This window comes from Lissotriton helveticus, chromosome 5_1 (assembly GCF_964261635.1).
Source record: "Lissotriton helveticus chromosome 5_1, aLisHel1.1, whole genome shotgun sequence".
Taxonomy (NCBI): Eukaryota; Metazoa; Chordata; class Amphibia; order Caudata; family Salamandridae; genus Lissotriton; species Lissotriton helveticus.
The window spans coordinates 2,048,095,550-2,048,672,265 of NC_136065.1; the positions used below are offsets into that span (position 1 = coordinate 2,048,095,550).

Here is a 576,716-nt window from a genome sequence, read left to right on the forward strand (position 1 = left end):
GCGAACGCCTAGGTAGTCAAAGGTATCAATGCTTTCCTGGGGGGACCCATCTAAAACAACACTGCCTTTGAAGGACTTGTGCGGGTTAAAGGCCATACATTTGTTTTTTGTGGTGTTAATAACCAACCCCCTGGTGTCACAGAGCGATTGAAATCTGTCGAGCAGAAGCTGAAGTCCTGCCGGGGTCTTAGACATCAGCAGGGTATCGTCTGCAAACAATAGAGTTGGTACCTTTGATAGAGATCGCAGGTCACCCGGCCAATAATTTTCACCATTCACTTACTAGGCCCATATTTTCCAATTTATCATATACATCAATCGGGTGACCTATCAACTCTTCTACCAGCAACCCTGGTTCCTTCCTATTTATTTCTATTGTACCCGACTTACCAATCCAGCGTTACGGGTACCTAAGATCCACAATGGATCAGGGAGCTAGCTGTAAAAGAAAAGCAGGCAAAATACAAATACCGACTTTATTTCTCTTACTTCATCAAATAACCACAGACTACTGGGAAGTTTTAAAAGTTTATCTTAGAAATCAGTTTCTGAGTGTATACATTTTACAACGAGAAGGCAATCTATAATCAGAACAATGAAGAGCACGTAACCATATGAAAGAAAAACTAAGGCAAACATTTATGAGTCTATAGGAAAATTATAACAATGCGATCTACTAAATAGATTTTAGAAAATGGATCACGAACTAGACATTTACTGTTTAAAAAATTACTGCAAGGTAAGGCTTGGAAATCCTATACATCTATAGGAGGGAAAAAATGGAACACGCTATAGTTCTAGCATCATTACGTTAAATCAGATTTCATGAGAAAATCATATACCACAGTTATGACTCATAAACAGAATGGAGAGAATGTGTTCTAAATGGTAGGGAAACATAGGAACATGCTAAAGGAAAAATATACTGTATGACTTTTATAGTAGGTTGCGGAAAGCATGGAAAATTAATGTATGCAAAGAAATGTATTTATTAAAGCAAGGACAGGTAAATAGAAGGTGAAGTGTAGAATTTTCGGACTATATTTACCTAGAAAGGTGTGCAGACCAACCCTGGCCACGGATCAGTCAAGGACAGGAAATACCCCAAGGAAAAACAGTCATCTATGGGACAGCAGGTGCAGATTGGACACCCCAGGACAGGACCGGAAAACCAGATTAGGATCAGGACAGGACCACCAAGGCACGACCAGCACCCGCAGTTCGGAAGCAACGCCTGCGCTCCACCCTCTCTGCAGCTATCAGTCAGAACCCCGATTGGGTTAGCGAACTCCCCAGCAAAGTGCTCCGCCAGCACTTAAGGTTTAGTAAAATCTTAGAGTCTATGGTTAAATTCGGACAGAGTGCTCCGCAGCGCTCTGTATTCAGTCACCTATTGAGTGCGTTGGGTCAGTGACAGGTCAGCTATTCAGACAAGTCGGACAAATTCTCCAGCTAAACCTAGGCTAGTTATACTGTTTTTGGGTCAGTGTACCACCCCCCAAATGTTGCAAGTGTCAGAATCCCCAATTTCGATTGGTCCCCAGGTGGGATAGGTCAACACACCAATCAGAACAAGCTTCAACAAGCTGAATTTTACATATTTTGGAACCGCCAATTGAATTTGGGGTTCCAATGACCGATTCTGCAGAATACAATAGGGAAAATTACAATTATAACATTTTTAGCTTCTCCGGATGGGTGAAGGTGCATCTTCCCAGGCACGTCTTGGCAGGGACCTTCAGTTGGCACCCTGTCAATGCCACTTCCAGAGTTCGGTCATGCGCAGACTATCCTCTCAATATGGAGTCTTGAGCCTTGCATCAGACCCTCAATACCGCGGTACATGAAAAGTAAGCGAAAACAAATTAAAACATAGAAATAAATGAATTCACCATATACCATGAAAAGCTACTTTATACTTCTCAAATCAGAAAAATATACTATTGCATTATAGTTAGTGCAACAGAGGATAACACGAGAGCATCTGCACAAGCTTCACCACGTTATGACACTGACAGCTAAATTTTAGATGCAAGCACGCATGCGCATATTTTCCCACCAGAACTGCAACTACGTCACGTCACGTGAGTGTGACTAACGCATGCGCAGAAGCAAACCCTCAAGCGGCAGCCATTTTAAGGACACGAGTTATTCGTATTAGTAAACACATAGGCAAGCATCACTAAGATACATGCATATCCAAAAATAAAGGAAATTAGTAAAACATATGGGTTGTATTACAGGATTATAAATTATTCGAGGTTCATGATTTAAGTAAGTCGCGTAATATGCGAAAACTTGCTTCATCAATCCCCTCTTTGATGATATTTACTATCATCACAAACTAATGGAACCAGATGCCAACTTCTCACACTTTGTGCATTTTGATTTCTTCCAACATCCGATTCAATTTCTCTTTCACATCTTTATCAGGGTGAGAATTTTATATCTTTTTGAAAATCTGATTATTTAAGTCTTCCAATTCAAGTTCATCCACACTCCGTTTCACACCTCTTTTATTCACAGCGTATTTCTTTGTATGTTTGCAGCATTTGCAACAGACAAATATGAGAAATATGATGAAACCTATCACTCCAATTGGCATCAGTACCTTAAACAATAAAATTTTACCTAAATTAGCAAACCAATTACCTACAGCGGAGAGACCATCAATAAGTCTCTTCCAGGCACTATCAACCTCCAGTGGTTTGAGTTCCTTTTCCAAATTAGTAATGTTCTTTACGTACTTTTTGATTTGTACACTTTTGTCCGGTATGTAAGTGCAACAATGTTGCGCTTTCAACATCCGGCAGACTCCGCCCTCTTTTGCTAATAAGGTATCAAGCGCAAGTCTGTTCTGCAAAACCATTTCGGTATTGACCAGCAGGAATCCATGAGCTGTGTCAGTAGACAACACATTCACTATTGTGGATAATTTGCAAATTCTGTGTGTGTTCAGAACAACTCCCACTCCAGGTATCAGTGCACTAAAAATACTACCCATTATTTCACCTACGCTTTCTCTTTTACTACGCACTAAGCCATTAGTGTTTTCATTGCTTCCAGCAATTTCCTTCACATGGTATATTTTCAGGAAGACAATGCCAAAGTAGCAGCTTCCATACCAGTGATCCGGCAATTTGAAATAAGCCTTGTTTCCACATATATAATAAATTCCGGGAAACACGGGTTCTGACCCATTTTTGAAACCCCAACTTCCAATTACCTTGTAATTATGCTCACATTGACTGGAACAAATGAAAATGTTATTATAATAACTAGTCTTCTCGCGGTGAAGACAGAGTTTCCCTTTTCTTTCGAAATCCAGCAACAAAGCAGGACCACTCCCACCATTTGAGGTGCTTTCCATGTTTTCAGCCCATTTAGGAGGTCTTTGTCTTTTATCATTTGCCTTTCTTTGGAAACTCTCCCTTCTTTTTTCTGCCATGTTTAAAAACATTTTTTCTTGTTCATGTAATGAACAGGTCAAGTTATCTCTATGTGCTTCATTTAAGTCTATGGTACCTATAGTCAGAAAATATTCTCCCATATAACGTGTAACGTCACTTTTAGTATGTACAGGATTCAGATTTCCACGTATAGGAAGTTCAGAAAATATCACGTCTGAGTTAGAATAGTAGTACTGTAACGTTCCTCTTTTGTAAAATAAGCTAGCTAAAATACTACAGGAAATTCCACAGGTCAAAGGTAGGTGATGATAAGTCACGCCTTCAGCTGCAGAAGTAGGTAGCTTCATGCAGACATAGCAGTCTTCTATTTCCATAGTTTCTACAGAGTGCACTAAAAGATTAGCGAATACACTTAACTGTGTCTGGTTTTTAACTCCATGATAGTGTAGTCCTTCCTCATCTGATGCTTCTAAGTCTCGTTTTGTTTGTCTGAGTGCTTTTTCACGTCTTTCTACACTTCGTGTTGTCAGTTCTTCAGTGTCAGGGGTCACAGTCTGTGTAGGGTCAACATTAGTATTTTTGCTCACCATATAAGGAATGAAAACTGTTAGTCCTATCCAAATTATTAACACTATAGCTATGCTACATATACATATTCTGCAGCATGTTTTGCAACAACTGCGTCTAGGCCTTCCATTCACATTTGAATCGGACATTTTCGTTCAGAAGAAGATTTTTCAACCCCTCTTTGTAACTTTGCACAGGTAGCTTACCCTGCACAACTTCAGGTTCGTTCGTCTTCTTCGGCAGAATAATCAGTTGTTTGTTCTTCGTCACTTTCGTCAGTTATATCAAGATCTTCAAATTCCTCCAACACTAAATATGTCCATTCAGGATCTTGGTATTTTTCGTTCAGTCTTTTTATTCGGTCACTCCTCCTTTGTGAACTTTCTCCAACTTGCTCTGCAATACGAGGACTTTTCCTTCTTTCTGCAAGTTTCTCCTCTACTGTTTTTATTCTCAGTCTCAGTCTCTTAATATATCTTGGTTCGATATGTTTCTTTTTCTTGAGTCTTTTAGTTGGCACTGTGATTTTGCTTTCTTCTAATGCTCTTTTATTTTCGTTTGTTTGTGGCACTTCTGCTTTTGTTTCTTCCCTTCCTGTCTGACTAGTTCCAGGTCTTATTTCTATTTCTTCTGCCTGGTTACTAAGCTGGCCTTGTTCAGGAGTATTCTGATTTTGACTTTCGAGCGTCTCTGTTTCTGTGTCCTGAACACGTTCTTCTAGTTCTATCTGATCCTGTTCAAGCACTTCGATTCCTTGATTTTCTTCTGCTTGAACCTTTTCACTAATTCTTGTCTGTCCCTTTTCAATTTCAGGGGTTTGTGGAGGTGTGTCGATCACTTGCTCTGTCCCTGTCTGACCTTCTTCTTCCACAGACTTGACGTAAATCTCAATAATCTGAGGATCTTCGCCTGTGCCTATCTCTTCCTCTCTATCCCACTCTCTATCTGCATAGGTTTGACTTCTTGTTCTGATTGGGTCATTAGTCAGGTCGATTATAGGTATCCAATCATCTTGACTGGTGCTCGGTTGTTCGTCATCAGCTACTTCAGGACCAACTTCTGCAGACCCCTCAGCTGGACAACCTTCAGCGTCAGTTTTCTCGTCTGGAATTACCTTCTGTGTATGGCTGGCATGGATCCACTTTGGAACGCCGGCACACTTCACCGCTGTCGTGGTCACCAGTATTATTTGGCGTTGTTTTCCCCACCTCGGTGCAAGGCAACTCGAACGAGTATGTTTCTTGAGTCTAACCCAGTCGCCAGGAACCAATTTGTGGACTGGAGTTGTTGGATTGGCGACGGCGTCTTCCCCAATCTGGCGAGAGATAGAACGCACTTGGTCACCCAGTTGCTTGCAGTACTCAAGTACCAAATCATCAGAAATGTTTAGCAGTTTATGTCCTGGTACCCATGCTTGTCTCATCACTCTTCCCATCAGGATCTCATGAGGGCTCAGGCCTGTTTTTCGATCTGGAATACTTCTAAGTCCCATCAGAACAAGAGGTAAAGCATTTATCCAGTTCATGCCCGTAGAGTCACACATTTTTCCTAACCTTGGTTTTATAGTGCCATTTATTTGCTCCACCACTCCAGAAGCCTCTGGACGATATGCACAGTGCAGCACCTGTGTGATCTTGAATGCTTTACAGAGTTGCTCAATTATCTCATTCTGAAAATGTCCGCCTCTATCTGATTCAATAGTGACTGGAACCCCGAACCTAGGTATTAATTCTCGTAGTAACAATTTAGCTACAGTTATGGCGTCATTCTTTCTAGCAGGGTAGGCTTCCACCCACTTTGAGAACAGACAGACAATGACAAGGACATATCTCATTCCCTCACAGCGAGGCAGTGTGATAAAGTCAATCTGTATTCTTACAAATGGACCTCATGATTTTCCGATTTTTCCCAATTCGACTACTGTCCGTTTCCCAGCGTTAAACTCCTGACATGTTAAGCACCTCTGGCAGAGTGACTCTGCTACCTTCCTGAACTTCGGATTGTACCATGTTTGTTGGAAAACCAGAACCATGGCATCCCTACCAGTGTGTGAATCTCCATGTATCAGTCTGGCCATAGAAGCAAGCAGATGTCTAGGCAGCACAGGCATACCATTTGGGCCCACAATGACACCATCCTCACTTCTTGGTCGACAACCAAGTTTCTTCAATTTTTCTTTCTCTTTTGCTGGCACCGCATGCTGCCAATCTCTCAACTCTTCCCAGGTAGGCACCTCTTCAAACACCATAAGTTGGCAGCTGTTTCCAGGTCCCCCCAGTTTAATATTTACAGACATGCGATTTCTGGCACAATGTTGAGCCACTTCATCAGCAAATCGGTTTCCCAAAGTTATAGGGTCAATGCCAGCTTTATGAGCAGCACATTTGACCACTGCCAAGTCTTTTGGTAATTGGATTGCTTCCAGTAAATCTTGTACGACTTTTCCATTTCTGATGGGAGTACCTGAAGAAGTCACAATTGGCCAAAGGCATGCACAACTCCATAACAGTACTGACTGTCAGTATATACTGTTATTCTTTTGTTTTTCCCAATTTTACAGGCTCTTATCAATGCAATCAATTCGGCTACTTGTGCAGACTTTACTCCATATAAACAGGAAGCTTCTTTAATTTCGTTTATAGAGACTACAGCATAAGCAGCACTTAGGCCTACAAGTTCGTGTCTCATACATGAGCCATCCACGAACAGCTCCTCATCTTCTACAGGCAAAGGTATTTCTTTAATGTCTGGGCGTGGTTTAGTACTGAATTCTGTCAGATCTATGCAGTCATGTTCGTCCTCTCCCTCGGCTTCCATAATCATTGAGTCAGGGAGCAGGGTAGCTGGGTTCAGGATATTACACCGAGTAATGACCACATTCGCAGCACCCACGAGAATCCTCTCGTATTTAGCCAGCCGACAATGGGGGTGAGATACTGGGTCTTAGTTCTGGTCAATAAAATCACAACTGCATGGGGAACATACACAGTTACAGGATGTCCCATTACAATAGATTCACTCTGTTCTAGACTCGTGCAAGTTGCAGCTACTGCTTTCAGACACCTGGGTAATCCAGCAGCCACTGGATCCAAAGTGGCAGAAAAATATGCCACTGGTCGTCTAGTCAACCCATGCTCCTGAGTTAGGACTGACAGTGCACAATTATCTTGTGTATCACAAAATAGTGCAAATTCTTTAGAATAGTCAGGCATCCCTAAAGCAGGTGCTGTACACAGACATTCTAGAAATTTAGTGAAGGCTGTCATGCCCTCATCATCCCATTCCACTGGGTCTTTTGCTCCTTTCTTTGTCATTTTTATCAAAGGTTTTGCCAGGACTGCAAATCCCACAATCCATTGCCTGCAGTAACCTACCACTCCAAGGAACATTCTGATTTCTTTCTGAGTACGGGGTAACTGCATGTTCCGAATTATTTTGACTCTCTCAGAAGTGACTTTTCTGATGCCTTTTTCTATCTGGTGCCCCAGATATTTCACTGATTTTGTACAGAACTGCAATTTGTCAGGGGACACTTTATGTCCTTTTTCACCTAGGTGATTCAGTAAAGCAATGGTGTCAACAACACAATCTCTATGACTTTTCGATGCCACCAAAAGGTCACCTATATATTGCACCAAAACAGATTTTCCTGGTAACGCTAAAGATTCAAGGGATCGAAAAGAATGCATGACATAGGTCTATCGCGGTAAACCACTCAGCATCCCAGGGAATCTGATATAGGATCACTGCTGGGTTTGGAACAATAGGACAACAAGGAACCACTATTTTGTTTACCTTTCTCAGGTCCTGCACTACCCTATACTTGCCACTAGGTTTCTTAATTCCAATTATGGGTGAGTTACACGGACTACTCATCACTTCTTGTATGATGTTTGCTTCTAGCAGTCTTTTTATTTCAATGGCAACTCCTGCTCTCACTTCTGCACTCATTTTGTATGGCTTGGTATTAGGATAAACTGTATTTTCTTTCATGGCTATTTGTATTGGGTCTACATTTGCCATTAATCCTACATCCTTTCCTGTAATGTCCCCTACTTTTGGTTTCACTGTCTTTTGGAGTTCTTCAGGTAAGTCCTGTATAGTCATTTGTTTAATTTCTGAGTCTGGTCTAATTAACATTAATTTGTATATGCCATCCTCGTCTGGGGTTTGAATTTCGACGCCTTTTGGTGTGCAAAAGATGGTGCAGTTCATTTTGCAACAAATCCCATCCCAGTAAGTTTACTGGACTGGTATCACAAACTACAAATCTATGCATTTCTTTGAAATTCCCTATGGTGATCTCCATGGGCTCAGTAACTGGGGTACTAATCAATTGATTAGATACACCCACTACTTGGATTGCTTCTCCCGAGAGGGGTAGGTTTGGAACGTCCGCTGTTCTCACAGTAGAATGGGTAGCACCAGTGTCCAATAGAAAGGTGACATCATTTCCATCAACCTTTCCTTCAATGTATGGCCCTGACTGGTCTACCGGCAAGGAGGCGCCAAGAACACACTCCTTGTCCTCCCCTCTCAGGCCCCGTCAGTATTGGTCGTCACAGAAAAAGGTATCATTCAACAAAAACTGCGAAGTTGCTGCATTTCTATTCTCATTGCCTCCCCGGATCTCTATGTCATCAGCCTGTGGTTGTTTTCCTTTATAATTTGGTTTTGGCGCTCGGGGCAATTGACTTGCCTTTACCTGCTGCTGAGTCTTTCTTGGTTTTTCATTCTGCGTCTGTGGAGTTAAATCAGGGGTTTGGGTATTATCATGCTGTAAATATGGACACTCGTCTCTCCAGTGCCCGATTTCTCCACACTGGTGGCAGGGCAATTTCTTTTTAGCTTCCTCTCTGCTCATTTTTACCTTGGGCTTCCCTCCACCCCCAGAGCCTTGATTTTGGGTATTCTTGTTCATTTTATTCATTTGCTTTTCCTGTTGTTCTGCTAGCTTCACTTGTGCCCACATAACCTTCTCCTTTAGGGCCTTTCGCTTATCTGCCATCTCGTCCTCACAGTACTTTGTGTACCGTAAGACCTCATCCATTTTCTTAGACTGCCAACAAATCTTATTGTCTTTGATCCACTGGCAAATTTCGGGTCTTAAACCGTTTACAAACCTGTAAATGAAGTGGGTCATATCCTTCTCGATGTTATCTATACCACTGTAAGTTTTGAACACCTGTAAAAGTCTTTCATAAAAGGAGTGCACAGACTCATCCCTTTCCTGCGTGGTCCTATCTATTTTGGTCCAATCGGTTTCCTTTGCAGGCACCTTCTTTTTCAGATGTAACATGACCTGGTCATATTTCCTCATCACTTCATCAGAGGGAGCACCTGTAACAGGGTCCCTATCATACTCTTTGTTGGGCCAATCAATGGCAACCTTGCATTCGGGCCATAAATCCACAGGAACCACAATGTCGAAAAACCCATCCAGGTCTTTCCACAAGCACTTTTGCACCTTTACAAACCTTTCCACCTGCCTGTACCAGTCCACAGGCTTTTCTCGTAATTTTGGAAAGTCATTGGTAAAGGACACAATATCCTGTCTGGACCATGGAACGTGCACGTATTTTCCACCTGGCACTTCACGCATAGGGTATAACTGCTCAGGTTTGTCAGCTTCCTTTAGAACGAACTCAGAAGTCGTCTGTTTAGATCTGGCCTCACCTTTCTTCTTTGCCCATCTGGCTTTCCACTTTTCTACGTCTCCCCATTTTTGCAACACTGTCAATAATTCTTTAACCTGCGCCTTTTTCCCTGACACATTCATATTTTCCAGATCTTTGTCTGAAAAATCAGCTCTATAGGGTTTCTGCAGTGGTTTTGATTTTGAAATATCGATTCCCATACTAGCTGCAGTGTCTGTTAATTTTTCATGGAGCACTCTGGTGTTTCGGGTAAAACTCTTGCCGATAAACAGCAACTCTTCTTCAGAATAGGTATTTAATCTGTCTAAACCTACATTTCCTGCCATAAGCTCTTCCATTTCTATTCTTAGCTTGAAAATATCTAAAGGTTTCGACTGAGGAGTTTGTTTTTCTAACTCTCGACTCCATCTTTCAATCTCTTCAGGAGTCACCAATGTGACACTCTTGGTACCCGAAGTAGATTCCATTTGAATCTCCCTCGTGTTGAAAGGATTATGTCTTTTCTGTAACCTTTTTCCTGCACCCCTAATGGGCAGATCCATTAGCGAGACCTCGGACTCACATTCACTGGTCTGGTCATCCACAATTAAGGGCTCCGGTCTTGGCTGTGCTACAACTGGAGTAATAACTGGAGTCTTCGGACTTCCCTGTCTATCCCCATACAGCGGAACCACGGGTCCAATAGTTACCGGGATTGTCAAGTCTTCAGGACTTGTATTTAACTGGGAGATTTTCTGAATTATCTCGGCTCTCTGCTTAGCTAGAGCCTCTCATTCCCTGTCCTCCAATATCCTGTCCAAAGAATTGTCATGTAATACCTGCAGGGTCAAAGTTGGGGCATAACTCGGGGCAGTGGGATGTGTCTCACTTGGTCCTTCACCGTAATTAGGTTTTGGGAACAGATTTCTGTGCCTAGGGATCTTGGTTCCTCCTCAGACGGGGGTCTTGAGAACGGAATTCCTGATGTTGAAGGCCTTGCCTCACCCTCGTAGGGAGGTCTAGAGCAGAAGTCTCTTTCTCTCGAATATATTGACTCCCCACTAAATGGTGCTCTTTGACAGATATCTCTAGCACCTAGAGATCCTAGCCCCTCATTATACGGAGGTATTTGACAACTCTCTCCAACACTTACTGATCTGGCCTCTTCCCGGGGAGGAAGTCTCCGTGAATTATCCCCTTCACTAGAGGGTCGGTGTCCTTCATTATAAGGAGGCGGACTTCTCATAAACATATCATCTAATAATTCATCATCCGACTCCCCAATGGGCACCCAATGTTTGCATTTTTCTGTTCTCTTCTCTCCTGCAGGAGGACCACCCATTGGCATCATTGGAAACAGCCCTTCTACAATCATATTCTGTCTCCATTGTTTCATCTTTTTGTCTCTGGTCTCTTGTTTTAGTTTTGTATAAAATTTTGTTAACCCTTTATCCATTCGGGGCTTGTCTCTCTCAAAAGCCTCGATCTCCCATTCCTCTAAAGCTTCGTACTGCGTTAATCTAGGTCTGGGATGTAAGTCATTCATTCGGGTTCTCAAATTAAATAGAATCCTGCCATTGAATGTACCTTCTAACGGAAAAGCCAAAATTCCGTCATCCTTGGTGTATTCCGCCCAGTTTTCCAACCATACACACGAGTGGTACCCTTTATCAAACATCATGAAAGATGCGGGAGTATTAGGTGGCGGAATGACAACACCTTCTCTGGTTTTAATCGGCTTGTCCTTTTTAAAATAATTCTTTACTTTGTTTACAAGGGATAGTTTTCTCTTATTTCCGTACATAATGTCGGTTTTATGTCCTTTCCACTGATCGTTCTCAAACCCTAAATGTCGTGGATCAGGTCTAGTATGCGGTCTATACGAGTGCCACATACGATTTCTGCTAGTGACTTTGTTTACAAATTACTTCCAATCCAAGTGCGTTTATTTTTTTTTGTTTTTTTTGTGCAACCAATGAAGTGCACAGTTTCAAATAATCTCGACCAATAGGTGCGCGGCCTTTCGCGAGACAGATTCTCACGCTTCGGCACTCACCCCTCCTTTACAATTCCAGCTCCGCTACACACCCGCTGCGTCTACCAATCCCAGCGCGGCACAGAGTGACGTCAGAGCAGCTCCGCAACTGACTCCCTCCCTCGCAAGGTAACAGAAACTTAATTTCTCTCTAAAAGTGCAAGTGCTTTGTTATTTTACAAACGAATACACATTTGCCACTGTACCCAAGTGTCTAGACAGCAAAGGTTTGTTTCACTGCAAGTAAACTACTTCCATTTACTTTTCACTCACTACGGATAGATCTCTTCTGCCTACCCTTCGCGCAAACATTAGGGAACCTGCTACTTCTTTTGACTTATCCACTTCTTTCCGGGATATATACTAAGTCTAAAGTTTCACCAGCGAACCCCTCTGCTATCACCCAAGCTCCGACGAACCTGCTACTCCTTCCGATGTGACCCGTACTAGGTTTTTCTCACAATAGAAGTTTTGCCAGTGATCTCGTCGCTATCATTTATTCAAACATACATTCAGAAAAAAAACCCTAGTTAGTGCTTCCAGTTCTGCCTAACCTGCACTAACTTTCCTTAGGCCAGTGACCTCAACGCGAAGTGGATTCTCTTCACCACTCGCTATTCAATTCCCCGGGGATTCCCAACAAACATATAAACACTTTACTAACGAGTGAGTTAATACATGTATCAGTATAATAATAAGAAAAACAATTTAAAACATTTCATAATTTTTCAAAGCAAACATTTCACGTGATTGATCAATTCACACAAACTGTTTAGCCTTGTAGCAGCAATAAAATGTTATCATAAAATTTTAGCAGCATCCAATCTATCTAGCTTAACTAGTCCTACCTAACTTTACCTAGTCCCTAACCATAGCTCTGCTACCAGAAAATTACTGATAGAGATCCCAGGTCACCCGGCCAATAATTTTCACCATTCACTTACTAGGCCCATATTTTCCAATTTATCATATACATTAATCGGGTGACCAATCAACTCTTCTACCAGCAACCCTGGTTCCTTCCTATTTATTTCTATTGTACCTGACTTACCAATCCACCGTTACGGGTACCTAAGATCCACAATGGATCAGGGAGCTAGCTGTAAAAGAAAAGCAGGCAAAATACAAATACCGACTTTATTTCTCTTACTTCATCAAATAACTACAGACTACTGGGAAGTTTTAAAAGTTTATCTTAGAAATCAGTTTCTGAGTGTATACATTTTACAACGAGAAGGCAATCTATAATCAGAACAATGAAGAGCACGTAACCATATGAAAGAAAAACTAAGGCAAACATTTATGAGTCTATAGGAAAATTATAACAATGCGATCTACTAAATAGATTTTAGAAAATGGATCACGAACTAGACATTTACTGTTTAAAAAATTACTGCAAGGTAAGGATTGGAAATCCTATACATCTATAGGAGCGAAAAAATGGAACACGCTATAGTTCTAGCATCATTACGTTAAATCAGATTTCAGGAGAAAATTATATACCACAGTTATGACTCATAAACAGAATGGAGAGAATGTGTTCTAAATGGTAGGGAAACATAGGAACATGCTAAAGGAAAAATATACTGTATGACTTTTATAGTAGGTTGCGGAAAGCATTGAAAATTAACGTATGCAAAGAAATGTCTTTATTAAAGCAAGGACAGGAAAATAGAAGGTGCAGTATAGAATTTTCGCACTATATTTACCTAGAAAGGTGTGCAGACCAACCCTGGCCACGGATCAGTCAAGGACAGGAAATACCCCAAGGAAAAACAGTCATCTATGGGACAGCAGGTGCAGATTGGACACCCCAGGACAGGACCGGAAAACCAGATTAGGATCAGGACAGGACCACCAAGGCACGACCAGCACCCGCAGTTCGGAAGCAACGCCTGCGCTCCACCCTCTCTGCAGCTATCAGTCAGAACCCCGATTGGGTTAGCGAACTCCCCAGCAAAGTGCTCCGCCAGCACTTAAGGTTTAGTAAAACCTAAGAGTCTATGGTTAAATTCGGACAGAGTGCTCCGCAGCGCTCTGTATTCAGTCACCTATTGAGTGCGTTGGGTCAGTGATAGGTCAGCTATTCAGACAAGTCGGACAAATTCTCCAGCTAAACCTAGGCTAGTTATACTGTTTTCGGGTCAGTGTACCACCCCCCAAATGTTGCAAGTGTCAGAATCCCCAATTTCGTTTGGTCCCCAGGTAGGAGAGGTCAACACACCAATCAGAACAAGCTTCTACAAGCTGAATTTTACATATTTTGGAACTGCCTATTGAATTTGGGGTTCCCATGACCGATCCTGCAGAATACAATAGGGAAAATTACAATTGTAACATTTTTAGCTTCTCCGGCTGGGTGAAGGTGCATCTTCCCAGGCACGTCTTGGCAGGGACCTTCAGATGGCACCCTGTCAATGCCACTTCCAGAGTTCGGTCATGCGCAGACTATCCTCTTGATATGGAGTCTTGAGCCTTGCATCAGACCCTCAATACCGCGGTACATGAAAAGTAAGCGAAAACAAATTAAAACATAGAAATAAATGAATTCACCATATACCATGAAAAGCTACTTTATACTTCTCAAATCAGAAAAATATACTATTGCATTATAGTTAGTGCAACAGATGATAACACGAGAGCATCTGCACAAGCTTCACCACGTTATGACACTGACAGCTAAATTTTAGATGCAAGCACGCATGCGCATATTTTCCCACCAGAACTGCAACTACGTCACGTCACGTGAGTGTGACTAACGCATGCGCAGAAGCAAACCCTCAAGCGGCGGCCATTTTAAGGACACGAGTTATTCGTATTAGTAAACACATAGGCAAGCATCACTAAGATACATGCATATCCAAAAATAAAGGAAATTAGTCAAACATACGGGTTGTATTACAGGATTATAAATTATTCGAGGTTCATGATTTAAGCAAGTCGCGTAATATGCGAAAACTTGCTTCATCAATCCCCTCTTTGATGATATTTACTATCATCACAAACTAATGGAACCAGATGCCAACTTCTCACACTTTGTGCATTTCGATTTCTTCCGACATCCGATTCAATTTCTCTTTCACATCTTTATCAGGGTGAGAATTTTTCATCTTTTTGTAAATCTGATTATTTAAGTCTTCCAATTCAAGTTCATCCACACTCCGTTTCACACCTCTTTTATTCACAGCGTATTTCTTTGTATGTTTGCGGCATTTGCAACAGACAAATATGAGAAATATGATGAAACCTATCACTCCAATTGGCATCAGTACCTTAAACAATAAACTTTTACCTAAATTAGCAAACCAATGACCTACAGCGGAGAGACCATCAATAAGTCTCTTCCAGGCACTATCAACCTCCAGTGGTTTGAGTTCCTTTTCCAAATTAGTAATGTTCTTTACGTACTTTTTGATTTGTACACTTTTGTCCGTATGTAAGTGCAACAATGTTGCGCTTTCAACATTGGGCAGACTCCGCCCTCTTTTGCTAATAAGGTATCAAGCGCAAGTCTGTTCTGCAAAACCATTGATCTGATCGCAACCATTTCGGTATTGACCAGCAGGAATCCATGAGCTGTATCAGTAGACAACACATCCACTATTGTGGATAATTTGCAAATTTTGTGTGTGTTCAGAACCACTCCCACTCCAGGTATCAGTGCACTAAAAATACTACCCATTATTTCACCTACGCTTTCTCTTTTACTACGCACTAAACCATTAGTGTTTTCATTGCTTCCAGCAATTTCCTTCACATGGTATATTTTCGGGAAGACAATGCCAAAGTAGCAGCTTCCATACCAGTGATCCGGCAATTTGAAATAAGCCTTGTTTCCACATATATAATAAATTCCGGGAAACACGGGTTCTGACCCATTTTTGAAACCCCAACCTCCAATTACCTTGTAATTATGCTCACATTGACTGGAACCAATGAAAATGTTATTATAATAACTAGTCTTCTCGCGGTGAAGACAGAGTTTCCCTTTTCTTTCGAAATCCAGCAACAAAGCAGGACCACTCCCACCATTTGAGGTGCTTTCCATGTTTTAAGCCCATTTAGGAGTTCTTTGTCTTTTATCATTTGCCTTTCTTTGGAAACTCTCCCTTCTTTTTTCTGCCATGTTTAAAAAACATTTTTTCTTGTTCATGTAATGAACAGGTCAAGTTATCTCTGTGTGCTTCTTTTAAGTCTATGGTACCTATAGTCAGAAAATATTCTCCCATATAACGTGTAACGTCACTTTTAGTATGTACATGATTCAGATTTCCACGTATAGGAAGTTCAGAAAATATCACGTCTGAGTTAGAATAGTAATACTGTAACGGTCCTCTATTGTAAAATAAGCTAGCTAAAATACTACAGGAAATTCCATAGGTCATCTGTGGCGTACCACAAGGATCCTCACTCAGCCCCACCCTCTTCAACGTTTACATGAGCCCCCTCGCGGCCATCGCCCGCCAACACAACCTCAACATCATCTCTTACGCGGATGACACTCAACTAATCCTTTCTCTCACCAATGACCCTAGCACCGCCAAAACTAACCTACACGAAGGAATGAAAGAAGTTGCCGAATGGATGAAACAAAGCCGTCTGAAACTGAACTCAGACAAAACAGAAGTCCTCATCTTAGGTACATCCCCCTCTGCATGGGACGACTCCTGGTGGCCGGAAGCTCTCGGAAAAGCACCCATCCCGACAGACCACGCACGTAACCTAGGCGTCATCCTGGACTCTTCACTCTCAATGAACAGACAAGTCAGCGCCGTATCCTCTTCCTGCTTCAACATTCTTCGCATGCTCAGAAAAACATTTCGCTGGATCCCCACCGAAACAAGGAAAACAGTCACCCATGCTCTGGTCACGAGCCGACTGGACTACGGAAACACCCTCTACGCAGGCACTACCGCTAAACTCCAGAAGAAACTCCAACGAATCCAAAACGCCTCAGCCAGGATCATATTAGACATCCCACGCAACGAACACATCTCTGGTCACCTTAAAGACCTCCATTGGCTACCCGTCAATAAGAGGATCACTTTCCGACTGCTAACCCACGCACACAAATCACTCTACGACATCGGACCAGAATGCCTCAACTCACGACTGTCCTTCTACACCCCCTCCCGCCTACTACGATCTTCCAGCCAAGCCCTCGCCACGGTACCTCGCATCAACAAGACCACCATGGGAGGCAGATCCTTCTCATACCTAGCTGCTAAAACATGGAACTCACTCCCCGCTTACCTTCGCCTTACCCAGAACCACCTAACATTCAGAAAGCAACTTAAAACGTGGATATTTGACAAATAATCCCCCTCCCCTTCTAAGCGCCTTGAGACCCTCTGGGTATGTAGTGCGCTATATAAATTCTATGACTTGACTTGACTTGACTAGGTCAAAGGTAGGTAATGATAAGTCACGCCTTCAGCTACAGAAGTAGGTAGCTTCATGCAGACATAGCAGTCTTCTATTTCCATAGTTTCTACATAGTGCACTAAAAGATTAGTGAATACATTTAACTGTGTCTGGTTTTTAACTCCATGATAGTGTAGTCCTTCCTCATCTGATGCTTCTAAGTCTCGTTTTGTTTGTCTGAGTGCTTTTTCACGTCTTTCTACACTTCGTATTGTCAGTTCTTCAGTGTCAGGGGTCACAGTCTGTGTAGGGTCAACATTAGTATTTTTGCTCACCATATAAGGAATGAAAACTGTTAGTCCTATCCAAATTATTAACACTATAGCTATGCTACATATACATATTCTGCAGCATTTTTTGCAACAACTGCGTCTAGGCCTTCCATTCACATTTGAATCAGACATTTTCGTTCAGAAGAAGATTTTTCAACCCCTCTTTGTAACTTTGCACAGGTAGCTTACCCTGCACAACTTCAGGTTCGTTTGTCTTCTTCGGCAGAATAATCAGTTGTTTGTTCTTCGTCACTTTCGTCAGTTATATCAAGATCTTCAAATTCCTCCAACACTAAATATGTCCATTCAGGATCTTGGTATTTTTCGTTCAGTCTTTTTATTCAGTCACTCCTCCTTTGTGAACTTTCTCCAACTTGCTCTGCAATACGAGGACTTTCTGCAAGTTTCTCCTCTACTGTTTTTATTCTCAGTCTCAGTCTCTTAATATATCTTGGTTCGATATGTTTCTTTTTCTTGAGTCTTTTAGTTGGCACTGTGATTTGGCTTTCTTCTAATGCTCTTTTATTTTCGTTTGTTTGTGGCACTTCTGCTTTTGTTTCTTCCCTTCCTGTCTGACTAGTTCCAGGTCTTATTTCTATTTCTTCTGCCTGGTTACTAAGCTGGCCTTGTTCAGGAGTATTCTGATTTTGACTTTCGAGCGTCTCTGTTTCTGTGTCCTGAACACGTTCTTCTAGTTCTATCTGATCCTGTTCAAGCACTTCGATCCCTTGATTTTCTTCTGCTTGAACCTTTTCACTAATTCTTGTCTGTCCCTTTTCAATTTCAGGGGTTTGTGGAGGTGTGTCGATCACTTGCTCTGTCCCTGTCTGACCTTCTTCTTCCTCAGACTTGACGTGAATCTCAATAATCTGAGGATCTTCGCCTGTGCCTATCTCTTCCTCTCTATCCCACTCTCTATCTGCATAGGTTTGACTTCTTGTTCTGATTGGGTCATTAGTCAGGTCGATTATAGGTATCCAATCATCTTGACTGGTGCTCGGTTGTTCGTCATCAGCTACTTCAGGGCCAACTTCTGCAGACCCCTCAGCTGGACAACCTTCAGCGTCAGTTTTCTCGTCTGGAATCACCTTCTGTGTATGGCTGGCATGGATCCACTTTGGAACGCCAGCACACTTCACCGCTGTCGTGGTCACCAGTATTATTTGGCGTTGTTTTCCCCACCTCGGTGCAAGGCAACTCGAACGAGTATGTTTCTTGAGTCTAACCCAGTCGCCAGGAACCAATTTGTGGACTGGAGTTGTTGGATTGGCGACGGCGTCTTCCCCAATCTGGCAAGAGATAGAACGCACTTGGTCACCCAGTTGCTTGCATTACTCAAGTACCAAATCATCAGAAATGTTTAGCAGTTTATGTCCTAGTACCCATGCTTGTCTCATCACTCTTCCCATCAGGATCTCATGAGGGCTCAGGCCTGTTTTTCGATCTTGAATACTTCTAAGTCCCATCAGAACAAGAGGTAAAGCATTTATCCAGTTCATGCCCGTAGAGTCACACATTTTTACTAACCTTGATTTTATAGTGCCATTTCTTTGCTCCATCACTCCAGAAGCCTCTGGACGATATGCACAGTGCAGCACCTGTGTGATCTTGAATGCTTTACAGAGTTGCTCAATTATCTCATTCTGAAAATGTCCGCCTCTATCTGATTCAATAGTGACTGGAACCCCGAACCTAGGTATTAATTCTCGTAGTAACAATTTAGCTACATTTATGGCGTCATTCTTTCTAGCAGGGTAGGCTTCCACCCACTTTGAGAACAGACAGACAATGACAAGGACATATCTCATTCCCTCACAGCGAGGCAGTGTGATAAAGTCAATCTGTATTCTTACAAAGGGACCTCCTGATTTTCCAATTTTTCCCAATTCGACTACTGTCCTTTTCTCAGCGTTAAACTCCTGACATGTTAAGCACCTCTGGCAGAGTGACTCTGCTACCTTCCTGAACTTCGGATTGTACCATGTTTGTTGGAAAACCAGAACCATGGCATCCCTACCAGTGTGTGAATCTCCATGTATCAGTCTGGCCATAGAAGCAAGCAGATGTCTAGGCAACACAGGCATAACATTTGGGCCCACAATGACACCATCCTCACTTCTCGGTCGACAACCAAGTTTCTTCCATTTTTCTTTCTCTTTTGCTGGCACCGCATGCTGCCAATCTCTCAACTCTTCCCAGGTAGGCACCTCTTCAAACACCATAAGTTGGCAGCTGTTTCCAGGTCCCCCCAGTTTAATATTTACAGACATGCGATTTCTGGCCCAATGTTGAGCCACTTCATCAGCAAATCGGTTTCCCAAAGTTATAGGGTCAATGCCAGATTTATGAGCAGCACATTTGACCACTGCCAATTCTTTTGGTAATTGGATTGCTTCCAGTATATCTTGTACGACTTTTCCATTTCTGATGGGAGTACCTGAAGAAGTCAGAAACTCCCTCTGTAGCCACAATTGGCCAAAGTCATGCACAACTCCATAACAGTACTGACTGTCAGTATATACTGTTATTCTTTTGTTTTTCCCAATTTTACAGGCTCTTATCAATGCAATCAATTCGGCTACTTGTGCAGACTTTACTCCATATAAACAGGAAGCTTCTTTAATTTCATTTATAGAGACTACAGCATAAGCAGCACTTAGCCCTACAAGTTCGTGTCTCATACATGAGCCATCCACGAACAGCTCCTCATCTTCTACAGGCAAAGGTATTTCTTTAATGTCTGGGCGTGGTTTAGTACTGAATTCTGTCAGATCTATGCAGTCATGTTCGTCCTCTCCCTCGGCTTCCATAATCATTGAGTCAGGGAGCATGGTAGCTGGGTTCAGGATATTACACCGAGTATTGACCACATTCGCAGCACCCACGAGAATCCTCTCGTATTTAGTCAGCCGACTAGGGGGGAGATACTGGGTCTTAGTTCTGGTCAATAAAATCACAACTGCATGGGGAACATACACAGTTACAGGATGTCCCATTACAATAGATTCACTCTGTTCTAGACTCGTGCAAGTAGCAGCTACTGCTTTCAGACAGCTGGGTAATCCAGCAGCCACTGGATCCAAAGTGGCAGAAAAATATGCCACTGGTCGTCTAGTCAACCCATGCTCCTGAGTTAGGACTGACAGTGCACAATTATCTCGTGTTTCACAAAATAGTGCAAATTCTTTAGAATCGTCAGGCATCCCTAAAGCAGGTGCTGTACACAGACATTCTCGTAATTTAGTGAAGGCTGTCATGCCCTCATCATCCCATTCCACTGGGTCTTTTGCTCCTTTCTTTGTCATTTTTATCAAAGGTTTTGCCAGGACTGCAAATCCCACAATCCATTGCCTGCAGTAACCTACCACTCCTAGGAACATTCTGATTTCTTTCTGAGTACGGGGTAACTGCATGTTCCGAATTATTCTGACTCTCTCAGAAGTGACTTTTCTGATGCCTTTTTCTATCTGGTGCCCCAGATATTTCACTGATTTTGTACAGAACTGCAATTTGTCAGGGGACACTTTATGTCCTTTTTCACCTAGGTGATTCAGTAAAGCAATGGTGTCAACAACACAATCTCTATGACTTTTCGACGCCACCAAAAGGTCATCTATATATTGCACCAAAACAGATTTTCCTGGTAACACTAAAGATTCAAGGCACTTTTTTAGAATCTGATTAAAGATAGAGGGACTTTCAGTGTACCCTTGAGGGACCCGATTCCAAACGTACACGTGCCTGTCGAAAGCAAATGAGAAAAAAAAATTGCTATCTGGATGCAATGGGATCGAAAAGAATGCATGACATAGGTCTATCACGGTAAACCACTCAGCATCCCAGGGAATCTGATATAGTATCACTGCTGGGTTTGGAACAATAGGACAACAAGGAACCACTTTTTTGTTTACCTTTCTCAGGTCCTGCACTACCCTGTACTTGCCACTAGGTTTCTTAATTCCAATTATGGGTGAGTTACACGGACTACTCATCACTTCTTGTATGATGTTTGCTTCTAGCAGTCTTTTTATTTCAATGGCAACTCCTGCTCTCACTTCTGCACTCATTTTGTATGGCTTGGTATTAGGATAAACTGCATTTTCTTTCATGGCTATTTGTATTGGGTCTACATTTGCCATTAATCCTACATCCTTTCCTGTAATGTCCCATACTTCTGGTTTCACTGTCTTTTGGAGTTCTTCAAGTAAGTTCTGTATAGTAATTTGTTTAATTTCTGAGTCTGGTCTAATTAACATTAATTTGTATATGCCATCCTCGCCTGGGGTTGGAATTTCGACGCCTTTTGGTGTGCAAAAGATGGTGCAGTTCATTTTGCACAACAAATCACGTCCCAGTAAGTTTACTGGACTGGTATCACAAACTACAAATCTATGCATTTCTTTGAAATTCCCTATGGTGATCTCCATGGGCTCAGTAACTGGGGTACTAATCAATTGATTAGATACACCCACTACTTGGATTGCTTCTCCCAAGAGGGGTAGGTTTGGAACGTCCGCTGTTCTCACAGCAGAACGGGTAGCACCAGTGTCCAATAGAAAGGTGACATCATTTCCATCAACCTTTCCTTCAATGTATGGCCCTGACTGGTCTACCGGCAAGTAGGCGCCAAGAACACACTCCTTGTCCTCCCCTCTCAGGCCCCGTCAGTATTGGTCGTCACAGAAAAAGGTATCATTCAACAAAAACTGCGAAGTTGCTGCATTTCTATTCTCATTGCCTCCCCAGATCTCTATGTCATCAGCCTGTGGTGATTTTCCTTTATAATTTGGTTTTGGCGCTCGGGGCAATTGACTTGCCTTTACCTGCTGCTGAGTCTTTCTTGGTTTTTCATTCTGCGTCTGTGGAGTTAAATCAGGGGTTTGGGTATTATAATGCTGTAAATATGGACACTCGTCTCTCCAGTGCCCGATTTCTCCGCCCTGGTGGCAACGAAATTTCTTTTTAGCTTCCTCTCTGCTCATTTTTACCTTGGGCTTCCCTCCACCCCCAGAGCCTTGATTTTGGGTATTCTTGTTCATTTTATTCATTTGCTTTTCCTGTTGTTCTGCTAGCTTCACTTGTGCCCACATAACTTTCTCCTTTAGGGCCTTTCGCTTATCTGCCATCTCGTCCTCACAGTACTTTGCGTACCGTAAGAGCTCATCCATTTTCTTAGACTGCCAACAAATCTTATTGTCTTTGATCCACTGGCAAATTTCGGGTCTTAAACCGTTTACAAACCTGTAAATGAAGCGGGTCATATCCTTCATCTTGATGTTATCTATACCACTGTAAGTTTTGAACACCTGTAACAGTCTTTCATAAAAGGAGTACACAGACTCATCCCTTTCCTGCGTGGTCCTATCTATTTTGGTCCAATCGGTTTCCTTTGCAGGCACCTTCTTTTTCAGATGTAACATGACCTGGTCATATTTCCTCATCACTTCATCAGAGGGAGCACCTGTAACAGGGTCCCTATCATACTCTTTGTTGGGCCAATCAATGGCAACCTTGCATTCGGGCCATAAATCCACAGGAACCACAATGTCGAAAAACCCATCCAGGTCTTTCCACAAGCACTTTTGCACCTTTACAAACCTTTCCACCTGCCTGTACCAGTCCACAGGCTTTTCTCGTAATTTTGGAAAGTCATTGGTAAAGGACACAATATCCTGTCTGGACCATGGAACGTGCACGTATTTTCCACCTGGCACTTCACGCATAGAGTATAACTGCTCAGGTTTGTCAGCTTCCTTTAGAACGAACTCAGAAGTCGTCTGTTTAGATCTGGCCTCATCTTTCTTCTTTGCCCATCTGGCTTTCCACTTTTCTACGTCTCCCCATTTTTGCAACACTGTCAATAATTCTTTAACCTGTGCCTTTTTCCCTGACACATTCATATTTTCCAGATCTTTGTCTGAAAAATCAGCTCTATAGGGTTTCTGCAGTGGTTTTGATTTTGAAATATCGATTCCCATACTAGCTGCAGTGTCTGTTAATTTTTCATGGAGCACTCTGGTGTTTCGGGTAAAACTCTTGCCGATAAACAGCAACTCTTCTTCAGAATAGGTATTTAATCTGTCTAAACCTACATTTCCTGCCATTAGCTCTTCCATTTCTATTCTTAGCTTGAAAATATCTAAAGGTTTTGACTGAGGAGTTTGTTTTTCTAACTCTCGACTCCATCTTTCAATCTCTTCAGGAGTCACCAATGTGACACTCTTGGTACCCGAAGTCGATTCCATTTGAATCTCCCTCGTGTTGAAAGGATTATGTCTTTTCTGTAACCTTTTTCCTGCACCCCTAATGGGCAGATCCATTAGCGAGACCTCGGACTCACATTCACTGGTCTGGTCATCCACAATTAAGGGCTCCGGTCTTGGCTGTGCTACAACTGGAGTAATAACTGGAGTCTTCGGACTTCCCTGTCTATCCCCATACAGCGGAACCACGGGTCCAATAGTTACCGGGATTGTCAAGGCTTCAGGACTTGTATTTAACTGGGAGATTTTCTGAATTATCTCGGCTCTCTGCTTAGCTAGAGCCTCTCGTTCCCTGTCCTCCAATATCCTGTCCAAAGAATTGTTATGTAATACCAGCGGGGTCAAAGTTGGGGCATAACTCGGGGCAGTGGGATGTGTCTTACTTGGTCCTTCACCGTAATTAGGTTTTGGGAACAGATTTCCTGTGCCTAGGGATCTTGGTTCCTCCTCAGACGGGGGTCTTGAGAACGGAATTCCTGACGTTGAAGGCCTTGCCTCACCCTCGTAGGGAGGTCTAGAGCAGAAGTCTCTTTCTCTCGAATATCTTGACTCCCCACTAAATGGTGCTCTTTGACAGATATCTCTAGCACCTAGAGATCCTAGCCCCTCATTATACGGAGGTATTTGACAACTCTCTCCTACACTTACTGATCTGGCCTCTTCCCGGGGAGGAGGTCTCCGTGAATTATCCCCTTCACTAGAGGGTCGGTGTCCTTCATTATAAGGAGGCGGACTTCTCATAAACATATCATCTAATAATTCATCATCCGACTCCCCAATGGGCACCCAATGTTTGCATTTTTCTGTTCTCTTCTCTCCTGCAGGAGGACCACCCATTGGCATCATTGGAAACAGCCCTTCTACAATCATATTCTGTCTCCATTGTTTCATCTTTTTGTCTCTGGTCTCTTGTTTTAGTTTTGGATAACATTTTGTTAACCCTTTATCCATTCGGGGCTTGTCTCTCTCAAAAGCCTCGATCTCCCATTCCTCTAAAGCTTCGTACTGCGTTAATCTAGGTCTGGGATGTAAGTCATTCATTCAGGTTCTCAAATTAAATAGAATCCTGCCATTGAATGTACCTTCTAACGGAAAAGCCAAAATTCCGTCATCCTTGGTGTATTCCGCCCAGTTTTCCAACCATACACACGAGTGGTACCCTTTATCAAACATCATGAAAGATGCGGGAGTATTAGGTGGCGGAATGACAACACCTTCTCTGGTTTTAATCGGCTTGTCCTTTTTAAAATAATTCTTTACTTTGTTTACAAGGGATAGTTTTCTCTTATTTCCGTACATAATGTCGGTTTTATGTCCTTTCCACTGATCGTTCTCAAACCCTAAATGTCGTGGATCAGGTCTAGTATGCGGTCTATACAAGTGCCACATACGATTTCTGCTAGTGACTTTGTTTACAAATTACTTCCAATCCAAGTGCGTTTTTTTTTTGTTTTTTTTCGTGCAACCAATGAAGTGCACGGTTTCAAATAATCTCGACCAATAGGTGCGCGGCCTTTTGCGAGACAGATTCTCACGCTTCGGCACTCACCCCTCCTTTACAATTCCAGCTCGGCTACACACCCGCTTCGTCTACCAATCCCAGCGCGGCACAGAGTGACGTCAGAGCAGCTCCGCAACTGACTCCCTCCCTCGCAAGTTAACGGAAACTTAATTTCTCTCTAAAAGTGCAAGTGCTTTGTTATTTTACAAACGAATACACATTCGCCACTGTATCCAAGTGTCTAGACAGCAAAGATTTGTTTCACTGCAAGTAAACTACTTCCATTTACTTTTCACTCACTACGGATAGATCTCTTCTGCCTACCCTTCGCGCAAACATTAGGGAACCTGCTACTTCTTTTGACTTATCCACTTCTTTCCGGGATATATACTACGTCTAAAGTTTCACCAGCGAACCCCTCTGCTATCACCCAAGCTCCGACGAACCTGCTACTCCTTCCGATGTGACCCTTACTAGGTTTTTCTCACAATAGAAGTTTTGCCAGTGATCTCGTCGCTATCATTTATTCAAACATACATTCAGAAAAAAAACCCTAGTTAGTGCTTCCAGTTCTGCCTAACCTGCACTAACTTTCCTTAGGCCAGTGACCTCAACGCGAAGTGGATTCTCTTCACCACTCGCTATTCAATTCCCCGGGGATTCCCAACAAACATATAACCACTTTACTAACGAGTGAGTTAATACATATATCAGTATAATAATAAGAAAAACAATTTAAAACATTTCATAATTTTTCAAAGCAAACATTTCACGTGATTGATCAATTCACATAAACTGTTTACCCTTGTAGCAGCAATAAAATGTTATCATAAAATTTTAGCAGCATCCAACCTATCTAGCTTAACTAGTCCTACCTAACTTTACCTAGTCCCTAACCATAGCTCTGCTGCCAGAAAATTACTGATAGAGATCACAGGTCACCCGGCCAATAATGTTCACCATTCACTTACTAGGCCCATATTTTCCAATTTATCATATACATTAATCGGGTGACCAATCAACTCTTCTACCAGCAACCCTGGTTGCTTCCTATTTATTTCTATTGTACCCGACTTACCAATCCACCGTTACGGGTACCTAAGATCCACAATGGATCAGGGAGCTAGCTGTAAAAGAAAAACAGGCAAAATACAAATACCCACTTTATTTCTCTTACTTCATCAAATAACCACAGACTACTGGGAAGTTTTAAAAGTTTATCTTAGAAATCAGTTTCTGAGTGTATACATTTTACAACGAGAAGGCAATCTATAATCAGAACAATGAAGAGCACGTAACCATATGAAAGAAAAACTAAGGCAAACATTTATGAGTCTATAGGAAAATTATAACAATGCGATCTACTAAATAGATTTTAGAAAATGGATCACGAACTAGACATTTACTGTTTAAAAAATTACTGCAAGGTAAGGATTGGAAATCCTATACATCTATAGGAGCGAAAAATGGAACACGCTATAGTTCTAGCATCATTACGTTAAATCAGATTTCAGGAGAAAATTATATACCACAGTTATGACTCATAAACAGAATGGAGAGAATGTGTTCTAAATGGTAGGGAAACATAGGAACATGCTAAAGGAAAAATATACTGTATGACTTTTATAGTAGGTTGCGGAAAGCATGGAAAATTAACGTATGCAAAGAAATGTCTTAATTAAAGCAAGGACAGGAAAATAGAAGGTGCAGTATAGAATTTTTGCACTATATTTACCTAGAAAGGTGTGCAGACCAACCCTGGTCACGGATCAGTCAAGGACAGGAAATACCCCAAGGAAAAACAGTCATCTATGGGACAGCAGGGGCAGATTGGACACCCCAGGACAGGACCGGAAAACCAGATTAGGATCAGGACAGGACCACCAAGGCACGACCAGCACCCGCAGTTCGGAAGCAACGCCTGCGCTCCACCCTCTCTGCAGCTATCAGTCAGAACCCCGATTGGGTTAGCGAACTCCCCAGCAAAGTGCTCCGCCAGCACTTAAGGTTTAGTAAAACCTTAGAGTCTTGGTTAAATTCGGACAGAGTGCTCCGCAGCGCTCTGTATTCAGTCACCTATTGAGTGCGTTGGGTCAGTGACAGGTCAGCTATTCAGACAAGTCGGACAAATTCTCCAGCTAAACCTAGGCTAGTTATACTGTTTTCGGGTCAGTGTACCACCCCCCAAATGTTGCAAGTGTCAGAATCCCCAATTTCGATTGGTCCCCAGGTAGGATAGGTCAACACACCAATCAGAACAAGCTTCTACAAGCTGAATTTTACATATTTTGGAACCGCCTATTGAATTTGGGGTTCCCATGACCGATTCTGCAGAATACAATAGGGAAAATTACAATTGTAACATTTTTAGCTTCTCCGGCTGGGTGAAGGTGCATCTTCCCAGGCACGTCTTGGCAGGGACCTTCAGTTGGCACCCTGTCAATGCCACTTCCAGAGTTCGGTCATGCGCAGACTATCCTCTTAATATGGAGTCTTGAGCCTTGCATCAGACCCTCAATACCGCGGTACATGAAAAGTAAGCGAAAACAAATTAAAACATAGAAATAAATGAATTCACCATATACCATGAAAAGCTACTTTATACTTCTCAAATCAGAAAAATATACAATTGCATTATAGTTAGTGCAACAGACGATAACACGAGAGCATCTGCACAAGCTTCACCACGTTATGACACTGACAGCTAAATTTTAGATGCAAGCACGCATGCGCATATTTTCCCACCAGAACTGCAACTACGTCACGTCACGTGGGTGTGACTAACGCATGCGCAGAAGCAAACCCTCAAGCGGCGGCCATTTTAAGGACACGAGTTATTCATATTAGTAAACACATAGGCAAGCATCACTAAGATACATGCATATCCAAAAATAAAGGAAATTAGTAAAACATACGGGTTGTATTACAGGATTATAAATTATTCGAGGTTCATGATTTAAGCAAGTCGCGTAATATGCGAAAACTTGCTTCATCACCTTGTCCCCCCCAAGGTTGGTGCGTCTGCGGGTACTTGTTGGAGAAAGCTGACCACCCCATTCATGTATAATGAAAAGAGGGTAAGAGCCAAAACACAACCTTGGCACACTCCACTACTAACTAGAATACACTCAGTGAGCTGTCCCTGCGGTCCCCATCTGATCTGTGCATAATTGCCCTCATGCAATCGAACTAACAAGCTGAGGATAGGTGGAGGAGTCCCCATATCATTGAGCACGAGCCAGAGCTTGTGCCTGGGGACTAAGTCGAAGGCAGTCTTTAGATCGATAAAAGCTAGGTAAAGACTGCCCGACAGATCACAACGATTTTCCAATAAAGGAGCAATAGACAAAATACTTAATCAATAGTCCCCATCATTTCCCTAAAACCAACTTGGTAATGGGATAAGATTGCCTTTACTTCCTCCCAAGCCTGGATTTTATGCAGAAGGGCTCTACAAAAGACTTTTTGGGGGCATCGAGCAAACTAATAGGCCTATATTTTGAGGGTTCGCCTCAATCCCCTTTTTTGTATATAGGGACCACCTCCACCCCCTTCCAAGATACTGGAACTGGGGCATTATTAGCCAAGGTGTTGGACAGGAGTAAGATGTTGTTAGCCCAGCTTGGTATATCTGATTAAAAGAAATTCCCTGGTATGCCATCAGGACCTGCTGCTTTAGAGCATATTATTCTACTTAGGGAGGACTCAATCTCACCGAGGGTAAAAAATCAATCTATTTAACGCTGGGAAAATAGCTCAACTTCCTCCATAGAGGACGTCTCCTCAGAGGCCGAATAAAGTTTCGAGAAATGATCAAACCATACCTGGTCAGTGATATGAGTAGGTAGGGATTGGGCCCCTGCTTGATTGCCCCATGTGACTAGGGACCAGAACGATTTAGAATCTTTCGCCACACACGCTTCCTTTAGTTTCTGCCACTGGGATACATCCCATATCCATCTAGCTTGGTGCAAGGTTGTCTTACAGATCTTCCTAGAAGCTTTAATTAGAGCACCGTCTTTTACTTTGATGGCTGTTACTAGAGTTAAGCGCGCGTGTTTGCAGTCCCTTGTGTTCCCCCTTTTGGAGTGCATGGCCTTCGGTCTGTTCTTCAGACACTAAAGTAAGAACTGAGACGAGCAAAGATACATGTATGGGCGGTGACTTCTTCACCCTCTCTACCTTGGCATGTTACCAGGGACCGAAGCTCATTAGTACCCGATTCCAGGTAATTGTGTATGTTCTTAATCGTATCTTCCTGTAAGACTATCTTCTGCCATCTTAGTGTGCGCCTATTGTTGGATTGGTACACCTCCTTGGTGTGTTGCTCAATTGATAGCCTTTCATAGAGACAGAAACATCATCCCACAGAAACTTCATAATGAGACACAGGGGATTGTGTTCACTGTCTGATGTAACGACCACACTCATATCAGTCGCATTCTTTCAAAGCCTTACATCAAGGAGGATATAGTCAATGCGGGATGGACCGCTAACCCTATTAAACATATTTGCACCTATCTGAGGGGATTCTTCCGTTCACCGCCCTTAGCCGAAATTCTGCACTAAGGGTGTTCACTTGGAGTGCCAGCTTCATCCATTTCCTAACAGGAGGGAGGTCCAATTGGGGACCAGCCCATCTAGAGTCTTCTTCATTCGTCCATACTATGTCCTCTTTATCTAGGGGCACAAAGGTGATGTTGAAATCGCCCGCTAATAATACCCTTGAATAAGTTGGGCACCTATCTAACTCCTTTTCCATAAGTGTGAGCGTCGGCGAGGGTCTCCCCCTTTTGGTTCCCCTCACATAGATGTTATATAGGTCAATGGAATTGCCCCACTTAGGATCCTTGAAAAGTACCCCAAAATATCTGGACTGGGGCTTGGAAGGAGGGTGATCTGGCAACCCAGCCCGATCCTCACCCATATTAGGTGTGTTCCCCCTTTTGGAGTGCATGGCCTTCGGTCTGTATCTAATTGAGAACCCAGGATTGACCCACCACGATCAACAGGGAAGCCAGCAAGTCTTTGCATTTGTGGGTTATAGCGCTTAAATTGGTTTCGAGAAACATCAGGGGAGCAAGTGCGATACTTCAGAGTAAGATGACCTTCAGCCAGATAAGCGCTCTTAAGAATTAGTTACATGCAGTCATAGGGCTGATCAGAGGATGTAAGTCTTCTTGCTCCGATGATATCATCATAATTCACAGAACAACGCCCCCTGATGTGACAAAACCAATGGATCACTTTGTTATCAATGCATCTTCTCCTTCATACTCCGCTATCCCAGTGATTTTGGGACCATTGACCATGTGAACTTTCTGAGCTAATGCTGAGTGAACAGGGGGAGGTAAGTTTGGCTTCGGCCTATAATGCTTTAAATGTGCTAAGTCTTGGTGCAAGATTTTGCTTCCTGCCCCGGAGTATTTGGGAGGGCTATTTCTAGGCATTACAGTGGGGAAATAGTTAGTCTGGGTGACATTTTGATAAGCTGGTGCTTTAATATGCGAAGTAACAGCCCGGTGTAGTCAAGGTTGTCAGAGAGGAAGACAGTCCCTTTCTAATGTACCAGACGAGAGTGGAGCAGATACAGTACTAGTTAGTTGGCTGACGATTCCCTGGACGGGCTCAATGGACAGTTGGGATCGCGTGTCATTCTGTAGCAGTTGTTTAACCAAGGCTGTTAGCCCATAAATCATAAATCTTAAGGTCTCTACCTCGGTTCTAAGATCGCTAATGAGCTGGAGGGAACATTGGTTCTTACAACTGTGATTAGGTGCGAGTGGTAGTTCAGCCAACCCGTCTGGAGACTGATAGCCCAGTGAATCATCAATTAACCCCACACAATAAGATAGGGGTAGGAGGAGAGAGAGTTCCACCTTGACATCCAATAAGGACGTAATAGACACACAAAGAAGAGGGACTACGTGTTCAGAATCGCTGTGATCCGGAGTCAGGGAAACAACCAAAAAGTTTTAAAACTGCCCTCACACACAGTACACTGTGTCATGCTTCATCATAGGGCTGCTAACACACCTCCGCGCAAGCAATAGGGAGGGGAAGACAATGCAACACAGAAACAGAAACCCAATAAGAGATCCCAAGTGAATAAAGGTGCCGAAATAGTAGTTAAAACTGGACACGGGATATCCTCAATCCAATTTTAATCATGAATTCCCTGCCCAGAGTAAAACAGGTCAAATAGGTGACCAGTGGATGGTGATATGGAAGGCTATTATGAGTCTCCTACCCCTCCACTCTGCAAAAATGTCGATAAATGGTAGTTTCCCTGACTCCGGATCACGGCCATTCTGAACACGTAGTCCCTCTTCTTTGTGTGTGTATTAAATCGTCTATCAAATCAGAAAGGAGGGTGAACGTATTAGTGCACTCAAGTACGGGCTCAGACTGGCTTATATGGTGTTCAATAGAGTTTATGGGTGGAGTGAACCATCACAGTATCAAACACTTCCCCATGTGTGCTCAGCAAAGCCCCCTTGGTTGGCAATCTCCTAAACATATCTGGAATGGAGAGCGATTTGGGGGTCTCTAGTTGGCTGAGGTAGGTACCTATGACCAAATAAGGACTCTTGCATCTAGACAGGGTAAAGGGCAAAACCCCTAAAATACCCCCTGCTCACCCCCTTGGTAGCTTGGCATGAGCAGGCAGGTTTATCTCAGAGGCAGTGTGAAAAGCATTTGTGAACACATACTGTAATACAGTGACAACACTACATATGGACAGGACACAGGTTGTTTTATAAAAATAAGTATTTTTATGTAGACTTAACACAAGACCAAACGACAAAAATCCACAATACTGTACTCAAAAATAGACTTAAAAAATAGGTTGTTCACTTAAAATCAGTCTCTAGCAACAAATAACTCCAACATGAGTTATCACGACGTTGTGACAGGAGAAATTCCAAAGTACGGTGCCGACCGCAAGGTGCGCGGCGTCAGGCCCGGAGTCAACAGACCCCCAAAAAACAGTACCTGGGAAAAGTGATGAAAAACATAGACAGCTCATAGCGTTGGGGAGGTACGGCTTCGTTGGCGCTGTGCGGTGTTGGTTCCTTAGGACCCCAGGGGGGGTGTAGACTCGGTTCCTTACTGCAGCGCATGGGAGGTGAGACGACGGTTCCTTGCTACGTCGGGGAGGTGAAGTCACGATGGCGGCAAAACCACGGTTCCTTATGATGTTGTGCTGTCGATGGATTCTTGGTAACCCACATCGAGGATCGGCTCCACCATGTCGATGTTAGCTTCGGAGTCGATACGGCCCAGCAGCAGGCGTCGGGAGCACGGCACAAGTCGGAGCAGCGCTGGCGGCTTCAGGCAGGTTACGGCACCGCTCGCTGGCACGGTGGCACGGCGGCCGGCTGCGGGTCTATGGTGCAAGTCGGAGCAGCGCTCATGGCTTTGGTGCAGAAGACGCCGTTGCTCGCCGGCGTCGGTGTTGCAATTTCCTCTGCAGCAGCTAAAATCACAGTTCTAGATGCAGGCAGTCAGAAGGGGTGAAGTCTTCTATCCCTGAGACTTCAGGCAGGAGGCAAGCTCAAGTTCAAGCCCTTGGAGATCTTCCTCAAGATGATGAAAGCACACTCAGTCCTTTTATCCTTTCTTTGGAAATGAAGCAACCACTGAAGGCCAAACCCAACAACACGCAGCTTTGGGGCAGTCTCCTCCTTCAGTTTCACGGTGCTTCTCCTCAGCAAAGGGTTGTCTTGATTCCCAGAAGTGATCTAAAGTTCTGGGGTCTGGGTTCCCCTTTTTATACACCACAATCCTTTGTCTCTGAAGGCTGAGAGTGTCTGTACCTAGTCCAAACCAGTTCTGGTCAGTCCTGGGGCACTTTTTGTACAGGTCTCCTTCTCTTCCTTTGACAGTGTGGGCCAGGGTCATCAGACACACCATACAAGGTAGTGCCAGCATTGTGGAAGGCAGGCAAAGCTCCATTCAGGCCCAGGTGCAACTCCTCCTACCACTCTACATGCAGATAGGTCTATTCAGCCCTGTGCTGACTCACCCTGTCGCCTGGAGCCCCCCAATCCCTGTCACTCACAGGCCATACAAGGAATACACAACCTCGCAGAGGCTGGCTTGGATAGTTAGGAAAGAAAATACCTACTTTCTAAAAGTGGTATTTGCAAACACAGAATGTCAAAACCAACTTCTCTAAAAGATGTATTTTATCATTCTGAGTTCAGGCATGCTATACTCGAATTTCCACCTGGTTCACTGAGTCAGTTAGGATCTTAAGATGTTATTATCAAACTGCCCATTCTGGCCTATGGGGAATAGGTAGCCTTGCAATAGTGAAAAACGAAAATGGCTGTAATTCACTATCAGGACATGCCACATACATCAGGGCATGTCCTACCTTTTACCCACAATGCACCCTGCCCTTAGGCCTACCTTAGGGGTGACTAATATGTAGAAAAGGGAAGGTTTAGGGACTGGCAAGTGGGTGCACTTGCCAAGTCAACATGGCAATACCAGACTACACACAGGCTCTGCAATGGCAGGCCTGAGCCACACTTTACAAGCTGCTCCAGTGGGTGGCACCATCAGTGCTGCAAGCCCACCAGCAGCATTTGATTTTCAAGCCCTGGGCACATGCAGTGCACTGTACTAGGGTCTGACAAGTAAACCAAACAAGCCAATCACAGAGTCACTAATCCACACATCTATTTACTATTGGGAGCACTTGCACGGTGGCACTGAATAGCAGTGGCACAGTGCCCAAAAGCATCTAAAACCAGCAAAAATATAAGAGGCAACAGCAAAAAATGGAAGGGAGACCCAAGCCAATGATGCCAGGTCTAACAGCCACTAAGGGTAGTGGAGCTGATGGAAGATTGCCTAACGGCAGGGCTAGGATCAAGGCCAGGTTCTGCATCTAGGATGCCTTCCCACTCGCTTAACAGCCAGTCAATGCGATCCAAGACGCAATTGTTGCCTGCGTACTTCACCGGTTTGGTGGACTTTTCCGCTTTCTTGCCCTTTCCAACTGGCCCATCCCCAATGCCCTCCGTAGCTTTCCTTTTCTACAACCCGTGCTGACGTATGGGGGTAGTAACCACTGCTCCAAAACTGATCACTACTTTACATAAAAAAATATCGTGCAGGAGTGATTGAGGGTGCTTGGGTAGCAAGAGTATTAATGTCACCAGAGAGCTACGGCCCAACCGATAAACCAAATGCCAGACAAAAACCCTTTAGGACACACAAGCTGAGAAACATCAAAGGCTACACCTCACGTGGTAATCAGATTGAGGGGCCAATATACATGGATTGCACATTGATTCGATTCAGTTACCCAGGGAGAGGCTAAGGTTTAGCTCAATGTCCAACACAATAGTCAATGTCAGATTGTTAAATGTTAAATGTTAAATGTTAAAAGATTTTTTAAAGCGCATGGCTGCCCGAAAGCGTTCCAGCGCTGACAACAGATCAGGCGAGAACAGGAAAGCGAAGTCACGGGAACAGCCAAGTCTTTAGAAATTTCCGGAAAGGCAGGAGATTGGGTTGGGCACGGAGGTCAGGGGGAAGTGTGTTCCACAGTTTAGAGGCGTTATAAGAGAAACGCCTGCCTCCAGAACGCGACCTCTTAATCCTGGGTGGCAAGGTTAGATGGGAATTAGAAAATTCTTTTCCATGAAGAATTTTGTGGGTTAAGCAAAGGGCCTTGAACTGCACTCTTTGCAAAACGGGCAGCCAGTGCAGAGCTCTGATGGCCGGTTTGGCCGTGCAACGATTCTTGGTGTCAGTAAGAATCCGGGCCGCTGCATTTTGCACTACCTGGAGCTTTGTTGTCACTTTCTTTGGTGCGCCAATATACAGGGCATTTCCGTAGTCCAATCTGGACAGGATAAGGCCCTGTATAAGGAGCTTTCTTGACTGGAAGGGGAGCAACGGGAGAATTTTGCGAGCGGTGCGCAAGAGACCAAAGCAGACTCCTGCCGTTTTCCTTGCCTGGGTATTCATGGTGAGATTTTGATCCAGCCAGATCCCAAGGCTTTTGATGTCTGATCTGGGGATGGGGGGCAGGCCCATACATGGGGGCCACAAGGATTCCGGGCGGAAGTGAGACTGATTACCCATCACCATTATCTCCGTTTTATCGCTATTGAGTTTCAGCTGGGACCTATCCATCCAGCTGACTATATCCCCCAGGCAGGAATATAAATTGATGGTAGAATTTTCCTGCTGACTGAGAGAGACAACCAGCTGGGTGTCATCCGCGTATGTCAGAAGTTTAATTCCGTGGGGGGTGACAATTTTTTCAAGAGGAGACATATATACGTTGAAGAGCGTCGGGCTCAACGAAGAGCCTTGCGGCACTCCGCAGCGAACAGGGGTCTCCTTCGAGATGAATTCACCCTCTGCCACCTGGAAGGAGCGGCAGTGCAGGAAGGATTTTAGCCACGACAGGGCCGACCCTGAAATACCAAGGTCTCTGAGCCGCTGAGCCAGGATATGGTGGTTGACGGTGTCGAAGGCCGCACTAAGATCCAGGAGGATCACTGCCACTGATCCTCCTGCATCAATGATCTTCCTGGCCTCTTCTACAACCGCCACCATCGCTGTTTCCGTGCCCTGGCCCGGGCGAAAACCTGTTTGTGAAGGTTTGAGCAGTTCATTGGATTCCAGGTAATTGGCCAGCTGGCCGTTGATACATTTTTCAGCCATCTTGCTGATGCATGGAAGAAGCGAGATTGGCCTGAGATTAGCCAGGTTTTGGGGGTCAAGGTTGGGTTTTTTGAGTAAAGCCCTGACCACCGCCTTCTTCCAGCTAGGGGATACCGTTCCGTTTGTTAGTGAGACATTGATCAAATTCACCATTGAAGCGAGAATAGTGGGTGCTACCTGTTTTAAGATCTTCACTGGGGCAGGGTCATGCGGAGAGCCACTCTTAAGTGATTGGAGGATGGGAGATAGAGTGTCCTCACTGATGGGGGTAAACGTGTCTAGTCCTATATTCCGGCTCTGGGCCTGCATCAGGCAGTGGTTAGGAAGGTCCACAGGGGTAGGAGGGGTGGGAGGGGGGAGCTGATGGAGAATGTTTTGGATTTTTTGATCAAAATAGACGGCTAGCTCGTTACAATGATTGTCTGAGCGATCGTCCGAACCTGTATGTTCCGGGATTTTTAGGAGTTTTTTCACAATAAGATAGGTTTCTCTGGACGAGCAAGATGCCGTACTAATTTTTTCATTGAAGAAATCTGCTTGCGCAATTTTTAGAGCTTTTTTATAATTTAAAATAGCCAGTTTATAGTCCCTCTTACTGTTAGGGTCGAAGTCTTTCCTCCACACTATTTCAGACCTCTTACAGAGTTTTTTTAGGAGACGGACCTCGTGAGTAAACCATGGAGAGGTAGGTTTTTTCCGGGGTTTCATATACGGTTTTTTGGGGAGAACGGTATCAAGGGAGTTTTCAATCCATGAAGAAAACTCGGCATCGGCTGTTGCAATGTCGATTTCATGCTTAGGCCTGGAACGGTCCAGAACCTGCTTCCATTTGCCAATATCTAGTTTGGCCCGGGGACGAGAGAGTCTACCTGGAGCTTGGATGGAAGGTGGAATGGTCGTGATCCACCAGCTAAAAGGAATAAGCAGGTGGTCGGACCAAGGCAAAGGAATGGGTGCTCTCACTTTGAGGTCGTGAATATTGCAAAAGATGGGATTGAGCAAGTACCCATGAATATGCGTAGGTTGGTCGTTCTGTAAATGAAGTTGCTGGGCTGCCAGGTCTAAAAGTAGTTCTGAAGCATTGTTGTCGTTACTATTGTCGAAGTGGACATTAAGGTCTCCTAAAATTAAAAAATTGGGCAGAGTACTGGCCATGGCCAAGGAGGCTTCCAGGAGTGAGCTACAGAACTGTCCCAAAGCCCTTGGGGGGCGATAGATGAGAACTCCCGAGAGCGAGTTGTGTGGGGACATTTGAATGGTGAAGTGCACATTTTCACAGTCCAACAAGGGGCTGTCGTGGAATCTGCACAAAAGATGGTCTCTATAAATAATAGCTATCCCTCCTCCCCTTCCCTTGACTCGGTCCAGGTGTTGTATGAGGAAACCATGAGGCAGTGCTTGTACAATGTCTGAGTCAGAGTCGGGGGCAAGCCATGTCTCAGTGAGAAACAATATGTCCAGGTGGTGCTCTTCTAGGAGCATAAGGATTTCTTGGGTATGTTTGGGCAGGGATCTGCAGTTAATCAGGGCCATATTAATGACCATCTGGGTAGAGTGACTGGTCTTGGTGGATGTAAGTTTAAAAGGGCAGTGGAGACAGTGAGTATAGAGATACTCACCTATCATGGAGTGTGAGCATAGAGACTGAAGGGGCTGATTAAGTTGGCACAAGAGTTCCCTAGAATAGGATATCCTCATCTGATGGGAAACTTCCGAGGTGCCTGGCCCTAGGTCCATCCTGGCGCGGACGGGCACAGACGGGCTTACCTCTGGCGCACCTCCGGCGCGCCAACGGCACGCCCGCTGCGCTCGTCCGCTGCGTGTCCGGGGAGGGGTCATTTTGTAGTGTGTTGGTCTAACTCGCCCACAACACTAGAGCGCCGAGCGATTGCAGCTTGAGGAGCAGGTGAAGGCTGGCCGTGAGCCAGCAAGGTAACAGCCAAGCAAATTACAGTACCTTATAAGCAGCAAAAGACTTCTCATGCGGCTGTCCTAGAAAAAATGCAAGCGGGTGGGCCTGCCTTGCCTCTTCCTGGAAATAACAGGCAAGGATGGGTCTGCCCTTGGCCCCGGCTTGGCCTGGGGGTGGCCCGCGCCGCGGATGAACGTAGGCACTCTAGTAGCGCATGGTTAGCCCTCCCTCCAGTTGGCAAAGGCTTCCGGGACCCGCAATCCCCCAGGAGAAGCGGCAGCAACAGGTGAAGGTGGCCCACGCCTTGGATGAATGTAGATGCTTTAGTAGCACGTGGTTAGCCCTCCCTCCAGGTGGCAAAGGCTTCTGGGACCGAATGTAGGTGCTTTAGTAGCACGTGGTTAGCCCTCCCTCCAGGAGGAAAGGCTTCTGGGACCTGTAGTCCCAGGAGAAGTGGCAGGAACAGGTGAAGGCGGCCCGTGCCGCGGGCAAGTGTAGGCGCCTTAGTAGTGCATGGTGATGGAGCAGGGGAGAGACAAAATAAATTGTGTACCCCTTGTAAAGTTTATCTCTTATAACCATAATAGTACTAATAGAGTGAAGCATGTAAACTAATCAACAAAATGCATGTAAAGTCGACAAAAACATGGGAAAACTAATTGCTGTTTTCCAAAAAATAATATACTAATAAAAATAAAAGAGTCATACTAATATAGAGCTGTGCTATTGTAGATTAAACTGAATAAATGTGTGTATTTTTGGCTTATATTAGAGGTTTTTTGTGGTAATAAAGAATGCAGATGGCATATTTGTGTGCTTTTGCTAGGTAACATTTAACGGGGAAAATTAGAATAGTGGGAGGTAAACAGAAGTGCTACAATTCTAAATTTAATTTCGGTAATGTTTATTTTCGCATTAGTTCCCATTGAGGCATGCGCAGCCTAGTTTGAAAGATGGCTGTTTAAGTGAAACGATGAAAAGAGCTCTAAAGATGGCCCCTACGCATGCGCTGTGCATGAGAAGTGTGAATGAATGGCCTATGCTCGGAGCAAGAGATGTCAAGGTCAGCTTGGCCTATGATTGGGAGATGTGCCAAAGGATGCCTGCATCTAAAAGCCTGGGAAAGGAAGTCAAAATATATTTTATGTACAAATGATACAAGGAGTGAACAACAAGTACAAACTTTACTTTAAGTATAACGCCATGGGAAAACCTTGAGAGTGACATTTTTGAACTGGTTTGAACAAGGAGGACATGAGGTGATCATCACCACCCCTCTAATGGACCAATGAGAAATGAGTGTGGACACTAAAAGTTTCAATTTTTAGATAGATAGTTAGAGAAAAAGGGTATAAAAGAGCTTGCGCAAAAGAGGGAAAAGGTTGGTTCCGTGGATTCTGATTTGCACCCCGACATGCTGGTTTGAACGATTTTTATGGTGCAAGAGACTTTGAAATATTTTTGGACTTTTGATGGGGCACTGAGATCGATTGCGGAGACCAGTGTCGGGTGGGAGACATCGAGGAGGTTAGAAAGACAGTCAGGTTGGGAACCTGATCTATGCGGCTCTGTAATTCGCCTAGGGCAGATTGGAAATATGTTTTCAAATTTTATTTCCTAACATGTGCTAAATAAAAGCTTAGAATGTTGTGCTTGTCTAAAGAATATGGTAATTTTTTCCTAGATAAACTATTGAAATATAAACTCGAGTCTGTTTTTATTGGAACAAAAGTCCTGACAACTTTTTAATGTTAAAGTTATAGGAATACTATGATTGAGCTGGTCTTAATCGCCAACAACTGACTTCTACTAGCTGGTCCATCGACCAAATAGCGGAGTATCTTGATGCTTAGTTTTCCTTAAGACAGTTGAAGGATTTTTGAAATGTATATAATGTATTGAATATATAATTAAGGTTAATAAGGTACTCCGCTATTCAGCAGCTCGCCTTCCTTCTCACTGCTTCAGGAGCAGTGTGGAGTGTGAATGTGTGACCGATGATTAGAATTGTGTTGTTCCCGAGTCTAGTGAGATTTGTAATAAGGGTTGTTAGGGAGCTCCGCAGGATCAATGGTTAGCCCTCCATCCAGGTGGCAAAGGCTTCTGGGACCTGCAGTCTCCCAGGTAAGGTGGCAGCACAGGTGAAGGCGGCCCGCGCGTCGTCCGTTGTGTTTATGCTAACTTTGTTTAAATTCCACCAACCTTTGATCTTCAAAAATATCAAATTCCTCTTCACCCTTTCAACAAGGAATGGCCTCTGGAACCTGTAAGCACCTTTGGGGACAAAATTTGTTTTTTGTATTAGCACCCAATCACCCACTTGAACATTTTTCTCTTTCACATTAAATGTCTTGACATAGCACAGCTTCCTTTTAATCTGAGATAATTCAACAGCTTTTCTAAACTCCTAAACTCAGAAATGTCCTTAACCACAATTTTCCCCTACTCTACCCATGGAGGAAATATTTTAGAAAATCCAATACATTTGCATAGCAACTCAAAAGGAGTCGCTTCCGTCGTAGAGTGCGGTGTATTATGATAGCTGTTAATTTTACGCCTCAACTACTCAGCTACATCTAAGCTGGAAGAGATAGCAGTTTGAACAGCCTCTTTGATTAGCCTATTAGCCATTTCCACCAAACCACTCAAATGTGGAGAATATAGAGCCACTCTGTAATGATTGATGCAAATCGCTCATGATGAGTACAAGGTAATGCTACAGTGAAGCCCTGAGCCGGCTCGCCATCTCACATGGAATGCCTCACACTATTGCGCTATATACAACTTTATAAATAAATAAATAAATGGATACAACAAGTGTCATGCAGTTAACCCAGCAACAGAATTTATTTTCAGGACAACTTCCTAACACCATTGTTTTAGGATTGTTTTTACAATAAGGCATCGTAAGGGGATTATGCCTTAAATCCCTTCAATTTTGAAGTACTAAGACATCACATCTACGGCATTGTTCAACGAAGGTTGTGTGATTCTAGCAAAGCCTCGCGAGGCCAGCTCAGAAGAAGATGATTTTCTTTGACAATACTCATAGTATCGTCTCAATAACCAATCAGCATTTTGGGGACTGTACTCACAGTTTACTTTTGATCGGATTTTGATAAGGAAGAGTGCATTCACTAGACCCTATTAAAAATGGAACTCTGAAGGCCAAAATACATTTCAAAGACCCTATCATGGATCGAATGATCTTCTCTGAGTGGCCAACATAATCCAAATAAATCATGTAAGACAGATTCCACTTGACGACTTTTACATTGTAAAATGGACACATTTAAACGTCATGATTTTTTAAGCAGCCACCAAAATATTAAGTCATTTTTAGGAGTTGTTTCCAATTAGCATCCACTTTGCTGACACTAAGGTCAAAAGGCTTTCTACTCTTGTTTTAACACTTACCCCTCCGGTCAGCTCTTTTTGCAATAATTGTTTTATATACATACAAGGTACTTTTTCCCAAGTATGACATTTATACCTATATCCTCCTGTTTTAAAGAAATTGCAAAAAATATAAATAAAGTACAACAAAATACCAGTGTAGGATAGTCTGGTGGTTACTCTGCATCTCTTTTCTTTGTAAAATGTACAAATGTACTTAATTCTGTAATTTTTTTAACTGTATTTGTGTAGCCTCCTAAAAATGAGAATAAGAATGAGAATCTGGCTGTGGACTTTGTGGCACTGGTGTAGTAGAAGTGCCCTGGAGAAGTGTCTCGAAGCAGCCAATTGTGCTCTTGGGATGGTTCTGCACATATCTCAGCCACATCCCTGTCTCTCACTGTCACACAGGTCATTTGTGGCCCCAGGTAGCCCACACACCTGAGCAATGCTCGTCAAAGCGTTCATACTTTCCAAGCCAATGGTCCTGGTGAATTGCACCATCCTGTCTTCGACTGTATCTTAGCTATAGGACAGCACGTCATTGTGTTTATGCTAACTCTGTCTTAGTGAATACATACATACATGTTGTTAAAAGTGCGGGAATATTTGAAAAGCTGCAGAGCTGGTGCTAGGGAGCAGGCGGGTGTATCAGACAACTAGTTTCTGTCCTCGTTTGCTCGCGTTCTTTGTTACACAGGGGCGGCTCCTCAGCTATGGCAGAGGAGCGTCGCCCCACAGCCCGCAGAGGCAAACAAATTAAAAAGAATCTTAATGCAGATCATTTTAGTTTTCTTACTGTTGCTGAGTCTTGGGGGCGGGGTCACAAAATTGTAAAAGGGGAGGAGGAGTGGTGGGCCCTGCTATCAGTGTGCATGAGAGTTTGGCCATCAGAGGCCGGCCAAACCCTCATGCGCACTGACATCTCTCCAGCCCAGCAGTATTGCTGGGTGGGGAGATCTGCAGGCTCTAAGCTCCAGTTGGAGCGCAAAACCAGTGCGCTCTGCCCAATCCCTACGCCGCTCTCCTGGTGAGAGCAGCGTCTGGATTGGCCGCAGGGGTAGCTAGGAGCTTCAGCCTTCTGCCAAGAGGAGAAGCCCGGGGAGCAGCGCGACGAGCAGAAGACCGGCAGGTAAGTTTTCTTTTTTTTAAAGTTATTTTTGGCCCACCCTCATGCTGCCCCCTCCCCTGCGCCCCACTCGCACACCCCTCCTTCCGCACTGCCCACCCCACCACATTTATCTTACTTCAGCAGCTACTGCTGTCACATTTCAACTTCTTTAATGCCCGCTGTTTCACACCCTTTGCTAACCTTCCCTTGCACTCTCAATGCCATTCAAACTTTGACTTTTTCACCGACTCTCTAGGGATGTACGTTGTTACAACGCATGCTTTTACTACGCATGCCTTTAGAACGCAGGTTTTTCAACGCAGGTCGTTACAACGACTTGCGTTGGGGGGTGCTGGATAGTGAATAGTTTCATTTACTATTCCAACTCCAGTCCCCGTGGATAGTAGGGAAGGTGTTGGATACTAAATTAAACTATTACCTATCCTAGAGCGCCCCCCAGCGCAATTCGTTGTAATGACGTGCGTTAAAAAACCTGAGTTGTAAAGGCACTGCGTGGTAAAAGTTGCGTCGTAAAGGATGTTTCCTACTCTCTAGCTGCCTCGGTTGCGCTCACTGTCTCTTTCATCCTTTCCTGGTACTCTCCATCACTCACAGTCCTTTTCTCCCCTTTCCTGAGGCTTTCCCTGCGTTCTCTCAATCTCAGACACTCGGGCCATGTTTATGAAACTTGTGGCGCAGGGAAGCTTGCTGCGCTGCTGTGCATCACAGGGAAAGGGCAGGAATGAGCTGTATTTATCCAATATGGTGTATTCTGTCCTTTCACCCTGTGCTGGCACCTTGTTGGCAGCCTGGCGCCAATGCAGACACTCTTGCACCATGGTGCAAGGGTGCCTGTGTTGTAGGCTGAAATGTGTAGAGGCATTTTCCTCCTTCTATGTGTGCTGCAGAAATCAGCAGACATAAAAAGAGGACAAAACAAGGAGAAATAAAGATATTTCTCCTTGTTATGCCTCTCCTGGTGTAAGATTTTGGTGCGTGCATTTTCAGGTCTACCACTAATGGTAAATCTGGGAATGCGCCAAAATCCATTGGAGGTGTGTGGGAACACCCACCGCAATACCCATGGAACGGTTCCCTTGTGTAGAGTAAGGCAATGCAGTGACTTAGAGGTTTGCGTCTTGCATGTAACATGTTGCATGGTGCAAGCAGGATGAAAAGCTTTCATATATATGCCCCTCGTTCTCCCCTTTCTTCGACACTCCCGGTAAATCTCCCTCCTCTTCTGACAGTTTCTGGCACTACCTTCTCTCCCTTTGCCCAACATTCACACGCCACCCCGCTTACCTGACACTTTCTCGCACACATCTGCATGTAATACCAGGGTATCAGTGCAGGGCCTTTTTGATGGACATACATGTGTCAAGGGTATGTCAGATTGATTGCATAGTTGCGTTACGGATGGACACATTCATTTTGTTAGGCAGAGGAGATTAAATGATTTGCTCAGAATCACAGGAGGTTGTGTGTCCCTGTTGAGACTCGAACCTGGTTCCCCAGCTTCGAGATCAACTGCTCTGGGCATTAAACTTACAGGTAGTAGCTAGCCTGTGTACTACAGTGATGTATTGTTCCACAGATTTACCTTGACGCTGCACCCTGCTCTCATTTAGCATCTCTGAGAAATCTGCTTTTGTTATACAGCCATTGGGGCTTAGTGGCCATCCTGTCTTCTCCCCTCCCCCTCTTTTCCATTCTTTTGTCCCCCTTTCCTCTCTTCTCTCCCTCCAACGCTTGAGGCACAGCTGCCTACTGTAAGAAAGTGGCTCTGTATATACTGGACCAAAGTAAGGTACAGTGTGCACAGAGTCCACAGTCCCCAGAGGTTTCGCAGAGGCTAAAGTTAGATATAACCTTACTTTCTAAAGTGGTAGCTTGGTCGAGCAGTAAGGCAGTATCAGAGGACAGTGTAAAGCATTTGTTGTACACCCTCAGTCAGCAAATGGTCTCACACACTCAAGAACTGAACTCTAGGCCAATTATTTTGTATCAAAAGATATAGTTGTTTTATTTTCGAACCAACAAGGTATCAAAATATACTGGCTCAGAATGAGTTACTTTAGTTAAGTACTTTTCAAATAGTCAATATACTTTTTGATTACAATATTTACAGTTTGTTGCAATAGGCAACACAATGTCTAACACAATGCAACATTGAGCTCAATGGGAATTTAAATGCAATTAGTTACTTTGTAGATTACTTTTCTAACCACAGGACTGGATCCTAGATTCAGTCCTGGGACTTTTCCTACAAGCAGTTAAGTAAAAGCGTTTTGGTTATAGTAGATTTTAAAGGAATATTATTGGATTTTAAAAGTTGACACTTGGAAACTTTTTCACATAGAAGCACCAATGTTATCCTATAGAAGGATATTCAAGTTGCAGGTAAAGTATGTTCGTGTTACTTTTGTAATCCAGTGCTGGGCTCCTAGGTTTAGCACTGGGACATCTATCTAAAACAGGCAAGTAAATATGTTTTTATCGTTGGGACGATTTTTAAAGAATATTTGTAAGTTTCAAAAATCGACACAAACTTTTACAGCTAAAACCAGGCAATGATATCCTATGGAAGGAAATTTAAGTTACTGGCAAGTACAGTTAAAATTACTTTTCAGGGTCAGTACTGGGTTAAAAGATGCAGCACTGAGGTCTCTCCTGATAACAGGTGACTAAATCAGAATTTGTTGTTTGACTGATTTTAGATGAAGATTTTAAAGTTCCAAAACTCCACACTTAAAAGAATTTCCAAGTACAACCAGTCAATGTTAGCCTATGGAAGAAAAGTGAGCTATTAGCTTTTAGGTAATATTCGACTGGCAGCGTTAAGGTTCTGGGCATAGACTCAGGGGTCTCCCAGGGTCAGGAAGGTACAGTTGGTACACCCTCAGCGGCACAGGGGCAGCCGGGTGCAGAGGTAGTTAGGCCCAATGTTATCCAATGAGAGGCAGGGGGCCTTCGGTTAGTGGCTGCTGGCAAGCAGGCCACGCAGCTGTGGGAGCTGGGCTCCTGGTCACTTGCTCAGGGCAAACGGGGGAGTAGATTAGGGCAAATGGAGCAGTATATTAGGACAAAGGTTGCACTGCCAGGGGCACTCGGGCGGCTGGGTGCAGGGTGCTTTTGAGCTGTCGGGCGCTCAATGTTAATCAATGGAGATCTTGGAAAGTGAACAAAGGATGCAGGCTCTGGGACGGAGGATCTTCAGGAGCGACCAACACTTCGAGGGGTAAGTTGGGATCTTGGAGGATAGGGAGGCACCCAGGAGTTGGGCACAGGGGGCCGTGGGGTGCCGAGTGCAGGCGGTGTCTTTTGATGTCGGGAAATCTTACCCCCTGGTGGTCGCGGTTGGAGGGGTCCCTTGTTGTGAGGTTGCAGGCGTCTTCTGGGTCGTCGAGGAGGGTCCGAGGGCACTGGATTCCAGGTCCCAATCGCCGAGGGGGGCGTCCTCAGGGTCTTTGTCCACTCAGGCACAGGCCGGGCTCGGCGAGTGCAGAGTGTGCTGGATTTGCGGTTCCTGTCTGGCACCAGGGGTATTGCTGTTTGAGCAGAACCACTGCTTGTGGGAGTCCCAGTCTTGGTAGAGTCACAAGGCAGTCATGTCCTCCAGGGTTTTTGGGGTTGCAGACCACAGAAGGAGCCAGGGTTTTGCAGGAGCAGGTTTGAGGGTCGACAGGCCTGTAGGGCTGGGGCTAAGTCAGTTGGTGTCGTCCTCTTCTTAGCAGCTGCACAGCAGGTCTTTTTGTTTCTTGGTCTTCTTGCTTGTTTTGGTATCGGGATCTGAGGAAGGAAGGTTCAGGGTGCCCCTAAATACTAAGTTTAGGGGCATTACTGGTGGGGAAGGGCAGGGACCAATAGGTCCCTGTCCTGGGGTGAGTACACCCCCTATCCTGCTCCTCTCCTGTGGGAGGGGGACAAGAGCCTATCTCTGATTGGGCAAGTATCCCCATCCTCAAGATGGCCGGAGCCAGGAGTTGTGCTTCACCTCGCCTCTCCCACCTGAGAGGTGGCGTTGGCACTGGATGGCACAACCCCCTCACTGACGTAAGATTTCCCACCAGAGTGGGGGTCAGAACCAGTAGGGGCCAGTTGCTGAGTACAGCAAGTGGCCTGGAGAAGCTCACAAAGGCGGCATGCCTTTGAAGCTTCCCCCTGCCAATCCTAGGGGAGGAGACGTAGTACCTCACCCAGGATGTGCATTGTTGCAGGCCCAGGCGAGCGGGGGCTCTCCACCCAGGGGTCTGGCAACATGTCTGCTGTGTGGCAGCCTAGGCAGCCTCTCAGACCAGACACGGATTGTAGGTTAGGTTTCAGGGGGCATCTCTAGGAGGCCCTCTGTGGTGCATTTTATATTAAATCTCACACTGGCATTAGTGTGGGGTTAAATGTGCTGAGAAGTTTGATATCACACTTGTCTTCAGTGTAGCCAATATGGTGCTGTGGAGTTCGTAATGACAACCTCCCAGCACCATATACTCTTAATGGCATCACTGCACTTGGGGTGCCCAGGAATGGCCCTGGGTACTGTAGGGGCACAGGGCTCATGCACCTGTGCCCACACCACTGGCATAGGGCACCCAGCTAGAGGGGTGGCTGATGCATGCCAGGGCAGTGGGTTTGTGGGCATGGCACACAGGGATGTGTGCCATGTCGACTCTTTGTTTAGTTCTGCACCAGGACACTCAGCCTGCAAAAGCAGCGTGTGTGTGTCAGGGTACAGGGCCCCTAAGGGTGGCACAATAAGTGTTGCAGCCCTGAGGGGTCTTCTCTGGTCACAATGCCCTGGGTACCTAGGGTACCATTTACGAAGGGCTGACATGTGGCCAGAGATGCCAATTGGGTTTAGGCTTTAGTACAGTTTTTAGGGAAGGAACACAGGCCCTGGGTACCTGATTGGCAGGGACCCAGGGCACACCAAGGAAAAGTGCATCAGGTATCAGGCAAAAAGTGGGGGGTTACTTTAACAGAAACCCACTTCTTTACACCTACTTAACCCCATTCTCTATTGGTTCCTACTACTGTCTAATTACTTTCAATTGGGGGTATATCCATCTTCCTAATTGGCTACCGCTGATTGCTGTATTGTGTATTGTGGACTGGCTGAGGCCACTGTTATTTCCTACCCAAGGCCCTTCTCACAGCTGCCAGCTGTTTTAGCTGCCTCCGAGGCGGCAAATGATATGGTAGATGTTATGTCAGTAGAGTTACTTGTATTCTGTCATGTTCTCTATCTACAAAATCAATATAAATGTTTAGAACAACAAAAAAAACACCAAGGGCATTAAATAGCACTAATCTAGGGTGACCTGATTTTTTTTTGCCAAAAAACCGGGACCTTTCCCAAAAAATAGAAGAAGGACTACAATTTTACTTCCACACAGAGACAGCGCACAGAATGACAGTGCTCCTTTGCAGAGAATTACAGAAGGGGTAGTAAGAAAGTACATAAAATGCTATTTTTAAACCCAGCAGCGTGCCTGTTAGTTAAATTGACTTCTTATAGCAGCAGCTAACTATCACTGCTTGCAGACACCTCCAGCGTTTTCAGTTGACCCTCTCTAAAAACCGGGACATGAGCTTAATTTCTTGAATTTTGCCAGGAGAGCTTGTGAAAAACCGGGACTGTCAAAGCAAATCCGGGACGACTGGTCACCCTACACTAATCAAAAATGGTTGTGATTCAGACCCAGACTTCTTGTGTCTGGTCCTATCCATCTGCTTAAGGAAACAAGTAGGTCTTCAGCTTTACCCTAATAGGACATGTTAGGAACTCTCTTTTGTGACCCGGGATACTTACTTTGCATTAATGTAAAGATCACTGTGCATAGGCGACACGCATAGGTAACTATGTACAAACTTTGTGCCTTTCTCACCCTCTCGTGTTGTAATTTAACAGCGATTAGATTGAGCATTAGCGAAAGACATCTTAGTTCTGGCTGTTAACTTGACATTTAACGGACTCCATTTTGTATTCATGGCAGCCATTTTGACTGCCGCATGCTACCTCGTGCCGACCATGTGCTATGTCCTATCTTCCTGTCCATGGCACTTGAATCTGCCCAGCAACAGGCTATTATTAGCGTCCCCTTGTTTTGCCGCTGACCGTTAGGGTTTGCATCTGGTAGTGATAAGCTCTAGATTGTAATGTGTTAGCCGAACCCCCCATGACTGTTAGCTCCACCCACTGATCGATTGTGCTTCTCAACATTACCTTACATGTACATAAAATGTGCTCTTGTGCTTTTTTACCGCCTTCTTTTTAGCCCCTGTGTGGGTATAAATAAACCATGCGTCCTTAACTCCTGGTGCTACTTCTTGCAATACCGGAGGGTACTGTTTGAACTGTAGCACCACCTCATGAGGTGTAATAAATGTTACGTTTTCTATTTCCAGTTTCTGTGTCAACTACTTTCAATTGGGTCTGAGGACTTCGTGCAGAGAATGGCGAACCCCTTGCACTAGCGGGTTTGGCTGAGGCCTACACGACAAATTGGCGCCCAATGTGGGGCTCATTGGCGACTCGGATGCCCGAAGGATTGGTCGTGACGAAGGTTCGGAACATCGCTGAGGACGCGATCGCTGCCAGAGAAGACCCGAGTCTTGGCACCCGAGGCGTTTCTTCCCTTCTTTCCGATCTGACCATCCAGGCGGCGCCGGTCCTCGACTGAGATCTCTTCTGTTGGTTCGCCGTGCAGTGACCGCTTGGTCGAATTTAGAACTTGGCAGTTGGAACCTGGACACCCTATGATTGGTAAGAGCCGTTTTACGGTACTTACTATGGGTTTTGGATGCCCTTGTATGGTAAGGTAGTTTTAGGAACACTTACTGTGGCATATTTGTATTTGGAAAAGCGTAGAGTAATTTGTATTTAAAATCTTGGTATGTTTATGAATATATGTCTTGCAACACATATAGGGTGGCAATGTGAAGATTTTTCTTCAACTATTTGATTTGAATGGCGCAACGTACTAAAGGGACCTTAAGCGCTACTTTTTGTATAATACTGCATATTTTGCATTATTTCTGGCATGCCTGTTTTTAGCGCACTTCGAAGGTTGTGCTGCTTTTGTAATGGTACCAGTTTACGACTTGATGAATCGCAGCCGGCTCCTCAGGAAGGGACACCTAATAGAGATATGTACGTTAAGTTTGGTCTTTCTGCCATAATGTACAGCACGTTGTGGCACAAATATACCAAAAAGGATCCTGAGTTACGGTGGCCACTGAATGGGTCATTTGATGCACGAAAGGTTGAGTATGTGGAGCGATGTATGTTTGAGCGAAGGTCTAGACGTGATATGTTTGAATGCGTGCGTTTGTGGGAAAAAGAAGTGCGACAGCAAGAGAAGCGTGAGCAAGCGTTGATTGAGAAAGAACAGCGAAAGAATGTGTATGAGAAAGCGCTGGAGTTGAGAAAGAAGTGAAAGAGTTAAAAGAAAGAGAGGAGAAAGAACATAGGTTGCAGGTATCTGGCCAATATCCTGTTCGACAGCCTCTCTATCCTGTCCTTAATAAACCGCAAGATGATTTTTTGTTATTAGATCGACCTCCACCTCCGTATGCCGTTCCGTCCGACCGAAGGCGATGAGGATTCTGACACAGAGCAACAAAAAGCGCGGGACACTCAATCTATGTTAACTGCTGATCGTTCATCCGAGATCAGACAAGCTGCTCATAAAGCATTACGTAGTACTGATCCTGTTTCTTATCTTTTAGCAAGTATACAGGGATGGTCGGAAAAGGAGCAGATATATTTCACTGCAACATTTGCTGCAGAAGTTATAGAATTTTTTTGAAAATTCTCTCCAATAATAGAACCTGATGATGTGGCAGCTGATTGTAAATCCATGCGTGATGGTCTTTTTCTTTTCTCTCATGTGCCTGACACGATTAGACGGTTGGTTAAATTACGAACTGATGCGATTCACCTGAAGGAGCAGAAAAAGCGCACAGACGAAGCTGCACAGCCCAATCCGTCCGGAGGGTCGCAATCTCCTATCTTCGTAACAGATAAGATCGTATCAGTCAAAATGAGACCTATGCGGGAAGCCGAGCCCTTGTATGTTCCTCCTAAAGGGACGGGTGATGAGGATGATAAAAACTCTGCTAATGCTAAAGGATATTTAATTTATAATTGGGTGTACACTCCTTGGAATAGAGCAGATGTAATGGCGCTTAAAGCAGCGTTACCCGATCCGCGTAAAAATCCAGCCGCTTTTTATGAGGAAGTTGAAGGAGCTTTAAATTCCTGTACTATGACCCTATGTGATATAGATTTATTTTTCGGTTTAATTTTGCCGCCAGATATGTGGAGGACTGTTCGTAAAATTGATGACCGCGCTACCTTTGGTGCTGAATGGAAAGATTTAGAACGACTTGATGTGGATAGAGAGCCCGCCCAAAAACCACTTCGGTTGATATTAGATCTCCCTGCAGCTATTTTAACTAAGCTTAAAACAGTTATTCCCCCTAAAAAGATTGACTGGACTGTTTTAGCGTTGTGTAAACAAAAGGCTGACAAATCAGTTTCTGACTTCTTTCCGCGCTTTGAGGAAGCTTTTCATGATTTTAGCGGTCAGTCTTTTATGGATGATACCAGCAGACATCTGTTTGTCGATAAATATGTTACGAATCTGTTGCCAGGGATAGCCAGCCGCTTAAAAGCTAGTGAAAGTTCTTGGACTACATCTTCTCCGGCTTCTGTTTTGACGATGGCTCAATATTATGAGCGTCAAGAATTAGAAGCGAAAGGTAACGAGGAAAAGAAATCCAAAGATTTGAAAACGAAAATTATGTTAGCCCAGGTCTATGGTCCGCCCTCTAGAGGTTATGATAGAAGCTACGATAGAGGTTATGATAGAGGCGGACGTGGATCTTTTAATGCCCCTGTTAGAAATGGGATCCCTGGCTGGCCAGGGCTTGCGCCAAAGTCAGTCAGAGACCACCACTCCCAAGTCAGGGCAAGGGAGTTACCCGCCAAGATAACCCCTGCTCACCCTCTAGGTAACGTGGCGCGAGCAGCAAGGCTAAACTTGGAGGCTATGTAGGTTAAGTGTTTGCGCGCGCACCCAGCAACAACACCCAAGGCCCACCACAAAGGAAACTCCATACAAGGTTATATATAAAAATAGCCTTTGTATTATACCAAAACACATTAGATAAAACACACACTTTACAATGTGCCAACAGACACGGGCAGATTTTACAGGGGATATGTACCAGACAGGGCCACATGGACCACTGTCAGGAATAGGCACTTTTAGAACTTAGCACTGGGTAGAATTAGCACTTAGAACATAGAATATAAAATTACTGTAGCACAATATATAAAAATAGAGCACACAACCAGTAACTACTGGTAAAGGTTAAGTACCACCTACGCAACCCTAACCACCTTAGGAACAGGTCACGCAGGGAACCCAGACCTCACTAGCACCACCTGTACTAGCAAGAACAACCACCTAACTATCACAATATCTGTAGGGGTATGGAAATGGAAATGGAAATGGATGTGAATTTGTAGAGCGCGAATTGCTGCCCGGAGGCGTCCAAGCGCTAGAATAACCAGAAACCTACAAGTGGCCTATAAGGGAGGATAGCTGAGGTTAATGGGGGGAGTTAAATAGGAAGGTTTTCAACTGTTTGCGAAAAGCAGAGAGATTGGAATTAGCTCTGAGATGCAGGGGAAGGGTGTTCTAGGTCCTAGAAGCATTGTAGGCAAAAGTCCTGCCACCAGATCTAGTCCTTTTTATTCTGGGGGCCAAAGCTAGGAAGGTCTGGCTGGAGCAGAGGTTTCTGCTGGGAAGGTAGTGGGTGATTAAGTCACGGGTAATCCTGGGACCTGTGTCCCAGAAGGCCTGGTGGGCTATACACATCGCCTTAAAAAGAACTCTCTGGCGCACCGGAAGCCAATGAAGGCTGACCAGCCCGGCCCTCACTGATTGTCTGCGAGGGAGCTCGAGCAGTATACGAGCTGCGCAGTTCTGCACTATCTGGAGCCTGCGCAAGGTGTACTCTGGTGCGCCGAGATAGAGTACGTTGTTGAAATCAAGGCGTGACTGTATTAGCCCCTGTATAGTCACTTGTTTGGCCTCCATGGGAAGGAGGGGGAAGATCTTCTGTAGCATTCTCATGAGGCCAAAACAGGTGGCTGAGAGTTTTGTGGCCTGAACGTTGAAAGACAGGGATCTTTCCAACCAAACCCCGAGGCTCTTGATGTTGTTTTTTGGGGTTGGAGGGGGGCCTAGACAAGGGGGCCACAGAGAGTTGGAAAAACAGATATCCGGAGGGCCTAGGAGCATCAGCTCCGTTTTGTCCCCATTCAGTTTGAGGGAAGATGAGGACATCCAGCTCTTCACTTCTTCTAGGCATTCTCTAAGCCCACCTGATGCAGGCAAATTGGCCTCTTGCGCCAGTGAGACCACCAGCTGCGTGTCGTCCGCATAAGAGATAATCTTAACCCCAAATGGGCGGACGACCTCAGCCAGTGGCCTCATATACAGGTTGAAAAGTGCGGGGCTTAAAGAGGAGCCCTGGGGACTCCGCACATCAAAGGTCTGCTGGTGGACAAAGACTCACCCTCGAAGACTCGAAAGGATCTGTCCTCTAGAAAAGACTTAAACCACGACCAGGCTTTGTCCTTGATCCCGGCGCAAGACATACGGTACAGCAGGGTGTCATGGCTGACCGTGTCAAATGCCGCGCTGAGGGCAAGGAGGATCACTGCCACTGATCCTCCTTGATCCAGGATTTTTCTGGATTCCTCGGTGACCATGAGGAGGGCGGTCTCGGTCCCGTGTTTAAGTCTGAAGCCCGTCTGGGTGGGGTCTAGTAACTGGTGATCTTCTAAAAAGTTTACCAGCTGGAGATTTATATATTTTTCCAGGATCTTGCTCACCCACGGGAGCAGGGAGATGGGACGGTAGTTACCCAGGTCAGTCGGGTCTAGATTAGGTTTCTTCAATAATGATCTGACAATGGCCTGCTTCCAGACAGTTGGGACAGAACCGGAGGTGATGGACACGTTTAATACATCCCTAATTGTAGGCAGAGTGATCTGGGAGGCTGCCATTATTATATCTGGCAGGGCTGGGTCGTTAGGGGATCCGGATTTTATTGTCCGAGCTATGAGTTCAAGGGTTGCAAGGTCTAGGGGGGGAAAGTTAGTCAGAATGGATTGAGGCTGAGGAGGGGGGGAGCTGTGGCTATGTTGGTTTGGACTAAGGAAGTGATGTCTCTCGGGGGAAGGCTGAGTAGATAGTATTCACTTTCTGGTGGAAGAACTCAGCAACGTTATTACAGTGGGTGGTGGATTTTGTGGCCTGCAGGCTAGGGGATGGTTTCATTAATTTTTTCACGATTTGGAAAATTTCTTTAGGTTTTGATTTGGCAAGCAGAATTCTGTTGGAAAAGTAAGTAGCCTGGGCCGCTTTTACTTGTGCTTTATATTCGCTAATGGATTCTCGATAAAGAGTTTTATTATCTATCGAGTAATCTAACCGCCATCGTCTTTCCGTCTTCCTGCATTGGCGTTTCTTATCCCTGAGAGCCTCCGTGTACCAGGGGGCAGTTTTGTGGGGGCGCTTCAGCGTAATTTTGCTTTTTGGAAGTGTGGCATCTAGGGTTTGTGTAATCCAGTTAACGTAAGCCTGGTTGGCTAGGCCAGGATCCTCGTTATCGAGGGGTTGGTTGCTTGCAAGTTTGATAGACCAGTTGTCAACTGAGAGGCGGGACCAAGCTCGCATAATCCTAGTGGTGGGTACAGTCGGCGAGGGCTTAAGCGATGTCCAACTCATGGGGACCAGTGAGTGATCTGTCCAGGGCAGTGGGATTGGCAGTCCGGCTAGGAGATCAGCACAATTGCTGAAGACAGGGTCCAGCAGGTGGCCCTTGACATGAGTGGAGGACTTAACGCGTTGGGTAAGTTGCAGGGCAGCTAAGTCGTCTGCCAAGGTAGAGGCTGTGTGATCTAATAAGGAGTCGAAGTGAAGATTAAAATCGCCTAGCAAGGTAAAATTGGACATGGTACTGACGTGTTCAGCCACACTCGAGGGTAGGCATTCGTGGAACTGCTTCGAGGGGCCAGGGGGGCGGTAGATAAGAGTACCTGAGAAGCAGCTTTTAGGTGAGAGATCTATATTAAAAGCAAGACTCTCGCAGTCAGGGATGGTTTCAGAGGTGACTCGGCAATAGAACTGTTCCTTATGAATAATTGCCAGGCCTCCTCCTCTCCCTTTAGGTCGATCTTGCCGAATGATTTGGAAGCCTGGAGGAAGGGCGTCTACTAAGGCGGGATCAGACTCAGAGGTAAGCCAAGTTTCCGTCAGAAACAATATGTCTGGCGTGTGTTCCTCTATTGAGAGAGCAATTTCGGCCCTATGTTTCGGCAGGGAACGGCAGTTCAATAGGAACATGCGAAAGTCGTGAGTAGGTTCAGCGGTTGGTTTGGGTTTGAGGGGAGACTTGCATTTGGGGCAGGCTTGAGGCATAACGTCGGCGTGATAGATATGCCGAGTGCAAAAGATGGCGGGGGGCCTGAGGCTATGGAGGGTTTCAGCACTGTAATATCTGGGTTCTGATGACTGAGTTACAGGGGGTGTGGCCCTAGGCCCGGACTCGGCGCGGACGAGCGCAGACGACCTTGCCTAATGCGCGCCTTCGGCGCGCAATCGTCGCGCCCGCTGCGCTCGTCCGCTGCGCTTCCGGTAAATGCACATGTTTATATGACAGGGGGGGAGAGAGGGGGCATGGCCTCAAGGTGGGCGTGTCCCTGGTTTCAGCGTGGGTGATGGCGGCTGAGAATGGCCCACGAGATCTCCCTCTCAGCGCTGAATCCGCTGGGTGAGAGTGCTTGCAGACAGAATTTGTGTGCAAGGAAGCTAGGTGAGTGATATATTTTAAAAACAACAACAAGTATAAAAAAGTGCAGTATGCGATCTAAGCTACTCCCGGCTGAGCCTCAGGAGGGTTCGAGTTATCTGACGCGCTAGCAACTCAGCGCGCTTTTATGCTCGTTTGCAGGGGGCGTGGCCTCAAGGTGGGCGTATCCCTGGTTTCAGCGTGGGTGATGGCGGCTGAGAATGGCCCACGAGATCTCCCTCTCAGCGCTGAATCCGCTGGGTGAGAGTGCTTGCAGACAGAATTCGTGTGCAAGGAAGCTAGGTGAGTGATATATTTTAAAAACAACAACAAGTATAAAAAAGTGCAGTATGCGATCTAAGCTACTCCCGGCTGAGCCTCAGGAGGGTTCGAGTTACCTGCCGCGCTAGCAAGTCAGCGCGCTTTTATGCTCGTTTGCAGGGGGCGTGGCCTCAAGGTGGGCGTGTCCCTGGTTTCAGCGTGGGTGATGGCGGCTGAGAATGGCCCACGAGATCTCCCTCTCAGCGCTGAAGCCGCTGGGTGAGAGTGCTTGCAGACAGAATTCGTGTGCAAGGAAGCTACGTGAGTGATATATCTTAAAAATAACAACAAGTATAAAAAAGTGCAGTATGCGATCTAAGCTACTCCCGGCTGAGCCTCAGGAGGGTTCGAGTTATCTGACGCGCTAGCAACTCAGCGTGCTTTTATGCTCGTTTGCAGGGGGCGTGGCCTCAAGGTGGGCGTGTCCCTTGTTTCAGTGTGGGTGATGGCGGCTGAGAATGGCCCACGAGATCTCCCTCTCAGCGCTGAATCCGCTGGGTGAGAGTGCTTGCAGACAGAATTCGGGTGCAAGGAAGCTAGGTGAGTGATATATTTTAAAAACAACAACAAGTATAAAAAAGTGCAGCATGCGATCTAAGCTACTCCCGGCTGAGCCTCAGGAGGGTTCGAGTTATCTCGCACATTACACATGATGCATCACAAAACATTCAGAGGTGTAGGGAAGGAAAACACATGATGCAGAACCTACATTCAGGCGTGTAAAAGCAAGGCACATGACGCATAAAAACACATTCAGAGGTGCAGCAACACACAATTGCGCAAAACTCACATGAGCCACCACCTGTGGCAGTCCCTAGGCCCTCTGGCCTTGTTGGGGCTAGGACGCCCTGTGTCCCAATGTCAGGGGCCTAAACGTGGCAGCTGCCCACTACGTGCTGGGCAGCTGTAAAGCAATGATGGGCCAACGTTGGAGCCTTGTTGGCTCAAGAACAATGGTGGGGCGAAACACAGCGTGGGAGCCTCGGGGCTCTGACCAACTACCCTCGTGTCCCCTAAGAGCCACTCTCAGGACTCTAGATACATGTGGGCTGGTAACCTTCTCTCAGGCTCTAAAACAAAAGGGGGGGGCACTGCACAAAGAAAAGCCCCCAGAGCCTCTCGGGGCTCTAAAGACAAATGTGGCGCCGTGAGCCTCTCGGCCCGTGTCACTCACCGGGCGTTCACTTCGGGGACTTCGCTTTGCTCTCCCGGCTCCTCTTCAAGGTGGAGGCGGGGCTCCCTCTCTGCTGGGCTCGCTCCTCGGTGCGGGGCTCTCCCCTCCTCACGGGAGCCCCGCAAGCACCGGCAGCCCTGCTCCGCTCGTCTTCCCAGTCAGGTCTCGGGCCGGCAGCCAATCACAGCGCGGCCCGGGAATGACGTCACGGGGGTGTCCCGCAGTCCCGTCCCCGGCCTGCCTGGCTTCCTGGACGCGGGCCGGGCGGCGATTTTCGGCTGTCCCGGGCTGCGGCGGTGATGCGGTGAGACACACGAGGGGTAGGCTCCCTCAGTAATTTAAATATGGAGCGAGGTAGGCACTCGCTATGCTCCGCAATCTCGGGCAAATGCCGGGTGGGCACAGGCTTGGCACCCAAAGCGCTTCCCAGCGCTAGATGAAAATAAACGCGCTCCCAGCGCTTAGCAGTAAAAATAAAGTGCTCCCAGCGCTATAAGCAAGCAGAGCCTCAGGAAAAGTTCTTAGGTAGGCAGGGGGGCAAGGCTGGGCCCAGAGCCATCTCACTGGGCCTCCAGGCAGGGAGGCAATCCAAGTGGCGGTCCTCCTGCCCAGCAGCCCCCTCAGGATCCTGGAAGAGAACATTTTCTATGGGGACACAGCCCCTTTGTATACCAATAAATCCTTTGTCTTTGTCACAGGGTGAGGGGAGAAACCAGTCGCAGCTGGTTTTGGAGCACCCTTGATGTGCTCAGCCCCTCACTCTATTCACTGGCAGGGCTAGGGTTGTTAGACGCACCACAGGGGGGGAGCCAGCATTGTGTGGGGAAAACCCAGCCCCATTCAGGACCCAGGTGCACTCCTCCCCTCACATCAGCATGCTAATCTCAACACTCACCACTGGGCAGACCCATTATGACTCCTGGAGCCAGGCTCACCAGCCAATCACACGCCAGCACACTCACTGCACACACACACCAATGTCTAGAAGTGGCACTTCCACACTAGACACAATCATGCAACATACATCATTTCGCAGCATTCAATCACACGAGTCCGTACATACCAAACTCGAGCCTGCACACCTCACGCATCAGGAACTACCAGGGACACAGACATTCCCCATGCATTCCTATGGGAGGGCAGGCCAACCTTACTCCACGCACTCAGAGTGCGTACGCACTTTCCACTGGGACACAGTGAAAGTGCGCAGAAACCAAAAATCACTACCACCAATTCACATTCATAAGCAAAAAGTTTTAGGGGTGAACCTGCCAGAAGGGCCAAGTCCAACAGCCCCCTATACTCATGCAAATCTGTCTGTTAATCAATGTGCCTATTGTAAGCAGTTCGGTCATTGAATGGCTGATTGTCCAGTGTTGCGTGCCCAACAGAATTCACGGGGGCGGGGACAAATGAGGAATTGTTCAGGTTTTTCAGGGCCTAGGGGAAATACGAATGATCAAGCTCGATTTGATACTAATGTACGAACACAGAATGGTCAAAACACTTTTGATAGGCGAAACCAATATCAGATGTCAGATTATGTTCAGCCTGATCTTTACGATTCTGCTCATGCATAGGATTGCCTAGGATGGGGTAAGGAATCAGTTGAAGTTCCAGTAGATCAGACAGGTCCCTATGTTACAGCACATGTTTTGGGTTCTAATGATCGGTTTCTGGTTGATTCAGGAGCTACTCGTAGCGCTTTGTCTAAACAATTGGTTCCGAGGGCTCCCCTGTTTAGCGTAACTATTACTTCGATAGGTTTCGATGGGACACCTTCCCTTAGCCCATTGTCACAACCACGTGCATTCCATGTCGATAAATTTAGTGCTCCATGTCCATTTTTGCTTTCTCCAAATACACCAGATAATATTGTGGGTCTTGATATGCTGAAGTATTTCAGGGCCACAATACGATGTTCTCCTGAAGGAGTGCGTGACATTTTGAATGATAACTATTCCGATCCTGCAAGAATTTGCTCTGTTAAAGAGGATATTGCATTGGCTTCGCTTCCTGAAACTTTGTGGGCTACCTCCGACACTGATGTGGGTCAAATGGTTATCCCACCAGTTCAGATTAGTGTCAAGGAGGGAGCTGTGTTACCTCGTTTGCCACAATATAGGATTTCACAGGAGGGTGAAGAAGCACTCATACGAATTGTACATGATTTGATTCAAGTTGGGGTTGTTGAGGAAGTCCCATTTAATGTTTGCAACAGTCCGATTCTTCCACTTCTGGAAAGAGATACTGATACACGAGTCTACAGATTCATCATAGACTTGAGAGAGGTAAATAAGATTGTCGTACCACAGTATCCTGTGGTCTCTGACATCACCACACTTCTTACTTTGGTTCCCCCGACTGCCACTACATTCTCTGTAATAGACTTGAGGAACGCTTTCTTTTCGATCCCTATTCATCCTGATAGCCGATACTTGTTTGGTTTCACTTTAAATAATCGATCGTATAGATTTTGTAGAGTTCCCCAGGGCTATACTGAAAGTCCGAGTATTTACAGTCAAGCAGTGAAAAGAGAACTTGATTCTTTTGCATTGCCCAAAGGTGTAGCTCTCATAAAATATGTTGATGATATCTTGTTGGCAGCTGATACCCCAGAACAGTGTGAAAAATTTACTTTATCTTTGCTTTCTTTTCTTGCTTCACATCATCACAAAGTGTCTCGAAAGAAGTTACAATATTGTAGACCAAAGGTAACCTACTTAGGTCACCTTTTGTCTAAGGAGGGACGTGCATTGACATCAGATCGTATACAAGCAATTTTAGATATGCCAGTTCCTACCACACAGAAAGGGGTATGTGCATTTCTGGGTCTTACTTCCTTTTGCAGGCAGTGGATCCTGGGATTTTCACATATTGTTAAGCCTTTGTTAGCGCACTTGACGAAAGATACTCCAGTACCTCTCCCATGGACAGATGAATGTGAAAGTGCTTTTCGACAGTTACGACAAGCACTTTGCTCAGCACCAGTATTAGGCACACCAGATTACACGAAGCTTTTTACACTTTATGTACATGAGAAAGATGGATGTGCATTGTCAGTTTTAGTTCAGTTACATGGTGATAAGCAACGTCCTTGTGCTTATTTTTCAGCAGTTCTTGATCCTGTTGCTAGAGCATTACCTGGGTGTTTTCGCTCAGTTGCAGCAACAGCTGTGTCAATACGACAGAGTGAGGGAATAGTTTTGTCACATAAGCTGTTAGTGTTGGTACCCCATGCGGTTGATGCCCTTTTGAACCAGACAAAGACGCAGCACTTAACAAGCGCTCGTCTTACAGGATATGAACTGACATTGCTAGCTCCTCACATTACATTGAAGAGATGTGCAACTTTGTTACCGTATCCGGTGACTCAGCCTCAGTCACAAGAAGCGCATGATTGTATATTCCTGACTGAAGAACAGACAAAGGGTCGGATTGATTTGCAAGATACACCCCTTCCAGATGTGGATGGTGAACTATGGGTTGACGGGTTTTGTTTGAAATTACCAGATGGTACGACCTCAGCCGCATATGCAATCACCACGCTTGAAACAATGGTGGAGACAGCTCGCATACCACAGAAATCGGCTCAAGCAGCTGAATTGATAGCTTTGACACGAGCATGTGAGCTTAGTACTGGTTTGTGTGTGAACATTTACACAGATAGTCGCTATGCTTTTGGAGTAGCGCATGATTTTGGCCTACTCTGGAAGGAAAGAGGCTTTCCTACATCTCACGGAATGCAAATAATGCACGGAGAATTAGTGCATAATCTTTTGATTGCATTGACGTGCCCGAAGAAAGTAGCCATAGTGAAGTGTAGCGCGCATTAGAAAGTGACAGACAAGATTGGACAAGGAAATGCCTTTGCAGACCACGTGGCACTTGAAACTGCGATGCAAAGAAATACTACTCCTATGTATGTAGTGAAGTCACAAGCTGAGAGATGGCATGATGCTAGGCAAGAAGTACGAGAGATACTGAGGACAGCCTCTGATAAAGAACGTGAACAGTGGTCTAAAGAAGGAGAGTTAGATGACGAAGGTTGTTGGAGGAACAAGCAGATGGATAAATGGAAGCTGCCTATAGCTTTTGTACAGCCTGTGGTTCAGATGGCACATGGGCTAGCACATGTTGGAGCTTCCGCAATAACGAAAATGCTTACGCAAGTTTGGGAGCATCCAGAAATTGCTAGCACAGCTAAGAGAGTAGTACAGTCCTGCTTGATCTGTTTACAATATAATCCTGGAAAAGGAACGCGAGTTCCATCTGGAGGTTTTGCTACACCGACTGCACCTTTTGAAGTCCTGCAAATGGACTATATCCAGCTTGAGCGTTGTAATAACTTAAAGTATGTTCTAGTGATGGTTTATGCTTTCAGTAAATGGATTGAGGCATACCCCACAAAGGATAATACTGCTATTACTACTGCTAAGGTGCTACTGAAGGAGTTTTTCCCGAGGTTTGGTGTTTGCAGACTTTTATGGAATGATAACGGACCTCATTTTGTTGGGAAAGTTATCAAATATGTCTTGAAGGGATTAGGAATTAAACAGAAGTTCCATGCAGTGTTCCATCCACAATCAGCAGGATTGGTGGAAAGGTATAATGCTACCCTGAAGCTGAAAATTGCGAAAATTCAAGCCTCTACACACTTGACTTGGCCAGATGCGTTGCCATTGGCATTGCTGTCCATCAGATCAGTACTACATTCTAGGACGGGTCTCACCCCGTACGAGGTGGTATTTGGACGACCCATGAATATTTGGGGAGTTCCGAAACCGAGTTCTGTGTATGATGTACCTTGTGTCTTGATGAGTGACTATTTGGCACAGTTAACCGACAGTTTGGTTTCTATTCATCAACAGGTTCGAGAAGCACTTCCTGACAGATCTACAGGTGAAGGCCATGAGCTCCGACCTGGTGACCTCGTAATGGTCAAAGCGTTTGAGAGTTCAACCAGCTTGGAACCGAGATGGCGTGGGCCAGAACAAGTGCTCCTTGCCACGAGAACAGCGGTTCGAGTCACCAACAAGAAAAATTGGGTGCATAGCACTCATTGTCGGAAGGTATTGTCGACCTTGGTGGAACCTGTTGTGCTGTCCGATCATCGAGAGATCTTGACCATGGAGAAAGACCCTGCTGCATCACCTGACGAATCTGCGGAGTTCTTCCCTGACCAGACGACTCCTGGAGCAACACGATACAACTTGAGACCGAGTAAAGAGTCTGCAGTTTTTTGAGAGAGACAGGTTGAGCAACCGCCCCGGGTAGTGGAAACTGAATGCCGATATGACAAGGGAGGGGGATCAGCCCTGCGTAGTGTAGTGACACCTGTCTTGATCTGCGGTGAAGAAATCAACGTCTACCCACGGGAGAAGAGCTCCTACAATTATTTTTGTTTTTTGTTGTTTTGTTCTGTTTTTTAGAAAGCTGATTTTGCTGCTATGATAACCACTAAGAAAAAGGTATTAGGAGTTATAGGTGTTTTTGCTGCTTTGACAATAATAGCAGTGATCACCTGGTCTATTGAGATGATGATTCCTGCTCATGAGTTTTTTGTGGTTTCTACTACTCCAGTCCCAGAAGAGCATCAGCATTTTACTCTTCCATATCATGAGCAAAAGCATTGAGAATCCTATCTTAATAATACGTTTGTTCAGATGCTCCATCACATCCATAATGCCACAAATGTCACTAATTGTTGGATATGTGGTATGCTTCCAGCACATCAAAAGAAAGGTGGAACGCCATTTATTCCGCTTCCTTTTTCGCATAATGGTTCTTGTCAAGCCTGGTACACTCTTCTATTTGCAACTAGGAAACCTACATAGGTGGACTTCTTTTTCGTCTGAATAAAGAGTGTTATCAAGATGAACATGGGTATCCTCAAGCGAATGGAACTATATGGGAATGGGAGGAATACCAACCGGACAATGCTTCTACACCATATGTTTTCATCCATACGAGAGACCCTACTTCGAGCAACCAGTCTGTAATTACTGTTACAAGGACTAAGGCTGATCTATGTGTACAAAGTACTAGAAGAATTCCAGTTGGAACTTGTGATTGTGTTACTGTATTAAATATAGATGGATTGAATGATAGTACATTCTTGGCTTCACATAACACGTATCTAGTATGTGGGAGTCATGGATATCATAGACTGCCAGTAGGGTGGTCAGGTATATGTTATGTTTCTTTTCTGTTACCTCCTATTTTCTTGGCACCTGCTTCATACCACCGAGATTTTAAATTGTTCAGAAATATTTCAATGAATTGTAATAAAAGAGCAATAAGAATTGATGATGTGGACCAGACAGATACTAGTCTACAGCAATATGTTGATTTTAATTTGGGTTTGTTTCCTTTTGTGGGTGCTGCATTAAATAGCAGGAAAATACGACGATTAACTAGAGTTGTGGAAGCTGTCACTAATCAAACTGCTATAGCTCTTGGCAATATTACTGAGGAGTTGCAAATTGCTAGAATTGTAACTCTTCAGAACAGGATGGTATTAGACGTTATGTTAGCAGATAGAGGAGGTGCATGTAAAGTTATTGGTAGTAGTTGTTGTGTGTTTATTCCTGACAATTCATCCTCAGTGTATGAAGCAATTCTTAAACTGCATAAGATAGCTACAGATATTCATGTTAAAAATGGCACCTGGACTTTTGCTGGTTGGTTTTGGGCTCTAGTTTCTGCCTGGGGTTGGAAATTACTTACTGTTCTCTGTATTGCAATTGCAGTAATTGTCTCCTGTTGTATGTGCATCCAATGTGGCCCAATGCTATGATCTATGTGCATAACTACTTGTATACCATCTAAAAGGAATACTGTAAAAGCACAACACGTGTTGGATAATGAAGTGGCCAATATGATGTGTATAGATATACAAGATGAGTGTTTAGACTATCCCAATAGAGCGTATGTCTTTAGCTAATGCTAAAAGGGTCGTCTGTTGTAATTTAACAGCGATTAGATTGAGCATTAGCGAAAGACATCTTAGTTCTGGCTGTAAACTTGACATTTAACAGACTCCATTTTGTATTCATGGCAGCCATTTTGACTGCCGCATGCTACCTCGTGCCGACCATGTGCTATGTCCTATCTTCCTGTCCATGGCACTTGAATCTGCCCAGTAACAGGCTATTATTAGCGTCCCCTTGTTTTGCCGCTGACCGTTAGGGTTCGCATCTGGTAGTGATTAGCTCTAGATTGGAATGTGTTAGCCGAACCCCCCATGACTGTTAGCTCCACCCACTGATCGATTGTGCTTCTCAACATTACCTTATATGTACATAAAATGTTCTCTTGTGCTTTGTACCGCCTTCTTTTTAGCCCCTGTGTGGGTATAAATAAACCATGCGTCCTTAACTCGTGGTGCTACTTCTTGCAATACCGAAGGGTACTGTTTGAACTGTAGCACCACCTCATGAGGTGTAATAAATGTTACGTTTTCTATTTCCAGTTTCTGTGCCAACTTCTTTCAATTGGGTCTGAGGACTTCCTGTAGAGAAGGGCGAACCTCTTGCACTAGCGGGTCTGGCTGAGGCCTGCACGATACTCGTGCAGTGTCTCTCCCAATTCTCGGACACTGTTGCTCACTGTATCGCCCCTCCACTCTAACCTTATGCATTATAGAAATGCAATAATTCTTCAATAAACCAGAATAGGTGGGTGAAGACAATGTTAGAGCATTACGTTGAGTGGTACTTATAAGGACTAAATAAATATTGGGAAAACAACAGTTCTGGCATTGGTCGCCAGTCTTCATGCAATTCTTATCTGGTTTTGTCATGTTTTTTGTAAAACTTTATTCTTTGGGAAATGCTGGGCCCTCGTCAATCTAAGAAAAATCATTTGCAACAGGCAAAAAAGTTATTTTGGTCTAAAAAAAGCCACACATTACCATAGTACTCCATGGCACCGAAGGGAACTTCATACAAAGTCAACCTGTCTGGCATTAACTGCAAACCGCTTGACTTTGAGAAAGAAGGCAAGCGGGAAAGAGAGGGAGAATGAAAGATAAAGAAAGAGAATGAAAGAAAGAGAGAAGGTAACAGAGAGAATGCAGAAAAGAAGGAAAGAGGAAAAAGGAAATAAATTGAGATGTAATGAAAAAAGAAGGAAAGAGAAGGAAAGAAAGAAAAGAAAAGTGAAGTGAAAGAAAGAAAAAAGAGGGAAATAACGGAAGAAAGAGAAGGAATGAAGGAAAGAAAGAGGGAAAGATGGAACGGAAGAAAGAAGGAAGGAAAGAAGAAAGAGAAATAGAAAGAAGGAAGGAAAAAAGGAAAGGAAAACATGAAAAGAGAAGAAAGAACAAGAGAGAAAGAGACAACAAAAGAGAGTAAGAAAAAAGAATGAAAGAAGGCAAGAATGAAAGCAAGAAGGAACAAGAAAGAAGAAAGGCAGAAAGAAGTAAGGAATGAAAAAAGTAAAAAGAGGATAACTTTTTTTAATAATGTTTCTTTTTTCAATAAGGTTTATTGATTTTAAAAGGATTGACATACAATACAGCGTGTTGCCACATGCACAACAGTTGAGTATCACTGTGCCAACAACAGTACATGTCAGAAAGAAACAACATCCACAACTCCCCCTTACTCCTGTTGCTGCTCTTATATCAGTACTGTAATATTACGCCCTTTAAACATATTTCCTACCCGGAAACATTTGGTACAGTCTCTAGTGTGCACATTTGTGTTCCATTTATTTTCCCTTAAGAAGTCTGCGTTCCCTATTCCGCAACACAAGCTTCATCAGCCATCATGCCACGCTGGTCAGACAGCATCTGTGTCCAAGAAGCAAAATCATCTCCCAGGCGCAGGTCTCTCTCACATGCCTCATTCTGATTTCTTCTGCCACCACCCATTCAGACATATCACACAACTAATCATACTGCTTTCGGGTTGGGTGGTATCTGCCTCCCACCCGGCTGCATCACTGAGGTTCTGCAGCAACTCTTTCCAGTAGTGCGTCAACGAGGAACAGCTTAATACCACATACATGAATCAATTCGATAGTGTGGTGTATATGCTGTGTAAGATCTTGGGTGTGAGATATGCCAGGTGAACCTAATTATATTTAGTTCTCCGGTTTTATGGTATTTATCCATATTTAGTTTTTTCTAATTTTAACTGTATTTATCCAAATTTATTTTGTGTTTTGAGAACAAATGAAGCCGAAATAAGTATATTTCCACATTTATTTAACACCTTAACGGCAGCCACGATTTTGCGGAAGTGCGTCACTTCCGCAAAACGGGAGGGGCCGCGTCGGCCATTGGCCGATGGCAGCACTGGGGAGGTAGTGCTGCCGTCGGCCGATGGCCGACGGCAGCACGGAAGGGGTTAATCGATAAATATGCACTTATGCTTGAATGCCTGCAAGGTTTCAATGCTGTGAAAACACGCTGAAGGTAAATCAATGCACTTATATGAAAATATTCAAACTTTAGTATCAACCTTGTATTTATCTACCACTTGTGAAAGACTCTTTACTAAAATCCCTTTCTTTTTTATCCCCCTTACTTATCAGTCCACACAGCTATTGGCTTGGCAGTCATGGCTGACAGTATTTAGAATTACTAAAAAAGCAACCCAATTTCCATTTTTTTCCGCATTTAAAAATAAATACAGACTAGAAAATAAATATTTTCTGTCTGTGTTTTAATGTAAAAATCAGTAAAAACGGAAAACAGGGAGCCTTAATTATATTTTATCAATTTAAGTCAGGTGTTAGTGCTCCCAGCACTTCTTCCCATCTCACCTGCGTCTTTGGCACTATTCTCAGTACATCATCCCTCAGCGCCCGGTATAAATGCGAGATCAGTCTGCACAAAGAGGATAACTTATTATTGGAAAGTTTCAAATGAACACAATCTGGTAAGCTGTGAAATAGAAACAATCAGGAAAGTAAAACACTCCAAAAGGATTTTACAACAGCATTGGCAGGAAATAGGATCTGATAAATATGGAATGTGCAGTGGAAGCATCCCGTATTCGCCTCAGGCTCTAAACACAAAGGCCACACTAAAGGAAATATAAAGTAAAAGAAAAAAGCACTGTCACTGAAGGGAACTAGCTTGTGTGCAGATGTGCTGCTTGTGAGCGAGCAAACTGCAGTCATTCAAATTGAAGGTAACTAGTGGCTTAGGTGGGCTGACTCCTCCCCCATGCTTATGCTGTAGTGGGCGGAAGCAAAATGTGAATGACACAACTATCGACCAATGGATGAAAAGAGGTAACTGGAAGCTCCTATATGTAAGTATATTATATATATCTTAGTATGATCAAAAGGTCTCAGCTAACACCAGACCTAAAAAACAGGTATTCCTAAATTGAATATTTAGAAGAAGCTGGGGTCAACCTTCTGAAGGTAGGTATCAAGTGGAAAAGGCTCTGAGTTGCCTTGTAGTTTGAAGTGGTAGTCCGGCGTCCCTGAGACATGTAAGCTGTGCCCACCCCATGTGTATAGAAATGCATTCTGGAAATTTCCATTTGCAGAGGATGTTGCCAGTTGTGAGCATCAGGTCAGTAAGTGCTAATTGTGAAGTTGGTAAGCCAAGCACCCAATAAGTAGCTTGTATTCCTAGTTTTGTTCCGATGAAATCACGGTCTATTTGTCTTTGAAAAATGTCATAAACATTTGCTCTGATACAAGTCCATAAATGATATAAGGTTTACATCTGAAGAACATTTGTTCAAGCTTGCCTGTACCTATCTTACAGCTTCCGGCAAATTCGGACATTGCTAGCCCAAGCCTAACATAACTGGAAAGTGATGAGTGGATAATTTTAAATATTTTAGAGGGCAGGTGGCCAGATTTGTTTAGTTTGTTGAAAAGCTAGGACAAATCTGGTTGGTTTAATTTGCCCAATTTGGATAGTCTGGATTTTCATTGTAAGAAGTCGTAGAATTCTATAGTTGGGAGGTCATGATGTATTTGGAATACAGTGAAGTTAAGGGGCCTCACCAGGCCCTCAAAGTCCACAGGGAAGGAGATACCTTAGGGCCAGGCGTGCCAATATATTGTTATATTATTTATCCTGATTCTCTTGTTTTTGCTCAGTGCTAAGAGATTAGATTTAGCATAGGGGTCTACAGAGTTTCGTCTATTTGAAGAAGGGCAAAACCAGTGTCTACACCTCTACACTGTCTAGTAAGATAATTTTCAAATGGAGCAATTGTTTCGTTGTGAGTGTTGGTATATTGGGGAGTGGGTACGTTAAATCTCTGAAGATCAGTCACATGGGTCGAAAACCATAATGCGCCTTGACACACCAAGAATGCAGATTGTTAGCTGAACCAGTTTGGAAGACAAAAACCACTTGAATGATAGTCCAAGCTTCTCTTAGCAATTTTCTAAGCAAATTTGTGTCTTTTTGTTTTTCACAAAAAGGAAGAGGATAGTTTTTCCAGAGTGTCACAGAGTGTGGACAAAAGTCTGGACAGCATCATACACCATAGAAAATTAACAATCGTGTGATCAGCATTTTCAAGGTTTCTAATCTTCCCAATCATGACAAGGCTTTAGGAGACTGGGGGCCTGATTGACTAACATGTCAGCCATGCAGTGCAGCGAGGAAACGTGTTGTGCTGTGTTGCATACAAGAGCAGAAATGCACCATATCTACTAAGATGCGGCGGGATTCTGGTGTCCCATATCAGGCAGCCTAGCTACAAGAAGGCGCCGTTGCACCCTGGTGCTAGAGTGCGTGAATTGCAAGGAGAACTTCCTGCACAAAAACAATCCACAATCCCTTGAGGCATTTTTCTTGTTCTGCGTATACTGCAGAATGCAGCACACTTAGAAAGAGGAAATAACAAGGCGAAAAAGATTTTTCTTTTCGTTATGCCATCCGCGGGGAGGTGTAGTGCTTTCACGCAATCCCAGGTGTCCAAACCTTTGTAAATCTGGGATTCCGTGAAATTCCTGGTTGGATGCACCGGAACGTACAGGTCCTACCCATAGGAGGCCTCCCAGAACGAATTGTAATGCAATGCAAGCCACTGCGTTGCCTTCTATTTCTTTACAAAACCACGCAAGGCTGTGCAAATCACCCCTTGCATGTGTTTGTGAATATCTACTAGCATTTTTGTTAGTAGCTGTGGCACAAAGGTGGCACAACAACCATGCAAACTGTTAGTAAATCTGGCCCCAGGTGTCTGGCAGCTCTTTTAATTTATCGAGCATTACAGATTCTTTGCACTTTACTGAGTTGTTTAGCTCACTGGAAAACCATACACCAAGTTATGTGACAAATATGGGTTTACCCTGAAGAACATGGGTTTCAATAAGTCGGAGGTGCATAGGATGTCAAGGGGGGAATCTCTGATTTGTCTTTGTTGAGACAACAGCCGGAGGCCCCTGAGTGTTATGTATGATGCCCACCAGGGTTGAAATGGAGTTTGCTACAAACTAGAACATTGTGTAAGCTGCGGTCTTAAAGGTATTCGACTTAAAAGCAACCTCTGCAATCCCAGGGTAATTAGCGATACATTGAAGTAGAGTATCAACAGTTAGAAGGAAAAGGAGGAGGTTAGAAGATAATCCAGATGGCTACCTTGGCCAAGGTGAAATGCCTCGGATAGTGTGCCACTGGCCTTAACCCTAACACTTGTGCACAGGCAAACACAGAGGGCCATCACCATTTTACTGAAGTGGTTGCCTAAGGCAAAATATTTGAATACTTCACTCAAGAAGGGCTATGAGACTGTGTCAAAGGCTTTTTCTGTGTTGCAGGAGACAGTCACTGTCAAACTCAGGTATGTGCTTTTTGAAGGACATGATGAAACAGGTAAGTGGTGTTGCTCTCTGAGCACCTTTTGAGAGAACCCCATTGTGTAGGGTAGACCAACTTGTGTATACCTTTTTCTAACCTCTTGACTAAAATATGTGTGTCCATACTTATTAACGATATTGGTCTGCAGCGCATTGTTAAAGTATGGTTTGTGCCCTCTTTGAAAATTACCACAATAAAGGCTTCAATTGCAATGCCATTGACAATACCTCAGTTTGTGAAGTGATGGAACGGGGACTCTAGTGGGTCAAAAATGGGATTTTAGAAAGATTTATAGAATGGAATGGCTGTGTATAGGTTTTGTTTATATAAACACCCAGAGTATAATGTATTTTAGTTTTTATTTTTGTATAGCTGATATCTGTTTTTTCAGTGCAATTAAATTTCTAAAGCTGAAAAAATATCCCTACTATATGTCCCAACAAACATTCAACAATACCAAACTAAGCAAATTAACTCAATCAACAAAAGATATGCACAAGTAGTGTGGGTCATTGGCTGTCGCACTAGTGAATCGTTCTATTGATGTATGTCTTGCCTATGCTCAACCTTTTGTGACCCCAAGGCTTAGAAGTCACAGACAATGCAAAACAAAATTAAAGAAAAGGAGCATACAGTATATCATGAAATAGCTCAATTTATGCCATTAAGAAAAGTTCCCAAAGAAATTCAACATCAGATAGTGTCAATAAACAAAGTTTATTATTACATTCCTCAGAAGTCTTGCACCTATGTTCATATCGACCTTTATTGAAATGTTTTAGTCAAACGCAGTAAACTTTGTTTATGGACTCTTTCTGGTGTGGTAGTTTTTTGGGAACTTTTCTTAATGCTCTAAATTTAGCTATGAAAGCAAAAGGAACAATTGATGGGCGGAATGCTGAACAATGCAAACATTCACCCCCAGACAAAAAGATCTGGGTTTAGTCCATCGTTCTTTTGCTCACCACGCCACCCCACTTTGGACCCAGCCATATGCAAATCAGTCTTGACCCTGTTCCTCATGGGAACAGTCCAGCCCTAACTGCCAAGCCAGGTCCTCTCTGGACCATAAACTAGCATCCTGGGACCTTTTTTAGGGCATAACCCCTCGTCAGACTGGCTACCTTGAATCTAGTGGAGCTGTGAACACAGGACCCAGGTCTGGGCATATTCTTCCCACTTAGGGCGACAAAAGCAAAAGGAACAATTGATGGACGGAATGCTGAACAATATAAACATTCACCTCCAGTCACAAAGATATGGGTTTAATCTATTGTTCTTTTGCTCAATACGCCACTCCAGTGAGGGCCTAGCCATATGCAAATCAGTCTTGACCCCGTTCCAACAGTCAAGCCAGAACTACCAAGCCAGGTACTCCCTGGACTAGAAACAAGCATCCTGGGACTGGTTTCGGTGCATCTCCCCTCATCAGCCAGGCTAGCTCTAATTCAGTGGTGCAGTGAGCACGGGACCCACGCCTGGGCTTACCCTACCCACTTAGGGCAACAAAAGCAAGAGGAACAATTGATGGACTGCTGAACAATGCAAACATTCACCCCAGTCACAAATATCTGGGTTTAATTCATTGTTCTTATGCTCACCACACCACCCCAGTGTGGACCCAGCTATATGCAAATCAGTCTTGATCCCGTTCCTCATGGGAACAGTCCAGCCCGAACTGCCAAGCCAGGTCCTCCCTGGACTAAAAAGAAACAGGCACCCTTGGACAATTATTGGGGCATCACCCTTTATAATTCAGGCTAACTTGTATCAAGTGGCGCAGTGAGCACTGCACCCACATCTGGGCATACCCTTCCCACTTAGGGCGGCAAAAAGGAACAATTTGATGGAAGTAATGCTGGACAAAATTGAGCTATATTCATGATATACTGTATGCTCCTTTTCATTCATTTTGTAGTAAATTAACTTGTTTGCCATGACCAGTTCTTTAGCACCGTGTACAATTTAACAAGTACATACTCATTGTAAATATGCATGTTTGTCTTCACCAGTTTGTTAGCACACTGTACAATTTTATGAGTACATCTCTTATGGAACAGTGAATCACAAGGGTGTGTCAGGATTCCAAGCAGGCCCTACCGGCATGGGCAGGCACTCTTCCCAATCCCAAAACACAGCTGCCAAGGTGCCCCAGGCCATGTGTGATAGCCTAATGGGAAATAGGTTAGGCGAGGTTTTCTTTCACTGAGGGTCGGACTGGTCCATAAGGCAACCTAGAAAAGGAGGAAGGGCTCGACTGAGAGGTGTGTTGTCAATTCTTTTGGCTGTGTATGCGATTGTTTTATTGTTGGTGGGCGGCTTGTTGCTTTTGATTTACTTGTTATTTCCACATACATGTTTGCAGCAAACACAAATGCAGGCAGTTGCCAATACCTTGCACAACAGGAATAGAGAGTGTTTTTACAAGTTCAAAACTGGATTGAGTCGCAGAATGTAGGGCGCTGTTTTAGTTACCTGATTTGCTAATGAGGCCACTTTTATTAAGCCGCCCGGGTTCATATTCTGTCCCAGCCCAACGCCATATTTACTCCTTAGCACTGGCGTAACGAGAATTGAGGGGGCCTCCCTGCAAGGTATGTAGAGGGCCCCCTCCGGGGCTCAATTAGGAGCCCACCGGACAGAGTGCAGTGCCGAGGGGGCCCCCTGGAGCTTCAGGCCCCCCGCACCGCGTGGGCTGCGGGGGCCTGTGTTACGCCCCTCCTTAGCTGACTGGTTGCATACCAAAAACCTCTCCAAAGGTTTGAACTGATCTTTTACAGACCCAGTTGGGGCACTTCCCATGACTTTTGTGGCAAGTGGCAATGACCTGTGTTGCATTCTGCAATGTCCAAACCTAACCACTGTGTCTGTAGATTGCCAGTGACACATTAGGATAAATGTGTGTCATGTTGCCACTACAATAATGCTGGGTCATGTTTTCTTACTGCTGCAGCATTGCCCTGTTGCTCAGTATGGGCATGTGTATCTCTATTATGCCTTTTGGTTTACAGACTTTAAATTTATATTGGCTTTGATAGGTCTTGCAAAAATATTAAAAATGCTAAAACTGATCTACTCATTTGTAATTTTAGGGATGCACACTTTAATGTACATAGTTATAGATTCATCACTACTTTTTAATGTAATCAAAGGATTATTTATCTGAAAAAGTTAGAAATGTCTTTATTATAGGACCATCTTATGATCTTCAGTTACTGCAATAACATCTGTCACAAGGTTTAAGGAAATTTAGTAAGTAATGCATTTAGATTAATAGCAATTGTTAGAAGGTCTTCCTTTTACCCCGTTCACCCCTATTTTTGCTGACTGATACTGGTGGTAACTGACTGACTGTGCCCTGGGCTCTGCTAACCAGGCCCAGGGCCAGTGCTCTGATTAAAAAGGTACATGTGATTGGGTACACTTAGCATTAGCCCTGACAGACCCTATAAGTCCCTAGTAGATAATGATGCCAGGGGATTCAATATACCTATAAGTCCCTGGTATATAATAGGGCATGGAAGTTTAGAGGCCCAGCATATTTCCTACACTTGCATGTGTGCACTATCTTGCATGTGTGTGCGCTGCTATGTGCCTGCTGTCCTGTGAAAGGCCGTCCTGCCTTGCAGCCTGTCTTTAAAAGTAAATTCTCATAATTGGTATTGACAGACCCTATAAGTCCCTAGTATATAATTGGGCTAAGGGGATCAAACTACCTATAAGTCCCTAGTATATAATAGGGCATGGACATTTAGAGGCTCAGCAGATTTCCTGCACTTGCATGTGTGCACTGTCTTCTGTCATTTTAAAGGCAGCCTTGCTTTGCAGACTGCCTTTAAAAGTATATGGTATGGTGGTATGGGCACTTTAAAAGTGATAATCTACCTTATGTTTACATATTAGGCACCCCCAAGATCTCACCTAGGATACTTGGTGTCCTAGGGGTGGGGGCCATGTAACTATAAGTAGGGTTCTTATAAAAGATGGTTCATATCCCTGGTGAGGGGAAACTTCTTATTTCATTTTTCCCAATTGTAGATACTTAGCTCTATAGGATAGCTCTATTGGATAGCATTGCAATATATCATTTAAATATAACTATTGCTAGGAAAGGGGTGAAATATAATTCAAAGACTTAAAAGATTGGTATTGATAAATTCAACAACTTGCCACTGTTGAATTTGTCATAACAAGTACAGAAAAGAAGTTATAGAACTTTCTTTTCTGTAAGCCAAACTCCAGCCTTCTAGTAGTCTCTGCTGATTGGTCAGCCAAAACAGGCGTAGCCAGGCTGCTTTGATTAGGTGATAAGTAGCATGGCCAGAGCAGAGTTTATCTGTTGGTTGGAGTTCTGCAGCTGCAAAGACCGGGCCAGGCAGGGGGAGGGCTAAATCAAACTGAACTCAGAGAGAGGGCAGATCAGTAAGGAATGCCAGGCTTTCCTACCCCCCACATTCTGTATCCCCAGCCAGATGGCATGCTTAGGACAGGAATTTGCAGAGGTCAGGAGGAGGAGAGCTAATGGCTAATGAGCCACAGAGGGGGTTGGTTTAGCCAGCTCTTACTCCTCTGAAGAGAATTCATCCATGTTGGATTTTGGCTGTGCAGTGCTTTGTGGGACAATACAATGCCACACTTTATAGGAAGTTGTCATGCCTTTGGGTGGCACCCAGCATCTCATAGGACAAGGGTGGCCCCTGTTTGTCGCCCCAGACCACTGAATAAGTATGTGAGAGCTCCATCGCCTCTCAGATCTGCTGCCTGGAACTACAAGGAAAAGAAGGACTGGCCAGCTGGAATCCGGTTCTTCACTCAAAGGCCTGCAATCTGAATGAGCGTGCCTACTGCACAATCTGGTACTACAGCTCTGGGGACTGTGCCTTGCTTCAAGAAGGTTTAAGGAGTGGACTCCCTGCAAGCTACAGGTTAACAAAGTCCAACTACATCATCTCCTTCAAAAGTCCCCATCCTTGAGTGAGTTCAGTAGACCTTTATGGATTTGGCCAACTGCATTGTGGGATTTGTAGTCCAGACATCCCAGACACCATCTAGGAGATTCCAGACATTTGGAGTGACATTTTAAACACTTTGAACCTACAAGGAGACCTTCAAGAAGCACCCCATGATGTTTGGAGCACTTTTGTGGAAAAGCTCAATGATGTGACCGACCGGACATCAAGAGTCAGGCCAACTACCTTCAACCGCAACCCGGATTTCAGGTTTGTCCTGCTGAAAGATCCAGGGCTCAAGACTTGCAGAAAGTTAAGCTGGTGAACACACACCTAAACCGGCCTGCCGTGGAGGGTCGAACGACGTTGGAAAAAAATCCTCAAGAAAAGATTTAAGTGCAAAGGTAAAATTTTGACTAAGGCATCCTACTAAGTGTATTCGACCAGGGTTCCACTGCGGTCTCCCTCAAACTTTGACTTTGTCCCAATCAAGCGCGAACAGATGTCCCTAAGTTGCGCCACAGCTTTTTAGGCACTATAAGGTTAATATTTAAAACATTCATATCTCCAGTTCCCTATATTGTATTTTTGTCTTTTGGGTATCTCTTTGTTCATAAAAATATATGTTTATAAATTGGTGTGGGTTTTTTATTGTGCTTTGTGTCTTACTTGTTTAATGTATTGGTGCACTTTATACTCCTGTCTCTTAACTTAGGCCTGACTGCTACTAAGGGTTGAGCAAGGGACTGTTTTAATGAGGCCCGTACTGAGCCCTGCCGTTTTGGAGGCCTTATTACTAGTGGTAGGTGCATACTTACCCCTACCAATAATTCACTTTCCAACAGGTATGTTTGCGTGAACAGGTAGACTTATTGATTTTCATAGTAGCAAATGAAATCAAGCTGATGCTAAAATAATCAAAAGAATTTAAGAGGATTTGAGAACTCCCTGGCTGTGTTCAAATCCCAGGTGTGAGTGAAGTTAACTGTGTGGTTGGGATAAAACAGGGCATGATGGCTTTTTGTTCCCTAGTGAGAAAATCTAGAAAGTGGTCTCAATAGAGGGTTATCAGATATACTGACACCATCAGGAATGTAAATGCTGGAACTGACCACTTAAACTGATAGCAGCTCTGAACATGATCATGTATAATTGTAAATCCCATGCATTAGCTCTTTCTAAATCTAAATTACAGGTTTCACAATTTACTAAATAAGCTGGTGCAAGAATATAAGTGAAGCAAAACGTATCTCGTTGTGCTGTATGGCCCAATCAAATAATGTTATCCAATACAAAAACTCTCTAATAAATAATTTTAAGTATGAGTATTATCCTGCTTACAGAATCAACATTCCCAGATCACCAATGGGAAGTATTTGGAGAAGCTATTCGATATTAACAAGCATTTTTGCTGTAAAGTCTTATAAAGCAGAAATAATGAGAGTAAATTTTGTCTCAAAGATTGAAATAAATACTAACTAGGTCTACCGGATGACAGTAGACATTGGTTAATATACATCCGGAATGGTAGATATTTTTGGTGGTAAGTACTGATATGGGATGATCTCTGAAAATATTATAATCAATTAAAGTCAAGCTATTTAATGTAATCATTTTTTAATTAAATATAAAACTGTTTCCCATCATTTCTCCCATTATTTTTGAATCTAGGAAGATACTCATTGTTTTATGAGTTTAAAAGGAACCTGGCTGTCCTTGTTTTTAGGTCTCGCCTGAGCCAGCGCATGTGGTGCTCTGGGCGAGACATTTAGTAGGTGCTCTGAGAAATGCTACTTTGCCTGCGATCAGCTTGCTAGAACGCGCACAAGAGCGCGCGGATCGTGCACAGCTGTCGCGGCTTCTTTGATCAAGTGCTCGTGAATGCTTTCCCCTACCCCCAGCGGGCATGCGGCTTCTTTGATTCAGCGCGCATGAATGCTTTACCCTGCCACTTTCTTTTTCTGCTGTACAAGCTCTCCGGCAGCCGGTTTTAATTGACAGAACACACTGCCTCAGCCCTTCACACTCAGCGCATCCACCAGAGAAGCCGGAAGGTAGCTCCGCTCTTCGCATTCAGGATGACTTATGCGCTCCTGTACATGTGAGATTTCTGCAGCATTGTTCCTCCCTTGTAATGTAGAGTGCCCACTCCCAGCCACATTTGCCCTCTTTAATTATTTTCTTTATATAGGTAAATTGATTTTCGAAGATACCTATCTCTGCAAGGCACACCCTTGCTAATTAAGTGCGTAAAGGATTTGCTGACGCCGGAATGAGCCTCTCTCCCTCGTGCAGCCCATACTATTTGGAACATACACAAGCTCCCATACTCCATAAGTGCCTCTCCATTTAATTGCCTTTTTTTCTATTACCAACTGCCTTATTAGTCCTTAACTAGTGTTCCTCTTTTCTCAGTTAGCGCTATTCACTGGCGCTGCAAGACACAGCGGGAGCTAATTATCACCCCTTTTCCTAGTAACAGATCTGACGCCCCCTGCGGCCATCAGCCCCAATTTCGCTACCTTCTCCCCGGCAATGCCCGGTTCAGAGGAAGCTCAATGCTCTCCTGTTTCACGCATCTTCCTGTCACTAGTCACTCGCGCCTCCACTGTTGTGCATGTTTGAATTACTTCAATTCCACACAGTCCCTTCATGCCACCTTGGGCACATTCTGTGATACATTCAATTAAGTTTTAAACGCTTGATTCTGTCAACGATTGGCAGTACTTCATGAATTAAGTTCTCTCTTATTCTTTTTGATTCGCTCTCTCTTGGCTCCCTTCTCAGACAACTGTGTCACAATGAGGTATTGCTACGTAGATCAGGAATGGCAGCAATCTCACAGCATGGAATAATAGTAGGCTTCTCCTCTAAAAATATATTATGTGGGATGGGACATTGTGCAGTGACTGGCTGTAGACAAATTCCTCCACCCAAAAGTTGCTTTGCAAGTTATGGCTGTAACTTCTTTTGCCTGGCATCTGACTGTTTTTAACTAATGTTTGCTTTCTCTTGCCGATGCAGTGACAGCATACGCAGCTAGATTTATTGTTTATACGACACACTTATTATTTCATTGGGCTTCCTTTAACTTTACATGGATGCACGCACTAGTTCATCTATTTTCACTCATCGTCGTACCTTGCCCTCAATCTTGGTGTCTAGTTGCATACTTTTATCTAGAAACAACACAGAATATTAAAGCGCTACATTTTTGTTTAGCTGACACTTTCTCTTATTACATCCGTAAATCACTTGCGTGTAGACTATCAAATTAATATGTTGCACTTATAGGACGCGGTGGAACATTTTGACAGTTGAGTTCATTATACAAACATTGAGGACTCCATCTGCTTTTGTGAGGGAAACAAGGCGACATGTCTCTCCATAATTTTTACAATGCTAATACAATTTCGAAGTTAATGGTATACTAGCGTATGTGGACATTTTAAAACTGTTTTATCTATAAACTCTCGTAAGTGTCTAAAACAGCAAACGCGCTTTCATAGCGACAACAAAGGGCTTGCCTGCTTGAGAATGAAGTTCCATTCTCTAGTCTAGGGGAAGCTTTTCCATCCTGCTATTTATGGCCGATCACTCACTGGTTTAACGCCAATCACTCACTGTTTACAAGCCAATAAAATGCCCACATTCAGCTAGTACCGACCAACGATCTTAACTACAGTGCAACCTTTCTCTTTATTATACCGTCGCAGAGTCCTTTGAAAACACGCCCACAAACCATTCTAACCTCTCGCCCACTAAAAACTTCTTGGCGCAGCCTTCTCTTTTATGACAGGAAGCAAGCTCTGCACGTATTCAAACAGTTGAAGGTGTAAAGATAGCCTGAAGGGAGCTGTTAGCCTTGTTTGTCAATAAAAAAAAAACACTTCAAAAACATGACTGGCTGTTTCCTGTTTTATTTGAGGTCGCATTGGTGCATTTAAAAAATGTATTATATTATTTTTAAAGTACATTAAAAAAATGTGTTTGTACACATCAAAGGGAGGTGTCCTCCTAAACTTTGTATTGCAGTATAAAACTGCGCTTAACTGCCATCTGCAAAAAAAAAGCGTGGCTTTCCTTAAACTTTTTTTTAATGGTGATGTGAAGGTTTTGCAAGTGCCTTGCATGCATCTCAAAGGCAGCGTAAAATGTTATTTAAACTATATGTTTTATTTGAGAAGTGTTTATTTAAAAAACTTAACGTGCTGTCTAGTTCTTTCACTAGTTATTTACTATGCGCAGCAATTCGTTTTAGCACACATTTGAAGCGTCGTGGCACGCTGCATAATTGTGTCTATCACATGGCATTCAGTGCGCAAATTTTATAGCAACATTTATAGTTTTATTATTTATTCTTAATCGCACGTACTTTTACATAATCTATGTCAAATCCCTTTTACCAATACATTTAGGACAAATCTTTTTGTTGCACCACGTACGGCTGCATTACTTTGTTTCTTACACACTTACAGTATTTCTATGCGCCTGAAAGTGAGTGATTAGAAGGGCAAGTAAAGGGGTCCTGTGATTATCCATCCGCATTTGTCAAGCGTTTGGGTGACACTACGGGCCTATCTTAAAACAAGCATTGGCATAGCCAATAGGTCGCGCCTTTGGGACCTTATAAGTGTTTAGCCATGCAACAGTTGATGTTGTTGCACCAAGGATATTGTGCTGCATAACTAAATACTTATAAGGTCCCAAAAGCAAGACCTATTGGCTATGCCAATCCTTGTATCAATTTGGAAACATTCCAAGACAGGACATTTAAAAGGTTGTCATGAAACCCTACTAGAGAAAAACTCTTTATGCTTGCAGAAACTGGTGCACTGCACACGCGATACTTTGGTCTGGATGGAAATGTCCAAAGTAATTTCCCAAGCCAAGTTTATCAGAAAATAAGGGCAGAGAAAAATTAATCTAAATAGGGTTCACAACTAAATCTGGACTGGCATAAATTCATATTTTAGTTTCTAATGCAACCTCCCTACACCTTTAATTACAAAACTCTAAATGCTGGGCCACCCATCATTTGAAGAATGGATACTGTGGAACAGTTGTACATAGCAACACAATATTTGTTCACCTTGAGTCAATTTTCACTAACAGAGTTTCCAAACCATGTAAAGTGGCCACTAGGCGCCCCGTTGTCTCTCTGCAAAACAACCCAATTAAAATAATAATATATGCATTCCCCAAAGGCTGATGCCATTTAATCACCAATGGACATATGACTCAATTTTTGAGTGCTCAACATCATCCAAGGCAGGTGTGGTTCTAATATTCCTGCATCCCCTCCAGTGTCTCCTCCAGGATTGCAGAGATCACCCTTAGAGTTTCTTTCAGAAAACGAAAAGGATTTAGGTGGTATTCCAGGTACCACACTGTTCCCCAGAAGACTGGGGGAGGGGAGCATGAGGCCCATATCAAACATTTTTTAATGGTTTTTCATTTTCGAGTACATCCACGTGGCGATGCCATTCAAATATTGAGTATATGCAGATTGGGATTGAATAACATTTGTAGATCACCCAAAGGTCAGTCATCTACTTCATGTCAGGCGTGACTGTCTAGTTTACAAGAATCTTTACATTAAGGGATTTTCCATCAACCGGAAAATGTTTTATCGGATTTCATCCCAGAGACTTCATTTTACAGTAGCAGTGATACTCCCTCTAATGGGTTGACTTTAGATTTCCTGTGACAGGACTGTTTCCAAAAATCAGACAGCAGTATCTTTTTCCAACCATCCTGTGACCTCACTGTGATGTTTTCAGAAACTCTTTGCCCTAATGGCATCTGCATCCACACTGTACCATTGACAAAGCTTCTATCACACATTTTTTAATACCTTCTGGATCAAATCTGAACTAAAGTTCTCAATGTCAAAGTTTGCAAAGGGCCCTAAATCACAAGTTTCCCAGTAATTTCACCCCACCTCCAATTTTTTTTTAAAGTGTAACTTAATTTTATGAAAAGTAAATTCAGACTAAAGGATATAGTCAAATGCTGCCATCTCAGCGAATGCCGAAAATGCTTTTGATAGGATTAAATAAGGGTTTCATGTTGAAGGGTATTCAATGGCATGGTTTTGAGGCAAAAAAGTACGCAATAATATTTTTTAATTATACTCGTCCCCTAGAACATCCGTTTGTGTAAAGGGAGTCTTGCCTTCATTTTTCTCTTCGCAAATAGGAACATGTCAAGGTTGTCCTTTATCTCCTTTGTTAAACATACTTTCTTTAGAGCTATTTCCTGAATACATCAGACAAACCAAATGTATGTTTGTATATTCTTCCAAATTTAAATGGATTAAATGTATGGCTTTTACAGACGATATTTTACTATTTATCTCTAAACCGTAAATGTCTTTGCCAGATTTCTTTCGGGGACTATCCAAGTTTACCGAGGTTTCAGGCATAATGCTGATTAAGTATTAGGTTTTACATCTTAATTAATATTGCATTCAACAGCCTTTCCTAGAAGCAGGTTTAAGTTGGAAATTGACGAAGATAAAGTGTCTAGGTATTTGGTACGCTAACTCCTTCTACACAGCCCTAAGAAATGGACTTGATAATTTGGTGGAAGCTGAAGCACCTCTGTCAAGACATTCATCTTCACTAACACTGTGGGCAGCTGAAGCTCCAGGGCGTCAGCCTCCTTCTGCATGGCCACTGAAAATGAGGCACCCTCATCTGTAGGAACAATAGGAGGAGAGAGGTGAGGTGTCCAAAACCACTGGCATCCATCAGTTCCTCCTAACAGTTGTCCTCTGTATCATCCAGCAGGTGATGGTGGCCATAAGGTTCCTCTGACCCCTCCCAATCATCACCCACTCCAAGCCTGTCAAAAGGAAAAAGGTACTGCTCCTGCTCAGAAGGCGTTGTTACCACTGGCGCTGTCAGAGAGACTTGGTTTTGGTGAGCCCGCAGAATTTGACTGCATGTGGAGACTGGGATATCAGGCTGGTGGAATTCACAGGTGAGCTCTAGTCATGGGGGTCTCTGTGGGGTTAGTGTCTTGATCGGATCATCCAACAAGTCTTGGCTGCTGCAAAGGGTCTGGAGCTGGAGGGTCTAGCGTCTCATTACTCGCTGGGGAGATGAGGCTGACCTCTGGGAGCATGGAACACCTCATCCTGGTTGTCTGCTGCATCGGTGAGGCCAGGGGTCAGCAGTTTGGTAAACTAGAGCTTGCGTTTCTGTACCTGCAGGATGCAGGAAATCGCTACTCCACAGGAGATGCTAGCTGTTGTCTGAAGTGCTGGCAGGATATTGAAGGCTGAACAGCTGCAGGATGAGTAGTCTTTGTCGCAATTGTCGGGGACAGTAGGCAGGCCGGCAGGGTTGGTACCAAGTCAGTTGTTGCTCCTCAGTTCTTGCGGCTCTTCAGTGTCATTCTTCTTCTTGAGTCAGACAAGTCTGCCTTCCTGGAGTCAGGGAGCCACCTAAATACTAAATTTAGAGCCATTAAGGGGAGTGAAGGGTAGTAGACAATAGGCTACTTACCCTTGGGATCACTAATCCCCTATGTGAGCACTTCCAGTGGGGAGGTGGCATAACCCAGTCAAAGAGTTCCTAATTCCACCAAAATCACAGGGCACATCAAGCAGCCCACCTTAGGGGAACAACTGACCTGGTAGTGCACCACCATCTCTGCATATCTAATTTCACGCCTGTCCTGGTGCCAAATGGGCCACAGGGCAAGGGTGGCAGCTCTCAAGTTTGCGGAAAGCCGGGGTCTCATATCAAAGGCAGCAGGGACTTTGTAGTCCATGTATGTGATATGCTAAATCACTAGCCATCCTGCTAGAGGAGGTGTGAACACCTTCCTCCATATCAGTCATTTTGTATGGCCTCAGAAAACATGGGATCTCACCTGCAGCTGGTCAGAAACATGTCTATGGTGGCAGCCTGGATGATACCAGTTGGCCAGCACTCTAGAGGCTGGTAGGTTTTCAGGGGGCCCATCTAAGATGCCCTCTGAGTGCATGTCTTAATAAATCCACTACTGGCATCAGTATTGAAACATTAAGACAATGTGTTTGATACAAAATACCGTAGGTTTCAGTGAAGCCATCATGTAGCTGGGGAACTCGCAATGACCATTGCTCTGTACATATACTAAAGATGGCTTTTCTGTTCACTTGTTCCATCTAATAATTGAACTAGACGGCATAATGTAGTTATGTCCACACATGTAGTCTAATGCACCCTTCCTTGGGACTATAAGCCCTACTGCATGGATGACTTACATATATTTCATGCAGTGTCTTGGGACATGGCACATAGGGGGTGTGCTATGTTGGGTTTTCATTTTTGTCTGCACTATTTTACTAAACCTGCGCTGGCAGTCTGCCTGAGTTTGGTGGTGGGTCCTTTATGGTGGCACAATACATGCTGCAGCCCTTAGGGACGCTCTGTAGTTCCTATGCTCAAGGGACCAGGGGTACCATTTACTAGGGACTTACAGGGGAGTTAATGGTCTTGCCAATTGGGAAAGAATTGCACTTTTTCTTGTTTTAGGGAAAGAGAACTGGCACTGCGAACCTGGTTAGCAGGAACCCAGTGCACTTGAGTCAAAATTACCTCAAATACCAGGCAAAAAGTGGGGGTGACCATGTCAAAAAGGGGCATATTCCTACAGTAATTCAGGTTAGTCAAACTATGTACTGAAGTCCCAAAATATGTACATTTGGAATTTATTAGAGTGATCTCAAAAACAGACCAGGAAGAGGCTCACATATGTACTGTTGCAATGTGGATTAGAGATTTTTTGTGGGTTGATAGCAACTCCGCCTCTAGCACTCAGGTAAGATAATTATCACATCCGTATCATCACTTAGTCAAGTTTCGGCGATAAAAAGCAGATCGACTTTAGAGTCTCATATCAGATCATAGAAGATCAGGTGATTAGATTTCAAAGACTTTGCATTCATAAGGCAATAGGACGGTAGCAAAATGGGCTTCAATTTTAGAGGATATTTGTAAACGGCTTGTTGGGATGAAATCGATGAAAGGGGATTAGGAAAAGCATCAGTCTCTGAGTAAATCTAACAGAGTAGTGGCATAACTGGTGCTGAAAGTGGAAAAGTGTGAGGGGAAAGGGCCGTAGGATGAGGAAGCCAAAAAGGATATGAGATAATGAGGAACAGCAACCACCCTGACCCAATCTGGGTCACCTGGATCCACTGTGCAAGCTCCCACCTAACTTCCTTCAACAGCAGTGTTACAAATGTATGTGGGAGGACGAGACATTTTGGAGATAGAGAATAGATGTTAATGTTAATTGCAACCCGACGGTGTCCTGGTGCTAAGGTGAAGTCCTACCAAAGAAGTAATGATTTTAGTATTATGCAACCTGGTTTGTGAAGAGACACGTTTTTAAAGCCTTCCTGAAGGCCATCAAGTTGATCATGCGTCTCAGATGTAATGGGAGGGTACTCCAAGCCTTGGCTGCGTTGGCAATGAAGCTTCTGCCACCCTAGTTAGCTATTTTCATCAGGGGCATTATCACTAATTTAGCATCGGCTGACCGGAGGGCTCTTTTTGGGGAGTACCAATGGAAGTGTTGTTTTAGAAAGTCAGCCCTGATCCCTGCAGAGCCTTGAAGACCAAACACAAGGCCTTGAACTAGGTGCGTTTCCTGACTGGCAGCCAGTGCAGTTTTTTGATTGATGCTGTGATTGATGCATACTTAGGAGTTCCCATAAGGAGTCTGGCAGCTGCATTCTGCACAATTTGTAATGTATTAATTGATCCTTCTTGTAGCTTGAGGTAAAGACTATTACAGTAATCCAGTCTGAACATTAGTAATGAAGTGACCACAGTTTGTTGTGCATCTTTAGGAAGAAGAGGCAGTATTTTTTTACATGATCTGAGAATGAACGAAGTAGTAGATGCCACAGAGTTCACCTGGTCCTTGAAACTAAGTGTATCATCAATCCAAACTCCCAGGTTCCTCACTTTCCTGGTTGGGGATGGCAGTGGTCCCAGTGAGTCCCAGATCATTGATATATTGGCTGTAAACTGTAAAACCCTATAATATTTCGCAACGCAGTATACAATTACTGACAAATACTGTCTTGACACCTTTGATACATGCCATTACCTCGATTGGACGGATTGATTCGCCCTGGCCCTTTTTGCGCACATCTTGAAACAAGCTTCATGCTCCTTTCAAAACAAAAACCGAACCAGAGGCAACAGCGCTCTAGCTGTCCACATACGGGCAATTTCGCCGAATAGCTATAAATTCATTTCCGGGTCGGAATCACGTGTCCGCACCCGGAACCGCTGTGAGGAGTTACACATCCCGCAGACTGTGCCACCAGCAACTCGCTTCAATCTCTGGTAAGCCCCTTGTTCGTTTTGTCTATTTATTCCTTTGTTAGGCTCCCTCGCACGGAGTATTCTAGTCCGATCCCCACGTTCTTGATGACAAGACCGCTTTTCCGGTCTTGTACAAACGAGCGTACTAATGCTCGCTCTATCCTTTCTTGTTCCTTACAGAACGCACATACTTGTGCGAGTACTAGCATCTTGGACCACCACTACGGATCGTCCAACCCAGACATTTAAGCACCACGTAAACAGAGGCTTCGCTATATTCATTTGTGGCTCCGTATACACCATAATTGCCTGGAGCACCGTTTCTGAAACACAGAGGTGAGAGCTTCTCTTTCACTTTGAGACTCAATCTCTATGAATGATTCTGTTACCTTAACTGCGCCCCGTTCCTTATGATGGGACCTTGTTTTTACTTTATGTATGCGCCACCAGTGGGTCTCACAAATACAACATTTTATTGTATTTTACAACAGCGTGCGCTAACTGCAGTACTCTCGATATTTGGAGCACCAATTACCGACGAGCAGTAACCTGGTCTCGAGCAGGGGCCGGGTTGGAAGTATCACCGGCTTAGCGGTGAGTCTTTCATGTCTGCACATTTTTCAATAATTATTTTGGTTTGTGATAATATCCATGCATGGGACCTTACTCAAATGTACAGTGCTCCTCGCAATTATTATTCTTCAACTTCGATTGAACCTGATACATTGTCTTGCCATTTTTGTTCCCTCTTTCATTCTTCTTCCCCATAGACCTATGGCCCTATTTCATCGCGTTACAGGTAGGAAGTACTCAGCCAATTCCGTCTTACTTCCCACATTAATAACGTGCGCGTGCACTCTTAAACCATTTCCTCCCCCACCCATCCTGTTTTACATTTTTGATTCCACCCGCGTAGTGTTTTGCATGCTTTAGCAACACCATCGGAGGACCACCAATCCTATTTTATCTAGAACCACCACAGTTGGCACAATCACCCATGTTATGATCACAGGATACTTACCCTCATCCGTCTACTCCCAATAGGGGACAACCCAGTTACCATAGGCATCTGACGACCGGCACCACCCACACCCGCACCTTTTCACGCACCTGCATTCAATCACTCCTGACACCCGTCGTTACGGTTTTTTCGTCTTCACCGTGTTTGGCACTGTGTGCTACCACTAAAAAACCAGTTGAACTTATATTAAGTTATTACTACCACCACCTTCACCTGCACTCTCACGCGCACCAAGAACTAGACGCAATCACTAGTTGCTACAAGAAAAACTTCATTTTGTTGTGTGGACTATCTATTCCATCATGTATTTTGTATCTTCCCCAGCCCTGATGAGTCGTACAAGCATTGTTACCGCTTAACGACGAAACACGTGTCGGCTGGCCATCCATACAATTAAAGAGGAACCGCACAACTTCGCTTCCCTCTTTTCTGTTCTGAACTTGGTCATTTGTACAATATTATGCCCATTGTGACATCTCTTTCTGTACTGTTTATTGGTGTGCATTGGGTAATTGTTTTGTATTTGTTAAACGTGTGCCCTGCACACTCTTTAGAGGGGTTTAGGGCCTTTTTCCCCTCACCTTTTTGCACCCAGACCTAACCTTTCTTTACACTTACGTAAGTTGTGCGCCCAGTATTTCCCTGAACTTCTAAAAAACCCGTTCCCCACAGCTTCAGTCCCAGTGAGTTTGGCCAACAGACTGGGCTCCAGAAAATAGGATTGTTGCCGAAGAGAACAACCTTGGTTTTAATGGAGTTCAGCTTTAAACAATTCTGCGCCATCCAATTTCCCACCGCGTTTATACAGTCCTGTAGTCTGGATGCAGTATCTTTTCACAGCTCAGGTCGTATTGCCACCACGCTTTAGGTGTCATCAGCGTAGGATGTCAAACTAAAACCAAAGGATTCAATAAGGGGGGCTAGAGAGGACACATATGTGTTAAAAAGCGTTGGACTCAATGAGGAGCCCTACAGGACTCCACAAAGTAAGGAGAATACTTCCACCTGAAATGTGTCCAGTTTGACCGTTTGTGAAAGGATTCAAGGAATTTTAGGGCCATGCCCTTAACTCCTATCTCCTCTAAGCGGTCCACCAACAGGGCATGGTGGACCGTATCAAATGCCGCCGAAAGGTCCTGCATGATCAGGGTGGGCCTACCTCCTTGATCGAGAGTGGACTTGATCTCTTCCGTGGACTTGATAAGCGTCGTTTCCGTGCTGCGGCCCTCTCTAAATCCATATTGAGTTGGGTCCAGTGCCTGAGATAGCTTTAGAAGCTGGTTAAGTTGGGCGTTTATATTTCTCTCTTTCATTTTCACTGGAAGGGGGTAATCTGGAAATGAGCCTGAAATTGTTTGATGAAATTGTTGGACGTATTAAAAAGTACCACTCAAAAGGCAATTTGGTACCACTTTCCGGTGTAGACGCCACTTGAGATCAGCAAGATGACACGAGCTGAGTAAGCCTGTCCTCATTTTAAGGATACCCACCAGCTGACAGACAGGGAGATCCTATGAAGATCCAGCCACCTCAATACCATCAAAGCCTCTATGCAGAGGGAACGGGAACCCACTCTGTCCTGCTTGTAGCAGTTTTAATTAGCAGCTGTGTCTTAGATCAACAATTGGATCGTCCTGCCCTTGATGGAAGGCAGAAATTCTTTCAGAGCTGGATGCAATCTGTCTACATCCCAAACATTGACGGAACAAGGCTGCTCCAACAGAAATCAGAGTCCTCTGATTTCCACATCACCCAGATGGCCTCCCCAACTCAGAGCGGATGCATCTGTTGCCAAAGTAACCTCTGGAGAAGGCAAAAAGAACCGAGATTGGTCTCGGACATCCACCATCTTCAGCCGCCTCATCAGCCCTCCAGATCCTGTTCCTACTGATGGGCCCACTGCATGCGAAGATTCCTTCAAAGAGTCCTCATGTGCCAAGGAGCACGAGGCACCAGGAGGATACAAAATACTACAATATCAAGCAGTCTCAGAACCGTCAAGGCTGGACAGCAGTTCTCTCCAGAAATGTCAAAATCACAGCCTAAATATATATATATATATATATATATATATATATATTATATATATATATATATATATATATATATATTTTTGCATTTTCATAACCCTGCAAAGTCTATAAAACATGCATTGAGCCGCACTTGACTGACATTGTAATACTGGTAACATGTCATAACAAAGGTAGTGATCAACGCCAGTCAGAGCATTGGTGCATATTTATTCACTAATGAAAAGGAGGAAAACCCAGGTAGTGAATGGCAATCATATTAGAGGGTGTGTACAACAATAAAACCAGTGTATTACAGCCTCACTGTAAAGCTGCACTAGTAAGCAGGAATGATTAAAATAATGGATACCCTAATGCAGTGAAGCAGTCGCATCATCATCTATAGTCACAGCAGTCTCCTGGTTACGCAGATATTCCTCTAGTGGGGACCACATATCTTTCGGCCGTGACTGTCCGGGCATCAGCTCCCTGTAGAGAAAGCTGCTCCTGACAATAGGCAGCATCCTTAAGCCGATCCATTACTAGTGTCAGAGTGCGCCTTCCACACCTTATTGCCATCTTAGCTTAGCTAATAGGATGAGACGCGCCATCAGTCTACGTCTGTCGGGCGGTACCTCCTGTAACACCCTAGTACTGCCACCTGGATGAGGACACAAGAGGGCAACTCAGGACATCATTGAGCGTGGTGAAAACAACCTCCCAGTGCACAAGGATGCTTTGGGCACGTCCAGGCAAGATGCAGGAATTCAGCGTATGGGAGGTGGCACCTGCTACATCTGGCATCCGCCCTCAGTCCCACCCTTCACGTTCTCACTGGGGTATGGTATAAATTAACAAGCATTTGCAATGCAATAGGTCTCGCATTAGGAAAGTTTGAACTATTGGTATTATAAATGACCATTTTTTTATTTATGTTTTGTTTTTGAAAATAGCGAAATTAATAGCTTTGGGCCATATGTATCAAGATACCCATTTGCGTTTCTCAAATATCGATTTTTAAGAAATCGCTATTTGAGAATCGCAAATAGGTATGTATGTACAAAATCGCATTTATTTTGCGATTTCTTAAAATTCCTTAATTGCGAATCGCAATTAAGGAATACTTTCCCATTCATTTCTATGGGCCAGGAGGCCCATAGGAATTAATGGGAAGTTATTCTCAATTTGCAAATCGCAATTTGCTAATCGCAAATTGAGAATAATTTCAAGGGTGCAGGGGTGTCCAAAGGACACCCTGTTGCACCCCTGAAATATGCATGGGTGCACATGTGGCGCACATATATGACCTAAGGGCATGTATGTGTGTCACATGGCACTTGGCACTTTAAAAAATGCAAAAATGTGCATATTTCAAGGAATTCGCAACTTACCACCAACTAGAAGTTGGTGGTAATTTGCGATTCCTTAAGGGCATTTTGCTAATTTGTTTTGCTTCATGCATTGCATTTAAGAAAATCGCAGTGTATTACAGCCTCACTGTAAAGCTGCACTAGTAAGCAGGAATGATTAAAATAATGGATACCCTAATGCAATGAAGCAGTCGCATCATCATCTATAGTCACAGCAGTCTCCTGGTTACGCAGGTATTCCTCTAGTGGGGACCACATATCCTTCGGCCGTGACTGTCCGGGCATCAGCTCCCTGTAGAGAAAGCTGCTCCTGACAATAGGCAGCATCCTTAAGCCGATTCATTACAAGTGGCAGAGTGCGCCTTCCCCACCTCATTGCCATCTTAGCTTAGCTAATAGGATGAGACGCGCCCTCAGTCTACGTCTGTCCGGCGGTACCTCCTCTACACACCCTAGTACTGCCACCTGGATGAGGACACAAGAGGGCAACTCAGGACATCATTGAGCGTGGTGAAAACAACCTCCCAGTGCACTAGGATGCTTTGGGCACGTCCAGGCAAGATGCAGGAATTCGACGTATGGGAGGTGGCACCTGCTACATCTGGCATCCGCCCTCAGTCCCACCCTTCACGTTCTCACTGGGGTATGGTATAAACTGACAAGCATTTGCAATGCAATAGGTCTCGCATTAGAAAAGTTTGAGCTATTGGTATTATAAATGACAATTTTTTTATTTATGTTTTGTTTTTGAAAATAGCGAAATTAATAGCTTTGGGCCATATGTATCAAGATACCCATTTGTGATTCTCAAATAGCGATTTTTAAGAAATCGCTATTTGAGAATTCCAAATAGGTATGTATGTACAAAATCGCATTTATTTTGCGATTTCTTAAAATTCCTTAATTGCGAATCGCAATTAAGGAATACTTTCCCATTCATTTCTATGGGCCAGGAGGCCCATAGGAATTAATGGGAAGTTATTCTCAATTTGCAAATCGCAATTTGCTAATCGCAAATTGAGAATAATTTCAAGGGTGCAGGGGTGTCCAAAGGACACCCTGTTGCATCCCTGTAATATGCATGGGAGCACATGTGGCGCACATATATGACCCAAGGGCATGTATGTGTGTCACATGGCACTTGGCACTTTGAAAAATGCAAAAATGTGCATATTTCAAGGAATTCGCAACTTACCACCAACTAGAAGTTGGTGGTAATTTGCAATTCCTTAAGGGCATTTTGCTCATTTGTTTTGCTTCATGCCTTTCATTTAAGAAAATCGCAGTGTATTACAGCCTCACTGTAAAGCTGCACTAGTACGCAGGAATGATTAAAATAATGGATACCCTAATGCAATGAAGCAGTCGCATCATCATCTATAGTCACAGCAGTCTCCTGGTTACGCAGATATTCCTCTAGTGGGGACCACATATCTTTCGGCCGTGACTGTCCGGGCATCAGCTCCCTGTAGAGAAAGCTGCTCCTGTCAATAGGCAGCATCCTTAAGCCGATCCATTACTAGTGTCAGAGTGCGCCTTCCCCACCTCATTGCCATCTTAGCTTAGCTAAGAGGATGAGAAGCGCCCTCAGTGTACGTCTGTCGGGCGGTACCTCCTGTACACACCCTAGTACTGCCACCTGGATGAGGACACAAGAGGGCAACTCAGGACATCATTGAGCGTGGTGAAAACAACCTCCCAGTGCACAAGGATGCTTTGGGCACGCCCAGGCAAGATGCAGGAATTCAGCGTATGGGAGGTGGCACCTGCTACATCTGGCATCCGCCCTCAGTCCCACCCTTCACATTCTCACTGGGGTATGGTATAAATTAACAAGCATTTGCAATGCAATAGGTCTTGCATTAGGAAAGTTTGAGCTATTGGTATTATAAATGACAATTTTTTTTATTTATGTTTTGTTTTTGAAAATAGCGAAATTAATAGCTTTGGGCCATATGTATCAAGATACCCATTTGCGATTCTCAAATAGCGATTTTTAAGAAATCGCTATTTGAGAATCGCAAATAGGTATGTATGTACAAAATCGCATTTATTTTACGATTTCTTAAAATTCCTTAATTGCGATTAGCAAATTGCGAATCGCAATTAAGGAATACTTTCCCATTCATTTCTATGGGCCAGGAGGCCCATAGGAATGAATGGGAAGTTATTCTCAATTTGCAAATCGCAATTTGCTAATCGCAAATTGAGAATAATTTCAAGGGTGCAGGGGTGTCCAAAGGACACCCTGTTGCACCCCTGAAATATGCATGGGAGCACATGTTGCGCACATATATGACCTAAGGGCATGTATGTGTGTCACATGGCACTTGGCACTTTGAAAAATGCAAAAATTTGCATATTTCAAGGAATTCGCAACTTACCACCAACTAGAAGTTGGTGGTAATTTGCGATTCCTTAAGGGCATTTTGCTCATTTGTTTTGCTTCATACATTGCATTTAAGAAAATCGCAAAATTTGCGATTCCTTAAATGCAATTGCAAATTAAGGAATCGCAAATTTTGCACCAGATTTTGCTTAATACATACCATTTAGTAAATTCGCATTCGCATTGGCAAAGGCCAAAATTCTGAGAATTTCGGCCTTTGCGAATGCAAATTTGCTTGATACATACACAAGCGCTACGAGGCCTCCGGGTAGTTGGCGCTATAGAAATCTTTTTTTCATTTCATTTCATTTCACATATGGCCCTTTGTAATTTACAATGCCAATAGTTATAACTTTCGCAAATGTGACACCTATAGCATTTGTATTTACGTGACTTATATGTATTGATAGTACAAATAACAATGGCTTTTATTTTTTTTTTATAATTAATACTTAAATAAAAGTTATTGTAATTTATAATGGCAATAGCTTAAACCTTTGTAAATAACTTTTGTGAAGATTATGTTCTGTGTATTTTATTGTGACGAAAATCCAAGAACAGAAGTGAAATATTAACATCTTTTTGTTACATTTGTAATAAAGCTTGAAACATTGAGAGAACATTTTTGAATCAGGTGTTGTTGAATGGTTGAACAGATTGATGCTGTGGTGGCGCTGAGTGATGTTGTGATACCGAACGAGTGATGCTGTGGTGTTCAGTGATGCTGTGGTAGCGCATAGTGATGTTGTGGTGCCCCTGAGTGATGATATGGTGGTGCTGAGTGATGCTGTATGCTATCCTATGTTTTGTTATGCTCTGCAATGTTTTGTTATCCTATTTTTTGATTTGTTATGCTACGCTATGCTGTGTTTTGTTATGCTATGGTATGTTTTGTTATGGTATGCTATGTTTTGTCATGCTGTGCTATGTTTTGCTATGCTATGCTTTGTTAAGCTATGCTATCTTTTGTTATGCTATGCTATGTTTTGTTGTGTTTTATTATGCTATGCTTTGTTTTGCTATGCTATGTTTTGTTAAGCTATGCTATGTTTTGTTGTGTTTGGTATGCTATGTTTTGCTATGCTATTATATGTTTTGTTTTGCTTTGCTATGTTTTGTTGAATTTTGTTAAGCTATGCTATGTTTTGTTGCGTTTTGCTATGTTTTGTTATGGTATGTTTTATGGTGTTTTGTTATGCTATGTTTTGTTATGTTATGCTATGTTTTGTTATGCAATGCAATGTTTTGCTTGCCTATTCTTTGTTTTGTTATGCTATGCTATGTTTAGTTTTGCTATCCTATGCTTTGTTTTGTTATGCTATGCTATGTTTTGTTGTGTTTTGTTATGCTATGCTATGTTTTGTTGTGTTTTGCTATGCAATGTTATGCTATGCTATGTTTTGTTATGCTATGCTATGTTTTGTTATGCTGTTTTGTTATGCTTTGTTATGCTATGTTTTGCTATGCTATGTTATGCTAAGCTTTGTTTTGTTATGCTATGCTATGTATTGTTGTGTTTTGTTATGCTATGTTTTGCTATGCTTTGGTATGCTATGTTTTGTTGTGTATGCTATGTTTTGTTGTGTTTTGTTATGCTATGCTATGTTTTGTTGTGTTTTGTTATGGTATGCTGTTTTGTTATGTTTTGTGTTTTGTTATGCTGTGCTATGTTTTGTTATACTATGCTATGTTTTGTTTTGCTATGCTTTGGTATGTTATGCTATGCTTGGTTTAGTTATGCTATGTTTTGTTGTGTTTTGTTATGCTATGCTATGCTTTGTTGTGTTTTGCTATGCTAGGTTTTGTTTTGTTATTCTATGTTTTGTTTTGCTATCCTATGCTTTGTTTTCTTATGCTATGCTATGTTTTGTTATGCTATGCTATGTTCTTCTATCCTATGCTTTTTTTGTTATGCTATGCTATGCTGTGTTTTGTTATGCTATCTATCTATCTATCTATCTGGTCATTTATAGAGCGCACTACTCACCCGTAGGGTCTCAATGCGCTGGGTGGGGGGGGGGGGGGTGCCGTTACTGCTCGAACAGCCAGGTCTTGAGCTTCTTCCTGAAGGAGAGGTGGTCTTGGGTCAGGCGCAGGTCGGTCGGGAGTGAGTTCCAGGTCTTGGCGGCCAGGTAGGAGAAGGACCTTCCTCCTGTTGTCGCTCTTCGGATGCGGGGGACGGCGGCGAGGGCGTGGTTGGTTGATCTGAGGAGGCGCTTGGGAGTGTAGAAGTGCTATGCTATGTTTTGTTATGCTATGCTGGTGAGGGTGAGTGAGGGTGAGGGGGTGTGAGGGTGAATGTGTGTGAGGGTGAGAGGGTTGTGAGGGTGAGGGTGATAGGGTGAGGGGGTGTGGGGTTGAGGGTGAGGGTGTGGGGTTGTGAGGGTGAGGGGGTGTGACGGTGAGGGGGTGTGAGGGTGAGAGGGTGTGAGTGTGGGAGGGTGCGGGGGTGTGAGGGTGAGGGGGGTGTGAGGGTGAGGGTGTGAGGGTGAGGGTGAGGGGGTGTGAGGGTGAGGGGGTATGTAAGGGGATGTGTGGGGGTGTGAGGGTGAGGGTGAGGGGGTGTGGGGGTGTCAACTGGGCAGGAGGGGGGGTCGTGAATTAACAAACGACGGGACCACTCGTGAGAGTTCGCTGGTGGTGCTTTTATTTATCAGTCAAAAGAACACCAGTCAAATTAAACAACCCTCGTATCGGGAGGGGAAACACCACTTAAACATAAACAGTCTCCTTCTCGGGAGGGGCAAAAGTGAACAAACAATAGACTGGATCCGCAGTCCTTCCCGGTTTCGGTGTCGTGCCTTCAGTGTTCTGCCCAGGCGATCAGCGTGAGTTCCCCAGTCAGGCCATGTAAACAAAAGAAAAGAAGAAAACCCCGAGGTTACTGTTGGGCTCTGGGGTCCTGGGCGTGGAAGAGGGGGTACGGGGAGTGAGGGAATCACCAGGGACTATCACCAGTTTGTTGGACGGTATCTGGCCTGATCGGCAAGTACCGAGTGTGCTCAGGGATGTGGTTACGACAATAACACAAACATACTCGGTCCCGTGACCTCCCTCAAACCTCCCCTACCCCGTCCCACCCTGTGACAGAAACAGTCCCTTTAACCAGCCCCGTACCTTGTCCAGCCACACTTCTCCAGAAGTTCGGCGGGGCGGCTCGTGGTAACGTTGGCCTCCTGGCGTGTCGGTTCCACTGGGCTGTCCGTCTTCTTCGTCCTCTTGACGGCGTGACCTCTCCTCGATGAAGCTGCTCGGCTCCGGCGTCTCCATTCCCATTCTCCGCCTGGCTTTCTCGCCGTCTTCTTCCTGGAGGTGGTCTTTGAGCGCCGCCTCGGTCCCTGAGTGGTTGAAAGCTAGTGACGTCACGCCGGAGGTTTCCTCCTCCAGGAAAGCCCAGGCAACGTTAAAGGGACCGTACGAGTCCTGTTAACGGGGCGGAAACGAATAGGGGTTAAAGTCTTCGCCCTGCCCTGCAACCCCGTGACAGGAGGTGTGAGGGTGAGGGGGTGTGAGGGTAAGGGGGTGTGAGGGTGAGAGGGGGTTTGAGGGTGAGAGGGTGAGTGAGGGTGAGAGGGTGAGTGACGGTGAGGGGGTGTGAGGGTGAGAGGGGTGAAGGTGAGGGTGAGTGGGCGCGAGGTGGTGTGTGAGGGTGAGAGGGTGTGTGAGGGTGAGAGGTTGGGTGAGGGTGAGAGGATGAGTGAGGGTGAGGGTGTGTGAGGGTGAGGGTTTGTGAGGGTTAGGGGGGTGTGAGGGTGAGGGGGTGTGAGAGTGAGGGGGTGTGAGGGCAAGGGATGTGTGAGGGTGTGAGGGTGAGGGGGTGTGAGGGGAGGGGGTGTGAGGGGAGGGGGTGTGAGGGGAGGGGGTGTGAGGGGGAGGGTGTGGGGTTGAGGGTGAGGGTGCGGGGTTGTGAGGTTGTGATGGTGAGGGTGTGTGAGGGTGAGAGGGGGAGAGGGTGTGAGGGTGAGGGGGTGTGAGGGTGAGGGGGTGTGAGGGTGGGTGAGGGTGTGAGGGTGAGGGGGTGTGAGGGTGCGGGTGTGTGAGGGTGAGAGGGGATGTGAGGGGATGTGTGAGGGTATGAGGGTGAGGGGGTGTGAGGGTGATGGTGTGAGGGTGAGGGGGTGTGGGGGTGAGGGTGTGTGAGGGGGGGTGAGAGTGAGGGTGTGTGTGGGCAAGGGGGGTGTGAGGGGTGAGGGTGAGGGTGTGTGAGGGTGTGTGAGGGGGAGGGTGTGGGGTTGAGGGTGAGGGTGGGGGGTTGTGAGGGTGAGGGTGTGTGATGGTGAGGGTGTGTTAGGGGGAGAGGGTGTGAGGGTGAGGGGGTGTGAGGGTGAGGGTGACAGGGGTGAGGGTGGGTGAGGGTGTGAGGGTGAGGGTGTGTGAGGGGATGTGTGAGGGTGTGAGGGTGAGGGGGTGTGAGGGTGAGGGTGTGAGGGTGAGGGAGTGTGGGGTGTGAGGGTGAGGGTGAGGGGGTGTGTGGGTGAGGGTGTGTGGGGTGAGGGGTGTGAGGGTGCGGGTGTGTGAGGGTGAGAGGGTATGTGAGGGCATGTGTGAGGGTGTGAGGGTGAGGGGGGGTGAGGGTGTGAGGGTGAGGGGGTGTGTGGGTGAGGGTGTGTGAGGGTAAGGGTGTGTGAGGGTGAGAGTGTAAGGGTGAGGGGGTGTGAGGGTGAGGGGGTGTGAGGGTAAGGGTGAGTGAGGGTGAGAGGGTGAGTGCCAGTGAGGGGGTGTGAGGGTGAGGGTGGTGTGTGAGGGTGAGAGGGTGGGTGAGGGTGAGAGGGTGGGTAAGGGTGAGAGGGTGTGGGAGGGTGAGAGGGTGGGTGAGGGTGTGAGGGTGTGAGAGTGAGGGGGCGTGAGGGTAAGGGGGTGTGTAAGGGTGAGGGGGTGTGAGGGTGTGGAGGTGTGAGGGGGTGAAGGGGTGTGAGGGTGAGGGGGTGTGAGGGTGAGAGGGTGAGTGAGGGTGAGAGGGTGTGTGAGGATGAGAGGGTGTGTGAGGGTGAAAGGGTGGGTGAGGGGGTGTGAGAGTCAGGGGGTGTGAGGGTGAGAGGGAGGGTGAGGGGATGTGAGGGTGAGGGGGTATGAGGGTGAGAGGGAGGGTGAGGGGATGTGAGGGTGAGGGGATATGAGGGTGAGGGGATGTGAGGGTGTGTGAGGATGAGAAGGTTTGTGAGGGTGTGTGAGGGTGAGAGGGTTTGTGAGGGTGAGAGGGGGTGAGGGTGTGTGAGGTTGTGGGTGTGTGAGGGTGAGGGTGAGTGAGAGTGGTAGAGTGAGGGCGGGAGAGTGGTAGAGTGAGGTGGTAGAGTGGTAGAGTGAGGGCGGTAGAGTGGTAGAGTGAGGGCGGTAGAGTGGTGGAGTGAGGGCTGTAGAGTCGTAGAGTGAGGGCAGTAGAGTGAGGACGGTAGAGTGAGGGTGTGATGGTAGTAGAGTGGTAGAGGAGGGGGGTAGAGTGAGAGTGGTAGAGTGAGGGCGGTAGAGTGAGGGCGGTAGAGTGAGGGTGGTAGAGTGGTAGAGTGAGGGCGGTAGAGTGGTAGAGGTTGAGCGGTAGAGTGAGGGCGGTAGAGTGGCAGAGTGAGGGCGGTAGAGTGGTAGAGTGAGGGCGGTAGAGTGGTAGAGTGAGGGCAGTAGAGTGAGGACGGTAGAGTGAGGGTGTGATGGTAGTAGAGTGGTAGAGTGAGGGCGGTACAGTGAGGGCATGAGGGCGCTAGACTGGTAGAGTGAGGGCGGTAGAGTGAGGGCAGTAGAGTGAGGGCGGTAGAGTGGTAGAGTGAGGGCAGATTGGTGAGGCGGTAGAGTGAGGGATGTAGAGTGGTAGAGTGAGGGCGGTAGAGTGGTAGAGTGAGGGCAGTAGAGTGGTAGAGTGAGGGCAGTAGAGTGGTAGAGTAAGGGCAGTAGAGTGAGGGCAGTAGAGTGGTAGAGTAAGGGCAGTAGAGTGAGGGCAGTAGAGTGAGGGCGATAGAGTGGTAGAGTGAGGGTGGTAGAGTGAGGGCGGTAGAGTGGTAGAGTGAGGGCGGTAGAGTGAGGGCGGTAGAGTGCTACTGTTAAACCGTTAAATGTTGTTAGAAACCATGGAGAAGAAATCTAGAGTCGAAGCCTAACCACCGCCCTTCTCACAGAAATAGCATGTTTTACGTAATTTCCAACTCACGTGGATAGCAGGAGCAGCAAAGCAAACTCTAGAGTGGAAATGCATGATCAGAGTTAAGCACCTATTAAGTGAGGAAGCAATTAAGTGAAGGTGAGAGGTAGGAAGGGAAGGGGAGGGGAGGGGAGGGGAGGGAGAGAGAGAAAGGATGTGAGAACAAATGAGAGTGCATGAAGAGAGGGAAAGGAGTGACTAAATTGTTACATTACCTCACTTAGGCTGCCCAGTGAGGGTGAAATCAGCCTTCCATTGGTGTTTTCTAGCTCAGGGTGGGCATGGCCTGACAATGCATGTTATGCTGTTCATACCGAAGCAGGACCAATACAGATTTGCATATGGCTGCGGAGAACGTTTAATTAGAAAAATAAGATTGTGTGTTTAACATGGAAGGGACGCAAATGGAGTAAATGTATTGTATTTTCTTAATTAAGTTTTAAACTTGCCAGAACAAGGCCTCAAGTGAGAGCAATAAAGCAACAAGCTCTCGGTATTGACAGTACAAAAACAAGCTCTCTGCATCGGGTGGCGGGGGTGGGGGGGGCGGGGTCGGTGAGCAGTTCTTTTGAAGTCTGATGCCGAGGCTCAGACAAATGGTGTGGGTGTGCGATGTGCGATGTGGCTGGCTCGGTGCACGCCCCTGGCTCACATGAACTGTACCTAATCCGTCTGGGTAGACTTTTGAAAGCCCCATACTATAATCTCGCCCACAAGCATTGCTAAAGCAATGCTTTCAGAGAGACCTAAAAAGGACATTCCTCTACATAGAAGGGTCGGCCACTCACCCCAAAGTCCAGCATCATATCATAACATGGGCTTTTGTACTACAAACACTTACTACGAAAAATAGTCAACAATTCAGACATAATTTTCACACCAGATGCATGCCTTTTGTGGACCGTTTTCTTCAGGAAATTTAAACAGTAATATGGGTGAGATGAATAAGTTACTTACCTTCAGTTACACTCTTTCTCATAGAGAGACTGTGCAGACTCCTCACCTTTTGAATAATCCCCAGGCGTCAGACTGGCTTCTCACTGACACCATTCAACTCCAGAAATGATGTCTGGAGCCTATATAGGCACCACTCCCACATGCTGAGGTCAGTCGCTTTCTAGATTGTCTGCGCTCCCAGATGCAGAGCCACAAAAGCAAATTGGTGAGACCAATGCGCAGACTCCTAGACTTGCGATCCTATTGAATGATAGAGGCCAACCACAGAATGAGGCAGAAGAGAGGGGCATGAGAGGGATCTGCAGCTAGATAGAGTCTCTATTAGAAAGAGCGTTGCCGGAGGAAAGTAACTTATTATTATAATAAAGACTTCAAGCTGCAGATGCCCCACCTTTTAAATGGATTCTAAAGAAACACCTATACAAAGGTTGGTCTGTGGATCTAGAAAACCAGAAAGTCCTGCAGGACTCTCTCAGCGAAGAGGACTATCCAGACAATAGTGCTTCTTGAACGTATGGAAAGACGCTGATGTAGCCACTTGGCAAATGTCTAGGACAGGGACTCCGTGCACTAACACAGTGGTAGCAGCTTTGGTCCTGGTAGGGAATGCATGCCTTCCACAGGCTGTTTTTAGCCAAAGCATAGCAGACCTTAATGTAGAGCACGATCCAGAAGGAGTTATTTCTCTTCAACACAGCCTCGCCTTTCTTCACTCCTGAGAACCCCACCTCTACAAAGTTGATAGACAGCTGGTACTCGCCCGAACACAAAGAGATGCCTTTGATCTCCACCTCTCCCAGATGGCCATCACAACCCAGAAGTGATGTATCAGTCACCACTGTGAGCTCCGCTCAGGGTAGGGAAGTGAGACGGGTCTTCTGCGGACCCAATCGCAGTCCAGTGTTTTACCACTGAAGAACTTTTGCAGACTCCTCCCATTGATTTTGGGCACACAGACTTCAGATTCCACAGAAGAACCCATGTATGCCATCTGCCGTGCTCAACCAGCTGGATGTGGGAGGCCACCAGTACAAGCAACAGCAGAATAGACCTCACAAAATCAAGGAGGGAAGCAGAAAGATCGCGATCGTAGTCTAAATGCCTTGGACTATTTTCAGGGGGAAAGGCACAAAGCACAATTGAGTCCAGATTTGCTCAGATAGGGAGCATCTGAGAAGGAGTCAGATGTGACTTTGGCATGTTGATAGTGAACTCCAAAGATGACTGGAAGTTCGCCATTCTCTGGAGGTGGTTGACGGCTGCCAAGGGCGAGCCTGCCTTTAACAGCCAGATGTGTCGAGGTAGGGGAAAACTGACAACCCTGACCTCCGAAGATGTGCTATCACCATCGCCATCACTATCATGAACACCTGAGGAGTTCTGGTGAGACCAAAGGGGTGCACAGCAAACTGAAAATGCTGCAGTCCCAACATGAACTGTAGGTCGCGTTAGACTTTACAGGATGAGTATATGGAAACCGGAATCCTGCAGGTCCAATGCCACCATCCTGTCTCCAGAGAGGAGGGCAGAACTGGGCCTATGTGAGCTTTTTTTCTACCTGAGGTAGGCGTTTAGAGGGTGCAGGTCTAAAATAAGACGAAGGCCTCTGTTCTTCTTTGGCACCAGGAAAAAGAGCAACCATGTCCTACTTCTGGCATGGGCACCCTCTCAATTGACCCTTTGGTCAAATGGGCTTGGACTTCCTTCTGCAAAACAGAAAGGTTGTCCTCTGTCAGTCGTTGGGGGAATAGCGGGAGGTGCAGTGGTACAAAAAGGAAAGGAAGGGCATAGCCCTTCTGAACAATGTGCAGGCTCACCTGTCTACCCTGCAAGAATGGGTTGATCCTGACTCCTATCAGGCGGCTTTGCTCTATGAAGGGCACGCTAATAGGGTTTAGATGGTGGAGGTGCGGTGGGGTAGCAGCTGTGAGTGAACTCAGTGGCCCTGTGACATTGATCTCAAGGCCAGTGGGTACTGCGGGACCAGGAAAATGTGAGGCACCTTGCAGGGGTTGGATTTGGTGGTGGTTAGGGTTATCTCTGCTGTTGGACCCGGCCTCGTGGCGTGGTCCTACCCCTCCCGCATGGCGGGCCCCGGACGACATCGGCCCTCCATCCAGCCCGGGTCGGCCTCGGGCACACCTCTGCACGCCCTCCAAACCACCAGATCCGCCACCCGGCGGCCCACAACCACTGACACAGCACACTCGGGCCGCCCCAGCATTACCGGTCCGGTGCCCACCCCGGACCCTCATTCCAGGCCCGACGCCATCTTGGGCCCATCACGTCACAGACACGTGGTCCCGGACCAGCCGCGGCCATGGCCCCAGCGAGCCCGCCATCGAGGCACCAAGAACCCTCCGGGTGGTAGAGTGGCCACTCAACCAGAGACAAGGAGAGGGGAGTTTCGATGGCTCTCCAACCGTCCCCGGATGCCTGGTTTCGATCGGCCTCCGGCCTCCCTGAACGCTGGCCCCACCCCCTGCTGGGTGTCTGGACACCATCATCCCGGCCCCTCTGACCCCCAGGCGAGAGGGTCCGGACATCAAAGGACTCCAGACCTATATCTGGGCCAGCCCCGGAGTAGGACGGCAGTTGTATCCCGGAGTCGAGAAGCCCTGCTGACGCTGTCGCGGCTGACCCTGAGACGAACTCCCCTTGCTGCTCTACCTGGAACCTGCTGGCGCTGCCGCGGTCCATCTTGGCTGTAACCACCTTGGAACCTGCTGGCGCTGCCGCGGTCCACACTCGCTGAACCATCTCGAAACCTGCTGGCGCTGCCGCGGTCCACACTCGCTGAACCATCTTGGAACCTGCTGGCGCTGCCGCGGTCCACACTCGCTGAATCATCTTGGAACCTGCTGGCGCTGCCGCGGTCCACACTCGCTGAACCATCTTGGAACCTGCCGACGCTGCCGTGGTCCACACTCGCTGAACCATCTTGGAGCCTGCTGGTGCTGCCGCGGCCCAACCTTCCGGAACCCCCCAGCTCGAGGATTGAGAGCTGTGCGTAGAGTCTCCTTGCAACCGACCATCTATAAGACTGTCCCGCTACCTTGCCCCTTGCCACGAGACTTTCCAGATCTCGGGATCTGCTGTATATATTGAAACAATACTTATTGCCAGATAAAGATTGAAAACTCTATCTACGTGTGGTGTATATTTGTAGTGGTGTGGTTACTCTGCTGTATGATTCTAGGAGAGGGCCCTCCCGTCGGAGGCCTCTCGACATCGCTCGGTCCCTTTTCTGAAGGAGGGGTAGACCTAGGGGTGGTCAGTCAGACAACTTCTGCCTCCCCCGGGTTCGCCTTTCTAACATTGGTGGCAGGCGCTGCGATCCGAGCCAACGCAAAACCGTCCAGAGAGTGATCTACCCGCTACGACGGAAAAACACACAGAGACCATGACGACCCAAGGAACCAACCTACCTGCCGAATTCCAGAAAGAGAAGATAGAAGAATACAGCTACAAAGAACTAAAACAATTCTGTAAAGACATGGGTATCGCTACCACTGGCCTGAGCACAAAAGAGGACTTCAAATCGGCCCTACAAGCCTGGGTGGAAACCCGAGACAGACCACCCCAAGAGGAGAATGGCCCGAACGGGCAACAGGAAACCAGCGCACCCCCGACGGGGGAAAGAACCGCAACACTAAACGCGGACCTCATCTATGAAGACGCTCGAGAACGAGAGCGCAACCGGCTACACGAATTGGAGCTTGCACGACTCCGGCTAGACGGAGAACTCCAGCTAACGGAGAAAAAGATAGCCCTCGAGCAACTACGGCTGGAGGGGGATCTAGAAGAGAAACGGAGACAACGTGACCTCGAAGAAAAACGACTAGCATATGAACACGAACGAGGCCTGCTAGAACTAGAAATCAAGGCCAAGATCAACGAAGATAGCGCGGCCGGGGCCAAGACCTCGGCCCCTCCCGTGGACACCAAGGTTCACCTACCGAAAGATGTAGTCAAAGAATACTACAAGAACGATGATATCCAGCAATGGTTCAAAGCCTACGAGGTGGCCATGACCGCCCATCGGGTGCCCCTGAAGGATTGGGGCGCCGGCCTGTGGGGAAAGTTCGTCAACGAAGGGAGGGACGCCCTGCTGGAACTCCCTGACACCGAAATGACCTCCTATGAACACATGAAAACGGCCCTGCTCACGCGCTACGGACTCACCCCCGAAATGTACCGGCAGAGGTTCCGAGACTGTAAAAAAATCCCCGGTACCACTTGGGTAGAATATGTGAACTTTTTTAGCAGAGCCTTCGAGGGGTGGGTCAAAGGCAGTCAGGTCACTACCTACCAGCAGTTGGTCGACCTTATGTTATGGGAGCACCTCTCCAACAACTGCTTCATTGAACTACGACAGCACCTCCTCAACAGCAAGTTGACCGAGCCGCGAAAGCTAGCGGTCGAAGCAGATCGGTGGGCGAGCAACCGGGTCCACCGGAACACCACAGGAGAATACGGACGAGGGTCCCCGGGGAACCACCGGCCGTGAGGCGGCGGGTCTGGCATCAGCCGAGGCCGAGACCTCCCGCCGGGGTCTTCGCCCGCCTCCTCTACACCAGCCTCCAGCCCGAGGGGGGCCCATCCAGCCCGACCGGGGCCACACCCCAACGTTACGTGCCACAGATGCCAGCGGCTGGGTCACTATGCCAATGATCCTCTCTGCCCCATGAACCAGCGGCCCGGCACCACCGGGCCCCCCGTTCGACAAATCACTGCAGCTGCTCTGAGCAAAGAAAAGGATGAAGAAGTAGAGGTCCCTATGGAACCAGAAGAATGGGAGTCCGCGGCCATGTGCCTCGCCTCCCTGGGCGACAAAGACATGATCCCCCGAGACCAGATTCCGATCAACACCCAGAAGTACCGCCAGTGGGTCACCATCAACGGACGCCGGGCCGAGGCTCTCCGTGACACAGGGGCCAGCATAACCGCCGTCCGCTGCCATCTGGTGACCCCAGAACAAATCTTGCCCCACGTTCTGTGCCCTGTCCGGTCAGCGGACAATTCCGAGAGCCTGTGCCAGATGGCTCGCATCCCCTTCGAGTGGGGAGGAGTGTCCGGCATGCTGAAAGTCACTGTCCGAGACGATGCCCCGGTGGACTGCCTCCTAGGGAACGACCTGGAAAGTTCCCCCTGGGCACAGATCGAGCGAAGAGAGCATCTGGGGATGCTAGGCCTTCCTGAATGGGTTTGCGTAACGACCCGATCCATGTCTACCAGGGACGCCGTCCCAACCGAAGACAATCTGCCCGAAGAACCTGAATGGCCGGCACCTCCGCCACCCGCCACTGCCACGGCCGAACCCGAACTGGGGCCGCAGGGCCCCAGCCATGAAGAACTTCCCGAGCTCGGGCCCCTTCCCGAACTAGCCCAGTGGCGCCAAGAAGGGGGCCCCACCTGCGAGCAGTTCCGTCGGGAACAAAAGACATGTCCTTCCCTTGAGGGACTCCGACAACAAGCCGCCACGCAAGCCACAGGAGACTCCTCGGGGTCCCACTGGATCTATTGGGACCAGGACCTCCTGTACAGTGAACAAAAGATCGCCGAGCTGGGGGCCGGCCGAGTGCTAGTCGTCCCGCTCCACTTCAGAGACTTTCTCTTAAACCTGGCACATGATGTGCCCCTCGCCGGGCACCTGGGGCAGGACAAAACCTACAGCCGCCTGGTGACCCACTTTTATTGGCCGAAGATGCGCCGTGATGTGTACAACCACTGCCGAACCTGTCCAACCTGCCAAGCCAGCGGAAAGAGTGGGGGGAAAATCAAGGCCCCACTCCAACCGTTTCCCGTGGTGACCACTCCCTTCGAGCGAGTAGGGATCGACATCGTGGGGCCCCTGGATCCTCCAACCTCTCAGGGGCACCGCTTCATCCTCGTCCTGGTGGACCATGCCACCCGCTACCCAGAAGCTATCCCCCTCCGGACTATCACAGCCCCCGTAGTGGGTCGGGCGCTAATGGGGATCTTCTCCAGAGTCCGCTTCCCCCGAGAGGTCGTCATTGATCGGGGCACAAACTTTATATCGAAATATATGCGGTCCCTGTGGCAACAGTACGGGGTCCCGTATAAGTTCACCACCCCGTATCACCCTCAAGGGAATGGACTAGTGGAGCGATTTAATAGGACCCTGAAAGGAATGATCAAGGGCCTAGAAGAGCCCCTCCGGCGCAAATGGGACGTTCTGCTGCCATGCCTCCTGTTCGCCTACCGGGAGGTACCCCAGAAGTCCCTGGGGTTCAGCCCCTTTGAACTATTATATGGACACCCGGTGCGAGGCCCCCTCAGCCTGGTCAAGGAAGGCTGGGAGCTGGCTGCTTCCGATACTCCGCCCGATGTTTTCCGATACCTCTTGACTCTCCGCAACCAGACTCGGAAGTTCCGGGAACTGGCCGAAACCAACCTGAAGGCCAGTCAAGAGGAGATGAAGCGCTGGTATGATGAAAATGCCTCGTCCATTGAATTCGAGCCGGGCCAGCAGGTCTGTCTCATGTCCCCGGTCGACCCCGGCGCCCTCCAGGACAAATGGACGGGGCCCTTCAACGTGGTGGAGCGCAAGAGCCCCGTCACCTACCTAGTGGACATGGAGTCCCCCCGGAACCCCCTCCGGGTCCTACACGCCAACCGGCTCAAGCCCCACTTTGTCCGCACCGAACTGAGCCTGTTGTTGGCTACCGATGACGGAGCAGAGGACGACTCCGAGCCTCTACCAGACCTCCTGAGCACCTCCGAGAAAGATGGCTCCGTCGAGGGAGTCTCCCTCTCTCCCGCGCTGACACCCAAACAGCGCCAGGACTGCCAGAAACTGCTGGGTCAATTTGCGAACTTATTTTCCCTCACCCCCGGAGTCACCCAGTGGTGTGTTCACGATGTCGACACCGGGGACAGTCCGCCCATGCGGCACCGAGCCTACCGAGTCCCCGACCGAGTCCGGGCCTGCATCCAAGCCGAAGTTTCCAAGATGCTAGCCCTAGGGGTAGTCGAGCCCTCAGACAGTCCATGGGCCAGTCCCGTCGTCCTGATCCCTAAGGCCGCCGCCCCCGGGGTGCCCCCGGAGCTGCGGTTCTGTGTCGACTACCGGGGACTGAATGCCGTCACCAGGACCGACGCCCATCCCATTCCCCGAGCGGATGAACTGATCGATCGCCTGGGAGCCGCCAGGTACCTCAGCACCTTCGACCTCACGGCCGGATACTGACAAATCGGCCTCACGCCAGGGGCACAAGAACGATCCGCTTTCTCGACCCCCGATGGCCACTTCCACTTCAACGTGATGCCCTTCGGCATGAAGAATGCTCCGGCCACCTTCCAGAGACTAGTGAATCGGGTGCTGGCAGGGCTGGAAGAGTTCAGTGCCGCCTATCTGGACGATATTGCGGTGTACAGCCTCTGTTGGGACGAGCACCTGACCCACCTCTGGAAGGTCCTGACGGCCCTCCAATGGGCCGGACTAACAATAAAAGCCAGCAAGTGCCAGATCGGTCAAGGGTCCGTGACCTATCTGGGACACCGAGTGGGGAGCGGCCAAGTGGCTCCCCTTCAACCCATGATCGACGCCATCCAGGCCTGGGAGCCCCCCGTCACCCAGACCGCCGTCCGAGCCTTCCTGGGGCTCACTGGATACTATCGGCGGTTCATAAAGGACTATGGGAGCATTGTGGGGCCCCTCACAGAACTAACCTCCAAGAGACTACCCCCGAAGGTGCACTGGACCCCCGAGTGCCAAGTAGCCTTTGAGACACTAAAGACTGCCATGTGCACCGCCCCGGTGCTCCAGGCCCCTGACTACAGCCGAGAGTTCATCGTCCAAACTGACGCTTCGGAACACGGCATTGGGGACGTACTGTCCCAAATGAACTCTGACGGAGTTGACCTTCCTGTGGCCTTCATCAGCCGGCGCCTGCTGGCCCGAGAACAACGATGGAGCACCATCGAGAGGGAAGCATTTGCCGTCGTATGGGCCCTAAAGAAGCTCCGGCCCTACCTCTTCGGCACCCACTTCCGAGTACAGACCGACCACCGGCCCCTGCGGTGGTTGATGCAGATGCGGGGCGAGAACCCTAAGTTGCTACGTTGGCCCATCTCCCTCCAAGGGATGAACTTCACCGTGGAGCATCGCCCTGGCAACGACCACGCCAACGCTGACAGCCTCTCCAGATTCTTCCGCCTTGGCGAGGAGAATCCCCAAGAAGATGGGTGACTCTCCCCTGCCTTCAGCTGGAGGGGACGTGTGTTGGACCCGGCCTCGTGGCGTGGTCCTACCCCTCCCGCATGGCGGGCCCCGGACGACATCGGCCCTCCATCCAGCCCGGGTCGGCCTCGGGCACACCTCTGCACGCCCTCCAAACCACCAGATCCGCCACCCGGCGGCCCACAACCACTGACACAGCACACTCGGGCCGCCCCAGCATTACCGGTCCGGTGCCCACCCCGGACCCTCATTCCAGGCCCGACGCCATCTTGGGCCCATCACGTCACAGACATGTGGTCCCGGACCAGCCGCGGCCATGGCCCCAGCGAGCCCGCCATTGAGGCACCAAGAACCCTCCGGGTGGTAGAGTGGCCACTCAACCAGAGACAAGGAGAGGGGAGTTTCGATGGCTCTCCAACCGTCCCCGGATGCCTGGTTTCGATCGGCCTCCGGCCTCCCTGAACGCTGGCCCCACCCCCTGCTGGGTGTCTGGACACCATCATCCCGGCCCCTCTGACCCCCAGGCGAGAGGGTCCGGACATCAAAGGACTCCAGACCTATATCTGGGCCAGCCCCGGAGTAGGACGGCAGTTGTATCCCGGAGTCGAGAAGCCCTGCTGACGCTGTCGCGGCTGACCCTGAGACGAACTCCCCTTGCTGCTCTACCTGGAACCTGCTGGCGCTGCCGCGGTCCATCTTCGCTGTAACCACCTTGGAACCTGCTGGCGCTGCCGCGGTCCACACTCGCTGAACCATCTCGGAACCTGCTGGCGCTGCCGCGGTCCACACTCGCTGAACCATCTTGGAACCTGCTGGCGCTGCCGCGGTCCACACTCGCTGAATCATCTTGGAACCTGCTGGCGCTGCCGCGGTCCACACTCGCTGAACCATCTTGGAACCTGCCAGCGCTGCCGCGGTCCACACTCGCTGAACCATCTTGGAGCCTGCTGGCGCTGCCGCGGCCCAACCTTCCGGAACCCCCCAGCTCAAGGATTGAGAGCTGTGCGTAGAGTCTCCTTGCAACCGACCATCTATAAGACTGTCCCGCTACCTTGTCCCTTGCCACAAGACTTTCCAGATCTCGGGATCTGCTGTATATATTGAAACAATACTTATTGCCAGATAAAGATTGAAAACTCTATCTACGTGTGGTGTATATTTGTAGTGGTGTGGTTACTCTGCTGTACAATTCCAGGAGAGGGCCCTCCCGTCGGAGGCCTCTCGACATCGCTCGGTCCCTTCTCTGAAGGAGGGGTAGACCTAGGGGTGGTCAGTCAGACACCTTCTGCCTCCCCCGGGTTCGCCTTTCTAACATCTGCCAAAGCCACAAAAGGAACAGTAGAGTTAATAATGTTGGTGAGGCAGATAAGCCTACGGAACATGCCGTGGCTCTGCTCTCTTTGAACCGCTCGAGAGAAGAGTCTGCCTTGTCCCCAAACAGGAGTCCCGTCGAATGACATGTCCATCATGGATGACTAGACATCGCCTGAAAAAAACAGAGGACCGCAGCCAAGAGTGTCTTTCTGGGAGGTGACATTTCCTTTGTACAGTAGATTTGATTTTTTTTTTTTTTTTAGATAAACAGGTCTCAGAGATGAGAAGTAGCTCCAGATCTTCGACTGTAGGTGCAAAAAAGAAAGGGACTTACATCAGTACCTTGAAGTGGTGCATATATAGGCTTCACAGGTCATTCCCAGAGCAAAGTGGCACCCCTGCATAACCGCACAGCTCCTTCTACTGGCGCACAGTGGTACTCCTGAAAAGTTTCCGGATCCAATCTGATACCTGGCCAATATTCAAAAGGACTTGAATCTTCACCTGGAAGTCTCTATCACAATGGTTCCCAAATTTTTGACTTCTGAGGACCCCCATTGAGTCACCCCTGGAAGCCAGGGACCCCCAAGCAATTTGTATGAGTTACATTTCAAACATTAAAACAGTAATTCGAAAAAAATACACACGTGTGCACACAAAACAAATACTCAAAGTACTAAGGATTTTGGGGCCAGATGTACGACCATTTCATTTAGCGCCTCTCAATTGGCGACACATTGCGAGTGGCGAATTGCGAGGTGCTAAATGAAATGTACAACAGTGTGTTTAACACTGTTTGGGATTCCCAATGGGGTCGCAAATTGCGAGGTTCATTAATATTAATGAGCCTCTCGCAATTTGCGACCCCATTGGGAATGCCAGCCCTCCTAGTGATGGTGGCCTGCTGGGCTCTGCAGGCCACCATGTATCGGACTGCTTTTAAATTTTAAATAAAAAATTCAGCCTGTTTACCATGTATTTAAAAAAAAAAAAAAAAATGAAACGTTTTTGTTTCATTTTCTAAGGGCAGGCAGAGGTCCCTGGGACCACTGCCTGCCCTTAAAAAATAATTTTGCATTGGGACCCCTTTCCATTTGCGAATGCATTACCATCTACTTGAAGTAGGTGGTAATTGTGACTGTTTTGCGACCGCAAAACATTTCTACATGGTTTTGAGACTCGCTATTTGGAAAGGAATGCCCCTTCCCAATTGCAAGTTGCAAAACCTATTTAGAGAGTCACAAACAAATTGCGACTCCCGAAATAGGCTATGTACATGGCCCAATAGGTTTTTGCATGCGCAAACAGGTTCGCGAACCCGTTCACGCATATAAAACCAGATCGTGCATCTGGCCCTTAGTATTGTATATTGAAGTAATAGCCCCTCTGTCACATGCATTTCAATTGTTTTTTAGCATCTCTCATACCATTGTAGGATGTCAGAGCACTTTACATCACACACATATAGAGACATTGAATCATACATGTAATTCAGTGTGTATATAAAATGTTTAAAGAGTGCTTGGTCTGCAAAAGCACAAACTCAGGATTCAGAACATAACACAGTGGCTAGCATTGACTTTAACATTAAAAATGTATTTCCTCCCGAATGTATCTTTTTAGCAGCATCAGGATAATGAATAACTGGGACAAAATATAAGTTACTAACTGGTACCATGCAGTTTGCAAGCAGCTCTTTGATGACAGTTTATAGGTCCCTTTGCTAGATTACGATTGTCACTTATGAAGTGCACAGTAACAAAAGAATCTTTGTGACAAAAGCAGTAACCATGAACCTAGGCACATAAAATACTGCTTTTTAAGATGCATGTTACACGTTCTTTGCAGTAGGCACATTAACCCTCTGTGCTACATTAGTTAAATCAAAGCTGCCACTGAACAAAACTCTCCTAGCTCTCCAGCAGGCACATTAATCACTGGCATTCTCTTGACACTTTTATTGTTGCTGGAAAGCTGCTAATTATACAAGAAACTTTTCTGTGCTTTTAAAACTGTTGCCTACGGACCCCCTGGGAATGTGTCACGGACCCCTGTGGGTTCACGGACCACAGTTTGGGAAACACTGCTCTATCAGATTAAATGGACCCAAAAACACATTTTTGGCAACTGCTCTCTGAAGTATCTAGTTATTGGTTAGGGTGGTGTGAAAGGCTGGATATGAGAAGCATTTTCTAGGGCATTCAGGGAATCAATGAAACAAAAAGAAAGTGGCTAGGCAGACCAAGAATAATATTTTTTAGATCCTTGGAATTTAAGGATATTGCGTTTCAGGTTTATTGTTAGCGCAGTCCTCATGTGTTACAATAAGAGGGTTGAAGCATGGTTGCATTGTGCTGCATTGGCATTGGCAGAGCGCATGTGGGCCGAGACTCGCAGGCACTAGAAGAGGTGATTTGCTAGAGCAGCTGGTGGTCATAGAGTCTAAATAAAGAAGGGGTGCCTCACTGCACACAGAAGTGCACCGATGTAGAGCTGTGCGACCCGAAGGAGGAGCAGCAGAGAGGAGGCTACAGATGGAAGGGACGGAAACGTGCCCTGTACAAACTGTACAGCACACTGTGGTACGAGGCGGCCGTCCACTGCTAGGCATGCAATAAACAGATTTATCCCACACCTACGCCAGGATACAATGGCCATCTGTAGTGAATGAGCCACTTTAGTGGTCTGATGATCTGTGATGACCCTCGATCACCACCATTGTGTACTGATTTTAGTGTGCTATGTTACTTTAGCCTTAATGTAGGATGGTCATGCATTAGAATAATCTTGCTAAAGAATAGAAGGTATGGGATGTCGAGGTGCAGAGTTGTTGGTGATGGTGCACACATGTGCTCCATAGTGGATGCTGAGGGATTAAGTGCATAATGTTATTTGATTTAGGTGAATTATGACTTTAGCCTATTGGCTTTGACGTGGTTTAATATCATTCTGTTTTCCAAGTAGTAGAGGCCTATGCTTGAGCAACTCCATATTCTAAACTGCAGCCATCTTCTGAGCCTCTGTAGGTGAGAGGTTATATTTTAGATTACATGTGCTGTCCACCAGTAGTGAGCCAGACAGGACCGGTTCTTTATCGGAAGAATGTGCTCTCTCGATGCCACAGTCATAGCAAAACGCTTGGCCAGCTGCTTGTTGTGCTCTTGGTACGAGGTGGTACAGGAATCCAATGAGAACTGTAGGCGGAGTTAGCTAGAAACTTCGATGGAGAGCTGCATTCTATATTAGAGAAAGGGAGTCCGAGAGAGGCGGAGATGCTGGGATTCTGGTCTCGTGGTTTGGCGGTCTGGTGATATATCACAGTGCAGACGTGCAGTCGTGTTTGTGCAACAGAGAGTCCTGACCCAACCAGAGAGTCAAAGAGAGACGGACCCTTCTTCAGATGACAAGACGCCTAAGATTATGGTGAGGTGTTCCATGTATATCTAACTTTATCTAACTATGCTTTTATTTTCAGGCTCTATGTATATGTATGTGTTGATGATTGCTACTAATGTTTACTGTGATGTTTAGTTATTTCCTTCTTTTGTCATCCTATTATCATGTAATAAAGAAACCCTAGAGCATATCATTTGGTTGTATTCCTTGTGAGGGAAGGTCGGGACTCTTTTTTACCAAGTACTTACAGAGGGATGGGCGATTCCCCTCTAATGGGTAATTGTTGATACGGGAGGGAAATCGGCTCCCATCAGGGATGTCTAAATTACATTGCTAGGAGGAGCATGTGCTGTGTACCCTCTCAGATGGGGAGGTGTTGTGAATTGCTGCGTACCCTCTCGGATGGGGAGGTGTTGCGACTTGTTGTTATTTGCGAGCTCCTCTGCAATGGTCTTATATGTTGTCAGTGTTTATTCCTTTCTTGGGTAAGTATCGTGAAATGTGGTGTCTTTCTGGATCCTGAGAAAGGATGTGGTAAGTAATGGCCTGGTGACTGACAGAAGCACCAAAACATACGGAGAAGTAGGTCATTACAGCATCATAAACATTTATACGGTGACAATAGCGTAATTGTATCGTGACGTAACAGCTCTTGTTACCCAGCTCAGTGGCATGCTCTCTGCGCAGCACCGCAGGGAGGATGCACACGTGTGACCTGCCTATTACACCAAGCATTTGCAATGCAATAGGTCTCGCATTATGAAAGTTTGAGCTATTCGGTCTTGTAAATGACAATTTTTTTATTTACGTGTTGGTTTTGAAAATAGCCAAATTAATAGCTTTGTCATTTTTAATGCCAATAGTTATAACTTTCGCAAATGTGACACCTATAGCATTTGTAATGCAACATGTTTTGTATTTACATGACTTAGATGTATTGATATTACAAATAACAACGGCTTTTAATTTTTTTAAATAATTAATACTTAAATAAAAGTGATTGTAATTTATAATGGCAATAGCTTAAACTTTTGTAAATAACTTTTGTGAAGATTATGTTCAGTGTATTTTATTGTGATGAAAATCCAAGACCAGAAGTGAAATAACATCTTTTTGTGACATTTGTAATAAAGCTTGAAACATTGAGAGAACATAATTGAACCAGTTGTTGTTGAATGGTTGCACAGATTGATGCTGTGATGTCGCGGAGTGATGTTGTGATGGAGCGGGGTGATGTTGTGGTGGCGCGGAGTGAAGTTGTGGTGGCGCTGAGTGATGTTGTGGTGGCACTGAGTGATGCTGGGGTTGCGCTGAGTGATGCTGGGGTTGCGCTGAGTGGTGCTGCTGAGTGATCCTGTGGTGGTGCTGAGTGATGCTGTGGTGCTGCTGAGTGTGGTGGTGCTGAGTGATGCTGTGGTGGTGCTGAGTGCACTCTGCAACTGCACTCTGCAACTGCACTCTGAATCTGCACTCTGAATCTGTACTCTGAATCTTTACTCTGAATCTGCACTCTGCACTCTGAATCTGCACTCTGCACTCTGAATCTTCACTCTGAATCTGCACTCGGCACTCTGAATCTGCACTCTGAATCTGCACTCTGCAGTCACACTCTGCACTCACACTCTGCACTCACAATCTGCACTCTGCACTCACAATCTGCACACTGCACCCACAATTTGAACTCACAATCTGCACTCTGCACTCACAATCTGCGCTCTGCTCTCACAATCTGCACTCTGCACTCACAATCTGCACTCTGCACCCACAATCTGCACTCTGAATCTGCACTCTGCACTCTGAATCTGCGCTCTGCACTCTGAATCTGTGCTCTGAATCTGCACTGCTGGACCTGGCCTCGTGGCGTGGTTCCCCCTCGTTCCTCAGCACCCCGTTAGCCTAGCTCTGCACCTAGAAACCCCTGGTCATCCCGTTTCCTGTCTGCCCCGCTCCCTACACGACCCTACCAACCTACGACCAGCCCTGCATTCCACCATCCTCCTTCCCTGTACCGGGCGCCCAGAACCTGCATCACCTCACAGGGCCCCCGGCCACCATTTTCCCTTTTCGAGGTCCCTGACTCCCTGGGCCTTGCCTGACCCCAGCCCCGGCGAAACTTAGGCTCCAGACGCGCCATACCCGGCTGGGGGGTAAAGGGTTCCTTGAGTGAGATAAGACAGAGTTTCGATTGCACCTCCGGCCTCCCCTGGGAGACTGGTTCTCTCACACCTCTGGCCTTCCCCTGTGGGCCGGTTTCGATCGCACCTCTGGCCTCCCCGAGAGCTGGCTCCAGACCCTGCTGGGCGTCTGGGAATTCCCGGATGCATCTTCAAAAGGATCAAAGGGCCGACCGACGGACCTCTCCAACGACCAGCCCCCAAGGCATGAGGCCTGCGAGAGTCCAGACATCAAAGGGTCAATGGACTATATCAAGGCCCGCCCAACAAGTAGCGGGCAGTTGTATCCTGGACAAGAGAGCCCTGCTGATCTGATCGCGGCTTAACCCTTGGGGAAAACTGAAACTTCGAACTCTTCGAGCCCTGCTGACGCTGTCGCGGCTCATCCTCGTAAAGACGGAACTAGATCATCGGAGCCCTGCTGACCTCGTCGCGGCTCGATCTTGGACACTAAAAACCTTCGTGGAACACCCTGAGTCCTGCTGACGTGGTGACGGCTCCTCAAGAACTAATCTCCGGATCGAGCCCTGCTGATCTCGCCGCGGCTCCAGGAGTACTCTGGTCCGGCTGGACCATCGACGCTACCAACACGACCTGGTTCATACCGAAGTGAGTGAAGCAGCCAGTACGAGCATCATCTTTCGTATCCCCCGGCTCGAGGATTGAGAGCTGTGCGCAGGGTACGCTTCGTGCTGGCCTAAAGATTGAGACTGTCCCGCTTCCCTCTTCCCGAATTCCTGAGACTGTACGATCCCTCGATCGTTTGTAAATACGAATGCTGATTCCTTTTACTGTTGATAAAGAACTTGCTTATTGAAATCCACGGTGTGGTGTCTGTTCGTAAGTGTGGTGCGAGCTCAGTGTGTACGATCCTAGACTCAAAGTCCTCCCCGGTGAGGATCTCACGTTAAGACGCTGCATTATTTGTGGGAGAGGTGGGTCACGGAGTGGTTGGGAGCGCATAGCCTGGCCCTCTGGGATCGCCCCAGCTAACATTGGTGGCAAGCGACGGGATAAGAGCCTACGTCTAGGGATCGTACAGTAAAACGACTGACACACTACCTGAATGAAGAACAATCATGAGTCTCACCGGAACAAGCAAAAAGCCCACATTCCAAAAGGACCTTTTGGAAAATTATACCCACCGAGAACTGAAACAATTCTGCAAGGACTTCCACATTGCTACCACTGGTTTAAGCACCAAAGAAGACTTCCAGAAAGCCCTGACAGCCTGGGTAGAGGCCGGGGGCCCTCCTCCCCCCACCAGAAGGAGACGGCGGAGAGGGAGGGTGTTGGACCCGGCCTCGTGGCGTGGTCCGGCCCTGTTCCTCCGCAACCTGTTAGCGTAGCCCTGCACCCTGAGTTCCCCCCGCACAGCCCCGTTAGCGTAGCCCGCCCCCCGAGCCCTGGTCGTCCTGCCCCCTGTACGCCCAGACCCCGTAACCGGCAACCAGCCCCACGTATCCCGTCCCACTCCCTGGCTCCGAGCACCTAAACCTGCATGCCCCACAACGCCCGGCAGCCATTTTGTCCTTCCCGTGATCCCTGACTCCCTGGGCCTAGCGTGACCCCGGCCCCCAGTGAAACCCAGACTCCAAAGGCGCGCCAGTCCCGGCTGGGGGGTAAAGGGCTCCCCGAGTGAGATAAGCCAGGGAGTTTCGATGGCACCTCCGGCCTCCCCTGAGAGACTGGTATCTGTCACACCTTTGGCCTCCCCCTGTGGGCCAGTTTCGATCGCACCTCTGGCCTCCCCGAGTGCTGGCTCCAGACCCGCTGGCGTCTGGGAATCCCCGGACGCATCTTCCAAAGAGATTAAAGAGCCGCCGCCGGACCTCGCCAACGACCAGCCCCCAAGGCATGAGACCTCCGCCTGCGAGGGTCCGGACATCAAAGGGCGAATGGACTATATCAAGGCCCGCCCAACAACTAGCGGGCAGTTGTATCTTGGACCTGGAATCCCTGCTGATCTGATCGCGGCTGATCCTAAGAAGAACTCAACCTTGCATCGCTGAGCCCTGCTGACGCTGTCGCGGCTCCTTCTTTGCAACACGGAACTGAACCACCTGAGCCCTGCTGACGCTGTCGCGGCTCGAGCTTGAACTCGTAACCATCGGAGCCCTGCTGACGCTGTCGCGGCTCGTCCTCTCTAAGACCTCAGAGCCCTGCTGACGCGGTCGCGGCTCGAGCTTGAACTCGTAACCATCGGAGCCCTGCTGACGCTGTCGCGGCTCGTCCTCTCAAAGACCTCGTAGCCCTTCTGACGCAGCTCAATCCTTGCAAAGATCCCAGAGCCCTGCTGACGCTGTCGCGGCTCTTCAAGAACTTCTCCAGATCGAGCCCTGCTGACCTCGTCGCGCCTCAAAGAGTACTCTGGTCCGGCTGGACCATCGAGACCATCATCACGACCGAGCCGTTTCGACATGAGTGAAGCAGCCAGTACGACCATCATCTTTCGTATCCCCCGGCTCGAGGATTGAGAGCTGTGCGCAGGGTACGCCTCGTACTTGCCTCAAGGCTAAAGACTGTCCCGCTTCCCTCTTCCCGAACCCTCAAAGACTTTTGTGATCCCTCGATCAATTGTACATAAGAGTGCTACTTTCCTTTTACTGCTTATAAAGAACTTGTTACTGAAATCCTACGGTGCGGTGTCCAGTGGGGACCTCACGATAAGACTCGGCAAGATCTGTGGGAGAGGTGGGTCCTGGGGTGGTCGGGTGAGCACAACCTGGCCCTCTGAGAGCGCCCCTTCCAACATTGGTGGCAGCGTCGCGATAAGAACCTACGTCTAGGGATCGTACAGTACTGACACTACCCGAACGAAGAACAACCATGAGCCTCACAAACGACAAGACCACCTTCCAGATGGAGCTTCTGGAAGACTACACGCACCGAGAACTGAAGAAATTTTGCAAAGATCTCCATATCCCGACAACGGGACTAAGCACCAAAGAAGACTTTCAAAAAGCCCTGACAGCCTGGGTGGAGGCCGGAGCACATCCTCCCCCGCCGACAGAAGACAGTGGGGAGGGAGGGCCACTGACCGAAACCCGCGCCCAAGAGGATGAGAGAGCGGAGTCCCCGACGCGGAGTCCCAGCGCGTAGAGAGGTCTGTCACCAGAAGAGATGACCGACTGAGAACGCGATCAAAACCACGACCTGGAACTAGCCCGTCTGAAGATAGACGGAGAACTCAAGCTGGCCGAGAAGAAGCTAGCCATCGAGCAGTTACGACTGCAAGGAGAACTGGAGGAGAAGAAATTCCAGAGAGAACACGAAGGGAAAAGACTCCAGCTGGAGCACGAACGCGGCCTGAAGGAGATCGAACTGAAGGCCCGGAGCGAAGACAACCGAACCTCGGTGACCCGAGAGGCCGTTCCCCCGGCGGAACCCAAAGTCCACATCCCCAAGGACGTGGTAAAAGAATACTACAAGAACGATGACATCCAGCAATGGTTCAAGGCCTACGAGGTCGCCATGACCTCCCACCGAGTTCCGCGGACGGATTGGGGGGCCGGGCTGTGGGGTCGATTCCTGAGCGAAGGGAGAGACACCCAACTCGACCTACCGTCCTCCGAACAAACCTCTTACAGCCACATGAAAGAGGCCCTCCTCATAAGGTACGGGCTCACCCCAGAAATGTACCGACAAAGGTTCAGAGACTGCAAGAAGATCCCCGGCACCACATGGGTGGAATATGTGAATTTCTACAGCCGGGCCTTGGAAGGGTGGATCAAGGGCAGCAAGTTGTCCACCTACTCACCCTCTGGGTGAGTAGCGCGCTATATAAATGCTGTGATTGATTGATTGATTGACACTGGTACTAATAAGGCAAAATCTTTCCAGAGACTGTTAGCATGTGTACACAAGTCAAAATATTAAAATATCTGAAAATATACTGCATTATGCTGCAGCCCTTTTTGTAATGCATAATTTAGTCAACACTATGGCATAATGTTGTCATCCTTTGCTGCATAATTAATTCCAGTGGCCCCACAGCAGGCAGCACATGTTAAAAGTGCTTGTGAATGAAGCCGGGTAACTAAGTTTGCGAACTCAGTTTGGTGTGCGTGCAAATCCTGCATTTCCAATCCCTGGTGAGTTGCAGCTACTACTGCTGAAACAAGGTCAATGGAGGTACCTATGGGTGAGGCAGACTGACCTCAAGGGCAGGGCCAGCCATAGCACTGGTTGTGTCCTGTGCATTAATGTTTGTTAGTGCCCCCAAATGACCACCTCTGCCATGGATTCCCTCACTACCACCCTTTAACTGTGCCCCCCCAAGTTTTCATGACCACTCTCTCTTAGATGCATTTAATTTGATTTACAGTGCCACTCATACCATTGTAGGGTGACAGAGCACTTTACATCACACACATTACACAGAGACAATCAATATGTGTGTAAATCACTGTATGGAAAATGTTACATAAGACTAAGGACTACAAGGTGTAGGTGTCACATGACAACCATACTAGTAGCCCGTATAGTTTTATAGTTATTGGTCTGGAGAAACACAATACCCGGAATTTAAAACGTAATACCATGGTTGGGGGTTCTCCTTAATAATCAGAATTGATTTCTGTCCAAAAGAACACTTTTTGGGACATTAGGATAATCAAAGACTGGGGGGGAGGTGGAATGGAACATAACGCTCTAATTTATACCTTGCAGTTTGTATGCAGCTCTTAGATGACAGTTAATAGCTCACTGTTCTAAGTTAGGATTTTAACTTATAAATTGCAAGTAATAAAACGATCTCTCTGACAAAAGCAGTAGCCCACTGACCTATTTACATTATGTGCACTTTGTGATCTGCATGGCGCATGTTCTTTGCAGCCGGTACATTAACCCTCTGAGCTACCTTTCCATGAGCCAAAACTTCCACTAGACAAAAATCCGATCTCTCTCTAGGAAGAACATTGATCACCAGAGTCATCATGACATTTGTATTGTTGCCGAAAATTGCTGGAGGCCAGGAAGGAGGCAGCAAGCGTTTTTAAAACCATAATATACTTGTAAACATGATGCCTCCACCTAAAGTCAGCACCCGGTGCGGTCACACTGGTTGCACCGCCCTAGAGCTGGCCCTTCTCAAGGGTCCTGTGACCTCAGTGACAGGGTCACTGTTGCTCTAGGGTGTGCTGCTTCATAGGCCTGCCCGCAAGACTGGAGGTGAACTTCAGTATGGATAGTGGTGGACAAGCCTTGAAAGTTAACCTACACTTGTCATGCTAGGGTCCACCTGCTGGTGCGAATACACCAGGACTTCTAAGGTGTTGCGAAGCCTTCTAAGGTCTAGCATGTGATTGTGCTCTCGCAGGAGAGTGGTCTGGTGGACTGGTGATTAAGGCTAAACCTGGTTCCCAGTTCCAAATTCAGCAGCTCTGACCATAGTGCCACATCCTCTCCCCCACTGAACGCCGTACTGCCCCACTGAGAAAAACTCCCACTGTCTTCAACTACAACCCAATTGTTGCCCGCTATAAACACCTGGATGCGGCTCAATTTAAATTACGCGCTAGACAAGAGCAATATGCGGCCTACATAAAAAAAAGTAACAACATCCTGGAAAAAGCAAACACTTATAGGGAATGCAAAATTTAGCAAACCATGGGAAATGTAAGCAGGAACAACATGGTTACCTTAATGCTTTTGCACTCACTATTCAGAAATCAGTAAGTGCTTTTTCCTGAAAATGTAAGGACACGACTACAGGGCCCTGAATGGACCCATCTCAATGGCCAAAGCTTATATCCTTACAAAACGTAAGCAGTATGGTAAAAAGACCACATCCCTGGACGCAGAGCCACAGCACACATTTTGTTTTCCAATCCACACATTGTAGTACCTCCAGGATTGGTGCACTAGTTCCAAGTCCAGGGAAAACAAAGACAAGAAAACAAACCTAGCGCTTCACTGGCAAACTCTGTAAAAGTGGCGCTAATGTGTTTCAGTGTGAATAAAATCTGTTTGGCCAGTTTGCTACCACTCTGTCTTACTTTATTTAGTTATTTATATATTTTTAGCCTTTTATTCCCAATGCTGCACTTTGGAATTAAAATGTCAGAAAAATATGACATATCCAGCAAAAGCGTCTTTCTTTTTTGGATCCATTTCACAGGCAAGCAAATAAAAGAAAGGAGAGGAAAGAGAGTTAGAACCCCGTCTTGAAGTCACAGTTTTCATGGGCGTCCGCAGGGGGGGCAAGGAGGGTCGCTCCTCCTTGCCCCCCCTGCGGACACCCATGCACGTAGACAGGGTCGTAATACTCAATGATACTCGTAAAGGTAGCTACAAAAAATGGCGATAGGTTGTGCACACACCCTGCAAAGATGCGTGTAGCGCCTGAAGTCACAAGATGAACCTGGTGTTGTTCGCTACAATAGACGATAGTTATCAGTGAGGTATGATACGGCTCACCTGGCTTTGTTCCACCATGAAACGGAAGTAAACAGCTCATTATAAAGCGTTTCTTTTATGAATTTAGCGTGGTATGCAAGGCAACTGGGCACCGTTCTGCCTGCTAAGCACGGGAGGTGTGAATGATGATAGATGCCCCTTTGAAGCTTGTTTACTGAGAGGTAATAAATGAAGATGCGCAGGAGCCAGGAGGGAGCAGTAGAGAGGCGAGCCAGATGGCCGCTGCAGGGAAGAATGCCAGCTTTGATAAGCGGGCGTAATGCCGCGCTGGATGGAAAGCGTGTGCAGCAGGGGGCGAAGCGGATCCCTTTGAAGTGACGGAGTTGCATCAGGAAAGCTAAACCAGCAGGCGGATGCGCGTTCACGATCACATGCACTTGTGGAAATCCGCCGTCTGGTTTAGCTTTCCTGATGCAACACTAAAATTCTCCCCTATCCATTCCTGTGGAATGGGATAGGCTCGACCTAAAAACCTCGGCAGGAATCGCAGAAGCACACATTGGCCATGTGACCTTTATACAGGCTTTTTGTCCAAATTATTTCAATCCCGCAAGGTACCACGGGTCATTGCCTCCGATCCAACAGGCATCAAGATTAATGTGGAGGGAAATGCATCCAGGACAAGCGATCAGGAGGGGGTGGCACGCGGCAGGGGACACAGGGCGCGAATCTCATCTGCCATCCCAATCTTTGCCACCTGGCCCCAGGCCGCGCACGCGCCCACTTACAGCTCTCGTAAATTTCAGGCGGTGCTCAGCGCGGCAGATAGACCCTCCTCGTGCTCGCGGGCTGCCCAAGCGGAAAAATGCCCGCATGTCAGAGGAGCGCGCGTCAGACACCGAAGCCCCCATCCCCAGAGTCTTCATTAAGATTCAGGGCGAAAATACAAACAACTCGCAGCCCAGTCCCGGCACAGCCAAATGTTTAATTTATAGAGAAAGCTCGAAACTGGAGCACAGAACAGAGAGGAAAGTGTGAGTGCGAGAAGCAGGGAAGGAGGTGCGGGCAGGAAAAGGGGGAGGAAGGGAGGAGCAGGCGTCAGCTGAGGAAGAGAACGCTCCAGGTGGGAGATCTAGTCAAAGGCTGAGGGGGTGAAACCGGAAAGAAGCTAAAACGTAAAGAGAGCTCAAAGGAGAGAAGGAGGAGGGAGATGAAAGAATGCAAAAGATGCAGTATAGAGCAGGGAGGAGGAGGAGATGAAGGGAGGAGGAGGAGGAGATGTAGGAAGGAGAGAATAGCTGAGGAAAAAATAGGCTAAACAGGAGATGTAGCAACAGTGGAGACCTGGATAACAAGGCAATCAGTGGGTCTGGCATCCCTCATGATTAACGAGCCCAGGAGGCAGCAGAGCTCGGGTGGGCAGGGGAGGAGGAGGGGCAGGCGGTGACCTCACCGTAGCGGCTCGGAAGGAATTCCTGATAAACAGAGGCCCGTGAGCTGAGCTTCAGCTTGCTGAACTCTCCCTGAACCTTCCCTCATCAGACAAGCTGATAAGAAAGGTATTCAAGAAGGCCGGCCGGTGTCCGTAGGGGCTGTCCAAAAAACGGACAGGGTGGCACCCAAAAAACACTCATTTCCATTGGGAAGCCAGCGTTTACCCTGAACGCTGACGCTACCCAAAGGAGGGGTGGGGCTTAGAGTCCCTTTTAGATTACAAAATCTCTCGCATGGCTTGGCCAGAGCAGCAGAAGCTGCTCAAGCCCACGCCTTTTGCCAGACCTAAAAATGAATGAGACAAAGGCGATAGTTATGGGACAGCGCACGCGACTGTAAGCAGCCGTATTACCATTGTGCCTCAGTCAGTGGTGGTGTCATATATGTGTCCTGCTGCTGTGCAAATATACTGGTGCCGATTTTTGCTTAGCTCAAACAAAAGAGAAGTCAGGCCGAAAGGGATGAGGATAGGGCAGGGCCATTTTAAGAATGCAAGCAAATGAAAGTGCACCTATACCTCATGTTTTTAGAAAGCATTAATAGTTTCTGCTCTTAAGACAAACACCTTTATGTTTATCCTAGTATTTTTATTTTACCTTTTCTTTTTAAATTTTTTAGAATTGATTTTGTATTCTCACACGAAGTATGAAAATATGGTCAAATCATATCCCAAGACATTTAAAAAAAAACATTCAAATACACATAAAAATTCATTGTGCTCTACAAAAAGACATCACGAGATTTTGCTTTACATCTGTGACAAAGACCAATATACAAAAACAAACAACAAACATCAATTGTCTGTAATAAATCTTCTGACTTATACAAATGTCCCTTTGTTTTTCAATATAGTTTATACAAAAATGGGAATTCACTCCTTATTTTGATAGTGGAATTTATCCACAAATCCTCGAAGTTTTCCAGAAATATGCCTCTAGAAATGTGCCGACGCGTTTCGAGTTCAGATATACCTTTCACTGCACTCTCATCAGGACTTTCATATTTATATCTGTAAGAGATTTATGTGACATCACAAAATATTTTAGAATTTTTTTAATTTACCTCGCTTTATTTCCCTTACTATGATTATTCTTGTGGCCATCATACCTGAATGCTGTTGTTTGAAACACCCAGGAACCAACTGGCAGTTCAATAAACAGTATTTGCGGTTTGTAGACCCTTCATTTTTTTGAGACAATAGTGTACAATTTTTTCTGTCTGTGAATATTAGAAAGACAACTTTGTATTGTCAGTATAAATTGGGGTACTTCTAAAGATATATATATATATATATATATCACACAAAAAGCTTCTTCGTTAGCGAGAGCTCATGACCCTGCAGGGCAGCTTCGGCGGAACACGGGAACGAAGCATCCCGCTGTTTATATATATATATACACACACATATATATATATATATATATATATATATATATATATATTCACTGAAAAAACCATAGGTTACAGACCATATATAGTTAGGAATTAGCATTTACAAAACCTTGAAAATTCACTGAAAAAACCATAGGTTATAGACCATATATAGTTAGGAATTAGCATTTACAAAACCTTATTTTACTCACACAAAACCATTGAAATTCCATATATAGTTAGTTGCACTAACTATATATCGCGCACCCGCAATCCACTGCTGATGATGTCACATATTACATCATTCATGACATGGTCAGTGACATCACTGATGACATCACTGATGACATCTGAAATGACATCACTGATGACATCACTGATGACAACATCCAGTGACTGTATGTTTCTGTAAAGTTAAAATATGTCTTACATATTGAAGAATGAGTGGATGTATAAGTGTCTGGATGAAGGATTTAGTAGGTGCATGACTGACTGTATAAGTGAGTGATTAAATGTGTCTCACTGAGTGCATGGGTTAGTGACTAAACTGTTTTAAATTGTGCATCATTGTGTCTGTTGTTCTGTAATCTGATGCATGTGTTGATCATTAGCTATATGACTAACTATATGGGTTATTGATTGGTTGCCCAAGTATTTGTATGGGAGACTGAGTGTGTGTGTGGGTGTCTGGGAGGTGTATGACTCTGTGCATAGATGTGTGAGCAGTTGATTCACTAGATGTATGGGTTCAAAAGTGCATGTGGAAACAGCTGTATGGGCGGTTGACTGTGTGCATGAGTGTATTGGTGAGTGAATGGATATCTCAGTGCTACATGTCAAAGTAAGTACATATGTAAAACACAGTACATGTGAGAGTTGACATATATAAATAACTGTGCATAAGAGCCAGTGAATGTGTGAGTGGCTGTATGGATCATTGTGAACTTGTATCAGGGATTGTATAACAGAGTAAATATGTGTTATTATATGTTTCAATATGTAAGGTGTGTATAACTATATAGTTGATGAAATGGAGGTGTGATTGATTCTTTGCATGACTGACTAGGTGTGTGAGTAACTCCATGGATGAGTGACAGTCTGAGTGTCTGTTTACACTGAGTGTATCTAAGGTTATATTAGAGTCTGAAGAGGTTCATCGTATCATCACATGAATGATGTTATCAGTGATGTGATCAGTAATGTCAAATGAGATGTCATCAGTGATGTCATTTGAGATGTCATCAGTGATGTCACTGACCATGTCATGAATGATGTAATATGTGACATCATCAGCAGTGGATTGCGGGTGCGCGATATATAGTTAGTGCAACTAACTATATATGGAATTTCAATGGTTTTGTGTGAGTAAAATAAGGTTTTGTAAATGCTAATTCCTAACTATATATGGTCTATAACCTATGGTTTTTTCAGTGAATTTTCAAGGTTTTGTAAATGCTAATTCCTAACTATATATGGTCTATAACCTATGGTTTTTTCAGTGAATTTCATAGGATTTTTAATAGCAAATTTTTATAGTTTTTAAAAATAATAAATTTTAAATCGAATTTTATATTGTATAATTATGTCATTTTTTTTTAATTCTTTTTGGTGCGCTCCCGGGGCGCGGACCAGTGAACGCACGGGTAAGCGCAATCTTGCGGCGCGCCCCGGGGCGCGTACTGATGAGCGTCCCGATAGCGCTATTGCCGCGAACGAAAACAACATCGTGACGTATTGCGTAGCCGCCACGCCTTGCGTCATAAGACACGTATCGCGTAGCCGCGAGATGCGTCTTATGACGCACCGCGTAAGCGCACCCGGAAGCGCATACGATCGCGCAACGTAAACGCCCTGATACGCTTACGAAACACGCCCCAGGACGCGCCCCGGGGCGCGTAGCGTAAGCGCGTCAAAACATGTGATTTTAAAATAACACTTTTCATTGGTTCATAACTTTTTTTTTTCCAAATTGTGTGAAACCCACCCATTTCTCTCACTATTGCTTTGTACTTGGAGAGAGCAAGAGCTGTTCTGTGTACTGTGTTCATCTCCTACTTTTCTGATCTACAGCAATGGCTGCAAGAGAGTCATCCAGCAGTGATTCCGACGGATTTTTAGATGAGGACCCTCCTCAGCAGAAGAAAAAAGACCATTTCATCTGGAAATTCTATGACATCCCTGAAGGACAAAAAAAGTCAACGCTCCAAAAGTAACCTGCAAAATATGTGGTAGTACTTTATCCAGAGGCAATCCTCTGAAAAAATATAGTTTTGGAAATGCTAATTTAATCAGGCATGTGAAAAGAAGACACCCTAACAACTTTGCCAGGGAGAGTGTCAGAGAGCTGGCACGGAATTTACCCACAGATGGCGGCAGCACCTCCACTGGTGGAGCAACACCTTCGGGACCACCCCGTGGAAGAATGGTCCCTAACATTCAGCCGGTGTTTGCAGGCATCAAATTTCTGTGCACGGAGTGTGACGAACTGCTCTGCTATGGGGAGCAGAGTGTTGAACTCATTGCCATAAAGAAACAGCAACACCGCTGCCCTGCCAGTCCCTAAATTTTCACATTTTTTTGCTCCTGTTGAGCAGTTTTGGAATCCCTGTTTTTGTTTTTCCCCTGACAAAAATCCAAAAAATATATAAAATCGTTTTAAAAAGTCTAAAAAAATATAAAACAACAAAAACAAAAAAAAAGTTCTTTTCAGAACTACCTCCAATTTATAAAAAAATGCTTTTTTTTTTTTTTTTTAAAGTGTCATTTTTTATCTCCATGGTACGCTCCCCCGTACGCTCCCCGGTGCGCGTACCTGGCGCTCCCCCCGCGAAAATCGAATTTTTTTTAAATTTTTTTTTTTACCCGCGGGACCCTTTTATGGCCCCCACATCAAAACTAGGGGGTCAGGGGGGTGTACCCTGCCCCCTTTTGCTCATTTCCCCCTTTGATTTTTGCCACCTCTTGTGTCTCAATCCTACCGAGACACAAGATGGCGGCCGCTGCGGACTGTTTCGAATGTTTACAGACACCCGAGAACTAATCAGCTTGCCGTGCGCAAGTCGCGTGGCGCGCCCGGAGCGCTCCCCGGTACGCGCACCGGGGCGCGGCTCTAGATATATATCTTTTTTTAAACCTAATTTACTCAAAATTCACAGGAGCACATATCTTGAGACCTAGCAAAGGCACATCGGGCAAACAATATCTACAATTTTGCCAAGTTTCGTGGAAATCCATTCAGCCGTTCGGGCTAAAAGTGAGGCCAACCGCCCTATGGAAATTAACATGGGAAAAACACGTTTTGGGGGCCCCCCTTTTTTCTCAGCCCCCCCTTGACAAACCCCCCCCAAATTTTCAGTATCTGCTCAGAAACAAAATGTTCTATTTTCCTGAAAATTTCAGCCAATTCCGTCCACAAACGCCAAAGTTATTAGACATAGAATTTTCAAAAATCCCATAGAGAAAAAATCCTAACTATATATACCTACTGGCGACCGCCAGTAGGTAATATATATATATATATATATATATATATATATATATATATATATATATATATATATATATATATATTATTTTAGTCTTCAATGGTCATACTCAATTTTGAGTTGCAACTTCAGTTTTTCAATAACAAAGTCGTGTATCTCATTTAAACGGAGTTGTCGCCAGCCGTTTTTCTTTTTAGTAGATTTTCAGTTTTTGCCTCGTAGGCTGCGGGAGAAAAAGTCTAGCCGTCAACATCGATGGTTGCAACATTATTAGCAACTTCATCGTTACATTGTAGGCAAACGGTACCTTAGGACTTGATTATTGCTTGCTAAAAACACGCGGTATAGGTGCACTTTCATTTGCTTGAATTTTTGCATAGCAGCATATAGTTTCATGCCAAGTCGACGTGGTGAGGAAAGTTTCGAACACCTGAAATGTTGCTGGGGCATAAGGGAATGCTGCTCATAGGGGAGTATCAGAATCTCCCATGCAATGCACAGTTGAAGGTCTGTCCAGGCCAGTGAGATGAGAAGCCATCTGAGTTGTAGACGAAAATACAAAGATAAAGGAAGTGGCAAATTTATAAATAGGTAGAGGAGCTTAGGTAGGATTATCATTTTTGCCAAGTCCTGGTGGCCGGTCAATGATAACAGGAGGAGCATACATCCTGTGAGTCTTTCATCCAGCCAGGTTAACAACCGGCAGTAGTTATTCTGCCACAATTCATTGATATTTCTGCTGACCACACTCTGAGGTTTTTGACTGCGCTCTCTACCCAGACGAGGGAGAACTCTGAATCAGTTTTAGGAGTAGCATCTATCAAAGGTAAGATAATAGACTTGGTCTTGTTGATTTCAATTCAGGATATCCCCCAAACCTAGTAAATTCTCAGATAAGCGGATCTATGTTAACGTGTTGGTCTCTGACATAGAGGGTGATGTCTTCTGCATACAGCAACACTAAGATTCTGCGAGGAAAGAATGCCAGATCCCGGTGCGGGTGATGCTGACTCTGGTGAGCCGGAAGCAGCTCCTTCGTAATCACAAAAAGGATGGGGGAAAGGAGGCACCTTTGACAGGTACCGTGGGTGACTGCAAAGGAGTCAGATACCCAGGCATTGATGCGCAGAGGGGCCATGAGCTGGGAACAGAGCAAGGCTATAGATGTAAGAATGGAGGTCAGCTGAAGGTGCTCCAATAAAGTAAATAAGTATGCCTATTTAAGTGAAGTACACCTTAGTGGTGTCTAGAAACACAGCTACAGCATGCAAGCAAGGGTTGATGGTGCGAAGCATTTCAAAAAGCGTGCAGAGATTATGTGAGGTGGAGCTGCCAGGCACAAACCCCGCCTGGTCGGGCCTCACCATAGTTAGGAGTACAGGAAGAAGCCGTGAGGCAAGCAGCGTGGCGAGTATTTTATTGTCTGTGTTGATTAAAGAGAGAGGTCTGTATAAATCATAGTGGCAGTGGTCCTTGCCGGGTTTAAGTATAGTGTCAAATAGGGCCTCATTCAAGAATGAAGGCAGCTTATGACCACTTAATGTGAGAATTGGGCATAACCATGACCCAGTGAACCTAATTCCACCAAAAACCAAGATGGTGGAATTCTAGTTTTCGTATCCACATCAGGTAGCCCACCTTAGGGTTGAAACTGGCCTGATATTGAAAATGCCTCCTCATAGGTCATTTTCCAGATTGTACTGGTGACAAATGGGCCTGGCACAAGGGGTGGCATTTCCCCTGCCTGGGGAAGGAGAGGTTGCATATCAAAGGCGGCAGAGGCCTTGCAGCCTTCTGCATTGATATGCTGATTATTAGCCATCCTGCTTGGAGGAAGTGTCAACTTGTCCGGATGGAGCAGGCATTTTTTTCTGCCCACAGAGAGTGTTGGCTCTTACGTGCAATCAATCAGGGGTTTATAAAGTGCGACTACTCACCTGTGAGGGTCTCAAGACGCTAGTGGGGGTGGATGCTGGTCCTTCTGTAGAGGTGGGCTCTCAGCCAGGCCTACCAGTGCTAGGGGTTCGCCCTTGTCTGCACATAAGTCCTAAGACCAATAAATAGAAGTTGGCACGGAAACTGAAATGTAAAACACGAGTTTTATAAATCTCATGAGGTGGAACTACACTCACATAACACCCTTTGGTAGTGTATGATGTAGCACACGGAGTAGAAGGACCTTGTTTCTTTTATACCCACACAGGGGCTAAAAAGAAGGTGGTACAAGCACACATAGGAGAGTTTACATACATAAATGGTCATACAGAAATGCACAGTCAACAGTAAGGAAGATTTAACAGTCTGCTGACTCTGGTAAAAATAACCTGACAGTTACAGACCAGAACATGTGTATGAACAGTTACAGTTTCTTCTGTGCATGTGCAGAGTAGCAAAGCCTAAATATAGCCAGTACATAAGCACAGCACAAGGGTAAACGACAGTAAAGAAGGACAGAGGACATGGTGAGCACACGGCAGACAAGATGGCTGCCGGAAACAAGATGGCTTCAGCTAAAAGCTAACTTTGATCGCTGCCAATTTTCAACACTTCTGGGTGTGGAGGATCATTCAAGGAGCCAGGTCTTGAGGTCCTTCGTGAATTAGGTCATCAATGCGGATTACCTGAGATGGAGGGGGAGGGTGTTCCAGGTCTTGGTAGTGTAGTAGGAGAAGGAATCACCTGATTCTGGTCTTGTGGATCTTGTGGACGGAGTCTAGGGCGCGATGGGTAGAATAGAGTTGTCTGGTGGGTACATGGAAAGTGAGGCAGTGGTTCAGGTATGCTGGTCATATATTGTGGAGAGCTTTGTAGGCATGTATGAAGAGTTTGAAGGTGATTCTCTTGTTGACCTGGAGCCAGTTGAGTTGTTAAGGGGTTGCATGATGTGGCTGCGATGGAGGATGTTGTGGACCAGTCTGGTGGCGGCATTTTGAATGTTCTGTAGTTTCTTGAGCTGTTTCTGGGTGATGCCGGTGTACAGTGCGTTGCTGTAGCCAAGTCTGCTGGTGATGAGTGTGTGGGTGACAGTCTTTCTGGATTCTGTGGGGATCCATCTGAATGTCTTTCGAAGCAGGTGGAGTGTGCAGAAGCCGGCTGAGGAAACTGAGTTGATTTGGCGGTTCATTGAGAGCGATGAGTCCACTACGATGACACGGTTGTGTGCATGGCCCTTAGGGATGGGAGGGGTTCCCAGATTGGCTTGCTACCAGTCATCCCAGGATGAAGGGGTGGGACCCAGGAGGAGTACTTTGGTCTTGTCCGAGCTGAGCTTGAGGCAGCTGTCTTTAATTAAGGTGGCAATGGCCTTCATTCCGCTGTGAAAGTTGGTTCAGGCGTTTGTGGGTTCGATGATGAGGGAGAGGATCAGCTGGGTGTCGCCGGAAAGGGAGACTATTTTGAGTCCTTGGCTTCTGGTGATGTCTGCGAGGGGGTCCATGTTGACATTAAAGAGTGTGAGGGGAACCCTTGGGCACACCGCAGCTGATCTCTGGAGATTCTGAGTGGAACAGGGGTAGTCTGACTTGCTGTGTCTGGCCGGTGAGGAAGGAGTCCAGTCCAGTGCCTTGTAGAGGATGCTGGCATCGTGGAGTCTTGTGATTAGGGTACGGGGGGATGGTGTCGAAAGCGGTCAAGTTGCCCAGTAGGATGAGGGCTGCGGTCTTGCCCTGGTCGAGGAGGGAGAGATTCACCTCTTTTAGTACAAGTGTATTTTTTATTTTACATTTTTTATCCTTTTGCGCAGTAAGGAAGCAGGTTGGAGCATAGGTTGAAACATAAAACACTGACTAATAATCTCCCAAGACATTACAATTAAGCCTAAGAGAACTTGTTTCCTCTTTTTAAAATTCTAGGTTATCTCAGTTTTATCCATGCGCTTTCCATGCCAAGTCAGTGCTACGCATAACATTGTCACAATACAGCCTTTTGAACAGAATGAAATCAAATGGAATCGAACAGCACTTCGAATTGACCGAAGATGTTGTTCATCGCTCTGTTAAAATATTACTTTAAATAATAGATTCACATACATCGCAATTTCTCAGATATTGGAGGAGAGACGTGCTTATAAACTAACATATTATGAAGAAATGTTGAAAGCATTGAGTACAGATTTTAAATATATGTTAGGAGGGAAAACCAAGGAAGTCTTTGCTGTCTGGGGAGGGGATTTTAATTGCTAATTATGTAAAAGAGGAGAACAAGGAGTATGCGGTGTGTTGTTGAATAAAGAGACTAGTTTATCTCACTTTGAACACACTACATGTGGGGACCTCCTGAATGAGATTATGTTTTCATGCGATATGGGCTTTGCAAACAAATTTTGTCAACCTGCTGTCCCATTTTGCCCTACATTTAATGGGAGAGGTGCATTTTCAACAATTGATTTTATATTGACTTGGCCAGATATAGTGAACAGGTCGAAAATTTTAATATTTTAGACACAGCATTAAGCAATCGTTTTCCGTTAAACATGGGAATCTTAAACCTCGATCATGAACATGATAAAGACATCCCAATAAGACAGGCTATAGCCGATATTGCCTTGAATCGACAAAACGGGTATTCCCTAAAATGGACCAAAGTGGTCCCCGAGATTTTTATTCAGAATTTTATTAGTAAATGCGCATCTAGTTTCGATGTTTGCCTGGATGGTAATGCCGCTGATTCAGCAATTATTGAACATTTTTTAATCATAACCTCACACATCAAAACTAGCCTGTGGGTGGATAAGAAAACCCCCAAAGACAATGTAGCTAGCTGGTTTGATACAGCTTGTACTAAGGCTTATTCTAACCTTAAATATGCTCTAACTGATCCTGTAAGAGATCAGACCTTAATCAGGGAACTTTGAAAGGTCTATAAAAAGACATTGAAACAGAGAAAGGATACCCTAAAAAAGGAAGCATGGGAATCCTTGTGTGAGGCCTCCCTGAGTAGAGACACTGTAGCTTTCTGGAAAGCAGTTAATGCACCCTTTTTAAGTGATAAGGCTAAGGCTAGGATAGAGATTGCCATTTCTGAGCTGGAATGTCTAGAGCATTATGCAGATTTATATAGTGTGGTGATCCCTTTGGATCAAATTCTACCTGTAAATGTGGTGGATGAGGAGATCTCAAATATTAATAAGAAATTGGACCTGTGTATCACTCTAAATGAAGTCACCCTGGGTATAAAAGCTAGCCTGGCTGGTAAGGCCCTAGGCCCCGATGGGGTGCCAGACGATTTGTATAAAAATAACATGGCCTTATGGGGTCCACTCCTTACGAAACTTTTTAACGCATCTTGCTCGACTGGACTGTTGTTTTCTTGGTTTGAGTCTATTATTGTCCCTATATTTAAAAAGGGAGATAGGACAAGTTGCTCATACTATCGCTAATATCATTATTAGACTCAACCATTAAGATTCTTGGCCGTGTAATTTTAAATAGACTGCAAACATGGGCTGGAGAACATTCAATAATCAGTGATCTTCAATATGGTTTCAGGAAAGGCCTTGGCAATACTGACCAAGGCCTTAATTTGCACATTATTTTAGAAAAATATACCAAAGCCAGGGGAAGTCGTATATTTCTAACCTTTGTCAACTCAACTTCGGCTTTCGATTATGTCACACATAGTAAGCTTTGGCTGATTTTAGAAAAATTGGGTGTGGAGGAAAATATAATTTTCTTTCTTAGGGAGCTTTACATGGGGGCACGGGCCATAGTCAGATTTGGTAGGAATGGAGAATGCACTAAGCCTTTCAGCATCGCAAGAGGAGTGCGGCAGGGATGCGTGCTTGCTCCCTTCTTATTCACAATTTACATCAACGATCTGGAAAATATCTTGCTCCGGGAGTGCAGGGACATGCCCATGATAGTTAATAGATCTGTCCCTGCACTATTATACGCGGATGACGCGGTTTTGATGGCCCGGACACCCTTGGCCATGAAAGATTACATCTTTCTCCCAGTTTATGCCCAATCTGGACTTCAGAATTAATTGTACGAAAACTTTTTGTATGAATTGTGGTCCCGGGGCACAAAACAAGAAGAAAGTTAACCATTGGATTTTACTCCAACTTTCCCATACTTAGGTATATTGTTTGATCAAACCGGCCTATGGAATACAACAATAAAGACAAGGAGGTTGTTGTTCTGTAAATCCACAATGGCCCTTACAAATTTTAGCAGAAAAATGGGTAAAAAAACAATTGGGGAACTTTTAACCGTTTACAGAGCGACCTGTGTAGCAATTGTCACAAATGGTGCAGGAATTCTGGGATATGCAAGCGTGAAATCATTACAGTTGGCACACATTGTTTTATGAGGTACCTCCTAGCAGTCCCTGATAGTGTTTCTACATACATTTGCCATGCTGAACTGGGTCAACAGTATATAGAGGATGGTATTAAAGTTCAACCAGTTCTTTTGTGGCATAGGGTATGGACTACAGTGGAGTGTGCTTTTAATCGATCTGTTTTGAGAGATGGGATGAGCGTGGATAATGCCAGTAAGATAAAAGGGTTATTATATGTAAAGACGTTTCTCATACAAATAGGCCACCAGGATTACTAAAATGATCCCTTATCGATGTCCCATGTGTCTAGGAGAGAATTAAAAAGACAATATATGACGCATCTGGGAGATCGCAGATTGAGCACTGAAATGATAAAAAGTACAGTGGTTGCCCATCAGTTAACAATGATCACCAGCAATATCCAACCATATGTTAAGCTACACATGAGCGATTTTGAACGTTTTCTACTAACGTGTTTTAGATTAAATATCTTATTTAGATTTTTACGTTTCCCAAACACAAATGATTGGACAAAGCAACTTAGAAAGTGTCCATGTGATGATCTGGCCACTCAATCGGACATACGTATACTGCTGTTTTGTAAATTCTATACTGTACAGAGGAAAAGATGGATTGTGCCCATATTGAAGATTATGGATTTTAACCAGTGTCGTCCTGCTTTTTTAGCCATCCAGAAACTAGATAATATATTAACTATTGTATCTGTCTCTGCCTTTTTTTTAAATATTGAAAAATCAATGTATGCTTCACCGTAAACAGCCAACTTTTTATTGTGTTATGATTGTTGTATATACATATTTTCATTTTAAATTGTTATTTTTTAACTGTATTTTTATGGTTGTTTTCGTATATAATAACCGAATAAAGTTATTAAATGAAAAAAATGAATGAACTAACATATTTTGGCAACTACTGTTTTTTAAAGCAAATAGTATATGTTTAATATACCTAACAACGTATATAGCAAAAAATAAACATTTATTTAAAAAATATCTTTCTAACCAGTGAGATCACTCCACAAGTAAGTGCACCTGAAGTTTACATCAGTAAGTAAACTGCTGCTTACTGATCAAGCGTCTAAATCAAGATCCCACCAACTCAGTCTTAGATTCTTCTGAAGATTATAAAAATGTACAAAGTTAAAAAATTACATTTGGTATGTTTTTAGCCAACATTATAGTGTTTTTTTCTGATATTTGTGTACATACTGTAGGATACTGGCTCTGTATATACTATACCAAAATGGGGTATAGTGAGCAGAGAGTTCAGTGGAACCCCAAAGGTAGGGAGAGGTAAAAATAGATAGCAATTTACTCTCTATTTGTGGTAGTGTGGGCGAGCAGTAAGGCTTTATCAGAGGGTAATGTTAAGCATTTGTTGTACACACTCAATCAGCAAATGATGTCACACACACAGACTGAACTCAGACCAATTTTTTTGTATAAAAATATTATTAAGTTATTTTATTTCTTGAACCAAGCCAAGCCTGGTACAGGTAAGTGAAATAAATGCTTTGCAAAACATATGCAGTGTTTTACAATTGAATGCAAGTTCAAATGCAGTTGATTGAAGGTAAGTCAAAACATCAAAATTATGTTTCAGATTACTTTTTAAATTACTTTTTCTACTTAGTGTGATACACCTAGATATCACACTGGGACACTCCCTAGGTAAGTAAAATAAGTTTTGTATGGTTGTAGTTTCTCAGGTTTTCATACAAATCAACTCCACACACAACATTTTTCAAGGGAAAACAGTCAATGTATTCCTATGGAGAGAAATTAAGTTATCGGTTAACAGGTGAGTTTCCGGAGTTAGAACAGAGATTCCCGCAGGGACAAGGATGCACTCTCAAAGCACCCTCAGCGGCACTAGAGTGGACGGGTGCAGAGTGCTGAGGCCCAATGTTATTCAATGAGGGATACGGGGCCTCCGGTTGGTGGCTAATCACAAGCAGGCCACAAGGTTGTGGGAGCAATGCACCTGGGGTTTAGCTCATGGCAAAGGGGGGTCCATTTTAGCACCCAAAGTACACCTGCAGAGGCCGCTGGGTGCAGGTTGCTGGTTTGGTGTTGGGTGCCCTGTTGATTTCAATGGGGACTGAACAAAGACTGCAGGCTCGGGCACGAATATCTTCTGGAGGTGACCACCGGTTGGAGAGGTAAGTTGGGATGTCTGTGGATGCTGGGACACAGTCTTTTGGACCATTCAAGGCTGTGGGACTTTGCGTGCAGGGGTGTCTTTAGGCATCGGGTGTTTCTTACCAGCTCCGGTCGTAGTTGGGGGATCCTCCAGAAAGAGGCTGCAGGCTTTGCTGGGAGATTCGAGGCAGGTCAGAGATCACCAGATCCAGGTCAGGATCGCCGGGGAGACCTACTCATGGTGTTGGGCCACTCAAACTCGGGCCGTGGGCATCAGGTGCAGAGTGGTGCAGACTTGCGGATTGGGCAGAGCATGAGTGAGCAAATCCGATGCTCACGGGAGACAGGGTATTTTCTGTAGAAGGCAGGGTAGGTCCTTGGGGTTCTTGAGGTTGCTGGCTGCAGGACTCACTGGGATTTCCCTTCTGCAGGTTCCAGGTGGGTACAGGCCGGTGGGGCTGGGGCCAAGTCAGTGGGCATCTGTAGTGAAAGAGCCACTTTTGTAGTCTGGCACACTATGATGACCTACAACTATCACCATTTTAATTGATTTTAGTGTGTTATTTTACCCTAGCCTTAATGTAGGATGGTCCTGCATTTGCCTGTTTCTCTTCTGCTCTGTAATCTTGCTGTCTTTCAGTGGGAGCTGTTACTGAGTGGAACAGTCTTGCCAAGATCAGAGCGTGTGGGATGTGCATTTGAAGGTGTGCAGTTGTGTAGGAATGTGTCAGTGGTGAGAATTATGAGTTCTTACTATTGGCTTTGACCATTCTGTTTTCTGACTTTATCTTGCTTAATGGCAGGGCTTGCCTATTGGCTTTGGCATAATCTTATGCCATCTTGCATTAGTGGCCTATGCTTAAGTGACTCCATCTTCTGAGCTTTGCTAGGTGAGAAGTGATGTTTTGCTTTCATTTGTTTTCTGCACTCTGTGTGCTAGTAGAAACCGTTTCTTGTCGGAGTTATGTGCTCACTCTTTGACGGAGTCATAACAAAGGCCTGATCAACCGGAGGTGTGACCTTGGTACGAAGTGGTACAGGAATCTGATGGGAAAAGAGGCGGGGCTGGCTAGAAGCTTCGACCAACGTTTTCACTTGTATTAAAGGGGGGAGCCTCCACTGGTCTGGTGGAAGTTGGAAGTGGAAGTTTTGGGAGTTTGGATTCCGAGTGAGGGCAAACGTGTCTATCTCGGATTGAACCCTGATTGCTGAGCTCTGATCCCCGGCTGTGTGAAGACTTCCCCCAGCCAGAAGTGGGCAGTATATACATCAGGTGATGTATTGAGATTATTGCCATTGTGATGTGAGCCAGTGGCTGTGATTGTTTGAGGTGTTTTCTTTGTGGTGTGGGAGGTGCACATCCAGAGTGATCCTCTACTCTGTATATATACCTTTCTGATTGCAGGACGTCCAGTGTATCTTGCCTTATATCAGTTATTGCTTGTTTATTAATCAGTATCATAAGTTTGCTCAGTTATTGATTCATGCCTGTAGATTATAGGTTTGCTACATATATTTGAATCTAATACATTTGGTATCTGAGACAGCCTTTGTTTAGAGAGTATTATGTAATAAACCCCAAGCCTTATTCTAAAAGTGATAGCCTTAGCATTTTGTTAAATAAAACTCCTTTTCAAAAGGTGCTGTTTATTTTGTGTTGCAGTCTTGCTGTGCCAGGGGTGGTAAGACATGCCTAAAGTAAAATTATATATTTGCCTTCCAGGTGGGAGTGCAGTGTTTGGGTGTGGCTTATTGGTGAGAAGCCACATTCAAAACAGCCTCCTCCTCTTCTTAGCTTTGGCACGGCTTCTTTGGCCCTTCTTCTTCTTTTCTTCTTAGTCGTTTCTTGTCTGAGGAGGCAAGGTTCAGGGGTGCCCCTAAATAAAAGGTTCAGGGGTTACTCTAAATACTAGATTTAGGGGTGTTACAGCTACATAAAGGTTGGGACCAATGGGTTCCTTCCTTGGGTACCCCCTATTATGCCACCCTCCAGTGGGAGGGGGGCATAGGCCTCACTCTAGTTGGCTGGGCCCCATCTGCAAGATGGTGGGGACTGAGAGTTGTGCTTCACCTCGCCTCTCCCCCTTAAGAGGTGGGGTAGGCAAAGGTGTGCACACCTCCCTTCCTCACTTGGTTTTCCCACCGATTCTCCTGTCCAAAGTGGGGTCAGAACCGGCGGGGGCCAGTTGCTGGAAGCAGCAAAAGGCCTGGAGAAGCTCACAAAGGCGGCAAGCCTTTGACGCTTCCCCTTCGTGGACCCTGCCCTGACCCTCCTGGAGGAGAAGGCTTGGCACCTAGTCCCAGGATGTGCATTGTTTCAGACCTCCGAGAGCAACAGGCTCTTGACCCAGGGGTTCAGAAACATGTGGTGAGCAGCCACTCAGCCTGGACACTAGTGTCAGGTCGTTTTTCAGGGGGCATCTCTAAGATGCCCTCTGTGTGCATTTTTCATTAAACCCCACACTGGCATCAGTGAGGGTTTGAATGCTGAGAAGTTTGATACCAAACGCTGTCCATTGAGCTGTACGAATCAGCTTCGACCGTCTCGGATTCTCAGAATGCTGGCCAGAACCTATTCGGAATGACCGAACGGTTCCCCTTCTGACCGTGAGCATCGTAATCGGTCGTTCGGAATTGCTTCCAACCGAGTCAAGCAGATGGGTCCCGACACGGTCTAGGGGAATCCGATTGTCAGTTGGAGGCTTTCCAACTGACATCATAATGAGCCCTTTAGTGAACTAGGAGGTGGGGCAGTCCTTTTGCATACCCCAATGCATCAATCAGGAGCTCTTTGCTGACGCTTTGATCCCATTGCGATATTATGCCTTGGCTCTTCCTCTACAATTTCTCTTGTTGCGGTCATCTGTGCAGTGCTGATATTGGTAAGGCATTTGGGGTGTCAGAAAATTCTGTGTTTCAAATCAAGTCAAACAATCACTAACAGCTCCATGACTTTTCTCAATCTTCCCACCCCTAACATCCTTTTTGTTCATTTTGACATTTCAAGGATTATGACTTTCAAGGAAAGGTATTTCCTATTCCACATCCTCTCTGGAAACGATATGAGACACGGCCCCTTTATTTTTTGTTCTTGTGGGCGATTTTCCTATCTCCACCCATTATATTTTAGCTTAAAACTAAAATGACATGATCACTGGTTAATTAGCTTTTAGGGGCCAGGATTGGCTGTCCTTCATTTCCATCATGCTTTTATAATGGTCCATAACGACCACAACGCTGGTGGAGTCTGGGAATCGAACTATAGACAGTTAGGGTTTCTATATACAGAATTTACATCCTCACACATTATATTTTCTCAGTATGCACGCGATGTGCCCCCTCAAAGTCACTTAACCCGTTCCTCGCTTTAATATCTAGTTCAACCTGTTAAAAAAACTTCTTCCTGAAGGCAAGTCTGGGCGAAATGTACATTGAAGAGAGCACACTTTTAACTGACCTTTCGTGCACGAACAAGCAAAGTTCTACAGTTGTTAAGTTCATTCACATGCAGAGAAACCAGTGCACAAGTTTTTATGGAAAATGGTGTGGGGGAGGTGGTCTAAATATGATGTGCAGTTCAGAAATTACTATATGGGAGGTGATGATGTGCCCTTATAACAATTCTTAAACACCTAACAATCACACATGAATACAAAAAAGAACATCTTTGGTTTTACAATTAAAAAAAAACACAGGTATTTTTTCCATATCAAAAGTGCACCTGAGCTAGGCAATGGCTGAAAGTGACAATATGTTATTTTTTTAACAGACATATGGAACTTGTAACATACAATTTTTAAACTACTTTTAGTTACTAAACAAAATGTGCTGGGGGTATTTTTTAAACATTAAACATGCTATCAATTTCTGTTTCTCTTTTTGTGATTTTTTTAGCTTGCTGCAAACTAAGTACAAAAGTGTGTTCTATTTGCAGGTAGTTAAGCAACAACTTTCATCCTCGGGCTAAGGGGAACGGAATCTCCTTTCTAAAATAGTGGTGGTACCCAGTACACCCACGTTCACCCCTAACATGTGCACTGAATTCAATTATACAATGAGTGCTCAATATGAGCAGGTGGTTTCAGGTGCTGAGCACCAGCACTTAATTTATGACGGTCTGCCACATGGTAGCAATATTAGTCAAATTAAGAAAGGAACCCAACAATTATCAATTAAATATACATCAAAAATAACTGATCGCTGCCGCCCAAGTCATTCTTATAGTCTTGGGGCCTGAAAAAGCACTTGTTGGAGTGTGATGTTATTGCTGTCATGGGCAGCGGGTGGTGCAAGGTGCAGTGAGAGGCCCCCTAACAAGGGCCCTGGCAGTTTTACAAAAAAATGTTTTAAACAAATTTAAGCAATAGATACAACAATAGTACGGTAGTGATACATTTTTTTAATTTAAAAGTTAAACATGAATTAAGGGGCTAAACATGAATTCTCTTACAAAGCACAAAGTGAGAAAATAGAAGCGGAGGGAAAAGAAAGGAAACGCAAGAGAACAGGGCAGAGTGAGATGGGCGTCTCAGAGGTACAGGATGCTCTGAATCATTACTATACTGTATCAGGGGAACTTCTTGAAGTCCAATATAAAACGTTTACGTTTAGACACATGATTCAACTGACTGAGTCTTGTGTTCTATAACCGGCTTAACTAGTGATCCTGGACAATAGCTCTACCGTGCACCGCACACTATATAATTCAGGTTAAATATGGTTTATTCAGTGCAATTGAGGTTTTAGTAGCAATGTTACCACAGCAAAGGATATATTTATTACATGCATTAAAAAACCAAGGGATGACTGAGGTCACATGTGGTTGTACTCTTGTCCCAAATTTAATTTTTATGTAGACTGCATGCTTTCTCGATATTTGCTCCTATTTTATCTACAACTTTCAATCACTTTCAATGCTTCTTATCCCCACTTAGCATTTGCTTGCCACACATTTAAAAACACTGTTACGCCTAAGCCTTCTCAGTATGAATGCATCTTACTCCACCTTCAAGACTGCACTCAAACCAGCTTAAGTATGGAGTGCCAGGTAAACTTTGTGGTACTCAAGTGCTTTAGAATTGCATCACTTAACATACAATCATGTAAACTGACTATTTAATCACAACTGCAAGTGTAGTGGTGGAATTCTGCTATCTCTAAGTAGTCCATTGTTGTTTCATCCTCCTACTAATGTGCATATACCTTGACGTTGTCCACTGGAATTATGCGGTTATGCAGCTGCAGCGTTTTTATGCACGATCATGGATTTGCCGCTTTTCCCACATAATTCATCATCTGCTGCTTAATCTGCAGATTTCAACAAAAAACATTGCTTCTAGATCAAACTATTCAAAAGTTACAGAAAACTTAGGGAAAAGTTTTCGTGCGCAGTGGAAGGCCCTATTAAAATGTTGAGGTGTCACCTGTCTGTTGCGTACTAAGGCGGTGCAACCTATGCCAGACAGTGTTAACAGGTGTAAGAAGCATTGGGAAAGCCAATTGATCTAGAGTTGGCCACCATCCTTTTGGCAAATCTTGTTTTGTGAAAACCTTTATTGTTGAGGAAGCAGCCAGACCTTCATTCTAAAAAAATAATTGGCTTAAGCAAAATATTTTCTGGTTTAAAAAAGCACACATTCCCATAGTAGACCCTAACGATGAAGAGAACTACTTTGTGTGTGGATGTGCACCTTGTGAAAGCTATACCTGGCTTATGAGTCCTAATCAATGCAAAATTGGTCCTGGATTGCTTGTGTTCCATTGCCTGGCGCAAGGTCAAGACTGATTTGCATATGGCTGGATCAAAACTGAGGTGGCATGTTGTGCAGAAAAACTGGTATGCGGCCTGAGTGATTACCAGTAGCTGAGATTAATTCAAGCATTCCATCCATCACATTTTTGTATGCTTCCTTGTGAAAGGACAGCATGCTGTACCTTAAAATGAAACCCGCAAATACTAAACTGTGCTAATGCACTGCCCCATGATGCATGTGGCAAAGGCTGGAAAAACATGAATGACACAACAGACTAATGATTGAAGTCTGAGTGAGAACCCTTATACGTAACTATGTTATACACATAACTGTTGAAAAATCAAAAGTTATCGGCTAACACCAGACCTAAAAAAGCCAATTGGTTTGCTATTGGCTGCCAGTCTCTTGCCCTTGCTGATGTTTTTTTGCAATATTTTTGTAAAACCTTCTTTTATACAGACAGAGAGGCATGCACAGACAGACAGACTTGAGCAGGTAGACAAACCGAGAGATTTAGACAGACCGACAGACAGACTCGCACAGACAGACTGAAAGAGAGACTTAACAGACAGTGGCTTGCGCAGAGAGATAGACAGTGTTCCAGGCTAGGTCGCCCCCACGCTCCACTGCTGCCTGCCGCCAGCTACCTGCTAGGTAGCTCCCACGCTCTTGTTTTGCCGCCTTCTGTTTTGCCTCGGGCGACCCAGCCGCCGCTGAGCCGCCCGCCCGCCCCAGTCTCTTCCCGCCTCTGCCTCCCTGCGGCCCTGCCCCCCGCCAGCCCATTCGCCGCCCCGCTCCCGCCACTCAGCTGACCCTCCCTCCCAGCTCCTTACTTATGACGCCCTCGCGTACGCGCAGCAGGCGCGCCGATTGTGCGCCGAAGGCTCGCCAAAGGCAAGCCCGTCTGCGCCCGTCCGCGCCTGGACCGCGCCCAGCGCCAGGACCCCTGGCACCCGCCAAGCCGATCACCAGCAAGAACCACCTCAAGTGCATCTTGCTCAACACCCGCTCCGTCCACAGACACGCCGTGGAACTCTGGAACCTCCTCGACACAACATCACCAGACGTCGCCTTCCTCACGGAAACCTGGATGAACGCCTCCTCAGCGCCTGACATCGCCATCGCCATCCCGGACGGATACAAGATCACCAGGAGGGACCGCGTCAACCAGACCGGAGGAGTCATCGCCGTCGTACACAAGAACACCATCCGCATCACGACCAACTACGACGACATCCTCACCGCCGCTGAACACCTCCACTTCCAGATACACACCGACCCCAAGACGACCCTCAGAGGCACCCTCAACAATTCAGCGAAGACATCGCAGACTTCATCAGCCCGCACGCCCTCCCCTCCGCCGACTACATCCTCCTAGGGGACTTCAACTTCCACCAGGAGAACAACAACGACACCAACACCACCACCCTGCTGGACAACCTCAACAACCTCAGACTCAAACAACTGGTGAAAACCCCCACCCACTACGCTGGCCACACGCTTGACCCCGTCTTCTCTTCCAGCAAGCACATCTCCTTCAGCCACTCCACCGGACTTCATTGGAGGGACCACAGCTGCGTCCACTTCAGCTTCAGAAGAACCACGACCCACCACCACCCACAACAGGCTCCTCGCAGGAGCTGGAACAAGATCACTGACGACCAGCTCACCACTTGCGTCAGTCAGAACCCTCCCGCCAGCACAACGGACCCCAACGAAGCAGCCAGCAACCTCACACAGTGGATCACCATCTGCGCAGACTACCTCGCACCACTGAAGACCCCTCCCAGCAGACCCGGCAGCAAGAAAGCCTCCTGGTTGACCGAGGAACTCAAGAACTCCAAGAAGAACTGCCGCACCCTCGAGAAAGCCTGGAGCAACAACCAGACCACAGACAACATGACTGCCCTCAAGCACGGCACCCGCAAACACCACCAGCTGATCCGCACCACCAAGAAGACAGCATTCAAGGAACGACTGGACAACAACGCCCACAACAGCAAGGAACTCTTCAACATCGTCAAAGAGCTCTCCAACCCCAGCGCCGGAAACAACGACATCACTCCTTCGCAAGACCTCTGCGACTCCCTCGCCTCGTTCTTCCACAGCAAGATCGCCGACATACACAACAGCTTTGACGCACAGACCACGCACCCTACCACCGAGCCAACGCCCCCCACCACCACACACTGCGCCTGGACTCCGGTCAGCACCGAAGACACCACCCGCGTGATGAACACCATCCACTCCGGATCACCAACCGACCCCTGCCCCCACCACGTCTTCAACAAAGCCGACTCCATCATCGCACCCCAACTCCGGGACATCATCAACACCTCCTTCAACACCGCCACCTTCCCGGAGAGCTGGAAGCACGCCGAGCTCAGCGCCCTCCTGAAGAAACCAACAGCGGACCCCACCGACCTCAAGAACTACCGTCCCATCTCGCTCCTCCCTTTTCCTGCCAAGGTCATCGAGAAGACCGTCAACAGTCCGCCTTCCTCGAGACGAACGGATCCCTCGACCACTCACAGTCCGGCTTCCGTGCCAACCACAGCACCGAGACCGCCCTCATCGCAGCCACAGACGACATCAGATCCCTGCTCGGCAACGGGGAAACAGCGGCCCTCATCCTCCTGGACCTCTACGCAGCATTCGACACGGTCTGCCACCGCACCCTAGTGCAGCGCCTCAACAACATCGGAATCCAAGAGAAGGCACTGGAATGGATCATCTCGTTCCTCACCGGAAGAACCCAGAGGGTCCGCCTGCCTCCGTTCAGATCCGAGGCCACCGAAGTCATCTGCGGCGTACCACAAGGATCATCACTCAGCCCCACCCTCTTCAATGTCTACATGAGCCCCCTCGCAGCCATCGCACACAAACACAACCTCAACATCATCTCCTACGCCGACGACACCCAGCTGATCTTCTCCCTCACAAACGACCCCGCCACCGCCAGAGCCAACCAACACGAAGGGATAAAAGCCGCCTGAAACTGAACTCAGACAAGACGGAAGTCCGCATCCTGGGTTCATCGCCCTCCGCCTGGGACGACTCCTGGTGGCCCCCTGCCCTGGGCACCGTTCCCAAGCCAACGGACCACGCACGCAACCTGGGCTTCATCCTGGACTCCTCCCTATCGATGACCAGACAAGTCAACGCCGTCTCGTTGTCATGCTTCAACACCCTGCGTATGCTCCGAAAGATCTTCCGGTGGATCCCCACCGAAACAAGGAAGACGGTCACCCAGGCACTCGTCACCAGCTGACTGGACTACGGGAACACCCTCTACGCCAGAACCACAGCCAAACTTCAGAAAAGACTCCAACGCATCCAGAATGCCTCCGCACGTCTCATCCTGGGCATCCCCCGACACAGCCACATCTCCGGACACCTGAGAGACCTGCACTGGCTCCCCGTCAGCAAGAGGATCACGTTCAGACTCCTCACCCACGCACACAAGGCTCTCCACGACCTGGGCCCCAGGTACCTCAACAACCGCCTGACCTTCTACACTCCCACCCGCCAGCTACGTTCCACCAGCCTCGCCCTCGTCGCCGTTCCACGCATCCGCAGAGCCACCACCGGAGGAAGATTGTTCTCCTACCTGGCAGCCAAGACATGGAACTCCCTCCACATCCACCTCCGACTGACCCAGGACCACCTTTCCTTCAGGAAGCAACTCAAGACCTGGCTCTTCGAGCAGTAGCAGACCCCCCCCTTCCCCCCCCCACCCCTCCAAGCACCTTGAGACCCCTCCGGGTGAGTAGCGCGCTATACAAATGCTATGATTGATTGATTGATTGATTGAGACAGGTTTGCAAAGACAGAGACACAGAGAGCCTTGCACAGTCAGACAAACAGAGAGACAGAAAAGCTTGCAAAGATAGACAGGCTTAGACAGACAAACAGGCTTGGACGGACAAAGATGGAAAAGGCTTGCACAGACAGACAAGTGGGCAGAGAGAGCCGTTCATGGATAGACACGTAGGGTTGCAAAGATAGATACATAGGGTTGAAAAGATAGACAGATAGGGTTGTAAAGATAGACAGAGTTGCAATGTTAGATAGGATCACAAAGATAGATATAGGGTTGTAAAGATAGGGTTTCATAGATAGAAAGATAGATAAATAGATAGATAGATAGATAGATATAGAACACGAAACCTGAACAAATGGCAGAGTAAAATGTGTAATATTATAGTTAAATGTCAATATAAGCAGGTCATACAAGAGAACTGAAAGCAAACTAGAAAGCCATGTAAACAGGAAATGTGGCTAAAATGACTTATAAATAGAACTGTAGCGCTCAATTAAAATACATACCAGAATAACATGCAGGACTGCAATTAGAAATGCACTTCATTGCACACATACTAAAACAAGCATTGGCATGCAAGCAGTCTCGCATTTATGAAAGTTAGAGCTCTTGGCGTTGAAAACGACAATGTTTTTTACTTTTGTCTTTTTTTATTTGCTGTGGAGTATCATATTTGCATTGAGCTAGTGCCATTCGTATGACCTCATGGTGCTGGAGAACCAGAAAATGGGAAATACTTTATGAGGAAGGGGAGAAAGAGTAATATGTTGCCTGGAATAAAAAAGAAACAACATCCTGGAAAAAGCAAACACTCAAAGGGAATGCAAGATTAAGTAAAGCATGTGAAATGTGAGCAGAAACAACATGGATATCGTAATGCTTTTACACTTATTATTCCGAAATTAATGAGTGTTTTTGCCTGAAAAGTTAAGGACGTGACTATAGGGCCCGTAAGGGGCCCTTTTGAATGTCAATTGCCTATATCCTTACAAAATAGAAACAATATGGTTTCAAAAGACCACATTCATGAACACAGAGGTACATATTTTAAAAACTAAAATAAGGAAATCGGCTGATAAGGATCGCATTAAACGTTTTCCACTCTATACATCAAACAGGTAGTGCAGTTCCTCCAGGAATGGTGAACTTTCCCACCCGAGGAAAAAAATGTTCTAAGAAATACGAGATAACAAAAGTAGCACTTCACAAGCAAACTCTGCAAATGGCGCTAATGCGTGTGGGGGTGAATAAAACCAGCATGGTCACTTTGCAACCACTTTCTTAGGTCTTGCCTGATCAAGCCGAGACATTTAGTGTACGGGCTTTCAAAGTGCTTCCTGTGACCTAAAGCTTGCGTGCACGTGAGAGTGCACGCGCGCAGCCGCCATGTGTCTTTCCTCCACCGCACTTGATCGCGATCACTTTCACTTTCGCGTGCCGCGCGGCCACGTCACTTTCGCGGCTGCGCGGACAATGCACCATATTGGTGCTTATTGGCAAATCCTTTGTTACAAACTACAAATATGTTATATATTTTTGGCCTGTGATTTACCGCAGCATCCCGCACAGGCGTATGAGATTAGTCACCACAACATGTTTTTAGAGATTGCAAATCAGTATTAATGCTGTGTTACAACGGCTCTTAACCTTGGCTGTCTAGTTCGAAAGTAAAAAGAACCCCTTGATGGTCATTAAATAAAACAAAACTCTCAATTTAGTAAAATTTGCAGCATCAAAAGATACAAAGTGCTTTTAATTGACTTGCATAGTGTAGCAGTTTGGACGCAGTCCACATATTACCGATTTGAAATATAGTAGGCCTTTTCGTTCTTCAGCCGTGAATGAATTGTGTACTGATGAATCTGGCCAAAGTTGATTAGAACGATCTAAAACATCAAGTCTGTGGCCACAGATTAGTCATTAGTTAGTGTTTGTGACATAATTCAAGTTAATTTGTTGTAGTTACGAGTTCTTTTAAATATAAAACTTCATCAATTGTTGCCCATTTAAAGCTAAAAACGTTCTAAAGTGTTCAGGAAAGGGATGGTTTATCAAGATAGCAAATTAAAAAGTCCATTGTTCTGCTTCAGCACCTTGATTGACAATCAGTTTTTTTAAACCATTGGTCTATTCAGCAGGTACTGCAGTATACTAGCTTAATGAGTCTAATGGATATTTCAGTTACCCTTTGCACCACACATCATGATGTACTTCATTCCATTTGTAGGTACCTTCTAAGATGGTCGGTAACCTTCGTTGCAGGCTGTTTACCCTTTGGGTACATGAAGTCCTCTACAACTTGTGCTTTCCCTCCTCTCCTGTGGAATACCATCGGACTCTTCCTCATCACCGTTTTAAAAAAACTATTTATATAGCTGCCGGATCTGTGGCCAACCTAACCTCTCTTTTCAATCAATATGCAGAGAACACCCAGCTTTACCTTAAGGTTTTTTCTCTAATTACACTGCTTCCTTAACCTACCCAGTAGCTGTTGAACTTTGGATGGCCTGGTCTTTATTAGGCTCTCATTTAAACATGGTTTAATAATTGTTCCCTCTAAGTAACAAATCCCTTTTTCTTTCTCGCATCAAATCCAGTGGCTTCCGCTTAAACTAATGTGTTTCCCTTTATTCAGATTGCAATAGAATAACGAAAATGGCATACCAAGAGCATCCTTTTCACATAAGAACAACAGCTGTCATCCCAGAAAATGACCTAAGAACTGGTGATACATTTTGTTTTGACATCTGTGAGAAGCTTTCTCCGGCTGTGATGAAAGGAATCTTTCAAGCAGCCTCAAAACTAATAACTGAGGTAACAAATTCAGACTATTTAATTCATCACGATTAAAGCTTCCTTGGTTTCATGTGAAGCAAGCATAAAGTACTTGTGTTTTTTTTAATATGTCATAGTTGTAATATCATGTTTCTTGTGGTGTTTGAGTAAAAATAGGCTATTAGTATTTTCTTTAAAATGTATACATCATAGTATTACTTCGATACATTTGTATATCTTCATGCTAAGACTCAGCCTAAGCTCCCCTGTAGGGTTTAAATCTTGCCGTAGTCAAATCAATAATCCAGCTTTACTGGTGGCAGACTTCTTGCCAGAAGGGTGAATCGATTCAAGCGGTACCAGGGGCCATTAAGAACAAGCAATGGCATAGCCAATACGTCTCGCCTTTGGGACCTTATAAGTGTTTAGTCATGCAACAGTTGTTGTTGTTGCACCAAGGATATTGTGCTGCAATACTAAATACTTATAATGTCCAAAAAGCGAGACCTATTGGCTATGCCAATGCCTATTTTTTACTTCTTTTTTGTATTTGGGACACTTTTTTTCCTCTTAATCCCAAAGCTGCACTTTGAAATTGTAAATTTGTCAGAAAAAGACAACATTTGCAGCAAAAGTGTTTCTTTCTTTTTTGGATCCATGTTACAGGGGAACAAATAAAGGAAAGGAGAGGAAAGAGCGAGTAAGAGCCGTTTGTTGAAGTTACGGTTTTCAGCAAGTGAAGAGGAGCGAGACAGAGACAGAAAGAGAGTTGTTACGGCAGGTCTTATAGACAGTGCATTCCCACTGCCTAGGCCTGACCGAAAAATGACAACATCATGAAAACAGTTTCAAATGGAATTTGGTTTGCTGAGAAATAGAGGCTGTCAGAAAAGAAAAAAAAAACACGCCCAAAGGAATTTACAACACCATTAGTAGGAGCAGGCGTAGGATAGTTACAGATCGGAACTAAGAACACTTAGTTCTTAGTTCCGTGGAAAAGCTGGTGGAAAGCTCCTGCTATCAGACTTGAAACACAAGGCAGCACTAGAGTAATAAAGTAAAAATAAAAAGACTGGCACTGAAGGGAACTACCATGTGCGGGATTGTGCACCTTATGAAAGAGCAAAATGCAGTAATTCAAAGTGAGGTTACCCAGTGGCTGAAGTGGGCTGACCCTCTGTCCAAACTGTATGCTGCGATGGGTGGAAACAAAATGTGAATGACATGCTATTGGAATAATGGATGAAGACAGCTGGCTGAAACTGAAAGCCCCTTTAAAGAAGTAGATTATAAAGCCAGACCTAAAATTGAGAGAATAATGAAGTAACATCATCACCAAATGAGCCGCATTATGCCACATAATTATCCTTTTTTGCTGCATAATTTAATCAATGCTGCTGAATATTTTGGCCCTCCCCAGCCAAATAATCCAGTAAACCATGAGGTAGAGACTTCAACAGACTAATAAGAAAGACCCCAGCGTGAAGTATACGTTTTTTCAACAATGTTAGAGAAGAAGCAGTCACCCAAGGAAACATCTCATTTTAATTATAACACATTCAACAGCCCTGGTTCATAGCCTCCTTTTGCAACAGCCTTTTGATAGTTGCTGACTCAACCTCCCTCTTGCTGCTGAAGCTTTCTCTTGGCTCATAACAGTACTTGTCCAGACGGGACAGGATGTAGTGTGTACTGTGACTGTGTGGGATTGTTATTTCCCTTACAAACAAAAGTAAGATGAAAACAAAAGATGGCCACATACACCTGGTCGGTGCATTATATTCGATTTGTGGACTTCATCACTGAAGCATTTAGGAGTTTATAGAATGACTGCAAGTTGCCCTATGTCCAATTTGGAGTCATAAAATCTGACAACTGGTTTAGAGCTGAGTAGGTCCTATGTGGGTCCATTCATCCTTTTTGCAGGTTTATTCATCTACAAATAGGTGAAATCTCGACAAAGCTGGAGCCGAAGCCCCAGGATACTTTTCTATGGAAGAGTAAATTGACTTTTGAGGAGCAAATCGGTTTGGAGCCCCCTCATATCTGTCATTTTTAGTTACAACAGATTATTAACTTAGGCAGGTATATTCTGCATAAAGTTGAGAACATTATGGACACAACTGCAAATGTGTGGGTATGGCAGGAGCAGGGCTCACCTCTCCGGTCTGACCCCCACCCCTTCTTTTTATTTCTCACTCTTTCCATTAATCGCAGTGTTAGGATGAGTTTTCTACTGTGTGCTCTGGGGTCAATCCCAACTGCGTGGCCTGTGTGTCCCAATGCTACTCTGCCCGTGTTAGCCCTTCCATCATCACATCCTATGCCTGGCAATCCTCCTCCACCTTTTCATACGTCCTTAAAGTTTGATTGGTCTACACCCAATTGGCATAAGAAACTCACTTCTAAGTCCCTGCTATATAGTAACAGGAGTACCTAGGGCCTGTAGGTTAGTGCCTCTTCCCTCCTCCCAGGGACTGCAGCACTCGTTGTGTCACCCTGAAGGGGGGGACAAGTTAAAATATGGCTCTCAGGTTGCAACTGCTAACTCTACTTTGCCATTTTAACCAGTGGCAAAGCCTACACTCCCTTTTTAATGTGTGTAAGTTGCCCCTACCGTCTATAAAGGGGTGGTCGAAGTAAGTATAACATCAAAAAGTGTAGACAAACAGGAAAAATTGGTAAACAAAACCTTAAGAAAAATAGATCAGAACACAATTTAATGTTCAGTGTTATTTAATCACACGGACACTGATCATAGGTTATTCAAACGGAAAGAAACCATTGAACATTAAATACATCACTGGCAAAATTGATGTGCCCAGGGGAAGGGGTAGGGATGGGAAAGGTTGTGATTCTGGTGAGGTAGTGGGATGGAAAAGAGTGCAAATCACATGTAATACAAGCACATATTAATCATGTGCCGAAAGACACAAGTCAAAAAACCACATTAAAAATTAAAGTACATTGAATCTGTACTAGTCTGCCATGTAACATATAATAGCTCAGTAATTCAAGTACTGTAGGCAAGACTGGCATTGGGCAGTTGTCGACGTTTCGACCCCCTTCAAGATGTAGGCCACCTCGGGAGCCTTACAATGGGGGTCTTCCTCAGGACAGTGTGTGGGTGGAGTGTGGTTTCGGGGCACCGTCAATGGGGAACAAAAGACTTTTCACAAATCAATGGTGGGAACAGGCATGGCGTCGGCGGCTCATGACATCGGAGGAGTGAGAAAGCACTGAATACTGGGTTGTGACAACTCCTATCCAAACAACTCCAAAGGACAGGTGGGTTGGAAAGCAAATCCAAAAGTCAACAAGCTTCAAAATCCCGAATAAATCAAGGGACCTGCCAAACCTTAATCCTACGCTCAACAGTAAACAGTCTAACTAAAGACAAAATTGTCTTTAGTTAGAATCTTTTAGCAATATTCAAAAAAAATTCTAAATGTATTAAGCTAGTTTTAGGGCTTTTGCAAAGTCCACCACTGTTTAGAAATATAAAAGTCTCTAAAATAGTTAGGCCTTGGTAGTCCTTTTGCATTTTTTGATATTTATAAAAATACCTCAACTACTTTAAAACCATGTCTGAAACTCCAAGGACCAGCCAGGTGCTCAACCTAGCCCCCTATGCACTTCTAAAAGTTTCCCAATTTAGATTTGTGCAAAGCATGAAACATTGCCCTGGGCCCTAGACACACAAAACACCATCTCCTGCAGTTGCTAGCAGAAAATGACAAGGCCATTGCAAATAAAATATCCCCCAATGGGGAAGAGGATGATCCCAAGAGTATAGGACAGGGATTCTGAGTCCATCACCAGCCCCTCAGATAGCAATACCACTATGAGTGACCCCAGTAGTATCTCAGATGAGGTAGAAACTGAAGATGCAGATCTTCATAAACTGGCCAGGAGAAAATCTCTAGAGGCTAAACTGCTGGCCACAGAAAAAAAGCACCATCTCTGGTAGGAGGTAGGCTTGACCCCATAATCCCCAAATGTATTGTCCCTAAAATATTTGATGGTGATGATATCACTAAGTGGTTCATTGTATTTGAAAGAGCTTGTCTTGGGAGACTGGTCCACAGAAAGCTGTGGAGTGCTATCCAGTGGGAAATGTTTTCAGGGAAGTGCAGGGATAGACTCCTGACACTCAATGAGAAAGATACTACAACCTATGCCCTCATGAAGGGTACCCTGACTGAGGAACATGGATTCAGCACTGAGGACTAAAGGATCAGATTCAGTGAGGCTGAGAAAACCCAAAGCCAAACCAGGGTGGATTTTGTAGATTACTCAGTGAAATCACTAGGAGGTTGGTTAGATAGTAACAATGCACATGATCATGATGAGCTTTATAGTTTGGTAACGAAAGAACATCTGTCAAGTAATTGTGTGCATGAAAAATTGCCTCAAGAGTCAAGCAAAAGACAGTGGGGTACTCTGAAAAACATAAAAACAAGGAGTCCACCTGTAGGCCCCCAAAAACCTGACCAAGAGAGTGGGCCCAGAGACACCTCCCAAAATAAAAATGGGTACCAGGGTAAGAACTGGAAACCGCAAGAAAACGTGGTGCCTTATCTGCAACAAGACAGGACACCTATCCAAGGACACCTACCGTCCTATAAACCATACCCCTAGTATAACTCCAGGAGTTGCCTGTGAAGCCTTTGAAGATGATTCCTCAGATGAAGAAGTTCACCTACCCTTGAAGTGGAAAGTGTGCCCAAAAGAAAGTTGGATATTCCACAGGGGAGTAGACACTTCCAACACCTACTGGTGAATGGAATCCCAACCACTTCCCTGAGAGATGATTGTGCTGGTCTTTTGTGTATGACAGGCTAGTTCTCTCACACCAGTACATCCCAGGAGAGACTATAAGAGTAAGGGCCATGCCAGGGGAGGTCACTATTAGGTCTGAAGCTGTAGTGCCCCTATAGATGGGTCCATTAGTTTGAGAAAGGTGGTAGTCAGTAAATACTCCCCCCTCCCTTGATTGTCGCCTTGGAAATGATCACCCAGAGGTTGGTTTGAGCCAAATACCTGTGAGGTACTGGTCCAGTGCCAGGTCTCACCCAAGGAATCTGAGGGGGCTGAACCTGCAGCTAGTGCAGGTAAGTCCCAAAAAAAGAAGCCAAAGAAAAAGAAGTGCAGGACAGATGGGCAACTGTTAGCCACAGTTCCACTGGGCCAAGGTGATTCAACCCCAGTAGGGGAATACCCCACAGTTGGCATTGGTGAAGCCCTACCTGACCCCCCAAAAGACCTTCCAAGTCAGGTAACTGTTCAGCCTGAGCTGGTCGCACCTAAGCTAGCGGAAGAGAGAGTGGAAGTAGGGTGCTCACTACCAGACGTAGCCCTGCACCAAACTACAAAAAGCATTGACAGAAATAGGGTGGTAATTTCTAAATCTGGCAGACGGTACCTACATCAGGGCAATGGAAAAATGGTTGTCTTCCAGATTTAAAATCTTTCTTTATTCTGTTACAGCCATAGGGTTATTTCTTAGTCGAGCCTGCATGAGTAGCATGCACTCTAGTTTGCGAGACACATTGGTTTACAAAAAGGGCTTTGAGCCAGGCCCTTGTTTACCATTCGTTTGGTTTCCATGTCACATTTCTTTGCTGCCTCCTCATTGGACAGCACAGGCGAAGCGTCACCTCCAGTTACTTCTCTGGTGCATGGACAAAGCACAGATGGATTTTTCTTTATTTGTGTCTCTCCAAAGCTCGCGCTAGGATTCAGGTACTATTTCTTCCCATCCAGCCTCTCTTTTTTCAATGTCGCTTCTTCCACAGCCCCACCCTCTTGCCCAGCCCTTGCTTATTTCCAACTCTACCACTGCTCTGAGCTTTAATTTGCACCAGTTGCAGTCACTCGATGGCACTAGCTCCTCATCCACAGTCGCAGTGCTTTCCAATACAGTCTTTAGAGCCCTAACAATCATATACCGTAACGAAAACTGAGTCACACTGTAAAAACCACCACCTGAACACATGTAATGATCGGGTCCATCATCTTGAATCAATAACCCTCCATTTTATTGTGGAGACTATTGAAAATAATGAATACTGAATGCTGTACTTAATTTTCACAAATCAGCTGAAAATATAATTGTGGTTTGAATTAAGCTTACGGCATTTCATATTTATTTTTGTGTGGAGAAGTTGAAACTTGGGAAAAGATTTCCAAAGTTGATATTTCTAAAATAGTTCCATGGATATCTATGCCTATGCGCTTCGTTTTATCATCAAGGGTGTGAAGAGCTCTATAAATGCAATTACAATACCATACTGCTGCTAGTTTGTGATTAGCTGGCCCTTTCAGTCTCTAAAAGTCAAGGAACTCTTTTTGTTGCTGACCAATCACACGCTAACATAGTAGAAAGTGTAATTGATACCCTTCTACTCAATAAGGCGATTTCACTTAACTGAAGGAAATTATTAAACAATTCTCTTAATGACATGACACAACTGCGAGCGGCCTGGGAGTGGGACCTGAGTGACTTGGCCTTGGCCTCCAATTGTGAGGTAGTTATATGCTCATGATTCAGTCTTATACAGCTTAAGATTCTCCATAGATGTTACTATGCAGATACGACCTTGGTAAAGATGGGTAAAACTTAAACGGCGCACTGCCCCCAGAAATGTGGACAGGAGGGCACGTTTTATCATTGGCTATGGAGTTACCCAGAGGTTTTGGATTGCAGTGTCTGGCTGTTTTAATAGTGTTTGTGTGAGTGAGATGGAGCCATCTGCAAGGTAGGGTCTCCTAAACCTTTGGTGTGAAACTGATTTTACCCGCATGGACTATCTTTGGTTCAGTTGGGGTTGGTGGCCAAATGAAAGATAGCTAGACTTTGAGAAGCTGACATAACACTGCAATTAAGTGACTGGAAAAGGGACATGGACTGGGGCATACAAGCAGAGAAGGCAGTCTATGAAAGGAGTTGTCCTTTAAAATGGACTATGACATGGGGGAAATGGGATGAATATTGGGGGGGAGGAAAGGACTATATACTCTTGTTATGCAGGTCACCCAAAATGCTTGGGACCAGGAGCGGTTGGACATCCTTCCTATCTAGTGGGCCGCTGAGGGGGAAGGGGTAGCTGCATGCTGCCCATGAATTGATTATCACTGTGACAACGGGAAATGCATCCGGCGGTCATGGCCCTGCGATGGCAATGACTGCGGCGATGACTCAGCCAAGCAGGAGTGTTATAAGTGACGACTGTAACTTCTAACTGCATGGGGGCACTTAGACCTGGGAGGGGAGCAAGTGGGCGGGGTAGCTATGGGCTTGGGAGGGTTTCTTGACCTCAAGTCAAAGCTATCGTCCATCAAAAGTGCACAAAAATGACTCAAAAATGCACACAACAAAGTGTGTTGGAGTGTCACCAACATGCAATACTATGGTAGTGGACCACGTATAATGCATACCATGTGATGACAGTTGGGGTTTGAAGAAAGCGTACAAGTCAGAGAGAGCCCACTGCATAGAAAAATATGTGAGATGCGGTACTGCTCACTGTAGATTATAACTATATTGTAAGTCGCCAAGGAGTGCCGTAACCAAGGGAATGAAACTTCGAGGTGATGTGATATATTCTAATATCATTTGAAGCAGTGGAGTAACAAACGCCCCAGCAGTTCCAGGGGGCCTCGTCAGAGTAGTACCCTGGCATGAGAGCTCCTGAGTGAGTCCGGAGGGGCCCCTCCATGTACAACAACACTTGAAAGCCAGAGTTTATATAATGCATCTTTAATCTACATATACTACTTTCCTTTATGCATCGCTTTGACTTCTTAGGCTTTTAAAAAAAAAAAATGTTAACTTAATTTTGGACATACCTGAAGATTGCCAATGGGACTGGGAACAGCCTCATGACCTGGAGCCCCAGTGAACTTTTTTCTTGCTCCCGTTAGGGAGAATTTGTTGTAGGATTTTGAAGTTAGATTTGGTCCGGAGGCAGACGTTGTGCATATTTGTGATGACTTCTATTTGCGGCACAGTTGCAACCCTGTTGTCACTGTTAAAAGGTATTTTGGTTTTAGAAACGAAGTTAAGAAGTTGAGAAACTTAAAAAGCAGTGCTCTTGTTCGAAGGGCATGAAAAAAGAGGAACGGATGTTAGCACTTGGGGGTCGCGCTTGTAAATGTAAATGTATTGTATTTATATAGCGCACTTCTACCCGGAGGCCTCGTAGCGCTGTATTCAGGTATGTGGCATTCTTGTATGTGGCAGTACTGTGTCTTGACAGAGAACAATGACGCAACCTGTCAGCCTATAGGAGTTTCTGGATTCAGTCTGGTGCCTGGGAGATTTACAAGCAAACTTGGTGTTTGAGATGTGTCCTAGGAGATAACAAGTGACAGTGAGAAAAAGGAATGAGAGAGGTCAGTCATGAAGAGGAGACATAGGTCGTAGGTAAAGAGACTCTTAGTAGAACGCACCAGCCAAAAGACATTAAATCACTTAATTACTTGGATGCCAAATAACAAACCAACAAACTAGCCAAGTGATTCTTTTTAATGAGTTGTTATCGATCAACATTGTTTCTGCACATCCGCAGTTATGATAGCAATAATCTTGTCAGTGCTAACAGAGGAAGTGAACTGCCTCAGGACATAAGAGGAGCACTCAAAGGGCCGGCATTTCTTTCCTTCATGTCACTAATGGAGCATGAGCAAATGCCTTCCTTCTTTTAAGATATGGCCCTTAAGGTGCAAAATTAAAGCTTAAAATAGTTTCTCTTGACCAACATGAAGCAATGCCACAAGAACTGTACAGGAAAGGCCATTTACTTTCAGCCACCTACCTTTGCAATTAGCCACAAAGCTTGGCAGAAAGGAAGGAGTAAAACACATAGACTGGCACCAGGAGGCTAGGGTATCCTTGCGCCGCTTGCTACACTGGGAGTGCACTGTCAAACAGTTCACAAATGGATGGTGATAAGGCATTTTTGGTCTGGATAACTATAGTCCGCCCTAAATTCGACCTCATCAAGGTACTATCCTTTCAATAGAAGGAACTCAAGGTCACAAAACCCCTAAACAGGACTACATTGCCCCATGTCCCTGGGGATATGAATATCCAACTACAGGCAACGCATTGTCATGTATATTGAGCAGAACTGACCAGGTTCTTCTGGGGAAATTATGTTGTTGTTTTCAGTAACCTCGGAAGAAAAGGGTTTCCACCCTATTATTTTAGTTTCCATTAAGTGCTACTAAAAAGGGGGTTAAAAACAACACATCTTTGACAGATATTTCAAGACGGGGTGCACTGGAGAGCCAATACCGTTTCATTTTGCTTCTTTTCATGTTGTTTTAGGTTCTGTGCTTCCAGCTCCCAAGTAAAGAGGCTGCATGTCTGTCCAGTCTCTGATCCAGCCCTGGGTGTGAGGGTCCATAGAAGAGGTCACACTTACTGCCAAATCAACAACTGCCCTTTACTGGGTGTAGAGACTAGCAGCAAAGACAATGTCCCGCTTGATCATGTTTGAGGCCTCCTCCATCTTGGCATAGAGGACGGGGTCACCAATGATGCGGGCAGCGTTGCGCACATCGCGGCATGTCTCATCCAGGCGCTGGATGCAACGCACCACAATACCCTCCTGCACGTCGGTTAGTTTGGCAATTTCAGCAAATGGCTGCGGGTAAAAGGGTAAGAGTATGTCAGAAGTCAAGACGATCATTGACTGAAGTACTAAACTTGTATCGAGTTCAACATTTTCATTTTCACATTTTGTTGCATATATGAAATACTTAGGCAGCAATACTTCCTACAAGGCTTGAGAGCTGAAGCTTGCACAAGTGCTACATGATGCATTTATTTTGGACTCACTGGTTCATACAAAACTTAACATCCAACAAAAGACTGATGTAGCTCAGCTTTTTGCTAAACTTTTTATACGAGAGACTGAGGCAGCACTGTGTCATATACAACTTTTTAATTAAACGAATGATCGAGACAGCATAACTTTTAAAGACAACTTTTACTAAAATGAAAGACCGAGACACCATTACTTCATGTACAACTTTTTTATCAATGGAAAACGAGCACTAATGGGTTATCATCAGTGGAAGACCATGAACAATGTTACACACAACTTCTTTCATCAACGGAATGTCAGCAATGCGCTATAGACAACTTGTTATACAAGGAGAGCCTGGGGCTAATCTGCTTCATAGGTACCTTACAAAATGTGTAACAGAGGCACATGTAGCTCTTGTAGGTGTAAGGCAATCATGCAGATGAGGAAACGATGCTTCCTCTATAGTTGGTGACCTACCAAAACAAAACGTTATTTATTTGGGACATAGTACTTCTGATGGATATGTAGGCTTCCCACAGGTTAATCTCATTATCCCATTATGAATACCTCAGACTAGCCCGGAAAAGGCTTTCTTCAGCAACTGCTCTGAAGAGCCACCAGTTGGTACAACACAGCCCCAATTCCAACAAAGTATTTAGACAAGAGGGCACTGAAGTATATTAAGCATGAACAGGGGCACTAACTTCAGTACCTTAAACTTCCTGCGCACCCCATTGATGCGTAAGGAGAGTAATAGAGAGAGTAACAATAGCAACCAATACAACGCAGAATGTTCTTGGATAGTTTGAGATCTTATTATTTACAGCACTAATTCATCAAGGGAAGAGGGAGAGATGTAAGAAATCCGTGGGCAGATGATGTATCCCCCAGTGCTGAGGAATATGTGGGAAGATAATGTACCCAGCAGAGGGAAAATGCTACTTACCCTGTCAGAATCTGTGGCATGTAGTGCTGTAGATTCACATGCTCTCCATACTCCTGCCATACTCCGAGTGTTGAGCTCGGACGTGTACAACTTGTTTTTCTTCGAAGAAGTCTTTTAACTCACAAGATATAGTAACTCCTTTCTTAGAAAGTAGTGCCCATGGACTTAAACACCATAGTTAAACTGTTTTCATGCACGGCGGGTGAGGATACCGATAGAGCATGAGAATCTGTAAAGACTCCCATGCTACAGAGAAAGAAAGTTAGAGAAAAAAAATACATCTGCAAGAACCGAAGGTGGTGAACAGCCATTAGTACACGGCTATTGCACCGCATATCATTACTGCGCAAGCTTTACAACGCATGAGAAGTAACAACGCGTAGCCTTTACTACGCAAGTTGGTACATCGCATGCGTTGTAATACGTGCGCTGCAATACGTTAGGTTTCTTTCTAGTATGTGGTTGATATAAACATAGAAATAAAAAAAGGTCTGCCACTTCAATGGAAGTAGCAGACCTTTTTATATTTCTATGTTTATATCAACCATGCACTAGAAAGAAATCAAACGTACTAGAAATGACGCCAAAATGATGGACCGCATCGCCATACGATCAAGAACACGTTCGTGAAGGGTGATCACCAATCAGGATACACGGCCAGGGCAGTCGTAGGCATGCGCGATGCCTTTGCCTCTGCATACTCACTGTTTTCAAGACTCCGCGCACGTCTGACGATGCTGGAAGCCGGAGAAGAGAGGAATCACGCTTGAAGGAGAAGAGCGGAACCACGAGGAGAGAGAGGTAAGAGGGGTTGTGTCGTTTTTAAGGGTTGAGGGTAGGGGCGGGGTCGTGCAGAGGGTAGTCTTTTTGGTTTAATGGTAGTGTAGATGTGTTTGTGTAGTGTAGAGTGGTGTATTTGGGTTTAGGGTAGTGTCTGGGGTGTTTGGGAGTGTCTGGGGTGTTTGGGAGTAGGAGCAGGAGTGGGGGTAGGGGCAGTGTCGTCCTGGGGGCAGTGATTTAGGGTTTAGGGGGGGTGTTGTGGTGGTAGTGTAGTGTAGTGTAGTGTTTTAGGGTAGTGTTGTGGTGTTAGTGTGGTGTACACTGGTGTTTTAGGGTTTAGCGTAGTGTTGGGGGTCGTGGAGGGTAGTGTTTCAGTGTAGGGATGGTCTTGGGGGTAGGGGCAGGGTCGTGTTTTAGGGTTTAGGGTAGTGTTTTGGTGATAGTGCAGGGTAGTGGTTTAGGGTAGTGTCGGTTTAGTGTAGGGTAGTGGTTTAGGGTAGTGTCGGGGGTCAAGCAGGGTAGTGTTTAAGTGTAGGGACAGTCTTGGAGGTAGGGGCAGGGTTGTGATGGGGTAGTGTTTTATGGTATGGTTGTGGTGTTAGTGTAGTGTAGGGTAGGGTAGGGTAGTGGTTTAGGGTAGGGCCGGGAGTAGAGGCAGGGTAGTGTTTCAGTGTAGGGACAGTCTTGGGGGTAGGGGCAGGGTTGTGCTGGGGGTAGTGTTTTAGGGTTTAGGGTAGTGTTGTGGTTTTTGTGTAGTGTAGGGTAGTGGTTTAGGGTAGTGTTGGGGTGCGTGCAGGGTAGCGTGTGGGAGTAGGGACAGGAATGGGGCAGGAGCAGTGTCGTGCTGGGGGTAGTGAGTTAGGGTTTAAGATAGTGTTGTGGTGTTTGTGTAATGTTGGGTAGTGTTTTAGGGTTTAGGGTAGTGTTGGGGGTATGTGCAGGGTAGAGTTTGAGTGTAGGGAGCGGGCTGGTGGAAGGGAGAGGGTAGTCCAGGGGGTAGTGATTTAGGGTTTAGGGTAGTGTGGTGGTGTTTGAGTAGTGTAGGGTAGTGTAGGGTTTGGGTAGTGTTTTAGAGTTTGTGATGTGTAGGGTATTTGTATATAGTATTTAGTGAAGTATTGGGTTTTTTTTACATTAAAAAAGGGGTTAGGAAAAATAAGCAGGGTAAATGTCGATTTATATTGCTAGGCAAGTTTTTAGTTCACATACATTAACACTTGCAATGTAAAGGTATGCAAACTAAAAACTTGCGTAGTAATGGTATTTGCTAAGTAAAATCATCGAAGTAAAAAGCTGTGAAGTAATGGTATGCGAAATATCGAGTCATATTAACCGAATGTGTCTGGAGAGGAGGGTGGCACATGTAAATCTACAGCATTACATGCCGTGAACCAATACTTACAGGATAAGTAACATATCCTATTTTTGGCATGTATAGCTGTTGGTACACATGCTCTGCATAGGATGTCAAGAAGTTACTCTGTAAGGCAGTGGCCAGACAGAGGATGGTGCAGAAGACTGGAAAAGTGTACATAGTACAGCCTGGGCCTGCTGTCGTGCTAGGACACCCACACAGCAGTGTTTGTCTATGTGTGTGGTGTGGACCAGGTGGATGCTTTACAGATACCAGCTATTGTGATGTTACCTAGAAAACCCTTTGAGGCTGCTTTTGTACGTGTAGAATGTATCCTTGGCAGAGTAGGGAGCGGTCTTTTGAATTTGAGTTGCGTTTTATGTAATGGTTTTGTCTTATCAATGTACTACATGAGGATCCTATTAACATCTATTGAGTGAAGTGCTCTCTCTGCTACTGAGTGTGGGTTTGGGAAGAACACATGGAGTTCCACCGTCCGGATGAGGTGGAAAGGAGAGTTCACCTTAGGCAGAAACTTGTGGTTAGTTCTAAGGACTACCCTGTCAATGTGAACTTTAAAGAAGGGCTTTCCTAACGTGAGCACTTGGATCTCACGGACACATCTCAGGAAAGTTATCATGACAAGAAATGCCACCGGACCAAAAGTGTAGAAGGCAAGAATGATGGGGCTCAAAAGGGAGTCCCATGAGGACTACATTGAGGTTCCAGGATGGACTAGGAGGGTATCCTGGGAGGGATAACCCTCTCAAGTACTTCCATGAAAGCTTTAATAACAGCAATTTGGAACAGAGAGGAGTGCTCCCTGTTCTGTAAGTATGCTACCATGGCAGCTAAATGTAAACAAATGTATGCCAGACCAGAGCACTGCAAGTGAAACAGGTATTAAAGAATGTCCTGCACTCTTGCCTTTAGTGCGCCAATGTGTTTGGGTAGGCAGTAGGGGACAAACCTCATCCACTTTGCAGCACAGCAGATTCGAATAGTGGAGCGGCGAGCCTGAGAACGACAATACACTCAGGGGGAAAATTAAGGTAACCAAACTCAAGGACTTCAGCAACCAGATCTCTAGGTTAAGCTACCTGCGGTTGGTATGCCTTAGAGTGCCCTGTTGGTGCGGAAGCAGGTCTGGCATGTTGAGGAGCTTCTTGAGGGGGACTACAGATAACTCTGGAGTATTGTGAGCCAAGATTGCCTGGTCTTCATGAGGGCCACAAGGATCAAGGTGGGTGAGGTTTGCCGAAGCTTCTGAATCACGGAACAAGGAGTAGGAGAGGCGGAAAAGTGTAGGCAAATATCCATGACCAGTTCTTCCAAACGGCATTGCTCACCGACTGTGGAAACCAGAGGGTGAAGTTGGGAAACTTACAACGCCGAAAATAGGGGAGCAGGACTACGAAAGGAGTTCCCACTTGTGGATGTGATGCTGCATTCTTCTGAGCAGGTCTGCAAAGTCGTTCTCTGCTCCCAGAAGGTACTCTGCGAGGAGGTGAACTTTGGGGTGGATTACTCATTGCCAAATATCCTGAACTAATGCCAACAATTTTGGAAGAGTGCGTGCTCCCGTTTCTGTAGGAAGTACATGCCAGTCATGTTGCCTGTTTTGATCTGGACAGTTTGGTGGTGAACATGGCAGAAAAAACCTTGAGAACCATTGAACTGCCAACAACTCCAGAGAGTTTATGTGAAAAGTCTGTTGGAGAACAGTCCAGAAACTCTGAATAATTATATCCTATAGATATGCCCCCAAGCCCATGAAAGAGGTGTCTGTGGTGATGGTCACTTGGGGAACTGGGTCTAGGAAAGGCCTGAGCAGCAACGGTTTCACCACTGCAGAGAGCAGTGGGTGCCGGCCTTTATCAACACTAGAACTTCTTAAAGACCCTCCACTTGTGATCACTGCTCCACCTCTACCCCTGCCCTTGGCATTCTTTCCCCTATAGGAACCACTGGAATATCTTTGGGAGGTTTGGAGCTGCTGCTACCTCTGATAGGAGGACGAAGCCTCCAGGGAAGTAACCTTCATGCTGCCACAAAATTGTGAGCTGCAAAAAGAGGAACGGAGGCTGGGGACTGGATATCGCCAAGAAGTCCTCCTCTTCTGGTATGATGTGTAGGCCTACCCTTAAAGGTGGATGTACTGTAGATAACCTCATGATATGATATAATGTGGTAGTGGAGCAGGAGGAGATGGTAATGGAGGAGAAGGGCGACGAAGAAGAGTAGGAAGAGTAGGTCTTTAGGGCAGGGGACTGGTGCCCCTATCAATTTTTTTTCAGCTTTGGAGGCAGTGAGGGTCTAACCCGAGTTGCTCTTCAAATGTGAGCTCCCTCTTTTGAGGGAGAATATCCTGCACCTGTGGTAGGGGCTGTGCAATGATTTTGCTAATTTGAGGATGGATAAACAGTCTTCACTGCAGAGCCTCCAACATCCTCCTGAAAGCACTAGAAGACCGGTAGCTCCTGGTCTTCAGAGTCTGCCATGGAAGGGCAACTAGACGTGAAGTCTGTTTCGGCCTCAAGTCCGTTTCCACGTTGATGGTTGTTTGAGCACCAAGGCATCCTTAGGAGCGGACATCAAGCCACCAGAGGGTACAGAAGGATCTGTTGGTATCGAGGTAGGCCAGGTCTTGTGCGGCTGGCTTGGTGCCGGAGTTGAAGTCGACTCTGAAGCAATATATTGGTGCAGGCAATGGCTGGGAGGCAGTGGCGGCCCGGAAGGCTGCGTCCACAGAGTGCGGGGCTTGATGCCCAATTCCCAGTGGGGCTGTGAGTGCTGGTGCATACTCGTACTCACAGCAGTCATCTTCTGACGCTAGGCCTACGTCAGCTGGGGGTTTTGGACCATTGATTCCAATGGGGATTCGGCTCCCGGGGTGAATGCCGCGGCCTGCTCAACATCAAATTTAAAATCAAACTCTCCCTCTGCTTCCTCTTCTTTGACATCTTCCCCAAAGATGTCGGGGGTATCATTGTCTCAATATGGCTTCACGGCATTGCGAGATAGTCAATGGTTACGGCAATTCTGAATTTTCTTTTTCGACCAAAACGTGAGGCAAGAGGGGCAGGAGGCCTCGTTATGGTCCAAGGACAGGGAGAGTACTGGGAATAGCACTGTGCACAGTAATGAAAAGGTGTCTTTTCCGCCATGATTCCTAGCACTCTTGTGCACAAGACTCGATGAAAGAGGACAGAGAGGGGGGAAGCCCCATGCTGGCCATCGACAAAAACCACATTCGACCCAAACGGCCGAAGAAAATAATCTAACTATGGAGTTGATGCCCTTGTGCAATACCAGCTAAGGGAAGCGTCACTATACCTTGAGATAGGAAAGACATCTGAGAAAAACAAGCCGTACACATCCAAGCCTAACATTAGATGGCAGGAGCATATAGAGCAAGTGTTTCTACACCTAAACATACATAGGAAAGAAAGGTGGAAGAGTAAAAGAGTGTTCCACATAAAATACTGATAAACTCTTGGTATTAATGATGGGCAGTTGCGAAGGAACAACTTATCCAGATAGAAAACCGTGAAATATGGAGGAAATAAAAGGGCCTGAAGTTATCTGAATGAGCATGAATTTACTGCCACCCAAATCCCCAAAAACTTTCTTCAGGGTAAGAAGTCAAACCTTGCAACAGCATCAGGCCAAATTGGAATGTCAACAAGAAAGTCAATGAAAGTTTAAAACCCCACTGAGGGACAATGAACAGAGTGGGAAGAAAAAGAAAGCTGAGCATTTAGAAAATGTCCCACCAGTGAATATTTGATTCAGGAACTATAATCGGGAAGACTATTGAAGGTATCCAGTGGTGCTAGATAGTCATTCGCTATAGTTCCAGCTAGCCACTGCTGCGCAAAGGACAGCAAAAAATTACCATTAGAACAGGTGAGATTAACATGGGTTAATGCCTTCCAGCTGACACGATCTAAAAATCTGTGTCAGAGACTTGAAAAGATCGATATGGTAGAAGGCTTACTGGCTGGCAAGATGAAGTCTGCGACCTTATCCGGAAGGCAAAAGGAGTCTAACTGGAGCAGCTTTATCTGCCGCATTTAAGGATTGGGGTAAGGAACTGGGCAATCTTTCTGCGAGACAGGTCTGCCCGCCATGGGGGTGAAAGAAGTTGCAGAGCGCCAAATGATCAGCTTACCATGTCCTCTGCCCCATAATAATAGACGACTCTCATCCAAACAGAGCCGCCATCTCACACTGCCCTCTCTGTTCATGCAATGGATTTTAGTGGTATTTTCCAACAGAATTTGAATGAGCTAAAGGAGATGGAAAGGAGGCCCTCACTGGTAGACGAACCAAGTGCACCTCAAGCACTTTTGTTTGCAGGTAGTGCCTTAAAGCAAGGCCTGTGTTGCTATGTCGCTCAGTTGGGGGGCCTCCCCCCAGCGCCTTGAGACCCTCATGGTGAGTATTGCACTTACAAATACCCTGATTGATTGATTAATTGATTTAGACTACGTTGATGCCTCACCCTGCACCACTGAAGTGGAATTTGCAATCTGGCATTTTGAAATAACAGGAAGCCTAACAGCTGCAGGAAGGGATCTAAGCTTGAATAAGAAATTTGTATTCATCTCCTGAATATCTGCGATTCTCCGGGGAGGAGGAAAGACCTTCATGTAGGCTGAGTAAAGCACGGCCCCTACAAGGGCCTGCCTCTCTGTGGGAGACAGTTGGGACTTCAGGACACTGACGGTAAATTCCAAGTCGTGGAGCAGAGCTATTGTCTGCTGGAGGTTCTTCCTCATCAGCAACAGGGACTTTCACCAGTCAGTTTTGCAAATACTAAAATATGACACCATCTCGACTGAATGAAATGTGTCCCAATGCAGCCGTCTTGCCACATACACTTTACGAGATGAGTGCAATGTAGCACTTTTGCAAGCAACCCAGTACACCTTGGCTGTGAACATGTCATGAATTGGAATCATGCGCAGTAGAGCGTGCTGGTCTATGGCTATACCACTCATCAAAACCGACAAATGTAGCTGTGGCTCAGACATTAAAAACTCAAAGTACGCGAGAAACTGCTGTTTCGGTGTGTCAGCAATTCTCAAAAGAATTGTGTTATATTCATGCATGATACCGGAGACTTGAGATCTCAACACCTTTCATTACAAGTGAGCTGATGTATTTACTACTAACAAATGTGAGTCTTACAACTCAGCAGCAGCTAATGTGGATTCAAGATTGCTTAAATGTTACTATTCATCTGGGATTTTTTGTGTAGTGTGTACATTCTATTTGTTCTTTTGAGTGTGTTTACATTGGTCTGGTACCAAAATAATGAGCTTTCAATATCAAAATGCACATATATCGACTCCCAAATATCAACTTGGACTAATCCATCAAAGGAAATAAGAATAATATATCTATACTACCCATGTATGCTTGCCAATAGGTGCAAGTTGATATTCTGAAGTAGATATACGTGCAGGTCAATCGATACTTTGACACACATCCTGGATATCCTTTATGCTTGCTGCCACGTTCTGCGCATGGCCTGCTGTATTCAAATGTACTTGCTAAACTGATTTTAAATGAATTTGACAGCATTTCTCTATTGTAATTACTCTTATTGTGTGTGCATGCTCTACCTGTCTGAAGGAAATTGCCGACAGGATTAAATCTTAGCATTAATACAGTCTAGTGAGTCTAGTGAGCAGAGTGCCCAATGCATGGCTGAGGGGGCCCACATGTAGCAGATACAATCCAAATTGCTCTGCTTTCAGTCTTGCAGTGTGGATTTTATTTATTGTTGGCTTTGTTTTTACTCTACCTGCCAGCAGGCCCCATCTTATAGATTCACTGCTTCAATGTGGGCTTAAGGGATTTTGTTTAGGTTGGATTAAGATATTTAGTTGGTATGCAACATGCTTTTCTTCTGGTATCACATACTTTTTCTTCTGACATCACATCACCATTGGTGTATGGCAAAAAAAACAGTAGCTGCATTGTAAGCATTGAAGAACTAAGCACTGGCAAAGCCAATAGGCCTGGTTTATTAATGAACATACAAGCCAGATGTATAGGCTTTGTCAAAGCCTGTTTTCATTTTCCGCATTTTGTGCGCCTAATGCCGCCAGTACTATTGTTGTCGTATAGTATTATTTTGCCGTACATTACTGAGCAAGTGGGGCTGAACACTTCATTGCGAGAGTGGGTCTAAATGCTTTTTGCATGCACTTCTGCATCAGTCCTTACACTGCACTTCGTGATCAGTTCATTTTTAAACACCTCTCTCCCCAGTAACGAAGGCATTGCAATTATGAAGCATAAATACAGATATAGACCACCTTTCAATTTGTATGTGAGGGTGACATGGCTTCTGTTCTTTGCTTCCTTCAGGTGACTGGTCAAACCTACCTGCTTGGAACACTATTATAAAGCCACAGAGAGGTACCACCACAAAGTAATATTATTGAATGCCTGTCCGGGGAGTTGAGAAAAGCTGTGGTTGACATTTTAAAGTAAGAAATGCAGAATGGGGCTGACTCATTACTTATTTATGCTGTGTGTGGGCTGGTACAGAATGTGACTAACCCTCAGAAGAAAATATAGCTCAACCAAAGCCTCAGCATGAGGTTCAGATTTCATTAGCTCTGTCAGGCCAGACCTAAAAGGTGTCTATATTTGTATGTTTTAGTCTTGTAATGAATCCTAACGTGTTAGGGGATCCCACTCTCCGCCATTTCCAGGGCCGGCCCATTCAATCATTACCAAAGGTTTTCAAATGGACAGAGCCTCTGTATCATAGGAGAGAATCAAGAATCAAGGTCTTCAGTTGTGTCAAAGAAGGTCATCTGCTTGTAGGTCAGTTCCTCCTTTAAAAGGGGTAACACAGTGTTGGCTGATCCAATATGTGATCATTGAGGATAGTTATCGTTAACCTACTCCCCAGCTGGGATCACCACTGGACAGTCCACAAGTTGCATTGCGTACCACCTTCACCAAGAGTTAACTTACCAGGCCACGGGCCCACTCGTAGACCACCTCCACCAGCCCAAACTTGTACTGCTCCACAAAGTCCTCCACTGACTCCCGCATGCCGCACTCACGCTGAAGAAGTGCCACACGTTCTGCCACATTACGTATGCGCTCAATGCCCTAGAAGAAAGGATGAATTAAACTAAATTAGAAAGCGGTCAATAAAGATGCTGAGAAATGTGCAGTTATTGCGATAAGGAAGACTTTTTTAATTCCCATGCGAATTAATTGGTAAAAGTGAACACTCAAATTTGTTTCCAAAAAGAAAAAAGCACAAAAAAGATGATGATGCAACGGGTGTGCTGAAGTAACTAGCTCTGCTTTTGAATTACAAGTTACAGTAATGGATAAACCCAATGGATTACTGTCTGAAGTAGTACTTCATTTGACTTATCTTCCTATGACAACAGGTTGCAGCATGGAACATTTTTGAATATTTAATAGTTTGTGTACAGCAGGAAGATTTTGATCAAAAACTCATCTAAAACTCATTTCAACTTCTAATGCTTACTTATTAAGTTCAATTTGAAATGAAAATCATATTGTAGGTTACAAAGAGAATCACCAGGTCTTAATGTACTTCCTAAAAAACCACAGATCTTCAAAAAGTAAAGGGCACTGAGTCAGAGAAGCTTCCTGCCTGGTTCAAGAATACTTGTTGCCCGAGTGCATTGTCTTACGACTGGTATACCAAAATGGTCCTTTGACGCACAGTGAAAAGCTGGGGAGAACTTTCTTGTAATGCTGGTTATGGAAGGTGATTAATACTTCAGTTATACATTACAACGGGTAAAGTACACTAAATTACTGATTTCAGTAAGATTATATTCTTAGTCTAATAATTACTGTTGGAGATAACTTTCTTAAAATACCAATAACAGGATTACTTGCATTCCCATTACCTTCTTTGGGTGGTATTTCCCCAACCTTTTTTCTTCATCACTTCTGCTTTGCTTAATTTGTTTTTGTTGGACTTGTTGCACTTTACCACTGCTAGCCAGTGCTAAAGTACTTATGGGTTTCTTCTTAAAACTTGGTTAAATAGGTCTACCGATTGCCACATTTAATTTACTTTTGAGCCCCACGTATATAGTACTACATGTACACAGCTCCTGTAATTTAAATGTTATGTTATGTTGAATTTATGAAGCGCACAGCTACTTGGAAATGTCCCGGCGCTAGCTCCCGAAAGAAAGAAATGTCCGTTCATCTGATTAAAAAAGCAGAGTCTTGAGTTTCTTCTTTTTTTTTTTTTTGTGTCCTCATACATGCCACCAGCAGATATGACCTCAAAGTGGGAGCTCTCCGTGCCACTTGCACACTTAAATTACTTGGATTCCGCCCTCGATGGAATGTGCAGAGCATACAGGGATCTCCCAGAGGCAGGCTATTTCTTAGTCCAACTCCCCGTTCAACACGTTACCTGGGAGGACCAGGCCAATAGCCACTGGCAAAATCATTGGACTTTGGTTAACTTTCGGCCCACGTTCTTAAAGCTGACCACACTTTGCTAGCGCTTTCGTTACCACAAAGCAAGTCAGACTGACTTATCATCATGACATTCCTCAGGCAATCAGCAAATTTTGGAGGTGCCACCGACTTCCACTCTCTACAAATTTCTCTCCTTGCGATTACAATTACATAGAAGATAAATTGAGTGGCAGGGTTGTTTAACACATATCCTGGGGGGAGCCCCAAAAAAATTAATCTGGGACAACATGAAATTGATGTTAACAAAACCTTTTCTAAAAAACCACACACCTGTCTCCAATAACTGCTGATTTGTGGGCCCCCAAAAAACATGTGTAGGTCATCAGCTGCGCCCAGCTTACACTTTGGGCAGCTATAACTCTCTGCTGATAACCTGGAGAGCCTGGCCGGGGTCCAATACACCCTGTAAGTTGTGAATAGGTGGTTCCTTCTGAGGTTAGCTGGTTTAATTGTTTTCTGTGATATGAAATGCATCAGACCAAATTTTCCCTATCTCCTCAGGATTACCGGCTATATCCCTGCTCCAAAGGTTTGATATCTCGGACGTTAACGTGTCATTTGCCCCGATCAGGATGTTGTACCAGAAGGCAACCTCGCGTTTCCATACACCACCTCTGTTTATGAGATCTAAGAATTGAGGCTCTTCCCGCAACCCCCAGTCTTGTCTCCCCCACCATGAGGACAACGGATAAAACTTAAATCTTGTTAACGACCCCCCCGTTAAGTTGACTAATGAGTCCCAGTCCAGCAGTTGGAAGTTGGTACTGAGGTCTGCCCACTTTGCTACACCTGCCTCTCTCAAAGGGGTTGCCAATCTGTCTAGGAGACAATCCGGGGTACCGGGTGAGTCCCAGATTGGAGCATGCATGTTATAATAGGGAATTTGCGAGACTTTCCGGAGATATAGCCAGGTTCTTAATGCAGCCTGCAGAATTTTCAAACGGACCTTTTTGTAAAATTTTTGATGTCCAAATTTGTAAAGAAAAAAGTCTGGGCTAAATGACTGGTCAGATAACATTGCCTGAAAAAGGCGACCATGCGAGGAAGAGTCGAGTCTGTTCGCCAAGATTCTAAAATTCTTAAGCTGGAAGGCATAGCAATACATCAAGAGATCTGGTAGTGCGAGGCCGCCCAGCTTCAACCCCCTTCTCAATTTCCTCCAAGCGATTCTGGGAGATTTTGTAGCCCAGATAAATGAGCCAATTTTACCTTGTAGCTTGGCAATGTCTTTTTTTTTTCACAACAAATTTTTTTATTTGTAGGGTCGGGCAAGTAATACGTGTGGCTCCCCACATTCAGGAGAACACCACCAAGCATTGTGGTACAGTTGCAGCATAGGACCAAGCGTCCAATCAAGTAGTCAAGAGAAAGCAATTATAAAAGAATACAGCTATACCCTCCCCTACCCCTACTAACCCCAACTACCCAACCCTCCCACCTCCACCCCTGTGCACGTGTGTACAGATAGCCTCGGTGTGTAATCGTGATATGATACTCGTGGCGTATTGCAAGGACTTGCAAATATCAGGGGACTAAAGATCTTCCTCCAGGTCTGCCGGAGGGTCCAGTGTCAACCCCCTATAATCAGCCCACCTCTTCCATACCTTGAAATGTTTGCGGGGGCACCCTCGTGCTTCAAAGATCGGTCGCTCCAGGCCCATGCAAAAGTCCATTCCGGCTCTCCATGCACACAGGGGGGGGGGGCCTCACATCTTTCCAAGCCCGAGCTAGGTCTCTTTTGGCCACCACCAGTCCCAGGAGCAACAGGTGACGTTTATATATGTTTCCACCAACCCCCTCCAAGATGTGGAGTAGGCCCAGACGATGAGTGCGAGGAAGAGTCCAACTCAGTACCTCAGACAGGCAGTCCCACACACCCCTCCAGAAGCCCACCAGCCTAGGGCACGACCATATCGTGTGGAGCAAAGTGCCCACCGCATTTCCGCAGCGCAAACATTCCGGGGATCCAATCAAGCCTGCCTTCCACAGACGCTCACGGGTGTAGTAGGCCCTATGGAGAATTTTGAATTGGATCAGTCTAAACCGTATGGCAATGGCTGCCCCCTTAGGGGACTCCAGAACTTCCCTCCAGTCATCTTCATCGAGGGGGCCAACATCGGCTTCCCAAGTCGTCTTTAGCGGAAGAAGGGTGGAGGAGCAATGAGTTACCATCGTCTGATATATACGAGAGACTTTCTTATCCCCCAGATCACCCATAAAGACTTTTGCCTCAATGGGACTAAATTCGGGAAGCGAAGCTATGTTGGTAATACTGGGCATTAGTGCGTGTCGGAGTTGTAAGTACCGAAAAAATTGGGACTGGGGCATATTAAATTCGGTGCTGAGTGCCTGAAAGGACTTGAGCGTCGTCCCGGAGATCACATGTCCTAGCTGTGAAATCCCGATCGCATCCCAGCCGTCAAATCCTGATAAGGCCGACAATTCGGGTAACAGGCAGTTATGCCATGGCGGCGTCTCAGCGGTCAGTCGACCCCACCAGCCCATGTGGCGCAAGGCCTGTCGCCAGACAGCAAAAACGAGTCTCGTGACCCTCGGCAGCTTCCGGCGCAAGCGGGCCGAGTAGAGGACTGTGTGGAGCGTATTGTCGCCCATCAATGTGCGTTCCAGGGCATAGGCCGGATCCCCGCCGTCGCCATACCACCATTCGTTCAGGATAAGCAGATGAGCGGCTTGGTAATAGGACAGTAGATCCGAGGTGGCCAGGCCTCCGCAGTAAGTGGACAAGAAGCACGTACGTAGGGCTACTCTGGCCGTCCCCCCAGCCCATAGAAAGCGGCCCAAGATCGAATTGACCTGTCAGAACCACCGGGGTGCGATTGGATAGGGATGATTCTGCAATTGGTAGAGGAGACGCGGGAGTGCGACCATCTTAAAAATTGCAGATCTGCCAAATATAGATAGGGGCATCCGAGACCAAGCTTTGACATCGGTCTGAACTCGGTCCCAAACGGGCACTATGTTGCGTTCCCAGGCAATGTTTGCTGACTCCGACAGGAACACCCCCAGATATTTCAGGCCATGCGTAGCCACCTGTAGCCCCGACGTCCAGGGACCCGTTACGGTGTCTCCACTCAGCACCCAGAGGGTAGATTTACGCAGGTTCAAATATAGGCCCGAGATGTCCCCAAAGATTCGCATAATTTCTAGTACGCGCGGTCCCGAGCGCTGCAGATCGGTAAGAAAGAAAAGGACATCGTCCGCGTAAAGCGTAATCCTATCCGATAAGCTGTCGTTCCATACAAAGCCCCGCATTTGCGCATCTATACGCACCCAGGCAGCCAACGGCTCCATAAGTAGAGCGAATAGATAGGGGGAGAGCGGGCATCCCTGTCGGGTCCCTCGTCCAATTTGAAACGTCTCCGACACCGCCCCTGCAACCCGCACCGAGGCCGTAATGCCTGTGTATAGTAGCCTGATTTAGGACAGAAAAACCGGGCCTAGATTGAGACGGGGCAAAAGTGCAAAAAGGTATGCCCAGCTGACGGAGTCAAAGGCTTTGTTAATGTCAGGTAGCAACAGAGCCGCCTGCTCTCCTGTGGCTCCCATGGCGTCAATCGCCGCCTGTGCGCGTCGGATGTTATGCCGCGTCGCTCTATGAGGCATGAACCCGGCCTGGTACGGATGCACTAGGTCTGTTATATGCGGGGATAAACGATTCGCTAGGGCCCTAGCCAGGACTTTAGCCTCAATATTGAGTAATGAAATGGGGCGATATGAGTCGTGTCTCTCTGGGGGTCTACCTGGTTTCTGAAATACTACGATTTCGGCATGTCGCCAGTCTCGGGGCAGTGTGCCCTGTTCACGAGCTGTCTCAAGCGCGCGGTGATAGTGGGACCCCAGCTGTACATGAAACTTCTTATAAAACTCACTCGGGTAGCCACTCGGGCCAGGGACTTTTCCGGTATTAAGCTGTCCCAGGGCATCGCCCAGCTCCTCAGCTGTAAGGGGTGCATCGAGGGCCTTCCTAGTTTCATCCGACACCGCCTTGGGGGGCATGTCCTCGATAAATTTAGTCACCTCGTCAGCTGATAGGCTGTCGCATGGGGCGTACTGAGTAGCGAAGTATGTGGCAAAACTCGCTGCTAGCTCGACTGGGTCAGTAAGACCTCGCCGTCGTCGGACGTGAGTCCTGGCAGCGTAAGCGGCTGGAGGTGGCGTTGGCAGAGTCTATGAAGCATCGTACATGACTTGTCCCCCCATTGGTATATTCTACTGCGTGTGGCTAGCCACGCCTGTTTTGCTTCATCGAGTAGGACAGATGCATAGGCTTGTTGAGCCTGGAGAAGTAGTCGTAACCCGGCTTCATCACCCCCCACCCGGTTCTGCTCTTCCAAAGTCTCCACCTGCGTGGCCGCTTCTGCGATCATTTCCCGCCGCTTCCGACGGGCCGCGGCACACCACGCGATGTCCACTCCCCGTATAGTGGGCTTCATGGCCTCCCACACCACCCCGGCGTCAATGTCTCCCACTAGGTTTTCTCGCCAATACAGGTCTAACGCTTCACGCAAGTGCGTCACATAGGCAGGCGGTTGGAGATGCCACGAGGACATCCTCCATCTAAACGGCTGGCGTTGTCGACGGAGTTCCACCCTAATCGATACCGGGGAGTGATCGGACAGGCCTCTCGGCAAGATGTCAGCACTCTTCACTCTACACAAGCAGTCGCCAGGCACAAACACATAGTCCAATCCTGAATAGGAGCCATGCACAGCAGAGACATACGTATACTCGCGTGTTGTAGGGTGCATATGTCTCCAGGTATCCGTCCAGCCCAGTCCCTCAGTCATAGCATGCAGTCTGGTGTGTGGGTGTGTGGGGGTGGAGGGGTAGTCTCACCTACTTCCCAGCGCCGCCGGCGATCCACACACACGTCCATCACATCATTCCAATCACCGCCAACCACCGCCAGGGATTCGGGGATGTCCTCCCACACTGTGAACAGTTTCTCAGCTAGGGCCCATTGCAGGGGGGGGGGGGCATAGACACTCCCAAAGACCACAGATTCAGTACCCACCATGCCCTTGACAAAGATATAGCGACCTTGTGGGTCAACCCACTGCTTTTCATGAACATAGGCCACCCTGCGATGTATCAAAATGGCCACCCCCCTGGATCCCCGGGAAAATCCGGCATGAAATACCTGGTGATAGCCGAACCTCTGTAGACCCAGCACTTTCGAGCCCATCATGTGGGTTTCCTGGAGCAAGAAAATATCAGCACTCTCACTTTTCCCCCAGCGCAACACCGCCCCACGCTTAATCTTGTCGAGCATCCCCCTGACATTCCACGTGATCACCCGCAGAGACGCCTCTGGGAGTCTATGAGTCGTTTCAGCCATAGTCAAGTGGGACCCACCCAACAGGACGTCCTCGCCATTGCCACTCATCGCACACAGTAATGAACACCATAGCAAAACACACGTGCATTCCCACCCTCTCGCCCCAGAACCCCAAGATAACATGACGAGCAACTCTCGTCCTACCCCAAACCCCAAAACCAACCATCAACTTAATGTCTTCATAGTCCTGATTATGTCTCGGTCCCAACTCAGCGGCCCTGCTCCCGGCCACCCGCACCCCCCCTCCCCCTATACCTCAAGAAACCATGAAGTACCTGTCGCGGCATGGGTAACCCCGAGCCCAAAACAGAGGGCCCTGAGCCAGCCATGCCAATGGATCCCAACTCCCCAGGAAACAGTAACCTCATCCCTCCTCTCCCAAAACCTCCCACATCTGTAGGAGAGCAGTAGCCCCTTATGTGTAGTCCCCGAACCCCAACCCACAATCCCCCCCCATGTTCAGTGATCAGCCGCAAACCAATCCTGAGGCAGCCATGATGCTACCAGTCCATCGAGCCCCTAAAGCCCTTACTCCGTTAGCCAGAACCTGTAACGTCAAGTGTACAGAGGGGCGCTGAATCTTCAGAGCTGGCCATGATCCATCTCAGACTGGTCCGAGTCTTCGGTCCTACCACTGGCCTGGGTGCCGCTGAAGGAGGCCAACCGCTTCCGTGACTTAGATCGCCGGTTCCTCTTGGTCTTGGTCGTCTGGCCTCTCCGTTCCTGTGATGACCCCCTCGAAGAGCCCGGGTTCAGCCCCAGTTGAGAATTCGGCCTGATCCTCACTGTCTCGTCGGTCCATTTAAAGAGGTCTTCCGGAGTGTCGAAAAATAGTGTCTGCGATTGGAAAATCACCCTCAGGCGCGCTGGGTACAACAGGGAGTATTGGAGTTTGAGACCTCGCAGTTTCGCCTTGGCGGCCATGAAGGATTGGCGCTGCTGCTGCACTAGCTTCGTGTAGTCAGGGAAGATCATTATCTTTCGATTTTCGTAAAGAAGAGCCTCTCTGGTTCTCGCTTCCCTCAGAATGACATCCCGGTCATGATAGTTCAGAAGTCTAGCAATTACTGCCCTGGGCCGTTCACCTTCCGGTGGCATCTGTGACAAAGCGCGGTGTGCGCGTTCAATAACGAAGCAGTTGGATAAAGCCTCCGGGGGCAGCCAGAAAGCCAATGAAACGGAGGTTGTTGCGGCGTGCGCGCCCTTCAGCATCCTCCACTCGAAGCGCCAGGCCCCGTTGCGCAGTTTCTATTGCCGCCATTTTCCTCTTGAGTGTGCCTAAATCGTCCTTCACCACCGACACCCTGGATTCAGCCTCTGTGATCCGTGCTACGGCATTCCGCAAGTCTTGACGCAACAGGGTGACATCTGCGCCCACTGCACCTATCTTGGCATCTAGCATATCCCTTGACTGGGTGATGGCCGCCATAAGTGCTGCGTTATCCGGCCCTCCTCCCTGCTGTCCACCTCCTGATGGTCCAGGGCCCCCACTGGGCCCGGTGAACTTGTCGATTGTCGCCTGTTTGGTGGGGCCGCCACCTCCCCTGGTCATGGCTGCAAGTTCCTCGTGAATCGCCCACTACGTATGCAGAGATGGCCGTGCAGGGACCCCAAGCCCCTTCCGCTAAGTGTATCAGGGGAGGGCCGCGTGAAAGAAACTTTTCCCTCAGTGGGGGCCGGATAGTCTCATCCTTGGTGGAATTTTGCGCCCGGGCCAGGTCCAGGCAGGCCCCGAGACCAGCTCCCCACTCGCCAACAGTCAGTGTCCCCTATCCCCCCTGCGGGCCGGGCAGCGTCCCTCTTCCACAATTCACGGGCGCAACAGCGTTAGCCCAAACTCCTGCAGTGCCCGGGGACCCGGGGGGGGGGTACTCACGGTTTGCCCCTAGGCACGTAGCCAGCCAAGGCGCTCCGGGCTGCCCGTTATTGTCCAGCCACCTTCGGGACTTCCGTTGTGTGTAGACAGCAGGGGAGGTTCGCTCCAAGCATTCCAGTGCCACAGTAGGTGCGGGCGAAAGCTCTCGCGGCGGGGGTCGCGAAACTCGAGACTGCGGCTGCACCCGGATCACAGGGCCGCCGTAGCCGAGCAGGCAGAGTCCCAGCGCCAGGAACACACACCTCTCCAGCAGGGCCCCAGGAAGAAAATCGTCTATTATCCCTCGGCCCTCAGGTCAGCAGAGGTCAAGTGGCGAGCGGTGGGCCAGCCGACCCACCCAGAGGCCATCCGGCCGGGGATCGCCAAAATCGAGGTCCCGGCGCCTCTCCGGTATGCCAGGCCTCACTCGTCTGTCCCTTGTTCTGGCGCGTCCGAGCACCTAGGATCGCTGCCGACGGCACCGGAGGATCCCTGGCGCCACCAGCAATGCCTGCCCCACAAGGGTGTGAGTAGTGGGTACGGGGGCCAGGATAATTCAGCCGGATTAAATGCGGGCCGGCGGGAGCTCTAACAAGCTGCGACCGCCATTGCTGCTCGCGTAGCCACGCCCCCGGCAATGTCTTTTAAGTCAAAAGATAATGGAATGTTGTTAAAGAGGAAGGTTATTTTAGGGAGAATGATCATTTTTATGAGGTTCACTCTTCCATAGATATTCAAAGGGAGAATCACCCATCTTGATAGTGACTTACTAACTTCCTTTACTACGCTCAGCCAGCTGGTTTTGGCGGTATCTGCTAATTTCTGAGTAAGCTGTATCCCTAAATACCTCATTTTTTGTTTAGCGCCCTGCACTGGGGGGGGAACTGTTCCAGCTCATGATTTCGGTCTTCTCCTTGTTTATTTTGTAACCCGACACCCTCCCAAATTCTTCAGACAGTTTAAATAATAAGGGGATCGATTCTGTAGGGTTAGTGGTATAAAGGAGAAGATCATCTGCATATAATGCAGTTTTAAGTTCAACCTCCCCCATTTTAAAGGGCAGAATGTTAGGATCAGATCTCAGGGAACATACGAAGGGCTCGATGTAAACATCGCACAATAGGGGAGACAAGGGACATCCCTGCCTTGAGCCTCTGGTGATGTTAAACCAGTCCGTCAAGCCCCCATTGATCAATACTCTGGCGCGAGGTTCATTGTAAAGAGATTTGATTCCCTCGATGAACATGGATGGGAACCCTAGCTTAGCCATTGTTTCCCAGAGAAAAACCCAGTTTACCTGGTCAAACGCCTTAGCGGCGTCTATTGCTACAATTGGGACACCATTCTGAACCGGCGCAGCACAGGCGTACGCACAGGCGTACTCACAGGCGTACCCACAGGCGTACCTGACCGGACCGGACAAGGCGACTCTCTCCACTTCTTGCCGCACCCGCTTCGCGGGTGCCGCTTCGCCCAGGAGTGCGTGGGGCATTTTCTCGGCATCCTAAGGAGGAGGACCAGCAAGGCAGGCAGGGCAAGAGGCTCGGCGGGGCTGCGAGCGTGCGGGGACTCCGTCAACCAGGAGTCCCTGCGAGACCAGGGATACCAGCATCCGGTCCGCTCTCCCTGCTGGCCCGCCCCCTGCCCAGCTGAAGCTTGTTAAGGCTTCCACCACCTTTTCTTCTTTGGGACACCATTCTGAACCGGCGCAGCACAGGCGTACGCACAGGCGTACTCACAGGCGTACCCACAGGCGTACCTGACCGGACCGGACAAGGCGACTCTCTCCACTTCGTGCCGCACCCGCTTCGCGGGTGCCGCTTCGCCCAGGAGTGCGTGGGGCATTTTCTCGGCATCCTAAGGAGGAGGACCAGCAAGGCAGGCAGGGCAAGAGGCTCGGCGGGGCTGCGAGCGTGCGGGGACTCCGTCAACCAGGAGTCCCTGCGAGACCAGGGATACCAGCATCCGGTCCGCTCTCCCTGATGGCCCGCCCCCTGCCCATCCCGGCCCTATAACACAGCATTTAACTCCCGCAGCGCGGGACGCAGCCCGGGGCGAAGACCGGGCTAAGAGCGGGCCGTTTGAGGCCGTTCGAGGTCTAAGAGGGCTGGGCTGGGCTACCCCCCTTGGTTTTATTATATTACCTTTTTTGTTATTAGTGTTAACCTCACTGTGTATTCTTGTCCTCTGTTGTGTCAATAATGTGCTCACGGGGTAGTCGGAGCAAAACTGCCTTGGGTCTCAAAAAACCTAGTGGGACTCTGGACGATTTCCTCACAAAGACTAACTTGGCCATTGATGCTGAAATAAATAAAATGCAGCACAGGGTTTCCTTGGAATTAGATGCTGCTCGGAAACTGTCTATGGACATTGCTTCCTCCAAAAAATCGTCCCTGGGAAAGCTGGCCTTAGCACTAACTCCCGAGCGTCCAGCTGGCCCTCGCCCCTTGATTACAATGGCTGAAATGCATCACCCGCCACCCGTATCTCCTCTTAAGCAAGTTAAGGTTTCTATTCCAACCGCTTCAGAGGTGCCTGTACCATCCATTTTTGTGGCAGGGAAAAAATCACCGGGGAAAATTGTCATGCCCAGGTCAGCTGCTATCGCTAGAAAGGCTGCCCTCCAGCGGAAAAAAATTCTGGCAAGGTCTACCTTTGCTCGTAAAAAGGCAAGGATTGCCCGTTCCCAGTTTTTTAATAATCGACGTCCATTGGGTATACTAGGGACAGAGGATGCAAAAGATAAAGTTGTACCTGCTCCACTTGGTAGTGACATTAGTTTTGCCCCAAGTGATGTAGAGTTTGAATCCTTAGTGGAAAATTCCCAGGTCAACAATAACATAGTACCAAACAAGTGTAGATTGAGTAAGGTTGAGGGGGACAGAAGGAGGGATGAGGAATTTTTACAAACAGTTTGGGACACGCTCAAAAAGTTACTTACTCCCCTAGAACTACGACTCTCCCGTATGGAAAACCATTTGTTAGAAATGGACAAAACTATTGTTACTTTGGCTAGCTTTAGTCTTAAGCAAATGGAAGCTAGGGTCATACAGGATGGGAGCTTGATGCCACAGCCACTTGTGGCAGACCCACCTGCCCCCCCCACCACAAACCCCAAACCTGTGCCTAAACCTCGCACAATTGTTGGAGATAGTGCCATCAACTCTTCTAATCTTAGCCTTTGTTCTATGCCTCAGGACTCAATACCACCGAAACCCACACAACAAGCTTGCCCCGCTAAAACTACAATTCCACCAAAGGCGAGGGCTCACACTACCACATCACAGAATACAACACGTCCAAAACCTAGCTTAAAACCTGTTGTACAACGTTCTAACGACTTGATTAATAAAAACTGTCCACCGTTAGAATCTAGTAGACCAAATTTTCGTGGTGGATATATTGATCTACCTCCTGAGGCGAGCTCATATGTCATCATATTAACTGGCGTTCCTTCTCTTGGCCATCAAACAAAAGAGGACCCTTGGTCTCTTAAAAATAAAGTCATCCACTGGCTAAACAAGAACAAACAGATACCTAGTCACCTAAGAAGCCAGGTCTTAATGGTGCGAAGAGTACCATGGGTTGGACGCACTTATAAAAACATTACTGGTGACTGTATAGTGGTGTCATTCGCTGATCCCAATACTGCACAGCACCTTTGCTCATGGCCCCATTACGAAGGTGATCAGTCAATCGTTGTTAGACCCCTCACCTTTTTTTATCCCCCTCAACGGCAATTTGACATGGGTGGGTCTTGGATGACAATTCAAAAGCCCATGCTTAGAGGTTTTGGGTATGGTGGGCCCACACAGAACACTGGATGGCAAGGTGTGCCTACCTGTAACATGTTTGGCTGTTTGGATGAGGTTGACTGACATGGGGGGGGGTTGCTCTTAAGCATCCAGTAGATCTCAGCTTGCCTTCCCGGGTAGCACCTAGTATAGAATGCACCATGATGCCATCGGGATTATTATTTCCAGTGGACATCGATGGTGAGCGTATTCTGATTGAGTCTGGAGTTCCGGGACACACTGCGACCTCCAGTTTTAGTAATCCAGCTAACCCAATAAATATGGCATCTTGGAACATAGCAGGTTTAAGGGGTCGCCTGGACAACGATGATTGGGTCGATTTCATTATCACTCATGATATCATCGTTTTCCAGGAAACCTGGTCAGTTGATCCCCTGTTTAGAGTAGGTTTTCTAAACTTTTATATACCTGCTTTGCAGGGTCTTAGGGGTAGGCCTTCAGGTGGGTTAACTATTTGGGTAAAAAACTCACTCTGTTTTAGTGTGAAGGAAATCCAGGTGAAGAACCCCGATCTCCTTTGTTTGCTATTGCGCAAGGAGAACTGCAAGGACATCCTTTTAATTAATATCTATGCCAGGGGTTGCCAGGGTGGAAAAAAACAACCCATCCTTAATGACTTGGAAGCCTTCCTAAATGAGCAGAAAAGTGACCAGCTCGTTTTGGTGGCTGGTGACTTGAACTGCACATTTGAACCCATTATGAATCTAGGTGAGGATATAGGGTTGGAGGATGACTCTGTCTGGAATATTCCCCCGCTGGCTATAACTAAGGGAGTTAAGGGAACAGAGGCTGCCCTCCACTGGCTTGGTTTCTGTTTGGAATGGGGGTTCCGTGCAGTGAACGGGCGTTGCTTATCTGATAAGGTGGGCAACCCAACTTTCAATAATGGGCTTGGTGTGAGTCGTATTGACTATATTTTGGTCAATATCGATTCCTGGGACACAGTAGTGGACATGTCAATTGAAATAAGGCCAGAGAGTGATCATGATCCACTCTTATTTGTATTTAAGGTCCCGGGCTTAGCACCCCCCCAGGCTGAAACAGCCTGCATTACATCAGATCTGGTTCTAAGTGACAATAGAAGACGAGTCCAATGGCCGAGGGTCATAGTAGATCAGGAGCTTGTCAGTCAAATAGAAAATCTTGCCCTTGAAACCAGAGATAAGATGCTTGCATTTTCACCTGACGACGACAGGGCTAAGCCCACTATTGTTGATCTTCACGAGACATGTTTTGCGGCCATTAAAGAACTGCTTACTAGGCCATATAGAAAACAGAAAGTGAAGCAACCCAAAGGTTGGTATACTAAAAATTGTCGAGAGGCCCATAGTATATTAATCGCTGCTGTTAAATCTAGAAATACCCCAGAAATCAGGACAGCCCGACAGGCCTATAAACACGTTATTTGGGAAGCCAAAAGGGAATGGGACGATTCATATTGGACGGAACTCCTTAAAGCCTGTGAATCATCCAACCAGATTAAGTTTTGGGAGTTGGTTAGGTGGGGTCGGGGCTCTGACTCACTTACTCCGGAAAATTATGTTTCCTCTGATGATTGGGTGGAATTCTTTTCCACTCAGTTTAAAGACCCTAACATCGTTCATTTAGCTACTGAGTCTGTAGTGGGGACCTCACTAGAAGTTTATGGGGATGTTCTTAACTTCTGCTTTTCTGACACCGAACATGCCTTACACTTAGTCCAGTCTGGGAAAGCCCCAGGCATAGATGCTGTTCCCGCAGATCTTTTTAAATTAAATATAGAATTATGGGTCCCTTATATAACAATTTTAGCAAACTCTATTGCCGCGGGAGCTAGGGTGCCACAATCCTGGAAAGGGGCTGAAATACTTCCGGTACACAAGAAAGGGGATCGAACTTCTCCGAAAAATTATCGTCCCATCAGCTTGATAGATACTATTCAGAAAGTGGTATCAAGAATGGCCCTAGCTAGAATTCAGGGGTGGATGGAGCAGAATAATATACTCTCCCCCTTGCAAGCAGGGTTTAGATCAGGTACTAGCACCCTAGACCAGGTGTTTCGCCTTACCATGTTATACTGGAAGGTGGTCCTCTTGGGCGGAGGTGTCATGTATGCCGCCTTTGTCGATCTCAGGTCGGCTTTCGACCTGGTTCCGAGGGCCAAGTTATGGGATGCCCTTAGACTTATGGGCCTTCCACTTGAACTTCTAGAGCTGGTTAGGCGTCTACACGAGGATAATTTTGCCCGTGTAAGATGGGGGAAGCAGGGTCAGGTAACCGCCAACTTCCCTGTCGAACGCGGGGTTCGGCAGGGTTGTGTGTTGGCACCCACGCTGTTCCTCCTATTTATTAATCGGGTGGTTGCCTTCTTTAATGAAACTCAAACTGATGCACCCACCCTGGGGGGGGCCAAGTACCCCATGTTAATATTCGCTGATGATACCCTGCTCCTCTCTAGGACTCGGAGTGGCCTCCAGGCAGCTTTAAATAGATTTGCAGAATTTTGTTCTGAAAATGACCTTCAGATTAACGCTGATAAAACTAAATTTATGGTTTTTAACAAAAACAAACAAATTACAAGTTCATTTTTATTAGAAGGTGTCCCTATTGAACAGGTCAAAGTCATGTCCTATTTAGGCGTGACTCTTGACCATCAACTTAACTGGAATCCCCAGCTGGAGGTTTTAATTCTAAAATTTGTCCGCCTCACTGGCTGCTTGCTAAAGGAACAAAAAAAAACCTTGACAAAACGCATTACACCAGCTTTAAAAATTTATGAGGCCAAGGTTAACGCAGCCACTTTGTACGGTGCGGACATTTGGGGTTACAAAAGCTTGACAGCATTGACCATAGCACAGAATAGGTTCCTTCGGAGTCTAGTTGGGCTTCCACAATCGACACCCATAAAACCCTTGCTTTTGGATTTGGGCTGCAGACCTCTGGATGAGATGGCACAGTACCGGCTTGTCGCCTTCTGGCGAAGACTCTGGACTACTCATGAGCTTAGCCTTTTTGCCCACGAATTGTGTGAAATTAGATCATTGTGGGGTGCCATGAAAATCCCTTGGCTGCGGGAGGTCAAACAGACTCTGGACTCCATGGGCCTTTCTGAATTATGGTTGCATCCGGAATGTGCTAGGTTCCCCTCCAAAGTGGAGTTTAAAGAGCTATTTTGGGCAGCAAAGAAATCTGTTTTGGTTTCACTCTCATCAGAAAATAGCCTAACGGGATTGTTCTTATCACATAAGATTATACCATCCCTTGAGCCTTTTTGGGATTTGATATGCAAAGCCCTTGACCGCAAGCTGTACTTTCAGTTTCGTGTGGGAACGTTGCCGATCAATTCCTTTACTGCAAGATGGACAAAGTCTTCTACCTCTAAGTGTCCTTTTTGCTCTGATCAGGTTGAGAGTATTGGCCATATATTTTTTGCGTGCCCAGCATATCGGTTGCCCCGACTAAAATGGCTGCAACCAATTTGTAAAACTTTAAATTGTGTAGAGAATCGCACTGCCCTGTTGAAACTACGCGACATGCGCACTGAAAAATCTGTGATTTGTGTTGCTAAATTTCTGGGGTGGATGTGGCTGATACGTGCAAAGAACGTGTAACCCTGCTTTGATTAACTTGTATTCTTCTTCTTAACTTGTGTTTTTAAATTTTGTATGTCGCCTACGGGCAACCTTTTTTTATATTTGGGGTTCCTTGGAATATGCAAAAATGTTGATATCTTGTAAATATTTTATTTTGTGGTCTTTTATGAATTTTATTCGAAATAAAGACTTATGAACTTGTACTTGCTACAATTGTTAAAGGGAGACGCCTTTCTTCTGCGAAATCTATAGCCCCCAATACCTGAAAGGTAAGTTCATTCAGCTGTCGACCTGGTATGAAGCCTCTCTGGTCATGGTGGATTATTGACTTTATGACTTTCGCTAGCCTGGAGGCTAGTACCCCGGAGAAGATTTTCAAGTCAGGGTTTAAGAGAGAGATCGGCCTGTAGGATTCTATCCTCTGGGGGTCCTTGTTTGGTTTAGCTATTAATACAATCGTAGCTTCAAGCCAAAAGGTAGGTGTATTTTCCCCTTGGAGGAGAATTCTGTTAAAAAGTGATACTAGGATGGGCAGGATTGCTTCTAAGTTGTCTTCGTACACCTCTGATGGTAGCCCATCTGGGCCTGCCGCTTTCCCCCCGACTCATCTTCTTTATTTGCGCCCTCACTTCTCCCTCTGTGATCTCACTGGTAAGTAAACTCTTAGCCTCATCAGGTAGTTGGGGCAGTTCTATCCGGCCCAGCCAGGAATCCACCGCCTCTAATTCAATGCCACTGGCCTCTTGGTAAAGGTCTTTGAAGAAACCACTCGCTTCCTCCCTGATCAGATCATCTCCTGTTAGCTTAAACCCAGATATTCGATGAATGAGCAAGTCTATGGTGTTCCTACTCATCTCTGCCCTTGCCTTCCAGGCAAGAAGGGCTCCACATTTCTCCCCATACTCAAAGTTCTTCATTTTGCTAACCTCCCATCTGCCCTTGATGGCTTTATCACTTCTTGCCTGGAATTGGGATTGAAGATCCAGGAGTTCTTTTTCTAACCTTGGGATACAATCCCTGTCCGTCCGGACTGCTAATTGCAGCTCCAGTTCCTTCTTTTTGATTCCTTCGAGGTCTTGAGTTTCTCTAGTCTTGAATGATTTTCTTTTAAAAGACATCATGGAGCTCAAAATACCCCTCAAGTACGCCTTGAAGGAATCCCAGACGAGTTGTTCTGTACCGGAACCTATATTGAAAAGGAAGAACTCAGTTATACTCTCTTTAATCTTGGACAAAGTCTGATTCTCCAACATGAGGGTTCTGTCCAGGGTCCATCTGCCCACAATGGGCTTAATCCTGAAGTTCAATATAAGTTCTATCACTGAATGATCGGAAATACCCAGTGGTGTATGGGTTACTGACACTAAGTCGGGGATTAAAGAGCGGTCTAAGAGGAAGTAATCGATTCTTGAGTAGTGTTTATATTTTTTACTATAGAAGGTATACTCTTTAAGAGCACCATACTTTACTCTCCAAGCATCTGAGATGTTAAAATCTTTCATGATGTTTTTTAATACACGGAGGGAGTTTTTCGGGGTAGAATATTTTGCTCTGGACGTGCGATCCAACATGCTATCCAAAACCAAATTAAAGTCCCCTCCTAATATTACTGGTGCATTATATTGTAATAGGCTTCCCTCCAGCTTCAGAAGGAAGTTGGAATTATCCTCGTTAGGGCCATAATACACTGCACAGGTATACGGGGCATTATCTATTAACAGAGCCGCCACTAACCATCTTCCTGACTGGTCTGTGTCCCATTTCTGTACTTTTATACCCTTGTTGGCTCTTATAATTATGGCAACCCCTCTTGTTACCCCCGTTTGCCCTGAACAGAGTACCTCTTCAACCCAACCTAGCTTACTAAAAACTTGTTTACAGAGCTTTGCCTCTAAATGTGTTTCCTGAAGTAAACAGACTGAGGCCTCTGAATTTTTTTAGACATTCACACACCCTTACTTGTTTTTCACGCTCCCAACTCCATTGAGGTTCCAGGAGAGGATTTTTTAACTACTCAGCCTACTAGCAGCCATGATGGTCCATACAAACAAGTGACATTCCCACCTTCCAATGTGCTGACTGACTTGCTGGTTTTTACATTATATGAGGACTTTTTATTTTTACCCTTCCCCCCTAAACCCATCCCTAACCCTCCCACAGGGAACCCCCCCCATTGAGATAGGCGCTGGTCTCGCCTATGGGGAACCCCCAACTCCTGCGGTACTGCAGACTAACAAAAAGCTGGTGCAGGATTATCGTGTGAGTAAAACAATTTTTATTTATTTATTTATTTATTTTAACTCCCTAAACCAAGTTTTTTTCAAATTAATTTTATACCCGTGCTCTATATATTTTTTTTTTTTTACAAAATTTGCTTACTTGAAGGCGGAGAATATTTACTTTAGATTTATATTAAAACAGACACTGATGAATAAGCCCCTTTTTTTTGTTGTTTTTTTTTTTGTTTTTTGTTTCCCTCCCCTTAACATATCTACCATCTACTTATTTGGTACTCTGTATTAACTGATTTCTTATACATATTGACTTTATTAATGACTGACCACAGTTTCTCAAATTAGTTCACTGCTATAACTGCTCCGCAATCAGCTAATTAATACCTTATACCAGGCTATTTTCTCATTTTTAATAAGAGATCATCTACCTCCTCTGGGTGGTTACAGTTATACATTTTGTTGTTCCACATAACCTTTAACAGTGCAGGAAACTTCATCTGAACCTGTGCTCCAAAAGAACTAAGTTCTGGCATCCTGGAGCCTAATTCCCACTGTCTCTGGGCGGTACGACCTCCAATATCTGAACGAATTAAGTATGGATTGGCTCGATGATGTAAGGAAGATCTGGAAAGGCACCTATTTAAGATCAATTCTTTAATACTGTAAGTTTGAAAGTTAACCAATATTTTCCTTGGGGCCTTCCGGTCAGGATGTAACCTGAAGGGGTCTCTGTGCACTCTCTGGATCTCGGATTCCAAATCTATGTCTGGCCGATCTTTCAAGACTCCTTCTCGTAAGAGTCTGCACACAAAGCCCTTGATGTCCTCAACTTCCTCTCCTTCAGGGATTTTCAAAATTCGGAGGTTGTTTCTGCGTGTGTGCATTTCCAGTTTCTCTATATCCATCATTAATGATCGATTTTGTACCTTTAAGGAGCTTATATCTTTAGCGTTGCCCAGCGTGGAGTCGGATAATAGAGAGACCTTAGATTCTAACACATTTGTTCGTACAGAAATGTCCTCTAATTTTGCCTCAAGGTGATCAAATCTTTCATGGAGGCTCCTCTGATTGCTTTCTGAGACCTCAAATTTCCTCAAGAGGTCCTCCCTGAGAGATTTAAATAGGGAGCCAATCAATTCTCCTTCAGACTGAGTCGTTATTGAACCCTCGTGTAGTTGGGGGGCCATGGAGTCTTGAGCGGGCCCCTCTGAAGCCTGTGTAAATGAGGGTGATGAGAGGCTAGACAGCCCGGTTGGTTGCGAGGATGATAGGGAAGTCGCCGGGAGACCCTGTGTGGAGTTTACTACAGGCACTGGAGAGCCCTCACTACCAGTTGTTACTATAGTCTCTAGTTCCACTTCCTCTTGTACATTTTCAAGAGGTGTATACCGATTTTCCAACCTTATTACTGCTGACTCAGGTTCGGAATTTGGCTGAGGCTGGGACTGAGGCAGGGGCTGGGATTGAGACTGACACAGAGACAGTGTACCCTCACTCTCCTTTTCCTTAGAATCCGCCATTCGCTCCATGATTTTAAAGTAAGCCTCAAGCGATGGAGCGTTTCTTTGAGACTGACCAGTCACCTTTGAACCCCCGGCTTTCTTTACTCCTAACTGTCTTTTCCTTTTAACAGGTGTTACAGGAGACGGACCACCTCTCTCCAGGCAGTCAGCATAGCTTAAAACCCCCTTTAACTTCAGGTCTTGCTTGGACCTAAGTTGATATCTGTTTCGAGTAGAAACCGATTGTTTGCCCGAGGTCTCACTTAAACCCTCAGCTGATAGATTGGGGGCCCCCTTAGAACCAGACTCTACTTCCCCCACTTTGGATAATGGTCTCCCACTCTTTGTGCTTGGTAGAGGCTGGGCTGACTTCACAGATAACACCAGTTGCACATCCATACAGCCCTCCCCTTTAAAAGCCGCCTTAACCGTGTTTGAGATGTTTTTTTCACTTACAGTCTGCTCGGATAATTCAATCTGGAGCCGGTAGACAGGTCCGCGAAATTGAATGAAGAAGAGTGCAGCTTGTGCACGAGACCACAACCTCACCCGCCGCTTGCCAACAGAAAACGCTGATCCCTCTGAATCTGCACTTGACGCTGGCGCAGGGGAGAATCCACTGCAGCTAGGCTCGGCTCTTCCCACGCTTCCACACCATGCGCCCTCGGGGTCCTAGCGCTTCCGAGCGCTACAGATGAATCTCCTAATGTAACGACACAACCGGAATACGTGTCGGAGAGAGCCCACAGGGGGAGAAAAAGTTAAAACCTAATTTCTCACCGCACTGGGAGGAAAAATCTGCATCCTGCTTTCGCTGTTATTTCCTGCAGTACCACGGAGCTACGGGGCTCCGCGGCGGGCGTTAACCTGCCGCCGCCATGTTCCCTCTCGCTCTGATGAACCAGGCCAGTGTGAGAATTCGAGTTTCTTCTTGAACATCAGTGGATTTTGAGTGTACCGCAAGGCTAAGGGCAACAAATTTCAGGCCAGGCCGGCCCTACGCACAAAGGAATTGCCACCGAGTCGCTGGCGCTTGAACTTCGGGGTCTGCATCAGCCATTGGGCAGAAGACCGAAGCAGACGCCCTGGCACATAGAAGGCGAGTCTCTTTTGCAGGTATATGGGGCCAATACCATACAGGGCCCGGTGAGCAAATGCTACTTGTGGGCCTATAACACTCATTGATCACCTACTAAACCTACTAAAGTAGCACCTTAAAATAGGTCTCAGGCCTACCATTACAACCTGTAGTACCGATTTAAATTGCTATTTTGACCTGACAAAATAAACTTTTTGACAGGCCTAAAAAGTCCTATTTAATACTTATAAGTCATCCCTAAGGTAGGGCCCTAAAAGCTCAAGGGCAGGGTGCATGGTATTTAAAGGTAGGACATGTGAGTTTCAGCATATAGAGCCATGCTGTTTAGACTCAAAGAAATATAATTTAAAATCCTCTTTAATGGTAAAATTGGATTTTAAGTCACAATTCTGAAAATGGCACTTTTAGAAAGTAGGCATTTTCTTGTCCTAATCATTTGTCCTTCTGCCTGTGTCCTGGGTCAGATGACTCTGAATGGCTCTGATGTTGGGGTTTGTGTATTCCTCCCAGACAGTGACACAAAGGGGACAAAGTGGGGCAGGATGGGCGATTCTGTCACGATGACGGGGGCTGAGGGGCGGAGCTGTGCCCTGCCCCACTTCCACTTCAAAGAGCTAGCCACTAGCACACAAAAAATGCAAATTTACGCCGCCTTTTGTCAACCTCGACAGTTTGGAGTTTGGACAGGGGAAGGGTAGAACTTTCCAGAACCAGAAGTGGGAGTAAGACAGGATATCATCCACACACACAAAGGTTGGCATCCGGTATACCTATTGGATCCCCAGAAGCACTCTTTAGTACACTTCTGAACCTATAGAAGATTCAGAAAAAGGACTACCCTGCTGCCTGTAGGATTTCCCATGACGCACTGCTACTGAAATGACTGCCTAGCTACCCTCCTTTCTGAAGGAAAAGGACTGGACCTGCTCCTTGAACCTTGGACCACAAAAAAGATTCCAAGAGCTAGTTGGCTGGTCTCCTTTGTGAGCTACAGGGACATAACCTGAGGCCTTGATCCTTGCTGTTAGCCTCTGCTGGAGTGATTCCTAGTCCCCCTCCAGGTCCTGGACCCTTGGTGTGGGAGTGGCTTAATCCTACCAGAATCCAAAATCAAAAAAACTGCTCTGAGAACCAACAGGAGACCTTGACCTACCTGCCAACTGATCCACTGAAGGTGTATCTCCAGTGGCATAGACATTGCTGCAGCTCCCACTATGTTGTCCTCCGCATCAACAAATCCTTTTCAGCGTGACCTCCAGACGAAAGTGTCCAGCCTTGTGGAGCCCTCTTCAGCTACAGCCTGCATGCTCATCCCACTGGGTGAATTAAGGCTTTAGAAAAACTGCTAAGTCCAAAGGTACAAATCTTTACCATTATTGATGACCACCAGCACCCCATTGACAACCTTCTCCTCAGCCTGAAAATCCAGATTTTCTCATGATTATTGACGACTTCGTCTGGACTTTGTCCAGTGGCTCCGCGTCGTCAACAATCTCTCGGCTACAGCCTGTTGCCTTGCCCTCCTGAGACTCTTCCTCTGCAGGACGTTTTCTTGAAATTTGTTCTAAATCCGAAGTTAATCCGATACCGGGCCCAATTCACTCCTTGTATCCAAACTATGCTTCAGGGTGGTTGGCCTAAACATTTGCTTCTTGGTTAATTGGCTGCTGTCACAAATTTGTTCTTTGATAGTATGGGTACTGTAGGGGATTGATGTATTGGATTTTATGTTAAAATTGACGAATACCACTGATTACTGTTTACAAATGGAAATTGTGTTTTTGGTTTACATTTTTTCAAAAGATTTATTATTAGATTGAATTATTGGTTACATTCATGAATAACTTTCTGTTTTAGCCGGTTACAATGGAAATTACTTTCTTGTATTGACCAGTTACAATATGGGGATACTTAACTGAAAATTTGATTACTGTTGATCACTTTCACAGATTATTGGTAACAAAAGGGGATTCATTCCCATGATTACATATTACTGTTGAGGATAATGTTTCTGGAACACAGATTATAGTGGGGTATTACTTTTATACATTAATGACTATTGAAGGACTTCTTCTGCCCTTTGATCGCCCTGTAGACAGTAAACCTTATCCATAGTGGCTCCGGTTCTTCCTTTCCTACACATTCTCAGGCAGCATCTGTAGCCCTCCATACTCCACCCAAAGAACTTTTGGAGAATAGAACCTCTGTGCCTCACACTCTTCGCTGGGCTTGTGGTAGATATACCTTGCTCCCAGTACCTCAGCTTTCCCTCTTAATTCCAACGCCAACTCTAGATGAAGAGCCCACTCAATACTTCAAACTTTATGCCATCCATGGAGACTGGTATAGGATAGACCCTACTCTTGGTAACCCAAGCTCTTTCTACCCTATCCGAGGGCACCAACCCACCTACAGCATCTTTTCACCGAAGGGCTTGTGGAGGACAGAGCTTAACTGAGACGTTTTACAACCTCATGCAAGGGCATTGTGGAGGACAGATTCTATCTTCGCGCCTCCAGCTCTTCCTCGATCCTAGCGCCTTGTAAAAAACCCAACACAGGCTCACACCTCAAGACTCACCTTCTTAAGCACCTCATTAATTTCTGCTTCCACATGGGTCTTCTGCTGAAAGACCATACAGGAGAGCAGAGACACAATCTCTTCAGGACGTAGTTCAGACAGCACGTTCTCAAATACCATCTCAGTCACAAGGAGCTCATGGCTGCTGATCTCGCAGGCTACACGGCCCTTCAGCTGCACTGCACCGCCCTGGTCAATGTAGTTGAGGGCTTTAAGGACCTAAGTGGGACAAGAGGTTAGAAGGAAAATGATTACAAAGATCCAAGGAAAAAGATGTAAATATGCAAGGAAATCAATGGGCAATGAAGGAGAGTTGTGGAAACAATTTTAATGATGAACGGTCTATAAGAAAAGGCTATCCAATACTCCAGCAGGTCTTTTTGAAAGGCTAGGCTGGTTAGGGCAACTCATGTTACTGGAAAAGACAAAAACCAGAACGAAAGCCATGGATTTATAATCTGATCTTGTTTGGTGTCATTGCAACAGTGTTGTTCAATTGGTGCATTCAGGTTCCTTCAAAAGCTTTGAATTGCATGTACTCTGTCTATATATTACATGCTACAACAGCCTTGAAGCTTCGTAGCACTGTAAAACCAAGTGCTTATAAAATCCCAACTCAATGGTCCCCATTTTTTTTATCAACCTTGAAGAGATAGCTCTGTTGGTATTTGAAAAGTGATCTCCACATTTCACTCAGTCAGTAAAAAGAATAATTCATAAAATGTCATCAACAACTTGAATGTGGAAAGCTGTGTATTGCTTTTATGGAGGTGTGGTATGCGGAGCAAAATGTTGCAAATATATTGGCGTCTGAGTGGAGACAGTTATGATGGAGAGGAAAAAGTTATTTACCTGTAACTATAGTTACCCACCATCTATAGAAATCATACCTTCATATGCTTTGGACTATTTGATGTTGTCGGAATGCGAATCTTGGGTACATTCAAAACTGCAGTCTTAAAAACATGCAAGAAATATCGACTTCATTGTGTGTGTCCAGAAGCCGGCCATGGAAGAGGGGGAGGAGGAAGGATCTGTAAACTTCATTGGGATACGGGTAAGGTAAGCATTCCCCATATAATAACTTAAAATTGGAGGGAAAAGGTGTGTCTTTTGTTTAAATAGCAGTAGTTTGTAATATTAAACAGTTCTACACCTACGTTCCTCTTCATTAGCTTGCCGACTGCTTTCACGTATCCAAACTATACATTTTAATTACCCAACTGCGCAGACTGAAACACCTGCATGATGTGCTCTCTGCTTTTTAGGCAACATGGAGTGTGGAGCCAAGAAGAAAAGTGATGTGAAAGTAAGTGAGAAGGCTTAAAGACAATGAGAGGGAAGATGGGGAGCAGAAGAACAGACAAGTCAAGCAGAGCTTGACAACTGTTTACCCACTGTTTCCCATTTGAGAACATAATTTCTTACAAGAACAACAGTCAAGAATTCTAGGTTCTCTGCCACTAATGAAAGAAGTACATTGAGCTCACATTGTGCACACTTTAATGCAACTCCATTTTCAATGTTAACGGAGAAAGCTGGATGAGCAGTCTGGGATTTCCGTAGCTCTCTATCCGGGCTAACATATCTATTTGACTTCTCTCCCCACCCATAGCACCAGAGCCAGCCCTCCTCACCATGGAGGAGTTTCAAATGTTCCGGCTAGGTAAAGTGGAGAACGGGGTCCCCAAGGAGACCCCTGCTGCCATTTTTCCAGCCAGCAGAAGGACATGATGGCAGGTATCAACAACTAGAAGGGCTTCAGTATCCTGGAGAGATGCCTAACTCCTTGACTCTCCATCTTCACACCCTTCCTCCTTATCCTAAGATCCTTTGATCCCTTCGCATTCCATAATTGATAAACCTTTCTTGTACTACCTACTAGTCCCTTCTCATCTATATCCACTGACCGCACATCTTGCCCCTACCCTTTCAAATAACCTCCTGACCCACTGGTCCACCCTGACCACTGATTCTTACAATCAACTCACCTGCTCCCACATTCCAGTACTCCTCCGCTAATATACCCAGGCCTATTATGCAACCCTTCCTTGTCTTTCATTTCCAGCTCTCTTTCCTCAAGAACACACCTGGCCACCGGCATATAATGCAGTATTTCTTACTCAGATTATTTATTTCTTCTGCTTCCTATAAAAGTTCCTTCCAAGTTGTTAGAGAGTGTCTTCCACAACCGCAATGGGACTACATGTGCCTCCCACAAAATCCGACCCAAGCCAGCATGCTACAAACTCAGTAAAAGACATTGTAATTTCAATGCCAATAGCTCAAAATCCAGCAAATGCAAGACCAATTTACATTGCAAATTCTTGTTTTTTATGGACTGGGTATCTTGGCAACGATATGCGAATAAAGCATGCATTGAGTATAGCACTGGCACTCAGCATGGAGTGCAGCAGCCACCATCAATTCTCTCTTTAGAGTGAGCTACAACTCTTTGTGGCCTTATGTTTGTTTTATTTAAATAGTGATCTATAGCAATGAAGGTCAACATTAATCTTGAAAGACTGTGCTCTGAAGACCTTGTTGTTACCTTTACCCTGGCAGTAGGTTACAAAAAACAGGTCTGACTTGTCTCTCCAGGTGCAGTCACAACGTTCTCACAGTCCAGGATATGCAATGGTAATTAAGCAAGTGAGGTAACAGACTGATTTGCATAAAACACCTAAGGAACTTTAGGCATCCCTAACTAAGCAGAAATTGTTCCCGTATTGGACACCGCTTGCTTTACCCCAACGGTTGAAGTTATTGTCATACAAATGCTGTTCTGTAGGAAAAGGAAAGCTTTACAGATAGACTCGGAAGGATGGCTTAACATCTCCAAAAAGATTGTATTGTATTGTAATTGCATTTATATAGCGCTTACTACTCCTGAAGAGGCATCGGGGCACTTTTCCGGCGAGTAGGAGACTACTCTGGAACCCATAAAGGATTAGAGGTGAATTGGTATAGTGAAATATGAAAGTAATTTGAGTAGTGGATATGTTAGTCAGTTATTTGGATTGAGAAGGATAGCGGAGGGATAAAAAAGGGAAAAAGATTTACATTTATATAGCGCTTGCTACCCCTAATGGGGTGTTAAAGCGTTTTTTTCAGCGAGTAGCATGCAACTCCGGAACCTGCAAAGGATTAGTGGTGAATTTGGGTGGTTGGTAAGGTAGTCAGTTATTTGGATTAAGAAGGATAGCGGATGGATAGAAGAGGGCAACATATTTTCATTTATTGCAGATTGTAGTTCATTCGCATAGATCTGACCACCAGTTAGAATTTTCCTGAATTAGTCTCTCCTAAATTCTTTTGTGATCCATGTTAAACAAAGGCAATTTGCTTACTTGTTTGCCAAGCTAACAATGTTTCATGCCAGAAGCTCAGACGAGGTCATTCGCAGAGATTAGTTCAGCAGTGTGAGAGAGCTATTGAGGTAAAAGGTTGAGACCCCCTGCATCTACACAGAGTTTCCTAGCTTGGCTACGAGCCTAATCACACTAGGAATAGTCAAACCTACTGCACACAAAATATCTTAATTTTAAGGACGTATACGAAAAACACCTATTGCGATCATCCAATACTTTGTTACTGCTGGCATACATAATGTAAAACCCTTTCTGTTAACGAGAGTTGAAAGGCAATCCATTGCCACTATTGATCCCTTAAAAAACCTCACACTTAATAATATTTATAAGTAATAAGGTAATATCTGTGTTTTACAAGATACAAAAGTCAAAAACGTAATACAGAGCATTATAATTTAATAGGATGAAATATCTACTCAGAGGATTTCCCCTAAAGCCATGCTCCGCTATGGCAAAAATCACAAAGTCCTAATCCTATCAAATGCAGCTGTGGTAACTGTATTGTCTGATCCATTTATATTGGACAACAAAGCAAATACATTTTGGACCCTCAGCCCATGAGCTGGGCAGAATGGAAGAGAAGGGAACTAGTCCTTGAACCGGAACTAGACATTTTTCACTTCTGTTGCTTACTGAGAGGAGCATAAAGAAAGTATTATAATGGGTATTTATGTATTCTCAAACACCCCGAAGGATGTCATGCTTCATCATTTGGGCTTTGCTCCTCATCGGGCCGGCGCTGCAATGCCCTAAGGCCTTTTTGTTGAAGATCTTTTGATGAGAAGCCGTTTGGGTGCGTGGGTGTAAGTGGCAGTGAAGTCTAAAGTGACCGGCGGAGACAGGGAGAGGCATGCAAGTGGATCGGCCCTGCTACTATGGGAGAACCTTCCCGAGTGCCCTCACTGATCTCATGAGGTCCTCACTTTAATATTAAGGGAAACGCTACTCCCTTCAACAGAACTAGCGGCACTGATCAGTTCAGGACGCTACTGATACTAAAATTGAATTTCCTTTGGTCCTGAAGAAGCTCTTTGGATCTCCCCCTGAGGCCACATACAGTGCGAAACATGTTGACCGTTATATAAGTCCATTAGGGACATATATCCAGCTACAGAGGGACATAATATCCACTAGAGCAGCACCACACACTTTGTTTTAATAATGACAGAGGGATCACCCTAATAAAGAGTACCCACTCTCCCTCCAGTCAGTTTTTTAACAGACCACTTTCGACATACTAGAGACCAGGAGAGTGGATACAGAATAGGGATGTTCTCAATTTGGTATACATGGGGCACGAGAGGACAGGGCAGTGTGGATAAGCGACAAACAGCTTCTCATCCAGATACTAGAGACCAGGAGCGTGGATACAGAATAGAAATGTCCGTCCCCCCCCTTTGGTATACTGTTGGAGCAGCTGAATGAGATGAGCAGGCTGGATACAAAACAGGAAGCTACCATATTACTATACCAGAGGGAAGGCTGTAAAAGGCATGAGACAGAACAGAGAGCTTATCGGAAAGCTTTTATACACTGATGTACTAGGGGGAGCACCCTAAATGAAGGAGAGGGAAAGAGGAAAGCAGAGATGTACAGGGAGTTCACTTACATTGATCCTCTGCTCATACTCTGGCAGCAGGGTGAGGGACTGGTCTGACAGCAGGTACCGCAGTTGCTCCAGCTCATCTTTGATCTTCATCCGCTCCTGCAGCCGTAGATACTGCAAGAAGAGGAAAGATGTCCCCGCATTTATTAATTTTCTCATAATCGGCTCCAGGGACTTTGCACCTTTTCTGGTCTATCTGGCACATAATCTTGCACAAATCCCTCACTGAACACTGGGGCTAACTGGCACAATACAGGCCACTCACCACAATCAACAGTGGTATCCGTATTCCTTCAGAAACCGCAGTGCTACATTACCTTGCTCGATGACATTGGTGGCATCGCTGTGTGTACACTTGCACTTTGCGGCTAGCACTCAGGAAGCCAACAGCTTTGGCACCTGCACATTGAAATGATTATGCTGGCTCCAGTAACATAAGCAGAACAGGTGCCACAAGACAATCAGCAGTCCAAGCTTCCATCAACCAGAACAGTTGTAGCACACTGCACACTCCCCATACACACAGAATAAGAAGATCGTGGTCAGCAGGAGCAGCATGTAATTCTCAATCACACAGAAAAGGCAAAGCATGTGCCGCAAACAGACACACACAGACAGCATAAACCTTTGCAAGCCCAAGAGTAGGATAAATAAAATCCAACAGAACAATCCACCCGTGAACAACTTTATCCAATCCCAAGCGCACTGTCAATATTGACAGGTCTTTCCTTTCAATCCGCTCTCAATAATCAGTTCATTAATTAAGAAAGTAGAATGAGTCACTTTTGTACATCTGAAGCAAATTTCATAAACTGTGGACCCTGCGCTCTGTCATCTTCAAAAGAATCTGTCATTTTAAGATGGCAATCGTCACCCCCTTACTAAAAATAAACGGTGTCCAATTAATCCAATACTTTTCAATCAATTTCTACTGTACTCTTAAAGTTAATAAAAAAGGGTCATTAACCACAAGCTTCAAGAGTTCCTTGAAACAAACCATCTTCTGTAACTCCTTGAGATGGGATTCAGAAGAAGTTGTGGCAAAAGGTCAATCACTGAGTTTCCCTGGCAAAATATTTTTTTTAGCTTTTTGGCTTAATAGATGTTGGCAAACGTCTTCTGTATGGTTTGGAAAAGCACAGATAAAGCCATGGCTCACAAAGACTCACTGTCTTTATGGGCTGGAGACAAACCAGACCGCAGCATAAGAAGGGTGTTGTGTTGCTCAGCAAGAAGAGAAGAAATCCCCTGACTGAGAGGAAGGCCAGCATGAGTCTCAGCTGACTGAAGATGTTTTAAAAGAGTGAGTTACCAATAAGTCCGAAGGTCTCCCTGCAGTGCAGCTGGTGACAGTAACCCCAAAACGCACAAACATCGCCAGTGTTTAAGTGCTGCAGAGGCACTTTCTAAGAACACACCTGATGAAAGCCTGGAGTGCAATTATCTGCCCTTAGTGACCCCTAGGGAGACACAGATCTCCTGAAATATATTTATTTAAAAAATAAAAATACGTTATTTTAGTCCCTGAAAGATATCTTGGTTGGGGGTAGCTCATTCCAGCTGTTACTCCTCCACTGCAAAACGAATGGGAGACCAATTTGATCCTTCATTGGCCTCACCCTAAAATGAGTCCCACTGGACATTCTACCTGATCCTGTCAACCACTGTTGAATCAGACACCTAGACCTTGTTCGCACCATCTGCTTTACTGTGTGTATTTCACATTTCGCCACATCTGGCTGGGCGGGGCTTCCCTGACACAAGAGGAGAAGTCATTCTAGTAGTTACGAGTTCAGCTTATCCTTTTGAAATATTTCACTCATGGGTAGACTTTGAAACAGTAGATCCTGCCTCTATGCGTTTTACTGCACATAAGCCTGGTTCAATCCTTGCACAACGTATACCATATGATTGATAATATATTTCCATTCTTTTCAAGAACATGGATTATGGTTGGATGAAGGAATATAACATGAACCAGAGCTCATTGGAATAGGAACCTTGATCCTTCCGGGACCCACCTGTCAGATGTTAGCGGGTATACATTGCACCCCTGAGTAAAGAATTTGACTGCAGCTCAGGTACAAGTTATTTATATTGTGATTGTTTATAGATGACCTTGGCATTAGGCAATAGCATTGGAGTCCCTGCAGATGGATGTCCTATGCAGACAATCAATCCGCAGACTATAAATGCAGTAATGGAAGACATGCCAATCAAGAGCAGCATAATTCCATTTTGGATCACTCATTAAACGAATCAATTGCAGGTGGTCTATCCTCATGCAGCACCCCAAGATCACCGTAACACTGACCATGTGTGTTTCTTGGAATGGTACAGTCTGTACAAGATTGTATTACATGGGGGACTATATTTGCTATTATATATACACCCCTGTCCATGGCACATCCTGTTTAGTGGTATTACTGAATGTTCTGAATGAAATACAAAATTACCATGGAGCCTCTCTGGGGGTTGATTTGGGTATGCATTGATTGGAAATACTGTAATTGTCACTACAAAAGTTCTTAATAAAGTTCTGAGGGAGGTAATTTTGTTGGTGATACAGCAGTGTCTGGATGTGGTTCTTTTAAATGAGTGCGAACTATACAAAGCGCAGTAGTGTGAACATTGTGTATTATCAGCAGTGGAGAATATATCTAACCAAGGAAGAGGATTTGCTCAACCTCAATATGGGGACGCCATTCATGATCTGGGAGGCATTGCCAGCTGGGCTTATCCCCCCTGGCGTTCAGTTAGCCTGCCAGATGTTGTATGACCAGGAACATGTCCTGACGTTCCAGCCATGTACAGAGATGCAGAGCCTCTTGACATTGGGTCCACGACAAAACCCTGGCCTGCTTGCTGCAATACCACATGGTGGTGGTGTTGTCCTTGAACATCTGAGCCAGCCTTCTCTTGATGGAAGGAAGAAGGATTTTCAATGTCCAGCAAATCGCTCTCTACTCGAGCAGTTTATGTTGAGCTGATACTCCACTGGAGACCAGAGTCCTCTGATCTCCACCTCTCCCAGATGGCCGCACAACCCAAGAGTTCCGCATCTCCCTTCCCCACACTGTGAGCTCTGTGTGGGGAAGGGAGAGAGGTCTGCCGCAGACCCAATTGCAGCTTGTCAACCACAACTACAGATATATTGCACTTGTGCTCACTGGGACTACAGGTCCTACTGCAGACTCTGCAAATGCCTGCAGGCGTGTTATCAGCAAGATGCAGGGAGCCATGAGGCCCACCAGTCTCAGAGTCAGTCTCACTGAAAACTAGGATAGAGATTGAAACATCGGAAGCGTAGCCAGAATATCCTGGACTCACCGTTCTTGAGAATCGGTTGGAAATGCACTGTGCCCAAAATGGCTTTGATAAAAGGGAGCATTTGAGAGGAGTCAGGTGTGACTTGGGCATGTTGATAGTGAACCCCAGCGAATGCAGGAAGTCCGCCGTAAGCTGAAGGCGGGTGATGACTGCCTGGAGGGAGCCCACCTCCAGTTGTTGAGGTAGAGCAGCATTACCATTCAGTCTCCAGGGTCCAGAGCAGACAGGACCCGTGCCAACGGAAGCATTTTTAATTTCGCCTTTTTCAGGAAGTAGTTAGGAGGGGTGCAAGCCTAGCATAGGGCTCTGTCCTTTTTGGGCACCACAAAGTACCGGGAACAGCAACCTTGACCTATTTATGATGTCAGTACCCTCTCAATGGTTCCTTTGGCCAAAAGAGCCTGCACTTCCTAATGCAGCAGAGAGAGGTGGTCCTCAATCAGCCAGTCTGAGAACGGTGACAGGAGGTGTGGGAATGGATTGGGGTAGGGGGTTTCTGCGAATGGGAGTGTGGAAGCCCACTGAACAATTCAGAGTACCAATTTGTCTAGATGATAAACTGCCATCGGTGTAGGTGGTGCTTGATCCTGCCACTGACCGGTTGTCGATGATTGTGAGAGGGTAAAATAAGGGGGTTTGGAGGCTGCCCATAGTGTTGAACTGGGTAGATCTCTGCCCTTGGGTCCCAGGGGGTTTGTGGGAACCATGTCAGCAGCCACAAAAAGACTAGAAAGCAAGATTAACCTTAGTGGCTGGTCTGCTAGAATTTGCGTAGCACTTAGAGATAGCACAGTGAGGGTTTCAGGGTTATAAATTGTGATGTTACCATTTCCCCTGTTTTCACTGTAATTGAAAAGCTTAGGATCTTTTTATTATCTTCTGTGATGTTACAAATATTATGTGCACTAGATCTCAGCATTTTAAAATAGCTATTTTAAAATAAATAGGTTGAAAGAGATATTATACTTCTAAGGATCTTGAGTGTGGAAAGCATTAGTGAACGATTGCTTGGATCACCACTGCTCCCTGTTACTAACCCAAAATCATGGACACCACCTAATTTGTATACTTGGTGGGGTTCTGTGGGGCTACACAACCTGTCCTTCACATCAGCGCTGGTGCATTGAACATCGTGTCACCAGTTGGTGTGAAAAAAACTTGCAGTGCTTAGCCAAAAATTCAGTTAACACAACATACCCTGTAGAGGATGTTAAACTATATTAATTTGAACCGTGCATTTTGGGAGACCCATTGGAGATATTCAAGGGCTCTAGACCATTCTTTGTCATTAGGGGCGCGTCAGAGCACTGCTTCCCATTTGTCATTGAAGGGTGCTAGTTAGATCCGGGTAGGAGCTTCCAGGGATTTTTACATCCAGGTAATAGGGCAGTACCCAGAACATGATCAAGACCATGGGCAGCACATGTCCAACTGAATCCCAAATGCCCCAAGAGGCATGCGGTGTTCACTGACTGCAGTGCAAGGCTGGTGGAAGAGATAATCCTCTTACCGAAGGTGTCCAGCCACTTGAATATCCTATTCGGTGAAGTGGTAGGGAACACGTCAGGGTTGACTTAGGACGTGGAGGCTTTGACAACTGTACTCCGGGGTAGGGTACTGGTGAGAAAAGCAGAATTACAGAGTGAGACATTGGTGGCAGGCAACCCTTCTGTGTTGGGCTTGGCTCATGCCCTGGGAAGGACATCAGTGAGGGCTTCATTAAAGGGGAGGACAGGTTCGATGGGGGAATCTTCCAGGTTGAAGGACATCTGTCAAGACATTCATCTTGACTGCCACCTAGGACAGTGTAAGGTCCAGGACCTCACCCACCCTCCACACAATGGTGGCAAATGAAGCTCCTTTCTTCATAGCCACTTTAGGAGGACAAACTAGGCCAGTGTCTGGAAAGGAATCTATACCACTGCCATCCACCCGTTCCTCATACAAGTTATCCTCTTGCACGTCGAGCAACGCTGATCTGGCTTCGAATCAGAGTTAGGTATAACAATGGGGTTTGCCACGCATCAGGGTGTCGACTGCGGCACTGGAACGGGCTCCAAAGAAGGTTGCGGTCTCACAATCAGAGCTGATCTGGATCCAGGAACGGATTCAATGGGCCCGACTGGCACAGAGGGTGAACCCTCTTGTAGGAATCCAGTAGGGGAAACTTCCGAACTTGTGGGGCCCCAAAGGCATTCCAGAGGGGTAGGCCTCATAAAACTACTTCAGCTGGGTGGGTGTGAACCTGGACAATTCTAGGAGGAATGGAGCGGACCAAGACTATCGCTTTGCAGCTGACGCATGGGAGCAGGGCCTAGATTCATGGTGTGTGGACAGGCGCAACGATGTTGAAGAGCGCTTTGACTTTTTTTGTGGGGCTTACCCAATAACAACTCTAAGCGTGATAATGGCCGTCGGACCGGTTCCGTAAGCCTGCCAAAGACCTTCCTCACAACCAGGACCTAGAGTGTTGCGGAGTTGATTGGCTTTGGGCGACCTATAGCTTCAGGGCGTGTTCCAGAACCTCCTTAGGGTTCAATGCTCAAAAGTCAGAGCAGTGCTTGGCGTCGTTGCTTGGCTTCAGGTACCAGAGGCAAACCAGAAGGCTTGTCACAAACATCTCTCTGTGACAGGATACACAGAATTTAAACCCCACAGGTTATTTTAGGGAATATCCCTGAAGACACCAGGAGCTTAATATCAAAAGAATTTTGACAAAAGGTTATAAAAGAAGTCAATAAAATAGACTGAGGTACCTCTCTACGGATCTGCGCTATTGGTGTGGAAAGACAGCAAATGATGCTGGGGTGGTGCCTATATAAGAACTGCACACGTAACTTCTGACAAGGACTCGATCGATTCCACATATTGATGCACAGAAGTACTGCTCAAGAATTTTCCCGATCTGATGCCTGGGGCAGATTTTAAGATAAGGAATCTGCAGCTTGAAGTCTCTATCAAATGGGAAGCAGGCAGGGAACATTTTTGAATTGTGATACCAGTACAGTCTCAGTCAGTGACCTGGAGATCACAAGAACTGCAGTATGGGAAATCTGATTTAATTGGCATAGGAGTTCCGTAGGAGAAGATAGAGGTGAAAGGATCCTACAGTGATCCTAAAAGAAAAATGAAGATGCAAAAATAGTTTTATCACGAGAAGATTTGTATTATCCTTTCTCGATGTGGAGAAAAGTGAACTGGTGCAAAGGGAACGGAATCATCATTGGTGCACCACCCTATATACAACCCTCACCTTCACTTAAAATGCTAATGCTTGTGCTCTGGTATTAGACATTAATACCAGTATCCAATGCACAGGAATGGAAGGGCTTGAACATAAGAGTATACTACAATGCTGGTCAAGAGCTGCCCCTCTACATCGTATCCTAGATGATGGTTAAGAATGTCTTACTTTACTTTGGCCTCCACAGGAGCTTGTCATGCTTTGTCAGGATGAAAGAAAGATGTTCTGTAAGGCTCACCTATTTAATTAACTTTCAATGTAATAAACACTATCAGAAGCTGCAAAGTGCAGATTTTTGCTTGGATCAGCTGATGGAAAAATAACCATTTCACCAAAGCATACTTACATAGTTTAATATTCAAAGTGTACCATGCTAGTTATTTTTTTGTTGGACTAAAGCTAAAACCTCTACGATTGATTAAATGTTATGTGGCGCAATTTCATGCATAGTTCAGATCAGAAATAAGTTCACACTTCCAGGTGGGCCTCGGACAGCAGATTTCATGATACATTTTTGTACGCCCCATGCAGGTCTGAGCCCACAAACTGCTGTTCTAACTAGTGGACAGACTGCCTCACCCAATGGGTCAGTGCCACAGTGCACTGATCAAAAGTAATAGGAATCTGATTCCGTAAAAAGGCTTTTTCCCTTGCTGGCCCGAGTAGGCAAGTGCTGTAGCAACAAATGATGGACAGGATGCTGAATAAATCAAACATTCTCCCTCAGTGAAAACATCTGGGTTAAATCCATCGTTCTTTTGCTTACCATGCCACCCCAGTTTGGACCCAACCATACGCAAATCAGCCTTACCCCTGTTCCTCATGGGAACAGTCAAGCCCAAGCTGCCAAGCCGGGTCTTCCCTGGACCAAAAATAAGCATCCTGGGAACAGGCAGGCAGACACAGAAACAGACAGACAGACACACCCACACGGAAATAGATAAACGTACACACATTCGTGTTTACCCTGCAAAAAATCCTACCTGGGAGGAAAATCGAGGGCTGTGGACGCAGGTGAAAGTGCGAAGAGTCTCCTCTAGGTGTCGGCCACGCAGGCAGCCCTCGACCACCTCCATTTCCTTCAATTGCAGGTCATTTATGGCATCCAAGCATTGCAGCCCATCGGGGTTTGATTCTGCGAAACGTAGGAGTTCCTGCGTGGCTGTGGTCACTGAAGGACCAGGAGGATCATTTCTGAAATGTATATGAAGAAAACTTTACCACTTTCACCACAAAGCACAAAAGTGGTGAGATAAAGGAAGAGAAAAGTAAAGAAGGACCTATATCTCTACCTTGTTGCTCCCACCTGAACTTTACATTCAAGTTCAGCAAACCAGCTGTCTGAGTCGGCAAAAAATATGGGGAGTTTACCCTGTACCTGTAACAATGAAGTACGTCAGCGGATAGGAGCTACGCAGAATTGTAAGGCACTTCCCTTTTGTTTGACTTCGCCTGTGTCTCATCTCTATGGTCATTATCACACGCTAGCTCCACAATTATGCACAATTTTACACCTGTTTAAATGCACTTAGTAGTAAGCAGCAAAAGAGTACTTCATAAGGACACCAGAAGTCATAATTTCAAACAAATGTATTGCTTACATTCTGACTGAATGCATTGTAAAAGAAGTGTCATTTATGTATGACCATATGTGGCAGTAATTTTCACATTGGTGGCATCATAGTGAATACCTCCGAGGATTGTGAATGCTCAGTAGTTTAGAAGAAAATGAAAATCACAGAGGAACATGAAACAAGAGAACACCTCTAGATATATTTTGTAAGTAAAACTAGCTTTATCTAATGTAACCACTGTGGGGGAGCAAACCTATGGATGTATTTATGGACCATCAGAGGCAGACCGGATTGGTTGTATTGATTTGAGTTGAAGGCTGATTAAAAAGAAGGGAGGGAGAAGAGCCCACAATACTCTGTCCCTCTGCTCCCCATCAATCACTTTCAGCTACACAGGTAAGGATGGATATGTAAATGTAATGTAATGTAAATTGATACTTGTATAGCGCACTACTCACCCGCAAGGGTCTCAAGGTGCTTGTTCGAATACCGCTGTGGAACCCATCCTGGCTTTCCCTGTGAGGTGTCCACTCCTGGGCACCCCCAAGGTGGAGGCCAGGCATCCTTAGCGTTGTGGGGGCCGTTGTGGAGATTAAGCAAGCTATTGCCCAGAGTTGCAGAGTGGGACTCCATAATTGGAATAGGCACCGAGGCGAGAATTATCAGGTCCGTGGAATTTTTGAGCCCAAGACCGGGGAATTGAACCCTGGTCCCGGGCTAGACCTCTGCATCAGGGTCTGCTGCTCTAACCATTGAGCCACACTTCTCCACGTAGTGGAATGGTTCCAAGTGGACAAGACCTTTTCTTTTAGACAAGACAAACTGGTCTGCATTCTGAGAGTGATCCCTTCAAGTCATACAAGTCATGCCAGGAATTAACCTTATTTTTGGAAAGGTACTGGAGAATAATATTTTGCTCAGGCGGACATTTAGACAGCATGTCTAGAAGGGCTGGGAAGTTCATCGGTAGAAGAGCATTTGCACCTTTGTTGTGAGCACATATGATTAATAGTACTACTTCAGTGTGGCCGACATTGATGAACTATACATCTGCAGTTACTAATACTTCTTTTACTAATTTGTGCATTTGTACCATGCTCAAAGTAAGATGGCAGAGAGCGTTGTGTAGATACCACACTACTTTGATGGACAGATTCCATGGTTCCAGCCTGCCCTCCCATTTAAACAAAGCGGAGTCAATTAGTATTGGCTGATGTAGCAAAGAGTCACCCACTGTAATGCATTTTGAGGTTTTCAAACATATTTTGAACGTGTGGTGCTCATCAATCATCTTTTCAATCATAGAAATATGTCTGAATCACATTCGGGCAGACTGGAAGTCTTTAGAACATGGCAATAGATGGGTTAATGTTGTCTTTTTTTGTGTCCACCAGAGACTATTCTTGCAGCTGGGTCTGGTTCTTTTGCAGTTTAGCTCATATTTTCAGTCATAATAGTGGAGTTTGGATCATGCAAGGGAGATGATGCCAGGAGGTTCGCTGGTGTAATTACCTCCTACAATAAAGAATGAATCAGTCAATCCCAGTACGGTTGAGGAGCACCCAACAGATTTGTATTCCCAAGTTGAGGATGTTGTGCCTAGTTTTAGTTTAACCTGTGAGATAGTGTTTTTCAACAGTTGCAGATCCACCTCAGTTTAACTGTGATGAACAGAATATCTATTGGGAACTTCTTCCAGCTGTACTGGTGTGCATATCCATTTATTACAATGCCTGGTTTTAGAGCAATAACCATTTTGTTAGTCAATGGTATAAGAAATCCAAGTGATCATATATTAATTCTGTTTGCCTTGTGGTCTCCATTACTACTGTTTTATCAGCAAATGAAATGGAGTCACTCGTACGCCTCTGCCTGGTGTAAAGCAAAGAACGAGTGTGAGGCTGCACAGCACATTTATGTGGGATGTGGCATGTAAAAGAAATCCCACCAGTGAACTAATCTTTAATTCATTTGTCTGTGAGGCGAATAAAGATGTTATGATAGGAGGGCTTAACGGAGAATATACCATCAAGGCAAGGTTATGGTGCTATGTGGGTGAGACAAAGAGCAAGCTGGGGGAGTCATGCACCCAGACACAGGTCAGGGGACATGCAAAGGAATCTGCATTTCAGTACCCATTATCTGCCAAGAACTTCAGGCTAGTATCTACCAGTTAGTCTAGAAAATAAACATCTCTTTAACCAAGATATGGAGGCTTTCAGTGATCAACTACCTAGAAGTAACTCTCTTCCTCATGGACACCAAGATCACAAAATGAAGGCCCAAAAGCAACCAATTCCTAGAGGAAACTGTCTTTGTCACTGAAATTAAGATCACAATATGGAGGTCTTACAGCGATCAGTTCTCTATAAGGGCCTCTCTTTCTTTCTTCAGCAGTGCCGTAGAGGTGCCCAGATCTTTTATGGACCCGGAAACTTTGAACTTTGTCCTACTAATTATGCAATAACAAGTGTTTCTATTTGTGATAGAGTATCTCTGTCGTACATTATGAGGCTACTACAAATCGCAGAGTTTTTGTATACAGTCATAGACCAAGAGGTGACTTGTAATATAGTTTTAACGTAGGAGAGGTGGTATTTTATTCTTCAGAGCATGTATACTTACATTAATAACCCCAGGGGCCACAAAGTTTGGTCTGTAATGTGACGGAGGTCTGCACAAATGCCAGCAGGGTGGCGGTCGGGTTTGGAGGGAATTGACAGAATGGTGGGCATAGGGCAAGCAAGGCATATACATCTAGAGTGAACTGCAAAATGTGAAACCAAACAATTGTGTTTAATCCCAGCTTCTCCACTTATTTAAATTGTGTGATCCTAGGCAAAAAAAATTATTTTACTTCCTTCCTTTTTCCTTATCACATATGAGAATCTCAAAATACATAACTTCATGATGTGTGCTGTACAAAACCCTCTTCTGTGTTTGATTTAATATACCATTATGTTGTTCATGTATAATATAAATCAAGCTGCCCAAAGAGTGAACGTAAGAACTGACTTACCCCTTGGTTCACTATTGGCATTGCTGTCGGCGCAGGTGGAGGGAGAGAATGAACGTTTCTAAATCAACTTACTATAAAAGTTTAATGGTCTTTGAAACTGAATAAAGTCGATTTGATTGATTGAAAGTTTCTTAATTCATGTTTGAAAACTATCACTTTTTAAAGAAATACTTCTCAATACACTGATAAGATCTGATGTACCAAGTTGAAACGATTCTGCATGTTAATGATATACACTTTAACATTTTTGCTGCAAGATGTCTTTAAAAATAAAAATGTTAATACATTTAAGTGGTGCAGGACACCCTATTTACTGCCTTTCTTTAACTCAAATTAACTTTTAAATAAATGTTTGCTTGGTTATATTTAACATCTAGTCCAGTGCTGCTGTTGACCAGGGTGCCACATGTAAAGGTCAGGAGTGCTGCATGTGGCCCCCGGGCCGTACTTCGAGTATCACTGCTTTAGAGCATTGGTTCTTAATCTGTGGCCCAGTCACCCAAGAGGGTCTGTGACTTCTTAGAAAATTAAATATTAACAAATTAATAAAGTGTCCAGAAAAAAAGAAGTAAAATGTACAACTGGAAATTTTAAAACGTAATGTGTAGGATTTTGAAACTAGAGGCACAATAATAAGTTAGTATCATCGCATTGATTGATTTGTGAGAGCAGTGCAAGTGCAAGCCTCGAATAATCCTAAAAATGTTACTAGACCTGCAGGTCTTGTGACTTAAATAATCTACTTGATCTAATTATAATGCTCTTGACCCATAAAGTGGTTTCAAATTATGTGATCCGGGGCGAGTATTTTAATTCATTGAGATGCCATTTTCTTCTTTATCACATATGGGAGAACCTTCAAAAACACCTGTTCAGCATTACTGCTGTACAGAAAGCTCTTTTGTTAGATTTAATAGACTAAACATTTGCTCTATATATAATACAAATCTAGCCACATATAGGATACACATGACCGCTGAGTTGCCACAGTTCATTAATCATATTGTCATCAGTGCGAGGGCAGGAATCGGTCTCAACTTATGTTTAAAAACGGACACTTAATAAATGCAGAACTGAAGCACAAAGGAGCGGCGCACTGTCATATGCAATCAGCGGATTTTACATTGAAATGTTTAAAGAACTTCACACTGACATGTGGTTTCAAAAGTTCAAGTGTACAATGTCTGAAAATCGAGTTTCTGCAAATATTTGTCATTTGCACATTACCAAGTAAAGTGCTCTGATTTGTTTTGCTCCTATGTAAATCTTTGTTTGCATGACACTTCTGAATTACAAAAAAGGTTCTTTCATAACTCCTGATATATTTTGAAATACTTGTACTTTTTATTTACAAGCTGTTTAAATGTTGAGTTAGAAAAAAGAACTGACATTTTACAGCCTTTTGTTACACAATTATTGTCAGATAACTCACTTGACAAAAAGCACTAACTATAATAAGAGAAAGAAAACTAAACACCATTTTCCATGAACAGATAAGCAACAATTAGTAAAAAGACAAACTGACATTTGATCTCTGTCCTTAAACAGCAGCAAATAAGTCAAGACAAAAACAAGATTTAAAGGACTCTTTATAACTCAATAACTTTCTGAACGAACAAAACACCTGTTCCTTCCAGTTTAAGTTAACCCACCAGCAAGGATGAGTAAATGCTAAACATAGTAAAATCTCACTCAACATTTTAAGTGGATACGTGGATTTTTTGAGGCCTGAAGTGGACGAGTAAACGCTAAAAATAGTAAAATCTCATTCGACATTGTAGGTTGGGCGAGTGGAGTTTTCGAGGCCTGAAGTGTATCATGGACGATGAGTGTCTTAGTTGAATTTAGAAATGCTCTAACCTGCCTATTAAAATGTAATCATTATGATGTTTGTCAATTAAAATAAAATATTAAATCATTTGTGTCTTTGTTTCATGACTGCTTGTTTCGGTATCTTTTATGTATGCTTTTTTCGGTACAAATCTTCGAAAATGATTAGGCTGGAGTTCCCTACTAAGTGGGGGTCCCCAGATTTCAATAATGATTCAGTGGGGGTCCCCAGGTTCCAGTAAGTGGGGATCCTCAGAAGTCAAAAGGTTAAGAACCACTGCTTTAGAGTACATGGTCCAACAATATTCTTATATCCTTTGTGTCTTGCTCTTTTGTATGAAAAAAGATAGTGTAACTGCAGGTATGAACAAAAGAATATAAATTAGTATTGCAAATTTAAATGCACCAGAAAGCATTTGCAATTTTCTGAGAAATATCTAAGAATCAACTTATTATAAACCAGATTTAAAAAAAGCTGTAGCTCAGAATGTAAAGAAACACTCACATTCTAATTGTTTTTTAGAAAACCGTCTCTGGTTGCTCAGTCCACTAATTTATCCATTCCAAAACCTTTTAATGGCTTCATGGCTACAGGTTCAAATCCCGGTGGGACTGTTTGGCCTTTCATCCTTATGAGGTTGATAACATGATAGCCACTGAATGGGGAAGCAAGAAGCACCTATTGCTGAGTGTTAAGATGCCCAATGGTGGATATGTCCATTACAAATGCATGTTAAGTTATGTTTCCTCAAATTAACTAGGGCATGCGCAATATAAACATGGCGCCATAAATATCTCCTTTATACTGAGTACTGTTCATTTTAGAAAAGAAGATTACAAAAATGAAAACTCGGTTATAGTTTTTTGGCTGGCTCTGGCAGCAGGCATTATGACCTCACAACTTAAATGTATTAACTTATTCTATTGAGCAGCTACATCGTTTTCATATTACAGGTGACTAGCGACGTTACAACTCACCTGTAATAAATAAATTAGAGCAGGTTGCTAGGCTGCTATTAGACATCTGAGTGTTGTTATTGCACAAAATGCAGTGGTGTATAACCCCGATTTTACAGAGAACCGTGCAATATGGAAACTATTTCATGGTTCCTTGTGAGATAGTAGTTTCAAAAATCGTAAAGACAGCTCCCAAGCCAATCTGCAGAGGTTCACCATTGCTATGGATACTAGGATTATGCCGATGGAAGACTAAATTATGTATCATAGTTATCTAACTTATACAGAAAAAAGCTAAATATGCAGGTCATTTTCTGGAAGTATTATTTTCCTTCATTTGAGCTAGAAACACCATATTTTATAAAATCTGCAAATTATTTGGCGTAAAACACAACTATTGGCCATCACCATTGTGCACGGTTTTGTCAATAATTTTCTTATGAGAGGTAAATAAAGTATTTCAGATCATAGCTGTACAGTGAAGAAAACTGCTTGCAATCTTGCGGTTCTAGTGACATTTACGATATGATGGCACTTTAATCCCAATGGCAATACTGGACCATAATACATGTTACCCGTTAAGTACCTGTGTGTGCTGGCGCCACTTTGTAGTCATTGTTATGTGAGAGTTTCCATAACAAGAGCATTTTGTTTGCTAATAAATTATGCAAAAAAGGAAGTAGGGACCCCTGGGTTTTCCCCATGTTTGAGGTGTCAACAGCATTGGCACTCTTAGAGCCTGTTTCCGATGTGGTTAGGAAGGCCTCCTAACGCATTTGCTCCGTTCAAATCGGAACGGCAACGTGTCTTTCCGACTGACTCAGAAAGGTTTTAGACCGACCGAGTACTATGCGAGTTAGGCGTTAGGAATATCCCAATCCGAACCCGACGGCATTTGGAATGAACGAGCCGTACGGAGCAGAATCGTACGTCTCTACGGGCCACAGTTCCGAATGACCAAGTACGATGCTGGATTTGGACAGCTTTTCCGAATCGTGCTGTCCGACTTGAATCGCAAAAACACAGTTGATGGACAGAATGTAGAACAATGTCATACATTCACCCCAGTACAAGGATCTAGGCCTAAATCCATTGTTTCTTTGCACTCCACACCACCCTGGGTTAGACACTGGCTATATGCAAATCAGCTCTGACCCTGTGCCTCATGGGAACAGTCCAGTCCGAACTACCAAGCCATGTCTTTCCCAGACCGGAATCAAGCATCCAAGGACCGGTTTCTGGCTATCAGCCTTCATTCAGCCTGGATAGCTTGACTCCAGTGGTGTGGAGAGCCTGGGACTCACGTCTGAGCATACCCAGCCCACTCGGGGTGAAAATTGCAAAAAACACAGTTGATGGACAGAATGTAGAACAATGTCATACATTCACCCCAGTACAAGGATCTGGGCCTAAATCCATCGTTTCTTTGCACTCCACACCACCCTGGGTTAGACACTGGCTATATGCAAATCAGCTCTGACCCTGTGCCTCATGGGGACAGTCCAGTCCGAACTACCAAGCCATGTCTTTCCCCGACCGGAATCAAGCATCCAAGGACCGGTTTCTGGCTATCAGCCTTCATTCAGCCTGGATAGCTTGACTCCAGTGGTGTGGAGAGCCTGGGACTCACGTCTGAGCATACCCAGCCCACTCGGGGTGAAAATTGCAAAAAACACAGTTGATGGACAGAATGTAGAACAATGTCATACATTCACCCCAGTACAAGGATCTGGGCCTAAATCCATCGTTTCTTTGCACTCCACACCACCCTGGGTTAGACACTGGCTATATGCAAATCAGCTCTGACCCTGTGCCTCATGGGAACAGTCCAGTCCGAACTACCAAGCCATGTCTTTCCCAGACCGGAATCAAGCATCCAAGGACCGGTTTCTGGCTATCAGCCTTCATTCAGCCTGGATAGCTTGACTCCAGTGGTGTGGAGAGCCAGGGACTCACGTCTGAGCATACCCAGCCCACTCGGGGTGAAAATTGCAAAAAACACAGTTGATGGACAGAATGTAGAACAATGTCATACATTCACCCCAGTACAAGGATCTGGGTCTAAATCCATCGTTTCTTTGCACTCCACACCACCCTGGGTTAGACACTGGCTATATGCAAATCAGCTCTGACCCTGTGCCTCATGGGAACAGTCCAGTCCGAACTACCAAGCCATGTCTTTCCCAGACCGGAATCAAGCATCCAAGGACCGGTTTCTGGCTGTCAGCCTTCATTCAGCCTGGATAGCTTGACTCCAGTGGTGTGGAGAGCCTGGGACTCACGTCTGAGCATACCCAGCCCACTCGGGGTGAAAATTGCAAAAAACACAGTTGATGGACAGAATGTAGAACAATGTCATACATTCACCCCAGTACAAGGATCTGGGCCTAAATCCATCGTTTCTTTGCACTCCACACCACCCTGGGTTAGACACTGGCCATATGCAAATCAGCTCTGACCCTGCGCCTCATGGGAACAGTCCAGTCCGAACTACCAAGCCATGTCTTTCCCAGACCGGAATCAAGCATCCAAGGACCGGTTTCTGGCTATCAGCCTTCATTCAGCCTGGATAGCTTGACTCCAGTGGTGTGGAGAGCCTGGGACTCACGTCTGAGCATACCCAGCCCACTCGGGGTGAAAATTGCAAAAAACACAGTTGATGGACAGAATGTAGAACAATGTCATACATTCACCCCAGTACAAGCAGAATCGGCAGTCGGATTCAGACTTTGGTGGCTGTAGTGGGCCTCCTGCTCCCAGAGCCTTCCCAATAGTGCCCTTGGGGTTACCCATGAGTCCCCCCTTACCAGCCATGCACAGTGTGGCTGGCACCAGTGGTACCCGCCATAGGGTGCCCGATTTTCCCCAGCAACTTTCTTCAGTCGGAGCCTATGCATTCGGTCGGAACGAAGGCTCCCATTGAAGTCAATAGGAGTCCAACCAAATTGTATCTGGAAGCACCCGGATGAATCATACTCTGTTGGTTGGACTCTCCCGATTCGGTCGGAAAGCATTCCCAAAGCCATTTGGTTGGGAAGCTTCGCAAACCACATCAGAATCGGCCCTAAATCTGCTACCTTCAAATGTCTGTTTTCATAAGCATCTTTGCCCTAACTTTACCTACACAGTTGCTATCGCCACTATGTTATATACATATATACACACACACGTATGTATGTAATATATATATAAATATATACACACATACATATATATATATATATATATGTATGTGTGGATGTATATATATATATATATATATATATATATATATATATATATATATATATGTGTGGGTATATATATATGTGTAGGTATATATATATATGTGTGTGGGTAGATCGATCGATAGATCGATAGATACATCGATAGACAGATAGATCGATAGATCAATAAGATATATAGATAGCTATATAGATACCCATGCGCACTGTAGTCCAGGGGAGGAGCCACCTATCTCAGGATACTTCGAAGACTCTTCCAGGACAACAATGTGCGATCATCCGGACCCAACACTAGGCGGCGATCTAATGCAAAAGATATGAATTTAGCAGCCCACATGCCTCGAACATATAGATAGATATATAGCTAAATAGATATATGAATATCCAGTTCTGTGATCTTTTACGCTAAAAAAGAGAGAGGCTGTAATTTGTGATTCAACAGAAATGTCGAAAGACCACTATCTTTATGATCATCGATTCTTTCAATCTCATCTTGATGTTAGAAATATTATTGTGCTGTCCCTGTCCCGCCCTTCTCACATGAACACACCTCACTCACAACTGACAGCACCTCACTTACGAGTGCATCCTCCCTGACAATGAGCATCCTCACTCATAATGAGAGCATCCTCACTCACAATGAAAGCATCCTCACTCATCCTCACTCACGAGAGCATCCTCACTCACAATGAGAGCATCCTCACTCACAATGATAGCATCCTCACTCACAATGATAGCAACCTCACTTACGAGTGCAGCCTCCCTGACAATGAGCATCCTCACTCACAATAAGAGCATCCTCACTCACAATGAGAGAATCCTCACTCACAATGAGAACATCTCACCGAAAACGTGGGATTTGGCGCTTGTTGAAATCGTCCAAGATTTTTTCAGCAGCAATGCGCAGGACTATAATGGTGATTCCATTAATGTCAGATGGCTGCAGCTTCTCCACACTGTGGCTACATGGCCCTGCCAAAGTGAAAAGAGACGGGAATGTGCATGAAAGAAGCAGATCAGAGACGTTAAGGAAAAGAGACAGACTAATAATAAGACTAAACAAACCCAATACTGACATCAGCCATCGGCAGGGCTCAAAACTAAGGGGTCATGCAGAGTGTGCTTAAATGGACAAATATCTTATTCAATCACATTTCTTGGTCACCCTCCTCATTTATAGGTGGGGTAAACAGAACGTTGCTTATGCACAACCTAATTCTGCTCCATTTTGGAAAAGCTTTCATGGCAACTTATCTGCCACAGAACTTGGGACAGGTTTGCAAACGAGCACCTCAAAATTATGAAAACCATGGCTATCATTTCAGAAATACTACTAGGAACAGCAAACTATATGTAAAGAAAATGCTTTCTATGCCAGGAAAGAGTCTCTTGCAACTTAGACCACTAATTAAAGAACATAATTGATGGCACCTCTCTGCTGAGAGGAGGTGTGTCTCATTGGATTCTACAAAGGCAAACGACAAATCTAATCACTTTCACAGTATTAGGAGGGCAACCTAATTCCCTTGTTCACATTGAACTTTCCAATTCGAATGACATGTATCTGTAGTGTCTGTTTTGTTTTCAATAACTTTCCATATCTTATTTTTCAATTGATTTCCAGACGTTGGTGTTTTTTCCATAAAGTTTTATTAAGTATCCAATTCCATCACATTTAAAACAGACCCAGCCAAAGCGTGTCATGCCTTATAGGGACTTCATAAAGGGCAATTTGATTTGTCCTCCTTCTCAAAATTCTTCTTTTCCATTCACTTCCAGTTTAAATGTCTGGGATCCTTTCGAGCAGCCTGTGACAGACCTGTGACAGATCGATCGGATAGGACTAGGACACACACACCGAAAGGCTGCTGTACATCACAATGCTACTGTACATTATTAAAATGTTTACCTAAACTATTATCCCTGCTTTTTTGTTTAGTAGATGATAACTACTATTAATGTTAAGTATCGGAATACTGTTAGCAGAAAAGTCATGAACACAGTCACTTCTGATCTGCCCAAAGGTACTTTTTAACATAGTTGTGGAGAGGTCTGGAGTGAAGCGCCCTACCCTCTGGTTCTCAGAACAAACCATAAAACGGCTCAACATCTGTGCTAAACTAATTTCCTCCTAATGATATCCAAGAGCCCAAAAGATAATTACATAGACAAAGGCCACCTATGACCAAAACAACTGGAATGGTCAGCAGTGGTCCTTGGACCCCAGCAGCATATGGAAAATCCCAGATCAAAGGCTGCTTGTGAGCACAAACTGTTTGTGATGAATTTTCAAAAGGCAATAAGGTGGAAAACCATAGATGGTTGAGAACTGGAAATGGCCTTTTGAATGTGGTGTGTCTCAATGATCCCCGAGTATTTACCAGTAAAACATGTGGTGCACTGCCCTCTTACCCTCCGGTATGAAAAGCTTCTTGTTCAATAGATCATCTGGCACTGGGGCCTCTGGATTCCTTTCCTCTCGCTCCTCCTCATGTCCCTCGGGTCTCTTCTCACAGAGCACAAGTGTGGTGAATGTCCTGTTAGTAGCATCAGAAGAAACCTACAACAAAAGGGTGAAGGAGAATGCTGTGATGAATAGGGAACAAAGAGTGCATCAATCCTTTGCTTTTAGAGAAACAGGATACTCTTCTCTCTTCGATAACAGTGTGTTATGTATTGTCAGTGAGTCCATTTCCATGAAATTCAAACACTGAGGAAGAGATAAGGCTCTTATCAACCGAAGACTCACTACCCAGGCTAGGTGACTCCAAACGAAATATATTAGAGTAGTGTGTGGTGGCTGCTTCATCAACTAAAATCTACGATAAGGTTCAACCGCCTAAACCAAGGATTGTAATCCTCTTAAACACTACACTGAGCGCAGTGTGGAGACACTGAGAACTACTGATGTGGGTTCTTTTTGGATGTATGGCTTCTATCCTGTGAATACTTGCTGAAGGTGGGGGGCCTTGAAAGGCAGCGAAGACAGGAATTTAAGCAAGCTCTCTTCAGGGAGAACTAACTTGCACTGTTTCCATGCCTGATTTTTATTACAGTGTGATAGCTCTTACGTTACCTAAAGTAAATAAACCAATGCTTCCCATCTCAATCCCGGATGTGGCTAGTCAATATGGGGTCCATGCAGGTTGAAGAGAGGTTTGTAGCCAACCACGAAGAAGCCACAAAACTGCTGATCTTGTCAGTGTGTTAAGTTGTGACTTCCTGAGAATAATGGTAAGACTAAGCTGGCATGCACACAAGACATTTCTATTGTACACTGTGAGGAAATGGGGTGTATTATGTGGTGAAGTTGTGAGCATTCACTATGTAATACGATACAAACCCTTTTAGAACTAGTCAGGTTTCGTTTGTTAAACCTTAGCTTAATCCTGGGGAGCTGTGCTATGAGCAGTCGGGCTTACACAAAACAACAAATGGAAATAATTTAAACACCACCAAAACAATTGTAGGAGAAAGTAACGAAACACTCCACAACCAATTTATTAAAAAAAGATTCGATTTTGATGAATTTTAGACACCAAAATGAAAAAGATCCACCAGAGGGTTTTGGAGATGTAGAATTCACAAAGTAAAGTAATTGACAGCTTTTTACTTAATTTCAAACAAGCATTGGCAATTTCAACGAATTTGACACTTGAAAACGTTTACAAGAAATACTTGACCAATTTGTAATGCGTTTATTTAGAGTTTCTTTAGGCAACCAACTTCGGCAGGGAGCCAGTCAAGGGGGACCAGCAAGGTCCACAGAAACAGTTACCTCTTCGGAAAAAGCCGCCTCCAGTCCAGTTCCAGTGGTCCCTTGCCATTGACTTCTACTTGAAGTGGTCTTGATGCAGGATGATGAAGATGGTCAAGGATGCTAAGGATGCTAAAGATGCTGTGGGGATTGACGGGACTCTTACGCTTCGGTCTCCAGGCTTGATGAGGTGAACCTGGCAACAGGGGTTTGACATCCCTCGAAGTCCTCTCCAGCATGGCAGAAGTCCAGTCACTACTGGGCTACTAGTCACTTGGTACAGTGGATTCAGAAGTTCTCTTCTTTTGGCGGCAACGTGCCTTCTGGGTGAACAAGCTGCACTCCGATGACTCTCCTCGGTCTAGCAGACTCGGGGGCACCTTTTGAACATTGGGTCATGGTCTTTTAGGGTGCATGGGGTGAGGCACAATGTTCCGGAGACCTCGGCTACCAACTTGCCAGGCATGCTACCTCAGTTTTTGTGTCCCTGTGCTGCATACAGAAAGTCACCCAACTGACCCTTGGATTCTCTTCTTCTGGCTTGGGCTCAGGAGCCACTTCTCTACGTGCAGGACACAGCTGGCAGAACCCTTTATTTATTTATTTATTTTAATAATTTTATACAGCGCGAGCATGACCCTTGCTTTGCTATCCCAAGGTGTATTAGGCGCAGTCCAACTTCGGTGCAGCCTCTCCTTGGCTGGGTTCTTGGTGCAGCAGGGCAGTACTTCTTCGGTCCTGTTCTCCAGTCCAGCAAAATCAGAGTTCTGGGTGCCTGGGGTGCCGTTTTATGCCCAGAAAGTGCCCTTGGAGGAGGACACCATAGCTAACCAATTGGATACCAGGATCCCTCCTGCCTGATGACAACTTCCTGTGAAGTGTGGCATCTAGCTATCTCAGAAAGCTCTATTCTGCTCACTCTCAAGATGGCAAAACACCTCTCTCCAGCTCAAGAGCTTGGTAGCCCACCATAAGGGTGTGACTACCACTGGGATACACGCCCTGCAGAAAAACGATTTGGCAAATGTGTTTCCTTTTCTGTCCCCCTGCCTGCCCCTTCCACAAGTGAATACTACTTGCCCTTCAAAGGCAGCTTCCCCTTTGAAGCTCGCCTTTAGGCCCAACACCCCATATGACTTCCTGCCAGGAGGAGGTAACACCTCCACCAGTGGCAGGCCTCTATTGTTACTGTTCCTGGGAGTCGTTCACACATCTCCCCAGGAGGGCAGAAGGCTGTCTCATGGCAAGCCTCAGCAAAAGACCGCTTGAAAACCTGGGCAGCAGAGTAGCAACTTTCTAAGGTTGCAAGTGGCAACAAGTTACATTAATTTGGACTTGGTCATCTAGTCCGGCTTGATATTTGAGTTGTTTGATACCCCTAAGTACCAACTTTGGTAATCCCATTCAGAATTGAACACAGCTGAGTTGTCAGTATGTAACCCTGCATTCGCAAATGAGGCTACCAATCGCTAAGCCAGTAAAAATGACAACTCCAGGTTTTTAAAGGTAGAACATGTTACACACACGTTCTACTTTACTAATATGCTGCACATTGACCTAGGACTCTAAAGTCCTGCTGAAGGAGTGACTTGCACACATTAGAAAGGGAGTTTGGGCTTTGCCATTGCTTAAAATGGCAAAGTTAGCAGTGTAGGACTGTCCTCCCAGTCTACAGTGGCAGAATGGTAGTCATGGTTTACCTCATCCCACCAACGGTGACACAACAAGTTCTGCAGGGCTGAGGGTACACTCTAAATTACAGGCTCTTGGTACCCATGGCCCTATATACTAGGGCCTCAGAAGTAGGTTAGGCTATGCCAATTGGGTATATGCCAGTCAATCATGAACCTTTTTAAGGGTTAGAGCACATGCACTGAGTACTGACTAGCAGGGCTGAGGGCCTTTCAGAGCCATTCCACCAGTGCCTGGTAGTCAAAATGGGGAGAAAAGGTGGGGGTGAAACCTGCAAAAAGGATGTTTACTCACACACACAAACGTGATGCATTACCTGCAAGATCACACCCAATGCATTCTTGTGCTGCTGGTTGGTGACAATCACCACTCGTCCCACCGACAAAGACTTCAATCCGTTTACAGACTCCATGACTTTTCTCTGAAAGAGAAGAACCAACCATGTGAGGGGATTCCACTGTGATCAAAGTGAGATGCAATCTTGTGTGAAGCAGAGGTGTGATCAGTTTGAGATGTGGATATGTGAGCTTATGTCTAAGATGACATGTGACTAACCTCAGACTTAATCTTGTGGTAAAGGCTATAATGTGGACGAGGAGCTATGTTGTGATGTCATCTAGTTTCTAAGCTGAGATTTAGTCTGTCAGGCTAGTTGTATAATGTTGGCTGACATCCACACCTGACCAAATTATTTGGCCCTGGGAAAATCACTTTATTTACCAGAGAATTGGGACTTAACAGGATAACCCACAATGTCAAATAATATAGATCAGCCTGCCAATAATATACTTAAATATATTATAACTGGGTGCACATGGCAACCCATGCTTGCTGAAGTCTGCTTAGAAGTTTTCAATATCAAAGCGGGAGGCTATGCCTGGTTTTGTATTGCAACCAAGTTCTAAAGCCCAGGCTTACCAAAACATAACTTGAAATGCAAGAACATGGTACTTATGAAAACATCAGTGCAAGAAAGCAACAGCAATGTCTTATGACAGGTGGTTGAGGATGAGAGCATCTGAACTTCTTTACATAAAAACTACATTTTGATTCCAAGAAAAACTGCAGGGCACAATAAAAGCCAACAATGTCAGAGGGAATGGAATGGAATGGAATGCAAGCATTATCAACAGAAATCACAAGGTGTTAGGTCCTATTGAACATACTGCTTCAATACACATTCGGACAGGATGCTACAGCCCGAGGGCACATAATTGAAAGTCTAAAATGGCATATATAACTACAGTTCCATTTCTTTCACAGGTCGCCAGTCCTGTCATCCAGAAAGCTGATGGCAGCAACTTCCCAGTACTTGCACCAGCACAGAGCAAAAACAGAATGCCCCAATTGAAGTCACTTTCACCGCCATGCAATCGTTATCTATAAAGCTCCACCTTAGCCTCCCTTAATTCACAGTGCCTGTAGCCCCACAAAACCTGACTCACCTGAATAATTTCCCGGGTGTACTTAAGTTCCCTCACTGCGGTGAAGTATCGCTCCAGGTCGCAGAGCTGCCCCACACATTCCACTTCCTCCATGCTGGACAGGACCTTGGTCAGCGCAGAAATTCTGTGCTCATGGAGCTGTGAAAAGGCAGAGATGGAACACTAACTGTGAACTCCCATGGACCACTTAAGAGTACAGGTGGAAAAAGCCCACTGAGTCTGCAACGTGCTTGGCCCAGTGTATGTCATTTAATTTTAGACCAGCCAAAGTTATCCTAACCTGCAGTTTTAAAATGAATTTTGTAGTTTTTGGGGAGTGTCTGGTAAGAACATTGACCATGTATTCAGGAGAGTTTGATTATTCACAGCTACTTTGTAAATTTGTATTGGGGGTGTCAATTGAGATGCAAACAGTGTAATGAGGGATAGATCTGAACTACCAGCTCGGTCACAGGGTAGCCCCAGATGAGGGCTGCTAAGGCATATTTGTGGACCAGAAAAGTATAACAGGTATCTTCTCAAGGTTGAGAAATTTGTAACAGACTCTAAAATGCATGCATTAAAAATGGAAAACAATTTTATATTCAACATTATCTTTACCTAGAGGATCACCATGCCTCAATTGTGAGTCTCAGCCCCCCCCATCTTGTGACACTTTTGGATGAGCTGACGTCCTCACCTTGGAGTCCTTCCTCGTGTGGAACTCAGAGAAGCTGCGCTTCATCATGTCCTCTACCCGCAGCGCCTCCACCCGCAGTAGATTCAGGATCATGGTGTAAGTGAGACGGAACTGGGACTGCAGGTGAGTGGGCTTACCCTGAATGAGAAAACAAACTGAAGAATTAATTGGGATACAGAAAGAGCATTTTCCGAAAAGTATATGTTTTTACAGTTTTAAACTCACAAAACAGCTAAAGCAGCTGGTTAAGCAATAAAAGGAAAAGTATCAAAGTAGTAACTAGCATTAGGTGGAGGAAGGACATTTCTAAGCATGGATATTTACACATTGGCAGGGATAATCTGCAGATGACCAATGTTGAGTATTTCAAATACTGAGACTTTGTAATACTATAGTATAGAAGATAAGTTCACGATAATCATGGACTAAAGTGATAATTACTAAAAGGAGAAGGGTGCCACTAAAGACTTGTAAGTGTTCAAAGAGTAAGTAAGAATATCATCGTATAGATAAGACGATTGAACAGATATCTGGAGCAATATTATGCAGATTAATGAAGAACAGAATAGGATAATGCACAATGGGTTTAGGCAGTAAAAAGCAGGCAATGGTTTTCATCACAGCTGGTTGAGAAATAGTTTGCGAAGTAGCAAGATGTTAAACTAGATATGAGCCAAGGCGATAAAATGTTTTGTAATAAAGGATTCCCCAAGCAATTGAAAGTGTTTCAAGTTATTGAGCATTTAAAGATGGCTTACATGTTCTACCATTACACATTAAGTACTCAAACAATGGATAGAGACACCTGTCATAACAACATGCTGGTTAACTGAAGAGCAGGTTAGGAAAATCCATGTTTAAACTATGTTTAGACTAGAGAGTAAGTTATACTAAAATGTTAAAATATTAAACATTTGTAGCATGAGCTTTGAGATTTCATAGATATAAACATTTGTATCACTAAATACCGAAGAGAAACCCGAGAAATGTTATGGATGTAAAATTACAAGTATCTGAAAAGTGATCTGGGCTGAGATATTTTATGTTTCAAAGCTATGGAAAGCTTCAATTGTTAGATAAATAGTTTATGGTTGTAAAATGGTGAATATTTGAATATAATCTGGAAAAATACACTGTTGTAACTGAATGAATAGGAAGTCTATATTTACAGTTGTGATGTCCATATGAAAAGCAGCTTAACTTTTGGTTCCCTACAACGAATAAACGCCACATCCTTCACAACTAGTGAAAAAGTACTGAAGTCGGATTCATTCTGGAAAATTTCATGTAGTTTTGCGAATGATGGACATTTCAGAGGAGGGTTAGAAGGACAGAGTTCCAGAACCTGCAATTCCAGGTCAAACTCCTGTAGAAAAACGTGCTCTCTGATACAGCCAACCCGCTGGAAAGTAGTAAACCGACTTAAAGGTGGAATTTGGTACAACTTAATCCCTTTGCTTGATTTTGTACCACTCCATTCAGTAGTCTTAAGAGAAAACTGACAAAATAAATTGTGCTATACAGGCAGTTGACTGTATGACCATTTCAGAAACGAAAAGGTGAATCAGATAGGCTGAGAAAAGATGTTCATGTTGGCTTCCACAGGCACATCCCAGGTAAGGAAAATATAAACCAGTGCACAAAGTGCTTTGTGAAAAAAAGCTTTTGTACGGTCCATTCAGCTCTGGCTGTGAACAAAGGCTTCAAGGAGCCTGCGGGGATTCCAATCCCCTCGCGCTCCCATAAGGCTTTGTTCTTTTTTGTTAAATCATTCTGCCCTTTAGTGGCAGAATGTTCTAATAGCCTTAAAGCCCTTCGTAGCTGGGCTATACCGGCTATTAAAGTCCCTCTCCCTTGTTAAAGGCCCTCGCCTTCGGCTCGGGCTTTAACGCTGGAAAGGGCCTTTAATAGCCGGTATAGCCCTTTACAGCGGGTTATAAGGCTATATGAGTGGCGCAGGGCTGAGACACCGAAATAACCTTTTTTGTTGCATCTATGTGTATTTATAATGTAAATAACCCACCTCCAGGTAGAGAATTGGGCAATTCCTTTAAGAAAGGGAAATGCAATTAAGTAAACAAATGCTTTAGGGTCTACAAATTCAGATTTAGGTTCACAAACCTATATGGTCAATGGTCTGTATACTTAGATAATAATCTTAAAATCAGATGCCATTTTTGCCCTACCCCCAAACCCTTAACTCATACCAATATATATATTGTGTGAAATGCCTGGATGTATGTACCACTAACACCTGGTGCCAGGTGTTAGTGGTACATACTGGTACAGCACGCAGCAATAGAGAAATCATATTTCTGATTGCTTATAGCAATGTCTTCCTCCATATGACAAAGTTGCATGATACTTTACAAAAACAAAATATGTTCTCATTGGAACGTCCCATTTTTCACTGGAATTCTCATAGGACATTCTTGAGAGTGCACACAATGCTGTAAAATGGGCACAAAGCAAAGCCACAGCCCTAGCCAACTTAGAAACCAGGCCAAAGGTCATACCATTAGAATAGAGGCTGACATTGATAAATAAGACAAGGGAAATAGATACAAAAAATACAGTGAGGCAGCCCGTCACACCTTTAAGTAAGGTTAAGTCTTTCAGAAAAAGAACCAAGGTCAGGAGTGTGGTTGGAATTTCTCTAGCAAACCACGCCTTCCGAAACTCATTCTTACAGTTTTGTCGTCTGTCTTATTGTAGATTTAGATAAGAGATCTTTGCATGTGAATTCGCCATTTGAGCAGCTGTGGTTGACAAAAGCTGTTCTTCTTTTCAATATCATCCCATGCCATACTCAGCTGTGGTTGGGAGTGCCTTTCCGATGCCCGTGTTCCAGCATAGGACAGTCTTCTATAAGGAGCCAGGCTGAAAGTTTGTTATATTGAAAGGAGTAATTTCATTCATTTATTTGTTTTTATAAAAGAATCCTCATCCTTCCTTTTTAGGTCTCACCTACGCAGCGCGCAGTAGAGACTTTAGCCTTCGTTCTACTATTTTTCTCAGCACATACTTGTGCTTGTGGCAGCATATACCTTGCCGGAGCGTGCAAGGGCGTGCCACATGCATGAGTATGTGCTTCAAAAAACAGCAGACTGCTGTCCCCAGCGAGCGCACAAATTCGCGGGCTCACCTCCTGCTATCCCCCTCACAAATCACTTTCGCGGGCGCAGGGACGCGCTTACTGATTAGCTCGGTGTGGAATGCTTTTATTCTGTCACATCGGAGAAGAAATGCTCTCTGATATTTTTCGTAAATTAGCACTGCAGTGATTCTGAAGCTGACTGCATTCTAAGCAGGTTGACAGTCGAGTGTCAAACTTTACTGTTGCTTCCGCATTCCAGGTTAAGCTTCCCTTCTCCCCATGTAGTGTTTTATGTAAATGTAAATGTAATGTGTAAATGTGCTGGATTTGTAAAGCGCACGGCTGCCCGTAAGCGTCCCGGCGCTTGCTTAGGGAACCCGTCCTGGTATTCCCCTGTGAGAAACCCCGGCAGGGTGTCCACAAGGTGAAAGCCAGGCATCCCGCTGCGAGGGGCCGTAGTGGAGATTAAGCAAGCTATTGCCCAGAGTCGCAGAGTGTGACCCCGTGAGTTGAGTAGGCACCGGAGCGAGAATTGTCGAGTCCGTGGAATTTTTGAGCCCGAGACCCGCCGAGGCGGGGAATCGAACCCTGGTCCACGGTCGATCTCAGCTTCCGGGTCTGCCGCCTCTAACCACTGAGCCACGCTTCTCCACTTATGCTGACTAATCTGGAATGGGCTGCATCAATCCTTCTGGTCACTTCTCCTTCTCTCTCCTGCATTATCACTTCTGAGGTGGGGTGATGTCTTGATCGTTATTAAAAACTGTTGCCCTAAGGTTTGTCCTCGTTGTGGCTTTTTCTGAGATTTGGATTGAAGTCTGACTGCTTTTAATCTTTCTGCAGGATGATCTTTGGTTGGATAATAAACCCCTGTTGGTGCCCTTGAATACTATTGGTGTCAGGCCCAAGGGTAATTGGTTTTATGCATTTAATACAATTGTTGGTGGTCTTTGCAGCAGGCAGCAGTTGCCATCCATGCCAACTATGCTTACCGTAGCGTATGTGCCCTCTTGTCCTGCACTAGAGCACTTTCAGAGACATTATTGGTAATTGCAAGGCAATCTGAAGGGGTTTGGTGCAACAGATAATGCCAAGAAGAGCAACAAGCATTGTCATAGCCAATAGGTCTCGCCTTTGGCTAAACACTTATAAGGTCCCAAAGGCAAGACCTATTGGCTGTGGCAATGCTTGTTATATTCTTGTAATCCAGGGCAAGTATTATTTAAGGGAATAATTTCTTTGGGCTTTTACCTTAGGAACAACACAGCCCATCATGGAGACAGATTACTTTGTGTTTATCTACAACTTCCTCTTCCAGGTCAATCCGTTCTAAGCATGGCATGTATCAAGGGATGGTCTTGTGTTCGGTTCCGGTGGATGCATTTTAGACAGTAAATATGGCTAACTCCATGTCCGGATCCATACTGGAACTGGAAAAAAGGGTGGAAGCAGAAGCAGACTGAAGAAAACTTCAGATCTAAGAGGAAGAAAAGCTAAGCGCAAAAAACCTCTATAAATTCTAGGCAAATATATCTTAACAGTCAGAGATACCAGAATGGAGCAGTCACGCGATCCCAGAGTAAAACCAGGAATCACTAGAAACCTACTGGAGTTAGTAACTATGACCAATGACAGTGCCCTATAGGCTATGAGGGTAGGAAGAGTGGGCACCTGCACCGGGCATAGAAACCAACATGCTTAAACATAGCCACGTGGAGTGAACAGAGCCCATGGCATGGCCAAAGATAATGAGTAAGGCAGAAGAAGAACAACCCATCATGCCATATGCCTAAACTTGGAAGATGGAGCCTGAGGCATAGAGAGCAGCCTCAGGTCTTGTCCTGATAGCATGCAAGACATAGCTAAAGGTCATTGCAGAATGCAGGGAAAGAGGGCAGCACAAGGCCCAAGGATGGGCTCAGCTCATCAGTAGATAGACGTAGTGGCTGCTAGCTCTGTAAATAGAGGGATAAACCATATGGGTTTAAGCCGAAGTAATGTGCCCAATGCCCAACAACGAGATATTATGTGAGTAGAAAATCAAGACAAAATGCAATAATATTTACTTTGTCCTGAGTGCAGTTTTGAGAAGTTGGGTATCCTTTGGTTATATGACCACTTGCATTATACAAGAAGTAGGTAAGCATTGATAAGTCTCAGGAGTTATTATATGGTTATAAGATGGGTTGGACTGATCGAAAGAAGGGTTTCATTTCTGAGTTTAAAGATACAGATAAGCAGGTGAAGTCAACTACTTCAGTATAAATTATAAAAAATGAAAAAACAAACAACTTCATGAGCTGTGAGCTACGAAACATAAATGTCACAGGCAGAAAGACTATTGAGTTAGAACTGCTGTGGTTGGTGGAATTTAGAGGTCATATCGCCATAAAGAAACAACACTCAAGAAGTACCAAGTGTTGCAGTGTAAGATAACGTACCAGCATCATCTTGTGAAGATCAGACATCTCAGGCACTCTGGCCTTACACAGGAGGATAACCGTACCAGTGGTGTCCAGCCCTCGCCGCCCAGCCCGTCCCGCCATCTGGATGTATTCCCCTGTAATATAAAGAAAGTCACAAAGAGTGAACAAGTAAAAATGTATCCAAATTCAACATTAATACAAGAAACAAAGCTTAATGACATGTGAGATCTTTCAAAGAACATGTGCAGATAACTACATGTTGACAACCAGGCCTAAGCGTATCTGTTCAGGCAGCATAGGAATATGTGGGGTCAAGGATAAACCAAGGAAAAAATTACCTTGGTTTATCCCGTTAACTTTTGTTGTAAAAGCTAATCAGTCTTTAGGCAGATTAATCTAGCCATATGCTCAGGTGCCACAATTGATCCGACTTTTTTATTTGATCTGCTGAACGCATGCCAGAAGAGGGGGGACACGGGGGATCCAAGCTCTATACAGCACATGCAGACTCTGCCCGAGATTTCAGTGTCAGTTCCAGCAATGTCACTTGCACCCCAGAGGTAACGAGGAGAGCAAACTATAGGAAACTATAATTAGATGATTATCGACCAAGGTACTGTAACTCAGGAGTAACTAACACATCTGAAGGACTCACAAATGTGAACTACACTTGGGCTATTGTGAGGGAAATATAAAAACACAAGGGCACAGCATTAAAGTCCGTTTGTAAGGGAAGGAGCAAATATAATAGTAGTATATTAAGTCGCCTACTTCCAAAAGGAGAAAGATGAACAAATGTGTTTGCAAAGCACTATGACAGGGGCCAAGAACCTAAGAGCTGCTTCTGCGGTGTTGAGGCCAGTCATGAGCAAATCTTTAAGGGTTTCAAGACCGTCAAAACCTATCGGGTGAAGTATCTTAGCTCTGGATTGGGTTGAATCCTTGTGGTTTCCATTGCATTTCCCAAAAGGATACAGTGATATCACCTTTACTAGGAAGGGAATGAGAGCTGAAGTCAGTGAGACACCCTGGTACAGCCTTCCAAAATGAATATGCTACTTACCAGTATGCATGTTTTTGGCATGTAGGGCTGCTGACATTCATATCTGTGCATAGATCGCCGCCTAGTGTTGGGTCCGGATGATTGCACCTTGTTGTCCTGGAAGAGTCTTCGAAGTATCACGAGATAGGTGACTCCTCCCCTGGACTACAGTGCGCATGGGCATCCTCTCCATCCTCAGATTGTTTTTCGCCATTGTGGCAAAGATGGAGTATAGAAAAGTAAGAGATGACCATGTAAATGTATGTAGAAAAGTACTGCAACTGTGACAGGCACAGGGTGGGCGATATGAATGTCAGCAGCCCTACATGCCAAGAACAGATGCATACTGGTAAGTAGCATATTCCGTTCGAGGCATGTGGGCTGCTGAATTCATATCTGTGCATAGACTGTATAGCAGTATCTCCTCTAGCGGTGGTCACCTGTACCAGCTGCCGCAGTTTGAAAAAGAGTTTTAAGGACAGCCTGGCCTACAGCAGCTTGCTGCTTTGCTTGCACGTCTACACAGTAGTGTTTAGTGTAAGTGTGTATGGTAGATCATGTAGCCGCCTTACATATGTCTTCTAGGGGACTGTTTCCTAGGAATGCAATGGATTCCCCCATTTTGCGCGTTGAGTGTGCTTTTGGGGGAACTGTTAGAGTGCGTTTAGCTGTTTGACAGCATATTTGAATGCATTTAACTATCCATCTGGCTATTCCTGATTTTGAAATGGGATTTCCCTTATGTTGTGGAGCGAAAACAACAAATAGTTGCTTTGTTTTTCTGAATGATTTGGTTCTGTCAACGTAATATAGCAGAGCCCTTCTTACATCTAGTGTGTGTTGGGCTCTTTCAGCCACTGACTGCAGGTTTTGGAAGAAAACTGGCAATTCTATTGACTGATTGATATGGAAAGTAGATATAACTTTTGGCATAAACTTAGGGTTAGTACGAAGCACTACCTTATTGTGGTGTATTTGCATGAAAGGTTCTTGAATGGTTAATGCCTGTAGCTCACTCACTCTCCTGTGGGAGGTAATGGAAATCAGAAATGCCACCTTCAATGTTAAGAATTGTAATTCACATGAATGGAGTGGTTCGAAAGGTGGCCCCATAAGTCTGGTAAGTACAACATTTAAGTTCCAGACTGGCGAAGGTGGATGTTTTGGAGGGATGATTCTTTTCAGACCTTCCATAAAAGCTATGATAGGTGGTATCCTAAACAGGGACACGTGTTGTCTGTTTTGGAGATATGCTGCTATAGCAGCAAGGTGTAGCCTTATCGAAGAGTATGCGAGATTGCATCTTTGAAGATGTAATAAGTAACAGATTATGTCTTAGATAGAGGCATCTAATGGATTTATTTGGTTGTTATTGCAATAAATTACAAATCTTTTCCATTTAGCTGCGTAGCACGCTCTAGTAGTTGGGCGCCTTGCTTCCTTGATAATGTTCATGCAGTCTGGAGGCAAGTTAAGATATCCGAATTCTAAGACTTCAGGAGCCAGATCGCTAGGTTCATCTGATTGGGATCTGGGTGCCTGATTTCGCCATGGTTCTGAGTTAGTAGCAGTGGCGATAGGTGCAGTCTTTGATGGGGAACTACTGAGAGTTCTAGGAGTGTTGTGTACCATGGCTGTCTTGCCCATGTGGGAGCAACCATGATCATTGTGAGAGATTGTTGCCTTAGTTTGCGTGCCACTAATGGAATCAGTGGGGTTGGCGGAAATCGTACGCAAATCTGCCTGACCAGTTCATCCATATCGCATTGCCTTGTGACAACGGGTGTGGGAACCTGCCGGCAAAGGACTGGCATTTTGAGTTTTCTTTTGTGGCAAACAGATCTATCTCTGGATGTCTCCATTTTTGGAAGAATGGTTGGAGAACTTGAGGGTGAATCTCGCATTTGTGTATCTGTTGGCTGTGTCTGCTTAGTAGATCTGCAATTTGATTGTCTTTCCCTGGTAGGTGTTCTGCGAGGAGAAAGATGTTTTTTGGAATTGCCCACCTCCATATGCTCTGTGCTAGGTGAGACAGCTGCGGGGAGTGTGTCCCTCCTTTTTTCTGGATGTAGTACATGGCTGTCATGTTGTCCGTCCGGATCAACACAGCCTTGTTGTTCAAGTATTTCTGGAAAGCTTTCATTGCTAGAAATACTGCTAGCAATTCTAAGTGGTTTATATGCAGGGTCTTTTGCTTGAGTGTCCAGAGCCCTTGGACTGTGTATTGAAGTAGGTGGGCTCCCGAAACTGTCAGTGATGCGTCCGCTGTCAATACTACTTGTTAAACTGGCTCTTGGAACAATCGCCCCTTGGAAAGGTTTTGTGGGTTCAACCACTGCAGAGAGTTGGAAGTGCGACTGTCGACCAACACTAGGTCTTTCAGTTGTCCTTGAGCTTGGTTCCACTGTTGCGCTAAGCATTCTTGTAATGGACGCATTTGAAGCCGGGTATGAGGGACAATGAGTATGCAGGAGGCCATCGTGCCTATAAGCTGCATGAACACTTGAGCTGGCAAGGAGTGTTGTGGTCGAAATCTTTGAATGAGCGTCTGTATGCTGGCTATCCTGGCTGGATTTGGATATGCCTTTGCCACCAGGGTATTTAATGTTGCTCCCAGATATTGTTGTATGTGGGAGGGTTGCAGATGTGATTTTGGGTAATTTATAGAGAATCCTAGACTGTGCAGTAACTGGATTGTCTGAGACGTATGGTTTGCACACTGTGCGTATAAAAGCCAAATCATACGCACAGTGTGCAAACCATACGTCTCAGACAATCCAGTTACTGCACAGTCTAGGATTCTCTATAAATCGCCTTTGTTGGTTGTACTGCCTTTTTTGGTTTGGCGACCTTCTTTGGTTCGACGACCTTTTTCGGTTCGACCGTTTTTTTCGGATCGACCTTTTTCGGATCGACCTTTTTCGGATCAACCTTTTTCGGATCAACCTTTTTCGGATCGACCGTTTTTTTCGGGTCACCAACTTTTTTCGGTTCCCTGTGTTTTCTGGGCTCGATGACCCCTTTCGGCTCGAGGTTTTTTGTAGGCTCGATGACCTTCTTCGGGTCAATAGTCTTTTTAGTGCGATGCGTTTTTTGTGGATCGACACTCTTTTTAGGCTCGACGGCCTGTTTCGGCTAGACTGTCTTGTTAGCGTTGACGACCTTTTTTGTTTCGACAAGCGTCTTCGGCTCGACAACCGATTTAGGTTGTATGACCTTTTTAGGAATAGTTTTGCTGGTTCCTGGGGTATCGGAAGGCTTGGGTTTGGTTTCGGAGCCGAGCTGGAAGGCGGGGCCTCTGAAGGAGTTTGTCAATCTTGGCTAAGGACTTTAGGCGATGCTTCGACCGGAGCCTTGTCTTGGGGTGGAAGCAGGGTTGGGGGCTCGGTACTCACAGTTTGCCCCGGTGTGATCTGGTCCTCGGAGTCCGACTGGTCCTCTACGGTGACGATTTCTAGATCGGAGTCGGCTGCTTCTGGGAGGTCATGTTCGTCTTTGAAAATGTTCTCCGGTTCCGGTGCCTGCCGCTGCATTTCTTGTCTAGCGGCTCTTCGGTTCCAGATAGTTTTCTTCGACCGGAACTGAGCACAAGCTGTACAGTTTTCCTCGTTGTGCTCGGGTGATAGGCACTTGTTGCATACTGTATGTTTATCAGTATGTGGGAATTTGGAGTGACAATGTGGGCACTTTTTAAAGGGGGTCCTTTCCATCGGCAGCAGGCCCAGGTGGCGTCGAAAAGGCCCAACGGCCTGCGTCGACGACCGGATCGAGATGGAAAGTAAGTTCGAGTGGAGGGGTACCGAACGAGAACAATACCGTTGAGCTAGAAGGCCTTTTGGCCTTAGAAAGTTGAAAAGTTTCGGTTCTGAAGTTGGAGTTGAGGAATAGCATCCGAACCCAATGGCGGAACAAAACAATCTGAGGATGGAGAGGATGCCCATGTTCACTGTAGTCCAGGGGAGGAGTCACCTATCTCGTGATACTTCGAAGACTCTTCCAGGACAACAAGGTGCAATCATCCGGACCCAACACTAGGCGGCTATCTATGCACAGATATGAATTCAGCAGCCCACATGCCTCGAACATACTGATCACAAGATAAAACCTACCAGCATATTTAACACTTACTGATGGGCCTCCCTGATTTCGGTCCGCTTGAGATAGTGACTATGTAATTTATGATGCATCCGTGATGTGATGTTTAATGTGTTTTGTTTGTTATATGCCAGGTTAAAGCAACTAGAGCAAGAGGTACCACCCCTTGAAAGTACACCAGCATACCAGCTAAGTTGTAGCTTAGCGGTCTTTGCTGTATCTCCCAGGCCATAGAAAGCATATAATATAGCAATGAATGGATTAGGACCACAGTTAATGGGGACCTGTCCTAATGATCCCTCATAATCCTTATAGGGTACTAGTTTTGAGCAAAAAGTGAGTTTGGTGGTTTTACTCAGGTGCGACTCAGTCTCACTTGTTCTCACACAGCTAGGCCCTGTGGGACCAAACCTGTACTTGCTTGGCAGCCATCTAGGCTGTGCTGCAGGTGAAGGAGCATTCCCTTCAGTATGGTGCACACTCGTCTGGGGCTTGTTCACTGTAGCAGGGGCTGTATGCCGAACAATCTCTGCGGAGTTGATTTGGACAGGCTCCTGAATCAACACCAGTTCTTGGCACTTGCGCCCCTTCAAACCGTCACTTCTGCTGGCAGTGGTTGTGAGGCTGGTTTGTGAATTCTCAGTTGGGTGGTACTTTGGTTCTACCGTTGGCAGCAGCAGCACCAGTCATTTCAGCTCAGTGCAGGATCATTTCACGATAGCATAATTTAACCAATACTGCACAGAGACATGGGGACACCATCTTAGCACTTGGCAGTCCTGGATCGCTCTCTCAAGTTTACTAACTCTTTGAGGTGCTCTCTATACTGGAATCACACTGGGCCGCTTCAGTTGCTCCTATAAAGGCCAGGTTCACTCCTCCCCTCTCTCAGCAGGCAGGCAGGCATCAAGGAGATCCTCAGCTCCTCCATCAGTAAGTAGGGGTTTCTGGTGATGTGCCTGCGCCTCTAGAATACTGGCTGTCAGGCAGGGCCCAGTCTTGGCTACAAAGCAGCTCTTCAATTAATATCTGGCAAATTCCTTTCATTGGTCAAGAAGAGCTTCGAACTAGAACATGGTGGGCGGGTTTGGATCAAACCTTTATACACATTTTCTACAAAGAGGATTTGGATCCACTGTCCTAAACTTCTGGTTTGGGGCTGTTCTCTTTGAAATGGCCTTCTCAAACAGCTCTCTAGGCACATGATTTATGTAAAATGTTTATTTTCACAGCAAGTAGCACTGTGGCAGTCTGCATGCAGGGTGTGGCTGTCATCAGCCTCCCTGAAGCAGTAATAAGAGAACAGACTAAAGTGAAGTCCGGGCCTAGAATTTTTCTCACCATTAACAACAGAAACTGAAGTCCCACCCTTCACCCCCACAATCTACCACATTGCTAAAGGAAGAACTTAATCAGCAGTACATTCCTAACAATATCTTCATGGAATTTCTAAAGGAAGCCCTGCATCCATCCTCTGGGTCCCCACCCTCAAGCCACAAGAATACAGGCTACACCCTTACATTGCCTGGTACAGGTATCTTCACCAGCAAGACTGGGGTCCTCCTATCAGGGTTATGTCAGGAGAAAATGTACTAGTGTCCCACTCTGATCGCAACTTGGTGCATCAGAAAGCTTTACTCACAAGCACGAGTCATGTTAGGCCTCAACCAATTCACGCACTGTTGGTTGGGTGTCTCAACAGTGCTTCCAATTTTAAGTATCTGAGATAAAAATGTAACCACGTAGAAACATGGCAGGGCCCATAGGAGCCGCACACATCTCCTGTAGCGAAGACTACAGGGTTGTCAGAAGCCAGCTTCCTGGCAGTCATTCAACATAGCGGTTTACATTTTCCAGATATAATCTCGCGACACAAGATGTTTTTAGAGAAGGAATCCATTAGAAGCCTTGTACAAAGGTTGTAGTAGATTAGCATTTGGCCTTCAAACCTAGATAAGGCATTATAAAGCAAATACAATTCCTATTTAGTTTCTCAGACCAAAAATGTTTGTTCTATCCTAGAAGCCTTGCTCAAAACGGAGTTTAGGACATCCTGAATTATGTAGAGAAGAGAGGGTAGGTCTTATGGTTGGCATTAACTGGAAGGGAGTGGGGTGCACTTATCTTAAAAAAGAACCTGGACCTTTCTTGTAGACTCTGAACCTCGCTACAGACACTACAGACTTGGCTTCCAAACTGTATTCCTCTTTCCTCAAGACCCATTCTCCGGCTGTATTTTCAGCCTGGCGAGTCTGATTAACTGCGGGACGTTTTGCTGCTCTCAAGTTCAGTCAATTGCTCTCAATAGTCACAATCACCTAATCAACTTTAGTTTTCTTCAGAGTGTGTATTTCAGATGGTTTGGAAATAGATGATGTGGGATTTGTTGCACTTATATTGAGATGTAGTTTTTCATCCCACCTGGGTCTATATCTAATTCTAGCCCCCATCGCATTATTCTGTCCTGGACTTATTGACTGCCTCTCTGTGGTCAATTACACCCTCCCCCAAGATCCAGTGCCTACACTACAGGAAGATGTGGTGTGGTTTACAGTGATAGCCTTGCTGATAACCAAGCCCAGCTGGTAACCAACCCCAGCTTAAAGAATACCGATCCTTCCACTATACTTTGGCTTAGCGACCTCACTTATTGCAAATTTTGGAGACGTATGCCTCCATAGCTTCCTATACAGAGTGACCAAGGGCCATATGGCTCCCACTGAACACATTTTTGCTTCAAATATCACAATTATGTTGGCTCTGGGCACACTACCTCCCTGGGTGGGCTACCTTATGGACATATGTCAGGCATCTTATGGAGGATTCCTCCAGGGCTTTCAGTGACCCTTCTGAAGGGTGGATTTGAGCACTTAGGACTCCCTTTAAGGAGGATATTCTCTACCATATAGGAGCAATGTAGTTCTCTATATCCTGGCGATTGTGCTGTCTTTTTTCCCACCCTTAAATCCTTCTCCGTGTCTATCACAGTTCATTTATGATTTGCAAATGGAGCTTTCTTTGTTTTGCAGCTGACTGATATTTTCATGATTTTTTTAGTTTTCTGTAAAATTGTAAATTGTTGAATAATATTCCATGAAATTACCTGGACTCTACCTATGCCTCACCCTACACATGCCTGGACGATTTTCAGGTGTGAAGTCCTAGGTCGATTTCTCAACATATTCAGCAGACTAGCATTTTAACCCCCCTCCCCTCCCCCCCTGCACTGAGGACATGTACCAATACATACATAGATGAGCGGCCTTTGATGGGGTTTATCAATGGATTCTTCAAGAGGCTACGCTCACAAGGATGTAAATAAAACAGGGCTTCCTGTCGGAAGCCCCACCCATCAGGAAATGCACTTAGAGGATGCTTAAAAACATGTGTTATTACCTAAATCTGGCGGGCATATTTGCAAAATTGTGATCGCACGTTTCAGGCAAATGACCTTAATAGGTGTTCATCTGCTGATCAATTTTACCCGTTTACCACGGCATGGATTGTAATGCACTTTCGAAAGGTGAAAAGAACAAGTTACTTACCTTCGGTAACGATATATCTGTAAGAAACAGTAGTTAGTATTAGATTCCTTACCTTAGAATATCCCCAGGCGTCAGTCTGGATCCGGAAACTTTTGCGTAGCAGTACCCCTGCGCGTCGGTAGGCGTCGTCTGCAGGCGTCCCCTGCGGCTCCGCGTCGTCGGCGTCGTGCGCCGTGATGACGTCGCTGGAGTATATAGACGCCGCCTCCGCGCGCTGACGTCAGTTCTTTGCACACAGCTTTTCCGCGCCAGAACACGCAGAGCCATGCGAGAACTAACACTGGTGCCATTTGAAACTAGGGCCCTGAAAGGGATGTCCTTAACCCTAGGTATCAGTTCGCAGAACGGGGAGGATGGGCGGGGCGGTAAGGAATCTAATACTAACTACTGTTTCTTACAGATATATCGTTACCGAAGGTAAGTAACTTGTTCATCTGAAAGAAACAGGTTAGTATTAGATTCCTTACCTTAGAATAGATACCCCAGCAATACCAACCCCGGAGGTGGGTCTGCGAACCAATACAACCTACACCAGAAAGTCCTGGAGGACCGAACGGCCAAAGAAGCCGTCCCTCCGGACTTGACTGTCCAGGCAGTAATGCCTCGCAAAGGTGTGCAGCGAGGCCCATGTAGCCGCCTGGCAAATGTCCTGCAAGGGGACTCCCCGGCCCAGGGCAGTAGTAGCCGCCGTGGCCCGAGTGGAATGGGCCCTCAGCCCAACAGGAGGCTCCTTCCGAGCCAAAGAGTAGCATGCCTTGATGCAGAGGACGACCCACCGCGAGATGGTTCGTTTCTGGACCGCCCTTCCCTTCTTCTCACCCACGTAGCCAACAAACAGTTGGTCATCCACCCGGAACTGGCGTGTGCGATCCATGTAAAATGAAAGCGCACGTTTTGGGTCCAGACGATGGAGCCGCTCTTCATCCTTTGAAGGATGCGGAGGCGGGAAGAAGGAGGGCAAGGTGACGGACTGCCCAATATGAAAAGCAGAAACTACCTTGGGCAGGAAAGAAGGTCTAGTCCGAAGAACCACCTTATCAGGATGAACAGACAAGAAAGGAGGTTGAATAGAAAGAGCCTGGAGCTCACTCACTCTCCTGGCAGAGGTGATGGCTACCAGGAAGGCCGTCTTTCAAGTGAGAAGACGGAGAGGACAGGAATGAAGGGGCTCAAAAGGAGCGCACATCAGGAAAGTCAGAACCAGGTTCAAGTCCCACTGAGGCATCACGAACGGAGTTGGAGGATACATGTGCGTGATGCCCTTCAAGAATCTTAACACAATAGGGGACTTGAATAAAGATGGCTGATCAGGTAGCCTCAAGAAGGCGGAAAGGGCAGAAAGATAGCCCTTGATAGTGCCCAGAGCAGAGCCCTGCTGGGCAAGGGAAAGGAGGAAGAGGAGAACCTCAGACAGAGGGGCAGAAAGGGGATCCACAGCCTTTGCTGTGCACCATGCCACAAATCTGTTCCACCGGCAGGCGTATACCGACTTTGTGGAGGGACGCCTGGCTGCCAGAATGACATCACAGACTTCAGGAGGCAAGTCAAATGGCCTCAACTGTCGCCGCTCAATCTCCACGCATGGAGGTGGAGACTGGACAGGTTCGGGTGGAGGACCGTCCCCTGCTGCTGCGACAGAAGGTCCTCCTGAAGGGGCAGACGGATCGAGGGACCGACTGTCATGCTGAGTAGCTCGGGATACCAGTATCTTCGAGCCCAGTCCGGAGCCACAAGGATAACTTGGGCCCGGTCGCGCCTGATCTTCTTCAGCACTCTGGGCAGAAGTGGTATAGGCGGAAAGGCGTACAACAGACCGCAACTCCACTCGCGCCGAAAGGCGTCGCCGAGCGAGTGCCGTCTTGGAAACTCCAACGCGCAGAACTGATGACATTGCGCGTTCTCTTCTGTGGCGAATAGATCTAACCAAGGCTCTCCCCATTGCTGAAAGAGGCCTCTCGCCACGTCCGAGTTCAGACGCCATTCGTGATCCACCGAGCACCGACGGCTGAGTTCGTCCGCCCTGGCGTTCAAAGAACCTGCCAGGTGTTGAACCGTCAGAGTCACGCCCTGACGTTCCAGCCATTGCCAGAGACGCAGAGCCTCCTGGCAAAGGGTCCACGACCCCACACCGCCCTGTTTGTTGCAGTACCACATGGCGGTGGTGTTGTCCGTGAACACCTGCACTACACTCCCGTTGACAAAGGGGAGGAATGCCTTCAGTGCTAGGCGAATCGCCCGTAGCTCCAACAGGTTGATATGGAGCCGGGACTCCGCCGGAGACCAGATGCCTCTGATCTCCGCCTCTCCCAAGTGGCCACCCCAGCCCTGGAGGGACGCGTCCGTCACAACCACGTGCTCCGGTTGGGGAAGGGAGAGGGATCTGCCTCTGACCCAATCGCGGTCCGTAAGCCACCACTGCAACTGTCTCGCAGTGCCCTCCGAGATCAGGACATGGTCGGATAGGTTGCCCTGATGCTGGGCCCACTGAAACTTCAGGTCCCACTGCAGAGCCCGCATCCGCCACCTGGCGTGATGCACCAGTAGGATGCAGGAGGCCATCAGCCCCAGAAGCCGCAGCGTCAACCTGACCGAAACCCGGGACAACAGCTGAAAGATATGAATCAGAGCCTGAATATCCCGGACCCGCCGTTCCGGGGGATAAACCCGAAACTGCGCCGAGTCGAGAACCGCTCCGATGAAAAGGAGCTTTTGAGAGGGACACAGGTGTGATTTCGGCACATTGATGGAAAACCCCAGCTCGTGCAGGAGGTCTGCCGTCATCTGAAGGTGGTGGACGACTGTCTGGGGCGAGCCCGCCTTCAACAACCAGTCGTCGAGGTAGGGGAAGACTGAAACCCCTAACCGGCGCAGATGAGCTGCGACCACCGCCATCACTTTCGTGAACACCCGTGGGGCGCTGGTAAGGCCGAATGGGAGCACGATAAACTGAAAGTGCTCGTGGCCTACCGTGAACCGCAGGTAACGCCGGTGGGCCGGCAGGACGGGGATGTGAAAATACGCATCCTGCAAGTCCAACGCTACCATCCAGTCTTGTGGGTCTAGAGCAGCCAAGACCTGAGCCAAAGTCAACATCTTGAACTTCTCCTTCCGGAGGAAGCCGTTGACGTTCCGTAGGTCCAAGATAGGACGCAGGCCTCCCTTGTCCTTCTTGGGTACCAGAAAGTAGTGGGAGTAGCAACCACACCCTACTTCTGGCCCAGGAACACGCTCGATGGCCCCCTTGGCCAAGAGGGCCGTAACTTCCTCCTGCAGAAGTGTCAAGTGGTCCCCCGACACACGGTGGTTCTGCGGTGGCATGGCTGGAGGAGTGGACTCGAAGGGGAGGGCATAGCCCCTTCGAACGAGCTGCAGCACCCACCTGTCCGATGTTATCGCGCGCCAGCGGGAGTGGTGATGGCGAACCCTGCCACCCACTGGCGTCACGTGAGCCCGAAAGCTCGGACTAGGAAGGCTTGGATGCAGCAGCGGGGGGAGGCGTGGACTGACCTCGCCGCTGGCCTCTACCGCCACCACGGCGGAAACCACGGCCGCCACCGCGCTGGGGAGCATTCTGCTGTGCGTGGCTGGCAGCACGTGTGGGACCGCCCCTCCCTTGGCCACGAAAGGGGCGAAACGAACCCGTCTGCTGGCGCTGGGTCGCAAGACCCAAGGACTTGGCCGTGACCCTGGAGTCCTTGAAGCGCTCCAGCGCGTGGTCCGCTTTGTCACCAAACAGGCGACTGCCATCAAATGGCATGTCCATGAGTGTATTTTGGACGTCTGGCGAGAAGTTGGCAGATCTCAGCCAGGCATGGCGACGAATCGCCACCGTCGTGGACATGGCCCGTCCCAGTGAGTCAGTCGTGTCCAGACCACAACGGATCGAGTACCTCGCCGCATCCCGGCCTTCAACCAAGGCCCGGGTGAGCTTGTCCCGCACTTCCTGGGGGCATTGCGGCAAACACTCTTCGACCGTATCCCACAGGGAGTGGGTGTAGCGGCCCAAGAGGCACGCGGTGTTACAAGACCGCAGTCCAGTGCTCAAAGAGGAAAAGACCTTTTTACCAAATTGGTCGTACCTCTTTGATTCCCGGTCGGGCGGAGCCGACGGGAATGCGGACTGTGAAGTGGAGGCCTGGATCACCAGACTCTCCGGGGAGGGATGGGTGGATAGGAAGGCAGGGTCGTCCGAGCACGGACGGTGACGCCTGGCAACGTTCCGGTCAACCGGCGCACCAGAAGCGGGCCTGGACCAGGTGCCCAGAAGGACATCCGTCAGGGCCTCATTAAACGGCAGCAGAGGCTCCTGGGGGCATGACTGCGGTTTAAACACTTCCGTCAGAATGTTTGGCTTGACCTTCGCAACGGGGAGCTCAAGGCTCAGGGCCTTGGCAGCCCTCATCAGGACCACCGAATAGGCAGCACTTGCCTCAGACGCCACCGGGCTCGGGGAGACAAACCCAGGGTTGGGCGACTCGTCCAGACCACTGGCATCACCCAGATCACCTACCCAGTCCACATCATACTGGCAGGCACGGGATAAAGGGTCCTCAGACCCCTCCCAACCCTCTCCATACTCGTCCTCATCATACCCATATTCTGGATCGACGATATAGACATCGGGGTCAACGGGCCCCATCGGCGTCGGATCCGGCGTCGGCCGACGCCGGTCCGGCTCCGCGTCCGGAGTCGGAGAGGGAATGGGGGTGGCGCCGCGCGGCGTCGGTGCCGGGGACCCGACGCCGGCCGGAGCCGACGGCGGAGTCGCTGCACCGCGCGGAGGCGGTACCACGGGTTGGCCCAAAGGAACCGACGCCGGAGAGGCCGGTAGACCAGCCGGCGACGAACCTGAGGGGCCCAGCGGCGCCGGGGCCGGAGCCAACGGCGGCGTCGGGGCAGGAGCACCCGAACCGCTCGGGCCCCCAGACGGGACCGACGGGCCCGCAGGCGCCGTAGGCCCCGCCGGAGGAGACCTCGCCCTCATAGCAATGAGGAAGGCCTCGATCTCCTCACGCGACGCGCCTTCCCCAGGGACCGACGGGTATGGGGCAGGCGGCGTCGGCGAGCCACGCGGGCCCGCGGGGGTGGGGCCACCCGAACCCCCGGCCGCATCACGCGGGCGTCGGGGGGAGTCGGGGGTGCGATGACGACGCCCCGACTTCTTGCGATGCTTACCTGACGAGCCGGAGGAATGGTGGCGACTCCCGGAGCGCTCATGGCGGCTCCGCGATCGTTCCCTCGACCGCTCCCTCGACCTCCGACCGGGACCGCTCTCGACGCGGGGCCGACACTCGGAGCTCGAGAAGCTTGCGGGACCGCTCCCGCCTAGCTTTACCAGTCAAGGCCCGACAGTCGACGCAGGACTCCACGTCGTGGTCCGCGCCCAGACACCGGAGGCAGAGTCGATGGTGGTCGGTGACCGACATCAGGCGGTCGCACTCGTCACAACTCTTGAAACCGGGCATCCTACCGGCACCGTAGAAGATTAATGAGTTTACAAAAAACTTGGTCAAAAGACCGGAGTACTGCTCTTCGGATCTGCGCTAACTGGCGCGGAAAAAAGAAGAACTGACGTCAGCGCGCGGAGGCGGCGTCTATATACTCCAGCGACGTCATCACGGCGCACGACGCCGACGACGCGGAGCCGCAGGGACGCCTGCAGACGACGCCTACCGACGCGCAGGGGTACTGCTACGCAAAAGTTTCCGGATCCAGACTGACGCCTGGGGATATTCTAAGGTAAGGAATCTAATACTAACCTGTTTCTTTCAGATATCATGAGCAGGTATATGACCATCTTACTATTTGATTATATGAAGCAATGGTGTGAAAATATGTTGTGGTACAAACTTTTGATAAAAAATAAAACACAATTTCGCAAAAGGGCTTCCTGCAGAAAAGAAGTGGCATTAGAAACACAAGCCGCATAAAACACTTGCACATCAAGGAAGGGTGTTTACTCCAAAGGTCTGCAAATCAAATTTCAGTCTACATTGCAATGACAGCAGTTTTATCACACACACCCTTTGGGCATTAGTTGCAAATTGTACTGCTGTGTTAGCGCAGGCAGTCAGCACCATGATTTTCCTGGTGGTAGATTCCTGGGCTAAGCAGGGCATGGACGACAAAAGTGCATGTAAGCATAACCCAGATTTGCACACGATACTCGATTCAATGACAGTGTAGCTGTAAAGAGAATGCAACTATCAGTGACAGACCCTAGCCAGCATTATTTGCCTGTACAAGGGCTGGGCAGAGGTAAGGGTGTTCGCCCAGGCATTAGCTCAGCCCAGTAGCCCATTGGCTACTAACAGCATCAACTACACAGTGGTTTGACCAACTGGTTTTAAAGTGGCTGTAGGTGTGCACATGCTGGACAGATGGGTATCTGGCTTGCACATGGATGGCTTCAGTCATACCGTCTCGTCAGTCATTGCTCTTGCAAAGATTCTACATTACAGGTGCCCGGCTCAACATGCAGCAAATACTGAAACGGACATGATCCCTTTCAAGTCAATTTTGAGAGTGAGGAGTTGATCCCGCATTCATGTTAAAAAATCCACTTGACAGTTTTTTATTTTTAATGATTTCCCTTATACAGACTAAAATCAATATACTTTCTTATTTCTAAGTATAAAATAGGACAAAATTGCTCCCCTTTTTAGGGATTTTAAATCTCGTCAGTCACAATTACCAGGCCAATACCTATGCAAACTGGGAAGGAGGGAGAGAGAAAAGAGGAACAAGGCTCCCCAATAAAGCTTTGGTATCTACAGATGTGCATCTGTTTGTATTCCAGTGCTAATGGTTTGACACTTGTGTATTTTTGCAGTGTAAGCCAATCAGGTATCCAGTGTGAATGCAAGTTAACCAGTTAAATACACGTTTTCACAAAATAATTATGGATTAATACAAACACAAAAGGCAACATGAAATAGATTTAAAAGTGACAAAAATAAATATAACATAGGGAACTCCTATTTTCAGCTATTTTCATATTCATACACTTTAAACATTAATGCTCAAAGTCATGTGTTAACTATCTTTCCACACAGTCAGAAAGGATTAAAAACCTACATATTTTACTGTGCAAAGCCAACTGATCTTCTTCGGCCACTCTGCTCCCCCAAAATCAGGCTTTGACACCCCCTAATTATGTGTTCTTATCCTTGGTACAGACGCACAAGTTACTACTTGTGTAACGATATATCTGTAAGAGACATTAGTTAGTATTAGATTCCTTACCTTAGAATATCCCCAGGCGTCAGACTGGATCCGGAAATTTTTGCGTAGCAGTACCCTTGCGTGTCGGTAGGCGTCGTCTGCGGCTCAGCGTCTGTCGTCGGCGTCGTGGGCGCCGTGATGACGTCGGAGTACTTAGACGCCGCCTCCGCGTGCTGACGTCAGTTCTTAGACACAGCTTTTCCGCGCCAGAAACGGAGAGCCATGTTAAAAAACCAACACTGGTGCCATTGAAACTAGGGCCCTGAAAGGGGACAACCCTAACCCTAGATATTGGTTCGCAGAACGGGGAGGATGGGTGGGTCGGTAAGGAATCTAATACTAACTAATGTCTCTTACAGATATATCGTTACACAAGTAGTAACTTGTGCATCGGAAAGAGACACGTTAGTATTAGATTCCTTACCTTAGAATAGATACCCCAGCAATACCAACCCCGGTGGTGGGTCTGCGAACCAATATTCACACCAGAAAGTCCTGGAGGACGGAACGGCCTAAGAAGCCATCCCTCCGGACTTGACTGTCCAGGCAGTAGTTTCTTGCAAACGTGTGCAGCGATGCCCACGTAGCTGCCTGACAGATATCCTGTAAGGGCACACCCGGGCCCAGGGCAGTTGTAGTCGCCGTGGCTCGGGTGGAATGAGCCCGTAATCCAACAGGGGCCTCCTTTCTAGCCAAGGAGTAGCATGCCTGGATACACAAGATGATCCACCGGGAGATGGTCCTCTTGTGCACCGCTTTCCCCTTCTTAGCACCCACGTAACCAACAAAGAGTTGGTCATCCACCCGGAACTGGCGTGTGCGACCCAAGTAAAATGAGAGCGCACGTTTTGGGTCCAGACGGTGGAGCCGCTCTTCCTCTTTAGAGGGATGCGGTGGCGGGAAGAAGGTTGGCAAGGTGATAGACTGCCCGATGTGGAAGGCCGTGACAACCTTGGGCAGGAAAGATGGTTTGGTACGCAGCACCACTTTGTCCGGATGGACAGAAAGGAAAGGTGGAGTACAAGAAAGGGCCTGGAGCTCACTCACTCTCCTGGCAGAGGTGATGGCAACCAGGAAAGCAGTCTTCAAGGTCAGAAGGCGAAGAGGACAGTTGTGAAGTGGCTCAAAGGGAGCGCACATCAGAAACGTAAGAACCAGGTTCAAGTCCCACTGAGGCATCACAAACGGAACAGGAGGAAACGTGTGAGTGATGCCCTTTAGAAATCTATTTACAATAGGGGACTTGAACAAAGAAGGTTGATCAGGCAGCCTCAGAAAGGCCGAAAGGGCAGAAAGGTAGCCCTTGATAGTGCCCAGAGCAGAGCCCTGCTGGGCAAGAAAAAGAAGGAAGAGAAGAACTTCAGAAAGAGGGGCAGCAAGAGGATCCACAGCCTTTGCTGTGCACCATGCCACAAATCTGTTCCACCTGCAGGCGTATACCGACTTTGTGGAGGGACGCCTGGCTGCCAGAATGACGGTACAGACATCAGGAGGCAAGTCAAATGGCCTCAACTGTCGCCGCTCAATCTCCAAGCATGGAGGTGGAGACTGGACAGGTTCGGGTGGAGGACCGTCCCCTGCTGCTGCGACAGAAGGTCCTCCTGAAGAGGCAGACGAACCGGGGGATCGACTGACATACTGAGTAGCTCTGGATACCAGTACCTTCGTGCCCAGTCCGGAGCCACAAGGATGACTTGGGCCCGGTCGCGATTGAAGTGGTATAGGCGGAAAGGCGTACAGTAGACCGCAACTCCACTCGCGACGAAAAGCGTCTCCGAGCGAGTGCCGCCTCGGAAATTCCAACGCGCAGAACTGATGACATTGCGCGTTCTCTTCGGTGGCGAATAGATCTAACCAAGGCTCTCCCCATCGCTGAAAGAGGCCTTGCGCCACGTCCGAGTCCAGATGCCATTCGTGATCCATCATGCACCGACGGCTGAGCTCGTCCGCCCTGGCGTTCAGAGAACCTGCCAGGTGTTGAGCCACCAGGGTCACGCCCTGGCGTTCCAGCCATTGCCAGAGGCGCAGAGCCTCCTGGCAAAGGGTCCACAACCCCACCACGCCCTGTTTGTTGCAGTACCACATGGCGGTGGTGTTGTCCGTGAACACCTGCACTACACTCCCCCTGACAGAGGGGAGGAATGCCTTCAGCGCTAGACGAATCGCCCGTAACTCCAACAGGTTGATGTGGAGCCGGGCCTCCGCCGGAGACCAGAGGCCTCTGATCTCCGCCTCTCCCATGTGGCCACCCCATCCCTGGAGGGACGCGTCCGTCACAACTACGTGCTCCGGTTGGGGAAGGGAGAGGGATCTGCCGCTGACCCAATCGCGGTCCGTGAGCCACCACTGCAGCTGTCTCGCAGTGCCCTCCGAGACCAGGACGTGGTTGGATAGGTTGCCCTGATGCTGGGCCCACTGAAACTTCAGGTCCCACTGCAGAGCCCGCATCCGCCACCTGGTGTGATGCACCAGCAGGATGCAGGAGGCCATCAGCCCCAGAAGCCGCAGCGTCAACCTGACCGAGACCCGGGATAACGGCTGAAAGATGGGAATCAGAGCCTGAATATCCCGGACCCGCTGTTCCGGTGGATAAACCCGAAACCGCGCCGAGTCGAGAACCGCTCCGATGAAAAGGAGCTTCTGAGAGGGGCACAGGTGTGACTTCGGCACATTGATGGAGAACCCCAGCAGGTGCAGGAGGTCTGCCGTAGTCTGGAGGTGGCTGACGACTGTCTGGGGCTAGCCCGCCTTCAACAACCAGTTGTCGAGGTAGGGGAAGACTGAAACCCCTACCCTGCGCAGGTGAGCTGCGACCACCGCCATCACCTTTGTGAACACCCGTGGGGCGCTGGTAAGGCCGAAGGGGAGCCCGGTATACTGAAAGTGCTCGTGGCCGGCAGGACGGGGATGTGGAAATAAGCGTCCTGCAAGTCCAACGCTACCATCCAGTCTCCTGGGTCCAGGGCAGCTAGGACCTGAGCCAGTGTCAGCATCTTTAACTTCTCCTTCCGGAGGAAGCCGTTGACGTTCCTTAGGTCCAAGATAGGGCGCAGGCCCCCTTTGCCCTTCTTGGGTACCAGAAAGTAGTGGGAGTAGCAACCACACCCTACTTCTGGCCCAGGAACGCGCTCGAGGGCCCCCTTGGCCAAGAGGGCCGTAACTTCCTCCTGTAGAAGTCGCAAATGATCCCCCGATACACCGTGGTTCTGCGGCGGCATGGCTGGAGGAGTCGCCTCGAAGGGGAGGGAGTAGCCCCTTCGGACGATCTGCAGCACCCACCTGTCCGAAGTGACGGTGCGCCAGTGGAGGTGGTGATGGCGAACCCTGCCCCCCACTGGCGTCACATGGGCCTGAAAGCACGGAGTAGGAGGGTTTTGAGGCGGATGCTGCGGGGGAAGGTGTGGACTGACCTCGCCGTTGTCCCCGACCGCCGGGACGGAGGTTCCCACGGCCGCCACCGCGGTGGGTATTACCCTGCGGAGCGTGGCTGGCAGCACGTGTGGGTACACCCCTTCCGTGGCCACGAAAGGAATGATAAGCAGCCGATTGCTGGCGCGGGGCCGAGAGGCCCAAGGACTTGGCCGTAGCCCTGGAGTCCTTAAAGCGCTCAAGCGCATGGTCAGCTCTGTCGCCAAAGAGGCGACGGCCATCGAACGGCATGTCCATCAATGTGTTCTGGACATCTGCCGAAAAGTTGGCGTATCTCAGCCAGGCGTGGCGTCTGACCGCCACCGTCGTTGCCATCGCTCCACCTAGCGAGTCGGTGGTATCCAGCCCACACCGGATGGAATATTTGGCTGCATCCCGGCCCTCCACAAGGGCTTGGCCGAGTTTGGCCCGTACCTCCAACGGACCCTCTGGCAGCACTTCCGCGACCGTATCCCACAGAGAGTGGGTGTAACGGCCCAAGAGGCATGCGGTGTTGGAAGACCGCAGACCCAGACTAAGTGATGAGAAGATCTTTTTACCATACTGCTCATACCTCTTGGATTCCCTGTCCGGCGGGGCCGACGGGAACGCGGTCTGGGAATTGGAGGCCTGGATGACCAGGCTCTCCGGGGTGGGGTGGGTGGACAGGAAACATGGGTCGCCCGGGGCTGGGCGGTGGCGTCTGGCCACGTTCCTATCGACGGGCGAACCCGTAGCGGGCTTGGACCAAGTGCCCAGAAGAACGTCGGTCATGGCCTCATTAAAGGGCAGCAGAGGCTCGGCCGAGCTTGACTGCGGTTTAATCACTTGGATGCTAAGGCCACCTCTGGCTCTTCAATGTAATTTCCAATGAAGTCAATGGAAACTCCATGACGAGCTGGGCTCGTCATGAGCGTCGAAGGGGTTAAGGACCTCAGTGAGGAGATTAGTCCTCACTGCCGCGACGGGGAGTTCAAGGCCCAAGGCCTTGGCAGCCCTCATCAGCACCACACAGTAGGTTGCCCCCTCCTCCGAAGCCACGGTAGGAGGGGAGACAAAACCAGTGTCTGGAGAGGTGTCCAGGCCACTGGCCTCCCCAAGGTCTCCTGCCCAGTCCTCATGAGACTGACACTCTCTAGTCAGAGGGTCCTCAGACCCCTCCCAGTCCTCTTCATTACCCATCTCCTGAAACTCAGGGTTCTCAACCAATGGGGCCTGTTCATAGAAGTGAAACTCTCCAAACGACGTCTGAAGCGGCGCCCATCGGGGCCGTCCCGGCGCCTGAACAGGGACGAAGGTGGAACCGGGGACGGCGCCGCCCGAGGACGGCGCCGGAGGCGACACCTGAGGGTCCGACGCCGGGGAGGTCGTAAGGTCCACCGGCGGCGAACCAGAACCCGAAGGAGGTCCAGCAGCGTCCTGCGGCGCCGGGCCCGAAGGCGCCGGAACAACTGAACCCCTCGGCGCCGGGCCCGAAGGCGCCGGCGGCGTCGGGATAACGGGAACCTGCGGCGCCGGGCCCGAAGGCGGCGGCGTTGGGGCCGCAGCACCAGACGGCGTGGGGCAGACCCCGACCCGCTAGGGGTCCCAGACGGGTCCGCTGGGCCCGAAGGCACCGCGGAGCCCGTCGGAGGAGAGAGTTTCCTCATGGCCATGAGGAAGCGCTCGACCTCCTCCGGTGTCGCGTTGAGCCCAGGGACTGGAGGGTGTGGGGCTGAACGCGGCGCCCGCGACTCCGACGGAGCCGCGTGGGTGGTGTCACCCGAACCCCCGGCCGCATCGCGCGAGCGTCGGGGGAGTCCGAAGAGCGATGACGCCGCTTGGACTTCTTGTGCTTCTTACCTGACGACGACTTCGACCCGGAGGAGTGCGGCCTACTCTCGGAGCTGTGGTGGCTCCGAGCCCGCGACCTGTCCCTCGACCTCCCATGGGACCGAGACCTTTCGCGGCGCGGGACCGAGACCTTTCGCGGCGCGGGACCGAGACCTCTCGCGGCGCGGGACCGACTGCCGGAGTTCGAGTCGCCTGCGGGACCGCTCCGGCCGGGCTTTCGAAGAGAGGGCCCGGCAGTCGGAGCAGGCCTTGTCGTCGTGATCGACGCCTAGACAAGTTAAACACAGGTGGTGAGGATCCGTGACCGACATCAGGCGGTCGCAATCCTCGCAGTGCTTAAAGCCGGGCATCCCTACGGCACCAATCGGAATCAAAAGACTTCGAGAAATGATCAAAATCGTTCAAAAAAGTTAGTCAAAAATGACTAGGGTTACTGCTTTTTCCAGATCTGCGCTTGCTGGCGCGGAAAAAAGAAGAACTGACGTCAGCACGCGGAGGCGGCGTCTAAGTACTCCAACGACGTCATCACGGCGCCCACGACGCCGACGACGGACGCGGAGCTACGCAAAAATTTCGGGATCCAGTCCGACGCCTGGGGATATTCTAAGGTAAGGAATCTAATACTAACGTGTCTCTTTCAGATTCAGTCCCATTCTATTCCAGGTTATGGTTAATCCTGTGATATGTATCATTTCTGTGGTACACCGTGTTACATAATAACCGCTCATGTGCCCAGCAATGCTTCTTATGGCTCACACCATGACTATAAAAATATCTAAATAACAAATAAATGAAAACTGCTAACTCTGGGGCAAACTGGTTACAATCAGAACTGAGAATGTGATTGCGGATGCCGCAGTCTTGCAAGCCTTTTTTGTCTGCTCCTGGTTTACCCACACTTGCAGAAAGCTGGAGTCTTGGGGAAGGAGGGAGATCCTGTCTCAGGACCACATCAATTTGTTTTGCCAGATTACACTGAAGGAATTGAGGGGGGTGACTAAAGCACATTTTCGACTGAACACTATCCTGTTAAAATCATTGAAGTACATTAAAGCTCTCATCTTAGGGAAAGAATCATATATTTCCAGATTGCCTCACAGGACATCATATGATTTGTTGACAGGTTCAGGTTTAACATTCCTCGTCTCGAGGCAAGACGTCCATCTGGGAGGTGCATAAGCAGTATTTGCAGCATGCAAGGTGTGTGGTATCGAAGATTCAGTGAGCTTATTCCTACCCTCAACCTACTGCAGTGAGATTAGAAAGTAACAACATAACAAGATGGATGCATTTCTACTTCTACAGCCCGTAGAAAAAGTGACGGGTTACATATACCATGGGAAATTCTACCAAAGAAGCACTCCTGAAACACAGATTGTGCATTTAACAGGTAGAAATAGGTTTATATTATTCGCCGAGGAACAATATTGTTGCTAGATGTTGGTTGCATTTTGTATGTATTTTAATGGATAAAGAAATCATGTATACCTACTCATGTGTAAACCTTACCGGGGGCCAAATCACGAAAATTTGTTCCATCGTGTTTGCGGATTGAGTCAAATACCACTGTCCGGGCTGGCATGTTCACACCCATCGCAAAGGTTTCTGTGGCAAACAGGACCTGTTGAAGAAGTAGAGAGAGAATAATCATATACATTTCCAGGGATGCCCGCCAACTTCATGCTGCCTGGCTTCAGAATTAGAACAGAGAGGGATGCTGCAGTGGACAGATTTGCGTGTAGTACCACATTTACTTTATTGTGTTTCAGGCCACATCTACAACAAAGAGCAACGGGTTAAAAACGAGTTCTGTTGGCAGAGCTGTTCTTATGGATAACACATTTACAACAGCATTCTATGGATGAGTTAAGAGATGTATGTGCAGAGCTGTGCTACCTATTCTACAGGTGTTTATCCGTGTCCATGTGAGAGCTTGAGAACTGCAGCAGAACACCAAAGCGCATCACGTGGCTAGAGGCCTAATGATGCTAACCATGTATCGTCTCCAGAGAGGAAGAATAATGGAAAAGGTTATGAGATAACAAGTTCTTGCATGATTAGGCGCTGCTCTCTGACCACACGTGTGTGAGATTGTATGTCTTGGCAATTTGTAGTTGGGTGCTCTACAAAAACTCGAAATAAATTAATACATTCATGACTGGAAGGTTTGAGTAGTTCAACTTAGTTAGATGAAATATGGTCTCTGGAGAAAGTGGCGCTCATGGCCATCGTCCCTAGGCAAGGCTTCTGCTCTGCCATGCATGGCGCGGGTTTACAGGAACCTGTCATCACCCCTGAAGGGAATGACCCTAATAGGTAAGGCATCGAGCCTAACAGTAAGGACCTGGACCAAAAAGACCATGTATGCCCAAAGCCATTGCCATATGCCTTTGTATTTAGCAGTTAGGGACTACTGCCAGAGATTAATACTTATGTGGAACTGAGAAGGACACAACTGGGGGAAGTGAAACCATCCACATACCTACATGCAAGAGGAGATGTACCTCTTAATGAACATTATAGTGCCCATTGTAAGCATAGGGCACTTGTGGGTAAGTCACCGCCAAACAGAGAGATTTACTATTAAATCATATATCCTGGTTTTAACTTTTGAATGAGTCTTTGTAAATACGAATTATGTGGGCACGGTCAAGATTGCTTCCCTTGCAAGATCTGTTAGCTACATAGGAGACAGGTGTCAACAATGAGTCATATTGTGAGGGAAACATTGGGAGGATTTATATGTCATTAAAAGAATATTCAGCTACAGCCTCTTTCTAAAATGACTTGGCTTCCCAACCCCATTTAGCCCAGACAAAAATATCTTTAAAAGGCGCAGATTAATTTGCTTTTGTTAATCCAAGGGGTCAGGCTAAACCTTTTCTCAAACACCTGGGACAATGACCCTCGAAGGATCTTACTAGGAACGGTAAATACACTTGGAGAGCTATACTTAGCTGTGCCACAGTTACAACAACGACTAACAGTCGACAGCAGAGCTGTACTGAGGGGCAGCAACCTTTCAATAAATGGCAAGTAAGGAATTCAATCATTTGGGAGTTATGCATGAGGGCCTCTTCTACAATAGAAAGCTGCGGGACAGCAATGAGCTACCTGGGTATATAGAGAGCAGCGGGTCAGGATGGAGAAGCTGGGAAAGCTGGAAATAATGTTAAGATATATAAAGCACTGACGTAATCAGGCACCTTAACAGAGCTGTGTGGTGGAGTAGATACCACAGTTAAAAATGAGGGCCCCAAAACAGGAACAAGGTGTATTGGCAAGTGCTGCAGGACATGGATGAGCTACAATGGTAAAGCTGTACAAGGGACGGTGCCCTGTTTACAATGGAGAGGAGGAGAGTTAGAGATGAGGAGCAATGGAAGAGCTGTGCTCAGTTGTAACACAGCAAACACAAGGAGATGATGGACGGAGCGCTGAAACTTTTCAGATACTGAGCCCCAGTCACGGATCTGGGTTGAATCCATCATCGTTCCTTAGCTCACTTCGCCACCCCAGTCAGACCCAGCCATATGCAAATCAGTCTAGACCCTGTACCTCACGGGAATAGTCCAGCCCGAAATGCCAAGTCAGGTCTTCCCTGGCTGGACACAAGCATCCTGGGACCGATTTCGGGGTAACACCCCTCATCCACCAGGCTAACTTGAATTCAGTGATGCTTGTTTCCGGAACAGGGTCTAGACTGATTTGCATATAGCTGGGTCTGAACTGAGGTGGCAAAGTGAGCTAAAGAACGATGATGGATTCAACTTAGATCTGTGACTGGGGGTGAGTGTCTGAAAAGTTTCGGCGCTCCGTTCACCATCTCCTTGTGTTTGCTTAGTTGAAGCACATTCAGGGAGTTGATGTAACTAGAAACATTAGCAGATCTGTGTGGTGGAGTAGGCACCAATTTACAAATGAGCGCCCCAGGGCAGGAATATGGTACACTGGAAGAGCATGATAGAGGGTAGCATAAGTACAATGGAGAGCTGTTGATAGGGAAGGATAAGGTTACTTACCCAGTAAGCATCTGTTCTTGGCATGTAGAGCTGTAGATTAACATGCTCTGCATACTTCTGTCATCTAGTCTTGGGTCAGGATGCTTGCAAGTTCTTTTTCTTCGAAAAAGTCTTTTCCAGTCATGAGGTAGGTGAATCCTCCTTTCGGTGCTAGTGCACATGGGCATTGACTCAATTGTTAGATTGTTTTCCAGCAGAGGGTGAGAATGGAGTCAGTAAGTAAAGAATCGAGATGTCCATGCGTATGTATATAACGTAAGAGAGAGAACTGCAACAGGTACAGTTACCCTGGGAGGCGGGTGGGCGCATGTGAATAGACAGCTCTACAGGCCAAGAATAGGTGCTTACGGGGTAAGTAACATTATCCGTTCGAGGCATGTGAGCTATACATCACATGCTTTGCATAGATTATACAGCAGTATTCTCCAAAAGGGGTGGATAACCAGTAGCTGTTGGGGTAGTCTGAAACAGTGTTCTAAGTACTGCCTGGTCCACATTAGCTTGCTGTCTCGCTAACACATCTACACAATAGTGATTGGTGAATGTGTGCGGTGTAGTGAATATGCTACTTACCAGTATGCATCTGTTCTTGGCATGTAGGGCTGCTAACATTCATATCTTAGCATTAGATCGCCGCCTAGTGTTGGGTCCGGATGATCGCACATTGTTGTCCTGGAAGAGTCTTCGAAGTATCCTGAGATAGGTGGCTCCTCCCCTGGACTACAGTGCGCATGGGCATCGGCTCCATCCCCAGATTGTTTTTCGCCATTGTGGCAGAAGATGGAGTGAAAAGTGTAAAGGATGTCCATGCTAATGAATAAATACAATAGTATATCTGCAGCTGCGACAGGCACCGGGGAGGAGGGCGGGCGATATGAATGTTAGCAGCCCTACATGCCAAGAACAGATGCATACTGGTAAGTAGCATATTCTGTTCGAGGCATGTGGGCTGCTAAATTCATATCTTAGCATAGAATACATAGCAGTCCCTCCATCAGCGGCGGTTGCCCGTGTCAGCTGCAGAAACCTGAAAAAGTGTTTTTAGAACAGCCTGTCCTACAGCAGCCTGCTGCTTGGAATGCACATCAACACAGTAGTGTTTTGTAAAGGTATGTGGTGTAACCCACGTGGCTGCTCTGCAAATATCCTCCAAAGGAATGTTCCCTAGGAAAGCCATGGATGCCCCCATTTTGCGTGTGGAGTGCGCCCTTGGGGGTATTGTTAAAGTGCGCTTGGCCTTTTGATAACATATTTGGATGCACTTAACAATCCATCTGGCTATCCCTGCTTTGGAAATAGGGTTGCCTTTGTGTTGTGGTGCGAAGGCAACAAAAAGTTGTTTTGTCTTTCTAAAGGGTTGTGTTCTGTCTATGTAGTACATCAACGCCCTCCGTACATCTAAGGTATGGAGCATTCTTTCTGCCACCGTTTGCGGGTTTTGAAAGAATGCCGGTAAGTCAATAGTTTGGTTGAGATGAAACTGTGACACCACCTTCGGAAGGAATTTGGGGTTAGTGCGTAGCACTACCCTATTTGGATGAATTTGAATGAATGGCTCTTGGATTGTGAGCGCTTGCAGCTCACTGACACGCCTCAGAGACGTAATAGCTACTAGGAAAGCTACTTTCCACGTAAGGAACTGGAGTTCACACGAGTGCAGTGGCTCAAATGGTGGTCCCATCAGTCTGGTGAGAACGACATTGAGGTTCCACACCGGAGCTGGCGGTGTTCTTGGGGGAATGACTCGTTTCAGACCTTCAAGGAAGGCTTTAATGGCAGGCACTCTGAAGACAGAGAGATGCTGCCTGTTTTGAAGATAAGCCGCTATGGCGGATAGATGTATCCGAATGGAAGTGTACGCTAGATTGCACTTGTAAAGATGCAACAGATAGCAAATGATGTTGGGGATAGATGCATCTAGCGGATTGATGTCATTGGCTGTACAGTAAATGACAAAACGCTTCCATTTTGCAGCATAGCATGCTCTGGTAGTTGGCTTCCTTGCCTCCTTGATGATGTTCATGCATTCCGGAGGTAGGTTAAGGTATCCAAACTCTAGGACTTCAGGAGCCAGATCGCCAGGTTGAGCTGTTGCGGATCTGGATGCTGAATTTCTCCATGGTTCTGCGTCAAAAGACTGGGCGTGAGGCGCAGTCTTTGATGCGGCACCACTGAGAGTTCGAGGAACGTGGTGTACCAAGCCTGGCGCGCCCACGTTGGAGCAACTAGGATGAGAGTCATCGCGTGCTGCCTTAGCTTTCTTGCGACCAGCGGTATTAGAGGGGCTGGCGGAAAAGCGTACGCAAATTTGCCTGACCAGTTCATCCATATCGCATTCCCCTGCGACTGTGGGTGAGGGAACCTGGCGGCAAAGTGTTGGCATTTTGCGTTTTCTTTTGTGGCAAACAGGTCTATCTCCGGATGACCCCACTGCTGGAAGTACGGGTGGAGGACAGATGGGTGTATCTCCCACTCTTGCATTTGATGGCTGTACCTGCTGAGCAGATCCGCCATCTGATTGTCCTTTCCTGGGAGGTGTTCTGCCATGAGGAAAATGTTCCTCTGAATGGCCCACTTCCACATGCTCTGAGCCAGATGAGACAGCTGTGGCGAGTGGGTGCCTCCCTGCTTTTGAATGTAGTACATCGCAGTCATGTTGTCCGTCCGGACTAACACTACCTTGTTGCACAGATGTACAATGAAGGACTTGATCGCCATGAAGATTGCCATCAGTTCCAGATAGTTGATGTGCATCTTCTGTTGCTGCGTCGTCCATAGTCCCTGCACTGTGTAAGTGAGCAGATGAGCTCCCCATCCCTGGAGAGATGCGTCCGTTGTCAGGATAATCTGCGGCACAGGCTCTTGGAACAGTCGGCCCTTGCAAAGGTTGTGTGGAGTCCACCAATGCAGAGAGTCGTATGCCCGACTGGTAACCAACACTAGGTCTGTTAATTGCCCCTGAGCCTGTGTCCACTGATTCGCTAAGCACTCCTGGAGCGGGCGCATATGTAACCGTGCGTGAGGGACTATGAAGATGCAGGAGGCCATCATGCCTATCAACTGCATGAACACTCTCGCTGGAAGCGAGTGTTGTGGTCTGAACTTTTGGATTAGAGACTGCATGCTGTCTATCCTGACTTGGTTTGGCTGAGCCATGGCCGTCAGGGTGTTGATCGTCGCACCTAGGAACTGCCGGACATGTGCTGGTTGTAGATGCGACTTTGGGTAGTTCAGCGAGAAACCCAGATTGTGAAGAAGGTGAATTGTAGTCGACATGTCCGCGGCGCACTGTTGTTCCGACTTGGCTTGCACGAGCCAGTCGTCTAGGTAGGGGTAGACATGGATGTTCTGCCTCCTGAGGTGCGCTGCTACTGTCGCCAGACACTTTGTAAACACCCTTGGGGCTGTGGTGACTCCGAAGGGTAGGACCTTGAACTGGTAATGCTTGCCTTGAATAGTGAACCTGAGGTATTTCCTGTGGGACGGGTGTAGTGGAATGTGGAAATAAGCATCCTTGAGATCTAAGGTTGCTAAGAAGTCCCCTTGGTTTAGCAAGGGAAGAATCTGTTGCAGTGTAAGCATGTGGAAATGTTCTGATAGTATGTACAGGTTGAGGGGACGTAGATCTAGAATGGGTCTGAGAGATCCGTCCTTCTTTGGAATAAGGAAGTACAGGGAATATACCCCTGTGCCTTCCTCTCCCACCGGCACGAGCTCGATTGCGCCTTTTTGCAGCATCACCACTACTTCCTGCTGCAATAAGAGCAAGTGCTCTGCGGACATAGGCCTTTGCCTTGGCGGGATGTTGGGTGGAGTGGATTTCAACTCTAGGCAATAACCATACTGAACTAGTTGTCGCACCCACCTGTCTGTGGTGATGTTTCTCCAGACGGGCAGGAACTGCTGCAGTCTCCCCCCGACAGGTGTTAAGTGGTCGGGGGGCAGTGACAGAGAGTCAGTGTTTGCTTGGGGTAGAGGAGCGGGAGCTGTTGTTTCCTCTGCCGCGACCTCTGTTGCTGTTATTTCTGTAACCTCCCTTGTTCTGTTTTGTGAACGAGGATTGTGCTCCACCTCTTGAGAACTGAGATTGTTGACCCATTTGTCCTCTGGTGACTCCACGTGCACCTGAGCGACGAAAATTGCTGCCCCGAAACTGTTGTGACTGTAGGGCCCCCATGGACTTAGCAGTTTCTGTGTCTTTTTTTATTTTTTCTAGGGTGGTGTCAACATCTGGACCAAACAGACTATCAGGATTGACTGGCTGATTAAGAATGGTTGTCTGAATATCCGGTTTAAACCCTGAGATGCGGAGCCACGCCTGTCGTCTCAGCATAACGCTAGTGTTGATAGCTCTAGCAGCTGTGTCTGCTGCGTCAAGTGCACACTTGATGGCTGCGTTTGAGATTAGCTTCCCTTCCTCAATAAGCAGTTTGGTGCCTTCTTGGAACTGTGGAGGCAGGTGTTGTATAATCTGTTCTAGGGTGTCGTAGTGCGCCCTATCGTAACGCGCTAAGAGTGCTTGTGTATTGGCAATGCGCCAAAAGTTTGATGCCTGTGCAGCTACTCTTTTGCCCCCTGCCTCTAGCACTTTGGACTCCTTATCCGGGGGAGGAGCTTCACCCGTCGTCTGTGAGTTGGCACGTTTCCTGGCATTGGCGACCACAAGAGAGTCCAGTGGCAACTGTCCCCGAATGTATGCGGGAGGTGCAGGCCTGTACTTCTTTTCAATACGTGGATTGACCACTCTTGCTCTTGTAGGCTCCTTAAATATGTCCCCAGCATGCTTGAGGACTCCTTTAAGCATAGGCAGTGTCTTTACTGTCCTTTCAGAGACTGAAAATGTGTCGAAAAGGAAGTCTTCCTCAACCGGGTCAGCATGCATGTCCACATCATGATTGGCTGCCGCCCTCTCAAGTAGTGCATGAAAACCTGCTGAATCCTCAGTCGGGGATGCACGTGCATTAAAAAGCTGCGGGTCATGCCCCACACTTTGGGTGCCCTGGTCACCAGTGTCATCATATGAATCCGGTTGTGCATCTGGTTCATTGATAGGGAAATTGTATTGCTCGTCCTCATCATACCCCTCACCCGCAGAGTGTTCTGGTGAGGGAGTAGGGCTCCGTCTCGGAGGAGGCTGGATTGGTTCCATGAGGCCTGAAGCGTCAAGGGGCACCCTCTTCTTCTTCAGTGGGATGACATATGAGTCCACTGACTCCGAAGTTATTTTTCTTTTATAGAGGGTCAGTTTGCCTGTGTCAGCGTCGATGAAATGCTCTGAATCATCCTCTGATTCGAGTACCCGACGTGGAAGTGGGCCAGCCGTTGAAGAAATCGCCTTCTTTGGTGCCGATTTGGTGGAAAAGGCTTTCGGCGCCTCCTTCGGCGGCAAAATAAAGAGAAGGTTTCCAGAAGGCTTTGCTGGATTGTCCTTTTGCGGCTGCGGCGATGATATCGGAGCCGACGGAGCAGAGGCCTTCTCCCTGATTCTTTGTAGTGATTCGGCGATGGGGGACGTCTCACTCACAGTGTGTTTTGGCGCCGACGAGGATGTCTTGACCTTTCCCTCGGATCCGACGTCTTTGTGGGCCTTGTGCGCTTTGGACGCGGATCCCGCTGTCACCGACCCCGATTCCTGGGACCGGGGCGCAGACGTGCCAGTCTTCGATCCATGCGCCTGCGTAGCCTCCGAGGAGCCGGCTTTGGCGTGCTTGGACGGCGGCGCAGCTGTTGACCCGTGCCGACCATCTTTCTTAGAGGACCCCTCCTCTGGCGTCGATTTCGATTTTGCAGCAGCGGAATCGACGGACTTCTTCGACTTCTGCGGACCGGAGGTCGACGGAGTCGATGGAGTAGCGGGCACAGTCGTTTTCGCCGGTACGGCAGCCATCGTAGGGACACTCGAGTCCTTAAGTTTCGGTTTCGTTTTCGGGTCGGCCATCTTAGATGTTGTCGATCCCGATGGTTTCGGTTTCGGTTTCGAAACAGTCTGCTCAGCAAGTAAGTCCGTGGCCGGGCCAGAAGGCGGGGCTGTGGCTTGCGGCAACGGGTCGTGGGTAAGGCCAACAGGCGATCCCGCGACCCGGTCGGTATCCTCGTAACCTTCGGGGCAGAGCTCGTCCCCCGAGCTATCTGCCGCGGCCCCATAAATCTCATCGTCGTCTCCTACCTCGTCGACGTATTCAAGGCCTTGACCCACGACTCCGTCGTCGTCTCCCGGATCCGCCTCGACCTCCGTCTCGGGTGGGGAGATTTGAAGATGATGACCCTGGTCCTCTTCTTCTTGGTCGCCGAAGATGTTTTCCGGATCCGGGGCCGCTTGTCTAGCTTCCATGCGCACCGCGCGCCGAAGCTTGAGAGTCTTCTTAGAGCGTAACTGTGCACAGGCCTTGCACTTGCCGTCGTCGTGGTCAGGCGAAAGGCATTTGTTACAGACGGGGTGTAGATCGATGTGTGGGTACTTGGACCCACAAAGCGGGCAGTACTTAAACGGGCTCCGCTCCATGTCCGAAAAGTTTTGCAGTCGTGTCGCGATGAGAAGGCCTCAAAGTTCGAAAAGCGAAAGAAAACTCCGCTTATTCCGGCTCCAAGAGACGGAAGACTCGAGACCGTGCGCAGACAATACCGACGCAAAAAAGCGAGGCCTTTTGGCCGCTAAAAGTTAGGTTTTCTCGGTTTCGACAGAAAGACGTCGAGACCACATCCGAACCCAATGGCGGAAAAAAACAATCTGGGGATGGAGCCGATGCCCATGCGCACTGTAGTCCAGGGGAGGAGCCACCTATCTCAGGATACTTCGAAGACTCTTCCAGGACAACAATGTGCGATCATCCGGACCCAACACTAGGCGGCGATCTAATGCTAAGATATGAATTTAGCAGCCCACATGCCTCGAACACCATGTTGCAACTTTACAAAGAACTATGGGGATGTTTCCTAAGAAAGCTTAAGTAGCCCCTATTTTGCGAGTGGAATGTGCTCTAGGGGGTATAGTTAAAGTTCTTTTTGATTTTGCATAACAAGATTGAATTCATTTAACAATCCACCTGGCAATACCTGACTTGATATGGGATTGCCCTTGCGTGGTGGTGCAACAGCAACAAAAAGTTGTTTGGTTTTATAAAATTATTTTGTCCTTTCAATGTAATATAAAACGGCTCTTCTGACATCTAAGGCGTGTAGAGCTCGTTCTACCACTGAATCAGGTTGAGGAAAGAATACTGGTAATTCATCGACTGATTGATATGAAAGGCAGAAACTACCTTAGAACGAAGAACCACTTAGTCTCTGTGAAGTTGGAAAAAAGAATCTTCTATGGTTAGTGCCTGTAGTTCACCCACTCCCCTCAGTGAAGTGATTGCAATGAGGAAAGCAGTCTTCCAGGAGAGAAACTGTGGCTCACATTTATGCATGGGTTCAATAGGTGGGTCCATTAATCTTATGAGGACTATGTTAAGATTCCACACTGGGGCAGATGGCAGACTTGGTGGTATAACTCTTTTAAGTCCTTCCATGAAAGCTGTGATGACTGGCACTCTGAAAAGCGATACATGTTGCTATTTTGTAAATACGCAGCTACTGCAGCAAGATGTAGTTGGATGGAAGTGTAAGGTAATCCTGACTGCTGCAAGTGTAACACATAACAAATTATATTTTGTATTGAAGCATCAAGAGGCTTGGTGGTGTTGTTATTGCAATAGATAACAAAACGTTTCAATTTAGCTGCATAACAGGCTCTTGTAGTAGGCCTTCTGATGTTCATACAGTCTGGTGGGAGATTTAGATAACCAAACTCTATGATTTCAGGAGCCAGAGCATCAAGGGGTTCAGTTGTTGGGATCTGGGTGTCTGATTTCTCCATGAGGAGACTGGATTCGAGGTGTAGCTTTTGATGTGGAACTAGTGACAGCTCCGACAGGGTTGTGAACCACGGTTGACGGGCTCATGTGGGAGCTACTAGGATCAATGTGAACCACTAATGGGATGAGTGGGAGAGGAGGAAAAAGCATGGTCAAATAGTCTTGACCAGTACATCCATAATGCATTGTGTTTGGAGAGTGAGTACGGGTACCTGGAGGCGAAGTTTGGGCATTTTGCATTTTGGTGTGTGGCAAAAAGATATATTTGAAGGACTTCCCAACTTTGAAAGTATGGGAGGAGAACTTGAGGGTGAAGTTCCCCTTCGTGTATTTGCGCTCTCTGTTTGCTGAGAAGATCGGCAATCTGATTGTTCACTCCTAGGAGGTGTTCAGCTAGGAGATATATTTTGTGGTGAATGGCCCACCTCCAAATGTCTTCAGCCAAGTGGACAGTTGGAGAGAGTGTGTCCCCCCACCCCCTTTTTTGTATGTAATACATAGCTGTCATGTTGTCGGTACAAACTAGGACAGTTTTGCTGACTAGGTGAGTCTGAAATGCTTTGAGTGCTAGAAACACTGCTAGCTAGTTCATGTGGAGAGTTTTTGCTGTTGACTCCACAGGCCTTGCACTCTGTGGTGTTGAAGATGAGCCCCCCAGCCAGTGAGGGACGTGTCCGCTGTTAGCATTGTCTGTGGAACTGGGTCTATGAAGTGGGTCTATGAAGGGCCGTCCTTTTGATAACTTTTGTGAGTTCCACCACTGCAGAGAGTGAGGAGTCCGGCCGCTTACCAACACTAGATCGGTTAACAGACCCCGTGATTGGTTCCACTGACTGGCTAAACATTCTTGTAGGGGACGCATTTGAAGCCTGGCATGGGGAACGATCATGATGCAAGATGCCATCATTTCCAAGTAGTTGCATATACACTCGAGTTGGAAGCGAGTGATTGCACTGAAACTGGAGAACTACAGCCTGATTGTTGTGAATTCTGGCTGCGTTGGGAAAGGCCAGAGCCTTTTGAGTATTAAAGTGGCCCCTAGGTAGTTTTGAGTGTTGGAAGGTTGGAGATGCAATTTCAACATATTGACTGTGAACCCCAGTTGGTGTAGTAACACCAACTGGGGAGAGGAGTTGGCCTAACGGCTAGGGCGCTCGACCTCGGACCTGGGGATCTGGGTTCGAGTCTCGGTAACGACGCTAAAACCTCCTGTGATTCTGGGCAAATCACTTAATCTCCCCGTGCCTAAAAAATGAAAGTAACTGGAAAACGTAAAAATGTAACGTAACTGGAAAAATATGTAAAGCGCTCCGATACCTGATTCGGTTCGGGTCTAGTTCGTGCTATATAAAACTCTGCAAAAAAAAAAAAACTGTAGTGTCCTGTGAGTATGTTTGAGACACTTTGGATACATGCTGGCTTTGATAAGCCAGTCGTCCAAGTAGGGGAAGACATGAATGTGTTGTCTTCTCAGGTGAGCAGCAACTACTGCCAGACACTTTGTGAAGACTCTGGGAGCAGTGGTGACTCTGAACGGCAGTACCTTGAACTGGTAATGTTGTCCCTCTAGCACAAATCTGAGAAATTAGCGATGAGCGGGATGTATTGGAATATGAAAATAGGAGTGCTTTAAGTCTATAGTAGACAAAAAGTCGCCCTGTTGCAGAAGTGGGAGCACTTGTTGAAGCGTTACCATGTGAAAATGGTCTGACTGTAAGTAAAGATTTAATTCTCTGAGGTCCAAGATTGGTCTGAGAGAACCGTCCTTTTTGGGTATGAGAAAGTAAAAGGAGTATACGCCCGACTCATGGTATCGTGGTGGTACGGGCTCTATAGCCCCTTTTAAAAGGAGAGACTGAACCTCTTGTTTGAGAAGGTGTAAGTGATCCAGTGACAATTTGTGTGAACGTGTAGGAATGTTTGGAGGATTATTGGTGAACTCCAGGCAATAACCAGAACGGATAATTTCCAGTACTCATTTGTCTTTAGTTATGGACTGCCAGACGAGTAGAAATTGCGAAATACGCCCGACAGTTGTTAAATGGTTGGGGGGGGAGGGGCAGGGGTAGTGTAGGCAAGTCACAGTATACTTGGACCCTCTGTGGTAGAGGAAGCGCCGATAGGAACCACGCCCTGGGGTTAATTGAAGGGCTTCCATAGATTTGACCACTTATGTGTTCTTCATTGTTTCTAGTGAGGAATCTACCACAGGGCCAAAGAGGTGTACCTTGTCGTAAGGTGTGTTCAGGATAGAAGTTTGAACCTCTGGTTTGAATCCTGAAATACGTAACCAGGCATGCCTTCTTAAAAGGACGCTGGTATTGACAGCTCTAACTGCAGTGTCTGCAGCATCTATAGCGCACCTGATAGAATTATTGGAAATCAGCTGTCCTTCCTGCACTAGGTCTTGCACCTTGGAATTGTGCTCATCGGGTAGAAATTGGAGTAACTGCTCCATTTCATCCAAATGCGCCATGTTCCACCTAGCTAAAAGTGCTTGTGTATTGGAGATGCGCCAAATTGTTTGCAGCCTGGGAGGCTACCCTTTCCCCCGAAGCGTCTAGCAACTTAGATTCTTTGTATGGGGGTGGAGCATCACCTGTTTGAGAATTGGCACTTTTGCATGCATCAGACACCACTAAGGAGTCCAATGGTAACTGCCCCCTTATGTATGCTGGATCCGATGATGCAGGCTTATTTTTCTTATGTATCCTAGGGGTGAGGACACGTGCCCTGACAGGGTCATTAAAAATATTGTCTACGTGTCTGATCATAGCCTTGAGCATGAAGAGCGTGTGCGAGGACTTTTGTGTGCTACTTAGAGTCTCGAAAAGAAAATCCTCTTGCATGGATTATTAAAGCAGCTGAACCCCATGGTAGTTAGCAGCTCTACCAAACAGTTCTATGTATCCTACACTGTCGTCCGGTGGAGAAGGCTTGGTAGGGTACTGTTAGATCTGGGGGTCTCTAGTTGGCAATGGTTATCACCTTTGTCCAAATAGGGACCCTTACTTCTAAGTCAGGATAAGGGGAGTACACTCCTTAATACCCCCTGCTCACCCCCTTGGTAGCTTGGCACAAGCAGACAGGCTTATCTCAGAGGCAGTGTGTTAAGCATGTGTGTATATACACAGTAAGCACTACAGATGGACACAACACAGGTTTTTATAAAAATAAGTATTTTTTATATACACTTAAACACAAGACCACAAAGGACAAAATCCACAATACTACACTTAAGATTACTTAAAAGATGATTAAAGTCTCTTAGTTCAAGTTGTTGGTAAATGCGACAAAGTTCTCAACAAAGTACCTGGATGCGTAATGCAAAGTGAACAAAAGGCTCGCAAAAGGGGAGATGCGTCGGTTCCGTGACCTGGGGGAATGGTTGCGTCCTTCCTCAAAGCTTGCGCAGAGTAGGGGACTCGTCGTGAGCCTTACCGGTGCGGTGGTCATGCGTAAATTCTCGGCCTTGCGGCCCGTTGGGGTGCGCAAGATGGTGCCTTGATGCGATGCGATGATCCGGTTGCGATGCGAGAAGATGGCGCCCTTTAAACGGCGATGCAATGACGATGCGATGACGCCCTGGCAGCCTTGCGACGACTCAGTAGTTTTACTTTGGAGCCGCGACAGGTTGTGCGACACGCTTCTACGGTGATGCGATGGCGACTCTCTCAATGGTGTCACGCTTCTCTGGTGATGCGACAGCAGGCAGATTCGTTGAACACATCCTTCCAGGGAGATCGACGAAGGCTCGCTTCTCCACCGTTGCGATGATTTCAGCTGCGGCGGCAACACACTTCTTCTCGATGCGTCGCGCTTCCAGCTCCCAGCGGCACGCAAGTGACTGGAGTCAGAATTCCCAACAAGGAAATTCAGGAGGGAGCTGGAGGTGAAGTTTTTTGGCCCTGATACTTCAGCAGGAGGCAAGCACAGTTCAAGCCCTTGGAGAATATTCTGTAGATGAAAGTCCTTACAAAGTTCCTTCTCCTTTCCCGTGGCAATGAAGCAACCACTGCAGGCCAACCCAGCAAACAGCACACTGGCAGAGGGGGAGTACAATTCCTGCAGCTTCCTTGGTTCTTCTCCTTGGCAGAAAGGTTTCTTGTTCCAGAAGTGATCTAATCTCTTGCGATCAGGGTCCCAATGTTTATACCCCAAAATCCTTTATTCTCTGAAGGCAGAGAGGCCTCTGCCTAGTCCAAACCAGTTCCAGAGCACTTTGTTTACATTACTCTCTTCTTCCTTTCACTGTGCAGGGCAGAGACATCAGCCACCCCACAGGAGGTGGAGCTAGCACAGGGGAGGAAGATACAGCTCTGAAGCACTCTGTTGACATGATTCTTCTCCTCCTTTCACAGTGCAGGGCAGAGACATCAGACAAGCCACAGGAGGTGGAGCCAGCATTGTAGAGGGAAGCCCCAGTCCTATTCAGGTCCCAGGTGCAATTCCTCCCTCCCATTTGGATGCAGATCTCTCTATTCACCACCGGGCTGCCCCAGTCTGTCTCCTGGAATCCCCCAGCCCTGACACTCACAAACCCAGACAAGGAATACACAACCCAGCAGAGGCAGGCTCAAACGGTTAGGCACGCAAATACCTACTTTCTAAAAGTGGTATTTGCAAACACAGAATATTAAAATAAACTTTACTAAAAGATTTATTTTATTATTCTGAGTTCAGGCATACTAAATTCGAATTTCTACCGTGTTCCCCGAGTCAGTTAGGGTTATAAGAATGTAATAATCTAACTGCCCATTCTGGCCTATGAGAACAGGTAGCCTTCAATAGTGAAAAACGAAAATGGCTGTAATTCACTATTAGAACATGCTACACACATCAGAGCATGTCCTACCTTATACTTACAATGCACCCTGCCCTTGGGCCTACCATAGGGGTATCTAGTATGAAGCAGAGGGAAGGTTTAGGGACTGGCAAGTGGGTGCACTTGGCCAAGTCGACAGGGCAGTGCTAGACTGCACACAGGCCTTGCAATGGCAGGCCTGAGACTAACTTTACACGCTGCTTCTGTGGGTGGCACAATCAGTGCTGCAAGCCCACCAGCAGCATTTCATGTACAAGCCCTGGGCCCACTGGTGCACTGTACTAGGGGCTGACAGATAAATCAAATACCCAATCATGGAATAACCAATCAGTACATTAATTTAACATAGGGAGCACTTGCACTGTGGCACTGATTAGCAGTGGCACAGAGCCCAAAGCATAAATCCAGAAAAAACATATCAAAACAGAGGAGGCAATCCGTCAAAAATGGAAGGGAGACACGCCAATGATGCCAGGTCTAACACGTACAGATCAGGATCATTCCCTGTGGGGGAAATGGTGTTATAATCTGTCCAGGAGTCTGCGCCTATTGGCTCATTGTCCCCAGCCCCATCCCCATCATCCTGATCTTCAGGTGTATGTGGTGGTGAGTGCTCAGGTGAAATTAGTAATGGTTGAAACCGATGGTATGGAGGTGATGGAAGAGGAGAAGGAATAGTCATGACATTTTACTTTTTAAAGGAATGTGGTAGACCTCTTCTGTCTCTGGTTTGTGTTTCATTTCCTTTGTGGAAATATGTCCATTTGTTGGGTGAATATATAGCTTCTGCTATTTTGGATCTGGTTTGGAGGGCGGAGCATCGAAATGTTGCAGAGGATTTTGGATTGTTTTCGACATCGAAGGGGGTGGGGCAGAGCCTGTCTTTGAGTTTGATCAAGAAGGTTTTCGAATGGTGCCCGTTTTTGAACAGCTCTGTTTGGAGCCGGAAGTCTTTTGGGTATGTTTCAGTGCCGAGCCTGAGGGCGGGGTGTCGGAAACATGTACTTGGTACTGACCGTGACCCGGATGCGGGGTTGTACTGAAGACCTCTCCTTGGGCTGAGGTGGACTTTGGGGCAAGTGAGGATCTGTACTTGAGGTACGCTGCCGTTGCGGGATGTCTTGTCCCCCTCAGAGCCATAGAGGTCTTGTTCTTCCTCAGCTCTCATGGTTTCTCCAGCCCCATGTTCTGAATCTTCTCTGAAGATTCCGGAATGGAGCTTGTGTGTCGGATCTGCGTGTTGCGAAGTCGAGCCAGAGGGTCGCAAAGCATTTTCTTCGATCGGAGAGCCTTATACGCGTCGCAGTCCTGTTCACTGTGCTCCGTAGATAAGCACAGGTTGCACACTTTGTGTGAGTGGGTGGCACCAAGGCCAGAATTTAAATGGAGACCATGTAACTCTAGGCTTCAATTCATGTCTCACCTATAAGCATGATGCGTCCAACAGGATTCAGTGTGAGAAGGCCCAATGTGTGGATGACTGGAGCTGGCCCTGCCTTACGTGTTGCGCGGTCTGACCCATGACCGAGATCCCTAACAATAACAGACTGAGTAGGCGAGCCAGTAAGCATGCATGTTCGTCATTTAGTGGAGGTCATGTGGGGGCACGTATGCTACCAAGGACAAAACTGAACAACGCTCACCCAATATTAGGCAAAAAAAATACGAAAAATAAATTTGCTATTCAGGGTTATGTCAAAGCAATCAACCAACTGGAGGATGAGAGAGTAAGATGGGGCCTTTGGAACTGGAACTGCTTTTCAAAACTACTCGGCTCTCCAGTGCTGGGCGTTTAGAGAGAGTGGCTATGATGTGTTCTCTAGCAGTGGGGCTACTTTTTAAAAGTTTCAACCGCACAATGGGAGGGATACCAAAGGGGAAATGTTGGGGTGAGTGGCTATGGTGTGTCTTCTGGCAGCGGGGCTAATTTCTAACGGTTCTCAGCTTCCCTGCCACAAGGATATCAGAAGCACAGCAAGTGTTTGTTGCAGCCTGTCTGGCCCCATTCCATACCACAGTACAATACAATACAATAAGCCTTTAATATGGGAAGAAAGTCCTTCAAAAGACATTTAGAGCAGCTTGAACCACACCTAAATGGTTATATTAAGAGAGTCACAGATCAATACTCACCCATTTCAGTGGAGAAGAGCCACCTTAGATATCTGGGCATTCTAGTAAATAGGGGCCTGGAATGCATGGTGGCAGATAACTTGGACCGATTAGTGGAGCAAATGCAATTGGACTTCGGAAAGTGTACGCAATTAAACCTCTCTCTGGGGATGGACTCAAGGGGTAAAAAAGGTTACCCTTCTCTGAATCACATAAATGTTAGGCATGCTTCCCCAAATAATACCCCTCTCGAATCTCTATTGGATAGACAGGACCATTAAGGCCTTCATCTGGGACTCATTAAGACCTTGTCTGGTATTTCGGAAGCTTATAACTTACAGTCAGCAGAGGGATTAGGCTTACCCTCAGTGGAACATTACAGTGTAGCCATACATTTGGCACAAATGGCATATATGCGACCCTCAGGTCCATGACAAACCGTCATGGGTTACAATCAAACGCAGATTCCAGGCCAGGAATCAACTTTGGGATTCCAGGCTCTCTATCTTCCTGGCCCTGCTACCGCAGACTCCCCCAGTCCCATGCTAAAAGCCATGTACACTGCTTGGATGCGTGCCCATAAGCTTTTACAGGTGAACGTGCTTCTCCTTGGCAAAGCTCCCATCTGGAACAATGCAGGCATTCGCATAGAAGGAAATGTGCTAAACTGGAGTTCTTGGTGCAGAGCTGGGATTCTGACTCCTATGCACTTGATCTCTGGTAGTGAACTAAAGTCCTTTGGGATGCTACAGGACGATTTTGGCTTGCTGCATACCCAGCAATGGTGATATATACAAGTACATCAGGGTCTGCTGAGCAAATTGGGTCCCCAGCCCTGGGCATTCCCTGTTCCCCGGTGCTCTCTTACTTCAACACCTGGGGTCAGTTTAAGGAGTGATGTCCGGATTATATAACCTCTTGATTGGTCATGTTTACTCTCAGCCACAATTGTCTAGCTTCAGGACAACCAGACAGGCTTGTCTGCTGGTGGAATATGACAAGGCAGACTGGACAGAACTTTGAAGACCCTAGAGTTTGAAGTTTGTGAGGCACGTTGAAACTCATCGTTTTAAGATACTTCAGGGCGGAAATGGTGCGGCTGCAGGGTTGTTCCCTCATTCTGCCTGTTGTCGATGTGATCATGCGCTCTGTAGTATTGCCCATATTTTGCTGGACTGTACCACCGTACACCCCTTCTGGACAGCAGTAGAGTCTACGCTCTGGGAATCTATGGATTTGCCTTCGCCACTTCCAGACCCCCTAACTCTCCTCCATGACTTATCAGACATGCTTGAATTGACCCACCATGCTCGTCGACTGCTTGTCACTGCCCTTACAGCTGCCAAAATCTGTATTTTCCAGCATTGGCACTCTCCACAATTGGCATCACATGAGGAATGGCTTGCAGAGAAGTACAAGATCACATCGTATGAAAAGATAATTCACAATTTAATGGACAAAGCAGATACCTTTCTTCTTACATGGTCCCCCTTTTTACAAGATAACCCCCTCACTCCCCCATAGTTTGCTTAGACTCTTGCTTCTTCTTCATTACCATCATTGTACGCACTACGCATACCTCCCTCCCCTCTCTTTCTTCCTAACTTTGTACTTTCCGTCTTTCATGCCTTCCTTCCTTTCCTTCCTCTCATCCTTCTCTTGCTTTTTCTACCCCTCTTAAATATTACATATAAGTATTGCTTGCTATTGGTGCATGTATCACAATCAACATTTATATCTGTATACGGGTAAAAGCTAAACTTGCATGTCACTATATTTGCTGTTATTTCTCAATTATTAATTTTATCAATAAAATAAGTGACATATAAAAAAGAGAATCAGAAATACTATGTTAAAAATGAATACAGGGATTTTACCAAGTGGCATTCAAAAAACAGATATTAGAGGCTGCAAAATCTTACAACATGAACAACCTGCAGATATTGTTGCTCATAAATGTGACAACCATAAAGCCTAAAGTGTGCCCTAACTGACCGTGGAAGAGCCAGGATCAAGTGGACCGAACCCGCCTCCACTTCCTATCTCCATCCAATCAAAATTACCTTGACAAGTCCCCTTGTGAAGAGCATCTCAATAACCTCCTTCAGGATTGGCAGGATGCCACTGTGGTGCACGCCGATCCCCCTCTTCAGCAGCTCCACCATGTGCAGAACCTGCAGCCAGACAGGAGCATAAGGGGGTAGGTTAAAAAAAATGAAACATTCCAAGTTTAAAAAAATATATTTTCTCTAGTTTGGCCTGTGACTGTTTCACTTATGTTTATTTCTTAATTAAGAGATTTCAAAAATGGTTATCTCCATCTGTGGTCTTGGAAACACTGGCTAAGTTCAGTTTCGGCGGGCTGACCCCTGCCTTGGAAGACGCACCTGTGGCAGCTGTCGATCGGTGCCCTTTAACCTGGAGATGCATTTCTGGAAGAAGACATGGACCTCACTCTTCTCGGCGCTGGTGGTCAAGTCAATGGTGGTCAGCATGCTGGCGTTCTCATCACATCGATTACGGGAGAAGGTGAAGGCCACAACGGGCAGCTGGTCTTTCTTTCGTAGCATGTCAATCAGCGAAAGCCAGACACTCTTGTCCTGCCAGGATCCAGAGAGAGGAAGATGTATTGGTACCAGGGAGGGTGTAGGCTATATGCTAACTACTGCAGGCAGGGCCCAATTTAAGAAATAAATCTCACTGCACATTAAAGGTAAAAGGAAGGGTTCAATCCATGCAGGGAGATACTGCCTAAATGTGTCTGTAGGCACAGTGTAAATGGGCCAGTAATGCAGACCTCAAATTCGCCAGATACAACAAACAGAAGACAAGCAATGGCAAATCCAACCAGTCTGACATTGAATGACAACCTTTTGTCTTTGTCAATGCTTGATTTCATTTGCTATGATTTTTGCAAAATATTGTTGGAAAACCTGCGGAGTCCTCGTCAATCTAAAAAAAAAATTGGCTAAAAGCAAAACTCTTGCATTAAAAAGCACACATTCCAACTCAAGATCCTCCACAGAATCTATGTCACTGGTCCCCGTCTAATTCATATGGGCTTCTCTACGGATGGTATGTGTCAGCGTGGGTGTGGTCTCCTCGGCACCTATCTCCACATCATATGGGAATGCCCTGAGGTGGTGCGATTCTGGAAACGTATACATGAGATTATGGATGAAGTCACGGGTGTTGTTATGATGCCGGAAGCCCGACAATGTTTATTGAATGTATGGGGTCCGAATGACTATGACGTGTCGCAGCTTCGGTGGGTGACTTTGGCCAATATGGTTGCGAAGAGAGATATTGCCCAGTTGTGGGGATCCCCAAGGCCGCCTACAGTGACTGCTTGGAAAGAGAGTCTGAACTGGTGCATGTTTCGAGAGAAAACAGTATATATTGCGAGAGGCAGGCCCAAAAAATGGGGGAAGATTTGGAATCCGTGGAACTCATACCGTGGAGATATTTGTACACCCCCGCTCACCGCTATCCAGAGTCCTTCCCCGTCGCCCTGACCTATACCCCTTCCGGCTGTGGTATATCATACTGCTCATATGCAATTCTGCCTCCGCCTCCCTCCCCTCATCTGTATTCAAAGACTTTTTTCTCCTGCTGTCATGTATCTCCCGTCCTCCTCGAGCACAGACCTAATGACTGTATTATTACTGTATTGCCTTGCTTGTTTGTTCGATGTATTGTTTTTTTTTTTTTTGTGTTTCAAATAATAAAAAGTTACAAAAAAAAAAAAAAGCACACATTGCCATAAAAGCCCCTGGCACTTAAGAGAACTACTTTGTGTGCGGATGTGCTCCTTGTGGAAGAGCAGAATGCCGTCACTCACAGAAAAGTTAGCCAACAGCTCAAGAGGGTTTACCACTGCCCATGCTTTATGTTGTAATGGGCCAAAGAAAAATGTGAATGACACAATAACAGAGAATTACCTGAAAGTCCCCTATAAGTACAGTATACATACAATTTTAGTATAATTCAAAGGCCTTGGCCAACACCAGACATAAAACACAATATTATATCTAACATTTAAGAGTGATATTTCATATTTGAAACCTTCAGGCAGTCCAGGCTCTTTAGATAACAACAGATCACGTCCTGGGGTTCAAAGTTTAGCATTTATTATGGGCTTAAATAAAAGTATGAAATGTTCTGGTGACCCAAAAGCCTGGACTGGCATATGCCATGGGGGCGTTGGCAGCACTCTAAAAAACATGTTTTTAACAAAAACCACACCATCGCTTCCTCACCTGGCTGGGCCCACCCTGGTGGGGCTGTTTGGCGCCAAATGACTGGGCATGCTTGCTGGTGCGGTCCTTCTTGGCTTCTATAGCAGCATAATACCTGTTGTAGGGTTAGGTCAGAAACCACGGATGCACATTTATGGGGGAGAGAGCAAAAAGAGATTCAGAAAACAAAACAGTCAATGAGGTTTGAAGTTTTTTTTTTTTTTTTGTTTGTTTTTTTACAAAAAAAGATGTGGCTTAAGGGTGCATAGAGAGAAGGTGCAAACCTGGGCCTGCAGCTATGTCCCCTGGCATCAGCCCAGCTGTTAACCAGCAGATGTGATCAGAGCTGTACTGATGTAGCGCTGTGCTCTTTTCCACACGTGAGCTGATGAACGGTGGGCTTTCTTGACCATGCCACGGTGAAGTACAAACGGCTCTGCAGATTGCCAATCAGAGCACAGTGAGCTTTGGCCACTTAGGGCCCTAGTCACAAAATGTAAGAAATAAAAAATTGACATTTGTACCTTCAGGATTTTTCTGTTTTGAGTACACTTCCAACTCTTATTACATTCACTAAGTATAGTTCACTAATCCAACTTTTCCAGTAGTACTCTTGCATGTAAAATGTACACATGGGAAATACAAATCTGGTTAGGTTACGTTATTTGGATCTGCTAGCTGAGCGTGGTAGTGCTGCTGGCTGTCCAGGCGTTCCTTCCATACAATTTCAAGATCTGCATTGCAGACTGGTGTCTAAGTTGCATGTTAATGATTTGCTCTGGTCATTGTGTTGTGGCCTGTCCATAGGTTGTGCAAATGTTGGTTGGCAGATATAGGCCCAGTAGTGCCAGATTCATACAAAACTGTCACGAACACAGGATACATTTACATACAATAAATATGAATGGAAGTAATTTACATAGTGATCATCCTGAAACTCTGTGATGAGTTCGACATGCCTTAACATTTGATGGGACGCCCCACTCTTCAACCTATCTTAATCAATGGACTGTGGCCTTATAATATTGGATTTGGAGAAGGTTGGCACATTTAAGTTTGTTTTTCCAAGGAGAAAATATTTTTAGGCCTGCAAGAACCCCATCCGTGACCAAGCTCAAAACATATTTATCCTCCTTTTACAGGAGTGAATGTGGAAATGTTTGCTGAGTGTAAAACGGACTGAACACACTTAGAGGAGCTTTACCTACTTTTAAATGTTGGACCACCCTCAGGCACCAGCAAGCATGCACCCAACTTCAATGGGCTGATTCCGCCGTAATAGCAGCCATTTTCATATTTAACAAATCCTATTTGAGGATTTAAAATTCTGCCAGTCCTGATTCTGTGACATGGCATTAAAGTTCACCTCTTACAAACTATACATTACTTCCACACATAGCTTTTTTTTATTTTTTTTATTTAATCCTCATTTGCCTGACCCACTCTTATTTAGCCTCCAAATGCCATCCACGCAATCAAGGTGCAGGGTTTCCTCTGCACCCAATACTACAATTGGTGGAAACCGGCAAGAGATGGCCCGAAGAGTATCGTGGGAAAAGACTCCAAACTTGACGTTTTAATCAATTGAACTAGCCGTTCGGAGCCAACTGGAGGGGCCTAGTTCTGGAGTTTCATGGCATAATCATAGGACCGGGGGAAAAAAAAAAAACCCCGGTTACTGTCTCCAGCGGACCAAAACGTTCCAAAACATACGACTACTTTCGCCACCTGATCTCCTCAAATCTGTTTTAGAGGTTGCGTAGAGAGACGACAGCCAGTTTGCGTGTGTTGGTGCTAGATTTTCAGTCCAGACCTTGCATATCTCTCTTCTTGCAAGCAGTATGGCATAGAACAGAAATGACCTTGCGTGGCCCTTTATATTGTTGTCCCATCCAAATATAATCAAGGAAAGTGAGATAGAGATCGAAATGTTAAGGATGGAGTCCAGGGTTACTTTAACTTCATTCCAAAACTGTGATATGTTGGGGCATTCCTTGAACATGTGAATATCTGAGGCTGCGGAAAGGCCACATTTATTACATTTTTTGCCTGGGATAAATTTGGATAGTTTTAACGGTGTAAAATATGCTCGATGCATTGTGAAGAAGTGATTACGCCTTAGCCATGCAGGTTTGACGCATTTATATAATAAGGTGCAGGAATTCTGCCAGGTTTCGATGCTCTGAGCCCCCAGATCTGAGCCCCATAGTTGTTCCGGGAGGGTGAAATCTCCGTCTATCTCTTCTAGCAGGCACCAGTACCACTGCGAGACCTCTTTGCCCCCTGCTGGTTTCGTTACCAATTTCTCTTCAGTGATACTATGCTTCCCTAGTGTTACCCCAGACCTGTTTGCTGCCTTAACCCAACTATCTAGTTGTAAAAACTTAAACCTCGAGAGCTCTATCCCCCGCTGCTCCCGCAACTCCTCCCAGGGCCTCAGTGATTCTCCTGTCAACACTTCTCCCCATGTTAGTATCCCTCCTGCTCTCAACGGAATAGAAAACCTGTCGTCCCAGCAAGAAGGCAGCCCTGGAGATTCCCAGATGGGTGCGAGGTTGGAGTAGTATGACAAACCCAGGTTCCTCCTTATATGTGACCATATCTTCGCTTGGGACATAAGAATTTTTAATTTAACTTTCTTAAAGTATTTCTGTTCTCCAAACTTGAACATATAGCCGTTAGTTGGTAATCCAGCACCGATCAGCATTGCCTTAAACATAAGGCCTATTGATGTATTGGTTGGCACTTTTAAGAGCATTCTCGAATGGGATAGTTGGAATGCCCACGCATAGTATTGCAGATCAGGCAGGGATAGACCCCCCTTTTCCCTCCTCCTCCTCAGCTTTTTCCATGATATTCTTGCTGACTTGTATCCCCACACGAAAGAATTAAGCTCTCTCTGGCATTTCTCTAATGCTGTTTTATCAAATGCGAGAGGGATCGTGTTAAATAGGAAGGTAAACTTGGGAAGGATTGACATCTTTATCAGGCTTACTCTGCCTAGGATAGTCAGTGGAAGATTAGACCAAGATTTTAGTGATTTTTTGATTTCATTGAGAATTCTCTCAAGATTAACTTGGGCAATTTGGGCGATGTCTTGCACTATCCGGATTCCCAGATATCTCATTGAGTTAGATATATTTAACCGTAGGTCAGGGATGTTCCATGCCATGATGTCGGTTTTGGTTGGGTTTATCTCATAGCCCGAGATACGGCCAAACTCTTCAGCTCTCCTAATCACTACAGGAAGTGCGATCTCCGGGTCTGAGGTAAAGATCAAAATGTCATCTGCATACAGAGCTACCCGCTTTTCCCACTCCCCGAACCTAAAAGATGGAATAGAATCTTCTCGTCTGAGAACTTCCGCAAACGGTTCTATATATAGGTTAAAGAGGAGGGGGGAAAGCGGGCAGCCCTGTCTGGTACCTCTAAAGATCCCAAGTGATTCAGACAGTGTGCCGTTTATTAAGAGCCGTGCTGTTGGTGATTTATATAGGAGCTTTATTGTTCGACAGAATTTCTCCCCTAAGTTGACCTTCCTTAGAACGTCATTTAAGTAAGACCAGTTGACATCTTTATCAGGCTTACTCTGCCTAGGATAGTCAGTGGAAGATTAGACCAAGATTTTAGTGATTTTTTGATTTCATTGAGAATTCTCTCAAGATTAACTTGGGCAATTTGGGCGATGTCTTGCACTATCCGGATTCCCAGATATCTCATTGAGTTAGATATATTTAACCGTAGGTCAGGGATGTTCCATGCCATGATGTCGGTTTTGGTTGGGTTTATCTCATAGCCCGAGATACGGCCAAACTCTTCAGCTCTCCTAATCACTACAGGAAGTGCGATCTCCGGGTCTGAGGTAAAGATCAAAATGTCATCTGCATACAGAGCTACCCGCTTTTCCCACTCCCCGAACCTAAAAGATGGAATAGAATCTTCTCGTCTGAGAACTTCCGCAAACGGTTCTATATATAGGTTAAAGAGGAGGGGGGAAAGCGGGCAGCCCTGTCTGGTACCTCTAAAGATCCCAAGTGATTCAGACAGTGTGCCGTTTATTAAGAGCCGTGCTGTTGGTGATTTATATAGGAGCTTTATTGTTCGACAGAATTTCTCCCCTAAGTTGACCTTCCTTAGAACGTCATTTAAGTAAGACCAGTTTACCCTGTCGAAAGCTTTAGCCGCGTCTAAAGTGAGGGTTGCCAGTGAGGTAGAAAAAGCTGAGGCGATGTCAATTGCACCCACTAGGTCGTATGTTAAATCGGAAAGCTGACGCCCTTTAATAAATCCCTTCTGGTCTTGATGGATTATTTCCCCCGCTACTGAGCCCAGTCTAGCTGCCAAGATGGAGGTGAATATCTTGTAATCATTATTCAATAATGATATAGGACGGTAAGACTCACATAGTGTTGGATCTTTCCCAGGTTTTGGAATCAAGACTACAGCTCCATGATCGAGGGGGGTCATTGCCGTCCTTCAGGATACCGTTAAAGAGGGCCGTTAAGGAAGGGACAATTTCATTTCATTTCATTTTGGACATTTATAGAGCGCCTGGAAGTACGCCCACCGGCGTGTCCCCGCGCTGTGATAAGTGAGAGCTGAAGATACAACCACCCTCCCAACCGTCTACCTGCTAAACAAAAGGGTCTTGAGTTTTTTCCTAAAAATTGATTCCGATGGCTCCAAGCGCAGGCTTAAGGGTAGAGCGTTCCAGTACTTGGCCGCCAGATGTCTAAAAGATCTACCCCCCATACGTGCTTTCCTTACTCTTGGTACCGTTAAGAGTCCTGTGCAGGAGGAGCGGAGGTTGCGTGTGGGCTCATACCCGGTCACCAGACTCTTAAGCAACGCAGGAGCCTTGCCATTCAAAATACGATGGCATGTGGAGAGAGATTTAAATTCCACCCGACTGGCAACTGGAAGCCAGTGAAGTGCGTGGAGCGCGGGTTTGGAGGGGGATCTCCTGGGGAGCCTCAGCACCAAACGGGCTGCCGCATTCTGCAACACCTGGAGGCGCCTGGTGACCTTACTGGGGGCACCCAGGTATAATAGGTTGCCATAATCAAGACGGGATGTCACCAGGGCATGCACCAACGCTCTGCGGGCCGCAAGAGGAAGAAGATCTAACACCTTTTTTAAGGTCCTCAGAACGCCGAAGCATACCCCAGCCACACGGCCCACGTGTGTGTCAAAGGTCAGGCCAGTGTCCAGCCAGACCCCTAAATTCCTTGCCTCCCGGCAAGGAGCTGGTGCCTCGCCCAAGCAAGAAGGCCACCATGCCGACGACCAAGCATCCGGAGTCCCACCCACAATCAGTACCTCGGTCTTGCTACCGTTTAACTTTAAACAGTTGGCGGACATCCAGGCTGCTAGATCTTTCATGCAGTTCCTGAAATTGTCCGCCGCAAGATCCGGGGTACGTGAGAGGGAGATGGCCAGCTGCGTGTCGTCGGCATAGGACACAACACGTAGACCATATTTCTCCACTATTCCCGCCAAAGGGGCTACATAGAGATTAAACAAGGTAGGGCTCAGGGACGAGCCCTGAGGCACTCCCTGGCCCAACTCGATCTCTCTAGAGTAACAATCGCCCAGATGGACCTGAAAGCGTCTGTCCGATAGAAAAGATCCTATCCACCCCAGCGCTGCACCTGAGATTCCACCTTCCTCCAGACACTGTAGCAGAATGGAATGTGCTACAGTGTCAAATGCAGCGCTGAGGTCTAGCAGGATTAAAGCCATAGTTTGGCCTTCATCCGCACCCTGACGCAAGGCCTCCACCGCCATTAGAAGGGCTGATTCCGTCGAATGACGAGGGCGGAAACCAAACTGAGAGTCGTGGAGCAAACAGGCATCATCCACGTACTTCATCAGCTGGTGATTGGCAATCTTTTCCGCAACCTTTGACATGTAAGGCAGGAGAGAGATGGGACGTAGATTCTCAAATTTGTCAAAGCCGATATTGGCTTTTTTTTGCAGCGGGAGGACAATCGCTTGTTTCCATGCCGCAGGGACAGTCTGAGTCTCATAAGAGGTGTTAAGCAGATGGCGGATGTGAGGTTCGAGAACATCCAAACTTCCCATCAGCCGTCTGGGAGTAGTGGGGTCCCTAGGTGAGCCAGACCGTATTGATCCGCAAATGCGGATGAGCTCCTCAGTCGGGGGGGTAGTGAAGCTGGACAGCCGTTGTTTTCCTAATCCCTTGGTAGTTCCCCCAAGCCTGGGGATTTGATCAATCTGGTGTGGGAAGGAGGCGTAGATTGTTGCTACCTTGTTGGCAAAATAGTCTGCTATTCGGTCACAACCCTCCACTGTGCAAAGTTCTTGCGGCACTGCTACAGGTTTCCCTACCGATAACGTTTTGTAGATTAGGAACAGTTCTTTAGTGGAATTTTCAGCTTCCAAGATCCTGGTGCCAAAGTATGACGTCTTGGCTTTCCTAATCAGTCTGTGGTAGGTTCGCCGTTTAACGTTGTATTCTGTTTTAGCCGGCACCGTAAGGGTTTTTCTCCATTGTCGCTCTGCATGTTTACACACCACTTTGGCTGCCCGTACCTCCTCATCATACCATGGTGCCGTGCCCTGCAACCGACCACCCCCTCTTGATATGCCCAGTGGGGCCACCTGGTCCAAGGCCTCCGTAATGAGCAGGTCCAAGTTGGTATTTAGAGCTTCCACTCCCACTCCCCCTAGATGACCTTTTTCCCTGAGGGCCTGATTGAATTTAATTTGGGAGAAGTTCGACCAACATCGACTATGGTGCCTAGAGGCCGATGGTATCACCGGCCGAGCTCCCTGAATATGGATCTGAAAGGGAACCAAGTGATGATCTGTCCAGGGAATGGGAATAGGGTCGGAGACATCTACCTGTTCCCAATTGGCAAAAATTGGATCCAGGGTATGGCCTAATTGGTGGGTAGGCTGAAGAACTTTCTGCTCAAAGTGTAGAGCTTCCATACTTTGATGGAATTCCCTCGCTACTCTGTCAGTGGGGTCATCAAGGTGGAGATTGAGATCACCCAGTACCAGATATTTCTCAACTCGCAGTGCTGCCTCAGTAATACCCTCGAGTAAGCTTTCACTAAATCGTGCAGCAGTGCCAGGTGGCCTGTAGATCAAAAGGCCCTTCAGAGTGCAGCTGCCGTTGACAGAGATGGAAAATGCCCCCACCTCACCATCCACGATCTTCGCCTGTTCTAAATGACAATGAAGGCCCTGTCTGGCCACAATAGCTATCCCACCGCCTCTCCCAGTTTCCCGGTCTAACCTCGCCAGGGAGTAGCCCTCTGGGATAGCGTCAAGGACCTCGGGCGTGGAGTATTGGTCTAGCCACGTTTCCGTGATAAAAACCAAGTCCCATTGTTTATTGGTAAGAAGATCGTGCAGATCCAAGCAATGTTTTCGCAAAGATCGGACATTTAGAAGACCACACACCAAGGCATGCTGGCCCCTAGATGTCATACTGCCCCGATTGAAAGTGAAATTACAGTGGTCACAGCCTAGAGTGTTTCCCGCCTTCATTTTATGCAGGCATGGCTCGGATTGGGGGCCCCGGAGGGCCAGCAGATCCTCACGGCTCCAGGTTACATGCCTCGGAAAAAGACCAGGGGGGATGGCCCTGGCCCGCGCCCGGCCGCGGACGGGCTTAACTTAGGCGCAACTTCGGCGCGCCATCGTCGCGCCCGCTGCGCTCGTCCGCTGCGCTGCCTAGGACACATCCGCCTTTTATCCCCCCCTGCGTCCAACAGCTAGAGCGCTGCAGATGGAAAGCAGGAAGTAGCTGGCTCGGACCCTCCACGCCCTCTGCTCAAACGGCGCTAGCCACCGGCGTCAGAACGAGGCGGGAGGGAGGGACGAGTCCAGGACTCTGTGATTGGTTGGTGTAGCAGCCTGCTTGCTTCCCTAATGCCTCAGCAAAGCAGAATGCTAAACGCGGCCAGTCCTCCAGTAAACACTGCAAAATGAAATGAGCAGCGCGAGTGCAGCGACCCACTCTCTTTCACACCAGTGCCCAGTGAGTTTAAAAGCTTTTTTAAAATTAGCGCTAGAGATGTGACAGCATAAGCAGCATATAAGTTGTAATCACTCATACGCCGGTAGCGCAGTTAAAAGCGGTGAGGGACACTGCCACTGCCCACTTACCACGCGGAACTGCGAGATCTGGTGCCTTTTATCCCCCCCTGCGTCCAACAGCTAGAGCGCTGCAGATGGAAAGCAGGAAGTAGCTGGCTCGGACCCTCCACGCCCTCTGCTCAAACGGCGCTAGCCACCGGCGTCAGAACGAGGCGGGAGGGAGGGACGAGTCCAGCACTCTGTGATTGGTTGGTGTAGCAGCCTGCTTGCTTCCCTAATGCCTCAGCAAAGCAGAATGCTAAACGCGGCCAGTCCTCCAGTAAACACTGCAAAATGAAATGAGCAGCGCGAGTGCAGCGACCCACTCTCTTTCACACCAGTGCCCAGTGAGTTTAAAAGCTTTTTTAAAATTAGCGCTAGAGATGTGACAGCATAAGCAGCATATAAGTTGTAATCACTCATACGCCGGTAGCGCAGTTAAAAGCGGTGAGGGACACTGCCACTGCCCACTTACCACGCGGAACTGCGAGATCTGGTGCCTTTTATCCCCCCCTGCGTCCAACAGCTAGAGCGCTGCAGATGGAAAGCAGGAAGTAGCTGGCTCGGACCCTCCACGCCCTCTGCTCAAACGGCGCTAGCCACCGGTGTCAGAACGAGGCGGGAGGGAGGGACGAGTCCAGCACTCTGTGATTGGTTGGTGTAGCAGCCTGCTTGCTTTCCTAATGCCTCAGCAAAGCAGAATGCTAAACGCGGCCAGTCCTCCAGTAAACACTGCAAAATGAAATGAGCAGCGCGAGTGCAGCGACCCACTCTCTTTCACACCAGTGCCCAGTGAGTTTAAAAGCTTTTTTTAAATTAGCGCTAGAGATGTGACAGCATAAGCAGCATATAAGTTGTAATCACTCATACGCCGGTAGCGCAGTTAAAAGCGGTGAGGGACACTGCCACTGCCCACTTACTACGCGGAACTGCGAGATCTGGTGCCTTTTATCCCCCCCCTGCGTCCAACAGCTAGAGCGCTGCAGATGGAAAGCAGGAAGTAGCTGGCTCGGACCCTCCACACCCTCTGCTCAAACGGCGCTAGCCACCGGCGTCAGAACGAGGCGGGAGGGAGGGACGAGTCCAGCACTCTGTGATTGGTTGGTGTAGCAGTCTGCTTGCTTCCCTAATGCCTCAGCAAAGCAGAATGCTAAACGCGGCCAGTCCTCCAGTAAACACTGCAAAATGAAATGAGCAGCGCGAGTGCAGCGACCCACTCTCTTTCACACCAGTGCCCAGTGAGTTTAAAAGCTTTTTTTAAATTAGCGCTAGAGATGTGACAGCATAAGCAGCATATAAGTTGTAATCACTCATACGCCGGTAGCGCAGTTAAAAGCGGTGAGGGACACTGCCACTGCCCACTTACCACAATTGTATCGGCCAGGGCTCTATACAATTCTCCAGGGAGTCCATCGGGGCCTGTAGCTTTACCGTGTTTTAGTGCAGAAACGGCCTTTCTGACTTCTACCTCTGAGATGTCCATTTCTATTGCCTCGCTTTGTGTTTGCGAGAGGTGTAGAAGAGATATCTGATCTAGCCATGTATTCCTTGCCTGTTGGTCATCTGTGATGTCTTCCCTGTATATTTCCGCAAAGAACTGCGTGAAGGCAGTACTAATTCCTACGTCTGATGACCTGAGCTCATTTTCCCCCTCAACCATAATCCCTCTTATGTAGTTTTTAGCTTGGTCTGCTTTAATCCTCCAGGCTAAAATCTTACCCGCGGTTTCTCCGAATTCGAAGTTGGATAATTTACTCGCCTCCCATCTCTTTGAGACCCTCTCTTGTAGGATATCTTCCATCTGATTTCTGAGGTCTGACATATTTGTTTGATCTTGTGGTGACCCGGTTGTACCCCCAAGCCTTTGTTCGATTGTCTCCATCTCCTGTTCAAGGTTTTGGATTTTTAATAGATAATTTTTCCTCATAAAGGAAGCTCTGTTGGTAATGCAACCTCTCAGGTATGCCTTAAGGGTTTCCCAGACCAAAGCAAGAGAGGTCGAATACAGGTTGATATCTAAAAACATCCTAGCCTCGGAGTTGAGGTGTGTCACTTCCTCCGGGTCCAATAAAATAGTTCGATCAAATGACCAAGAGGGGTGATTTTTTTGAGCTTGAAGTTTTAAGATGAACGACAAGGCTGAATGATCGGATAAGTGAGAGGGTATATACTTGATGTTAGATATGGAATTTTGGAGACAGTAGCTAAACAGGGCTAAGTCTATTCGTGATGTATGTTTGTATTTTAGATTCTTATACGATACCCCCGGTTTAGTGCCAGCTCTTTCTCTCGATATATCTGCCAGACCCAACTCCTCCATGATCCCTTTAAGAGATTGTCTAGATTTTGAAGGGGGTTGACAATTATGCCTACTAATATTGGTGGTTTTGTCTAATTTCGGGTTTAGAATAACGTTAAAGTCCCCTGTCCAAATTATGGGGTCCGAAGTGGTTATTAGGTTGTTCCTTATAATTTCCAGGAAAGACGGATCATCTGTATTGGGACCATAATATCCAGCTAGATTATACCTCTGTCCATGTATAGAGAGGTTAACTATGAGCCATCTTCCACTGTTATCTTCCCTAAAATCGAGAATCCGCACATTTGCTGATTTTTTGCAAATTAGGAGAATACCTCTTATATTTGCATTGTGGTCGGTACTTAAGAATACGTCTATCCATTTTTGTTTTTTTAGTATTGAGTCTGCCTCATTTTTTAAGAGATGTGATTCTTGGATAATGATGATCTGCGCCGGGGAATCGCGCAAATATTGTAAAATGCGTTCTCTTCTCCCTTGTACGCGCAGACCATTCACGTTCCAAGATAGGAATTGTACCGATGTCATTGTTCCTTCCCAATATTCACTTCCATGCCACACAATTTGATATTTTTTACTTTATTACTTTTAGTTGTTTTATCTAAGGCAGTTGGATTGTAAAAAAGAAGAGTCTGTTTTAGAGGGCCAAGCTTCTGAGGATAATTTTGAGTTTTTATGCTTTTGTGTCCCCCCTCCCGCACCCCTTTGGAAAACCCGTCCCTACTTACTCTGGCCAGTTGTTGAACCGGTTCGCGCCAGTCTATGCCCTCCTTCCCTCGACACGGGTTACGCTCCTTAAAAATAACTAGAGAGAAAAAACAGTGTTTTATCCTGTGCTTTAACCGTCACCATCACCCTATTGAATTGTTTGTTCACGACCCCCATAGAGTGTGAGTTTATTTATTTTTTTTTTTTTCTTCCGGCCCACTTATATTCTCTTTTTTTTTTTTTTCTTTCCCTTTTTTTCTATTTTTTCCTCTCCCTTTCTTCTCTCCCCTCTCTCTCTTTTTTATTTTTTCATTTTCCCTCTCTTACTCTTTTTAGTTTCCTCCCCTTTTTTTTTTGTTATCACTTCATATTTTCCTTCTTCCCCTGTTCCTCCCCTGTTCCTCCCACCTTATCTACTTTTTTTTTTTTCTTAATTTGCCCACTGCACATTTTCCCCCCTCTTTTTTTTTTGTCCCAAGTTTCCTAAGAGTTTCCAATAGCTCGCAAGATGCATTCTTGAAGACGTCGTTATTCAGCCTATAGAGTAAATAAGCTGAATGGGCGGGGGGGATCTTGGTCATTCAACATTTGCCCTGAGAATGGTTCTGGATGGACTCCAGAAGCTCATCCGCCTCGAATGGTGTTCTGACGTTATGCATCTTATTGTTGTACATGACGCGCAGAAAGGCCGGGAACCTCATTTGGACTGTTGCCCCAGCCGTTCTGAATTTGTCCATCCTCTGTCCCAGCTCCCACTGCCTGTCAAGCGTAGACTTGGATAAATCAGAGCGGACCTCAAATGGGAATTCAGAGCATTTTGTAGTTTTAAGTTTGAGCGCTGTGTTGAGTATTTTCTCTTTCAAGGCGTAAGTCAGGAAGTTAACGAGAATTTTCCGAGGTTTAGACCTGCCTGCATTGAGACGAAACGGGTCACGGTGGATCCTCTGGATGTCTTTCTCCAAAGCTTCAGTTGTTTCTTCGAGATCCAAGGCTTCCTTCAGTAGATTTGCAACGAAGCTCTTAATGTCCCCCCCTTCTTTCCCCTCCGGAATTTTGAGAAGACGCAGGTTATTTCTGCGTGAGAAATTTTCTAAAGATTCCATTCTTTCTTTCAACGCGTCCCCCTCCTTGCGTAAGTTGTGGATCTTTGACTCAGCTGCTTCAAGATTAGCTTTTACTACTCCCACTGTGCTCTCTAATGCCTCCGTTCTTTCACACAAACCATCTACTTTCCTTTCTAAGGCTTCACATGAAGAGCGGATGTCGTTTTGGTTTGATTTAGAGACCAAAAAATCGTTACGAATTTCTTCTCTCATTGAGGCAATCGAAGCCGCCAGAGCGACCAATGCAGTCTCGGTGGTAGTATGTGTCGTGCTACTGTCCCCCTCTTCCTCTTCTCTCTCCTCTGGACCTTTTGAGGGGCCTGTTGATGTTGATGTCAAGGTTTGGGCCTCTCCTTCATCGTACAGGGTATTTACCACTACCGACTGTGATGGAGCGGACAGTGGTGGGGGGGGGGGGGAGTGGGTCCGCCATTTCTGTTAGTGGGGTTGCAAGTTTGATGGGAGCTACAGTAGGCTGGTCAGTATTGGTATTGTGCTGATTCACCAAAAGGATATTAGTACTCAGAATAGTGCCAGAGCTCTCGTCCTGATTATTAACTGGACTTAAATCTAGGACTTGAGGCAGGACTTTAAAAAACGAGCGTAAAGAAGGGGTTATTTTTACAACATTGTTTGTTGGGACCAGGGCCTTAACCCCCCCTTGGCTGCTTTTACTAGTTTTTTTATTTCCTTTCCCTTTGGTTTTCGTCCTTGTAGCTATTGGTTTAGATCTCTGATTTATTTTCTCTTTGGATAGAGCTGAGAAACTGAATGGGATAGGCGTGCTTAAAGGCTCGCTCAAGACAGGGATGGAAGGCGGGGCAGAAGCAGGAACAGAGGGCTCAATTACAGACACTGAGTCTAGAACAGGGGGTTCTGGTAGATGTAGTAGTGACTGGCTAACCTTTTTTTTTATCTCTTTTAGGTTTTTAATTACACACTTAAGGTTACTTGCCTCCCCTAATGAAATTCCCTTGCCTCTCTCCAGGCTCGCTTTGCTCAAACCCTCTGAGAGCAAAAAGACACCCCCCACCGAAGGCTCCTTACTGTCGTTATTGCTGCTTGCCAAGCATCCAGCTCCTGTTTGCGCCTGGCTAATACTGTTGGGTTCAGACTGCTTCTGTAGCAGCTGAACCTCCGCACCTCCAGAGCCCGCGCAGCCAAACCTGCCTCTGAGCAGACCTCGCGCTGAGCGACCCCGGCGAAGCTCCACGGCTGCTCTGCTCCACGGACACTGAGGGGGCGGAGGGCTGCCGGAGGGCAGGGCGAGACACATCCGAGGTGGAGCCGGTCTGGTGAGGGAGAGTGAAGCCAGCAGTCTGTCCTCGCGCCGGTATTTCCAAACGGACGCTGTGAAGCCGGAGGGCAGGACGAAACACACCCGAGGCGGAGCCGGCCGAGCGAGGGGGAATCACGCCGGCAGTCCTGACTTCGCGCCGCCACTTCAACTTCAACTCCAGCAGCCTCAATTCACCTCGCTGATTCAGGTAGGGGGGGGGGGCGAACAGAAAAGCGGACCCCCCGCGAGTAGCCTGTCTCAGATTAGGTGTCAGTTTAGGGGCTGGAAGGAGCGGTCCTCCGTGCTACGGGAGCTCAGGCATCCAGTGCGCGCACTGCACTAGCCTGCGGCCGCCATGTTCTCCTAAATAACTTCCACACATAGCTTTGTGAACTAATCATTACAAAGGTCTTAGTACATCTGGATTGGAAATACCAGAAAAAACGAAAGTGCGTTCACCATCGCCAGTACAATTACAGGCACAATAATTGTAAAAGGGGGTTTCATCACTTACTTACACACTTACTCAATGGGGGTTCAATCACTCATATAATACCTGTCCTATGGGCATATCACACCCCTTTCAGGCAATCAGGGACCCTTGTACTTTTGTGAAAAAGCACATAAGAGTAGTTAAAGAGACAAGCCTTCTATCCTGCACATACACAGCAAATTCTTTCAAAGGTCATTTGTTTGTGGACAACTAGACTGGGTCTTCCACCAACGGCTCTACTACCCCCACAGAGCTGCCTGGAAGCAACATGTATCTACTCTGTGCAGAATGCCACTCCAGTGGGAGTTCCCCGATATTGAATGGTCATTTTGGATAAAATCAACATTTTGGGGTGAACACATCTGGAAAGGTCAGAATCATGTTTCAGAGGTCCTTCACTATAAAGGTGGAGCGGGATCACTGCAGCGCTAATGAGCGCTAATGAGCAGATGCAGGGCAGGCACTGTTCTTACCCTTTTGTTAGGAAGTTTCCCTTGGCGTCCTGGAGCAGGAACAGTTCGGTCTGCGTCTTTTGGCTGTTGCCCGTGTATAGGAAGTGCTCCAGGGGGACAGGTCTCTTTAGAGTGCTGATCACATAGATCTTCTTACGCTTTATCCGCCTGCGGATGGGGTGATAAGACATGAACATTATAGTTACAGAGTGGGAGGACAGCGTGTTCCATTCAAAACTCCCATTCCAATCCATGTAACAGGTTCAAGATTGCTCTACTGAGGCTGTCAGGCATACCTTCCACTGAGTCTTTGATTCAAAGCTCTCCTCTTGCATCAATTTACCGTCTCCATACACCAGCACTGATTACCGCACCCTACATGCACACTCCATAGCATCTTTTCACTTACCTAATATGTCACTAACATTCACAAATGTGCCATCAATCGAATCTCCAAGATGGCATACATGTTCTACCCATTGGATAATACACAAGGATTTGGGAACTCTTGCAAATTAACTTTCTATATTAAAGTCACCAAAGTACAAAATCCATAAAACCAAAAGAAGACATTTGCAAGCAATGCCACTCAAACGGACAATGCAGATACTTTAACTCACCATCTAAACAACACATGAATGTGAAAGTCTCACCCAATCCAATCGGCAAACTCCAGGGTATTCGGGACTGTGGCGCTAAGTAGGATGATGTTGACATGATCTGGCAACATGATGAGCACCTCCTCCCACACCACACCGCGCTGGAAGACAAAAGGAGGTGGGGAGAAGAATGAAAGTGAACAAAGCAGAAGTTTGCAGCTCAGGCAACATGATGAGCACCTCCTCCCACACAACGCAACATGATGAGCACCTCCTCCCACGCAACACCGCACTAGAAGACAAAAGGAGGTGGGGAGAAGAATGAAAGTGAACAAAGCAGAAGTTTGTAGCTCAGGCAACACTATGAGATCCCCCTCCCACACCACACCGCGGTGGAAGACAAAACGAGGTGGGGAGAAGAATGAAAGTGTACTAATCCCAGAAAAACAGCTTTCCATCCAACATGAACTTATTCAACATATTGTATACCACAAGAACGTGATCTAGCATCCTATAAACATCTCTTCCTCTGATCAACTCAGCATCTTGTAATCAGTGAGGGATTCTGTGAAATTCGTACACTGTACTCGACACCTCTACATTCAGGTTTTTTTTATGCCTAGTGCTCATTCCTTTTTTTTTAGGTCTCACATACAACAGCTTTAGCTGTCAGGTGGGAGCTCATATCATCAGATGCCAAACATCAAACAACATACACATAGACACGGATATATAGAGGAGCTTCTGGGCATCCCTTTTCATTGACTGTCTTTAGGTGTTGTCGGTCAGCTTTTTTTTATCAGGTTTACTGCATTTTGCTGTAAATCGTAGTTTACACAGGTTGCCACTACTAGCTTTTGTACCTTAAAAAAATTAAGAGGTAGGCACCCAGCCCCCCACACTCTCTCATCATGTTAAGGAAAATGCTACTTACCAGTATGCATCTGTTCTTGGCATCTAGAGCTGCAGAATCGTACACTTTTGCAATAGATCGCCACCTGGTGTTGGGCTCGGAGGATTGCAGGTTGTTGTCTTCTTGGAAGAAGTCTTTGTAGTCACGAGATAGGGGACTCCTCCCTTGGACAATACTGCGCATGGTCATCGACTACATCCTCAGATTGTTTTTCGCCATGATGGGAAATGATGGAGTTAGTAGAAGTAAAGAGAAAAAGGATGTCCATGCGTGTGCATCCAAGTAAGAGGAGTACTGGAACGGATACAAGTCCCGGGGAGGTGGGAGGGCGTGGGATTATTCATTTTAATCCTTCCATAAATGCTTTGATTGCAGGTACTCTGAAGAGAGATAGTTGTCTATTCTGTAAATAGGCTGCAATTGCTGCCAGATGCAGGCGTATGGAAGAATAAGCTAAATTGGACCTTTGTAGGTGTAGAAGGTAGCAAATGATATTTTGGATGGAAGCATCCAGTGGGTCAATGTGATTGTTGTTACAATATATTGAAAACCTTTTCCACTTAGCGGCATAACACGCTCTGGTAGTGGGTTTTCTAGCTTCTTTAATTATGTTCATACAGTCTGGTGGCAGGTTTAAGTGACTGAACTCTAAGATTTCAGGAGCCAGATCGCCAAATTCAGTTGGCTTGGTTCTGGGTGTCTTATTTCTCCATGGTTCTGTGTTAACAGGGAGGGCGTGAGCCGTAATTTTTGATGTGGAACCAGTGAGAGATCTAGTGTGGTGAACCACGGCTGGCGTGCCCATGTGGGAGCTACTAGTATTAGTTTGAGAGACTGTTGTCTGAGTTTGTGCACTACTAGTGGAATGATTGGGAGAGGCAGAAAAGCGTACGCAAATCTGCCTGACCAGTTCATCCATATTGCATTCCCCTCCGACCGTGGGTGTGGAAACCTGGCGGTGAAGGTTGGGCATTTTGAATTCTCGTGGGTGGCAAAGAGATCTATCTGTGGATGCCCCCACCTTTGGAAGAATGGCTGAAGAACTTGTGGATGTATCTCCCATTCGTGAATCTGTTGTGACTGTCGACTCAACAGATCTGCTATCTGATTGTGAATTCCTGGGAGGCGTTCTATAGTCAGGTGTATGTTTTGAGGAATGGCCCATCTCCAAATGTTCTGCGCAAGCTGGGACAGTTGCAGAGAGTGTGTCCCCCCCTGTTTTTGTATATAGTACATGGCTGTCATATTGTCCGTCCGGATTAAGACAGCTTTGTTTTGTACTTGCAATTGAAACGTTTTAAGTGCTAGGAAAATTGCTAGCAGCTCTAGGTGGTTGATATGGAAAGATTTTTGTTGGTTGTTCCATTAGCCTTGTGTGGTATAGTGTAAGAGATGGGCTCCCCATCCTGTGAGGGATGCGTCTGTCGTGAGCACTATCTGTGGAACAGGCTCTGGGAACGGCCGTCCTCTTGTTAAGTTTTTGGTGTTCCACCATTGCAGAGAGCGATATGTACGGCTGTCTACCAGCACCAGGTCTGTGAGCTGACCTTGAGCCTGATTCCACTGTTGTGCTAGACATTCTTGTAATGGGCGCATTTGCAGTCTTGCATGTGGAACTATGAAGATGCAGGACGCCATCATGCCTATTAGTCTCATGAACATTCTGCTTGGAGAGACTGCTGGTGTTGAAAAATGGAGACTAAGGTCTGAATGCTCTGTATCCTGGCTGGACTGGGATACGCTAGGGCTGTAGATGTGTCTATGGTAGCTCCTAGATACTGATGAACGTGCGAAGGCTCTAGGTGCGACATGGTGTAGTTTATGGAAAACCCTAAGTTGTGCAGTGTCTGAATTGTTTGCTTTGTGTGCTGGACACATTGACTGAATGATTTTGCTTTTATGAGCCAGTCGTCGAGATAAGGGAAGACATGTATCTGTTGTCTTCTGAGATGTGCCGCTACTACTGCTAAGCACTTTGTGAACACTCGTGGTGCTGTTGTGACCCCAAATGGAAGAACTTGGAACTGATAGTGCTGTCCTTGTATGACAAACCTTAGATACTTCCTGTGAGCAGAATGTATAGGAATGTGAAAGTAGGCATCCTTTAGGCCTAGTGTTGAAAGGAAATCGCTTTGTTGTAGTAGTTGGAGTACTTGTTGCAGAGTGATCATGTGAAAATGATCTGATTGTATGTAATAGTTGAGGGGTCTGAGGTCGAGAATTGGTCGTAATGTCCTGTCCTTCTTGGGGATTAGGAAGTACAAGGTGTAAACTCCTGTTCCCTGTTCTTCTAAAGGAACTACTTGAATAGCATCTTTTTCTAGAAGTGCTAGAACTTCCTGTTGAAGAAGAGTCATATGGTCGATGGACATTGGACGCTGCCTGGGTGGTATGTTTGGTGGGGTTGCTGTGAGTTCTAGGCAGTAGCCATGTTGGATAATCTGTCTCACCCACCTGTCTGTTGTGATGGAATTCCGGACAGGTAGCAACTGTGATAATCTGCCCCCCACAGGAGTGGAATGCTGCAGGGGAAGCAGAGGGAAGTCACTGTTTGGGAGTGGAAGAGGAGCGGTTGTTATTACCTCTGCCTCTTCCCTTGTTATTATTGCCTCTGTATCCTCCTCTAAAGTAGCCTTTGTTAGAGGAGGTCTGTGTGTGCGTTTTGAAAGATGATGTTGTATGTGCACCTGTTTGCTTAGAGCCTCCTCTATAAAAGGAGCGGCGAAAAGAACTTCTAGTCTGTGTGGATTGTAATGCACCCATAGACTTAGCTGTGTCTGTGTCTTTTTTCATCTTTTCTAGTGTGTTGTCTACTTCTGGCCCAAACAATTGGTTTTGATTGAAGGGCTCGTTCAAGATGGTAGTCTGCACCTCCGTTTTAAACCCTGAAATGCGCAGCCACGCATGTCGTCTGAGTATAACACTAGTAGTGACTGCTCTGGATGCTGTGTCAGCTACATCTAGTGCACATTTAATTGAGGCATTGGATATTAATTTGCCTTATTGTATGAGCTCTGTTGCCTGATCTTTGTATTGATCTGGGAGGTGCTCCATCAGTTTTTCTAATTGATCGTAATGAGCCCTGTCATAGCGTGAGAGCAGGGCTTGTTTATCTGCTATTCACCATATATTTGTGGCCTGCGCAGCAATTCGTTTCCCTGACGCATCAATAACTTTAGATTCTTTGTCAGGCGTGGGCGTGTCACCCGAAGTCAGGGAATTGGCTCTTTTCCGTGCATTAGACACTACTAAAGAGTCTAGTGGCAGATGTCCCTTAATATAGACTGGATCAGAAGGTGCTGGTCTATATTTCTTTTCTATTCTTGGATTTAACACCCTACAACGTACCGGGTCTTTAAATATTTCCGGAGCATGTTTAATGACTCCTTTGATCATGGGTAGTATTTGCGTAGATCTTTGTGACTGCTCAAATATATCCAGTAAAAAATCCTCATCAATGGCATCAGAGTGCATTGAAACCCCGTGGTAAAGGGCAGCTCTATTTAAGAGATTATTAAACCCAATACTATCTTCTGGAGGGGAAGGTTTTGTTGGGCAGGACTGAGGATCAGAAATGTCAGGCTCATTGTGTGGTGGGAAGCCATATATATCGTCATCTTTAGGATATTCTGGATTGACATCTTCATCTACAGGGTACGCATGTGGCTCTGGTATGTCATTCCCCCACCTAGATCATACTCTTCATCAGTGTGATGTGATGATGCAGGAGATTGAACAGGAGAAACTGTAGGTTCAATATAAGGAGGGATAGGAGAGGAAGAAGGTGAAGGTAAGGAAGGGTGCATTGGAGAGGTTGCACAATCCTTTTTGGCAGGAACCACGGGTAGAAGTGGTGTCTCTGCTGGTCTCTTTTTGTGAGGAATAGCTTCCACATGTCCAGTGTTTGGATTGATATGGACTTTTCTTTGTTTAGGATCTGGTCTAAACTGTTCTTCTTCCTCTGCAACTTTCTTCGACGTCGATTTTCTCGGTGCCGATAGGGGTTGGTTTGTGTTTTTTGCTGTAGGAGGCGTTATTGAGTCCCGTGGCAAATTTTTCGGTGCCGAAGGTGGTTTCGGCTTGGTAGGCTTGTTAGTGGATTTAGGTGTCTCTGAATCAGGCCTTGGAGTCTTTGGTACCGAGGTTGGAGACTTTGGAGTGGAGACAGGTCTCATTGGCTTTGCAGCATCGGACTCTGGCTTTCCATCTTTATTTTTGGAACCGGAAGGTTTCGGACTCTGAGCCTTCTTCGGATCCGGTACAGTCTTCGGCTTCGGCACCGATGCATCTTTTGGTTTTGGTACCGAAGGATCTTTGTCTTTGATTTGATTCGATTTTGGATTTGTAAAGCGCGTAGCTACCCATGGGCGTCCCAGCGCTATAGTATCAACCTGAGGTGCTCCTGAAGGGAAATTATTGGGGGAAGAGCCAGGTCTTCAGTAATCTGCGGTATGAGAGCAGGTTGGTTTCTTTGCGGATGTTAAGGGGGAGGCTGTTCCAGAGCTTAGGGGCGTTGTAAGAAAAGCAGCGCCCGCCCGTGCGCGCTCTTCTTATTCTGGGGATGCTGGCAAGGAACAAAGAGTCTGATCTGAGCTGTCTAGTAGATTTATGGGGTTTGATGAGTGGTTTTAATATTGGCGGGCCTTTGCCCTGCAAGATTTTATGAGATATGCATAGAGTTTTAAAGGCAATGCGCTCCTGGATGGGGAGCCAGTGAAGAGCTTTGAGGGAGGGTTTACCCGAGCATCTGGATTTCGTCCCGGTAAGGAGTCTTGCTGCGGCATTCTGGGTGTGCTGAAGTTTTTTTAATAACAGCTGCTGGGGCGCCCAGGTACAGGGCGTTTCCATAATCCAGTCTGGAAATAATAAGGCCCTGGATGAGAATTTTCCTGGACTGGGGAGGGGGGGGATGAGAGGGAGGATCTTCCGGGCGGTTCGCAAGAGCCCAAAGCAGGTGCCGGCTGTCTTCCTTGCTTGGGATCTAAAACTGAGGTCCTGGTCGAGCCAGAAGCCTAAGCTCTTGATTTCCTTTTTTGGTGCAGGGGGGGGAGCCCATGCTGGATGGCCAGGCAAGGGACTTGGGGAGTTTGTTTGGGTCGCCTAGGAGCATAATCTCCGATTTCTCACCGTTGAGCTTTAGTCGGAAGTCACCCATCCATTTGAATATATTATGTAGGCAGGAGGCTAGGTTCTCCATGGACTGGTCGGCTTGATTGATGGAGACGACTAGTTGGGTGTCGTCAGCGTACATGACCACCTTTATGCCGAATGGTGAGGCAATGTCGTCTAACGGCGCCATGTAAACGTTAAAAAGTGTGGGGCTCAGGGAGGATCCCTGGGGAACCCCACATTGAAGGGGGAGAGCTTTGGAATGGCCGTAACTATCGGCCACTTGGAAAGTTCTGTTCTCCAGAAACGATTTTAACCATGTCAGGGCGGTGCCAGTGACACCCGTTTTGTAAAGACGGTGGAGGAGGATGGTGTGGTCCACCGTGTCAAAGGCAACGCTCAGGTCCAGGAGGATCACTGCCACTGATCCCCCTGCGTCCAGAATGGATCTAATCTCCTCTGTCACAGCCAGGAGGGCTGTGTCGGTCCCCTGTCCTGGTCTGAACCCAGTCTGAGAGTGGCGGAGGAGGTTGTTGGTCTCTAAAAAGGTTGATAGCTGTTCGTTCACGATTTTTTCTGCCACTTTGCTAATGCCTGGGAGGAGGGAGATTGGTCTAAAATTGGAGGGGTCCGTGGGGTCATGGTGGGGTTTCTTGAGGAGAGCGCGAACTATCGCACTTTTCCAATTGGCGGGGACTGTCCCTTGGACGAGGGAGGCATTTACCAGCCTGGTTAGGAGGGGAGAAATTGTGGGAGCAACTAGTTTCAATTTGCTCATGGGCGCTGGATCGGCCGGGGATCCACTATTCACTCGATTAAGAGTGGCCACCAGTCTCTCGATGGAGATGGGGAGGAAGGCTTCCAGAAAGGGGGCGTCTTGGTCAACGGGCACATCTGGTGGGTCGGTCGGGGGGTGTAGCGGGGGAAAGGTTTTAAGGATAGTGAGGATTTTGGTTGAGAAGAACTCGGCGAGTTGGGTGCATCTGGCGCCGGTGGAGTCACCGACAGGCTGGGGTTCGGGGACTTTCATAAGTGACCGTACTATACGGTAGGTCTCCTTAGATGAATTTGCTGCAGCTAAAATTTTCCCTTTGAAGTAGGCAGCTTGCGTACTTTTTATAAGGGTTTTATATTGTTTAATGGAGGATTTGTAGGTTTCTTTGCTATTTGACGCCCAGTCTTTTCTCCAGAGACGTTCAAGTTTTTTACATTTTTTCCGTAGTTCACGTAATTCAGGGGTGAACGAAGGTGACTTGAATGATCCCCTCTTACTGGGGAGGGTTTTGAGAGGGAGGACGGAGTCGAGGTCTTTGGTCTTCGGTGTCAAAGAATCCTTCGGTGTCGAAGGATGTGTGTGCTTCGGTGCCAATGGAGGAGGTGGAATTGGCACATGTGGTTTTGTCGGTGCCGAGGCCCCGGAAGGCGTAGTTGTTTTCCTCGAAGCCGAGCCCGAAGGCAGGGCGTCTGAGGGGATATATTCGGTCTCGACTGGGCCCCATGGGCGGAGTGCTGACCGTTGCCTTTGGCTTGGGTAATGTCTGTTGTGCAGGGGCAAGAGTACTCACGGGTTGACGAGATGGAATCGAGTCGTCTGAGTCCTCTGCCTCCGATATGATCTGGAGATCAGGCGAGTCTTCCTCGGCGACGAGTGCAGCCTCTTCCTCGGAGATGTCTTCGAGTGGATCCTCGCCCTCGGAGATGTCTTCTTAGACGATCTCCTCCTCAAAGATGGCCTCCGGCGCTGGTGCTGATCTCGTGTCGACGTGCCCTCCGATCCCGAATGGTCTTCTTCGATCAGAAGGATGCACAAGCTGTGCAGGTCGACTCGTCGTGTTCCGGCGATAGACAGAGGTTGCAGACCTCGTGATGGTCGCTATGAGGGAATTTTGCTCGACATACCGGGCATCTATTGAATGGAGTTCTGTCCATGAGGCGTAGGCCGCACGGCGCCGATAGGCCCAACGGCCCGCGTCGACGCACCGGAATGTAGCTTGATGATGCCGAAAGTAGTTTATTGGTCGATAATGTTTGTCTAAAGTTTTTTGTCGCTTCGAAGTTGCTGGAAAAGTCTTTTCTAGCCGGAGCGGAAAACTTTCATCCAAACCCAGTGGCGGAAAAAAACAATCTGAGGATGGAGTCGATGACCATGCGCAGTATTGTCCAAGGGAGGAGTCACCTTATCTCGTGACTCCAAGAAGACAACAACCTGCAATTATCCGAGCTCAACACCAGGTGGCGATCTATTGCAAAAGTGTACGATCTGCAGCTCATATGCCTCGAACATACACTTTCCTCTGCGCATGTTCTTTTTTGTTGATACTTGGTGCTTCTTTTTTTAATTTTTATTATGTTTACTTAGGACGGTCTGGTAGCTGCTGAATGCCAAAGGGCTGCATTCCTTCTTTTTGTGTACTTATTATTATTATCATTATTTTTAATTGTTACCCTTCTAAAATAAATATTGCCAATGTTGGAAGGGGAAAAAAGACAAAATAGATAACTTGTGACCAGATACATGTTCAAGCATACGCATGCCACTTTGAAATTAAATCATTCCAAAATGGCCAGTGTGTGCTCACATTTGTCCACATACGTTGTGATGCAAGCATTCCCCATGTGCTCACATTGACGTACATACGTTGTGATGCAAACATGCCCCATGTGCTCACATTCACGTACATACGTTGCGACACATGCATTCCCCATGTGCTCACATTCACATACATACATTGTGATGCAAGTATTCCCCGTGATTTAGAAGCCATTTTGTCTTTTTTTATTATATACCATACAAACATGGGAGACAACAGAAAAATTACAAATATAGGCACAGTCAATACATCGACCCTTTAGTATTAACATTTAGCATAATTTTATTTGAAAATGAACAAAGCAACACATGGAAAAATACAGAGTTATGGTCACTATGGAGGAACTCGGTTACAGCGCTGACTGGAAATACAGATTCATACATCAGCAAGAACAAGCCCAGGGCCGGCTTTAACGCTGGTGGCGCCCAGTGCGAAAATCATTTTTGGTGACCCCGGACTCCATGACAGTTTCCTCGGATTCTATCACTACCACCAGGCAAAAGTGCCCCATATCTCTCCAATCATGTTATTGCGAACACTAAGGTCAGCGCCCCCTCTACAGGCCAGCACCCAGTGCTGCCACACCAGTCGCACTGCCCTAAAGCCGGCCCTGAACAAGCCCACATTTAATACATGGTCTAAAAATGAACATTAACATTCAGAAGAGGCACACAAGATTAAAGGTATTCAATCATAAGTGTGATTATGTAATTCTACTTCCATGCCCTTTATTAACCATGAACTGTTTTGAGTAAAAAGTTGCAAAAGAACTGGAACTCTTTTGAAATAATATGATTTAGGAATAATAATTTGTTTTTAAGTCTCGAAAACCTGTTCTCTGCAACACATTAGGTATAGTGCACTTTGGGTTGGCCCATTTCTGATGATTGGATACCGTTCTTGTCTATCTCCATTCCCTACTCCTTATTCAACAGTTTTCGTCCCTATTCTTTTGTTTGTCCCGCCCAGGAGCTCTGCTGCTTTACATTGCTTCTCACTGGAAAATGAGTATCCTTCCACTGCTGACTTAGTTGTACTATTTTTAAAGTATTTGAAGCACCCCTGTATTCACTATGCGTCCTGACTTCTTTTTATTTGTTTAACTAGTGACTTTCTTATTTTATTTTAGCAAGGGCACAGCAGCTCTATTCTGCTTTTTAATGTTGCAGACTTATTAGTTATGCCCTATTGAGAAGCATGTATAAGGTAATACTTATTTTTACAATATACCTAGCCTTGGTGTATTTTGTATAAATAAGCCAGTTAAATGTGTTTATAAATTTCTTACAAACAGCAATGACTAATCTTACGAAAATAAAAGTTGCACCTATTAATGTTAAAGGGCTTAGACACCCCTTCAAAACAGATTAAAATGTTAGGAATGTATATAGTAGAGAATGAACACTTACAAACCAGAGAAAGTTCCTATTTTTTTCAAAAACCCTTGCTCATGGCTAAACAGCCTCGATCACTGGGTGTAACTTGTGTGAATGTACTGCAGGACCAGGATATCAGTTTCAAAGACCTCAAAACTCAAGATGCACCCAGGGGCTCACCTCTGCGTCGTTCACATAATGCACCTCGTCGAAAATCACCCACTCCAGGTCTCGGATAACATCGGAACCGTTGTACAGCATGGAGCTGGGAAGAGACAGGCAAAGAGGCCAGAGGAGAGAGGAAAAGAAGCCAGAGGAGAGAGGAAAAGAGGCCACAGGCGAGAGACAAAGAGGCCAGAGGAGAGAGGCAACAAGACCAGAGGAGAGAGGAAAAGAGGCCAGAGGAGAGAGGAAAAGAGGCCAGAGGAGAGAGGCAAAGAGGCCAGAGAAGAGAGGCAAAGAGGCCAGAGGAGAGAGGCAAAGGGGCCAGAAGAGAGAGGTAAAGAGACCAGAGGAGAGAGGTAAAGAGGCAACGAGGCCAGAGGAGAGCGGCAAAGAAGACAGAGGAGAGAGGCAAAGGGGCCAGCGGAGAGCGAAAAAGAGACGCGACGAGGCCAGAGGAGAGAGGAAAAGAGGACAGAGGAGAGAGGAAAGAGGACAGAGGAGAGAGGCAAAGAGACCAGAGGAGAGAGGCAAAGAGACCAGAGGAGAGAGGAAAAGAGACCAGAGGAGAGAGCAGAGAGGCAAAGAGATCAAAAAAGAGAGGAGAGAGGCAAGGAGGCCAGAGGAAAAGAGGCAACGAGGCCAGAGAAAAGAGGACAGGGGAGAGAGGAAAGAGGACAGAGGCAAGAGGAAAAGAAGCCAGAGGAGAGAGGCAAAGAGGGCAGAGGAGAGAGGAAAAGAAGCCAGAGGAGAAAGGAAAAGAGGGCAGAGTTGAGAGACAAAGAGGCCAGAGGAGAGATGAAAAGAAGCCAGAGGAGAGATGAAAAGAAGCCAGAGGAGAGAGCAAAAGAAGCCAGAGGAGAGAGGAAAAGAGGGCAGAGGAGAGAGGCAAAGAAGCCAGAGGAGAGAGGAAAAAAGGCCAGAGGAGAGAGGCAAAGAGGTCATAGGAGAGAAACAAAGAGCCAGAGGAGAGAGGCAAAGAGGCCAGAGGGGAGAGGCAAAGAGGCCAGAGGAGAGAGGCAAAGAGGCCAGAGGAGAGAGGCAAAGAGGCCAGAGGAGAGAGGCAAAGAGGCCAGAGGAGAGAGGCAAAGAGGTCATAGGAGAGAAACAAAGAGCCAGAGGAGAGAGGCAAAGAGGCCAGAGGGGAGAGGCAAAGAGGCCAGAGGAGAGAGGCAAAGAGGCCAGAGGAGAGAGACAAAGAGGCCAGAGGAGAGAGGCAACAAGACCAGAGGAGAGAGGCAAAGAGGCCAGAGGAGAGAGGCAAAGAGGCCAGAGGAGAGAGACAAAGAGGCCAGAGGAGAGAGGCAACAAGACCAGAGGAGAGAGGCAAAGAGGCCAGAGGAGAGAGGAGAGAGGCAAAGAGACCAGAGGAGAGAGGCAAAGAGACCAGTGAAGAGAGGAGAGAGGCAAAGAGGTCACAGAAGAGAGGAAAGAGGCAAATAGAGCAGAGGAGAGAGGCAAAGAGACCAGAGGAGAGAGGAAAAGAGACCAGAGAAGAGAGGAGAGATGCAACGAGGTCATAGGAGAGAGGAAAGAGGCAAATAGACCAGAGGAGAGAGGCAAAGAGACCAGAGGAGAGAGATAAAGAGGCCAGAGGAGAGAGACAAAGAGGAGAGGCAAAGAGGCAAGAGGAGAGAGGCAAAGAGGCAAGAGGAGAGAGGCAAAGAGGCCAGAGGAGAGAGGCAAAGAAACCAGAGGAGAGAGGCAAAGAGACCAGAGAAGAGAGGAGAGATGCAACGAGGTCATAGGAGAGAGGAAAGAGGCAAATAGACCAGAGGAGAGAGGCAAATAGACCAGAGGAGAGAGGCAAAGAGACCAGAGGAGAGAGGCAAAGAGACCAGAGGAGAGAGACAAAGAGGAGAGGCAAAGAGGCCAGAGGAGAGAGGCAAAGAGGCAAGAGGAGAGAGGCAAAGAGGCCAGAGGAGAGAGGCAAAGAGACCAGAGGAGAGAGGAAAAGAGACCAGAGGAGAGAGGCAAAGAGACCAGAGGAGAGAGGCAAAGAGACCAGAGGAGAGAGGAAAAGAGACCAGAGGAGAGAGGTAAAGAGACCAGAGGAGAGAGGTAAAGAGGCAACGAGGCCAGAGGAGAGAGGCAAAGAAGACAGAGGAGAGAGGCAAAAGGGCCAGCGGAGAGCGAAAAAGAGACGCGACGAGGCCAGAGGAGAGAGGGAAAGAGGCCGGAGGAGAGAGGCAAAGAGGCCAGAGGAGAGAGGAAAAGAGACCAGAGGAGAGAGGAAAAGAGACCAGAGGAGAGAGGCAAAGAGGCCAGAGGAGAGAGGCAAAGAGACCAGAGGAGAGAGGAAAAGAGACCAGAGGAGAGAGGAGAGAGGGAAAGAGGCCAGAGAAGAGAGGAGAGATGCAACGAGGTCATAGGAGAGAGGAAAGAGGCAAATAGACCAGAGGAGAGAGGCAAAGAGACCAGAGGAGAGAGATAAAGAGGCCAGAGGAGAGAGACAAAGAGGAGAGGCAAAGAGGCAAGAGGAGAGAGGCAAAGAGGCAAGAGGAGAGAGGCAAAGAGGCCAGAGGAGAGAGGCAAAGAAACCAGAGGAGAGAGGCAAAGAGACCAGAGAAGAGAGGAGAGATGCAACGAGGTCATAGGAGAGAGGAAAGAGGCAAATAGACCAGAGGAGAGAGGCAAATAGACCAGAGGAGAGAGGCAAAGAGACCAGAGGAGAGAGGCAAAGAGACCAGAGGAGAGAGACAAAGAGGAGAGGCAAAGAGGCCAGAGGAGAGAGGCAAAGAGGCAAGAGGAGAGAGGCAAAGAGGCCAGAGGAGAGAGGCAGAGACCAGAGGAGAGAGGAAAAGAGACCAGAGGAGAGAGGCAAAGAGACCAGAGGAGAGAGGCAAAGAGACCAGAGGAGAGAGGAAAAGAGACCAGAGGAGAGAGGTAAAGAGACCAGAGGAGAGAGGTAAAGAGGCAACGAGGCCAGAGGAGAGAGGCAAAGAAGACAGAGGAGAGAGGCAAAAGGGCCAGCGGAGAGCGAAAAAGAGACGCGACGAGGCCAGAGGAGAGAGGGAAAGAGGCCGGAGGAGAGAGGAAAAGAGGCCAGAGGAGAGAGGAAAAGAGACCAGAGGAGAGAGGCAAAGAGGCCAGAGGAGAGAGGCAAAGAGACCAGAGGAGAGAGGAAAAGAGACCAGAGGAGAGAGGCAAAGAGGCCAGAGGAGAGAGGCAAAGAGACCAGAGGAGAGAGGAAAAGAGACCAGAGGAGAGAGCAGAGAGGCAAAGAGGTCATAGGAGAGAGGCAAAGAGACCAGAGAAGAAAGGCAAAGAGACCAGAGAAGAGAGGCATAGGGGCAAGAGGAGAGAGGAAAAGAGACCAGAGGAGAGAGGACAGAGGAAAATAGACCAGAGGAGAGAGGCAAAGAGACCAGTGGAGAGAGGCAAAGAGACCAGTGGAGAGAGGCAAAGAGACCAGAGGAGAGAGGAAAAGAGACCAGAGGAGAGAGGAAAAGAGACCAGAGGAGAGAGGCAAAGAGACCAGAGGAGAGAGGCAAAGAGGCCAGAGGGGAGAGGCAAAGAGACCAGAGAAGAGAGCAGAGAGGCAAAGAGGTCATAGGAGAGAGGCAAAGAGACCAGAGAAGAAAGGCAAAGAGACCAGAGAAGAGAGGAAAAGAGACCAGAGAGAGGCAAGAGGAGAGAGACAAAGAGGCCACAGGCGAGAGACAAAGAGGCCAGAGGAGAGAGACAAAGAGGCCAGAGGAGAGAGACAAAGAGGCCAGAGGAGAGAGGCAACAAGACCAGAGGAGAGAGACAAAGAGGCCAGAGGAGAGAGACAAAGAGGCCAGAGGAGAGAGACAAAGAGGCCAGAGGAGAGAGGCAAAGGGGCAAGAGGAGAGAGGCAAAGGGGCAAGAGGAGAGAGGCAAAGAGGCCACAGGCGAGAGACAAAGAGGCCAGAGGAGAGAGGCAACAAGACCAGAGGAGAGAGACAAAGAGGCCAGAGGAGAGAGACAAAGAGGCCAGAGGAGATAGTCAAAGAGGCCAGAAGAGAGAGACAAAGAGGCCAGAGGAGAGAGCCAAAGAGGCCACAGGAGAAAAACAAAGAGGCCAGAGGACAGAGACAAAGAGGCCAGAGGAGATAGTCAAAGAGGCCAGAGGAAAGTGAAGAAGAATGTGGTGTAGAGAGGAGGCAAGTGAGGAAGAAATAGGTGAGAGAGTGCAAGCAAGCGGAGAGTGATAAGAGAGTAACAGCAAGAAATAGCGATGGGCAAAGACAGAGCACACGAGAAAGAAAAAGTCAGCAAGAATGTGCAAATGAGGTATATGGAGCAATCAAAGAAACAAGAGCAGGAGCACAGAATAAAGCAAGAGGGGAAGATACATGAAACAAACATGGGAGAGGGGTAGGAAGCAGACCAGGGCGGGAAAGGACACAAACAAGATTGGGAAAGAATGTAGAGAGAACGAAAGTGTGGGGGTGGCAGGAAGGAGAGTGCAGTGGTGAGAAAAGTAAAAGAGAAAGATAGTGCACGATACAAGGACAGCAAGTAACAGAGGGAAAACAAGGGCAGGGTGAACAAGAAAGAGATGAAGGAGAGGGATAGTAAGAGGAGAAATGAAAAGAGTATTGGAAAGGAGAGAGATAAGGGAGAGAAAAATGAAGTAGAAAATTACATTTGTTGCAGGTCACGGCAGTACGAGAAAAAAAGATGGAAGAAAAATAGATTGATATCAGAATTAAAAGCATGTTGAGGCAGAAAAAGAGATAAAGGGAAGAAGAATAAGACAACAAAAGATTACCGAAGGGTAAATCTTACAAGGTTTCCAGATACAGCCTTAGTAATGCACCTTTTTTTGGTTCAAACCTGTCAAAACACATAAGCTCCTGGTCCCTTTCCGCCTGCTCTTTCACAACCGCAGCTAGCAATGAGATACTAACTCTGCTGTCATCCAGCTCTCCGTGAGCCCACACCTGCTGCTCTGCTACTGTAGGGTCAGGGCGACCTAATGCTGTTGAACACAGTTGAGGGTCATACATGTGTGCTCTGTTGAATGTAGCGCTTCAAAAGGGAATGCTGCTTCGCTGTTTTCTCAAATGCTCCCACCCTCTGCTCTACTACCCCAGAGAAGACCTACACTGGTTCCTCTCGTGCTCCCGCCCTGTGCTCTGCTGCCCCAGAGAAGACCTGCACTGGTTTGTCTCGTGCTCCCACCCTGCGCTCTGCTACCCCCGAGAAGACCTGCACTGGTTTGTCTTGTGCTCTCGCCCTGTGCTCCGCTACCCCAGAAAAGACCTGCACTGGTTCGTCTCGTGCTCCCGCCCTGTGCTCTGCTAGAGAAGACCTGCACTGGTTCGTCTCGTGCTCCCACCCTGCGCTCTGCTACCCCCGAGAAGACCTGCACTGGTTTGTCTTGTGCTCTCGCCCTGTGCTCTGCTTCCCTAGAGAAGACCTGCATTGTTATGTTATGTTACGTTACAATTACAGTTACAATTTTTTTTATATAGCGCGCAGCGACTCAAAAAGAGTATCCTGGCGCTTTCACAGCAAGACCTACAGAAAGTAACACAACACGACAATAAAAACAGCAGGGAATAAAATAAACGAAAAAAGGAGCCTATAAAGTAAACAACCAAGTCTTAAGACCTTTCCTGAAGGCCAGCAGACTAGTGGCACCACGAAGTGTGAGCGGCAGGGCGTTCCACAACTGGGGGGCGCGCAGACCAAAGGAGCGGCCTCCAATGCGGGCTTTTTGGACGCGCGGCACAACAGCCAAAAACTGTGATTCTGATCTAAGCGCCCGGGCCGGATGATAAAAGGACAATCTCCTTTGTCAAAGTCAGCGTCTTAAAGATAATACGGTTGCGAATAGGCAGCCAGTGCAGGGCCTGCAAGAGGCCCGACACCCTAGCTCGCCTATTTAAGCCATAAATGGCTCTAGCCGCCGCATTCTGCGTCACCTGGAGGCGCTGTAGCAGATACTCCGGCAGGCCCAGGTAGAGGACGTTGGCATAGTCCAACCTGGACCCGATCAGAGCCTGCACAGTCAGTTTCCGATGTTCTTCCGATAACAAGGGTAGAAACTTTCTTAGTACCTTCAGGAGACCGAAACAAGAACCCGTCACTCCCAGAATCTGGGCTCTCATCGACAGACCCTTGTCCATCTTCACCCCCAGGTTCTTAGCAACTAAAGATGGGGAGGAAGGTGGAAACATGTCAATAGGCCACCAGCCATGCCAGTCAGGGTCAGACGCACACCCAAAGAAGAGCACCTCAGACTTCTCTGGATTGCACTTGAGGCCACTCAAATGAAACCATCTGAAAACAGCCCCAAGGCAATCCCGGATGCTCTCCCCATTAAAATCTCCTCCCCTCTCACAGGAGAAGAGGAGCTGAGTGTCGTCTGCATAGGACACGATCCGGGCCCCGAAAGACTCCGCCAGAGCCGCCAAAGGGGTCATAAAGATGTTAAAGAGGGTCGGGCTCAAAATAGAGCCCTGAGGGACCCCAACACCCAATGGCGGCATCACAGCAGAATCCGGCGGGGTCCAGACCGTTTGTCGGCGGTCGGCTAGAAATGAAGCAAACCAGCTGAGCACCGTCCCCCTGAGGCCTATCTCGAAAAGTCTCGAGAGCAGGCGATCATGGGGGACGGTGTCAAGCGCCGCCGACAGGTCCAACATGACCAGCATGGCCCTACCTCCAGAGTCCAAAACTCCTTTGATGTCTTCCGACACCTCCAGGAGTGCAGTCTCAGTACTGAGATTAGGGCGGAAGCCTGATTGGGAGGCATGCAAAAGCTCATGCCCTTCCAAAAAATTGGAGAGCACCATTTGAATGTGCTTCTCCAAGATTTTCATCAAGGCAGGCAAGAGAGAAATTGGTCTATAATTGACCAACGCCTCCGGGTCAAGGCCAGGCTTTTTCAGCAAGGGGATCACCATAGCCTGTTTCCAGGCTGATGGGACCAAGCCCTGGCTCAATGATGAATTAAGTAAAGGGTTGACCAAAGGATTTAGGACTTCCGCCATTCTAGAGAGGAACTTTACCGGACAAGGGTCCAGAGGCGAGCCGGACTTAAGAGCGCCCATGAGTCCTAACGACTCAGTGGCTGACAGGAGAGGGAAAACTGCCAGCGACGGGCCAGATGTAACAGCCAGGTGGAAGTCCTCCCTTATACAGGTTACACCTGCAGGCACCGCCCGATGGAGAGAGTCCTGGATAAGCTTAATCTTGTCAGTAAAAAACTTGGCAAGGTCCGCCGCCCAGGACTTTAAAGGCATATCGTGGGCGACATTCGAGCAGGGAGCTGTAAATTCCTTCACAATGGAAAAGATTTCCTTGCAGGAGTTAGAGGCAGCCTCTATTCTCCCAGCAAGGTAAACCCTTTTCCCAGAACGAATGTCCCGTTGATAGGCCTTCACCGCAGATTTATAAAGCAGTTTAGCCTCAGGATCGTATTGGGCACGCCACGCTCTTTCCGCCGCCCTGCAAGACTGCCGGGCAGACGCCAGTGTCGCCGTGAACCACGGGGCCGAGACCCGTTTCAAAGTAGAACAGGGGGCCATCACTGGGGCAAGGTCATCAAGTCTGTCCACTAGCCAGCCCTGCAGGGCTTCCAAGTCCTTCTCAAGATCACCTGTGCAAAGGCACGGGTGGTCAAGAGCTGCCTGCGCGAGCATTGCCGGTGTTACGGAGTGATAAGCCCGGTGGGCGCGTCGCTGTTGCTGAGACCCCATATTAACAGGTCTCATCGCGCCTTTGACCAGAAATTTGGCCAGCCAGTGATCAGACCACAGCACCGGAATTATCTCCTTCACCTCAAGGGGAATGGTAGAAAACACCTGATCCAGGGTATGCCCCTTCACATGGGTAGGTCCCACAAGAAACAGCGTTAAGCCCAAGGGGGCAGTAGCCTCCAAGAGTTTGGTGGTATCCGAGTCTGATGGAATATCCATGTGGAGATTGAAGTCTCCAGCGACAATGCACTGAGCCGCTTTCAGCACCAGCCCAGATAGGACAGACTCAAAGTCTTCAAAAAAAGTGCCCAAAGGGCCAGGTGGTCTGTACACCAACAAACCCTTAAAGGATTGGTGCGGTGCCAGGGTGATGGAAAAAGCAAGGGACTCTGAGCCCCGGATGTCATCAATCGGCAAGATGGAACAAACCACGCTTTCCTGCACCACCAGGGCCACTCCTCCGCCCCTACCCTTGGGTCTATCCTGCCTGTAGATGTTGTAGCCAGGAGGGATAGCCGCTGCCACATCAGGGTTGGAAAAATCCCCCAGCCAAGTCTCAGTTAACATGAGACAAAGGGGCTTTTCCAGCTCTAAGAGGTCATAAATCTCCTGCGCATGTCTGGCAAGAGATCTAGTATTTAGCAGCATGCAAAGATGGCCAGCATGCGCGATCGGTTTATTGGGGGAGGAAAACACGGTACAGGTCGGAAGCCAACCGCATCCTGGGCAGCAGCACTTACCCCTGAACCGACCAGGAAAAACGGTGCGGCAGCCCCCGTGAGGGGGGGGGGAGAGGGCGAAGTGAGCGTAACTCACCTGATGTATAGTGACGCCAAGAAGACTCTATGACGGAGTCAGGCGATAGTGGAGCCCCCGCCCGCCTCCGGGACGCTGACGGGCGCAGACGGGCTGGACTCTGGCGTGACTCCGGCGGTGATCCGGCGCAACCGCTGCGCGTGACCGCTGCGCGTAAACATCGCTCCTTAATAAACTGTCCGTCGCCTGCGCCACTAGACCGCCCCGCCCGGGCCCCTCACCCAATATGGCCGCCACTGAAGCCCAGGGCTCCCACAGCCAGCCCACAGGAGACCGGGACCCGCAAAACGCGGTGAGTCGACTATTATAGTGCAAATGAGGGCGCTAAAGTTTAAAAACAAGGGTTACCAGAATAAACAGTAAAGCAAATATTAAAACAGGTTTCTTTTAAAACGCGCTGCTAAATCGCGCATCAGATGAACACAGCGCCTGGAAGCGCTCTGGTAGGTCTCGCGCCCGCTTGCAGTTCAGCGGGACCAAGAATGGAAAGCATTGGTTCGTCTCGTGCCCCCGACCTGTGCTCCGCTACCCCAGAAAAGACCTGCACTGGTTCGTCTCGTGCTCCCGCCCTGTGCTCTGCTAGAGAAGACCTGCACTGGTTCGTCTCGTGCTCCCGCCCTGTGCTCTGCTATCCCAGAGAAGACCTGCACTGGTTTGTCTCGTGCTCCCGGCGTGTGCTCCGCTATCCAACAGAAGACGTGCACTGTTTTGTCTTGTGCTCCCATCCTGTGCTCTACTACCCCAGAGAAGACATACACTGGTTCCTCTCGTGCTCCCGCCCTGTGCTCTGCTACCCCAGAGAAGATCTGCACTGGTTCGTCTCGTGCTCCTACCCTGCGCTCTGCTACCCCAGAGAAGGAAGACCTGCACCGGTTTGTCTTGTGCTCTTGCCCTGTGCTCTGCTTCCCCAGAGAAGACCTACACTGGTTTGTATTGTGCTCCCACCCTGTGCTCTGCTTCCCCAGAGAAGACCTACACTGGTTTGTCTTGTGCTCCCACCCTGTGCTCTGCTGCCCCAGAGAAGACCTGCATTGGTTCGTCTCGTGCCCCCCGCCCTTTGCTCTGCTACCCCAGAGAAGATCTGCACTGGTTCGTCTCGTGCTCCCGCCATGTGCTCTGCTAGAGAAGACCTGCACTGGTTCGTCTTGTGCTCCTGCCCTGCGCTCTGCTTCCCCAGAGAAGACCTGAACTGGTGTGCCTCGTGCTCCCACCCTGTGCTCTGCTTCCCCAGAGAAGACCGCAAAAAACACAGTTGATGGACAGAATGTAGAACAATGTCATACATTCACCCCAGTACAAGGATCTGGGCCTAAATCCATCGTTTTTTTGCACTCCACACCACCCTGGGTTAGACACTGGCTATATGCAAATCAGCTCTGACCCTGTGCCTCATGGGAACAGTCCAGTCCGAACTACCAAGCCATGTCTTTCCCAGACCGGAATCAAGCATCCAAGGACCGGTTTCTGGCTATCAGCCTTCATCAGCCTGGATAGCTTGACTCCAGCCAGGTTCTGAACTGGGATGGTGCAGTGAGCTAAAAAACGGTGATGGATCAAGCCCTGATCTGTTGACTGGGTAGGAGTGTTCTGATTAACTCAGATACTCTTTCCATCACCACCCCCTTTTTGAAATATTTTGGCCACCACACGTGTGGAAGGGTATGCTCAGACGTGAGTCCCATGCTCACTGCACCATCAGGATTCAAGCAAGCCGGGCCGAAGACGGCTGTAATGCCAGAAACCGGTCCCCGGAAGCTTGTTTCCTTTCCAGTGAAGAATTGGCTTGGTAGTTTGGTCTGCCCTGTTCCCATGATGCACTGGGCCAGGGACAGACTAATTTGCATAAAGCCAGGTTCTGAACTGGGATGGTGCAGTGAGCTAAAAAACGGTGATGGATCAAGCCCTGATCTGTTGACTGGGTAGGAGTATTCTGATTAACTCAGATACTCTGTCCATCACCACCCCCTTTTTGAAATAATCCCCAGAGAAGACCAGCACTGTTTTGTCTTGTGCTCCTGCCCTGTGCTCTGCTAACCCAGAGAAGACCTGCACTGGTTTGTCTCATGCTCCCGCCCAGTGCTCTGCTAAAGACGACCTGCACTGGTTCGTCTTGTGCTCCTGCCCTGGGCTCTGCTAGAGAAGACCCGCACTGGTTCGTCTCGTGCAACATTCCGTCCATTATCTTGTGTGTTTTGCTGTTCCCCCTGTGTGGGAAGGGTATGCCCAGACGTGGGTCCCGTGCTCTCTACGCCACTGGAGTCAAGCTATCCTGGCTGATGACGGCTGATAGCCAGAAACCGGTCCTAGGATGCTTGATTCCGGTCCAGGGAAGACATGGCTTGGCAGTTCGGGCTGAACTGTTCCCATGAGGCACAGAGTCAAGACTGATTTGCAAATGGCCATGTCTGAACTGGGGTGGTGTGGTGAGCAAAATATCGATGGATTAAACCCAGATCTGTGACTGGGGGTGAATGTTTTGCCAATGTGCAACAATCCGTCCATCATCTTGTGTGTTTTGCTGTTCGCCCTATGTGGGAAGGGTATGCCCGGACGTAGGTCCCTTGCTCACTACGCCACTGGAGTCAAGCTATCCTGGCTGATGACGGCTGATAGCCGGAAACCGGTCCTAGGATGCTTGATTCCGGTCCAGGGAAGACATGGCTTGGCAGTTCGGGCTGGACTGTTCCCATGAGGCACAGAGTCAAGACTGATTTGCATATGGCCATGTCTGAACTGGGGTGGTGTGGTGAGCAAAATATCGATGGATTAAACCCAGATCTGTGACTGGGGGTGAATGTTTTGCCAATGTGCAACATTCTGTCCATCATCTTGTGTGTTTTGCTGCTAGAGAAGACCTGCACTGGTTCGTCTCGTGCTCCCCTGCTGTGCTCTGCTAGAGAAGACCTGCACTGGTTCGTCTTGTGCTCCCGCACAGTGCTCTGCTACCCCAGAGAAGACGAAGGCTTAGCACCGGCAGCTGCTTGTGCTCTCTCCTTCTTATGCTGAGATAATGTGGCTAATCCCTCCCACCAACCCACCTTCATGTGATATGCTCTGGACCTTGAGCACCGCCCTGCAGGGCCGCAGATCCCTGACAATCCTACCGTAAGATCTCTGTGGTCATGATGAGGCAGGAGCCATCAGGGTGGAGCTGCACATCCCCTGTCAGCAGCCCAACGTCCTGGAACGTGTTCTTGAAGTCTCTGAACTTCTGGTTCGACAGGGCCTTGATGGGCGAGGTGTAGATGGTCCTGAACATAAAAAGAGAATATTCACGAAAAGCCATTTCGGGTGAGTCTTGCACCATACAAACACACAACATTCCTATTGATGACACGTAATAGTTAATAATCTAAAAAGTCTGTGATTTGACAGTGTGCTATCTGCAACCGTTTCAAAAATCAGCAACGTACAGTTTTACTGTTACAAGGTGACCTGGTGAAACACACCCTATAAATCAAGGTACCATATGTGGCCAGATTTATGTTTCTAAATCAATCAATCAAGACATTTGTAAAGCGTGCTACTCACCCGTGAGGGTCTCAAGGCGCTAGGGGTTGCATGGGGGTGCTGCTACTGCTCGAACAGCCAGGTCTTGAGTAGCCATCTGAAGGTTAGTAGGTCTTCGATCTGCCGTAGGCGGATGGGGAGGGTGTTCCAGGACTTGGCGGTGAGGTAGGAGAATGATCTGCCACCGGTGGTCACTCTCCGGATGCGGGGGAACGGTGGCGAGGACGAGGGCGGCAGATCGGAGCTGACGGTTCGGGGTGTAGAAGGTGAGTAGTTTGTTGAGGTATGCTGGTCCTGTGTTGTGGAGTGCTTTGTGTGTGTGGGTGAGGAGCTTGAAGGTGATCCTCTTGTTGACGGGAAGCCAGTGCAGGTCTCTTAGGTGGGGTGTGATGTGGCTGTGGCGAGGGATGTTGAGGATCAGGCGTTGTGTATGCGTTGCAGTCGTTTCAGCACTTTGGCCGGGGCTCCCGCGTAAAGGGCGTTTCCATAGTCCAGTCTGCTGCTGACGAGAGCCTGGGTGACTGTTCTTCTAGTGTCGGTGGGGATCCACCTGTAGATCTTTAGGAGCATGCAGAGGGAGTTGAAACAGGAGGATGAGATAGCGTTGATTTGCTTGGTCATGGAGAGAGTTGAATCGAGGATGAATCCCAGGTTGCGTGCGTGGTCGGTGGGTGTTGGTGCTGCTTCCAGGGCGGTCGGCCACCAGGAGTCGTCCCAGGCAGAAGGGGTGGAGCCGAGGATGAGGACCTCCGTTTTGTCCGAGTACATCTTCAGACGGCTGTTCTTCATCCATTCGACGACGGCTTTCATTCCTTCGTGGAGATTGTTTTTTTGCGGTGAGAGGGTCCTTGGGAGTGAGAGGATAGTTGTGTGTCGTCGGCGTAAGAGATGATGTTGAGGTCGTGCAGTCGGTCGACGTGGGCGTGCGGGACCATGTAGATGTTGAACAACATCGGGCTGAGGGAGGATCCTTGGGGTACGCCGCAGATGATCTTGTTGGCTTCGGATCGGAAGGGAGGGAGGCGGATGCTCTGTGTTCTGTGGGGGAGGAAGGAGGTGGTCCAGTTCAGTGCTTTGCTTGGATTCCTGCGTCGTGGAGGCGAGTGCGTAGGGTGAGGTGACAGACTGTGCCGAAGGCGGATGATAGGTCCAGGAGGAGGAGGGCCGTGATCTCGCCGTTGCCTAGCAGGGCCCTGATGTCATCGGTGGCGGCGATGAGGGCCGTTTCGGTGCTGTAGTTGCTGAGGAACCACGACTGGGACGGGTCCAGGATGTTGTTCTCCTCGAGGTAGCGGGTCAGTTACTTGTTGACAGTTTTCTCGATGACCTTCGCCAGGAACGGGAGCAGGGAGATGGGCCGGAGGTTCTTGAGGTCCTTGGGGTCTGCTTTGGGTTTCTTGAGCAGGGCGTTGATCTCGGCGTGCTTCCAGCTCTCTGGGAAGGTCGTGGTTTCAAAGGAGATGTTGATGGCTTTGCGGAGGTGGGGTGCGATGGTGGCGCTGGCTCTGTTGACGATGTGGTGAGGTCACAAGTCTGATGGGGAGCTGGAGTGGATGGTGCTCTTGATTTTGATGGTGTAGTCGTTGATGTCGGTCCAGGTGAGTAGGGGGTCTTCGTGGGTGGTGGCTGTGAGGTCTAAGGTGTCGTTGGCTGCCGTGGTGTACTGGTTGTCGAAGCTGTCGTGAATGTCTACGGTCTTTCAGTGGAAGAAGGAGGACAGGGAGTTGCACAGGTCTTGCGAAAGTGGGATGTCTTTGGTGCTGGAGCTGGGGATGGAGAGCACAGTTCCCAACAAGCTGCGCGGGTGAGCGCGCGCGCAGAGAAGTCACCTTAAGCGCGCAGGTTACTGAATTTAGCGCGCACTCCAGCAACACCGTTCGCGCCGCCGCTTTTAAAATGCGAGCGGAGCGAAAAAGTGCCATTTCCTCGTTGCGGGACATTGAGAAAAAAAATCAGCCTCAAACACAGCGTGTGCTCTAGCACACGCTGTGTTTCACACTCTGCATTCCTCTGCATTCCTTTTCTTACACCGCACAGCTGCAGGGCTGATTGTGAACCTTTAGTATTCATGTTAATTGTAGCGCCCAGGTGCGCTGCCATTAACACGAATACTAATTCAAAGGACCTACAATCAGCCCCGCAGCTGTGCCCTGTAAGAATCGTCATTGTGCACTACTGAGGGGCTGTTTGTGAACCTTTGTGTTGCGTTGCTTTCCTCCAGCTCTCCTGTCTTGTAAGGGAGAGACGAACGATCATCAAGACCATTAGTAGACACATAACACAGACGACTGAATGTAGCTTACACGGACAGAAAAAATTAACACGATTTTTCAAAAAGTTATTGCTGGAGAAGCACATGGACCTTCAAAAATATTTTTGTAATGGTAAAACGGGCTGACCCACATTGATTCATGTTTTATACTATAGTGTGCCTAATAAAATGCGAATGACAAACATAACAGGCCATTGTGAAGAGAGCAGGTTGAAAGTCCTTATAAAAATAGTATATATATATATAATTTTAGTAAAATGGAAAGGCCTCGGTTAACAACCAAACTAAAACCAGGGAGCGACACCAGGGAGCAGGGACAGACACCGTGGAGCAGGGACAGACACCGTGGAGCAGGGACAGACACCGTGGAGCAGGGACAGACACCATGGAGCAGGGACAGACACCAGGGAGCAGGGACAGACACCGTGAAGCAGGGACAGACACCGTGGAGCAGGGACAGACACCGTGGAGCAGGGACAGACACCGTGGAGGACAGACACCGTGGAGCAGGGAAAGACACTGTGGAGCAGGGACAGACACCAGGGAGCAGGGACAGACACCAGGGAGCAGGGACAGACACCATGGAACAGGGACAGACACCATGGAGCAGGGACAGACACCAGGGAGCAGGGACAGACATCAGGGAGCAGGAACAGACACCAGGGAGCATGGACAGACACCAGGGAGCAGGGACAGACATCAGGGAGCAGGAACAGACACCAGGGAGCAGGGACAGACACCATGGAGCAGGGACAGACACCAGGGAGCAGGGACAGACACCAGGGAGCAGGAAAAGACACCAGGGAGCAGGGACAGACATCGAGGAGCAGGGACAGACATCGAGGAGCAGGGACAGACACCAGGGAGCAGGGACAGACACCAGGGAGCAGGGACAGACACCAGGGCACAGGGACAGACACCGGAGAACAGGGACAGACACCAGGGAGCAGGGACAGACACCAGGGAGCAGGGACAGACACCAGGGAGCAGGGACAGACACCAGGGAGCAGGGACAGACACCAGGGAGCAGGGACAGACACCGGGGAGCAGGGACAAACACCGGGGAGCAGGGACAGACACCGGGGAGCAGGGACAGACACCGGGGAGCAGGGACAGACACCGGGGAGCAGGGACAGACACCGGGGAGCAGGGACAGACACCAGGGAGCAGGGACACACACCAGGGAGCAGGGACAGACACCAGGGAGCAGGGACAGACACCAGGGAGCAGGGACAAACACCGGGGAGCAGGGACAAACACCGGGGAGCAGGGACAAACACCGGGGAGCAGGGACAGACACCAGGGAGCAGGGACAGACACCAGGGAGCAGGGACAGACACCAGGGAGCAGGGACAGACACCAGGGAGCAGGAACAGACACCGTGGAGCAGGGACAGACACCGTGGAGCAGGGACAGACACCGTGGAGCAGGGACAGACATCAGGGAGCAGGGACAGACACCAGGGAGCAGGGATAGACACCAGGGAGCAGGGACAGACACCAGGGATCAGGGACAGACATCAGGGAGCAGGGACAGACACTGTGGAGCAGGGACAGACATCAGGGAGCAGGAACAGACACCGTGGAGCAGGGACAGACACCGTGGAGCAGGGACAGACATCAGGGAGCAGGGACAGACACCGTGGAGCAGGGACAGACATCAGGGAGCAGGGACAGACACCAGGGAGCAGGGATAGACACCAGGGAGCAGGGACAGACACCAGGGATCAGGGACAGACATCAGGGAGCAGGGACAGACACTGTGGAGCAGGGACAGACATCAGGGAGCAGGAACAGACACCGTGGAGCAGGAACAGACACCGTGGAGCAGGGACGGACACCGTGGAGCAGGGACAGACACCGTGGAGCAGGGACAGACACCGTGGAGCAGTGACAGACATCAGGGAGCAGGGACAGACACCGGAGAGCAGGGACAGACACCGGGGAGCAGGGACAGACATCAGGGAGCAGGGACAGACATCAGGGAGCAGGGACAGACACCGTGGAGCAGGGACGGACACCGTGGAGCAGGGACGGACACCGTGGAGCAGGGACGGACACCAGGGAGGAGGGACGGACACCAGGGAGGAGGGACGGACACCAGGGAGGAGGGACGGACACCAGGGAGGAGGGACGGACACCAGGGAGCAGAAAGGCACCAAAAACGAGTGGGGCAGAGGGCAGAAGGGCACCAAAAACGATGGAACAGAGGGCAGAAGGGCACAAAAAACGAGTGGGGCAGAGGGCATTAGGGCACCAAAAACGAGTGGGACAGGGGGCAGAAGGGCACCAAAAACGAGAGGGACAGAGGGCAGGAGGGCACAAAAACGAGTGGGACAGGGGGCAGAAGGGCACCAAAAACGAGAGGGACAAAGGGCAGGAGGGAACCAAAAAGGAGTGGGACAGAGGGGCACCAAAATGAGTGGCATTTGGCGCCGCAGACACGCGAGGTTCGGTTCCTGGCGCACATAGCCATGGTTGCAGCGCACAGAAACCCTCCACTGCCGCACACAGAGGAAAAAAATTAGAGGGAACATTGATGGAGAGTTCCTTCACAATGTTGAATAGCTATGTGCTGTTGTGTGCGTTGTCGAGGCAGTCCTTGAAGGAGTTTTTTTGGGCGGATCGGAAGAGGTGATGATGTTGGCGCATGGCGTTCTTGTGGGCTGCTTGGTTTCCCGGTGTCTGTTCGTGGCGTCATTTATTCTCCAGCTTTCAGCAGTTTTGCTTGGAGGATTGGAGGTCCGCGGTGAACCAGCTGGTAGTCTTGTTGGTGCGACTGTTGGAGGGATTCTTGATCGGGTGAGGGTGTTGGCGCAGTCATCGATCCAGCGTCTGAGGTTGCTGGCGGCGGCGTCTGGGTCAGTGGGGTCTGTGGGTGGGCTTCAGGCGAGGGCGGTGTGTAGCTGGTCTTCGGTGATTTTTCTCCAGCAGCAGCTGGGGATCAGTTGGGTGGGGTGGTGCATGGTGGGCTTCTCGAAGGTGAAGTGGACGCAGTGATCATCGGTCCAGTGGACTTCGGTGGTGTGCTGAAGGAGATGTGAGAACTTGCAGAGAAGATGGGATCAAGCGTCTGTCCGGCGGAGTGGGTGGGAGTCATGACAAGCTGTTTGAGTCCAAGGTTGTCAAGGTTGTTGAGCATGGTGGTGGAGTTGGTGTCATCGTTGTTCTCGAGGTGAAAGTTCAGGATCCAGAGGAGGATGTAGTGTGTGGACGCAAGGGCGTGCGTGCTGACGAAGTCGGCGATGGAGTTGCTGAACTGTGGCGCGGGTCCGGGGGGCCTGTAGATCAGAGTTCCTCTGAGGGTGGTGTAGGGATCAGTGTTGATCTGGAAGTGCAGGTGGTTGCCGGTGTTGAGCGTGTCGTCAGAGTTGGTTGAGACCTTGAGGGTGGATTTATGGATGATAGCGATTCCTCCTCCTACTCCGTTGGTGCGGTCTCTGCGGGTGCTTTTGTAGCCGTCTGGGATGGCTATGGCGATGACGGGTGCCTAGTAATTTTCATCCAGGTCTCTGTCAGGAAGGCGACGTCCGGGGAGGACGTGTCGAGCAGGTCCCAGAGTTCGATGGCGTGTTTGAAAGGGAATGAAAGGAGGAGAAGGGTCCTTGGGTGCGCATCGGGCGGCTTGGAAGCAGAAGTGTGCTTGTCCTGTGTTGAATGCGTTGAGGGCACTGGCATCCTAGCGGAGACAGTCGCCGTGGCATTCGCCGGGGCCAGGGGGTCTGGCGCTGGGCACGGTCCGGGCGCAGACGTGCTTGCCATAGGCGCGCCTTTGGCACGCCTACTGCGCAGGGCCATGCAGGGGCTGCCATAAGAAGGGGAGATGGAAGGGAGGAGCAGCTGGAGAAGGGAGCGGGCGAATGGGTGAGCGGGCCGCAGGGGACACAGCGGTGGGAAAGCGGGAACGGCGAGCGGATACAGAAGGCAAACACGGACACAACAAAGCAGCAGGAATGAAAGGAGGTGAAAAAACTAGCACAATTAAACAATAACAACAATAGGCAAGACAGGCAAAACAAGCAAGTAAGTAAGCATGCGGCCTACAACTGGCCACCAGGGATGAGGCAGAGGTGGTAGCCTGCGGGTGGAGGCGGGCCTCGAACTGTCAGCAGCAGCAGCAGCTGGGCTCAGGACACAGGCACAGACCTGCGCGGCGTGGGGAGCGACCTGCCTTGAAAGAGGGTCAAGGGCTGCTCCCTTCCCTGCGCTGTGGCCGCCATAAGAAGGGGAGGTGGGAGGGAGGAGCAGCTGGGAGGAGGGAGGGGGCGAATGGGTGAGCGGGGGGCGGGGGGCGGGGGGCTGCAGGGGATGCAGGAGTGGGAACGGCGAATGGATATAGGAGGCAAAAACGGATCTGATTACAGATAGAAGTGTAATGGGAAAAACTTTACTGCAACAAAGAAAATGGAGGCAAACAGTGCAAATTCTGCAAACACAATCTACTAATCAAAGCAGAATTTATTATACAGACATTTATTAAGGAAAGTCTAAATGTTTTTTTGGGCGAGTACATCCTAAATGGAACAGTGTTCCTGTTTTTAGTAGGGTTCACATCATCACATTTTTATGGGTTTCCAAGGAAGGTGAAGAAGACTTAATCTTTTGGCTAATTTGAAAATGTGTTCTACTTTTTGTATCTCCATCACTCCTAGATGAACAATGCAGGTCTGTATGCGACACGCACACTGCTCCAATCATGCCTCCAGTCCCAATACTTACCGGGTCATGTGCTTCTGGGAGAGGGCGATGGCGTACTCGGCCACCACCGTCTTGCCTGCAGACGTGTGGGCTGCCACAAAGACAGAGTCATGATTCTCCAAGTGGAGGATAGCTTGCTTCTGAAAGACATCCAGCTCGAATGGCCACTACAGGGGACAGAGATGACAGAGGAATCAGCACTTCAACTCACACACAGAAAAGGCAGTCTTCTAAGTGAGGAGAAGAAAATCTTTGGGCAGGGCAGGAGACAAACAATCACAAGATAACACTAAGGAGTTCTATTACGGGTCTGGCGGTCCACGGACTGCCAGACTCGTTGGGGCACAGAGGTGGCAGTCTTTCAACCACCCTCCTACAATTAGGGAGGTCGGACCTCCACTGCCACACCTCAGCCACCAGGGAACCGCCATTCTCTGGTGGTGTTGCAAGGAGGCCGCAATATGCTTGGTGGGACCGCCGCAGTCCCGCCAAGCATATTATGAGTTCCCTCTCCGCCATGGTTTTCATGGCAGCTCCTCCTTCATGAAAAATGTGGCGGAGAGGTTTGTGCCTCTGAGCCTGGGGTGCATGCAGGAGGCACAACATCTATGCACAACAGTTCTTACACAGCATGGACTCTGCAGTCCATGGCATGCAGGAGCTGTTTTTAGCGTTCCCATTGTGGTGCCCATTTGCAGTGCACCAGCGTGGAAAAAGCCTGTCAGACAGAGGAAATAATCATAATCTGGCAGGCGGCCCAACCATGGGTTTGGCAGTGCGGCGGCGGGGAAGACCCAGTGCCGCACCGCCCAAACTCATAATCAGGCCCTTAGTGGGGATGTTGGATGGAGCACATATGCCATATAGAGCAAGAAGGCTTTATGCTGTGGGTTTACACATTATTTAGCATTGGTCTATCACAAGCCTGTCTATTGTTTGTGAAAGCCTGAAGGCTCCCATTCTGTTATTTCCAATGATGCTTACTCTGATTGCATTTATGCTAGTCACTGTCTAATGATATGCGGTGTACATTTTACACTAGGGTCTCCAACCTTTCCTATAGTAAAAGTTACCTCGAATCTTTGAAGAATATCCTGAGTTACTGCCTAAATATGTGGGTATATTAGATAAAGTTACATAAGGCCCAGAAAGTTAAACACCACCCCCTGAGACCCTCAGTCCTGCCCCAGTAAACATACAGAATTAATGGCAAAGGAGCTTTATCAGGTTTGCACGTGGGGTCCCCAAAGATCAGTTTTGTCCTTTCACTTTTCTTTAGGAATCATCTTAGAGAACAAAGTGTTTCATCAAGGCAAGTCGTCTCATTCTGGCAAAAAGCTGATCTTATAAAGAGCTAGGACCTGATAGACACACTCGCCGCCAATAATTACTCGGAAGTTAATTGATTTATGACCACAAACAAGAAAATTAGAAGGATCCTATTTAAATTTACATTGCTCGCCTAACCAGGACCATTAACAATCCTTATTTTTGCAGGGCATATACAAACTTCATTGCACTCTACCAATATAATATCATTGCAACGTGTGCCTGTCAAGCAATCATAGCACACAAATGAATACATGGAGAGATTGGTTTAAGACACTAAGCACTTTTAAAGAAAAGAAAAAAGAAGAGAAGAAGAAAGCAATGAAGAAAGAGAGGAAGTGGAGAAACACAGGAAGGGGAGAAAGAAGGGAATGAGGGAAAGAAAGGGGGGGGAGAAATAAAGAAAATAAAGTGAGGAAAGGGAGGAAGAAAGGTAAGAGAAAAAGAAAACAGTTAGGAAAAAGAGGAAAGCTGGAATAAGATATAAAAGGAGAGAAACTGATATAGAAATAAATGGACAAAGGAAGAAAGAAGCACACAAATAAAGGAAAGAAATAAAAACAAAGGAGAGAAATAAAAACCAACGGGAAGAAAAAAGGAAGAGAAAAAGAGTACACAAAGAAGAAAATGAAAGAAAGGAAAAGGATAAAAGCAGAGGAAGGAGTGACAAATGCCATTAAGAACAAAAGAAATGGTTGTAGGAAAAGAAAGAAGGGAAAAACAAAACAAAGAAAAGGGGCAAAGAAAAACTGAAAAGGAGGAAAAAGAGCAAGAACGTTAACAAAACTAACAGAAAATCAACAGAAAAAGACACAGCATTGGGAAGGATAGGACGATAGGAGAAAAAGGGAAAGAAAGAAAGCAAGGAACAGAAAAAGACAGTAAAAATAGCTTGAAAATAAGAGAAACAGGGCAAGATAGAGAAAAAGAAGGAAAGGAAACAATTAGACACAGAAGAGAAAAAAAATTGAGAAAAAACACAAAAGAAATGGAGAAAGGAGGAGATAAAACAAGCATTGGCATAGCCAATAGGTCTCGCCTTTGGGACCTTATAAGTGTTTGGTTATCCAGCACAATATCCTTGGTGCATCAACTGTTGCATGGCTAAACACTTATAAGGTACCAAAGGCGAGACCTATTGGCTATGCCAATGCTGGTTTTATTTCAGATTCACCCCCTCCCCCCGGATATGCTCACTGACTAAGGTACGAGCCTGGAAGGGGGTAAGGAGAGTGCCAATGTTACTGTGGAACAGTCACTGGTATAGGACGCACGCCGGTGAGACGTCACATTATCATTCTGGAGATATAACTAGATGAAGTAAGAAAATTATGGTCTCTGAAATAACACCCTTTTCTGTTCTCACAGGTAAAATATTAAAGCCAATAGAAATTTAGGAAGATCACGTGGCTGCGAAAGTTAATTGTTGTTAGAGAGAGGGGCTGTGCTTTATGATTTTCTAAGTGAACTTTGAACAACTTAAAAACAAGTCAGCAACTCTAGAAAGTACGGAGTCAATCACACGAATCTCTCATTACAGACTCTGACTCAGGCAGACCCCCCAGGATATAGCGGCATGGACTAGCAAATTTAGCGGCACAAAAATGGAAATGTAGCGGCACAAATATGGAAATTTAGCGGCAATTTTGCGGCATTTTATTTGGCCATATTTCCTACAACAAACACAGATATCTTAGTTTTTTTCGTTATTTAACAACATGAAGCTATGTAGGTATACTAATGTAAGCATTTCTCCCTAGAAACACTCTTGATTGTGGGTTTAAGTAATTCCCTTTTCCTACAGCTTGACAGTTACACGAAATGAATGTCCACAATGTAGTGGTAAAGCTCTGGTTTAGGGGTTACTTTTTGTTAAAACCTCCTGAACCTCCATCTCTCCCTTCATTCTCTGCTCAACCTGCCCTTCTTTCTGTACTTGGCCTTTCCATCCTACCTTCTCTCTTCCTTCCTCCTTTCCTCTCCTCTCCCATCCCCTACCCCTCTTCTCCTCTCCTCCTCTGCCGGTCACCCTCCCCAGCCCAGCCCGCCCCTCCTCTCCTTAGCTCCACTTGCTTCATGTACTCTCCTCCCCTTCTCTACCCTTCCCACTACCCTCCTCTCCTCCCCTCCCCTCAATTCTCCTCTCTCTACTCTTCTCTCTCTTCTCTCCTTCTCCTCCCTCCCTCCCATCCTGTCCCCTCCCCTCCTCAGCTCTCCTCTCCCTCTCTTCCCTCCCTTTCTTCCCGTTTCCAGAAGGGGCCCTGGCACTCGTCTCGCAGGCCTCAGTCAGTTTTCCAGGCCTTATCTTCAGAGGTGCGAGCCGGCAATTAGTCTGCGTGAGAGTTTTTATGAAGGACAACATAAATAGAATAACTTCAAGTGTGAAGTTATTGCAAGATAGAAAAGTTGAGGTGGTCACAGTGACGACGTGACACACTAACACTCACCAAGCTAAATCTCACAACAACAACAACAACCAAAATAATATTAATCACAAAGGCGAAACTGAAAGCATTTAACAATGCTTCTTATCCCTTATTGTGTCCTTTGCACCAGGCATTTCACTGTTTTCAACCTTCAGAGAGGCCGGGTCGGCCTTGCACATCTGTATGTTTCACAGGGTCACTAAGCTGGGAATAGCTCCTCAACCACTCGAGGCCCCTGTTTGAGTGACCACCGCATTAGCACCTCACCTTCCTGAATAAAGCTTTGTTTGCTACAGTCCTGCTGCTTGTACCCCCGATTCTGCTGCCTTCACGGATTTATCAAGGATGAGCAGAACAGCTACCGCAGGGGCAGAAACGTCAGCAGGCATGGTGTGTTCCACGCATGGAAGACACGGAGAGATAATAGCTGAAGGTGAACCTTTTCTGTTTGCCTGGCATAAGCCCTCTGGAAATGACTGCGCCTGATGAAAATTCCACACGCCCCACATAGAAGAGTCCTTGACCCCCTTCCAGCACATGGTCTAGCGTGACTGTGTGCGCGCCGGTGACATGGCTGTACTGCGCCTGGGGGGGCACAGTTAGCATTCGCCCTGATCGCCCATCAGGGCCTTTCATTCCCATATTGACCCTCGGCTCCAGGGGAGAGGGCGGGGGCTCGCCCCAGTCACCGGGAGGGTCTCCAGCGGGGAGCCAGGCGCGGGAGGGGCACTTCAAAGCCCTTCACAGTGAGCTGCTAATGCCCCATTAAGCCCGGAAAGTTATTCTTTTGTGTCCTTCCCGCCCGCCCCAATAAACAATGTAAGTGGGCCCCCAGGATATGGCGGCTTTTGTAAAAACGCCGCGATTTCAACAAAAGTGCCAATTTCGTGGGCACTTTTGTAAAAATCGCGGCATTTTTACGAAAGTGCCGATTTCGCGGCAAATCGCGAAATCGCGAAATCGCGATATCCTGGAGGGTCTGCTCAGGTAGTATACTAATCACTCTGACTACTGATCGGTCATTTGGAGTCTTTTTTGTAATTTATGTTTTGAAGGGAGGATATACTCCAAGTAAGATTACGTCTCTGACCCTCCAAATACTGGGACATTTCCTGGGATTCTTATGTGTTAATATTTAAAGTGAGAGGCACCTGTCTTGTTGTTAGTGTATACATATACATTGTATGGCCAGCAAGACACACCCCTGCTCTTTTCGGCGCACATGTTTCTGCTGTCGTGAAACACTTCTTGCTGCCAGTCTATTAGCGTATTTGGAGGTAGGTAATTATCTATTTAGATTTCATTTCACCAATGGAGGTGGAAAGTGCAGGTGTGAAGCGCAATCATGGCAAGATTAGAAATGTGCCTCACCCCCCTCCTTAAATTACACAGATGTGAGGTGGGACTGCAGAGAGTTGCTGAAAGCATGGAGCCTGCCCTGTGAAGGATGCAGAGGTGGCAGCAGAGGAAACAAGAGGACATTGTTGCCTTATCACTTACCCGAAAGGCAGGGTCTGGGATACGCTTGTAAAAGTCATCCACTGGGCAGCTGATGTCCACTGGGACAGCCCACTGCTCCTGCAGGACTGGGGCAGGCTCTTCTGGGCCCTTAGTCTGGGCAGGTTGGGAGCTGGTGACCGATGTCTGGAAGCGTTGGAAAAGAATGAGAAGGAAAAATAACAGCACAGTTCATTCTGAGATCTCATTTTCTACTACACCTAGAAAGTATATAGTCCTTCTCTGCTAAATAAATAAACACTGAAAGGCATGCTTCTAAGCACCCTAGAGAAGTGAGGAACTACTTTGATCAGGCAATGACCCTAGACACTGCCACCAGCTAGCCTGACCCATGATTCCAAGAAGCCTTACTTGTAACACAAGATCGTCTAGACTGTTGGTCCTGTGCAGTGTAGTCTTGGTCTCTTCAGGCACCTTTTCCTGCGGTGGTTTCTTCTCCTCCTCCTCATCGCTCAAGTCTCCAAACTCAAAGTCCTCCAAAGCACCAAGCAGGTTGGTAAGATTGAGCAGAGTGGGAGAAGCCTGTGCTTCTGGTTGGGAGAAGTCAATGAGGGAGAATCAGTGGAAATCATACCGAATATTGAAAAGGTAATTCATAACAGCCACAAGAGAACATAGACATGACCGAAACAGATCAGCAGAATTCAGATGGTACATTACGCTTACGACATGTTGCAAAACCAGGAGGAATAAGATAAAGGTGAGAGGTTTATGTCCTGATCCAACCCTCTTCCGAGGCCTGGAAGAAAAGGTTAGGAGGGAGTGTTGAAGAGCAGGTTTGTCTCTGTGGGTTGGAATACAGGATTAATCACATAAAGGACAAACTGGTCTTCAGGGGGCCAACAGTTCAACTTACAGGTATATGTTAGCCAACATTTCTTTCTTATTATTTTAATGCTGTTTTTTTATTTTTAGAAGAGTGGACCAGGCCAGTTCATCAGTAGAGTAATGAATAATGTCAAATACAATACATTAATATAATAGCTCTGCAATGCAGACCCAATGTAAACATGCATCATACTGGTAATAAATCACTTGTATAAATATATCACTACAGCGTATCGCAACAAGACAACATGGTGTCTGCTTGCTTTGCGATACCACCCTCTTGCATGGCATCAGATTAAATTAGCTAGAAGAGAAGGCAGTTGGCAGGATAGTTAAATATTTGTGTCTGGAAAGTTTCCAGATTGATAACGCACTGGCAGGAAAACACCTCAGCACTATGCCAGAACAAGCCATGGGTCTCGATGCCTGCGAGTACTCATATAGCATACAAACATTATTTCAGTTCTATTATTATCATTACGGAGGGCATCTCTTTTGCCAACAAACCACAAAAAACACTGAGTGGTCTCCGGAAATTGCATGAGTTAGGAGGTATTACTTGACTTGTGCTATTCATACCCCTCTCCCTTAACCCCTCCTCCAATCCAAAGAGTACTACACTTCTGAGAATATTCAACCTTTGAACTACACAAGTACTCCCAGTCCTTGGGAAGGATGGAATGTCAATCAATCGATCAGGGAATTCTAAGCGCGCTACTCACCCGTGAGGGTCTCAAGGCGCTGAGAGGGGGAGGGCGGGGTGGGAGTCCGCAGATCTGTTTAGCTGAAGAGCCAGGGCCTGAGGGTCTTCCTGAAGGTGTTCAGGGAGAGGGCGAATCTGATGTCTGCCGGTACCTCGTTCCAGGTTTTGGCTGCAATGTGAGAGAAGGATCTTCCGCCTGCTCTGGCTCTGTGGATGCGCTGGGTCTCGGCCAGTGCGAGGTTGGAAGATCGGAGGTTTCTTTTGGGTATGTGCAAGTTGATTCTGTCGTTGATGTATTTGGGTCCGTTGTTGTGCAGGCATTTGTAGGCGTGAGTTAGGATTTTGAAAGTGACTCTTTTCTTCGTAGGTGTTGGCTGATGTATTCGTGTCAGGGGATGCCGAGGACGAATCTGGCGGTGGTGTTCTGTATTGTCTGGAGTTTGCGGAGAAGGGACTTGTTGATGCCGGCGTAGAGTGCGTTTCCATAGTCCAGTCTGCTGATGAGGAGGAGTGCGTGGGTGGGTGACTGTCATCCTTGACTCAGGGGGGAGCCCCTTGAAGGTCTTGCGGAGGATGCAGAGGGTGTTGAAGCAGCTGGAGGTGACGGCGTTGACCTGTCAGTTCATGGTGAGTGATGAGTCGAGTACGATGCCGAGGTTCGTGGCGTAGTCTGAGTTGATAGGTGGGCTTCCAAGGGTGGTCGGCCACCAGGTGCTGTCCCATGCAGAAGGGGTGCTACCTAGGGCGAGGACTTCTGTCTTCTCGGCGTTGAGCTTCAGGCAGCTGTTGGTCATCCAGACTGCCATGTCTTGCATTCCTTTCTGGGAGTGGAGCGTGCTACTGTAATACCCAATTTTAAGTTCCTAGGTATAGGAATGCATAAATTACAAGAAGAGACATCAAAATGAATCTGTCAGTATGTGCCTGAATCTGCGGAGAAGCAGTCACACCAGACTTGCCCTGAAAGCACTCCATTGGCTCCCAGTGGACACAAGGCCCCTTTCAGCAAATAAATAGATCTATGTAGAAACAAGCACCTCGCTAGGAACGAAACAGGATCCCAAGCTCGATGACAGCGCTTTTCATCACCCAAACAGTCTTCAGACAGATTAAAGATGGAGGGAGGATCCCGGGATTCAGGGCACCAGTCAGTGGTGTGCCATGTAAACATGTCTGAATTCACAAGCAAACAGGTTCTTCAAGCAAAGTCTGAAAACTGAACTCTTCCATCTTCTCACACTGTACTTTTTTGCTTTTGTGTTCTAAATCTTAAGTAAGCACTCACCGTATTGAGGAATTTCAAACGTTTTTACACTCCAAAATCTGTCAATTGTTTTTATATCTAGTGACTATTACCTTCGAATAACTATTAGTAGGTAAGATAGAAGAACTTATCACTACAGTTTGCATTCTTGAAGAATAGCAATGAGAGTGATTTAAAGGAAAATATCAATAAATAAAAAACAGTGGAGGCAAGTAACCAATAAGCTACTGTTGAATATGCATAAAGTAGAGATTCATGTAGGTTCTGTAGCCTTGAAAAAGCAAAAGGATTTACAAACATCTGATGGCTGGAAATCGAAACTATTTAATTAGTGTTTTTATAGTAAACATTACCAAGACATAAGATTCACCCTATACATTTTGGAAATAAAGAATATGAATGAACACAATTACAATAGGCTGGTACAAATGGGGTATAAGTGCAAACACGGAAGCACTGCATTCTTTGCTCTCAATCAACGTTAGTACTGACATGATCTAAGGCAGACCCATTTAGACTATAAAACTACAAAATTAATAAAACTATAAAAGAAAAAGAAGGAGATCTCGTGAATCTAGATATCTGCTACTAGGTTTGCAAGTATAGAGAAAACTGTAGTGGTAGTGGACTGGGCTAAGAGGTTACTTTAGGCTCCATTATTGCACATATGCTAGTGACTAAAGTGAGGCATGTCTAATCAAACATGTAGGAAATGAAAGCAACAGAACATGTTACCATATCTTAAGTCAATTGAATATCAATTTAAATGTTAGCTCATAGGTACAAATCGTGCCTAGGTGCTGAAATGTAAATTAATATAGGTGAAGGCTGTCCAACACTACACCGTTCATAGATTTCCACCCCTATCAAGTGACTGAAAAGTATTTACAAAGAGAACACAAGTCTGGAGTGACCAGCAGTGCTCGCCCAGTGACACCACAGCCCCAGAAATGTGAAACAGCTTTCTTTTACCTTTCTGCTTGAAGTTCATTCCCTTCTTCCAACCGGGAGGAACAGTCAGTAGATCTGTGAAGGGAGATGGTGGAAGAGAAAGATATCAGATGTGTTGAATGACCTCCTATCAAACTAGTCGGTTTCTGGGATGTTCACCCTTACAGAGCGAGTTCCTGGTAGGCAGAAACCTCAATATCATTACGTTAACATGTTTTCAGGACTGCCACACCACCACCAGAATACACAGTAGTCATCGTTGCCTATGTCCATACTAATTCCTGGATGTATTCTCATGTGCTACAACTTATTCCTTCCAAGACAGAAGTAATTTTCTTTCTTCTGCCTTCTATTTGGATTGGTCTTCCTTCCTCTACCCCCATAATTCTCTTTCTGCTCATATCCAGGAATGATCTTTGAGTCTAGCATATTTCTATTGTTTCTTCCACCTGGGACTTTTAACAGTGCCACCATCGTAAGGTTCGAATGCTCCCAATATTTCAAGCCACCAAATCTCTCATAGTCACTCTTTTTCCATCCCTCCTTGATACTGTTCTGCCCTGATATATGCTATCCTGTCCATTCAGTTCCTCTCACAAAATTGATAGTTTACTTTGCCATTCAATTCAATTATCATCTTTATTTCGGCACAATTCGCTCCATAAAAGATACATGGATCAACAATGTAATTAAAATCCAAATATAAAATAATTCAAACATTCAATATGTGGTACAATACATGGAAGGGCAGGAACATCGTATCATGTAATACTATGTTAAACACATTGATTGATTAAGTTTAGCACAGTGTCATAGGGGCAATAGGATAATAGAATCATATACACCTAATACAACCAGTTTTACAATTTACAACCATTCCTATTTCGGGTGAAATTTATCGAAAAAAGGAATTTACTGATACTAAATACTATTGTTCTTCTAGTATCAGATTTGACAATTCTAAGGGCCTCCTTGCAAGTTCTTATGCCCAGGAGATTACATAAAGGTTTAATCCATTTCCTTCTTACCACAACATAAGCAGGACAAAAGAAGAAGATGTGCTGTTCATCTTCCTTGACATTATCTTGACACATAATACAGACGTCACTTTTGGTGGCATCATTACTTTCCACATTAGCATCCCTAGTCCATCTAAACAAGGTTGTGTTATGCATAAGAATGCCATACCTAAATTTCATAAAAAGGCTTTTGGCTAACGGTGGCTCAATTTCATCAAGAAAATGCTCAAAACAAGGAGTATCCTTGAAAACCAGAAAATTATTGGTTAGTGTTCCACCTTTGTGCTCATTCGCCATAATATATGCAATGTATCCCCAAAAAACAGTTTGCACTAATTTTTTAGCGTTTTGCGGTAAATTTCCCGGCGTATCCCAGAACTGAGGCAACCTAATTTTCTTGAACCAGAAACGGACGTGCTTAAGCCAGGGGTTTACGTTTAGCACGTCGAGGCTCATTATTTCTATTAGACCATTCCTATATTCTATGAGTTCCGGTATAGACCAGATTCTCACCCAAAAACTTAAGGGCCTAAGGATGGAATAATGGTCTGTACGTTTCATGGTCGAAACCATCATCAATGGAACTAAAGGAGTGCCGTTCGGCATCTTCACAAGATTTCTCAGGAATTTGTTTTCGCTAATTGCAAATGCATTCTTAGACATTGGCCCCCAGATTTCCGCCCCATACAAAGCGGCAGGCTGTGCCTTGAATTTAAATATCTCAAGAGCCAGTGTTATGGCTTTACTAGTACTCTTACCATGCTTTTTTATAATTGGGATGGTATTCTGTGTTAGTGTTAATTTGCTCTTCTCTACCTGTGTCTTCCATGTAAATTTGGAATCAATAGAGACCCCCAAGTAAATAAAACTCTGGACTGATTCTAGTTTTTGACCATTAAGTACCAAGTTTGGCGTTTGTATTTTTTTTTTAGAGTTTAGGGCCATGTATTTAGGTTTTTTTACATTTATCTCTAGCCCCTTTTTGTCGCAATACTGTTTGAATGAGTGCAAGAGCGCCTGAAGACCTTTGGGAGTTTGTGAAATCAAAATGGTGTCGTCCGCAAATAACACAGCGGGGACCTTTTCACCATTCAATTTAGGGGAGTCGTTGGTGCAGCCTAACAGATGTGTGGGAATATCATTCACATATAAGAGCGTTGGGGCCAATACACAGCCCTGATAGACCCCACGCTCAATTGGAATATGCTGCGTAAGTTCCCCGTTAGGCCCCCAACGTACCTTCGCAAAATTCTTAGCATGCAACTTTATTATCAAGTTAAGCAGAGAAGGTGGCAACCCTTGCGCATGCAAAGTATCCCAAAGAAGATCTCGCGGAACCAGGTCAAACGCTGCTCTAAGGTCTACAAATGCAACATAGAGATGACCCTTCCTCATGTGCACGTATTTCCAATAGAGACAGCATAACCTAAAGACTTGGTCCACCGTGCTTACACTCTTTCTAAACCCTGCTTGGAACTTGGTAAGTATCGAATTATCCTCCAACCATAAATTCACTCTGGCTAAAATATGCCAAGAGTAGATTTTCTGCAAAATATCCATTAAGCTGATTGGACGATAATTTGCTGGATCCGACCTATCGCCCTTCTTAAAAATTAAAACAATCTCTGCACCCCTCCAACTATCCGGAAAATCAACCCCAGATGCCAGTGTGTTACATAAGTAGTTTATATAGGGTGCCCACACGCATAAATCGTGTTTATATAAGTCACCTGGGACCTTATCGAGCCCTGGTGCTTTACCATTTTTTACCGCATTAATTGCTGTTTCTGTTTCCTCTAAGCTAAAATCAAGTTCAGTTGTAGAGGGAATTAACCACGGAGCATCCTTCCTTTCAGTAATGGCTAAATCAGGTTTTTTAAATAGCTCAGTGAAGTGGGTAACCCAAGTCTGTTCATCTAAATATATGTCTTTTACTATTTTTCCTATATGGTTACCATTCGCTACCAGTCTCCAAAAACCAACGTTACCTTTTAATTTGGCAGCTACCAACAGGTCTGCCCAACTTGCTTCTTCCCGGGTTTTTCTTTCAACCTCCTGTATCTGCTTATAATCCTTCCATGCCAGCCTAATATCCGCAGAATTTTTTGTTTTTACTGCCGCTAGAAGGGTAGCTTTTGTTTGCCTACAGGTCTTGCCATACCAGGGCTTACTATGCGATAAGTTATTTATCTTTTGATGCGCTTTTTTAGGCATTTTTGTCACTAAGTTTTTAAGTAGCGCAAAGAACTCATTGTGGACATCCATAAAGTTCATTGGGCTTTCAGCCTCCAATGATGCAGTTACGTAAGGGGAAAACATATTGGCGAAAAGTGTATACATTTCCGCCAGGATCTCACCATGCTCCAATATGTGTGACCATCCTAATACACGCCTATTGTTACTAACTAAGATTTCATCACACCTTGCTGTTTGGCTATCAGTAATACTATCAATGCCAACCCCGACCCCATTAAACAGACTAGGGTCAAATGATAGGTCCAGTGGATAATGGTCACTTTCAGACCTCTTTTTGACCTCCAGATCGATCATATAGTGCCAAATATCCAGGGAAACAATTATAAAATCTAAATTACTTTTTGAGTTATTCCTTTGGAAGGTTGACTTTTTTAATATATCCCCCGGAAGGCGGCCATTACACGCCCTTAAGCCGTATTCAGCTGCCAACTTCATTATCTGAACTGCTAAAACTGAGCAATGTACAGGGTCTATATTTTCTAGCAAAGGTATATTGTTTGCACTATCCTCTTCCTCAAATATGTCTTCCAGGCCGAGGATTGGCTCATAACTACGATTCAGATCCCCAGCAATAATTACAGGGTGCTTGTCCACCATCCTATCAAGGAAGTAATACAGGATTGTGGTGGTAGTGTTTCTCAAGAGTGAGAAAACGTCCGCACATATGAGCAATACAGTTCTCTACACACGTATACGTGTAATGTAAATTATATACAATTCTTAAGGTGAGGTGCTCTATCGTCCTGTCAAACACCCACCACCAGGAGTGTTAAATTAGCAAAGAACACGAATTTCCTGCTAATGTTAAGTATTACAGAAAAAAAACAGGCGTTGTTCAGGCACTCTCACAGAATATGTAACGATCCAAGTAATTAACACAGGTTTATAAAATACAGTTCATTGATAGGAAATGAACTTCCAAAGTACGGGTCCAGAGCCAAGCGTTAGACTTCAAATCTTTATTTCATAGACATTAAAAATATTTCCAGCTTGTCCTGCCACTTCCTATCAATGAACTGTATTTTATAAACCTGTGTTAATTACTTGGATCGTTACATATTCTGTGAGAGTGCCTGAACAACGCCTGTTTTTTTTCTGTAATACTATCAAGGAAGTAATACAACTCCCCGAGGGTCAATGACTCTCTAGATAATACAGAGGGTCGGTTGTAAATATTGATTAAATAAACCACTTTCCCATCATATGTACTAATTTTTAGTGCCAGAATATCATTGGAATTGGTGTCGATTACTGCAACCTTTACTTTCAAGGTAACACTTATCCAAATAATGAGGCCACCTGAGGGTCTGCCTCTTGCGGAGGGAATTGCTTTTATGCCAAAAGTCTTGTATCCTACCCTATGGGGACTGTCAAGTAACCAAGTTTCCTGAAAGAGACAGATTACACTTGTCTCTATGTAATTAGACCAGTCCGGGTCACTCAAGTTTTTCCTTAGCCCGGCTATATTCCAGGATATTAATCTCGTATCTCGAACTTTATTGATACAATTATTCGGTTGGTCCTGAACTTTTGAGACATCCCTCCAATGCCCAATCTCAGTGCCTATGTCACCAGGCCTACCCTTATCTGCCGAAGTGGGCCCACATGTGCCCACCCTATATTCACTTGCCGTCTTTACTAGGTGTGAAACTGAGCCCTTACTACACCATCGCTTCTCATGGGCATAGACAACTTTAGGTCCAGCGTCCTCCTGGACACAGTCTAGCCACAACCCATCCTCACCACAATCAGTGTGCCTAAAACATAGTTCTCCCTGTAAACTGCAATAGTTACGGGGGTTCATTTTATCTTGTCCCACATTGGACACTCTGGCCTTTACAATTTTAGTGACGCATTTAGTCCTAATATTTTGTAGATGTACGGCCCTGTGAGTGCCAGTTAATTTCTCCCTAGTAGGTTGTAGTCAGTCTACTGCTTCTAAGTAGCTAAACCTATTGGCTGTAGGGACCCCTTCCCAGTTGCCAATGTACCTATGTCCCCCATGTTCCATCCCACTTCTCACACGGTGGCTAGCCCTACTCCAAATTCCACCACAGTCATACTGCTCCTCCGGTGCGTAAAAATAGGAGAGTGGTCTGGTCACTATATCATTCCCACTAATCTGCGCACCCCACGAAACGATGTAGTTCACCGTTCGAGGGTCTTCAAAGTTCACAACTACGCAGTCCCCGTGGGTTGTTTTCCTATTATACCCCACCCATGGCACCCTACGCATCATTAAAATTTTACTTGTTAGATGTGGAGGTAGAGGGCGATTGATGTTAAGCCAGTGGGATACCTTATTTTTCAGTGCCCCAAAAGGCTCCCTGGACGATTAGTCCAGTACAGGAACCCCTGTCAAAACCACTACATAGGGGCAGGCTTCCAGGGGGAGGTTAATAGTACTACCTCCCTTTGCTGCCTTCTCTATCGGGTCCTTGTTAAAAGTCAGATTGGTGGTATTCGTTTTGCTACCATCCGCTATTTGACTAGGGTATTCTTTTATTGCTGGTATTTTCTCTAGTGACTTCTTGCCAGGGGCATTGGGGAGATTGGAATTTGATTTCTTACAAGGAACGCTTAGGGGGTTGAGGTCTTGTTTTTCCCCAAGCGGCACACATTTGTTCATTGATTGGCCTTTCAGTGTACTAGTCACAGAGGTTTCTACAGGCAGCTTTTCCAATCTAACACCTGTCAGGATTTTTATGCCCTTTTCCAAGACATGGAGCTTATTTTCAATATTTATTAGTCTATTTTCTAATGGAGTAAGGAAAGTTTCAAGCAACTTCCTCAAGTTGTTTGCCAAGGGGCCAGTCATTTCGTCCATTTATCCTGGGGCATTAGCTACAACATCATCTGGATCTCTTATTGCAGGAGTGTTAATCAATGTATCTACATGCACTGCCTGCCCATCCATCGAACCTTGACCCTGCTCCTCCCCATCCTTGCTACCAGTAACATTACTGCACCCGGCTTTCGCGATTTTGGCTTTTCTGGTGCCGGGGCCATTAGTGTTAGCTCGTTTTCTTTTTGGAATTGCTCCCTTCCCACTCCCCCGCAATTGTCTCTTGGTTGTTTCATTCAGTACCCCTACTGAAATGGATTCAAATATGATGTCTGGAGCACTTATCTTAAGGGTGTCCGTAGGGGGCAACACTTGTGATTGTGATTCTAGTGTAACAGAGGGAATCTCATGCACTACCGCTTGAGTCTGTACAAGGTTCGGTCTATTTATGTACTCGGGAGTACGTGCAGATGCAATGTGCCCCATTGACGATCTTTTTGCTAGAGCTAAATCCTTTAGAAATAATTCGTTCCATTAGGTTAATACCCTGATCTATCACAGAATTAGCCCGTATGATAAAATTATCCAGGGTACCTATCAACTTGGGCCCTCCCAATGCAGCTTTGCTCCTACTCTCACGAGTAGACATTTTCCTTTTACTTGAGACAGATTTAACCCAATTATAAGGAAAATATAATAACCCTCACGCATGCATACAGTTACAAATAAATGGATAGGAAAATGAGGCAGATGGAAGAGGAGGGGCCCGGTCCGGTCTTTTCCGCTCTTTAACGGGCTTGAACGGGCCCGCCCTTGGCCCGGCGAACGCCTGCGCGCGTCCCGCGTACGCGGTTCAGGGCGTGTCTTTGTAGGAGGAAAAATGGAAGCGGGAAGAGGTCCAGCTGCGGGAGATTAGCAACCGCACGGCAGTCTGGTCCTCGCAGTCCCGTTTAGCAGCAGCCAACACAAACTCCAGCCCAGGGTCCACAAAACAGCCAGGTAAGGATTTCAACAGTGTCAAGGGTCATGTACGAGTCTTAAGTAAAACGCACTCGTCCAGCCTCTCACCACGAGCGGCCCCCGCGGAGCGGGGGCCGCAAGAGGTTTTATGCTGACAAAAGATGTAGCGGGAAGAAGTCCAGCTGCGGGAGATTAGCAACCGCACGGCAGTCTGGTCCTCGCAGTCCCGTTTAGCAGCAGCCAACACAAACTCCAGCCCAGGGTCCACAAAACAGCCAGGTAAGGATTTCACCAGTGTCAAGGGTCATGTGCGAGTCTTAAGTAAAACGCACTCGCCCAGCCTCTCACCACGAGCGGCTCCCGCGGAGCGGGGGCCGCGAGAGGTTTTATGCTGACAAAAGATGGAAGCGGGAAGAGGTCCAGCTGCGGGAGATTAGCAACCGCATGGCAGTTTGGTCCTCGCAGTCCCGTTTAGCAGCATCCAACACAAACTCCAGTCCAGGGTCCACAAAACAGCCAGGTAAGGATTTCACCAGTGTCAAGGGTCATGTGCGAGTCTTAAGTAAAACGCAATCGTCCAGCCTCTCACCACGAGCGGCACCCCTCACCACGAGCGGCACCCATTGCCATTCACAGTCTCTACAAACGTTACCCTATTGATTGACTTGTCTCCATCTTATCTCTCTTCACTGGCTACCTTTCCCTTTCCATCTCTAATATCATTTCTCATGCATCCTTTTTAGATACCTCACTGTTTTGTACATTGTTATATCACTTCTCATTCTCTTTCTTCAGCCTCTCAATTAAGACTAGTTTCCTTTTTAGGTCGAAGCACGACCTGCATTCAATGCGTAAGCATTGATTGCAGTGCTTCGACAACTAATGTCACCCGTATTTGGGAATGTGGACACGAGAGGGTGCACGAGCGCAGATTTGCTCAGATTTTACCTCGTGAGCGCGCACGGCGCCGTGCTCCTCTCGTGCCTCATTCCCATGCGCAAACACTCCACACACAGCCATACACAGGCACACACACACTGCATACACACACGCAGACCCACGCGCACACACACAGACACACGCACGGACACATTCGAACACACACAGACACACGAGCGTACACCCCCCCACCCCTCTGCATGCACGCACGCACACACACACACACAGGCGCGCGCATACAGGCACACGGCACACAGCACACATACAGGCACACAGCACACAGCACACATACAGGCACACGGCACACAGCCCCTCCCTCCCCTCCCTTTAACTCACCGGAGTCGGACTCGGGCTCGCACCATCTGTTAAGGGAGCCCCGCGGAGCACTCGAGGTCCTCTGGCACTCTCCCAAAAAGCGGAGCTCTCCCCATAGGCATGGGGGCCCCGCATTCTCCACGCTGGTCTTCACCCGGGCCCCCTCCTGGGACCCGGGACTTCATGCGGCACTTCTCTTCTCCGGGCTCGCGCTCGGCAAAACGAAACTGCAGAGTGGCACGCATGCGCAGGCATCCCCCGCCCTCCCACTCATCATCGGCTGCAGGGTGACGCTCGGCTGATTCAGGCTCGTTTGCTATTTCCATACAAGATGCTGGGTTTTCTCGAGTCACCAGTCAGGTCTTATTTCTGTAAATATAATCTTCCATATGTCTCAATAACCATGAACGATTTGGATGGGCCTTTACCATCCTGTGTTCCATGTCCCAATGTATATTCTTTTGCACTCCAACTGATGGATTTATAGCTGCTGTATAAACACGCACCTTTTAATGTATTCCTTCAGCCCCCCACCCTGGATGAGTTATTCTCCACTCCCTAGTCTGTTTTCTATTACCACACACTGGGGGGCGATCTGTAAGTGCCATGGCAACGGTAAAGTGGCCGTTGAAAAAAATTGAAGGTATTTGAGAAAATGGACGGATATTGAATAGAAAAGGTTGTACTGGGTGTGTTTACATGAACTGAAAATCAAAAGGCTGCACTACGCGCAATTCGTGCACAGCAAAGAGAAATTCTCGCCAAAGCCCTTTCAGGAGGCACGTGTTATTTTTCAGCGCGTTTCCTGCTATTTGGATGGAGCAACGCGTTTTTGGGGCCTGGGCGCTCGGTGCGGTTCTGGAATGTTCGTTCGTTGGGCCGAGTTAAGCTGGTCGGCGGAGGAGACTGTATTTGGTTTTGTTTTGTACCGTTTAGCAGTGACTCAGTGGGCTGTGGCTTCAAAAGTATAGATTCGTTCTTGTTTGTAAAATACACTTTAAATCCTATCCGGTTCTGGTCAGTGCGCAGTTTTTGTCTGCAGGTAGTATTAACCAAACCAGTATAAAAAATCATATTTTTATAATTTAATGAAGTTTCTTACTTCGTGAAGATATACAAGTATGTTTTTCGTCCAGCTAAGACTTTGGCGAGATTCTAGGGCTTTTATGAGTATATTATTCTGCAACATGTCAATCTGTAGGTTTTTAATCCTTTACCAACAGGGCCACTAAAACACCTCTTTATGGGGCTGTGGCGAACAAGTTACTTACCTTCGGGAACGATATATCTGTAAGAAACAGTAGTTAGTATTAGATTCCTTACCTTAGAATATCCCCAGGCGTCAGTCTGGATCCGCAAACTTTTGCGTAGCAGTACCCCTGCGCGTCGGTAGGCGTCGTCTGCAGGCGTCCCCTGCGGCTCCGCGTCGTCGGCGTCGTGCGCCGTGATGACGTCGCTGGAGTATATAGACGCCGCATCCGCGCGCTGACGTCAGTTCTTTGCACACAGCTTTTCCGCGCCAGAACACGCAGAGCCATGTGAGAACCAACACTGGTGCCATGTGAAACTAGGGCCCTGAAAGGGATGTCCTTCACCCTAGGTATCAGTTCGCAGAACGGGGAGGATGGGTGGGGCGGTAAGGAATCTAATACTAACTACTGTTTCTTACAGATATATCGTTACCGAAGGTAAGTAACTTGTTCATCTGAAAGAAACAGGTTAGTATTAGATTCCTTACCTTAGAATAGATACCCCAGCAATACCAACCCCGGTGGTGGGTCTGCGAACCAATACAAACCTACACCAGAAAATCCTGGAGGACCGAACGGCCAAAGAAGCCGTCCCTCCGGACTTGACTGTCCAGGCAGTAATGCCTCGCAAAGGTGTGCAGCGAGGCCCATGTAGCCGCCTGGCAAATGTCCTGCAAAGGGACTCCCCGGCCCAGGGCAGTAGTAGCCGCCGTGGCCCGAGTGGAATGGGCCCTCAGCCCAACAGGAGGCTCCTTCCGAGCCAAAGAGTAGCATGCTTTGATGCACAGGACGACCCACCGAGAGATGGTTCGTTTCTGTACCGCCCTTCCCTTCTTCTCACCCACGTAGCCAACAAACAGTTGGTCATCCACCCGGAACTGGCGTGTGCGATCCATATAATATGAAAGCGCACGTTTTGGGTCCAGACGATGGAGCCGCTCTTCATCTTTTGAAGGATGCGGAGGCGGGAAGAAGGAGGGTAAGGTGATGGACTGCCCGATGTGAAAAGCAGAAACTACTTTGGGCAGGAAAGAAGGCCTAGTCCTAAGAACCACCTTGTCAGGATGGACGGACAAGAAAGGAGGTTTTACAGAAAGGGCCTGGAGCTCACTCACTCTCCTGGCAGAGGTGATGGCAACCAGGAAGGCCGTCTTTAAAGTGAGAAGACGGAGAGGACAGGAATGAAGCGGCTCAAAGGGAGCACACATCAAGAATGTCAGAACCAGGTTCAAGTCCCACTGAGGCATCACGAACGGAACAGGAGGATACATGTGCGTGATGCCTTTCAAGAATCTCAGTACAATAGGGGACTTGAATAAAGATGGCTGATCAGGTAGCCTTAAGAAGGCGGAAAGGGCAGAAAGGTAGCCCTTGATAGTGCCCAGAGCAGAGCCCTGCTGGGCAAGAGAAAGAAGGAAGAGGAGAACCTCGGAAAGAGGGGCAGAAAGGGGATCCACAGCCTTTGCTGTGCACCATGCCACAAATCTGTTCCACCGGCAGGCGTATACCGACTTTGTGGAGGGACGCCTGGCTGCCAGAATCACATCACAGACTTCAGGAGGCAAGTCGAATGGCCTCAACTGTCGCCGCTCAATCTCCACGCATGGAGGTGGAGGCTGGACAGGTTCGGGTGGAGGACCGTCCCCTGCTGCTGCGACAGAAGGTCCTCCTGAAGGGGCAGGCGGATCGAGGGACCGACTGACATGCTGAGTAGCTCGGGATACCAGTATCTTCGAGCCCAGTCCGGAGCCACAAGGATAACTTGGGCCCGGTCGCGCCTGATCTTCTTCAGCACTCTGGGCAGAAGTGGTATAGGCGGAAAGGCGTACAACAGATCGCAACTCCACTCGCGCCGAAAGGCGTCGCCGAGCGAGTGCCGTCTTGGAAACTCCAACGCGCAGAACTGATGACATTGCGCGTTCTCTTCTGTGGCGAATAGATCTAACCAAGGCTCTCCCCATTGCTGAAAGAGGCCGTTCGCCACGTCCGAGTTCAGACGCCATTCGTGATCCACCGAGCACCGACGGCTGAGTTCGTCCGCCCTGGCGTTCAGAGAACCTGCCAGGTGTTGAACCGTCAGTGTCACGCCCTGACGTTCCAGCCATTGCCAGAGGCGCAGAGCCTCCTGGCAAAGGGTCCACGACCCCACACCGCCCTGTTTGTTGCAGTACCACATGGCGGTGGTGTTGTCCGTGAACACCTGCACTACACTCCCATTGACAAAGGGGAGGAATGCCTTCAGTGCTAGGCGAATCGCCCGCAGCTCCAACATGTTGATATGGAGCCGGGACTCCGCCGGAGACCAGATGCCTCTGATCTCCGCCTCTCCCAAGTGGCCTCCCCAGCCCTGGAGGGACGTGTCCGTCACAACTACGTGCTCCGGTTGGGGAAGGGAGTGGGATCTGCCTCTGACCCAATCGCGGTCCGTAAGCCACCACTGCAACTGTCTCGCAGTGCCCTCCGAGATCAGGACATGGTCGGACAGGTTGCCCTGATGCTGGGCCCACTGAAACTTCAGGTCCCACTGCAGAGCCCGCATCCGCCATCTGGCGTGATGCACCAGAAGGATGCAGGAGGCCATCAGCCCCAGAAGCCGCAGCGTCAACCTGACCGAAACCCGGGACAACGGCTGAAAGATGGGAATCAGAGCCTGAATATCCCGGACCCGCCGTTCCGGAGGATAAGCCCGAAACTGCGCCGAGTCGAGAACCGCTCCGATGAAAAGGAGCTTTTGAGAGGGACACAGGTGTGATTTCGGCACATTGATGGAAAACCCCAGCTCGTGCAGGAGGTCTGCCGTCATCTGAAGGTGGTGGACGACTGTCTGGGGCGAGCCCGCCTTCAACAACCAGTCGTCGAGGTAGGGGAAGACTGAAACCCCTAACCGGCGCAGATGAGCTGCGACCACCGCCATCACTTTCGTGAACACCCGTGGGGCGCTGGTAAGGCCGAATGGGAGCACGATAAACTGAAAGTGCTCGTGGCCTACCGTGAACCGCAGGTAACGCCGGTGGGCCGGCAGGACGGGGATGTGAAAATACGCATCCTGCAAGTCCAACGCTACCATCCAGTCTTGTGGGTCTAGAGCAGCCAAGACCTGAGCCAAAGTCAACATCTTGAACTTCTCCTTCCGGAGGAAGCCGTTGACGTTCCGTAGGTCCAAGATAGGACGTAGGCCCCCTTTGTCCTTCTTGGGTACCAGAAAGTAGTGGGAGTAGCAACCACACCCTACTTCTGGCCCAGGAACGCGCTCGATGGCCCCCTTGGCCAAGAGGGCCGTAACTTCCTCCTGCAGAAGTGTCAAGTGGTCCCCCGACACACGGTGGTTCTGCGGTGGCATGGCTGGAGGATTGGACTCGAAGGGGAGGGAGTAGCCCCTTCGGACGAGCTGCAGCACCCACCTGTCCGACGTAATCGTGCGCCAGCGGGAGTGGTGATGGCGAACCCTGCCACCCACTGGCGTCACATGGGCCCGAAAGCTCGGACTAGGAAGATTTGGAGGCTGCTGCGGGGGGAGGTGTGGACTGACCTCGCCGCTGCCCTCTACCGCCACCCTGGCGGAATCCACGGCCGCCACCGCGCTGAGGAGCGTTCTGCGGCGCGTGGCTGGGAGCACGCGTGGGACCGCCCCTTCCTTGGCCACGAAAGGGGCGAAACGAACCCGTTTGCTGGCGCTGGGTCGAAAGACCCAAGGACTTGGCCGTGACCCTGGAGTCCTTGAAGCGCTCAAGCGCGTTGTCCGCCTTGTCACCGAACAGGCGACTGCCATCGAAAGGCATGTCCATGAGGGCATTCTGAACATCCGGCGAGAAGTTGGCGGATCTCAGCCAAGCATGGCGACGAATCGCCACCGTCGTGGACATAGCCCGTCCCAGCGAGTCGGTCGTGTCAAGACCACACCTTATCGAATACCTCGCCGCGTCCCGGCCTTCAACCAAGGCCTGGTTGAGCTTGTCCCGCACCTCCTGCGGGCATTGCGGCAGACACTCCGCGACCGTATCCCACAGAGAGTGGGTATAGCGGCCCAAGAGGCATGCGGTATTGCAAGACCGCAGTCCAGCACTCAAAGACGAAAAGACCTTCTTGCCAAATTGGTCATATCGCTTAGATTCCCGATCGGGCGGGGCCGATGGGAATGCGGACTGGGAAGTGGAGGCTTGGATCACCAGACTCTCCGGGGAGGGATGGGTGGAGAGGAAGGCAGGGTCGTCCGAACACGGACGGTGACGCCTGGCAACGTTCCGGTCAACCGGTGCACCGGAAGCGGGCCTGGACCAGGTGCCCAAAAGGACATCCGTCAGGGCCTCATTAAACGGCAGCAGAGGCTCCTTTGGGCATGACTGCGGTTTAAATACTTCGGTGAGGATGTTGGGCTTCACCTTAGCGACGGGGAGCTCAAGGCTCAAGGCCTTGGCAGCCCTCATCAGTACCACCGAATAGGCAGACCCAGCCTCCGACGCCACAGGGGAAGGCGAGACAAACCCAGGGTTGGGCGACTCGTCCAGACCACTGGCATCACCTAAGTCACCTACCCAGTCCACGTCATACTGGCAGGCTCGTGACAAAGGGTCCTCAGACCCCTCCCAACCCTCTCCATAATCGTCCTCATCGCCATAGTTAGAGTCGACGATATAGACCGGCTCCTCGGAGCCAATGGGCCCCAACGGCGCCGGACACGGCGTCGGACGATGCCGGTCCGACTCCGCGTCAGGAGTCAGAGAGGGAACGGGGGTGGCGCCGCGCGGCGCCGGCGCCGGGGCCCCGACGCTGGCCGGAACCGACGGCGGAGTCACGGCGCCGCGCGGAGGCAGCACCACGGGTTGCCCCAATGGAATCGGCGCCGGAGAGGCCGGTGGACCAGCCGGCGACGACCCTGAAGGGCCTAGCGGCGCCGGGGCCGGAGCCGCCGGCGGCGCCGGGGCCGGAGCACCCGGCGGCGTCGGAGCAGGTGCACCCGAACCGCTCGGGCCCCCAGACGGGACCGACGGGCCCGCAGGCGCCGTAGGCCCCGCCGGAGGAGACATCGCCCTCATAGCCATGAGGAACTCCTCAATCTCCTCGCGCGACGCGCCTTCCCCAGGGACCGACGGGTATGGGGCAGACGGCGTCGGCGACCCACGCGGGGCCGCGGGGGTGGGGCCACCCGAACCCTCGGCCGCATCACGCGGGCGTCGGGGGGAGTCGGGGGTACGATGACGACGCCCCGACTTTTTGTGTCGCTTACCTGATGAACCGGAGGAATGGTGGCGACTCCGGAGCGCTCATGGCGGCTCCGCGATCGTTCCCTCGACCGCTCCCTCGACCTCCGACCGGACCGGGACCGCTCTCGACGCGGGGCCGACACTCGGAGCTCAAGCAGCTTGCGGGACCGCTCCCGCCTAGCTTTACTAGTCAAGGCCCGGCAGTCGACGCAGGACTCCACGTCGTGGTCCGCGCCCAGACACCGGAGGCAGAGTCGATGGTGGTCGGTGACCGACATCAGGCGGTCGCACCCGTCGCAACTCTTGAAACCGGGCATCCTACCGGCACCGTAAGAAAGAATTAGAGTTAACAAAAAACTTGGTCAAAAGACCGGAGTACTGCTCTTCGGATCTGCGCTAACTGGCGCGGAAAAAAGAAGAACTGACGTCAGCGCGCGGAGGCGGCGTCTATATACTCCAGCGACGTCATCACGGCGCACGACGCCGACGACGCGGAGCCGCAGGGGACGCCTGCAGACGACGCCTACCGACGCGCAGGGGTACTGCTACGCAAAAGTTTCCGGATCCAGACTGACGCCTGGGGATATTCTAAGGTAAGGAATCTAATACTAACCTGTTTCTTTCAGATATTTTCCGCTTCATTGTGCCTTTACTGCAATTTCCAATTACTAACTTCACCCTCTGCTGCATAACTTGCAGAATTCAACTCTCCGGCTCAATGGCGAGAGCTGCCGATTTGGGAGTGGGGGAACTAGGTAAGGTTGGAGCCTCGGCGTCGTCTCAGCATCGTGTGATTCTGAGCAAATCACTTAATCTCCCCGTGCCTCCCAAAAATGAATGTGTCTGTGTGTAACGTAACTGGCGCTAGGGTAAAGCGCTCCGATACCTTCGGGTCAAGGTCGCGCTACATTAAACTGTAACAAAAGACGGATCAAAAGTGGCCTGCAATGCCGCGCACTTAGTACAAGATGCACTGACTAAAAAAATAAATGCCATTTTTATTTGTAATCTCAATACATCTAAGTCACGTAAATACAACACATATTGCATTACAAATGCTATAGGTGTCACATTTGCGAAAGTTAAAACTATTGGCATTGTAAATGACAAAGCTATTCAATTCAATATTTTCCAAACCAACACATAAATAAAAAATGTGTCATTTACAATACCAATAGCTCAAACTTTCCTAATGCGAGACCTATTGCATTGCAAATGCTTGTTATTTGTGCCTCTAATTTAATAGTTTTGCTCTTCAAGCCACCTCTTGCTCCATCCCCTCCCACCCACAGCCTGTGCACTCCTCTCGATGCCCCAACCCTATGTATAAACTCTGTCCTCACCACTCTAAACACCAGCCATTGAGCTGGCATCTCCACCCCCTTCTTCTGCACTATTCATGGTAAACCCCCTATTGTGTACAGCAGTGTTTACCAAATGGGGGGTTGCCAGCTGATTTTTGGTGGTCGGGAAAGTCCAAGCAATAAATAAAGATGCCTTTTAGTTCTGTATTTATCTTGTCACATTTGCTTCAAAGACAGAGGTCAAATGCCAGGCTATCTTCTGACAAATGGCTACTTATTTTTTAATAGGGGGGATTGGAGCCTACACACTCCTATAACTTTGCAGTCACAGAAAGATGAGTAAAGTTAATGATGTGACAATCTTGCTAGAGTACAGGGAGTGTGCAAGGAAAGGATGTAATTTTTTTCTAACACACAACAAAATGTAAATACTGGTTAATGAATTCTACATATTTAGCAGTTAGGAAAGCAAAAATAAAGCAATTTGTTTTGTAATTCTGAAATGTGATGCAAACAAAGATTTTAATACGATCAAAACAAATCATGGCACTTTACTTGGTTATGCACAAATGGTAAATATTCACTGTAACACGATTTCCACACATCAATTAGGGGCAATATAGTTTTACCAGTAAAACTGAGTGCCTGTGCACATTTTGTGGCTTATGAAACGGAAATTGTGCAGTCTGTAAATGACAGTGCGTTAGCACACAATGCTTTAGTTACATTAAAAAGTCGCCCGCCTCAAGTCCATTAAAACTAGGCGAGTCATGAAAAATTGCTGTCCTAAAAATTGGGCCATGCTTCTAATATGTTTGGAAAGTCCTGGTGTACAGCACTGTTCTGTAGCTAGATTCAGCTTTATAAGTCACATGCATACCTACTTTCACTGAAATGATGGGATACTCACAACACACACACATGCAAGCGTATTTGGAATACATGTTGTGCTCCAATACAAAATTCGAGCCTTGATACCTTTTTCAAAATCCAGCTCCTCCTCCTGGTCTCCTCTGGTGAGAATCTGGTCAAGGGTTGGCTCGTCCATGCCACCTGGGAAGGAATGAGGAAGCCTATTATGACTGTATGTTCAACACAGAAGAGAAGGTTGGAGGATAGAGAAGAAAGTAGAGCCTCACACCTGTCCACCCGCCTGTGCCAGCAGAGAAGGAAGACTGAGGACATAAACATGAAGACATCCAAACATCACAACTACCCCAGCATCAGTACAGCATGTTTAGCACAGCCAGGAAGACTTGTGGACAGAGGGGAAGGCGGCAGAACCTCACAACCACACTAGCACTGGTGCAACTACACCATGTTCAGCACAGCCAGGGAGATTCAAGGACAGAGAAGAAAGCAGAACCTCACAATCACACTAGCACTAGCGTCACTACACCATGTTCAGCACAGCCAGGGAGATTGAAGGAAAAAGAGGAAGAGGAAGGCAGAACCTCACAACCAAACCAGCACCAGTGTCTCTACACCATGATCAACACAGCCAGGGTGATTCGAAGACAGAGAAGAAGGCAGAACCTCACAACCACACTAGCATCAGTGTCACTACACCATGTTCAATACAGTGAGGGAGATTGAAGAACAGAGAGGGAGGCAGAACCACACTAGCACCAGCGTCACTATACCATGTTCAGCCCAGCCAGGGAGATTGAAGGAAAAAGAGGAAGGCAGAACCTCACAACCACAGTAGCACCAGCGTCACTACACCGTGTTCAGTACAGCCAGAGAGATTGAAGGAAAAAGAGGAAGAGGAAGGCAGAACCCCACAACCACACTAGCACCAGTGTTACTACACCATGTTCAGCACAGCCAGGGAGATGCGAAGACAGAGAAGAAGGCAGAACCTCACAACCACACTAGCACCAGTGTCACTACACCACGTTCAGCACAGCCAGGGAGATTCGAAGATGGAGAAGAAGGCAGAACCTCACAACCACACTAGCACCAGTGTCACTACACCATGTTCAGCACAGCCAGGGAGATTCGAAGACAGAGAAGAAGGCAGAACCTCACAACCACACTAGCACCAGCGTCACTACAGCATGTTCAACACAGCCAGGGAGATTGAAGGAAAAAGAAGAAGAGGAAGGCAGAACCTCACAACCACACTAGCACCAGTGTCACTACACCATGTTCAGCACAACCAGGGAGATTCGAAAACAGAGAAGAAGGCAGAACCTCACAACCACATTGGTGAGAGAGCGCCATGTTATTTTGAAAAATTTGTAGGGGTGCATTATATTCCCGAGTAGTCAGCACCCACATATTTATAAGGTTTTACTAATGTAGTTTAGAAATGCAACATTAGGTTGGGAATCAGTGCAATATGTAGAAGTGTGTTTATTAATCATAGATTAATGTAGTGCCTTAAACAAAATGTAATGTTGCATAACGTAGAATTGTAATCATATGTGAAATGTTGCATTAGCAATGATGTGCCTTGATGAAGAATACATGTGCTTAGAAGTGAGTGGATTAACATAGGTTTTAACGTGAAAGATACACTGCTTACATTGAAAATAGAATTAATGCTTTAAAGTGATGAAATGTAATGTTCTGTCGTATTAGAAATGCATTTAAACGTGCAAGGGCCTGGGATATGTTGAAGCCAGTAGAGGCCTAACTGTAATTTATTTGGTTAGCCTTAGTCGAAAATAAATGATTTCTTTTTCCTGGGAAAGGCTGTCCACTGCGAATATTAAATTGTAACTTTGAATGTTTGCAAGGATGCTCTCGAGTATTCTAGCTGCAGGTGCAAGGCCACAAGGTTAGGAAGAAGAGTCCATTGTTTTGAAGTTAGGATAGTAGGCGCGAGAGCAGGGGAGCTGCCAAAGAATTTAGGAGTGCAACATTCAGAGGAGAAGGTGCCTGGGACCCAAGGACACACCAACGGACGCTTGATGGAGAGGTGCCATATTGGAAAAATCGGAAGATCCGTACCTGCCAGAGGGGCGTTTTTCTGGGTGTGTCAGCTGTTTTTGGGATTTTGTATTAGGGACAGCACCCGAGGGAGGAGCGTCAGTCCGGAGCAGAGAGCAGACTAGGAGTTAGAGAGTGGGCTTGGGAAAGGCATGATGTAGGTAGTTGTGAACTTAAAGCAGAGTAAGGTGTAGGAAGGAGCATCTTAGAACGAGCTTGGTAGCTGAGGCTACTTATGGGAAAGTGAGTGTACTTCTTAGGAAGTCTCCACTGCTGACACCTTTGTTTTGCTGGGTGAATTGTTAAGTAGGGATGTCACATTAGAGCTAGAGTAGGGACAGTCTAACCAAATTCTTTTCTTTTTGTAAATACAGTCCCAACTTTCAGTAGGGACCATTGACTAATGCTGCTTGAATTGACTTTGATCTTCATTCTGACTCGTCTGAGACTTTTGCGTAGGATTATGTTTGTATTAGTGCCAGTTTATTTTTTGAATCTCTTGTTGAGATGCTTTTATGTTCAATTATTTTTGGCATTGTAATAGATCTTCAAAAACTTCAGTTCGTAGTCAGTGGTCCTTTGGAGTCTAATTCAGATTTGGGTTGTAAAGTTGTTTAAAGTTATGATTGTAAAAATCTTCCCTCTACGCTTCTAAGACAGGGAAAAAAGTTTCAGTCGACCAGACCTGTGATTCTAGAGATTTGGTAAGAAAATCTAGACGAGAATCCCAGCTTCCCCAGTTGGTAGCAGTGTAGGATGGTTCCCTTCTAGAGCGAGGGAAGATCTAGATTACGATAAGAGTTTCCCAAGGCCCATAGAAAGTAGGTGATGATTGGCCAGTGGATTGTCGGCGGAAGACAGTGTTCCATGGAAACCGAAGGTGAGTGACGGTGCGGCGAAAAGCAGCAGTTCGTAGGAGAGTGAGTATGAGTAGGGTTATATGTTGTTAGTTTGCGGTGTTTATATGTTGTGTTGTGTTGTGATGTTTTGCGGAGTTGGAGTGCCTGTTGTATGAAAGGAGATCAGGCTGTGAGCACTCGCAGCCTGGGAAAATCTTAGGCTCAAGGAGTAGCTTAAGTGGTTCGGGTGTATCAAACACCCATAGTATTCGTCGACCATTGTTAAGGGGATCGTGAGGTACCATCAATCGCCCGCTGGACCGAGATAGGGGAACGAATGTGTGAGTGTGTGAGTAACTGACGCTGGTTGTGAGTTGCTGTGTGTTTGTAACCTATCAGTGAGGTTATTGTCCGGTCGTTTCGTGGACAGACAGTTGCCAGTTCGGTGACAATTACACGACTGTGGACGTACAGTCAGACTGTGGACGTACAGTCAGCGAAGTGATTGCTCGGTCTGAGGTGATCATTTCAGTGTATGATTGGGATGTGTGAGCGAGTGAGAGAGGAACTGTAAAGGAGGGAAACTGCTGCGAAATGCGGAGGCGAGTGACGTCAGAGGTATAGGTCGGTTGGTGTGGAGCCGCGCTGGGATTGGTGGATTGTCATCAGGAAGTAAAAGAGCGCTGCGAGCGAAGAAACGCTGGTTTTCATCATGAAATGTTTTAAAGTTTTGCGAGATTTGTTTAGAAAAGTGAAAAAGCTAGAACCTCGGGGGGGGGGGGGGGGGGGGGGGAAAGAGGCCCCGCCTGAAGATACTCCGGCTCCTTAAATGGCTACAAATGTTGGGTTGCACACTATATTGTGGCTCGAGAACTGGTGCAAGATGACTGATGGAAATGAGGAGTTGACCTTTCCTAGATACAGAACTTTTAGATTGGAAGTGTTCTATCAGTTGAAATCGATTATGGCTTCTTTGCGACCCATGCCTAGACCGACACAGTTTATAGCATTGAATGCATGGATTAGGGCGGCGCACGAAAGGAACAGGGATAGGCGATAGGAAAGAGTGAATAGGTCAGTTAGGGCAGTACAAGATGCGAGGTGGGATGCATTGGAAAAGAGATGGATGCTACAGACGATTGAGGGAGATAGATTGTACCCACTGTTGGTTAAAACAGGGGATGCGCAGAAAATGAATGCAGAGAAAGACGACAGTGATACTGATGATAGCTTGATAGAAAGGCTGTTATCTGAGAGACCACCTCCATACAATCCAGAGTAGGGGGAGGAGAAATCAGCCCCGGTAGAGGAAGTTAGGGTACCGCAAGTTCCTCCTAGAACTGAAGTAGTGGGAAGGCTTTCCACAGGAAAAGAAGGACAGAATGTAGAAAGTGTCAGTTTTCAGAGGTTGCCGGATGCTCTTACAGTACCGGTTACCATTGGTCACATAGTGTCAGTATATAATCCTGAGCAGACGCGAAGTGGCGGTCCACCACAGATGGGTATGCAAGGAAGTATCAGTTCTGAAAGGAACAGTGTAGTGGATGGATAGAGTCAAATGCCAAGGCCTGTAGAATCGAGTACCCCGTTGCTAGCGACAGCAGACTCGTCGAGAGGACCGATGGATCTGAGGGGACCAAGGCCGAAATCTTTTGGGGAATTGAGACCAGATTTGAGAACATGGAAGACAATTGAAGGGGCTCAGAGTGACAGGCCAAGGGAGGACTGGGACCAGGGGAGTGTAGAGAACAGGACGGCTTTCAGAGACGTATCTGAGGCGAACTGATGCAGAGAACAAGACAGTGCTTGTGGTGAGAGAAGTAATACATCTAGTCGAGGTACCTTGAGTGCAGCAATAAAGGCGAAAAGAATTGATGTGATGCAGCTAAAAGCAGAAGTAGATGAGATTATTGAAGGAAACTTGCCTTCAGAGAAAATTTGAGCTTTACGAACCAGATGAGTTGCTTTATGTAGCGAAGGATGTGACTCGGAAAGCTAGGTCGACCCATGAGAAACGGGCTAAATTAGTGAATAAATATGTATGGATTTGTCTAGGACAAAAATGCTGCAGGGTAATCACAGACTGCAGTATACTAATCAACACTTAGAAGAGAAGAGTGTGATCAGACTAAAGACTCATATTTGAGAACTGATCATAGGGATACGAGCCTGGAACAAACTTAATAAATGGGAAGAAAGGTGGTCAAAGAAAAAAGTGTTAGAAGGAGTGTGGCAGAGACCCCTCCTCCAGGAGGGGGAATGGCAGGAATTGGAGCGTACCCTTTGCGGGAGGTGGCCAATGGAGGATATGTACATGTGCCCTGGAGTCGCGGGGATTTGGCTGCCTTTACAAATGATTTCCCAAAGCTGCGAGAGAGCCCAGTTGAATGGTACAAGCAGGTAGAGAGGTTTGTTAAGATTTCAAATGTGCTGTGGATTGACTTGAACACCTTGTTTGATATTGTGGTTCCAGGAGATTTGTGGGTAGCATGCAAGATTGCTATTGAATGGCCCACTGTGGAGCCAGATAGGGATGTTGTCACAAATGGTCTGTCACCTCTCGTAATGAAAAAATATGAACAAGTGATTATCTGGTTGAAATCCAAGGTACCACCACAGGATATTGACTGGGTGAAGATAGATCAGCCGGTTCAGGAACCTAAAGAGACAGTACATGCGTATTACAAACGACTGTTGTAGGTCTTTAAGCAGTACAGCGGCCTAGATGTAATGGACCCTAAGGACATGGGACAGTTTGTTTCAAAGTTCGTTTTAAGGTTGAGACCTGAGATTTGCCTCATGATCCAGCTACACTTAATCTGTTGGCAGAACAAGAAGCTGGATGAGATTTTGAGGTATGCCAGATGCTGTAGTGATGAAATCAACTCAAGCACAAAAAGCTTAAAGACAAACTGATGCTGGTCCAAATGCAGTCTGCTGACAAGGGAGGTCAGGTCCAATCAGGGGGGTGGTACTTTAGGGCGGAAACAGAATGGTCAGAAAAAGGGAAACGGAGATGACTCCAAGCCAAGGGTAGATGTGGCAACTTTGAAAAAGACCACTGAGTGCCACCAGGGTCATCAGATTGGACACTGGAGACGCGAGTGTCCATATAATCCTGAAAATCAGGAGCAGCAGGAGGAAGTGTCTCAGGTACAGGTACCTCGGGTGATGACGACAGCAGTACCAGAGACTAAGTCGATAAAAGGGAGGACTTCGGCTCCTCGTGTCCAGGTTCCTCAGCCACCAAAAATATTGACAGGGACTTGGACTTACCAGCAGATGCCTCTCTTTGAGGAGAATGATGACTGTTATTTAGACCCGTTGGCATGATGGTGCCTGAGGGGGGGAGGAAAACTGCACTCTTGGGGCAGTCTTGGAGATAGACCTGAGGTGACCATTTGTTGACGCTGACGTTGATGGTCATCCTTCCACCTTTTTGGTTGATACTGGTGCTAACCGTTCTACTGTGAGAACTGCAATAGTCCCCAACCGACCCCTCTCGGTACAGACAATCCAAGTGGTAGGTGTTGCAAATAGGAAAATGACAAATCCTCTGACAGAACAGATTCCTGTGAAGATAGGAAGGTTCAGGGATAGACATCAGTTTGTGGTGTGCAAATGAAGTCCTGTTTGTTTGCTAGGGAGGGATCTCCTGTGCAAGCTTAATGGTACCATCTATTGCACCCCTTAGGGAGTGGCACTACAGACTAATGATGATGACGCGAATCAGCATGTGTGCATAGAGATGTACCCTGCTCTGACAGTGAAGGAGCTTCCACTTGATTTGAGAGATTCAGTCTCACAGGAGATGTGGGACTTTACAGGAGAAGACATAGGATTGATTAAAGGAGTGGAGCCAGTTAAGATTCAGATCAAACAGAATGCTGATTTACCCAGAACGCCTCAGTATAATTTGACCCCAGAGAAGATTGCAAGAATAAAGACTGTGATGAGTCTATGATTGAACAGGGAATTCTGAAGGAAATATTGGGCAGTCCATGAAATTCGCTAATCATGGGATTGCAGAAACCGAGTGGAAAGTTCAGAATTGTGCAGGATTTGCACCGAGTGAACAACATAGTTGTTCCCTGTTGTCCAGAGGTACCGAATCCATCTGTAATCTTATTTCAGAACCTGTGCCAAGCTGAGTGGTTGACTGGGATTGACCTTTGTCAGGCTTTCTTTTCGATACATTTGCATGAAGGGAGCCAATTTTTGTTTGCTTTCAAACTAGAAAGTTGTGTTTTAACGTTGTGTCGTATCCCTCAGGGGTACACAGAGAGCCTATCGATCTTTAATCAGATCTTGAAAAAGAATCTTGAGAGTCAGTACTGCCGCAGAACTCCGTTCTCGACCAGTACATAGACGACCTCCTTGTGGCGTCAGAGACAGGATTGATACTATAGCTTTATTGAATCATTTGGCAGAAAATGGACACAAGGTATCGCCAAATAAGTTGCTGTACTGCTTGAAAGAAGTGCAGTATCTGGGTCACAGAATAGAGAAGGGCAAAAGGAAAGTGTCACCTGATAGGATTGAGGCAATAATGAACATGATGGTGCCTTCAACACAGAGAGAGGTCAGGACGTTTCTAGGGATGGTTGGCTACTGTCGCCAGTGGATTGCCAACTTCTCATTAAAGGCAAAGCCTTTACAAAGACTGACGCACAAGGATGTGAGTGATCCGGTACCATCGGACGACGACTGTATGAAGGCTTTCCTTGAGGTGCGAGAGGACCTTTGTCGTGCTCCGGCACTGGGAACGCCTGACGACAATAAGTCCTTTTCCCTGTTTTGCTGTGAACGAGAAGGTTGTGCATTAGCAGTCCTAGTTCAGATGACCAGTTGCCTACTTCTCAGCTACGTTAGATCCAGTAGCTTCAGCGTTGCCCGGATGCCTCAAATCCGTTGCTGCAACGGGCGTCAGCATTGAAAGGTGTGAGAGCATTGTTATGGGTCATCAATTAACTGTATACGTACCCCATTCTGTTGAGTTGCTAATGATCAGGACCAAGACAAAGCACCTGATGAATAATAGGCTCACAAGCTACGAGCAGGTCATACTTGCTGCAGAGAATGTGACACTTAAGAGGTGCTCTGTTTTGAACCCTGCTACCTTGATGCCGTTGCCAAACACTCTTGATGAAGATTGTGAGGACCATGATTGTCTCGACGTGACTGAACTTTGCACCAAACCGAGACCTGACATTGTTGATGACTCATTGACTGACCCTGATCAAATTGTCTTTGTTGATGCTTCATGCATAAGAGACAGTGTTGGTCAGTTGCGAGCAGCATTTGCTATATGTACCATTACGGGAGTTGTTGAAGCTGCATGCCTGGAAGGAGTATACTACACTCAGGTGGCTGAAATTATTGCCCTAACTTGTGCTTGCTTGGCAGCAGATCAGATTCGGATCACCATTTACACTGACAGTCAGTATGGGTTTGGTGTGGTTCATGACTTCGAACAGTTATGGTCTCAGAGAGGCTACAGGACCTCATCTGGATCCCCTATTAGAAACGGGGGGTTTGTGAGGTTGCTCTTGGAAGCTTTGCAATGTCCTAAAGAGATTGCTGTAGTGAAATGCATGGCTCATGGAAAGGGGACAGATTTTGTGTCACTTGGAAATAGATACGCTGATGAGGTTGCACGTTTCTGTGCCGAACAAGGCTTCTCCATCACTGAACAAGACATAGAGGGATGTCAAGAAAGAACCGAGGTAAACATAATGCTTGCCATGGCAGATACTTGGGAAGAGGTCAATGCATGCAGGAACAGGTGTCAGACCATGACAAAAATGTGTGGATCAATTCAGGCTGTGTGAAAGGAGATGTGGACATTTGGGTATCGACTGATGGGAGAGCGGTGTTGCCAGATGAATTGTTGAGTCCAATGGCAAGACAAATTCATGGTGCAGTTCATTTGGGAAGAGATGCGATGGTACGAGTGTTCCGACAAACATGGTACAATCCAAGGTTTCGTGCAGTGGCAGAAGCTGCGTGTCAAAGGTGTGTTACGTGCTAACAAATTAATGTTGGAAAGAGAACTGCAGTTACCACGAGTCACATTGTGAGGTCTGGAGGGCCTTTCAATAGAATGGCAATTGGATTTTATTGAGATGCCTACGGTGGTGGTGTGTGTGTTCTCACGGTGGGTGGAGGCATACCTGAAACGCAGGTGCGACACACTTACAGTAGCTAAGCTATTGTTGAGGGAATATTTCTATGCAGATATCCCGGCACTCAAAAGTGACTTTTCTTTTTCTGTATTTTAATCAAAGCGAGATACTCTATGTGTTGACCCAAATATCACTGGCAATGAACAAGTTTAGGTTCTCAAAGTTGAATGAGTTTTAATTCAAAACTGTATTTGAGACATCACAAATCCGAAAAATTTTCAGACATACAGTACAGTTTCAAAGATATTTTCAAAAACATAGACCAGGAAAGGACAGGTATCCCCCAATGGGAAATAACATTCAAAAGACTAAGAACAGTAGTTGTGTCCTCTTCATCCTGGTCCACGGTAAGCGACAGCCGACACGTGTTTCGTCACATCAAGTGACTTTCTCAAGGTTTTATCCCTAATTCAGAAGGGTATCGGAAACGACAGAGTTGCTAGAGTTTGCAAGATCAAACATCTGAGGCAGTGACAAAGAATTTTGCAATAGCACATCAGGATCCTCCCAAAATATCATGAAGATGCCTGCGCAAGCGATCCAGTCTGCCTCACATCAGAGGGTTCTATACGTTAGTACTTGATCGAGCAGTAGAATGATAGCTGAAAAACCCAAATATTTCAAGGGCTGTTCCAGTGTGTCGTCATAGTTAATACATTGTAAAGGTTTTCCATCTGTGTGGAAAAGATTATTCTATTGCAGTTTATAACATGTAAAGAAACCAGGCTGGCTATGATAGGCCTCCTGTATTCTCCATCCGACGGATGAACGGTGTAAACTTCCCAGGGCACGTCCAGCGTAAGTCGTTTCTGATACCCTTCTGAATTAAAGATAAAGCCTTGAGAAAGTTACTTGATGTGACGAAACACGTGTCGGCTGTCGCTTACCGTGGACCAGGTCGAAGAGGACACAACTACGGTTCTTAGTCTTTTGAATGTTATTTCCCATTGGGGGATATCTGTCCTTTCCTGGTCTATGTTTTTCAAAATATCTTTGAAACTGTACTGTATGTCTGAACATTTTTAGGATTTGTGATGTCTCAAATACAGTTTTGAATTAAAACTCATTCAACTTTGAGAACCTAAACTTGTTCATTGCCAGTGATATTTGGGTCAACACATAGAGTATCTCGCTTTGATTAAAATACAGAAAAAGAAAAGTCACTTTTGAGTGCCGGGATATCTGCATAGAAATATTGTGTCTCACAGGGAATGCTGTGGCAGGACCTGTGGACTTGAGCATCCAGGTAGTAGGGTGCATATTTATCCCGAGCGGCACCAATCCCAAATGGTTATTTTTGATATCTAGTGACCTTTGAACATATTACCTTCTAATCTAATCTGATTTCATATGTGCTTGAGGTGCGCCTCCCTTACATTACTACCAGTAAGTTTTGTCTTATTGTTGAGGGAACTTGTGCCTAGATTCAGGGTTCCGACCTCTTTGGAATCAGACAGAGGAACGCACTTCCATAGTGAGATCATGAAGATGATTTGCACAGCAGTGAACATTGATCAGAGACTCCATTGTAGTTACCGACCAGAGGCTTCTGGGATAGTGGAGCAGATCAACGGAACTTTGAAAGCTCGGATGGCGAAAGTGTGTTCATCCACGTCTCTGAAGTGGCCAGACGCTTTGCCTTTGGTGCTAATGAATATGCGCAGTACCCCAGACAGGAGAACAGGTCTCTCACCTAATGAAGGGCTGATGGGGAGAACAGTGAGGTTACCAGCGGTGCCATCGACAGCCTTGCTGAGTATCACAGATGATCTGATCCTAGAGTATTGCAAGGGACTCGCTGATGTCATCCGTTCTGTGTCCCATCAGGTGCAGGCTGCTGTGCTCCCGCCTTCCAGTGATCTCTGCCACGACCTGAGTCCGGGGGACAGGGTGCTGGTTCGGAAGCAAGTAAGAAAGAGCAGTCTGGATGTTCGTTGGAAAGGATCCTACCAGGTCATCCTTGTTACGAACACTGCTGTGAAGTGTGGGGGGCTGCCGAATTTTGTGCATGCTTCACACACCCGACGAGTTCCAGCACCCTTGGAAGAAACAGCTCCTCTCCCAAATTTAAATCCAGCTGAAGTAGCAGGCCCACAGGAGGGGACAAGCCAAGCTGTGAGGGTGTCTGGTTGCTCACTAGATCAAGCTGAAGAGGGTCACGACGGAAGTGAAGCTGAGACTGTCTCAGAAAGGGGAAGTGACTGTGAAAGTGCCCCGAAGCCAAATTCAGCTGAAGAAAACTGTGAGCAGAGTGAGCAAGAAGAAGGTCGGAGAACCAGCAGAACAGGGGAGCAGTGGCCAGAAAGACAGAGGCGCCTGAACCTGAGATTGGCTTCCATAAGAGATCTTGCTCCTGTGTCTGAGGAGTCTGAATCAGACGGAGACGAAGAAGGGCGAGCTCATGGAGGATTGAGAAGATCAAGGCGAAAGAGGGTGCCTTGTCAGAGGTACGCGACTCCTGAGTGGACCAACCTTGTGACTGATGCCAGGCATATTGAGATCGGGGAGGGTGAGGGCAGTGACCAGTAACAGTCCTAACATCAAACTGGATGTACTGGTGTTGGTGCCGGGACTTGAGATCGAAGGTGTACTGACCATCACCGTTCCAAATCCCCCAGTCTTGAGTGGAATTCCTCATCTGAGTCTAAGTAGATTAATCTTGCCTATGTTTGGTCCTGAAATACCGTCTCTTGAGTCTATTGTTCTTCGTCTTGAACTTTTGGAATATGTGTTAGAAGCAGTGGGAACAAATTTGATTATGGACTAAAAAGACTTTAGCTGTAAATACTTTGCTGTGAATAACCTAGAAGAAGAAGAAATGTAGGGACTTCCCGTAGAGAACGGAGAAGGGTTAGGGTTGTCTATTGTTTGCTGTAAATAAGGAACTGAAATTTAAAAGGGGACTTTCAGCCTTTGAGGTGTGGTTCGAGTGCTTCAAAAGGAAGGGAGGAAGAAAGAGACTTTTGAACACTGTTGCTGAACGACCATATTGAAAGACAAGTCCTGAGACCATGGAGGCTGGAAACCCGAATCGTAGAGCTAGGTGCATTGTAGGCACACTTATAGGGGGAGTAATATTTTTCATTATTTTAGTAGTTGTAGTTTCATATTTAGCACCACATAAGCAGGCAGTGGAGGTTGAGGGAACACCTGCAGCTACAACTCCTAGCAAAGAAAAGGTCAAGGTAGGAAACGACAGAGCTTTGCTGCTAGAGGAGAGTCGTAGATTACATGTAGATCTGTCGAATGGTAATTTCAAGCTTAATGCGTATGCGAAGTTGTTGTATAAGTATATTGATGCAATGAATGTGAAAGATTGCTATGTATGTATGCAATTTCCTGCTTCTGTAGATGAGGGTATTAGATACCATCACCTTCCATTGACATATGGAATGTCATGTAGTTTGTTACTTGGCATATTTTATGGACGCAATCACTTTGAGTATTTCTTTTCGAATTATGATGCGGTGCTTCCTGAAGTGCCTGCATATAAACATTTGAACAAGTATGATTATTACAAGTCAGAGGACAGGCTTGGAACATATTTTATTCCGACCCAGGAGTTGGATACAGCTTATGCAAATCGCCATAATCTGACGTGCCTATTGTCAGATACAGAGAAGAAATTCATTGATCAGGTAGAAGTTAGATATCGAAAACAAAAGCAATTGCGAGATTCAGGACAAGGTAAAATGGATTGGACAGATGAAGAGAAGCTGCACACGTCTAAGGGGAGTTATGGTCCAATAGTTCTAGATGAGGTACAGAAAGGGAAATTGTGCATTCACCGACCACAGACGTATTAGGAAAATGTCAACGTAGGTCACACCACATGTGAGCATACATTTACTTTGGAGTATTATGCAAAGGATATCTTGCACAGTGTGGTGCAAGTGATTCCGACTGTGTATTTTGTTTGTGGGAGAAATGCTTATGTGCGATTGCCTGAGAAATGGAATAGAACGTGCTATTTAGTGATCATTTTCCCTAAAATTTACCATACAGAAGATTTTGAACTTCTAGAAGGAGGACAACATGTGAGAGTGAAGCGAGGTGAAAGTGCATCCATTATTGCTTTCATACTCATTTTTACCATTAACTGGAAGGAGGTTGGAAGCACTAAAAATAGCAAAAATAGGCTATGTCCCAGAAAACTGCCAAAACTGTGTGAAAAATATTGGTTCTCTGAAAAAAACTGCCATTCCCTAAAAGCTGGGAAAATGGTGATTTCAGCCCCACAACCCCGCTTTTGATAACATTTGCAGGGAAAAACCCAGAGGCTTTACTTTGCAGCCCGTTTTTCCCATTTTTGGAAAAAACCCAAAAAATTATTTTGCTTAATTTCTGGGACCCCTCCAAGGGAATCCACAAACCCTGGGTACCTTTAGAAACCCCCATGATGTTGGAAGAAAAGGACGCAAAATTGACGTGGATACCTTATGTGGTCAAAACGTTACAGGGACCTAAGCACGCACTACCCCAAATAGCCAAAAAAAGGCTTAGCACAGGAGGGGAAAAGGCCTAGCAGCGAAGGGGTTAAAACGGCGTCATCAGTGAACAGTAAAGGGCAGGACAAATGGATTAGCAATTTTTGGGACACCTCGGGAGAAGCAATCAAAAGGGTACTTAAATCATTGATATAGATAATAAAGAGCAGAGGTGCCAGAACACACACCTGATGTACTCCACTGGCTATTGGGAAAGCGTCAGACCTCTTCTTACCATTTCCTGCGCCATAATTTGCACTTAACCCCCTCCCCTGGAAACTACCCTAAAGCAGCAGATGTGTCTTAGACACAACATGACCAGGCTTCCGTCACAACTCAACAACCCATTCAGCCACCAACCAATCCATTTCACACACACCCAGTCCCTCATCTGTCAATGCTTTCCATGCCCACCCTCACATGCGCCTGGCATTCCATTACCTGGCCAGAAGGGGTAATTGGTGGTGCTGCCCCTGACCGCCTCAGTGGGAGGACCTGGTGGCCGATGTAGAGAAAGGGAATTCTTGGCTGACAACCCTGTGTCATTTAACATCACCTGAAGAGGAACAATGGGAGAAAGAAAAGACTTGTTTCAAACACACAAGTTTTGGGGTTCAAAGACCAGACTCCATCTGACATTTGACCTTGGCGGCATATCACGTGAGAGACGGTGGACAGCAGTCCAGCTCATGGTGTCTCTTGTGGGTCATCAGAAGGTGATCACCTTTAGCCGCCAGCACTGTGGTGGCCAAAAGCACTCCTGAAAATTGTTCAACAACTTATTACATACAATCATTGACATATTAGACATAGTCACAAAGTGAATTCAGCCCTACATATATTACATACAGTTTGAGAAAACATTTCCAAATTATGATAATGGCTTGGCAACCAGTAAAGTGACATGCAGAGGGTATTATTGTTTTCCATGACAGTTGTTGAAACTGGCAGGGGGTGTCAGTGTCAAGGGGGCCCCATCTGGCGATCATTATCTGCTGCCTGCTAGGACATGGCCTAGACAATTAAAATCCGAGCAGTGCCAGGCTCATGTCATTCTAAGCACAGAACTGGCTGCTGATGCCAAGAAGGCTCAGTCACCTTGATGTTAAGGTCACTTTACCCAAAGCCCACGGTTAGTAAGTGCCACCTAATAGAATGTTAAATAGAACGCGGGAAAAGGACAGGCACCAGGAGTCTCACCTCTTTGAACCCCAGTAAGTCTCCTGTGGTCGGGTTTCGATCCACCTGCAGAACAGAGTGCACTGGAGTGACATCTAAGGAGTAGAGAGAGTGCACGTCCTTCTCCCGAGGCCACACTCTAGAAAACAAAACACAGGGAGCGGGAGAGTTTCAACAAGGTCAGAGGTGGCCGCCATATTTGCATCAGGCCCACCTCCTTCAACTCAGCTCTCCAGTTCACCAACTTCAGTCAACAACCGCCCCACAACCCTCATTGAGGGGGGATGAGGAGGGACAGGCAGGTGCAAGGATTACACACCCACTACACATATCATTGCCTCACTCTTCCTCAACATATCAACCCAGGCGTATTAATATCACGATAATAGAGAGGAGGCCTATTCGGAGCCATGTTGAATCTTACAGCAGTTTCTTCAGTTTCAAATCTACCTACTCAGCATCTAGAGTTGTCATGCACCCACTTGACAAGCTACTTTGAATTGTTTCCTTGCTTTCTATTTCACACTACAACGATCCAGAGGAACTTTGAGCCACTGTTGATGCACATTGTCCTGGGAGAAGTGCAGGCCTTAAAGATTTGGAAAAACTGAAGCTGCCTTACAAGCTCCCACTCGTCAAGCACCACTCTGCGTAAACCGCACTGGGAACAACAACCGATCCCTGCGCAAACATAAACTTGTAGTTAGGGACACCACTGGTTAAACTCTGTCGGACCGGTCATCATCACTGAAACGGTTGTACATGTCTTCAGGGATAGATAAAGTCATGGCGGGACAGATGGCTGGTCATGTCATGATGTCATGATCACGCCCAGTTTTAATATTTGCACATTACCCACACCATTTTTGCTTAAGCAGATCACTTTTATTGTCAGTAAATATGTAAGTGCTTTACAACATTCTGTTTAGTTTCGGTTTAATTGTATTTTTAGTTTCATTCCATTACACATACCACTCCCTCCAACCATCCGGCCAGTGAGGAAAGCTCCACTATTGAGTAAGGTAACCATAATAAAACAACACTGCCCCTCCACACACTCCCCTCTTCCTCTGGTCAACTTGCCTAGCCATCGTGTCTCGAATGGGCATGTTCTCCCCCTTCTTTTTGACTAAAACCCGGTTTTAATGTCCCTTACTAGCCACAGGGACTACAATAGGTGTAGTTCCCATGCGCAACATATGTTGGAGAGCGGTTGTCTATATATATTTTACAAAGGAAATTTACTGGCCTCCCATTCTGCCCGAACCATTTTCTCTATCACGTGTAACCTGCCTAACCCTCTCTGTGTTCAACACCAGGTCCCTCTCAGTCACTATGCGATGACATAGCAAGCTATTTCGAGAAAAAGACTGAAAACAGTTCAAGCACTTTCGCTTCTGCCTCAAACCCCTCATCTACCTCCGTTCTGGCAACGGAAACGAACCTGTCCTTTTCTAAGGCAGACTCTGTCAGTAACACTAGACGCCTTAGTGGATCCGACTGTACTCTGGAATTTTTTACCTATTTCTCTTCTCGGCTTTCCTATTAAAGTTCTAGAAAAGTATGTCAACAATATATTCTAGCTTCCTGGAGGAACACAGCTTACTAGATGAGTATCCGTTTGGGTTTCACCCTCTCCATGGAATGGAAGGAACCTCGGTTACTGCATTAGATGATCTACGTACGTCGGTAGATGAGGGTCATCGGGTAGCTTTGATACTACTTGACCTCTCAATCATGATGGGCTGCTTACCAATCTGTCAGAAATAGGAGTAAAAGGTAATGCTCTGCAACGCCTGGCTTCCTTCTTGACCCCCTTTTGCTCTGCTTTTAAAACTGGGATTGCCCCAGGGCTCATCCCCAAGCCCAACATTATTTCATGTATAGTTAAGGCCCTTGGCTAAGCTTATTAGACCTTACAGCCTAAAATGTGTGAATTATGCTGACGACACTCAACTAATCTTCACTTTGGATTCTACCTCACATTCTAGAATGGCAGCTTTCCATGAATGCATGCAGGATGTCTCACAGTGGATTAGAGCTAACTACCCGAAGTTTAATGCAGACAAGACAGATGCAATAAATTGTCTTTCAGGGTATCTTTTGAAACCTTTGGCAGCAACACTTTGGCTACTAGAGGATAGCTTAGATCCGATTACATTCTCTGCCGTTCAGAATTTGGGAGTTTATAGGGAAATTTATCGTCACTTGTGTTAATAAACTATCCTCCACTTGTTTTGGGCTAATGAGGGTACTCCACCCACTAGTGGTGCAAAGTTTATCTTAAGCAGAATTGACAATGGCAACGCCTTATATTTAGTTAGACCTAAATATTTTGTACACCGGCTCCATCACATACAAGCAGCGGCTGCAAAATTGGGTCTCTTCTGGCCATGCTTTTCCTCTATGTCAGTGGCTCTGGATTCTCTTCAGTGGCTCCCCGTGGCCAAGCGTACAAAATAGCACAAAGCTTTTAATCACCTTGGTCCCCTTCCGCTTCAACATAAGCTGCAATGGCATCTTCCAACTATCATTACGCTCTAAGAATTCCAATTTTCTCAAAGTTCCTAAATTTAAGAAAGCGCGCCTTCGTGGTAGATAATTTCTGTACAAGCAGCTTGCCTATGTAACAGTATGCTGGACTTTCTTCATTCTATTAGCAATCTCTATGTCTTAGGAAATCCTTGAAGACTTGGATCTATAATCTCTAAAGTTCTTACATGTCTGGCTGGGTCTATGTTTAGTTTAGCTTCAGGATGCCTTTTTAGGTCCCAGTTTCGAGTTGTACAATAACATTAATAATAATAAGGCGTAGAACTTTGCACATGAGAGTTCTCTAAACTTGTGAGTCAGAAGCACAATAAAGGGTTGTCAGGACATTTGCACAAATGTAATTTGCTTTTAGAGTTTAGCAATCCAATAAGAATGCCTGGGCTCCACCGCTCTACGCAAAAGTTTCAATATCACTTGTACTGCTGTTACCAGGGCTATAGCCAGTTGTTTTCCTCAAGCAGACTTCGGTAATCTACTAGACAGAAACTGTTTACCCAGGAGTACAGTGCAGGATTAAAAACTCTATTAAGATCAGTTATTACCTCCTCCCAATATCTACCAAGCTTTAGAGTAGTGCCACAAAAGATAAAGTAAAGTCCCCACCACTCCACAACCAATATTGAGTGAACTTAGAAACAATCCATCTCCCCACTCTTTATGTGGTCCGACAGCAATACTTCCGGTAGTCAGACGTCCAATGCGAATGTATGTGACCTTTCAATGACTGTTTAGTTTATCGTCCTCCAGGTCCCACTTCAGTATGTGAGAGGGATTGTGCTGTTTGGAGGAGCTGAGCAAATTTGGATTGGCTTGTGGTAGCCAACACTGAGCCCCCACACCCAAAGGCCGTTAAAAATGTGGGCTTTCTAATTGATGATGCCCTTCCCTTGCAAGAACAGGTAACTAAGGTTCAAGGGATGTTTTGGGCTGCTCAGTATCCTTCGGAAAATATTCGATGGATACCAGTACCATGGAGAAGGAACATTGTCCAGCCTTGATTGTGAGCAGGCTGGATTATGGTAATGTATGTGGGCATGGCTGAGTACTTGTTCACATGGCTCCAGACCATTTAGAATACAGCTGCAAAACTTGTTTGCAATAAAAGCAACAGGAGATCATCTACGGCCTGTCTCAACCAGCTTTGGCCTGTCTCACCCAACTTCAATAGCTCCTGGTTTGCAAACAAGCTATTTTCAAACTAATGTGCCATATGTAAAGAGCACTTTACGTGAATGGTCCAACAACACCGCTTAATAGAGTTAACTTTAACAAACCCATATGGAACATTAGGTCAGCTAGTCAGGCTCTAATACCTTGCAAAATAATCAATAAATCTAGAATGGGTGGCCATTCCTTTAATTTTTTTGCTTCTACCTACTGGAACAAGCTCCCCTAGCATATACGCGTTGTGTGAGATTTGTTGAACTTTTGGAAGAAATCGAAAACATGGTTATATCCACTTTAGGTTCATGATCAGAAATGGTAATAAGGACAAGCCAGGATATCCCTTTCGGTGCGAGTGTGCACCTAATACAAATAATACAAATAGAAGACCCTGATAAATCTAATTGACCCATCAGCTTTATGAACATCCATCTGAAGTCTTTTTGGCACCATGACTAGTTGAGGACACAAGTTGTCCAGAGGCCATTAGCTCCCTCGAAGCCTACTTTACCATCAGTCTGGAAAAGAAAGTAGCAGGAGCAACTCAAAATGCAATTAAGAGGATAGATCCTCTATTTTCCTCTTGCGACACCATAACAGCCCAGTCGGAGACTTTTTACTCTTGGACTGATAACACATTGCTTCATTTTTTACATACATTTTTGGACCGAAATTCCCTTGCTCTTTAACATACTCTAGTAGTCACACTGTGGAGTAAAGTGATGAGCATAAACCTTGGAGCAGTACTCCATTTCAGTCTTCCCTTTTGTAATGGAGATTCACGTATAACGCTGCTATCAGAACAGGTTGCTTCTCCTATCAGAGGTACACATTAAAGGCTGCCAATGCTTTCAAGGAGGCCTTCCAAACTGTTAAGCTCTTATTCATGCTTCAACTGTACTATGCGGAGGTCATTCACATTTTTACAACTGAGAAGATTAGCATCCTATTGACTATTCTGGTTTTCAACCCGTTGAACTGAGCAGTGTATAATGTGCAGTGCACTATCCTTATTGGACTGAAGACATTTTCTCACAGCCCTTTTTCATTGTGAGCAGTTTCTGAGGTCTGCCCAAAAGAGAGCTTGAGAGAGAAAAAGCTTTACAGCCACAAAGCATTTTGATGCTGTCAGAACAGCTGCAACACCACAGAACCTGCTAAAATCATGCACCCATGCCCTGCTACATCCTACCCACTTCAGCTGGAAGTTGGCTCCCACCTCTGATGGACAAAAGCTCCCACATCTGCTGGAAGTAGGCATCCACCTCAGTTGGAAGTAAGCTCCCACCTCTGTAGGAAGTAAGCTCCCACCTCTGTTGGAAGTAAGCTCCCACCTCCGTTGGAAGTAAGCTCCCACCCCCGTTGGAAGTAAGCTCCCACCTCTGCTGGACATTGGCCCCCACCTCTGCTGGAAGCTGGCTCCCACCTGTGCTGGAGGTAAGCTCCCACCTCTGCTGGAGGTAGGCTCCCACCTCTGCTGGAAGTAGGCTCCCACCTCTGCTGGAAGTAGGCTCCCACCTCTGCTGGAAGTAGGCTCCCACCTCTGCTGGAAGTAGGCTCCCACCTCTGCTGGAAGTAGGCTCCCACCTCTGCTGGAAGTAGGCTCCCACCTCTGCTGGAAGTAAGCTCCCACCTCTGCTGGAGGTAAGATCCCACCTCTGCTGGAGGTAAGATCCCACCTCTGCTGGAAGTAGGCCCCCATCTCTGCTGGAAGTAGGCTCCCACCTCTGCTCCCACCTATGCTGGAGGTAAGCTCCCACCTCTGCTGGAAGTAGGCCCCCACCTCTGCTGGAAGTAGGCTCCCACATCTGCTGGAGGTAAGCTCCCACCTCTGCTGGAGGTAAGCTCCCACCTCCGCTGGAGGTAAGCTCCCACCTCCGCTGGAGGTAAGCTCCCACCTCCGCTGGAGGTAAGCTCCCACCTCCGCTGGAGGTAAGCTCCCACCTCCGCTGGAGGTAAGCTCCCACCTCCGCTTGACGTAAGCTCCCCCCTCCGCTTGACGTAAGCTCCCACCTCCGCTGGACGTAAGCTCCCACCTCCGCTTGACGTAAGCTCCCACCTCCGCTGGACGTAAGCTCCCACCTCCGCTGGACGTAAGCTCCCACCTCCGCTGGACGTAAGCTCCCAACTCCGCTGGACGTAAGCTCCCACCTCCGCTGGACGTAAGCTCCCACCTCCGCTGGACGTAAGCTCCTACCTCCGCTGGACGTAAGCTCCTACCTCCGCTGGACGTAAGCCCCCACCTCCGCTGGACGTAAGCCCCCACCTCCGCTGGACGTAAGCCCCCACCTCTGCTGGAGGTAAGCTCCCACCTCTGCTTGACGTAAGCTCCCACCTCTGCTTGACGTAAGCTCCCACCTCCGCTTGACGTAAGCTCCCACCTCCGCTTGAGGTAAGCTCCCACCTCCGCTGGAGGTAAGCTCCCACCTCCGCTGGAGGTAAGCTCCCACCTCTGCTGGAGGTAAGCTCCCACCTCTGCTGGAGGTAAGCTCCCACCTCTGCTGGAGGTAAGCTCCCACCTCTGCTGGAGGTAAGGTCCCACCTCTGCTGGAGGTAAGGTCCCACCTCTGCTGGAGGTAAGGTCCCACCTCTGCTGGAGGTAAGCTCCCACCTCTGCTGGAGGTAAGCTCCCACCTCTGCTGGAGGTAAGCTCCCACCTCTGCTGGAGGTAAGCTCCCACCTCTGCTGGAGGTAAGCTCCCACCTCTGCTGGAGGTAAGCTCCCACCTCTGCTGGAGGTAAGCTCCCACCTCTACTGGAGGTAAGCTCCCACCTTTGCTGGAAGCAGGCTTCCACCTCTGTTGGACGTAAGCTCCCACCTCTGCTGAAAATAGGCTCCCACATCTGCTTGACGTAAGCTCCCACCTCTGCTTGACGTAAGTTCCCACCTCTGCTTGAAGTAAGCTCCCACCTCTGCTGGAGGTAAGCTCCCACCTTTGCTGGAGGTAAGCTCCCACCTTTGCTGGAGGTAAGCTCCCACCTCTGCTGGAGGTAAGCTCCCACCTCTGCTGGAGGTAAGCTCCCACCTCTGCTGGAGGTAAGCTCCCACCTCCGCTGGAGGTAAGCTCTCATCTCTGCTGGAAGTAAGCTCCCACCTCTGCTGGAAGTAAGCTCCCACCTCTGCTGGACGTTGGCCCCCACCTCTGCTGGACATTGGCCCCCACCTCTGCTGGACGTAAGCTCCCACCTCTGCTGGATGTAAGCTCCCACCTCTGCTTGCCGTAAGCTCCCACCTCTGCTTGCCGTAAGCTCCCACCTCTGCTTGATGTAAGTTTCCACCTCTGCTGAGGTAAGCTCCCACTTCTGCTTGAAGTAAGCTTCCACCTCTGCTGGACATAAGCATACATCTCTGCTGGCTGTTGGTTGCAAGCGTACAGGATCTATGCAGCTGGTGGTGCACACAAGAACATACACACCCCCTACTTCTGATACATGGCCTTGTCTGTGCATTTCACTGCCACACTCCCGATCACTGCTGCAGGGCAAGCCCATTTTCCTGTGGATGTGCCTCAATCGCACACAACTACTTCTGTCTCAACCACATCTTACAGTCGGGAAACATCATTTACTACGAAGGCATCACCACGCATAACGTTTACCACGGTACACTTACCACCCAAAGGTTTGTTCAATGCGGGTGCCTTCCACGACCGTCTTTACCACGCAAGTGCGTTCTGCGTGGGTTGGGGGGAGACGTGGTATTCCTTCCAGTCGTTCTGCGTAGGCTTGGGGGGGCTGGGGGGGGCTCGGGGGGGGGGGGCTGGGGGGGTCTCCCCCCGAAAAATAACAAGCGGGTTACTTAAATAAAAAAAACGCACATTATTTTAAAAGTAAAAGGAAAGAGCCTCCCCCAAAGACGTGCCGTGTACGTCAAAATAGCAGCCTTTTTTTTATTTTGGTAGACGTGTTTTGACGCTTGTTTCCATGGTGGATGGAAGTAAGGGCTGCTGTTGAAAGACGTGCAGGTAAGACGTTTCTACGCGTGGTATAATCCTTCGTTGTAAATTGCAGCGTGGTAAAGCCACTTGCGATGTAAAATTCGCGTGGTAAAGCCATGCGTGGTAATTGTAAGCGTGGTATAATCATATATTCCTTACAGTCAGAGATAGTAAAGACAGAGACTTTATTCATTAGAACTTGGGAGTAAAAGGTGTTTGTTTCTAGCTTGGAACCTAGTGCGTTGCAAGCACCACCAGCTATAATGCCCATTCTTCATCCACTATTTGGGACTTTAAACAACGCATCCCACCGAATGCAACACTGCCAGGCACACTCCTAGTCTTGTCACTCACCTCTGAGACTTCTCGAAATGGTGGATAGGAAGCCATTCGGGATCAGACAAGTATCGCTGTTCTGTCTCTGTAAGGATGTCCACAGCATAGGGTGGGAGGCCGTTGGGAAGCTGTATGGAGAGTTGACAGTAAATGTGTCTGTGTGGGTAAACCACAGTAAATTATTGTAAAACTGGAGCCCACAGATAAGTAGACAGACATGGGCCGGTCGGCACATGAACAACCCAACAGATTCACTAGTCCAGAAAGTAAATCTGACATCTTCTCTGGGCAGGATCCAAACACAAGATCAGAGGATTAATTTGTAAACAAACTCACGCCATCAATGAAATAATAATTGCCCATATTCAGCTATCCTCAGGCAAAAAAAAATCATTGTAAGGCAAACATGTCAAAGATTAAAGCACTACTATCAACACGCGCATGCGCACAAAACACCCAGGAAAAAGTTCAAAGTAATTTTTTGTTCATAACTGAACCGAAGGGGGGGGGGGGGGGGTTAAATGTCCGTTATACTTGGCTGCTGCTTTTGGAAGGGGGGGGGGGGGGAAATCAGCGGATAGACCGACCTTTAGAACTATACCACTATGCTTTATGACTGCATGATTTGGTTTTTATTATTATATTTTTTGCTGGCATTGGTTGCAAACCTGTATCATGTTATTGTGTGAAACTTCAAATAAAGTTTCTAAAAAAATAAAAATAAAAATTGTTCATAAATAGTCTGAGATGGCAAAGGTGGCTAAGAGCAGCAAGGGAGTTTGAGTAGGAGACTTAACAGGTATGTATCTGGGGTGGTGCTGTGGTTATGTTTGATCACTAGGGACACAGGAGTCCAGATGCTGAAACACAGCTATTCACCCATGGTGATGGAGGAGCAGGAGGTAGGTGTGTTTTCTATCAGTGGTAGAAGATGGTTTGGTTTGCAAAAGGTGAGAGTCCTGAAGAGGACATCATGATCCATATGGAGTTCATCCGGTGAAACAAGCCCCTTTGAGACAATCTATGCCTCAGTAATGGCTGTTTAGTGGTGGAGAGAAAGGAGATTCAAAGTTGGTGATAAAGGTTGCTTTACTGCAGACAGTTTCAGTGTTGTAAGGTTGGTGACTTTGAAATTGAAGGTTTGAAGACAGTTCACTCTGGAAAGAGTGATATTGTGAGTGATGGTGACTTGCCCAGCTGGCAGTTTGTGTAAAATCGGTGTCCACAGTGGCTTGTACTGGAGCAATGCTTGTAACAAAGGTCAACAGGTGATGTTAGAGGCTCATGGTCCCATGAGGTGGATGGTGGGGTTTCCATTCCCTGCCCTGCTAAAGGTATCTGATTCTAGGGAGAGTAGAGCATACAAGGGTCTCTAGCACCCTAGGCGAAAGCCACGGGTGGCTAGCAAGTGGTGAAAAACAAGGTCAAGTGACCACCCAGGAAACTACACGAAAATAAAATTTGCTTACAGCTTATAAGAACAAGCATTTACAATGCAACGGTTTCGCCTTTGTAAAAGTTAGAGCTATTGGCATTGTAAATGACATATTTTGTATTTATGTGTTGGTTTTGAAAACTGATAAATAAATGTCATTGTCATTTACAATGCCAATACCTTAATCTCTCACAAATGTGAGACCTATTGCATTTGCACACACACACAGAGCACAAACACACACACAGAAATGGGGGGGGGGGGGGACGAGGAGCAAAACCAAGGCCCAAGTGATTGGTTCTTTCTGAAATGATAGTGATGAGCTAAAACGATAGCATGGAATGCACTGCTAGTGATTTTGAGTAAATCAAGCATTTCCACGTGTCACTTTTATTCTCTCCCAGGAATGTGCTGCCATCATTCTCACCTAAGATCCCATTACTTGTTAGACATGAGGGCTGATAATCGAAAAAAACAGGTGTAAGAGCTCATAGTTCTTCTTTTTCAATATGCATTGCTGTGAGTATATGCGTGTTTGTGCTCACATCAATAAAGAAGGGAGAATTTCGAATATATTTGTAAATGAATCCACCTGCTCTGGCCACTCCCCACTCCTCTCCCATCCTGCATTGTTATGGTGGGCGAGAGGGTTTAGTATTTAACTGACAGGGGAAAACTTGGTCAGCAGACGCCATGAGAATCAAAGTAGATGCAATGCCCCCATGATTCTCCAGCAGCACTCTGGGACTGCATACCTTTGCTTCGCCCACTCGGGCAACCTCATAGACAGTGGTCATTAGTAACAATAGTGTTTGCCAGAAATATCATGACCAAATTATCATTTATAAAGGAATTGTCAAGGCTGCCTGACAAGAGGGTCAACTCCCCCCCTCTGCAGCACTGGCCTTTAAGAGCCAACATAACTTTCCCAGAAGTACTCCTATAAGTGTCTGACTTTGCCCCAGCAAAATTAGCTTTTGAAAATATATGGCATGTCAGCAATACTCCTGACTTCATAATGCAGAGCACATCCATGACAACTATGCCACCAGCCTAACCAAAGATTCTGTCTTGAGGTGTTTACAAAGAATCCAGGAGTTAGCCCCTACAACAGCTTCTGCACATAAATCTATAAGAGAAAATCTTGCTGCTTTGAAGGCCTTTCACTGGTTGCCCATTACAAAGGGAGCCACCTTCAAAACCCTGTTTATGCCACACAAAGCCATGAATAGAACAGCACCAACCTTCCATCAAAAGATCAACACACACTACCTGAAAAGATTACCTCGCTGTAGATTGACACCAAAACTGTTTTTTCTGACTTACAAAAAGAAAACCATTGGTTGCACATCTTTCTCTGTGCAAGCAGCAAAATGATGGTGCTCACTCCCAGTGGATGAAGGGTGCGTTGAAGCTCACCTGACATTCAGGAAGGCAGAAAAGACCTGGTTCTTCCTCTCTGGAATCAACTGACTGTACAAGTCACGCCACAGAGCACCAGAATCAGAAATAAACTCATACAAGATCAACCAACCAAACCTTCCCCAACCACGTCCGGGTTATTTCAGAGGCACCACCACCAACATGCATCCTAAACAAGCGCCGCATTCACTCAAGCAAAGGTGTAACAAACAAACTAAAAACACATTTTAGCCGGTTGCATAATCCCAACCTAATAGTCCGCGCACAGCCAATACTGTAAGCAGCTCGCTCTTCTAATTTCTACCAAACAAAACTAATCACTAAACAAAAACAAAACACTAATCACTCCCCCCTAACAGTGAAACTGACTGAGGCAATACACCGTTAACTACTAAACACCTTTCCCTAATAACACTGAGTCCCAGTGGAGTAGCATGCTGTCTGTCTGTCTGTGGTTGTGTTATAATATAAACAAAAGGCATTGTGATGTACCAGTCTTGCCTAAAAGATGCTGCACTTATCTAACATGGACTGATAATCATTGTTCAATGGGGAATTAACACTTTTTTGGAGGGTGATATAGGTTTGAAAAGCGGGTGGCTCCATTATATTTTATGGAGAAATTTTCTTCGTCAGGAGGGTGCATTGAAGTAAAAAGGTGCGGCACCTGTCAAATAAGTTGACAGGTATGAGTGTACCAAATGATACCATTGTACAGCCATAAAAACAAAACAGTTCACTTGAAACCATTAAATAAATGAGAAATAAATACATAGGTGAGAGGGACAGAGTTTGGCAAAAGTCATGTCCTGATGGAGGCATAGGTCAAAGAGGGTGTCCCTGAGTACCAGCGTGCTCCTGCAGCCTTATGAGTGCCTTGAACCGAACACTGCAAGGTGTCGGTGTGAATCCGCATGTGCTGCAGCATACCAGAAGCAACGTGCGCTCCCTCGTGATGTGGAGCAGGGGGGGGGGGAGGGGTCCCCCCACACATTCACTGAGAAACATGACAACACCTTGCTAACATTAATCGCAGAATTGACAGTATATACATTAACTCAGAGAAAGAAAGTAATTCCCCTGAAACAGACAGAAATAAAGGGTTGAGTAGGACAGAGCTTGCTGAAGGTCGGGGTACGAGGTAGCAGCAAGTCAAAGCTGAGCGCCCTCTGTGGCTTTGGGTTCTTAAAACCTCTTAGGTGCTGCCATGAACTCCAGAAGACTTTTGTGTGAATTGACAGTGCTTGACAACACACCGGAAGCTGCGCGAGCACGTGCCGACCAGGCAGATCAGGCTGGGCAACCTGGGCTTCATCCTGGACTCCTCCCTCTCCATGACCAGACAAGTCAACGCCGTCTCCTCGTCGTGCTTCAACATCCTGCGAATGCTACGCAAGATCTTCCGATGGATCCCCACCGAGACCAGGAAGACGGTCACCCAGGCCCTCGTCACCAGCCGTCTGGACTACGGCAACTCCCTCTACGCCGGTACCACCGCCAAACTCCAGAAGAGACTTCAGCGGATCCAGAACACCTCAGCACGACTCATCCTGGACATCCCCCGCCGCAGCCACATCTCCGGACACCTGAGAGACCTGCACTGGCTCCCGGTCAACAAGAGAATCACCTTCCGGCTCCTCACCCACGCACACAAAGCCCTACACAACCAAGGACCAGGATACCTCAACAGCCGCCTCAACTTCTACGCTCCCACGCGCCAGCTTCGATCGACCAGCCACGCCCTCGCCGCCGTCCCCCGCATCCGAAGAGCCACCACAGGAGGAAGGGCCTTCTCCTACCTGGCCGCCAAGACTTGGAACTCCCTTCCGACCCACCTCCGCCTGACCCAGGACCACCTCGCCTTCAGGAAGCAGCTCAAGACCTGGCTGTTCGAGCAGTAGCGGTCCCCCCCCCCCCAGCGCCTTGAGACCCTCCGGGTGAGTAGTGCGCTATACAAATGTTCTGATTGATTGATTGATTGATTGGTGCAGAAGAAAGATGCGACGTTATTTTGGGAGCTTCACACACGCCTGTCAACCTCTTGCCTCAAAAATGCAGGTGAAGTCAGGCATTTCAGAGAGTGATGTGTGTTCCCTTTAAGGTCGACGGAGGATAGACACTTTTTTGAATGGTGATATTGACTTGAATAGCAGGCAACTCTAGTGAAGTCTTTGGAAACATTTTGTTTGTTAGGCGGTGAAAAAACCTTGGCACAGGTCAGATGCGGGTGAGTTGACAAGTCTGCCAATGTGTGCACGTCTTCTCATTCTGGGAGCACTTTTTCATGGGCTGCCGAGTCGCAGAGAAGTGACTCCTTACTCCCATCTAGGAGCCCTCTGCACTTATTAAGAAATTGTCCCTGATGCTCAAATGTAAGGCGCTCCTCTCGAGGCATGCCACTCCATTTTGCAGCCCATCCAAGTCTGCTAATCAGCATCTTTTGTGAGTGGGAAGACAAGATATTCCAGACATAAGACAATATCGGTGATGTGCAATCTAAATAACTGTAGTACAAGTAGTTTGGGCACACATCTGGGCATACTATAGTACAAAAATCGACTAACCGATGCACTACTCACAAACGTTTGTGCACACGTCTGTGTAACTATGGTATGCTAAAAACAAGCAACGGAGAGTGAAAGGGGAGGGGGGCGGGAACGGGCACACGGGGAGGGGGGCGGAACGGACACACGGGGAGGGGGGCGGAACAGACACACGGACAGCGGGAGGGGGGGGCGGGAAGGCACGAATTAAGAAATTGTCCCTGATGCTCAAATGTAAGGCGCTCCTCTCGAGGCATGCCACTCCATTTTGCAGCCCATCCAAGTCTGCTAATCAGCATCTTTTGTGAGTGGGAAGACAAGATATTCCAGACATAAGACATTATGAAATTTTCCGTCCCCCTGGTCTGTTCCCGATCTGGCCCTGCTCCATCCCCTTTTCCTCCGACCTACCCTAAGGACTACTCACACACCCCCTTCTTCCACCTGAACTCTTTGACAATCGACTCGAAAAAGAAAAACTGCGGTCAGATAGAATAGGGTTTTGTTGCAAACTAAAATGAAACTTGGATGCCCTGTCTAAGGTACCCATGAAAGAATAGTTAGGACACAGGGCGAAAAAGGACCTTTTTGACCAGGAAAGCGAGGAAAAGGTCATGCCCTGCAACGCAGGACATAGAATAGAGCTGGACACATAGCTCCACCGCCGGTGCTCAACAGTGCCAACAGAAGACGACAAAGAATGCTGAGAACTCACTAATAATGGTCCACGACAATAAGACTTCCCCTTCGAACAGTGACACCCCTGATTATCGTTTTTACTACGTCTCATTTCTCTCCCAGCCACCATTGTATTGATTATGCTCCAACCGAATACGAAATGAACTTACATATGTAATAACCTATCAGTTCATATTCCGAATGACTATAAGCATCTATGAAATGTACCCGACGCTCTCACTACAGAATCGTTTTTTGTCCGATATTGCATTACTATGACTTTCCTGCAATGAGCTTAACGATGGGTCCGCCTCCTAAGACGAAAGATTTTAAATGTAATGTTTACAGCTCCTTCACCTGGGTTCCTACTTCTTTACTTATGACCGCCACAGTAGACATGGATAGGAAATTGGCCAGCAAGATGTCTTGGGAATGTTAAAGGGAGGACTGTGGAAAATTAGTACGGTTTGGTAAACATTATCTGCGCCATCTTGCCTTTTCCCCTGATGCCACACTTTTTGTCGTGCGCACCCGCCATTTTAGGTGCCTCGATCAGAACCACCCTCTGCACGCCACTGACCCCCAGCACAGCTCTTCGCCCTCACAAGCCCCCCCCCCCCACGCACTGGCCACCCCCGCTCTCACATGCCCTGGGTCATAAACCCCTCTTCAGCGCAGCTCCGCCTCGGAATCCCATCTTGTTCCCAGCGTGACACCTCCCTTCATTCCTTTCATGGTCCCAGGTCCTTAGATACAACCCCCCCCTTTTCCTGTGTGCCCGTTTGTCTTCCTCGTTCCCAGGCCGCCACCTGGCCCTGCGGATACTGTTTATTGCCCCCCCCCGTACAGTAGGAAGCTTCCCCCATTAAAGGACCCTCGAATTGATCAAAGCCCCCTCCCTATGAGATCCGATCAACCCCACACATCCCGTGAATCGGCGGAATGTCCAGCTGCGCGATAATCATCACCTGTTGTGACCAGGGTGGGGACTTCAACTGTAAATGTGTGTGGGAACGGGCCTGAAGGGGAGATTCCGAGGATGTCCTTTCATACTTCAAAGCATTGCAAGAATGTGTTACCTGCAATAAAGATCATAAACCTGTGTATAAGAGGCCAGGCCTCAGAGATGCGGTTAGAGCACCTCGTGACGATACTTGCTGTCTGAACTGATGTGTTCTCCTCCGGAGAAAATAAACCCTTGTTTCCTGCCTTCCAGTCTCCAGCGCCTGCCTCTTCATTGATTAATATTTTGTGGGTTCAAGAGGCGACACCGCCGGGCAATACTTAAGGATCTTTGTTTATTGGTTGTCCCTGACCCTTTTTTATACTCCGGCGGCCGTGGTCGGCATGGAATGACAAAAACAAACCCTAAAAAAAAAAAAACGAAACTCCGCCCACCGCCGCGATGACGACATCGCAGAGGCGGAGAGGGAAAAAATCCCGGGAACGCCCCCGAATCTGGTCCGGCCTTGACGGACAGATCCGGCTTCCAATGGCTAGCCTCCATTTATGGAGCTAGCCAATGGGAGCCGGGGGACGTTCCTAGAGCCAATATTGTAAACAATAGATTTCGCCTGCGCGAACTGCTTGCGCAGATCGCCATGTCGAAACCTAAAAAGTGAAACTTCTAATGAAGGCCTCTACGTCTCCTACAGCCTCCAATTCCTTCAGATAGAAAAAAGGGATCTCTGTGTCGGCAGCACCTTCTCGGCACTACTACAGTTTAGAAATGGTTGGACTCGGAACCAGCAATCTGCCTGATATGAAGACACCAATGCTTTAACTCCTGATGGAAAGTACAGAAATCAACAATGAGCATACACTTGGTCCTTCAATGCGCCTGCTTCGGGGATCCTTGTCTAAGCGGCAAGTCACAGATTAGGACCCATGGACTCCAAGTACACCCTCCTCGGACATTGATAAAATGAGAATTACACTGCTGAGTTCAAAGTAATGACTGGTACATACATCACTTGGAGACTCTGGTGTCATTTTGACATTTTACAAAGAAAAACAAATTGCCATTAAGTTCAGATTTGAGACACTCAGAGTAGGAACAGTTTCAGGTTCACACTCAACACATGGGAAGCATCCTAAATATGTTCCACTGTTCATCGTGCAGTGCACAGTGATCAGAAAAAACGGACTCACCGTAGAAAGAGGGTAAAGGGCACCATTTCGCTCCTCGGGCTCTGTGATGAGCTCAAACCGCCCTGCACAACCGACTTCGAGGATGGTGAGGGGCAAATCCAAGGGGTCCCTCGGGGGGAGCTCTGCAAGGAGGAAATATAATAAACAAATGCTGGAGCTGGGTAGATGGCTCGGAAGTGTTACACTGACAGGAAGAGAATCACAGAAAACAACAAAATGTCAAGAAAAGGGTCACCTGTTCTTTTGTGAGGAGTTAAAAATATTTTTTAGCTGACATTCACAGTCTCAGCTGACCCTGCGTGTGATTCCTGCAGTCTCTGAATTGCCCCTCCACCTATTTGGAAACCTAACCCCAAGTTTATAGGATCTTTTTCGGTCCTGAATTAGGGCCATATACAAGAGACCTTTGTTTCTCTCTGCTAATTGGAGGTTCTCTTGGATTGCACCACAGGGATCTCCCATTTAACAACCTTCTCATGAGCTCCTGTGCATTTATGTTTTGCAAGGCCCACCTCCAATAAACTCCAATAAACTCCACATCTCCCACTAAACTGTCCCCTTGGCATGGAACACTTGAGTTACTAATTGTTATGCCATAATCATGGTTTCTTCCTTTATTATAAATTAATTAATTCATTTTAGTGATGCGCTGCACAGTTTACCACTTTGTAATGCTGCGGAGAGTATAGATGACAGTCACTGTAAAGAAAATTCCTTTCCAGGCGATCTAAGCTGTTGCGCAGTCGAAATCAGCATTGTGTTTCTGATCGGCACTGGAGTGTTCGTAGAAGGGCACCAGGCGTTTTTAGTGGAGAGCAGACCAGAGGTTTTGTTGCTGAATGTGAAGGCTGTTCTGAATAGACTTTTTTTATTACATTATACCTGCCGCATTAGGTAGATTCCTCAAATCTGGTTGCAACATGTTCAAGAGCTGGGCGCCCAAAACTTGGGATAACCTGTCTTCGTGGTCTTGCGGTTCAGTCGCAGTTACGTCAGCAAGACTGCATTACTGGACTTGAGGTGCAACCAGTGTAGTTCTGAAATCGAGACTCAAGATATTTCAGTAATTTAAAGATTACTTTTAATGTAATTTTCATAGCCACAGGCAGCCAATACAGATGTTTGAGGGTGATACATGGGACTATTTCTTTAGTTTGAGACACATTCTGGCTGCTTGTTTCTGTAGCCTCTGAAGTTTCTAACGCTCTTTCTTTGGTGTTCTAGCAAAAGCAATATTGCAATAATCGAGTCAAGGCGACATCAAACCTCTGGTCACTGTACTGCAGTGAGACAGCAGTCGCAGCACCAGCATCGTTCACAGCAACACAGAGACTAGTGTTGGTCATTTTCACTACTGCTAAGATTTGATGGTCCACTGGAAGCTCAGAATCAAGCCATGTTATTTACTGCTAATGAATGAATTGAGTGGTTCCCAGCTCTTTCAGCCACAATAAAGGAAGACTGTGGTACAATGCAACTCCAATTTTTAATATTTTGACCCATTCAAGCAGAGAGACTTCCTCCATCCTCCAGTACAGGTTGATGAAGGCAGGAGTTGAACTGCTTATTTATCTTTATTTTTGTAGTTTTGGTATTGTGCATACTTGGTCCAAAGGTATTTGGGTGCTTTACACGAGAGCAGGAACTACGTTTTGGTTAACAGACATCACAAAACAACCTATTACACTAGGAAAAGGAACCCACAGTTAATAGTAGTTCAAGATATAGATTAGGCAGGGTTGGGGAGAGGAGAGAGCTCTGTGGGACCCACTGATTTAGGTTGGGTTTGCCCGAGACCGAGCTCCCTATTTCCGCTGTCTGTGAGCCGTCAGACAAATAGGAGTTAAACTACTTAGAACTGTCCCATCGATGCCCATCTATTCCTTCACGATGATGATCAGAGCAAGGATGTAGATTGTAGAGTAGGCAGCCGAACGGTTCAGGAGCACAAGTAGACAGAGTTCCCAGAGTCTAGGATTTTCCTATAATTGATAGAGTACACTAATCATGCTTGTTCATTATTAAGCATTGCATTCATATTTTGAAACAGATTATGCCGAATAAACTGCATGTAACAAGTTTTAACTAAAATATTTGCCCTTCATTACTCTCTCAGCATGATAGTGCTGAAGCCCAAGTGGCTGCTAGATAAGTTATAGTCATAGGAACCCCCTGTGGTTCTGCCCAAGAGGTTGCTCCCCTTTCCCCCCCAGTAGATCGTTCCTTTATTTCATCAGGTGTAGGAACATTGCCTAATGAACATGCCACAACACTAACTTATCTAATCTATCTACTCAACTAATACAGAATGCATTCTGACTCTAGTTAACTCATCCAAAAGTCACAAAGAAATGTTCTGATTTCCTATACCCCACAGGCCTCTGAAACTAATTCTCAGCTGCCCTCTTAAAATCCAATACATGAGAGGGTTCTTCCTCATTAGAAGATGGAGAAAGAAAAAATACAGGTAGTAAATCTGCTGCTCCCTATACACCTTGGAAGCTACCTTAAGGACACAAGCTTGATAATGTGTAAACAAAACTATCCTGCAGGATCTTTAAAAATTGGAGGTTTACTTAGAGAGGCGCCAAGCTCACCATCATCCTTGCTGAGGAGAAAACTAAAAATGACAGCTTTAAAGAAACGTTTTTTAATTTTTTTATTGTCTTTTTATTAATTCACACACACAAATCATAAACACATACAATAAAATACACTGGGTTGCATTCAAATAAAACATTAACATTAACGATACATCCACCTAGCCACAGAAACAATAACGAACTACGGGTTGATGGATCCTCCGTCTGTGCCGGATCCTCCGGTTCAACAGGAGGCGCACAAATATCACCCCTAAACACATTCCAGGGCCCCATATTTTACCCCATTTCTTGGGTCTATCCCTGGCCACGTACACCGCCCGCTCTCCGAACATACACCAGTCCATGTCCTCCATCCATTTCCCAATAGTAGGCGGCTGTGTAGCCCCCCAGAGTTGAGCAATATTACGCTTGGCCACAGCACACGCCAACGTTGCCCACATCTTTCCATGAGACGCGAAATCAGTCGGTTCCCAGACATTCAGGAGACAACGCCGCGCCTCCAACTCGAAGCTCACACCCCACACCTCCCGTACTTTGGCATGAACTGCGGACCAATACCTCAATACCCATAACATATGAAGGAACGTTCCAGACTCACCGCATCCTCTCCTGCACCCATCACTTGCAGCCAAACCCATACCCACCAGTCGGGAGCCCGTAACATAGCAACGGTGGAGGACCTTCAATTGAACCAGCCAGAGTCTCATTGGAATAGCGACGACCTTTGGAGAAGCCACGGCCTCCCTCCAGTCTTCATCATCTAGGATCAGTCCGTCTGTAGTCCATTGGCTTCTAAGAGCCACAAGGGGATCATCTGTATGGTTCACCAGCTTTCTATAAATCAAGGCGATCGTCTTTGTCGGAAGATACCCATCCAACACTCGATCCTCCAGTGGGGAAGCCTCTGGGGGCGTCGCGTCCCGGGGGATACCGGAAAGAAGCGCATGCCTAATCTGCAGGTAGCGAAACCGCTCACTCCCCCACAATTGATACAGTTCCTGCAAAGTTTCAAACGGGAGGATCCCATCTTTACCCCACAGATCTCCAACTCTGGAAATTCCAATGAGGTCCCATTTATCAAAGCCCTTGGACTTCCATAGACTTCCCAGGCGTTCAGTATTCCAGAGAGGCGTGGCCAGAGTAATCCGTCCGTCCCACTTAAGGGAGCGGGTAGCATCATGCCAAACCTGAACCGCAACCGCAGTCGGCCCCACCAGGGATAAACGCCCCCTTCTGGCATACAGTGCCCTGGAAAACTCTCACCCGGGAATCTGCCCTCTATCCATGGCATAGCTGGGTTCAAGCGGAGAACCGTAGATGGCATGATTAACTGCCGCCAGATGCGACGCCCAATAGTACTTCCGGATGTTAGGGAGCCCGATCCCCCCCGTCATACCACGGCAATGTCAATTTCGTAAATGCAATTCGGGGCCTACCGACCCAAAGGAGCTGTCTCTGGAGAGACTCCACCTCCTTGAAGTATGACGGGGGAATCGGGTCCATGGAATTTTGGAGCGCATATAGGAACCGGGGAAGAGCCATCATTTTAAACAGGACAGCACGACCGAGCAGGGAGAGCAGGAGCGACCTCCACCGGACCACATCGCGCCTGAGCCGGGCCAGAGGCGGCAACAAGTTATTGGTGTATCTACTCTGAGGGTCTAGGGATACAAAAATGCCAAGATACTTGAATCCCTCCATTTCCAGTCTAACCGGGCAACTTGCGGGGACCACTGGGGGATCACCAATTAATACAAAGAGGACCGACTTCGCCCAATTAATGGCGAAGCCGGAATATCTTCCAAACACCTCCAGAGGACAGATACAACAAAATGTCGTCTGCATACAGCGATATCTTATCCTCCCACTCGGCAGCCCACCTAATTCCCCTAATTGATCTGTCCCACCAGACCCACGCCGCCAGCGGCTCCAGCGCCAAGGCAAAGAGCAACGGGGAAAGAGGACATCCCTGCCGGGTGCCCCTCCCCAGTGTAAAGTCTGCTGATCTATGGTTATTGACAACCACTCGAGCTAGGGGATCGGAGTATAAAAGACGGACCCAGGAAACAAACTCCGGCCCAACGCCCAACTTACTCAAGACTGCAAAGAGATAGGGTCACTCCACTCTATCAAATGCCATGGTGGCGTCCAAGGACAACAAAATCGTCGGCTCATGGATTTGCGATGCACCGCCCAACACCCCATGCAACCTGCGCAAATTTAGAGCTGTATTCCGACGGGGCATAAAACCTGACTGATCCGGGTGAATCAGCGTCGCGATGACCTTAACCAGCCGAGTCGCCAGAAGCTTGGCTAATACCTTAAGCTCGGCATTCAATAAGGCGATCGGCCGGTATGAAGAACATTCCGTCCTTGGTTTGCCTTACTTATGCAGGACTATGATGTTTGCGGCCCGCTGATCACACGGGAGCCGACCCCTCTCCCTACTCTCACTGAACATATCCTTAACAAAGGGAGCCAATTTATTCACGTTCACCTTATAGATCTCAATGGGGAGCCCAATAGGGCCGGAGGCCTTGCCAGAGCGGACCCCCCTAATAGCCTGTGCCACTTCGTCATTTGTAATTAGGGATCTCAGGAATTCCCTTTCCTCTTTCGAGAGAGTGGGCATCCGATTGTCTCGAATCAAGTCCGCATTTTAAGACTCCGAATAGGTACATTCGGCCGCGTACACCTCCTTGTAATATCCAGCAAATTCATCCGCAATCGCCTGCGGATCCGTTATTTTATGCGAGCCAACGGGTTCCAGCACCGGTACCAAACGCGACGCCCACTCCCCTTTCTCCAGCCAATCGATCAGTTTCCCAGCCTTATCCCCATGTTCGTACACCCTGCTTTGGGTATCCGCCAATTGCGTCTGAGCATTATTCTGAGCCAAGCCCCTATACTCGTCCCGAAGGAGGCGCAGGCGGTGCAGTCCCTCAGGGGTGTGGTCAAGTGACACCGCCCGTTCCTGCGCGACCAGTTCTGATTCCACCCTGTCAATCTCCACGCGTCCCTCCCTCTTCTTTCCAGAAACAAATGACATTTCCCCTCGCAATACTGTTTTATATGCTTCCCACAGAGAACATTTGGAGTCTACCGTGCCTACGTTTTCTTGAAAGTATCGTTCAGCCACACGCACAATCTCCTTCTTAGCCGCCGGGTCTCGCAACCGCCAAGCGCTAATAGGTGCAACCCTAGCCGCATCACGCCCGCCAAGGTCTAAACTAACCCAGACAGGTGAGTGGTCCGAGACCCCCTTAGCCAAGTGTCGCACCTCCCGGAGTCAAGCAGCCTGTGCCGCAGGCACGAGCACGTAATCAATCCTGGAAAGAGACTTGTGCGCAGCCGATACATGAGTGTATTGAGATTCACCGGGGTTTTTAAGCCTCCAATTGTCAATCAGACCAGTCGACTCAACAAAGTCAGCCAACCACCACCGAGACTGCAACAGCTCCCGGGCCGGACACCTATCAACCTCTCCATCCATAACTGCATTGAAGTCACCCCCGACAACCAACAACCCAACAGGCAACGTCAGAAAAATCTTGCATAGATCATGAAATGTATCCGCCTGAAGGGCCGGTGGCACGTAAACAGACAAAAAGGTCACAGTTCTCCCTACCCAAAGCCCCGATATCCCAGCATATCTACCCCTATTATCCGTCCACGTGGCCTGGATGGCCAAAGGGAAAGAGTTCTTAATCAAAAGCCCAACCCCTCCCGACCCAGTCTTAAAACCAGCATGCGCAACCAATTTATAGCCCCCTCTGTGGAGTGCCATGCAACGCTTCCCCATGAGGTGAGTTTCTTGCAATAATACCACATCTGGGGAGTGTCTCCGAATCAACTGACTGACCATACCCCTCTTGATCTTGTCCCCAAGCCCATTCACATTCCAACTCAAAACGGAAATCCCAGCCACCCTATTATTGGAGGACATCGCCATGCCAAGCAATAATAGGATAAATCAACAGCACCCAGTGTAGATCAAATCAAAAAAGAAAAAAACATACAGTAAGAACCCTACACGCCAAAAACTCCCCCCACCATCCCCCCTCCCTGCACCCCTGCATACAGCTTTCGCTCATCCCCAACTAGCAGTGTGCCTGTCTCCCCTACCACACCACAAAAATCTAAAAGTAGAAAATAGAGGAGGGCCAACGGACTAGCACCCCCCCCCCCACCCAACTCTTTGTGGATATACCCGCATCCTAAAATAACACAATGACATATGGACACTAATCTGCTGGCAATCCAAGCATTAGACCCCACTGGAACATTCCCAAGAAACATCATTCAATAACCCCCTGTTGGCCTCACGCTGCACCAAGTCATTGTTCTTCTGCTTCCCCTTGATCGCGAGACTCCGAGTCCGGACCCTGAATGTTATCGAGCCAGTCCGCCGCCACTTCAGGATTATCGAAAAACCAGGTCTTCCCATCCAGTTCCACGCGCAGGCGGGCAGGAAACATCATTGCATACCTCATGCCCTTGTCCCTCAGCTTCTTCTTGATCAAGAGGAACCGCTGCCTTTGCTTCTGGACCGCCTGCGTGAAGTCCGGGAAGAACAGGAGCGTCGCATTCTCAAACTCCAAAGGGTCGGCCGCACGGGCTGCTTGCAGGATAGCGTCCCGGTCTCGGAAGTTGAGGACACGCGGAATGATGGGTCTAGGATTTGCCCCAACCCGGGGTCTGCCTCCCAGCACCCTGTGAGCACGCTCCACTGCGAAAAACTTACTGAGGCCCTTAGGTTTGAGATGATTCAGGATACGGTTCTCAACAAATAGATCCGTGTCATGCCCCTCAGCCTTCTCCGGGACTCCCAGGATGCGAACATTGTTGCGTCGGGACCTCCCTTCATACTCATCGAGCCGGCGATCCGTAGACTCCCTCGAGGCCCGAAGATCACGCACCTTCTGCTGCAACTGATTCACGTCGTCAATAAGACTCGTTGTTTTTACTTCCAGCGTTTTTACTTTGTCGTTCGCCTTCGAGAGGTCCGCCCTGATCAGCCCCATTTCTATCGAGACTGTATCCAGTTTGGTGTCAAGTGTCTCCATCTGCTGGCACAGAGACGCCTGGACCCCAGTGATAGCCGCCATGAGATCCCTTAAGGACGGTTCCTCTTCCGCGGAGTGGCCATTGGTGCTTCCACCAGGACCCTTCTTGGACTCGAGAGGCGACCCCTTGGGGATGGTATATTTATCCAGCTTATTCGATTGGACCTGCCTGGCACCCCTGGTGGTCTTGGGTGCTTGCCCGTCAGAGTCCGTCTTAGTCGCCATGGTGCACCCCCAGGGAGTTCCGCCACCACTTACAGGAATAACGGGGCCAGCCATCAAATAAAGGGACCAACGCCCTCACCCGCACGGCCATGAAACCAAATCCGGACCCGGCCCTTCAACACTCAGCAGCCAGCTGGCCAAGGACCTCCATGTGACCACGCAGTGTACCGCTCAACTCCGGCCGTGGACCACCGGACAAAGGAGGAACCAACCGGGGCGTCGGGCGCTCAAGTGAACCAGCTGCACCCACACCGGGCTCCAGGATAGGCTCACGGGCCCCGAGCAGCACCCAGATCAAATGGGGCACCTCACCTCCTCCAGGCCCCCCGCGGCGGCCCACTGCTCATTCCTCAAAAGCCTCCTTGCTAAATTAAAATCCTTACAAAAACCATACCAAGGCTCTCTAAATCCACACTTGCCACTGTGCCTCCATTGTTGTGACAGCCAACTGTTTTTGAAAAATATCCAGCAAAAACTGCAAAAAATCAACAATCTCACACGCTATAGTTGACAGAGATCTAGAGGAACACCATCCCTGGAAATTCCCGCAGTGTTTGTTGTTAGATTTCAAAGTAGAGGGCGTGTGGAACCCTGAATAATTTCTGCGATATATTTTAGCACGCCTGTCCTTCTAAACCCAACCCTCTAAAACCTCCAGATTGAGAGGGCCAGTTTCTGAAGACACACATCATTGATCTGAGAGCATAGGGAGACAAGTGATTCTCCACAGAGGAAGAGATGCTATGGACTTTAGGAGGAGAAACCATGAGTGACCGAGCAAACAAGATTACCTAAATGACCACTGCTACTTACTTATGCACCATTTAAGAAGGAAAGGGATGTGTGAAATAGGAGAAATTGCATACAGCAGCTGAGGAGGCCCCATCCTGATACTGAGAAGAACCTCTGCAATGGAGAGTCCTCTCTGTAAGGAAAAAGGTCTAAGAATGGTTCTCCAAGCCTTTTGCATATATCTGGGAGAACACAAGCAGGGTGAAAGAAAGATCGGGAGAAAATAAGAAGGCTCTGCTTAGCCGATCTTTCCTCCACCCTGATGTGAGTTACCTTCAGGGAAAAAGGATTCTCGACCCACCCTCCAATCTTCTGTGTCACCAGATTGAAAAGACAGATCTCAGTCAGTTCATACATAATACTGCTGGTGTGTTGTCTATCCTGATACATACTGCCAAGGCTGGCAGTCTAGCAATGTAGGATCAGCCGGGCAAGTTCTCTAGAATGCCCAACTTGGAAGTACAACCTTAGTATGGTAGCCGGAGCATTTTTCCCTCTTCATGGCTTGACCCCTGACCTGCATGTTCAAGACTCCTGGAGCTTTATACACACTGTTCTTCATGAACCTTATCTTCCTGATGCTCATGTGCTTTTTTGCAGTTTTGTGCGCATTGTGATTTGAGGAACGTTCTCTCGGGCTGGTATTTGATAGGATTTCGACTGGAAGTGTGCTGGGTTCCTGCAAGCCAGATCTCTTTCCCAAAACTGTGCAATTGTACCCCCAAGTGGCAATATCTTTAGCACCCCTAGTAAGTACCTAGTAAATGGTACCACTGGGGCAAGGAGTCTAGAGACTCCTTGCCCCAGTGTAGCACAAATTGTGCAACCCTAAAATGAAATGAAATGAAATGAAAATAATTTATAATGCGCAAAAGACAATAACCCGCAGGTATCAAGGCGCCTAATAATACAATCAGAATTTGAAACAGACGTCCTTACATATAGGCTTGTTGAAAAAGGCGAGTTTTTAGGACCATGCGGAATTTCTGTAAGGATGGAAGAGATCGCAGGTCAAGGGGGAGATCGTTCCACCATTTGGGGGCTAGCGTGGAGAAAGCCCTGCCACCCCATTTAGCTCTTCGTACACGGGGGGTTTTAAGAAGCAATTTCCCAGAGGAACGCAAGCTTCTGCCAGGGATATAATAGGAAATGATAGATCCAATACCAGTGTCGCTATTTTTAGTGATGGCTCTGTAGGTCATGCAGAGGACTTTAAACCGGATTCGGAGTTCGACCGGTAGCCAGTGCAGTGATTTCCTGGCTGCAGTGGCTGAGGAGCGTTTGGGGATATCCAAAACAAATCTGGCTATAGCGTTTTGGACCACCTGTAAGCGCTGTAGGTGGCTCCGGTTTAGCCCAGCATACAGCGCATTACAGTAGTCCAAACGAGAGCCAATTAATGCAACAGCTATTTGTTTTCTTGCCTGCAAGGAAAGATATTTCCTGATCCTTCGCAGGGTATGGATCAAACCCCAGCAGGTCGAGACAGTTCTGTTCACCTGACCGCCCAAATCAAGGGCTGGATCTAGCATCACCCCAAGATTCTTAGCAGATGTTGTGGGGGAGGGACATATTCCTAATGAGTCAGGCCACCAATTGGCTGACCAGATGTTTTCTTTCCCCCCAAACACCAATACCTCAGTCTTCTCCCCATTCAATTTGAGAGAGTTCTGAATCATCCAGTGACCAACCGCCTCCATACAAGATCTAAACTTGGAGGCGGTGGGCACATCAGAATGGGGAAGAGAGACGAGTATTTGAGTGTCATCTGCATAAGAAACTACCTCCATCCCGAAAGATCTTATTATCCTGGCCAGTGGGGTCACATAGATGTTGAAAAGGGTCGGACTAAGCGCCGACCCTTGAGGGACCCCACATAGCACTGGTCGGGATGGAGATAGGAACTCTCCCAGCTTGACTCTTTGTTCTCTCCCAATAAGGAAGGAGGTCAACAGATCCAGGGCTGCACTTCTCACCCCCACCTCCCTCAGGCGAGATGTAAGCACTGAGGGGGAGAGGGTATCGAAGGCTGCTGTTAGATCTAACAGGATCAGGAGGGTGGTCTGGCCCTCATCTACTGTCGTGCGGATCTTATCAAGCACGATGGTGAGGGCTGACTCGGTGCTATGTTCCCTCCTGAATCCATGCTGGGAGGAATCCAGACATCCCGAGCTTTCCACGAAAGTAGCGAGATGCTTGTTAAGATGTGCCTCAAGCATCTTCGCAGGGGCAGGAAGCAACGAGATGGGGCGAAAGTTTTTTAGGGTCTCCGGATCCAGGGATGCCTTTTTTAACAGGGGTTTGACTACTGCCTTCTTCCACTCTGTAGGGAAGATACCATCTGTAATAGCTAGGTTCATTATGTCTAGCAATGGCGGTAGGAGGGTCTCCCTACATAGCTTAATAATTTTCAATGGACAGGAATCCAGAGGAGATCCCGACTTGATCTTGTTAAGCAGGATCTCCAGATCTTGTAAGGTCAAAGGAGGAAAGGAATCCAGGGTGCACAGTGGGGAGATGCCAGTAGTATTCATGTTCATCTCAACCCGGGTGATAGGTGCACTAACAGAGAGTCTTTGTTCCTCAAGAGCCAGATGGATATCCTGTATCTTGGTGTGGAAGAAGGAGGCGATCCTGTCACATAAGTCCTGCGAGGGGATAACTGGGTCAGGGGCTTGCAGGTTGACTAAGGAGTCAACCGTTTTAAAAAGCTCCTTTGGCGAGGAAAGCGAGGTGGTCAGGGTAACAAAGTAATCTTGTTTGGCCTGTGTAATCTCGGCTTTATATTTCCTAACAAGGATTTTGTGATCCTCACCAAACAAATAGATTGCTACTGCAGGCGTCCTGTGTTGGTGCAGATAAAAATGAAAACACGACATGGCACACATCACTGTGTGCCATGCCCACAGGTACTGCATGAGGTACAGGTAAGTCACCACTACAGCAGGGCTTACAGCCCTAAGGCAGGGTGCACTATACTACATACGAGCACATATCGGCATTAGCTGCTCAGCTCTATTGCTGCGAGTACAAGTGATCAGGAAAGCCATTTTAAAGTACATGTACTAGACACTGGTGAAAACTAGTTCCCCAGCTACATGATGGCTTTACTGAAAATAGGATGCTTGGTATCAAACATCTTGTATTAATAAACCCACACTGATGCCATTGTTGGATTTAAAAATACATGTACAGGGAGGGTACCTCAGAGGTGACCCCTAAAACCTACTAGCTGCTGGTGTGCTGACTGACTGGTTTTCGCCCGCCTGCCACCAGAGACACCTTTTTAACCCCCCCAAGGGTGACGGCCTTTGCTCTCAGGTGGTCAGAAATAAAGTCTGCTCGGGCAGATGGATGTTTACACCCCCTTCCACAGGATGACCTGCAGATTAGCAATCCAAGGCAGGGGAGCTTCAAAGAGCCCATGCTTTTGGGATGTAAATCTGGCTTCTCTCACAGGAGAAGAAGCTGAACCACTTTGTCCAGAGACCTTTTGCACCTTGACAGGCGGGAAGATTAGCTACTCAGATAGGTGTGTCCAACCTCATGGTTGTACCTCCCCACCTCCCAAGGTGGGCTACCTGTAGTGGAGGCGACTTTTCAGAGTTAGCCATGTTGGTGATGGCAAACCTAGGATCTCTTGGACAGGGTTATGCAGGAAGTGGTCATATAGGGGGCGTAGTGACCCCAGGGGTAGGAAGCCCACTGGCTACTCCCCACACTCCCCTAATACCCCTCAACGCCATTCTTAGGGGAGACCCTGGCACCAGGAAATCAAATCCTGCTGACCTACAAAAAATGAGGGCACTGAAGAGCTGTGAAAGCAAAGACTGATGAAGGAGTACCTGACCTGGCCCCAGCCCTACTGGCCTGTCTGCTGTTCCTGTCAAATTTGCGCCAAAGTCGTCTTGACCTGCAGCAGTGAAGCCCCTTACAGCCTGGGAGGACTGCTTGCCTTCAACAAAAACCCAGGATTCTCATGAAGCTCTCCTGCATCCTGCAGGCACCCCAAGAAGATCCGTGAGAATTTCAGAACCGCCAAAACCTATCGCAACCAAGCACCACTGCACCAAGCCACCCAGCCCTTGTTGAAGTGGGCCAACGGTGTAAGCGTGGTCCCCAAGCCTTCAGGAGACCGGACCCACTTTGGTATGCCTCGCGTGAACTCTCCAACACCACCTGTAGCCTCTGTTTGCAGGTCTCCGCAACAGTAAGTGCTCCCGGACGAAGAAACCTGACACCTCCAAGACCCTCTGCACCCAGCCGTCCCAGCCTGAGGATAAGGAGACCACAGGTGTCTCCATGTCCGCTAGCATCACAAGACTTGAACAAGTTGTTGGTTCAGCCCGACTGACCTCTCAGTCGAAACCTGCAGCCTCTTTTCATGCAGACCGATCCTCACTGACTAACATTGGGCACCCAACGCTGTACTGCAACCGACCGCCCTTGAGCCGCTGAAGGTGATCTGCTGGTGCAACCATGGACCTTGCCCCATATTGCCCCATATTCACGTAAAGCCCAGGAAATTGGTCTTATAAGTCGCTGTACTGTACTCCCTGTAGGAGGCTGGCTAAATATATGGTGCCCACTTATACAAGTAGTGTACCTTCCATGGTGGTGTTAGTGGTCTTTGATAACAATAGAAAGCTCTCAAAGTGGTAGCTGCGGAGAGCAGCCTCCAGATTTATCTTGAAGGAGTGCTAAGCAGCTTGTAGAGCTTCCATAGTCTAAGTTAGATTAAAAGAAACCACAGTGTTTAGCAAACGTAAGTCTATGTATTACCACACACTATCACTACACATTGGTATATCTCCTACCCAGAGATATCAACACAAAACACAAGAATACTTCAAAAACAATCAGGTAAGTAGCATACAATACAGTGGTCTCCAAGGGGCGACCAAACCATATACTAATACAGGAAGATGTAAACTGCACAGGAGAACAGGACTGGACCAGAAGATCCAGAGAAAAAGTGGAAACACGGAACCACCCCAGGTAAGTACCCAGGAACACCACAGGGGCTGTGTGCTGAGTGGGAGCACAACGGAAGTCAATGGAGAATTCGCTCCCTGAACTGGTTCAAACTGGAGTATGCACGGAAGGCACCAAATGGGTCCTTCAAAGCAGTCTGGAGGCACTGGCAATTGCCCCCACCCCATTCCAATACACTAAGTCCTGTCTGGGAGGTGGTCACACCAACCTGTGACAGGTAACCTACTGTTCTTCACCTTCCCTGCTCAAGCTCAACTCAGCAGCAGGAGGACAGAATTGTGTCTGTGGTCGGCAGCAGCACTAGCTTGTTTACAGACTCTGAAAGGCTGCTACCGGAAGTACAGGGGGTCAGAATAATACATGCTGCAGCCTATGGGAGACCAATGTTGTACCTATGCCCTTGATGCCTCAGTACTATATACTAGCAACATACAAGGGTACATCAGTAGCCAATTCTGTAGGTACCAAAGTATTTACCATGTCAATTTGGGGGAGAACGCACAGTTGCTGGAGCCCCGATTAGCAGGATCCCAGCAGACAAAGTTAAAAGTACACTGACACTGACAGCAAGCAAAAATTGAGGATAACTATTCTGGAAGGATCCTACCTTCCTACACTCCCAGACTTCAGAGTAGTTTGCCGAATTGAGCTCATTTCTAAATAATCACAGGATCACGTTTTCCTTTTAAAGTTAAGGGAAGGCTGTGCTTATTTTACATTATTATCATTAGGCTGTAGATAGCAAGGCCTGATAATGAGTAGTGCTTAGTCAGATTTATCACCCAGGCTAGGGCTAGGGCACAAAGGCGAAGTTCTGAGGCACCGAGGTTTTTAACTCTTAAATAAAAGTCCTTGCCACCACAATATTGAAACGTGAGAACAAATGATGTGTCTGAATGCTTTTAAATGGGAGAAAATGTTAATGAAAAGTTAGCTTAATGATTAGGTCAACTTTACATTTTAATCAGACCCCCAGGATATTGCGGCTTAGATTTTTAAATTTAGCGGCACAAAAATTGAAATTTAGCGGCACAAAAATTTAAATTCAGCAGCATTATTGCGGCACTTTGTTTTACTCGTAATCATTCATTTTTAGTCTTAAATCAATGTGAACTGTTTTAGCAGAGTATTCCACTCTCAAATAGGCATGTTTAAAGTGTCAGAGAGTATTTGTTGGCTACGCTAAGTCCCCAAGTCCTGTAATGGCTGGCAGCAACATTTTTTACATGTTGCTGACAGCCAATCAGAGAACTTGAAGGACTCTGACTTCCGCAGGAGCGATATGGCCCAAGGGAAAAAAAGATGCCAGGGACAATCATAACGCTCTACTTTTAAATCTGCGTGCTCGCAAGAGTTTAAGACACTCTTGAAAAACTAAATGCACCCATGCTGGGTCCCGAAACAAGAAGAGAGGGGATGTGTTGGTGCCCAACACTGCTTCCCGCTTCCTGTCTACTCTTGCCCCACAACAGGGTGTAGGCACCCCTACCCTGACCAGTAGCATCAACCCTTCCACTCTCCCGCCAGCGACCCTTCTTACAAGCCTACACCATAGTTTGCTGTAATTTGATTCTCTCCTGGCTGCTCATGCAGTTTTAACAACAAGTAGCACTGACTGACCCCCTCCCGACCCCACCTACCACGAACCCCTTCCACCAAGGGACATGTCCTAAAACAGATTTTTTTTAAAGAAGAGGGGGGACTAACAGAGTTAGATAGTTTGCAAGTGACATCATGGCGCATGCCACCATAGCACGACGCCACAACACAAATAATTAATTTATCACGTTTTACACAAGTCTTCTCAGAGGAGGGGGGGTGATGATTCAGAGAAGAGAAGCATGGACTTGTGAAAGAGAGCACTATTACAGTAAATCCCACAAACTGTGCATGGAGGGAAGGATGCTTAGACCTGAAATTATTAAAGGTCTTTTATGAAATCCATGTTTGATCTGTCACATGAACGAAGGAGCGATATGTTTCCAAAGTATTGATGCAAAACCAGAATGGGTGGCAAGCACAGTCCCTCCCAAGCACAAGGTATCTAGTTACACACGAAGTGTTCAAAGCTGCCACACACCCCAATCACTGGAGAGGGCCTTGAACAGTCTCTGCACTAACCATCCTGGTACCTTAAGCCTAGATGTAGGCCCATATTTACAAAGACTACAGTGAAACTACCAATCCCAGCATGCAGTGGTGAAGCTTGAGAGACCTTGGTGGGTAGTTCACCCCCACCAGCTCGAGATAGTGGGAAGCCAGAGGTGCCAGATCAGAGAGGGGGCTGAGTCACCTTCCAGAGTGTCCTCAGAACCCCTGAAGCACCAGTGGACCGACAAATTGATACCCATCAAGGACTGCTCCTCAATATCATTTGAGGTTGGATCCCACATCATCACAGTGATATTGTGACTTTGTGCCGTGACAACCTGAGGCTGATTGTTGAAAATCACTAGCTGCTTTTCTTGTGTTTCTCATGGTTTTGATTGAACTCTGATGCATTTTTTCGGGAGGAATGTAGTATTTGCACTTGCAAAAATACTTGGGGCTTTGGTGTGTATGGTGGGATGATTTGCCCTACGCGTGTGGAATAATGGTTCAGCCTACAATTAGGTCACCTTGTTATAAAAAAAGAAATGAAGGGGGGCTGGGCCTGGGAATTAAGAGTATTACACTAACCGACTACATGCAGGGCCACTGGGATTATGCTGCAGAGGAAAACCAAAATATAGGCAGTCTCCATTAACACTTGCAACAAAGGAAAATTATGTGGCATAATGCGCCACATTTTGTGACAGCATTACCTCATTATTTTGGATCTTTTTACACCTGTTCACACTATTTGGACAAAGGTGTCCCTTATTAGTACCACTTTGACACCCAAAATACAGAAATAAGTAACAGAAAGGTAGCAATCCACCCTTGTGAAGGGCCTTCCACTGTGCGGCACCATACATGTATCTCGCTGCATTTTTAGTAACGTTTGATCCGCTTGAGCGACAAAAAAACCATTTTTGATGCAATCTGCTGATTGGATTATGTGGAAATGCGGTACTTCGATAACTATGTGGAAAACAGAACACCGCAATTTCACACAGTTCTATTGGCCCTGACTATATGTAGCCCCTGTCACTGTTGCCCCAGTTTGGCTCTGTTTTCTCACACTCAGTTCGCGCATGGCCGGTTTGGGCCAGTCAAGCCTGGTCGCCTCAAAAGAGGGAATCGAAACTCCCGCGTTTGGATGAGTGCACCTGCTGCATGACACGGCCCGGCTGCTGTGCACACAAGCTCATGTTATCTGTGGCAGCAACTCACTGTAGAACTAGTCACACTGGCCTCTTGGGGCTCCCATTGCCAGGTGGTCCCATGTCGTGTCCGACACCTGCAGGAATTCTAGCTGTCCAGAAAAGAGCTCTGTGGAAGCCAGCACCATTGAGCCATTGCTCACAGTGTTAAAAATAAACTACTAGTCCCACAAGGCTGTTGGGTAAACAACCAGGACTAGCTGGTGGAACACATGGCACGTGGCCACCTTACAACTATGAACTCAGAGGGTGCCAGCTCGTTAGCTGGTATGGTATAGCTTCAGGTCGGTCACTGCACTTTAAAATCAAGTACCTGGCACTGGGCTCTTGTGCCTTGAAGGTGAAAGGATGTCTTCTAAGCACGTCCGGAAGAAGAGTCTTTGCTTGCATCCTGAATTTGAAGAGCTCACCCCCCGAACCATAATTACACGCAGTGACTGCCACTGGATGAACGTATTCAGTAATGCGAGGTGATGCAATTAGGAACACGAAATCCACCATAGAATTGAGCTAATAATCGACCCTGCATATACAGAAACCTAACTGGTTGGGGGTAGGGGGACCAACTGCATGAATGCAAATTCAGGACAGTAAGTGTCAAAATTCAGTTCAAAGGGTCAAAATTCAGGACAAAACTTCGGGACAAAAGATATGTTTTACAGACACATGAGAGGAAGTTGCGCAATAGTACATACGCAAGTAAATAGACAACCACTTAAGTACAAGACAAAATAAGTTCATATTAGGTGGAGACTTCGTGTTCTATTGGCCTTTACTTCTGCCTCGAGTTGAAGAGCATGGAATCTAGAAACATGTATGACATCAACTTGATTCCGGATTCCTAGCATTTCGACGGGGCGGTTGCTGAGGCAGGAAGACTGGTACTTCTCTCCCTGGCCATAAATAAATTACCTTATTTCAACTTACCTCGACTCCTGGAGATTTCTACCCCACAATATTTGGCGACGATCCTGCTCAACGATCCAGTCCGGCCACCGCGTCTTTCCCGGACCTGATGGTGACTCCAGCTGCCGTTCACTGTATTTCGGCTATCCTGCTGTTCCTTCACAAACCTCTTCTCCTGACGCCTTCGTGAGTCTCCGATCTCCTTCCTAATTAGTCACAGGTAACCTCCGCAGATTTAATCTTTCCTTTTAAGCAAAACGTTACTGTCACGCGCCATCCATACAAAGCGCTGACCGCCAGACACTGCCGCGACACTCTCCTTTGCGCTTTTCAAATCAGTGCTGACCGCGAGACACTACAGTCAGACTCCCTAACGCGCATACGGTGTCACACGCGTCTCTACCTGACGTCATCACGTTTTCACGTTCAGCGGCCATTTTCTTCGTTTTGCCAACCAAATATTGCCAACCACGTAACGTTTTTGCAAAATCAATCGTGTTTGACGCTACCAGTGCCACCAGCTTTGATTTTCCTCACTCCAATACAAGGATTTATATTAATTTAAATACAACTTCAGTTAAACACCCTCTTGTGGCTTATAGTGACTTTAAAAAATATTAATAAAAATTTTTTTTATTTGAATTTACAAGACTTTGCTGTGCTAACCCTACCATTTTAATAATTTATTGGAACTTTTCCTGCCTCAGCCTAAATCCGCATACAATATTTACACTTTTATATTAAAATGGCTACAACAGCAAATTCTACTATTGCACCGCCTCCTCCGTTTCTAATTGATGGAGATACACCTACCATTGAATGGGACGAATGGATAGGTATCTTTGAAAATTACTTGGAAGCCATCGATGGACTTAGGATTCCTATGACACGCAAAAAAGCAATTTTATTAAACTCCCTTGGCAAAGGAGGCCAACATGCTTTTAAATTCTTACCAGAATTACGTGGTGCGGATGGTGAACCTGTTGACAATCCATATGTAGAAGCAAAAATGAGACTTGAAAAATACTTTGGAAAAAAAGTCAATATCGTCATGCAAAGACATCAATTTTATACTATGCCGCAAAAAGACAAGGAATCTGTGGATCAAATGGTCACACGTTTAAGGGAACTCTCGTTGAAATGCGATTTTGGTCCCATGACTGATCAGATGATCAGAGATCAGTTAATCGTCCAATGCAAAAATAAGAGGATGCAACAAAAACTTTGGGCGGCCAGAAATCCAAGTCTAATGGAGGCTATTGCTATTGCCAAAGTCGTCGAAGAATCCGATAAGTGTATGGAGGAGATGCACAGTTTGGAGTTAAAGAAGGATGATTCTGTTAATGTACTGAACAGAGTGGATATAAACTATGCCTCTACGGATGTCAAGCAAAAAAACTCTGTTTCTACTGATGTTAAGCCCAAGTTTTCAAATTTTAAACCGAAAACCAAGAATGTTGGTCCTTTTGCAAAAAGTAAATTTGTGGGCTGTTTTCGCTGTGAAAGCATGGCTCATGCAGCAGATTTTGCAGGTTGCTTTGCTAGAGATAAAACTTGTATGAAATGTGGCAAAAGAGGTCACATCAGCAAAGCCTGTAGGTTTCCTTCACTCAATAAGGTTGCATATGTTGATGACGACAGTGTTTCTAATGAAATGTCTTTATGCATAGAAGAATGCAATGACCTAGAAAATTGTCTTTGTGTTGGTCTTCAAATACCTAAAGCTACTTTTGTAGTAAATGGAGTTGCTATAACGCTCTTGGTTGATCCAGGATCTATGTTTTCAATCATTCCTTTGCGTTTATTTAACGAATACTGGCCCAATTTTTCACTCCATAAAAGTGACATTATTCCGAAAGGATATAGTGGCCAGATTATTAACATCATGGGCGTTATGGATGCTTCATTTGAATTCAAGGGCAGATGCTCTTCTGGGAAGGTGTACATTTCAGATGAGGGTCCAGCTATTCTAGGATGGATACAACAATATGATCTGCACATCATCCTAGACCCAAGATCTGTTGAAAGTGTTCTTGTTGTTGATGATTTTCCCAATGTTAATGCCATTCTTGATAAGTACAGTGATGTATTTCGGACAAATCTAGGCAAATTAGAGGGTTACATGCGTGAAATAAAGCTTAAAAAAGGTGCTTCTCCTGTGAGACATGCTCTTAGGAGAATTCCTATTGCCATTCGTAATGAAGTAAAAGAAATGTTAGATGACATGCGAGAACAAGATATAATAGAACCTGTAGAAGTCTCAGAGTGGCTTTCTCCTGTTGTTATTACTCAAAAAAAAGATGGTAAACTTCGTTTTTGTGTGGACCGTAGGTCCCTCAACCAGAATATTATCGTGGACAAATTCCCTCTCCCTAATATTTCTGAAATGGTTATTCTCATGGACAAGGCAAAGTTTTTTAGCAAACTTGATCTCCGTTCAGCCTATCATCAGGTTGTTTTACACCCCAAGTCCAGGGAACTTACTGCCTTTGTCACCGTAGAGGGAGTGTTTCAATTTAAAAGGTTACCATTTGGGCTGGCCTCTGCGGCCAGCGTGTTTCAACGCATGATGCATTCTTTGTTAAAGAACTTGAAACATGTTCATTTTTTTCAAGACGATGTTTTGATTACGGGGATTGATGAATCGGAGCACAATAATAACTTAGCCAAAGTGTTACATGTGTTTTCAAATGCTGGCCTCACCCTCAGAAAAGATAAATGTCAGTTTTTGTTAACAGAAATAGATTATTTAGGTTATACCATATCACATTCTGGTGTGAAACCCAAAGAAGATGTATTAAAGGCTATTAGATGTGCTCCTCTTCCCTCAAATAAGGACCAATTGAAATCCTTTTTAGGATTGGTGGAGTATTACTCCAAGTTTGTTTCTAAATTTGCCCACAAGACTGAAGCGTTAAGACTACTTCTTAGAAAAGGTGTACAATTTGAGTGGGGTTCACAACAATCTGATGCTTTTGAAAAGATTAAACTTGAAATCATTAATGCAGGCATTCTTTCTACATTTGAACCTGGTAGAGACACCTTTGTAACAGTTGACGCCAGTGCTCATGGTATTGGTGCCATCCTTTCTCAAAGGAACAATGGCATAGAGAGAACTGTAGCTTTCGCGTCACGTACACTTAGTGCCTCTGAACGAAATTATGCAGTAATAGAACGTGAGGCGTTAGCTGCTGTTTGGGGAGTCTTTCACTTTCGCACGTATGTGTGGGGCACGCATTTTTCAGTGAGAACAGACCATAAACCACTTATTAAGATACTGTCACCTGGTGGTGCTAATAACGGTTCTCCTCGTCTGATGAGGTTTGCTGCGAAATTACAAGAGTATGATTTTTCTTTGCAGCATATCTCTGGGTGGAAAAATGTGCAAGCAGATTGCTTGTCACGTCTACCTATTAAATCTGAAGAGTGCGTTGATTATAATGATGAGACTGTTTGTTTGGTTGCTGGCTTTGATGATGCTTGTTCGTATTGTTTTAACTCCATTTCTAGAGAAGAGTGGCATCAAGCTGTTGTAGCTGACTCTGATTTTGCTGAATTGATTAGTGCTATTCGTCTTGGGTGGAAAAAGGAAGGTGATGTAAAGCTTTCTTTGCGGAGTTTTGTGAAATTACAAGAAGAACTTAGTTTGGGGAGTTCTGATGACTTTGTGTTGAGAGGTGAACGATTTGTACCTCCGTATTCACTTAGGAAAAGACTTTTCACTTTGGCACACGAAGGTCACCTTGGTCAGAGTATGACTGGCAAACGTTTGAAGGCCAATTTCTGGTGGCCTGGTTTAGATGATGATGTGAGGCGATGGGTTGAGAACTGCTCATTGTGCAAGGAGAAAGAGAAGAGATTGAAAATTGACTCACGTCCTTTAGGTTCAATTGCTTGCAATGAGGATTTGCCTTGGAGCAAAGTATGTTTGGATTTTATTGGTCCTATGGACTACTTATCTGGTGAATGTCGTTTTGCAATGGTCTTGGTGGATGTATTCTCTCGTTGGTTGTGTGTCAAGTTCATGAAAAATATAACTACTGAAAGTGTTATTGGTCAACTCAAATCCATTTTTATGAAAGAAAGTTTTCCTGGTATCTTGTTGACAGATAATGGTACTCAGTTGACTTCTTCTTCTATGCGGACATTTTTATCCAATCACAGTGTCAAGCATATGTATACTTCATTATACAATCCACAGGGTAACGGTATTGTGGAGCGAATGAATAGGTTGGTCAAAGGCGCATTGAATTGGCTGTACAAAGTCAACATGATGTTCATAGTGCTGTGTAAGAAGCTGTTTGGTCTTATAATACAACTGTTCATAGCGTCACCAATAAAGTTCCCTTTGAGTGCATGCGTGGTAGGGTTCCCAAGACTAAGATGGGTCCTCAGTGGTTGTTTGAAGAAAGATTTCAAGATGTTAAGAGTTCTAATACTAGCTCTGAAAGTTCGAGTAGTGGTTTCAGAGGTAAGGTTGGTAGAGTTGATGTTGGTGACTATGTTAAGATCAAATTGGGTAAAAAAGAGTTTGGAATAAATAAGTTTTCGGAACCTCTTAAAGTTAAGGAAGTACATAAGTGGCATGTGGTCTTAGAAAATGGTCAAAATTGGAATTTCAGAAAAATTGCTTTGTATTCGAAAACGAGTAGTGGTGTTGCTGCTGCTTCTGGGGAGTTGGCTTCTAGTAAGAATGTTTCTAGCTCCAAGGTTGTTATTAATTTCAAGAACATTCCAGACGAGTTGGTGCAAGTAGATAAATCTGTGCAAGAAAATGTACACTCTACAAGACAGCGCAGTGCTCCCAAGAAGTATGATGATTTTATCATGTATTAGTCCTTTTTCTCTAGTTCTTACATGACTTAACTGTAGAGTGTTATTTTGTTTTGCATATTCATGTGTTATTTTATCCAATGCTTTCATGATTAATGTTATTGTATTCAATGCTCTCATGATTAACATGTTTTCATTGTAGTTAATTTATTCTCTTGTTCAGTATTATCATATTCTGTTTTTCTTTTCCTGTATGTTTCTTTTGTCTGTTAAGAAAAGAAGATATGTTCTATTGGCCTTTACTTCTGCCTCGAGTTGAAGAGCATGGAATCTAGAATCATGTATGACATCAACTTGATTCCGGATTCCTAGCATTTCGGCGGGGCGGTTGCTGAGGCAGGAAGACTGGTACTTCTCTCCCTGGCCATAAATAAATTACCTTATTTCAACTTACCTCGACTCCTGGCGATTTCTACCCCACAATACTTCGTTGTTTTTCGGTATGCACACAGCTTTGAGCAACTGTGCAGGTCTTTTTGTGGTATTTCATATGATAATAATCGATTCCAGATGCATTCCTTCAATTTCGTTGGCACTTTTGTAAAAATCGCAGCATTTTTACCAAAGTGCTAATTTCGTGGCAAATCGCAAAAATCCTGGAGGGTCCGTTTAATTTCCTCCCATTTAAAAGTGTTGCATTTACAAACAGCAGGCCTCTTGCTTCTAGTGGCCAGTAGACGGATGTATGACGTTACATCGCGGCCACACTGATCGCGCGCTGTAACATCGCGTCTGTCACATCGCCCCGTCCATTACATCATGAAGAAAGACATCGCCGACTTTTGCAACGCGACTGCATTGCTTCCCATTGGCCCGAACATCACCCCGCAGAACATCACGTCGCAGGGAAAAACAACGCATTTTTTTTATTTGCCGCGTGAACCTGCTTGTACCCCAGCGCATTCGGCAGTCTTCAATTCAACTCTTAGACCGACTAATAACATTTTAAATGGCAGATATTGCGTAATCTCTGCTTGTAACATTGTTCCGGTGACATGGGGGTAATTCATGCTGCTGTTTACATTGTACAGGGAAGGCAACCTTTTTAAGGGAGATTAACTGCTTTGCATAAATAAAAGTACATCTGGAGGCTGATTTGGATTTTGGTGGGGTGTACAGCAGGGGAATATGTGAAATACATGCAAAATGCAGGCCCTGCACTACGGGAGAGGATGTGGCTACACAAATAGCGCTGCCGACTTTGGTGCTGGGAACTAAGGTTCGAGCCTCGCCTAATCAACAAAAAAACAAGAAACTTACAAGTGCTTTTTTTTATGTTTCTGATTAAAATGCATAAAAAACCATAAATCAGCAACATGAAAAAGAAACAAGCATCCTAGGAGTGGTTTCAGGCTTTCAGCCCTCATCAGCCAGGATAGCTTGATTCTTAGATCTAAAGCATGGAGTTCTCATTTGCCCAATATTTCATCCGATTATTTAGGGCCCTTTCCAATTTTTGTGTTGTATCATATAATCATATAATCGTGCCCCTCTGCGCTATGTTTCACTCGTTTTTGTGTGCCCATCTGCCCCATGTTCACCTCGGTTTTGTGTGCCTTAATGCCCAATGTTTCCATCGTTTTTTGTGCACCTCAGCCCTATGTTTCGCTCATTTTTCGTGCCCCTTTGCGCTATGTTTCACTCGTTTTTGTGTGCCCATCTGCCCTATGTTCACCTCGGTTTTGTGTGCCTTAATTCCCAATGTTTCCATCGTTTTTTGTCCACCTCAGCCCTATGTTTCAAACGTTTTTCGTGCCCCTCTGCGCTATGTTTCACTCGTTTTTCTGTGCCCATCTGCCCGATGTTCCCTCGTTTTTGTGTGCCTTAATGCCAGTATCGCTCGTTTTTTGTGCACTTGTGCCCTATCTTTCCCTTTTTTTTCGTGCCCATCTGCCCTATGTTCACCTCGTTTTTGTGTGCCTTAATGCCCAATGTTTCAAACGTTTTCCGTGCCCCTCTGCGCTATGTTTCACTCGTTTTTGTGTGCCCATCTGCCCTATGTTTCCCTCGTTTTTGTGTGCCTTAATGCCCAATGTTTCCCTAGCCAGGGCTGAGCTTCACTTCCCACCACTGGGCACGCCTCCTGCTCGCCGGTGTGTGACCGACTAGGAGGCAGCACGTGCCCCACCCATCGGCCGCTAGTCGCCAAGCACTCTTCCTACACTCCAGAGGGCGGCGTGATTCATAATGGAAACTGCTCAGAAAGGGCAGGGCGCCTCCGTGCAGCTGAGATATGCGGATTTATATAGCGCGAACATTACCTGAAGGTGTCAAGGCGCTTTACAAAAGTACCAGTTGCAATACAAAAGGACTTTGGATTACCCGAGTTACATTGTGAAACGGCATGTGAGCCCCCACCGATCCATCCCTTTATCCACCAATATCCTTCCATTCATCCATCCATTCATCCACCAATATCCTTCCATTCATCCATCCATCCTTCATGCGGAGAAGCGTGGCTCAGTGGTTAGAGGCGGCAGACCTGGAAGTTGAGATCGGCCGTGGACCAGGGTTCGATTCCCCGCCTCGGCGGGTCTCGTGCTCAAAAATTCCACGGACTCGACAATTCTCGCTCCGGTGCCTACTCGACTCACGGGGTCACACTCTGCGACTCTGGGCAATAGCTTGCTTAATCTCCACTACGGCCCCTCGCGGTGGGATGCCTGGCTTTCACCTTGTGGATACCCTGCCGGGGTATCTCACAGGGGAATACCAGGACGGGTTCCCTAAGCAAGCGCCTTGATGCCTTCCGGTGATACGTGCGCTATATAAGTCGCAATACATTTACATGCACGCATCCAGCCACTCATAAACCCACCCATCGCCTAGCAACCACCCAGCCATACATTCAGCCACCATCACCCATCCATTCTGCAACATCCACCATCATCCATCCATTCACTCATCCATCCATGCAGTATGCCACACATCCACCCATCCCCTAGCAACCACCCCTAATAATGTTCCTTGTAGCTCCGCCCATATTAATGCCACCCATACATCCATTCATCCACCAATATCCTTCCATTCATCCACCAATATCCTTCCACCCATCCTTCATGCACGCATCCAGCCACACCCAGCCATACATTCAGACACCATCACCCATCCATTCTGCAACATCCACCATCACCCATCCATTCACTCATCCATCCATGCAGTATGCCACACATCCACCCATCCCCTAGCAACCACCCCTAATAATGTTCCTTGTAGCTCCGCCCATGTTAAATGCCACCCATCCATCCATTCACCAATATCCTTCCATTCATCCATCCATCCACCAATATCCTTCCATCCATCCATCCTTCATGCACGCATCCAGCCAGTCATAAACCCACCCATCCCCTAGCACCCACCCAGCCATACATTCAGCCACCATCACCCATCCATTCTGCAACATCCACCATCACCCATCCATTCACTCATCCATCCATCCATGCAGTATGCCACACATCCACCCATCCCCAGCAACCACCCATAATAATGTTCCTTGTAGCTCCGCCCATATTAATGTTCCTTTTTGCTCCATTTTGTTGACACATTTGGCAATTTGTCATGTTTTTCAACATTTGCATCGCACTGTCATTTATTACACATTTTGTGACACAGTTGGCAATGTGTCATGTTTTGCATCGCGCTGTGATTTATGAAACATTTTCTGACACATTTGCCAATTTGTCATGTGCAATTTGTCATGTTTTTCACCATTCGCGCTGTGATTTCTGAAACATTTTCTGACACATTTGCCAATTTGTCATGTTTTTCACCATTCGCATCGGCAATGTGTCATGTTTTGCATCGCGCTGTGATTTATGAATTTCAACATTCGCATCGCATCATTTTCTGACACAGTTGGCAATGTGTCATGTTTTCCACCATGTTTTCCGACATCGCATCGCACTGTCATGTCTAACATCGCATGCGTTGTAGTTGCATGCGATGTTAATGACATCGCGCCGTCGTTGCATGCGATGTGAACGAAGATGCGATGTAAAAATCGCGCTGCGATGGCACCGCCAGGTTTTGACTCCGATGCTGTGGGCGCTTCCCCCAGTAGACACTGTGCCATTTGTAGAATTGAAAAATACAGTCATTTTTGAAATAGGAGGAATTTAAAGTGCAGAGAAAGGCTCCATATTTAGAACTCCTTTGCAGAATATCTTTATGCACTTTAAAGTTCTCCCATTTAAAAACAAGCATTGGAAATGCAATAGGTCTCGCATTAGAAAAGTAGGAGCTATTGGTCTTGTAAATGATTTTTTTTTGTGTGTAGTTTCTCCAAATAGCTACATTGATAGATTTGTCATTTACAATGCCAATAGTTGTAATTTTTGTGAATGTGACACCTATAGCATTTGGAATGCCACATGATTTGTATTGACGTGATTTTGATGGCAGTTTTTGTTGTTATGCCACCTTTTAGAGAGCAGGAGAGTGCAGCAGGGGATAGAAGCACAGCCCTGCAAGCTGAGCGTCCTCCCATCGCACACCCATTTGTGGCTTGAGTGGTGTGAGGGTGAGGGGTGTGAGAGTGAGGGATGTGAGGGATGTGAGGGTGAGGGGTGTGAGCGTGAGTGTGAGGGAGTGTGAGTGTGAGGGGGTGTGAGTGTGTGTGATGGTGAAGTTGAGTGAGTGTTTGTGAGGCTGAGTGTGTGTGACGGTGTGTGTTGGTGAGGGTGTGTGAGGGTGTTTGATGTTGATTGAGGGAGTGTGAGTGTGTGGGTGTGTGACGGTGTGGGGGTGAGGGTGTGTGAGGGTGAGTTAGGGAGTGTGATTGTGTGTGAGTGGTTGAGTCTGAGAGTTAGGTGTTGTGATGTTGATTGAGTGTGAATGAGGGTGAGGGGATGATGGTAAGGGTGTGTGAGGGTGAGGCGTGTTGATTGTGACAAGTTGCAAGGCTGAGGGTGGGTGAGTGTGTGGGAGGGTGTTTGATGGTGATGGTGAGGGTGCGAGGTGAAGTGAGTGTGAGAGTGTTGTGAGGCGTGTGAGGGTGTGAGGGGAGTGAGCGTGTGTGAGGGTGATGGGATGTGATGTTGAGGTGTAGTGAGTGTGAGAGTGTTGTGAGGGGAGCGTGGGTGTGTGAGTGTAAAGTGTTTGAGGGTGAGGGGGTGTGTGTGTGAGTGTGAGGGGAGCGTGGGTGTGTGAGTGTAAGGTGTTTGAGGGTGAGGGTGTGTGTGTGTGAGGCTTCGGGTGTGTGACGGTGTGTGAGTGTGAGTGTGTTTGAGGGTGAGAGAGGTGTTGTTAGGCAGAGGGTGTGTGACAGTGTGTGAGGGTGTGTGAGGGTGAGTGTGATTGATTGTGAGTGAGTGTGAGTGAGGGGGTGTGAGGGTGTGGTTGTGTGACGTTGTGTGAGTGTGAGTGTGTCTGAGGGTGAGTGAGGGAGTGTGAGGTTGTGTGAGTGGGTGAGGGTGTGTGAGTGTGACTGAATGAGTGTAAGGGTGTGTGAGTCTGAGGGAGTTAATGTTGAGAGAGGGTGAGTGTGGTGAGTCTGTGAGGGTGAGGGTGTGCGGTGTAGTGAGTGTGAGAGTGTTGTGAGGGGTGTGAGGTTGTGAGTGTAGCGATGTTGTGTGAGTGTGTGTGAGGGTGAGTGTGTGTGTTTGATGGTGAATGATTGAGTGTGAGTGTGTGGGTGTGTGATGGTGCGAGGGTGATTTACGGAGTGTGAAGGTGTGCGAGTGGGTGAGTTTGAGAGTTAGGGTGTTTGAGGGTGACTGAGGGTGAATGTGGTTGAGGGGATGAGGGTAAGGGTGTGGGGTGTTGATATTTTGCAAGGCTGAGGGTGGCTGAGTGTGTGTGAGGGTGTTTGAGGGTGATTGTGTGAGGTGTAGTGAGTGTGAGAGTGTTGTGAGGGGTGTGAGGTTGTGAGGGGAGTGAGGGTGTGTGAGGGTGATGGGGTGTGAGTGTGAGGGGGTGTGAGTGTGTGTAAGGGTGAGGGTGAGCGAGGGAGTGTGAGTGTGTGTGAGTTGTTGTGGGTGAGAGTTATGGTGTGTGAGGGTGATGGTGTGAGGGTGATTGAGGGTGTGTGAGGGTGAGGGGATGAGGGTAAGGGTGTGTGAGGCTGAGGGGTGTAGATGGTGAGAGAGTGTGAGGGGGTGAGTGTGTGAGGGTGAGTCTGTGCGGTGTAGTGAGTGTGAGCTTGTTGTGAGGGGTGTGAGTTTTTGAGGGGAGTGAGGGTGTGTGAGTGTGTGTGAGGGGGTGTGAGTGTGTGTGAGGGTGATTGTGAGTGAGTGTGTGTGAGGCTGAAGGTGTGTGATGGTGTGTGAGGGTGATGTTGTGTGAGGGTGATTGAGGGTGTGTGAGAGTTTTGGGGTGTGAGGGTGATGTTATGAGTGTGTGTATGTTAATAAGAATTTTTTAATATGTGTCGTGTGGAAACACGCGTGATCGAGCTTCCCTTTGTAATTGTCCTGCCTTATGTGTATTTTTTTATGTAATTTAACTGTGTGTGTGTTTTAATTAATGTGTGGTGTTATGTGTGTTTTTTGTGTCAGTGGAGTCCCGTATTAATAGTATTATTTTTAAAATGGCCGACGCAATGCGTCACCTTGACGTTGCCTACGTTAGCGTTCTAGTTTTTTTTGTGTTGTGAGTGTTTACGTTTCCTTGACGTTTATTTGTAGCCAATCGGAATGCGACGTTTTTGACGTTGCGTTCTGATTTGCTTACGTCAACCGTGGAATTCCCCAGAAGATCGAGAATGTTGATGCGCGGAAGGCGTGTTCTTGTTCCTGTGCTGTTGCTGCGTCATTTGACAGGTAAGAATGTATTCCAAATTTTTTTTTAAGTAATGTAATGTAGTATCTATAGTATGTTTAACTTAACGAATGAATAGGAGTGTATTTTTATAAATGTTGACATTGTTTGTTTTCGATCGCAATATTTGTAAATGATTATTATGTAATGTAAATTAAAGTCTTGTTTTTATTCGTCGATATGTAATGCATATGTTTTCGTAAAGTGTAATGTAATGTATTTTTAGCTGGTGTTTGTTATTTGACGTACAAGAGCTGTTGTTTGAATTTCTAAGTACTATTTAGTTGCTATTATATTTATGTATGTTGTGTTTGCATTGTTTTTTTCCTGTGATGCTGAATTAGCCTTATTATATGTTATTGAGGTAATCGATGTATTAAAGGAAACTTTTTGTATTTGCAGAATTTATGTTCCCTATCAATGTATTAACCCCTTTAGAGCTTGTAAACAAACCTCCCCAGTGCTGCGCTGTCCATTATCCAGTGCTGAACTGGACGTCCAACGGTCGTGCGCAGCACTGGGGAGGTAGTGGCCGTGACGACCGTTGGCCGACGGCAGCAATTAAGGGGTTAAGAGGATGCACAGTGATGTAATGTGTGTATTTTATGCGTTTTGTGAAAGAACTGTTTTATTTTCCAATCCCTGTTTGCATATTTGTGTATTAATAGCTGCACTCTCCTTGCGTTGCTTTAAGTTTGCATTTTGGAATAGGTGCAAGTGTGTAATCCGCGTTGTACGTGTATATGAAATAGTTGCTTAACGATTTTTATGTGTACAGTTGGAGGCTGGAGTTGTATTTGGAGGGTAGAGTTGTAGAGTGGTATTGTAGTTATAGGGTGTAGTTTGAGGCTGGACTTTGACGGTGTGAGTGTGAGGGTGAGTGCATGTGTGCCTTTTGGAGTTTGCCACAGTATGTGTGACTTTGTAGTAGTGTATGCAGTCTATTTTTTTTCCCAAGCGTTTTTAGTGTTTTTTAGCTTCCTATGTGTTAGATCAGAATGTGTATGTGAACTATCTTTGATGTATGCAATAGTGAGAATAAGGGTGTTGCTTCCAATTTATGGGCATAAGGGAAGCATCTTTGGATGTTTTTGTATTTTCTGTACTTCCCTAGATGTTTGTGAACAGCTGCGTGTGCAAGGGGCGTTGGCTGTTGTGTTGTTGAGTTGTGGTCTTTTGATGCTGTTTGATGCTGTTTTGGTGTCTGGTGTTCCTGTGGTTGTGCACTTAGCACCACCAAAACACTTCGTGCAACAGCAGCATCAGTCAGAGCAACACCAGAGTCTCTTTTTTTGTGATTACGCACTTTATTTGTGTTTTTGTTTTTTTCTTGCATTGTTTAATGGTTTATTTTCCCTTACTTTAGTAAGTGCTTTCTGTAGTGAATTTTATTTCCTTTAGCTCGCTTTATCCACTTTTAAATTGTTGCCTTATTTGCTGTGTATTCAGATGTTTGCCTATTTTGTGTGCATTTATGATCTTTGTGAAAGAAATGTTTTATTTTACAATCCCTTTCTTCATTTTTGTGTATTAATTGGTGCACTGTCTTTGCGTTGCATTAAGTTTTAATTTTTGAATAGCTACAATTGTGTAATCCGATTTTTACGTATTAAAATAAATGTTGGCTAACGTTATTTATGTGTGGAGTTGGAAGGTGGAGTTGTAGTTGGAGGGTAGAGTTGTAGGGTTGTATTGTAGTTATAGTGTGTAGTTGGAGGGTGGACTTGGACGGTGTGAGGGTGAGTGGATGTGAGTCTTTGGGTGTTTGAGGGTGCGTGATGGTGTGTGAGAGTGATTGAGGGTGACTGTTTTAGTATGAGTGAGGGTGTGAGTGTTGTGAGTGTGTGTGTGAGGATGAGGGGGTGAGGGTAAATGTTGCGTAACGCTATTTATGTGTGGAGTTGGAGGGTGGAGTTGTAGTTGGAGTGTAGAGTTGTAGTGTGGTATTTTATTTTTAGAGTGTAGTTGGAGGTTGAACTTGGACGGTGTGAGTGTGAGGGTGAGTGGATGTGAGTGTCTGTGTGTTTGAGGTTGTGAGTGAGGCTGACCGTGAGTTGGTGAGTGATGGTGTGTGAGGGTATGAGTGTGATTGAGGGTGTGATGATGTGAGAGTGTGAGGGTGTGATGTAGGGTGAGGATGAGTGAGGCTGAGGGTGAGGGTGTGAGTGGTTGTGATGATGCCTATAAGTGATCATTTTTTCTCCGTGAATATTGTACACTTTAAATGTATTGATGTTGTGAAGCGTTGTTTTAGAAGCGAATCAAGACCTATGTAATGTTGATTGATGCTGTTGTTAACGCTGAATTAAAAAACAAACACATCAGTAACGTTTTTTATGTAATGCATGTAAAAAGTGTTCATTTTTTTGAAAGGTACACATAAATTTTCACTGCAAAAGCTTGGCTTGCATTAACATAGATGCGCATTGATTTTGTCTGTGTTTGCTCATTAGAGACAAAGTTTACCTCCTTTTATATTTCCGCCTACAGATGCGCATTAATTGTGGCAAAGTATAAGTATGAAGCCACCTTTAAAAATTGGAGGGTGGAGTTGTAGGGTGGTGTTGTAGGGTGGAGTTGGAGGGTGGACTTGGCCGGTGTGAGTGTGAGGGTGAGTGGATGTGAGGGTCAGGGGGTGTGAGGGTGTGTGATGTTGTGTAAGGGCGAGTGAGGGTGACTGTGTGAGTATGAGTGAGGGTGTGAGAGTTGTGAGGGTAATTAAATGTTGGCTAATGCTATTTACGTTTGGAGTTGGAGGTTGGATTACTAGTTGGAGGGTGGATTAGTAGTTGGAGGGTGGAGTAGTAGTTGGAGGGTGGAGTTGTAGGGTGGTGTTGTAGGGTGGTGTTGTAGGGTGGAGTTGGAGGGTGGACTTGGACGGTGTGAGTGTGAGTGGATGTGAGTGTCAGGGGGTGTGAGGGTGTGTGATGGTGTGTAAGTGCGAGTGAGGGTGACTGTGTGAGTATGAGTGAGGGTGTGAGAGTTGTGAGGGTAAGGGGGTGAGGGTGTTTGAAGGAGAGGGGGTGAGGGTAATGGGGTGTGAGTGTGTGTGATGCTATGTGTGGGTGAGTGAGGGCGAGTGTTGTGAGGGTGTGAGTGTGTGAAGGTGAGTGAGGGTGTGCGATTTTAATGTTGAGGGGGTGTGAGGGTGAGGGGGTGATGTAGAGTGATGGTGTGTGAGGTACATAAGTATTTTGAAAGTAAAGCTAGCCATCCCTCCTGTGCCTCTAACTTGCTCTCATTTTTCTGTTTTTGGTGTGGCGAAGTGGTAAATTTGCGTAGCACGCTGTAGAGGGAGGGGGGGAAATAGTAGGCCTGCTGAATGAGGGTGAGTCTGTGTCTTTTATTTCGTTTATACATAAGTATTTTGAAAGTAAAGCTAGCTGATGTATGCTGATGAATGGGACAGAGGCTGGATGAATAGTAATTAAAATAATGTATCCAATGTATGATGTTGAATGAGAGAGATGCTGGATGATTTGTGTGTAAAGACCGAAATGTAGACACAGGTGTGGCAAAATGGTATGAGCTGATGTATGCTGCAGAATGGGACAGAGGCTGTATGATTAAGATTGTAAATAATGTATTCAATATATGATGTTGAGTGAGAGAGATGGTGATTGATTTGTGTGTAAACAGCAAAATGTATACGGCGATTTAGATTCTAATTCGTCTATGAATTTATTTATTTTTTACGACGATTTCAGTTTCAAGTCTTTCGTTTATTGTGTTGTGCGAGCCTGGCTGTGTGCAGGGAGAGAGAGGGGAGGTGCTGGCGTCTGGGGAGGGGGAGTTGAATTGCGAGCTTGGCTGTGTCCGGGGAGAGAGAGGGGAGGTGCTGGCGTTTGTGGGCTGGGGAACAGATGTCGAAGGCTGGTGAAATTTGTTTACAAAATAGTCTGTTTCAGTGTCCCAAAAAGGATTTGTGCAGGTTAGGGTTTAAGACGAGACAAGGTTTAAGGGTTTAAGAGGAGAGAAAGCCGTGATACTGCAGGGAGAGAGAGGGGAGGTGCTGTCGGATGGGGGCAATAGGTCTTGTATTGGTAAGAGTTTAAGCTTTTGTCATTGTAAATGACAATGCCTTTAATTTATCAGTTTAGATAATTAACAATAAATTACAATGCCACTAGCCAGCGTTCAAATGCTGGTGAGCCCAACAAAATCAAAATACAATGGCAGCCCTCTATCTGTTTCGTGTGGCTTGATGGTGTGGGCGGCTGAGGGGGCTTTCAATGCGGCTTCCCTTTGCAGGCTCAGTTTGAAGCCCTGGTCTTAAGTATGCAGCCTCGGCACTCGATACAAACTAAGTATCAGCAGAAAGGAAGGGGCTGCAACTTGGAGACACGGCCGTGATACTGCAGGGAGAGAGAGGGGAGGTGCTGGCGGATGGGGAGGGGGAGGAGAATTGCGAGCCTGGCTGTGTCCGGGGAGAGAGAGGGGAGGTGCTGGCGTTTGTGGGCTGGGGAACAGATGTCGAAGGCTGGTGAAATTTGTTTACAAAATAGTCTGTTTCAGTGTCCCAAAAAGGATTTGTGCAGGTTAGGGTTTAAGACGAGACAAGGTTTAAGGGTTTAAGAGGAGAGAAAGCCGTGATACTGCAGGGAGAGAGAGGGGAGGTGCTGTCGGATGGGGGCAATAGGTCTTGTATTGGTAAGAGTTTAAGCTTTTGTCATTGTAAATGACAATGCCTTTAATTTATCAGTTTAGATAATTAACAATAAATTACAATGCCACTAGCCAGCGTTCAAATGCTGGTGAGCCCAACAAAATCAAAATACAATGGCAGCACTCTATCTGTTTCGTGTGGCTTGATGATGTGGGTGGCTGAGGGGGCTTTCAATGCGGCTTCCCTTTGCAGGCTCAGTTTGAAGCCCTGGTCTTAAGTATGCAGCCTCGGCACTCGATACAAACTAAGTATCAGCAGAAAGGAAGGGGCTGCAACTTGGAGACACAGCCGTGATACTGCAGGGAGAGAGAGGGGAGGTGCTGGCGGATGGGGAGGGGGAGGAGAATTGCGAGCCTGGCTGTGTCCGGGGAGAGAGTGGGGAGGTTCTGGCAGCTGGGGGCTGGGGAACAGATGTCGAAGGCTGCCGAATTTTGTTTTAAAAATAGTGTGTTTCAGTGTGTGAGTTGTGCATGTTTAAGGGTTTAAGACGAGACACGTCCGTGAAACTGCAGGGAGAGAGAGGGGAGGAGCTGGTAGCTGGGGAGGGGGGTGAGAAATGGCAGCCTGGCTGTGGAGGAATGCGAGCCTGTCTGTGTGCGGGGAGAGAGAGGGGAGGTGCTGGCGGCTGGGGGTGGGTATTGCCGTGGGAGGGAGCCTTGTAGCTTTCATGTGCGAGAGAGAGGGGAGGTGCTGGCGGATGGGGTTGGGGATTGCCGTGGGAGGGAGCCTTGTCGCTTTCATGTGCACGCGCTTTTAATGTCAATGCGCTTGCGCATTGAGCTTCAATTTGACGGGCACTGCAAGGAATCGCCATGGAATCGCAAGTTGGTTAAAGTCTGTTTAAGCCCCCATAGTCTCGCAAGCTCAATGCGCATGCACATTGACAGGCGAGACCTAAAAATGGTTCTCTGTTTGTGTTATACACGTAACAGTCCCACATATGGCAAGAGGTACGATCTGTGCCATAAGTACATACATCCTCATCGCCAAAGTCTTGTAAGCTAATAACCACATCTGAGAGTTAAGATTCTTGCAGATACATTTATTCGAGAAACGGCGTGTCCCTGCGATGCAGGCGCAGCCGTCCTACTGCCAGCTCGACTCCAACTGCCACCCCCAGAATCCTTCCCACAGAATCCAGAACCAGACAGCAGTCAATGTTCTACGGCTTCTCACATCTAGGTATAACACAGTACAAGACAGTTTGTATTACCCACAGGGCCTTGCATAACTCATGCCACAATCTTTCTCAGGAAAATTTGGAGCTCATTAGCTCCCAAACTACGCACCACCACCTCACTGACAACATTCAAAACAGAGTCGAAAACCCTTCTTCTTCGACATTTGAGCTCTTGACATCTTAGCCAACCTCTCCGATGGATATGAGCACACCTACATCTTTAGATTAGCCTCGGACCATTGCCCTGAAACTGCTATTATTAAACCCCTCCAGTTGACAACCTGCTGACTGCCTCTAATTATACTAACTTCGTCTTCTTCGAACAACTGTAACTCTGAACCTTATGAAACTACTAGTTATTTTGTAACTTTGAACCTTCTGTTAACTTAATGAAACGATCTATGAGACATGTTCTAAGGTAACGATCTACGTTCTTATTATAAAGCGGCTTGCACCTTTGAGTAATGTCCGCGTATATAAATATATACATTAAGTATCTACTTAAAGCCATAACAATGCACCTCCTTATAACGCCTACCAATGCCCTGCGCCCCCTTTTAATACCAGGCCTCTCCAGTGGCCCACTCTGGCATTAATCTCCCCATTCTCAGTCTCCTTAACCCCATGCTATCACATCTCCGCAGGTCCTTACTCAATCTCTCCAGCTCCATTCTCCTCTCTTCACTTCATTTCATTACATGCCACGGAGTTGCAGCTGAACCGGAAGTGATAACCGGCTTGACCTCTGCGGGGCGGAAAAGAGCTAATAGAGCGCATACGCCGGAGGTAACCGGAGCCATCGGTGCCCCAATGCAGCAGCACTTCGTTTTGCTGTGTACACACTGCGGCAGTTTAAGAGCGTCGAGGCCGAGAATAAAAACAAAGCGAAAACTGTCACAACCATTTGTTATATAAAAAGGGTAAAAGACGCAATATGCGAATCTGACGATTATTGTTTGTAATGAAGGGTCTCTTAATTATGTTAATTAGAAATAAGACTATATACATGCAGACAAAAATATCACTAGATTGGAGAAGTATGACAGTTTTAGTCAAGCACGACCACTGGTCTCACCAGTCCTTCTTCTCTTTCCACGAACGCTGTCATTTGGGGCAGATGTGACGTAGCCGTCGGCTTCTGGGTGCTGCTTCCGTTGCTAGGCACCCGGTGCCGAGAGGCGCTGGACTGTGACGTCATCTCCGCGCCTGTCTGTGTGTGTACAGTGGGAGTGTGAGAGCCTAAGGTGCAACTGCAGGACCAGAGGTGATGTGCTAGGGGTTAATTCTGAAGGGTATGTTTATCCTATGCCTATATATGAGTTTTATCCCTGTCATGTTTTCTCCCCTCTGACAAGTATTTGCCTATTTTTGAACAGTTTAAACGTCTGTCTCCCTTCCCTGCTCAGTTTACTCATGGGTCTGAGCAGGTACGCCAGCTAACTGGGTTAAATTACAAATAAGGCTCGCTGTTTTTACTGATTTTTTTTACAGATAAATGCAGACAGAAAATCTTTTGATTCCCTGTCTGTATTTATCTTTAAATGTGGATAAAAACGGCAATTTGGTTGCTTTTTTATGATTCTAAATATTCTCTGTCATGACTGCCTGGCAAATAGCTTTGTGGATTGATAGGTAAGGAGTTAATAAAGAAAGGAATTTTAGTAAAGAGGTGTAAACCGCAGTAGACAGGCATAAGTTTGATTCCGAAATTTGCATATTTTCACATGCGCGCATTGATTCCTCTTCTTTGGATGTTTATATCTCTGAAACTTGGCAGGCATTTAAGCATTAGTTCATATTTATCGGTAAATAAATATGGAAATATAGCAGTTTCAGCCTCATTTATTTCACAAAACACAAAATAAATATGGCTAAACACAGATAAAATGACAAAAAAATAAATATGGATCAATACAGACGGAAATGTCAATAGCATAAAACCGGAAGCCCTAATTACAAAACAGACCCAGCGAAACCCAAAAACCGTATATATGTATAGCTTATGCGCCCCAAGGTTATTTGCCACTGACGGTTTCACTTTTCAAATTCAGTGGTGCTACTGCGGAAAAGTTTTTCACAGTTCAAGAGCTAACACTGCGCACTCTGTCAGTAGTTATTTCAGATGTAGTGGGAAGGCTCAATGGAACATGGGAGATATCAGGCCGTTTAATCCTTGAGGCAAAGTAGAGCCACTGCAGGTGACTTCTGAAATACTGGGGATGTATGAATTTGGGGAACACTAAATGCCCAGGCAGCTGACTTTGGAATTTTAGGGAGGAGTGAGATAAGCTTCTCGGGAAATCCGTGGCAGTTTAGTCTACTGGAACCTACGTTTCCTCCCTGTGCCTGTTTCTACCATGGGCTATTGCTATTAAGTGATTAAATATCTTTTTTTTTTAAATATTTCTGACTATTTTGCTCCTTGAAGAAGCGATACTCTAATTCAATTGCTCTGATTTATTTGTATCAAGCTTAACATTTAAACACAATCAGTGGCATATGTTAAGATATCTACCTTGTTATAGCAGACACTTGCCTATAGTGTGAAACTAAAGGGAATGAAGGTGTCATTTAGGTTTCTTTGGAAAGTGTGCAGTTGTGGTATGTTGTTAGTGCTTTGAGGCGTGTGAGAGTCTTACATCTGGTTTAGTCATGCCAGTGCAAACTTATCATTCTTGTATGCATGCACATTTTTATAGGGTATGTGAGAAGCAATAGAGCTCTCTCCATGCAGTATTTGTTCAGTGTAAGCTTGATGGGTGTCTTGCTTTGTTGTTACACTCACTTCTCCATGCTGTAGACAATCGGAATAACTGGGTTGTTTTTAGGGTAATTCAAATTGGAGGAACAAGGAGCTTTTTAATAGGTCCAGCACACACGCTCCTTATCACAATAACTTAGAAATATAGAAGTGTTCAGTTCTTTTTACACAGACAGTGATTTACGCGTAAGTCCAAGTCAGTGGAATACGCTCCAATAGGAGCAAGTGCCTTCACACACACACCGAGAGGTGTCATACTTCATCATCTGGGCATGGTCTTTGTCAGGCCAGTGCTGCAATTCCCAACGGGCATCCACTAAGGGGCTCTTTGCCGGAGATCTTTTAAAATAGCTGTATGAAGAAGTTTGGGTTGTGTGTAGTGTGGTGGAAGTAGCTTAAAATAGGTATAGTGATGCTTAGTTAGGGTACATTTTACTGGTGAAGCTCTCTACCCTAATTAAAAAGGTATGGTGGTGCTCATATGGGATACAATGGCCCTAGGAGCAATCGTGAGAAGTCTTTGAAAATGTGAGGTCAACATGTTTCTTGCCTATTATAGCCCAGAAGGGTCTGTTGGCTATTCGTCAGGACCAGAGATAGCTAACCTACACTACCAAGTGACTAGTTCAAGGTCTGTCGTGGTTATCCTAGTAATTAGTCACAACATAATATTCACGGTAAGAATCTACCTTTTTTTTCGCACTGACCTGAAGGACATAAAATGACAAACAATACACGTTTATATAGACTTATTACAATTTTGTCTAAAAGAGGGCTCAATTCAGAGTTCCAATTTGCATTTATCTGCTCGACCGTTTGGTCCGTTCTCAGCCCCAATGAGTAGTTTGTGGTGACAATTAGTCAAGGGAAGGGGTAAGGAGGTAAAAAGGAAGTGTGCCCCAATCGCGTCCCAGCATACACTTTACATAGGACTATAATGATGGACTTTTTAGTGATAAAAGGTTTTTTGGTAATCAAATGTTTTTTTGTTGTTGTTTTTTTCATCTTGATGCATGTGAGCAAACTGGTTATTTAAATCTAATGCCCAAGTGTTCATAAATTCATGCTTGTCACTATAAGTAAATCGTAATTTTTTGGGCAGCCCCACATATGTGCTCACAGAAACATGCCACTTTGAGATTCACTCACCTAATTTCAGTAAGTGTCGGTCACACGGAAGTTACTGGAGCGAACCACTCATTTGCAACCTAAAGAGTAAGAGATGCACGGCAAGGGTCAACAAAGAACGCATGTCTTACCGCCATTCTTTCTTACCGTCATGCTTCTGCTCGCTACTCACTCTATGTGCCACTTTCTAATGGTGGTTGAGCTGATGTGTGTCCCGTTATGGCTCCATTAGGTAGAGCGTTCAGGCATATCGATCCATAATAACTATTTGTGCTGCTTAAATGAAAGTCAAGATTAACCAATTATTGCATGATGCTCCTTTAATATTTTACTTTCACCGAAATGAAACATTGCTATGCGGTGTGGCAAGGTTATTGGCGGCAGTGTAAACCCTTCCTGTCTGTCATTCTCTTTGTAGTTTCCAGAAGCTGGTGCATATGGGGACACACAAAAGGGGGAGTTCATGTATGAGGGCATGTTAGAGGACCCAAGTTTGGATGTCTCGTGGGCCATGTTCTCCATGAAGGATTGAGGTATGATATCTGATGTTGTGCAGAACGCAGCTTGGGGGGTAGTATTGATTTTCTAAGCTGCCCTCAAGTTATATCCTCATTCCGTCCAACTCTGTGTGGACAATCTGAAAATTCGCCTTTGCTCCTTCCTAAATAGTGTTTCTTGTCTTATCTGTGTGTAAGCCTCAAGTATTGTCCAGCTGATTTCGTCTGGTGAGTGACCGACAGTGGTGTAATGGTGGCACATCTTAGTGTTGGTGCTTTTGCATCTGATATTACTGCGATGTTTGGTAATTCGTACCTTGGCCGCTCGAGTTGTCAGCCTATATATTTGAGTTGGCAGGGACAGGTAATAAAATATATGCAATTTTGTGTGTTGCAGTTGGTATGTTTTTGTTGTGTCCATGTCAGGGTATCTGTCAATTCTTCTTTGTTGGCTTTGTAAGAGGACAGAGACCGCATTGTCCACATGAACAATGGCCCACCACTGGTGGCAAATTCCAAAGTGGTCTTTGAAGTGGGGGCGTGTGTGGTTTTGGTCTTGTGTTGATGAGCAAGTCTTTTAAATTCTCTGTTCTTTTAAATGCAAATCTCGGTGGATTGAATATCAGATTGTCTGTTTGCAGGATATTCCAGTGTTAATAACTTTCTTAATAAAGTTGGACTCTGGAGGGATTGTGGTCACACACGTCTTGTCACCTGACGGGTCTCTCTCATGGTTCTAGAAGGGACTCTCTATAGTTATTCCGTGCTCTCTTTTGTGCAATTTCTATTTGTCTTGTTGGGTACTTGCGTCTAGCCAAGTGTGTCACCAAATCGTTGGCTTGTTTTTTATAGTGCTTGATGTTACTACAATTGCGGCATAGCCACAGAAACTGCCATACCAAAGATTCTTCTCCCGTAGGGCCCTCGGGTGGTGACTGCTAAATAGTAGTGGGCTGTGGCTGTCGGTGGGTTTTTGTGTTGATTTCACCCTCAGAAAGTTTGATCAGCAGATCTAGTTATGGCAGCTTTTCACACGCCTTATCGTACTAAGTTTACAGCAGAGGACGGAGGTAGATCCATCACTACAATCACACAGATTGAGCGGCACCATCAGCGAGTAGGCACAGTGTGTGATTGAACTTTGGGAGATTGCGTGGACAGCCGCCCGGTGTTTTCGGCGCCGTAATCCATGAGGTATATTGGCCCCTGACCGCGCATAGACACCACGCAGCACAGAGCGAACATTGAACAATACTTCAGCTGTTTTCTATTACCAGTTGGTGAGCAGAAGCGTTCAGCCAGATTGCCCCTGAGGAAGGGACATCACTGTCCCGAAATGCATCGGGCATTGCATAAAATGTTACGCTATTATTTTCATTGATGGAAGAATGTATTTTACTGTTTAACAGCAATCAATGGGTTTCTTGATTTCAATGGACCAGAGATTCATGTTTTGCTTCAGCAAAATGACAAATCAGCATGTATTAAGCAATTGTTAAAATAATTGAAGAGATATCTAACATTAAATATTCAAAGGAATAACTGATTAACTGTTTGTTCGAAACATTTGTTCCCTATATAATGCGTATTGTATTATGTTGATGATATGAGTAGAGAGTCCTCACGGGCTATACATGCACAGTGCTTCTTTGGTAGTTTTCTTTATTTCATGTTATTCAGCACTTGATAGACAGCAAGTGCTACGCTGCGGCACCATTGCCAACATTTTTTCAGATTTGTTTGACCGGTTTGTGATTAATTAGAATAGGGAGTGCGCTTCCAACCCTCTTCATTTATAGCTTTTCATGTGAGAAATTCGCAGTAAATTTGAGGTATGGGTTCAAGTTATTGATCCATCCTATGACAACGTTTACAATGTCCTTGTCTCCTTTCCAGAAAATCAGTATATCGTCAATGTAACATCACGTCACTAGAATACTAGTGTATGGGCTGGTATGTGACAGGATGTGCTTTTCTTCAAAGTCTGACATGTACAAACATGCCAGATTTGGGGATAAAGTGCTGCCCATTGAAGTCCCCTGGGTTTTGTGGAACAGGCGGCCTTCAAACAGGAGGAACGTTTCTGTTAGGGCTAAAGTAGCACTCTCCATTATGAAGCTTATTGGTGTCTGGGATGACCAGTCTCCTGACCTCAGGATTTCCTCGACTACCTCAAGTGTAGCCCTCTGAGCGATGTTAGTATAGAAGGCTTCTACGAACAGTATGATTAGGAGGTCGATTTGTGGTTTCTCAGTATTAGTACATGTGATCAGGTTCAGTATGTCTCTCGTATGTTGAACGAAAGAAGGAAGCTTTTTGACCAAATGTTTTAAAAAATGATCACTAAATTTGGATAACGATTCCAGCAGGGAGCCAATTCCAGAGACTATGGGTCTTCTTGGAGGAGGAGAGATGATCTTGTAAATTTTGGGTAGGGTGTAGACATAAGGTATTTTGGGGTTTTGGTTAATCAATAAATCTGCCTCATTCTTACAGAGCCACCCTGCAATAATTGGTTAATCATGACTTTCATTTAAGGCACCACAAATAGTTATTACGAATCGATGTGCCCGCTCGCTCTCCCTAATGGAGCCATAACGGAGCACACACTAGTTTAATCACCATTAGAAAGTGGCACATAACTAAACATTAGAGAACAAAGTGAAATCAGCCCGCCGGCCCTCCTTAAGATGGCCGCCACAGTTGACGTACTAGTCTTTGTGGACAATGATAAGGAAGTGACCCAAACTTTATTTAACCACCCGGAATAACAACACTGTTACGGAGCCCAGAGCCGGGGTACGTGCAGAGTATCACTGAACTCTGCCATAGAGTGAGTACTGAGCAGAAGCATGACGGTATGAAAGAAAGGAGGTAAGACGCACATTCTTTGTTGACCCGTGCTATGCATCTCTTACACCGTAGGTCGCATATGAGCGGTTAGTACGCGCTACCTTTTTACCTCCTTACCCCTTTCCTTGACTAATTGTCACCACTAACTACTTTATGGGGCTGAGAACGGACCAAACGGTTAAGCAGACAAATGCAAATTGCAACTCTGAATTGAGCCCTCTTTTGGCCAAAATTGTAATAAGTCTATATAAACTGCGTGTATTTTTTGTAATTTTATGTCTTTCAGGTCAGTGTGACGAAAAAGGTAGATTCTTACCTTGAATATTATGTTGTGACTAATTACTAAGATAAAATCTGAAAGCGCTGTCCTCCCGTTCTGAGGGGTGTCTCTAACTTGCACTCAAAAGATAAGTTTGTGAATAAATTGATCACTTCTTGATAAATTCTTCTCAAAAGACTTTAATGAGTTAATCCAAATATTTGTATATTGGTATCAAACGTTATTTTAGCATAACGGTGATATCAAATTAATTGCACATGTATTCTTATGGCCAATGTATTTCGGGCAATAGAGCCCTTCATCGGGGGCTTAATATCTGAAACATAGAAGAAATTAAGGATCAGTACCAGGAATGGCACTTATGCCAAGGTAACGTAATGAAATGTGAACATCCACGTCAAAAATTGATGCTAGTTGTAGGAAGGTGTAATCTGACTGCCTGGTTATCCCCACTTTTTTTCGGGTGTTTTGCTTTTTTTTCAACTTAGTTTGACTGGAATCCTGCTAATCAGGACCCCAGTCTATCTGCTTTCTCCCTAAACTGATTGCATGTACTTTAGATACACTCCAGATTGGACTTTGGGCTACCTTTATACGTCCCTATTATATGGTATACTATATACCCAGGGCATAGGTACCCCAGAGGCCTCCCAGGGGCTGCAGCATATATTATGCCACCCCTGAGAGGCCACACAAATTGACACCACAGGTCTGCTACTGCAACCTGTGTAAGATGGTGCATGCACCCCTTACTGAGATATAGGTTTACTATGTCTACCTTATCACTGCACATATATACCTATCAGTCACACCTAGTGCAAGCCTTATCAATCCTGAAGGCAGGGTGCTTGGTTTTTTACGTGAGAGGGTGTCCATGCATGAGCAGGGCCCCTCTGCAGCCTTCGGAATCTATTCTCCGGGGTTGTTCTGTGGTGCAGCCATACCATATACTCTTAAGTACATTATAACCTATCAGTAAATGATAACTTTAAAACGGCTGCACAGAAACCTGTCATGTTTGGTGTCAAACACCTTGGAATCATACCTCCCTGCCAGTATCTGGCAGGGGAGGTATGATTCCACCCTCCTAGAGGAAGAAGTAGGACAACACCGGTACACCCGGTACCAGCTTAAAAGACCTTGGCATCGCAAGATGGATGCTGCCAGCCACAGACACACGTCTGCCCTCCTGCTGCTGGACGAAACTCCAGCAGGGGAAGCTGTACAATAGGTTTCCTGTTACAGGGAGGTGTGACCACCTCTCAGACAGGCTTTAGTTTATTGGGGTTGGGTGGGTGTACTCCAAGAGTGCTTTGATGTCTGCACTGGGGGCACATTTGGTGTCCCTGTGCATAGTCCAGCTCAAACTAGTTGCAGGGGCTATCAGCCCCTGCTCTGGCGTGAAACTGGACAAAGGACATGGGTGTAGCCACCCCTCTGTCCTGACCCTCCCATAGGTGGGTCCCCGGAGCCTGTCCCACCCCTTCCTTGGGTATAAAGTAGGAACCCCTGGCTACCAGACTTTAGATTTACCTGAATGAAACTCTGCTACAGAAACCAAGTACTTTGACGATCTACACTGCGCTAGATGACTGAAGAATCTCCCTTGGAGTAAAGGAGTTACTCCCCTGAGAAGCAGGCACCAAAGACGCATCTGACCGGTGGGCAACGCCGTAGCTCCTGAGGACTCCGAAGACTTTTGCAACACAGGAGGTGGGTTTCCAAGTGTCCCCGAGGTCGACTAGTGTGCTCAGCAATTCTGAGACCGTATCCCTCGTGGGGACCGTGCAACCCGAACTCCTGGGCACCGTGTCCATTTGCAGAAGCATCTGCTTTCCGGCGACCCCTAAGCTGTGCTTTGGGCTACTCGTAGTCCAGACCCCGAGCAGTGATTCCATGGAAGATTAACGGCCTACTCTCCACAAGTGTTCCGTGGGCTGGTGTTTTGTGATTCCTCTCGAGGTCTCTTCGCGATCCCTGGTCTGTCGACCTGTAAGTCCCTGAGAAGGGAACTTTGAATTTCAACAGGCTTTCCTGGTTGCTCCAGACGTGCTCTGACTTTCCATCGCTTGGGGAGTTCCCAGGGACTTGCTGGTCCTCACCGAAGCATCTTTTCTCTAACCGCGTGGGTTGCACTTGCCAAGGCTTGTTGGTGTTCGATCCGTACACTGACCCCCCAGCACTCGCCATCCTTCGTGGGACAGCTCGCCTGCGGACTTAGGTCGTCGTCGACGTCTACTGGTCCCCGTGACTGCAGCGTCAAGCTTCATCACATCTCACCTGAAGCACCCGACATCGGTGGGAATTCGTCTATTGTGCCCCTTGTCACTGGCAAGTGACCCAGACTCTGTCCTCTCTGCTTTCAGGTCCTTCTCTGCTTCAATCCAGGCTTCGATCACTCCGGGCACTTTTCCTCTTCACGGCAGCAGCACTTTGCAACATCTCGCCATTGAAAACGACGAAGATTCCTGTCACCATATGACACCTATGCACCCGGCTTCCCTGGGTTAGGTAACACGAGTACTCCCATACTCACATGAGTGCTGGCCTTAGAACATTCTAAGTCTGAAAGGGTTTGCTCAAAGTCCTCTCCTAAGTGTCCTTATTCTTTAAAATTCCAACTCCCCCATAGAGTTGTACGGAGTTCGCGGCTGTGTTCTCGCACTGCACGCTTCCCCCATGGGTCCCCTGTGTCACTACCTTGGGTGGTTCCTTGGGGTCCCAGCGATTCTACGTGCTCTAGGCACTGTGTCTAGTCAAGTCGTGGTTGTTATACCACTTTTTTTGTATATGGTCCTGTCTCCCCTGAAAACCCGCTGTATATTGTGCTATTTACTGTCATTCTAGTACTGTAATATTGTGTGCCTTGTTCTCTAATCTCATAAAGAGGTTAGTAGAGAGTGTTTAGTAATAAATACATATATTTTATATATATCTTGTGTGGTTCTCCTTTCATTTGACCCTGATTCAGGTAGGTCGCTCACCCACGCCGCACAGCACCACCGGTGTGCCCGTGTCCCTCTGCTAACTGGCACCGACGTAGGTTCTAGACCCCTCTGCCTGAGCTGTGTTCTCTGTACATTGTCATTTTGTTGAGCTTGTTGTCTTATGTTTTGCTCCTTTTTGCCTCTGTGTCCCCTTGCCTTCTGTGCCCCTCTCATTGCCCCCGCTGGTGCCCTTTTCCCTCTGTGGCACCGTTTTTCACCCTTTTTTTCCCGCTTGCCCATTCATCCTCCCGCCTCCCAGCTGCTCCTCCCTCCCACCTCCCCTTATAATGGCGGCCGCTGCGCAGGCACACCTAAGGCAACTCGTCTGCGGCCGTCCGCGCCTGGACCACGCCCACCGCCAGACCCTCTGGCCCCCACGAACGCCGCGACACCCGACACTGCTACGACGCCAGCAGCCTCCACGCAATCAACGCCGGCCAATCACACACCTGCTTCCAGGCCACCCCGAAGCGGAACCATGAACCTTTCTCCTGCCTGAACTGCCGCTACACCAGCCCCCAAACCACCACCACACCCACCGGGATAGGTCGCAACAGCCTCCGATGCCTTCTACTCAACACCCGCTCCGCCTGCAAACAGGCCTTCGAACTCTGGGACCTCCTCGACTCCACCTCCTCTGACGTCGCCTTCCTGACGGAGACTTGGATGAACCCCTCTTCGGCACCCGACATCGCTATAGCCATCCCTGACAGCTACAAGATCACCCGCACAGACCGCACCAACGGAACAGGAGGAGGAATCGCCATCATCCACAGAAACACCCTTAGAATCTCGACCAGCACCAACGACATGCTTATCACCGCCAAACACCTGCACTTCCAGATCTACACCGACCCCAACACCACCCTCAGTGGAACCCTCATCTACAGACCCCCCAGACCCCGGACACAGTTCAGCGACACTATCGCCGACTTCGTCCGCACGCACGCCTTTGCGTCCAGGGACTACATCCTCCTCGGAGACCTGAACTTCCACCTCGAGAACACCAACGACAGCAACTCCACCACCCTGCTTGACAACCTTGCCAACCTCGGACTCAAACAGCTCGTCACGGCTCCCACCCACTCCGCCGGACACATGCTCAACCCCATCATCTCAGCCAGCAACCACGTCACCTTTAGACACTGAACTCCACTGGACCGACCACCGTTGCATCCACTTCACCTTCGAAAAGCCGACAACGTACCACTGTACACAACGGACCCCCCACCAGCAGCTGGAGCAAAGTAACTGAAGACCGGCTAGTCACCGCCCTCGCCCGAAACTCACCAACGGACACTACCAACACCGACTCCGACGCCCTCAACCTCAGGCACTGGATCGACGACTGCACCAACACTCTCGTCCTGATCAAGAAACCCTCAAACAGACAGAAAAGCCATCTGGTTCACCTCCAACCTCCAGGCATCCAAACAGGCCTTCCGTAGACTCGAGAAAAGTGGCACCACGAACAGACAGCAACTCAGCCTACAAGAACGCCATCTTCATTCACCACCAACTCATCCGTACCGCCAAAAGGACATCATTCAAAGAGCGCATTGAGAACGACGCACACAACAGCAAAAAACTCTTCAACATCATGAAGGAACTCTCCAACCCCAGCTCCAACTCCAATGACATCCCGCCATCACAGGACCTCTGCGACATCCTAGCCACCATCTTTCACCGCAAGATCGCAGACATACACGACAGCTTCAGCAACCAGGCCTCCCCGTCTGACACAGACACCTCAGACTCACTGCCCCCCAGCCACATAAACATAGACCCCCCCCCTGCTTTCCTGGACCCACGTCAATGACGAAGACACCATCAAAACCATGAACACCATCCACTCCGGTTCACCATCGGACCCCTGCCCGCACCATATCTTCAACAAAGCAAGCTTCACCATCGCACACCATCTCCGCAAAATCATCAACAGCTCCTTCGAGACTACCACCTTCCCGGAGAGCTAGGAGCATGCTGAGATCAACGCCCTACTCAAGAAACCCAAAACTGACCCCAAGGACCTCAAGAACATCCGGCCCATCTCCCTCCTCCCGTTCCAGGCAAAAGTCATCGAGAAGATCGTCAACAGGCAACTGACCTCCTTCCTCGAAAAGCACAACATCTTTGACCCATCCCAGTCCGGCTTCCGCATCAACCACAGCACCGAAACAGCCCTCATCGCCGCAACCGATGACATCCGGGCCATGATGGACAATGGAGAAACCGCGGCCCTCTTCTTCCTGGACCTCTCGGCCGCCTTCGACACTATCTGCCACCACACCCTCTGCACACGCCTCCACAACGCAGGGACCCGCGACAAAGCACTGAACTGGACCGCACTGTCAATGACCCAGCAAGTGAACGCCAAACCCCCCCTCCTGCTTCAACACCCTCCGCATGCTCCGCAAGATCTACAGATGGATCCCCAACGATACCAGAAGGAAGTCACCCAGGTGCTTGTCACCAGCAGACTGGACTACGGCAACGCTCTCTAAGCAGGAAAATCAGCCAAACTCTAGAAACTACCACAACGCATACAGAACGCCTCTGCACGCCTCATCCTCGACATCTCCACCAGAGCCCCATTACAGCACACCTGAAAGACCTTCACGGGCTCCCCGTCAACAAGAGGATAAGCTTCAAGCTCCTCACCCACGCTCACAAAGCTCTTCATAACACCGGACCAGCATACCTCAACGAACGACTCACCTTCTATACCCCGAACCACCAGCTTCGCTTCGCTGACCTTGCCCTCGCCACCATCCTCTGCATCCGTTGAGCGGCCGCTGGCGGCAGATCATTCTCCCACCTCACCGCAAACACCTGGAACACCCTCCCCATCCATCCGCCTATGACAGACCCAGGATCTGCTGGCCTTCAGGAGACTCCTCAATACCTGGCTGTTCGAGCAGTAGCAGCACCCACCCCCATCCCCCCACCGCCTTGAGACCCTCACGGGTGAGTTGTGCGCTCTACAAATGTATTGATTGATTGATTTGGTAATTCAGGAGGTTATAATCTTTTAAACCAAGCTGCTTTACATTCCTTCGAGACTTAGCCTGAAGGCTGCTCTCCATAGCTACCACTAGGATATCTTTCCATAAAGGTTGTCTTTAACCTAATCATCAGTAAGGGTCGATTAGACTAGTGCAAGGTGCCCACTATAACTAGTGGACAGCATATACAAGGCCAGGCCAACTTCTCACACTTGTTACAGTGACTGTAATTCTCCAAGACATTTAAAGAAAGGTCATTCCATGTGAAGGAGAACGGTGTTTGAATGTTAGTAAGAAAGGCACAACATGAGTCACTGTTATGCTGAAATAACGTTTTGATACCATGATACAAATATTTGGATTAACTTATTAAAGTCTTTTGAGAAGGATTTATCAAGAAGTGATCAATTTATTCACAAACATATCTCTTGAGTGCAAGTTGGAGACGCCTCTCAGAATGTGAGGACAACGCTTTCAGATTTTGTCTCATCCTCATACTCGGGAGGATTAACCAATCTGCTCCACTTACCTGTTCTATACCGATAACACACTGATAACTTGGAGTGCGCTCATCTATTCCATTGTTGGTTCATTCATAATTACCCTGATAACCACAACATATCTTGAACTAGTCACCTAGCCGTATAGGATAGGTATCTCTGGTCCTGATAAATTGCCAACAGACCCTTCTTGTTGTTAGGGTAGTCATTGAGACTTGTGCATTTATTGGACCACTGTTGCTTGGATGATTTATTGTGAAAAAGGTTGCTGTGCTAGAGGAGTTTCTTGGTGTTCTCAAATAGATTACTTGTAACTCAGGGGTGTGACGCCTGATGAACGATGTTTTTTGGATTGATAGATCCTGAGGTGGTTTTGTAATTTCCCTTATATGCTGTTTTTCTAAGAATAAAAGGTCTCAAAACAGGTAACCGGCTCAGTGCTGCAGTTATATACCATGTTTTTAACCTAACATCATGTGTATTTGTAATGAGCACGTACACCTATTGGGGGCAGCTTGGTGCTTAATAATAGTATGTTCAAACAAAGGGCTCTATTACCATTTCCAAGTCATGCAGTTAGCCAAACTAAACAGTGGATGCATGCATTTCCCAAATGCTATTTCAGCTTTTCAGGATGCACTGGTGGTTGGCTAGTTTCATAACATGGTATCTAGTCTAGTCTACGCTTGGACTCTAGGCTTTTTTTCTTAGATTGGCTATTTCTCTTTTAGGATTTGAAGTCCCTATAATTATGAAGTACACTATTCACATCACCTTTTCGATGTAATTATTAGGTCGATCCTAAGTCAGCACGCATGCTCTGCTCTGCGAGACTTGTTGTAGTGGAGTATGGAGGAGAAGCCCCGCCCACACTCCGCCCTTTTTTTTCAATGGCTTGTGTCTTTGTCCTTCGTAAATGCTGTCTTCTGATTCAGTAATTGACTTGTTAGTCCCTTGTCTTCATTTGTAACCTCCCATGGCTATTGGCCCCTTTATTTCGGTTGTTACATGGTACGCCTTCTTTAGTCTGTAAGCACTACTTTTATTAATGAGTTTCTCTTACTGCAGGCAGCACACGGGCGCCTGCTTTCAATAACAACCCGGGTGCCCACTTTCACTTTAACCTTCTAGTGAGCGTAAGGGCCGCTCCAAGAAGGCTCACGTACTTGCAGCATTGGTAGAGCACGCAACCGGCTGCTTCTTGAAGCGCGGGGAGCTGATCGCCCACGAGAGCCCATCGCCTACGAGAGCCCGTGCTTGGTGCAGGAGCTGGCACCCACGGTGGAGGATTTGCGGCGGGAGGGCCTACTGATGAATACAGCTTCGGGATACTTTGCCAACGGAGACCCGTACTCATCAGTGAAGCAGACCGAAATGGTGCGCGCCGCCTGGGGATTGCTGTCAGCTGTTACACGTGCCTGCTTATTCTGACGGACATGTACCGACTACTGCTGCAGCTGCTCCAGTTGGAGGAGGCGCTGGCCGAGTTGCCCGTCACTCGTTCTACTTACCCACGGACCATATTCGTAGGCCCGGGAACTCTCCACCCCAGGATTGGTTTAGTAGCACCCCTCCCTCAGTCTGTTCTGTAAAGTAGGTGTTTCTTGAGGGACTCGTCCCATTTGAGTAAGTATTTACACTGAATAAACTGTTTTAACCATTTGTGCTCCATATATGGTACAAACTGTTTTGTGAGTTAGCACCTTGCTTACACAAGACTAGGTATTAAAAGTTTGGTTGTCGGTTCCAACAGGATTGCTTTACAATGCAATGACTGAAAGTGTAGGAGCGCTGCACTTGTGACAAATTATTACAGATAACTAGGAAAGAGGGCAACAAAGTTGCTGGATAAATGCACTGTATTCATGCAAGACAATGACACATGGAAGTTCATGCTTAAAATATTAAGTCAATGTTTTACACTCGGGCAGTATTGTTGGATAGATTTGTTTTAATTAGTTTCCGTTACACTTAAGCATGATCCTCATTGTATCGTTTCTCCTTACCGCTGCCAGCTATCGATACATTCCTGAATGGATGATAGTAAACGTCTAAACCGTAAGAACTGTGCCACCGTCTAAACCGTAAGAACTGTGCCACAAACGGTGTTCTTAAGGAAGCTCTGGCGCTTTGTAGAGAGCCCTGTCTCCATGTAGTGGGGGCACCTCGAACACTGGTTGCACCTAAACAGTGGCATCCGTGTGCTCCCACTGAGACCGAAATTGTAGATTCAGCTGTGTTATACTGAGCAATGTTGATATGATATGATGATAAATAATATTTGTCAAGCGCACGTTCACCTACGGTACCTTGGCGCTGGGGTGGAAAAGCTGTCTAAAACTGGTCTGAAGAACTCGGTTGTATGCTGACGAAAAGAGCCAGGTTTTCAAGGATTTTCTGAAGTGAGCATGGGAAGGAAGAAGACGCAGTGCAGGGGGCAGGGAGTTCCAAAAAAGAGGGGCTAGGGTGACCAACCGTCCGTAAATTTCACGGACAGTCCGTAATTTTGGCCGTCTGTCCGTTGTCCGTGAAGGATTCTTTAACGGACGCCATTTGTCCGTAATTTTAACCAGGCACAGCTTGCACCCACCTCCCTTCTGGACACCGATGCTGTTCCAAAGCTCAGATACCCCGCAGTATTGGAGAGGCGCAGCGGGATGGCAACCCTCACACCTTCAGCCCTTGACTTCAGCCCTTGATGAGCTGTTAAGAGGTGCTTGAAGGTGACAGAGGGGGGCTGCAGCTTCAGGAGCAGGGGCATCTATTCAGATGCAAACAGCCCTGAATGCGTCATGTCTCTGCAATTTAGAGGGGCTTTACACATTCCATTTCTACCCAGGGCCCCAACCATCCTAGACTCGGCCAGATTACACAGAGGCAGCACGTGGTTCTCTCTTGTCACATAGCTTAATTACTGTCACTAAATTGTAAGCAAATCTCGGTTCTTCAAACATGCAGTCTATAATGTAATAAAATTAAGAAATGGCACAATCGCACCCACACTGATTAACAAAGTATGGAGGACAATCAGTTAAACCAGTTCTCTTAGAGTATCTCCTGTAAGTACTGTACATCAAAGTGGGGGGTTGCATTTTGGACAGAGAGCCTGTCATCTCGTTGTCTTGTGCAGGAGGGGGCGAGGAGCCCAAGATGATACTAGAATACTGCATGCCCACCCCTGTGTCCACCCTGGAAGATCCTGTTCCCCCTCCTGTGGTGGCTCCTGTCCCCCCTCCCCTCTGCCTGTAATGGCTCCTGCCCTCCCCCCCCCCCCCCGTGAATGCTCCTGCTCCCCCCTGTGGTGGATCCTGTCTCCGCCCTGGGTGGCTTCTGTCCCAGTCCTGGAACGGCTCCTGCAGCGAGGGTGAAGTTCCTGATGGGCCTCTTCTCAAAAGGGCTCAGCTCAAATTGATTGATTGATTGTGGGTTTATATAGCGCTAGAATCAACTCCCGGAGGAGTATCTCCGCGCTTCGACCGCTGGGGAACCCGTCCTGGCTCACCCTGAGAGATGGTCCCTAATGGGTATCTCTAAGGTGCGACCAAGCATCCCCGGCGGTCTGGGGGGCCATTGTGAAGATGAGGCAAGCTAATGCCCAGAGTTGCCGAGTGTGGTCCCTGAGTGGAGTAGGCACCGAGGCGAGAATTATTGAGCCCGCTGACCCTGGTCCACGACCCTGCCGCGTCGGGAATCGAACCCTGGTCCCGGGCCGTCCTCTGCTTACGGGTCTGCCGCCTCTAACCAGTGAGCCACACCACTCCACATTTAATATGGAAAGGTGGGCGAGTAAGTAAGTGAAGGGTTGGGAGGATGGCTGGATGAATTGGTGAAAGGGTGAATGGATGAATGAAAGATTGAATAAATGGATAATGAGAGGATTGATGGATTGATGAGTGAGGGGAAGGATGGATGAGAGAAAATGTAAATAGCTGGATGTTTGGGTGGAAGGGTAGCTGGATGATGGATGAGGAGAACGATGGATGAGGGGAAGGATGGATAGATGAGTGGAAGGATGGATGGATGAGGGGAAGGATGGATGGATGGATGAAAAGAAGGATAGATGAGGGGAAGGATGGATGGATGAGGGGAAGGATGGATGGATGGAGGGGAAGGATGGATGGATGAGGGGAAGGATGGATGGATGAGGGGAAGGAAGGATGGGTGGATGAGGGGAAGGATGGATGAGGGGAATGATGGATGGATGAGGGGATGGATGGAGGGGAAGGATGGGTGGATAGATGGGTGAGGGGAAGGATGGATGATGGATGAAAGGATGGATGGATGAGGGGAAGGATGGATGGATGAGTGGAAGGATGGATGGATGAGTGGAAGGATGGATGGATGAGTGGAAGGAAGGATGGATGAGGGGAAGGATGGATGATGGGTAGGATGGATGGATGAGGGGATGGATGGAGGGGAAGGATGGATGGGTGGGTGGGTGAAAGGATGGATGGATGATGAGGGGAAGGATGGATGGATGGATGATAAGGGGAAGGATGGATGGATGGATGGATGGATGATAAGGGGGTGGGTGAAAGGATGGATGATGAGGGGAAGGGTGGATGGGTGGATGATGAGGGGGTGGGTGAAAGGATGGATGATGAGGGGAAGGATGGATGGATGATGAGGGGGTGGGTGAAAGGATGGATGATGAGGGGAAGGATGGATGGATGATGAGGGGAAGGATGGATGGATGATGAGGGGGTGGGTGAAAGGATGGATGATGAGGGGAAGGATGATGAGGGGATGGGTGAAAGGATGGATGGATGGATGATGAGGGGTGGGTGAAAGGATTGATGATGAGGGGAAGGATGGATGGATGATGAGGGGTGGGTGAAAGGATGGATGGATGGATGATGAGGGGGGAGGATGAATGGATGATGAGGGGAAGGATGGATAGATGGATGATGAGGGGGTGGGTGAAAGGATGGATGATGAGGAGAAGGGTGGATGGATGGATGATGAGGGGGTGGGTGAAAGGATGGATGATGAGGGGAAGGATGAATGGATGATGAGGGGAAGGATGGATGGATGATGAGGGGAAGGATGGATGGATGGATGATGAGGGGATGGATGGATGATGAGGGGGTGGGTGAAAGGATGGATGGATGGATGGATGATGAGGGGGTGGGTGAAAGGATGGGTGGTGAGGGGAAGGATGGATGGATGATGGGGTGGGTGAAAGGATGGATGGATGGATGGATGATGAGGGGGAGGATGGATGGATGATGAGGGGAAGGATGGATGGATGATGAGGGTGTGGGTGAAAGGATGGATGATGAGGAGAAGGGTGGATGGATGGATGATGAGGGGGTGGGTGAAAGGATGGATGATGAGGGGAAGGATGGATGGATGATGAGGGGATGGATGCATGATGAGGGGGTGGGTGAAAGGATTGATGGATGGATGATGAGGGGAAGGATGGATGGATGGATGGATGATGAGTGGGTGGGTGAAAGGATGGATGGATGGAGAGTGGGTGAAAGGATGGATGGATGGATGATGAGTGGGTGGGTGAAAGGATGAATGAGTGGGTGGGTGGATGGTGGGTGGGTGAAAGGATGGATGAGTGGATTGGATGGTGGGTGGGTGGGTGGATGAGTGGATTGGATGGTGGGTGGGTGAAAGGATGGATGGGTGGGTGGGTGGGTGGGTGAAAGGATGGATGAGTGTGTGGGCGGGTGGGTGGATGGTTGGGTGGAGGGTGGGTGGGTGGATGAGTGAAATGATTGATGGATTGACAAGTGCAAGGGTGAATTAATGTACGTATGAGTGAAAGGGTGGATGTAAGGATGGATGAGTGAGTGAAAGGGAGGGTAGATGGACAAAAGGATGAATAGATGTGTGAAGGAGTGAAATGATAGATGGATGAGTGAAAGGGTCAATGGATGGATTCATGAGTGGATGAGTAGATGGATGGATGGGTGGGTGGATGGATGGATGGATGGATGGATGGAAGGAAGGATGGCTAAGTGAAAGGGTCGATGGAGAGAGAAAGGGAGGATGGATGGATGACTAAAAGAGAGGATGGGTGGAAGGATTAGTAAGTGAAAGGATGGCTGGATTGGTGAAAGGGTAAATGGCTGGATGGATGAGTGAATGGATGGATGGGATGAAGAGTGGATGGATAAGTGTTCAGATGGATAGGGTGAAAGGGTGGATGGATGGATAATGGATGGATGAGTGAAGGGATGGATGAAGGGATGGATGAGTGAAATGATAGATGGAAGGATACATGATGGATAGGTTTGCAAATGGTTGAATATGTTTGGAAATGGCTGGGCTTAATTATATACTATTGCGCGACCTCTGATGTGTCTGTAAAACTTACCTATTGTCCTGAAGTTTTGTCCTGAATTTTGACCTCCTGTCCTGAATTTGTGTCCTGAATTTTGACCCTTTGTCCTGAATTTTTACACTCGCCGTCCTGAATTTGCACCAATGCCAGTTGGTCACCCTAAGAGGGGCCTGTGTGGAGAGCCGCAAGCCTCCATGTTTTTTCCGCCTAAAGGGGCGGGGGGGTGAGGAGATTGTGAGTGGAAGAGCGGAGTTCGCGCTGAGGAACATATCGGTGCAAGAGAGAAGAAATGAAAGAATGTCCCTGAGAGGAAAGAGCTTTATGAATCATAATTTAGTCTGAAGGCTGATATGCCCAGAATCACATGTTTTATGAACACTTGCTAGAGCCAGGATTAGAACATCGCACTGCAGTCCTAAGATCTGCAGCGTTGGTCGTGCTCAGCAGGCATGAGTAAGACTCTAAACTGACTAAACAACATTTTATCTCCCAAATAAATGTCTGAATATATGTAATCTTTTTTGGCGCGGGTCGAGCAGCTCTATCAGCAGAACATAATGCTATTACATCAACCGGCCCTCGAGACGCTAAGCAAGCCAATCCAAGCATCAATGCGCTGAGGAATACCACATTGTGTCAGCGGACAGCCTGGACTTGGCTGACCTCAGTGCACTGTGGGCACCACACGATGGGCTGGGTCAGCGGACAGACTCCCTGAGGCAAGGGGTTGAGAGAGAGAAGTGAGCCTGAGGGCTGTGGAACCGAATCTCGGGTCCATGCTTCTCATCTTGACCACATGTGAACTTCGGTATATTAGTGTATCTCTGGGTAACCTCTGCTTACTTAAGTGCTAAGACTCGGTCGGCTTAGAAATATGAAACATTCTTCTTTGATGCTACATACAAACCTGTGCATTTGAATTTGTCTGATTGGTTCCCGGTTTCCTCTCCTATAGAAAATGGCAACAGTCATGAGACTGGGCAGCGTGCGAGACTAACTGGACGGGGGCGCAGGTCGTCCGTGACGAGTCATCATTTGTACCCCCGTCAAATGTAGCTGAACCTGCAGGTCCACACCACCATACAGCACTCCCTTCTTAAACAGGGGATGTGTAACAACTACTCACATCCGAAGAGTAATAACCATACAACTCCTAGAAATACGCGTGCACATACGCTTGTTAGCGCTGCATATTCATCATGTTGTTTTGTTTAAGCACTTAATAAGCAGCTGAAACCACATTCTGCACATAGACACATATATTCAATTAAGATTCTGTTTGTAAGTGATGCTCTTTGTTACATAGTATGTAAGGCGCAGCTTTGCTGTAACCGCATGGACTGTGTAATCTTTATTCTTTCAGTTTCTTTGCATTAATGTTGCTCTTGAAATTCTTCTACGCTCAAGAGATTTTTTTTTCAGAACGCACACCAACAGGGTTCTCCACAATCTTAATGTGACTTACATTTTACCTGAATAAACGAGAGCGTAAAAGTATTCTGTCTTTTGGCACGTATGGTGACAATATCTCAAACAAGATTCCAAGACCTCTAACATAGTGTGTTGGTTATTTCTTTTTCTCTGATGTTAAGAAATGCAGTTGCCTGCTTTAAAGGTGTGCACTTATGCACATTCTACTAGAACCATGGACAGAAACACCATTGGTATTTTAAGTTGGGGAGCTGGACATGCTTTCTAAAGTATTATTTCTTAGAATAAGTGGCCAATCTATTTATTGAATCATATTTGGATGAAGCCTGGCTGCTTTCCTGTTTCCTATTCCTGCAAATATGTTTCCATTGGTTGATGTGGAAGTCACCTGAAAACTAGGGTCTGCAGAGATAGTAATGGGTCACTTATGCGCAAGGGGCGTGGCTTGATCGCCGATGGCGGAGGTCGCCTAGCGTCTCAGCTCCGCGGCCGAGCTCGCATTAATCCTGTTGGGGAAAGGTCCTGAGGACACCTGCACCCCGAAACAAATCGCCCAGTGCCCTGGACACCCCCTCCTGCGAATCGGGGCCCGCGGCGGCCTCGGGACTGGGGGAAACCGGCAGAGACGCGAGGTCGCGAGACGGAATCCAAAATGGCGCCTGCTCCTTACTTACTGCCCCGGAGCTGAGAACGACCGAGACCTGGGAGAGGCGGACGCCTCGAAGCCCCCCGGAGAACCAGACGTTCCTTCCCCTGCTGGGGCGGCTTCCAGCGACCTGCCCCCTGTTGACCCCCGAGGGAGGCCGCCGCCGTCCGGTGACCGGGAGGCGCTGTGCAGAACGGAGTGGGGGAGGAGCGGAGGAGCCTGCTCGCAGCCGGGCGGACATTGCGGCGGCGGCCGCGACACTGGCCCTGACACCCGGATTGGAGGTGAGCGAGCTGCATGGAAGGCGCGACCCCCCCACTGTGATTGAGCTGCGGAGACTGGCGACAGGTTGCGGGAGTGAGGAGCGTCCGTGAGGGTACCTGAGGTCGCAGCAGAGCTCCCTGAACTGAGACACTCCATTGGGTCGAGGGAATTGCGAGACGAAAGGGGCGGACGGCTCAGCCACTGCGGAGGGGTGCCTGGAAGTGGGGCCCGTCGTTCCGACACTGACGCCAGGCCTGCGAAGAGGGGGGGTCACTGTTGAGCTCTGCGAGCTGGCTCCGTCGTCGCATAGCTGAGGAGACTCTCGAGAGGGCCAGGTGGGGGTGGACCGAGGCGAGGTGAGGACCCACTACCCTCGAGACTTTCGCCACGTTCAGCTGGGGCCTTGCTGCCATTACTGCAGAGCCTGGGGGCACGCCTCTGCCCAGAGGTTTGTCGACGTGAGGAATCTCTACCCGCCATCTTGGATCCTGAACTGGCCCACTCTGAGACGACCAACCTGGTCGACACCTGGGGCCCTGCTGGCCTTGAGGGGTGCCGGAGAGACGCGGGGAAGTGGGCAACTGAGCGGTGACGTTGCAGTGGGCCGCGAAGCACCGAGGTTGGCCCCGGCTTGACCATCCCCGCTCCTGCTGCGGCTGTGCTGTGAACCCTGAACACCAAGGGGAAAACAAGAGGGCCTAAGGGAAGCACCCAGACCACGTCTGACGCAGAGCCGCCGGACAATGAGGAGCGCCTTCACGCGGAGGGGCCGGGGAGCCCCCATATCCAGGAACAACTCGATAAAATCCTGCTGGCGATCACAGAGACCAGATCAGCCCTTCGGGAGGACATCGCTCAGGTGGCAACGGGCTTGGGCCTTCTCCGAGCGGATCATGGCAAGCTCTCCGACAGAATGAAGGAGGTCGAAGGGTCGGTGCGACACCTGGAGCCAGCGCAAAAAGCCTTGGACGCAAAGATGAAAGACGCTCTATCCCGTATAGAAGCGCTGGAGAAGCGGGCAGAGGATGCGGAAGGGCGCAACAGGAGAAATAACATTCGGATAGTTGGCCTTCCGGAGAAAATTGAAGGGGGGGACATGGTGAAGTTCCTTGAAAATTGGCTACGGACGGCTGTGGCGCAGGAGGGGTTGTCCCCCTTTTACACATTGGAACGGGCGCACAGAGTGCCGGCCAAACCGCCACTACAGGGCCGCCCGCCACGTCCAGTGGTGGCGCGGCTGCTCCATTTTCGCGACAGAGACTTCTTATTGCAAGCTGCCAGACAGAAGGGGCCTTATCAGGTGGACAACAGCCGTGTGAACATTTTCCCGGACTATACCTACGAGACGCAGAGGCGTCGCTCATCCTTCCTGGCCGTCAAGCGAGAACTCCGCGCCGAGGGCATCCAGTACTCTCTACTATTCCCGGCGCGACTCCGCATCATTGTGGACGACTCCACCAAGCTCTTTGAAACCCCGGTCGAAGTGTGTAGTTGGCTTGAATTATACAGAGCGGGCAAGGATGGCTTCGGAACTTCCTCTCATCCCACGATGGAGAATATGCTACAGAGGAAACCCAGGAGGTTCAGGCACCGTGGGGGCAGGACTGCTCGCCCCTCCATGGTAGAGACTGCGGAGGAGCGGCGGGGAGCGCTGGAGATGGTCTCTTCCATGTCTGGCCCTCAGGACGACCATGGAGCTGCGCTTTCGGAGCCTGGAGAGAGCGGGGGCCGCTCGGACACCGAGGGATCTGAATCGGACAGTGTGAAGTTCCCGGAGGTCACCCCTGAGACGGCAGAAGGTCTACTAGACGAACAATGATGCTTTAGGGTGAGGCGGTTCTGATTGGGGTGCTGGGAGAGGGGACGGGCACTTAGGGCTGATGGGACTTATAGGGGAGAATTGGTTAATCACTGACTATGGGAGGGGTTGCAGGAACTCTTCTTATGGACCCTGATGCTCTCGAGCTCGGCCGCAATGCGGCTAGCAGCGGGACCCCGCGTCGACGCTCGGCCCCCACATTGCCCTTAAGGCACACCTACGGTGACCACCGTTAGGTTAGTAGGAAGGGAGGTTTTGGAGGGAATAGTTTGGATGGGGACTAGATGGCACTATTTGGTACCTGTTCTGGGGGGGGATGGAAGGGGGTTCATGTTTGCATGTTGATTTGCTGTTGTTAAGGGGGGGACTCGTCATCGGTGTGGATTGCAAAGGATACTTCTTCATAGCTGTAATGTGCTCAGTGTGGCAGGTGGCCGAGACATGGGACTATGGCTGACTTATCAAATCTGAAATGTATCACCTGGAATGTGAGGGGTCTGCACACTATGGCCAGACGACATAAGGTCCACGCTTACTTAGTGCGTAGGGGAGTACAGATCGCGCTGCTACAGGAAACACATCTCACCAAAACTGAGGGACTGGCGCTGCAGCGTAGATGGCGTGGGCAGGTATACTGCACTACCTACTCAGCTTATGCAAGAGGCGCGCTCATATGGATAAAGGCGGGGGTACCCTTGCAGGTTGATAGCCATACTGTAGATCCAGAGGGGAGGTACGTCGCGTTGGCGGGGAAATTAGGGGGAAGGGAGCTGAATATTTGCTGCATTTACGCGCCTAACACGGACCAACTCGCCTTTCTGAATGGGTTGTCGGGCTCTTTGGCCCGATACCTTTCGGGGCCCGTCCTGATAGGGGGTGACTTTAATGCGGTGCTCGACGTGGACTTAGATAGATCTCATCCCCCCCTCCCGGACTCCCCGGTGAATCGGGTTGCTAAAGGTAGATTAAACTGGCAGACGAAGTGGGGACTGTCGGACATTTGGCGAGCGCACCACCCGCACACTCGAGACTACTCCCACTTTTCTGGCATGCACGAATTACATGTGCGACTAGACGGTCTATTGGGATCGGTAGAGGTAGCTTCTTCAGCTATGCGGTCGGAATATCTGGCGAGAACAATCTCCGACCACAATCCATTGTTGATTGCCCTATGCTGGCTCCGGTGCGCCCCATGTGTGCCCACCTGGAAATTGAGGCCCGAGCTGATGGAAGACCAGGTGTTCCGCGGGGACTTGGAGGACAAGATCTCGGGATACTTTGAGATAAATGAGGGCACGACTACAGAGAGGGCCACGGAATGGGACGCCTTTAAGGTAGTGGTTAGAGGCTATTGTATAACGCAAAAGGTTGGAGTACGCCGTGTGCTTCTGGAAGACTTGGCCAGAGCTGACCGAGACCTCCGCGATTTGGAAATCGCCCGTCCTGGCCGTCCAGAACTCCAACAGCAGATCCTGGCGGCAAAAGAGGCAGTGGCTGTAGAGGTTGAGCGATTGCGCAGTTATGACCACAAGGTATACTTGACCAGGTCGTTGGCGGAGGGAGACAAGTCGAGTGCACTACTGGCTTGGCTAGCTAACCCCACGAGACGAACCTCGCCCATTGTGGCAATGAGGACTGCTGGGAATGAGGAAGTTTACACTCAACCTGAGATCCTTAAATGCTTCTGGAGTTATTACAAGAGGCTGTATCGCAGTCGACTACCGACGGACACTTCCCCGACGGACTCCTTCCTGAGGGACCTGCCGATTCCCACTCTGGAATCGGAACAGGCGAAAGACCTAGGACGCGATGTGGAACTGGGTGAGATAAGATGCGCGATTAAGAAAATGGCACGTAATAAAACGCCGGGCCTTGATGGCCTACCTGTGGAGTTTTATTCCACATACATAGATATCCTAGCCCCCAAACTCCTGCGGGTTTATAATGATGCGAAATCTATAGGACGCCTACCGGGTTCGATGCGAGAGGCCCTGGTAATACCTCTCCTTAAACCGGACCGGGAGGGATCGGAACCTGCATCCTATAGGCCGCTCTCCATGCTCACGGTCGACTATAAGATTTTGAGCAGCATACTGGCCGCCCGACTGCTGGGACACATGGGGTCACTTATTCATACTGACCAGGCGGGCTTTATCCCCAAGCGCAACACTACGATGAACATCCGTCGGCTATTTAGATTATTGGAGGGAGATCACACAGACGCTCCCGATCCTATGATCCTTTCAGTGGACCTGGAGAAAGCCTTTGACAGCCTAGAATGGATTTATCTTCATAGGGTCCTTGAGCGCTTTGGGCTAGGGGAGGGATTCCTGAAATGGACCACGGTGTTGTACGCCTCGCGGTGGCTAGGGTGAAATCGGGCCCGTTGATATCCCAACAATATCCAGTGGAACGGGGAACAAGACAGGGCTGTTCATTATCCCCACTGCTATTTGCCCTAGCGGTGGAGCCGTTGGCTATCTCGATACGTACGGGAACCCGCTACAGGGGGTTGCAGTCTCCGACGGGTCACCAGTATATCTCCCTGTATGCTGATGACCTACTGCTTTTCCTCGAGGACGCTCGAGCGGCCCTGACTGGAGCGGATTCAGTGCTCACGACTTTTGGTGAGATATCGGGACTCCGGGTGAATTGGGCTAAGACCTGCTTGTTTCCGGTCCGCAGAGATGGCCCGCAGCCGGACATACACAGGGAGATCAGATGGGAGCCGGCTTGTTTTAAATACCTGGGGGTGTATGTTTACCATCGCCCTGTGGACGTATTGGAGGGTAACATATCCAGGGGCATCCAGGCGCTCAAGGGTAGCATGTCCTTTTGGTCCACCCTGCCTCTCTCAGTGGCAGGGCGTATAGCACTATTAAAGATGGGGGCACTACCCCGCCTGTTGTACTACTTCCGGACACTACCGGTATGGATCCCCAGATCCATCTTTAAGGGCCTGGACGCCACAATAGTGACGTTCCTATGGGGCTCGGGCCGCCGCAGAGTGGCGCTTAAGACTTTGCTGAGGCAGAGAGCGGAGGGAGGGTTGGCGGCGCCTGACTTCGAGGCGTACTATTTGGCTGCCCAGCTACAGTGTTACACCCAGGAGGTGGCGTGTGAGTTTCGAGGCCCGGAGGAAACAAGAGGCAGTGGAATACCCCGGCACGTCCTATCGTATATAGCGCTGCAACAGAAGATAGAGTTGAAAGACCTCACGCAAGAGGAACGCACCATAAGGTTATGCTGGAACCGACTGCACCGCAATCCGGGCAGACCACGACCTTATGCCCCAGAAATCCCGCTGGGGATGCTTACTGCATTGCCCCATGGCGGAGACTGGTCTCGACTGGGTATTTGGGAAGAAATGGGTGTGCAGATTGTAGGCGACCTTTACGAAGATGGAGCATTGCTGCCCTTTCAGACGCTTCTGGACCGTTATGACGTTCCCCGCGGCGACTTTTTGCTCCATGCGGCGGTCACTAGGGCACTCCAGGCACACTGGAGAACTGGACACGAGGAACCACAGCTGTCGATGACATGTCAATATGTTATGATGTCCGCAGGGACAATTAAAGCGGTGTCCTGTTTATACTCCAGGATGGTGGATGAGAGATTAACCCCCCTAGCGGTCCTCAAAGCCTGGTGGGAGGCTGATATAGGGAAGGAGATTCCTGAATCCGCGTGGTCCCAGCTACTGCAGCGGACCTGGAAGGGAACGCGGAACGCCAGATTCCAATTGGTCCACTTCTATATCTTACATAGAGCTTATCTGACCCCGGAGAAACTACAGAAATATTTCGACCTGGAGACGGCAGCCTGTCCTAGGTGTAGAACAGACGGAGCGGACCTTCTTCACATGCTGTGGTCCTGCCCTATGCTGACCTCCTACTGGTTGATGGTAGAAGACACGCTGACCGCAGTGACTGGAAGATCGTTGCAGATGGATGCGGCTGTGGGGATTCTGCACTGGTTTCCACACACCCCTAAAAATAAAATAACTAGTAAATTTATAGATTTAGGATTACTTCTGGCCAAACGGGAACTAACCAGACACTGGAAGGCGCGGGTTGGTCCAACGGGCGCTAAATGGCGCAATGAACTTCTCAAGTGGGCGGGGAGTGAGAGTACATTAAGATTCCAGCAGGCGAGGCGGCGACATGATGAGCGGGCCCTAGAGGCGGCACAGTCTTGAGAGACGATAGTGCAGGCTCTGCGAGACCATACTACACATACTGACTCAGACAGTGCAGATGAGGAACAGCCTAGATCCCACTGACACACTATTCCTGGAATGTACCCAATCTGGAGAATTACAGCTTACATCTCATGATAATCGACCACAGGACAGCCTACCGATGACGGGAGGGGCGGAGGGTGGGGGATAGAGGAAGAGGAGTGACAGTCGTTTCCATCAACCGTTAGGATTATACACTGTGCTGAATGACACTTTAATCCTCTGGGGGGGGGGGGATTGAACGAAGGGTGGGTGGGGACCTTGTTGGGGGTGTTTGATAAAGCAGACGAAATTTCCTTCTACCACCTGTGTTACATGACGAAAACGTGGAGATGAACACTGCGAAAGATTGGCACACGCCGCCCGACCCCCGGGTTGTGGGCTGAATGGCCGTGTATAGCGTTGTGATTAATACTGCCAACACTGATTTATTCACATGTCAGGTGCCAATAATGTGCTTCTATTTGATTCCTGCAATAAAAACAGATTTACCAAAAAAAAAAAAAATGGGTCACTTATGCGCAAATGGAACATCAATTCATGTAGTCACCTAAATCTCATGCCTTCTGTCACCCCCCACGTGTTGCCTCTCTCTCCTTGCTGCATCTGATGCCCTCCCTCCTCGCCTATGCCTTCAGCTTCCTCCTCCCTATCCTTCCTAATTGCTTTGTTCTCCTACATACCACATACATCCACTCCAATCCATAACACATAGGTCAGAGACATTTACAACGCCAATAGCTCTAACTATTTCTTTTAACACACAAACACACAGAGCCTAGCTCCTACCTATTTATCCATTTTGTTATCACCAGAAAGGCAAAGCTATCCACACAGTTTCATGCCACACAATTCAACTCCACACATTTACAATCAACACCACATAATTTGACACCAAACCACATAATAAAACTCAACACAATTGCACAACACACCACATACATTCAGTCCACAGCACACAATTTCACATCGCACCACAAAGAAAAGCACGCCACATAATTAAAACGTCTACATACCACTCCACAACACAAAATAGCATTCCAGATATTAAAACTCCGTAACATACAGTCCCACTCCACATCATTCCAGTACACTCAATACCACATAATTATTACCCACATAATTCCACAGCACTCCATGCCACAAAATTTCACTGCAGAAATCCACTCCACAGCACACAATTGCACAAGTAATCCAATCCAACCCACATAATTTCCCTACACACCACATACATACAATCCATCACACATAGTTAAAAGACATTTACAATGCCAATAGCTCTAACTCAAACAAAGGCGAGACCGCTTGCATTTCCAATGCTCCTGCCAACCCCATATTACCAGATGTATTGTTTGGTTTTAGACAGAAACATTAGCTTCAAATAGGTTATTTTCTTTCTGTGTTATTTGTTAGATAATACTGCATCCTCTATACTGTGATACTGTTACTTGAACTTCAAATCCCTTAAAAAACAGAAGACAAGAGGTGTTTGGCAAAACAGGAACAGTTTGTTTAATTAAACATCAAAGCCTGGAGAACAGTTACAGGCACAAGGTCTGAGGGCTATCTCAATTTACAATCTGTATGTGTCCTTCTTATGTACAAAACATGATGGGTTATAAAAGTTTCCAGCGTAACCATATATGGTGAGGAATATTAATTGCTGCCTTTGGAGTCCTACATTAATTGTCTAATGGTTACCACTGGTGGGTCTCAAACTCGGGTGGACACAATGTGGCCAGTGGATAACGTTTCCAGATTTTCGGCATGGGGAGCGCTTGATCACTGCGTGTGCTAGGTCCTGATTGGCTACGTGTTCCTAATTCATGTGGTGTACCCACTCCGGCCATAAATAAATAAATGTGTGCTTTATTGAGGCAATATCCCTTGACACTTGTAATGTTGACGTGCCTGTATGTGGGGTTGATCAAGAGTTTCCTTCCCGAGATTTTGCCTGCCAGCTATGCACCCCACCTGTGACCTATCAATCAGCAATCCCAAGCCTTGGTCTAAGGGCCAGCTTGACTACATATTTGTTAGTCGAGGTTGATGTGGAGTTCACAACAGGCGATTCTGTTAATTAGGACGAGATTTCATGCATTTTGACAGATACTTTATTTGGGGAACTCTTGTTCCTTATTCTTACTTTTGACAATAACTACCTTCCTGTTTACCTGCATTCTTCCCAATTCGAGGATTGCGTTTTTACATTGCTTCTTAGATGCACTATTGCCGGGGTGCATCTGAAAGAACATGTAAAAGTGCTAAACTGTATAAATCGAAAGTGTCTATGGTGTGCACTGGTTGGTTGAGTAGAAGAGCCATTGTATTTGTGTTGTTTTTTCAATAATTTAACCTGCACCATCTTATTGTAATATTATTGGGCATGTTTGATGTGAAATTGTTTTTGTAAAAATCTCCTTCGAGATTGGAGCTACTGCGTCAGATTGTGAGGGGGAGCCACAGCTTTAAGGTTTCTCCGACAGGAAGCTCGTGAGCTACTGGTAACTCTCCAGCTATCTGTACGTAGCTCTCCTGTGTGGAGACCAGTCTATTAAATGATAAGCTTTTTTTTGGTTGAATTATTATACATATACCAAAATAGAGAATGTATATTCGTAAAGGAAAGTATGTTTATTTTCAGAACTCATAAGCTGATATGTGGAGAAAAATGACTGAATTTCCAAAATATATTTAAAGCTGGTATTTGAGTGATGAATCAAGTGGCACTGGAGAGACGTTTTAGAAATCGTATTACCTTGGTGCCAGAGGCACTGCAGCTATTGCTATTATGTATTACCCATGTACAGTCATTACATATTGACAAAGACTTTTTTACATAACTGCTCACAATCTCGGCTGATGCACTGAGGTGATCGTAAATAGTAACCTTGCATATGGTGGCCACTAATGTAATATTTGCGGTCAGTATTACAACACTAATAATATAAGTAGCTCTTGATGAGTTTCTTTGAATGTAAGTAGCTCTTATTACAGAAAAGGTTGGAGGCCCCAGCAAAGGTACCACATGGATGCTTCAAAAGCACCACAACCCAGAATGTGAATTTGTTTGAATTGTTAAGGCCAAAGTCCTAAACTGTTAACACCCACAAATGAAGTAAGTAGCCTGATTTTAAGACTGAGTGATCCATGATTAGTATCAGGCCACATGTTCGTCATAGAGTTGCTGCTTGGAAGAACATGGTGAATTTTGTAAATGGAGGCACCCCTTTTCTCTCCACTCCAGACTGCCTAATGTTGAGTGTCATGCGAAAGTGTCTCTCATCTTCTTACAGAGCAAGATGGTGATATTCCCTACTGGTCTCACTGAGGAGGAGGAGGCTCTGCAGAAGAAGTATGCCAAGCTCAAGAAAAAAGCAAGTATTTTCTGCTCACAGTTTTCCCATTCTTTTTAAAATATACCTATACCCTACTGGGTACCCGTGTGTACTCTAGTAAACATTGTTGAAGTGCTAAATGTATCAGTGAACACTTATCATGGCAGGAAAGACATGTGCACACCGTTTATTCAAGGAGCCACCTTTGTGGCATTCTATAAAGCAGTACCTGGTCAGTCATGTTAAGATTGGCATTATTACTTCATTTGATCAAGCTTTCCCCTTCCTCATTACCTCACCTTCATCCAGTATGCCAAAGAAATAACCTATAGTTTGGATGTTTTGTGCTTTTATCTGGAAAAAGTCATTGTGACCCTTGTTTATCTAGGAGTTTCATTTGTTTCTTTATTTACGTTCTTATAGTAACTCATATCATTTAATTTTTTCTCAAGAAAAAGGCCCTTCTGGCTTTGAAGAAACAGAGCTCTACCAACCAGGCAAGCCAAGGTGGTGTTAAACGATGTGAGTAGCTGAATCGGGTTGGGCGTGGGGGAAGGGTAGATGAGGTTGTCTATAGATAGTTGTAGGACAGTGTGTTTTTAGGTGCGAATTTGTTGTGGTTTGTATAATTAATTCATAGTATGCAAATGAACCAGCTTGTAGTCTAAACTGAGCTCAGAATACCATCTCTGTGGATTAACACTTCGAGATTGCAGCTGAAAAGCTCGTTGTCCGTTGATATTTGCATAGAATCTTGTGGCCACAATGTAAACCATGAGAAATAAATGCAAAAACAACAATTGATGGACGGAATGTTGCACAATGGCAAAACATTCACCCCCAATCACAGATCTGGGTTTAATCCATCGTTATTTTGCTCCACACACCACCCCAGTTCAAGCTATCCTGGCTGATGAGGGCTGAAAGCCCAAAACCAGTCCTAGGGTCCTTGTTTCCAGTCTAGGGAGGACCTGGCTTGGCAGTTCAGGCTGGACTGTTCCCATGGGGCACAGGATCAAGACTGATTTGCAAATGGCTGGGTTCAAACTGGAATGGCATGGTGAGCAAAAAAACGGTGGATTTAGGCCCAGATCTCTGTACTGGGGTGAATGTATGACCATTTTCTGCATTTTGTTCATCAACAGTTGTTTTTGCAACCATGAGAAATTAGTCCTTTGGCCCAGGTCAAGTACTGCTGAGTGAGCAGTTATGTCAACCTAACTGATGTTCTCACTTGAGAAACATAATGTGGAAAGCACATGGTATGAATTGTTCTACAGTTCAGGTGTATTTCTAAGGAGAACATGTTTTAAGAAAATTAGGAGCAAACAGTGCAGCACCGTAGACATATCCACCATTGCCCCTCCACTCCAAACCTCATTGTCTTTCTTTATACCTATGACTGAAGAGTATTTTCAGTGATAGAGTAGATGATTTGCTTCCTGTGCTATCATTCGAATCATGTGCAACAAAACTACCTCCTCTGTGACCACCTGTCATGCAATAGGCCCCTCAAGAACAGAACTTTGCAGTTGCAGAGAAGCTCATCAAATACATTATCACCAAAGAGCATCAGTTTACCTCTGTATTTCTTGCTACTCAGCAGCCTTCGCTACTCTGGCTCATATGTACTGCCTGAGAGGGTAGGCAAGTGGTCTCTTTGTGTCAAGTCTTGTCTTTGAGTGAATTTAATCCTTCCTCCTCAGTTGCAGAAAATCTTAACCACAGCAGAAGCCAGAGAATCTAAAACTGACACCAAGCACTTTCACATCCTCAGCTGGACATAGGGAAGCTGCCTTTGAATAGAAAGAAAAGTAACCAGGCAATCCTATTTGACCAGGAACTGACCTCTGAACCCCAATTTATTGCGTTGGTCAGGGGGTTTGTTGCAGGGATTTTGCTCAGACACAGCACTGTGCACAGAGCCCCAGGACCTCAGTAAATTGTGGTGGACCCAAAGATTCACCTCGGTACCTAGAACCCTCTAACCGACTAGCATCGGTGTCTCATTAGCTCTTCGTCCTATAGCAAAGGTACCAATGATTAGACAACCCAGACGTGCGACTTAGGATGCACTCGGGAATGGTGGGAATCAAGAACACACTTTCGTTATAGTCCCATACCAGTCCACAATAGGGGTAAAAAGAGAAACAATAACGTTTAAAATGTTTATTTCAACGACGTGCTCTAAGATGCAGTATTTTTGCTAACATAAGCAGGCATAATATTAAAAATAACACGATCAGCATTGTTACAATTCCATAAAACATCAAAGGAGAAAGCATATTATAATGCTAGTGGATACAGGGCCTTTAGTGCCTAGTGTACCACCCTCCCTAGCTAGGAGCTATGTTTTATAATAATATAGAAGGTCTCTTAGGCTTGAATAGGGGACCCCATACCTCCAAGATCAACCGAGATGAATCACATCAGGATCTGCAGAAGCTCTCTCTCTCTGGAAACGGATTTTCTCCAAGTGACTAAATCATGCATGCAGTGTGATATTAAAGACGCCAGAATTTCAGCTAGCTTAGCTGCGTGCATATTATATCTAGAGCATGAGCCGATCAGCCCGAACAACACCTAACATTGGTATGATAACCTTGGAGGCTTCAGCACTCACTGTGCAGCCTAAGGTTGATATGTAAGTCTAGGGATATTGGAAAACAAGCCATTCTCATGTGAAGAATTTCACGCAGCCTAACTTACAACAGCAGTTACATGCAGTGTCGTGTGCAAAAACAGCAAACGGGTAAAATGGCGTTTAAACTTCTAATAAGCCTATGCTGACATAGCAATAAGCGCAAGCAAGGCCCTGCCTTCACTACACCCTCCCTTGATCAGAACACGCACAGAAAGGGGGCAATTTGGAACGCAAAGTTCAAGTTCGAGTGAGACAGAACCAAGTTCAAAACTTGCCAAACTGGACAATTGGGAGTAAAATTCCGAACTAGTAACCACAGATTTTTCTTTTACTCAACACGAAGCAGGCGCTGTATAGTGTCCAAAGCACAGAATATGAATAGAGTAAAAAAATAACTGAAAAATCCCGAGGCCAAAAAACGTGGTTGAAGCCGAAACTATGCCACTTCAATCCAAAAGCGTATAGGCACAGTACGTTGCAAATACTTCCAAGAGGAAGTCATTGTTCTCATCCGAAAACATTTCAGCCATCCAATTTAATAATGGGAAGGAACACAAATGTTCTTCGACAGCCGGAGCCTCTAGCACAATCAGAGGACAACTCCGGTGTTCTTCGAGATCACTGCGTGCCAGAAGGTCATGGGCTGCAGACCATATATTCCAATTACCCAGGACTCCATGTGCTTTTGCGCAGGCCATTATTCCAATACCAGAACAGTCTATTTCATGAGCAAGTAAGGGACTCATTAGTAGATCATAATCCAGGTTAGGAGACACCGTGTTGCAGAGACACAAATCCAGAGCCCATTCAAAACTGCAATCCAGGCATTGGAAGACAGGCTGCACACATGTAAAGTATGAAAATCGGAAAGGTAATCCATACGCCACACTCAAGGTAGCCAGCTTTAGTGCTCCATAATATTCAAGCATCCGATTTACGAAGCTGGAGCAGCCGGGGCAGGTTGTCGTGTGACACAGATTGTGCAGCCATTTTTGAGCAAGTAAATTAACAGCAGTACACCAGCAGCCAAGGCAAGAATTAATGGTAAACCACCGAAGAGGCTGGAAAAAATAGAATGAAAAAAAGCCGGTATCACACCAAATATAATTTGGGATGAGGTCACAAGGCCAGAACTTACAATTTAAAAAAAGTGCGCCAAGCCTGTGGTCGACGAGGCATTAAAGATAATGTGAATCAAGGCACCGAAATATTAAAATAAAATGAGTCCAGATTTGATTGGTTAAAAATCAGTAAAATCAGTAAACTTTTTCAAAAGTGCTTTTGAGTTGCCTTCAACAGGAGCTGGACAATGTTCCCTATGTGTGTAATTAACCCAATTTTTAAATGTGTTTGCTTTGTGCAGAAAATTATTGCCATAATGTTGGTAGCAAAATAAATCCGCATAATTGGCTAAGTCCAAATACAAATCTTCAGAATCAAAGGCAGCATAATATTTCAAATCAGGAAACAGAGCCTCTATGGCCTGGACATCCCAATCATCAGAGCGTATATTTTGTTTAACTACATCACCCATTGAAACAAGTAGTACATTGGGAAAGTTAATAACCTCAGTGGGACCATGTAATTTGACAGCATCCCATACAATCCCATCTAAAACGGGCCAAGCAGTAATGTTAACAAAAGTATGGTCCCTCATCATGATGTGAGATAAGGAGTGGGGTGCCAAAGTTCCATCAATTAGTCTAATTGAAGTTCTTTCCTTAACATAGTGTCCATTTACAAAACGGAAAAAATATACCACAAATCCAATAGACATAAACAAAAAAAATTGAAAAAAAGCACCAGCCAAATGTAAGTCCATAGGGGTATCAAAAATGTTTCTTAAACCAAACAGCAAAAATTTAAATTTTACATCGGGACTTTGATGTAACAGAGTCAGTGTCAAATGAAAAGCGTTACTGGTTAACTGCAGATGTTTGCCAATCAGGCATCGACAAATCTGTGGGATAGGTATACTCTGTATCATCAAAGGGATCACCAGCCGGTGGATTCAATGGCAATGTCCGGACTGGTGGAACTCGCCAGAGCCCAAACAGAATTTCTCAGCATTGCTGGACAAGAGACAGCTGGAGTCATACTAAGAAGAATCGGCCACTCGCTGTAATTTGACATTGTCAATGGAGATATACCTGTTTTCCTTGTGACTATGAAGTTGAGGTAAAATGACTGTTCTTGTACCCTGCACGCCAAGCACAGGAACTGGTGCACGATATCAGCGTCCAAACTCCTTCTTGTTCTCCACCTTTTCACGGACCAGGTCACCGACACGAGGTAGTCAGCCAACTACCGGAATCTGAAGAGCAGCATCAGATGTGGAGGGCAAGTGTTATTCTGCAAGACTGTCTCTGGTCTTTTGTAGATTCTGTAAAACAGCAGAATGTTCATCTACGTCAAAGGATGCGGCAGACACCCTCAAGGTCCGGAACAAACATTTAGATGCCAAAGAGTATTTTGCATGGGGTCCACCCACCTAGAGACCTTCTAGGGAGATTATTAAGTGCACGCTGAACGCCATACAGATGGGCGAGCCAGTTCCGACCAGTACCTAAAACCCTAGCTGTCAAAGATTGCTTTAAGTCACGCTCCACAACTGAATTGCCCTCAGGCCTGTATGGAGACGAAAATTTGACCTGGACCCCCAATGAACCCATGGCATCCTTGTACGCCTTAGAGGCGAACGCTGGACCCTGGTCCGAATGAAGGGTGCCACATGCAAAAATTCCCACAAAGACACACAAATCCCTGATGACAGTGCAGACCTCAGCACTCCTTTGCGGCCACACCCAAAGAAAGCGTGTGCACGAATCAACTGCAACTAAGATGTACTTATACGCAGTATCAGAGGAGAAAGGACCGCAGTGATCTAAATAAACCTACTAAAACCCAAGTGGTTTATTAGAAATGCACAACTGTGTTTGGGGCGGGTGCGCATCAGTTGAAGGCTTAATCTACTGGCAAATGTCACAATGAAGTACATACACGCGTTTGTTTGTACAATCCGCGCCACCAGTAACGCTGTTGTAAGAGAGATACAGTCGCTGAAACGCCGGCATGAGAAGAGGCCATGCCCTCATGAGCTGCTGTTATCAAGGTCTGCCTGCGGTCCGTGTTGGGAATCAACCTGTCACCAAGTCGTTAATTCTCACATAGGGAACTTTATCAGGACTTAAAAGATAAAAGTATTTAGAAGGGAAACCTCTAGGTTAATTACTTCCCTTCTTTGTTGCGGCAATAGCTGGCAAGATGTCATCATCAATCTTACTTTTGGCACGCGTAACTGCTGCTACTACATATGTGGCTACTGCGGTCTTGGCTGCTTCATCAGCAAAACAGTTACCAACAGTGTGTACCCCCACGCGTTGGTGACCAAGAGTATGAATTACAAACACGAGTGGAAGCCGTTCTTTAAGTTCAGCCACTCGAACCCATAGCATTTTGTGTTTAATCATACTACCTTTGGAATCACAATAGTCATTCTGCGTCTAAAAAAATTAATTTTCATAGTAAGATTGAACACAGTAGTAAGAGTCACTTACAATGAGAGTAGTCACACCAGGATCAGCGTACTCCAGTGCAAGCACCAAAGCACGTAGCTCTGCCAATTGGGCGGTACAGTCCCCTAATGTCTGTGTATGCATGACATCGGAGGCCGCTGAATTAGCATGCTTTAAACCGTCTCCGGTTGCGCCGAACTGTCAGTGTAAATGATACAATGGAAATCCTCCAGCGGGCGCAAGGTCAGAGGAGCAGGATGAACAAATTCTTACAGCAAGTACTCCTGAGATTACAAAGAGGAATCAAAGACAAACGGGACATCCGGAGACGTCAAGGATGTGACCCATTGTATCCAACAAGGATGCAAAGCTTTCGAATTTGGTACACTGGCTTTCGTCACTGCCTCCAGGGCAGGAAACGGTGTAACAACCAACATGCATTTTCCCTGTGACAGTGCCCGTTCTTTCAGAATCGCCATCTGTCAAAACTTTCTCAACAGTGGAAAACTGCATTTCAGCCGAAGTGTACAAGTGTGACTTGTGAGCAATCGGGACTGTGTTACCCTCATTAAAAGTCAGGTACGTGAAACCCACCGCCCCAGGCACAATTCTTAATACCAGGTTGGTGTGGTTATCACGAGTCAGTAAGTATTTAGATTCAAGAAGATCAGACTGCAAAGATTGTAAAATTGCAGAATGTTTCAGGCAGCCAGCAAGATTTGGTAAAAGTAGGTTGTACCAAGGCATAAAGTGACTTGATATGCTGGGCATAATCGGGTATGTAGGTATGCCGAAGTTAAAAAAACCCAGTAAAGATTGTAGTTTTTTCAGAGTTGTCGGTTCGCACAGCAGTGCGCATTTCTCCAGGAAGTGAGGTGCTAAACCTCGACCTTCATTGTTGAGCTCATAACCCAGAAACAACACTGTATACTCTGCAATGTGTGACTTTGCAAAGTTAAATTAGTAACCGAATTCCTCAAACCTACGAATGATGCAGTCAACGCGACACAGATGCAGCCATAATTTCGTCGTCAGTGAGATAAATGTCATCAATATACGAGCATGCATCAGCATCGAGTCTTTCTAAAAGAAAGACAATGCGGGCGGCAAAGAAGCCAGGACTGTTCTTATAGCCCATAGCTAATCTTCGGAACTGTTTTTGTTTACCACCACACGTGAAGGTTGTCCATTGACTACTTATAGAGGACAGATTATGGCTAAAAAAGCCATTGGATATGTCAAGTGTGGTCTTAAACCGTTTACGCACTAGACTATCCACAAGGGCTGAACTGCGAGTATCCTGTACCGCGCAGGTCCGACAATGAGAGTTTAAGTGCCGGTAATCCAATACCAAACGGTACGAGCCATCAGGCTTCGTCACAGTAAAAAGAGGATTATTTATCGGTGGCACACACGTTTCAATCACACCTTGATATTCCAATTGGTCAAGGACTTCCGCCACGGGAGCTTTCGCTTCACGTCGGATGGGATATTGGGGTTGAGGCTGTGGCATAGACCGCAATGGTATCTCATGTCTGGGGGAAAATTTGTCCCATCCAAAGCTGGTGCAAGCACCTTAGCCAACTCTTCTGCAAAATTCAGGGCCTGCTCCTTCGGCACAGTGTGTGCGAAACTAGGGAGGATTACGTCCTCCCCTCTCGGAGCGGCCAGAACAAAGGGTGGGGGCCAGTCAGTCTCCGCTAACAAAATGTCATAGGTAGTGGTAAGAGTGTCCGCTGTCTCGACAGCAATGAACGTGTAAGTTGCTGTCACCTTTAGATATGGACGCAATGCTTCCAGCACTACTGTTGTTTCCGCTGCGCTGCCTAACCGCGTCCGCGCCCATGTCAGGTTCCGAAGCTGTGTTGTCACTATCCGTGGCATACCTCGCTGTTAAAGTGGCAGCTTTCTTCTTCTGAAACTGTGGTTGTTGACGCGGTGAGTCATCTCGCTTGCCTTTGCCCTCGGTGTTGCGGGGCTGCTCTCTGCTTTGCTGGGCACCCCGACCTCTGCCTCGGTCTCCTCCACCGGTGGGTGAGACCGATGAATCCGGCAAAGAGCGAGGAGAACGTTGATTAGGAATCTGAAAACGATCAGGTGACTTAATACTAGCGTGGTTGCTCAAATCATATGTGTGCTCAGTAGAATCAGGAATTGGCGAAGCAGGATGTGACCCCTGTTTCTGTTGCTTTTTTCCCTGTTTCTTATTCTTATTCCAATTCTGCTTTGGAAAATTAGGGTGTTCATCTTTATCAGAAGTCGCTTCCTTTGTTTGCTTTTGTGCTGCTGTCTTAGCAAAAGGCTTAACACCCAAACTATTGCGGCCAATGGTCTTCTAAGCCTCCGCAATGATTTTCGGTAACTGGCGAGGCTTATCGGCATCGGGGACCTCGCGTACAGCATTAGACACTTGGAAGTTCACCGCATCTCCCTTCACATTAGCAAGGACGAGATCGGAAACTACCTCAAACGCTCCAAAGAGTCTCATTCCCAATTCAACAGCCGCCTCCGCTCCGTGTTCATCTTGGACACTCTTAATGACGAAGGGTTGGACAGCCATGGACGGAGTGCCGAAGCACTTGGTATAGACTGTCGCAAATATCTTACCCCATGTCTCACAATCAGGAACCTCCGGTATTAAGTCTTTCTGCAAACTTATCGTTAGAATCCTGTGTTTCTCAACAGGAGTCCTATTAGGAAATACTGTTTCCAGCTTGTCAAATTTCTCAGTGAGCCAAAAAGGTAAATCATCCTTATCTTGGGGCCGCTTGCCCATGACCGAATTAACCATGACGGGATTAATTTTCATCTCGGCCGGTCCCGCTGGTTGCGCCGCAGCACCAGGTGGCCCCACCTGGAAGTTGCGGGATACGTATTGCACTAGAGCCGATGCACTCCAACCAAAGAAGTATAGAGCACACGCAACTCATCAATAGTGACTTGCAGGTAACATGGATGCAGGATGTAACCGGCCAGAACCGGCCACGTGGCCCCAGGAAATGACAAAGTGCCCAATCGAACCGCCGTTACCGATTGGGGAAGGGCGCCATCAAACCAAACTCGATGCTGCCAGGCAGAAATAGGAATTTCCAGTGTCCTATAGGGGGTGTAGACTACAGGCAAGGCCGTGGGAGTATAAACGTGAAACGTACCAGAACCCGCAGTGACCGCAGGAAAGGTAACCCATGAGTAAAAGAGCTCAAACGGGTACGCCGCCTCAGCACTCTCCACAAAAACAACCACCATGCCATCCACAGTGATGCCAAACGTCAGCAAATGATTGTGGACGGCCACCCTACTATGCGGTGGGAAAGCAACATCAGCCAAAAGGACAGAGTAGGGAAAAAACAATGCAACAAAATGTAGCACAAATGGGTAGTAATTGAAAGCCAGATCCTTTTTAAATTATCAAGCTTGAAAGAACCTATGTAACTATAGGTAGGTTAATCCGTCACCACTGTCAACCGTAAACAATAGTGAGGGTGTCTTGGATTGTTATAAGCACTACTCGAGAGTCTCAAATATAAGACCACATCGTTAGGTGCGCCATGTTGCAGGGATTCTGGTCAGACACAGAACTGTGCACAGAGCCCGAGGACCTCAGTGAATTGTGGTGGACCAAAAACTCACCTCAGTACCTAGAACCCCCTAACCGACTAGCATCAGTGTCTCATTAGCTCTTCGTCCTATAGCAAAGGTACCAATGATTAGACATCCCAGAACATGCGACTTAGGATGCACTCAGGAATGGTGGGAATCAAGAACACTCTTTTGTTATATTCTCACGTGCTCTAAGATGCAGTATTTTTGCTAACATAAGCAGCCCAATGATTAAAAATAATACGATCAGCATTGTTACAATTCCATAAAACACAAAAGGAGAAAGCATATTATAATGCTAGTGGATACAGGACCTACAGTGCCTAGCGTACCACCCTCCATATCTAGGAGCTATGTTTTATAATAATATAGAAGGTCTCTTAGGCTTGAATAGGGGACCCCATACCTCCAAGATCAACAGAGATGAAGCACATCAGGATCTGCAGAAGCTCTCTCTCTCTCTGGAAACGGATTTTCTACAAGTGACTAAATCATGCATGCAGTGTGATATTAAAGACGCCAGAATTTCAGCTAGCTGCAGCTGCGTGCATGTTGTGTCTAGACCATGGGCCGATCAGCCCGAACAACACCTTACATTGTTATGATAACCTTTGAGGCTTCAGCACTCACTGTGCAGACTAAGGTCGATATGTAAGTCTAGGGATATTGGAAAACAAGCCATTCTCATGTGAAGAATTTAACGCAACCTAACTTACAACAACAGTTACATGCAGTGTCTTGCGCAAAAGCAGCAAAAGGGTAAAATGGCGTTTAAACTTCTAATAAGCCTATGCTGACATAGCATAGGCTTGTAGTGAAGGTCCTGCCTTCACTACAAGTTCAACTTTAATCTGTAAAACCCTTCTACAGCCAGTGATGTTGGCTTCTATAGTCCATTGTGTGTGAATCTACTCTCAGGCTCCCCAGGAAAAGCACAGCATCATACTACCAAGGTTAAGCTGAAATTCTGCAAATATCATTATGTAATGGCTGCTCTAAAATTACTTCACCAGACGCAGTTAGAGTTGAGCATCACATTTAAGATGATCTTTGCCCTGTATAGTGCTAGGAACAAAATACCTGCAAACCTCCATTTTCTTCCTCTGACCGGCATTCTTCTTCCTCTCACATAACTCATCAAGAGAGAAAATCATGGTGGCAGATCATTGAAGGTCCAGGGCCCAAGTCTTTACAAGAACATGTGCCCACATCTGCAGGGCGACCCTTTCTGTCATTGTTTCAGAAACCCCTGCAAACAAACTTTGACTCTCAACTTGTTTTATTACAAGGCAGCATCAGATTAATGTTATAGAATATACAAGTCCTTGTATTCTTCAGTTTTCACTCTGTGGCTCAAGTACACTTAATGAAATGGCTATAGTAAAGTGAGACACTGGCCAAAACTACCATATCAGTAAATAACATAACTAATACAAGGGCCTTTCCATCCTGCACTGTTCTCTTTCGCACACACTCCCAGCACTAAACCGTTGTGTTTCCGGTAGCACTCTGGGGTGGTATGTCAAGTTTGTTGGCACTGCTTTTATTTAACATTACATATGTTTATCCTGAGCTGTGTACTCCTGCTAATGGACGTGAATATATTTCAGTAATTCATCTGCAGATCATTCAGAGATAGTCTTAAGATCGGGGATTTTCAGTGTGTGTTGCAGGCAGGTGTTGGTTTTGCGATTGAGAGTCGCCATGTTTTTTCTTTAACTTCATGGAGAACACCTCAGTTCTCTATTGATGTCCTAACCTGTTTTGCTTCTTCACCTGTTTAGCTCTGTCTGACCAGCCAGTGGTGGACACTGCAATGGCAACAGAACAAGCAAAGATGCTGGTGAAAAGTGGAGCCATCAGTGCCATCAAAGCAGAGAACAAGAACTCTGGTTTCAAACGATCTCGAACCCTGGAGGGGAAGCTTAAGGTGAGGCTGGGCCGGGCTAGAAACAGAGACAAACAAACAAACACTTCAAATTATGGGTTTCATTATAATTGTCTCAGGATCATTGTGGGATGTCTTTGGGATGAAGGAAATCTTATCATGTGTAGCCATGACCCCTAAAGTAAGCCAAGGAGCTTTATACTCAGTCCAGTTGTCTGTATGTTTGGTTGTTATTACTTATTTTGTGTCCTACACTGCCCCAAGCACAATGGACCTTAACATGGGCATACGTGCTTTTTGTTCCAAGACATCTTCCTCACTGAACTGCCAGATCTAACATGGTATCACCTCCATGCATTCGAAACCCTTACACATGGACACAACATTTACAAATCCTAGTTATCTGTTCAATGTATTTATCTTTTTTCATCCTATGGTAGGATCCTGAGAAGGGGCCTGTGCCAACGTTTCAGCCCTTCCAGCGCAGCATGTCCACTGAGGAGGAGACGTCCGAGGTATGTAGCCATGACCGTTTCCTGTAGCTCTCAACAGTCATCAGCAACCTCTCTTTAGATACACCAATCAAGCTGCATCAGGAAGATTTAAGAGTTGCTACTTTTTCCAAGTATAATCATGCCCCAGTTTTAGATTTGTGAATCACAAAAGCAATCTGCAATGCCAACAACGGCTTGCGTTTCTTTCAGTAAATAAAATGTTTCAAAACGTTATTGAACTGTTGGAAATGTTTGTGAAATTTGAGAACTAAATGTGGTTGACCATCCTAATCTCAATTCAAGGAGACCTCCAAGTAAAAGGTGACACTGGAACTAAAGGCTCTTGACATCATGCTCTCCTTCTCCTGACTAAATGAGCCATTTTCATTATGTGATTACTGCAGAAATGTGGTTTCCTGTTACTGACAGGGTTACTACAGGGTTTATTACCCACACATACAATGCTTTCTTTGCAGTAAGGTTCTTGGATTTAATTAAAAAAACATTGTCTTTTAGCTATTTGAAGTCTGCGGTTGAGCTTTGCATTTTGGCAAACTGCTTAATAATTGTGCTGTGTAATCAAAGAGAGGAATAATTGGAGGGAGAAAGATAACTGGGAATGCCGATTTGAGAATTGGCCACTGATTCTCAGAATCTGAGAGCCCCGGCCACTGCCATTCATGATAAAGGCTGCCTCTTTTTCATTGACTCGCTCATACACCAGTAAAGTAGCCTTAGATATTTGCTTCTGTTTCCAGTGTTGCATGTGGAGGGATACTGAATTATTGCTTCTTTATTTTCAGCATATGCACTGTCATTTTAAGAAGCACAAATATTTGTAAAACCATAACGGAAACATGTTTTAAACATCAAAGAGTAGACAATACAAAGTGAACTGAACATAGACTAAATTTTAGGTGAGCGAGTAAAGATGTCATCAATAATTCTGGGTAAAGTTCCATTTTAATGTTCAGCGAGGTAAAGGAAATGTCATGATGCAGACTGCAGTGCAGGAATCCAGTAGCAACATGTTCTCTGATTAGTCACAGTTTCTCTCTAAGAACCTCAATCCAAATTGACGTATGGGCTTATATATTTCATGCTTTTGAGGGTTTAATCTACTCCCTAGCGAATGAACAAGGACATTTGATCTATAAAACCAGATTATGTCTGTGGGTCTAACTGGTGCCAGCACACGCATGGTTTTGTTCTACATACTGTTGTAGTTATCCGGTTACCTTCTTTTCCTGTTTCTTCGCGATCAGGTGATGATTACATGCTTGTTTAGCACTTGGCTAGCTGCAAAGCAACATCTACTAACAGAAGTGGATGTTCTGTAGTAAATTCTTTCATTTTGAACTCAGAAAAATTATCCCTGCTGTATACAAAAAAGATGACTATCAGGCCCGATTTTCAGGGCCAAGGTTACTGAAGAGTAACTGAGTGACAAGTATTGTTTATTGTACCTGCAACTCGAGGGACTGGAGGATAGTGCAAACTCACAGCAGTACCTCATTTTAGGCTTTGATTTTCAGGGTGTAGAAACTTTTGGGGGTGATTGTATTTATTTCAGGTAAAGTATGATGACCTAACAAAAATACTACATTTAAACTATTGTTTAGATTTACGTCTTTTACAGATGCAGCTTAAAATGGGCACTCTGGTTAGGAGACATGGGGAACAGTAAGTAAAAAAAAAAAAAGAAAATATAACTTATACATTGGTAGGCAGTTGCTCTAAAAGTTTACAGGTAAAAAAGGCCGGTGCCTGTACTGTCATTCACTGTATAATCTGGATGAGAAGGTGAAAACCATTCACTCTCCGGAAAGGGATACATTTGCAGTGTGTGCATGATATGCGACTGCAGCTCACTGTCAACAAAAATAACATGGAACGCCTTCAGTTAGTTTGCCTGAATCTCAAGTCTACCTAAGGCACGACCGGGGCAAGCATGATAAGGCTGGCACTGCTTATCCGTAGTATGCAGATGGTGTATGTATCTCAGCATGCAGCAGCTAAAAGTTTGCTGCTTAAGCCTTTGATCTCTAAAGAACAGTACATGGCATGAACCAGTACTGTAAGTTTGGGGAGACTAAATGTAATGTAATGTAATGTAAAATTGTATTTATATCGCGCGGCAATCGCTCCAAAGGAGCATCTAGGCGCTACCTCCGGAAAAAATACCAGATGACAGAGTGACTCAGAGTAGACCTAAAACAAAGGCAAGCATCAAACTAGAGTTCTGGCCATGCTATCTTGCAGTTTAAATATCCAAGTTTTTAATTCTTTGCGGAACTCTGTTTCTTTATCCAGAGTTCTCAGGGCAGGAGGCAGAGTATTCCAAGCCTTTGCACCCAGTACTGCCAGGGACTTTCCTCCACGGGTTTTTAAACGAAACCTAGGAACCACCAAAGTGTTGGAATTTGATGATCGTAAGCTTCTGGTTGGGCAGTATCTCTTGAATTTTTTCTGTAGATATAGTGGTCCTGTTTTGTGCATTGCTCGAAAAGTTATAATTAAGACTTTGAACAGGATCCTTTTTACAATGGGAAGCCAATGAAGAGCTTTTAGTGCCCCTGAGGCTGACGATCTTTTTGGCCATTTTAGCACCAATCTGGCAGCAGCGCTTTGCACTAGCTGTAGCCTGTAAGTTATTTCTTTATTTGTGCCAGCATACAAACTGTTGCAATAATCTAAGCGCAACGTTACCAACGCTACTGCAACAGTTTTCCTCGCCTTTAATGGGAGTATATCAAAGAATTTCCTCAGGCTTTTGATTAAGCCAAAGCACATTCCTGCCACTTTTATTGCCTGCTGCTTGAAGGCAAGGTTGGAATCAAACATGACCCCCAGGTTCCGAGCAGCCATGGTTGTATGAGGCGGTATTTCTGCCCTTTCTGGCCACCATTGCCTGGGAATAAAGTCATTATTTGGGCCAAGCGGAATGATCTCTGTTTTTCCAGTATTACATTTTAGATGATTCTTCCGCATCCAATCGAAGGTGGCAGTTAAACATTCCTTGAATGTTTCTTCCCATGACTGGTTATCCCTATCCGTGACCAATATTAACTGAGTATCATCGGCATATGCTACTACATCTATGCCAAAAGATGATATTAGTTTAATCAGGGGCGCAGTATAGACATTGAATAATGTCGGGCTAAGGCTGGACCCCTGGGGTACTCCCATCGTCTGATGTTTTTCCGTGGAGGTAAATTCCCCCAGGGTTACCACCTGTCTCCTGTCCCTTAGGTAGAGCTAAAGCTAAAGTGGGAGCATTAGCTAAAGCTCCCACTTGGTTCTTTGACTCTTCAGTGAGAGCCACGTGGGTGTACTGTAGTAGCTGATGCAGCTTGTGGTGTTGATTGGCAACAGCCTTATCCTACAGTTCTTGATTAGCAGGTCTGGCATCCTGGTAGTAAAGACCTGAAATCCTGGGCTTTATTTAACTGCTAGCACATGAAAAGGGCTGATCCGAGCCTTCACTGGTTAATGGATTTTGTGTCAAATGGAATAGTTGCTGGTCCTCTTTGGACTAATTTCATTTGGTGGTGGTGTTACACTGTTCAAATTCATAAATTAAATCTTTAGAATCATTATTCGCTCATTACTTCCTAGAGGTCCTAGTTCTCTCCTCAATCAGGAGAGCAAGTTCTTTGTGGCAGCATACACTGTGAATATTTATGTCTAGTATCTGATAAGTGCCTTGGTTTATAAAGTAAGAGTAAGCAGACATTTTGGGAGGCTCCTCCCCTTGTAATTACTTTTCCATATTGCAGATGTTACAATTAGGAGGCCCAGACACAAGGTACTGCCTGCTTTTACATATGTATCTTCACATTTTCCAGGTGTGACCATATAACCATTTTGGTTGTCTGAAAACTGTGTTGCTCAGATTCATGGTCGTGCTATAGGTCAACTTGGTTTCGGGACAGTGAAGGGAAAATGTCACCCTGTGAGCATCTGTTTGTAGCATGTAGTGCTGTAGATTCAAATGCCTTGCATAATCCCTCAATAGTGTTGGGCTTTTTCGAGTCACAAGGTATAATGACTGCTCCTATGACTGGTAATGTACATGGGTATCAACTCCATAGTTTGATAGGGTGACCATACAAGTCAAAAAAGCTATCAAAGAAATAAAGTGAAAGAAAAAAAGATATGCGCAACAGCCGAAGGCTTCCAAGGAGAAGAGTGGGCGCATGTGAATCTACAACACTACATGCCACGATGAGATGCTTACCGGGTAAGTAACACATTTTGTTTGTTGCATGCTGAGCTGTGGATAGACATGCTCTACATAAAATGTAAAGCAGTCCCACCTCCTCCCCCCCCCTTTCTTCCCCCCTAAGTGGTGGCCAGCCAGATGATGGGAACTGACTTTTGGCCTTAGTGTAGCAGGTTTGAATGTACTTGTTTAGCCAGCCAGCTACCCAAGCTTTTGAAATGACGCTGCCTATGTATGGTTTAGAGTATGTGACAAATAACAGTTGCCTTTTACAAAATGATTTTGACATATCAATATAGTACAAGAGGGCCCCCCTCTTTACATCTAGTGCTTAATGGGCTCGCTCTGCCACCGAGTCTGGGTGTGGGAAGAACACAGGGAGTTCAGTTGTCTGGTTGAGGTGGAGAGGAGAGATCTCCTTGGGTAGAAACGTTGGGTCCGTTCTAAGGACTACCTTCTCATCGTGAACCTTGAAAAAGGGCTCTTCCGGTGTGAGAGCTTGTATCTTGCTGACAAGCCTGAGGAAAGGGATTGCGACTACAAACGCTACTTCTAAGACAAAAATCAAAGTGGGCAAGAATGAACTGGGTTTGAAAGGGAGCTTCATGAGCCTTGGAGGACTACATTTAGGTTCCAGGATAAGACCAGGGGTATCCTGGGTGGGGCAAGCCCTCCTACTCCTTTCCATAACATCTTTAGTGATGGGGACTCTGAATAGTGTTCCCTGTTCTGTAAGTATGCTGCTACTGCAGACAAATTTAAGCCAGGCCTGAGCGTTGCAAGTGAAAAAGGTAACAGGTAATGTCGTGCACTGTTGGCTTTAGGTAGTAGCGATTGAACCTCATCCACTTTGCCACATAGCAGGCAAGCGTCTTTGAGAAAGCACATTTATTCAGGATGCAAATTGAGAACTGTTGGAAGGAGTGGGAGAGGCGGAAAAAGTGTAGCCAAATATCCCTGACCAGTCGATTCATAGTGTGTTGCTCACAGACTGTGTGTGGTGTGTGGAAACTTAGAGGCGTAGCTAGGGCATTTGGTATTTCTGGTGGTTGCGACCAGATCTTTGTCTAGAAACCCCAAACGTTGGAAACAGGGGAGCAGGAGTTCGGGTTGGAGTTCCCACTCATGGACTAATTGCTGTATCCTGCTGAGCAGGTCTGCAAATTCGTTGTCTGCTCCTGAAAGGTACTTCACTAGCATGTGTACTTTTAAGTGGATTGCCCCTACGTTAAATATCTTGCACTAACACTGAGAGTTGGGGAGAGTGTATGCTCCCTGTTTTTGCAGATAGTACATGGCAGTCATGTGGTTTGTTTAGAAAAGGACTGCCTTGTGATGTACGTGGTAAGAAAAGGTCTCCAAAGCCAATTGAACTGATAATAACTCGAGATAGTGTATGTGGAAGGTCTGTTGAAGGGGTGTCCACCGACCCTGAACAGTCATGTCTGGTAGATGGACCCCCAGCCTGTGAGAAAGGCATCCTTGGTGCTTGTCACCAGGGGGACTAGAGCTAGAAAAGGCTGTTGATGTTTCACCACTGCAGAGAGTGATTGGTGTCGGCCCAAATCAACACTAGATCTTCCCTTAGACCCTCATCTTGTGACCACTATGCTGCTAGGCACTCTTGGAGTGGATGCATGTGTAAGCGGTTGTGAGGAACAATTGCTTTGCACTAGGTAATCATGCAGAGAATATGCATCACTGTTCTCCCTGTTAGCTGATGATTTGGCTGAATAAGAGGGAGCAGGAGCTGAAATGCTTGGACCCGCGCTGGACTAGGATTAGCTTTCCTGGTAACTGTGTTCCGTATTGTCCCTAGGAAGGGCTGTGTGTGTAGTGGTTGGAGGTAGGACTTGCCCACATTGGTGGTGAAACCCAGATCGTGGAGGAGATCGAAGGTGATCTGTGTGTGAGCCAAACACTGCTGTTTGCTTGCACTCTTTGTCAGCCAATCGTCTAGGGAGGGGAAGACGTGGAGGACGCCCCTTCGTAGATGAGCGGCTACCACTGCAAGGCATTTTGTGAAAACTCTGGAGGCATGGTTATGCCAATGGGCAGAACTTTTAATTGAAAGTCCTGTCCACTTATCCACTTACCATGACTCTGAGGTAGCCATGATGTGCAGGATGGATCGGGATCTGGAAATAGACATTCTTCAGGTCAAGTACAGCCATGAAGTTGCCTTGCCGCAGTAGTCTAATAACGTCCTGTAGCGTAACCATGTGGAAATGGTCTCATAGCTTCTACTTGTTGAGGGTGGGATGTCTAGTATGGTATTGACAGACCTGCCTTTCTTGGGGATTAGAAAGAACAGGGATTTCACCCCTTTGCCGCGTTGTTGGTGCAACACTGACTCTATGGCTATCTTGAGTAGAAAACACCTACCTCATCCTTGGGGAGCCTCTGGTGACTGTTTTGGTGAATGGGAGTGTTTGCAGTGGTGGGGGAGGGGGACTGTTTGGTGGTGGAGCAGTGAGCTCCAGTCTGTAACCCTGTTCAACAATGCACAAAATGCATTGGTTTGAAGTGATATTTCACCATTGTGGAGGGAGCCCTGCAGGCTGGTGTACCCTGACCAGCATTGTGTGTTCGGGGGAAGGGTCTGGGGGGGTGATGTAGAGAAAGTTACAGTTTGGGGGGTGCTCCCTTTGCCGCCCCACATCTAGCCCTGCCTTTGTAATTGTTTCCCCAGTAGGCACCCCTGGAATAGTCATGGAGGCCTGTCATTGGTACTGCGGTGTCTGGTAGTAGTGGGAGGCCTCGTTGGAGGTGGTCTTAGCACCACCACTGAATGTGAGCGACAAAAGAGGCACAGGGCAATGAAACCTGGACAGCCCCCATTGCTTTGGCTGTATGTGTGTCTTTCTTGATCTTTTCAAGCATTTGGTCAACTTGAAGCCCAAAAACGTCCTCCCCATCAAAGGGCATGTTATCAGATGCTGCTGGACTTCTGGCTTGAAGCCAGAGACATAGAGCAAAGCATGCCTGCAAATCAAGACTCTGTCAGCTGCATCCAGAGCACATCTCCTTGTGGTGTTGGAGATTGCTTGCCCTTCAGCTACATTTTTATGTGCCCGCTGTTTGTAATGGTCGGAGAGATGCTGGATTAGGTCTCCCATTTCGTCCCATTGTGCACGGTCATACCTAGACAACATCAAAGTTGGCGATCAGCCAATGAGTTGCAGATTGTGAGGTAATCCACATACCCGCTGCTTTCATCTTCTTGTTCTCTTTATCTTTGGCGGGGCATCTCCAGTACCCTGTGCATTTGCCTATTTATGGGTGGTGTGCATCACATATAAGTCTGGTGGCAGCTGGCGCCTAACGTAGGAGGTATCCGAGGGTGAGGGCTTGTAATTCATGTCAACCCTCGGGATGATGACCCTGGCCTTGACTGTGTCTTTGAAGGCCTCCTAAGTAGGCTGAAGCATCTCCTTAAGATTGGGCAAGAAGTGTGTGGCGCACTGGGCATGGAAGAGCTTTTCCACCAGAAAGTGCTCCTCTTATAGAATTGTATATAGATCCACAATGCAAAAGGTGGCCACGCTGTGGATTATCGTACGGTAAGAGGTGGTATTGTCGGGAGGGGAACATTTGACAAGGTATAGATTAGGGTCAGCCTCCATAATCCTCCCATAGGTCATCCTGGAGTTCTGGCTCATGTAGAGCATCATAAGGATATAAGCCCATAGGAAGACTGTTCGGAGCCCTCTGGGGAAGGAAGCAGTGGCCACTGCGGTGGTGGATGGGATTGAGGAGGAAGTGGAGGAGACGGTACGGTTGGAGAGCAGGTCTTGAGGGCAGTGGACTGGTGCCTCTGTCGTGAAGCTTCTTAGGTTTTGGAGGTGGAGGGGGTCCCAATCTTAGTTACTCTTCAAACGTCAGCTTCTGCTTGTGAGGGAGTGTCTCCTTAACCTTTTGTGAAGGTTTTGCTGTGGTTTTACCCATCTGGGGATGCTGGGTCTTTGCTGTTGAGAGTCCAGCTTCTCTTGAAGGTGTTGAAGGATCAGCAGCTCCTGATCCTCTGAGTCTGACATGGACAGCCACCTGTGTGCTGAAGGGTTTTTCATCTTCGAGGCCATTTTTAGGGCTCGCGCCTTGCGTTGCACTGCGTAGCAGTGCTTCGCAGCGCGAGCGCATTTTGTAATCGAAAAACGGGGTTTTCAAACTGCCTTAGGAATCACACACGCTCGTGCGTGTGCTTTTCCTTCTGTGGGCAGCTATTGGCCTTTGCGTGCGTCTTTTAATGAAAGACTGCACGCAATAGGCCACAGGCGGGCGCATTGCTCCGCCCATGGCCTACTGGTGTCTATTACGCGCTTGGTGCGCATAATAGACACCAATAGGCCGTCACGTGTGTCGCAGTGGCGCACGCGCACCACTCGCACAGAAACATCCGCCATACGAGTCCAATAGGAGCTGCTGCTGTATAAAGACGTGCTTGCTTCCCAGCAGACTCGAGGCAGACTTTCAAAATGTAGGGCTACGGGAAGAGCATGGGAACTGAAGTGTCTGCCTGACAAGGGGCCCCTGTGCCCAGCAGCTACAGCATGCCAAGCATAGCCCGAGGCCACAGCTGTAATCTTCTTATGATGCGCACGGTTGGAAGAGACGCATATCTACCACGCTAGCAAATGTGTAAAATTGTGAATATTATTCAACTTTGTTCAAGTTCTTAGAGAGAGCGAGTGCTGCTAACAGCAAACCCTCGCCTCCCTCCTGGACCTCAGCAGCAGCCTCGGAAACTGATAGAGGTGCTGCTAGATCACAAGCTCTGTCCTCGCACCCCCGCCCTCCCTCCCTGCCATGGGATCCGCAGGCAGCGCTCCGGTGGGTGTCATGTACAAGCTCTGTCCTCGCAGCGCCCGCACCCCTCTCCCCTTCTGCCATGGGATCCGCAGGCAGCGCGCCGGTGGGTGTCTCGTTTGGAATTCTGTGAACTCCCTGTATCCCCCTGCGCTGCTCTTCACTTGGAAAATGAATGGCGCCCCTGCTTGGACAGGCAGAAGCAAGGGATCTCACAGCTGCGATTCTCGCCGATCCTAGTCGCAGTGTTTAAGGAGCACTGACTACCGATAATGACGTCAAAAAGAAACCATTAAAACAATATTACAAATGCTACAGGTCTCGTTTCTCTTGTCTTTTACCAGAGGTAGCAACCCCACTTTGCTTCCTAGGCGACCACCTTGCTCTCCCATATGGATGGTCCACCCGTGCTCCTGCCTAGCTTCACACTCCAAATAACAAAATAAAACATCCCTGACCTGGGCGTGACTTTTACGTGAAAAGTATATTTTGTTTTATTGGGTCTGTACTGTGCTGCCTTTGCCTAAAGCAATTTTCTCATTAATTTATCTTTAACCACCTCTTTGAACATGCTCTTATTTGCTGGCATGTTGCTAAATTCTCCTCTTTAGTTCAAAGGGATTAAGATTAAATAAAGCCCTCCCTCCCGCCCCCGTATAGAGGGAGAAATGTAGATATTGCCATTTTAAATATATTTTCCTCATTGCTAATCCTAATCTTCACTCCGAACATATTAGACTTGCGAAGCCCTTAACAGCATTTGCCATTACTGCTCGTGAAACGGTTCCTACGTTTTCAATGTCAACATATTGAACCAGTGCAAAAGGTGTGCAGCCTAATCTATCCTCAGTGGTGTTGGAGCAGGAGTCAAGTGTGTTGGGAGGAGGTCGATAAACTGCCTAGCTGCCTTACTCCTTGTGTAATAATGCTTCTACCATAGCTCACAGGTTACACACACCATGAATTGGAGACAGAATCATTGAATACAGACGATGAGTGCAGGGGCCTAATGTGACTTTTTTTTAAAGTTACAATCCCGATATTAAAATAAAAAGATAAAAAAGGGGTAACCTGTCAGTGGTTAGGGTCAGCAGTCAGCACGGTGTAGCAGCTCCAATACCCGGCTTACCTTTTGGGACCCCTGGCACTGCTCTTGCCACTCTATCTCTTGGGATATGAAGACAGCAACAGAAGGGAAGATCTATTTTGACAGTTTACTTCTGGTAGTTTCCACTCCTGGAAGTCTATACTCCTGGCGCTCTCTCTCGTAGCCAATTACTATTGAGGAACTAAAGATGTAAAATGTATCAACTCTGTGATGTCATACTGCAACCCCAGTCGTTCTGTACATCAATGAAAAAGGGCACAGGTAGGATGAAACAGAGTAGGGGAAACTCCCCTTAAGTGCCCCGCATCGTACCTGCCTCAGGTCTGGGTGAGGCGCAAGAGGTTAGTTTGAGGCATTGAGGAGGTGGTTGGTCCCTAACCAGGTTAGCTCTTCCTGCAGTAACTCTCACCCTCCCTCGCTCCCACCAGCACCTTTTGGGCAACACTGATTCGTAATACCAATTTTCATTGCTCGGTGCCCCCTGGCACCATTGTGCCTTCCACCCTACCCCACCCCAGGATAGTGTTTATATGGACTCAGCCAGTTAGCACGGACTTGCTCCGCCTCAAAGGTGTGGACGGTTCTGAGAGACCATCCTGTTGCATGGAAGGCCTCTACCGCAGACACCACTGAGCTCTTTTTGATAGCGGCTTATTTGTGGCATAACAGCTAGGGAGTGATGACTTTGGAGCTGGGAACCAGGTTCGAGTCCCGGCGTTGTGCCCAGAATCACAGGATGTTGAGACATCACTTAATCTCTCCGTGCCTACCACAAATGAATGTCCCCTGTCGTTGTGTAATTTAACTGCGCTCCAATACCTTCTTGTAGAGTTCATGCTATATAAACAAGCATTTGCAATGCAATAGGTCTCGCATTATTAAAGTTTGAGCTATCGGTGTTGCATTATTTAGCAATGCCAATAGCTCAAACTTTATTAATGCGAGACCTATTGCATTGCAAATGCTTGTTAATATTGACAGAGACCCCAGAGTTTGTTGAGAGAGGTCAGATCCTGTTCTCTTGCTCAGTGCCGGGGTCAGAGTCTGCTCTGAAGCCCATAGATCAAGGGGGCAGTGGCGGCCCGAATGGCTGTATCTCTGATTATGGGTTTGACGCCTGGCCCCAGGGGCAGTGAAGGAATTGGTGAGGAGAAGTAGTACTCACAGTTGTCGCCCTGTGATGCAGGCCTGGCATGAGCAGCGGGTCTGGGACCTAGGAGTCCTAGAAGGAACCTGGTTCCGGGCTGAAGGACGCAACTTGCTCGACCTCATCTTATCTTTCCACTTCTTCTTCAATGTGTACCCCGGAGATGTCTAGGGTATCATCGTGTCGGTGCTGCTCCATTGTTATGCTCCGGCGACAGCAGAGGGTTTAAACTGCGTGCTGATCTGGCCATGAGTATTTGGGGTGTCTCTGTGGACAGGAGCAAGAGGGAATTTTTTTCCATCATGATGCTTGCATTCTCGAGCACCAGACTCTACAAAAGAGGACCAAGAGGGGCAAATCCCCACGCTTAGCGTCGATGGACGCGAAGACACGGATCCGATGAAGGGACCACGACGGAGGAGGTGAAAACTGGATGCCCAGAAGGATTGTCCTAGGCCATAGGGAATGGAGTACTGGAGAGACCCATAGCGTAACAAAACAATCCGACTATGGAGTTGATGCACAAGCACATTGCTAGTCATAGGAGGCACTATACCCTGTGACTCGAAAGGCTTCTTAGAAGAAAATCAAGTTGTAACGGTTCGAGCCCAACACTAGATGGCAGGAGTATGCAGAGTGGGTTGATCTACAGCTACACATGCCGGTAACATATTAATATGGTTGGGAGTCTGCGATATTCATGTTGTCAGACTCTGATTCCAGGTCCATCACATGTTCTTCCCAATTACATGATTGCGTCTTCCTTAGATTAAAACCCTGTTAAAAACGTCAGAGCCTGGTTAGATAAGGAATTGGAGCCTGATTTAGATCTTGGTAGACCGGTTACTCCACCACAATGGTGACGGATATCCTTCACGCCGTAATATCCTATAGGATTTTTATTTCGGCGGACAGGATATCCATCCCTATTGTGACGGTGTAACCCATCCGCCAAGATCTAAATCGGGCTCTTAGTCTTTTACAGAGTGCAGTTAATCCAAGACTGCAGGTAATCCAAAGCGCAGCGGGCAAGTTAATCTGCAATATGGACAGGTTTGGATCTGCTTCAGCCTGTTTAGAATCTCTACCTTGACTGTCTATGCGCAAGTAACTTAATTTCAAACCCTTATGCTATGCTCTTAAAGCTCTGCATAACGAGGGTCCAGAGTTCCTGCAAGCCATGATGGAATTTTATTAACCCACTCGTGATCGGAGATCTCGTAATCTGGCCCTAGCTAAAACCAAGCGCATATGGGAGAGTCAGATCCGAGGGTCAGGCTTTTTCGTATCTGGTCGCGGCTCAGTGAAATTCCCTTCTTTTGAGATTCTACTTATTGATAATCATACCAGGTTTAGAAAGAGAGTCAAAACTTGCCTTTTCCGGGCTGATGGATGGTACAATGTCTGTTGTTTAGTTTATCTCAGTTGTCAGTACAGGCAATTACTCAGCGCCATGACATCCCCTTGGTATAACTGTTGCACTTTAGAAATAAATAATATTACAACATATTCCTGCTGGGTAACCTGTTGGAAATAAATAGCCTTTGAAATGTAGTTCCATTTTTGCGTTTGCTTTATGCGACTCATGTTTTCTTTCAATTACCTTTCCTCAGTCTTCAAGACGGTTGCAGAGGAAGTCTCTCTATGAAAGGTGAGTGAAGAGATGGGATGAAGTTATGGACCAGGGTAAGTGTGTGAACACACACACACATGGTTGTTTATTGTACTAGTTATCAGAGTAGAGGCTACAGTAGCTAAAATTCCAGCCTACACTGTTTTCCAGAATGCTTGCACCTGCGGAAGGAGCAATAGAAGATACTGGTTGTCATTGACCTAATACTCTTGAACTTATTATCTTCAGAATAGAGATTTAATTAAATATAGTCAGTCGTGATGGATATTTGCGCATGTAGGAGGGTTCCTTCCCACTATAATCTCTGCTACATTTCACCTAGTTCGGAGTGAGCAACTGCCAGGTATTCAGGTTCCTCTATGACCAGTTCTTGGTGCCCATAAGAATCTCTACCACCCATCTAAAGCAGTTGAATTATCTGTTTTCCTCTGCACGGTTTGGATGGGAATTTCTGTTTAACCTGATACAATCTCAAAGTTAATCTATAATTTCAAGACTAGGACGTTAAAGTCAGCAGAAAATGTATTTACATTTTCTCCCGCATAGTGATGTCTTAACAGTGATTGACATGCAGTTACCCACTTTCTCTCTCATTGTTACTCTCTCTCTTTATACAGCTTTGTCAGTTCTAGTGACCAGATCCGTGAAGCAGACAAAGAGGCAGAAGAGAGCCTTGATGCAGAAAAAGACCCAGAGAGAGATAGTGCCCGGCATCCTGACCGAGACTCGTTCGACCGGAGCCGCGAGAGGGACCGAGATCGAGACCGAGAAAGAGACCGTGAAAGAGGAGACCGTGGGGACCGTGCTGACAGAGGTGACAGAGAACGGGACAGAAGTGACAGAGACCGAGAGCGGGATAGAGGAGACCGAGAGCGGGACCGAGACTTCCGAAGTGAGTATTGTATAAGAAAATCACTCCTGCCATAAAAAGTTTTCACTGTTGAAAGACCCTCTACCAGCGTATCCCTTGTGGAGTTTCCTGTTACAAGTATAGTCTTCTGATTACTGCAGCTGTAACCTATCTCTGTGGCAATACTTGTTACTGCTGGTGGCTTCTTACGTCACGCTCCTTTCATAATATATATTTACTTTTCATGCCTTTCTCCTCCCTTTGATATTCTTCCTTTCCAGGGATTAGTCTGAGGAGCTGCTGGTTTTTAATTCCACATGGGATTTAGTTTTCAATATTAGAGCCACCATTAGTTTCATATGTTGAACTGTTGCGTGTTGCCTCCAGAAGAAGGGTCAATGAGATAACGTATTTTCGTGTGCGAGGGAATGGTGATCTGGCACAAATTTTGTCCCATAGTTGACAGCGATCATTACATTAATTATTTCTGTGCTTGCCTAATTTCTTTTCAAAACCCATTTATCCTTATAGGCTGCTGCACGCATCAGATGTTAAGTGTTTTAGGGTATTTTTTTTTTAAACACCTTTTTATTAACTAACACAAAATGCTTCCATAAAGATGGTACAATATGCTCAGCAGTGGATTAGCACACACAAAACCATAGCAGTGTTCACCATGTACAGTTCCCACAGTTAACTGTTGTCCCGAAAGCGATCTCTTTCGACCCAGTAATCACTTGCACTCTGATGGTTGGTGCTTCTCAATCGGTCAACACATCCTAGAGTATTTTATTGACGCAACAAGATAGCTTAGATAAACCAATCAATTGTTTGTAGTCTGTGAACCTTGCAAAAGATCCCCTCTGTCAAGAGGCCATAACAATAGCTTTTCTTTATGTTGCAATAAAATATTCCATTAAAAGCAAACTCATGAACAAACATAGTTGAAGCAGTGAGACTCCCGGTCGGAAGAGCAAATCTTCATGAACCCATCTCTCCAAGAAATTGTGAAGGCAGCATATTGGAAATGTATGAAACATTATTGCCTAACTCAGAGGCACAACCAAATGGGAACATGACATGTTGAACATGAGTTTATTTTCTTATTCTGAAGTCTAACTGTTCCACCTCCCTAAGTAATTGCTGCTTTGAAAAATCCAATGCTGAAGTAGAAAAGGGTACTTGCTGTGACTTTAGTTTTCTGGTGCTGAATATATTAATCGTCCATCCTCCTGCAGCTGTGGTGAAGCTTAATACATTCATTTGGGTATGCCATGTGACTATATTCTGACATGAGTATCCATTACAGGGCCTGGGCAACACTTCTGTGGCGTGGTCATGTGTATATTTAATGCCATGTTCCACTTTCTCCAGGAACATTAGTTTTTGGATTTTCTTTTCACCATGTTAGAAGGGGTACATAGTGACAGTACTGACCAGCCCAGTGCATTAGGCAGTCATCAACAGAAATAACATAAAGTAGCTTTATAAATATGAAATAGCAACCACATAAGTAATTGAATAGAAACCTTAGTAACAAGCAGCATCTAACCCCAAGGAAACTACATCAGCAATAAGTCTCTACAATCCAGCATGAAATATTATATATGCTTTAAATAAACAGTACTATGGATAATCAATCACTCCATCTTCAGGCATCACATTATCAGGTTCCGAAAATACATACTGATGTCAAATATGCGCTTTTTGTTTTGGATAAAGAAAGTAAATTTCACCAAACAAAAGCTTGCCATTTTTTGTTAAAATCCTACTTCTGGCTCAAATAAAAGCTTGAATTTGTAGGAAATACACATTAAATCTCAAACATCAGCTTGTCATTTTCATCCAGTCCTCACACTTACCCTGCCTTACATATGATGGCAGCAATGTCTGTCATAATGCCACAGATGCTGTTGGGTTGATGTAATTTAACAGTAAAAATGTCACAAACATGTTAAGAGGATGCCGAGATCTAGATAGACGGAGGCTGCCGTTTGGCAGTTGCTGCTGGACTTGTGTTGTTATTGTTCACAAGGTTAAACACCTGCATCGCTACCTTTTTGTTGGCTGCCACTATATTTCAGCAGCCTCATTGTTCCTGGAGTGCTCCCCATCACGTCGGCAATCTCCACAATTTTACAATGAGGATCATCATTCGAGCGCATAAGCCAGGACTGACATTCATAATTCCAATATAGTACTGATTTGCAGTCATAGAATTATTTTCAATAATTATGTTGCTAAGTGAAACCTAGAGGAAACTTGTTGTTTTTGATTACTGTTTACCCTATCCACTCTAGGTATATTGGTTGCTTTGGTGACTGTAACACTAGCTTCTACTTAGTAGCAGCTGTCAAGCAAGCTATTAATACCTCCCAAGAATTGCTCGTGGTGGACTCCTGTCATAAAACATAGTACAGTTGGCACATTATGGTTAGAAATGGTACCCATGGGAGAACACAGAAAGTTTGTTCAACGGAAGGAATTTATTGTGATTAACATTCTCTCCATTATCGGGTAAATTAACTTCAGTTTGCTGGTGGTCATCCACACTCCAATAAGGAAAAAATACTTTGAGAGAGCACATCCAGTCATAGACTTCTAAGTCGCCTGTGGATTAAGCCAGTCCATCAGCTGCGTGTGAAGAGCATCCATGAAGTAACAGATATGATACTGGGGTAAGCATCGCGGCCAGAGAGATTGGAATTTGAACATTGAAGTAGGTTTGAAATATTCACATAGTTCATGCTTGTTGGCAGCCATCAGGAAATGGTATTCATACCTTGTCAGGATACCGGTGTCTGTATGCTGGTCATTAAGTCAAAATTGGTTTAGTACCAGCCAAGAATCAGCCAGTTTAGATTTCATACCGTGGCCTCTATTAAGGGCAGCTGATAGTTTCTGTGTTCTTTGTAGTCAGTTAGTGCTCAGCCAGTACTGAAAGTCTTCTTTGTAGTGCGGATTATTTTATATGCAATAGTCTTTTTTTTTAATTTAAAAAAGACTTGCATTTCACAAAAAAACAAACGTAGAACATTGTCAAGGAAGACACACATTGCACACCGGTGTACACAAAGGAAAGACATATACACAAAAATGTAATAGCATTAAAGGAACAAATTTGGGCTGGAATGTCAATGGGATACAATATAAGCTAACTGTAAACAATAAGAAAAGGCATTGTAGGGGCTTCATGTTGAAATGAGAGGTAGTTAGTGGAACTAAGAGTGTGGGCCTGAACTAGCACCACCTTCAGACATTTCATCTTGCAGAGTTAGCTAATAGTCACCTAAAGGTTCCCAAGTGTCCTTGGTTCTGGACACTAGAGATTGCGATGAGACTTCGTTTGCGGTGTCACAGTAATCAAGCCATTTATCCAGGCATCCTTGGTGGGGGCTCTGCTACTACCCCAACATATGGCGATCTGGTGTATGGACAGCAACAACGCAATGGCAGTAAAGCCCCTAAAAAGAAGTGGGAGAGGCTTGACATAACCGAACAATGCCATCAAGGGGTCGGGTTCAACAATGAGCTCTGTCATCTCCGAGATCGATGTGTCCAATATGATTGAATAACAGGACAGTTCCATGCGAAATGTGCAAAGTCTGTGTGGGCAGCATTGAGCACAGGCCAGTGATGCAAATGCGCGTGGTCAATTTTCACTTGGCCATGTGGGGTAGTGTATGCGCGGTGTATGATCTTATAATGCAGCAGTTTATGCCGGTGGTTTTGAGAGACAAGCTTCACTTGAGTGCATACTTTGTCCTTTATGGCGTGACCCAAACCGCCCTCTCAGGCCATTCATGTCCCATCCAAACTAAATGATTTCAAAGTTAAGCAAGACTGATAAAATTGGGATACTAGCCGAGATCAGCCTGCAGACCCAATCAGCAGCATAAGGGGTGGTAAGTCATCATGTTCAATACTCTTTACAGTCAATTACTTCTGAAAGTTATATGTATGTATCATGCACGCATGAAGAAATCTGGGCACACACCCACTTTTACTTTTTCATAACATGGACCAGAAAATAACTAAAAGTACCAGAATGTCCATGGAAGTGTCAGCTATGTTGGGATGTATTTTGGTCTAATTAACCACCACCTATTTTATGGTTGTATGAAAATAGTGTGTTATGACGTTTTTATAGCTGTGTTTTGAATTTAAGAATTGATTTCACACTGTAAACTATTAAATGAACAAATTCGAAATATAGCATTTAAAGTTTATTTGGCATTTGAGGTGCAAAGTGCAATTGTATTTGTATTCACAGTGCAGTACACATATCCATGACTTAAGATTGAGTATTCATTTTAGTTTTCCAACCTTTTCGTCCATCAGGGTCAGACTCCTTCCCAGACCGCAGAGCACCACGAAAAGGAAATACCGTCTATGTGAATGGAGCAGGAATGACCAAGACCATGCTACGGGGTGCATTTGCCAACTATGGAAATATCATTGACCTTGCTACTGACTCAGTACGCAAGTAAGAGAGCAGCCGGGGACATGCTTGAGAGTAATGAATAATCTATCAGTGGCAATGGGTGGTACAGTAAAATATAGTAGACAAAATACCTGATTCAAAAGTGCATTTCTATGGGTTTCTGTCAATACCATGTTGAAGGAGGGAGCAACAGTGTTGTCATTGCTATATTTACAAGGCCTCTCCATTTGTATCTCGATCATTCTCTGTTGCATCTGCAGAATTTGAAATAACTCATGATCTTTCTTGACATCTTGGGTCCTCCGAGCTTAAATTGTTCTATTACTGAATTTGAAATATTATAAAATTCTTCTGCATAGCCCTTTTTTCCCTTAAAAGTAACACACCAACCCATAAGATAAAAGCACTTTATTGCCCCACCTATGGTTCCTAGCTTCTCCTTCAGCGCATAACTGGAGAAGCAGAGGAGGAAGGCAGATGTGCAAGGCCACAGAAGGGACAAAATGGACAACAAGGAATTAGCAATAAATGCCTCCTCCAAATTGGCGTGGAAGGGTATACTCAGATGTGAGTCCCTTGCTCATTGCACCATCAGGATTCAAGCAAGCCGGGCCGACGACGCCTGAAATGGCAGAAACCGGTCCCCGGAAGCTTGTTTCCTTCCCAGTACAAGAATTGGCTTGGTAGTTTGGTTTGCCCTGTTCCCATCATGCACTGGGACAGGAACAGACTAATTTGCATATAGCCAAGTTCTGAGCTGGGATGGTGCAGTGAGCTAAAAAACGGTGATGGATCAAGCCCTGATCTTTGGACTGGGTAAGAGTGGTCTGCTTAATTCAGGCACTCTGTTCATCACCACCCCCTTTTCTGAATCATTTTGTCCACCATAAGCGTGGAAGGGTATACTCAGATGTGAGTCCCTTGCTCATTGCACCATCAGGATTCAAGCAAGCCGGGCCGACGACGCCTGAAGTGGCAGAAACCGGTCCCCGGAAGCTTGTTTCCTTCCCAGTACAAGAATTGGCTTGGTAGTTTGGTTTGCCCTGTTCCCATCATGCACTGGGACAGGAACAGACTAATTTGCATATAGCCAAGTTCTGAGCTGGGATGGTGCAGTGAGCTAAAAAACGGTGATGGATCAAACCCTGATCTTTGGACTGGGTAAGAGTGGTCTGCTTAATTCAGGCACTCTGTTCATCACCACCCCCTTTTCTGAATCCTCCAAATTGTCAGCACTAAAATGTCCATGGACACATTGGTGGCAGCTGATCCAGATTATGCTTTTGTGATTGGGCCTAAGATCCCAAATGAGTTGTACAGTCTAGAAATCCTATCCCTGTGATGGACACTTTTTTTTTTTGCTCTTTCAGCTGCGCCTTTGTGACATTTGAAAAGATGGAATCAGCCGATCAAGCCATTGCAGAGGTAGGAGATGGAAGCTAAAGTTAGGGGACAGCCAAGTGATTTTGTTTCCTCTTGTGCAGTGCCTCCCCTTTATTTTTCTCTTTTTTTTTTAACTACGTTTTTGTTTTCACCCAACTGCTTTGTATCCCAGCAGTTCATTAAAAGCATTGCAGCATCTTCTTGTGATGTCTGTTATTCCTTTAATATCAATATCCAGTTCCTTCCTGCCCATTGTTGGAACCCATTTTGGATTTAGCAGAAAATAAAGATTCCTCTTGGGATTCTTTTTTTCAAATTTCTTGGTCAGCTGCTACACTCACTTAGCCTGTGTTTAAGGCTACATTTTTATTTAGAGTGACTGGAAAGCAAATTTCTCTTCTACTGAGGAGCATTTGTTCTAATTCTGAATTGTGTAAAATTAGATTCCGCCACTTCCTCAGACAGATGTTATGTTCTGTAAGCATTTGCAACTATTCCTCTCTGCTCTTTTTAAGCTGAACCATATACAGCAGTCTTTTTAAATTCTGTTTAAACTTTCCTTCGTGGGTCTGAAAATAAACCTTGGCGTGTATTATAAAGATTGAAACTATTGAAATAAGTGTTGAGATCTTATGATGTGTGTTTGTGCTTATACCAGTATCTACAAATGTTTTTCTTTCAGATTTTTTAATTATGCTTTACAAACAAGCATTGGGATGCCAATAGCTTAGCACTCACTTTATAAAGGGAAGACCATTTGGCGTTGGCAGTGCTTGTTATAAAGCCCCTACGAAATTCATAAAATATATTCAGTTCATTATCATGTTCTTATTTTAGAATTGAGTTTAGATTTTAAAACCTTTAATAGAAAAATTGGATTGGGCTGCCACCGCTCTCACTAATCTAGGCCTATGCGATTGGCACTTTGTCTGTGCTGCCTGAGCTGCACGCAAGGCAAATTGGGCTTAAGATTGTTCATGTAAATTAATTCATGATGACTACTTGTCATCATTTGGGGTAATTCATCTTGAGCCTTGTCGAAAAATATGATGTTTACAAATCTACACTAGAACAATGACTTGAGTTATTTGAAAGTGTATTACGTTCTGGCCTAACAGTAGTGATTGACAAACAGAAATTGCAAGTTAAAGCTCAGACTAGCTTGGTTGTTAGTGATGTTGAATATATATATTTAGGTATTGGAACTCACTCACTGACGACCGAAAATTGACTCCACTCTGCACAATGAACATGCTTAGGGATGCCTGTTGGGTTCTAAAATAACATAACTTAGCCTAGGATCTGGGCTGTAGGCAAAATACTGCTGGGGGATTGCCTCTCAAAGGCATTGCGTGATTCCTCTTTGTCTTGTAGCTTAGACAGAAGGGCTGGTTGTGCAGTATACTGACCTTGTAGCAGAAGAGGGCACAGACTACAGCTATGATTAGTAATCTTAAAGGGTCGTAACTGGTCTATCCTTTTCTGTCCTGCCACAGCACAGTTCGTAAGCTATGAAGTCTCACACTGTCGCCTTTCTACATTTCATTTGCAGCTGAATGGGACAAAAGTGGAAGATGTTCTTATAAGGGTCAGCATTGCCCGCAAGCAGCCCATGCTGGAAGCCGCAACGGGGAATTCTGTCTGGGGATCTCTGTGTAAGTATGTGCACGTAGCCGGAAACAGAGGTAGACCACTTCTTGTGGCCTGATAGAGGGTACCACACTCTGCCCATCAAGTGACTTGGGGTGTGGTCAGCGGATCCCTGCCACATGTCGGATGGCGAAGTAGGTGTATGAAATGTTGACTAATTCAGCTTCTTGCATCTTATCATGCATGGAGGGTGTAAACAAGCAGTTGTGGTCCTGTATACCAAAACCCAGAGCTGGCGTATCTCTGTATTCTCTGTTTGCCTTTAGCTAGTGAAGCCATCTACTAATACTTATGGTCATTTAGAAGGGAACGTTGACATCGAAACGTCCTGGGTTGAACACCCCGATATGCTGAGTGACTGTTGATCCAAAGAATGCAAAGAATGCAGTACTTAGCCACCAGCTGGTGTGTTGAGCATCAGGATTCTGTGAGTCACATGGAAACATGGAAGAAATGCCTTTGTCGTATCACCCAGTAGGGTGTTCTGCTATAAACCTGGTCTCCGTTCTTGACAAATAGTTTTGAAACTATCTTAGATGACCAATAAAAAAGGTTTAGATTTGTTGAGTGCTTAACATTGCTTCATCTCTCTCTATCCATTGCAGCTGTACAGAACAGTTCCAAAGGCTCCCATCGGGACAAACGTTCTCAGGTCGTTTACAATGAAGACATCTTTTAGGCCTAATTTTTACACCTTTTTTCTTTCATCGGTGGAAGTTTTAAGGAGCCCAGAAGGTGCTACGTTCTCCAAGTTTGACACCATGCAAAGGCTTGTGGTCGGGATACACACAAGGTGTCCCTCGAAGAAACTATACATTTAAGTGTGACATCATTCAACACCTAGTGATATCTCACTTTTCTTTTAGATGACCCTTACTAAGCCTGTCAGGTCGAACCTTTATTTGTTTTACTTGGAGAGGGAAGGAGCGCTCAGCATGGAAAGGAGAAAGCTGTAGAAAACGGCTTCTTTAGGCCCACCACAGGGGCATTGAGGCTTGATGACCAAACCCATCCAGTGTAAAAGAGAGAAAAACCCCTCAAGTGACACATTTGCCTAGTACCACAGTCTTTTACTCCAGAATCCCAAAATAGACCTAGACAATGTTAGTGGCTAAATGGACAGATTCTTTTTAGTTGCGGGAGATGGGTGAAATCTGTAATATTGACCTGCGTTAATTGTGTGTATACGACCAAGGCTTTGGACTAGCTGCAGAAGTACTGTCAACGGACACCATGTGGAGCTGGAATTGCGAACCCACGGATAGAAGCAAGTTCAAAGATAAGTGAAAAGAGCATGGAAGGCACAGTTTAGTGACTCAAAAGACGAAGACATTAAGTGTCCATCGTGCCACCCATAACCCACCAGAGACGTTTTGCAGAAATGCAGACAGCACTGTTGTAAGTAAACTACCCGTTGCATAGAAATGGCTTGCAAGAATGGGAAATCTGCTTCTTTTCCACATTTGAAATGTAATTTGATGGTCTCCTTTAAATTGAGAATTTGTACCCTTGTTTGTGCATACATACCATTAAAGCTTTTCTTGACAACATGTTTTGTGTATACCTACTCTTAACGCTTAGAGTGCACTTGCTGAGTCATCTGGCACCTTTTCACAAGAGCTTCGGAAGCTGTGAGGGAGAGGGTGTCTTTTGGAAGTGGAGCCATAGTCCTGGACCAGGAAGTCAAATTGAGTATAGTGCCAAGGTTCTCTGAAGGCTGTGATTTCCTTCAGTGTACCAAGAGTTTATACACATGTGTTGTGTGTATCTGCTTGATAGGATTCCGCATAAATATAACTTGCATTTTAAAAGACAGAAGAGTGTGTAAACAGAGGTGTTTAACCATGCATTCGGTGTAGCTTACAGGCTGTTAGGACTGCTGTACAAGGCTAAAGGTAGTTTGTGTTGCTTTAAAAACAAGCATTTGCAATCCAATAGTTCTCGCATTTGCGAGAGTTTAAGCTATTGGCATTGTAAATGACAATGCCTTTTATTTATCTGTTTTAGTAATTAACACATAAATATAAGGCATTGTCATTTAAAATGCCAATAGCTCAAATTCTTGTAAATGCAAGACCTATTGCTTGGAAAGTGAAAGCGCGCATGGCGCACTGAATGTTGCGGGAAAGCATGTTGTGCCTTCAGTAGGAGGAACTCATTAAAGAAAATAGTGCTTACAGACTAAATAAGACATACTGTGTAACAACAGAAGTAAAAGGGCCAGTCCTCATGGGAGTTTACAAATGAAGAATCAGAAGCAGATGCCAGCATTTATGAAGGACAATGACAAAAGCCAATGAAAATATGGGCGGAGAGTGGGCGGGGCTTCAAGTCCATACTCTAATAAAGCATGCCTCGCAGAGCTGGGCATGGGCAAGCCAGGCTCGACCTAAAAAGTATCAAGAAACAAAGCCTTAAATTCAAAAACATGACAATCGCTACCTAGTGTAAAACCTGACACGAGGCGCTGTCACAGCACATAAAAAACTATTCATGCCTTGGTATGCGATCAAAAAGCAGTTAACCATTCTTAGGGATCCATCATTAAATGGTAAAACACGAGTTTCTCAGAATCTGAGAGAAGGGCATGAGCTAGTCTTTGTAAGAGCATAGACCATAGTGTAGCTAAGTAACTATATGTTCATCGCAATCACCTTCTACTTATACAAAGGAGCTTTCAACCCCGCTCTCCAAACTCCTACTCCACCTCATATCGCACATACCACGGCCTATGTCATCTAAGCAGCTGAAAAAATAGGTTCTCTTTCCTGTCACCAAAGGTAATTATAGCTCCATTAACAATGGAATCACCTTTTCTCTACATGCCAACATCCGGCGACTGTATTTGCCCTTTGGCTTTCCCTAGATGGGAGAGCTGGTTAGGGAAACCAGTAGTAAAATAAAAGTTGCTCGATATCACCTTTCTTGGCTATAAAGTGTGAGAGTCCCCCTAGAAAGGGGGGCTTTACATTTAAGGGTCGCAGGTCTACTGGCAGGTTGGGACCGGAGTAACAGTATAACCTAGAAGTCACAGTCTGGCTAGTTTTCCCACTCTGGTGTAAACTGCACTTAATAGTTGCATGTGGGCACTGTCCCACCCAGTTGCACAATATGTATTTTGAGACACTGAACAAAAGAGATCACCAAGAAAAGCGTTTACATCTAAAACAAACGTGCACCATTGGACATTGCCAAATTTTTTATTTTTTTATAAATCTTTTATTAAACCATGACATATACAAAGAGTATAGCAATAGTCTCTTCAATCTTTTGTACATTCAAATTTACTGTACATGTCGGACTTTGAAAGTCACCATGCATAGCTGTACAACCATTCCCCACTTCCCTTTCAGAGTCCCCGGTGTACCCTCCATGCTTCCCAGATTTTCTCTCCTTTCTTGGGGCACCCTCTACTTTTGTAGATCACTGTCTTGGCTTGCCAACACCAATCAAGGTCATTTTCCCAATTCTCCAGCGTGGGGGTAGATGTAGCCCCCCACTTCCTAGCTATATTTTGCTTGGCTACTATTGCTGCCAATCCCAACCAAGTTTTCACATGTCTAGGACAGTCCTCATTCGCTTCCGTAATTAGGAGGAACCATTTGGGGTCCAGCGTAACCTCAAGCCCCACCACCTCCGTCATTACTCGGGCAACCTTTCTCCAAAATTCACGAATGCTCGGGCACTCCCACAGGAGGTGATAAAAGGATCCCTCCAACACACATCCCCTATGGCAACTCATGTCTGCACACCTACCCATTCGAGAAAGCACTGACTTGGGGTAATATACTCTATGTAAAATTTTTAATTGGATAAGCCTGAATCTGGCCCGGAACGCCACTTCCATCGGACCTTGGACTACTTCCACCCATTGCTCATCCTCGAAAGTACCAACATCATGTTCCCATGTTAGTCTAGGAGCGGCCGTAGGGTCCGGCGCATTGTTGATTATTTTTTTATAGAATATAGAGAGTATCTTGTCACGATCTTCTAACGGACCGGCCTCTATTACTGTCATCCCCTCCCTAATGTGTTTCCTAAACGCATGGCCCAGTCGCAGGTATCGCAGCCATTCTTCATGACCCATTGAATAATACTGCTGCAGCTCTTTGAAAGTGATATACGTTCCCCCTCTCCAAAAATCTCCTAACTTCTCTATCCCTATCAATTCCCATTTAACAAAGCCTGTTAAGTTGGCTCCATTCTTAAGAAAGTCCCTAACCCAGAGAGGAGTCAACCCAGAGAGCTTCTTATCCCACCCGAGGTATTTTGTGGCGGCCTTCCACACTTTTACTACTGTCCGCTTGTGGGGCGGAAGGAGTCTACTCACTCTCGTATCATAGAGGACTGCAAGTGGTTCTCGGGTCAGAACTGACCTATCTCCTGAGGAGGAAGCCGGGAGTGCAAACGGAGCTAATCTTCTTTTAAACAATTGTATTTGTCACGTAAATCTGTGTGTTTTAACTCACCGCGCCGCATAGTAATTCAGAGCACTTGCTCAACACAGATCGGCCCGGGTAGCGGATCTTAGCGCTGCCGCGAAGCCTCCTCCTGAATACTCCTCCCGACGCCAGCACCGGCGAGGAATCAGGCCATGCCCTTTTTAGGCCACGCCCACTGTCTACGGTATTTAAACGCTGAATACAAGCGCCAATATCAGAACTGACCTATCCCCTGAGGCGGAAGCCGGGAGTGCAAACGGAGCTAATCTTCTTTTAAACAATTGTATTTGTCACGTAAATCTGTGTGTTTTAACTCACCGCGCCGCATAGTAATTCATAGCACTTGCTCAACACGGATCTGCCCGGGTAGCGGATCTTAGCGCTGCCGCGAAGCCTCCTCCTGAATACTCCTCCCGACGCCAGCACCGGCGAGGAATCAGGCCACGCCCCTTTTTAGGCCACGCCGACTGTCTACGGTATTTAAACGCTGAATACAAGCGCCAATATCAGAACTGACCTATCTCCTGAGGCGGAAGCCGGGAGTGCAAACGGAGCTAATCTTCTTTTAAACAATTGTATTTGTCACGTAAATCTGTGTGTTTTAACTCACCGCGCCGCATAGTAATTCAGAGCACTTGCTCAACACGGATCGGCCCGGGTAGCGGATCTTAGCGCTGCCGCGAAGCCTCCTCCTGAATACTCCTCCCGACGCCAGCACCGGCGAGTAATCAGGCCACGCCCCTGTTTAGGCCACGCCCACTGTCTGCGGTATTTAAACGCTGAATACAAGCGCCAATATCAGAACTGACCTATCTACTGAGGCGGAAGCCGGGAGTGCAAACGGAGCTAATCTTCTTTTAAACAATTGTATTTGTCACGTAAATCTGTGAGTTTTAACTCACCGCGCCGCATAGTAATTCAGAGCACTTGCTCAACACGGTTCGGCCCGGGTAGCGGATCTTAGCGCTGCCGCGAAGCCTCCTCCTGAATACTCCTCCCGACGCCAGCACCGGCGAGGAATCAGGCCATGCCCCTTTTTAGGCCACGCCCACCCCACTCCTTCCCCCATCATTTGCATAAATCATGTGCATCTGCCGGAAGCGCAGCGGACGAGCGCTGCGGGAGCGCCGTCTGCGCGCCAAAGGCGCGCCCAAGGCAAGCCCGTCTGCGCCCGTCCGCGCCAGACGAAGCCCAGAGCCCAGGATCTCTGCAACAATCACACCATTGCCATTGAGGTATACCCGGGAAGCCCTTTTCAGACTAAGGGACTCCTCCGCGCCCTGTCGCAGCACCATCTTCTTAGAGGAGGGACATTCCTGCTGTTTAAACTGTCCATATAGGCTCACACCTCGATTCCCCCCTAAACCACGCTGGCTCAGGATGGCTCTGCTTAATTGCAGATCCCTCCCGAAGCACCAGTCAGAAATCAATATGCTTCTGAAAGATTCGGAGATTGAGGTCCTTTTTCTCACCGAAACTTGAATCAACTCCTACTCAGACCCAGACATCATTCATTCACTCCCCCCTGGCTACCTTATCAAGCACCAGGACAGACCCGCCGGGATTGGAGGTGGAATAGCAATCATTTACCAAGACCACCTGTCCTGCCAGCTCAAAGATAGCCCAATTCAGGACTGTGAAAATGTACACTTTTCGATCCATCGGCCCCCATCCACAACCCTCTCAGGGATATTGGTTTACCGTCCCCCAGGACAGCAGCGACTGTTCTGCGATTCTTTTATGGAAACCATCTCCTCCCTTGCTTGTCTATCTCCGAACTTCACGGTCTTGGGAGACCTGAATCTCCATTTTGATGACCCTACCAATAAAACAGCTTTTGACCTTAAAGCAGACTTAGCCTCCCTGAATCTTCATTTACAAAGTAACCAGCCTACCCACACCAAGGGCCACCTGTTGGATCCCATATTTACGAACCTCACAAGACTAGTCGTGAATACCCCCTTCCCTGTCCCATGGTCAGACAATTTCTTAGTTCCCTTCAAGCTGCAATTCTCGGCCGAGGCACCAGAGAGACCCCCCCCCCCCCAGCACCCTCCCGCCCCTGGCAAAAACTGGATACGACCTCATGGGCACAAGTACTTGCCTCCACCTTACCAGCATTGGACCCAGATCCCTCCAGAGCAGACGCCCAACTACACGATTGGATCAATCAATCCCTCGACGCTACCATACCAGTCAGACCCCTCCCCAGCAAAAAGAAAACAGCTAAATCTCCGTGGTTCACCCAAGAACTACGTACTCTTAGGAAGAAGTGGCAAAAACTCGAGCGCCGTTGGAGAAAAGACTGGGCGTTGGAAAGTAAACACGAGTATAGGATTGCCATTAAACACTATAAAACCTGTATAAAAAATACCCAAGCAACCTTCTTCGAGAAAAAAATACTGGCAGCAGCCAACTCTGCTAGAGAAACCTACCGCATCGTACGCCTTCTCACTAAAACCCCAGACCCACCTCCCACTCCCGACCCATCGGGCACTAGATGCAACCAGCTAGCCGAGTTCTTTGCCTCAAAAATTAACAAAATTCTTACCTCACTCCCAGCCCCCAAATCCTCTCAATTCTCCGCTTTACCCCCTCTTTGCTATGAAGCTCCTCGTCTCCAAACATTCTCCCAGGTTACCACAGAGCTCTTTCTGTCCACTTTACAATCCTTAAAGAGTGGTTCCCCATCAGACCCAGCTCCTATGAGCAAATTAAAACTGGTTGCCTCCACCATCGCCCCTCTGATCACCCACCACATCAACGCCTCTCTGGCATTGGGCTCTGTCCCTGCTAACTGGAAAAAGCCATAGTAGGGCACTTCTTAAAAAACCTCACCTTGATCCTACGGATCTATCCAACTTCAGACCTATTTCTCTCCTCCCAGCTATCAGCAAAGTGGCCGAGCGAATTGTAAATCACCAACTCTCCCACTTCCTAGAATCCAACTCACTCCTGCGTCAATCCCAGACTGGGTTTAAACCCGGACAGGGAACTGACACCGCACTTCTAGCCGTGGTCGAAGAGGCAAGAACCATCATAGACACAGGAGGATCAGTGGCAGTGATCCTCCTCGACTTGAGTGCCGCCTTCGACACGGTGGACCATACCATCCTTATCCACCGGCTAAGCTTGATAGGAGTTTCTGGCACTGCTCTTTCCTGGATTAAATCCTTCCTTGAAGGAAGAACTTTTCAAGTGTCCGATGGCACAGCCGTGTCCAAAGCCATGCCGTTACAGTGTGGGGTCCCCCAGGGATCCTCCCTGAGCCCCACACTGTTTAATGTCTACATGTCCCCTCTAGAGGACATCATATCCCCATTCGGCATAAAAACAGTAATGTATGCCGATGACACCCAGCTGGTGGTCTCCCTAAACCAGTCGAACAAAAGCCTGGACAACCTGGCAATGTGCCTCGAGAACATCTTCCTCTGGATGTGTGAATCACGCTTAAAATTAAACGGAGAAAAATCCGAGATACTGCTCCTGGGAAACCCACGCAAACTCCCTCCATCCCTATCATGGCAGCCATGCATGGGATCCCCTCCTAACCCCAAATCCGAAGTTAAAAGCCTTGGTATCTGGCTGGACCAAGACCTCAACTTCAAGGCTCAAGCCAGAAAAACCACTGGCATCTGTTTCGGCCTTATCCGAACAGCGCGAAAGATCCTACATCTGATCCCCTTCCAATCCAGAAAATTGCTGATGCAGGTGTTGGTGAACTCCAGACTGGACTACGGTAACGTCCTGTACCTAGGGGCACCCGCATCAGTCATTAATAGGCTGCAATGCGCTCAGAATGCCGCTGCCAGACTCTTAACCGGAACCAAAGCGAGATGCTCAGCCAAACCAGCCCTCAAGAGTCTACATTGGCTCCCGGTGAAGGAAAGGATCACCTTTAAGACCCTATGCATTTCACACAAAATAATGCAAGGCAGAGGTCCGCCGATCCTGAGATCCCTCGTCAAATCCCATCAATCTAACAAACAACTCAGATCTAACTCCCTCTCCCTGGCCACTGTTCCCAGAATAAAAAAGGCCCAGTCCGGTGGACGATTGTTCTCCTACAATGCTCCAAAATTATGGAACGCCCTTCCACTGTCCATGCGGCGAGAACACAACCTTTTGGCCTTTCGTAGGCAACTAAAAACATGGCTCTTTACATAAATACCCCACTTCCTCTGCTCCCCTTCCGGAACAATAGGTCGATTTACAGCGCTGGGACGCCCCAGGATAGCTACGCGCTTTATAAATCCCCTTTCAAATTCAAATTCAAACTACTCTGTAAGCTCGCTCAGACCGCTCCCCAAACATCCAAACATTCACAAATTGCGTGGCCCAATAATTGCCACGGATATCCGGCACCACCAGACCCCCATCAAAAACTCCCATCTGAAGTTTACCCAAAGCAATTCCAGGGGCAGCTCCACTCCACATCAACGTCCTGATTTCTGACTCCACTCTCTTGAAGAATCCTGGGGACACCACAAACGGCGTATTCTGCAACACATATAATAGGCGGGGAAGCACCATCATTTTGAACAGGGCTACACGGCCCATCAATGTCAGCGGTGGCGTTCGCCAGTGCTTGGTGTCAGTAATGAGCCTATCTTAATTGTCGACTCCAAAATTTGTTTTGTAAAACTCCATCTGATCGCGCGTAACATATATTCCTAAATACTTGAAACTGCTTTCTGTCATAGGGATCGAACATCTGGAGGTCAGGGCTGGAGGCCCCCCTGCCAAGGGGAACAGTACAGACTTGTTCCAGTTCATAGCCACATATATTATTAGACTGTAAAAAATAAAGTACAGTCCTGCCCTTTCTACAGACTTTTGGCGCTGTAACATGGATTTTGTGTCCACAACAGCTGATTATATATCGCACAATCTCAGGTTCCACGAAGTACACCAAATGGAACATAGCACATGAACAGTCACTTTATTTGATTTTTTTTTTAAACAGTTTTATAGCGCAAATGTAGCCCAATAGCATTAAACAGAACCAGATTCATTACACATTATTTTCACTTACACAACTAGACACCCCCAGCTCCTACATTCAGAGCCATGGATGACATATTGAATCAGAGTGCGCATCCCCCATTCCTACAACTTCACGACTGGTTTATTGTCATCAAAAATACACCGCAGTAATGAATGTACCGCACTATGATCATGAAGTGCCGACAAAACGTATGCAAAAAACGTGGCCCCCTTTGCTTTGGAGTCACCACAAGTCCGACTCTCTCCCCTCCTGGCACACCGCAGCTAGACCGGTTCACTTTACTGCCCTCCCGATGTCTCCTGCTGAGGCTGTTCTGCCCACTGTTGGCCGAGCATCTCCCACTCCCCCCTCCCCCGCCACATAGTTCCGCTGCCTCCATACCCTCTGAAACAGCTCTCTAGCCTCCTCCGTATCCTGCAGTTCGCTCGGCAGCGTCAGAGCCCCCTCGTTTGTCTTGATGCAGTTGTATGTGATTATATTTTTTCAGAATAAAAAATATTTTGTCACTTTATTTTTAGTTCTCGCCTAGCAGCGCGCATGCGCTGCATAGGAAAAAGACTTATTGAAATCGCTTCAGCTTTGCAGCTAAAAACGTGCACGCATTCCATTGCTTTGAATGGCAACGCATGCACGTTTGGCGATTCCCTTGCGGGAGCGAGCTTTCAAACCATCTGTTAATTACAAACATATGGTTCCTGCTCGCTCCCGCAAGGGAAGCGCGGCCCCCTCCTCTCTCCCCTCTCCCTGCTGCCTCCTTTAAGCTCGAGGTGTGTGGGCTTGTTTACTTAGCTGGGAGCAATGTTTTGAAGCAGCCTTTTACGGAACATGATACCCGACTCAGGCGTGAAGGACTGACAACAAAGGAGAAATATACAGAAAGTAAACAGGAAAATCGCAACAACCCCTTCAGAATTCTGCTTCATTTACTGTTTACTTTCCTTTTTTACTTTCAGCTCGAGGCTTTCTGACAAATGTCCCCGTCTCTCTCTCTCTTCAGCTCTCGTGTTGTCACCCCTCTCTTCCCTGTACCCGCCTCTCCCCGAGTGCCCTCCCAGGGGTTCTCCGTTTGCCTCCCGTGGCTCCGCCCCCTACCCTCGACTCTCACTCTTGACTGTAGGGCTACTGAGCCACTGGAGTGCCTCGCCATGGCTGCAGAGCTGGAGTCGGTGGAACTGCCCCTGGAGAAGCACCTTCCGGAGCGGTAGCTGCGGCAGGTGAAGAGGATCTTGTATGGGACGGAGAGCAGGTGAGGGGCGGCTGCCTGCAGTCCGGGGAGAAGGTAACAAACATGGTTGGGGGTTACAACGACCTGGGGAGGGGACTGGGGCACCTGCTCCCTATAGCTCTTGAGTGGTCCCATGCCCTGCTTGCACCTTCAGAATTAGATAGTTATGACTTTGTAGCCTGCAGCATATTTTTTATTGTTGCAGTTTTTATATAGCGTGAACTCGAGGCGAAGGTTTTGGAATGCTTTACACGAGCACCAGTTACGCACATATTCATTTTTGTAGGCACGGGATAAAAAGTGATTTGCCCGCAATCACAGGATGTTGCAGGGATGCCGAGACTCGATCCTGGGTCCCAAATTCCAAAGTCAGCAGCGTAGGCATCTCTGGCGTTAGGCCACACCGTCTTTCAGTATTGCAACCTTTACTATTTACTCACAAAGTTGTAACAGTAAAGGCTCAACTACAAGTCCCAGAGTGCAGTCTGTCCTTGATTACAAATCTTGCAGTGGCTGAAGGTATCACATGATTCGACGCCGCTTGTCAACGATTATTAGGCAGGTTAGGGGTCGAGTGTTGGCTGGTCCAGGAAACGTGGGCGAGTTGTTTACCAGAGGTAAGGCGAGGCATCGGGTGACCTGAGGGTAAACAAGTTGTAGAAGCCTGATGGAGGGGGCATCTTGAGGGCAGTGCGACTATATCAGACTGCAGATTAAAGGAGACAGGCGAAAGGGGGATAATAAGAAAGAAGCAGTGTCGGAGGGCACTTGTGTGATCAGGAAGGGGTGTGCGAAATTCACACAATTTAGGATGCTTAATGGCACAAAATTTTAGAAAAATTATGCAAAATGGAAATCTGGCATTTAGTGCTTTAAAGGCGCCCTCTTGTACATTGCGACTGCATTTCGCGCCCAGAAAATAGTGCCAAATCCATAAGTGGCGCAAACAGCAGAAGCTCGTGTTTTGTTCGTTCATGTTATGCCCGTGCTCTCACAGTAGGATTTTTAACTGAACAGACTTGAAATTATGCAACATGACATAATGGCATACCTTGGGGAATTTTACGCAACAAGCATAATGTGAAATGCCCAAAAATATGCAGGATCACCCTGGCATTATCAAAATGTCACCTTGGCCTGCTTTTTATGGAGAGAGTGGTTCTCATTTTGCAGTCATTTATGGTAAAAAACGGACCTCTTTATTCATATATCTTGTACAGCGCAGGTTCGTTGTTTCATGAACACGTCTCGGCATTAGAGCTCACTGGTTCCATCCAGCAGTCTTCATTGGCTCAAGGATGGCGTTGCAGGGTCCTACATACAATTGCTGGTGAGGCCTTAGTCATGTCTGTCAAGTGACCCCGCCCCCCATATCAGGTGACAAAAGTGATGAGGAATGGGAAGCAGGTAAGGATATCTGACAACAGGAAGCATGTTGGGATTTTGAGATATAGCAATGGGCATAACTGAGCACCCTGGAGAGGACAAGAACACAAATAAGGTAATGTCAGTGGGATCACATGGTTATTGGGGAGTAGGTAGGTTGTTGCAGCGATAACGTCATAAAGCGGTGTGTGGTGCACCAGAGAGCAACAGCGAGCAGGCTAAGATCATCAGGGAGCAGCTCGGGTCGCAGCCGTAGTAAGAAGACCATTTCTGTCAGTACCGATATGGCTGGTCACTCTGCTGCTGCCTGCAGACACCCTCGCTCTGGTGGATGCTTTTCACGTCTACCACCATCATCTCTCTTTGCCTTTTTCACCCATTCATTGGTTCTTTACAAACCTGAATTACACCATACTTTTGGAACAGGGGTGCTATGGTTCTGACCACCTCTCCCGATGAAGATCCCTCTTATGATGGTCCATAAATTTGAAACGTGTGTCGTCAACCATTAAAGTTTTTGAATTGTTTTCTCTCATTACTATTCTGAAAAGTGCATTCCTTTTACAAATCGGCCTTTTCAAGATTCCACATTCCATTTGTACAGGAAAGCACAATCATATTCCTACCTTTCATATGCACCCAACAAATGATAAACAGACAACAAATATGCAACAAATGATAAACAGAATGACAACACGACTACACCAGCACATGAGCTGAAGCAAAATTTTAACTCGTGTCTGTAGATATGTAATCCTTCAAGTACCAAGGTCTGCTGTCTATCCTTTCATTGGTTGTCCCCAGTCACTTTCTTGTTCGATAACCTTTCACTTATTCCATCCCAGACCATCTTTGGCGACTCGGATACCTTGCTTTTCTTCCACACTCAACCAAAAACATCATCCTTTACTCCAACCACCTTTCCAGGTGCAAAGTATATACATTAGCTCTTGCAAAGAATCATAATTGTTTTCACCCCCACTGCTTCACGTATGCTCACCTTTTCTACGCTGCTTTTCACATTGCCTATTTCCTGTGCGCCATATATGTTATGTCTCTCTCCCCTACCATATTGTCCTAGTTTACATGCTTCCAATTAATCTATTATTTGGTCTAACTCGTACCAGCAACACTAATCCTCAAAAGTACAAAAAAGGCTAGGCTTGTATTGGTTTGAGGTCTGCACGCACAACTCACAACCTGTCTCTCACCATTTCCTACTACTATAAGCCTTTCAGTGAGGCTAATTGCAAATTACCTTTAATTTTGTTCGACCAACCCATTACTTCTCAAGTGGTACAAGGACGTCTCAACATGTCTAATCCCACACAACCTCAAAAACTGCTCCATCGCCTTGGTACAAGAGGTTTGCCATTCTCTGTCACAAGTTCTTCTGGAATCTCTTCTCAATTGAAAAAACCCCTGTAAAATCTATGTTAGCTTTTGAACACACAATATCCGCATATGTCATGTCGGGCCATCCAGAATCCTAATCCACCATAATCATGATGTATTTGAACCCCAAAAGAGCACACTAAATGCAGCGCCACTTAATTACTCTATTGAATACAACATACATTCCCTATAATATCACTCAGTGCCACATAATTACACACCACATAATACCACTCAGTGCCATATAATTACACGCCACTTAATTACTCTATTGAATACAGCATACACTCCACATAATACCACACAGTGCCACATAATTATATGAAACATAATTACACTGCACTCAATTCAACATTCACTCCAAATACCACTCAGTGCCACATAATTACACACCATATAATTACACTTTACTGAATGCAACATACACTCCACACAATACCACTCAGTGCCACATAATTATTTGCTACATAATTACACTGCACCCAATGAAACATACACTCCAAATAATACCACTCAGTGCCACATAATAACACGCCACAATTACTCTACTGAAAACAACATTCACTCCCTGTAATACCACTCAGTGCTACATAATTACACGCCACATAATTACTCTACTCAATTAAACATAAATACACTCCACATAAATGACTCTATACCACATACCACCAATCAACATAAATGCACTCCACACCATGACACAATTTCACTAAGTATAATTTCCATCAACACCACAGTTCCAGACCATACAATTCAACGCCACACATTTCCAACACACACCGCATAATTACACACCAAACAACATATTTGAACTCCACAATCCACAACGTACCTCCAATCCACACCATATAGTGTCACCACCTGAGCACCAAACATCATTCACCACCACCATTTTGCATCAGCGCACCACCTACGCCTCACCTCAGTCTGCCCTTGGAATCTAGCATCTGTTTATTCTCCGCTAGTGTCCGTCCGCTGCTCGTGTTATAATTAAATTACTGTTTTCCAACCTCCACTCCCCCGTTATTCATGTCCCGCTCCTCCATAACAAAAAAAATATAACAAACAAGCATGAGAACAGGCAGGAAGAAGTTGCCAGCAGTGCAAGTACAAAAAAAGTAAAAGACGTTTTTATGTTAATATTTTTTTTATCAGGTTTTTCAGTTGTATATAATATTGTCTTCGTTTGTATAAAGGTAACAAAAATGCTTAACACTTTTTATTATAACTTTTCAATATAATGCACAGCAGCCTCAATGCTCTACAACATAGCCAAAAGTTCTGGCTAAACACATTAGGTCGCAAAGGCGAGACCTATTGGCTATGCCAATGCTTGCTTTCCTCGTCATAAGTTTTACATTTTTTAAACTAGTCCGATTTTGAAGAGGATTTTGCTTGGGCAAGATATGGGGAAGGAAAGAATAGGCGCAATTACATAAAACATTGGTGGCTTTCACGGGACAAACGGAACAGGAAACCGCCTCTAACATGAAACTTGTTTACAAGAGAAATGCAAATAGCTGCCTGCCGATCAAAACACTGCTCAATTTCCACTTCAATCAGACTTGTCTGCTGTTGTCATTTACCTATCGAAGGCTCTGTGTGAAAGGAAATGGTCTCATCTACATGAAAGAGCAAATTGATCAGAAAACGAATCTTTAATGCAACCTTAAAATCAAACACCACGGGCAGGCGAAGCACGCCTTTGTATTTCTAGCAGTACCATAATAAAACAAGAAATGCACGCTGCTATTGTGAAAGTATAAGCGGGCACTCTGCTGAAACTTTAAGCACGGCGCCCGGGGGTGGGATGGAGGTGACGGTCTGCAAGTCACCAGCTCCATTGTCAAAATTGTGCGCCCGGGTTACAGATAAAGCGCTGTATGGGTAAAAAAAAAAAAAAAGCGAGACTTATGGCATTCCAATGTAAGCAAAGCATGTTGTCGTGCCTAATGTAGGAGAAACTAAAAAAAAAAGAAATTGTACACACCGTGTAATAACCAAGTAAAGTGGCCAGTAGCCATGGGAGGTTTACAAATGTGGCCGTACTAAGGAGGGACTAACAAGGCTACTTAGGAATCAGAAGACAGTATTTACGAAGGATAAAGACAAGACAATTAAAAATATGGGCGGGGCTTCACTCCCATACTGTACTACAACAGATCATCGCCAGAGCAGCGCTTGCACGCTGGCTCAGACTCAACCTAAAAATTATACTGAGAAAAAAAATTAAAAAAATAAGTAAGTAGCTTACTCTAATGAGTCACATACTTAAACTTCTGATTACCATTCAAATATTTGTAATTAGAAATTTCATAATAATATAGGATGCATGTCTCGTTCCAAGGTTATTTTTTAGAGATCCTCTGAAAAACTGGCATATGCAAACATTTAGGTTGTTCATTACGCCGCCAGTGCATCACTTTTTTTGACACAGCGGTGCTGCAATGGGCTTGCCCATATTTACAATGCCACGTAAAGTCACCCTGCGTGACTTTTCATGGCCTCGTAAATACTTTTGTTTCACCTCCTTTCCTCTTTCTAAGCGTGCTCCATTTTACAGCACGCATAGAAAGGAAAATGCCATCAATTATTGTTTTTGTGCAGGAATGTGTCCCTTCTTACACAAAAACAATCCTCCCCGCAACGCAGGCACCTTTGCAACATGACGCAAGGGTGCCTGCGCTGACGCATGGCAGCCAATTGTGCGTCAGGCAGGGGAAAGCACACCGATTGTTGTTAATACAACGCATCCCTGTGCTTTTAAAATGACGCACTTCAGTGCAGCAAAATGGCTTGCGTCGCAGCGACGCATCACTTTGTAGTAGATGAGACCCTAAATGTTTTCTAGTAGGGCAGAGCTTGAGGTGTGGAAACAAACCATAAATCTGCCTTGTTTCTCCTTCTTGCTCTCGGGCCCAGGGCTGACTTTGGGTGCACTGCAAGTTATGCCCATTAGTGACCCCTTTTCATTAACACCTCTAAATATAGAGATGGTTGGCCCTAAACGTGTACAGGTCAAGGTGATTCTGGATCTTGTGGTTATTGTTCCGCACCTAGCCAATAAGGTTGCCACATGGTAAACTAGAAAATAAAACATTTGAAGGGATAACCAGAATTGAGTGACTATTTTATTGTAGAGGTTCCTACCTCATTTCCAAGAACACTAGTGGTTTCTATATGGTTGAGAAAGTAGATACCCCTTTTTAGTGCATGGAGGATATTGGTAGAGGTGTCACTTATGAGTAGAGGTTGTGATGTCATGCATGAGGCCGATGAGTGTGCCCTAGACTTTTAAGCAAGGTTATATAATAGCATCATATGCATGATGAAAAGCTAAATTATCTACTGTGCAAAAGGAACCGAGAATTCATTTTTGGATTGATTTGCCCATTTTTGTTTAAGACCTTGTTTCATCATTTTTCTAACCATACTTTAAAATGGAACATCTATCAACACCCTCCTTCAGATTTAAAACTCAAAAAGGGACACTGAAATGTTCATTTCATTAAGTGACCTTATGATTTAGCACAACAGTTAGGAGCATCATCATGGAATGTCGCTCAGCGTAAGACTGCATTCCACATCAAAATGTAGTTTTTCTACATCTGGTGGCACATTATGGCTTCTCTGTCCTTTTAGTATTAGTGCCTGCAGCCTGTGCCCATGCGGTAGGGGCCCCATTTGAGCATCCCCCTTTTTGGGTCGTGATCCATATCCAGAGCAGGGACCTGCCTTAAATAAAGCCCAGCCGGTCTGACTGCTTGGGCAGCCCAGTCCACGGGTCTGCTTAGTCTCCGCTTACCCACATTCATAATGTTTTACTGGGTGTGACTGAGTATAAATCTCGCTGATAATCTGTAGAATCCCCGTTTGTGGTGGAACTGAGGAATGTATTGAATCAAGATAGACTCCTCTTATAAAGTCTGCACTAGCTCTTCCTATAACTATTTGAAGCTGCCTCCTCCACCCCCACCCCCACTGAGGAAGAGTGAGGTTAAATATGAATTTAGAGGGTGGCACACCAATGTTTGGCCCCGCATAATCTGTTCCTTTTATTTACTTTTGCTTTGGAAGACATTCTGCACCCATGTCTGGCTGGGTTCAACAGGAGCTTAGGATCTTGAAAATTCTCTGCTTGAGTCCCCTCACTCACCAAGGGCTGCCCCTAGGTGACATGCTTCATTATTTGGGCCATCCCAGACAGCTACTGTCTGGGGCATGCTGCAACTTGTGGAACTACGTAGGAGCACTTTTTGTGAAAAAATGTGTAGTGCAGTGTTTGGAGGAGTGGGGATGCTAAAAATACCTAGCTAGTGAGCGATTAATTTATTCCTGCTCCTAGTTTGTTTGGATAAAAAGGAGTTAATAGTAGGGAGGAAGTATAACTGTTATGTGTATATTATCCCTAGTATTTGACTCAAGAAGAGAATTTTCTCTTCTTAGATTCGGGGCATTGTTCCGCACATTTAGAGGAAGCCCTTCCCTTTGGTTAGATTCTCTGATCTGTCATTTACAGATTTGTAATTTCATTTGATAGCTTTATTTCGGTCGGCTGACCATAAAAGTGCAGATAAAATACATACAGAAACACAGATCATTAAAACAATAAATAATGAACACGTCAGTTATGAAAATAAAAGTGGATTAAACTCGACAGTTATCAAAAACCAACAAATATAACATTCGTAATTGATCACATGTGTTCTACAAAGCTTTTCCTTTTACGCCACATGGCAAATAGGGAGGTGGGTATCATAGGTTAAAACCTGACAGGCCTGCATAAAGTTTCGAAACCCAAGGTTCCTGCATAACTGGATCAGCCAACTTTTCCTTATCGTTACGTACGCAGGATAAAAGAACATAACATGAGGGACATCTTCACGTTTAAAGTTACATGCCGGACAAGCCTCCTTATCCGATTTTGCCCATTTACAAGCAAATGCCCTGAGCGGTAGACTGCCATGCCTTAGCTGGATGTATAACTTTCTCGCAAGATGTGGTTGTATTACTTCTAAGAATTCCTCTAATTGTGAATCCATTTTTACTAAGAGGAACTCTACAGACAGCCTACCCAGGGTGGCTGATCTCTGTAGGGCTAATAAGTTCTGCCGCCTCAACAGGTTTTGGAGGTCCGATTTAGATATCCCCGGGCAACACCGCTCAGGAGTCTCCCAGAGCTGTGGCAGACCTATCTGTGTGCTAAGAGCCCTAATATGAAGCAGCCATGGGATATTTTTACTTTTTAGAAGAGCCAAGAATTCCGCTCTATAGGAAGCCACTACTGGGACTGACCACAACCTCTTCCAGTATAGCATAGGCCGTGCAGCTACCAGCTCTTCAATTGACTCCAGCCCCAGATCAAATTGCAGAGGAATAAGTGGTGTACTTTGTGGTAAACCTACGAGATTCCTCATGAAGCTATGCTCCACCCTCAGGAGATTGGATATATTTTTATGGCCCCAAAGTTCAGCACCATACGTTGTGGCCATTCTAGCTTGGTGTCGGTATATTTCAAGAACCGGAGCTGCCGGTTTGAGGTCTGATGTTCTATGGAATTTACTAATAGCCCCAGTTACTTGGGATAGCTTATGGGCTGATTTGGAAATTTGGAAGCCCCAGTCCAAGTTCTCCGTCAAGGTAATACCGAGGTAGACAAAAGTTTTGACCCTTTCCAGGGGGATACCACTGAGAATAGGGTTTGGGCGGGTCTGCTTCGGTGGATTGAAAATCATAAACTTGGTCTTGTCCAAGTTTATCTCTAATCCACGAGAAGCACAGAACGATGCAAAGCCGTCCACACTACGCTGAATGCCCGATGATGTTTTGGATAACAGCAAAGTGTCATCCGCAAACATCAGAGCGGGCACTCTCCCAGTGGTCAACCTAGGGGCGTCATTGTCTAATACACCAGTTAAATGGTCAATATGACCGTTGATGTAAAGACAAAATAATGTTAGAGCCAGGATACACCCCTGGCGCATGCCCTTCAGAACAGGAAAACGTCCTGACAAGTCTCCGTGCCTCCCGCACCTTACTTGGGCATAATTGCCAGTGTGTAGTCTGATCAAAATAATCAATAGGTAGGACGGGAGACCCAAGTCTGCCAAGACTTTCCACAGCTTTTCCCTGGGAACAAGATCAAAAGCGGCGCGCAGGTCATCAAAGACAAGGTAGAGGCTGCCACCCTCCACACTTGCCGTTTTCCAAAATAAAACCTGCAGCCAAAATATTTGATCCAATGTAGAAATACCTGCCCTAAATACAGCCTGGAGTGTGGTCAATATTTCTTTTTCCTCCATCCACCCCAGGATCCTATCCAAGATGATCCTGCCCGTTAGTTTTTGTGTTGTATCTATAAGACTAATGGGCCTATAGTTGGATGGGGTTAACGGACAACCTTTCTTGTAAATGGGGACAATTTCAGCTCCAAGGCGGATCAGTCCCCATTAGGATCTCATTAAATAGGACAACCAAATATGGTGCCCATATTTTAAGTTGGGAGCGAAATAAATCCCCGGGCAATTTGTCTAGGCCGGGGGCCTTGTTAGGAAGTAGCCTTGCTATTGCTGACTCAACCTCTTTCAAAGTGATAACCTCGTGCCATTCAAGGTGGCACACATCCCCACCACTCAGGGGCTCCCGCCGCCGCCGGTCGCACAAGGTCCCCACCAATCGATACTCATGGTGGGAGCCCGGGGCAGCCAACAGAGGAGGCACCACATCTTTCCCCAGACCCAAATCCGCCAACCCCGCCAATCCATACTCCTGAAAGGATTCACGACTTGGAAGGGATATTATCTCTAACTGGACGTTAGCGTCTAGTGCTCCAAAGTGTGCTTCCCACACTGAGGGTGCTATATTCGGAGCAAGTGCCGGACCACCGCCACTCACACCCGTGGTAACAATAGCCCAAAATGACTTAGAATCCTTACATCTAAGTGCAGATCTGAGCTCCGCCCACATGTTCTCCTCCCAGTCCTTCTTTCCCCGTGTAATTGCCTTTTTATAGAGCAGTCGGAATTTCTTAATACCTGCTCTATCTTTGATTTTAATTGCTGATAGCAGGTCTTTTTTTGCCTTCCTACAGGAGGCGTCGTACCATGGATGTGACCTGGCCCGCAAGGGGTTTTTCCCGCCCACAGGGCAAAACACATCCACTAGCTCGGCCGCCAGTTGGTTATGAATTTCCACAGCTCTACCCTGGGAGCCAGCATCCATTATATCAGAGATTAGCGGTATAGCTATCTGGTATATTTCGGCAAGTTTAGTGGGGGAATCCTGGAGATGTGGCCATTTTACCCTTCGCCTATTGTTAGATATCATAAGAGGCAGGGTTGCACAAGTTAATTCGGGTGCCGGATTTGTCAGCCCAAAGCTTCCAGGTTTCAGTGTTAGAACAAGGGCATTATGGTCGCTATCTTGTCTTGGGTGAACCCTAAATTCCAGCAGCCTGTCCCAGTGTCTAGCTGCCATCATTATATAATCAATGATGGAAGTTTGGTCTAGTCTGTTAAATGTATCTGACCCCGGTCTGTCAGGCTCCAACCTCCCATTACAGGCCCGCAGAGATGTTGAAAGGGAGAGTGATTTTATTTGAAGAACCAATGGAGTCCATGCCCTGACAGGAGGGATCTGTGGGTCAGGAACATGCCAGAACTGATCTTCATCGTCCTGGTCACCCAGTTCTGAACTCACAAGGGGCTCGAACTGACAGTTAAAGTCTCCTCCAAGCACTAAGACAATTGAAGAGTCAAGTGTCTGCATGAAGTTTTTTAATGCATCAATTGTGTCAGATTCCCGCCCACTCTTAGCTGGCCTTTAGTAAATATTTAATATGGCCACCTGCGGCATGTTTTGTGAGGTTAGGAGTACATACTGGACATCTGGGGAATTAGTTGGTATTTGGGCAGCCTGGGCACCCAAGTGCGTGCCCACCCATATTGAGAGCCCACCCGATGGTCTCCCCCTACCCCCAGTTGTTGCCAGGATGTCAAAGGTAACGAAACCAGGCCTTGCACTCTCCTCCAATGCCCATGTTTTCTGCATCAGGCAAATGTCATGCATTGCCATAAAGGAACCCCACGCAGGCAAGGGCAATTTGTTTTTTAACTTGGCCACATTCCAAGACAGAATTTTTATACTTCCATCGGCTACCCCAGGGCTAGGTGATGGTTTGCCCTTGTCTGCATCAGACCTAGTGCCAGAAATTATAGTTCTAGACTCTGATAACCTTTCACTTGCCTCACCACTAAGCAGCGCCTCGTTAGGAGCACAGGGCCCGCATGTTGTGTATTTCCCCCAAATTCTGTCCTACCCTCAATGATCAAATGCTGATCTGCTATTGGGTTTTCAGGGCCAGTGTTATCATCGTTTCCCTCCAGTATAACGGCTTGGGTACCTATACTACCATCCATTAGTCGTATAATATTCTGCCCCACAGGGTGTCAATCCACCTGCTCCAGGCAACTGAACCTATTTCTTTGGGGAAATAGTGAGAGTAGAGGAATATGGGAATGAGAGCCCTCCCAGGTTGTTATCCCCTGTTGAATTCTATGTGAAAATTTATTTTGGGCCCCTTGATACTGAAGACTTCTACTCTGGCCGATTCTCGTCTGAGGAGTAGGATAGAAATATGACAAATGGAGGGGAAGAATTTGTGTATTCGACCAAGTTGGCAACCCACTGCAGATGTGTTCAACAGCACATGTATGCCTAAAGTTGATTACCACACAATTTCCTGCGATAGTTTTAGCTCCAGACCCAATCCATTCAACTCTTCTTACGCACAATATTTCACCAGAGGCATTAGGGGGAGAAGGCCTGTTGGTGTTTAGCCATTGTATACATTTTTTATTAAGATCACTATGATCCTCGCTCTTTCCCTGGCCTAGGGGAGAAACCCCGGCAAGCACCACTACATATGGCAAAGATTCAGGAGGGAGATCAATGGAGGGCAGCTCTATTATGGAACCCCTGGCTACGGTGTTTCTACTAGCTAGGGATTGTTGGTCCAAATGGCTTGTCCCCCCATCAGACGCCCCCCTTGGCACTATGTTGGTTCCGCCAGCTACTTTCCCATCCTTAAGCAGAGTCAAAGTTGTATCGGGAGTTGAATTACCAGTTGCCTGGTCGGAGACAGCTGGGATATTATTACTGTCAGGCGGGCCCCTAGCATCCGAAATTAACTTAGTGATGTCAGGAGTCAGCCCGATAACAGGATTCCCAGCTACACCGTTATTAACTCGGGTGGTTTTAGAGCAGGGGGTAGGCTTGGCAGTACTAGAAGTCGCTCTATTAGCATGTTTTCCCAGTGGGCTAGCAGGCTGGACTTTCCCAAAACCTATGTTATTAATTGTGGAAACCAATCTATCCAACCTAGATGTCAGAGGTTTGATATGTGTGCCAATAATCTGTTCAATGTGAGCCTGGAAGTCAACGAGTAGATGAGTAACCCAGACAGGTGTTCCTACAGGGGATGAAGAAGGACCAGCAATGTCCGGTATAGAATCATGAATAGACATGGTTCTTTTTATTTTTTGTTTTTTAAAGTTTAGATTTCTTATTTCTAGGGCGGGGTTTAAGAACTTTTTTCCCTACAACATGTGGGGGGATTTAGCAACAGGCGGACTATCAACAACATCAATAACATCAGTAACATCAGTAACAGCCTGTGCACAGGGCAACTCAGCAAAAGAAGACGTAAGGAAAAAACGACAGTCAGGAGGACTGACTGTAGCTGCAGATAAATCCCCCGCTTGCTATATTGGAGGACCAGCAGGGATAATCGCCTCTCTGTGTTTTCTATGGCTGTAGCCACTACCCCAATCGTTTTCTGGAGCATCTTGTCAATGGCTGTTAGACTCGGGAGGGGTTGAATCGTGGCAGCCTGGTGCCTTGTCATGGGGCGGGAAACACAAGACATATTATTTTTACCTATATCCGTCATTAATATAGATTAGAGGGGCAAATTCCACTGTACACGATTTTCCCTCCCGATGATAGAAAAGATTTTTAAATAAACAATCAACCCTATGGTCAAATATGTATGTTTCAACACAGAATTGTCCAGTTACAATTAGTTTTTTTTAAGAATACCTTGTGGAATACTTCAATGTCCTGGCGAATGTATGTAATGTATTGCGACTTATATAGCGCACGTATCACCCGAAGGCATCAAGGCGCTTGCCTTGGGAACCCGTCCTGGCTTTTCCCTGTGAGATAACCCCTACTGGGTATCCCCAGGGTGAAAGCCAGGCATCCCGCAGCGGGTGGGCCGCCGTAGTGGAGATTAAGCAACTATTGCCCAGAGTTGCAGCGTGGGACCCCATGATTAGAATAGGCACCGAGGCGAGAATTATCGAGTCCGTGGACATTTTGGGCTCAGGACCCTGCCGCGTTGGGAATTGAACCCTGGTCCCGGGCCAGACCTCTGCATCAGGGTCTGCCGCTCTAATCAGTGAGCCACACTCCTCCACCGAAGAGTGCGGGTGTTAGGGGGGTGGCCCAGCCCAGCCTCTTCTGGCCTCTGACGGCCACAGACGGTCCCGCCCTTGTCCCGGGCTTCTCCCGGGACGCTCCCGCGCCGCGTGGGAAATAACTGGATTAAATAGCGCCTGGGGCTGTGGGCGTAGCAGGAACCAGGTCCGGGTGTGTACCGGCAAAGAGTCCTGGGCCTTACAGCCGCCAAAGATATTGGAGCGTCTCTCACAAGGCCAGGTATGCGCTTCGCGTCTCCCACTTGGTTCGCTGCAATCAGGGGAGTGACAGGTCACCTCACAGCCTCCCAGAAAAGCCTCTCAGCAACCACTGGATATGAAAACCTCAAGCGCTGTGGCACCAGGAGTGGTGCGGGAGGGGCTGCAGGTGTGCTAAGTAGCCCGCTGTCTCCTGGGCTTTGTAGTCAGGCAGCAATCCCCCAGCGGCTGTCCGATGCGTCTCCCGCGAAGCGGGAGGCTCAAGAGGTTAATATGCAGCTCCGGGAGGGGTGGGGGAGGGGCTGCAGGTGTGCTAAGTAGCCCGCTGTCTCCTGGGCTTTGTAGTCAGGCAGCAATCCCCTAGCGGCTGTTCGATGCGTCTCCGGCGAAGCGGTTAATATACAGCTCCGGGAGTGGTGCGGGAGGGGCTGCAGGTGTGCTAAGTAGCCCGCTGTCTCCTGGTCTTTGTAGTCAGGCAGCAATCCCCCAGCGGCTGTCCGATGCGTCTCCCGCGAAGCGGGAGGCGCGAGAGATTAATATGCAGCTCCGGGAGTGGTGCGGGAGGGGCTGCAGGTGTGCTAAGTAGCCCGCTGTCTCCTGGGCTTTGTAGTCAGGCAGCAATCCCCCAGCGGCTGTCCGATGCGTTGTTAATAACTATACACAGTCTGGAGGATGAACCTAACGTCTACCTCCATCTCCCCCCATTTTTGTTTATAATTCATAAAGCTAAACATGCATTTCATTGTTAAGAATTTCCATTGAGCAATTTTCCTGTACCTTGCTTCTAGTGGCAGGGATTTGCATGTCCATTGGTCTCCCTGTCACTATCTGATGGGGTGTCGGGTGATGGTCAGAACTAGGTGTGTTCCTAAGAGAAAAGTGTGCCAATGGTAGGCAATACACCCACTTCTTGAGCAATGTACTGCATAGCTTGCTGATCTTACTCTTCAATAGAGCATTTAGTCGCTCAACAGTGCCATTACTTTGGGGATGATAAACCGAGTTCAGTTTATGTTTTATGCCTAACATTGTCGTAAGACGTGTGAAGATTGCATTAACAAAGTGTGTGCTGTTATCAGATCTTATCTCTTCTGGAATTCCCCAGTGTGGAATCATCTCATGAATCAGAAATATAGCAGCTGATTTAGCATCACAATGGACGCATGGTCCTGCTTCAATCAATCAGGAAAAAAGACAAATTACAAATATGAGGTACCGATAGTTGTTGCACCTAGTAATCATGTCCACAAAGTCAATATGGAGAGCTTTAAGAAGACTTTGTGGTCACAGAATGGTAGAATTTATTACTTTCAACATAGCATTAGGGCAGAATTGTTGGCAAATAATACAGTTATGAAGGTACATGGTAAGCATATCCTGCAAATTGTGAGCAAAGTAGGCGTGGGCAGAACTTGCAAATTTGTACTCAGTGGAAATCTGCAGAGGTAAATAACAAGCATTTACAATGCAACAGTCTTGCCTTTGCCAAAGTTAGTTCCATTGGCATTGTAAATGACAACATTTTTATTTATGTGTTGGTTTTGAAAACAGATAAATAAATGGCATGGTCATTTACAATGTCAATAGCTTAATCTCTCGCAAATGCGAGACCTACTGCATTTGCACCCACCCCCACACCGAGCTCCCACACACACAGCCCCCCCACACACACACACACCCACACACACTCAGAGCCCTCCACACACACACAGCCCCCTACACACACACACACACACACACACACACACACAGAGCCCCACACACACACACACAGAGCCCCACACATACACACAGAGAGCCCCACACACAGAGAGCCCCCCACACATACACACAGAGCCCCCCCACACACACAGCCCCCCACACACACACAGAGAGCCACACACACACACACACAGAGAACCCCCCCACACACACAGAGCCCCCCACACACAGAGAGAGCCACACACACACACAGAGAGCCCCACACACACAGAGAGCCCCACACACACAGAGAGCCCCACACACACAGAGAGCCCCACACACACAGAGAGCCCCACACACACAGAGAGCCCCACACACACAGCCCCACACACACAGCCCCACACACACAGCCCCACGCACACAGGCCCACACACACACACAGAGCCCCACACACACACACAGAGCCCCACACACCCACAAAGTGGAACAGGGGGGGTCCGAAAAGCGAGCGGAACGAGGAACGGGGGAGGGGGTCAAAAAAAGCGAGCGGAACGAGGAACAGGGGGGTGGGGGCGGGTCAGAAAAGCGAGCGGAACGAGGAACAGGGGGTGGGGGGCCAGAAAAGCGAGCGGAATGAGGAACAGGGGGGTGGGGGTCAGAAAAGCGAGCGGGATGAGGAACAGGGGGTGGGGGGTCAGAAAAGCGAGCGGAACGAGGAACAGGGGGGTGGGGGGTCAGAAAAGCGAGCGGGACGTGGAACAGGGTGGTGGGGGGTCAGAAAAGCGAGCGGGACAAGGAACAGGGGGGTGGGGGGGGTCAGAAAAGCGAGCGGGACAAGGAACAGGGGGGTGAGGGGGTCAGAAAAGTGAGCAGGACGAGGAACAGGGGGGTGGTGGGTCAGAAAAGCGAGGCAGGAGAGCAAGCACAACAAGCGAGGGGGGGGGCAGGAGTAAAAGCGAGCACTCACCGGAGGACTCGGCAGCTTCTCGACTTCTTCCGGCGGCGGGAAGCGCTGCCATTTTCGCGATGTGTCTGCTCACGCTGCCTGCACGCCCAAGTCGGCCCTCTGATTCAGAAGGCTGACTTGGGCGTGCAGGCAGCGTGATGAGGGGCTGCTCTCTCCCGATGACGTCAGAGAGAGAAAGAACAGCCACAACACAACCCTCTATCCCCAAAAAACGGGGCTTGAACGGAGTGATGCCCCTCTCCTCCAATGGCTGGCCTCCGTTTAGGAAGCCAGCCAATGGAGAAGAGGGGCGGGTTCAAGCCCCACTCTAGGGAAAACGTTAAATCTCGGCTGCGCAACACTGCTGCGCAGTGTACGCTAGGCCGAGACCTAAAAACTCATTGGGATTCCACAGTGTTCCGCCCGCCTCTAAAGATGCAGGACGTGTACCTCAAAACTAAGTAACCTGGATCCGGTTACTCGCCTTCATCAGCAGGCGGGGTCCTAAGAAAACAGTAGCACTTATATATCTTTACAAATGAAGCACTGATCAGATCCTCTGTTTTATGTTTGCATAAAAACGAGTATCATTCTATTCACAAATACAGCATGTTATGCCTTACAAAAGAGAGCTCTTTTCAGGGACGCTTTCTGGGCACAAGTTGTCCTCTCTTTCATCTGTTATGTAAGCTCACAATCATTCCTGGACAGGATTAATCCTGCTACTATCTTTACCCCCTCCCTTCCCCTAGTGCAACTAATTATCTCCCAGTCTGTCCTGATTGCTTTGCAGCACAGAACGTTTGAAGATGTAATGCAACCTCTACTGACTAGCCCCACTCATGGGGTGTCGGCTGGGCCCTGAGAGTGACAGCAAACGTCTGCCAAGACTCACGACTGAGTGGTAAAGTAAATAGCCAGAACCGGAGTACAAAATGTCCCTCCTCTCACATCCCAGGGTGCCCGGTGTTGCTGCGCCTGCTGCACTAAAGGCTGCACCCCTGCAGAGAGGCACACTGCAGATCCACTCCTGCCCTCGGGCTGGTTGTATGCTTGTATTCTGTATCCACTGGTGCAACAAGGGTGCCTGGAGCCTAATATACTATTTGCTATGAAAAAGCTTGGAAAAGGACACACTGCAGAATTATTTGCTGTCGTAACTCTCAGCTTGTCATTTTTTTTGGCTTCTACATCGTGTTTCCTGTTTGTTTTATTTAGTGATTTAAATTGTTTATTTTTATTTATTTCTGACATGTTTTAAAACCATGCGTGCCCCTAAAATCAAAGCTGAAACAGCGGATTTCTTGAAACAGCACAACTTTGTTCGTTTTTAAGTGCCTAGTGCAATATTAACGCAAAGACCACTGTATTGCAGCACAGATCTACGCATTAAAGGGTGGCACCTATCCCCGTATTACCGCATAGGGCAGAATATTACAGCACCCATGTTCCTTTATTACAGAACACCTAGGTGTATTGTTGCACAGATTGATAGTCATAATATTACACCACAGATTCCTATAATACAGCTCGGATCACTAAACTGCAGCACGTATCACTACTTTGCAAGTTAGGTTGCCTAATTACAGCACGGGTATGTACAGCTGTAGCACTGGTTTGTAGATTTCTGCACAGTACCCCATATTACAGCACATACCTCGAGAGTTATTTTACACTTTCTCACTGCACCAATCATGGGCTTGCAGCACAGACGCAAAAGGCACTTACTAATGTTCTGTTCCTCCGGTCCATCCAACCTCTCCCTTGGAGGGGCACCTCCTCCAGTCCCGAGTGTTGTTGTTCTTGTGGTCCATGAAGTAACTGTGCGGAGGGCTCGGGAGGGTCCTGGTTTCTGGGTTGTGTGATCGCTCCCACCCTGTTTAACCTATACACTGTGGACTAGGGAGAGGCGCTATAGAAAGTCAACATCTTTCCACCCAAATTAGACAATGTTCGACTCCCCATCATGCAATACGCGGATAACCTAGTCTACTAGATCATACCAGAATTGGAATGAAAAGGGCATTGGAGGCATTACATCTACATATGGGCTGTGCGAATTAAATTATAAGCTTCAAAGTCATTCTGCAGTGGGTATCCGATGGGGCATGCTTGAAAACTAATTCCTACACCGAGCTATGGCCACCTCGTCTTTCCGGGTCAACTCACCGGAAAACTGGAGCGACTGCACTTAACGGCCTACCGAAAGGTATTATAGCCTTATAGCCCGCCGCAGAGGGCTATACCGGTTATCAAAGGCCCTCTCCAGCGTTAAAGGCCCCGAGCCGAAGGCGAGGGCCTTTAACAAGGGAGAGGGACTTTAATAGCGGTATAGCCCATCTACGAAGGGCTATAAGGCTATTAGAACATTCTGTCACTAGAGTTCAGAATGTTCTAACAAAAAAAAAAAGCCTTTTGGAAACGTGAGGGGATTGGAATCCCCTCAGGCTCCCTGAAGCCTTTGTTCACAGCCAGAGCTGTGAACAAAGAAACATTGGAATGTTGGAGCTCCAGGCTTATAGCAGCCATTATAAGCCCAGAGCACTCCATTGTTTTCAATGGAGCTCCCAACATTCCAATGTTCTAATTAATCTTCCATACTCAACTAGGCGCACTCAGATTCAGCTTGAGTTTAATATTTCAACGATGGATATCGAATGTAAAAAATAGATCATCAAATTGCACAACCGGGTGTGATACATTTAGCGAAGCACTAAAAGCAGTTTTTCAGGACAACAACAGCGTATGGGCAAATGAGACACTGGCCTGGCCCCCAGACACCATAAGTGACACTTCTTTAACAATGGCCATCCTGAAAAGCCTGCTAAAGAAACAGGCCAAACTCATCTCAAGGCTACAGGACCTCGAGCGAATCAGGCACATCCCTGGTGCAGAGGGCCTCGCCTACTCACACGAAATTACAGTAAATCAACCATATCTGAAAGCAGAGCTGGGAAGGACAGCCCTCCAGAACATACTGAGAACTAGGCGCCTTACTCTGCCTTTATGGGACTACAGGACACACTGGAAACATAGATTGCCTAGATGTGCTCGGCTGATTCAATATCACACAGAATCAGCCAAGCACATCATCTGCTGCTGCCCAGTTCTGCTGGGACAAAGGCAATGATTGCTAAGAACACTGATTTTGCAAAATGGTGTGAGAACATGCAAAGAGGCCCTAACACTTATTTTGACCATCACGGCACCAATGTCCATCGCACGAATCGGCAAATACTACGCAGAAGCAGCAAGGATTTTAAGAACAACCCAAGTAATGGAGACAAAAGTCTACAACTTCCAAGCTGCTGATTGTCAATGGCCACTGTAACATCTTCTGGAGGAGCACCCCATACAAACTGGCCACAATGATCTCACTCATGCACCACGCACTTTTGATCTCTAAGGTACACACTGCCATGTAAGAAGGATGCACCACTCTAGCAGCCTGTATACGGTTCTGACTTTCCATCTAGCACCCTAATTATTTCTGGCACAATCTTCTGGTGGGGCCCTTTGAACTTTCACACACCACACAGACCCACACCTTATATAGCATGCAATCGACAGTTCTAATATCAGACTTTTATTTACCTGGGCGGAGTGTCACTTTCTATCTGCCACAAATGTCGTACTAATCTTGACACATGCCCATGCGTAACCTAACCCCATGCATGCTTGCACAACACAATATTGCACGCCTGTGCACTCCACAGCTTTGGCCTGACATAGTGTCACCTCACCCTGTACTCACTAAATAAATCACTGTTGGCCCTACATCTTGGGCGGCAGCACCTCCCAGTGCTGTCAACCTTGCTTGGCAATAAACGCCGCAACACCTCAAAACTTTTATATGGCATCATTTTACTGCACAATATATATTGTTTTTTTATATTTTTATATGTAGTGACTTTTTATGCTATTGCTTTTGCAAAAGATTTTAGGTAATCATACAATAAAGACTTTACTTACTCCTGGTTTCTGAGGGTCCGAGTAGGAGGTTTGCTTGTGGTTCTGGCTTGTTGGGGCTGTGGCAGAGTCCTTAAGTTGGGGTTTCCATGTGTGTGGCAGTCCTGCCTGTTCCTGCATGGCTGAGGGTTTAACAGAGGGTCCTTGGTGCTGCAGGGGTCCAGGAGAGTCTTGCTTGTTGGAAAGTTCTGAGAGGTCTCACTGTCATGGGCTTAGGGGGTCCTTGTTTCCTTCGAGGGGCTCTGGTGAGTTCTGGGGACCTGGCTGCAGTGGCTCGTACTGACTGAGCTTGGAGCTCCACGATGGTAGTAACTGTACGACGGGGCAGAAGACCTAGCCAACTCAGACTAGCCATGGGGCAGCTCAAGCAGGGAAGGCTGCTGAGGCCTACGAATGAGCCAGGGCCTTCTACGCTTCCCAAGCTGTGGCCCGCCTGACCTGCTACTGCTTCCTGCGTCTCCTCTCCTGCACTGTGGTAAGCAATGTATACATCCCCTGTGTGCAGCAGTGCTCCCGTGTACGATGTAGATGGCTCCTCATCGCCTCAGCACACCGCTTGGAAGTCTGGATGTGGCGCACTCTTTCTCTGTGTCTGCAGGTCCCCCAGAGTCGGTGCAGGGTAATGACAACATGCCAGACACCCAGTGCATCACAAACGCTGACTAATTCTGCCAGCGGAGCGGTGGAATTTATTAGTAATTCTGCGTTACAAGAGTAACGCAGAATTACTAAATTCCTCCTATTCCACCGGAGGAATTAAAAATTCTGCCCATCCCTAGAACAAACCAGTCTTGTTGTATTTACATAGACCAGTGATCTCTTGAAATATGAGCTTGTAAATGCAACTGATCAAGAGCTATCATAAGTAAAACCTGTGGCATCACTGGTTTACCTGTAGATAGTTGCCTATATATTAGGTCATCCCCTGACTGGGAGCATCCTCTGTCCTCCCATAACTGTTTTTAGTGTGGTGAGGTGGCTTCCTGCAAGTCTCGCAGATGTAAACAGGCTGTCTCAGCATAATGAGGCATGGCTTTGTCTGTGGTAGGGTTAGATGTAGGCAGTGAGGTAGGAGCCTAGCTTCATCTTTAACTGCCCAATCTGCTAGTGCATTATCCCCCCGACACAAAATCCTGTCCATTTCTATGTGCTGCTCTTTAGTATGCGTTTTTCCATTCTAGGGAGGAACCTGGCTTGGTTTGGCAGTTCGGGCTGGTCTGTTGCCATTGGGCACAGGGTCAAGACTGATTTGCATATGGCTGGGTTCAAACTGGAATGGCATGGTGAGCAAATAAAACCATGGATTTAGGCCCAGATATATGCACTGGGGTAAATGTATGACATTGTTCTGCAATCTGTCCATCAATTCTTCTTTTTGCATTTGTCACCCCGAGTGGGACGGGTATGCCCAGACGTGGGTCCCGGCTCTCCATGCCACTGGAGTCAAGCTATCCTGGCTGATGAGGGGTGAAACCCCAAAACCGGTCCTAGGATGCTTGTTTCCAGTCCAGGGAGGACCTGGCTTGGCAGTTTAGCTGGACTGTTCCCATAGGGCACAGGGTCAACACTGATTTGCATATGGTTGAATTCAAACTGGAATGGCACGGTGAGCAGAAAAACGATGGATTTAGGCCTCTAAATGTACCCCCCAGCACGCAACCTTAGGGGTCATCCTCTACTCCACTGTCTCCATGACTAAGCAGGATAACGCCGTCTCTTCCTCTTGCTTCAACACACTCCGCAGGATCTACAAGTGGATCCCCACCGAAACAGGAAGAACGGTCACCCAGGCCCTTGTCAGCAGCAGATTGGACTACGGAAACGCCCTCTACGCAGGAGCCTCGGCCAAACTCCTGAGACAGGTGCAACGTATCCAGAACGCCTCTGCTCGCCTTATCCTCTACATCCCCCGCCGCAGCCACATCACACCCCACCTGAGAGACCTGCACTGGCTCCCTATCAACAAGAGGATAACCTTCAAGCTCCTCACCTACGCACCCAAGGCACTCCACAACACCGGACCAGCTTACCTCAACAGACGTGCTTCTACACCTCCACCCGCCAGCTCTGCTCCGCCGACCTTGCCCTCGCCACAGTATCCTGTATCCGAAGAGCGACCTCTGGCGGCAGATCATTCTCCCACCTCTCCAACAAGAACTGGAACACACTCCCCACCCACCTACGGCAGACCCAAAACCTGCTGACCTTCAGGGGACTCCCCAAGACCTGGCTTTTTGAGCAGTAGCAGCATCCCCCAGCGCCTTGAGGCCCTCACGGGTAAGTAGTGCGCTTTACAAATGTTATGATTGATTGAATATATCACATTGTTCTGCATTCTGTCCATCAATTCTTCTTGTTGCTCTTTTGGCTACTACCACTGCATGTGGTAATGCAAATGCCTTTATTTTAGCCACTAGGAGGTTCCTATGCATAACGGGACTTCCGTCAGACTTGAGGAAACCTCTCCCATTCCATCACATAATGCTGGAATTCCGTGGGAGTTACAAAAGCTGAATCTGAATTGACAGTGATAACTTTCCCTGCTCCTTGCCTATGAGCCGCTATCAATTCTGCGCTGCTTGCGCAGAATATTGTGCTGGTTGTGTCAACTGCGTTAAAAATCAATAATATATTAAACATTATGCATCACAATAACATTATGCAACATTATACAACAATATCATACTGTGGCCACATTTCCGTTCACATACACACGCATTCACCATCCGCATATTTAAAAATATGAAACCTTCAACTACTTCTAAATGTTAATCATCATTATTCGAACTCTAAATGGTAAATACAATTGGCGAACCACTGGTCACTTCCCTCCGTGCTTAGAGAGGATAACCCTTCAAACCATGCATCTCTTAGATCATGGAATGACTTCTGGACATTAGGTCCAGGAAAGTAATTTGAGTGTTCAGATCGTACTTGGAGGTAAAGTTCAGTGACATCGGCCTTTCAGCTGTCCCTCTATGTCAAACATTGGAACACATATTGGCACCCCCCTTCTAATTTCAAGTTACCCACATTGACAACTTACAACCTTATATTGGGGAAAACATCTTAACCGGTTATGTATCACCTTTCTTGATATTGTGCAACACAATCTTGTATTCGATACCCTTATGTCTCTTATAACCATCTCTTATAGCTACATCTGTTTATACCATTGCCAAAGGAAACAAGTCATAGAATAAATACAAAAACATGGAATGTAGTCCACATTGTCCTTACTGTTAAAAGACTTAATCCCTGTATCCTACCCATCCCTTATGAATAGGCAGAACATTTGAGAACACGGTGTCTGCTCGCCTCATCAAAAAATGTGCAATAATCTATGCAGCGGTATTCCGGTGTCAACAGTCAGATGAGTGCAAAAGGGGTTCCAGGGCTAGGCTCGCCACTAGTTTCAGGGTAACTTAAAAATGAAGACAATTTTCTACACATTCTTTATTGCAGTTTCTAACTATGCTTAACAAAGTAAGTATTCTACTTTTGCATGCATGGCTACTTGGGTTAAATGCATATTTATTTGTGTGTTTGCTTTATCATTGTGCTTCTAAAACTTCTTATCAGATTCCATGTGTTCTCGGCTAATTCAATCTCATGCACCTATTGTCTAATCATCTTCCAATCTATTGAAAACACAGAATAGGTGCTGGTGTGCCCATGTGCTAAGGCGTTAAATTCCTCTAAGCTTGCTAAACAGGAGTTTTCCTTTAGCTACGACCTTACAGGTCATGCACTCTGTTCTCAAGTGAACTCTTTTTTTAAACGTATTTTTATTGGCATTTTATCATATATAACGGTTGGACAACTCATACATCACAGTATTAGAAGTCTCATATGAGGGAAACAAAGCCTCCTCTGCATTAATGTAGATTCTACAACATTTGGCACTACAGGGATTACAAAACAATATAACCAAGCTCATCACATTTGTTATCTTTCGAGCCCTGCATGATGCAGTGACAATAGAGGCCAGACGAATCTGCTGATTAAGTTAGTTCCGCATCACAGACACACTTGTCCTCAACAAAAAAGGATATCAGAAGGGTATCCTATAATCTATTTTTCAAATATTAAAACTTAAGAAAACCAGTGCAGGGAGCCCAGTGTGTTCCTGTAAAAAACGTGTGTGGACAGGGTCAGTCTGGAGGAGGGGTAAAGGTCTCCAAGGTCATATCCTCATTAATAATGCCCAAAATTCCCACCCTTCCATTGGTGTGGGGGCATGCAAGGTTAAAGGGGGTACCTTCCACTGCTCTCTGCACAGCACCTTTACAGGTGCTACTCTTGTGGGAGGTGACTTTCATTAACTGGGAGACCCCGTCGAGAGCCATCTGTCTCCTCAGGTGCTCGCACCACCCTCCCCTTCTGATCCCCCCTCGCCCTCTAGGCTGCTCTCCAACTCCCTCTCTGAGTGTTCCCAAACATCAAGAACTTCTTCCATAATTCCCCATTCAAGGGTCCAATATGGGATGTCCAAACTCTTGCTATGTGCCTCTTCGCTAGTGCCAGGGCCAAGTCTTGAAATGTAGTTCCAATTTTGCGTTTGGATGGGCATGGGTTGAGCCCCAACAGGTACAAAAGGGGGTGGTGATGGACGGAGCATCTGAACTAATCAAACACTCACACCCAGTCAACAGATCTGGGTTTAATCCATCACCGTTCTTTAGCCCACTCTGCCACCCCAGTTCAGACATGGCCATATGCAAATCAGTCTGACCCTGTGCCTCATGGGAACAGTCCAGCCCGAACTGCCAAGCCATGCCTTCCCTGGACCGGAAACAAGCTTCCTAGCACCAGTTTCTGGCATTTCAGCCGTCTTCAGCCAGGCTTGCTTGAATCCAGTGGCAAAGTGAGCAAGGGATTCACGCCTGAGCATACCCTGCCAACTTATGGTGAACAAAGCGGTACAAAAGGGGGTGGTTATGGACGGAGCATCTGAACCAATCAAACACTCACACCCAGTCAACAGATCTGGGCTTAATCCATCACCGTTCTTTAGCCCACTCTGCCACCCCAGTTAAGACATGGCCATATGCAAATCAGTCTGACTCTGTGCCTCATGGGAACAGTCCAGCCCGAACTGCCAAGCCATGCCTTCCTTGGACCGGAAACAAGCTTCCTAGCACCAGTTTCTGGCATTGCAGCCGTCTTCAGCCAGGCTTGCTTGAATCCAGTGGCAAAGTGAGCAAGGGACTCACGCCTGAGCATACCCTGCCAACTTATGGTGAACAAAGCGGTACAAAAGGGGGTGGTTATGGACGGAGCATCTGAACCAATCAAACACTCACACCCAGTCAACAGATCCGGGTTTAATCCGTCACCGTTCTTTAGCCCACTCTGCCACCCCAGTTCAGACATGGCCATATGCAAATCAGTCTGACCCTGTGCCTCATGGGAACAGTCCAGCCGAACTGCCAAGCCATGCCCTCCCTGGACTGGAAACAAGCTTCCGAGGACCGGTTTCTGGCATTTCAGCCGTCTTCAGCCAGGCTTGCTTGAATCCAGTGGCAAAGTGAGCAAGGGACTCACGTCTGAGCATACCCAGCCAACCTATGGCGAACAAAGCGGTACAAAAGGGGGTGGTGATGGATGGAGCATCTGAACCAATCAAACACTCACACCCAGTCAACAGATCTGAGTTTAAACCATCACCGTTCTTTAGCCCACTCTGCCACCCCAGTTCAGACATGGCCATATGCAAATCAGTCTGACCCTGTGCCTCATGGGAACAGTGCAGTCCGAACTGCCAAGTCATGCCTTCCCTGGACCGGAAACAAGCTTCCTAGGACCGGTTTCTGGCATTTCAGCCGTCTTCAGCCAGGCTTGCTTGAATCCAGTGGCAAAGTGATCAAGAGACTCACTTCTGAGCATACCCTGCCAACTTATGGTGAACAAAGCGGTACAAAAGGGGGTGGTGATGGACGGAGCATCTGAGCAAAGCTTCCTAGCCCCAACAGGCACACCTCCACCCTCCGCAAGGTGGTCATGACCCCATACCAGAACGGTCTGAGGACCGTACATTTCCATGTCATTTGTATAAAATCTGCGTCTGTGTGATTACATCTAGGACAGGTGCGCTGGATTCCGCCATATTCTAAGTGTAATCAATGGGATGTTATGGGTAAGTAATTAATCTGTATATATTTTAGTCACATATTTCTGAAGACCTTCTTCGGGTACGCCGGGATTTTATTCCAGTCGGAGTCTGAAATATCTCTGCCCAAGATCAATGGCCCCGCCCCGCCCCCCAATTCTGGCAGAGCCTTGTCAGTGGTTTCCGTGTCGTCACCAGTAGTGATTAATAAAATCATTTCACCATGTGCCTTGCTCTGCCCAGGGTAAGTAGCATGCTCAGTACTTTATGTGTTGTGTGTTCAGCTTGGCTGTTCCCCCAGAAACCCTGAAATGTGTGGATCAAAGCCTCATATGTAAGGAATTGGCCTGCCGAGAGACCAGTACCAGACACCAGGTCCCTAAAGGGAATCAAGGAGCTATGTACATAACAGTTCCCGAAAGTTACTACTCCGACTTCCATCAAAGGCGTCAGTTGCTCAGCAGAAAAGATAGTCTGGGGATCCCCATGTAGAAGGCCCACCAGTGGCTGCTATGGGGCGACTGTCTTACCCAAACAATTTCACCAGCAATATAGTGCTAAATTCAGCAGTAATGTTGGGTGTCGAATCTCCACTGCCGGGTTAGGTGATCTAGCCAGCATTCTCCCTATGTATACAGGCGATCCCACCGGGCCCAGCTCTTCCTGTCGCAACCCATCCAGCCACTATGCAATCCACTGTAGCTGAGAGGCCAGGAAATACAGCTCAAAGTTTGGAACTCAACCATCGGACGTCTCAATGTTTCTAGGGACACCCTCTGCCTCCTCCCATCCCATATCAGTTCTAGTATCAGCGAATCAAGCTGGCGGAACCAACTCTCTGGTAGAGTCACCGGCAAATTAACAAAGAAGTAAAGCAGGCGTGGCAAAATAACCATTTTGGACAGTGAAATCTTAGCCATTATCGGTAATCGTAAGGAGCACTAGAAAGGAACGCAAGAGTGGAGCGATCAGAGCGCTTTCCCCAGGTTACCATCCCTTAAATCCTCCAGGGAATTAAATATCTGTATCCCCAGATAACAGAATGTGACCGATGCCCTGTTAAAGGCTTCAGGGATCTCCCGTGGCAGCAAGGCCCCCAGGGATATGGGAAACAAATATGTGTTGTTCATATTGACTTTCAGTTCTGAGTGGCGTTCAAACTCTGACAAGAGTTCAAGTGCCTTAGATAACCCCTTCACAGCATTCGCCAAGTAAAGCAGCAGATCCTCCGCATACAGGGAGATAGGTTCCCAGCCCCCCAACAGTCAGTCCCGCTCCTACTTGCCTCTGTTGGAACAGCTCTGCCAGGGGCTCAATCGGCAGCGCAAATAGGAGCGGTGACAGGGGGGCATCCCTGCAGAGTACCACAAAATATTCCATATTGCATCAACATTGTCCTGCCAGTCCAAACTCGTATCGTGGGTCTCTCATAGAAGAGCTTCACCCACCTGAGCCAGCCCTCTCCTAGCCTCATCCTCCGCATGACCTCAAAAGGAAGTCCCAACGGACCGCGTCAAAGGACTTTTCCAGGTCTACCAACAGCAAGGCCGCATTCGGGTAAGATATGATCTCCGGGTGATAGAGCACTGAGTACAGTCGTAGGAGTTTGAGGAACATACTCTGAGCTGGGATAAACCCATTTTGTCAACCAATACAAGAGTCTAAGAGCAAAGATCTTACTAAGGAGTTTAAAATCCATGTTGAGCATAGACAGGGGACGGAAATCCCCAGTGCAGGCACCCTGATTGAGCAGGTTGGGAAGAGGGATAACCACCGCTTCGCTCGTGGACTTCGGCAGTATCCCCAGGTGAAAGGTTTCAGCAAGAAGAAGCTCCAAGTGAGGGGACAACTTCAGGGAATACATGGAGTAAAAGTCTATAGGGAGGCCTTCTGGGCCTGGAGCTTTCCTGGTGGCCATGCTCCATATGGCCTCCTATATCTCTTGTAACATCACTGGACCTCCAAGTGTCACCCAGCCTGTCTATCCAGTTCTCACTGCAATGTATCTAAGAAGGATGTTTGTGTATCAGCAATATTGAGTGGTAGCGAAGAATATAGGGCCATATTATCAAGAAAGGGCGATAGATTATTGCCGCTTTTATCGGCAGGAAACTGCCGATAAAGCAGCAATAATGGGCTTGATGATATGCCCTTGTGAATTCCCATAGAAGCCGAGGTTAACACCAGAACCTGGGCTTCTATGGGAATTCACAAGGGCATATTGTCAAGCCCATTATCGCCGCTTTATCTGCAGTTTCCTGCCAATAAAAGCGGCGATAATGTATCGCCCTTTCTTGATAATAGGGCCCATAGTTCCCTGTAATAATCTCGGAATACGTCATTAATAGACCCTGCTGCATGCAGAGATGCCCCTGCATTCGTCTTGATGTGCGTTATCAGGCCCCTCGAGACTCTAGCCTAATAAGCCATGCCAACAACTTACCAGGTCGACCCTCTTCTTCGTGTACCTTAGTAAGGCAGCCCCTATATTCGTGGCATTCGAGTTGTTCTAAGAGCACCTTACACCTCTCCGGTACCTCACTTATAGCTGGGTCTGTCGATTCCGAGCCCTGGGTGATATCAAGGTCATGCAGCCTGCTCTCCAGTTCATCCATCACTTCTCTCTGTATCTCTATTGATTGCCCCAGACAATGTCTCCGCATCACAACCTTGAACATTTCCCAATCCACCAAGGTGGAGGATGTCGAACCTGTTTTCACCTCAAAATACCTGTCTATAGTATTTCCCAGAGTGTCCAAAAAGCACGTGTCTTCTAATGCGGTGGGGTCGAGTCTCCACAAAGGGATCAGTGACCTCTCCCCTATAGGGCTAAAATCTAGTAGAACTGAACTGTGTCTGGGCGAGCACATTAAATCATCTATACATATGTGTAGTTGATGCACTGGGGAATAGAAAGAGTAAACCCTAACGTGAGCAGGTTGTGTCCTCCAGAAGTCTGTGAGGTCCCAGTGTCCCAGCCAATCACGCAGATCCGCCGCCATGCGGTGGGATGGGGCCCCGTGGGTGAGAGCTGTCCAGGCAACATCCGCAACACAGTTAAAGTCTCCCCCAAGGATGAAGCTCCCAGCCGCTAAAGCAGCCATTGGGGCCGAAAGGCTCCCTGTTCTTGGTTCGGGGCATAAACGCTACCCAGTGTAATTTTGCGGCCCTGCAGCCTGCTCACAACTAATATGTATCTACCCTCTCTATGTACAGAGGCCTGTAGGAGCTCAAACGGAACTCCAGCTCTAATCCAAACGAAGGCCCTTCTGGAATACTCCGAGTAGACGGTAGCTTATTACTGACCTCTCCACCTACATCTCAGCTTGTCAACCTCGCTTTGTATAAGATGTATCTCCTGTAGTATAGCTACCTGTATCCCCCGTTGCTTCAGATATCTATGCATAGTATGGAGTTTGGCCGCTAAAATGGTCATGCCCCAATCTACACAGTTACTGGACAGGGTTAACACAGCTTCTGTCCGTAAGTACGGACAGGACGCTCCCAAACACGTGGGAAGCCTGCATCACAGGGATATTTGCCAGGGGTAAGAAACCAAGTCACCTTCAGATTACTAGATTCGGGATTGGTGGTGGCCAAGAGGCCTTTCACCTGCCGCTGGAAAGCTGAAGACCTGCCGACACGGAAAGCTTGGTCTGAATCCATTTTAAATTGGGCTAAGGCAGAGGGTGCTTCTCTGCAACAGGAAGATACTCTGGGATTGCGCAAATACCTTATTGCAACTGCTTGGAATGCAATTCTAACGTCACTCCAGCTAGAGAAGGCGCTGGAGGCCCTCACTGACCACTCTTAATGCTGACTGATCTGACCTTCCCCCAGGCCTACACCGCGATTAACATATAGGGAGAGCTAGAGTGTGTAACACATACAACTCGCTCTAGACTCCACTCCAGGACCATGGTATTAGAATCACCCAATCTAACCTATTGCAATGTGATGGCAATTATGGACATACACCATCTATCTTTATTAGCCCTCCGCATTCCCTCCCCCTCCCACAAGTTGTAGTTATGAGTTTAGGATGTGTATACAGGACGTTTGATTACTCACCTTGGCAATATACCACAGCTGTAAGGAGGTAATGGCACAGTTTGCTTCAAGTACGTACACATACAGGTGGGCAGCTCATGCATGTATGTAAATTGGTCTGATATTATAGCTCATATCCTACACTTAAGCTCCTTTTGTTGTTGGATTTAATGCTGTGTAGCCATGAGCTCTCACCTTTATCGTCTGTTGGCAATCATGTGTACCACCTTGATGTATGAAGCTGGCTCTGTATATACTATACCAAAGTGAGGTATAGTGTGCACAGGGTCTAGTGGAACCCCAAAGGTAGGCAGAGGTAAAGTAAGATAGCACCTCACTCTCTATTTGTGGTAGTGTGGTCGAGCAGTAAGGCAGTATCAGAGGATAGTGTTAAGCATTTGTTGTACACACTCAGCAAATGAATTCACACACTCAAAGGATGAATTTCACACCAATTGTTTTTGTATAAAATATTCTTGTAGTTATTTTATTTTCTAGAACCAAGCAAGCCTGGCACAGGTAAGCAATAACTACTTTACAGTAGTAATGCAGTTTGGAAACAGTTGAAATTGTGATTGTATATGCACTTTGTTCTGACTTACAGTATAGTTGCAGAGAAATGCAATACTTTTTAAAGACAGTACATAGATATGAATGGGCTTTTCAGTAAAATACCTGGTAAGTTACTTTTTGAATTACTTTTCTTACACAGAGTAGTATTCCTGGATAATACTCTGGGACATTTCCTTTAAACAGGTAAGTAAAATTGTTTTTGTTTTAAACTTTTCCAAGAAAAAACATTCAATGTTATCCAACAGAGGAAATAGTGTTCTCGTTTTTAAGGTAAGTGGGAGTTGAGGTTCTGGGGGTAGACTCAATGGTCCCCCAGGGTCAGTGATGCACTCTTGTTACACCCTCAGCGGCACTGAGGCGGCTGGTTGCAGAGTGTTGAGGCCCAATGTTATCCAATGAAGGACAGGGGGCCTCAGGTTAGTGGCTGCTGACAAGCGGGCCACTTGGTTGTGGGAGCCAAGCTCCTGGTGAGCAAAGGGAGATCCGGTTTAGCACACAAAGTGCACCCGCAGTGGCGCTGGCGCAGCTGGGTGCAGAGTGCTGTTTTGACGTTGGGTGCCCTATTGTTTTCAATGGGGATTTTCAGTTTTGATTTTTAGCTGCTGGCTTGGTCCAGGAAGACTTCCAGGTGGCACCAACAGCTGGGCAGGTAAGTTGGATGGCTTGGGACGTAGGTGCACCTCAGGTTCTTTTCCCCAGGGTGCAGGGTGGCTGGATGCAGGGGTGTCTTTTGTGGTTGGATTTCACCTAACCAGGCCACTCACATTGGAGGGGTCTCCGTGCAGAAGCTGCAGGCAACGTCAGGGAGTCCTGGAGGGGTCAACTCACGGTGGATTCGGACTCTGGTACGCTTGGGGACCTTGCTGGGTCCAGTGAGCCGCTCAAACTCGGGCCATAGGCAACAGGTGCAGCGGTAGTTCCACGCGTCGGGTTTCTTTGTCCTCGGCAGGCTCAGAGTCTGTTTTTGGAGTTTCTTTTAAACAGGGCTGCTGTTCACTCGAGATCTGGTCTTTGTTGAAGGCAGTCAGTCCTTCCAGGGGTTCTGGAGGTTGCTGGCTGCAGGACAAGATGGTTTTTGGCACAGGATCTCCGGAAACTGCAGACAAGCCGGTAGGGCAGGGGCCAAGTCATTTGTTCTCGGCAGTCTCCTCTGCTGGGTATCTTCTTTCATCCTTTTTATTCTTAGGCTGCGGGAATCGTCTTTCTTGGTTCAGGGCTGCCCTCTAAATACTGTATTTAGGGAGCATTTAGGGGTCTCGGGGTCAGTAGCCAATGGGCTACTGACCTTAGGGTGACTACACCCTTGGTGTGCTCACCCCATGTGGAAGAGTGAGCACTATCCTAATCCTGATTAGAGAGTGCCTGACATTTGCAAGATGGCGGGTTCTGAAGAGTGGGCTTCACCTCGCCTCCTCCACCTGAGGGGTAGAGTTTGAAGAGTTGGGCACACCTTCTGGGCTGGCTAGCTTTTCCTGCCTGCCTTCCTGACGAAAAAGAGGGGAGACAGGAGGGGCACCTGCTCCTGATAGCAGGAGAGGCTGGGGGTCGCATTACAAAGGCTGCCAGGCCTTTGACGCTCCCTTGCCACAGATGGCTCTTCCTGACCTTAGGGAGGTGGGAAACCTCCACCCAGGAAAGGCTTTATTTCTGGGCTCAGGGAGTGAAGGGTACCACCCTAGGGGTCCAGAATGATGTCTTGTGGTGGCAGGCTGGTGTGTACCAGTCAGGTAACCCACCATAGATGGTATTTTTTCAGGGGCATCTCTAAGATACCCTCTGTGTGCATTTTTAATTAAATCTCACAGTGGCATCACTCGATCAATCAATCATGTGTTTGTTTGTTTTTTAAGCGCTATTACTCAACCGTGAGGGTCTCAAGGCGCTGGGGGACGGAGGGGGTGGTTCGCAGGTTCCATTTCATCAAGGAGGGAGTCTGTCGAAGAGCCAGGTTTTGAGGTTTCTTGTGAAGATGGAGAGAGATGTTGTCTGTCTGAGGTGGAGAGGAAGGGCGTTCCAGGCTCTGGCCGCTAGGAAGGAGAAGGAGCGGCTGCCTAATCTGGTCTTTCTGGTGTGGGGGACTTCGGCGTAGGAGAGCTGGGCTGATCGTAGGGTCCTTTGGGGTGTGTGGAATTTGAGTCAGTTGTTCAGGTATGCTGGTCTGCCGTCGTGGAGGGCTTTGTGAGCGTAGGTGAGCATCTTGAAGGTGACTCTAGCTTCGATGGGGAGCCAGTGGAGTGTGCGCAGGTGCTGGGAGATGTCCAGTGTCTTGGGAGGTTGAGGACTAGTCTTGTGGCGGCGTTTTGGATGTTCTGTAGCTTGCGTGTGAGGTTTTTGTTTATTCCGGCATAGAGTGTGTTGCCGTAGTCGAGTCTGCTGGTGAGCAGGGTGTGAGTGTGTATTTTTGTGTTCGAGGGGAATCCATTTGAAGGTCTTGCTTAGGAGGCCAAGGGTGTGGAAGCAGGAGGACGAGACAGCATTGATCTGGCGGTCCATTTTGAGTTTGAAGTCCAGGATGATTCCCAGGTTGCATGCTTGGTCCTTGGATGGTGGGCGGACTTCCGAGGGCGGGTGGCCACCAGGTGTTGTTCCAGGCGTGGGGGTATGGGCCCATGATGAATATTTCCATTTTGTTGGTGTTGAGTTGAAGGCAGCTATTTTTCCATCCATTTGGTGACGGCCTCCATGCCTTCTCGGAAATTGTGTTGGGGTGGTTGGATAGGGAGAGGATGAGTTGGGTGTCGTCTGCGTATGACACAATGTTGAGTCCGTAGGTTCTGACGATGGGGTGAGCTGAGCTATGTAGACGTTAAAGAGCGTGGGGCTGAGGGATGACCCCTGCGGGACTCCGCAGGTGGTTGGTGTAGGGTCAGAGAGGAAAGGGGGAGTCTGATCTGCTGCGTTCTGCCAGAGAGGAAGGAGCGGATCCAGTCGAGGGTTTGTCTTGAATTCCTGCGTCGTGGAGTCTGCGTATTTGGGTGCGTGAGAGACTGTGTTGCACGCCGCTGAGAGCTCGAGGAGGGTGAGGGCTGCCGTTTCTCCTTTGTCCAGTAGGGTGCAGATGTCGTCTGTTGCGGCGAGGAGGGCGGTTTCTGGGCTGTGATTTTTTTATGAAGCCGTATAGGGAGGAGTCGCGGATGTTGTGCTCTTCGATGAATGTGGAGAGTTGGCTGTTGATGGCTTTCTCAAAGACTGTCGCTGGGAAAGGGAGCATGGAGATGGGTCTGTAGTTTTTGAGGTCGGTGGGGTCTGCCGAGGGTTTCTTGAGGATGGGTTGGTCTCTGCGTGTTTCCAGTCATTGGGGAACAATGCGGTTGACAGGGAGCGGTTGATGGTGTGGCAAAGTATGGGTGCGATGGACTCGGCGGCTCTGTTGAAAATATGGTGGGGATCACCGTGGGTGTAATATGCTGAGAAGCCTGATACCAAACTTCTCAATTTTCAGTGTAGCCATTATGGTGCTGTGGAATTCGTAATGACAAACTCCCAGCACCATATACTCTTGATGGGAGCACTGCACTTACAGTGTGTAACAATGGACTTAGACTCAGTAGGGGTACAGAGCTCATGCACCTGTACCCTCACCACTGGTATACTCCACCCAGCTAGAGGGGTGGCTGATCTATGCCATGTCGACTCTTCACTTTGTTCTACACCAAAATACGCAGCCTGCAAAGGCAGTGTATGTTAGGGTTTGTGCACAGCAAAGAGCATGTCCCCTCTCATTGCACTAGTGGTCTCTGTAATAGCTCTCTTTAAACATACTATGCAAAGCCTTTCTTGTTATCGCAGCCCCTCCCTAAGACATCTGTGTATGTTGCTCAATGTATTCACAAGTTTGGACATTGCTGTCTTGTTTGCACATTGGACCTTGCTTTTACCAAGGCTTATTTAGAGCACTCCTCCCTAGGCCATGTGTTACTTCAACTCATTAGCATAATAACTGAAGCTCTGCACACCTGCTTGTGAGAACCACACCCAGTTCTTCGAACCACACCCAGCTCTTCGAACCACACCCAGCCCTGTCTACAAAAGGCAGCCCCTGAGCCTCACCCAGTGCTTGTGCTCGTCTGCCTCCCACTTACCTGAGAACTGATCCTTCGGCGCTGGCACTCCTGCTCTCTCCAGACCTTCATTGGCTTCAACAGGCGCGGCTGCTGGCTCTTCTTTCTTACGGTTTCCGGCTCCTTCTTACCTCAGCCCCTCTTCTGTCCACTGCAATCGACCTGCAAAAGAGAAAGAGGACAAGGTTAGACTGATCAGTATCCCTTTTCAGCAACAAGTAAGTGCAAAACTTTTTATTACCTGAAAGAACTTTGTCGGCGATTTCTGGATTCATGTAAAGACAATTTGGAACAAGATATCTCCCACGAACTTTGTGGTTCAAACCCTTTGTTTCGAGAATACTTTGTGGAACTTTGTGAAATAAACATTGTTTTACATGGAACTTTTTAAGAATCGAACAGAGGAAACCATTGACAGCAAGGCAAACAGTAAATCAAGGACTTGCACAAATTACCTACTGTACTTTGATGTAAAAGTACAGTATTTGTTTTATAAAAAGTCTAGAAATGTGTGAAAAGTGAGTTTGCTATTAAGAATTTAGGCTTTAGTTATATTAAGGTGAATGTTAGATGTTGGTAATTCTGATAATGATATTCGTTTGATTTTACAGAAGTTTTACAGTAATAGAAAGCACATCCCAGAACATTAACACATTCCAAACCTGGAAGCTAAAGACCAGGATCCAAGAGGTACTTTTAGAAGAGAATTTCTAAATAGATTAAGGGTTAGTCAGTAACACATTTAGGGATAGGTTGCACTTATCTGTTCTTTGTTTATGTTTCATTAGGCACCAGTTTCTACAGAAGTCAGAGAGGGCCGCAGATTTTAGCAGCACTTCTACAGTGGAAACGCAAGAACGGCGTTGTCTCTCTTTTTTATTTTATCCACTTCCCCCCTTCCCTTGAGCTTCTGGTTCTTAGTGCACTGTTTAAAACTATTGTGCTGGAACAAGCAGTTTCAGGGTGGGGTCGGACTGTCTTCAACCTCCATCAGAACTGAACAGAAACTCAGGTGAGCTGGGCTTTGACAGAAGCACAAGACTTTAAAATATTCAGTTCTGTTGGACGATGAATGCCGAAAAAGAAACAGAGGGCATTGACGCCACAGATATGGCGCAGGCCCTAAACGAGGACTTGGCCCATAATGAATCAGTGTCTGGCATCTTGCAACATATGCAAGAGGAAATAGAGAAGATAAAGTTGGAAAACACCTTTTTAAAACAGGATTTAAGCAGGTATAAACCTAGGGAATCCCAGTGGAACACAGCTTTTACACCTTTGTTTAAAACCTCATCAGAGACAGGAGTGCGAGCAAAACATACAACTTTCCCTCCCCCCAGTTGAGGTTACTGTTAATGTTCCTAATGCTGTGCCTTTAGCAGCACCTGAACGTTTTCATGGAGATAGTAACAAATTTCATGTTTTTATCAATCAATGTCAATTACACTTCGTTTGTAAACCACAACAGTTCCCTACTGATGCTACGAAAGTGGCATTCGTCTTGTCTTATTTGGGCGGTACAGCAGACAATTGGTCAATTCCTTTCGTGGATCGAGATGATCCCATCCTCCATAATTGGAATCAATTTAAACGTACTATGTCCAGCCTTTTTGCAAAACACACTTTTATGCAGGCAAGTGATAATGAGCTTTTAAATCTTAAACAAGGTAACAAGGATTTATTGACCTATCTCACAAGTTTTAATCGTTTACTCACCGAGACTTGTTGGCCAGAAGAAAAGCGTGTCTCCCTTTTTTATAAAGGTTTGAGAGACGAGTTAAAAGACGCGCTGGCTCTTATCGTTGATTTGCCAGAAGACTATTCTGACTTTGTAGATTTAGTCGTGAAATTGGAACACAGACTAGGAGAAAGAAAGGGAGATAAATCCAAACTGGAATCACGGTTAACTTTTATTAGACATGATAAGAAAGACACAGATAATAAACTCCCTGAACCTGAGCCTATGCAAATAGGAACACTCAGAGGTCCACTCACGTCAGAGGAAAAAGAAAGAAGGAGAAAACCTCAATTATGTTTATATTGTGGCAAGGCAGGACATCTTGCCAGAGAATGTCCAGTAAAACCTAAAACTTCACGAAAGGGTACTGTTTCCTCTATCTCCTCAACTGAGTCAGGAAACGATTAAGCTCGACAAGGGGGGAGGTTACTTGTTCGAGAAAACATCCTAATCAAACCTCTAATTCTGCAGCCTTCATGGTACCGCACATACCTAGACATTTCATAATTCAGATCTTTTTAATTGTTACTACCCAAGTTAGACATTCTCTCCCTGTCCTACCTGATTAAGGAGCAACAGGAAATTTTGTGGATAATAAGTTAGCTAACACATTAGGTCTTCCTATTTGCCTAAAGCCTTGTCCAGAAACAGTATGTGCAGTGGATGGATCAGAATTGACCTCTGGATTAATCACAAAACAAACATGTCCCCTTGTCATGGTCTGTCAAAACGGGCACACAGAGATGATTAGCTTTGATCTGAGAGATACCCCTAATTTTGGCTTGATTCTCGGGGTACCCTGGTTAACAACTCATAACCCAAAAATTGATTGGGTGAACAGAACAGTTACTTTGGATTCCTCATTCTGTAGAACCAATTGCTATCAAGAAGCAGGTACAGAACAGAGCACAGTAATACACTGTGCTAGTGTTACACAAGACAAACCAAGTCTCCCTCCTGAATATTCTGACTTTAAAGACGTTTTTGATCCAGTGAAGGCTAGTGTGTTGCCCCCACATCGGTCATATGACTGCCGTATAGATCTTATCCCTGGGGCCCCTTTACCTAATAAAAAAGGATATGCTTTGACTGACGAAGAGACCAAATATTTAAGAACCTACCTAGACGACCTACTACAGTATGGGTTCATCCGACATTCCACATCTCCGGTGTCATCTCCACTTTTTTTTATCCCGAAGCCGGATAAATCTCTGCGCGAGTGTATCGACTATAGAGGACTAAATAAGGCTACAATAAAAAATAAATATCCTCTTCCTCTAATACCGGTGTTGTTGGATCAATCAAGACATTCTACTGTATACACTAAACTAGATCTGCGGGGAGCTTACCACCTGGTCCGAATAAAAGAGGGGGATGAGTGGAAGACAGCTTTCAAGACAAAGTTTGGTCTATTTGAGTACACAGTAATGCCCTTTGGGTTGTGTAATGCCCCTACAGCCTTTCAATTCTTTATAAATGAGGCCCTACACGAATTCCTGGACGTTTGTGTCATAGTATACATAGATGACATCCTCATTTACTCTAAGAACCCGGAAGAACATACCCAACATGTTCGTGCAGTATTATCAAAGTTAAAAGAAAATCATCTCTTTGCTAAACTAGAAAAATGTACTTTTAATGTCAGCAAAGTGGACTTTTTAGGATACTGCCTGTCACCTCAAGGAATAATTATGGATGAAAAGAAAATTTGTGCTATTACTGATTGGCCAGAACCATCATCTGTGAAGGATGTTCAGAAATTTCTAGGTTTCGCCAATTTTTATAGTAGGTTTGTTTCTCATTTTGCAGACATTGCAGCCCCAATAACCACCTTGTTGCGGAAAGGGCAACGATTTCTTTTTTTTACCTTTATTTTTGCATTTTCAACAGAGAACATAGAAAAAGTTTGACAGTGCGATACAGAGCTTTAACACCAGTGGCATACAGTTCAGGCAATGCATGTGTAAATAGCAATAAGACACAGCAATGGGAGAGCAATAGGTCAGGCGCGATGCATGGCAAATAAAAACATTAGTCAGCAATCATAGTACATTACAGGGGTAACACAAGACAGTATGTTTCGTAGGTAAAGAGTTAGTTGGCGGCTAGTCCACCATACAATGAGAAATGTTACAAAAGCGTTGAATGTGCGGAATTCAATTATACATTTACATAAAGAGGTAGCGGTCGGTAGTGGTATCCACTGGCAGTAGTGTACATGTTTTGCATCAAGCGAAGCACAGCTATATAACGTCACCATTTCGTGCCTCCTCGCCAATCGGGACGTTATCGTCTGCTCCTTGGGCTAACAGATATGTGACTAGGAGACCCGATGTCTTTAGGTCTACTGGAGATCGGGAGTGTCTCAGCAAAAATACCAGATTGTTCCTGACAATGGGTCATATCCGCGAGCCAGTCCTTAAACTTAGGGGCCCTGCCACGACCCCATCTACAAGCTACGCGGCGTTTCGCAAGAAGCAGTGCAATGTCAAGGAGTTTCCTACAGTGCTTAGGGATGTGTGGTGTATGCCACAGTAGCATCAGCAAAGGGTCTAGGCTTATCAAAACCCCGGTCATGGACTCGAGGGCAACATGCACTCGTTGCCAGTAGGCATAGACCTGGGGGCATTCCCAGGACAAGTGTAAGAATCCAGCGTGTTCCGCGCGACAGCGTTCGCATCTATCATCACTGGACAGGCGGAACCTGAATTTCCTTACCGGGGTGTAGTACAGCCGTTGTAAGAACTTGTAGTGGATTATCTTGAGTCGACAGCTGGCGGATATCCTAGCCGTGAGATCGCAGCAGTAGAGCCACTGGTCATCAGTAATCTCTGCTGCCAGGTCAGTAGCCCAGTGTGAGCGTGCTGGGTTCGCCAGACCAGGGCTGGACGTTCTGACGAGGCGATACATGCCCGATACCAGATGCGAGCCATCTTGCAAGCTCAGCATGAAGTTCAGAGGTTGAAAACTCTCAGGTTCATTGGGAAAGTCAGGGAGAATCTCCCTCAACGCAGTCGCATATAATAGAAAGAGTCGAGTGGGGTTAGTGCGTGGGATTTGAAGAAAAGGTCTGCAGAGTTGAATTGTCCATCGGTGAAGAGGTCACCCCAGCATGCGATCCGCAAACGCTGACCGAGTGATTGGAAACCGCGCTCCTGGAGGAGCACCAGTTTGGGATGGTATGTCAATGGCATCCGAGGGGAATATGGGAAGATGTATCCTAGTAACCTCGCCATTCGACGCCAAGCGTCTATGGTGCACGTGACAGTGGTGAACGGCGTTTCTATGGACAACACTGGGCAATGTATAAGCCCATTTAGTGGGAGGAGGTTCGCAATCCAATCCTTGACCGCCAGTTGGGGCATGTAGGGTGTGGGGACCATCCAGTGGTATGCATAGTGCGCCTGAGCGCATATATAATAAGTCTCAAAATCAGGAATGTCAAAGCCCCCTTTTTCATACGGTTGAGACAGCAATGACCACCGTAGTCGGAGTTGTTTACCCCCCAGAGTAGCCGGCCCAGTACAGCTTTCAATGTCTTAAAGAAAAACGCACCCGGGTGGTAAGGAATATTAAGAAAAAGGTACAAGAAACGGGGTAGCACCACCATTTTGATAAGGAATGCTCCCAGCCATGGACAGGGGGAGGGAGATCCAGCGATCAACCGATGTGGTGAGTTTCATAATCGCGATTCCGTAATTCAGGCGCAATGTTTCGTCTTTATCACGAGAGATTTGGATACCCAGGTAGCGGAGGTCCGATCTGCACCACTCTAAGGGGAAGTCGAGCGGGAAGTCGGTCACTGCATCCGTGAGGGGGTAGAATTGCGACTTAGCCCAGTTGATACATACACCGGAAAGCCTTCCGAAGACAACGAATTCCCTTAACAGCGGGTTGAGGTTGAACGACGGGTCTTTGACATATACCGTCATGTCATCAGCGTACAGTGACACATCAATCTGTCGCCGAAAACAACGAAAGGCGCCCTCTCGGTGTCTGCAGGCCAACGGCTCGACGGCAATCGCAAAAAGGAGAGGGGATAGCGGGCAGCCTTGTCTGGTGCCCCTCGTGATTGCGACCGAAGGAGAAAGACAGCCATTGACCAGCACCCTCGCTGATGGTTGCGTGTACAGTAATTGGACCCAGGAGATGAACAATTTAGGGAATCCCATGCGGGTCAGGACGGCGAAGAGGTATGACCATTCGACCGAATCGAAGGCCTTAGTAGCGTCTAAAAAAACCGCTGCAACGGGGATATCGGGGTGCACTGTGCGAATTAGGGAGAAGAGCGTGCGTAGGTTATGGGAGGTGGATCGATTGGGAACAAATTCAGATTGGTCGGGCAGTATGATTTGAGTCATAAGGAGGGACAGCCGGGTAGCCAGTACTTTTGCCAGTACCTTCACATCGCAGTTCAACAAGGAGAGCGGGCGGTAAGAATCACAAGTGTTAGGACTCTTGCCAGGCTTCAGAAGTGACGTAATGACGACCTCGCGCATGGAGCGGGGGAGCATCCCGTCAGCTAACGATTCCTCAAAATCCTCTTTAAGGACCGGGGCCATTATGTCTATATATGCTTTGTAGAACTCGGCAGGTATCCCATCGAGGCCAGGCGCTTTGCCATTCTTAAGTGACATGATGGCATCTCTGATTTCATCTAACTCAAAAGGGGCAGCTAGAAAGGCTCTATCCGCGTCGCTGAGCCAGCACAGAGCCACATCGCCAAGGAAATCATCGAAAGGCATTTCTGGGGTCGCAGCGGTGGTGTAAAGTGCGTGATAATGAGACGTGAAAACTGTCAAAATGTCATCCGAGTCCCTAACTGGTTGGCCCTGTGTGTCCAGAACTTCAAGAATTGTGTTTTGAGTGCGAGGAGGGCACGTTAACAGTGCCAGGGCCCTACCAGGCCTATCTCCCTCACAGTATTTTCTCGCCTGCCAGTATTTCCCCCTGAATTTAGTTTCCCTGGCCACCTCTTCTTCATACTTTGTCAATGTGTCCCTAAATTCCGCATGTGCATCAGTACGGTCTCCCGACGCCATACGAACCTCTAGGTCTTTCAGATCCTGATCTAGGGTGCGCAGCGTGCGCTGTATATCGCATAGCACTCCGAAGCTTTTCGATATGCAGTAGCCCCTGACCGTAACTTTGAATGCCTCCCAGATACTTTCGACAGAGTCAACGGATCCCTTGTTGCGAGGGAAGAAGGCTGCTATCTCCTCCGCTGAGTTCAGCGCGGAACACAGCGTCTAGGAGGACCGCAGGCTGTAGCCGCCAATGTGGGCGGGGGCTATCCCAACCAGGCACCCGTATGAGCATGAAGACTGGGCTGTGGTCGGAGTATGTCCTTTGCAAATGAGCTACTCTAGTCACCCCAGCACTCAATTCTCTAGACAAGAATAGGTAGTCCAAACGTGCCCACGTGCCTGTCAGAGATGTGAAGTGTGTGTCTTCTTTCCGTAGGGGGTGTGTGCATCGCCAAGCATCTACCAAATCGCCTTCAGTGATCACACCCAGGAGTGCCTCTCTAGACCGAGGCTTATAGTGTGCAATTCTATCTGCCCTATCCAAGTGAGGTATCAATGCCACGTTGAAATCACCTCCCCAGATAACATGTCGGGACCCCACGTCTAGGATCTTACCCGACAATGTGGTGAAGAAATGTGGCTGATCTATATTAGGCGCATAGCAGTTTACTAGAGTGATAGTGTCTCGACCCAGGCGACTCCACAACATGGCAAAGCGACCATCCGCATCTGAAAGCTTGCCACACACCTGAAACGGCACATTGCGTCTAATCAATATAGCTACCCCTCTCGCATAAGTGGAGTAAGACGAAAAATGCTGGTGTTAGCCCATTTGCCTGCAAAGGTAGTACGTGTCTGTGAGACAGGTGTGTTTCCTGTAACATGGCGATCTGAACCAGGTGGCGATCCAAGTAAGCAATCACATTCCAACATTTTTTGGCATTGTTAAGGCCCCTAACATTCCAAGACATACAGTGCAATTGCGCTTTGGGCTCTATCCACGCCATAAGATTAAGGTCATTGCATAATTATAGCCGTACAAGTCATCATTCACTGAGCCAACTCCTCTCGGGTGAGGCCCGGCATCGCACAGGTCAAACAACTGTATTCCCCCCTGCAAAGAAGACCCCGCCCACAACAGTATCCCCCCTCCCACTACTGCATCCCAATCATGCCAGCAGCCACCATTTCCCTCCCCTTCCCACCCTCCTACCTCCCTCAGCCACCCCAACATGTCAAAAAGATGCCCCAAACATCCACCCACCCTCCATCCTTCAAGATTCAGTGCCAATCGAAAAATAAAACCCATGTGTGGGGTGTACCCGTAGGGGGAATAGCATAGAAAGCGCACAACCACAGCTCCCCCCTCAAGCCGCGCAACGAGAGCCGCCCTTGGGTGGGACTGAGGAGGGGCAGTGGACCCTGGAGTACATTACCACTGGATGCAGGTCGCAGCTCCGTGTCCATATGACCTGCCATGTCCGTCATAGGAAGAGGGTGCTTTATCAGCACACCCAAAGTACCACATGTAGTCTAGACAAATCTGCATCAGGGACAGGTCAGGCGTCTGCGTCCGAGTCTGGATGGTTGTCGTCATGTGCTGCACCTCGGTCCCATGGCCCATTCCGCATTCTCTTGACCGCTTTTAGGTAGCCCTCCACCTGCTGCGGAGTGGTAAAGAACCTTTGTTTCCCTTGATGTGTGATCCGGAGCTTAGCAGGATCTAATAGGGCATAATCCAGTTGAGCTGCACAAAGTTTTTTCTTCACCTCGATGAACTTGCGCCTCTGTTCCCGGACTACTGGTGTAAAATCGGGATAAATGGAGAAGTTGATGCCATCATAGGACAGTGACTGCTGGGTGCGTGCCGCCCTTAACGCAGTATCGCGATTGCGGTAGTTCAACAGACGAGCTATGATGGGTCTCGGTGGCGTGCCCGGTTTGGGCACCGGGCCCAGAGATCTGTGTGCTCGTTCGACTATGAACTGCGATGAGAAGGCCTCGGCACCGATAGATGTCAAAAGAAGTTTTTCAACATACAGTTCCATCCTGCCCGTGGCTGTGGACTCCGGTATGCCCGTGACGCGTATGTTGTTGCGTCTGCTACGGACCTCCAAATCCTCGTTCTTCGCGGTGATGACCCGCAGCAAGTTATCCATTCGGGCAAGTTGGGTGGCATGGGAAGCCGCGGCATCATCAACTGCGGAAATGCGCTGCTCTGTGGCTGTGATCCGCTCCTCGTGCCGGTCTACTTTGTGCACAAGGGCGTCCATCCTCGACGATAGTCTGTCCACCTTGTCCACCACTGTGGCGAACCCTTGCCGCATCTCTTGCAGGATTTGTTGCATGTCCTGGGCTTCAGGGGTGGAACAGTGCTGGATGCTCCCGCGCCGCCTACGTCGGGTTTCTCACTCAGTGTTTTCTGGACTTTCTTAGCAGCCTCACAGGATAGTTTCTGTTGGCGGGTGTCCTGTCGAACCATCGCGCCACTGCACGATGCCCGGGCGGTGTGCTTCAGGCCACGAGCTGTGAGGAACCCCAATCTCCCTTAGCCGGTGGACTGGGCACCCAGGCGCGTCCCAGATCCCCAGTAGCACACGATACCGGTGGTCCCAGAGGTCTCCCCCGTCCCCGAAGGAGGCGAAACGGCACCGGGAGGGTTATATGCAGAGGGGGAACCACTCTCAATGCCGCGCCCCAGTAGGGTAGTCCATGGGACGCCGCCTAGGCCCAGCACGCTGCTCACACGCCAGGTGTTCCCAGCGATGTTAGCCCCAGCCGTGAAGTGCCACGTTCAGGCCCACCGCAATGTTCATGCTGAGCAACGTGGGGTACTAGGGGGGAGATGTCAGCTAATTCCCGCAGTATTCACAAGCCACACACCGCTTATCTGATCCCGATGTGGTATAGTCCTCCCAGGAATTACAGAAGGGCCCGGGGCCTGCAGCGTATGATGGAGCGGGAGACAACGATAGATAATGGCGGGCATCCCTCCCGATGGCGTCGCGCCAGGCACCTTATCCTGTTCACTCGCTTCTGAAGAGCCCAGCGCCTCAGCGACTCACCCGGGGATATGGATCGAGAGCTGTGGGTGCCTCGCGCTGGGGCCGCCGGCAAATTGCAGCAGCCGCCGCGATCCGCCCTCCAGCAGCGAGAAGCCTCAGTCGATACTGAACCGCGGCAGCTCCGATCCGGCCCGAGAATAATGGTAGAAGTCCCGGGGCCGTGAGAGAAGTCAGTGGGCACAGCTATGAGTCCTCAGCCTGTTAAGAGGAGTCCGGCAAAAAGTCTGTAGGCAGGGAAGCCAGGGCAGACAGTATTCCGGGGTGAGGTCTTCCGGCAAGTCCTACCACCTCGTGGTGGTCCCCGGTCTGTCCTGTCCCCAGGGGTCCGCACCCGGACGTACAGCAGCTCCTGCAGCAGCTCCGAAGGGAACCAGCGGGTCTTAGTGCTCAGTCGTCGCTGCTCGGATCTGCACCAAACTTGGACCGAGTCGGGAGGATCGGTATCGGAGCAGAATGAGTGGGTTTCAGAGCTGCTCGAACGCCAGTATGCAAGGATTATTGAAGGATGTTTGCTCCAGGGTACAGGAGCCTCACCGTTAGGCGGCCATTCTGTGTGCGCGCCCTCTAGCGCCCCCCAAGGGCAACGATTTCTTTGGTCTGATGAGGCGGCACACGCCTTTCAACTTCTGAAACAAAAGTTCACTTCAGCCCCAATTCTGAAACATCCTGATCCTGACTTGCCATTTTTTGTTGAAGCGGATGCTTCACAAGTAGCTTTAGGAGGAGTTCTCTCTCAACAAGATGCAGTAGATGGCCAATTACATCCTATAGCCTTCTATTCCAAAAAGTTATTACCAGCTGAACAAAATTACACTGTGGCTGAAAGAGAACTATTAGCTATCAAAGTAGCCTTTGTCTGAACTGGGGTGGCGGAGTGAGCTAAAGAATGGTGATGGATTAAACCCAGATCAGTTGACTGGGGGTGAGTGTTTGTATTGTCAACACTCCGTCCATCACCACCTTTGGTTTTTCTTTTTTCTGAATGGAGGCACCTTTTAATGGGAGCCAAGTACCCTGTTACCATCTTGTCTGACCATAAGAACCTACAGTTTTTTGGCTCACTAAAAGCATTAACTCCACGTCAGATGCGCTGGTTAAATTTTTTTAGTACATTTGACTTCGTTATAACCTATAGACCAGGTGCACAACAAATTCAATCTGATGTGTTATCTAGATACGGACATACCTCAGACATGAAACAAGAAAAAATAGGAGAACCCATTATTCCTCCCCAAAAACTTTTGGCACCAGTACAACAGAAGGATTTCACCACAGATTTATATAATGCACACCTGCAAATAGCACCTCAAGATTGGTTAAAGGATTCCCATAACTCAATACAACGAGGTTTATTGTATAACGACAACATGCTGTTAGTGCCCATCTCAGAATTACAAACACAGGTGATAATTTGGCATCATGCCTCACCGTTGGCAGGTCATCCTGGCTGGGTAAAAAACCCTGGAAAATGTGCGAAAACACTTTTGGAGGGATAATATGAGTAAGGACATTAAGCAATTTTTCACTACCTGTCCAGTTTGTGCAAGACATAAATCTTCTCATAAGGCCCCTGACGGTTTGTTAATACCAATGCCATCACCCAAACAACCTTGGCACACTGTGAGTGTAGACTTTATTGTAGGTTTACCACCAGTAAAATCCTTCACAACAGTGTTAGTGATAGTGGATTTTTTGTCTAAAATGGCACATTTTGTACCATTACGAAAATTGCCAACTGCCGATATTATCATAAGAGAAATTTTGCGTTTACATGGTTTACCAAGTAAAGTGATGTCAGACCGAGGTAGCCAGTTCATCTCTAGATTTTGGAAAAAATTATGCGAAAAACTGAAAATAGATGTGGCATTATCTACTGCTTTTCATCCAGAAACAGATGGACAAACTGAACGACTGAACGAAACCTTACTTCAAACGCTACGTTGTTTATTGGCTGATTATTCTAGTGAATGGTTGGAAGCTCTGCCTGTAGCGGAGTTTGTTTATAATAATACTGAGCATGCAGCTCTACAATGCTCACCATTCTATTTCATGCAGGGGTATCATCCGAGAGCTATACCCATTTTATTAGAAGATTCCCTGTTGCCTACAGTAACAGATAGACTAACGTGATTAGGTGAAATACAAGACAAGGACAGGAAACATTTATTAAAGTACAAGGAAAGCATGAAAAGACGGGCAGACAAACACAGATCTGAGGCCCCAATGTATAAAATCAGTGACAAAGTATGGCTCTCCACAAAGAACCTAAATATAGAGGGATCCCGAAAGCTGCAACCAAGTTTCATTGGACCCTTTAGTATAACTGCCATAGTAAACCCGGTAACAGTAAAATTGGACTTACCAAAAGAATACCCAGTACATGCTACATTCCATGTGTCCTTGCTTAAGCCGTACAACCCAAATACCCGACCCAAACCACCACCTCCACCCATACCAATTAAGGGAAATCTAGAATATGAAGTGAAAAGCATAAAAGACGCAAAAAGAATTCATGCACGTCTGTTTTATTTAGTAGAATGGAAAGGATATGACGAAACTGAGAATTCATGGGAACCAGAGTCCTATGTACATGTCCCACGCTTGATTAGACAGTTTTATCTAATAAATCCAGGGAAACCCCGTCCAGTAGGAGGGCCTCTGAGGGGGGCGACTGTTGTGCACAGCAAAGAGCATGTCCCCTCTCATTGCACTAGTGGTCTCTGTAATAGCTCTCTTTAAACATACTATGCAAAGCCTTTCTTGTTATCGCAGCCCCTCCCTAAGACTTCTGTGTATGTTGCTCAATGTATTCACAAGTTTGGACATGCTGTCTTGTTTGCACATTGGACCTTGCTTTTACCAAGGCTTATTTAGAGCACTCCTCCCTAGGCCATGTGTAACTTCAACTCATTAGCATAATAACTGAAGCTCTGCACACCTGCTTGTGAGAACCACACCCAGTTCTTCGAACCACACCCAGCTCTTCGAACCACACCCAGCCCTGTCTATAAAAGGCAGCCCCTGAGCCTCACCCAGTGCTTGTTCTCGTCTACCTCCCACTTACCTGAGAACAGATCCTTCGGCGCTGGCACTCCTGCTCTCTCCAGGCCTTCATTGGCTTCAACGGGCGCGGCTGCTGGCTCTTCCTTCTTCCGTTTCCGGCTCCTTCTTGCCTCAGCCCCTCTTCTGTCCACTGCAATCAACCTGCAAAAGAGAAAGAGGACAAGGTTAGACTGATCAGTATCCCTTTTCAGCAACAAATAAGTGCAAAACTTTTTATTACCTGAAAGAAGTTTGTCGGCGATTTCTGGATTCATGTAAAGACAATTGGGAACAAGATATCTCCCACGAACTTTGTGGTTCAAACCCTTTGTTTCAAGAATACTTTGTGGAACTTTGTGAAATAAACATTGTTTTACATGGAACTTTTTAGGAATCGAACAGAGGAAACCATTGACAGCAAGGCAAACAGTAAATCAAGGACTTGCACAAATTACCTGCTGTACTTTGATGTAAAAGTACAGTATTTGTTTTATAAAATGTCTGGAAATGTGTGAAAAATGAGTTTGCTATTAAGAATTTAGGCTTTAGTTATATTAAGGTGAATGTTAGATGTTGGTAATTCTGATAATGATATTCGTTTGATTTTACAGTAATAGAAAGCACAGTAACACATTCCAAACCTGGAAGCTAAAGACCAGGATCCAAGAGGTACTTTTAGAAGAGAATTTCTAAATAGATTAAGGGTTAGTCAGGAACACATTTAGGGATAGGTTGCACTTAGCTGTTCCTTGTTTATGTTTCATTAGGCACCAGTTTCTACAGAAGTCAGAGAGGGCCGCAGATTTTAGCAGCACTTCTACAGTGGAAACGCAAGAACGGTGTTGTCTCTCTTTTTTTTATTTTATCCACTTCCCCCCTTCCCTTGAGCTTCTGGTTCTTAGTGCACTGTTTAAAACGAGTGTGCAGGAGCAAGCAGTTTCAGGGTGGGGTCGGACTGTCTTCAACCTCCACCAGAACTGAACAGAAACTCAGGTGAGCTGGGCTTTGACAGTGTGTGAGTGTATAGGTACAGGACCTCTAAGGGTGTCACAATAAGCGCTGCAGCCCTTAGAGGCCTTCTCTGGTCACAGTGCTCTGGGTACCTGGGGCACCATTTACCAGGGGCTGACCTGTGGCCAGAGAGTGCCAATTGGGAAGGTACAGTTTTGGGGAAAGAACACAAGCCCTGGGAGCCTGAATGGGAGGGACCCAGGGCACATCAAGTCAAAGTGCATCAGTAGTTCTGGCAAAAAGTGGGGGGGTTACTGCAACAGAAACCCAGCTTCTCACACCAATGTCTTGACTGAGGAGCTTCACACACAAGCTGGTTCAGCTGAGCACTTGCTCCACTCAAGGAAGCCCTGACTGACGTTCTCCGGGGGACCTGGGCTAAACCTTGCATAGGAGCTCCTGTGCACCACATTATTTGGCAGTCGCCATTGTCCCGCCCCAGGAGACCCAGCTTTTCTCTCCCAGCACCCCTCCCCTAAGGGCCTGGTTATGCAGGCCTCAACCTCTAAGGTCAAGTGTGTTCCCTTCCATCCTACGGGACAGGAAATCCAAGAGGCTGGTCACCTTTTAGGAAGTGCCTACCAAAAGCCTACCTTTGCTTTTGGTGAACACTGCATGACTCTTGGGACGTTACTCCCATGCAGTGGTGGGACTCGGTTGCACAGCTGCTTCCTGAGGTGGGCCATGCCATCCTCAACCAAGACTTCCTGGATGGTCGAAATGCAGCAGAGTTAGCCATCAAGTGTGGGTGGGACACAACAGACTTCTCAGGCCTAGTCAAGGCTTCTATGGTGATAGTGACTCATCATGCGTGGTTACTCTCCACTGGCTTCTCGGGAATTCCCTGATTGACATTGTCCTTCAATGGCACCTGCCAATTTAGCGATAAACCTTACATGGCGCTTTCGAAAGTGGTGGGTCACCGTCAGATCTGTAGGGCTTTCTCTATCTTCCCAGTCTCAGTACATTCTTTTTGCCCCTACTGAGAATGTGGCCAGGGCCCTTATGGGCACCCACTATGCCAGCCATACCCGTGAGAACAGGGCTGCTGATCCCATAAAGAATGAGGGAGCCAGGCCCAGTTCTAGTTCCCCACCGTTCTGGAGGCCGCACCCTCCAAGCCTCTTTAGTACAATCTCCATCCAGCACAGCTATCCTGTAGGTGGCAGGATCAGGCACCAACTGCCCCAATGTTCTGCAATTACTTCTGTGTTTCAGATACTGGGGAAGGGGTATGCCATCCCATTCGTGAAACACCAAAAGGATGGAGGAAAGACAAATTCAAAATGCTCACTCTTTCTCAGCTCCTGTCTGGCCTGGAGACTAGATGGTAGTGTTGGATTCCCAGGATGCTCATTTTCATATCCCCGTCCTACAAGCCTACAGACATTACCTGCATTTCATAGTGGGCCAAGAGTATTTTCAGTGTGTTGTGCTCCCCTTCGCCGCACCAGAGCCCATCGGGTGGTCACGAAAACGATGGCTGTGGTTGCAGCTCATCTACGGAGGTTGAGGGTTCGAGACTTCCACTACCTCAACAACTGGCTGCAGAAAGTCACCTCCAGACTAAGGCACAATTTTTGCACTCACTGGGGTTCACTATCAACATGAGGATGTCGCACCTCACTCATTTGTAGACTCTCTTTTATCAGAACCGTTCTGGATACAATGCAATTCCGTGCCTACCCCCCGGAGTGAGAGTCTAGGAAATTTGGTTTATGATCCATATGTTTCAGCCCCAGTCCTGGAGTTTGGTGAATCTGGCTCTGAAGCAGCTGAATCTGATGTCCTCTGCACCCTGCAGGTATAGCATGCCAGATGGCATATGCAGGCTCTGCAGTGGGATCTGAAGTCCATGTGGGCGCAGCACCAGGGTAACATCTCCAGTCTGGTCCAGATTTGAAAGAGTCTGCAAAAGATCTGCAGTGCTGGCTGACAAACCTGACCAGGTCAGCGACTGACCCCTCTCTTTTCCCTACCCAGAGCTGACAGTGGTGACCGATGCTTCACTTCTCATTTGGGCCAGCCTTCTGAGGGAGGTGGTGATCAGAGGACTCCGCTCTACAGTGGAATCTCAGCTTCATTTCAATCTTCTGGAGCTGAGAGCATTCTGTGTAGTATTAAAAGCCTTCCTTCCAGCCAGCAAAGGCAGGCTGGTTCAGGTGTTCACGGACAAAACTACCACCATGTGGTATTGCAATAAACAGTGTGAGGTAGGATTGTTAACCCTATGCCAAGAGGCTCTGCGCTTCTGGCCTTGACTGGAGTGCCAGGGCATTTTCCTGGGGGTACAGCACCTGGCAGGCTCCTTGAACAGCAGGGCGGACAAACTCGGGCGTCGATGCCTTGCGGATCACAAATAGCACCTACACCCAGAGGTGGGCAAAGTTCTCTTCTAAGAATGGAGAGGATCTTGGTCTATTCACCTCCACCAAGAATGCGCTATGTAGCACTTCTGTGTGTGGGAGTTTCCAAAGCGACACTTGCTCACAGATGCATTCCTTTTAGAGTGGGGCTTAGTGTTCCTGTACGCCTTTTGGCCAATACCTCTCTTGCCTCGAGTTCTCAAGAAGATCAGGACTGGCCAGGCCCAGTTCATTCTAGTGCCTCCAGATTGGACACACAGAGTATGGCATCTGTCCCGAAGTCCTGAGCCTGAACATGGGTCTCCTGTTGCAGCAGCTGGACAGCGTACTGCACCTGACCCTGCGCACGCTTCTGCTTCATGCAAGGAGATTGAGCTGTGGTATTAGAGGGTTTTGAATCTTCCTCCCGAAGTCTGTGAAGTCTGTGATCACATTCTGACAGCCGGGCGTCAATTGCAAATGTATATGCCTGCCGATAAGTTTGTAGCCTGGTACTCCTCACATCATGTGAGCCCCTTTTCTGCACCATTGCCGGAGGTGTCGCTGTGTGTTTTAGCCCTGCAAGGCCTTGCTCTGGACACTGTTAAGGGCTACTTGTCAGCCGTTCCAGCTTTCCTGTGTTTGCCGGTCCAACCTTCCCTGTTCAAGTCATCTGTTGTGACTCATTTCCTGCAAGGTTTACTGCACTTTTCCCCTCCTACCCCCTTTATGATGTCCCAATAGGAGCTCATTCTGGGCTCACTTTCCTAGCACATTTTCCTTTTGAGCCACTACACAGCTGTCCCGTGCGACACTTGACTCTCAAAATGGTCTTCATAGTGGCCATCACATGGGCCTGGAGGGTCAGCGAGCTTCAAGCTCTGTCAGTCTACCCACCTTACACCAGCTTATTACCTGACAAATTGGACGTTTAGATTCATGCCTTCTTCCTGCCGAAGGTTGTCACCCCCTTCATTGTTGGCCAGAGTATCACTCTGCCTACATTTTACACCCCACCTCGTCCCTTCAAGGTAGAGGAGAGATGCCATTGCCTGGACCGAGAGAGTTCTTTCATTTCACATTGATTGCACCAATGACCATCGGGTAGATGATCAGCTCTTCATTGGATTCACTGGAGCGAAAAAGAGCAAGGCTGCGCAGAAGCAGACATCTCTCAATTAATTGTACTCTGCACTGCTATGCACTAGCTGAAAACCAGTCTCCTCAGGGCTTGCTGACCCATTCCACCAGGTCCAAGGTCACTAATTCGATGGTGGCATGCGGGGTACCCGTCCTGGACATTGGTAAACCACTAGATGGGTGTCACTCCACACGTTCACAAAGCGCTACTGCTTAGGAAGTCGGGTTCGTTGAGCTGGGCATTTTGCCCAGTTGGACTTTCAGGACTTTTGTGGTTTGAGACAGTTTACAAACCCACTACCTGAGGTATTACTTGGGTATCTATTCTAATGTGAGGAATCTGTGGTTAGAAGTCTGTATCAGAAGAATAAGTAACTTGCCTTCGATTGCTATTTTTTTGGTAGAGACTATGACCCTTGTATTAGGATGGAGACTGCCCGAAATGTAGTAGGGGGCCCCACCCGCAAATTATGATAAGACCGCCATGTAGGCGGTCAGAAACATGCCATTTTCTATTGATGTGCTGTGGCCCGGAAAAGTGCTGCTGCACAAGCTGCAGTGGAAAAAGGCATGTTTTAAACATCCATGGGCTCTGTGCCCGGCACCAAGTAGTGCCTGGCACACAGTGCAAGAATGTTTGGAGGGGCATCACATGTGCCCCCGGAACACATAGCAGAGGCCATGACTGACACAGGCCCTGCTGGGGGCCCCTAAAGTGACTTTCCGACAGCCTTTTCATGGTGGTTGGATCGACATGAAAAGGCAATTGGAAACTAACATCCTAATCCCTATGGTTGTACCTCATCAGGCACCACCTCAATTGTAGGAATTAGGCTCCAATCGCTGCCCCGACGGGCTTCTTGAGCCTGTCAGAGGCAGCAATTTTTGCACCTAACCAATATGCTCCAACCGCCGGTCCTTATCCCGTGGTTGGACCGCTGCCTCAGCCTGTTGGTGGCGAGCCGTCCCAACATCATAATAACCCCGGGTGGGTAACTCCGCTCCGCCAGCGGAGTTTAAGGAGTTGTGCCTACTCCGCGCTCCTTTGCAAACGCAGAGTTTAGGCAAAACACCTACTCTGTGTGGAGCGGAGTTAGTCCTCCACCCTCCCGAATTAATTATACATTTTTTAAATGCCACTTACCTGCTGTGGCTGCCTCTGCCTCACCATGGCTGCTCTATCTCCTCGTCCTCGCCATCCTTGTCTATTGGCACCCCGTACGTTGCTCTTAACCGGACAATCCACGGTGGCCATCAAGAGCCTGGAGTGCGACCGCTGAGATCGAGGTCTGGAGGTTTAAGCATTATCAAGCTGGGAATCTGCAATGGGCCACAACTGTGAGGAACTCTGGAGGAAATCATAGGACTAGAGGGAGTCCTTTCGGCGCCCCATCCTCGCAAACAACTGAATCAACAACAAGCAATCTAGATAAACTAGACCTCATACTCGGTATGATCAGCAATACAAGATCTGCCCTGGGGATCAAAATAGACACAGTGATCCTGGGTTATGCTTCCTACATAAATATCAGTGTAAACTGAGAGAGCGAGTTTATTCAACTGAAACATTTCTATTAATAAGCGTAACTTGTTTACTACTAGCACTTCTCAAATAACAGACTTCTTGAACTGCGTCTTATTACAGGGAGACTAGAGTGGAGGACAAAGAGCGCCATGCCCACAGGAATATCTTGTGCATTGTAGGAAAGTGCCCTTCTTGACATGGTTACCCCCACTTTTTGCCTGGCATCTGAAACAACTTTGACTGAAAATGTGCTGGGTTTCTGCTAACCCAGTCTCCAGCACCAGTGTCCTTGACCAAAATTGTACCTTTGTTCCACAAGCGGCACCACTTTAGGCCCCATATAAGCACCTAGTACATGTACTCCTAGTAACTAAGGTATTGGTATTAACCGCATGCGTGCGGGCGGAATTCCGCCCGTATGCTGGGTTTTTAAAAATCGCATGTTACGTGACGAGCTGGGCTCGTCATGAGCGTGCGAGGAGGCTACGCCATGACGAGCCCAGCTCGTCATGAGCGTCGAAGGGGTTAAAGAGGGTCTCTATGAGCTGCAGCATGAATTGTGCCACCCTAAAGGACCTCTCACCAAGCTCATGCAAACTTCCATTCCAGCCTTCGTGTATTGGTGCAGAGAACTGTGAACAGTCTACATGGCACACATCCCTGTGTGCCATGCCTGCAAAACACTACATGTGGTATAGGTAAGTCACCTCTACAGCAGGCCTTACAGGCTTAAGACAGAGTGCAATGACCTCCAGGTGTTGGCATATCTGCATGAGTGGATGTGAACCTGTTATATCTAAGTAAATTCTTGGGTACCACAAGTGCACAGGGAAGCTATACCAAGTAAATGGGATGGACACTCATGAATACGAGCTCCCCAGCTAGATGATGGCATCTCTGAAACCCCAGATGTGTGGTACCAATCATCTTGTCTTAATAAACTCACACTGATGTCAGTGTTGGATTTATTATTTAAATGCACTCAGAGGGCACCTTAGAGAGGCCCCTGAAAACCTACTGACTTCTAGTGTGTTGACTGACTGGTCTCAACCAGCTAGCCACCATAAATGAGTTTCTGACCCCCTGAGGTTAGAGCCTTTGCTCTCGAAGGCAAGGAACAAAGCCTGCTCTGGATGAAGTTGTTTACACCTCTTCCACGCAGAATCTGCATTCCAGGGTGGAAAGCTTCAAAGGGCTCACTGCCTTTGTTATGCAACCCTGAATGCAACCCTGAGCCCTCCAGATAGTGGAGATGCCTGCCCTGGTCCAGACCCCACCTTTAACCGATAGACAGGCGGGATAATTAGTAGGATTATGAGATGTGTCCAACAGAGGCCAGCACCACTCCTAAAATAGAGTAGCTGATGTGGACACAGCCATTCCAAATTCCTCCATCTTGTTATGGATGGAATTAGCTTTCCAGGGTCAGGGTTAGGCCCACTTCCCACAGGAAGGTAGTCAGCCCATTGGCTACTACCTGTCACTCCCCTTAATGCCCCTAAATTAAGTATTTAATTGCCAATCCTGAACCCAAGTACTCCGATTCTAAGGATCAAGAGATTAAGGACTAAGAAGAGTCACGGTCTGGTGAGAACAGAAGAAGAAGCTCTGAACTTTTGACACAAAACACTGCCTGCTTGCATCTCTCTCGACAGTCGCGACCGAGTGACTCACCCTGCAAGCCGGAGACCTATCACAGCCGTGGGTAGCCTGCCAGCACTTAGAAAATCGCCTACAGTGTCCCTTGGAGAAGAGAAGCTACTCCCCTGCAGTCCACCGGCACTGAAGAGCAGAGTCCGGTCCACCACCTTGCAGCACCCCGACCCAACTGATGCTGCAGGTGACCATGAAGAGGTATCATTGCTCTGAAGGGTTAGGTCTGTTTCCCCAATGAGCGTGGAGACACCAGGAGCAAATGTAGCTGTGCAGCACCAATACCCATTGTATTGGACGCCCTACACTAAACATCAACGACCGAGCAGTTGTCGAAGGACGTCCTCATCACTGAGACCCACTCTTGAGTGGCCCTGCTGTCGTGATTTTGCCCCTGCCAGCTGGTTGTCCCTAACCATAAGTAACAACTTTGCCCACCCGCCCATCTGACCTTACCTGTAAAAAGTGATAAAAACAACCGTGCTTACTTTAGAACAGAGTTCTTGGTTTTACAACATATATCAAAAGAAGTGTTATTTTTCTAATTTGGTCTTGGATTTATTCTTTGAGTGTGTGTCATTTATTACCTCTATGAGTCCAACAAATGCTTAGCACTACCCTCTGATAAGCCTAACTACTCGCCCACACTACTGATGGAGCAGATTTCATCTGTAGTCAGGCATTGTTTTATTTTTTGTGCATCAGACTGCATTTAAATTGCCACACACATTTTGGTGCTAGTTAAAAACATGGCACATGAAAAACAATGAAAGTGAGGCCTATTCAGTCTGAAATGCTTTTGCTGAATTAACATGTGTTTTTTGCAATGTAGAGAAAAGTGGCATTTTTAGCTTTGAAGATTAATAGAATGTGTTTCTCTCTTCCCAGCTCATCCCTTGCCAATCTAAATTTAACAACTTAGGAGCTAGTAAACAAACCTCCCCAGTGCTGTCCATTATCCAGTGCTGAACTGGACGTCCAGCGGTCGCACGCAGCACTGGGGAGGTAGTGCCCGTGACGACCGTTGGCCGACGGCAGCACCTAAAGGGTTAATATTCCTGTCTTAATAGACTTTGACTTGTTGCATATTTTGATAAATATTTTCAGTTAATAACACCTCTTTTTATAATGTGTGTGAATTAATAATGCACAAACACTACACAGGGGGCTAAATGCTTTTTTGCATGAAAAGCTATCTAAAACACTAAAGCATGTTGCTGTGTGTGTTGTATTAACTGTGTGCGCTGTATTAACTATGTGTGCTTTTAAATTTTACACTAAATGCATGAAAATGCTATGTTGCACATTTATTTGCATGTTGTCATAAATAATAGAAAAGCTGCTAGGTAAACATTTATAAGGGTTATTAGTATGAGGGAGGGAAACATGATGGGCTGATGTACATGAAATTAATATTATCTTTGTGTTTGTTTTATTTTTGGGGCCTACAATTAAATGGCTGCCTGTGAATCCAGCAAGGCTATGGCTTGCATTAAAGAGAAGAGAGCATGCACAGACTGTACCAGCTTTCCTAAAGGAGTCAAGGACACTTTGAACTTTGTACATTCTTGTGATTCTGCCAATGTACCAGTGTTAGTTAAAAGTGTCCATCTGACTATGCTGTGGAAGGAAGGAAGGAAGAGAATTAGAATGAAACATTTTTCTTAGTAAATGTTGCAAATGTTTATAAATGTAGTTATTCATGTATGCTTCTTTTGTTAAAACTGGTAAAGTCAGGATTTTAGAATGAGTCAGGGTATTGAGAACTCATGCCATCATGACTGACCAATCACGTACAGGTTTTCCTGAAAGATGCTACATCTTTGTGTAGTCTGCCAATAATTAGGGTATAAAATAATGTCCTCTCTGGATGGGGGCTGGCTTTTCTCAGCTCAGCTGGCTTCTATGGGTTTGGTACGAGAAACGTCCCGGGAGATTGCTGAAGGGGAGGTGCGTCCGAGGAGATTCAGGGGGAGGTTTCTTGCTTCCACGTCATATCTTGGCACATCAGGCCACATTCCTTTGAGGTCTGGTGAAGGGCGGGCTGTCGCCCTCCTTTTTTGCTCTTTAGACACAGAGATGTACAGAGCAGCAACAGATAGAAAGGCTCTTTAGATTTAGATGCTAAACTTTAAGTTTATGCTTTGACTAATTAATTAGGTCTAAAAAGATTTATTAGTTTTATGCATTTATTTCTCTTAATGGGAGATTTGTGCCAACTATTTAATTATTGATTAGCTTTGCAAGACTATTTTTCTTAGAAACTCTTAAAGAATTTTGACTGATATTTTGCGCCACATTTTCATAACTACATGTAATGCTTATATGCAGACTGTAATGTGTTCTGTATTATTGATATTTTCTCTGTTCTCCAAAATTCTGTAACCTGATTGATATTTTACTAATGAATAAAGGGTCAGAGAAAAATTAACTTTTGACTAGAAAATAAAACCCTTTAAAATACTCAACAGCTCTCTTTATTGGCTTGAATAATAAATTGCATTTTTGACTGTTCAGGTTTATTTAAGTCTCCTGAAGGTAATACATGGTGTGAAGGGCCCAACACCTTTTGAGCGGTAAATTAGAGGTAGCATGAGGGTTTTGCATTGAGAAACTACCAGAAGAAATTACCGCCCCATCAGTTTTTGGTACGCAGAGGATGGTCATTATTGATTAGTTTGGTGATTAGTGATTATTGATTTCACCATCAACTACTCAACTAATGGATCATTGACCTTAAGAGGGAAGTAAAATAATTGCCCAAGTTAGATAAAGGCTCACGTCCTGATTCCTGACTCCAATGCTCAGAACCTGAAGACTGGCAAAGCAGGACTGGCGGGTGATGCAAGAAGTGGTGTGAGTATTAATAGGGTTGTGAAATGTTGTTAATATGCTAGCATGTATTTTGAAGTGTTGAAAATAGTAAGGATTTTTATTGTTGGTGAAATTTTGCTCCTTTTGAATTGATGGTGTTATTGATTATATTGGTAATTTCATAGGACATACTTTTTTGGTTATTGATTACATGTTTTAACTCTTCATGTTAAGTTAGTGTCTTGTTCTATGTTGTCTGGAACACGCAGGTATGCACACCTGTGGAATCCCGGGAAGGAATAGCGGGTGGTAAATGGAAGCCACACTGCACTGAGGTTACTCGTCTGTTGGAATAACACTGAGAAGCTAGGTAGGGCTGGCAGTGTTAAATTAGGGACTATTTTCTGTGTGAATGATTGATAGCAAAGAGTTCGCTGGTGAAACTTTGGTCTGATATCACCTAGAAAGGGTCACACCAAAGGAGTAGCAGGTTCTTCTGAGCTTGATTGACAGCAAAAGGGTTCGCTGGTGAAACTTTGGCCTAAGATATATCCTGAACGATAAGTCCAAAGGAGTAGCAGGTTCTTCTGAGCTTGAGTGACAGCAAAAGGGTTCGCTGGTGAAACTTTGGCCTAAGATATATCCTGAAGGATAAGTCCAAAGGAGTAGCAGGTTCTTCTGAGCTTGTGTGAAAGGTAAGCGGAAGGGATTTACCTGTAGTGTTTGAAGAGTAAACGGAAAGTCTTACTTTGTGAAGGGTAAGCGGAATGTGTTACTCGCTGTGAATATAAATCTATCCTTTATTTAGCACAACAGACAGAGTAGCGAATGTATTTATGTTGTTACTAACAGAGTTATTGATTAAGAGAAATATTGCAGTAAGATTTTGTGGAGGGTCAGTGGTAGGAGTAAAACTGACTAAAATTGAGACTGACAGCTTTGGAGAAAAGAAATTGCATTGAACTATTGCAAAAATGAAAATGTTTGAAGGTTTAAAGAAGCTGTTAGGAGGTAAAGTGAAAAATTCGGTTTTTTATTGGTGATGCTCCTGAAGGAACACCTGTGCATTTTATGTCTACCAATTTGGGACAAAATACATGTATGTGGGTTCACCAATGGTGCAAGATTACTGAAAAAGAGGGTGCTTTGAGGTTTCCAAAAGATGGTACTTTTGAATTGCAAATTATTGACAAATTAAGGGAAGTGTTATGTGAAATAAAGACACCATATAAAGCTGCACAATTTGAGGCCTTAAGCCTGTGGGAGAATACAGCAAGAGAGAAAGCAAGTGAGGATAAAAAGGTAAAGCACCAGATACAGGAGAAGGGAATTAATGATGATAAAGAGCATCAAATAAATAATGATTCAGGGGATGAAATAATGGATGCATTGTTAACTGAGTGTCCACCACCTTATGTGGTTCCCATGAAAAATACTGAAAATGGTGCACCAGTAAGTAGTACAGTGGCTACTGCTTCTGTTGAACAGAGAGAAAAACAGATTGAGAGAACTGTGCAGACATTTCAGATTGACCCATTACCTGTTGATTCAGCACTGACAGTGATACCTCCAGGTGTTACTGCTTCAAATGTGCCTGATTCAGTTCAATAATTACAAACTGCAGATGCACAGATAATGCCTAGAAAAATTATGACTGTCCCAATTAATATGGTCCCTACTGAAAAAGTTCAAAGAGCTGCAGAATCAGTGATTTTGCCAGGGTTTATTTCAGAAACTAAGAATACACAGATTATTGAACAGAAATTACCCCAAGCACTCAAAGGTGAGGGAAAAATGGTATTTACAACATCTGCAGCCCAGAATAAAATAAATGTAATTGAAAATGGGATTTTTCAAACCTGCTTTGAGGAAGCAGCAGTGACTAAAAATATAGAGAACATGGGAGAACATATTAACACAGACCATGAAAAAGAGAAACAGCTTAGTGTTTTAAATTCAACATGTGAACATGAAGAAATTAACAGTCCTTGTTGTTTAAATCATGAAAATGTGAACCAGTGTCAGGAAAAAGAATTAATTTCCCTGAGTAAGGAAACAACTACATGTGCATTAACTACACATAATGGACTGACAGATTTGGCTCAAAATTATGAAACTGGTGTTTCAGGAAGTTTTCCATTTCAGAAAGGTTTCAGGGTACACATGGATGATAAAGCAAATGAGAAAATGTGCTCTTCAGGAATGCATTTGCACATTGCAGAAATAAAATATATTTTCAAATGCAATGGGTTGGAGAAATTAGGAGACAAGTGGGCAAGAAAACATGAGAAGAAAAAGAAACCACCAGACCTAGCAAGGAAAATGAATAAGGAAAAGAAACCACCAGACTTAGTTGAGAAAAATAATAAGCATAATGAGGGAGAAGATTTTGCTTACTCATTGAGAGAAAAGGTGGGAGAAATGTATGTGCATATGCCACAGAATAAAAGTGAACTTGCAGTATTTTTTAAAACAATCCCACAATTGAAAGACAAATGTATGCTGTGGTACCCACAAGTTGATGGATTTGATGACTTTTTAAAAGAGTTGTGCACTAATTTGGAAATGTTCTTTTATATTGCCATGTAGACTAAATTGTGGTTTGAATCTAAAGTTGTTGTTCAAGGGCCAGGTGAGGAGACAGTGAAAAGGGTTTGCATGAATGCATCATCATTGTTTTGTTGTTATGGAGGAAAATATATCAGTGATTTATTTCCTAAAGGGCAGAGTGCCAGAAAAGGATGTTAATTGGGTACATATTAAACGAACACAGGGTGGTAGTAAAAGTGTTTTGGTTAGTGCAAATTCAGGTATGGATGTTGTACTGCTGGAAAATGCGTCCTTTTGCCATCTTCTTAACAGATTTGAGCATTGGAAAAGGAAAAATAAATTTAAACATGATGCACAAAAACATGGAGAAGTGCAGGTGCAAAATATGCCAGCTAAGCAAATGCAAATGTCAGTTCAGAAACAGGTACCTATGGCAGGAATTTTTCAACCACAGATGGTCCCACAAAATATGGAAAATGCTCAATTAATTTAAATAGGGTGTCCAGAGCAAATTGGAATTATTTCCAGAGTCAAAATCAGAGCCCAGTCCAACAAGTTTCTGTGTTTGCAAATGAGAGTTTTAACCCTCACAATTCTGAATTTGCCAAGTCCATTGTGAAGGTAGTGGAAAGTCCAGATTTAATTGCAGGAGTTTTAAACAAAGAAATTACAAACCCAGTTTTAGAAGAATTTGCACCAAAAAATAGGCCCATTTAAGGAAAACTGCAAAGTTGTTGTCTGTGACTCAGGCCTAGCAGAAAAACAATTATTTTGCAAATTAAGCAGCACAGATTACTGTACACCAGATAATGTTATTTTTCAGATTCCTGATAAGGATGTACATTTTAAAATGGTCCAACAAGAGACAGCTGTAGCATTATTTTCAGAAAAGACAGTTGAAAAATTACCTTCTGATTTGGAAAAAATAATAAACACAGAAATAAGGATGCCAGATTAATAAAATGTGCAGAACATGTCTTATTAAAATTTGAACCAGATGACATGTATTCAGGAACACAATCAGTTGCAGGAATTTTACCAATAAAAGGATTTTTGATGGAATTGATTGGAAGTTTGTGTAACTTTGTGATCATAGGTTCACAGAAAATAAATGAAAAGAATAGAATAGTGCAGGAGATTAAAAGCATATTTTTTCCATGTTGTCCTGTGGTACCGAATCCAGTCAATATATTTTTTCACATTCCATGTGCTGAAGAATGGCTTACACTTATTAATTTTTGCAAAGCTCATGTCACAGTGCCATTGCATGAGAATAGTCAGGAGTACTGTCAAAAAGAAGATGAATGTCTGGGACACAAAATTGGAAAGGGAGGGAGAAAGGTGTCACCAGAGAGGGTGGAAATAATTTCCAAGATGAATACACCTCAAATTCAGAAAGAAGTCAGGACATTTTTGGGAATGGTTGGCTGCTGTAGAGAGTGGTTACTAAACCTTTATCTAGTGGCTAAGCCTTTACTGAGGCTGACACACTCAGGTGTGTCTGATCCGCTTCCATTGGACAACAATTGCACAAAAGCATTCCTAGAGTTGAAAGAGAAAAAATGTCGCGCCCCAGCACTAGGAATGAAAGTTTATTTGAAAGAAAATACACTAATTTGCAGTGAGAGGGAGGGCTGCGCTCTCTCATTGCCTATTGAAAAAGATGACTGTGTTCAAAGGTCTGTGATGTATTGCCCAATGACCTTTGACCCTAACTTCACAGAAATGTCAGCAAATGAATTGGATTATGATGAAACTGAAAATGAGTGTCTAATTATCATGAAAATATGCATACAGCCAAATTCAGACTTTAAGGATGAATGTCTGGGTCAGCCCAACAATGTCCATTTTGTAGATGGCCCATGTTTGAAAGGTGACACATTAAAAGCAGCACATGCTGTGCTCCTTATACATTATGTTGTCAAAGCTTCATGGCTTTTAGTAATTACCCCCGCCCAAAATTTGAAATTGATTGCCCTTACCATAACATGCAGTATATCTGCTCAAATGAGAGTCACTGTTGTCATGGGAGAGAGAAATGCTAATTCAGTTGCACAAATTTGTGTTCTGTTAGCATATACATTCAATGGAATCTTCACAGTTGAATTAAAAGAGGCTCAAGAAAATGTTTTTGAAGCAGCACAACAGGGTTGTATCAGAACTGTTTTTGAGAAAAATGACAATTGCAAAGTGGCAAATGTGTTATTGCAAAGACTGATGCCCAGGTATAGATTGCCAGTTTCTCTGAAATCAGATCATAATGTGGGCTTAAAGATAATGAGTGCAGAACAACAGAATGGACAAGGAATGGATTGTAGCTATCTGCCTGAAGTGTCAAGCATAATAAAGCAACACAATGGCAGCACTGAGTTACCTTTTGTAAAAGACTGTTTTTCAGCATCACCAAAGTGGATTGAAAATGCATATGCAAATGCACTTGTGGAAAACACTGATGAGAACACTAGCCATTGCTGTGTAGGTCTGGTTAATGTACAGTGTGCAGTTTCTCACCGGATTGCAGCTGCTACACAAGATCTGCATAATGGATGGTGCAAAAGCTTTGGTCTGAGAGAGGCTGTGGTGAAACATCTGAATCTGATCAAAGTGAAAATAAGAGTGAAAGGCCTTGGTTGAAAAAGTGCAAAGGATTGAGGGTGCTCTGTCAGAGTTTCTCAGCACCTAGTAGTCTGAATTGCATAGAAAAAGTACAGAATGCCACACTCTATGAGCCATTCTGATGGCAAGCTGATGACAAAGAGCAAAGAAATGCTGAAACTGTCCTGTTGAATTCCTTTTTTATTATTTTAGTTAATTATTTTACAGAAGACTAACTGTTCCAAGAAGCTACTTACAGATTTCTGCACTAAAACATTTGAGCTTGGCTATATATGATCTAATTACAGACCAAACTTGTGTTTGTCATAGAAATAGAAGTAACATTGTTGTATGCTCAACTTTTGCAATAAGAAATGTCACTAGTGAAATTAAATATGTGTGATGAATTATAAATCATTTTATTATGATTTGAATCATCAGAAGGGTGGATTGATGGAGCAGATTTCATCTGTAGTCAGGCATTGTTTTATTTGTTGTGCATCAGACTGCATTTAAATTGCCACACACATTTTGGTGCTAGTTAAAAACATGGCACATGAAAAACAATGAAAGTGAGGCCTATTCAGTCTGAAATGCTTTTGCTGAATTAACTTGTGTTTTTTGCAATGTAGAGAAAAGTGGCCTTTATAGCTTTGAAGATTAATAGAATGTGTTTCTCTCTTCCCAGCTCATCCCTTGCCAATCTAAATTTAATATTCCTGTCTTAATAGACTTTGACTTGTTGCATATTTTGATAAATATTTTCAGTTAATAACAGCTCTTTTTATAATGTGTGTGAATTAATAATGCACAAACACTACACGGGGCTAAATGCTTTTTTGCATGAAAAGCTATCTAAAACACTAAAGCATGTTGCTGTGTGTGTTGTATTAACTGTGTGCGCTGTATTAACTATGTGTGCTTTTAAATTTTACACTAAACGCATGAAAATGCTATGTTGCACATTTATTTGCATGTTGTCATAAATAATAGAAAAGCTGCTTTTCACTAATAGCTTGGCTAGGTAAACCTTTATAAGGGTTATTAGTATGAGGGAGGGAAACATAATGGGCTGATGTACATGAAATTAATATTATCTTTGTGTTTGTTCTATTTTTGGGGCCTACAATTAAATGGCTGCCTGTGAATCCAGCAAGGCTATGGCTTGCATTAAAGAGAAGAGAGCATGCGCAGACTGTACCAGCTTTCCTAAAGGAGTCAAGGACACTTTGAACTTTGTACATTCTTGTGATTCTGCCAATGTACCAGTGTTAGTTAAAAGTGTCCATCTGACTTCGCTGTGGAAGGAAGGAAGGAAGAGAATTAGAATGAAACATTTTTCTTAGTAAATGTTGCAAATGTTTATAAATGTAGTTATTCATGTATGCTTCTTTTGTTAAAACTGGTAAAGTCAGGAATTTAGAATGAGTCAGGGTATTGAGAACTCATGCCATCATGACTGAACAATCACGTACAGGTTTTCCTGAAAGATGCTACATCTTTGTGTAGTCTGCCAATAATTAGGGTATAAAATAATGTCCTCTCTGGATGGGGGCTGGCTTTTCTCAGCTCAGCTGGCTTCTATGGGTTAGGTACGAGAAACGTCCCGGGAGATTGCCGAAGGGGAGGTGCGTCCGAGGAGATTCAGGGGGAGGTTTCTTGCTTCCACGTCATATCTTGGCACATCAGGCCACATTCCTTTGAGGTCTGGTGAAGGGCGGGCTGTCTCCCTCCTTTTTTGCTCTTTAGACACAGAGATGTACAGAGCAGCAACAGATAGAAAGGCTCTTTAGATTTAGATGCTAAACTTTAAGTTTATGCTTTGACTAATTAATTAGGTCTAAAAAGATTTATTTGTTTTATGCATTTATTTCTCTTAATGGGAGATTTGTGCCAACTATTTATTTATTGATTAGCTTTGCAAGACTATTTTTCTTAGAAACTCTTTAAGAATTTTGACTGATATTTTGCGCCACATTTTCATAACTTCATGTAATGCTTATATGCAGACTGTAATGTGTTCTGTATTATTGATATTTTTCCTGTTCTCCAAATTCTGTAACCTGATTGATATTTTACTAATGAATAAAGGGTCAGAGAAAAATTAACTTTTGACTAGAAAATAAAACCCTTTAAAATACTCAACAACTCTCTTTATTGGCTTGAATAATAAATTGCATTTTTGACTGTTCAGGTTTATTTAAGTCTCCTGAAGGTAATACATGGTGTGAAGGGCCCAACACCTTTTGAGCGGTAAATTAGAGGTAGCATGAGGGTTTTGCATTGAGAAACTACCAGAAGAAATTACCGCCCCATCACTACCACTAAAGAGAGTGTTAGTGAAATGTTTCAATAATACCATTAGTAAAGTGGTATGGTAAAGTGGAGGTTTATTGTTAAACACCTTATCCATCAGCTACTATGGAGCAACTGACTCACGAGAACCTTCATACATGAAACATTCCAAGTTCCAAGGAACTTGTACAAACAGGAAGACTGGTGGAAACACCACACATCTTCATTCTTATAACAAAAGTAAATACCTTACAGTCTAAGGAAACATGAAACTACATATGAACATTTTCATATACAGGATTAACAGAAAATGAAAAGTTAAACACAACTTCATATATGATCACTTTACATAGTCTTTCAGATATCCAGGTACATTTTTTTCTGAGTACTAATCCTCAGATGAGAATTGGCATGATCACATAAATGATCAGCTACACTTTGATCAAACTCTCAATTGGAAGCATTTTCTTTTAGAATGGTAACACGGTTCAAATTCCAAATTTTCCATTTTCTAATTTTACAGAATTATTAAAACATTTAATGACACGCATGGGGGCAGCATATTTAGACCAAGATAAAGCTCCTACAGGAGTTTATACCCTCACCCTATCACCAATATTGACAACAATGTCTTTGAACCTTTTTCTTTCATCATAATTTAATTTGTTTTTTAATCGTAATTTTTCCTCCCTTAGTTTCCATGGACCAATGCTATTATCTTTAACACCTTTACCCCAAGTTATCCAACCAGGGCATAAACTTGTATTGGGAGTTCTACCTTTAAACAACTTAAAAGGTGTCTTGTGTGTAGACATGTGCGGATAGAATCTATGAGCCAAAATGCATTTTTTTAATTTTTCCTTCCAATCCAATGAATTTACTCTTGAGAGCTGAATATTTTCCTTTATTACTCTATTAAATCTTTCCACAGCTCCCTTTGTTTCAGGGTGATAGACTGAGGATTTTTTGTGTACAATACCACAGGATAACAACAATTCTGACATCATAACAGAACAAAACTGTGGTCCATTATCTGATAAAAGTGTTTTAGGAAATCCTTCTCTCCTAAATATATCTTTCAGAAAAGAAATCACACACGAAGATGTGACCTCTGAAACAGAAGATATCTCAACCCATCTAGAATATAAATCAATTAAAACAATGGGATAGGGAGTACAATGTTCACCACTGAGGGGGACCCAAAATGTCAATATCTTCCCATGGTCCATTAGGTAGATTACGACATACTATGATAGGAGTACGGGGAGTGAGAATTTTATCCCTTAATCTGCATGGTTAACATTCTCTCACTTCACGTTCAATTTCAAGATCCATTCCAGGCCACGAAAATGAAGTTCTAAGTCTTTCTTTGGTTTTCACAATGCCTAAATGACCCTGATGAGATTCTTCAACAAGCCTTTTACTAGTAGAATTAGGAGGAATTAACTTAGTACCTCTTAACAAAATCTCATTCTCAGCAGATAATTTGTCTGCAATGAAATGCCACACTTTAGTCAAAGAGTTATCAAAAGATGATTTGTTTAAAATCATACCAATGACTTTAGTAATTTCACTATCATTTTTTAGACCATTCTTCCACTCTTCTTCCTGTATGACCCCTGAGGTGACTTCACACACACTAACAACATCCTCAAAAATTTCTTCCTCAAACTTTTCTTCAGTAACATCACAAACCAAACGTGGAATTCAATCTGCAGTCATGTTATCAACACCAGGGATATGTTCAACAGAAAAACTGAAATCTTGCAAACCAATGCCCATTGCCTTATCCGTGAGGAAATAAAATCCAAACCTTTCTTTGTAAAAATTTCCTTCAACGGCTTATGATCTGAGCAAACTTTGAAATGCAAACTCCATAGAAAATTTGTAAACTTTTTAGAGCCTAAAAAATAGCCAAAGCCTCTTTTTTGATTACTGAATAATTGATTTATGCACCCCTTAAACTTCTAGATGCACACGCAATCAATTTTTCTTGTCCACCTCGATTTTGTTTCAATATGGCACCTAATCCTTTTGAGCTTGCTTCAGTTACAACAAGAGTTTCATCAGTTAGGATAAAAGCTTGTAAATTAGGTGCATTTTCAAGATTTATTTTTATTTCGACTTTCAGGGTGATATGAAAACACCACAGTTAGTACTATCTACTTTATTCTCTGTAAACCGATTGCATATCCAGTGGAATCTCTACACAGTGTACATCTTTGTAGTGTACTATACAGAGAGCCAACTTCCTACTATAGTGACAGCAGTGGGATCTACAACTTTGTATTTGCTGATACCACTTGGTCAATAAGTAACTACACAAGTAAATCCAAAAATTGCCTTAAGTTACATTGCATTTTTGTCAATTGTTCGATTTTACTAAACTTCTAAAATTAACTGTTAGGGCCTTAGTTAAGTCCCCTGAGTTTCAGCAGTTTTAGAATTTAAAAACTTACTGTAGCTTAAGACCAAAAGTAATTTTTTCAAGTTGTTTTCCATAAAGGCCCCAACGTTAGTAAACTAATGAGTGCCTCAGAGGAAGGGGTTAAGTAGCTCGACCTAACCCCCTTTCTGTAGCTTAAATATTTGCAGTTAATGACCCTTTGTAAGGAGGGATACAAGATTAAAACTGGCTCACACCCTACCACTGCAATGCTTCAGAAGCTGTAGACAGGGTATTAGCGCTCCAACCCTGAAGATCAGGGTGGAGATAGTGATGAAGAGAATGGATCAGATCCTTCTCCGTTCGAAAGAGAGGTTGTGGTACCTGTACCCAGCAACATACCAAATGTGCCAAGAGCCCCTGCCTCTACTGAGGATAACTCAGGTCACTCAACGTACAGTGAAGATCTCACTGAGGAGGAGATTCTTCTGGAGAGATTGGCCTGCAGAATAGTCCTGGAGGACAGGATACTGGCCACAGAAAGGGAAAGGCTGACATGGGTTTAGCACTCATGAATGGTGGTAGCAACTTAATACCTAGGGACAGAGAAGAAACCTTTGGCCCTAAAATCCCCAAAGGGATTGTCTCCAAATATTTAGAGGGTGATGACATTACCAAATGGTATACAGCTTTCGGAAGAGCCTGTAGAATGAGGAGACACAGCCAGAAATATTTGGACTTTCTACTTTGGGAACTGTTCTCTTGTAAGTGCAGGGGTAGACTCCGGACACTAAACAAGGCAAAGGCTGAGCCCTATGACCACATGAAGGGTACCCTACTTAAGGGCTTTGGACTCACAACTGAAGAGTATAGAATTACATTCAGGGGGACTCACAAAACCTCGATTCAGTCCTGGGATGATTTTGTAGATTTTTCAGTAAAGCTACTAGGTGGTTGGTTAAAAGGAAGTCAGGTGCCAAATGATGGACTGTATAGTTTGATTATGAAAGAACATCTGTTTGAGTAACTGTTTCTGAAAAGTTGCATCAATACTTTTTTTTTAAATTGTCTTTACTGGCATTTGTAACAAAAGACAAGCAAAATTAGAGATTGGAAATCCAAAAGATAATAATACCGTACATGCTTGTACATCCCCCAATCAGGAAAAATAAACCATCATACTGAGGGAAAGAGAGAACGAGGGAAATAAATGGGCGAAGCAGAATAAGCAGGGGAAGGGGAGAAATGCAGAACAAATAGAATATCACAGTTGGGCATCCCATAATACACAGATAGTAAAACTAACTAGCAAGGTTTTACAACTAAATCAAGAATAAAGAAGTGATAGCCAACATTGCCATTGGGTGGGTTGGGTCATGATAAAGAAAATGGTACTATTTGCGCACACTTGTATTTGAATAGAAGAACATATCATAGTTTAACATGATCATCTTCGTAGATTGGGTATTAGTCTGGGCTAGAGTTCTGAATGCCTGTAAGGTTGTCCAGTACTAGGTACCTGTGTGCGGATATATGATTGGAATGGTTCCCATATATCTTTGGGCCTTGATGGTGTGAGCATCTGCTTCCAATAAGAAGACGGTTGTTCTTGACAGTAGGTCATATCGTGTATCCAAGATTCAATTGTGGGTGCTGTTTTCCACCCCCAATGTATAGGGACACAGTGTTTCACAATAATAGGATCAAGGCCGTCAAGTGGCGGGTTTCTGGCTGTAGGTCCTACATATAGCCCAAAAGGTTAGTGGTGTGCATGAAATTGTGTGCCCCAAAAAGTTGCACCAGAGTGTGGAGTACGGTCGCCATCAGAGGGTGTGCCCAGGCCAGGTGGATAAAAGTGGCTTGTGGAGCTATGCATCTCTTGCAGCAAGCATCTGGTGTGAACCCTATTCATTGCAGTTGCACCGGCATACAGTATAACTGGTGTAGAAATTGAAAATGAGTAAGCTGCAGTCTATAATTGGGAGGGAGAGAAGCCATTTGTGCACAGCAGAATTTCCACTGTTCATCTTCCCTGGGGAGTCTATCTCTCGTTGCCAGAGTATGCGAGCATTTGGGGTGTCAATCTTGCATAATATTGTATAGTCTGGTGATTAGTTGACGAGGGGCGGTGTAGTCAGCATATGTTCAAGAGCATGCTGCTGTGGTGGTGGCTCAGGGAATGTGTACTCGAGTGTCCAGTATGTGGCACTCAGCTGATGATAGAGCAGGGCATTCAATATAGTGAGTCTGGAGGTATTAACATGGGCAAAGGGTGGAATAAAAAGGTCTTCTGAGTATCGATCTGCAAAGATGAGAAAATACCTCTGATATGCACGCATTCTGGTGGGTTGGCACTGCCCGCATAGCTTGCAATGTGGGCAATAGTGGGTTGTGAGCCAGTGGTATGGATGGAGCATATACAATGGTGAGTTTAGCTTGGCGGCGTATGCCATATCATGCCCATCGCAAACACCCCACTGTGTCAAATATTTTGTGTTGAGCTTTGTAATGCTTGTATAACAGCCGCCAGGGGGAGGCAGCATCCGTCTCTACTGCATTGTGAGGCTAAAATCTTGTTGGGGAGATTTTGTAGATATTGAGCCTGTGCTCATATTGCGTATAGGTGCAAGTCAGGTGCGCTTAGGTCCCCTTGACAGAATGGGAGTGTAAGTATTTACCAAGCTATCCGGGTTCCTTTCCAGCCAAGGTGAGAGATATTAAGTTGGAGCGTAATAGCTTGAAAAAAGAAGCAGTAAGCAGTATGGGCATGTTACTGAAGAGATACAGGAATTTGTGTAATACTATCATCTTGACTATCACCAGACGTCCTGTCAGGGAAAGGTTAAGTCTGTTCTATATTAGGGTTTTCTGTTCAACCCAGGTCATTGTCTTTCCATATTTTGCCCTCTATAACTCTCCAATGTCCCTGCTCAGCCATATTCCCAAATAGCGCACAGTTCTTGTGCCCATTTCAAAGGAAATTCTGATGTCACATGCAGAGTTGCGTCGGTTATGTTATGTTATGTTATTTAGTTTTGTAGAGCGCACGGTTACCCGAAGGTGTCCTGGCGCTAGGTGCTGACTCTAGGAGAGGGAATAGCATTATTGAGAAAAGAGCAAAGTTTTCAAACCCTTGAGAAAGGACAGGAGGTCTGGGGCATTCCAAAGCATAAACGGCAGGTCGTTCCAGGCTCTAGATGCACAAACAATAAAACCGCTACCTCCCCAGTTGTTTTTTTTTAAGTAGGCCACATGTACTTGTTTAGCGCTTGAGGATCTTAAGTTCCTGCCTGGAATATACCAATGTAGCCTACGTCTAAGGAACTCTGGACCAATTCCATTCACTGCCTTAAAAACAGTGCAAAGAGCTTTGAAGCGAGTTCTAAGTCTCACTGGGAGCCAGTGAAGTTTTTTCAGTTCGCTTTTAACAGAGACAAACTCAGGAGTTTCAGTCACCAGTCTTGCCGCTGCGTTCTGAACTAGTTGCAGTTGGTTAAGGTGTTGTTCTTGGGCATTGCGGTATAGGCAATTACAATAATCCAAACTTGACAGTATAAGAGCTGTTACTACTGTCCTCAGGTTAGTGGAAACAATGTGGATTTGACCCAATTGAGATATATTCTGGAATGACCCCCAAAACTGATAACTTCCCGTATAATGGGATCAAGATTGATATGTGGGTTTTGGATATATAAAGCGATATTGTCCGCGTACATGGATATTAGGAGATTGCGCGCTGTAAAATTTAAGCCACGGTGTGCATGGTGTTGCCGCAGTCAGGCCGCCAGTGGCTCCATAGCTATAGCAAATAGGATGGGAGATAAATAGCAGCCTTGTTAAATGCCCTTTGTTATGGGGAATGGGTCTGATAACATGCCATTGAGGCGAAGTCTGACAATTGGGGACGTGTATAGCAACTGAATGAGGTGTACAAACTGGGCCTTAAACCGAGACCGGGAAGAAGAAAAAATCAATGAGGCCACTCCAGCGAGTTAAATGCCTTAGTGTCGCCAAGTAAAGCAGCGAGCAAAGGGAGGCTGGGTTCTATGCTGTGGAGCACTGAGAAGAGGGTGCACAAGTTATGCACAGGAGATCAGCCGGAGACAAAGCCGGATTTGGTCCGGGTGCTCTATATCACACAAAAGCGCAAGGAAACTTCATCAGCCCGTACGCCCTCCCCTCCGCTGACCACATCCTCCTAGGGGACCTCAACTTCCACCTGGAGAACAACAAGGACAGCAACACCACCACCCTGCTGGACAACCTCGCCAACCTCGGACTCAAGCAACTGGTGAACACCCCCACCCACTACGCCGGCCACACGCTTGACCCCGTCTTCTCCTCCAGCAAGTACATCTCCTTCAGCCACTCCACCGGACTCCACTGGACTGACCACAGCTGCATCCACTTCAGCTTCAGAAGAACAACGACCCACCACCACCTGCAACAAATTCCCTGCAGGAGCTGGAGCAAGATCACCACCGAGCAGCTCACCACCTCCCTCTGCCAGAACCCCCCCGCCAGCACAACGGACCCCAATGAAGCAGCCAGCAACCTCACACAGTGGCTCACCAACTGCGCAAATGATCTCGCACCACTGAAGAACCCTCCCAACAGACCCGGCAGTAAGAAAGCCTCCTGGTTCACCGACGAACTCAAGAACTCCAAGAAGAACTGCCGCACCCTCGAGAAAGCCTGGCGCCATGACCTGACTACAGACAACATGACTGCCCTCAAGCACGCCACCCGCAAACACCACTAGCTGATCCGCACCACCAAGGAGACAGCATTCACAGAACGACTGGACAACAGCGCCCACAACAGCAAGAAAGTCTTCAGCATCGTCAAAGAGTTCTCTAACCCCAGCGCCGGAAACAACGACATCACCCCCTCGCAAGACCTCTCTCGCCTCATTCTTCCACCGCAAGATCGCCGATATACACAACAGCTTCGGCGTACCTACCACGCACCATACCACCGAACCAGCGCCCCCCACCACCACCCTCTGCGCCTGGACCCCGGTCAGCACCGAAGACACCACCCGCACGATGAACACCATCCACTCCGGATCACCAACCGACCCCTGCCCTCACCACGTCTTCAACAAGGTCGACTCCATCATAGCACCCCAACTCCGGGACATCATCAACACCTCCTTCAACACCGCCACCTTCCCGGAGATCTGGAAGCACGCCGAGCTCAGCGCCCTCCTGAAGAAACCAACAACAGACCCCACCGACCTCAAGAACTACCGCCCCATCTCACTCCTCCCTTTTCCTGCCAAAGTCATCGAGAAGACCGTCAACAGACAGCTTGCCGCCTTCCTCGAGATGAATGGATCCCTCGACCCCTCGCAGTCCGGTTTCCGAGCCAACCACAGCACCGAGACCACCCTCATCGCAGCCACTGACGACATCAGATCCCTGCTCGACAACGGGGAAACAGCGGCCCTCATCCTCCTAGACCTCTCTGCAGCGTTCGACACCGCACCCTAGTGCAGCGCCTCAGCAACATCGGAATCCAAGAGAAGGCACTGGAGTTGATCATCTCATTCCTCGCCGGAAGAACCCAGAGAATCCGCCTCCGCCCGTTCAGATCCGAAGCCACCGAAGTCATCTGCGGCGTACCACAAGGATCATCACTCAGCCCAACCCTCTTCAACGTCTACGTGAGCCCTCTCGCAGCCATCGCACGCAAACACAACCTCAACATCATCTCCTACGCCGACGACACCCAGCTGATCCTCTCCCTCACCAACGACCCCGCCACCGCCAGAACCAGCCTGCACGAAGGGATGAAAGATGTCGCCGAGTGGATGAAGAACAGCCGCCTGAAAGTGAACTCAGACAAGACGGAAGTCCTCATCCTAGGATCATCGCCCTCCGCTTGGGACAACTCCTGGTGGCCCCCCTGCCCTGGGCACCACTCCCAAGCCAACGGACCACGCACACAACCTGGGCTTCATCCTGGACTCCTCCCTCTCGATGACCAGACAAGTCAACGCCGTCTCATCATCATGCTTCAACACCCTGCGCATGCTCCGTAAGATCTTCAGATGGATCCCCACCAAAACCAGGAAGACGGTCACCCAGGCACTGGTCACCAGCCGACTGGACTACGGAAACACCCTCTATGCCGGAACCACAGCCAAACTTCAGAAAAGACTCCAGCGCATCCAGAACGCCTCCGCACGACTCGTCTTGGACGTACCCCGACACAGCCACATCTCCGGCCACCTGAGAGACCTGCACCGGCTCCCCGTCAGCAAGAGGATCACGTTCAGGCTCCTCACCCACGCACACAAGGCCCTCCACGACCTGGGCCCCAAGTACCTCAACAACCGCCTGACCTTCTACGTGCCCACCCGCCAGCTACGACGGACCAGCCTCGCCCTCGCCGCCGTACCACGCATTCGCAAAGCCACCGCCGGGGGAAGATCCTTCTCCTATATGGCAGCCAAGACATGGAACTCCCTCCCCGTCCACCTCCGGCTGACCCAGGATCACCTTTCCTTCAGGAAGCTCCTCAAGACCTGGCTCTTCGAGCAGTAGCGGACCCCTCCCCCCCAGCCCCTTGAGACCCTACCGGGTGAGTAGCGCGCTATACAAATGTCCATGATTGATTAATTGATTGATTGAAACGATTGGCGACTAATTTAGCAAATATTTTACCTACATTAATCATCGATAACGGCCGGTAAGAGTCACAGCAGTTAGCTGGTTTATCATGCTTAAGAATGATTACAATGAAAGCCTCACGGACCGATGGGGAAAATCACCGGCAGTCAGGGAAGCCTCAAACATAGCCTGTAAGTGGGAGATCAGCAGAGGAGCAACTTCTTTAAAAAAAGGACGCAAACCATATACAAATTAATACAGACTTTGTAGGGTATAACAAAGTATGTTTATGAATTATTTTCATTCATAGATACCCTACTCGTATTGCAATACATTTTCAATATACTACACAGACGGCGCAACAGTTTATAGAAAGAGTGAATTTCACGTGCTCAGTGATATATTGTGCAATAGTGAATTTGTGACTTTTTCTATACAGTGCACGGGATAAGGGAAAAGGGGAGAGGGGTGGGGGAGGGGGCCAGGCCAGTAAGGCTTTAGTATGGTTGATTCAGTGGTCCATTCTTGAAGAAAGCATATATCAACACAATGTTGTGTTATGTAAGCTTGGACTAGTCTTGCTTTGCGCTAATTATGAAGTCCCCTCACATTCCAGGTAAGGCATCTAATTGTAACGGTCATGGTGGTGTGGAACCTAGGGTCCTCCAGGACAAATGGATTGGACCCTACCCTATCCTTGAGAGGAAACGTGAGGTCGCCTACCTTGGCACTAGTAGGAACCCTTAGAGAGTCATCCATGTTAATCCCCTGAAACTTTCCATGACAGGGCTGAAGTGATTATGCTGATTGTGCTGATGGACACTGATGAGGATTAGGAAGCAGAGAGGGAACCACTCCCTGACCTGTCCTCTCCAGTAGCCCCAAAGATCAGTCAGTAGATGGAGTTGTGTATTCTCTTTGCCCTCTTATACACAATAGGAGCTCAGAGGGAAAAAGGAAAGGGTCGCCCTCCACTCAGAAAATGTCATACAACAAAAGACCCAGTCCTCAGGCGTCAAAACATGTCAGTGACTCCAAAATGGGGCAGTTAATATATACTGCTACCTCTCAATCTCTTATACATTTTATAAGGAGATATTGCACTGCACTCCCGCCCATGTTAAAAAAGTCCCGCCTGTTCGCCTTAACAGCAACACCGAACAACAACACTCGTGACCTAAATATGTTAGTCACACGTGTCCACACAGTCGTGTTGGACTAAATTCTCCTTAGAAAAAATGTGTGGGAGACAAGTGACACCTCACGGAAACCCACCAGCAAGCTGACTGCAAGCAAGTCCTGGAGCAGTGTGAGAAGCTGGCCTGATATATGATGTCCCTTAATGTAAATGGGCACCTTGCACCAGTCCAGACAACCCTTATGGTAATTTAAGAGATATTTGACAACCTTAGAAAGCGCTCTAAGTGGTAGCTGTGGATAGCAGCCTTCAGGCTTTGTCCGCAAGGAGTGTAAAGCAGCTTCATTGACCAGAATGCAATCTTATGGTATAGATTAAGTGAAAAAGAACCGCACCAAGTATTTATAAAAATATGTATTTATTATATAAAACTCTCTAGTATGTTCTAATATCTCCAACACAGAGATAAACACAATGCACACAATACTTTAGCAAAGAAACACAGTAAACAGCATGAAATACACACTGACCCGGGGGGGGGGGGCAAACCATATACTAAGAAATTGGTATAAGAAGCACAACTTGAGTCAAGAACGTGTTGAGAGGACGTAGAAGTGCTGGGACCCCAAGGAACCACCCAAGGTAAGTAGATAGGGACCCCATGGAGAGCATGTGCAGAGTAGAAACACAACGGCGTGCTCCATACAACTCTATGTGGAAATCACGGTTGGATTATTAAGGATTAAGGACCCTTCCCAGTGGACCCTGAAGAAACCCCATGGAAGAAAGAAGGTTGGAGAGCCACCCCACCCATGGATACCGTAGTACTCATGTTACCTACACCGGGGAAGCCTGGTGCATACGTGTGAGGTGGTGTCGGGAACCACAATCAAACCCAATCGAGAACTTCAAGAAAGTGTTCATGGGAATCCGAAGATGGATTCTTGAAGAGGAGTACCTGAAAGCAGAGGGGCAGAGTCTATGCCACTCAGGAGTGACCAGGAGACTTGGAAGATGAATGCCCTGCGATGTTGGGTGCTTCAGGGAGGATGACAATGACTTTGACTCTGCAGCTGTGAGGACTAGGCGATGCTGAGGAAGACCAGAAGCCATGCATGAGCTGTCCCACAAAGGATGTCTAGTGCTGAGGGGCCGGTGTAAGCCTTGGCATAGGCAAGCCATGCAGAAATCAAAGAAGGAGCAACATCAGGACCAGCAAGGTCCAGGGGACTCATCAAAGGCAGGGGAGTCAGGATAGGCCCCGAGCAATCAGGGGAGCCCAAAATAAACAAGTGTGATCCTCAAGTGGACCAACAGGCCAGAGGCATTGGAGTGCGAGAGGACCTCAAGCAGCTCACCAAAAGATGCAGGCCGCGATGCACACGATGTGGTGTGACTGAAGATTCTGGTCACTGGAGCCACCCGAGGTTGGGGCTACTTGGAGCACTAAGATCTTCATGCAAAGAAGCTAACAAGCGTTTGCAACTGCAAGTTGGATGTGGTACACAAGGGTTCAGTTATTGCAAGCCCCACAAGGGATACTGGCCTCAAAACTTTGGAGAGGGTAGAGCAGGCCTCAGGAACTGTGAAAATCCTTCACCTGTGTTGCCGTGCCATTGGAGTCCAGAGGAGCTCAGGATCTGCAGACCTGTCGACTTAGTTGGGGTGCCTGCAAATACAGGGGTGTGATGTCAGCACTCCAACGGAGATTAGTTCAGGTGTCTTTGATGCTTCACAGGCCTTGAAAAGTTCCTGTATGATGCACAGGCACAGACGATGCAGCAGACTGAAAGGGAGACAAAGTCAGGCCCAAATGAAGTCCAGGGCGGCCAGACGGTAGACGTGCAGTGGTGTCTGATCTGAATCTTATCCCACGACGAATCTAGGGACTTACACCCAGGTAAGCCCTTAAGTACTCTAGGAAAAGAGTTGGGAAGATTCAGGGGACCCTCCCAGGGGAGGCTGTGGACAGGGGGTAGGTTAATACCATGTACTTTGTCCAGTTTCGCACCAGAGCAGGAGCCAACGACTCCCAAAACTGATTTGAACTAGACTATGCACGGAGACACCAAGTGTGTCCCTCATGTAGACCTTCTGGCACTGGCAAGTGTACCCACTTGGTCCCAGTACTATAAATCCTGTCTGGAAGGTGGTCACACCTCCCTGTGACAGGAGGCCTATTGGTCCACCTTCCTCTGCTCTCGCTTGGCTCAGCAGTAGGAGGGCAGAAATGTGTCTCTGGTCGGCAGCAACTATTTTGTGCTATTCAGGTCTAGAAGGTTGGCACTGGGAACACTGAGAGCCTAACTGAGTGCTCTTTCAGTGCTTGGAATCCTATGGGGTATGATTCCAACATATTTGATACCAAACATGATAGGATTAGTTGCAGCCGTTTTCAAGATGGTCATCACATAACTACGCTGTGCCCCGCTATACAGTATATGGCTGCTTCACTGAAAACCCGGGAGCATGGACTCTGTAGGCTGCAGGGGTTTCCTGCTCATTCAGGGGCACCCTCTCATGTAGAACCACGCACCCTGCCTTCAGAATTGCAAATGCCTGCTATAGGGGTGACTTAAAGGTTGTAAGTGCAGTGACCTTTAGATATATTGAACCTATATCTTCAGTAAGTGGTGCATACACCAACTTGCCGAGGCTGCAATGGCAGGCCTGTAGTTCCATTTTGCATGGTTCCCCATGGGTGGCATAATGCATGCCTCAGCCCATAGGTGACCTCTGGGGTACCAATGCCCTGGGTACCTTGGTACCATATACTAGGGACTGATAAGGGTACCCCAGTACACAGTTTGGAGTGTACCTAAGTACCCAACACAACAATTTAGGGAGCAAGCAGAGAGACTGGGGACCTGATTAACAGGATCCCAGTCAGACTAATCATAATACAGCTTAGCACCAGGCAAAAAGTGGGGGTAACCCCATGCATAAGAAAAATGAATGTGTTCGTCTGTAATGCAACTGATGCTCATGTAAAGCACTCGGCTACCTTCAGGTCAAATTTGCACTATACAAAACTGCAAAAAAAGAAACTTGGTCAGATTCACTGGTCTACCCATGATGTGGACACTGGCTACAGCCTGCATGTCAAAAATAAAATCTATTGACAGTCTCACCGTGTTGAGAAGAGCATCAAAGCTGAAGTAAGCAAAATGCTGGAGTTACGGGTTATTGAACCCTCAGACAGTCCCTGGGCTAGCTTCAGTGGTCCTGGTCCCTTAACCTCACTCCAGTGGTGGGAATCCAGAACTGAGGTTTTGTGTGGACTACAGAGGTCTCAATGCTGTTTCAATGACAGATGCACACCCCATACATAGAGCTGTAGAGTTGATAGACAATTGGGGGCAGCTATTTTTCTCAGCACCTTTGACTTAGTCAGGGTACTGGCAGATTGGCCTAACCCAAGGAGAGAAAACAGTATTGCTGACCCCAGATGGGCATTATCAGTTCACCGTTCTGCCCTTTTTTTTAAAGAATGCCCTGCCGCCTTCCAAAGGTTGGTGAACCAATTCCTGGCTGGTTTGGAAGCTTTAAGTGCACCATATCTAGGTGATATTGCTGTCTATAGTTCCACCTGGAAGGTTTGCCTGATCCACTGTGGCAATGTTTAGAAGGCCCTGCAGACTGCAGGCCTCACTATCAAGGCATCCAAATGCCAGATAGTGCAAGGACCACTTGTAGACTTGGGCCACCTTGTAGGTGGAGGCCAAGTGCAAACTTTATAGCCAAAGATCCAGACAATTCTAGACTGGGAAGCTCCAACCACTCTGACCCAAGTCAGGGCATTCCTTGGCTTGACTGGGTATCACAGGATGGTAGTGAAGAGTTATGGGACCATTGTGACTCTCCTCACAGGACTGGCCCTCAGAGAAGATGCTCAAAAAGGTAAACTGGACAGTTAGTACTCCAAAGGCTTTTGATACCCTGAAAGCGGCAATGTGCTCAGCACCCATCCTCAAACTTCGAGATTACTTTACAGTTCATTGTACAGACTGATGCTTCTGAGCAAGGGATAGGATGAGTCCTATCCAAAAACCAATTATGATGGCCATAATCAGCTTGTTGCTTTCATTAGCAGGAGGCTACTCCCCAGGGAAGAATGTTGGAGTGCCTTTGAGAGGGAAGCCGTTGATGTGGTATGGTCAATGAAGAAGTAGAGACCATACCTGTGTGGGACTCACTTCTTTGTCCAAACCGACAACGGACCTCTCAGATGGCTGATGCAGATGAAAGGTGAAAATCCAAAACATTTGAAGTGGTACATCTCCCTGCAGGGAATGGACTTTCCAGGGGAACACAGAACTGGGACTGACCACGCCAATGCAGATGGCCTTTCCAGGTTCTTCCACTAAGACAATGAAAACTCTCTTTGGAAAGGATAGTCTCACCCTCTTTCGTTTGGGGAGGGGAGGGGTTGTGTAGGAAAGTCAATTTTTGACATGGCTACCCCCCACTTTTTGCCTTGTATCTGATGCAACTTTTACTGAAAGTGTGCTTGGTTCCTGCTAACCAGGTCTGCAATCCCAGCGTTCTTTCCCTAAACTGTACCTTTGTTCCACAGTTGTTACCTTTGTAGGCTTCATATAAGTCCCCAGTAAACGGTACCCCTGGTACCTAGGGCATGGGGCAAACGAGGGTCCATAAGGGCTACAGCATGAATTGTGCCACCCTAAGGGACCCCTCGCCAAGCTCATGCAAACTGCCATTGCACACTACATGTCTTGGTGCAGAGAAAGTTGAAGAGTCAATATGGCACACATCCCTGTGTGCCATGCCTACAAAACACTACATGTGGTATAAGTCAACGCTACTGGATGGCTTACAGCCCTAAGGCAAGGTGCACTAAACCTGTGTGTGGGCATATCTGTCTGAGTGAGTGTGCCCCTGTGATATCTAAGTCAATTCTCAAGTACCACAAGTGCACAGGGAAGCCATACCAAGTACATGTGCTGGACACTTGTGAATACGAGTTCCCCAGCTACATGATGGCCTTGCTGAAACCTCAGATGTTTGGTACCAAACATCTCGTCTTAATAAAACCACATTGATATCAGTGTTGGATTTATTACTAAAAGGACCCTCAGGGCGCATTAGAAGGGTCCCCTGAAAACCTACTGACTAGTGTGTTGACTGATAGGTCTCGACCAACTAGCCACCACATACAAGTTTATGACCCCATGAGGTGAGAGCCTTCGCTCTCGGAGGTGAGGAACAAAGCCTGCTCCGGGCGGATGTGTTTACATTTCCTCCACAATGAGATCTACCTTCAGGGTGGGAAGCTTCAACGGTCTCACTGCCTTTGTTATGTGACCTTGGCCTCTCCAGAGAGTGGAGATGCCCGCCTCCCTATCCAGACCCACTTTTGGCGACAGACAGGTGGGAAAATTAGTAAGATTAGGAGGTGAGTTACCACCCCTAAGGTGGACTAGCGGATGTGGACACCACCATTTCAAATTCCTCCATCTTTTTTTGGACGGAATTAGACTTCAAGGGTCAGGGTTATGCCCATTTACCACAAAAAATGGTCACATAGAGAGTGTAGATACACTAAAGGTAGTCAGACCATTGGCTTCTACCTGGCACGCCTCTTAACACCCCTAAATTTTGTATTTAGATGGCATCCCTGGACCCAAGAACTTAGATTTGATAGATCAACAGAAGTAGGATGAAGAAGAGTCACTGCCTGGCGAGAACTGCAGAAGAAGCTGAGAACTTTTTGCATGAAACCCTGCCTGCTCGCAACTCTCTCAACAACTGCGACAGAGTGACTCGTCCTGCAAGCTGGAGACCTAGCACCTCCTTGGGTAGCCTGCCAGCACTTCGAAAATTGCCTACAGTCTCTCTAGTAGTAAAGGGGCAACTCCCCTGCAGTCTGGGAGCAGAGTCCGGTTCACTTCCTTGCAGCCCCCGGACTCAACAGATGCTGCAGATGACCAGAAAGAGGTACCCGAACTCCGGAGTGTCGGAACTGAGTCCTTGACTTTCCAACATGTACAAACAGAAGTGTTATTTTTCTAATTTGATATTGGATTTATTCTTTGAGTGTGTCTCATTTATTTCCTATGTGAACCCAATAAATGCTTATCACTCCCTTCTGATAAGACTAACTGCTCACCCACACTACCACAAAAAAATATTTAGTACTATCTACTTTAGTGTCTGTAAATGAATTGGGGATCCACTGGATTCTCTTCACAGTGTACATCTTTTTAGTGCACTATATAGAGAACCAGCTTCCTACATTCCTCGTTGGCCTACCAGTAGACACGGAGGGCCCTGACTCCACAGCTTTTAAAGAAAATAGGCTTTGCAAAAACTCCATGCATTGGAATGTACCTCCTCCAGGAGTCCACCCCCCCACCCAAAGACCAATAGTCACAGGGATACTGAACTATTTTGATTGTGCCTGCATACTGCAAAACAGCTGATCTGGTGGTCTCCTTACAGTATACTCCTCCAGACTTCACTCTGGCACTGAGAGTGAAAAAGTCGTTTTGACACCGGAGCCTAGAATATGCTCCACTCTTCCAGGTCTACTAGTGATTGCAGATGAACATACACACTTTTTTGCAGATCTTACTAAGGCCTGGTTGTGGTTAGATCAGTATCAAAACCAAGAGAAGCCTTCCCAACAGCAAACCCAGCCAGACAGCACTGTCCCGAAGGCGAACAGGACCCCAAATGAGCAGTGAGGGCAGCCCCCAACTTGAGACAGGCCTGAGAAAGCCATAACAGCCTCCCTACTGACTGAGGCAGCGATGCAAGAACCCATCTGCAATTTATTGACATTCTCCTTTGACTGTGATGATCTCCCAGGGGAATGCCCGGTTGACCCCCTCCCAAGACAGAGGAAGAACCCATCTACTAGCTTTGGTCAGGCAGCAGGAGCCGCTTGTAACTTGTGTGACCTCACCAGTGTTAACTATCTTTCAAATGGTAATACCTTGCTGCTCCAGGCTCACACACCACATGTCTACAACACAACAGTCCCTCCATACATAGCTAAACTCCCCAGATAACCCTTGCTGTGGACGAAGGTCTTTGTCCAGCAGCACATAGCTGTTCTTCTCGAGTAGATCCTACATAATCTACCCAGTACACATCAAGATGTATAGGGCCACTGAGGTGTGACTCCTGCTGTGGCTCAAAGCCTCGACCCCTGGTCTCCCGCAGGCGGTACCTCATACACTGGTGGACCACTTGCCATCAACGTCAATGCAACTGTTGGTTGGTTTTCAACCGCTGACCTATTATTTTTCAGGTATGTTTTATTTAAGTTATCATTCTGGATGGCCTGATAGCCCTCAATTAAAATAGTTTTGGTAATACTTGCTTCTCTGGGAAGGGATGTCTGCGTTACTAAAGCTTATGCTACATCCCTATGCAGCGTGTTAGGGCTCCAAATGGCATGCCAGAATTTACTATCACCATGCCATCTGCCTCGTACGTACACAGAAATATGCAGTCATAGGGAAAATATTTTTCTTAGCCTGGACCATAAGGGAAATAAATTCTACCAGATCCTAGCGAGATGGCCCTGCCCCTGGATACCACTCTTCTGCCATCAGCAACACAAAGCTCTGACCGCATGGGAGAAATACTGGTAATTAGTGGAACACATGAGACATCTGGGCTGGTCCACATACACAGACAAAATGCACAAAGAAACTGGTAAACCTGGCAGACGGTGTCGCTTATCCGCCTGCAACAATCTAGAGTCCTCATAAACTCCTAAATGGCACGCTTGAGTAGTAGTTTACTCCTCAAATGAGATCAGTTCCACCTCCAGCACAAACTATGGCACCCAATGCAAGGGTGATAAGGCCCCTCCAGATGAGCTGCTGCAAAGATTTCTAGAGGAAACTGCCTTGTCCCAAGTTCCTGCAAATTATAAAGACACCCTTGAGCCCCCAGTTTAAGTGCAAGAAATCTGAAAATGCGGTCTGTTTGACACACTTTGATGGGAACATATGTCCCAGGTCTTGCAACTCTTTGGCCCACAGTTAATGGGGTGGATATGACCATGTTACTCTTTGCCCTAGCCAACCGATGTCCGCTTGCCTGCTCGCCCCAACTTGCTTAACTGCCTTTTTTTAGGTCTCAACTAAAAATTGCACACAGGTGCGGTCTTGAACCGAGACATGCTGTATCTACTTCTGGGCTTAATTCCTTAGACAAAAGTATAATTGTAATGACTTTTGAATAGTAGATGGGATGGTTGCTATTGTAGATACCCCAGGGGCACCAGCAAACATCAACCTCTGTTTCAAGATCAGATAACGTCATTCTAAGTCCCCCGGGGGCATGACCGAACGACTCTATGTCCCTCGGTCATGATTAAAAAATCACTCCCATCTTCCTGTTTTACCGATTGGGAATAACTGGCAAGGAACACTGCTATAAAAGCTGGCAGCTCCCCCCACTTGCTTTAAGATGCAGGCAGGAGAGGACGTGTTTTGCACACTGAAGTACTGAAGTAAAGGGGAAACTCCAACTCATGGGTGACTCTCTAAACGTCTCCACAATAGGTGGAGTAATTTTTAAACCTCTTTCACACCTTTATCTCTTTATAACTATATACTGCAGCAAGAATGGTCTTGAACAAAACTAGACGTTCCCCCTCGCGACCCTTGCTCCAAGACCTACACTGGATGCCCGTCAAAAAAAGAGCAGTTTTCAAGTTTCTCACACTAGTGTTTAAGGCAACTCGAGACCTGGGGCCAGCCTATTTAAGGTGACCCCAGGTCGCCTCCTCAGGTCAAGCAATCAAAACCTGTTAGTGCCATGCAAGATTAATAAATCTAGAATGGGAGGGCATGCATTTTCCTATCTTGCCCCCTTTCATTGGAACAGGTTGCCGGAAGAGATACGTCGTTGTACCTCTCTGGGACACTTCAAAAAAGCCTAAAAAACTCAATGTTTTAAGGGTTTGCATTGCTCCGGGTCTCTGTCAGTGTCATGCCAAGGCGCCGAGAGATCCCCCCGGGGATAATCCGTCGCGCCATACAAGTGCTAAGTAAATAAATAAAGAACCCTCCAATTTCCATTTCTTATAGCTTCTCCTTTCTAATGAAAGGAATAGTAATACGGTGCCTCTACCCAGGCTTATGAAGACCTTCTAAAACAGAAACTAAGGTATGCCACAGAAGCCTTATAAGACAGTTTTCTAATAGTTTCTTAAGGGGCAGTAATTCGAAATTTTTGACTGCTTCACTCCCTTAAAAAACAACGTACGTAATATTGCAGTCACAGATTTCTTTACCATTACTGCTCGTTTTCAAAGCAATGCCTATGTTTACTTCTAACTTTATTCAAACTCCTTACAATTTAAAATACAGTGAGATCTACACAGCATAAGCTGTCCAAAATTTGCATATAGGAGGCTTTGATAATAGAGCCCCCGCAAATTAAGATCCATCGTAGTATGGAATACAAGAGCAATTATTACATTGGCTCATATAGACAAATTACCCCAAATTGGTTGAAGATGTTCGCATTTAATGGAGCAAAAATACACATTCATAGAATTCATTGGGTGCATGCATTATTAGAAATATGGGACAAGAACAGTACTAGATTCTAAAACATGACATATTGTTCTACATGTCTTTTTGCCTCCTTCTACGACTGGACAAAGATGCCCATATGACCAAAACAGAAGAAAAAAACTTCAATAGTTGGAGGGAAAGTGTCCCATTTGTTTTGATTTAATTTGACTTCATGAAAGGATCCTATAAAACAACCTTTCGTTCCTGACGAAAGCCATCGACCCTTAGGGTGCAAGTTGGCTGAAACATATTGACCTAGTTCTTCCAGAGATAGATGTGACAGACACCTAATACCTCTTTCCACATCTCACATTTTTTAATCATACCACTACCTTTGATCTTCCTAATAAAATGTGTACTTTCTAAAGGTAGGAGGTATTTTTAAACTTTTTTCCTCACATGGTGGATCCCATATGGTCTTAGATTCAAGAGAAAATCCCACCTGGTGGAGGGAAAAAAACAATGATGTAACGATCAGTGGCTCAGTATCACAACGGGAGACATGTCTTTGGCAGAACAACGCTGTTGAGAGTCTCACTACAATTTTGGTGTTGCCTTCTCCACCCCTATCTCAACACAACACTTCCACTCCTTATGATTTTACATATTCATTTAAGGGAAGTTGAGTGAAACTTTAACTTCTGCCTCCCTCTTTTGATTCTTAAGAGAGAACCATTTAGCACCATTCACAAGGTAAGTATTTCTGATATTTTAGGCAAAGGCAATTTATCCACTACAATATTGTTATTGACATGACGCAAATCCTGATTTTATCATTGCTACGTCTTGCAATAACAACCAGAGAAATCCATTAGAAGATTCAATGTGCTCTATAACATCTGCCTCAACCAATTTGTCTAGTTCTTTCTCCACTTCTTCTCTGAGAAGTACAGGTATATTTCTTACTCATATTCAAAATCTTTGAGCATCCCAATATTTCCACTGAAAACTTGCAGGAATTTCTTGAGCATTTCTACTCCTACATTTGTGCCTTCATCAATAACCAATACAGGTTCAGGACTGTTGGGATTAAAAATTATATGCAGATCACGATCTCTCTAACCCAAAACCGAGGGACCCTTTTTGCAATATATAATTTACCAATAGACTCTCTATTCCTAAACCTGAAAACTAAGGTCCTAAATCCTATTAGATCAATTTTTACACCAAAAAATCCTTCAGGATTATTATCAGGTGTTTGTACATTGCTGCCTAACTCTCCTACAAACTTTGAATTGCACACCTCTTCACTAACTATGGTGAATGGCGAACCTGAGTCCGCCCACATCTGCACATCCACTCAGCCAATGGTCATCCTGCACACAGGTTTTCTTTTGTCACTAATAATATTATTATTGACATGCAGAACAAAAGACTCTTGTTGAACTTTGCTGTTAATGTCACAATGCATAATTCATCTGACCTTATCATCCTCCTCACTGGACGTACCCTCATCTACACACTTGACTTTAGAATCCTTCTTTTAACTCCAAACTCAAAATGCCCATTCATACCGTATGCTGAATACCTCTGTTTAAGTGCTGGGCAAAAACTTAAGAGAACAAACAGACTAAACAGTGGAACCCCATAGGCATCTGCACCTGACCTGTTATCCCTAATCCATATGTGAAAGATGTGGAATTACCCAACGGGCCATTGTGCACACTGATATACACCCAGTAGGTTCAGTGAAAACTGTAGAGGGGTGGGGGGGCGGGGGGGTTGGTTTGTTAAATTGTGATTAAAAAAAAAATTTGTGATATACTCCCATTGTCACAGTGTAATCCCCATACAGGAATTTTTACATTTTTTTAATCATTAGCACAGGTGCACCACATAACAAATTATATAAAATACATGTCCACATAGCAATCTTCAAAATGTCTTCCTTCATTCACTGGAGTCTTTAAAAGAGTCAGGATGATTGAGATACAGCCAATGCGTTTCATCCTTGTCAGAAGGACTTCTTCAGGGCAAACGGATCTTCGTCTCCATGTGGTGAGGACTGCCCCCGACTGACTCTGGTCGGTTACAGAACTGTGTAACTATTCTTGCACGCCTTTCAATTCCCTTAACTGGGAATAGCAATAACTAGATTGGGATTTATATAATCCTGCTCGTCCAAGACTTCCATTCCAAGCTACTAATAAATAATGTTTAAACCGAGCACCTTGAAATATGGAAGCATCTTTTACTCCTGATTGATGGCTTACGTTCCTAGATAAACACTACAGATAAATCCCAACATTTTAGAAATAAATCCTGCAGACGGGTGCTTTTGCGGGGTTCAGGTGTTCCAACAACTCGTCGCCAATTCGTAAAGTTGGAAGTTTGCAAGTAATTATCTTTATTGAGTTGAAACACCAATACAAGCCAAAGCCTTGAAGACCTTCCTTCCACTCCAACTGCTTCAAGTATGCTGGATAAAAGCTCCAGAACACTCAACTTGCAAGTAGATGGAATGGAAGCAAGGTTTACAAAGAAAAACAAGGATGCACGAGAGGTTGAGTGTAACAAAATATATAATTAATTAAACAAAACATAACAGTAACTGTAAAGATTTTTTTAAGTTTGCAATTATGTTCAATACATATCAACATGCCATTTTTAGGTCTCGGCCTGAACCAGCGCATGCGCTGGTCTTGGCCGAGACATTTAGTAGGGCTCAGAGAAATGCTACTTTGCCGGCGATCAGCTTGCTAGAACGCTTGCTCCAGAACACTCAACTTGCAAGTAGATGGAATGGAAGCAAGGTTTACAAAGAAAAACAAGGATGCACGAGAGGTCGAGTGTAACAAAATATACAATTAATTAAACAAAACATAACAGTAACTGTAAAGATGTCGCCGATCTGGTGCTGGGAACCATAGAGTGCATGCAGTTGTTTCTCATCGGACCACTATGATTAGCACATCATGAAGATGGCTCCGCTACAACAAGAGGCAGTGTGGGAGTTTGTGGCAGTGACCGGGGGCGAAGAGGAGAGGGCTCACATCTTCCTGGAGTCTGCCGAGTGGAACCTGGAGGTGCAGTTGGGAGAGTGGGTTCGGGAGATCAGAAACCACCAATAAAACCTAGCGCTAGAAACGGTCACCATCCCCTAACACCAAGTTACGGAGAGCAGCTTCTCTTTCCCTCTTTCAGCAATCCATACAATGCTATCATGCCAACGCAACCATCACGATAGCCCAGCAACATCCCCGTAAACATTTCAAATGGTACTTACATTGCCCACCCCATACGATCCCTAAGAGTGCACCCTGTTGGGTCTTGGAGTTGTTGAATGAGCGGGACATTACTTTTCCTGTCACAATCGTGCCTTCTTCAAATAATGCCATGTTGCTTATTTGTGAGCATGGCATAATTTGAGAATCGTGCTCACGCTATTCTCAAATAATGCTTACACGTTAGGAACTGTTACCAGGCACTTGTACAGGGTTTGTTAATTTTTTTACGTAGTAGTGAGGTTCCGTGACAATTGTAAGTGATGTTTTCGACTCGCACGAATATGGTCGAGTCTGGTATCTAAGAACCGCAAATGACGAGTTTAGTAAGTGTGCGCAGTTTCGCTGTGCTAACTTAAACCGTTCGTTTAATATGTGGGTTTTTCATCTGTACCCACGGGTTCCATCTTAGATACGGCATCCATTTTGTCTCTTGCCCTCAAGTAGCCAGCGAACGGACACTGTCCGCTTCGTTACCCTGGGACTCTCAAGATATTTGTGGAAGACACATGTTCTTTGTAAATATCTTTTACGATGAGGGGGATGATACTGTAAGGCAGATGGCCCCGCTTGAGGCTCATCTTGCCGTGCCGGTTTATTGTCTCAGCCGTGCATCTCATTAGGCACGTCCCTTTGATGCCTGTATCTCATGTTTCCCGATACCTCCCCTTTTACACCCTTTTCGATCTCCCCACTGTCTCCATCTTCCTCTGCACCTGTCTTTGTCCCTATTTCGATCTGTTTTACTGCCGATTGGAATTCACTAATGTTGGGAAGATGGGTTTTTACAGTTGGGAACCGCCAAATGTTTCCGCACTTATGTTCCGGACCTTATGTGTACCAAAGTGACCAAAGCGACCCCTCTGAGGGATAATTATGGGAACCAGGTTGTAAACTTTTGTGTACCATGTTGTCCTATGAGTAAATTCTGTATAAAAGGAGCGCTCCACAGAACCAATTCGAAGCAGTCTCCCCAAGTTACACGTGTTGTACTTGTTGTGACTTCTGTGTTCCCTGCAGTAAATAAACCTTGAATCTTTGACGCCGAAGGAAGTGTCCCGTGTCTCTGTAGTTTGTGCGCCGAAACAGGTATCCCATTAAGGTTATAGGTGTTGTTCCCTGGCACCGCTGGTACTGTTAAAAGTCCAGTCCTTCAGTTGGCGCCCAAGTGGGGCGACTTCAGCGGTACCGGTCCAAAGCCTGATGATCGTGAGGAACTTCGTGTGAAATCTCCGAGGGAAGGTGCACCCCGCTTCATCGATCCTGTTGTCGAAATAAGTGGCCCGAAGTTTTTCCCTGCGAAGATTCCCGCCTCCTGATGGCTGCGACGGACCGATGCCCTGACTGTCGACCTGTCTTCGACGCCCGGCGTAGACCTTATGTACAAGCGAGACGATAGACGGGCCTTCCTGGAGACGCCATTGAAGTTCTGAGTTAAGTATTTGTGGGTCGCTCCCAGTCCTTGGTGGTTGTTCTAGCTTTTTGAAAGCTTTGTTGTTAACCTTTAAGGTTTTTGTTGTAATAGCTCACTGAGCTTTGTAATAGCCTCCTCAGGCTTTGTGGTTAGCTCTCCGAGCTTTGTGGTAGCCTTAAGGCTTTGTTGTATTGCATGGTTCCATTGCATTTGTGGTTCTTAGTATTGGTTCTTAGTATTATTTGACAGTTGCAATTGCCAAAAACCGAGGGTTTTGACTTACACGAGGTTTCATTGCTTCGATAATCCTTGAAGTTTGATACTAGGTTAGTGTGCACGATGCCTAGCCATAGTGGTTTGTTTCGTATTTTCAAATGTTGCGCAATGGATTCCCGGTTGGAGGACTCGTGTCCGATACCTCCAGTTGGAACTCCGATACATGATCTTTATAGTCGACATGGGGTAGGTCCTATAATCTATAATGATTACTGGATCCGTTATACAAAGAAAGACGGTGACCTTAGATGGCCACCACATGGAACTTTTGAACTTTCGATTTTAGATAATCTTGAGGCTAAACTATTTTTAAAGAAAGCTAGGCCAGCTATGTTTGATTCCTTTCGGATATGGCGTAAAGAGGCCAAGCAGAAAGAAATCAAACAACTTAAAAAGGATCAAAAGCAAGAGTTCGTTCCTGTAATGCAAGCTATAAAAGAATGTAGACAAGACAAAGAAGAAAAGGACATGGAAATCTCTACTAGATTGCATCACATGAAAATAGATAAATGTTACCCAGTTTTACCGAATAAATCAGAAAAGAAAGAAGAAGATTTGAAGGAGGATTCCTTGTTATCATATTTGATGAAATCACCACCTCCTTATGTACAGGGTGCTACTGCTCCTGTAGTACCTCCTGTTATACCTCTTGTTGCTCCAGCGGCTGCGGGTCAGCCCGCTGTTAACCCTACGTTTGTTTCACCACCTGTTCTCGTTCCTACTGCTCCTGTACCTGTACCTTCACAGACTGTTGTTTCTGCTACTCCGACTACCTTGTCCGTTCCTACTATGCCTTCTTTCACCTCCAGTGTTGTTGCCCCTGTTTTTCTTTCCCCTTCTGTTCGTAAGCGTGTCCCTAACTCTGTTGCTACCCTTTATTCACCTCTCTCTGGTCCGTTATTTTCGTCTGATTCATCTGAAACTCCTCAGAGACGGAGTCAGATCCCTAGTGGTAGGGAGAAAGAGACGTTAATAACCATGGCTCATAGGTGGATGAAACATCCTGCTAATTACACTCCACGTGTAGTCTTTGATACGTTTTCTCAGTTTAATGAGCCTACGCAGAGATTCGTATTTGAGGAGATGTGTAACTTTTTGAGAGAAGAGTGGTACAATGATGATGTAGATAATGTACCGTCCGACATAATTGAACTTCAGAGTCACTTTTCGAACGGTATGATTATAGGAGACGATGTACGACGTGCCGTGGAACGCTTATTAGCATTCAGATCCACAGCACATTCTCGGGTATCATTAGATGATACCACTGAGAACTGGAAAGCGGTTCCTGGTCAGTATCCCATGAGAGAGGTTCCGCCACTGTGGGTGCCCGGTGATCCTAATGCAAACCCTGTGGTGCTACCGCATTTTCGAAGAGTGTGGATACATCTTCCATGGAAACGATCGGAAGTTTTGCAAGTGAAGCAATCCTTGCCCGATCCGCGTAAAAATCCGGCTGGTTATTATAAGGAGTTATCACAACTGATAGAAGCTTCTATTATGAACCTTGCCGACATCGACATGTTGTTTGGCAACGTTGTACCGCAACCAGTTTGGGCTAAAATTCGTCAAGCCAATCACGCAGTTGAATTAGGGGGTGATTGGGCTGCACTGCTAGCAGCTGATGCATTACAAGTCGGTGGGGCCAAGCCTGAACAGTTGATCTTGGATTTGCCTCAGAAAATAATTACGCTCATGAAAACTCTCATGCCAGCGATGAAGGTGAACTGGGATAAGTTATCAGCTTGTAAGCAAAAGAAAGACGAGAGTGTCTCAGATTTCTTTACAAGGTTTGAGGAAGCGTTTGTCGACCACAGCGGCCAGGACATGGGCACTGAGGGAGGCCAGCGGTTATTCGTTGACAAATTCGTGTCGAATTTGTTGCCTGAGCTATGCAACAAATTAAAGAATTCAGAAAGTGCGTGGGCAGTTTCAACCCCTGCACAAATACTAGCAACGGCCCAGTATTATGAGAATAGGGAAAAGGAAGAAAGTGATCGTGTAGAAAAGAAAACTAAGGAGCTCAAAACGAAGGTTTTGTTGCAGCAAGCATACCCTCCACGATCAAACCAAAATGATTCACAACAGCAGTATCGACCACGAGCACAGCTCGATAGGACACAGCCGCGCTCTGACAACTTTGATTACAGATCTTCACTTGGGTATAATCAGTGCGCATATTGTAGGAAAGAGGGACACCTAAAATATGATTGTCTTGCTTTACGAGACCGTCTAAATGGTGTGTCAGCACGAGGAAATCGTGGCGGTGGTCCCCAACAAGCACCACGTGGTAGAGGTCGTGGTTCATCACACAATCAGAGTGATCGTTATCAAAATCAATCAGACGCAAATAATTGTTTTGACCAGCGCAATGCGGGGTCAGTTCGATCTGCACAGTATAATGTGGATGATTATTATGCAGAGCATGAGACTGTTGTAAATGACCACTACTAGGACAGCCAACGATAAAGAGAGGGAGTAGTGTCAGTTCCGGTCGATCAGAGTGGGCCTTACGTTGCAGTGGCTACATCGGGTGTAGTTGAGCCTTTTCTGTTAGACACTGGTGCGACGAAAAGTTCCATCATGCATTCAAAACTCCCTGGCGCACCTTTGTCTGGCTTAACGAACGTTTCCGTTGGATTCTCTGGCGCCCCTGTTAGTAACCCAGTCTCTAACCCTTTGCTTCTTATGATTGGACCTCGTGAGCTAACGGCTCCACTGATTCTATCTACAGGCTGTGGTGAAAATCTTTTGGGCCTGGATTTGTTGAAACGATTATATGCAACATTGTATTGTTCCCCCGAAGGAGTGGAGCTTACATTAGGACGGAGAGTGATCTCTCCCATGTATTTGTCAGTCGATAAATTCCCACCGGAATTGAGTTCTCTCCCTGCGTCCTTATGGGCCACAGGTCCTAATGATGTAGGCCTGTTAGACATTCCACCCTATGTGATTCAATTGAAACCAAATGCGCGATTACCGCGTTTGCCTCAATATCGTATTTCTCTTGAGGGCGAACGAGCGCTGTTAGCAATCGTTCATGATCTCATTGGAAAAGGTGTTGTTGAAGAAACTCGTGGAAACGTGTGCAATAGCCCTGTATTGCCGATTCTGAAACGAACTGACCCAACTAAACCTCCTGTGTATCGCTTTGTTATAGATTTGAGAGAGGTAAACAAAATAGTAGTTCCACAATTTCCTGTGGTTCCCGACATTACGGCCTTACTAACAATGATTCCGGCAACTGCCTCCTGGTTCACAGTGATCGATTTAAAGAATGCTTTCTTTAGCATCCCAATTGCAGAGGAAAGCAGAGACCTATTCGGATTTTCATTAGGTGGTCGCAGTTTTAGGCTAAAACGCGCTCCACAGGGCTACTGTGAGAGTCCGTCAATCTACAGCCAAGCACTTAAAGGTCAACTTGATGCCTTTGTATTACCAACGGGTGCAGCTTTGATTCAATACGTGGATGATCTTTTAGTGGCAGCTGATACAGAAGCTATTTGCAAAACGGCTACAGTATCACTGTTACGCTATCTACATGACTTACACCACAAGATATCGCCTTCAAAGCTACAGTATTGTTGTCAAGAAGTTACCTATCTAGGTCACTTATTGTCAAGAGAAGGGAGAAGGTTGACCCCAGAGAGAATTAGAATTGCAGCGATTTCCCGAATGACTGTGCCAAAAACTCAGAGAGATGTTCGTGCCTTTTTAGGTATTACGTCCTACTGCAGACAATGGATTCCAAATTTTTCATTGTTGGCGAAACCATTGATAGCCCTTACGTGCAAGGATGTCCCATCCCCAGTACCTTGGTCTGAAGAATGTCAGAAAAGTTTTTCGGAATTACGTGATGCGCTGTGTTCGGCTCCTGTGTTGGGTACCCCTGACTACAGTAAGCCGTTTA

The 576,716-nt window shown here is 46.6% G+C and overlaps 2 protein-coding genes across 6 annotated transcripts; one reads left to right on the forward strand and one right to left on the reverse strand.

Annotated features, from left to right (window-relative positions):
* Window positions 1-155,637: 155,637 nt before the first annotated feature.
* On the reverse strand, window positions 155,638-407,183 carry SKIC2 (SKI2 subunit of superkiller complex). The gene is made up of 29 exons (XM_078645898.1): window positions 407,066-407,183; window positions 371,087-371,208; window positions 362,876-362,985; window positions 354,889-355,006; window positions 354,130-354,244; window positions 340,219-340,293; window positions 323,233-323,286; window positions 319,817-319,995; window positions 319,448-319,591; window positions 314,214-314,359; window positions 306,818-306,964; window positions 295,240-295,324; window positions 285,125-285,231; window positions 284,493-284,639; window positions 270,029-270,122; window positions 268,157-268,369; window positions 267,833-267,943; window positions 248,464-248,575; window positions 225,823-225,941; window positions 220,285-220,422; window positions 219,606-219,743; window positions 218,477-218,581; window positions 215,124-215,271; window positions 213,557-213,683; window positions 203,091-203,301; window positions 195,537-195,647; window positions 190,557-190,775; window positions 167,029-167,169; window positions 155,638-156,781 (listed from the first exon to the last, which is right to left on the reverse strand). The coding sequence occupies exons 1-29, from the start codon at window positions 407,082-407,084 to the stop codon at window positions 156,581-156,583; spliced, it is 3,756 nt and encodes a 1,251-aa protein (XP_078502024.1). The 5' UTR covers window positions 407,085-407,183; the 3' UTR covers window positions 155,638-156,580.
* Window positions 407,184-407,310: 127 nt separating this feature from the next.
* NELFE (negative elongation factor complex member E) lies at window positions 407,311-473,394 on the forward strand. Of its 5 annotated transcripts, XM_078645901.1 has the most exons (12): window positions 407,573-407,677; window positions 410,721-410,835; window positions 438,416-438,496; window positions 438,910-438,979; window positions 450,001-450,146; window positions 450,545-450,619; window positions 463,498-463,535; window positions 464,135-464,409; window positions 468,709-468,853; window positions 470,182-470,236; window positions 471,747-471,849; window positions 472,450-473,394. In XM_078645901.1, exons 3-12 carry the CDS (start codon window positions 438,422-438,424, stop codon window positions 472,521-472,523), a joined length of 1,056 nt encoding a protein of 351 aa, XP_078502027.1. In that variant the 5' UTR covers window positions 407,573-407,677; window positions 410,721-410,835; window positions 438,416-438,421; the 3' UTR covers window positions 472,524-473,394. The 5 variants fall into 5 exon arrangements, with proteins under 5 accessions (XP_078502028.1, XP_078502027.1, XP_078502025.1 ...); XM_078645902.1 differs by lacking the exons at window positions 407,573-407,677; window positions 410,721-410,835 and adding an exon at window positions 407,311-407,333; XM_078645899.1 differs by lacking the exon at window positions 410,721-410,835 and having other exon boundaries at window positions 407,602-407,677.
* The last annotated feature ends 103,322 nt before the right edge of the window (window positions 473,395-576,716 follow it).

Excerpts from the sequence above, each read along its gene's own strand:
- SKIC2 (XM_078645898.1), bottom strand. Across the intron at positions 355,007-362,875 it reads CATTTCGAGAAGTCTCAGAG|AGTGTGGCCTCGGGAGAAGG; the intron begins GTGAGTGACAAG and ends TTTGTTTTCTAG. Across the intron at positions 225,942-248,463 it reads TTTTCGTGATTTGGCCCCCG|GGGAATACATCCAGATGGCG; the intron begins GTAAGGTTTACA and ends TTTATATTACAG.
- NELFE (XM_078645902.1), top strand. The coding sequence starts at position 438,422 with ATGGTGATATTCCCTACTGGTCTCACTGAGGAGGAGGAGGCTCTGCAG. Across the intron at positions 438,980-450,000 it reads CCAAGGTGGTGTTAAACGAT|CTCTGTCTGACCAGCCAGTG; the intron begins GTGAGTAGCTGA and ends TCACCTGTTTAG. Across the intron at positions 450,147-450,544 it reads CCCTGGAGGGGAAGCTTAAG|GATCCTGAGAAGGGGCCTGT; the intron begins GTGAGGCTGGGC and ends ATCCTATGGTAG.